We start from the raw sequence: 576,716 nt of genomic DNA on the forward strand, positions 1-576,716 counted from the left end.
TGATACTAAAGCTACTAATGTATCAGTTTTTAATGAGAGGCACTTTCCCGATGTCGAGCTTATGGGCTCAAACGGGGCCTGAGTAAAGGCATCCAAGACCAGAGTAAGGTTCCATGCTGGAAGCCGAGGAATATGCACCGGTTCTGACCGTTGACAAGCTGAAACAAAACGGTTTACCCATCTATTTGCTGCCACGTTATAGTTAAATAGAGCTCCTAGGGCCGATATATGGACCTTTAGAGTATTAACTGAGAGGCCCAATTCTCGGCCTCTTTGAAGAAACTCTAAGATGGGCGTAATGGGTACTTCACCGGCTAGCTCTGATGGGTGAAAGGCTAGGAATTTCCTCCACACCTTAGCATATATTTTTGTAGTAGACTCTTTCCTACTTTGTAGCAGGGTATTAATTAGGTTTTCAGAAAAGCCCTTCTGCTTCAATAGTTCCCTTTCAAATTCCAGGCCGCTAGGAGTAGGGCTTTGGCCTGTGGATGGTAGCAGGGTCCCTGCGAGAGAAGGTCCCGGTGCAGCGGCTGGATCCACGGGTCGGTTATTGACATGGCTCTCAGCCATGAAAACCACGGCCTTTTGGGCCAAAACGGGGCTATCAAGATGACCCTCGCCCTCTCTTGTCTTATTTTCCTGATTACAGATGGAAGTAGAACCATTGGAGGAAAGGCATAGGCTAGCCAGAATGCCCAGGGTGCTTGGAGGGCATCTAGAATGTCTGGGTTGTCTGACCTGTAGAGCGAAGCGAACCTCTTTACGCATCTGTTGGCTCTGGTAGCAAACAGGTCTATTTCCGGTCTGCCCCATTCTGTCTCTATCGTCTCGATGACGTGCCTGCTGAGGACCCACTCGCCCTGATATAGGACCTGGCGATTGAGATAGTCTGCTTGAGAGTTGTCCACTCCTCTTATGTGGAGTGCCGACAAGGAGTGAAGATGTACCTCGGCTATTTCTAGGATCTCTTCCGCGATAGACATCAACGGTCCCGACCGTGTACCTCCCTGTCGGTTTATATAGGCCACCGCGGTGGTATTGTCTGTCTGGATTCTCACGTGGGTTCCTCTTAACTGCGGGAGAAATTGAGATATCGCATAGTAAATTGCTTTTAGCTCCTTTACATTAGAGGAGGTTTCTATCTCATGTTTACCCCACCGGCCTTGTGTCATGTGCTCCTCCAGGTGGGCCCCCCAGCCCCAGGGGCTAGCATCCGTGGTGAGCACCTTGGAGGGAGTTACCCACCATTGCACTCCCTTAGAAAAATTGGTAGGATTTAACCACCACTTTAGGGATTTAACAACTTCTGGCGATAGGGACATCCTCCCTTCCAACCGCCCCTGCAGTCTCTCTGTTTCCTGCTGAATAGTCCACTGTAGTGTTCTAGAGTGGAACTGGGCCCATTGCACCGCTGGGATGCACAATATCAGGGACGCCAGCAAAGACATACCCTGTCTTAATGATATTACGGGTCTTTCTGTAGTATTCTGTATCTTATTGATTATGGCCACTGCTTTAGCGTCTGGCAGAAAGCATTTCTGACTTACAGAATCTACTTGCAGGCCTAGGAACCTCTGACAGGTAACTGGTTCTAGTCTGGACTTCTCCCAGTTGATTAGCCATCCTAGCGTTTGTAGGGATGAGATAATCTTGGTCATTCTTGTTTTGCACTGAGAAACAGAATTCCCCACTACAAGCAGGTCGTCCAAGTAAGGGACCACTAGTGTGTCATTCAGCCTTACATACGACATCACTTCCAGCATCAATTTGGTAAATACCCGAGGAGCCATGGATAGCCCGAATGGCATTGCCACAAACTGGAAATGCTGAACCCGACCCTTGAACCAGACCGCTACCCGCAGGAACTTCTGGTGCTCTTGGTATATGGGTAGATGGTAATAGGCATCCTTTAGGTCCAAAACTGCCATGTAACACCTGGGAAACAAAAGTTTTATTGCAGAATTTATTGACTCCATCTTAAATGGCCTCGGCCTTAAGAAGGTATTAAGCTTCTTTAAATTTATTATGGTCCTAAAAGAGCCATCTGGTTTTGGGACTAAAAATAGAGGAGAATAAAAGCCCATTCCTTCTTCGTCCCCTGGGACCTCTATTAGAACCTGTTTAGTTAGTAATACTGCAATCTCCATCTCCAGTGCTTCCTGCTGTATCTGGGACTTCATGGAAGTCAATAGGAAGAAGTTCGGTGGATGCCGAACAAATTCTAGTTTTAGGCCTGATGAGACTATATCAATGGCCCATGGGTGTGATGTTACCTTCCCCCATTGGTGGCTGAACTTCAGTAGTCTGCCACCTACCGGTGTACTGGTATTAGCGGAACCTGTCTCCTCTGAAGGGACGCTTCCCGAATAGATTGCCCCTCTGTTTGGGGTCCTTATATCCCCAGCGATCCTGGGGTTTAAAGTCCTTCTTTTTGCCAAACGGTTGCTTTCTGTAGGACCTCCTATTGAAGGGAACATACGGGTTAGGAAAACCTCTTTTTCTCTCTCCCGCTTTTGTTAAAATCTCGTCCAGTTCCGTGCCAAATAGGTACTTACCCTGGCAGGGTATAGCACACAGTTTAGTTTTTGTCTGCGTGTCCCCTTTCCACCCTTTCAACCATAAGGCCCGCCGGCCTGCATTGGTTAGCCCCGCTGCTCTAGCCGATAAACGGAGAGAGTCCGCCGAGGAATCGGAGAGGAAGGCCGCTGCTCCTTTTATGAGGGGCATAGAGGACAGGAGTTTATTCCTGGCCACTCCGTTTTTAATATTGTCCTCTAGGTCATTTAGCCATACCAACAATGATCTTGCTGTGCACGTGGCTGCTATTGCGGGCTTAAAAGCTGCCGCACATGCTTCCCAGGATCGTTTAAGGAGTGTATCGGTCTTACGATCTGATGAGTCAGCCAAAGTTCCTGAATCCTCTACCAGCAGGGAGGATCTACGAGAGGTAGAGGCCACCGCCGCATCCACTTTGGGGGCTCTCGACCAAGCTGTCAATTCCTCATCCTCATGGATATTTACGCTTTGACGTTAAGGGCAGGAAGGTTTTCTGCCCCTGTTTTTCCCACTCCCTTTTCACCAGCTCTTTTATAGCTGGGACCACTGGGAATGCTCGGACCTTCCTACGGGAAATGCCTGCGAACATTATGTCTTGTGGAGTCTTGGGGTCCTTACTCTCAGGTAGCCCCATGGTATTTCGGACAGACTTAACTAAGTTACTGACGCTGTCCGTAGGAAAACACGCCTGCTTCTCAACCTCTGAGGAAGGGTATTCCTGGGATCTATCAGAGTCTAGCTCCCCGGATTCTGATGGCGACCTTGACGCTGGCGAAGCTCCTCCTCTTGGTGAACTTATCTGTCTCACGGAGGAGTGACCCCCCAGACTACTGGTGCTGTCCAAGGCCCGTAACTCTTCCCTAATTATCGCTCGGATATCCTCTTTTTTCCATGAGGATTCCTCTTGTAAGGCCTCCTCAATACACGCTTGGCATAATCTTTTAGGGTGGCCGTCTGGGAGGGGCTGAGAACATAAGGCACACTCTCTATTTTTCGCCTTCTCTGTTCTTTTGGCCTAAAGGGGGGTATGGACCAGAAAAAAGAGGGCCATCAGTTATTTATCCTGACTAAATACACTCACCCGTGAGTCTCGTCAGCAAACTACCGGCTGCGGGGTCAGCGCCTCAAGCTGAGGCTAGGCGTGGGATGATTTCTTCTCCTTCCGTTTTTTCTCCAGGGGCTCAATTTGCCTGGAAGGTCCACTAGATTCCTTCCTGGAGCTGCCACTTCTTCTGGTGCTGCTGCTTCTCCTAGTAGCACCGCTTTGTCTGTTGCCATGTGGGGATTCCACTGGCTGACTTAGCGGGAGCGAAGCTGGGTCATCTATGGATGACATGACTGCGCACTGGTGCTGCCTCCGTGGCTTCCTTTTATAATCTTACCATTTTTTTTTTCATCCTCCATTTTTTTTTTTTTTTTTTAGCCTCTTCTGCGCATGCGCGGGCATTCTCTCGCGAGTGCCGACTCCTGCGCTGATCCCGGAAGTCTTCCATGCTCCTACTTCCAGGTTGCCTGCCTGGGAGCGCCGCTGGAAGCGCTGATGCCGCGGCCCCGACAGTGACCCACGCACACGGCCCCACGTTAACCCCTGCAGGTATGACCCCCGGTAGCGCTGCCTGGCACAACGCTCAGGCTCTTCTGTCTCTCTCGGGGGAGGGGGGGGGGGCGCGCGGCCACCATCCGTGACTGTGTAATGCGATTCGTCCCCTTCCTGGGGGGGGATATACGCCCCTGTCCCCTTAGTGAGCCTTGGCACCATCTTACCTCTGGCCTCACCTGCATTACCAGCTCTGGGGGGGAAACCATCACCTCTCCGCCCGACGCTGCCTCCGGTCCTGGGGCCCCTGCTGCTCATATTATGCAGGCAGGCGGCTACCAGACCAGGTATCCTCTTCTGCGGGTTCCTTCCTAGGAACAGGAAACCAAACTGAGGGAGCGAGGGGGACCGCCCCATTTATCTCTCTGTAGGTTTCCTGTTCCTGGGGCGGATCCCCTCTCTCAGTGGGTGCTGTCGTGGCGAAGAGGAAAATAATCTATTACATTATGTACAATATGTGTTTCACTGGGCTTGACGCCACTTGTAGTAACCGCCCTCTGTGGGGGCTGGAATGTATCATGCATGCGTCACATCTCCGGACACTTTTTTGCCTTAATCTATTACTATCATCTGAGCTTACCAGGTGCATGACTAATAAACATCTTTATTGCCCACATTAAGTGTGTACCGCTAAGGTCTATGTGATTTCCTGCTACCTCACTATTATGCATTGCCTTTTTTTTGCTTAATTATTAAACGTCCTCCTAGTATTTGTTTTTATTCTAGTTACGTCCTACCCTGGACTACATATGCATCTGGCGTGGTTTATACCTTTTGGATTGCACTTTCTTAACCTTTTCATGTCTAAGATTTTGGTATGTTTCTCTAGTTTGTATTTATATTGCGTCTCACCTTGGACTATATATGTATATATATATATATATATATATATATATATATATATTTATTTAACGCGGTGTTAGGGCTGGCGGAATGCACCAAATAATAAATGATAGTAAGGTGCATTCGGTGCGAACAGGAGTGGACTCTTACATCACAAAGCCGCAGTACCGCAGAACATAAATGCCGGAGCCAGTTGAAACTCAACAGCACTCGGCAAGAGAGCGCTCAGTGTATGGTCACAGAACTCAGCCCCAAGGACACGAGGTCTGAGTCCCTCTAGACCTACTGAGCGTGCAGCGTCACACCTGCGGTTACCTCTAATGAATGCTGACCACTGAGGAGTGAAGACTGTGTGCAACAGGGCGTACAGACAAAGCCACCGGTGTATGCTGATGCCAGTCTCTGACTCTGCCTCTACCTGGACCTCAGCCTGGGCGCTAGCAGGCTAGGCTACACAACACATGCATACCAAGGGTAGGGGTTTCATAATGAGTCATTCACCAGAAACATTCATACATGCATGCAACACTCCACATGGTCTGTATCTTTCTCTATATTAATGCATGGCCGGGTGGCCATGTGAGCCTTTTATAGTTGCAGCCTTGCGGGACCTTCCTGGTGGTCGAATCGGAGCTGCAATAGGACCTGAGCATGGGACCTCCGACTTCCAATGAGAGGTCGTCCCACGGGCATGCTCAGTAGGAGAAAAGCAGGAGCGTCTGCTTTCCACTGACTCATGCATGGTAGAATAACTAAGCCTGGAGGAGCAACCAGACACCTAGCATTAGCCTGGGCAAGACACTGGGACTGACGTCTCTGTTGAGCAGGAACCTCTGCGGCTGCAAACGAATGGGAGACCGCAGAGTACATGACTCGAGACTCCCACTGCGCAGTGGGAAAAACTTGAGCCTTGCTTTGTTCAAAAGCTGCAATGAGCTGAGGAGCACGAATGTGCTCCCCAGGCCCTGTCCTCTGGACCATGAAGCTTCCAGTCCACTGGATGATATTTTGTGCCCTGAACCACCTTACAGCCCACGATGGCATTCACCTCGTACTTGTCCGAGGACAAGCTTGATTTCCTGATAGATGGCTCCGAAAACTGGGACATATGAACCGGTTTAAGGAGGGCCACGTGGAAGGTGTCAGTGACACCCAGGTGTGGAGGAAGGGCCAGATGGTAGACCACAGGGTTAACCTGCTCAAGGACCTTGAAGGGACCTATAAAGCGAGGCACAGTCTTAAAGGGCTCAATGCGTAGCCTGATATTACAGGTGGAGAGCCAAACTAGGTCGCCAGGAGCAAAGGTCGGAGCGGGGCGCCGGTGAGCATCGGCTGAAACCCTCATTCTATCCTTGGAGGCCTGGATGGCATCCTGTGTGCAGTCCCAAATGTCACGTACCTCCACCGCTCAGTCTGCCACCCTAGAGTTGGTGGAAGACACGGGCATGGGCACAGGAACCCGCGGATGCTGGCTGTAGATAAGGAGAAATGGGGTTTGTCCGGTGGAATCGGCTACGGCGTTGTTCAGCGCATACTCTGCCCATGGTGGCAAGGACACCCAGTCATCCTGCCTGGTTGAAACAAAAAGCCGCAGGTATGTAACCAAAGTCTGGTTGGCCCTCTCTACCAACCAATTCGTCTCTGGATGGTAAGCTGAAGAGAGATTCAGCTCAAGGCTGAATAACAGACAAAGCTCTCTCCAGAACCCAGATGCAAACTGGGGACCCCGATCGCGGACAATTTTGTCTGGCATACCATGTAAGCGGAAAACATGCTTTATAAACAACGCCACTAAGGCCCGTGCAGACGGTACCTGAGAGAGAGGTACTAGGTGCACCATTTTGAAGAAATGGTCAGTGACTACCCAGATGACGGTGCAGCCACGAGACTTGGGTAAGCCCAACACGAAGTCCATTATGACCATTTCCCAGGGCATGTCTGCCACCGATAGAGGGTAAAGTAACCCAGCAGACCGTTGCCGAGGAGACCGATTCCTGGTGCAGGAGACACACGTCTGAATATAGTCTCTGACGTCACGGGCCATATGCAGCCACCAGTATGTCTGCTCCAGGAGCTCAGATGTCCTCTTGGTCCCAAAATGTCCACCCACCCTGGACGAATGAGCCGAAGAGAGAACCTCCGGCCGCAATTTAGATGGAACAAAAGTCTTGCCAGGGGGCATAGACTCTAGCGAAACCGGGGCCACAGTCCTCAGGCTCTCTGGAGGGACAATTAACTGAGGCTCCTCTGATGATGATGATGTTGATGACACTACGGAGCGGGAGAGATCGTCGGCCCGAATGTTCTTCTCCCCAGAGAGAAAATGGAGGGTGAAATGGAACTGGGAGAAGAACAGAGACCATCTAGCCTGGCAGGAATTTAGCCGCTGGGCAGTTTGCAAATAAACTAAATTTTTGTGGTCAGTGTAAACTTGGAAGCGATAGCGAGCCCTCTCAAGGAGGTGTCTCCTTTCAGAAAAGGCCAATTTCATGGCTAGCAACTCCCTGTCCCCAATGAAATAGTTCCTCTCTGCCAGTGAGAAGTTCTTGGAAAAGAAGAAGCAAGGATGCTTCCGACTTTGAGCATTCTTTTGGAACAGGACTGCTCCAGCAACGACGGACAAGGCATCCACGTCTAAAATAAATGGCTTATCCACATTGGGGCGATGTAAAATGAGAGCTCTAGCGAAGTGAGACTTGATGGAGAGGAAGGCCTTGGAGACCTCCTCTGACCACAATTTAGGATTCATTCCCTTCTTGGTGAGGGCAACCAAGGGAGCTACCAAAGTCGAGAAGTGCGGGATGAATTGGCGGTAGTAGTTAATAAATCCCATAAAGCGCTGCACCGCTTTGAGGGAGTGAGGCTCCTGCCAATCCATCACCACCTGTAGTTTGGCAGGATCGATGGCCAACCCCTGGGCCAAGATGATATAGCCCAGCAAAGGCAAGGACTCCTGCTCAAACACACACTTCTCCAACTTGGCATAAGAGGGAGTTTGCCCGTTGGAGATGAAAGACTTTGCAAACCTCCCTCCGGTGGGAGCCTATATATGTTTTTAAACAGTTTTTTTTTTATTTTTCATTATATTAGTTGGAAAGGTTGAGGGAAAGAGAGGGGGAGGGAAAGAGAGGGAGGAGGGGGAAAAGAGGAGACTGGGGAAGAAAGGGAAAAAGAGGGGGATAAAAACTAGAAAACCAGAATAACATTTTCAAATAGACCTATTTGGTCAAAATAACAGTCCAATCATTTAATCATACAGAAGGATCAGCCGGTCCGGAATTGGTCGTTCCACACTTTCCATTTCTTGAGGTATCTCTCGATACCGTTGTTACTGATAGCTGATCTCCTCTCAGTATTGCTATGTTGGTGTATTTTTTCGAGTACATCGACAAATCTGGGAGAGTCCTGTTTCTTCCACCATTGCGCTATTTCATTCTTTATTACCAAAAAAAGTGTATAATTATGTACTTTGTTTTGGGGGTTTTTCCACCCAAGTCCAGAGAGAGCAAAACTCTCTGTGGAGTAATAAGGAAGTCTTCTTCAAATGACTTTATATGCCTTGAGGCTTCAGCCCATAGGGTTTTAAATTTAGGACATCCCCGAAACAAATAATACAAGTTTCCAATTTGAGTGCATCCCCTCCAATACAACGGGGAATGTTCCTTATTTATGTGCGCGAGCCTTGATGGAGTATAATACCACCTGGATAATATCTTGAAATAAGATTCTTGCAAAGAGGCAGATATGCTAGACGAGTAAGTGGATCTGGTAGCGATGTCCCATTGCTCTGTAGAAAGGCTTACCTGAAGTTCCGATTGCCATCTCTTCATGTAGGGATTTTTACGATTAATGTTATCATTATTGAGACATCTGTATATGCTATTTAGACACCACCTAATTTTTTGTGTTACATAGTAACAAAGTCAGATTCTCGACATTCAATGAGTAGCCTTTCAGTAGTTTATGGACGCCTTCCTTGATTAAGAGAAAGGGGATCAGTTCTGATGCAGGTAGCTTATATTTTTGCTTGATCTTACTGAATGTCAGAAGCTTTGATTCATTGAAGATGTTATGGGGGGGATGCATTTCCATATTGGGTTCGGAATTTGTGAGGTATTTAAGGCAAATTTGGCCAAGACCGGACAATGGTCTGACACAGATTTTTTAATATTTCAATTTTTTTAATTTGTTTAGCGTAAAGACGTTGGTAATAATAAGATCTATTCGTGATGATGTCATGTGGACGTCAGAATAGTGAGTGAATTCAACGGAGGATGTGTTGAGGCATCTGATGATGTTGTAATGTTCATTCTGGATTAACCAGTTCCTGAGTGTGGGGGGGGCCTTGTGGCGAACCAACGATGAGGAATCCAACTGGTCATCGGGTACGATATTAAAATCTCCTGCCCAAATGGTGTCTCCAGATCTGACTTTCTCAACCTTTTTATTTAGTCTATTCAGAAATGAGATGGGTTTTTTTGGTGCATATACATTAACCAGTGTACAAAGTCTGTCATTTATCTTACATATGAGGATGTGGAACCTTCCAAGTTCATCTGAAACCTCTTTTATGAGCTTAAATGGGACATCGCTAATTACCAGGGTCACCACCCCTGCCTTACTGGATGAATATAGGGATTTGAATGTGTGTGCGTATTTCTTGTGTTGAAGGTTTGGGCACCTATCCTTTGCGAGCTTCACCTCCTGCAGACAGACGACATTGGCGCGTAAACGGATTAATTCTCTCCGTATATAAGATCTTTTATTTGGGCTATTAAGTCCTCTCACATTGTATGTTAGGACTTACATGTAACTTCTGCAGGAACAAGCAGATAAATATAATTAACAAAACAGTACGAACAGATCAATAATGAATTTTGACCTAATAATTGCAGTCAAATACTAACTGCAGTTTCTCCTGGAGGACTTAATATAAGATTAAGTCTCAACTAGAACAGGGGGAAAAAAAGAAAGTTTATGGCATAGATCTAGTCAAGACTACATAAGTATCGAGGCAGGTCTTGTTTTGTTTCCTCAGTCTTTGTCTCTATAGTCGAGCTCCTCTTCTAGGAATTTAATAAATCTGACACCCTCTTGAGGAGTAAGGATTGGATTATCTTTACCTTTATTGCAAACTATTATTTTAGTGGGGAAGCCCCACTTGTATAAAATCCGATATTCTCTCAATTTGGTCGTAACATCTTTAAATGCCTTTCTGGAGTCAATCGTAGCTTTAGAGGAGTCAGCAAATATTTTTACATCTTTGAAAGGATCAGGAAGGGAGCCTTTCTCTCGGGCACTCATAAGAACCCTATCCTTTGTTTCAAAAAAATGCACCTTCATAATTGTGTCTCTAGGTTTATCTGGGGCTACTCCTCTGGGTTTTGGGAGGTGGTGAATACGATCCAATTTAAGATCTAGCTCCGAAAGGTTCGGAACCAGTTTTTTGAAGAGATCCTTAGTATAGTTTGGGAGTTCCCCTTGTGGAACGGACTCAGAAAATCCCCTTATTTTGAGATTCTCCGATTGGAGGCAGAAATTTTGTTTGGTAAAGAAGGAATTATCTCTCAATTTTTTTGAGGCCATTCTCAATTTTTTCCATTTTTTTATTAATATTGGCGCAAGTTTCTTTAATAATTTTGTTCTGTTGTTCAAATCCCAGTTTAACTGATTCGTTAAAGGATATAAATAGGTTAGCAAGGAAATCTTCTTTGACAACTGTATTAGAGCCTACAAAGGCTTTTAGGTCTGGAGAAGAAAAAGGGATATCAGTATTTTGTGCCGTTTCTGTATGAAGCTTTTTTGCTATTTGTCTATTGGGACTCAGATTGGGGGAATAATCCTCCGATTGGTCATCTGAGTCACTGTTAAGGAGATCTGTCTTTTTTCCCACATAATCTGTTCCTCTTCTTTTATGTGAAATAGAGGTGTCAATGTTGTCACCTATGGGCTTGTTTAGTTTTAGCGTTCTGGCAGTACCCTTATTGTTTTCTTTGAGAGGAAATGAGGAGATGGGTAATTTTGAAGGAGGGGTACCCTTATTGGACCCCTCCTTCGAAACTTTACTATTTAATGGGGTATGTTTAGTTAGTCTTTGATCTTGAGTTCCTGGTTTCAAAGGGGATCTGCTTCTGCCTGGGCTTAGTAGATCGGGCAGATCTTCTATAGACTTGGTCTGTCTAATTTGGAAGGATCTCAAATTATTTTCTCGTTTTGATGTACTCATTTTGTGACTGGATAATATGACCAGAGTTTAAATAGTTAGCAACAATTTAGAGTTCAAGGCAATGTTATGTTGATAGGGTATATTAACTATCCTATTACACTGTCTACCACACAGCTATAGGTACCTAAGAGTTAAATACATAAAATTTAAATTCTGTTGAGAAAATGATTATATACAGCTATTCTTAAACCGAGGGCTAAGGCAATTATATGATGAACAAATGACAACAGCTTGCATATACGCTACTATAAAACAAATAAGAAGTTCTCTTCCAGGAGAATAATTCTTTTCCCCTACATCCTAGGGGGGTGACAGGTATTCCTAATGACTCTCTTTGAGTGTCCCACTTCAGTTTCTTCTGGTTCCTTTTTAGGCGTAATCAGGCAGACCAAATCTACATTTAAACCTTTAATGTATAGATTGGATGTGTCTCCAATAGAGCTTCTTATATTCAATAAAGGCAGATATAGAAGGACCCCTTATTAAGAGTTAACAAAACTGCAAATGAAAGTCAGGGAAGTCTCTCCTTCAGACGATATCCTTTTGCAGGTCTCAAGCCAGCCTCAAGCTGATTTATAACACCGCAAAATCCTATGTTGCTTGAAAGTACTTGAACTTTGTATAATTCCATAGGGTATCTCTATAAGAACCAGGACCCCTAGGAACTTCCATGAAATAAGCAGCAGAGAGGCCACAGATAGCCTTTTTGCTGAGGAGCTATTTAAGCATGCAGGGGAGGGATCTCTGTCCAGCAACCAGAGACCACCGACTCTTTCCTTGCTTTAAAACTGGGAATATCCGTGATTTCTCTATAAGGCAGGGTTTTCTGAAGAGTTTAGGGGTTATTAACATTCACCCCTGACCAGCACTGGCCTAAAATTCGGCTCTTAGAGCTATTCAAAGCTTCAATACCTGCGGCGTCGCGCTGGATCCCTCCACCGGTTACTGATTCAAAAGAGTCCCAGTGGCGTTTCTTCTGCAACGTCTAGTTGCGATCAGCCGGTTATGTTCTCAGAAGAGTCCTGGTGGCATCTCAGTAGCGTCACAGCGTCACCGATTTGTGATCCTAAGTTGCGATCGCGGCTTGAACAGAGAAGCAGCAAAGATCTCGGAGGTTACAAATTGACCCCAAATACATAGAGGGATGCTGGCGTACCTTATTATCTTCTCTGCTTTGTCCGCAGGTCCTATTTATTTCCTCTGTTTTGTCCGATGATCCATTGAGGCAAGGAAGTTAGGCATCGGATCCTCTTGAGGCCTGCTTCGCTAGGCAATATGCCTCTGCCAACAGGCTCCCTCCTAGGCCTGAGTTCTGAGGCGAGGAAACTACAGATTTCTTTTGTTTATTTTCCCAAAATTGGAATCAAAGGTGACCGGATTGGTCACAAGGCATTCCTATATTAGTGGGGAGCTAAAAGGTTGGCTTCCAGTTGCTTTTAAGTCGCTTTCTGTGTAGTGTTCACTGGAGATCTATACTCCTGCTGCCTACATTACAGGAGTCCAAGGCCACGCCCCCAGGAGTCTATATCTGGAGAGTAGATGAGGATATCATCCAGATATACTACAACCGAGGTGGTGAGCATATCCTGGAAGATGTCATTCACAACATCTTGGAAGATGACAGGAGCATTACAGAGCCCGAAGGGCATCACCAGGTAATCATAATGCCCGTCGCTGGTGTTAAAGGCTGTCTTCCATTCGTCTCCCTCAGCACCCCGCAGACCTATCAAAAAGCTCAGATATCAGGAGCAGCGGGTACTTGTTCTTAACTGTGATGGCGTTAAGACCTCTGTAATCAATGCATGGCCGTAGTTCTCCGTTTTTCTTCTGCACAAAGAAAAACCCCGCCCCTGCAGGTGACGCTGACTTCCTAATAAAGCCCCTTGTCAGATTGTCCCGGATGTACTGAGACATAGCCTCTGACTCCAGGAGAGGAAGAGGATAAACTCGACCCCGAGGAGGCTCAGCGCCCGTCAAGCGGTCAATAGGGCAGTCAAAGGGGCGATGAGGCATAAGGGTCTCCACTGCCCTCTTGGAGAACACATCCGCATAGGGCCAATAGTGCTTGGGAAGAGGGGAAAGATCTGCAGGTACCTCAGTAGTAGCAAACTGAATGCACTCCCTCTGACATCTACCTACACCGGATTTACTCCATCCCAGAATTCTCCCTGAGGACCACTCTATATGAGGGGAGTGATCTCCTGATGAGGAAGACATGGATAAAGTAAAAGGGACGGTCTGATGGGTTATCTGCGATGGTAGTGTCAACCCATTTATCACCAAAATGGTCACTGGCTTGGCGAGCATAACTAGTGGAATTGCGTGCCGTCGGGTGAAGGTAGAAGACATGAAGTTGCCCTCTGCCCTGGAATCCACGCAAATCTCTACCATATGGGTGGATTGACCAATGTTAACTGTCCCCTTAAATGTATGTTTAGAAGAAGGCGCCGCTGCGTCTAGTGAACCAGCTCAAAAGGACACTAAACGAGGACGTTCCTCCAAACGCCGAGAACATCTGGAGGTGAGATGTCCTGACTGCCAGCAGATGTAACAAACCATGAGAGCACGAGCGGTCTGGGACTTAGAACCCACTCGCGACACCTCCATGGCCTCATGTGATTCGGACGCCTGGCCAGGAGATTCCAGTGGTTCGGCGAAGGAGGGAGCCAGCCGAAACCTCCGCTAACACTGGGCTCGCTCCAAACCCCCGCTCACTAAAACGAAAGTCGATGTGAGTGTAAACTGCTATAAGCTCCTCCAGTGTGGTGGGAATCTCCCTGGTGGCCAGGGCATCCTTCACATGATCAGCCAGACCCCTCCAAAAAAACAGAATGAGGACTTTATCCGGCCACTCCAATTCAGATGCTAGGGTCCGGAAGTGGACGGCAAAATGGCTGACCATGGACGTACACTGTGTCGATGCCAGCAGTTGGAGAGTTGTATCGTGGGTGACCCGAGGTGCCAAAAAGACCTGTTTCAGCGTGTTCAGAAACTGCGGAGCACTCTGAACCACACGATCATTGCGCTCCCACAACGGTGTGGCCCACTCCAATGCCTTGTCCGACAAGAGGGATATTATGAATACCACCTTGGCCTGCTCTGAAGGAAAACGTGCTGTCAGGAGCTCAAGGTGTATTGCACACTGGCTCACGAATCCTCTACAAGACTAGCTATCGCGAGAAAACTTATCTGGCAGCGGGATGGGGGATAATGCCGGAACAGGGATGGCAGTGGACAACGCAGCTGCAGCCACGCTAGCGGCCTGAGCAGCAACTGTGGTAACATCCACAGCTGTAGTTGTGCACTCAAGAGCCACCAACCTACCCTCCAGCTGCTGGATGTACCGCTGCAGTCGCTATTCATCCGCCATAACTAGTCAGGCCCTGGCGCTAATATAATATTAAGTACACAAACTAAGATAACCAGAGTGTAATGACCCTAATGGCCACCGGGGGGAAAACTACAACTGAAATCACCACAGTGCAATGACCATAATTGCCACCGGGGGCAAAACCACCTTTGGCACACAGCCAAGTGGAAATAAAAAGGTTACTTTGTGCATTTACTCTCTCAGATCCAACCTGGATCGTGACAGTACCCTTCCCTTAATAAGGGGCCTCTGGACCCTCAAGACCACACCTCATCAGGGAACCACCTACAGTGGAGATGCCTATGGTGTTGGACCCGGTTGGAGGAAAAGATGCACGCAGGTGATAAGCTCTGTTGCTAGGAGCGTACGCAACAGAGCAAAGCTAAGTGGTGTTTCCCCTGTTTTGTCACTTTTCCTTATGTGTGTTTAGTGCAGTGGTGGGATTAGTTTCCGCACCGACCAATTCCGTAGTGAGGGTTTAGGTGCAGGGCGAGCTAGGGTTAAAAGGTATCCTGATCGTCGCCCCGTGCGTAACCGCCCTAGGGAATGTTAGGAGTGTAGAGACACTGACTCAGGGGAGTGCAGGAGGTCTCCACGTCCCTATTCTCTATCGCAGGGCCACCATTGTTATTGTTACCCAGGTTTTCCCTTTCCCTTTGTCTTATTGTATTAGTTACCGGCCTGCGGGTCGCGTCACATAGGACAATCACACGTGCCGCGTCCTGTTGTATCAGTTACCGGCCGGCTGCCCGTGTCACTCAGGACGGGGCACGTGACACTGCCACCACCAGAGGGAGCCCAGAAAGAGAACTCATAACTCCTCTGTCAGCACACCCAGCTCCCTCACTATAAACCAGAGGCAGACCAGAAAATGTGTTCACAACAGTGAGCACTGGTGTATAGACACAGGACTCTACCTCTGAGACACAGGGTTAGAGTCCGTCTAGTCACACTAGTGCTCAGCACCACAACAGTGGTGCCAAAAAGAATCAAATTAAGTAAACAAAAGTGCACTATGTGCAAACAGCACTGCTCTTGTGGACACCACTAACCACCCGGATCAAAGGAGGAGAGCGCTAGACTAGCGCACAGCGTCGCACTGGCGGATGCAGCGGCTTAATCCGGTACTGAAGGAGCCCAGCTCTGGACTGCGCCATATGGCGCTGAGTAAGGTGCTGAGATATTGAAGCACTGTGGTGCAGACCAAGCCACTAGTAGGCACTGACTCTCACCAGATACATGCACTCACACAATGTACAATAAGAGTCTATACTAGCGCATGGCCGAACAGCCATGTGGCTCTTTTATAGCGACGTCCTTCGGGGACCTTCCCAGTAGTGGATCAATCCGAGCAGGAACGGGACCTGCGCATGTGACCTCCGGCCTCCAATAAGAGGTCGTCCCACCGGCATGCTCAGTACCCAAAAGACAGGACTTAGTCCCAGAAGTGTCTACTTGCTGCTGACTCAAGGATGGAGTTATAGCAAAGCCAGAAAAAGCAACAAGATGCCTAGCATCAGCCTGGCAAGACGTCTGGACTGAAGTCTTTGCTGAGCATGAATCTGCGGCTGCAGAGGAATGAGAGACTGCAGAGGACATAGCTCAAGATTCCCCCTGTGCAGTGGGCAAAATTTGTTGCTTAACAGAGGGTATCTTGGTTTTCTCTAATTGTGGCAGTTTTTATGGCATTCTTTACATGACTGTTCCTCTGCCCTTCAGGGTATGTTATCTCCAGGATCTTTGACCCCCTGCTGCCTTGTGTCTCTGGCTCTCTATTAGCATTTACTTTGTTCTGTTTCTTTTGTTCCAAATTAACATTTTCCATTTTTATAATTCTAATTCTTATTTCTGATAATTTTAAGTTCTAGCAGTGTGTTGAGGCTGAGGATGGTCCTACCTGAAGGTTCTTGCTGTCCTCTGGATGTCAGACCTGGTGCTGCCTGGAGGTTGCTGTCTGTCCTCCAGGAGATTCTTGTTTTGTCCCTTAAAGCTTATTTTTCCTCCTTTTTCATAAAAATCTTTAGTTCGGCTCCGTCCTGCTCACTTCTGTATTCCACGGGGATGAATTTTTCCAAGTTGTGTCCTAAAGTTTCCTCATTACAAGGTGTAAAGTGATGAAAATTCAGGAGCTCATGTTCAGTGCTGCTTACTCCTGGAATGGTGGGCGGGTACATTATACTAATTTCAGTAGTTATACTATATTGAAATTGATTTCACTTTGTCTGCCACTAATTTTTGGAAATGTGTAGACTCCTTGTTGGGTCTCCTTCATGTCTGTTGCCTGTAGCAGTAGGCCTCTGAGACCGGCAATCCTCCACCTCCTTTGAGTTAATTGCTCATGTTATTATCCTTACATTTTTCTGACAATAGTAGTCTACAAAATTGATTTTGTGCCATCTGGGAGTGGATGAGCATAAAAGCAGGTTGAGCTGTTGCATGAGGTATCGGGGCTCCCAGGACAGCAGGCCTACACATACCTCACCCACCTCGTAGATGATCATAATCCCAACCAAACACTGAAATATTCGCTCATCTCCAGTCTCCACACTCTGTAATGTCTGATATTATTTGTACATGGACCACTGAATTATAAAGAGCTGTGAATTTTATTGGTGCCATATAAATAAAATCATTATTTTCCGTTTTGCTTATTTCAATCACTTTCTCCTTTACATCCTGGATGAATAAAGAACCAATATTGATGTTTCCATATGTAACAGATAACTTTACATGGGGAATCTTTCCTTTCTCTAGTGACTCCACAGAACATGAGATGATGGTGTAGAAGGTGTGCTGTGCTTACTAACATTACTGATTTATCACAGATATTACAGATATTATTAGAGAATAATTATTCAATCATATTGTCGGGGTCGTAAACGACAATGAATCCTCATTCACCAGTCATTCCAAATCATTGTGCGAGCGCAAAACATCTGGTACCGATTAAGAATGACTCAGACACGCAGCTGATTCAGTCTTAGCTAATGTCCCGCATCCACACCTGTCAGGAGCAGTACAACAACTGGCTTTTATTTACAAATACACAATACTATATTGAGTGTTAGGGGAAGGCGTGCATTAGGCGGGGTTTATGCAGTATACAGTGGGGAAAAAAAGTATTTAGTCAGTCAGCAATAGTGCAAGTTCCACCACTTAAAAAGATGAGAGGCGTCTGTAATTTACATCATAGGTAGACCTCAACTATGGGAGACAAACTGAGAAAAAAAAATCCAGAAAATCACATTGTCTGTTTTTTTTTCATTTTATTTGCATATTATGGTGGAAAATAAGTATTTGGTCAGAAACAAAATTTCATCTCAATACTTTGTGATATATCCTTTGTTGGCAATGACAGAGGTCAAACGTTTTCTGTAAGTCTTCACAAGGTTGCCACACACTGTTGTTGGTATGTTGGCCCATTCCTCCATGCAGATCTCCTCTAGAGCAGTGATGTTTTTGGCTTTTCGCTTGGCAACACGGACTTTCAACTCCCTCCAAAGGTTTTCTATAGGGTTGAGATCTGGAGACTGGCTAGGCCACTCCAGGACCTTGAAATGCTTCTTACGAAGCCACTCCTTCGTTGCCCTGGCGGTGTGCTTTGGATCATTGTCATGTTGAAAGACCCAGCCACGTTTCATCTTCAATGCCCTTGCTGATGGAAGGAGGTTTGCACTCAAAATCTCACGATACATGGCCCCATTCATTCTTTCATGTACCCGGATCAGTCGTCCTGGCCCCTTTGCAGAGAAACAGCCCCAAAGCATGATGTTTCCACCACCATGCTTTACAGTAGGTATGGTGTTTGATGGATGCAACTCAGTATTCTTTTTCCTCCAAACACGACAAGTTGTGTTTCTACCAAACAGTTCCAGTTTGGTTTCATCAGACCATAGGACATTCTCCCAAAACTCCTCTGGATCATCCAAATCCTTTCTAGCTAACTTCAGACGGGCCCGGACATGTACAGGCTTAAGCAGTGGGACACGTCTGGCACTGCAGGATCTGAGTCCATGGTGGCGTAGTGTGTTACTTATGGTAGGCCTTGTTACATTGGTCCCAGCTCTCTGCAGTTCATTCACTAGGTCCCCCCGCGTGGTTCTGGGATTTTTGCTCACCGTTCTTGTGATCATTCTGACCCCACGGGGTGGGATTTTGCGTGGAGCACCAGATCGAGGGAGATTATCAGTGGTCTTGTATGTCTTCCATTTTCTAATTATTGCTCCCACAGTTGATTTCTTCACTCCAAGCTGGTTGGCTATTGCAGATTCAGTCTTCCCAGCCTGGTGCAGGGCTACAATTTTGTTTCTGGTGTCCTTTGACAGCTCTTTGGTCTTCACCATAGTGGAGTTTGGAGTCAGACTGTTTGAGGGTGTGCACAGGTGTCTTTTTATACTGATAACAAGTTTAAACAGGTGCCATTACTACAGGTAATGAGTGGAGGAAAGAGGAGACTCTTAAAGAAGAAGTTACAGGTCTGTGAGAGCCAGAAATCTTGATTGCTTGTTTCTGACCAAATACTTATTTTCCACCATAATATGCAAATAAAATGAAAAAAAAACAGACAATGTGATTTTCTGGATTTTTTTTTCTCAGTTTGTCTCCCATAGTTGAGGTCTACCTATGATGTAAATTACAGACGCCTCTCATCTTTTTAAGTGGTGGAACTTGCACTATTGCTGACTGACTAAATACTTTTTTTCCCCACTGTACATCTAGTGTCCAGTCTCTCTCTGATTCGTCAAAACGTCTCCCGATGGTTACTTCTTCTTCACATTCCTGAGTTATCTTTTTTAGGAGAAATGAAACTTAACTTAACTCTTTAGACACTGAATTTAAGTGAAAGTGAACACTGGCAGCCATCTTTAATACAGTTACATTTGCATTAGCAAGCAATTAGGAAAAACTTATTGTTTCACAGTATAAAAATATAAAAGTTATATAAGAAAATATATTTTCACCTTGACAATATTACAACACTTGTACTAAAGAAATGCAGAGAGTGTCCAGTACCTGAGGGTATCCGTATAATCCAAGGATTTGTGCTGCTGCCATAGTGGGAGATGAGTACTGATCACCAACGACACCAACCAGCCGACCACGGCCCATAGAAGAGTAATTCGGTATTATCCCACCTGGGCCAGACAGAAAATGTAACACATGTCGTGCTGCCAGTCGTCCATTAGAGCACGAGTCATAAAGATGATATCCCAGAGTAATATTGGGCAAAATGTCAGGATTCTTGTTGATATTTTCAATGGCAAAAAGAAAAATCAGATAAGATAATATTCTTTGAAAGCTGTCCCTATAAAAGATGAAAAAAAATCTTTATATATATATAAGTATATTTATTATGTGGTGTGACGGGTGGTCGCATGGTGAATGGGAGGTATATGTCACATGGATGGATGCTCCCTGCAATAGAACCCAGAGTATTTTGTTGTTAGTGTACATGAGCACTAATGTGCCTTTTGGTGCACTGGGTCTGGGTTGCGGGTAGCTATGTGAGACGGGAGGGTCTGGCTATCCATATTGCCATTTAGAGAGGATGCGGACTGTACCCCATTTTGCCTGAAGATATGTGTATGTTCTGGACCTGTGGTGAGGCCCTGACCATGTGACCAGCTCATGTGATCCATACCTCACCTACGGGTGTGGTTACAGGGCTATGTAATTGAGGTGTTTAGCAGATGTGAGAGAGTGTGAGGGAGTCTGTCAGAGTGTGGATAGCCTTCCATGTATCCAGGTGGGACACTACAGAGTGGTCTGTGTTCTAAAGAAGGAGAAGCCTTCCTGTGTCTGCAGCTGCAGATAGAGCTCTGCTATGGACATTGCCCTGACCTGTGTGTGCACAGGTCCTGAGGGCACGAAGCCCAGCTAAGGACTGTTTTTGTGTTGCAGTAAGTCTGTTTGCCTTTTGTTCATGCTTCAATGGTTTATGGAGAAAATAAACCAAATGGACTCGTTTTAACCCTGCGTGTGCCAGTGTTTACCTCCAAGACCTGCAAAGTGAGTAAACCCCGTCAACAGACAATGTGGAATGTTACAATTGGTGGAGCATGCTCTGAGCCAGGAGAGCGTATGGTCTGACAGCCGTGTAATGCTGATCGGGGTCAGAAAGAGACTGTATTGGTTATTTGTGGGATACCACTGAGTAGAAGAGGCGTCCGGGAACCTGTGTGGCTGTCACCAACAGGTAGCAGACAGGCGTCTGTGGTATGCTGACCGGGGTCAGGGAAAGACTATATGAGAAGTTGCTAAAGGGTGCCTCTTTAGATAAGAGGTACCCGGGAACCTGTGTTGTCAACACCAGCAGGTAACGGACAGGAATCCATGTTGTACTGACCAGGGTCAGTGAGAAACTGTGTATGTGTGTTTTATTTTTCCTTTTTTCTCTTTTTCTCTGTAAGACCTGAAGGTGATTGCTGTGGCTCAGAGGGGTCATGAAGGTTTTTCCAAGATGGCTTGTGGTGGCTGGGCAGGGCCACGATGGTGACAAGCATCAGGTTGTAACTCGGCGGGGTTACAAAGCTTGCAGTGGATCGGCGGGTACACGAAGTCTGTGGTAGCGGGAGCTGCAGTTGCATGTTGCAGCAAGAGGTTCTGCAGCAGCAGGAGCTGCAGTAGCAGCGGCTTATGAGCGGCATCTGGAGGTGCCAGTGGTTTGTGAATGCAACAGGATCAGTGGCTGTGCCAGTAGGAGCTGGTGATGTATCATAGGAGGACAGTGTGAACCAGGTCACACAAACTATTAAAAGGCCAGTACAAGCCCAGAAAGTCCTAATTGTACTGTGGTACTGTTGGAGCAGATAGACTGCTGTGTACAGACCTCTAGAGGGGACATGGGGAAACCCTGAAAGGGGGTGGTGACCCAAAAGGGGTGGAGAAAACAAGGGGAACAGCTACCTTGGATCTAATCCTTATAAACAGGGAGGAAATGGTTGAGGAGGTAAAAGTGGCTGGGACCGTAGGAGGTAGCGACCATGCTATTTTAGAATTTTGGATAAATAGAGGAGGAAGACCTGTGAAGACTCAGACGTCAAGGTAAGATTTCAGAAAGGCAGATTTTAAGGGATTCAGAAAGAGAATTGGAGGGATCCAATGGCTGGATATCCTTAAAGACAAAAATGTCCAGGAAGGATGGGAAATCTTGAAAAATGAAATTATCAAAGCACAATTGTTAACAATTCCAAAAAGAGGGAAGAATGGGAAGCATTTAAGGAAATCAGGATGGATGAACACAGAACTTAAGCACATGCTAAAAAGGAAGAAAAAAGTTTATAAAATGGAAAGAGGGATGCATATTTAAAGAAGAATATAATGCTATCTGCAGAACCTGCAGGGCACAAATCAGATTAACTAAAGCTGACAATGAATTGAGGCTTGCAAGAGATGTCAAAAGCAATAATAAAGGATTTTGGGGATATGTCAAAAGTAAAACAAAAGTCAAAGATGCTATAGGATTTTTACAGGATGAAAATGATGAAATGGTAAGACAGGATGTTGAGAAGGCCGAACTTTTAAATTCCTATTTTGCATCTGTTTTCTCTCAGAAAGGAAATGTAACATCATCTGTTCTTCACTGTCCTATTAAGGGAATAGAAGAATCCAGGATATCTATAAACAGAAAGATAGTGAGGAAACACTTAGCTAACCTAAATGATTTCATGTCTCCAGGTCCAGATGAATTACACACCAGAGTACTGAAGAAGATAGCAGAAGAAATTTTTGAACCCCTCTCCATAGTCTTTGAAAATTCTTGGAGAACAGGAGAAGTCCCAGAAGACTGGAGAAGAGCAAATGTTGTTCCTATCTTCAAAAAGGGGAAGAAGGTGGACCCAGGCAACTATAGGCCGGTGAGTCTGACTTCTATACCAGGAAAGATCTTTGAACAAATTAATAATCAACATGTATGTCAGTACCTGGATAAGAATGAAGTGATTAAACAGAGTCAGTGTGGGTTTGTAACTAATAAGTCAAGTCAGACTAACTTAATTTCCTTCTATGACGGAATCACTGATTGGATGGATCAAGGAAATGCTGTAGATATAGTATATCTTGACTTCAGCAAAGCATTTGACAAAGTCTCTCATACAATCCTTATTGAAAAAATGACTAAGTATGGAATGGACAAGGCAACTGTTAGGTGGATTCATAACTGGCTTAGTGATCGGACCCAAAGAGTGGTCGTAAATGGCTGCACATCCAGTTGGAAGAATGTCTCAAGTGGGGTACCACATGGCTCTGTCCTGGGCCCTGTATTGTTCAACATCTTTATCAACGATTTAGATGAAGGAATTGAGGGTAAACTGATTAAATTTGCTGATGACACAAAGCTAGGAGGGATAGCTAATACTAGAGAAGAGAGAGGATTCAAAAGATATAAATAAGCTGGAGCAGTGGTCAGCAACTACCAGAATGGTTTTTAACAGGGAAAAATGCAAAGTACTACATATGGGCAATACAAATGAAAAAAGCATATACAGAATGGGAGGAATAGGGCTAAGCAACAGCACATGTGAAAAAGACTTGGGTATACTAATAGATCACAGACTGAATATGAGTCAACAGTGTGATGCAGCAGCAAAAAAGGCAAATGCAATTCTAGGATGTATTAACAGAAGCATACAGTCTAGATCACGTGAAGTCATTATTTCCCTCTACTCCTCTTTGATCAGACCTCATCTGGAATATTGTGTCCAGTTTTGGTCACCACATTTTAAAAAAGGCATCAACAAACTGAAGCAAGTTCAGAAAAGAGCGACCAGAATGGTGACCGGTCTGCAAACCCTGTCTTATGAGGAAAGGTTGCAGGATTTGGGAATGTTTAGTTTGCAAAAGAGAAGACTGAGAGGAGACTTAATAGCTGTCTACAAATATCTAAAGGGCTGTCATATTGTAGAAGGATCATCTTTATTCTCATTTGCACAAGGAAAGAGTAGAAGCAATGGGATGAAGCTGCATGGGAGGAAACACAGATTAAATATTAGAAAAAACTTTTTGACAGTTAGAGTGATCAATGAGTGGAACAGGCTGCCACGAGAAGTGGTGAGTTCTCCTTCAATGGAAGTCTTCAAACAGAGGCTGGACAGACATCTGACTGAGATGATTTAGCAAATCCTGCTTTGAGCAGGGGGTTGGACCACATGGCCCAGGAGGTCCCTTCCAACTCTACGATTCTATGATTCTATGATTCTATGAGTCCCAGAGGGAGGCAGAGTCCCAAAGGGGTTACTTGCCCAAAAAGGGCCAGAGCTTTCAAAAGGGGCAGCGCTGGTTACCTCAGTGGAAATGACTGGGGAACAGTGGTGTTTGTGTCTGACTTTTTCTGAGTGCGGCACATTCTTTCGGGATAATGATGGGCCGCAGGTGTGTACCGTTATGCTACACCGGGAAGGAGTCTCTGGACAGCAGGGTTCAAAGAGTCAGGTGACTCTGACAGGAACTCCTCTCATTTTCTGTCTGATCGAGAAAAAGGTCAAGGTTCGCTGCTTGGCAGAGGAGCGAGATGGAGTTCTCCGAGAGCTCAAGATAAAGGAGACTAATACACTGCTCCAGAAATCCACGGATGACCGAGAAATCAAACTGTTGCGCTCTCCCGAGCTGATCACAATGAAGGAGAGTAGGGGCCTTCACGGAGGAAGAAATCCAGCTGGTGAAGTGCCACGCAGATGGCCATACAAGGGATGCTGATGTCTTGGAAAACTGCGCTGACACTCAGGATGAGGAGGTCCACCAATATATCCAAGAAGGGGAGACTTCACTTTTCAAGTGTATAATAGAGGTACCCGAAGACATGCGAGAAGTGTGTGCCATTGAGGATGTGCATGAGGCCTTTAGGAAGGCTATAGAAGCATGTAGTGTGAACTGGGCACCAGAGACGAAGCAGTTGGTCATTCTGTCAACTACGGAAGTCACAAGGAAGCGGGTGGCTATCCTGAAGGATATGCATCTACAATGCCTCTGTACAGAGCAGATGATCCTGTTGAAGAATAAGGAAGCCGATCAATGTCTAGAGCATGCGAGAATAGTTCAAAGTCAGCGGGGCATTGCAGAAGACATCATTCAAGTGCCCAGACGTCTGGTGAGGAAAGTCATTGGAAGGTTTGGGAAAGTGATGCAGGAGATGGTGAACAGGTCCGGCATGATGAGAGTGAGGATTCCGGCTGATGACAAAGCCCAGGACATGGGTGAAGATGGGATGGTTCCATTCCTCATTGTTGGATCCATGAAGAGCCTTGGGAATATACGGATGCTCCTGGAGTATCGTATGGCCTACCTGAAAGAAGTAGAGCAGCTAAGATTTGAGAGGGAGCAGATCAACAGAGAGCTGCAGGAAATGGAAAGAAGATGGCTGTCACCTTCAACTCGTGGTATAGAAAGGTGAAGAGATTCACTTAAGACTGGGAGTCCTCAAGCTGGAGATAAAAGAATACATAGAGATAAATGGAAGGGCTGCTTTCGGGACCATATAGACCATAGGAAAAATGGCCAGCAGAGAGATGACAGTAGGTGGCCTGATAGAAGTGGAAGAAGTGATGCCTCAGCTAGCTCAGGGCTGAGTGACCTAGGCTGGAGACCCTGTAGAAGATGTGGTGACAAAGAGTCAGTTCAGACAAGAGTTATGGGGGCAAGGGAGTCGCAACACCACACTGACCGCCGGGGATGCGGGTGGTCTGACATGGGCCCATCTGTATCAAAGAACAAGACAGAGTCAGATAATGGACACCTACTGAAGGGTTCAGTAGCAGGGCCTGACTTTGATAGATGATTTGACTGGCAGAGACGACCGAGAAGGATCTCTGGTCGAATAATAGAAAGTGCCAAGCCCCACAGCTTTAGGCAGAGGGGGGAATATGTGGTGTGACGGGTGGTTGCGTGGTTAATGGGAGGTATATGTCACATGAATGGATGCTCCCTGCGATGCAACCCGGAGTATTTTGTTGTTAGTGCACATGAGCACTAATGTGGCGTTTAGTGCACTGGGTCTGGGTTGCGGGTAGCTATGAGAGATGGGAGGGTCTTGCTACCCATATTGCCTCACCTTTGGGTGAGGGTGCGGACTGTACCCCATTTTGCCTGAAGATATGTGTATGTTCAGGACCTGTGGTGAGGCCCTGACCATGTGACCAGCTCATGTGATCCATACCTCACCTATGGGTGTGGTTACTCAGCTATGTAATTGAGGTGTTTAGCAGATGTGAGAGAGTGTGAGGGAGTCTGTCAGAGTGTGGACAGACTTCTATGTGTCCAGGTGGGACACTACAGAGTGGTCTGTGTTCTAAAGAAGGAGAAGCCTTCCTGTGTCTGCAGCTGCAGATAGAGCTCTGCTATGAACATTGCCCTGGCCTGTGCGAGCACAGGACCTGTGGGAACCAAGCCCAGTTAAGGACTGTTTTTGTGTTGCAGTAAGACTGTTTGCCTTTTGTTCATGCTTCTTTGTATACCAGATAGTTTTGATTTGACAGAATTTAAGATTGATTTATTTAAATCCATCAGGAAGATGCATCTGCATAAGCAATTTTTACAAAAAAACCCCATTAACACTCCATTATCAGGGGAGGTGCAATGTGAAGTGGGGCCTTTGGGATTTATGGCAGGAGTAGGTACATTGGCAGAAGTGCATGAAGATGCTGCCCTATTGTTGAGTATCACTGAATCTAGGGGTGACTACCCACAAACGATTTATACACCTTTTTTAGGGGGGGTAACATCACAATATATGTCCCCTGTCTCCCCAGGAAATCTTATTGATTTATTTGAGACATTAGTCATTAAAGATGTAGAGGCATTAGTATATCCCACAGCTCCCTCAAATTTGACAGTGGCAGAGAAGTCAGCATTGAGAGAAATTAGAGAATGGACAGACACAGTGGTGAGACCATCAGATAAAGGAGGGAATACAGTGTTATTGCCGATAGATATGTACCTAGCAGAAGCCCACCGACATCTATCAGATACAGTCACATATACAAAATTGATGGGGGATCCTAGCCACAAATTCATAAAAGATTTGAGGTCTTTACTCAGGCAATATGTTATAAAAAATATTATTTCTGAAAAAAAGGCAGAAAAATTGTTGCCTGATTTTCCTACGCGTCCCCATTGGTACCATGTACCTAAGATACACAAATCCCTATCCTGTCCTCCAGGTCGTCTCATTGTTTCTGGGATAGGATCAGTGACGGAGGCACTTTCACAATATGTAGATTGGCTATTATGGCCATTGCTTATTCAGATCCCTTCCTATATAAGAGACACTAAAGCTTTTCTAGAAGTAATACATGGGTTTGGGTGGGAACCTGGTTTCTTTTTAACATCAATAGATGTAGAAAGTCTCTATACAAGAATTCCTCAACAATTGGGAGTTGACACTATTAGGGAAATTTTAGGTACGACAGGGAAAGAGCAAGGTTTCACAGATTTCGTTTGTGATGCATTGAGTTTTATTCTAACACACAACGCTTTTACTTTTGATTCGAAATGGTATTGTCAAAATGTGGGAACTGCGATGGGCACGCCGGTATCTTGCACATTTGCGAATTTGTTCTTGGGAGCTTTTGAGGAGAAATACGTTTATAATATGCAGAGGTATTTCAGACATATCAGATTATACCTCAGATATGTGGACGACGTGTTCATAATCTGGGAGGGTACAAAAGAGACATTTGTTGAATTTGTTCACTATTTAAATGACATGAATCACATGAACATGGTGTTCACATATAATTTTGGAGGTACCAGATTGGAGTTTCTTGATGTCCTTTTGGAGATCAAGGATGATACTATATGTACATCGGTTTTTAGGAAACCTATAGCCACCAACTCCGTATTGCGGTTTGACAGTTATCACCCCACACATACTGTTAATTCATTACCATATAGTCAATTTTTACGAATATTTCGTGTCAATAATACAGTCGAGGGTCGGGAACGACAATCCAGAGAATTACATGAGAGATTGAGACAACGAGGGTACCCTGACCATTTATTAGATACTACACTTCAAAAAGTGAAATCACAATGGGATGACAATAGGAGATGCATAATAAATCAACAGAGTAAAGAAAGTAAGAAAGAAAAAAGATTTACCTTTTGTTTTCGTTATGGCCCCATGGATAGACAAATCAGATCCGCAATAAGGAAACATTGGCATGTTTTGGAACAAGACAGGGAATTGATTGATATAGTGTCCAGAGGACCTTTGATTTCCAATAGACGCAGTACAAGGATTAGGGACGTTTTAGTCCAGAATCGTTTAATAACTCAACGTGACACATGGTTAAATCAAGGAATACCTAAAGGTAATTATAAATGTGGACAATGTCCCTATTGCAGGTATCATTGTACTGATCGTACACTGCAAATGGGTGCAGATAGACATACGGTGTCCAGCTTTGTTACATGCAAGACTGATCATGTGGTTTATGTTATCTTCTGTACATGTCGGTTTTTTTATATAGGAGAGACAATACGCCCGCTTTATGTTCGATTTCGGGAGCACTTCAAGTCGATAAAATCTGGGAAAGGAGTGCCACGTCTCATTGACCATGTCAGGACTGTACATGGGACGGATCCGGGTGTCCTTACTTTTGCGGGTATTGAAAAAGTGATGTTACCCCCACAAGGGGGGAACTTGCATAAATTATTATTGCAGCGGGAATCGAAATGGATCATGGATACACGGGCGACGGGTCCCGCAAGTTTCAATGATAAAGTAGATATGGCCATTTTTTTTATGATAACTGATTCATATAAAGGTATTTTGCTTAATATCATGAGATTATAACACAAGAATCATGTTTGGGTGGTATATACATTTATGACATTCAGCGTGGTATTTTGCTTGATAAAAAATTCATATAAAATTGGGGCAGTTTATTATTCGCTTAATTTTGTACTACATAGTTAAATTTGTCTTAATCCGTTTTGATCGTGAGAAAATAGTTTTTCTAGGACATTATTATAATATAAATGGCAAAAAGATAGGTGTCAGTGATTTTTATCCTGGTGACAGGAGCTACGGCATAGTTGCAATATATCATAATTATATTATATTTAATGGGAGCACATATTTGGTCCGGAATAGATTATCCAGAAGAGTTAACTTAATTATAGGGGTTAACCAGTAATACTGATAATGATTTATTGATCCTTGTAATCTTTGTAATTTTACATGTAAAGTTATTGTTCCCGCTGAGGCGGTAAATTGTATGTTTTTATATGTCTGCACGTACACTTGTCTGTTTCACTTGTTAGTTTTGTAGTGGCTGGCAGGAGGAGTGATTGGTATGCATAAGTATCCGTCATTTCCTCCTGCACTTTGACCCGTGGAAGCGCTCGAGTAGCGTGAAACGGCCGTAGTCAGCCATTTGACACACTCTCCTTCACATCTCCGACGTGACATGTAATTCATTGTCAATAAACATTCATCATTATCCCGCAGAGTGCGACCTTTTTCTCTTGGAAACTACATATATATATATATATATATATATTTACACAGAACTTTGTATAAGTATTCCTTTCCTGTGAACTTTTCCACACTTTTTCACGTCACACTCGTAAACATAAAGCGTAACCTTCGTTATAATTTTTATTTCATAAATCGATAGTAGATGTGAAAATAAGCGGCTTTGTAAGATATCTAATCCAAGGGGGCCACTTCTTTCTCTTCCAAAACTGATTAGAGTTTAAGTTCTTATCTCTAAGGTAACACTGGAGTTCAGTAAATACTTTCCCATTGCTGAGATAGGAGATGGCAGTAACTGACTGACTGTGACTGTCTAATTCAGAGCGTGTGCGCAGCGCAGACAATGATTTTTGCCCATCTGTATTGCTAGTTACATTTTACCGCCATAATCACCGGGCCAATACACAGTCTTCTAGCAGGTCCTGTTTCATGGTATAATCCTAGATTTTCTAATTTTTACATCTACCTGTACACAGGGCCACAGCTATAATGAGGCGATTTGAGCCAGCTGCTCAAGCGGCAGGCAGCAGGGGGCGGCATTATGCGCTCCTCTACCCACAGCACCTACAATTTAGCCTCTGCATGCTGGTGCTGCGGTTGTGCAAGAGGCTTGTAATTGAGGGAAGGAGTCAGGGCCCCCTGATCATGTGACCTCTGACTCCTCCCCTCCTGAGACCTCATCACAGGTCCTGTGCACATCAGCACTTGGTTTATGTAGGACTCTGCTGTCTGTCATCGTGAGTGAGCTACTTGTGTGGGTGAGCTGTGATACATGCGTGTGTGAGCTGTGTGTGTGAGCTGTGTGTATGAGTTGTGTAATACATGTGTGTGTGTGATACGTGTGAGCTGTGTGCGTGAGCTGTGTGTGAACAGTGTGTGTGTAAGCTGTGTGATATGTGTGTGTGAGTTACTTGTGTAAGCGTGAGCTGTGTGAGCTACTTGTGTTTGTGAGCTGTGTGTGTGATACGTGTCAGCTGTGTGTGTGATAGGTGTGAGCTATGTGTGATACGTGTGAGCTGTGTGTGTATGTGTGATACGTGTAAGCTGTGTATGAGTGTATGTGTGATACATGTGAGCTACTTGTGTGAGCTGTGTGATACGTGTGTGTGTGAACTAAAGCAAAAGTTGGCACAACCTGCCAGTGTTCTCTGATTTGGGTGAGGACATTCATTGTATGTGGGCTGGTGAATTTTTTTGTGTGTCAGGGCTGCTTTTTGGTCTCAGCCCGGCCCTGTGTAAGGAGCAGAGCCGTGTGTGTGTGTGAGGTGTACGGAGCAGAGCCGTGTGTGTATGACGTGTAAGGAGCAGAGCCGCACATGTACGAGGTGCAAGGAGCGGAGCCGCACGTGTACGAGGTACACGGAGCGGAGCCGCGCATGTTTGAGGTGCACGGAGCAGAGCCGCGCATGTGCGAGTTGTATGGAGCCGTGTGTGTATGGAGCGGAACTGCGTGTGTACAAGGTGTATGGAGCAAAGTCGCATGTGTACAAGGTTTACGGAGTGGAGCCATTTGTGTACAAAGTTTACAGAGCGTGGCCACGTGTGTACAAGGTGAACGGAGCAGAGCCGCATGTGTACGAGGTTTACAGAGTGGAGCCATGTGTGTGCAAGGTGTACAGAGCAGAGCTGTGTGTGTACAAGGAATAAAAAGCGGAACCGTGTGTTTATGATGTGTGCAGAGCCATACGTGTACAAGGTGTATGGTGGGGAGCATTCATACCTCCCAGTGGGACAGTCCCGATTTTGAGAGAGATTCTGCCCCACTGATTCGGCTGGGAGCTTACTTTTCCCGCGGACACAGGAGTACACGGCGGAGCCCCGAGGAGTACTTTAAAATTCACACGTAACGTTCCACCGGAGGTGACGTGCTAGAGGCTGACCAGAAATTATGTAATTTCGGGAGGAGATTGTGACGGAACCATGTTTCAGATCCATCACCGTGTCCTTCTCCAACAGCGCGGACAGCAGGATTGCCTTGGAATCGGGGATGCCGGCCATGTGAGCGGATCATGATGTGTCCTGCATCGGGAGGCTCAGGTGGGCACTACAGTGGGAGCCGGGCTGCTATAATATCTTTATAGAATCTTTCTCTCGCTGTATCTTTATCTCTCTAATCATTCTTTTTTTCTCTCTCTTTGTTCTTTCTTTCTCTCTCTGTTTCTTTTTTCTTTCTTTCTTTCTTTCTTTCTTTCTTTCTTTCTTTCTTTCTTTCTCTGTTCTTTCTTTCTTTCCCCTCTTTCTTTCTCTCTTTGGTCTGTCTTTCTTACTTTCTTTCTCTCTCTCTCTGTTTTTTTTCTCTCTGTTCTTTCTTTTCCTCAGTACCAGTCAGTGTACCCACAGTACCAGTAGAATAAGAGGGGTAGGAAACTAGGTAGCACTGGTCACATTGAGCCTCTCATACTTTTTACTGGTGTAAAATCATATGCCCTACGCACCCCCATAAAGTGGGCCAGCCCCAGACAACAGGGTACAAATAAATCACTATTACTATCAGTCCAAGTGGACAATTATATACATAAAGTTAATGATGTCCCTGTGCCAAGCAGTGCGAAGGATCAGAATACGCTGAGGAGAACAGAGCAGTGTGGTTTGGGGAGAAGAATTATATGGGGCCCATTATACTGTATGAAGTAATATATGGGGCCCATTATACTGTATGATGTAATATATGGTGCCCATTATACAGTATGAAGTAATATATGGTGCACATTATACTGTATGCAGTAATGTATGGTGCCCATTATGCTGTATGAAGTAATATATGGTGCCCATTATACTGAATGAAGCAATATTTGGTGCCCATTATACTGTATGCAGTAATATATGGTGCCCATTATACTGTATGAAGCAATATATGGGGCCCATTATGCTGTATGAAGTAATATATGGTGCCCATTATACTGTATGAAGTAATATATGGGGCCAATTATACTGTATGAAATAATATTTGGGGCCTATTATACTATATGAAGTAGTATATGGTGTCCATTATACTGTAAGCAGTAATATATGGTGCCCATTATGCTGTATGAAGTAATATATGGGGCCCATTATACTGTATGAAGTAATATATGGTGCCCATTATGCTGTATGGAGTAATATATGGGGCCCATTATACTGTATGCAGTAATACATGGTGCCCATTACACTGTATGAAGTAATATATGGGGCCCATTATAGTGTATGCAGTAATATATGGTGCCCATTATACTGTATGAAGTAATAAATGGGGCCCATTATAATATATGAAGTAATATATGGGGCCCATTATAGTGTATGCAGTAATATATGGGGGACATAATACTGTATGGAGCATTATGTGGGGATAGGGGATGACTTTGTGTTTGTTGTGGATCTGACCGCTGGGACCCCATGATTCTGGGAAACGTAGCTTTGAAGAGCACCATATAAATGGAGCTGTGGTCAATCATACGCAATGTGGCGTCATTCACATGTGGCTCTTCAAATAACTCCTTAAAGAGAGCGATGAGGGGACGACAAAGTATAGCTAAAATTCACTGATCGGGCTGATGAATGCTATAGTTTGTGGGCTGGTGGGGTTTGTGGCAGGGCTGCTTTTTTGTCCCAGTCCGGCCCTGTGCCAGGCCTACCATTGCCATTAATGACCCTTTTTCTGGATACTTCTGTGTTGTTCTTGTATGTGCAGGGGGTGTCGTTTTGCTGTTCACCTCAGGCAGCAGAGAGGCTAATATATAACATGTGAAGAAAGAGAAAAACGCGGACGGCACCGCTGTTACCATGTAACTTCTGGTGGTGTGCGGTATCCGGAGCACTTGATGCTGGCAGCTTCTGGTGCTGGTCTGGAAATCCACAATGCGAATATATCCAAAAGGAAAGAGAGACCGCACTCCATGAGCTGGTGTGAATAAAGCTTGATTTATTGGCACATGCGGTACATGTCGGCCGGGGGAGTGATATCAGGAGAGGAAAAACAGCTGACAACGGCCGTTTCGCGCTATCAAAGCGCTTCGATGGGACCCGTCGAAGCGCTTTGATAGCGTGAAACGGCCGTTGTCAGTTGTTTTTCCTCTCCTGATATCACTCCCCCGGCCGACATGTACCGCATGTGCCAATAAATCAAGCTTTATTCACACCAGCTCATGGAGTGCGGTCTCTCTTTCCTTTTGGATATATTAGCAGAGAGGCTAGATTCACCCCTGCCTGTACATGTCTGTTTTACCACCTTAAAGCGCCACTCCAGCTTTTTCTCTTGCAGCACTGCAGTGATGCTACTAATGTAAGTTCCCTGCACTTTGTCTCATACTTACCAGGTGCCATCTTCATCTTCTGCAGTTTGTGACCTGTCTGATTGCTCTAGTGCGTGACTGATGAGCTGGATGTCACTACTTAATGCAAGTCTATGAGGCCAGAGCGAGACTCCCATAGACTCACACTGAGAGCTTGTGACCATTACCTCTGATTCCCGGTCAGATAGAAGCTGCCGTCACAAGATAGTGCGGTGCAGATGAAGATGGAGGGTGGTATGTATAATACTAGGTGCAGGGAGCTTAGATTATTAGCAGCACTCCAGCGCTGCCTTAAAAAATGCTGGAGTGTTGTTTTAATTGGACAATGATACACACCACACATACAGTATATTTCACACTGGTGCCACGATCTGTTTTCTATATGTACAGTTGTGTGAAAAAGTGTTTGCTCTTTCCTGATTTCCTATTCTTTTGCATGTTTCAGATCACCAAACAAATGTAAATATTAGACAACGATAATACAAGTAATCACAAAATGCAGTTTTTAAATTAAGGTCTTTATTATTAATGGAAAAAAAATCCAAACCTACAGGGCCCTGTATGAAAAATTGTTCCACCTTCCTTAACGCATAAATTATCTGTGGCCTATCACATCTTTGGGAAAGGAAGCTGCGCTCACATTCCTTAGCCACACCCAGGCCTGATTACTGCCACAACTTTTCTTAATCAAGAAGTCGCTTAAATAGGACCTGCCTGAGAAAGTGAAGTAGACCAAATGCTCCTCAAAAGCCAGAAAAGTGAGAAACAAAGTAACTGAGATCTATCAGGCTTGTAAAGGATATAAAGCAATTTCTCAAGCTTTGGGACTCCAGCGAACCACAATGAGAGCCATTATCTACAAATTGAAAAAACAGTGCTGAATCTTCCCAGGAGTGGCCAGCCGACCAAATTTACCATAAAAGCACAGCGACAATTTATCCAAGCTATTACAAAAGTCCCAAAATCTAAAGAACTGCAGGCCTCACTCGACTCAGTTAAGGTCAGTGTTCATAACTTCACCATAAGAAAGAGACTGGGCAAAAATGGCTATATGGCAGAGTTCCAAGATAAATATCACTGCTGAGCAATATGAGCATAAATACTCATCTCAGTTTTGCCAGAAAACATATTTGGATTCCCAAGACTTTTGAGAAAATACTCTTTGGACTTACGAGACACAAGTTGAACTTTTTGGAACATGTATGTCCCATCACATGTGGCGTAGAAGTAAAACAGCATTTCAGAAAAAGAACCTCCTGCCAACGGTAAAATATGGTGGTGGCGGGGGTGTGGCCTGAGCTCTACTTGTGTAGGACACAGGGGCACTCTTGTACCTCATTGAAGTGACCTACAAAGCACACAAGAGGTTCTTTTATCCAGAACTTTATCTGGCTTTTTTCCCCTAATCGATACTGATCATTCTGACACCTGGATGGTTGAATTGGGATAAAGACATCAGAAGTTAAAGCCCCTCAGGAGCTGCAGCTGAAGCTGTGAGGTGAAAGGCAGAAGGATACACTGCCACACAGCTTCTCAAAAGAACCAGCCTCAGCCCTAATCCACTGGCTCACCCTGAAAGGTATTTCAATAGAGACCCTCTTCGGGGTGGAATAAATCATAAGGGGCATATTACAACACCCTGTATCAGCCCAAGAAACTTATGCAAGACTAAGAAATTTTGATTGGTATACAGCAAAGACACGGCAGCATAGCAGAGCCGAACCTGTAAGGCCAGATACTATAGGCCTATTAACACTAGTGTTAAGCAGCAGACCATCATAACTGTACCTGTGTATGCACCTGAATTCTGCACGGTGGTAGGAGATATAAATGATAATCTCTAACCATAAAAATATATAAATGCCTGTCACGTGCCCCATCCTGTGTGACACGGCCAGCAGGCCGGTAACTAATACAACGAGACAAAGGGGATAGGGAAACATTAACAACGGTGGGCCCTGCGATAGGGAACGGGGGACGAGGAGACCTCCTGCACTCCCCTGAGTCAGTGTCCCTAACACTCCTAATGTTCCCTATACAGGCTCCTCACCTGTCGCCGATCAGGATATTTGTCACCCTGGCACACCCTACACCTATCCCTTGCTAGGGAGCTGGGTGGCACAGGCACTGGCCCCACTGCTGCACTAACACCAACATGAGGAAAAGTGACAAACAGGGAAACACTTAGCTTTGCTCTGATGCACTTGCTCCTGGCAACAGAGTCAAACACCTGAGTGCATCTTCCTCCCACCGTGTCCAACACCTGGGTGCAGCTCCCCAGCCACAGCGTCCAGCACCTGAGTGCCGCTTTGGAGCAACAGAGTCCAGCACCTGAGTGCAGCTGTCCAGCAACAGTGTCCAGCACCTGAGTGCAACTGTCCAGCAATGGAGTCCAGCACCTTTGCAAAGATTCTTCACTGACACCATAGCTGCCACTCCACCATGCTTTACACTAACTCCTCGCTGACACCATAGCTGCCATTCCACCATGCTTTACACGAACTCCTTGCTGATACCATAGCTGCCACTCCAGGACTCTCCTAGCTCCTTCCTTCACCCAGGATGGTTGGAAAAGCCCAACAATAATATCACCAACATCAGTGAGCACAACTGACTCACCTTTATTGAATAAACACACCTGTTAGTGATTCCCGTGCAATTACACTAACCATCACCGGGGGCAAAACTATCTCTAAAAACACCAGTGCAATGACCATACTGGCCACCGGGGGCAAAACTATCTCTAAGCACAAAGCTTAGAGAGGGAAAACAAAGGTTACCAGTGCTCTTATCTGACATGATCCCGCATGGATCATGACAATGCCCTTTACCAATTAAATTCCTACTCCGCACAAGAGACCAATATAAATAAGCATACTCAAATAGAAGTGCTAGGCTGGTGGAACGCACCAAGTAATAAAGGAGTTAATGAGGTGCGTTCACAGCCTGGAGTCCACCGTGCAGAGATGGAAACTGTTGCTAGACAATGACAGATACGATATAATAGGTGAAAAGTCGGATACTGGCGGGTAACCACAGACCCGTTGCTTGCAAGAGCGGACTCTGTTACCACACAGAGTATGCACTAGCCGGCATATAACCGTGCCCTGTTAAGCTTCACAGGACGTGACTGAGAGTAGTAAACCGCACAGAACGTATGCTACCACTACTCTGGTGGTCACCACCAACCAGTGCTGTATAGCAACTGCGCACAGCGCCTCACGGATAGCCGCTGCGGTAACTGCGGAGTTATGATGTCTGCACTGCCTGGAGCCCACTGGCACTAATAGAACCAGAGCTAACTGCACTGCAGCGCTAAGCAGTACTAGTGCTAAGTGCTGAGACTGACTCTAAGACCCAAACTCATACACAACCGAGGAAGGGGATCTTAATGAGTCAGTCACCAGAATCATACATCCATCATCAGACACACATAGAATCATAGAATCATAGAATTGTAGAGTTGGAAGGGACCTCCTGGGCCATCTGGTCCAACCCCCTGCTCAAAGCAGGATTCGCTAAATCATCCCAGTCAGATGTCTGTCCAGCCTCTCTTTGAAGACTTCCATTGAAAGAGAACTCACCACTTCTTGTGGCAGCTTGTTCCACTCATTGATCACTCTAACTGTCAAAAAGTTTTTTCTAATATCTAATCTGTGTCTCCTCCCATTCAGTTTCATCCCATTGCTTCTAGTCTTTCCTTGTGCAAATGAGAATAAAGTTGATCCTTCTACAATGTGACAGCCCTTTAGATATTTGTAGACAGCTATTAAGTCTCCTCTCAGTCTTCTCTTTTGCAAACTAAACATTCCCAAATCCTGCAACCTTTCCTCATAAGACAGGGTTTGCAGACCGGTCACCATTCTGGTCGCTCTTTTCTGAACTTGCTCCAGTTTGTTGATGTCTTTTTTAAAATGTGGTGCCCAAAACTGGACACAATATTCCAGATGAGGTCTGACCAAAGAGGAGTAGAGGGAAATAATGACTTCACGTGATGTAGACTGTATGCTTCTGTTAATACATCCTAGAATTGCATTTGCCTTTTTTGCTGCTGCATCACACTGTTGACTCATATTCAGTCTGTGATCTATTAGTATACCCAAGTATTTTTCACATGTGCTGTCACTTAGCCCTATTCCTCCCATTTTATATATGCTTTTTTCATTTTTATTGCCCAGATGTAGTACTTTGCATTTCTCCCTGTTAAAAACCATTCTGTTAGTTGCTGCCCACTTCTCCAGTTTATTTAAATCTTTTTGAATCCTCTCTCTCTCTTCTCTAGCATTAGCTATCCCTCCTAGCTTTGTGTAATCATCAAATTTAATCAGTTTACCCTCAATTCCTTCATCTAAATCATTGACAAAGATGTTGAACAATACAGGGCCCAGGGCAGAGCCCTGTGGTACCCCACTTGAGACATTCTTCCAACTGGATGTGCAGCCATTTACGACCACTCTTTGGGTCCGATCACTAAGCCAGTTATGAATCCACCTAACAGTTGCCTTGTCCATTCCATACTTAGCCATTTTTTCAATAAGGATTGTATGAGAGACTTTGTCAAATGCTTTGCTGAAGTCAAGATATACTATATCTACAGCATTTCCTTGATCCACCCAATCAGTGATACCGTCATAGAAGGAAATTAAGTTAGTCTGACATGACTTATTAGTTACAAACCCATGCTGACTCTGTTTAATCACTTTATTCTTATCCAGGTATTGACATACATGTTGTTTAATAATTTGTTCAAAGATCTTTCCTGGTATAGAAGTCAGACTCACCGGCCTATAGTTGCCTGGGTCCACCTTCTTCCCCTTTTTGAAGATAGGAACAACATTTGCTCTTCTCCAGTCTTCTGGCACTTCTCCTGTTCTCCAAGAATTTTCAAAGATTATGGAGAGGGGTTCAAAAATTTCTTCTGCTATCTCCTTCAGTACTCTGGGGTGTAATTCATCTGGACCTGGAGACTTGAATTCATTTAGGTTAGCTAAGTGTTTCCTCACTATCTTTCTGTTTATAGATATCCTTGATTCTTCTATTCCCTTAATAGGACAGTGAAGAACAGTTGATGTTACATTTCCTTTCTGAGAGAAAACAGATGCAAAATAGGAATTTAAAAGTTCAGCCTTCTCAACATCCTGTCTTACCATTTCATCATTTTCATCCTGTAAAAATCCTATAGCATCTTTGACTTTTCTTTTACTTTTGACATATCCCCAAAATCCTTTATTATTGCTTTTGACATCTCTTGCAAGCCTCAATTCATTTTCAGCTTTAGCTAATCTGATTTGTGCCCTGCAGGTTCTGCAGACAGCATTATATTCTTCTTTAGATATGCCTCCCTCTTTCCATTTTATAAACATTTTTTTCTTCCTTTTTAGCATGTGCTTAAGTTCTGTGTTCATCCATCCTGGTTTCCTTAAATGCTTCCTATTCTTCCCTCTTTTCGGAATTGTTAACAACTGTGCTTTGAGAATTTCATTTTTCAAGATTTCCCATCCTTCCTGGACATTTTTGTCTTTAAGGATATCCAGCCATTGGATCTCTCCAATTCTCTTTCTGAATCCCTTAAAATCTGCCTTTCTGAAATCCAACCTTGACGTCTGAGTCAGGTCTTCCGCCTCTGTTATCCAAAATTCTAAAATAGCATGGTCGCTACCTCCTAGGGTCCCAGCCACTTTCACCTCCTCAACCATTTCCTCCCTGTTTATAAGGATTAGATCCAAGGTAGCAGTTCCCCTTGTTTTCTCCCTTACCTTTTGGAAAATAAAGTTGTCAGCAAGAGAGGAAAAGAATTTCCTTGACCTGTTAGTTTTGCCTGAGAGAGATTCCCAACAAATGTCTGGATAGTTGAAATCTCCCATGACAACTATGTCATATTTTTTGGAGAACTTGGCCATTTGATGCATAAAGAGTTCATCCATATCTTCAGCTTGCACAGGCGGCCTGTAGTAAATGCCTACAATGGTGTCCTTTCCATTGTTCTGTCCTTGTATTCTTACCCAAACAGTTTCCACAGAACTCCCAGTCTCTGAAGCTTCAATCTCTGTGCAGATATACGCGTTTCTAACATACAATGCGACACCTCCTCCTCGTTTATCAAGTCTGTTTCTTGCAAATAAGTTGTATCCTTCTAGTCTTGTATTCCAATCAGGTGTATTGTCCCACCAAGTTTCAGTGATTCCAATGACATCATATTTCTTTTCCTGTGTTAGTAGTTCCAATTCTCCTTGTTTGTTGCTCATGCTTTGTGCATTAGTATAGAAGCATTTTAGTTTGTGATTGGTTTCTCTTTCTCCAATATTTTTATTAATTAGATTCTTTTGTCTTTGTTCTTCCTTTCCACTTCTAATAGCAGAGTTCTCAATAGCATTTGTCAGATGTATGGCTTTTTCTGGTCTTTTGCTTCACTTCCCATATTGTTCTAGTTTAAAGCTCTCCTTACAAGTGTAGCAAGGCGACTTCCAACTACATGCTTTCCAGTCTTCGTGCACCCCATCTCTAGCAAGTAGTCCATCGTATAAGTAGTTCACTCCGTGATCCAGAAATCCAAATCGTTGCTGACGGCACCATCGACGTAGCCAGTTGTTCACCTGCAGAATCTTATTCCACCTCCTTGTTCCATGGCCATCCACTGGGAGGATGGAAGAGAAGACCACCTGCGCTCCCAGTTCTTTCACTTTCTTGCCTAAGTCTTCAAAGTCTCTGCAGATGGTTTCCAGGTCGTTTCTTGCGGTGTCATTTGTCCCTACATGTAGTAGCAGGAATGGGTAGTCATCTGTAGGTCTGAAGAGTCCTGATATCCTGTCAGACACATCTTTAATTTTTGCACCTGGAAGACAGCACATTTCTCTTGAAGTTAAATCCGGTCTGCAGATAGCGGCCTCTGTTCCTCTCAACAGGGAATCCCCCATGACCACCACTCTCCGTTTCTTCTTCACAATATTTTTCTTTCTCCATCCAGGAGGACTCTGAAGGCGTACAAGGTTGCTGTTTGTGGGCAAAATCTTATCCTGATGTATTTCTTCATCGTTTTCCTGCGTGAGAGCCTGGTACTGGTTCCTGAGCAGTATGGGTGCTGACTGCCTCCTGATCCTCCTGCTTCTCTGGGTCACATGTCTCCATTCCTCTGTTTCTTCAGGTGCACTTCGAATTTCTTCTCTTTCTGTAACATGAAGAGATAATTCTGCTCTGTCCAAGAACTCTTCACCTTCCTTAATGATCTTCAACGTAGCTAACCTCTCTTCGAGATTTTGCAACTTTTCCTCCAACAGGGACACAAGCTTGCATTTGTGGCATGTGAAGTTTGGATTTTCCACTGGTAAGTCTGTGAACATGTAGCAAGAAATGCAGCTCACCAAATGGCTCCTGGCCTCTTCCATCTTGAGATTTCTTAAAAACGATGAAAGATGAGCCAAAATTTTTCTGATTTCCTCTTTTCAGCTGCAACGGCCAAAACCCAGTGATCGTTGAGCTCGCGGAGACTCTTCACTTATCCCAGAAGGCACTGGGAATATGCAAATGATCTCCTCAAGACTCTTCCCCTACTCTTCCACTAAAGCAAAACAGTTAATGTCTATCATAGCGCATGGCGGGGTGGCCATGAAAACCTTTTATTGCAGCGTCCTTCCAGGACCTTCCTGATGGTCCATTCCGAGCTGGAGAAGGACCTGAATATGTGACCTCTGATCTCCAATGAGAAATCGTTCCACGGGCATGCTCATTGGACCAAAAGGAGGACTTAGTTCCAGGAGTAGTTCACTGCTGGCCAGCATGTGTTGCTATAGCTGGACCAGAGGTGGCAGCAGCAACCAAACCTACAATGCTGGTCTGAGCAGAGCGCCGGGATCGACGAGACTTCTGAGCAGGCTCCTCTGCGGCCGGAGAGGAATGTTAGACCATGGAAGGAAAAGCTCAGGATTCCTGCTGTGCAGCAACAGGAACCCGACGCCTAACAGAAGAGCACCTGTATTTTCTGTAGTTTCTATATCTTCTTGCTGATCCCTGTGTTAGAAACCTAAAGAGACACACATAACATAAGGTTATCCACCTCCATCACTGCACCCAATGTGTCGGCAGAGGGGCACAGAACATCTAAATAAACTTTTCCTGTGATTCACATAAATAGGTAAACACAGGAGACATACGCATAATGTCTAGTGTGTGCGCAGTAGTGTAATGACAAAAAAAATTTTTTTATGAAACCATGTGCAATGGAGGAACTTTTATGGGCTATTTAAGAATAAGTATTGCTTTTTTTTGTTTTTTAAAAAAAGTTCCCCCTTTCATTCAAATGAAATAAGGCAAAAATGGTATTTTTCCGCCAAAAAAAGGACATGCAATTTTGCATTATTATCTTTTATGTTGACAATAGGAGGGCAGATTCCTCGTCCAGATAGACCTGTTTGCTTTTACACTGTTGCTGGAATTTCTAGAAGACATTTTCTGAATGCACTTCTTGATCGTAAAACTTGAAGCTTTGCACTGAAAATGAAAAGATAATACTAAGTTCCAAAATATTTTAAAATATTCCAGAATGTTCTAGATGTGAATAAAATACCACTTCTTGTTACAACTTAGAAAGATATTTTCTTTAAAGATTAAAATTAAAAGACGAAAAATCTTTTGAAAAAGAGGGGGAACTTTTTTGAATATTTTACAAATTTGATGATACTAATGTCATTTGAATGCAATTGTTCCTCCAATGTAAGGGTTTCATTTTCGTTTTGCAAAATTTTTAAAATTGTCATCACCCTAGTGTGCAGCACCTCATATTGCACCCTAAGGATAACAGCAAAACCTACTGGTACTTTGACTAATTTTCTCAGCAAATTTATTGTCAAGGCCAATCTGAAAAGCTTCACCCACAGTTAATGGTTGTACACAAAGATGTGGATAAATCCAATTGTGATAGAGACAAAATGCAATATTTGAGCCACATCTTTCCTGCCTACATAAACCTTTTCTGACAAATACCCACAATAATAGGACACAGGCAGCTGGAAACTGTTGGCATATACAGCAGAAATGGACTTATTATAAGTAAAGGGAGGACTTTACACTAGCCTCACAACAGATGGCGATAGTGTGAAGTTATATGTTTGCTGTATTGTGGGGAGGGAAGTTCTCTGTTGCTTATGTTAATTTTTCTTTCACTTTTGACTGTATTATACCAGCAGCATGGGCTGTGTGCTTCTGAATCCTTTTCTCATGTTTACCAATAAGAAGTAAATGCTGATTATTCAAGATAACTTGCTCAGTGAAGTTCTCCTGTGTACGGGTGAATTCTCAAAAGATACACTCTGCTACGGGTTATGGGCCCAGAACAGGAGATAGTCCCAGACACCCAGGACAGAGAAACCCAGAAGATAACGCCAAGCAATAAATCCAGACACCGGAGAAGCAGATAAGCTCTGTTAACAGAAGTAGATAAAACCCAGTGAATGGAGGCTGAAAAGAAAAATTCCAGATACATAGGAACAAAAGGAATTTATGTTCCAGGAACTGGATGACCGCACACTGGAGATCATTACAGAGAATTACCACACAGAATATACAGGAACTCTCAAGAAGAAAGAATATCTTCATAAAACACGTAAGATTATATAAAAATGATGTGCAGCACTGAGCTGAAACTCACAGTAGCTAAGCTGAACAGTGAAAATTAACAGTTATAGAAATTCAAAGTAGAGATGTTGTTATCTAAGGACGATTTATGGGAAGTAATCATTACAGATAGACCTGATGAAGATAATCAGACATGGGATAGAAAGAATAGAAAAGCTAGAGCCACCATTAGATTATTAGTGGATGGTGCTCAATTAAGACACATATGGAATGAGGATACAGTGAAAGGAATGTGGGGAACATTGAAAAAGCTACATGAAAGACCCAGTTTAAATTACAAGTTATTTCTATTAAGAAAGCTTTACAGTATGAGATTGAGTGCAAATGACGATATGCAGAAGTACATATTCTCAATGATGGAATTAATATCACAGCTAAGGTCTATTGGTGAAGACATTAAAGAAAGTCATGTAGCAGCAATATTATTGTGCAGGTTACCAGATTCGTATACAGCCTTGATAAATGCCCTTGAGACAAAACGAGAAAAAGACATCACATTAGATTTCATGAAAACCAGACTAATAGATGAATATCAGAGAAGAAAAGAACAGACAAATGATTCTTCTACTGAAAAGGACAGTGGAAACTCTCTTAAAGCTACAGAATTTAAAAAACCCTATAATAAAAGACAAGAGAATGTTTCAGATGTGAGAAAAAAGGTCATTTAAAGAAAGACTGTACCATATGGAAAGCAGAACAAAAATTACAACATAAACAGCAGACACAGAAAGTGAAAAACACAATTTCCGATTCATGTGAGAATAATTGCAATGGCACATTTAAAGTATCGGACAAGAAATCATCACTTGGTTGGTTTATTGATTCAGGAGCAACGAGTCATATGACAAGTGACAAGAATTTCTTCACTGATCTTCATTTCTATAAGAAAGAAGCCATTTATCTTGCAGATGGAAGCAAAATAACCGCAGAAGGTATAGGACAAGGTATGCTAAACTGTTTAAACAAGATTGGACAAGATTTGAAGATACTTGTACAGGATGTGTTGTATGTTCCAATATTGGAAGGTGGATTGTTATCTGTGAAGCGTTTAAAAGCCAATGGACTCACTGTAAAATTCAAAGACAACGAGTGTGCAATTTTAGCAGGAAACAAGGTGATAACCAATGTCAAGGCAGATGAACAATTATATCATCTTGACACACCAAAGAAACAGATGAAGGTATGTACACATGATCACAAGAACTGTATTCACATGTGGCATAGACATCTAGGACACAGACACCCTTACAGTATAAGGGAACTACAAAGAAAAGAATTGACAAAAGATCTAAAGATTTCAGATTGCTCAATTACCGTAAGATGTGAATGTTGTATAAAATCTAAAGCCACAAGAATCTCCATTCCAAAAGAAAATGAAATGAAAAGCAAAAGACCTCTTGATTTGGTGCATACTGACGTATGTGGACTCATGAAAGTGACTACATCAGGAGGAAATAGATACATGGTGACTTTCATAGATGACTACATAGATACACAGTCACATACTTAATTAAGACCCAAAGTGAAGTTTTTGATAAACTTGTAGAATATGTAACAAGGTCGAGTTACAAATTTCAAAGGAAGCCAATTGTCATCAGAAGTGATAATGGAGGTGAATTTACAGGTCACAAAATAGAAAACTACTTAAGACAAAATGGTATAGAACACCAGAAAACTGTTCCATACACACCTGAACAAAATCGAGTAGCAGAAAGGAAAAACAGAACTCTGACAGAAATGATGAGATGTATGCTAACAAATTCCAAACTACCAGAGAAATATTGGGGTGAGGCAGCAATGAGAGCTACATATCTACAGTTGTGGCCAAAAGTATTGACACCCCTGCAATTCTGTCAGATAATGCTCAGTTTCTTCCTGAAAATGATTGCAAACACAAATTCTTTGGTATTATTATCTTCATTTAATTTGTCTTAAATGAAAAAACACAAAAAGAATTGTCCTAAAGCCAAATTGGATTTAATTCCACACCAAACATAAAAAAGAGGATGGACAAAAGTATTGGCACTTTGAAAAATCATGTGATGCTTCTCTAATTTGTGTAATTAACAGCACCTGTAACTTACCCGTGGCGCCTAACAGGTGTTGGCAATAACTAAATCACACTTGCAGCCAGTTGACATGGATTAAAGTTGACTCAACCTCTGTCCTGTGTCCTTGTGTGTACCACATTGAGCATGGAGAAAATAAAAAAGACCAAAGAACTGTCTGAGGACTTGAGAAACCAAATTGTGAGGAAGCATGAGCAATCTCTAGGCTACAAGTCCATCTCCAAAGACCTGAATGTTCCTGTGTCTACCGTGCGCAGTGTCATCAAGAAGTGTAAAGCCCATGGCACTGTGGCTAACCTCCCTAGATATGGACGGAAAAGAAAAGTTGACAAGAGATTTCAACGCAAGATTGTGCGGATGTTGGATAAAGAACCTCGACTAACATCCAAACAAGTTCAAGCTTCCTGCAGTCCGAGGGTACAACAGTGTCAACCCGTACTATCCGTCGGCGTCTGAATGAAAAGGGACTGTATGGTAGGAGACCCAGGAAGACCCCTCTTCTTACCCCGAGACATAAAAAAGCCAGGCTGGAGTTTGCCAAAACCTACCTGAAAAAGCCTAAAATGTTTTGGAAGAATGTTCTCTGGTCAGATGAGACAAAAGTAGAGCTTTTTTGGCAAAGGCATCAACATAGAGTTTACAGGAGAAAAAAAGAGGCTGTTATGAATGAGTCACCGAGGAGGAAAAACAAAAACAAGCTAAGCCACAGAAAACCAGAGAGGTTGGTAACTAAGCAGATTGCAGACCCCTGATCCTAACCACACAACTAGCAGTAGCCGTGGAGTGTACCTGCGATGATCCTAGATGCCTCGTCACAGCTGGAGAACTAAATAAGCCTAAAGCAAGAAAAGGGGAAATCTAAACTGCCCCTAAGCAGACCCCAAAGCAATATACAGCCCCCAAACATGTATTGTCGGTGAGATAAGATGAAAACACAAACACAGATGAAAAATAGGCTGAGCAAACGATGGGGCCCACACAAACTAGAAAGGACAGGAAAGGAAAAATGCTGTCTGCAATCATGCACAAAACCCTGCCAAAAAATGTGCAACACTTTCTGATAACAAAAACCCTGAAGTCACTAGACTTCAGTTCCCTATATCAGCACTCTGGTATATTCTGAAGACAGAGCAAAAAGAGACCAATCTGATCAGGGACAAAAAGCAAACTGGCATAAACAGAGACATAAGAATGGAAATTCAGCACAGCCCCAGCAGGGGCGGCTGACCACAAAAACTGAGTAAACCAGACCAAATCTTATGTGAAAAAATAGTAGAGCACACTTAGCTTAAGAAGGCAGGAACAGAACTGGAAACCAGAAGCCAGAGGTAAACCAGAAAATGAGTTCACAACAGAGGCATTCAAAGAAAAGAACACGGTCCCTACAGTCAAACATGGCAGAGGTTCCCTGATGTTTTGGGGTTGCTTTGCTGCCTCTGGCACTGGACTGCTTAACCATGTGCATGGCATTATGAAGTCAGAAGACTACCAACAAATTTTGCAGCATAATGTAGGGCCCAGTGTGAGAAAGCTGGGTCTCCCTCAGAGGTCATGGATCTTCCAGCAGGACAATGACCCAAAACACACTTCAAAAAGCACTAGAAAATGGTTTGAGAGAAAGCACTGGAGACTTCTAAGGTGGCCAGCAATGAGTCCAGACCTGAATCTCATAGAACACCTGTGGAGAGATCTAAAAATGGCAGTTTGGAGAAGGCACCCTTCAAATATCAGGGACCTGGAGCAGTTTGCCAAAGAAGAATGGTCTAAAATTCCAGCAGAGCATTGTAAGAAACTCATTGATGGTTACCGGAAGGGGTTGGTCGCAGTTATTTTAGCTAAAGGTTGTGCAACCAAGTATTAGGCTGAGGGTGCCAATACATTTGTCTGGCCCATTTTTGGAGCTTTGTGTGAAATGGTCAATGTTTTGCTTTTTGCTTCATTCACTTTTGTGTTTTTTCATTTAAGACAAATTAAATGATGATAATAATACCAAAGAATTTATGTCTGCAATCATTTTCAGGAAGAAACTGAGTATTATCTGACATAATTGCAAGGGTGTCAACTTTTGGCCACTACTGTACAGAACAGACTTTTTTCCAGAAAACTGAAGCAAGCTCCATATGAACTGTGGCAAGATATAAAACCAAGTGTCAATCATTTAAAAGTTTTTGGATCTAAAGTTTTTATATTCATTCCAACAGAAAAATGTTCCAAACTTCAAAACAGACCCATGGAGGGAATATTTATTGCATATAGTGAAAATTGCAAGGGATACAGAATCCTAGATCCCAAAACAGACAGTCACGGTGAGTAACAGTGTGACATTCATTGAGGATCTAAATGAAGACACTATGATTTCACTGGAAGCAAAATATGAGAAAAACAGCAGTGACACAACTGAAGAGATATCTGATGAGAAAGTAGTTGAAATTGATGAAGAACAGAATACTTAAAATGAAGAAATACAGCTACAAACAGACACAGAACCAAGACGTTTAATGAGAGAAAACAAAGGTAAACCACCAAAACGTCTCTCATACAAGACAAGCACAAGTAAAATTTATGAACCTACTTCTTGGGAAGACATATCTAAACTCCATAAAGAAGAAGCTAATAAATGGATAGAAGCAACAGAAATTAAATCCATGCATGACTCAAATACATGGACACTGACAGATTTACCAGAAGGAAGAAAAGCCATAGGATGTAAATGGATTTTTAAAGTAAAATACCAAACAGATGGCACACCTGAAAGATACCGAGCAAGACTCGTAGCTAAAGGGTATTCGCAAAAATATGGAGAAGACTATGATGAGACATTTGCTCCAGTTGTCAAACTTACTACAATAAGAACTTTACTTACAGTTGCAGTAATGAAACAGATGGAACTGATACATCTGGATGTAAAGACAGCTCTCATGAATGGGTCACCGAGGAGGATAGCAGGCCCAGGCTATGGCTGGTTTCACATTTGCGTTTTTTTGCGCTGGAAAAAAACGCATACGTGCGCATGCACTTTTTTCCCCTATATTTAACATGGTCACGCATATGTGCACATTGGCATGCGCACGTATGCATTTTTCGTGCGCTGCGTTTTTTTGTGGTGTGCGTTTTTATTTTCCAGACGCTACAAGTTGCATTTTTTGGTCCACCCAAACACTTCAAAAAAGCGCATGCGTACGTATGCTCACGTTTTGCGCTAAAAAAGGCCATCATGGCCTATGAATGCGCATACGTGCGCACTGGCATGCGCATGTATGCTTTTTTTAGCGCTGCGGTTTTTTTGGTGTCCACTATTTAGACAAGTTATAAAATTCAAATGTCAAAAAAAAAGTCTATATAAAGGAGGTGTTTGCCAACACTGTACCACAACTACAGTGACAGATTGGAGAGCAGACATTCACCAACGAACCCATCTTCTATCAGCGTCAAGAATGTGAGTATTATTACATCGTATGCCTGTCCTTTTAAATTGTTTATGTACTAATGATTTTTATTATTTTTACATGCAGTATGTCTTCAGAATCAGAATATTCCTGTCAGGAACACCGCACTGCACTTGCTCACTGAGCCAGTGCGGGTGTCTGGAGTACAAAGACAGTACTCAAAGATACCTGTGGAGCAGGGCAGCAGCGTGCTTCAGAGTATCAGGACCTGAAGCACATGACTGCTGGGGGTGTGGCCTAAGCTCCACAGATCTAGGAGCTGCAGGGAAACTCCTAGAAAGGTAACTACGGGACAATGTTACCAAGGGGCATAGACAGAGACAGAAACCAGATAAAGCCAGGGTCAAAGAACAAGATAGAAATACAGTACCACAGGGTTTAGACAGAAAGGATAGTCAGGACGTAGCAATAGGTCAGAAAACCAGAACGGGCAATAGACGGTACAATAGGGACAAACTGTAACGGAGTAACGATAGCCAAGCCACGAGGTCAGAACCGGAGAAGACAATAGTACCAAAGCGAGAGACGGAGTACAGAGTGAGGGAACAGGCTGGGTCATACACGGGAAGCAAACAAGCAATGCAGAATACACGCACACCAGGGGTCAGACACACCAGAACAACAGTATAGCTGACAGAGAACCCTGGTAAAGAGTGAGTATAAATACCCCTGCCAGATCCAGAAAGAGGCCACGAACACTTAACCCTGTGAGTGCAGGACAAGAACCCTGTTCAAACCATGACAGTACCCCCCTCTTAATGGGGGGCCACTGGACCCCCAGGCTTGTCTGGGTATCTGGCGTGGAAAGCCCGCACCAGATGATCGGCATGCACCGAACTGGCCGGAACCCATGACCGATCCTCCAGAGAGTACCGCTTCCAGTGTATCAGATACTGGAGTCTCCGGCGCACCCACCGGGAGTCAACAATGCGCCCTACTTCATACTCCAGCTGCCCCTCTACCAGCACTGGCGGAGCATTTGATGAGGGATCCTCTCTCACCATCCCCACAGGCTTTAACAGGGACCTGTGGAAGATATTAGAAATTTTAAAGGAGGTGGGCAGCTGCAGTCGGTAGACTACTGGGTTAACAACCTCCACAACTTTGTATGGGCCAATAAACTTGGGGCCCAGCTTTATAGAAGGTATCTTAAGCTTGATATTGCGGGTGGATAGCCACACCTTCTCCCCTACTGCAAATGCTGGACCTGGCCCCTCTTCCTGTCAGCAAACCGCTTATAGTTTTCCTGGGCCTTGGAAATATTCCTCTGAACCTCCCTCCAAAGAATTCTAAGACGTTGTGTCACATCCTCAGCACCAGGACAACCTGAATCCATACGGGAAAACTCTCCAAAATGTGGGTTAAACCCATAGTTGACCTGAAAAGGAGACTTCCCAGTAGACTGACTCACACAACTGTTGAATGCAAACTCTGCCACAGGCAATACCTCACACCAGTCCTCCTGCCTGGAAGAGGCCAAGCATCTCAGAATCTGCTCCAACGATTGGTTCGTGCGCTCCGTCTGTCCATTAGACTCTGGGTGGTAGGCAGAGGAGAAGGACAACGAAATCCCCAGCTTTTTGCAAAAAGCCCTCCAGAACCTGGCAACAAACTGTACCCCTCTGTCTGACACCACATTCATAGGCACTCCATGTAACCTAATTATATGCTGCATAAATAAGCGGGCCAGGGTTTCAGCAGATGGTAACACGGGGAGAGGTACAAAGTGAGCTTGTTTTGAAAACCTATCCACCACCACCCATATCACCGAGTTGCCCCTGGAAGGAGGAAGATTTGTGATAAAATCCATGGACAAATGTGTCCATGGTCTATCCGGAATTGGCAAAGGCACCAATTCCCCGGCCGGCCGGACCTGAGAACTTTTAGAACGAGCGCACACCCCACATGCAGTCACAAACTTTTTAATATCTGTTACCACAGAGGGCCACCAGAAATCCCTCGCAATTGCCCCCCCGGGTAGCTGCAATCCCAGGATGAGCACTCAACACCGAATCGTGAAATTCCTGCATAAGACCGAGACGGAAACGTTCTGGTACAAACAATTTACCTGGGGGTTTACCACCAGGAGCCCGAGCCTGGGCCTCCAAAATCCCTCTCTGTAACTCAGATGAGATTTCGGCCACCACTACTCCTGGCTGAAGAATGGAGGAGGGAGGTTCTGGAGGGGACACCGAATCAAAGCTTCGGGATAAGGCATCAGCCTTGATGTTTTTAGATCCCGGGCGGAATGTGATGATAAACTGAAATCGAGAAAAAAAAAGCGCCCACCGAGCCTGTCTGGAGGTCAATCTCTTGGCAGACTCGATATAGGCCAAATTTTTGTGATCAGTGATGACTGTAATGGGATGAACAGATCCCTCCAAGAAATGCCTCCATTCTTCAAAAGCCAACTTTACCGCCAACAACTCTCTATTGCCGACATCGTAATTTCTCTCGGCAGAGGAAAATTTTTTAGAGAAGAAGGCGCAAGGCCTCAGGTTAGTAAGGGTAGGAGGGCCCTGAGACAAAACTGCCCCCACCCCCACTTCCGAGGCATCAACCTCCACAACAAAAGGTCTTGACGGGTCGGGTTGTACCAATACAGGGGCTGAAGAAAAGCACTTTTTTAATGTCATGAAAGAGTTTTTTGCAGCTACAGACCAATTTTTTACATCAGCTCCCTTGAGAGTGAGGTCCGTTAGCGGCTTTACCACCTGCGAGAAGCCCTTAATAAATTTCCTATAAAAGTTGGCAAAGCCCAAAAATCGTTGCAACCCTTTCAAGTCATGAGGTTGCACCCACTCCGTAACAGCCTGGACTTTCTTAGGATCCATGTGGAACCCCTCCCCTGACACAAACAACCCCAGAAAGGATACTTCTTGCATGAAAAATGAGCATTTTTCCAGCTTGGCATACAAATGATTCTCCCTCAATCTCATGAGAAACATCCGCAAATGGTGCAAGTGAGATTGACTGTCCACCAAGTACACCATAATGTCATCCAAATAGATAACCACAAAACGACCGATTAAATCAGAGAAAATTACATTAATAAAATTCTGAAAAACAGCAGGAGCGTTGGTGAGACCAAAGGGCATAACCAAGTTTTCGAACAGCCATTCAGTCGTCATGAATGCTTTTTCCATTCGTCCCCTTCACGGACTCTTATAAGGTTATATGCCCCACGTAAATCCGGTTTAGAGAACCACTTGGCCCCGGTGAGTTGGTTACATACATCAGGAATTAGGGGGAGAGGGTATGTATTTTTCACAGTAATTTTGTTTAATTCCCGAAAGTCGAGGCACGGCCGCAAACCACCATCTTTTTTCTTAACAAAAAAGAAGCCCGCTGCCACAGGTGAAACAGAAGGCCTAATATGCCCTTTGCGGAGACTCTCAGTAATGTACTCCTTCATGGCTAGACGTTCGGGCCTGGATAAATTGAACAGGCGAGCCTTGGGTAACTTGGCTCCAGGGACTAGATTAATGGCACAATCAAAGGGTCTATGTGGTGGTAGCGCCTCAGCCTCACTTTCAGAAAATACGTCTTCAAAATCTTTCAGGCACTCCGGAATACCTTCCAGATCGACAGACGACACTGACACAGATTTTACTGGGGTGACAAGGGTTGTCAAGTTACAACATAGACCGTTAGCCATACAACCCCACTGAATGATCTCCCCTGTGACCCAGTCAATAGTAGGATAGTGACGTTGAAGCCAAGGCATACTCAGTATCAGTCCAGCCGGCAGATTATTTATGACAAAACATCTTAATTTTTCCACGTGAGTGGAACCCACTTTCAGAGAAAAGGTATCAGTCATGGAACAAATTCCCTCCTGGGTGATAGGAGAAGAATCAATTGCCACGATTTTAACAGGATTTTTTAACCTGACTGTCCCTATCTTATGAAAAGTCACAACTTTGGCATCGATCAGATTAATAGATGAACCACAGTCAACAAAGGCGGTAGTCCCAACAGGACCGCCTGTAAGTTCCAGTTCCACCGGAAGCAGAATTTTAGTAAGTGAGTAAAAGGGTACCTGGGAGTCTGGGCAACCTCCTTGATTGTTACCCAGACTCAGTCGTTTTCCTGATGGCTTCACTGAAGGGCAAGAAGGACAGTTCCTTCTCCAATGTCCAGCGGATCCACAGTAAAAGCACAATTGGTTTTTTCTACGGCGTCTCCTCTCTTTTTCCTCCAATGACGTGGCACCAACCTGCATGGGCTCAGGACTAGATGCAGAGTCTCTCAGATTGGAGAATAAAGGGGTCTCCTGCAGCATGACCCCTCTTGCCCGCAGCCTACGGTCCATGCGGACAGCCTGGATCATAGCGTCCTCCAAAGAATCCGGTGAAGGATGAAGGGCTAGGGCATCTTTCAAACGTTCGGACAGGCCTCTACAGAACAAACCCCGGAGGGCAGCATCATCCCAGGAGACCTCCGCTGCCCAGCGTCTGAACTCAGAGCAGAACCATTTAGCAGAGTTCCTTCCCTGTGTCACACTCATCACCATATCCTCTGCCAGACGCACTCTATCAGGCTCATCATAAATGTGCCCCAGAGCCTCAAAGAACAAATTCACAGACATGCGTTCAGGAGCAGAGGAAGAGAGAGAGAAAGCCCATGCCTGTGGAGCCCCCCGAAGTAGGGAAATGACGACCCCCACCCTCTGGAACTCATCCCCGGAAGAGCGGGGCCTCAGAGAAAAAAAAACCTTGCATCCTTCTCTAAAAGACCTGAACTCCTTTTTATCCCCTGAGAAAAGGTCTGGCAATTTGACCGGAGATTCTGGGAATGCCAATGACACATCTCTATCCCCAGAACTAGGAGCCCCTGCAGCGACAGCCCCCTGCACAGTATCCACCAACTGTTGCTGGGTCTGGGCCATCGTGCACTGTTCCACATTAAGTTTGTGGAACATTTGGGTCAGGTGTGTGACCTGATCAGCCAGAGCTTGTATGGGATCCATGAGGATAACACACTTTTTTTTTTTTTTTTTTTCCTCAGAGGGGGGAAAAAAAACCTGAAATGGTCAGCTATAATGTCAGGAACACTGCACTGCACTTGCTCACTGAGCCAGTGCGGGTGTCTTGAGTACAAAGACAGTACTCAAAGATACCTGTGGAGCAGGGCAGCAGTGTGCTTCAGAGTATCAGGACCTGAAGCACATGACTGCTGGGGGTGTGGCCTAAGCTCCACAGATCTAGGAGCTGCAGGGAAACTCCTAGAAAGGTAACTACGGGACAATGTTACCAAGGGGCATAGACAGAGACAGAAACCAGATGAAGCCAGGGTCAAAGAAAAAGATAGAAATACAGTACCACAGGGTTTAGACAGAAAGGATAGTCAGGACGTAGCAATAGGTCAGAAAACCAGAACGGGCAATAGACGGTACAATAGGGACAAACTGTAACGGAGTAACGATAGCCAAGCCACGAGGTCAGAACCGGAGAAGACAATAGTACCAAAGCGAGAGACGGAGTACAGAGTGAGGGAACAGGCCGGGTCATACACGGGAAGCAAACAAGCAATGCAGAATACACGCACACCAGGGGTCAGACACACCAGAACAACAGTATAGCTGACAGAGAACCCTGGTAAAGAGTGAGTATAAATACCCCTCCCAGATCCAGAAAGAGGCCACGAACACTTAACCCTGTGAGTGCAGGGCAAGAACCCTGTTCAAACCATGACAATTCCCCATCGCGGCAGGAATTGGCGCAAGCAGACCGTGAGGTGATTATTTTTGGGCATCTGGTAAGTATATCTGCTGCTACTCCAAATCTCTTACTTTTTTGTTTTTTTTTAAGACATCGTCATCTTCTCCAGACGGGACTACTGAGGGCGAAGAGCAGGAGCAGCGAAGCCAAGTCCCGGTGGTGATACGGAATGTATGTATCAAATGATTTGTAATGTTCTTTATTTTTTATCTTCTATTTTTCATCTTTTCTGTATTTTTTTTTGTAACTTTTTATTCAATTTAAATTTGATTATTCTAATGAATGTGTTTTGTCTAGGTTCCACAACGGGATGAAGACGTCTACCTGGATAATGAGCAGCTCATCAGCCTGGTCCAGGAGCGTGCCCCGTTGTGAGACAGCCGTGACCGGCTGTACAAGGACAATGTGGTGACACGGCGGCTATGGAATGAGGTGGCCGCAGCGTTGATGGATGGCTGGGACAGCGCCACTGCATCCTCCAAAAAGGTGTTTAGTAAGTATTTCCCTGCTCTGTATTGTGCCGCAGTGACTGTTGTCCTTGATGTCACTGTTGGGTTTCATGCTAGATATATTCTAGCCGGAAACCCAACAGTGTCATTTGGCTCTACATTGACTGCTTTGAGTATTGTATTGCTGTATTGTGCCGCAGTGACTGTTGTCCTTGATGTCACTGTTGGGTTTCGTGCTAGATATATTCTAGCCGGAAACCCAACAGTGTCATTTGGCTCTACAGTGACTGCTTTGAGTATTGTATTGCTGTATTGTGCCGCAGTGACTGTTGTCCTTGATGTCACTGTTGGGTTTCATGCTAGATATATTCTAGCAGGAAACCCAACAGTGTCATCGGGCTCTACAGTGACTGCTTTGAGTATTGTATTGCTGTATTGTGCCGCAGTGACTGTTGTCCTTGATGTCACTGTTGGGTTTAGTGATAGCATATGTCGTGCATAAAAAACACAAGTGACATGTTGTTGTTTTTTTTCCAACAGTAGACAAAGTCCAAACACGTTGGCGCTCGATCAAGGACCGCTTCAACAGTGATGTTCGTGCTGAGGGCCAGGTTCGCAGTGGATCTGTGTCAAGGACAAGAACTAGATACCGTCACTATCACGCGTTGCAGTTCCTAAGACCGGTCCTTGCCACCAGATTGTAAGTATTATACATTTTGGGTTTTTATTTTTATTAATCTGTGTTTTTCTAATCCACTGCTGATGCTTCTTGTAAAGGCATGGTAGTAATGATATTCCTTTCTTCCACAGCACCTGGAGCAGCACCCTGCAACCTGGCCCTGGAGCGGTCCTTCCTCGGACGTCCTCTGACCCATCCCAGCCATCCAACAGCCAGGAAGCACCTTGCAGGTCAACCACACACACAGCTGGTGACCAGGAAGCTGGACCATCAGGTGTTCCCCTGTCCCAGGTCTCTGCCACTGGTTATGCGGGCACTACCCGCCAGCGGCAGAGGGCCTTGGACAGGAATGTCTTGCCCGAGTTTATGCACTTGAGCGAGGCCTTTAATGCCAGCCTCAAGTCACTGTCCGACAGAATTGAAAGCGGTTTTGCACTCATGGAACGTGGTTTTAACCACTTTGAACACCGCTTCAATTCTGTCGAACAGCGCCTTGACCGTCTGGAGGCCGACCTCAACAGACCAGCGCACCATTTTTTTTAGTAAGATTGAAAAGGGCATGGCGGAACACCTTAGTCCTGAGCAACAGCTGAATGTGCTGCAGGCCTGCAACAATGCTTTCTTGCAGGCTATGCAGCATAATCGGTACGGGTAGCAGTCAGTGGTGTCATTTCCACCTGTGCCACCATTGACTCGCTTCACCTCACTACCGACTTGTGCTGCATACCACTGCACGGACACCTCTATTCAAAGCCAGGACACCCACCGTTACACCACCACAAGTCTGAGTGCAGCTGGTCACTTCACCAACACCACCATGGCAAGCGCTGCTCTTGTCTGGAGCACCACCGCCACCCCCATGCATGCGTGGAGCACAGCCACCACTAGGCAAGCGTGGAACAGCCCTGCCGCTACAACAACATGTAGTAGCCCTGCCACCACCACTCCACAAACCTGGACCATCACTGCCGCCACCAGTCCTCCTGCAAGGACGAGCACTGCCAACACAGAGCATCAGCCACAGCAGCAACAGCCACCGCAGCAGCAGCCACAGCAGCAGCAGCCACAGCAACAACAGCCACCGCAGCAGCAGCCACAGCAGCAGCAGCCACCGTAGCAGCAGCAGCCACCACAGCAGCAGCCACAGCAGCAGCAGCCATAGCAGCAGACGGGGACCTACACTCAATATTTGCCCCAAGTTCCAGGCGAAATCAATCAAGGTGGGCATTGGGCCCAAGTAAGTCCAGGCAGACAAGCTTACGGCGACATGCACTTAGAATGAATGTACCTGAACCTATTTCCTCTCCTCCAAGTGTTCCTAGTTTAATTCCCTTAACTGGACTACCTTCCCCCACAAGTTTTGTTGCCCCTTCCCCTCAAACACCTTCTTCAACTGCAAGTGTTGCATCTTCCCTGCACACCCCCAAATTGCAACCATCTGCCCTCAAACACAGAAAAAAATAAAGTTTTTTTTTTATTTTTGTGGTTAAAAATAAATTTACATTTGTGGTTCACCATAACAAAGTTTGATTAATGTTTTTGGCGCCGCTCACACACACTGCGCCGTACACACATATGTTAAATACAAAGGCCTAGTATAGTCATATGTGAAATACCAAGGCCTAGTATAGTCATTTGTTAAATACCAAGGCCTAGTATAGTCATATGACTATACTAGGCATTTTTATTTAACATATGTTAAATACAAAGACCTAGTATAGTCATATGTGAAATACCAAGGCCTAGTATAATAAATACCAAGGCCTAGTATAGTCATACCAAGGCCTAGTATAATAACTCGAGTTTTACTGACTAGGATCTGGTTTCCTGAAAAACAAACTGGTGAAACTTGTATAAAAAAAAAATAAGTTTCTTTCTAAACACTACCACAATGTTAGTTAATGTTAAATAAAAGTTGGAATTGAGCTATTACATTCATCCACTCAATGCTGACTTTTATTCCCCATTGACTTGCATTGGGGTTGGGTTTTGAACAAATCTCATACTTTGTTTTACACTATTTGTACAATTTTCTTTATAAAAAATTTGGTTTCATGAAACCCGATCCTACCAACGTCGCTCAAAAGTCATAATCATAACTATTTATCAATCATGGCCTGGTTATAGTTATCAATCATGCCCTGGTTAATACACATCAGATTTAACATGCAGCTTTGCTTACGTTCCAATATATTTCACGCAGACTAGCAATGCTGCATTTTAACTCATATGTGTATTTACCTGCCCAGGTGTGAGAACATCAAAAAATTCACAGGTATACATGGGAAGTTTTTTATTTAATTGGAGCGTAAAAAATATAATGCACTCAGTAATGGTATCAAATAAGGTTTTTTATTACCATAAACAAACAAAAACATTCTTACAGCATTTCATCTTGCCAGTGCACCCGTCCTACATCAGAAATAAAGTAGGCCGCAAATTGGTCCCTCATTTGGCCAACTTCAACGGATGACCTGAGAGGGTGCTGAGTGAATTCAGGCAATGGGTTAGGAGCATCATCGTCCAGTTCAAAGGTTGGGTGCTCTTTAGCCATCACAAAATTATGTAGAACCACACAGGCCTTCACCACTTCATCGACCGTTTGAAGTTTAAGATTTATGGCTGTGCCGAGAATTCGCCATCTTGAGACAAGAATCCCAAAAGCACACTCGACAGTTCTTCTGGCCCTGGTCAGCCTGTAATTAAATATTTTTTTGGTGTGGTCCAAGTCCCGGCTGGAGTAGGGTTTCAGTAAGTTTGCGCACATTTGAAAAGCCTCATCCCTAACCATTACAAAGGGCAGTGGCAGAGCTTCGGTGTGAGGAAGAGGCCGTGGCATAGGGAAATTAAATTGGTTGCCATACAACCTCCGGCCCATGTCTGAGTTTTTAAAAGCCTGTGAGTCATTACCACGGCCAAATGCTCCAATGTCCACTGCTACAAACATACATCCGGCATCCGCAATCGCAATGAGTACTATTGAAAAGTACTTTTTGTAATTATAGTACTCAGATCCTGTTCTTTTGGGTTTGATGATCCGTATGTGTTTACCATCAACAGCTCCCAAACAGTTGGGGAAATTGCATACTGTCCAGAATTTGTCAGCAATTTCCATCCACTTTTCAGCGGTGGGCAGGGGCATAAATTCTGGGCAAAGAACATTCCAGAGAGCCCGGCAGGTGTCCGCAACAATTCCAGACAAGGTAGAGATTCCAATACGGTACTGGAAGTGTAGTGAAGATAGGGTTTCTCCAGTCGCCAGGAATCTGTGAACAGAGAAAGAAGTAAAATTAATATTTTTGTATATTATTTTGTAAAACTATAAATTAAAATATTAGTACATTCACGAAAACTAATTACCCAAGGTTTTGAATACTAAATTTAAAAATAATAATAATAATAATAATTTTTATTTATATAGCGCCAACATATTCCGCAGCACTTTACAATTAAGCGGGGACAAGTACAGACAATAAATTCAATACAAGTTAAGACAATTCAAACAGTGACATTAGGAGTGAGGTCCCTGCTTGCAAGCTTACAATCTACAGGGAAATGGGGGGACACAGTAGGTGAGAAGTGCTTGTTAATTCAGGTCTGGCAATTATAATAGGGATTTTCATATAAAGCTGCATGATCCGGTCATCAGCCCGTGTGTTTAAGTGCAATAGACAAGTATCAAGTGCAGTTATCGTGTGCGTGAAGGGTGTGGAGACAGATGAATAGTAGGGTGCAGATTCAGAATAATATTTGGAAGGAGGGAACAGGGCAAAGTTAGCTTGCTGAGTAGTTGATGTGGTAGGCTTGTTTGAAGAGATGGGTTTTCAAAGCGCGCTTGAATAGGTCAGGGCTAGGTATCAGTCTGATCGTCTGGGGAAGTGCATTCCAGAGAGCTGGAGCAGCACGAGAGAAGTCTTGGAGACGGAGGTGCGAGGTTCGGATTACGGGGGATGTTAGTCTTAGGTCATTTGTAGAATGAGTGTGTAGAATTTGTGTAAAAAAACCCCATCAGACCGCAACCCCTTGGTTTTTAAATATTATGTACCGTAATGTCACCAGTAGCCGTTCCTCAGGAGGAATCGCACGATGGAGCTGTGTGTCCTGTCTCCGGATGGATTGTTGGACACGAGCAAGCAAATTCCTGAAGCTTTCTTGGGACATCCGGATATAATCTGTAAATTTCTCCGGGTTTGCCTGTAGCTCACTGTAGAGGGTGTGGTATGCCCCACGGCTCTCCCGGAGTTCAACAATCGGATGTATCCACATACGCCGCCGCTGCCGTCTTCGCTGCCTCTCTCTCTTCCATTGTTCATGGCAAGCTACTGCATACGCCTGAGCCATCGTGATGTCCAAATCCAAGTTGCAGTGAAAACTCTTCCAGCGCAGATCCATGTTGACACGAGAAGAATCAAGCAAATCTGGTGAATACTGTAGACAGGGTCTATATATTAACATACCACACCGACATTGACGTGTGTTCTGTGTGTTGTTGAATGTTTTTTTTTTTTTTTTGGGTGTTGCCCAAAATTGTGTAAAAAAAAACGCAAACGCACTAAAAACACATACAAACGCATAAAAACGCTGCGTTTTTTTCCTGCATGCGCATAAAAATGCTTGAAAAAAACGCAGCGTTTGTATGCGTTTTTTCTATGTGTTTTTTGCTGCTAAAAATGCGCTGCAAAAAAAAGCAAGTTTGAAATTAGCCTAAGCCACAGAAAACCAGAGAGGTTGGTAACTAAGCGGATGCAGACCCCTGATCCTGTCCACACAACTAGCAGTAGCCGTGGAGCGTACCTACAATGATCCTAGATGCCTGCGTACCTACAATGATCCTAGACACCCCGAAACAGCAGGAGATCTAACTAAGCCTAAAGCAAGAAAGGGGAAATCTACCCTGCCCCAGAGCAGACCGCAAAGGAATAGATACCCCGCAAACATATATTGTCGGTGAGACAACATGAAAACACAAACGCAGGCAGAAAAATAGACTGAGCAAATGATGGGGCCCACACTGACTAGACAAGACAGTAAAGGAAAGACACTATCTGCAATTACGCAAAAAATCCTGCAAAAAGTCCAACACGTCTGATGCACAAAAACACTGAAGTCACACGACTTCGCCCCCACTTATATCAGTACTCTGGTAAATTCTGAAAGCAAAGCAAACATAGACCAATATAAAAGGGGACAAAACAAACTGGCATACGCAGTAACATATGGGCGGTGATTCAGCACAGCCCCAGCCGGAGCTAGCTGACCTGCACAAAGCAGAGATAAACAAAACCAGATCAAATACAAACAGAATAGCAAATGAACCACTTAGCTGAAAATGCAGGGAAAGAGCAGGAGGCATCAGACCTCAGGAGGAACAGGAAGAAAATCACCAGCAGGGATAGAGAGAGTCAGCTGTCTTAAATCCCAATCAGAAACCCTAGATCTCCAATCATCTTCCTCATTATCAGGTGGCAAGCCTCTGTCAATCAGATCAGCTCCACTACCTCCAGTAACCACCAGAAGGAGCCCAGAAAGAGAACTCTCAATCTGACCAGCTCCACTATCTTCAGCAATCACCAGAGGGAAATCAGAGAGAGAATTCACAACAGTACCCCCCCCTTGAGGAGGGGTCACCGAACCCTCATCCATGCTACCAGGCCGGTCAGGATGGGCCCGGTGAAAAGCACAAACCAATCTATCGGCATGAATGTCAGAAGCAGAGACCCAAGAATTATTCTCCTGGCCATAAACCTTCCATTTGACCAGGTACTGGAGTCTCCTTCTAGCCAAATGAGAATCCAATATTTTCTCTACCTCATACTCCAATTTACCTTTTACCAGTACAGGGTCAGGAGGCGCCGCCATGGGAATTACTGGCTCTACAAACCTCTTCAACAAGATTTATGGAACACATTATGAATCTTAAACGTAACTGGAAGAGCCAAACGGAAAGAAACGGGACTAAGGATTTCCAAAATCTTATAAGGTCCAATGAATCTTGGCTTGAATTTTGGAGACGCAACCTTCATAGGAATATTCTTTGAAGACAACCAAACCATATCACCCACTTTAAACTGGGGACCAATGGTACTATGCCGGATGGAAAACCTTTGGGCTTTTTCCTGAGAGTGGGACAACTTATCCACCACTTGGTCCCAAATCTGCTGCATTCTCTCTACCACAGAATCCACACTTGTGCAGGCCAAAGATTCCACCTGCCCTGATGAAAATCGAGGTTGAAACCCAAAGTTATAGAAAAAGAGCGAATCAAAGTGGCAGGACTAGCCCTATTGTTCAGCGCAAATTCGGGCAAGGGCAAAAATGAAACCCAGTCATCCTGATCAGCAGATATGAAACATCTCAAATAGGATTCCAAAGTCTGGTTTGTTCTCTCAGTCTGCCCATTGGTCTGAAGATGAAATGCAGAGGAGAAAGATAACTGAATTCGCAGTTTGGAACAAAAAGCTCTCCAATATCTGGAAACAAACTGGACTCCTCTGCCCGACACAATGTTCTCAGGAATCCTGTGCAACTGAACCACCTGCTGTAAAAACAAGGGCACCAACTCAGAAGAAGATGGCAACTTTGGGAGTGGTACAAGATGGACCATCTTAGAAAATCTATCACTGATCACCCAGAAAACAGTCATTCTCTGAGAGACAGGAAGATCAGAAATACAATCCATTGAGGTATGAGTCCATGGTCTCCTGGGTACTGGCAGGGGCATCAACAGCCCACTAGAATGAGAACAGGGCTTGGACCGAGAACAAGTCACACAGGACTGCACAAAATTCCTGACATCACTAGATAAGGCAGGCCACCAAAAAGACCGACTCACCAAATCTCTGGTGCAAAAAATACCTGGATGACCAGACAACGCGGAGCAATGAATTTCAGACATTACTCTTTTCCTCCACTGGTCAGGGACATACAATTTTCCCATAGGGCAACATTCAGATTTGTCCTCCTGAAATTCCTCCAGGGCACGTCTCAAATCGGGTGAGATGGCATAAAGAACTACACCCTCATTTAGAATTGTAATAGGCTCGGTCACATCAAGAAAATCTGCAAAGAAAGTCCTAGAAAGCGTGTCTGCTTTAACATTCTTAGTGCCCTGAAGAAAAGAGACCACAAAATTAAAATGCGTGAAAAACAAGGCCCACCTAGCCTGTCTAGGATTCAAGCGTTTGGCTGATTCAAGATAAATCAAATTCTTTTGGTCGGTGAGGACCATAATTTGATGTCTAGTTCCCTCGAACCAATGTCAACAATTCCCGATTCCCCACATCATAGTTACGTTCAGATGGGGAGAATTTTCGGGAAAAGAAGGCACAGGGATTCATCTTAGAAGTCACCGGATCTCATTGGGACAAAACGGCTCCTGCACCAATCTCAGAAGCATCTACCTCCACCTGAAATGAAAGTGAAGAATCAGGTTGTCATAGAACCGGAGCAGAAGCGAATCTCTGCTTAGGCTCCTGAAATGTCGAAACTGCCTCTGGAGACCAATTCACCACATCAGCGCCCATTTTGGTCAAATCAGTCAGTGGTTTAACAATACCAGAAAAATTATTTATCAATTTACAGTAGAAATTAGCAAAACCCAAAAACTTCTGGAGAGCCTTCAAAGAAGTGGGCTGAACCCAATCATGAATGGCTTGTATCTTGGCCGGGTCCATTTCAATAGCCGACGGGGACAAAATGAATCCCAAAATGAAATCCTCTGTACACCAAAGAGGCACTTCAATCCTTTAACATACGGAGAATTTTCCCTCAAAATCCGGAACACAGTCTGGACATGTTCCACATGAGAATCCTAATCACTGGAAAAGATCAAAATATCATCCAGCTAAATCATCAAAAACTTTTCCACAAAGTCCTGGAAATTTAGTTCATAAAAGACTGGAAGACAGAAGGGGCATTAGTGAGCCCAAAAGGCATCATCAGGTACTCAAAATGTCCCTCCGGAGTATTAAATACCATCTTCCATTCATCCCTGTGCTTGATGCGAATAAGATTATACGCCCCCCTGAGGTCAAGCTTGGTAAACCAACAGGCACTTTTAACCCCCTGAAAATAAATCAGAAATCAGGGGTAATGGGTACTGAAATTTAACAGTGATTTTGTTAAGAGAACGATAGTCAATACATGGCCTTAATGAACCATCTTTCTTGGCCACAAAAAAACCAAGCTCCTAAAGGTGAAGAGGATGGCCTAATATGACCCTTCTCCAATGACTCCTTCATATAAGATCGCATAGCATCATGTTCGGGTACCGATAAGTTGAAAAGCTGACCCTTGGGAAATTTTCACCAGGGCATTAACTCAATTGAGTTAATATGAGGAGGCAAAGATGCAGACTTATTCTCACTGAATACAAAAGAGAAATCAGACAAATAGTTAGGAATATCATGAGACTGGGGAGAGGTGGAGAAAACAGGAGTGTCACTAAGAACACATTGACAACCCCAACTCACCACAGACACAGATTTCCAATCTAAAAGAGGATTATGAGTTTGCAACCAAGGGAAACCCAGAACAATAGTATCATGCAAATTGTGCAACACCAAAAATTTACAATTTTCTTGGTAGTCTGGGGCGACCCGCATTATCACCTGGGTCCAAAACTGAGGTTTATTCTCCGCCAAAGGAGTAGCATCAATACCCCTCAAAGGGATAGGAGTCCGCAGGGGTATCATGGGAAAACCACAACGTTTAGCAAAGTCCAAATCCATCAGATTCAAAGCTGCTCCTGAATCAACAAAAGCCTTAGTGGAAAATGTAGACAAGGAGCAGATCAGGGTATTCGCCAAAAGGAAATTAGGCTGTACACTGCCCACTGAAAATGTGTGAGAAAAATGCTTTTCTCATTTAGGGCAGAGAGCAATAGTATGAGAGTCATCCCCGCAGAAAAAACACAACTTATTACGCCTTCTAAATTCCTGACGCTGCACCCTAGACAAAACCCTATCACATTGCATGGGTTTAGAAGTTCGTTTGAAAGGCAGCAACGCCTCTCGTGTAGTTTTACGTTCACGTAAACACCGATCAATTTGAATGGCTAATGACATAGAGTCATCAAGACCAGAGGGAACAGGAAATCCCACCATAACATCTTTTACGGTTTCTGCCGAACCCTTCCGAAAGACAGCTGCTAGGGCATCGTCATTCCATTTAGTAAGGACCGCCCACTTTTGAAATTTTTGACAATATAACTGCAGAATCCTGACCCTGGTTCAATGCCAATAAAGTATTCTCAGCTTGATTAATAGCATTAGGTTCATCATACAACAACCCCAAGGCTTGAAAAAACGCATCCTCATTAGCCAGAATAGGATCTCCGGGTGTCAAAGAAAAGGCCCAATCCTGGAGATCGCCATGTAGCAGGGAGTTGACAATTTTAACCTGCTGCATAGAGCTCCCCGATGAGGTAGGTTTTCAAAGCAAAAAATAATTTACAATTATTCTTAAAATTCAAAAATTTGGACCGATCCCCAGAAAACACATCAGGAGTAGGAATTTTTGGTTCAACAACAGATGATTGAGCGAGAAATTCCCCACATTTTAGCATCGAGCTGCTCAATGTGATCAGACAATTGCTTAGTCTCCATTTAGACAAAAAAATATCCTCCTACAGCCCCAGAAAAAAAAGAGGAAAAAATATATGAAAGAAAATTCTGACACTTTTTTTTAAAAATTATTTCCTTCTTTAGAGTACCCTAGAGTTCACAGTTAGGCTGGTGATTCTGTTATGAATGGGTCACCGAGGAGTACAGCAGGCCCAGGCTAAACCACAGAAAAATTAGAGAGATTGGTAACTAAGCGGATGCAGACCCCTGATCCTGTCCACACAAATAGCAGTATCCATGGAGCATACCTACGATGATCCTAGACACCTCGACACAGCCGGAGAGCTAACTAAGCCTAAAGCAAGAAAGGGGAAATCTAAACTGCCCCAGAGCAGACCCAAAAGGAATAGATAGCCCGCAAACATATATTTTCGGTGAGACAAAATGAAAACACAAACGCAGGCAGAAAAATAGACTGAGCAAATGATGGGGCTCACACTGACTAGACAGGACAGGAAAGGAAAGACACTGTCTGCAATCACACAAAAAACCCTGCAAAAAGTCTAACACGTCTGATGCACAAAAACACTGAAGTCGCACGACTTCGCCCCCACTTATATCAGCACTCTGGTATATTCTGAAAGCAAAGCAAAAAGAGACCAATATAAAAGGGGACAAAACAAACTGGCACATGCAGTAATATATGGGCGGTGATTCAGCACAGCCCCAGCTGGAGCTAGCTCCCTCCTTAGTTCAAATGTTATGTAGTATGTTTTAAAAATGTTTCTTTGGTTAGTTCTCCTTCCTTATGAGTCATGTCTCTTCTTTCTCTCTCACTTCCTCCTCTTCTTCCGATGGGGTGGAGAGTAGAGGTATAGTGGGGTATATCATTAGCTATCTATATTATAATACTTTCACAGGTATATTTTAGTTCATGTTTCTAGACTTAAAGAGATCATATTACATCCATGACTATACCCGCTTAAATAAGACTCACAGGGAGCCTACTGTCCTGAACTACAAATAGTCACTCATACCCTTAATTCATTCTAAGCTACATACATTCCTAGGTCCACGCCCCCACGGGTCTAGGTACTAATTCTTTGCCTTCATACCTGGCTGAGTTAGCAATTGCTATCCATACCTTAGCCAGTTGCAAAAATTCTTTTAGTTACAATTTTTGATCCATGAGCTGGCTGCTCAGGATCTGTAACAAACCCCCATTGTTTGTTTTTTTACTACATAATCCCACCCTACTCCCAAGTCCTGCTAAAAAATGTAAACCACATTACATAGCGCCTTTCTTAAAATTTAAATGACCAATTTAAATATTGTTGCTTTTAACGTAAAGGGAATCAACATCCCACAAAAAAGGTCGCAAATTCTAAACTACCTGGGGGAAAATAAAATAGATATTGCATTTCTCCCAGAGACACACTTTAACCCCTTCACCCCCAAGGGTGGTTTGCACGTTCATGACCGGGCCAATTTTTACAATTCTGACCACTGTCCCTTTATGAGGTCATGACTCTGGAACGCTTCCATGGATCCCGGTGATTCTGACATTGTTTTCTCATGACATATTGTAATTCATGATAGTTGTAAATTTCCTTCAAATAACTTGCGTTTATTTATTTGTGAAAAAAACGGAAATTTGGCGAAAATTTTGAAAATTTCGCAATTTTCCAACTTTGAATTTTTATGCCCTTAAATCACAGAGATACGGCACACAAAAAACTTGATAACTAACATTTCCCACATGTTTACTTTACATCAGCACAATTTTGGAACCCAAATTTTTTTTTGTTAGGAAGTTATAAGGGTTAAAAATTGACCAGCGATTTCTCATTTTTGCAACAACATTTTATTTTTACGGACCACATTACATTTGAAGCCACTTTGAGGGGTCTATATGATAGAAAATACCCAAAAGTGACACCATTCTAAAAACTGCACCCCTCAAGGTGCTCAAAACCACATTCAAGAAGTTTATTAACCCTTTAGGTGCATCACAGGAATTTTTTTTGATTATTTAAAAAAAAATGAACATCTAACTTTTTTTCACAAAAAAAATACTTCAGGTTCAGTTTTTTTTCTTTTACCAAGGGTAACAGGAGAAATTGGACTGCAAAAGTTATTGTGCAATTTGTCCTGAGTACGCTGATACCTGATATGTGGGGGAAACAACTGTTTCGGCGCATGGCAGAGCTCAGAAGGGAAGGAGCGCCGTTTGACTTTTTCAATGCAAAATTGGCTGGAATTCAGATCGGACGCCATGTCACGTTTGGAGAGCCCCCGATGTACCTAAACAGTGGAAACCCCCCACAAGTGACCACATTTTGGAAACTAGACCCCCCCAAGGAACTTATCTAGATATGTGGTGAGAACTTTGAACCCACAAGGGCTTCACAGAAGTTTATAACGTACAGCGGTACAATTAAAAAAATCACATTTTTTCCACAAAAATGATCTTTTCACCCTCAATTCTTATTTTTCCAAGGGTAACAGGACCCTAAAAGTTATTGTGCAATTTGTCCTGAGTACGCTGATACCCCAGATGTGGGAGTAAACCACTATTTGGGCGCATGGCAGAGCTCGGAAGGGAAGCAGCGCCATTTGATGTTTTTGGCTGGAATTGAGATCGGACACCATGTCGCGATTGGAAAACCCCTGATGTACCAAAACAGTGGAAACCCCCCACAATGACACTATTTTGTAAACTAGACCCCCCAAGGAACTTAGCTAGATGTGTGGTGAGCACTTTGAACTACCCAGTGCATCACAGAAGTTTATAACGCCCGGGCGTGAAAAATAAAAAATTTGTATTTTTTCCACAAACATGATCTTTTAGTCACCATTTTTTTATTTTCCCAAGGGTACCAGGAGAAATTGGACCCCAAAAGTTGTTGTCCAATTTGTCCTGAGTATGCTGATACCCCATATGTGGGAGAAAACTACTGTATGGGCACCCGTCGGGGCTCGGAAGGGAAGTAGTGACGTTTTGGAATGCAGACTTTGATGCAATGGTCTGCGGGTGTCATGTTGCCTTTGGAGAGCCCCTAATTTACCTAAACAGTGGAAACCCCCACAAATGACCCAATTTTGGAAACTAGACCCCCTTAGGAACTTATCTAGATGTGAGGTGAGCACTTTGAACCCCCAAGGGCTTCACAGAAGTTTATAATGCCAGGGCATAAAAATAAAAAAATTGTATTTTTTCCACAAACTTGATCAATTAGTCCCCAATTTTTTTATTTTCCCAAGGGTAACAGGAGAAATTGAACCCCAAAAGTTGTTGTACAGTTTGTCCTGAGTACGCTGACACCCCATATGTGGGAGAAAACTACTGTATGGACACACGTCGGGGCTCAGAAGGGAAGTAGTGACTTTTTGGAATGCAGACTTTGATGGAATGGTCTGCGGGTGTCATGTTGCCTTTAGAGAGCCCCTAATGTACCTAAACAGTGGAAACCCCCACAAATGACCCCATTTTGGAAACTAGACCCCCTAAGGAACTTATCTAGATGTGTGGTGAGCACTTTGAACCCACAAGGGCTTCACAGAAGTTTATAATGCCCGGGCATGAAAATAAAAAAATCGTATTTTTTCCACAAACATGATCAATTAGTCCCCAATTTTTTTATTTTCCCAAGGGTAACAGGAGAAATTGAACCCGAAAAGTGATGATCTGTCACATCATAGATCACTGTGACAGATCAGTGACATTGCGCTGCTGTGGGGGGCTCAGGGAAGCACGGAGGGAGCCCCCTCCCTTCCGATGCTTCCCTTTAACCCCCGGTACACCGCGATCATGTATGAGAGTCATCCCCGCAGAAAAAACACAACTTATTACGCCATCTAAATTCCTGACGCTGCGCCCTAGACAAAACCCTATCACATTGCATGGGTTTAGAAGTTCGTTTGAAAGGCAGCAACGCCTCTCGTGTAGTTTTACGTTCACGTAAACACCAATCAATTTGAATGGCTAATGACATAGAGTCATCAAGACCAGAGGGAACAGGAAATCCCACCATAACATCTTTTACGGTTTCTGCCGAACCCTTCCGATAGACAGCTGCTAGGGCATCGTCATTCCATTTAGTAAGGACCGCCCACTTTTGAAATTTTTGACAATATAACTGCAGAATCCTGACCCTGGTTCAATGCCAATAAAGTATTCTCAGCTTGATCAATAGCATTAGGTTCATCATACAACAACCCCAAGGCTTGAAAAAACGCATCCTCATTAGCCAGAATAGGATCTCCGGGTGTCAAAGAAAAGGCCCAATCCTGGAGATCGCCATGTAGCAGGGAGTTGACAATTTTAACCTGCTGCATAGAGCTCCCCGATGAGGTAGGTTTTCAAAGCAAAAAATAATTTCAATTATTCTTAAAATTCAAAAATTTGGACCGATCCCCAGAAAACACATCAGGAGTAGGAATTCTTGGTTCAACAGCAGATGATTGAGCGAGAAATTCCCCACATTTTAGCATCGAGCTGCTCAATGTGATCAGACAATTGCTTAGTCTCCATTTAGACAAAAAAATATCCTCCTATAGCCCCAGAAAAAAAAGAGGAAAAAATATATGAAAGAAAATTCTGACACTTTTTTTAAAAATTATTTCCTTCTTTAGAGTACCCTAGAGTTCACAGTTAGGCTGGTGATTCTGTTATGAATGGGTCACCGAGGAGTACAGCAGGCCCAGGCTAAACCACAGAAAAATTAGAGAGATTGGTAACTAAGCGGATGCAGACCCCTGATCCTGTCCACACAAATAGCAGTATCCATGGAGCATACCTACGATGATCCTAGACACCTCGACACAGCCGGAGAGCTAACTAAGCCTAAAGCAAGAAAGGGGAAATCTAAACTGCCCCAGAGCAGACCCAAAAGGAATAGATAGCCCGCAAACATATATTTTCGGTGAGACAAAATGAAAACACAAACGCAGGCAGAAAAATAGACTGAGCAAATGATGGGGCTCACACTGACTAGACAGGACAGGAAAGGAAAGACACTGTCTGCAATCACGCAAAAAACCCTGCAAAAAGTCTAACACGTCTGATGCACAAAAACACTGAAGTCGCACGACTTCGCCCCCACTTATATCAGCACTCTGATATATTCTGAAAGCAAAGCAAAAAGAGACCAATATAAAAGGGGACAAAACAAACTGGCACATGCAGTAATATATGGGCGGTGATTCAGCACAGCCCCAGCTGGAGCTAGCTCCCTCCTTAGTTCAAATGTTATGTAGTATGTTTTAAAAATGTTTCTTTGGTTAGTTCTCCTTCCTTATGAGTCATGTCTCTTCTTTCTCTCTCACTACCTCCTCTTCTTCCGATGGGGTGGAGAGTAGAGGTATAGTGGGGTATATCATTAGCTATCTATATTATAATACTTTCACAGGTATATTTTAGTTCATGTTTCTAGACTTAAAGAGATCATATTACATCCATGACTATACCCGCTTAAATAAGACTCACAGGGAGCCTACTGTCCTGAACTACAAATAGTCACTCATACCCTTAATTCATTCTAAGCTACATACATTCCTAGGTCCACGCCCCCACGGGTCTAGGTACTAATTCTTTGCCTTCATACCTGGCTGAGTTAGCAATTGCTATCCATACCTTAGCCAGTTGCAAAAATTCTTTTAGTTACAATTTTTGATCCATGAGCTGGCTGCTCAGGATCTGTAACAAACCCCCATTGTTTGTTTTTTTACTACATAATCCCACCCTACTCCCAAGTCCTGCTAAAAAATGTAAACCACATTACATAGCGCCTTTCTTAAAATTTAAATGACCAATTTAAATATTGTTGCTTTTAACGTAAAGGGAATCAACATCCCACAAAAAAGGTCGCAAATTCTAAACTACCTGGGGGAAAATAAAATAGATATTGCATTTCTCCCAGAGACACACTTTAACCCCTTCACCCCCAAGGGTGGTTTGCACGTTCATGACCGGGCCAATTTTTACAATTCTGACCACTGTCCCTTTATGAGGTCATGACTCTGGAACGCTTCCATGGATCCCGGTGATTCTGACATTGTTTTCTCATGACATATTGTAATTCATGATAGTTGTAAATTTCCTTCAAATAACTTGCGTTTATTTATTTGTGAAAAAAACGGAAATTTGGCGAAAATTTTGAAAATTTCGCAATTTTCCAACTTTGAATTTTTATGCCCTTAAATCACAGAGATACGGCACACAAAAAACTTGATAACTAACATTTCCCACATGTTTACTTTACATCAGCACAATTTTGGAACCCAAATTTGTTTTTGTTAGGAAGTTATAAGGGTTAAAAATTGACCAGCGATTTCTCATTTTTGCAACACCATTTTATTTTTACAGACCACATTACATTTGAAGCCACTTTGAGGGGTATATATGATAGAAAATACCCAAAAGTGACACCATTCTAAAAACTGCACCCCTCAAGGTGCTCAAAACCACATTCAAGAAGTTTATTAACCCTTTAGGTGCATCACAGGAATTTTTTTTGATTATTTAAAAAAAAATGAACATCTAACTTTTTTTCACAAAAAAAATACTTCAGGTTCAATTTTTTTTCTTTTACCAAGGGTAACAGGAGAAATTGGACTGCAAAAGTTATTGTGCAATTTGTCCTGAGTACGCTGATACCTGATATGTGGGGGAAACAACTGTTTCGGCGCATGGCAGAGCTCAGAAGGGAAGGAGCGCCGTTTGACTTTTTCAATGCAAAATTGGCTGGAATTCAGATCAGACGCCATGTCACGTTTGGAGAGCCCCCGATGTACCTAAACAGTGGAAATCCCCCACAAGTGACCACATTTTGGAAACTAGACCCCCCCAAGGAACTTATCTAGATATGTGGTGAGAACTTTGAACCCACAAGGGCTTCACAGAAGTTTATAACGTACAGCGGTACAATTAAAAATTCACATTTTTTCCACAAAAATGATCTTTTCACCCTCAATTCTTATTTTTCCAAGGGTAACAGGACCCTAAAAGTTATTGTGCAATTTGTCCTGAGTACGCTGATACCCCAGATGTGGGAGTAAACCACTATTTGGGCGCATGGCAGAGCTCGGAAGGGAAGCAGCGCCATTTGATGTTTTTGGCTGGAATTGAGATCGGACACCATGTCGCGATTGGAAAACCCCTGATGTACCAAAACAGTGGAAACCCCCCACAAATGACACTATTTTGTAAACTAGACCCCCCAAGGAACTTAGCTAGATGTGTGGTGAGCACTTTGAACTACCCAGTGCTTCACAGAAGTTTATAACGCCCGGGCGTGAAAAATAAAAATTTGCATTTTTTCCACAAACATGATCTTTTAGTCACCATTTTTTTATTTTCCCAAGGGTACCAGGAGAAATTGGACCCCAAAAGTTGTTGTCCAATTTGTCCTGAGTATGCTGATACCCCATATGTGGGAGAAAACTACTGTATGGGCACACGTCGGGGCTCGGAAGGGAAGTAGTGACGTTTTGGAATGCAGACTTTGATGCAATGGTCTGCGGGTGTCATGTTGCCTTTGGAGAGCCCCTAATTTACCTAAACAGTGGAAACCCCCACAAATGACCCAATTTTGGAAACTAGACCCCCTAAGGAACTTATCTAGATGTGAGGTGAGCACTTTGAACCCCCAAGGGCTTCACAGAAGTTTATAATGCCAGGGCATGAAAATAAAAAAATTGTATTTTTTCCACAAACTTGATCAATTAGTCCCCAATTTTTTTATTTTCCCAAGGGTAATAGGAGAAATTGAACACCAAAAGTTGTTGTCCAGTTTGTCCTGAGTACGCTGACACCCCATATGTGGGAGAAAACTACTGTATGGGCACACGTCGGGGCTCAGAAGGGAAGTAGTGACGTTTTGGAATGCAGACTTTGATGGAATGGTCTGCGGGTGTCATGTTGCCTTTAGAGAGCCCCAAATGTACCTAAACAGTGGTAACCCCCACAATTGACCCCATTTTGGAAACTAGACCCCCTAAGGAACTTATCTAGATGTGTGGTGAGCACTTTGAACCCACAAGGGCTTCACAGAAGTTTATAATGCCCGGGCATGAAAATAAAAAAAATCGTATTTTTTCCACAAACATGATCAATTAGTCCCCAATTTTTTTATTTTCCCAAGGGTAACAGGAGAAATTGAACCCGAAAAGTTGTTGTCCAATTTGTCCTGAGTACGCTGACGCCCCATATGTGTGAGAAAACTACTGTATGGACACACGTCCGGGCTCGGAAGCGAATTAGTGACGTTTTGGAATGCAGACTTTGATGGAATGGTCTGCAGGTGTCATGTGCGTTTGGAGAGCCCCTGATGTACCTAAACTATTGAAACTCCCCACAAGTGACCCCATTTTGGACACTAGACCCCCCACAGAACTTATCTAGATGTGTGGTGAGCACTTTGAACCCCCAAGTGCTTCACAGAAGTTTATAACGCTCGGACGTGAAAATAAAAAAATCATTTTTTCCACAAAAATGATATTTTTGCCCCCAATTTTTTTATTTTCCTAAGGGTAACAGGAGAAATTGGACCCGAAAAGTTGTTTTTCCAATTTGTCCTGAGTAGGCTGATACCCTACAGGTGGGGGTAAAACACTGTTTGGGCGCATGGCAGAGCTTGGAAGGGAAGGAGCACCATTTGACTTTTTCAACTCAGAATTGGCTGGAATTGAGGTCAGACACCATGTTGCATTTGGAGAGCCCCTGATGTGCCCAAACAGTGGAAACCCCCCCAATTCTAACTCCAACCCTAATGCCAACACACCCCTAGCCCTAACCCTAGCCCTAACCCTAGCCCTAGCCCTAACCCTAATCTCAGCCCTAACCCTAGCCCTAATCCTAGCCCTAACCCTAGCCCTAGCCCTAGCCCTAACCCTAACCCTAGCCCTAGCCCTAACCCTACCCCTAACCTAATGGGAAATTGGAAATAAAAACATTTTCTTTTAAGTTTATTATTTTTCCCTAACTAAGGGGGTGATAACGGGGGGTTTGATTTAGTATTTATGACGGTTTTTATGTTTGGCAGCTGTCGCATGCTAAAAGACGCTTTTTATTGTAAAAATAGTTATTGCATCACCACATATTGAGAGCTATAATTTTTCCATATTTTGACCCAACGAGTCATGTGAGGTCTTATTTTTTGCGGGACGAGTTGATGTTTTTATTGGTACCATTTTCGGGCACGTGACATTTTTTGATCGCTTTTTATTCCGATTTTTGGGACGCAGAATGAACAAAAACCAGCGTTTCATCAATTTCTTTTGGGGTGGTGCGCTTACACCGTTCCGCGTGCGGTAAAATTGATAAGGCGGTTTTATTCTTTGGGTCAGTACGGTTACAGCGATACCTCATTTAGGTCTTTTTTTATGTTTTGGTGGTTTTATGCAATGAAAACTATTTTATATAAAAAATAATTATTTTTGCATCGCTTTATTCTGTGAGCTATAACTTTTTTATTTTTTGCTGATGATGCTGTATGGCAGCTCGTTTTTTGCGGGACAAGATGACGTTTTCAGCGGTACCATGGATATTTATATACATCTTTTTGATCGCGCATTATTACACTTTTTGTTTGGCGGTATGATAATAAATCATTATTTTTTGCTTCGTTTTTTATTTTTATTTTTTAAGGGGTTCGCTAAAGGGGCTATACCTAATATGTGTACTTTTATTGTTTTTTTTTTTATTTCCAAGAAATGGATTTATTGGGGGAATATTTTTTTTTCTAATTTATTTGGCGATTTTTTAAAATTATTTTAACACTTTTTTTTATTTTTTTTAACTTTATTACATAGTCCCAGGTGGGACTTCACTGTCCTGTGACAGATCGCTGATCTGTCACATCACAGATCACTGTGACAGATCAGCGATCTGTCACAGGCACTACTGCAGACTTCCTCATGCCTGCGCTTTGCAGGCACTGAGGAAGCCAGCTCCCTGCAGGCCCCCGAAGGCCCCCGTCGCCATCTTGGATTCGGGAGCCTGTAGGGAAAGAGACCCCCGCAGCAGCGCTGCACATTGCGCTGCTGTGGGGGGCTCAGGGACACACGGAGGGAGCCCCCTCCCTTCCGATGCTTCCCTTTAACCCCCGGTACACCGCGATCATGTTTGATCGCGGTGTGCAAGGGGTTAACGTGTCGGGGGTGGTCCGTGACCGCCCCTGACACATTGTGCCGGGTGTCAGCTGTGATAATCAGCTGACACCCGACCGCGATCAGCGGTGCTTACCACATGGGCGCCGCTGATCGTGCTAGACGTACTATCCCGTCCCTGGGCATAGGGGCCCGGGTCCCATGGACGGGATAGTACGTCTGATGTCAGAAAGGGGTTAAGCATACGTAAACACCTGTCACCAAGAATAAAACTTTCACCAGATGGTTTAACGCCAACTCTCCGATAAAAAAATAAAGGTGTATCCATAATTATAAACAAGAGAGTCCCCTTTGTACTTCAAAACGCCATATATGATACAGATGGGAGATATATATTATTAAAGTGTATGATTTATAACAAAACATTTTCTTTATTCAACATATACGCTCCCAACAGCAACCACCGCCCCTTCTTTAAGAAGGTATTCGACACTCTAACTTCATTGAAAGACAAATAATATTAGGAGGCGACCTCAATGTGCCGTTATATCCCCTTTAGACAACTCAGATAATCACTCCACAGTACCAATTAAAACAGTTAAATACATCAAACAATCATTATCATCCAGGCTACTGATAAATGCATGGAGAACCATACATCCTTCCACCAGAGATTATTCCTTTTTCTCCCCAGTTCATAAAAAATATTCAAGAATTGACTACTTATTCCTCCCTCACCACCTGTTAAGTACAGCAGCAAAATTTCTTACGACATAATCCTCTTTTCTGACCACGCCCCTCTATTCCTTGAAATAGCAGTGTCCTTCCGGGACCTTCCTGATGGTCCAATCCGAGCTGAAGAAGGACCCGAGCGTGTGACCCCTGACCTCCAATGAGAGGTCATCGCAAGGGCATGTGTTGTGAGTTCATTCTCTGGTTCACCAGTTATGAGTTCCCCTTCTGGACTCCCTCTGGTGGTGATGGGAGGTGGTGTGGCTGGTTTGATCGGTGGAGATCTGCCACCTGAGAATGAGTATGACGATTGTATCTCAGGATTCTCAGATTGGATTTAAGACAGCGGATGCCCTATTTAGTTGCTGGTGATTCCTTCTGGCTTGTCAGCTCTTGGTTTTCAGCTCTGTTCCAGTCATCTAAAGCTAAGTATTTCTGCTAATGTTCACACTTGATTTTGTTGGTCTATTCAGTTTTTTGTGCGGTCTGTCAGTCCCGGCTGGGGGCTGAGCTGAATTTCCACTCTTATTTATCAGTATTTTGCCACTTGCTGATATAGTGGGAGAAGTCTAGTGACTTCAGGGTTAATTTTGCTATCAGAAGTGTTGGACATTATTTTTGTAGGGTTTTTTGCAGGTTGCAGACAGTGACTTCCCTTTCCTTTCCTGTCTAGTTAGTTTGGGCCCCTGTTATGAATGAGTCACCGTAGGAGGCAAAAGCAGAAATACAAGCTAAGTCCAGAAAACCAGAGAAGTTGGCAACTATCAGATTGCAGACCCCTGAACCTATCAACACAACTAGCAGTAGCCGTGGGGGGTTCCTACAATGCCCTAGACCCCTCGATCACAGCCGGAGAAATACATAGGCCTAAAGAAAGAAAGGGGAAATCTAAACTGCCCCAGAGCAGACCCCAAAGCAATAGGCAGCCCCCAACATATAATGACAGTGAAGCAAGATGAAAGCACTAACACAGACAGAAAGATAGACTGAGCAAAGACGGGGCCCCAAAACTACCTGGATAGGAAAGGAAAGGAAGGCTGCTGTCTGCAATCTGCCAAAACCCTATCAAAAACATAAGCCAACCAGCTGATATGAAAAAGGCCCTGAAGCAGCTAGGCTTCAAAAACTGAATCAGCACTCAGGTATTTTCAGAAGACAGAGCTAAATGAATTCAGCACACCCCAACAGGGAATGGCAGAAATCCAGAAAAACAAAGCAAAAACAAAGTCAAAGCACAAAAGCAAAAGGCCGAGCAGCAAACTTAGCTTTGGAGGAGCAGGAATTCAGACTGGTCTCCAAGGATCCCACAGAGAAATCACCCACAGGGCAGAAGGGCGTCGGCAGCATTATATCCAGTCCGTAACTCCACTCAGCCAGTCACAATCATCAGCCTCAGGTGTTTGACAATCAGGCTCATTACCTTTCTTTACCAGAAGAGGGAGTTCCTCGGGCCTCAGTAATGAAGGGGAAAATGAACTCACAACAGTACCTCCCCCTTGAGGAGGGGTCACCGAACCCTCAACTATGCCACCAGGGCGATCAGGGTGAGCCCGATGAAAGGCACGCACCAATCGTTTGGCATGAATATCATAGGCGGAGACCCAGGAATTATCCTCCTGACCATAACCCTTCCACTTAACCAAATACTGGAGTCTCCGTCTAGCCAGACGGGAATCCAGTACTTTCTCTACCTCATACTCCATGTTACCTTCAACCAATACAGGGTCTGGAGGTGCCACCCCCGGAACAACAGGTTCAACAAACCTCTTCAACAAAGATTTATGGAACACATTATGGATTTTAAATGTGATAGGAAGAGCCAAACGAAAAGAGACCGGATTAATAATCTCCACAATCTTGTAAGGTCCAATAAATCTAGGCTTAAACATAGGAGAAGCCACCTTCATAGCAATATTTTTTGATGATAACCACACCATATCACCAACCTTAAACTGGGGACCAATGGTCCTATGTCGGTTGGAAAACCGCTGGGCCTTCTCCTGGGAGAGAGATAACTTATCCACCACTTGGTCCCAGATCTGGTGCATTCTCTCCACCACAGTGTCAACACCTGGGCAGGCAGAGGGCTCCACCTGCCCTGAAGAAAATCGAGGATGAAACCCAAAGTTGCAAAAAAAAGGTGACATCAAAGTGGCAGAACTAGCTCTATTATTTAAAGCAAATTTGGCCAAGGGCAAAAATGAAACCCAATCATCCTGATCAGCAGAAATAAAACATCTCAAATATGACTCCAAGGTCTGGTTTGTTCTCTCTGTCTGCCCATTGTTCTGAGGGTGAAAAGCAGAAGAGAAGGACAACTGAATTCCCAGCCTGGAACAGAAAGTTCTCCAAAATCTAGACACAAACTGCACTCCTCTGTCAGATACAATGTTCTCAGGAATCCCGTGCAAACGAACCAGCTGTTGTAAAAACAGGGGCACCAACTCAGAGGAAGACGGCAACTTAGGGAGTGGTACAAGATGAACCATCTTAGAGAACCTATCACAAATCACCCAAATAACAGTCATCCTCTGAGAGACAGGCAAATCAGAGATGAAATCCATTGAAATATGGGTCCATGGCCTCTTGGGGACAGGCAAAGGCATCAACAACCCACTAGAGCAAGAACACGATTTAGACCGGGCGCACGTCCCACAGGAATGCACAAAATTCCTGACATCACGAGACAAGGAGGGCCACCAAAAAAACTGACTCACCAGATCTCTAGTACCAAAAATACCTGGATGACCAGCCAAAGCTGAGCAATGAACTTCAGACATCACTCTCTTCTTCCACTGGTCAGGAACATACAACTTTCCACTGGGACAACGCTCAGGTTTGTCCTCCTGGAACTCTTCCAGAGCACGTCTCAAATCGGGCGAGATGACAGAAAGAACTACCCCTTCGCCTAAGATGGTAGCAGGCTTGGTCACCACAGGAGAATCAGCAAGGAAGCTCCTAGAGAGGGCGTCTGCCTTGACATTCTTTGTTCCAGGAATAAAAGAAACCACAAAATCAAAAGGTGTAAAAAACAAGGCCCACCTAGCCTGTCTAGGGTTCAAGCGCTTAGCCGGCTCTAGGTAAATCAAATTCTTGTGGTCAGTGAGGACCAAGACTTGATGCTTAGCTCCCTCCAACTAATGTCTCCACTCCTCAAATGCCCATTTCATGGCCAACAGTTCCCTATTCCCCACATCATAGTTACGTTCAGATGGAGAGAACTTTCGGGAAAAGAAAGCACAGGGATTCATTTTAGATGTTACAGGATCCTTTTGGGACAAAACACCTCCTGCACCAATCTCAGAAGCATCCACCTCTACCTGGAATGGAAGTGAGACATCAGGTTTCCGCAAAACCGGGGCGGAGGTGAATCTTCGCTTCAACTCCTGAAAGGAAGAAACAGCCTCCGGAGACCAATTTAACACATCAGCAACCTTTTTAGTCAAATCAGTCAATGGCTTGGCAATACTAGAAAATTTTGTTATAAATTTCCGATAAAAATTAGCAAAACCAAAAACTTCTGGAGGGCCTTCAAAGAAGTGGACTGAACCCAATCGTGAATGGCCTGTACCTTGGCCGGGTCGATTTCAATAGTTGACGGGGACAAAATAAATCCCAAAAAAGAAATCCTCTGTACTCCAAAAAGGCATTTAGATCCCTTGACATACAGGGAATTCTCCCTCAAGATCCGGAACACAGTCCGAATATGTTCCACATGAGAATCCCAATCCTTGGAGAAGATCAAAATATCATCCAGATAGATAAACAAAAATGTATCGACAAAATCTCGGAAAATATCGTTCATGAAGCACTAGAAGACAGAAGGGGCATTAGTGAGGCCAAAAGGAATCACCAGGTACTCAAAATGTCCCTCCGGAGTATTAAACGCCGTCTTCCATTCATCCCCATGCTTAATGCGAATAAGATTATACGCCCCCCTGAGGTCAAGCTTGGTAAACCAGCAAGCACCTTTAACTCTGGAGAATAGATCAGAAATCAGGGGTAACGGATACTGATATTTAACAGTAATTTTGTTGAGGGCACGATAATCAATACAAGGTCTTAATGATCCATCCTTTTTGGCTACAAAAAAAAAACCGGCACCCAAGGGTGACGAGGATGGTCTAATATGACCCTTCTCCAACGCCTCATTAATATAGGATCGCATAGCCTCATGCTCGCGTACAGATAAATTGAAGAGCCGACCCTTGGGAAATTTACACCCCGGGCTCAGTTCAATTGCACAGTCATAACTCCTATGAGGAGGCAGAGACGCAGACTCATTCTCACTAAATACATCATAAAAGTCCGCCAAATAATCAGGAACATCATGTGACTGAGGAGAGGTGGAAAACACCGGAGCCTCACTAAAGGCACACCGACAACCCCAACTCACCACAGACACAGATATCCAATCCAAAACTGGATTATGAATCTGTAACCAGGGAAACCCCAGAACAACAGTATCATGCAGATTATGCAACACCAGAAATCTGCAATTTTCTTGATGGTCTGGGGCGACCCGCATTACCACCTGGGTCCAAAACTGGGGTTTATTTTTAGCCAAAGGAGTAGCATCAATTCCCCTCAAAGGGATAGGCGTCTGCAGAGGTGTCATCGGAAATCCACAACGTTTAGCAAAATCCAAGTCCATTAGGTTTAGGGCTGCTCCCGAATCCACAAACGCCTTGGCGGAAAATGTGGACAGGGAGCAGATCAGAGTAATAGCCAGAAGAAACTTAGGTTGAACACCCCCAACAGAAAACGTGTGTGCAAAGCGTTTCTCTCGTTTGGGACAGACAGAAATAATATGCGAGGCATCTCCACAGAAAAAACACAACTTATTACGCCTTCTGAACTCCTGACGCTGCTCTTTGGAAAAAACTCTATCACATTGCATAGGTTCAGACATTTGTTCAACAGGTGGCAACACCTCTCGTGCAGCTTTGCGTTCGCGCAAACGCCGATCAACCTGAATGGCTAATGACATAGAATCGTCAAGACCAGAGGGAACAGAAAATCCCACCATAGTATCTTTTACGGCTTCTGACGACCCCTTCCGAAAGAGAGCAGCCAAGGCATTATCATTCCAGGTAGTAAGTACTGTCCACTTTCGGAATTTTTGACAGTACAATTCTGCAGAATCACGACCCTGGCTCAATGCCAGCAGAGTCTTTTCAGCCTGATCAATGGCATTAGGTTCGTCATACAACAACCCCAAAGCTTGAAAGAATGCGTTCACATTAGTCAGAACAGGATCATCTGGTTTCAAAGAAAACGCCCAATCCTGGGGATCGCCACGCAGCAAAGAGATGACTATTTTAACCTGCTGCGCGGAGCTCCCTGACAAGTTAGGCTTCAAAGCAAAAAATAATTTACAATTATTTTTGAAATTCAAAAATTTAGACCGATCCCCAAAAAATACATCAGGTGTAGGAATCTTTGGTTCAGCAGCATGAGAATGAGCAAGGTAGGCGGAAATTCCCCGCACTTCCGCAGCGAGCTGCTCCACACGATCAGACAATTGCTTTATCTCCATTGAGAGAAAAAAAAAATTCCCCCTACGGCCTCAGAGATATAGAGGAAAAAATATACACTTTTTTTTTCTTTCCTGCTATTGAGTACCCTAGAATCTGCGGTAAGGTGGGTGATTCTGTTATGAATGAGTCACCGTAGGAGGCAAAAGCAGAAATACAAGCTAAGTCGAGAAAACCAGAGAAGTTGGCAACTATCAGATTGCAGACCCCTGAACCTATCAACACAACTAGCAGTAGCCGTGGGGGGTTCCTACGATGCCCTAGACCCCTCGATCACAGCCGGAGAAATACATAGGCCTAAAGAAAGAAAGGGGAAATCTATACTGCCCCAGAGCAGACCCCAAAGCAATAGGCAGCCCCCAACATATAATGACGGTGAAGCAAGATGAAAACACTAACACAGACAGAAAGATAGACTGAGCAAAGACGGGGCCCCAAAACTACCTGGATAGGAAAGGAAAGGAAGGCTGCTGTCTGCAATCTGCCAAAACCCTATCAAAAACATAAGCCAACCAGCTGATATGAAAAAGGCCCTGAAGCAGCTAGGCGTCAAAAACTGAATCAGCACTCAGGTATTTTCAGAAGACAGAGCTAAATGAATTCAGCACACCCCAACAGGGAATGGCAGAAATCCAGAAAAACAAAGCAAAAACAAAGTCAAAGCACAAAAGCAAAAGGCCGAGCAGCAAACTTAGCTTTGTAGGAGCAAGAATTCAGACTGGTCTCCAAGGATCCCACAGAGAAATCACCCGCAGGGCAGAAGGGCGTCGGCAGCATTATATCCAGTCCGTAACTCCACTCAGCCAGTCACAATCATCAGCCTCAGGTGTTTGACAATCAGGCTCACTACCTTTCTTTACCAGAAGAGGGAGTTCCTCGGGCCTCAGTAATGAAGGGGAAAATGAACTCACAACAGGCCCCATCATTTGCTCAGCCTATTTTCATGCCTGTGTTTGTGCCTTCATCTTGTTTCACCGTCAATACATGTGTGGGGGCTATCTATTCCTTTGGGGTCTGCTCTGGGGCAGTTAGTTTTTCCTTTTCTTGCTTTAGGCTTATGTAGTCCTCCAGCTGTGATGAGGCATCTAGGTTCATCGTAGGCATGCTCCACGGCTACTGATAGTTGTGTGGTAAGATCAGGGATCTGCAATCTGCATAGTTACCAACCACTCTGGTTTTCTGTGGCTTAGCATGTTTTGCTTTTCTCTCCTTGGTGACCCATTCATAACAGAATCACCAGCCATACCGCAGATTCTAGGGTACTCAAAAGCAGGAAAGAATTGTTAAAAAAAAAAAGTGACAGAATTTTTTTTTTTTTATATATATGTATATTTTTTCCTCTTTTTCTCTGGGGCCGTAGGAGGATTTTTTTTAATAATTGAAATAAAGCAATTGTCTAATCGTGTGGAGCAGCTCACTGCTGAAGTGCGGGGAATTTCCGCCTATCTCGCTCATTCACATGCTGCTGAACCAAGGATCCCTACTCCTGATGTGCTTTTTGGGGATCGGTCTAAATTTTTTAATTTTAAGAATAATTGTAAATTATTTCTTGCCTTGAAGCCTAATTCATCGGGGAGCTCAGCGCAGCAGGTTAAAATTGTCATCTTTGCTGCGCGGCGATCCCCAGGATTGGGAGTTTTCTTTGACACCTGAAGATCTTATTCTGACTAATGTGGATGCATTTTTTCCAGCCTTGGGGTTGTTGTATGATGAACCTAATGCTATTGATCAAGCTGAGAAAGCCCTATTGGCATTGAACCAGGGTCAGGATTCTGCAGAGTTATACTGTCAAAAATTCCGAAAGTGGGTGGTCCTTACTACCTGGAATGATGGTGCCTTGGCAGCTCTCTTTAGGAAGGGCTTGTCAGAAACCGTAAAAGATGCTATGGTGGGATTTCCTGTTCCCTCTGGTCTTGATGATTCTATGTCATTAGCCATTCAAATTGATCAGCGTTTACGTGAACGCAAAACTACACGAGAGGAGTTGCCACCTTTTGGACAAATGTCTGAACCTATGCAATGTGATAGAGTTTTGTCTAGGGTGCAATGACAGGAGTTTAGAAGGCGTAATAAGCTGTGTTTTTTCTGTGGAGACGTCTCTCATATTATTTCTGTCTGCCCAAAACGAGAGAAACGTTTTGCACACACATTTGCTGTGGGCAGTATACAACCTAAGTTCCTTTTGGCAATTACTCTGATCTGCTCCTTATCCACATTTTCCACAAAGGCTTTTGTGGATTCAGGAGCAGCATTGAATCTGATGGATTTGGACTTTGCTAAACGTTGTGGTTTTTCCATGACGCCTCTGCGGAAGCCTATTCCTTTGAGGGGTATTGATGCTACTACTTTGGCAGAGAATAAACTTCAGTTTTGGAACCAGGTGACGATGCGGGTTGCCCCAGACTACCAAGAAAATTGTAAATTTTTGGTGCTGCATAATTTGCATGATACTATTGTTCTGGGTTTTCCTTGGTTGCAAACTCATAATCCAGTTTTGGATTGGAAATCTGGGTCTGTGGTGAGTTGGGGTTGTCAGTGTGTTCTTAGAGACACTCCTATTTTCTCCACCTCTCCTCAGTCTCATGATATTCCTGATTATCTAGCCAATTTTTCTGATGCATTTAGTGAGAGCAAGTCTGCATCTTTGCCTCCTCATAGGAGTTATGACTGTGCAATTGAGTTGATGCATGGGTGTAAATTTCCCAAGGGTCGGCTTTTCAACTTATCTGTACCCGAACATGATGCTATGCGATCCTATATTAAGGAGTCATTGGAGAAGGGTCATATCAGACCATCCTCGTCACCTTTAGGTGCTGGGTTTTCTTTGTGGCCAATAAAGATGGTTCATTAAGACCGTGTATTGATTATCATTCCTTTAACAAGATGACGGTTATACTGTATATCAGTACCCGTTAAATCTGATGTCTGATTTATTCTCCAGAGTTAAGAGTGCCTGCTGGTTTACTAAGCTTGACCTCAGGGGGCGTATAATCTTATTCGCATCAAGCACGGGGATGAATGGAAGACGGCGTTTAATACTCCGATACTCCGGAGGAACATTTTGAGTACCTGGTGATGCCTTTTGGGCTCACTAATGCCCCTTCTGTCTTCCAGTCCTTTATGAATGATATTTTCTGTGACTTTGTGGATAAGTTTTTGATCATCTATCTGGATGATATTTTGATCTTTTCTAGTGATTGGGATTCTCATGTGGAATACGTCCGGACTGTGTTCCGGATTTTGAGGGAGAATTCCCTGCTTGTTAAGGGATCGAAATGCCTCTTTGGTGTACAGAGGATTTCATTTTTGGGATTTATCTTATCTCCATCGACTATTGAAATGGACCCGGCCAAGGTACAGGCCATTTATGATTGGGTTCAGCCTACTTCTTTGAAGGCCCTCCAGAAGTTTTTGGGTTTTGCTAATTTCTATCGTAAATTTCTAGGTAATTTTTCTGGCATTGTCAAACCACTGACTGATCTGACCAAGAAGGGCGCTAGTGTGCTGAACTGGTCTCCTGAGGCTATCTCAGCATTTCAGGAGCTTAAGCAGAGATTTACTTCAGCTCCAGTTTTACAGCAACCTGATGTCTCACTTCCATTTCAGGTGGAGGTAGATGCTTCTGAGATTGGTGCAGGAGCTGTTTTGTTCCAAAAAGACCCTGTGACTTCTAAGATGAATCCCTGTGCCTTTTTTTCTCGAAAGTTCTCCCCATCTGAACGCAACTATGACGTGGGGAATCGGGAATTGTTGGCCATGAAGTGGGCATTTGAGGAGTGGAGACATTGGTTGGAGGGAGCTAGACATCAAGTTGTGGTCCTCACTGACCACAAGAAATTGATCTACCTTTAGTCGGCTAAACACTTGAATCCGAGACAGGCCAGGTAGGCCTTGTTTTTCACACGTTTTGATTTTGTGGTCTCTTTTATTCCGGGCACTAAGAATGATAAGGCAGACGCCCTTTCTAGGAGTTTCTTTGCCGATTCTCTTAGTGTGACCGAGCCTACTACCATCCTAGGTTAGGGGGTAGTTCTTTCTGCCATTTCGCCTTATTTGAGACGCGCCCTTGGTGGAATTTCAGGAGGATAAACCTAAGCGTTGCTCTATGGGAAAATTGTATGTTCCTGACCAGTGGACAAAGAGAGTGATGTCTGAAATTCATTGCTTCACATTGGCTGGTCATCCAGGTATTTTTGGTACCAGAGATTTGGTGAGTCGGTCCTTTTGGTGGCCTGCCTTATCTCATGACGTCCGGAATTTTGTACAGTCCTGTGGGACTTGTTCTCGGTCTAAGCCCTAGTGGGTTGCTGATGCCCTTGCCAGTGCCCAAGAGGCCATGGACCCATATCTCAATGTATTTTATTTCTGATCTTCCTGTCTCTCAGATAATGACTGTTATCTGGGTGATTTGTGATAGATTTTCGAAGATGGTCCATCTTGTACCACTCCCAAAGTTGCCATCTTCTGCTGAGTTGGTGCCCTTGTTTTTACAACAGGTGGTTTGGTTACATGGGATCCCAGAGAACATTGTGTGGGAATTCAGATATCCTTCTCCTCCGTGTTTTATCCCCAGACCAATGGACAGACTGAGAGAACAAACCAGACCTTGAGATGTTTTATATCTGCTGATCAGGATGATTGGGTCTCATTTTTGCCCTTGGCCAAATTCACACTGAACAATAGAGCTAGTTCTGCCACTTTGATGTCACCCTTTTTCTGTAATTTTGGGTTTCATCCTCAATTCTCTTCAGGGCAAGTGGAATCTTCATCCTGCCCAGGTGTGGACACTGTGGTTAAGAGAATGCAGCAGATATGGGACCAAGTGGTGGATAAGTTGTCACGCTCTCAGGAAAAGGCCCAGCGATTTTCCAACCGGCATAAGACCATTGGTCCCCGGTTTAAAGTGGGTGATATGGTTTGCTTGTCGTCCAAGAATATTCCTATGAAGGTTGCATCTCCTAAATTTAAGCCAAGATTTATTGGTCCTCATAAGATTTTGGAAATTCTTAATCCTGTTTCGTTTTGATTGGCTCTTCCAGTTACCTTCAAGATCCATAACGTATTTCACAAATGTCTGTTGAAGAGGTTTGTTGAGCCAGTGGTTCCTATGGCAGCACCTCCTGACCCTGTGTTGGTCGAAGGCAATGTTGATTATGAGGTAGAGAAAATATTGGATTCTCGTTTGGTTAGACGGAGACTCCAGAATTTGGTCAAATGGAAGGGTTATGGTCAGGAGGATAATTCTTGGTTCTCTGCCTCCGATATTCATGCCAATAGATTGGTTAGTGCTTTTCCTGATCGGCCTGGTGGCGTGGATGAGGGTTTGGTGACCCCTCCTCAAGGGGGGTACTGTAATGAGTTCATTCTCTGGTTTACCTGTTGTGAGTTCCCCTTCTGGACTCCCTCTGGTGGTGACGGGAGGTGGTGCGGCTGGTTTGATCGGTGGAGATCTGCCTCCTGAGAATGAGGATGACGATTGGATCTCAGGATTCTCAGATTGGATTTAAGACAGCCGACGCCCTATTCAGTTGCTGGTGATTCCTTCTGGCTTGTCAGCTCTTGGTTTTCAGCTCTGTTCCAGTCATCTAAAGCTAAGTTTTTCTGCTAATGTTCACACTTAATTTTGTTGGTCTATTCAGTTTTTTGTGTGGTCTGCCAGCCCCGGCTGGGGGCTGAGCTGAATTTCCACTCTTATTTATCAGTATTTTGCCAATTGTCTTTTTGTCCCTTACTAGTTCGGTCTCTTTTTGCTCTGTCTCAGAATATTTCAGAGTGCTGATATAGTGGGAGAAGTCTAGTGACTTCAGGGTTAATTTTGCTATCAGAAGTGTTGGACATTATTTTTGTAGGGTTTTTTGCAGGTTGCAGACAGTGTCTTCCCTTTCCTTTCCTGTCTAGTTAGTTTGGGCCCCATCATTTGCTCAGGCTATTTTCCTGCCTGTGTTTGTGCCTTCATCTTGTTTCACCATCAATACATGTGTGGGGGCTATCTATTACTTTGGGGTCTGCTCTGGGGCAGTTAGTTTTTCCTTTTCTTGCTTTAGGCTTATGTAGTCCTCCGGCCATGACGAGGCGTCTAGGTTCATCGTAGGCACGCTCCATGGCTACTGCTAGTTGTGTGGTAAGATCAGGGATCTGCAATCTACATAGTTACCAACCACTCTGGTTTTCTGTGGCTTAGCTTGTTTTGCTTTTCTCTCCTCGGTGACCCATTCATAACAGGCATGCTCAGAAGGCAAAAAGGACTTAGTCTCTGGAGCTGCTCACTGCTGACTAGTGTGGATTGCCAAAGCTGACCCAGAGGTGGTAGAAGCAACCCACCTGACAGCACTAGCCTGAGCAAGATGCTGGGAACAACATCCTTGCTGAGAATGCTCCTCTGCGGCTGGGACTGAATTGGAGACCACAGAAGGCAAGGCTCGAGATTCCTCCTGTGCAGGGGCAGGAATTCAACACCTAACATTACCCCCCCTCCTAGGGTCCCCTCCCTCCTGAGCCTTGCTTCGCTCAAAGGCTGCGATGAGCAGAGGAGCATGGATGTTTTCCTCAGGTTCCAAGGTCCTATCCTCTGGGCCATGACCCTTCCAGTCCACTAGATAATATTTTTTGCCCTGTACCACCTTACACCCCACGATGGCGTTCATCTCGTACTCATCTGAGGACAAGCCTGATGTCCCGGCAGATGACTCTGAAAACTGGGACATGTGAACGGGCTTAAGGAGGGACACGTGGAAGGTGTCAGTGATACCCAAGTGTGGAGGAAGGGCCAGATGGTAGACCACAGGGTTAACCTGCTCCAGGACTTTGAAGGGACCTATAAAGCGAGACGTGAACTTAGTGGACTTAACCCGCAGCCTGATGTTATGAGCGGAGAGCCACACCAAGTCACCGGGAGCAAAGATGGGAGTGGGACGCCAGTGTGCATCAGCGGAAGACCTCATTCTCTCTTTGGAGGCCCGTATGGCATCCTGAGTGCAGTCCCAAATATCACGTACCTCCACCACCCAGTCTGCCACCCTAGAGTTGGTGGACAACATGGGCATGGGCACAGGCACGCGAGGATGCTGGCCGTAATTAAGGAGGAATGGGGTCTGACAGGTTGAATCGGCCACAGCATTGTTCAAAGCGAACTCCAGCCACGGCAGCAAGGATGCCCAGTCATCCTGCCTGGCCGAGACAAAATGTCATAGATATGTGACCAGGGTCTGGTTGGCTCTCTCTACCAACCTGTTCGTCTCGGGGTGATAGGCCAAGGAGAGGTTCAGCTCAACATTGAGCAGGTGACATAGCTCTCTCCAAAACCGAGATGCGAACTGGGGACCCCGGTCGCTGACAATCTTGTCCGGCATGCCATGTAGGCGGAAGGCATGCTTAATGAGCAACGCTGCCAGGCCCCGCGCAGAAGGTAACTGGGAGAGTGGCACCAGGTGCACCATTTTGGAAAAATGGTCAGTGACAACTCAAATGACCATGCTGCCACTAGACTTGGGCAGTCCCACCACAAAGTCCATACCGACCATCTCCCATTGCCTGTCCGATACTGACAGAGGGTAGAGTTGCCCAGCGGGCCGTTGCCGACGAGACCAATTCTGGGCACAAGAGACGCACGCCCGAATATAGTCCCTGACATCACGGGCCATATGCAGCCACTAGTACTTCCTCGCCAGAAGCGGAGAGGTCTGTTTTGTCCCAAAATGTCCACCCACCCTGGACGAGTGAGCTCAGGAGAGGACCTCCGGTTGTAGATGGGCAGGGACAAATGTCTTGCCAGGAGGTACTGACTCAAGGGCGACCGGAGCCACGGTTCTCAGGCTCTTGGATGGGACTATCAGCCGAGGCTCCTCCTCCTCTGATGACACCACGGAGCGGGAGAGAGCATTGGCCCAGACATTCATCCCCGGAGAGAAAATGCAAGGTGAAGTGGAACTGGGAGAACAAGGACCATCTGGCCTGGTGAGAATTTAGCCGCTGGGCTGTTTGCAAATACATCAAGTTTTTGTGGTCGGTGAACACCTGGAAAGGGTGGTGAACCCCCTCAAGGAGATGTCTCCACTCCAAGAAGGCCAACTTCATTGCTAGCATCTCCCTGTCCCCGATGGAATAATTCCTCTCCACCGTTGTGAAGGTCTTAGAGAAAAAGAAGCATGGCTGCTTCCGACCTTGCAAGTCCTTCTGGTAAAGGACCGCTACAGCACCGACGGAAGAGGCATCCACCTCCAGGATGAAGGGCCTATCCACATCGGGATGATGTAGAATGGGAGCGCTAGCGAAGTGGGACTTAATGGAGGAGAAGGCCTTGGAGACAGGTTCCGACCACAACTTGGGATTTGCTCCCTTCTTGGTGAGTGCTGCCAAGGGGCTACCAAAGTTGAGAAGTGGGGGATGAACTGGCGATAGTAATTAATGAAACCTATAAAGCATTGCACCGCTTTGAGAGATTGGGGCTCCTGCTATTCCATCACCGCCTGTAGCTTGGCAGGATCCATGGCCAGCCCCTGGGCAGAGATGATATAGCCCAGGAAAGGCAAAGACTCCTGCTCAAACACACACTTCTCCAACTTGGCGAATAGGGAGTTTGCCCGCAGGAGGTCGAAAACTTTGCAAACATCTCTCTGGTGGGAGTCAATATCTGGAGGTTAGATGAGGATATCATCCAGATAGACTACTACCAAGGTGGTAAGCATATCCCAGAAGATATTGTTCGCAAAAACTTGGAAGATGGCCGGGGCATTGCAGAGCCCAAAGGGCATCACCAAGTATTCATAGTGTCCATCCCTGGTGTTAAAGGCTGTCTTCCATTCGTCCCCCTCACGGATGCGAAATCAGGTTGTAAGCCCCCCGCAGATCAAGTTTGGTAAAAACTCTCGCTCCCCGTAGCCTATAAAACAGCTTTGATATCAGGGGCATAGGGTATTTATTCTTAACGGTGATAGCGTTAAGATCCCTGTAATCGATGCAGGGACGCAGTTCTCCATTCTTCTTCTGGATGAAGAAGAATCCCGCCCCTGCTGGTGACACTGACTTCCTAATGAATCCCCTTGCCAGATTCTCCCTGATATACTGAGAAATGGCCTCTGTCGTGAGCTCATCTGTTCATTCACCTTTTGTGTCCGAGGATCTCCCTCTTCTGGTGAAGGAAGGTAGTGAGGGTGATTTGGATGAAAGAAACCAAACACCTGATTAGGTGGATTGTGACTGGGTAACGGGAACTTCAGACTGAATATAAGGCAGCCGACGCCCTTCTGAGTGGCTGGTGATTTCTCTGCTGGATTCTTGGAAACCAGTCTGATTCCTGCTTCGCAAAGATAAGTTTTTGCTCTGCTATTGAACTTATTAGTTTTGGTTTTGTTTACCTTGTTTTCTGGGTTCAGCCATCCATGGCTGGGGGTGTGCTGGATTCTTATTCCTTGATCAGTGTTCTCTTTTGCTCTGCTTTCAGAATATTCTGAGTGCTGATATAGGGTTTGAAGTCTAGTGACTTCAGGGTCCTTTTTGCTTATCAGTTGTGTTGGTAATATTTTTAGCAGGGTTTTCTCGGATTGCAGACAGCAGCTTTTCTGTCCTGTCCTTTTTAGTTAGCTTGGGCCCCATCGTTTGCTCAACCCATCTTTCATCTTATTTCACCGTCATTATATGTTGGGGGCTGCCTATTGCTTTGGGGTCTGCTCTGGGGCAGTCAGTTTTTTCCTTTTCTCTCTTTTGGCTTATTTAGATCTCTGGCTGTGACGAGGTGTCTAGGATCACCATGGGAACACTCCATGGCTACTACTAGTTGTGTGATAGGATTAGGGGTCTGCAATCCACTAGTTTCCAACCTCTCTGATTTTCTGGGCTGAGCTTGTGTTTTGTTTTTTCCTCCTCGGTGACTCAATCATAGCAGGCCTCTGTCTCTGGGAGAGAAAGGGGATATACTTGACCCTAAGGAGGCTCAGCACCTGGCAAGAAGTCAATAGGACAGTCGTAGGGGCGATGAGGCAGAAGAGTCTCTACCGCCCACTTGGAGAACACATCTGCATACGGTTGATAGTGTTTGGGGAGAGAGAAAAGATCTTCAGGGACTTCGGTGGAGGCAACCTGTACGCACTACCTCAGACATCTACCCTCACATGTTTTACTCCATCCCAGAATTCTCCCTGAGGACAATTCTATATGAGGGGAGTGGTAGCCTAGCCAGGGGACCCCTAAAAGGACCTGATCATTATCCTCTGGCATGACAAGAAGGGATATCGTTTCCTGATGGGATGGAGACACCGAGAGTACCAAAGAGGCGGTCTGGTGTGTAATCTGTGAGGGTAGGGTCGCGCCATTCATCAATCTGACAGTGACTGGTGTAGATAGCATAACCCGGGGTATTGAGCGAAGGCAGATGACATAAAATTGCCCTCCGCTCCGGAGTTCATGCATACCTCCACTGCCAGAGTGGATGAACCAAACTCAAGAGTCCCCTCAAAGGACAGCTTGGGAGAAAATACCGCTGAGTCCATTAAGCCTCCTCCAATGAGCACTGGACAGGAGCATTTTCCCAACCGCTGTGGGCACCGGCTTGTAAGGTGACCAGACTGCCGGCACACATACCAGATCACGGGTGCTCAAGTGGACCGAGACCTGATTCCCCAGCGAGAACCCTCCGTGGCCTCTTGGGGCTCGGACGACCTATCGGGAGACTCCTGAGATTTAGAAAAACTAGGTGCCAACCCAAACCTCTGCCTACACTGGGCCATCTCCAACTCTCGCTCGACGAAGTGAAGGTCAATACGGGTAGAGACGGTAATAAGCTCCTCCAGTGTATCGGGAATCTCCCTGGCGGACAGGGCGTCCTTCGCATGGTCAGCCAGGCCTCTCCAGAACACTGGGATGAGGACCTTGTCTGGCCAATCCAGCTCAGACACCAGGTTCCGGAACTGGATGGCATAATGGCTGACCCAGGACAAGCTCTGTGACAGTGCCAGCAGCTGGAGCACAGTGTCATGGGTGGCTTGCGGTCCCAGGAAGACCTGCCTCAGAGCGGCCAAGAACTGAGAAATGCTCTGCACCACCTGATCACCGCATTCCCACAGTGGTGTGGCCCACTCCAAAGCCCTGCCCGACAAGAGGGAAATGACAAATCCCACCTTAGCCCACTCTAAGGGTAATATTGCCGCCAGCAGCTATAACTGTATAGAGCACTGGCTCCTGAAGCCACTACATGAAGCACTATCACCTAAGAACTTCTCGGGCAGCGGGAGGCGGGACAAAGTCGGGGCAGGGATTGCAGTGGATACATGGGAGACAGCCTCCGTGGCTGCCTGAACAGTGACCGCAGTAACATCCGCAGCTAAGGCTGAGCGCTCAAGAGCCAACAACCTGCCCTCCAGCTGCTGAATGTACTGCAGCAGTCGCTGTTCGTCAGCTATTACTAGACAGACCCTGGCGCTAGTATAATGTTAGGGCTGGCTTAACGCACCAAATAATAAAAGAAGGTAATGAGGTGCATTTGCAGCCCGGGATCCAACGTGCAGAGATGGTAGACTGCTGCTCGGTAATGGTGTACAGAAACTGGCGGTATAAAAAACACATGGGTTAGCTTCACCTGGTGAATAGGAGGTGAACCCTGTTGCTTCACAGGGCTGCGATACTGCAGAGTGAACACTAGTGTTTTGGTCACAGGACCCTGCCCCAAGGACACGGGGTTAGAGTCCCTCTAGACCCACCAGTGCCACAACTGCGATGCCAGGGAGAGACCCTTACTAAGTTAACAGCCACAGGGCTCAGCTGATAAATCAATACCGCATGAAGTACTACAGCCCAGCTCTGGAGCATGCCACTAACCTGTCTAAGCTTTAATAATATTAATAATAATAATAATCATCTTTATATAGCACCAACATATTCCGCAGCACTTTACAGTTTAACAGTTTCAAAACACAAATCATAAGTAACAACGTTAACAATGCAATAACTAAAGCAAAATAAGACGACCCTGCTAGTGAGAGCTTACAATCTACAATGAGATGAGGGAGATACAAAGTACAGGTGTGTATTTACAATGGTGTATATACAATGATGGTCCAGCCATCTTGAAGGAGTGAGGGATGGATGGAGATAGTGAATGGGCAACTCATGAACTCTTACACATAGAATGTTTTTGATTAGTGAACATGATAGGCCGCTCTGAGCAAATGTGTTTTGAGGGAGCACCTAAAACTATGCAAATTGTGGATAGTCCTAATTTCTTGGGGTAGAGCATTCCAGAGGAATGGCACAGCGCGGGAGAAGTCTTGGAGTCGGGAGTTGGAGGTACGGATTAGTGCAGAGGTTAGTCGAAAGTTGTTTTCAGAGCGCAGCAGTCGGTTAGGCCAATAGACAGAAATGAGGGAGGAGATGTAGGGGGTGCTGCATTGTGGAGAGCTTTGCTGGTGAGAACAAGTACTTTGAATTGGATCCAATAATGAATGTGCAGCCAATGTAAGGACTGACGAAGAGCAGACGCGTCTGAGTACCGATTAGCCAGATAGATGACCCTGGCTGCTGCATTAAATATGGACTGGAGAGGGGATAGTCGGGGAGGCCAATTAATAGAGTGTTGCAGTAATCCAGGTGGGAGTGGATCAATACTACAGTGAGGGTTTTTGCTGTTTTCATGGTGAGAAAAGGGTGGATTCTAGAGATGTTCTTTAGGTATAATCGGCAAGAGCGGGCAAGAGATTGTATATGGGATGTGAAGGAGAGATTGGTGTCAAACATATAACCCAGACAGCGCGCCTGCTGCCGGGGTGTTATTGTAGTGCCACCCATGGTGAGGGAAATGTCAGATTTAGGGAGGTTAGTAGATGGCAGGAGCAGAAGAAGTTCAGTTTTGGAGAGGTTGAGTTTCAGATAGAGAGCGGACATGATGTTGAAGACTGCTGACAGACAGTCACTGGCGTTCTGTAGTAAAGCGGGGGTAAGGTCGAAGAATGACATACATAGTTGTGTGTCATCAGCATAAAGATGGTACTGAAAGCCAAATCTCCTGATGGTCTGTCCAATTGGGGTCATGTATAGAGAGAAGAGAAGGGGGCCAAGGACTGAGCACTGAGGTACCCCGACAGCGAGAGGAAGAGGAGATGACATGGAGCCATAGAACAAAACACTGAAGGAGTGGTCAGAAAGATTGGAAGAGAACCAGAAGAGAGCAGTGTCCTTAATGCCTAGTGACTGGAGCCTAGAGAGTAGGAGATGGTGGTCAACAGTGCCGAAAGCTGCAGATAGGTCAAGAAGAATGAGCAGAGAGTGGTCACCATTACATTTTGCTGTCAGAAGGTCATTGGTAACTTTGATGAGTGCAGTTTCAGTCGAATGTAGGGGGAAGCCGGACTGTGAAGGGTCTAGAAGGGAGTGAGTGGGTTAGGAACGGCAGAACGCACTAAATAAAAATAATAATAAAGTGCGTTCGCCACTCGGGGTCCACAGTGCAGTAGATGATATGACTGCTGCTAAGTGGTGGCAGGCAAGCAATACGGCGGAAATGCGCACTTGGGTTACACGTCACCCAGGTGCACAGAGTATTCTCTGCTAAGTCAGAGAGGTGCCAACAAGGACAAATACAATGAGGCTGAGCCTGTTGGAGTCACAGTACTCAGAGTAAATGCACACACGGTATCTGGTCACAGGAGCAGAGCCAAAGACAGCGGAACTGCATCTGTCTAGACCTACCGTGCGTGCGACATCGCAACTGCGGACGCCAAGGATGGCTGCAATTGCAGCACGGCGTAGGACACTGCCGCTAGACGACAAAGCTAGTACGCAAGCTCAATGTCGGACGCTAGCCACTGTGGATGATGTAGTAGTGGAGCGCTGGCGCTGACACTAAGCTTAGTCCCTGTCCACATATCAGAGGGAAGGGGTTTCAAATGAGTCATTCACCAGAATCATACATCCATCATCATTCACACAGTAGCAACTAGAGACTATACTAGTGCATGGCGGAACGGCCATGCGTGCTTTTTATAGCAGCCGGGACCATCCGGAAGCCTCCAGATCTCCGAGATGGACTAATGAGATCTAGAGCAGGACCTGAGCACATGACTCCCGATCTTCAATGGGAAATCGTCTCATGAGCATGCTCAGTAGGAGGACAGAGGGACTTAGCCCCTGGAGAGATTTGCTGCAAGGCAATCTCCTCTGCGATAGATAATCAGCAAGATACCGCAGAATGTAAGGGTCTGGATTCCTGCAGAGCAAACCCAGAAACCTGATGCCTAACAGAGTGGAGAGGTAACGGGTAAGGTGGAAGTAAACTATGTGCTCCAAAAGTTTAGAAATGAAGAGGAGATTGGAGACTGGTCTGTAGTTGTTTGTGCAGGATGGGTCGAGAGCGAGTTTCTTTAGTAATGGAGTAATGATGGCGTGTTTGAAGGAGGAAGGGAAAATGCCCAAGGAGAGGGAGAGATTAAAGATTGCAATTAGGTGAGTTGTGATGACTGGAGAGAGAGACTGGAGGAGATGTGAGGGAATGGGGTCGGTAGTGCATGTGGTTGGACGAGAGGAAGAGAGGAGTCTGGAGACTTCTTCTTCTGTGATGGGATCAAATGTGGAAAGTGAGCCAGGGGAGATGCTGGAAGGGATGGGAGTCACCTCACTTGGTGGTTGGGAGCAGGTTTCCTGATGGATATTATCTATTTTTTCTGTAAAGTGGGAGGCCGGGTCATCAGCACAAATGTCTGTGATAGGAGCTTGTGCTTTTGGCCTGAGGAGGGAGTAAAAAGTATCAAAAAGTTTCTTGGGGTTGTTGGCTATTGAGGAGATCAGGGTGGTGAAGTAGGTCTGTTTGGCGAGGTGAAGGGCAGTGCAATAGGTTCTTAACATAAATTTGAAGTGGATGAAGTCTTCTGATGTGCAGGTTTTTCTCCATAGGCGTTCAGCACTCCTAGAGCATCGCTGGAGAAGTTGAGTTTGTGGTGTGAGCCAGGGCTGTTTTACTCTGTGCTTGGAAGTTCCGAGGGTGAGGGGCACTGCTAGGTCAAGGGTGCTTCCAAGAGTGTCGTTGAAGTGATGAACTGGCCATCAGGACAGGAAAAAGAGGAGATTGGAGACAGTGATGAGCTTTAATCTGGAAAGCGCATTAGTGACGCACGGCGCCGCTCAGGCTGAAGTCGCTGAACGTGCGGTACCGTAGTGCCTAATGTAGTGTGGCGCACACTGGCACTATCATGTGATGGTAGCTGGGAGCACTGCGGCGCTAGGCAGTGCCCCTACCCGGCGCTGATTTGAACTCTAAACCCTAACAACATACGTATCAGAGGGAAGGCGTTTCACAAAGAGTCAGTCAGCATTTCACAAGCATCCATCATCACACATACCACTACAAATTACAGACTATACTAGTGCTTGGCCGAGAGGCCATGCAAATCTTTTGTAGCAGCATCCTTCTGGGACCTTCCTGATGGTCCAATCTGACCTGGAGAAGGACTTGAGCGTGTGACCCCAACCTCCAATAAGAGGTCGTCCCAGAGGCATGCTCAGAAGGCTGCAAAAAGGACTTAGCCTCTGGGGATGCTCACTGCTGGCTAGTGCGGATTGCCAAAGCTGACCCAGAGGTGGCAGCAGCAACCAACCTGACAGCACTAACCTGAGCAAGACACTGGGAACAATGTCTTTACTAAGCAGGCTCCTCTGCTGCTGTGACTGAATGGGAGACTTCAGAAGGCAATGCTTGAGATTCCTTCTGTCCAGAGGCAGGAATCTGATGCCTAACAGAGCTAAGCGAAAAAATATACACAATTTTTAAAAATACTCATTGGCTAGCTCCTTGTTTGAAATTTCAAGAACTCAATTACAAAACTATGTCAAGATGGTATAGAACTCTGGATATACTAAGTAAAATGAACAGTTCTATCTTTCCTATATGCTGGAGATGCAACGGAGAAAGAGGTACCCTTACACATATTTTGCTAGAGTGCTCGAAAATCAATCAGTTTTGGGTAAATATTAAAGCATTTATTAAAAAAGTCCTTAATATAGACATATGAATAACACCCGTCTTCATTCTTCTCAACTTTGACCCCTCAAATATATTGCTAAGCAGGAAATCACTAATTCCTCACTTGATCAATGCAGCTAAAATAACCATTGCACGACACTGGAAGCAAGTTCAAACCCCTTCATGTAAAGACTGGTTAAAAGAAGCTAATCAAATAGGCATATATGAAAAACTTAAACTAGCCAATTCCAAAAACTCAAAAATTATTGACTCCTGGACCCGGTGGCTAATTACTTCAGAAAAACCACCAGAAGAAAATTCATAACCCTTTACAATCCTATCATTTTCTTATGTCTATACCTTCGTTGGAAAGACTGAACTCTCTAACCTCAGCATTATCATTTTAAGCAGGACACACTGAAACCCTAAACCCCATCCTCCAACTTCCCAAGTGTCAACGCCCACCCTCTCTACCTCTATACTCTCCCTTAGTGAACTTTGTTTATTTTTTGTATACATTTGGCTAAGCAATTAGTAACTTGCTCTACATAACATGGAAAAGATGCTATGTATTCTTTCTGTTATGTTTTTTCCTGTTTGTTAAAAATTTCTTAAATAAAGAATTTATAAAAAAAAATATATGGTGGTGGCAGTGAGATGGTCTGGGGCTGTTTTGATATTGCAGGACCTGGAATACTTGCTGTGATAAATGGAACTATGAATTCTGCTGCCTACCATAAAATCCTGAAGGACAATGTCCGGCCATCTGTTCATGACCTGAAGCTGAAGTGCACTTGGGATATGCAGCAGGACTATGATCCAAAACATAGCAGGAAGTCATCTCTGAATGGCTTATGAAAAACAAAATTAAGACATTGGAGTGACCTAGTCAAAGTCCTGACCTTAATACGATTGAGATGCTAGGGTGTGACCTTAAAAAGGTGGTTCATGCTCGGAAACCCTGTAATGTGGCTGAATTACAGCAATTCTGCAAAGATGAGTGGCCAAAATACCTCCAGAGGGTTGTAAAAGACTCATTGCTAGTTATCACAAATGCTTGATTGCAGTTGTTACTGCTAATGGCGGCCCAAATAGTTATTAGATTTGGGAGGAAATCACTTTTTCACGCAGGGCCCTGTAGGTTTGGATTTCTTTTCCCCTTAATAATAAAGACCTTCATTTACAAAACTCCATTTTGTGATTACTTGCATTATCTTTGTATAATATTTTCATGTTTGGTGATCTGATACATTTAAGTTTGACAAACATGGAAAAGAATATGAAATCAGGAAGGGGGCAAACACTTTATCACACAACTGTGTATCTACTTCAATAGCATTTTGCAAGGGTTGAAGTTATTGTCAAAAGTTAATTATTGTGTTGTACAAAATGTATGGTAAAAGAAAAAGAGTCAATAGAACACTAGAAAAAACCCTGTACAACGAATAAACATGTGTGAGCCACAGAAACCCGACGACCACTGGCACCAGCCGCCCGGCCGTTAGTACTACCAAACAGACTGCACTGGGCTCATTTGCTTCTGGTAAGTGTATTGTGGGGAACTAGCGGAGGCCATTATGGTAAAGACGACTCATCACTCATCTCTCTCACAGCAGCATTATGTTACATCTAATGGGAAAAATGTGATTTTGAGTCAGTGATCTGCAGAGAACTGGATGTCTAATCGCAAATAACTAATTTAAATATAAAAAATAGAAATCTGTCAGTGCTCTACATTATTGATTAGGCTGTTGGCCACTATCGGATTTCCATCGGTCGTTATGGTGCGGTGACTTTATTATAACTGGGATGGGTTTTTCTTAAAGGGAACCTGAGAGCTCATAAACACGGCCATCATGTGTCACACATTGTCTGTATGATCTCTGCCATGTATGTATGACTCTGAAAGCATGCGGTATTTCAGAGAAAAAATAATGTAAGAGCAGCTGGGAGACAAAACCTCATGGAGACCTGTCTAAGAGTTCTCTCCCCGTCACCTTCTCCCTGCCTGTTCCCCGTGAGTGACAGGTCACTCCCAGCATGCATGTAGAGGGAGAGAACAGGCAGTCAGTGTTATTGGGCGGGCAGAGGCTGCCATGGTCAGGCCTTTCCCTCTAGTCACCAGTGCGGCTTGAACCCCGGTGGCTTTTATAGTATGTTTTTCTCTGAAAGTCAAACATTCCTGGTGAAATCAAGCAGCCGATGTCTGATAAACGCTGCCTGTGATCGGGCACCAGGTATCAGCCATCAGGTTCCCTCTAGAGAGCAGGAAAGGGATGGGACACAATCCTAGGAGACCACAGACCATTATACACATTATTCCAGGACAATCGGAGGACCTGCAATTTAAGGAAAATTTGCTGAAAATCTACTTTTGTTGGGAAAAATTATCTGAAACAAAAAACTTCAAATCTGAAAAGATGTAGCCCTATGTAACCCAGACAGATGATGAGCGCATTGATAAGACACATTAGTAGCAATTACTGTGAACTGGAACATGATGGCAGCTACAATCACAATAACCGGCACAAGCTCCTCCGACCCCAAAATAATCATGGACTTGTCAGATATTATATGGTGATTAGTAATAAGTCCCTGATTTGTACAGACTGACCAGGAATTTACAGAGAGTTGGTGACCCAGGACCCCGTTAGTATTTCTGAAAAGTTATATATAGAAGCCAGTACTGATCGATTGGTGGAGCGAGGTCTGCAGCAGTCACGATTCTCCCCATGTATGGACACTACAGACATGAGATGATGACTTACGATGTACAGAATATTCCTAGATGTAAGTGATCTGGATATCCTACATCCATTGCCTTATGTTCAACCGATAACAGCCCACCGATGATGAAATCTCCATCCTGGTAAGGATTTTCCAAAATATGATGAAAATCTATTATCTTGAGATCACAGACAAATTTTGTTAAAGGAAGCCATGGAAGCAGCAATATAATAAGGAATCTGAACATCTCCTTATACATAATAATATAATTGAATTAGAAGTAGATTCTCTTCTAAGTGATACGTGATGAAGACGCTCGAGCAGCAGTGACACAAAGCACACGGCTCATAGGATCAGTGACATCAAGACGGCGATCATCTCCCCTCTTTTTATACAGAATGATGGGATATATTTTACATTGTCTGATCTCTTCACACATTATTCTGGATCCGCTCCCCGATGATTGTGATCTGAACCGTCTTTACTCTGGATAATTGAAGAATAAGATGAAGGAGCAGAAATAAGACTTTTTATTTGCTCTTTTAATGAAGCTTATTTTCTGTTGCTTTAACACAAATCCATTTCTCAATCATCAGAATGTCCATTAACCCCTTTTGAGTTTCTCTTATTGTATAACATGACTGTGGCGACATTTCTGAACCATAATTTTCAGTTATTGTAGCACCCCACTAAGCCGTCTCTGGTGGAAGGATGTCTGATAGTTCTCACCTCAATATAATGTAGGATTCTAACAGGTGCGAAGGATGCAGAGACGAGCAGGAGACAGATCAAGTGTTAACGGGTGTTTATATATAACAAGAGGAAAAGATAACAAAGCTTTCTCCATACATGGAGTTGAAACGTACAAGTCACACAGCGTTATTGGGCAGGCAGAAATATGAAACACAGTGTAACGTGGTGACAGTCCGACTTCAGCTGGCACCAATGATAAACAAAAAATAGCTAATGTCGGGAAAGGGAAAAATGTAAGGTTCAACTTATCAGCCTCTGACGTCCGGTGGAATATGGTTGGAAGATCCCACGATGGTGCCGCAGGTGGCATGATGAAGCATTCCTGGATGTACTGGAGGCACTGACTCTTAGGCAGCGGCAAAGAGTCTGGGAATCTTTGGTGGGCCGCTGTATGTCCGGGTGTCATTGGCTGTTGTTTCGGCAACAGATCCGGTCTCATGGCTGCAGCCACGGCTGAAGAGCTGAAGTCTCCGACATGGGCTGGGTAACTCAAACTGTCAAGGGTTGGAGATTTTGGTTGGCGTTACTGGTCTGCGGATGTTGTTTCGGCGTTTGAAGAGGATGGATCCAGTCTCAAGGCCGGCGTACGGCAGCGTTAAGTCGTCACTGGTGCCGTCGCTGGAGGAAGGGTAGTGCACACTTAAGTGTAGTCTGCCGTCTGGTTGGTCACCCGCAGTGCAGAAGCAAACCTTCACCTGCCGTAGCTCCTGTCTTCCCACCCAAATTCCCAAGTTCCCGCATTCAGCCCCTTTTATACAAGACCCGCCCTTGTCAGCCGTGGTCACAGGTCTGTCCCGGTCAGGGTCCCTGTCCCCTTGCAACATTAGTGCCAATGGTTCCTGCCCAGAGTCACCATTGTGTCTATTGCTCTTGTCATTACTCCCACATTCCCCCACTCTTTTTGCTTGCCATTCCACAAGTGAGCACAAGTGAGGATTTGCGGGGAGTGTTAGAGAACCTCTGCCTTTTCTTGATTTGCTTCTGCCACACAAATTGGTCTTGCTCAAATCTTTGGGGGGGTTTGCCAGTTGTTGACTGTTCGGAGCATCATAGGCTGGGAGGAGTAGTGGAGCTCTCTGGGGAGGTGAAATCCGTCTGTAGGGTGGGGGATCCGAAGATGTATTCTTCTGGAGGGCCGACACTTGGTGTGAGGACGTTATCTTCTTTTTCCTCTTCTTCTACTAGAACCACTATAATTGGCTCTGGAGTTTCGGGAACTTCCTCTGGTCATGATGAGTCTCTTGAGACAAGCAGGTAGCATATTTTGGTTCACAATCTGGGTAATGAGACTTCCTTATTCCTCAGGCTGGATTTTGTAGACAGGCCCCTCAGAACTGACTCGTCACTTTACTTGATAGGGTTCCTTCTCCCAACGATGTTCCAGCTTGTTTTGTGGCCATTTCTCCCTCACCGGTACTCGATCTGCTTCTTGAAGCACAGCCGCTTGAGAAGGGGGACTTCAGAGTTTTTCCAGCTCTCATAGCTTGGTCTGCAGCAGCCGGTGCAGAGTCTGTAAACAGTGCCTATCACCTCCGCTAACGGACATTTCTTTTCAGGAACCAACTCCAGCTCAGTGATTCCTTTCCCTTCTCGACTAGTGATGGGCGAGCACTAAAATGCTCGAGTGCTCGTTGTTCGGGTCGAGCAAATTGGAATACTTGGGTATTCGGACAGGACAATGAGCCTAATGTAAGTCTATGGGAGACCCGAGCATTTTTACCGTGGGGTCCGTTAAAGGTCTTAAAACGTCTGAAAATGATGGAACAACTGCTCAAATGACACGGGCACATCATGGGGATCGCCACTAGAAGCATTTATGATTCCTAGTTCACAGTTTTAAACAATGTTATCACAGTTTCATGCCATTTTTACCGGTGCACCAAAAAGCATTCCAAAACGAAACCAAAACAGATTTTGCTGGGAAATATCAGGATCCTGACAGCGCTGACGTACAGCCTCCGCTGAGCAGGGACTCACCTGCACTGTAGGGACCCCTGGGGACCAGGACAGCCAGAAAGTATAGGTGCACAGGACCTGAGTGATAAAGTTTAGCAAGCCGGCACAGGACCTACGGTCACGTGACTGCAAGGGTCGGGGCTTAGCATCCTGCTTTCAGAAAAGATAGAAAACTCAGAGTCAGGCAAAACAGAGTTCATACACAGTACTGACAGCGAGGTACAGGAGGAATAAACAGACGGGAGGTCAGACAAAGCCAAAGGTCATACACAAGAGGGCGACGTGGTACCAAGGGGACGAGCAGAGAGCAGTCGGGTCACAAGCAGAGAGTCATACACGAGAGGTAGCGCAGTACAAGAGGGACAGGCAGAACTCGTAACAGGGACAGAACCAGATCAAAACCAAACAAGCAAGCAAGATATCAGGCAGAAGGCACACGTACGCACAAGGTCAACTAACTCAGCCGAGGGCAGGAGTATAACTAACACCGGACCTAGGTCCAGTGAGCATTAAATAGCCGCCCTCTGCCAGGGAGAGGCGGAATAATTAACCCCCAGTCAGACCAGGACGGGCCAAAGCGATATCCCGTCCTGGATCATGACAGAAATATGTAAAGGTTCATCCTTTCCAGGATAATGACTTGTATATAAGACAAAATAATTAACCCAATACCAAAATGTTCCTCCCCCACTTGGGCTATGTTCAGACGCAGAGTTTTTGAAGCGTTTTTCACCTTTAACATTGCTTTCAGCCAATACAAATGCATTTACTTGGAAATGTCATGGTAACATTTAACAACCCTAGCTGGCCATGTGGTCTGTGTCACACAAGCAGACACATCTTGTTTCATTTATGAATGGGGGTCTCAAAATCAAAGAGCTTATTTTTACAGGTCTTCAGGTGGCATTGTCTTAAATGGCCATTATTAAACAGTGGGTCTCCTAAACTGTTATTGCCTACGCAGTGAATGGATGGGCTGCAAAGAATTATGATGCACCCCAATACCCCTTTCAAATAAGTACAGGAGGGCTTACAGAAAAAATGTTGCATTGAATGCAAGGCCTGCCCTGCCCCAAAGTTACACAAACCTCAGTAAGCTTGTGAACCCACATACTGGATGGGCACAGGAAAATCCACTTCACATTATTCATTTTGTACTCCCATTCTGTTTTCTTATAAAAGGGAAAGAAAGAAAGAAAGAAAGAAAGTGCACCGATCTAAATGTAAATGTATAATTAGATCGTAGGTGAATATAGGTGTCACTCGCCTTTTATAAATCTTGATATCTTGCATATAGGTCACTTAGGACCATTAGGTGTTCAAAGGTGGATTTCTTCTGTGGTCAGTATGCTGCAAATCCCTGGTAGCTAGTGAGTCACTCAGACCAAGTAACCATAGGAATGTATTCCAATAACATTTATACCAGGCCATTTGCGCTCCTGTAGGTGTAGGATCCAAGGCTTCTTATTATCCAAAAAAGGTTTTTATTATTTCTCAAGAAAAAGCTCATACAACGCGTCTCGACAGTATAAAATGTCTTCCTCAGGTATATTGTGATTAGTGTTCCAAAATTGTGGATAGCCTTATAAGAAGTAGTATTATGCTAAACAGGGTGTGGACCACTGAAATGAGTTCCTAACACACCCACCATAGAGCTGCTATACAAGTTAGAAGTCTACAAGAGCACATAATGAGAGTAAAAGCAAATGCATTATATAAATATATAAGAAAAACATCATAAAATTAAATTATAACAGATAATATATAAAATATGTTAATAAATATCATGAAATTACAATATAATTATATCGCAAATGTAAATGGTTATAACTTAAAACACATAGATTATAAAAGCAGTGCTAATTAGAAGTTATGGAAGCACTTTTTTTATACTCCCTCAATGACTTCATTTAATCCATCCGGATGTAAAGTCCCCATTTTAAAAATCCAATAGGATTATATGCGATTCAATTTATCGGTGCATCTAGAGCAGGTCTCCGGAATTTGCTCATCTGGTGTAACTTTTATATTGAATTGTTTGTTGTGCTTCAAACATAAGTGTCGAGACAAACTGTTTCATGAAGCCATTTTTTGCATTGTGCCTGTGGCCATTCATACGCGTTCTCAGGGACTGTGCAGTACGTCCCACGTATTGAGCGCCCCAGGCACATGTAATGACATGTACCACAAATTGGCTGTCGCCGGATCATTTCTGTGTAATTGGGAAGGATTCTCCCGTGCTGTTACAGTGAATCCCAGTCGCATTGTGATCTATGATTTTACAGCAGCAGCACTTTTTTGAATTACATCGTAAAACATCATTTTCTTTGTTGTTATTTTTATTCATTTTATCCATTTTTTCGTTAGATTAATTTTCTGTTCCCCCTGTGATAATTGTTTTAAGTGGCTGGGGGCAATAATGCCTCTAATAGTTTGTGCCCTATGGAACGTGATATTAGGTTTTTCTAGTAGGATTTTTTTTCAGATATACATCTTTTTTCAATAGATACCAATATTTATTGAGTATTCTCCTAATATCATTATTCCCCACTGATTCACATTCATCTGACTGATGAACTGCTCTGCTTTCTCCTGACTTCCCCTCCAAATGATGATCAGATCATCTGCAAAGTGACGGTATAGGATTATATGGTTAACATAATCACATTGGGTGATTGGCGATGAGGACTCGAATAGCCCCATAAATAGATTAGCGAAACTTGGGGCTACCCGCGCCCCCATCGCGGTGCCGAGCCACTGGAAGTATAGCTGTTCCTGAAATTTAAAAATATTGTGTTCAAGAATAAATATTTAACCTTTCAATAGGAATTCTTTTTGGGAGTCTGGCACTTCCTTAATTCCTTTTAGTTAATGCTCCACGGCTTTTCTTCCCAGATCATGCTGAATAATGGAATACAAAGCATTTACATCCATGGTAATAAAAAGAAAATCTTCCTCCCATGCAATATTTCTAATTTCATATAGAAGCTGGTTGGAGTCCATAAGATATGAGGGCAAGGTTTTTACTAATTCTTGTAAAAACAAGTCGATGTAATGGGACGGCTGACTGGAGAGAGCCAATGGCTGCTATTAAAGGCCGACCAGGGGGATTCTTCAGGCATTTGCGTACCTTAGGGAGGTGATAGAATATCGCAGTGTTGGGATTCTTATTTGTCAGGAATTTATTTTCTTTTTTATTTATAATATTTTTACCAAAAGCTTCATTAATTAAATCATGATATTCATCTGTGAATTTTTTGGAAGGATCCGAATTTAATTTTTTATATTTTTTATCGGCGAGCATATTATTTGCTTCTTTCAAATATATTTCCCTATGCTGAAGCACTATCCCCCCCTTTTTCAGCCTCCCTTATTACTATTTTGGCATTATCCTTAGGATTTTTTATGGCACTAATGTCCAACAGAAGCTGAATTAGCGGTTCTTTCTAAAGGTCTGGGGTTTTGCCCAACACAAAAAGCAAAAGGCTCATCGCCAATCACCCAATGTGATTATGATAACCATATAATCCTATATCATTACTTTATAGACAATCTGATCATCATTTGGAGGGGAAGTCAGGAGAAAGCAGAGCAGTTCATCATTGAGATGAATGCAAATCAGTGGGGAATAACATTCACCGATAAGATAAGTAATAAAAAATAGACTTCCTAGATTTGGAATTGCCTCATAATAATAAGGAAATTATTAGTAAAGCTGTAATGGCTTCCTACATTACAACAGTGCGCATTCTATAAAGTGGAAAACAAATATTCCCTTCAGTCAATTTCATAGAATTAGAAAAAATAACACAAATACAGATGACTGCATTGAACAGTGCGAAATTTTATGATAAAAAATATCTGAAAAAAATTCATTCTGAGTGCCTATGAAACAACTGTGAAAAAAACGCAGGATGAATGTTAATTTAAAAGAAAGGATGAAACACATCAAAATAATAATGGAATTAAGAAAAACAACAGATGGCAATACAATTTCATAACAGCATACAATCCGAACAATAATGATATTAGGAGGATAATCGATAAATATTGGTATCTATTGAAAAAAGAAGTATATCTGAAAAAATCCTACTAGAAAAACCTAATATCACGTTCCGTAGGGCACAAACTATAAGAGGCATTATTGCCCCCAGCCACTTAAAACAATTATCACAGGGGGACAGAATATTAATATATTAATATTAATCTAACGAAAAAATGGATAAAATAAATAAAAATAACAACAAAGAAAATGGTGTTTTGCGATGTAATTCAAAAAAGTGCTGCTGTAAAATCATAGATCACAATGCGACTGGGATTCACTGTAACAGCACGGGAGAATCTTTCCCAATTACACAGAAATGATCCGGCGACAGCCAATTTGTGGTACATGTCATTACATGTGCCTGGGGCGCTCAATACGTGGGACGTACTGCACAGTCCCTGAGAACGCGTATGAATGGCCACAGGCACAATGCAAACAATGGCTTCATGAAACAGTTTGTCTCGACACTTATGTTTGAAGCACAACAAACAATTCAATATAAAAGTTACACCAGATGAGCAAATTCCGGAGACCTGCTCTAGATGCGCCGAGAAATTAAATCGCATATAATCCTATTGGATTTTTAAAATGGGGACTTTACATCTGGACGGATTGAATGAAGTCATTGCGGGAGTATAAAAAAAAGTGCTTCCATAACTTCTAATTAGCACTGCTTTTATAATCTATGTGTTTTACATGTATTTTAGTCACATATAACCATTTAAATTTGCTATATAATTACATTGTTATTTTATGATATTCATTAACATATTTTATATGTTATCTGTTATAATCTAATTTTAGTATGTTTTTCTTATATATTTATATAATGCATTTGCTTTTACTCTCATTATGTGCTCTTGTAGACTTCTACTTTGTATTGTAGTTCTATAGTGGGTGTGTTAGGAACTCATTTCAGTGGTCCTCACTAGAGTTGAGCGACTTTTGGTTTTTTAGGGTCGAGTTTCATTTCGTGAAACCCGACTTTTCCAAAAGTCGGGTCGAGCAAGATCGGCCGATTATAGGGAAAAGTCGGGTTCGTCCCGAAACACGAAACCCAATGTAAGTCAATGGGGAATAAAAGTCGGCAGTGAGAGGACAGGAAACACACCTACAGTGCCCATTTGAATGCCAAAAGCATCAATTCTTCTTACTTAAGCTTGTCAACCTTAATTAACTTCATAATACAAGTTACGCACTGAAAAATGGGGGTTAGATGGCTAAAGTTGTGGGGGGGTAGGGCTGGCTCCAGGTTTTCATGTGCCCTGGGCGAAAGAGCGCCCCTTTAACACATACCACAACTCATCATGCTCCGATACGGCAGAGAAATAGCGGTATAGTACAATGAAAAATACTTCACTTTTTACATCTCATGACGAGGCCCATCTATTTCTCCATACAGAATCATTGGTCCCATATAATGTTTGAAACAGTATATGATGAGCTCCACATAATGCTACAGTATATGTTGGTCCCCATGGATGAAGCTCCACTGTCTTATGGGCCCAAATAATGCTCCAAACATAATGGGCCCCATATCTAATGCTCTAGTGTATAATGGGCCCTGTAAATGCTGCTCCAGTGTCTGATGTCCACCTTTGGAATGTTCCAGTGTATGGTGGGCCCCATCTATCATTCTCCAGAGTATAGTGCTCCCCAAAAATGGTGGGCCCCATCTATCATTCTCCAGAGTATAGTGCTCCCCAAAAATAGCTGTCCCAACATTGAAAACAATTAAATAAGTCTCCTCGCTAGGGAATCCCTGTACTAGTCTGGACTCCTCGTCGTCCCCATCTTCCATCTCACTGCACAGTATTTCAACCTTGCAAGTGCTGTGATCCTGAGCAAGCAGGGGGGCCCACTCGTTGGCGACGGCACTGGCACTGGTGGTGTGTCTGGCACGGTGGTGTGTCTGATGGCGGGTGGGCCGAACCTGCACTTTCATCTGCAGCTTCCTCTTTGTCACCGTGTAAGATGGAACTGTATATTGGAAGGGTAACCTGAGTTTCATCAGGGTCAGATTCAGGCCGTGTAGCATGCGAGGGGAATGTAGTGGTCTGGGTCAATGTACCAGCAGATTCATCGAGCAGTGGCTGGGCATCAGTGCACTTGTGTCGCCCCCTGGAGTACGGTCGCCACAGTGGCATTACCTTCCTCCTAGGGAGTGTGATGTCATGCTTGGGAGCAATGAAGGATCTCTCTAGCAGGTTAACTGATTGGGCGGCGTTATTCCCACGAGTCATGACCCTCCAAACAGCGTTCATGAAGGCAAAGTGTTTGTTTTACGTGGGCAGTATGGTTGCAAAGCTGAACCTTAAAGGAATATCCAGAAGGGCACCACCAGGAGTGGAGCCTATGGTTAAATTCGACTCCACCTGGGAAACCTCAACCATGCCAGCTACAGAAAAGATGCACACATTGCAAGCTTAATTCCGTTAACGAACGAGACTCCATCATGCCCCGCGGTCCGAGTCCGGCTTACTAGAGGGACACGTGAGGCTCTGGCACATGAGATTGGCCAATAACTGGTGTGTCATGCCCTTACATGTCCGTGGCTGCATGTGCGCTACACTGAAAAGGCCAGCGTTTGTCGCTTACAGGTGCAGATAACCCGCTGAACAACGTTAGTGATGGGGATCACTGATTACAATTATTACCCGCGAACGATGATTTCCCAGTAAGTGCAGGTCAACCGCAGTTCCGGAATTAGGCCTAACCGTCATTCCTGAAAAAATGAAAAACTTACGTGTGCAAACCACAGGTGCTGTAGCTTGCTTAACAGCTCGCCAGCCGTTCTCACGCCCAGTATGGATTACACATGATTGCACAAAGGTGAGAAAGGGTACCGTATCCCCGGATAACATGTATGGATAGCGTACACATTCAAAATATATGTCTATACATCAGGAGGCAGGCTCAGACGGTGTTAGGCCCAGTATGGCTTGCACGTGATTGCACAAAGGTGAGAAAGGGTACCGTATCCCCGATAACATGTATGGATAGCGTACAGATTCAAAATATATGTCTATACATCAGGAGGCAGGCTCAGACGGTGTTAGGCCCAGTATGGATTGCACGTGATTGCACAAAGGTGAGAAAGGGTACCGTATCCCCGGATAACATGTATGGAGAGCGTACACATTCAAAATAGATGTCTATACATCAGGAGGCAGGCTCACACGGTGTTAGGCCCAGTATGGCTTGCACGTGATTGCACAAAGGTGAGAAAGGGTACCGTATCCCCGATAACATGTATGGATAGCGTACAGATTCAAAATATATGTCTATACATCAGGAGGCAGGCTCAGACGGTGTTAGGCCCAGTATGGATTGCACGTGATTGCACAAAGGTGAGAAAGGGTACCGTATCCCCGGATAACATGTATGGAGAGCGTACACATTCAAAATAGATGTCTATGCATCAGGAGGCAGGCTCAGACGATGTTAGGCCCAGTATGGATTGCACGTGATTGCACAAAGGTGAGAAAGGGTACCGTATCCCCGGATAACATGTATGGATAGCGTACACATTCAAAATATATGTCTATACATCAGGAGGCATGCTCAGACGGTGTTAGGCCCAGTATGGATTGCACGTGATTGCACAAAGGTGAGAAAGGGTATCGTATCCCCGGATAACATGTATGGATAGCGTACACATTCAAAATATATGCCTATACATCAGGAGGCAGGCTCAGACGGTGTTAGGCCCAGTATGGCTTGCACGTGATTGCACAAAGGTGAGAAAGGGTACCGTATCCCCGGATAACATGTATGGATAGCGTACACATTCAAAATATATGTCTATACATCAGGAGGCAGGCTCAGACGGTGTTAGGCCCAGTATGGATTGCACGTGATTGCACAAAGGTGAGAAAGGGTACCGTATCCCCGGATAACATGTATGGATAGCGTACACATTCAAAATATATGTCTATACATCAGGAGGCAGGCTCAGACGGTGTTAGGCCCAGTATGGATTGCACGTGATTGCACAAAGGTGAGAAAGGGTACCGTATCCCCGGATAACATGTATGGATAGCGTACACATTCAAAATATATGTCTATACATCAGGAGGAAGGCTCAGACGGTGTCAGGCACAGTATGGATTTGAAGGCCCAGACTACACAGCGGAGGAGCAGGGAGAGGTAAAGATTGCAAATGCTGGGGCCCTGCCCAAGCAAGGGGGGCCCACTCGTGGGCGTCGGTACTGGCACTGGGCCCCTCATAGTACGGCGGTGTGTCTGACGGCGGGTGTGCACCACCACCATCAGAGACACTTGATTGCACTATGAGGGACCCTGTGCCAGTGCCCGCGCCCCAGAGTCGGCCTACCCACCTGTCCAGGGCAACGGCACTCGCACGGTGTCATGCGCTAGGTGGTGACCCCGGCCATGGGGGGGGGGGCAGCACAGTTAGGGAGTTTTAGAAAGTGGCATATGTTGATGTTGGACATTCAGCTGATGCAAAAGGAGAAATAGGTCAAGTCCCAGGAAGAGGTGGACCAAAGCAAGCCATTTTTCTGTCACCCTATGTGTCATCAGGGGAAGGTGGGACAAAATCCTTGGAAACCCATGCATGGTTCATTTTAATGAAGGTTAGATCATCCACATTTTGGGTTGACAGACGGGTCCTTTTTTCTGTCAGGATTGATCCAGCTGCACTGAAGACTTTCCGATAGCACACTTGCAGCTGGGCAAGCGAGCACCTGTAAGGCATATTGTGCCAATTCAGGCCAGGTGTCAAGTTTAGCGGCCCAATAGTCAAAGGGGAAGGGGAATGACCTGTGTGGGAGAACATCGATATAGGAGGAAAAGTAGTTTATAACCATAGTTGACAACTGCTGTCTCCTGTCACTTTCCATCGATGCAGTATTACCAGTTGTGTGAGCGGTACTTGAAAAATCAGTCCACAACATTGTCATGAAACCCGTGTCTCCAACGCCACTTCTGCTGTGTGCACCATGAACACCTCTGCCAAGCTGCCCCCGGCCCGTACGGCTCGTGTGAGAACCATCACCGCTGCTGTGTGCTGGGAATGCCTCAAGCAACCGATTTACCAGAGTTGCTTATTTATTAGCCAATATTAGGTCAAGGTTCTCCTGTGGCATGATGTTTTGTAATTTGCCTTTATAGCGTGGATCCAGGATGCTGGCCAACCAGTAGTCGTCATCGTTCATCATTTTGGCAATGCGGGGGTCCCTTTTTAGGATCTGCAAGGCATAATCTGACATGTGGGCCAATGTTCCCGGTGTCAATGATGCACTGCGAGTGCTGGTTGGAGGAGCCATTTCTGGCAAATCCACATCCCTCCAGTCACGCACAAACCCTGTACCAGACCTTGCCACGCCAACATTTTCACTTGCCCCACGAGATGCATCCTCCTCCCCTAAGTAATCATCCCCATCATCATCCTCCTCCTCCTCTTCTTCCTCCACCTCGTCCAGGAGAGGTCCCTGAGCAGACAATGGCTGAATGTCATCAAGGATTCCCTCCTCGTCAACATTGGCTGCAGACGCCTGCTCCTTAAGGTGCGTCAAAGTTTGCATGAGCAGACGCATAAGTGGGATGCTCATGCTTAGGATGGCGTTGTCTGCGCTTACCAGCCATGTGCATTCCTCAAAACACTGAAGGACTTTACAGAGGTCTTTCAGCTTCGACCACTGCACACCTGTCAACTCCATGTCTGCTCTCAAAGTGCCTGGCCGTGTATCCTCCCACAATTGCATTATGGCCTGCCTCTGCTCGCACAGCCGCTCCACCATGTGCAGGGTGGAGTTCTAACTTGTTGCAATGTCGATAATGAGGCGGTGGTTGGGAAGGTGGAGCAATCGCTGCAGCTTCTGCATACGAACGGAGTGTACAGGCGACCGGCGGATGTGCGCGCACAGTCTTCTCACCTTCTGGAGCAGGGCTGATAACTCCGGATAATTTTTGAGGAAGCACTGCACCACCAGGTTCAAGGTGTGAGCCAAGCAAGGTATGTGGCTGAGTTTTGAAAGGGCTATGGCTGCCACAAAATTACGGCCGTTATCACTAACTACCTTGCCTGCCTCAAGATGTACACTGCCCAGCCATGACTCAGTTTGTCGCTTCAAGTACTCGGCCAGCACCTCGGCGGTGTGTCTGTCGCCCAAACACATCATCTGCAACACAGCCTGCTGATGCTTTCCACTAGCTGCTCGATAGGGGGACACCTCGTGTGCAACAGTGGCAGCTGCAGATGGAGTGCTCGTATGACTGCGCTCTGTGGACGAGCTTTCGCTTATGGAGGAGGAGGAGGAGGGTCGAACGCCTACGGCCAACTGTTTCCTATACCGTGGGCTAGGCAGCACTGTCCCACCACCGCTGTCCCCTGTGGACCCTGCATCCACCACATTAACCCAGTGCGCAGTGATGGACACGTAACGGCCCTGGCCATGCCGACTGGACCATGCATCAGTTGTGAGGTGCACCTTTCCACTCACTGACTGCTTGAATGCATGGACAATGCAGTCTTTTACATGATGGTTGAGGGCTGGGATGGCTTTGCGAGAGAAGAAGTGGCGACTGGGTAGGTCATAGCGTGGTACTGCATAGGCCATGAGTTCGCGGAAAGCTGCGCTTTCCACCAACCGATAGGGCATCATCTCAAGCGAGATTAGTTTGGCAATGTGGGCGTTCAAACTCAGTGTACGCGGATGAGAGACTGAGTACTTTCTTGACCTACTCATAGTGTCTGGGAGGGTGAGCTGGACTTGAGAGCTGCATATGGTGGAAGTAGCGATGGACAGGGCGGACTGAGAGAGGGTTGATGATGGTGATGGAGTTGGTGTTCTTTCTGATGGCCTAGATTCAATATTTCGTTGATATAACAGTGGGATTCCCTGACTGCTGTGGCCTTGCAACGACACCTCAACATTTGCTGCTGTGCTAACCGGTGGACTTACAGTGGGGGAAACAATGTAGCGTTGCTGACTACCTTCTTTGTGATCAGTTGCACATGTGGCACTTGAGGTTTGGTGTTGTGTCCACGCTTGCAAGTGCATGGTGGTTAAATGTCTAAGCATGCAACTGATATTCAAATTTTTCAGATTTTTCCCTCGGCTAAAGGTCTTTGCGCACTTCTTACAGATAACCTTGGCCTGATCATGAGGATTTTGTTCAAAAAAGTGCCACATTGCACTCTTCCTACTTTGGCAGACATTTTGAGGCCTAGCACGCTGTGATCTTTTGACCCTCTGGACAAGCTGTCCTGCAACTCTTTTTGATTTTTGGAACCTGTCTTTGGAGTGCTCCGGGCCTGCCAGATAACAGCTGTTGCGATGTCGATGTCTGCTGTGGATGCTCCTCATCTGAGCTATTGGAAGCAGCACCCTCTTCCCCCAATGGATGCCAATCTGGGTCAACAACTGGGTTATCCATCACCTCCTCTTCAATGTCATGTGCACCTTCCTCTGTGTCACCGTGTATGGTGGTATACTATGCGGGAAGGGGCACCTGAGTCTCATCAGTGTCAGAATCTGGCTCATTACACTGCGAGGACAATGTAGTGCTCTGACTGAATGTACCAGCAGAATCATCTATCATTGGCTGTGCATCAGTGCACTCCATGTCAGATTCATCTTGGTTTGGGTAATTCACCATTTCACTTGATAACCCAGGCATGGTATGTGAAAACAGCTCCATGGAGTAATCAGTAGTATGGCCTGCGTCATCCTTCAATCTTGGTTGGGGTGAAGGACACAAGGAAAGGTGTGGTTCATGAACATGAGCCTCCAATGACGACTCAGTGCTTTTACTTTTTACAACTGAAGAAGAGGAGGCGATAGAGCTGGAGGCTGAGTCAGCAATGTAAGACAAAACTTTTCCTGATGCTCTGGCTTTAAAAGCGGTTTGCCAACTCCTAGAAAACTAAGCCTTAGAAGCCTTATGGAGCCAGACGATGACGCAGGCTCAACACCTCCTGCATTCGTTCCTATTTTGCTCTTGCCACTACCATCAGATCCACCACCAACACCATCATTACCAGCTGCCAACCCCCGCCCAATTCCACGGCCTCTTCCACCAGACTTCCTCATTTTTTGTAGAAATGTAGACAAAATCCAACAAACTATATAGTAATGTAAAACAAGGTACAAGGTGTCTATAGGACAGGGGAGATTTTGAATTTCTGCACACACTTGTGGACACTGGACACTTATGGATTGTGTGAGGCCCACTGAATATCAGAGCGCTATGTCACAGGCTTGATGGCACAGGTGTGAAAAAAGTGACTACAGGATAAGGGAGATTTTGAATTTCTGCACACACTAGTGGACGCTGGACACTTTTGGATTGTGTGAGGCCCACTGAATATCAGAGCGCTATGTCACAGGCAGAAATTGGCTAGTGTATCACAAACTACAAGGTGTATATAGAATTGGGCAGAATAGGAATCTCCCTAGAGTGTAGGTCTGTAAGAACGGAACAAGTCCTCCACTTATCCTTCCACAGTGACACACAGATAGCTTCACTGTGGCCGTGATAACAGCCGTTACACGGTACTGAGAGGAGCGTGCACCTACACGGCTGTCCGGTGTACGTAAAATTGTCAAGCTCCATGTTTTTTAAGTATACGGACTGACACACGCTGTCTCTCTATAGTTTTGAATGTGATCAAACAGCAAATATATTTAACTGTTTGAAAGCTAGACAAAACTAGTAGGTGCAGGTCTGTAAAAACGGAACATGTCCTCGACTTATTCTCACAGAGTGACACACAGATAGCTTCACTGTGGCTTTGATAACAGCCGTTACATGGTACTGTGTGAGGAGCGTACACCGCTGTATGGTGTGAAAAAATGCACGCTCAGTACCTCAGCAGGACAAAAAAAAAAATTGGGATTGCTTTTAAAAAAGCAGTTTGCAGAGCAGTGGGTAAACAGCAATGCAGCTGTCAGGAAGCCTTAGAAGGCAGCCTAACAACCAACACCGCTGATCCACCACAATATAGCCTCCCCTTGCACTGCGCACACAGTGACTGGTGTGTTGTACAGGCAAAATCGCTAGCAGCAGAAGCAGTTTTTTTTTCTTCTTCCCTGCCTAACGCTCTCCCTACAGAATCAGCAGCAGCAACCTCTCCCTATGCTAAGATCGGCAGAAGAAAGATGGCAGTCGGCGTGCACGCCCTTTTATAACCCCTGTGACGCCCACCAAAGCAAGCCAATCACTTGCATGCCCTTCTGAAAGATGGTGTGACCCCTGCCTATGTCATCACGTTGCCCACAGTGTCCGTGGATCCTGATTGGCTGAAAAAGAGTGCAAAACAAACTTTTGAAACGCGACTTTGGCGCAAAGTCGCCGACCTCGTGGCCGACCTCATCCTAGGGTCGGGTTTCATTTCATGAAACCCGACTTTGCCAAAAGTCGGTGACTTTTGAAATTTTTTGACCCGTTTCGCTCAACTCTAGTCCTCACCCTATTTAGCATAATACTACTTCTTATAAGGCTATCCACAATTTTGGAACACTAATCACAATATACCTGAGGAAGACATTTTATACTGTCGAGACGCGTTGTAAGAGCTTTTTCTTGAGAAATAATAAAAACCTTTTTTTGGATAATAAGAAGCCTTGGATCCTACACCTATGGGAGCACAAATGGCCTGGTATAAATTTTATTGGAATACATTCCTATGGTTACTTGGTCTGAGTGACTCACTAGCTACCAGGGATTTGCAGCATACTGACCACAGAAGAAATCCACCTTTGAACACCTAATGGTCCTAAGTGATCTATATGCAAGATATCAAGATTTATAAAAGGTGAGTGACACCTATATTCACCTACGATCTAATCATACATTTACATTTAGATCGGTGGGCTTTCTTCCTTTCCCTCCCTTTTATAAGGAAACAGAATAGGAGTACAAAATGAAAGATGTGAAGTGGATTTTCCTGCGCCCATCCAGTATATGGGTTCAAAGGCTTATTGGGGTGCATATGACTTGGTAGTAGGGCCTGCCTTGCAATCAATGTATAAGAAAACAGAATGGGAGTACAAAATGAATAATGTTAAGTGGATTTTCCGGTGGCCATCCAGTACACGGCTTCAAAAGCTTGTTGAGTTGCGTGTAACCTTGGGGCAGGGCAGGCCTTGCATTCAATGCAACATTATTTCTGGAAGCCCTCCTGTACCTCTCAGAAAGGGGTATTGTGGTGCATCATAATTCTTGGCAGCCCATCCACTCAATGCATAGGCAATAACAGTTTAGGAGACGCACTGTTTAATAATGGCCATTTAAGAAGATTAATGCCACCTGAAGACCCGGTAAAAATAGCCTCTGTGACTTTGAGACCCCCATTCATAAATGAAACAAGATGTGTCTGCTTGTCTGTAACACACCGCATGGCCAGCTAGGGTTGTTAAATGTTACAATGATATTTCCCAGTGAATGTGTAAGGAGGTGAAGTACAAGAGCAGCTGGGGAAGGGCTGCCTCCTCTGCTCCATGCACAGCACCGTTGGATAGGGGAGGGGCTTAGCACAGGGGGCCCGGAGAAGAGAGCAGAGAGCGGGAAATCTGCCCGGACTTTCTCTCAGTGCAGCCTGGGGAGCTGAAGGGGTAGGACGCTGATAGAAACTGCAGAAGAGACAGAGCTCCCGATCACAGAGAAAGTCTGGGGTATCATGCATAGGGACAGCAGAATGTTAGTACGTGAGACTGTGCACTGTGGAGACAGTGGAGCTGCGTCCTGACCCCGTGGACAGACTGAGACTTGCAGTGCAGCAGAGACTGTAGCCCGTGATTACAAACAGTTGGAGTCTGCAGTGACAGAAAAGTTGTGTCCTGATCCCCATGTGAAGTCTGTGTCCAGAGCAAGGGCTGTATGCTGTGATTAGAGACCTCCCTGTGAACCTCCTTAGAGAGACTGTGATAGTGGCAAGACACTTCATGCAGACAGGCTGCATTTAGTAGCTGAGCTGAGACCTTTATAGAGAGACTGAGCCACGGACAAGGGGCTATGATTCATGTGTTAATGTTGAGCCCCTGATGCTGGTGAGAGAACACCTCTGCCAAAGCAGGGAGAAGGACTTGGAGAAAAAAGGGGCATATCATCAGCCTCAGACCCTTTTGGCTCCTGCGTTAACCCCTCATACTCCAGCTGGACTTCATTATGAACCCCAGAGACAGAGGACATCAAGCACTGCTTGTGCCTTGGTGCCAACGTTGGACAAGAGTGATCCCCTCCAATCAAGACCCTCGGGACTGATAAGTTTCTCATAGGAGAATACCTTTTCTACTGATTGAACCCCATATATGTCTCTCTGCTGTTGTTATAATCTGTTATATCTCATTGTCTGTTATACTGTATGTTTTACCAGTATTATCCCTTGTAAATAAACCTCCCCTTTTACTGTTGGTCTGCCTGTTCCGTGGTGACATATATCTCTCCTGCACCTTATTACAATTGCATTTGCATTGGCTGAAAGCAATGTTAAAGTTGAAAAACACTTCAAAAATGCTGCGTCTCAACATAGCCAAAGTGGGGGAGGAACATTTTGGTATAGAGTTAATTATTTTGCCTTATATACAAGTCATTATCCTGGAAAGGATGAACCTTTACATATTTCCCAGCAAAATCTGTTTTGATTCTGTTTTCGTATGCTTTTTGGTGCACCGGTAAAAATTGCATGAAACTCTGACAACATTGTTTAAAGCTGTGAATTAGGAATCAGAAATGCTTCCAGTGACAATCCCCATGATGTCCCCATGTCATTTGAGCAGTTTTTCCATCATTTTCAGATGTTTTTAGACCTTAAAAGGACCCCCGGGGGGGATCACGGTAAAAACGCTCGCGTCTCCCATTGACTTACATTGGGCTCGTTGTTCTGTCTGAGTATCCGAGTATTTCAATTTGCTCGACCCGAGCAACGAGCACTCAAGCATTTTAGTGCTCGCCCATCACTAGTCGAGAAGGAAAAGGAATCACCGAGCTGGAGTTGCTTCCTGAAAAGAAATGTCCGAAAGCGGGGGTCTCCTCCTATGTCCGAGATCAACTGCATCGTTTACAGACTCTGCACCAGCTGCTGCAGACCAAGCTATGAGAGCTGGAAAACTCTGACAGTCCCCCTTCATGAGCGGCTGTGCTTCAAGTAAGAGATCGAGTACTGGTGAGGGAGAAACGTCCACAAAACAAGCTGGAACATCGTTGGGAGAAGGAACCCTATCGAGTAAAGTGACGAGTCAGTTCTGAGGGGCCTGTCTACAAACTCCAGCCTGAGGAAAGAGGAAGTCACATTACCCGGATTGTGCACCAAAATATGCTACAGCCCTGCTTGTCTGAAGACCCATCCTGACCAGAGGAAGTTCCCGAAACTCCAGAGCCAATTATAGCAGTTCTAGTAGAAGAAGAGGAGGAAGATAATGTCCTCACACCAAGTGTCGGCCCTCCAGAAGAATACATCTCCGGATCCCCCGCCATATAGTCAGATTCCACCTACCCAGAGAGCTCCACTACTCCTCCCAGCCTATGATGCTCCGAACAGTCAACAACTGGCAAACCCCCCTAACTTTTTGACCAAGATCAATTTGTGTGGCATAAGCAAATCAAGAAAAGGTGGAGGTTCTCTAATTCTCCCCGCAAATCCTCGCCTGTGGAATGGCAAGCAAAAAGAGTGGGGGAATGTGGGAGTAAGGACAAAAACACTAGAGGCAACGGTGACTCTGGGCAGGAACCATTAGGACTGCCACTAGTGTTGCAGGGGGACAGGGAACCTGACCGGGACAGACCTGTGACCACGGCTAACAAGGGTGGGTCTTGTATAAAAGGGGCTGAACGTGGGAACTTGGGGCTTTTGACAGGAAGACAGGAGCTACCGCAGGTGAAGTTTTGCTTCTGCACTGCAGGCGTCCCTCCAGACGGCAGACTACACTTAAGTGTGCACTAACCTTCATCCTGCGACAGCACCATTGACGACTTACCACTGCCGTACGCCGACCTTAAGCGACCAGTAACGCCAACCAAAATCTCCAACCCTTGACAGTTTGAGTTACCCAGCCCATGTCGGAGACTTCAGCACTTCAGCCGTGGCTGCAGCCTTGAGACCGGATCCGTCCTTTTCAGACGCCGGAACAACAGCCACTGGCACCCGGACATACAGCGGCCCACCAAAGATTCCCAGACTCTTTGCCGCTGCCAAGAGTCAGTGCCTCCAGTACATCCAGGAACGCTTCATCATACCACCTGCGGCACCATCATGGGATCTTCCAACCATCTTCCACCGGATGTCAGAGGCTGATAAGTTGAACTTTACATTTTTCCCTTTCCAGACATTAGCTATTTTTTGTTTATCATTGGTGACAGCTGAAGTCGGGCTGTCACCACGTTATGCTGTGTTTCATATTTCTGCCTGCCCAATACCGCTGTGTGACTTGTATGTATCCACTCCATGCATGGAGAAACCTTTGTTATCTTTTCCTCTTGTTATATATAAACACCCGTTAACACTTGATCTGTCTCCTGCTCGTCACTGCATCCTTCGCACCTGTTAGAATCCTACATTATATTGAGGTGAGAACAATCAGACATCCTTCCACCAGAGACGGCTTAGTGGGGTGTTACAATAGCTGGATATTATGGGGCAGAAATGTCGCCACAGTCATGTTTAGTGTTGAGCGATATCATCCGATACTGAAAAATATCGGATAGGATTGGATCGGCCAATCTAAAAAAAGTATCGGGTATCGCCGATTCCGATCCCGGAAGTCCCATTCAAGTCAATGGAACAGAAATATCTGAATTTAAAAAAAACCTTTCTTTCCCTGTCGGTTAATTCTACATGAAGAAGAAAAACAACTAATAATAATGTAGAATGTATTGTGGGAGATGTAGGAGACATTAAAGCCATAGAGGGTTAGCCCAATCAAATGGAAGAGAAGGAATTTTTTTTTTTTTTAAGACGTTCGTAGTTACAAAGATATTTACTATGTTAAAGTCTTTAATTTTTTGTCAGATATGTATGTTTCACTACTTTCATGCTCTTCACCTTCTTTTTTACTTCTCCCACACTTTCTCCTTCATCATCTTCAGCAGCAGCAGTATCTTCTTCTTCTTCTTTTTATTCTTCTTCTTTTTCTTCTTCTTCATTTTCTTCCTATTCTTCTTCATCATATTCTTATTTGTGTCAGGCATTCCTGTAGTTGTTATCTATAAAAGTTTGAAGATTACACCTTCCGTTCAGCCTGTCACAAAAGATTTACAACAGGATTTGTCCGCGTTCAGTTTGGCCTGCAGCAGCAGGCCTTCTCCAGGGCCACCACGAGGAGGAATGGACTCACCCCCATGTACTGCTTAGTCTTCTTCTGCTTATAAATTTGATAATCTCATTTTCTCAGATTTTTAGTCTTATGCTTAATGTTCTTCTGCTTTTGGTTTTTATGCTTCTTGGTCTTCTGTCTCTTGTTGTTCTGCATCTTGGTGGTTGTCTTCCTGTTCTTTGCCCTCTTTGTCATCTTCTTCAGGGTCATCTTTTAGGTATTCTTCTGTGTGGTCTTCAGGGTCGTCATCTTCAGGGTCATTGTCAGGGAGATCCAGAGTGAAAATCAACCATTTCCACAAGCTTGAACTTGGAAAAGTAGCAGAAGTTACAAGAAGGCTGAGGAACTGACGAAAACCAGCTGATGGTACTGGAACCCGGAGTGGCAGCAGAATGAACAAGAGCCAATGGCACAACCGTGGACAAGCTGACGGTGCTGGAACATGGTTACTAAGCAGGAGGTACCTGTGCTCCAAAGCACTACCAAGGACCAGAAAACGTTGGTGGAACTCGGATACCGACAAGGAGGCACCTAGGCCAAAGGCTCTGCCGGGAACCAGCTGACGTTGCTGGAACCCGGATGGGTAGCAGAAGGTACCCATGATTAACAAAGTGTCGCATCCGCGAGCAGGCCGCAGTTACCGAAACCCACAGTCCTACACGGAGTGCTTTTCCTATTTGCACTATGGAACCAGCCTTTGTTACCAGAACCCGCAGTCCACATAGAAAGCACTGAATCTGCAGGCACCATAGACTCGGCTAACCCGACGACAGGACAAAGTATCAGTGGCAAAGTGACGTTGACACTACCCGGAAACAGCAGGCGTGCTGTAACCAGGTTGGGCAGGAGGGAGTACCCGTGCCAAAGACACTGCCGAGAACCAGCTGATGGTGGTGGAACCCAGAGTGGCAGCAGAAGGAACAAGAGCCAATGGCACAACCGTGGACCAGTTGACGGTGCTGGAACACGGTTTCTAAGCAGGACGTACCTGTGCTAAAAAGCACTACCAAGGACCAGCAGACGTTGTTTGAACTCGGATTCCGACAAGGAGGCACCTCAGCCAAAGACACTGCCGAGAACCAGCTGACGGTGCTGGAACCCAGATGGGTAGCAGAAGGTACCCATGAAAAACAAAGTTGCAAGGCCGCGAGCCGGCCGCAGTTACCGAAACCCACAGTTCTACAGGGGGTGCTTGTCCTATTGGCACTATGGAACCAGCCTTTTTTACCAGAACCCGCAGCCCACATAGGAAGCACTGAAACTGCAGGCACCATAGACTCGGCTAACCCGACCGCAACATGACAGGACAACGTATCAGTGGCAAAGTGACGTTGACACTACCCGGAAACAGCAGGCATGCTGTAACCAGGCTGGGCAGGAGGGAGTACCCGTGCCAAAGACACTGCCGAGAACCAGTTGACGGTGCTGAAACCCGGAGGGGCAGCAAAAGGAACAAGAGCCAATGGCACAACCGTGGACCTGCTGATGGTGCTGGAACACGGTTTCTAAGCAGGAGTTACCTGTGCTAAAAAGCACTACCAAGGACCAGCAGACGTTGCTGGAACTCGGATACCAAGAAGGAGGCACCTAGGCCAAAGGCTCTGCCGAGAAACAGCTGACGGTGCTGGAACCCGGCTGGGCAGGAGGGAGTACCCGTGGCAAACACACTTCTGAGCAGCAACATGCGATGTTGAAGCCGAGGGGTCAATCATGCAGCAGGCTGAGGCCAACTTGGATCGAGTTTTATATTGGTTGTACACAACTACTGATTGTAACCGTGCTCCACTTTGGCCTCTTGCTCTACTGTCTCTAGTATTTCCCCTGGCCTCCAACCACGCCAGTTGCTGCTCTGCAGTGTTGTCTGCACAATCCTCACTTATTCCTGAGTTACTGGGGCTCAGTCACGTCAGTTGATCCCCTGATGTGTGTCCGGCAAGGTGTCCTGCTCTGTCTACATTCCCACAACTATTAATGGGAATGGGGACAGAGCAGGAGACATTGCCGGACACACATCAGGGGATCAACTGACGTGACTGAGCCCCAGTAACACAGGAACAAATGTGGATTGTGCAGACGGCACATCAGAGCAGCGACTGGCGGGGTTGGAGGCCAGGGGAAATACTAGAGACAGTACAGCCAGAGGCCTAAGTGGACCACGGTTAAAAGTCAGTAGTAGTGTGATGTTGGAGGCAGCAGTAGACTTTGCCATCCGCACAGCAGGGGAACAGCTGGCGTTACTGAACCCCACAGACACAGGAGCTAGTGTGTGTTTCTCTGTTAAGATGGCACTTCTGAACACCAACTGGCATTGTTGGAGCCCAGGATGAGGCATGGAGCAGGCTGAGGCCTGATGTTGTTGGCATGTGGAGGCAGCAGGAGACTTTGCCTTCTACACAGCAGGGGAACAGCTGGCATTACTGAACCCCACTAACACAGGAGCTAGTGTGTGTTTCTCTGTGAAGACTGCATTTCTGAACACCAACTGGCATTGTTGGAGCCCAGGATGAGGCATGGAGCAGGCTGAGGCCTGATAGGGTTGGCATGTGGAGGCAGCAGGAGACTTTGCCTTCTACACAGCAGGGGAACAGCAAGCATTACTGAACCCCACAGACACAGTAGTGAGTGTGTTTTTCTCTGTGAAGACGGCACTTCTGAACACCAACTGGTGTTGTTGGAGCCCAAAATGAGGCATGGAGTTTGCTGAGGCCAACTTGAAGCGCGTTTTATAGAGGTTGTAGACTACTACTGATTGTAACCGTGCTCCACTTAGGCCTCTGGCTCCACTGTCTCTAGTATTTCCCCTGGCCTCCAACCCCGCCAGTGACAGCTCTGAAGTGGCGTCAGCACAATCCACACTTGTTCCTGTGTTACTTGGCCTCAGTCCCGTCAGATGATCCCCTGATGTTTGTCCAGCAAGGTCTCCTGCTCTGTCCTCATTCACACTACTAGTAATGGGAATGTGGACAGAGCAGGAGACCTTGACGGACACACATCAGGTGATCAACTGACATGACTGAGGCCAAGTAACACAGGAACAAGTGTGGATTGTGCAGAAGCCACCTCAAAGCTGTCACTGGCGGGGTTGGAGGCCAGGGGAAATACTAGAGACAGTGGAGCCAGAGGCCTAAGTGGAGCAGGGTTAAAAATCAGTAGTAGTTTGAATGTGGATGGAGCAGGAGACTTTGCCGTCCACACAGCAGGGGAGCAGCTGGCATTACTGAACCTCACTAACACAGGAGCGAGTGTTTCAATCTGTGCGGATGGCACTTCCAGGCTGCAACTGGCTGTGTTGAAGCCCAGGATCAATGCTCCGAGCAGGCTGCGGCCTACTTGGAGCAAGGAGAAAGAGCGTTGTAGTGTGAGTTTGGAGGCAGCAGGAGACTTTGCCATCCACACAGCAGGGGAACAGATGGCGTTACTGAACCCCACTGACACAGGAGCGAGTGTTTCAATCTGTGCGGACGGCACTTCCAGGCTACAACTGGCTGTGTTGTAGCCCAGGATCAATGCTCCGAGCAGGCTGAGGCCTACTTGGAGCGAGGAGAAAAAGCGTTGTAGTGTGAGTTTGGAGGCAGCAGGAGACTTTGCCATCCACACAGCAGGGGAACAGCTGGCGTTACTGAACCCCACTAACACAGGAGCGAGTGTTTATATCTGTGCGGACGGCACTTTCAGGCTACAACTCGCTGTGTTGTAGCCCAGGATGAAGCATGCAGCAGGCGGAGGACAACTTGCAGCTGGTTTTATAGAGGTTGTAGACTACTACTGATTGTCACCCTGCTCCACTATGGCCTCCGGCTCCACTGTCTCTAGTATTTCCCCTGGCCAACAACCCCGCCATTTACAGATCTGAAGTGGCGTCTGCACAATCCACACTTGTTCCTGTGTAACTGTGGCTCAATCCCGTCTGTTGATCCCCTGATGTGTGTCTGGCAAGCTCTCCTGCTCAGTCCTCATTCACACTACTAGTAATGTGAATGTGGACAGAGCAAGAGACCTTGCCGGACACACATCAGGGGATCAACTGATGGAACTGAGCCACAGTAACTCAGGAACAAGTATGGATTGTGCAGATGCCACTTCAGAGCTGTAACTGGCGGGGTTGTTGGCCAGGGGAAATACCAGAGACAGTGGAGCCAGAGGCCTAAGTTGAGCACAGTTACAAATCTGTAGTAGTTTGCATGTGGATGAAGCAGGAGACATTGCCGTCTACACAGCAGGGGAACAGCTGGCATTACTGAACCCCACTAACACTGGAGCTAGTGTGTGTTTCTCTGCGAAGATGGCACTTCTGAACACCATCTGGCATTGTTGGAGCCCAGGATGAGGCATGGAGCAGGCTGAGGCCTGATGGTGATGTCATGTGGAGGCAGCAGGAGACTTTGCCGTCTACACAGCAGGGGAACAGCTGGCATTACTGAACACCACAGACACAGTAGCAAGTGTGTTTTTCTCAGTGAAGACGGCACTTCTGAACACCAACTGGCGTTGTTGGAGCCCAGGATGAGGCATGGAGCAGGCTGAGGCCTGATGGTGTTGGCATGTGGAGGCATCAGGAGACTTTGCCGTCTACACAGCAGGGGAACAGCTGGCATTACTGAACCCCACAGACACAGTAGCGAGTGTGTTTTTCTCCGCGAAGACGGCACTTCTGAACACCAACTGGCGTTGTTGGAGCCCAGGATGAGGCATGGAGCAGGCTGAGGCCTGATGGTGTTGGCATGTGGAGGCAGCACTAGACTTTGCCGTCTACACAGCAGGGGAACAGCTGGCATTACTGAACCCCACTAACACAGGAGCTAGTGTGTGTTTCTCTGCGAAGACGGCACTTCTGAACACCAACTGACGTTGTTGGAGCCCAGGATGAGGCATGGAGCTGGCTGAGGCCAACTTGCAGCACGTTTTATAGAGGTAGTAGACTACTACTGATTGTAACTGTGCTCCACTATGGCCTCAGGCTCCACTGTCTCTAGTATTTCCCCTGGCCTCCAACCCCGCCAGTGACAGCTCTGAAGAGGCGTCAGCACAATCCACACTTGTTCCTGTGTAACTGTGGCTCAGTCCCATCTGTTGATCCGCTGATGTGTGTCCGGCAAGGTCTCCTGCTCTGTCCTCATTCACACTACTAGTAATGGGAATGTGGACAGAGCAGGAGACCTTGCCGGACACACATCAGGGGATCAACTGACGTGACTGAGGCCAAGTAACACTGGAACAAGTGTGGATTATGCAGACGCCACTTAAGAGCTGTCACTGGCGGGGTTGGAGGCCAGGGGAAATACTAGAGACAGTGGAGCCAGAGGCCTAAGTGGAGCAGAGTTAAAAATCAGTAGTAGTTTGAATGTGTATGGAGCAGGAGACTTTTCCGTCCACACAGCAGGGGAGCAGCAGGCATTACTGAACCCCACTAACACAGGAGCTAGTGTTTTTCTCTGTGCAGACGACACATCTGAGCAACAACTGGCTGTGTTGAAGTCCAGGGATTATAGTTCAGGTGGTAGAAACATGAACACAACAGGAGACCTGGATACAGTTGCCAACCAATTATTTAGTCAGGAAGAGGACTGTCAAATTCTGGGGAGATCCAGGCCTTGTTCATTTTCAGAAAAGTAAGCCGGTCGACGTTATAGGAAGAAAGTCGCGTGCGACGGTCTGTTAGTACACCACCTGCGGCACTAAAAACGCATTCCGATAATACACTGGCAGCAGGGCAAGCCAGCACCTCCAATGCATACTGGCTAAGCTCTGGCCATGTATCCAACTTAGAGACCCAAAACTTGAAGGGGGAAGAGCCATCTGGGAGTACACTCACAGGGCAAGACATGTAGTCTGTCACCATCTGACGGAAACGTTGCCTCCTGCTGACTGGAGCCGTCAGTGATGGTGTAGACAATTGTGGCAGACACACAAAACTTGGCCACATTTGGGCCATAGTGGTCTTGCCTTGTGCTGAGGTGCTGCCTCTGTGCCCTCTTTGTGCCGAGTTTCCTCCACTGGCTCAACGCACAGAGGTGCTTTGTAAAGCACTAGCACCACTGCTGTTGGGTGGAATGGAAAACAAGATGGACTGCACCAGTGTGTCTTGGTACTCCCGCAGTTTACGCTCCCGGTTCAACGTTGGTATGAGGGTTTGCAAGTTGTCCCGGTAGCGAGGATCTAGGAGGGTGTACACCCAATAATCAGCCGTGTAGAGAATGTGGGCGATGCGGCGGTCGTTTCTCAGGCACTGCAGCATGAAGTCAACCATGTGCTGCAGACTCCCAACTGCCAAAGAACCGCTGTCCCCTACTTGAGGCGTGATCTCTGCCTGCTCTGCATCACCCCACCCTCGCTGTACATACTGACTAGAGCTTTGTGTACCTCCCTCCTGTGGAGAGATGTCTTCCTCCTCCATCGACTCCTCCTCATCCTCCTCACAAAATGTCCCCTGCCTAGGCCTTTGTGAGGAAGCACGTAGCGCAGACTGTCCAGAAGCAGATGGCATTTGGGACTTTTCATCTTCCACCTCTTCCAAAACCTCATCCCTTAGTGTTTGCAGTGTTTTATGAAGCAGACAGATAAGGGGGACAGTCATGCTGACTAGTGCATCATCTGCACTCGCCATCCGTGTGGAATCATCGAAGGCATGCAAAACGAGGCAGATGTCCTTCATAGAGGGCCACTCAGTGGTGCTGAAGTGTGACCGGCGCACATTGCGACTTGTTTTCGCCTGATGCAGCTGGTACTCCATGACTGCTGCCTGCTGCTCACACAATCGCTCCAACATATGTAAAGTTGAATTCCACCTGGTGGGTAGGTCACATATGATGCGATGTTCCGGAAGGCGTAATCGGCGTTGCAGAGCAGCAAGGCGCGACCTTGCCGTGCTGGAACGCCGCAAGTGAGCGCACTCTATGCGGACCTTGTGCAGCAGTGCATCAAGATCCGGATAGTCCCTCAGAAAGCTCTGCACGACCAAGTTGAGCACATGTGCCAGACATGGGATGTGAGTGAGGTTGCCTAGGCCAAGAGCTGCCACCAGATTTCGGCCATTGTCACACACTACCAAGCCCGGCTGGAGAGTCGCTGACACAAACCACACGTCGCTCTCCTGCTTGATGGCATTCCAGAGTTCCTGCACTGTGTGGCTTCGATTCCCCAAAGAAATTAATTTCAGTACGGCCTGTTGACGTTTAGCCACGGCTGTGCTCATATCGGTCGTAACAGGCTCCTGCTGCGCTGTTTCAGAGGACCTTGAGTAGGAGGAGGAGTCAATATGTACAGACTGGATTCCTTCAATCCGTGTAGTTGGCAGAACACGTAGAGCGCCACTCTCCAGATCTGTATCCGGCTCCACAACATTGACCCAATGGGCAGTGAGGGAAAGGTATCGTCCCTGTCCATGGTTACTGGTCCACGCATCAGTGGTCAGGTGGACCTTGCTACTGACGGCGTTTAGTAGCGCATGTTTTATGTTTGCCTCCACATGTTTCTGCAGGGCAGGGATGGCTCGCCTGCTGAAATAAAAGCGGCTGGGCACGGTGTATTGGGGGACTGCCAATGAAGTCCCGGAAGGTGTCAGTCTCCACCAGCCTGAATGACAGCATTTCAAGGGTCAGTAGTTTGGCAATGCCAGCATTCAGAGCCTGTGCTCGGGGATGGTTTGCCGAGTATGGCCGCCTTTTCTCCCATGCCTGTGCTACCGATGACTGCCGAGTGGCCTGGGAGTGTGAGGATGACTTGGAACGTGGTGCTGTGGGTGGAATGTCACTGGGTCTCCGGACAACAGTGCCAGAGGTTCTTCCTTGGCGATCCTGTGAGGAAGCCGAACCAGCTGTGTGTGAGCTGGAGGAAGAGGCCCCAACACGAGCTGAAGAGGTGGTAGGTGGTGCTGTACGTTGGCCTGCGTCTTCAGTGTGTCTGTGTAACTCCACCTAGTGCTTGGTCCGCACATGTTTCCACATATTATTGGTATTGAGGTTGCTGACATTTTTCCCTCTTTTGACTCTCTGATGACACAGCTTGCATTTGACAAAGCAAAAGTCATCTGCAACTGTGTCAAAAAAGGACCACGCACTGCAAGTCTTGGGAGCGCCTGTTTTGCCTTTTGAAAGTGGAATGCTCCTAACGGGTGCCGAAGTGGAGGCTACAGGCAACCAAGTCTGCCCCCTCCCTCTCCCTCTGGATTTGGCCGTTCGGGGAATCTCTTCCTCAGAGCTGCTCCCACCACCTTCCTGTTCCTCACGCCATGATGGGTCAAGGACCTCATCATCTACACTCCCCTCTTCAAACACCTGCTTCTCCTGGGTTGTCTCACCAGCACCGTATGCACCAGAAAGTGGTAACTGAGTCTCGTGATCACCTGATGCGCACTGAGGTGTGCTGACCATAGGCACTGGCCCACCCGCCTCTTCAGATTCAGAGGGACAAAGAAGTTGCGCATCACTGCATACTCTCTCTTCTTCACATTCTGGAATGCTACTTGGCTGGCCCCCTCTTTCCAAACCAACAGATTCCGAGAGAAGTAGAGACTGTGATGGCTCCTGTCCAGGGCTCTCTGACTGCCTGGGCACTTTGACAGGTGGTGAAGAGACAGATGGTTGCTTTTTGGTGCTCTGGCCCTGAGAGGATGTGGAAGTAATTGAAGTCGATGCGTTAGCTGCCATCCATCCGACAACGGCTTCAATTTGTTCCTCCCGCAGCAGTGGGGTACGGTGAGGTCCTACAAAGCTGCGCATAAAGGACTGTTGCCTGCTAAAACTGGGGGATGCTGACTCACTGGTGCCAACAGCAGACACAGAATCCCCACGTCCTCTCCCTGCAGAATCCCCACGTCCTCTCCCTGCAGAATCCCCACGTCCTCTCCCTGCTGAAACTCCATGCCCATGGCCACGTGCCCTACTCCCTGCCTTCTTCATCTTGCTAGACTGAGAAAGATAGGCAGAAAAGTACAAAGGGGGGGCCTTAGTGTGCTTATTCCTGAACAGCTTGTTACAGGTATAAGAAGCACTAATTTTATGAAGTGTGTGTGTCGACTACACTTTAATGGGAGCTAATGTGGCCTACACAACTTTCAAATGTAGTGTTTGGTGAACTTTGTTGTTCTTTTGGGGGGAAAAAAACTAAAAGGATGTGACCAAAGATTTGAAAGTCAGAGTATCACCAGGCAGGTAACCTACAATGCAAAAGATGAGGCTCCAAAAACATTGGGTAATACTAATCTGGCTGCAGCTGAAGGGCACAAGCCAGAAAAAAGGCTCCTCTATCTACTCCTATATAGTGTTTGCAACCAACCAATGTAGATGGATATGGATGGATGCACACTAATAGGAGAAGAAAAAATGAGCTGCAATTAAAGAAAAATATGTGTGAGACAGTGACGCACGCTGAGCAGCCTACAACCAGAAGTAGCTGCAGGACACACTATTCAGCATGAGCTGCACTCACACACAGTCAGAGACCTCTCAGACAGTCGTGAACAGTGCAGCTAAGTGGGCACTAGCACTGACAGGCTGCAGAAAGGCTCCGCTGTGTACTCCTAGAGTGTTTGCAACCGCCGTATATGGATACGGATGGATGCACACTAATAGGAGAAAAAATGAGCTGCAATAAAAGAAAAATGTGTGAGGCAGTGACACGCTGAGCGGCCTACAACCAGACATAGTTGAAGGACACACAACTCAGCGTGAGCTGTACTCACACAGTCAGAGACCTCTCTGACAGCCGTGAACAGTGCAGCTAAGTGGGCACTAGCACTGAAAGGCTGCAGAAAGGCTCCGCTGTCTACTACTAGTGTTTGCAACCAACGTATATGGATACGGATGGAAGCACACTAGATAGAATTTTTTAAAAATAAGCAGCTCAAAAAGAAAAATATGTATGAGGCAGCAGTGAGGCACGCTGGGCGGCCTACAACTAGACGTGGCTGAAGGACCCACTCCACAGCGTGAGCTGCACTCACACAGCCCTTGCAGACAGCTGTGAACACTGCTGCTAGGGCAAAGAAAGCTACAGTGGTGGTTTATGTAGCCTGGGTAAAGCACAATATTGTTTTGAGAATCGCTATTTTTAACTGTCCCTCACAGTCTTCAACAGCAGCCTGTCCCTAACTGAATTCACAGCAGAGTGACCAGAAATGGCGGCGGCAGTGGCTTTTATAGTGCATCATGACATCATTTCAGCAGCTAATCACAGCCATGCCAATAGTTAACATGCCTACATGCCTAACAGGATGTGCCCACACTTCTGAGGATTCCCATTGGCTGAATCAAAGCGAGCGGGCTGATAGCATTATGGGAACTTCCGATTCCGGTATCTGATATGAAAAAAGTATCGGAAGTCAGTATCGGAATTCCGATACAGCGAATATCGGCCGATACCCGATACTTGCGGTATCGGAAAGCTCAACACTAGTCATGTTATACAATAAGATGAACTCAAAGGGGTTAATGTACATTCTGATGATTGAGAAATGGGTTTGTGTTAAAGCAACAGAAAATAAGTTTCATTACAAGAGCGAATATAAAGACTTATTTATTTCTGTTCCTTCATCTTATTCTTCAATTATCCAGTGTAAAGACGGTTCAGATCACAATCATCGGGGAGCGGATCCAGAATAATGTGCGATGAGATCAGACAATGCAAAATATATCCCATCATTCTGTATAAAAAGAGGGGAGATGATCGCCGTCTTCATGTCACTGATCCTATGAGCCGTGTGCTTTGTGTCACTGCTGCTCGAGCGTCTTCATCACGTATCACTTAGAAGAGAATCTACTTCTTATCAATTATATTATTATGTATAAGGAGATGTTCAGATTCCTTATTATATTGCTGCTTCCATGGCTTCCTTTCACAAAATTTGTCTGTGATCTCAAGATAATAGATTTTCTTTATATTTTGGAAAATAATTACCAGGATGGAGATTTCATCATTGGTGGACTGTTATCGGTTGGTCAAATGGCAATGGATCTAGAAAATCCAGATGACTTCCATTTAGAAACATCATGTATACAGTAAGTCATGATCTCATGTCTGTAGTGTCCATACGTGGTGAGAATAGTGACTGCTGCAGACCTCTCTCCACCAATCGATCAGTACTGGCTTCTATGTATGATCTTTCAGAAATACTAAATGAGGCTTACGGGGTCCTGGGTCACCAACTGTCTGTAAATTCCTGGTCGGTCTGTACAAATCAGGGACTTATTACTAATCACCATATAATATCTGACAAGTCCATGATTATTTTGGGGTTGGAGGAGCTTGTGCCGGTTATTGTGTTTGTAGCTGTCATCATGTTCCAGTTCACAGTAATTGCTACTAATGTGTCTTATCAATGTGCTCATCATCTGTCTGGGTTACATAGGGCTGCATCTTTTCAGATTTGAATTTAATTGGTTCAGGTAATTTTTCCCAACAAATGTAGATTTTCAGCAAATTTTCCTTAAATTGCAGGTCCTCCGATTGTCCTGGAATAATGTGTATAATGGTCTGTGGTCTACTAGGATCGTGTCCAATCTTTTCCTGCTCTCTAGAGGGAACCTGATGGCTGATACCTGGTGCCCGATCACAGGCAGCGTTTATCAGACGTCGGCTGCTTGATTTCACCAGGAATGTTTGACTTTGTTGTTTCTGAGAAAAACATACTATAAAAGCCGCCGGGGTTCAAGCCGCACTGGTGACTAGAGGGAAAGGCCTGACCATGGCAGCCTCTGCCCGCCGATAACACTGACTGCCAGGTCTCTGCCTCTACATGCATGCTGGGAGAGACCGGTCACTCACGGGGGACGGGCAGGGAGAAGATGACGGGGAGAGAACTCTTAGACAGGTCTCCATGAGGTTTTGTCTCTCAGATGCTCTTAAATTATTTTTTCTCTGAAATACCGCATGCTTTCAGAGTCATACATACATGGCAGAAATCATACAGACAATGTGTGACACATGATGGCCGTGTTTATGAGCTGTCAGGTTCCCTATAACAAAAACCCATCCTAGTAATAATAAAGTCACCGCACCATAACGACCGATGGAAATCCGATAGTGGCCAACAGCCTAATCCATAACGCAGGACACTGACAGATTTCTCATTTTTTATTTAATTTAAGGCCTCTTTCACACATCAGTTTTTTGCCATCAGTCACAATCCATCGTTTTTTGAAAAAAAGGGATCCAGTGACTGCTGCTGCTGGATCTGGTTTTTTTCTCATAGACTTGTATTAGCGATGGATTGCGATGGATGGCTGCACGTTGCATCTGTCATTCGAAGGACCCGTTGGAAATTCTCTGTCCATCAGTCAAAGACAACGGACATAGGAATATTTTTTGTCTATATCGAAAAGTCGGACAGTGACGGATCCAGCGCCATCTGTCATTGGCTTTAATGGAAGCCTTTGGGCGCAGGATCCGTCACTGTCTGTCAAAAGACAGAATCCAGTGAAGGATTCCGTTCTTTAAAACTGGGGATGCCCGGAAAATTTCTCTTCCTTTAATTTAACCCCTAAACCTGAGTTTTCCCATACTGCCACATAAAAATTCTCTCTCTCTTTTTTCACTCTCTGCGCAGGATCCGTCTTTTTACAACTTTGACGGATTGCGATTGATTGGAAAAAACTGATGTGTGAAAGAGGCCTTATTTGTGATCAGACATCCAGTTCTGTGCAGATCACTGACTCAAAATCCCGTTTTTACCATTAGATGTAACAATCCTGCTGTGAGCGAGATGAGTGATGAGCCGTCTTTACTAGAGTTGAGCGAAACGGGTCGCCAAATTTCAAAAGTCGCCGACTTTGGGCAAAGTCGGGTTTCATGAAACGAAACCCGACCCTAGGATGAGGTCGGCCACGATGTCGGCGACTTACGCGCCAAAGTCGTGTTTCAAAAGCTTTTTTTGCGCTCTTTTTCAGCCAATCAGGATCCACGGACACTGTGGGCAACGTGATGACATAGGCAGGGGTCACCACCATCTTGGAGAAGGGCATGCAAGTGATTGGCTTGCTTTGTGGGTCGTCACAGGGGGTATAAAAGGGCAGGGGCGCCGACCGCCATGTTACTCATGCTGATCTCAGAATAGGGAGAGCTGCTGCTGCTGCTGATTCTGTAGGGAGAGCGTTAGGCAGGGAAGAAGACACCAAAAACTGATTCTGCTGATAGCGATTTTGCCTGTACAACACACCAGTCACTGTGCAGTGCAAGGGGAGGCTATATCTTGGTGCATCAGCTCTGTTGGTTATTAGGCTGCCTTTTAAGGCTACCTGGTAGCTGCATTGCTGTGTGCACACTGCTGAGCAAACTGCTTTTTTCAAAGCAATCCAGATTTTATTGTTTTGTCCTAGTGCTGAGGTACTGAGCGTGCATTTTTTCACACCATACAGCGGTGCACACTCCTCACACAGTACCGTGTAACGGCTGTTATCACGGCCACAGTGAAGCTATCTGTGTGTCACTCTGTGAGAATAAGTCGAGGACATGTTCCGTTCTTACAGACCTGCACCTTCTAGTTTTGTCTAGCTTTCAAACAGTTAAATATATTTGCTGTTTGATCACATTCAAAACTATAGAGAGACAGCGTGTGTCAGTCCGTATCCTTAAAAAACATGGAGCTTGACAATTTTACGTACACCGGACAGCCGTGTACGTGCACGCGCCTCTCAGTACCGTGTAACGGCTGTTATCACGGCCACAGTGAAGCTATCTGTGTGTCACTGTGGAAGGATAAGTGGAGGCCTTGTTCCGTTCTTACAGACCTACACTCTAGGGAGATTCCTATTCTGCCCAATTCTACATACACCTTGTAGTTTGTGATACACTAGCCAATTTCTGCCTGTGACATAGCGCTCTGATATTCAGTGGGCCTCACACAATCCATAAGTGTCCAGTGTCCACAAGTGTGTGCAGAACTTCAAAATCTCCCCTGTCCTATAGACACTTTTTTCACACCTGTGCCATCGAGCCTGTGACATAGCGCTGTGATATTCAGTGGGCCTCTCACAATCCATAAGTGTCGAGTGTCCACAAGTGTGTGCAGAAATTCAAAATCTCCCCTGTCCTATAGACACCTTGTACCTTGTTTTACATTACTATATAGTTTGTTGGATTTTGTCTACATTTCTACTAAAAATGAGGAAGGCTGGTGGAAGAGGCCGTGGAATTGGGCGGGGGTTGGCAGCTGGTAATGATGGTGTTGGTGGTGGATCTGATGGTAGTGGCAAAAGCAAAATAGGACCAAATGCAGGAGGTGTTGAGCCTGCGTCATCGTCTGGCTCCACAAGGCCTCGAAGGCTTAGTTTTCTAGGAGTTGGCAAACCGCTTTTAAAGCCAGAGCTGCAGGAAAAAGTTTTGTCTAACATTGCTGACTCAGCCTCCAGCTCTATCGCCTCCTCTTCTTCAGTTGTAAAAAGTAAAAGCACTGAGTCGTCATTGGAGGCTCATGTTCATGAACCACATCTTTCCTTGTGTCCTTCACCCCAACCAAGATTGAAGGATGAAGCAGGCCGTACTACTGATTACTCCATGGAGCTGTTTTCACATACCATGCCTGGATTATCAAGTGAAATGGTGAATTACCCAGGCCAAGATGAATCTGACATGGAGTGCACTGATGCACAGACACTGATAGATGATTCTGCTGGTACATTCACTCAGAGCACTACATTGTCCTCGCAGTGTAAAGAGCCAGATTCTGACCCTGATGAGACTCAGGTGCCCCTTCCCGCACACTATACCACCGTACACGGTGACACAGAGAAAGGTGCACATGACATTGAAGAGGAGGTGATGGAGGACCCAGTTGTTGACCCAGATTGGCATCCATTGGGGGAAGAGAGTGCTGCTTCCAATAGCTCAGATGAGGAGCATCCACAGCAGACATCAACATCGCAACAGCTGTTATCTGGCAGGCACGGAGCACTCCAAAGACAGGTTCCAAAAATCAAAAGAGTTGCTGGACAGCTTGTCCAGAGGGTCAAAATATCACAGCGTGCTAGGCCGCAAAATGTCTGCCAAAGTAGGAAGAGTGCAGTGTGGCACTTTTTTGAACAAAATCCTCATGATCAGGCCAAGGTTATCTGTAAGAAGTGCGCAAAGACCTTTAGCCGAGGGAAAAATCTGAAAAATTTGAATACCAGTTGCATGCTTAGACATTTAGCCAGCATGCACTTGCAAGCATGGACACAACACCAAACCTCAAGTACAACATGTGCAACTGATCACAAAGAAGGTAGTCAGCAATGCTACATTGTTTCCCCCACTGTAAGCCCACCGGTCAGCACAGCAGCAAATGTTGAGGTGTCGTTGCAAGGCCACAGCAGTCAGGGAATCCCACTGTTATATCAACGAAATACTGAATCTAGACAATCAGAAAGAACACCAACTCCATCACCATCATCAACCCTCTCTCAGTCCACCCTGTCCACCGCTACTTCCACCATATGCAGCTCTCAAGTCCAGCTCACCCTCCCAGACACTATAAGTAGGTCAAGAAAGTACTCAGTCTCTCATCCGCGTACACTGGGTTTGAACGCCCACATTGCCAAACTAATCTCGTTTGAGATGATGCCCTATCGGTTGGTGGAAAGCGCAGCTTTCCGCAAACTCATGGCCTATGTAGTACCACGCTATGACCTACCCAGTCGCCACTTCTTCTCTCGCAAAGCCATCCCAGCCCTCCACCATCATGTGAAAGACCGCATTGTCCATGCACTCAAGCAGTCAGTGAGTGGAAAGGTGCACCTCACAACTGATGCATAGTCCAGTCGGCATGGCCAGGGCCGTTACGTGTCCATCACTGCGCACTGGGTTAATGTGGTGGATGCAGGGTCCACAGGGGACAGCGGTGGTGGGACAGTGCTGCCTAGCCCACGGTATAGGAAACAGTTGGCTGTAGGCGTTCGACCCTCCTCCTCCTCCTCCTCCTCCAGAAGCGAAAGCTCGTCCACAGAGTGCAGTCATACGAGCACTCCATCTGCAGCTGCCATTGTTGCACACGAGGTGTCCCCCTATCGAGCAGCTAGTGGAAAGCGTCAGCAGGCTGTGTTGCAGATGATGTGTTTGGGCGACAGACACACCGCCGAGGTGCTGGCCGAGTACTTTCAGCGACAAACTGAGTCATGGCTGGGCAGTGTACATCTTGAGGCAGGCAAGGTAGTTAGTGATAACGGCCGTAATTTTGTGGCAGCCATAGCCCTTTCAAAACTCAGCCACATACCTTGCTTGGCTCACACCTTGAACCTGGTGGTGCAGTGCTTCCTCAAAAATTATCCGGAGTTAACAGCCCTGCTCCAGAAGGTGCGAAGACTGTGCGCGCACATCCGCCGGTCGCCTGTACACTCCACTCGTATGCAGAAGCTGCAGCGATTGCTCCACCTTCCCAACCACCGCCTCATTATCGACATTGCAACAAGGTGGAACTCCACCCTGCACATGGTGGAGCGGCTGTGCGAGCAGAGGCAGGCCATAATGCATTTGTGGGAGGATACACGGCCAGGCACTTTGAGAGCAGACATGGAGTTGACAGGTGTGCAGTGGTCGAAGCTGAAAGACCTCTGTAAAGTCCTTCAGTGTTTTGAGGAATGCACACGGCTGGTAAGCGCAGACGACGCCATCCTAAGCATGAGCATCCCACTTATGCGTCTGCTCATGCAAACTTTGACGCACCTTAAGGAGCAGGCGTCTGCAGCCAATGTTGACGAGGAGGGAATCCTTGATGACATTCAGCCATTGTCTGCTCCGGGACCTCTCCTGGACGAGGTGGAGGAAGAAGAGGAGGAGGAGGATGATTATGGGGATGATTACTTAGGGGAGGAGGATGCTTCTCGTGGGGCAAGTGAAAATGTTGGCGTGGCAAGGTCTGGTACAGGGTTTGTGCGTGACTGGAGGGATGTGGATTTGCCAGAAAGTGCTCCTCCAACCAGCACTCGCAGTGCATCATTGACACCGGGAACATTGGCCCACATGTCAGATTATGCCTTGCAGATCCTAAAAAGGGACCCCCGCATTGCCAAAATGATGACCGATGACGACTACTGGTTGGCCAGCATCCTGGATCCACGCTATAAAGGCAAATTACAAAACATCATGCCACAGGAGAACCTTGACCTAATATTGGCTAATAAACAAGCAACTCTGGTAAATCGGTTGCTTGAGGCATTCCCAGCACACAGCAGCGGTGATGGTTCTCACACGAACGGGCCGGGGGCAGCTTGGCAGAGTTGTTCGTGGTGCACACAGCAGAAGTGGCGTTGGAGACAGGGGTTTCATGACAATGTTGTGGACTGATTTTTCAAGTACCGCTCACACAACTGGTAATACTGCATCGATGGAAAGTGACAGGAGACAGCAGTTGTCAACTATGGTTACAAACTACTTTTCCTCCCATATCGATGTTCTCCCGCACAGGTCATTCCCCTTTGACTATTGGGCCGCAAAACTGGACACCTGGCCTGAATTGGCCCAATATGCCTTACAGGAGCTCGCGTGCCAAGCTGCAAGTGTGCTATCGGAAAGAGTCTTCAGTGCTGCTGGTTCAATACTGACAGAAAAAAGGACTCGTCTGTCGACCCAAAATGTGGATGATCTAACCTTCATTAAAATGAACCATGCATGGGTTTCCAAGGATTTTGTCCCACCTTCCCCTGATGACACATAGGTTGACAGAAACATGGCTTGCTTTGGTCCTCCGCTTCCTGGGACTTGACCAATTTCGCCTTTTGCATCAGCTGAATGTCCAACATCAACATATGCCATTGTATAAACCTCCCTAACTGGGCTGCCCCCCCCCATGGTCGGGTTCACCAGCTAGCGCACGCAACCGTGCGAGTGCCGTTGCCCTTGACAGGTGGGTAGGCCGACTCTTGGGCGCGGGCACTGGCACAGGGTCCCTCATAGTGCAATCAAGTGTCTCTGACGGTGGTGGTGCACACCCACCGTCAGACACACCGCCGTACTATGAGGGGCCCAGTGCCAGTACCGACGCCCACGAGTGGGCCAGCCGTGCTTGGCCAGGGCCCCAGCAGTTGCAATCTTTACCTCTCCCTGCTCCTCCGCTGTGTAGTCTGGGCTGTCAAATCCATACTGGGCCTGACACCATCTGAGCCTGCCTCCTGATGTATAGACATATATTTTTAATGTGTAAACTATGCTATCCATACATGTTATCCGGTGATACGGTACCCTTTCTCACCTTTGTGCAATCACGAGTAATCCATACTGTGCCTGAGAACGGCTGGCGTGCTGTTATGCAAGCTACAGCACCTGTGGTTTGCACACATAAGTTTTTCCCTTTTTCAGGAATGACGGTTAGGCCTAATTCCGGAACAGCGGTTGACCTGCACTTACTGGGAAATCATCGTTCGCGGGTAATAATTGTAATCCCAGATCCCCATCACTAACGGTGTTCAGCGGCTTATCTGCACCTGTAAGCGACACCCGCTGGCCCTTTCGGTGTAGCGCGCATGCAGCCACGGACATGTAAGGCCTTGACACACCAGTTATTGCCCAATCTCGCGTGCCAGAGCCTCACATGTCCCTCTAGTAAGCTGGACGCGGACCGCGTGGGCAGGACGGAGTCTCGTTCGTTAACGGAATTAAGCTTGCAATGCGTGCATCTTTTCGGCTGCTGGATGGTTGAGGTTGCCCGTGTTGAGTCCAATTACGCCGCAGGCTCCACTCCTGGTGGTGCCCTTCTGGACATTCCTTTAAGGTTCAGCTTTGCAACCATACTGCCCACGTCAAACTACAATTTTGCCTTCATGGATGCTGTTTGGAGGGTCGTGAGTCGTGGGAATCATGCCGCCCAATCAGTTAACCTGCTAGAGAGATCCTTCGTTCGTTGCTCCCAAGCATGACATCAAACTCCCTAGGAGGAAGGTAATGCCAGTGTGGCTACCATACTCCTGTGGGCGCCACAAGTGCACTGATGCCCAGCCACTGCTCAATGATTCTGCTGGTACATTGACCCAGACCACTACATTCCTCTCGCACTCTACACAGCCTGAATCTGACCCTGATGAAACTCAGGTTACCCTTCTCATATAATGTTCCACCTTACACGGTGACAAAGAGGAAGCTGCAGATGAAAGTACAGGTTCGGCCCACCTGCCGTCAGACACACCGCCGTACTATGAGGGGCCCTGTGCCAGTGCCATCGCCAACGAGTGGGCCCCCCCTGCTTGCTCAGGATCACAGCACTTGCAAGGTTGAAATACTTACCTCTCCCTGCTCCACCGCCATGACGTCTTCCGCGTTTCCTGACACTGATATTGTGATCAGAGAGCGCAATGACATCACGTCTGTACGCCCTCTGCCTAAACAGCCAAGTGCAGTGGGATGGAAGATGGGGACGACAAGGAGTCCTGACTAGTACAGGGATTCCATAGCGAGGAGAATTATTTCATTGTTTTCAATGTTGGGCCTGCTATTTTTGGGGAGCACTATACTCTGGAGAATGATAGATGGGGCCCACCATACACTGGAACATTCCAAAGGTGGACATCAGACACTGGAGCAGCATGTACAGGGCCCATTATACACTAGAGCATTAGAAATAGGGTCCATTATGTTTGGAGCATTATTTGGGCCCATAAGACAGTGGAGCTTCATCCATGTGGACCAACATATACTGTAGCATTATGTGGAGCTCATCATATACTGTTTCAAACATTATATGGGATCAATGATTCTGTAGGGAGAAATAGATGGGCCTCATTACTCTGTATAGCGCACTATGCGGTGGCCATAATACTGTATGGAGTAATATACTGTCCGTTTTTGGAGCTATTGGAGAATTTTAAATGGATATCAGTCATGAGATGTAAAAAGTGAAGTATTTTTCATTGTACTAGACCGCTATTTCTCTGCCGTAGCAGAGCATCATGAGTTGTGGTATGTGTTAAAGGGGCGCTCTTTGGCCCTGGGCACATGAAAACCTGGATCCAGCCCTCCCCCACGCAAATTTAGCCAAATAACCCCCATTTTTCAATGCGTAGCTTGTATTATGAAGTAAATAAAGGGTGACAAGCTTCAGGAATAATATTTTATGGTTTTGGCATTCAAATGGGCAGTGTAAGTGTGTTTTCTGTCATCTTTTCACTCCCGACTTTTCTTCCCCATTTACTTACATTGGGTTTCCTGTTTCGGTCTGAACGAAACCCGACTTTTTCCGTTAGTCGGACGATCTCACTCGACCCGACTTTTGGAAAAGTCGGGTTTCACGAAACGAAACTCGACCCAAAAAAAACAAAAGTCGCTTTACTTACCTGCCAGTTTTTATACAGTGCTCCATATTCCATCGCTTTCTTAATTGAATTGACACATTTTTATTTACTTTTTTATTCACATATTTATTATACACAATAAAGTTTTTGATAAATTTCATTTTTACTACAGTTTTTAAATTCATTAATTTCACATACTTTTTAGATTTCTATTGGTATATATTTATATATTTCATACAAAGTTTTTTATTCCCTCTTTCCTCCCTCCCTTTTCTCCCCTTTTTTCCTTTCAACACATAATCTGTTCATTAGAGTAGTGGTCTATGCTCTGGCTATTTCTCGTTTCTGACTCCGCTTTTCTGCTTCTGTTCAAGTCCCCTCCACGTTCACTTTTTTTCCTTTTTCTTTTTCTCTCTTTTTTTCTTTTTTTTTTCTTCTTTTCTTCTTTTTTTCTCCTTCCCCCTTTTTTTTTTTTCGTTTCGCTTTCTTCTTTTTTTCTTCCTTTTTACCTGGAAATATATTAAAAGAATTAATTTCGTTGGAAGTAATAAGCTTTTAATTACCTTTGACATTGCAACACTGATGAACTTTGACTTTTGTCTCCCTCACAACACGTGACCCTTGGCGCCAATTTTTGAACTGTTTATATATAAAACCGGCGATGTCTATACCTGTTTGTACATGTCATCCCCTGAGGAAGAAGTTTTTAACTTTGAAACGCGTTGGGAATTAAATGTTTTAAAGCACACAACTTGTGAGGAGTGATGGTCTGGCAGCGCACGTTTTAATCCAAGAATATTCCTTCTTTGAATCGAATGTCCAACATCAACATATGCCATTGCATAAACCTCCCTAACTGGGCTGCCTCCCCCATGGTCGGGTTCACCAGCTAGCGCACGCAACCGTGCGAGTGCCGTTGCCCTTGACAGGTGGGTAGGCCAACTCTTGGGCGCGGGCACTGGCACAGGGTCCCTCATAGTGCAATCAAGTGTCTCTGATGGTGGTGGTGCACACCCACCGTCAGACACACCGCCGTACTATGAGGGGCCCAGTGCCAGTACCGACGCCCACGAGTGGGCCAGCCGTGCTTGGCCAGGACCCCAGCATTTGCAATCTTTACCTCTCCCTGCTCCTCCGCTGTGTAGTCTGGGCTGTCAAATCCATACTGGGCCTGACACCGTCTGAGCCTGCCTCCTGATGTATAGACATATATTTTTAATGTGTAAACTATGCTATCCATACATGTTATCCGGTGATACGGTACCTTTTCTCACCTTTGTGCAATCACGTGTAATCCATAATGTGCCTGAGAACGGCTGGCGAGCTGTTATGCAAGCTACAGCACCTGTGGTTTGCACACATAAGTTTTTCCCTTTTTCAGGAATGACGGTTAGGCCTAATTCCGGAACAGCGGTTGACCTGCACTTACTGGGAAATCATCGTTCGCAGGTAATAATTGTAATCCTAGATCCCCATCACTAACAGTGTTCAGCGGCTTATCTGCACCTGTAAGATATTGATACGCCTACCTCCTGGAGAGTGATGCTCACTTGGTTGGCTGTTGTGAAGGGGTTTCTCTTCACCATGGAGATTATTCTGCGATCATCCACCACTGTTGTCTTCCTTGGGCGCCCAGGTCTTTTTGCATTGATGAGTTCACCAGTGCTTTCTTTCTTTCTTTGTCAGGATATACCAAACTGTAGATTTTGCCATTCCTAATGTTGTAGCAATTTCTCAGTTGTTTTTTTTTCTGTTTTTGCAGCTTAAGGATGGCTTGTTTCACCTGCATGGAGAGCTCCTTTGACCGCTTGTTTCCTTCACAGAAAAACCTTCCAAATGCAAGCACCACACCTCAAATCACCTCCAGGCCTTTTATCTGCTTAATTGAGAATGACATAGCGAAGGGATTGCCCACACCTGTCCATGAAATAGCCTTGGAGTCAATTGTCCAATTACTTTTGGTCCCTTTAAAAACAGGGTGGCACATGTTAAGGAGCTGAAACTCCTAAACCCTTCATCCAATGTTAATGTGTATACCCTCAAATGAAAGCTGAAAGTCTGAACTTCAACTGCATCTGAATTGTTTTGTTTAAATTTCATTGTGGTAATGTCAAGAACCAAAATTAGAAAAATGTTGTCTCTCTCCAAATATATATGGACCTGACTGTGTGTATGTATATATATATATATATATATATATATATATATATATATATATACTAGCTGAAGAGCCTGGCGCTGCCCGGTCATAGTAACTAACTGTGGTTAGTTATAACAAATTATAATTATCCTCCATCCCATATACCCATCATACATATCGTCCATCCCATAGTCCCGTGCCCATATACCCATCACACATCCTCCATCCCATAGTTCCGTGCCCATATATCCATCATACATATCCACCATCCCATAGTCCCGTGCCCATATACCCATCATACATATCCTCCATCCCATAGTCCAGTGCCCATAAACCCATCACACATCCTCCATCCCATAGTCCCATGCCCATATACCCATCATACATATCCTCCATCCCATAGTCGGGTGCCCATATACCCATCACACATCCTCCATCTCATAGTCCAATGCCCATATACCCATCATACATATCCTCCATCCTATAGTCCAGTGCCCATATACCCATCACACATCCTCCATCCCATAGTCCCATGCCCATATACCCATCATACATATCCTCCATCCCATAGTTCCATGCCCATATATGTATATTGGGTATATGGGCATGGGACTATGGGATGGAGAATATGTATGATGGGTATATGGGCATGGGACTATTGGATGGAGGATGTGTGATGGGTTTATGGGCACTCGACTATGGGATGGAGAATATGAGGATGTGTGATGGGTATATGGGCACTCGACTATGGGTTGGAGGATATGTATGATGGGTATATGGCCACGGGCCTATGGGATGGAGGATGTGTGATGGGTATATGGGCATGGGACTATGGGATGGAGGATGTATGATGGGTATATGGGCACTCGACTATGGGATGGCGAATATGTATGATGGGTATATGGGCATGGGACTACGGGATGGAGGATGCGTGATGGGTATATGGGCATGGGACTATGGGATGGAGGATGTGTGATGGGTATATGGGCACTCGAGTATGGGATGGAGGATATGTATATTGGGTATATGGGCATGGGACTATGGGATGGAGAATATGTATGATGGGTATATGGGCATGGGACTATGGGATGGAGGATGTGTGATGGGTATATGGGTACTCGACTATGGGATGGAGAATATGTATGAGGGGTATATGGGCACGGGCCTATGGGATGGAGGATATGTATGATGGGTATATGGGCAAGGGCCTATGGGATGGTGGATATGTATGATGGGTATATGGGCATGGGACTATGGGATGGAGGATGTGTGATGGGTATATGGGCACTCGACTATGGGATGGAGGATATGTATGATGGGTATATGGGCACGGGCGTATGGGATGGAGGATATGCATGATGGGTATATGGGCACTCGGCTACGGGATGGAGTATGTGTGATGGGTATATGGGCATGGGACTATGGGATGGAGGATAATTATAATTTGTTATAACTAACCACAGTTAGTTACTATGCCTGGGCAGCGCTGGGCTCTTCAGCTAGTATATACATATATAAGGAAAAAAGTACGCAGCACTCAAATTAAATGTGAAAAAAGTGGATACTTTTTTCACATTTAATTTGAGTGCTGCCTATTTTTTTTCCTTTTGTCATTTTGGCTGTTTGGACACTGCTGAATAGGTTTTGCACCTGCTGTATTATTTTGGTAGTGCTGCCCTTTTTTCTTGATTTATATATATATATATATATATATATATATATATATATACTGCTCAAAAAAATAAATGGAACACTTAAATAACAGAATATAACTCCAAGTAAATCAAACTTCTGTGAAATCAAACTGTCCACTTAGGAAGCAACACTGACTGACAATCAATTTCACATTCTGTTATGTAAATGGAATAGACAACAGATGGAAATTATTGGCATTTATCAAGACACCCTCAATAAAGGAGTGGTTCTGCAGGTGGGGACCACAGACCACATCTCAGTACCAATGCTTTCTGGCTGATGTTTTGGTCACTTTTGAATGATGGTTGTGCTTTCACACTCGTGGTAGCATGAGACGGACTCTACAACCCACACAAGTGGCTCAGGTAGTGTAGCTCATCCAGAACGTTTGCTGTGTCTGTGACCGCAGTGTCCAGAGGATGGAGGCACTACCAAGAAACAGGCCAGTAAACCAGGGGATGGGGAGGGGGCCATAGGAGGGCAACAACCGAGCAGCAGGACCGCTGCCTCTGCCTTTTTGCATGGCGGAACAGGAGGAGCACTGTCAGAGCCCTGCAAAATGACCTCCAGCAGGCCACAAATATGCATGTGTCTGTACAAACGGTTTGAAACCGACTCCATGAGGATGGTCTGAGTGCCTGACGTCCACAGATGGGGGTTGTGCTCAGAGCCCAACACCGTGCAGGACGCTTTGCATTTGCCACAGAGCAACAAGATTGGCCCATTCGCCACTGGTGCCCTGTGCTCTTCACAGATGAAAGCAGATTCACACTGAGCACATGTGACAGACGTGACAGAGTCTGGAGACGCCTTTGAGAGCGATCTGCTTCCTGCAACATCTTTCAGCATGGCTGGTTTGGCAGTGTGTCAGTAATGGTGTGGGGTGGCATTTCTTTGGAGAGCCGCACAGCCCTCCATGTGCTCGCCAGAGGTAGCCTGACTGCCATTAGGTATCGAGGTGAGATCCTCAGACACCTTGTGAGACCATATGCTGGTGTGGTTGGCCCTGGGATTCTCCTAATGCAGGACAATGCCAGACCTCATGTGGCTGGAGTGTGTCAGCAGTTCCTGCAAATTAAAGGCATTGAAGCTATGGACTGGCCCACCCGTTCCCCAGATCCCTCAGGAGACCATCCGCCGCCTCATCTGGAGCATGCCCAGGTGTTGTAAGGATGTCATACAGGCATGTGGAGGCCACACACTACTGAGTATCTTTTCCTGATGTTGGTAGTGTCGAGTTGCCACCAGAGAGGAGTAGGAACACATCCTTCCCCATTCCAAACCTTCCGCCACATCACCTCCGATAATCCCCACCACAGAACACGAAGACTCGGATCTTCTTTGGAATATTATGGCCACAGCAGCCTTTATTATAAACACCAAAAGAACAAACAGTGAAACATAAATCACATTTACAATAACATGAACCTGAGAAGGAGTCCTTGAAGCCCCAAGATCTTGGTGAATAACCCCAAAATTGCTGTGGACAAAACCCAACATGATTACTCCCAGCCGATACCCCACTGGCTCAGGAGCACCAACACTGATATATCTTGTCAACTAAGCTACACGGGGATCCGCCACTTCGGCCGGAAACTCCCCCACCACCTTTCACCAGATCACCCCCAAGATACCTGTTTAACGAAGGAGACCCTAGACACAGAGTCTCCAAACCCAATTTTTACCGACTTCAAGGACTCCCCCCACCTCTCGAAACCGCCACAATGACAGTCCATTGAACACCTCAATGGCCCGAGACCCCCCGAACACACCATGCTATGGCCCGCTCAATACCCTCCTGGAGCCCAAGAGCCCAAATGTCAGAACCAACCGAATTCAAATGCACCCCATCGGCCAGCCAGAAATCGCCCTCGCCTTTTTCCAAATCGAAGTGTCGAACCGCCACCCCACCATTTCTGACAACAAAAGCAGACACAGCTCTGTTAACCTTTACCCTGGCCTTGTTGACCTTCTTGAGAGACCTCATGGAACGCCATCGCCTCCGAGGAACAATGTCGGACCAGACGATAGTAACCCCACGGTACAATAACCACAAGCGCAGACAGTCCTGCTTGATATCCCTTATCAACTCACGAAAAGGTCGAACCACCAAGTCATTACCCCCAACGTGTAACACCAGGATGTCCGGAGCGCGATCCAACCGAACGCACTCGTGTATTTCCGGCAAGACGCGTCTCCACTCCATCCCCCTAAAACCACACCAACGCAACAAGGCCGTGTTCCTGGAAAAACCGAGCTGTCTGCCTTCGTTCCGGACGTCCGCCCGCAACGCTCCCCAGTAGACGAAGGAGTGACCAAAAATCCACACCAGCAATGGCTCGCCACCTGAAATAAAAAAGGCGATGCCAACATCAAAAAACCAAACTTGGTTAGCAAAATGTGCCACCCTCTACCTCAATGATCACCACCCAACGACCTCACATAACTTTGGTAACGATTGGACGCCCAACCACCAATACGCCGAATCGAAGCCGCATCCAAGCCCCGAGCCGCTGCCTCTGATGCCGCCCCTATCCTGAATGAATGAGAAGCAAAACGGGATTCGTCCAAACCCAACGATAGGATGGACCTCTTGAGAACAGCGCCAAATTGGTAGTGAGACAAACTAGATCCATCCTCATGACACAAAAGGGGGCCACTCAAACGAGGACTAAACTCCCAAAACCCCCGCAAACACTGCACAGGACACATCAAAGACCCAGGCACATGGCCCAACACCACTCGGTGACCTTTACCAGTCTGATCCGTTTTAAACCGTCGCAACCAAAACTCCATGCCCTGCGCAGTAAACACGACATCCCTGGCCAATAAACCCCCGGCTGACCGCTTATTCCCCGAAACTAACTCCCCTACCCTTAATGCGCCAAAAAATGCCAACGAAAAAGCTAGGCGAAATAACAAAACCTCATACCGTGAAGAACACACCGTCTCCAAAACGCCTCCCAGTCGCTCAAGCACCTCAAAAGAGATCAGACGCCTCAAATCACCCCCGCTTTTTGACCGGCGAAACCCTTTCGCAGCTTGCTTCACCAAAAATGTTTTCGTCCAATCACGGCTGCCGCGCAGGCGAAAACCAAACGACAACCCCGCCAAAACGCGCGTGGCTTTCGCACACGACCAACCCTCGGAGGCCCCCCGCCCCAGCCAAGACAACAAAACTCCTTCCGGTCCAAACCGGGCCCGACTGCTACGCCGGCCGCCAACTGTTCCTCCCACTTGCACCAAACAGCCCGATAAGCCTGCCAAGATTTTGGTGCCAAAGATGACACGATCAGCGATTCAGCGGCCTGTAGGCCACCATCCACAGCTCCTCCGGACAAGCTAAACCCGTGATCTCTGCCTCCGCCGCCAAAGAGCGAAACCGATCCCACTGTAAACGAGAGAGAGAGTCAGCAATATCGTTCTTAACACCCGGAACATGTGTCGCCGTCACATGTGCATTCAAGTCCAAACAAAGGAGAACCAACTGCCGTAACACCCGAACGACCGGGGGAGACGATGCAGTAAGGCTGTTGATCGTGCAAACAACACCCATATTATCGCAATTAAAACGCACCCGCCGATCCCGAAACTCCCGTCCCCACAATTGGATGGCTACGAGAATCGGAAAGATCTCCAGTAAGGTGATATTGCGCACCAAGCTGTCCGCAATCCACTCCTTGGGCCACCGGGACGCGCACAACTGCCCCCGAAAATAAGCCCCAAAACCAACACCACCGGCTGCATCCGTGAACAGCTCCAACGCGTCACTGCTGACCACCTCCTGCATCACCAACGAACGGCCATTGTACCTCTCCAAAAAGGACTCCCAAATCGCCAAATTGGCCCTGAGTTCCATTGACAACCTGATGAAATGATGAGGAGCCCGAACGCCCACGGTCGCACCTGCCAAACGACATGAAAAAACACGCCCCATTGGCATGACTCGGCAAGCAAAATTGAGCTTCCCCAGTAACGACTGGAGATCACGCAGCGACAACTTCTTGACCCTGCGCGCTCGAACCACCTCCGCCCGCAATTCCGTCAACTTATCCTCTGGCAACCGGAACTCCCAATTCACCGTATCAATTACGATTCCCAAAAGACGCAAACACGTACAAGGGCCTTCGGTTTTTTCAGATGCGAGTGGAACTCCAAAAAGTTCCGCCACCCACACAATAGCCTGTAAAATTCTCTCGCAACACACGGAATCCCCCGGGCCCACACACAAAAAATCATCCAAATAATGAATGACCGAATCGAAACCGGAAACGTCGCGCATGACCCACTCCAAAAAGGAACTGAAGGCTTCAAAATACGCGCACGACAGCGAACATCCCATGGGCAAACACCTGTCTACAAAAAACATGCCTTCCCAATAGCAACCTAGCAACCTCATGCTATCCGGGTGAACCGGGAGTAGACGAAAAGCAGACTCCACATCCGTTTTAGCCATTAAGGCACCCCGACCACATTTTCGCACCCACCGCGCTGCTTCATCGAAGGAGGAATAAACCACCGAGCAGATTTCAGGATCAATACCGTCATTAACAGAACCCCCCCGAGGGTACGACAAATGTTGAATAAGCCGAAACTTATTCGGCTCTTTCTTCGGAACCACTCCCAGAGGAGAAACAACCAAATCAGCGAAGGGGGGAGAAACAAAGGGGCCAGCCATACGACCCAACGAAACTTCCTTTTCCAGCTTCTCCGAAACCACTGAAACATGTAATAATGCTGAACGCAAATTTTTCAAAACCCACGGAATAGCAAACGGGGGGTGAGGGATAACGAAACCGTCCTTGAAACCCGCGTACAGCAAAGTCGACTTCTCCCTGTCCCCGTATCTATTTAGATAAGGGACCATCCTTTCCAGCTTCACTGGCGTCACCCCCTTGGGAATTCCCACCACCGGATCGGGGCTTCCCTTTCTTGAAACACTTAGCGGCTCCATGGGACGCGCTATTGCAGCTGGAGCAAAGATGCTTAAATTTGCAGTTAGCCCTGAACTTACACAAGCCGTCGTTAAACGGCCAACACAACCCCAACTTGTGATTCCCCGTTTGACCCTGCCCGCCTCTGCCTGAAACGCCGTAACTGCCGCTATTCTGGCTGGTACTCCCAGCCCCCCCCATGAAAGGAACTCCCAAATTTATTTTGAGCTATGACCCGCATCCATAGCCCAATGTCCTTCTGGTCCCAACGGATGGCTGGACGAACGGCCTTCCTCTGCCGAAATTTCTCATCGTACCGCAACCAAGCCTGCCCCCCGCACACCCTATAGGCCTCCCCGATAGCGTTTAAGTAACAAAATAACGCCGAGCAATTATCGGGAGCCTTTTCTCCGATGACGCTTGCCAAAATGGCGAACGCCTGTTGCCAATTAACGAACGTTTGCGGGATCAAACGCCATCTATGCTTTTCCTCTTCCTCCTTTTTACTATCCTCCTTACCCTTATCCAAATTAAATTTCTCCAATGGCAATAGGGAAAATATTTCCACGTACTCGTCATTCCAAATGCGCTCCTTTACTTCCTTCTTTAGATGGGCCCCCAACTGACCCTCAAAACAAACATACACTTCCCCATGCGCTCTGTCATCCAAGTGTACGCGACATTCTTTCTCCTTCTCAGTCTGCACCGACACCGATACCGGTTCACTAGCGCGCCCGGTCAAAACCAACCCACTCCGCCCCGCAGGACTCACCGCTTGCGCCCAAGCTGCCACCGGTGACGGCGCAATGAGACCCCGCTCAAGGCGGGTCACCAAATTTTGCATATCAGCAAGCACGTCGCTAACCCCACCGGCCGCGGCTAAACCGTCAAACCCCAAACCCCCGCCGACCCCGCGGGGTTCCGCCGACGGGCCCCCCCAACCAGGATAATGATGCAACTGGGTGACAAACAGGGGACACAGAACCATACTCACCGGGCTGCGAGGGGGCTGTATGCCCTCCAGCCGGAAAACCTGGGTCCTCGGATGCACGGTCGCCATCTTACTGTAGGCCTCTGGGACTCCCCGACGAAAGAGCCAGGTGATGCTGACCAGGCCCCCCGAGGGACCCCGATACTGGGACCCCGGCTATGGATGCTGACCGGGACACTGATGGCACAGCTCCCGCTGCCACGGCTGTTTCCTGCAGCGGAGCACGAAGAGCCACCTGCTGCTCCTCCAGGCCTCCTGAACTGAGCCCGTCACCCCCGAACACGGGCATTGCTGAGAGGGGCTCCGCGGATGAGCTGGCCGCGGTCCTGGCGCTGAAGCGTCCCCCTCCACACAAAGCGGCCCCCGAAGCGGACCGCGAAAGCTGAGCCCCTTCGCCGCGGCCCCCTGCCGCACTCGATGGTCCCCCACTGCCTGGGAAAGATGGTTGCAGCCCTGCCGAATTGCAGGCCGAAATTCCTCCAACTTCCATCCCCCTGCTGGAGGGAGAAGCAGGCCGCGCGGCCCGGATGTCACCGCCATGGCCCCCCGCTGACATTTGGAATTGCCGCCGCCCGGCGCCTGACAAGCCCGCCCCCTGGCTTGAAGTAGGCCGCGGCCTGGTCATCGCCGCGGGCCCATGCCTGGCCTGCGGATTCCTCCCAGGCCTGGTAGCGGCAGCAGGCACTGTGCGCCGCGCCTGGCCTGGAGGGTCCCCGGAGGGGCTCCGGCGGCGCCGCGAGGCCCTGGGGGCTGCGTCTGGTGAGAGACGCTCGGGATGCCTCACCCGCCTGCAGCGCAGCTCCCTCCCTGCCGAAGCAGCCTCGCCGAAGGTCCCCGGGACGATGCTGGCCACCTGTGACGCCAGCCAGCCCGGAGGCTGCGACCGCGCCGCCGACCTCAGCTGCTCCAGGAGTCGCTCCACATCCGCCATGGCCAGGTAACTTCTTTGTGGGGCCGGATCCAAAGAGGAAGGGGACACCGACGCCCTTCCTCTATATACTCCCCCACTCCAAGGCACTCCCCCTGTTATCCGACCACCCCCCCGTCATGTTGGCCTCCGCCTATGCCTCCTTGATGGGGGTAGGGGAGGCCCGGCTCCAGCCACTTCTTTGTCATGAGGCATTTCCACTGAAGTTTGATCAGCCTGTAATTTGATTTTCCATTTTGATTTTGAGTACCATTCCAAATCCAGTCCTCCATGGGATATTCATTTTGATTTATATTGATAACTGTTCTGTTTTATTTTTCTGAACACATTTCACTATGCAATTAATACAAATTTGCAACTGGAATATTTAATTCAGAGATATCTAGGATGTGGTATTTTAGTGTTCCCTTTATTTTTTTGAGCAGTGTATTGAAAGATATTTTTTATCTTTTTACAGCCAAGGCTTTCAGAGAAAATTTTCTTATCTGATTTTTCTTTTTGCCGTTGAAAATATCAACAAGAATCCTGACATTTTGCCCAATATTACTCTGGGATATCATCTTTATGACTCGTGCTCTGATGGACGACTGGCAGCACGACATGTGTTACATTTTCTGTCTGGCCCGGGTGGGATAATCCCGAATTACTCTTCTATGGGCCGTGGTCGGCTGGTTGGTGTCGTTGGTGATCAGTCCTCAGCTCCCACTATGGCAGCAGCACAAATCCTTGGATTATACGGATACCCTCAGGTACTGGACACTCTCTGCATTTCTTTAGTACAAGTGTTGTAATGTGATTGAATAATTATTCTCTAATAATATCTGTAATATCTGTGATAAATCAGTAATGTTAGTAAAGCACAGCACACCTTCTACACCATCATCTCATGTTCTGTGGAGTCACTAGAGAAAGGAAAGATTCCCCATGTAAAGTTATCTGTTACATATGGAAACATCAATATTGGTTCTTTATTCATCCAGGATGTAAAGGAGAGAGTGATTGAAATAAGCAAACATGAAAATAATGATTTTATTTATATGGCACCAATAAAATTCACAGCTCTTTATAATTCAGTGGTAAATGTACAAATAATATCAAGGGGTAAGGTTTCTCCTTGCGGAGAGTGACATACCAGCTCTGGCTTGTCAAGGTAAGGAGGCATATTCGCCGTGCAATGTTCCTCTGGGAAAATAATATGCAAATTGCCTCTTCAGAGAGAAAGAGGACTTTTACTATAGAGAGCCACCTGTTATCTTAAGTCATATTACAAGACTCGTTAAAGGGTTGATTGTGACTTGTAGGATCACTACTACCAATAGGTGGCACTGTAGAGTAAAAGTCCTCTTTCTCTCTGAAGAGGCAATTTGCAAATAATATCAGACATTACAGAGTGTGGAGACTGGAGATGAGCGAATATTTCAATGTTCGGTTTGGGTTACGATCGCCTACGAGGTGGGTGAGGTATGTGTAGGCCTGCTGTGCTGGGAGCCCCGATACCACATACAACTGCTCAACCTGCTTTTATGTTCATCCACTCCCAGATGGCACAAAATCAGTTTCATAGACAACTTTTGTCAGAAAAATGTAAGGATAATAACACGAGCAGTTGACTCAAAGGAGTGGAGGACTGCCGGTCTCGGAGGCCTACTGCTACAGGAAACAGGCATGACGGAGACCCAACCAGGAGTCTACACATTTCCAACAATTAGTGGCAGACACCAACAAAGTGGCATCAATTTCATCAGAGTAGAAATAGTATAATAGGGACCGACATATTTTCAACTACAGCCAAACCAGCAGATGGACATCATCCAAGAGTCTATACATTTCCAAAAATTAGTGGCAGACACCACCAAAGTGAATTGAATTTCAATATAGTATAACTAGTAAAATTAATATAATGTGGTCTGACACCTCTTCCTCTACAGCCATCCCAGCAGATGGAGACCCAATCAGGAGTCTTCAAATTTAAATTTATTAGGGGCAGACACCACCAAAGTGGCATCAATTTCTAAAGAGTAGAAATAGTATGATGGGGACCGACACCTCTTACACTACAGCCAACCTAGTAGATGGAGACTGTACGGGCAAGGTTCCTTAGCCTTGGGAAAGCCTGGAGGGGTGTAACTAGGTGGCCTAGCAAATCCAACCTTGGATAAGCAGCAGAAGGTGAAAACCACAACCCAAGGAAGGAAAGGAAGTGGCACCAGGTGTTACTCCAGGGCTGACCTACAGATGGTGGCAGCTGACCCCTAGAGTGGCTATGCTGGTATGGCCTGAAGTAGGGATGAAAAATGCATTCAGGCACTGTAGGGACGATGGAACCACAGGTGCATATGGGACTAGCTGAGGAACAGAAAAGCACTGGCAGGTATAGGCTGGACCTGGTGTTAGACAGATGGGCACTGGCAGGTGCGATCTGGACAGGATGATGGAAAAGTAGACAAGACAGGTATGAGCAGACAGGTACAGGGTAGACGGGCAGTTCTGGGGAACAAGGCAAATAGCAAGCATGCAAGGCAAACTAAAAACATTGCTCCGACACCTCCATAAATAAATAAGTATTGTACTCGGGCCTATAACTGGGGGACACTGACATATAGGGGGCAAGACGAGGATGTGTTGTGTGAGTGGGAGACTGAATCTCATGTCTGTTAGGTATGAGAATATCCAGCAAAGGGTTAAGTCTGTAATGGCAAGAGGTCAGAAACTCAATAGTAAAAGGGAGTGATCCACTGTGTGAAAGGCAGATGCCAGGTCCAGGAGAATGAGGAAGACAAACTAGCATCACTTTTATTCGGCGGTAAGTAGGTCGTTGGTGACTTTATTCAGGGTAGTTTCAGTGGAATGGTTTGGTTGGAAGCCATTATGTAAGGAGTCAAAGAGATAATTGGGAGGACAGTTCAAAATGAATGTATTGTTCTATTAGTTTGGAGGCATAAGGGAGAAGTAAGATGGGGCAATAGCTACACAGAGAGGATGGTCTAAGGGTGAGCTTTTTGAGGATGGTTGGGATCGAGTTATGTATAAGTAGAAGAAGATATCACTTGTTGGTGACAAGTTGAAGAGGTGGGTTAGGCTTGGGATGAAGACTGTGGTAAGGTTTGGAATGAGGTGGGACGCTATTGGGTCAAGGTTGCAGGTGGTGAGGCAAAGTCTTCAACCGAGATGAGAGGAGAGGGAGGGGGAGCTGATAGAAGTAGGACAAAATTTAAAGCTCTGAATAGCTGTTTAAAGTTCTGAGACAGTTATGATGTGAAGGATGAGAAGTCGGTTTGTTTTGCTGCAATGACCAATTGCGCAGCAATTTTACAACTTATGTTACTGGAGGGGCTACTCCACTACCTTCCTTTGGCAGCTGCACAATAGTAAACTTTGCTATATGAGGGCCTACAAGAACATGTGCTCCAGTAGATGGAAAGCGATGCATCAAGTGGGCTGTGCTCCTCTTCCTCCCCCTTAATATCTCACACACTACAGTCCTCAGAGGTGGCACCCCAGTTTCCCTTGTTTTCCCCCATGTCACAACTCTCCAACCGACCAACTGACTGTTGGGGACCACAGATGGCTGAGTCTCCAGATCTGTTTACGCATTCTATGCCATGGGCCTCTTTGTGTGTAGCCCAATCCCCTAGTGGCATGAAATTCAGGAACAATCTGTTTCATATTTATTAATGACATTCGTGTGTTTATAAGTTGTTTTTTTTTCTATCTTGGGAACAGCAATTTTGGAGCAGTTTTCATTGTTGCAAGGACCCACACATTCTTTCTTTCATGTGTTGCCACTTTCTGTAATTAATTGTAAGTCTTCTGATTGGTTTGTAACCTGTATATATTTTTCTATGTATTCTGTTTTTACTTACCTATGACTAAGGGTGCCTTTGCGCACCAGAAACACGTCAGGTGTTTTTTACATTTTAATATGGAATATTAGCCTAATAAAGGTTTTTCATTTATGCCGGTGGGCCGGACAAATTTTCTTCTTCTTGTGGATATCTGCTGTGCTCACCAGCGAATTCGTGCACCCACCTGTGGATTAACAAACTCAGCCCAAAGTGGTTTTCATTTGGATGCGATGCAAACTCCCAGTCCTCCCTCTCCTACTAATAATAACCTTTATTTATATAGCAGTAATATATTCTGCATAGCTTTACAAGTCAGCAGTTCATATAAAACAGTCAAAAATTACAAAGTTTACGATAATCAAAAAATTAACCCCTTAACCCCCAAGGGTGGTTTGCATGTTAATGACCGGGCCAATTTTTACACTTCTGACCACTGTCCCTTTATGAGGAAATAACTCTGGAACGCTTCCATGGATCCCGGTGATTCTGACATTTTTTTCTCATGACATATTATACCGCATGATGAATGTAAACTTTCTTTGATATGACTTGTGTTTATTTGTGGAAAAGAAGGAAATTTGGAGAAAATGTTGGACATTTCGCAATTTTCCAACTTTGAATTTTTATACCATTAAATCACAGAGATTTGTCACTCAAAATACTTAATACGTAACATTTCCCACATGTTTAATTTACATCAGCACAATTTTGGAGCCAATTTGTTTTATTAGGAAGTTATAAGGGTTAAAAGTTGATGAGCAATTTCTCATTTTTACAACACTATTTTGTTTTAGGGACCACATCACATTTGAAGTCACTTTGAGGGCTCTATATGACAGAAAATCCCCAAAAGTGACACCATTCTAAAAACTACACCACTCAAGGTGCTTAAAACCACTTTCGAGAAGTTGATTAACCCTTCTGGTGCTTCACAGGAATTTTTGGAATGTTTAAAAAAAATGAACATTTAACTTTTTTTCACAAAATATTTATTTCAGATCCAATTTTTTTATTTTAATAAGGGTAAGAAGAGAAATTTGACCCCAAATATTATTGTGCAATTTGGCCTGAGTACGCTGATACCCCATATGTGCAGATAAACCACTGTTTGGGCGCATGGCAGAGCTCGGAAGGGAAGTAGGGGCTTTTGACTTTTCAACACAAGATCGCCTGAAATTGAGAACAGATGCCATGTTGCATTTGGAGAGTCCCTGATGTTTATAGCCAGTGGAAACCCCTCACAAGTGACATGATTTTGGAAACTAGACCCCCCAAGAAACTTATCTAGATGTGAGGTGAGCACTTTGTTCCCCCCAAGTGCTTCACAGAAGTTTATAACGAGAAACAGACTCTCGAGTCCAGAATACATGTTAAACAAAAAATTCCTAGTCTTCAATACCTAGGATTGGGTAAATATCCTATGGAGCTCCTCCTAATAGTTAAACACATAAAAAACATGGAGCATATAGTCCATAGCAATAAAGTCTGAAAAAGTAACATAGTAACATAGTTATTAAGGTTGAAGGGAGACTTTAAGTCCATCTAGTTCAACCCATATCCTGTCCTAACTTGCCCTAACATGTTGATCCATAGGAAGGCAAAAAAAAACCCATGTGGCAACAGTAAGCTTCACATTGGGGAAAAAATTCCTTCCCGACTCCACATACGGCAATCAGACTAGCTCCCTGGATCAGCGCAACACTAAGGAAACTAGTGTATATACCCTGTAATATTATACTTTTCAAGAAAGGCATCCAGTCCCTTCTTAAATTTTAGTAGGGAATCACTCATTACAACATCATATGGCAGAAAGTTCCATAGTCTCACTGCTCTTACAGTAAAGAATCCGCATCTGTGAGTATGCTTAAACCTTTTTCCTCCAGATGTAGAGGATGCCCCCTTGTCCCAGTCACAGGTCTAAGAGTAAAAAGATCATTAGAAAGGTCTTTGTATTGTCCCCGCATATATTTATGCATTTTAATAAGATCGCCCCTAAGCCTTCGATTCTCCAAACTAAATAACCCCAAGTGTAATAACCTGTCTTGGTATTGCAGACCCCCCCAGCTCCCTAATAACCTTGGTCGCTCTTCTCTGCACCCGCTCCAGTTCAGCTATGTCTTTCTTATACACCGGAGACCAGAACTGTACGCAGTATTCTATGTGTGGTCGCACTAGTGACTTATATAGAAGTAAAATTATGTTCTCCTCATGAGCATCTATGCCTCTTTTAATGCATCCCATTATTTTATTTGCCTTTGCAGCAGCTGCCTGACACTGGCCACTAAATGTGAATTTGTCGTCCACCCATACACCCAGGTCTTTTTCAGTGACAGTTTTGCCCAGTGTTTTACAATTAAGCACATAATTATACATCTTGTTCATTCTACCCAAGTGCATGACCTTACATTTATCCCCATTAAAGCTCATTTGCCATTTATCAGCCCAAGCTTCTAGTTTACATAAATCCTCCTGTAATATAAAATTGTCCTCCTCTGTATTGATTACCCTGCAGAGTTTAGTCTCATCAGCAAATATTGAAATTCTACTCTCTATGCCCCCTACAATGTCATTAATAAATATGTTAAAAAGAAGCGGGCCCAATACTGACCCCTGTGGTACCCCACTGCTAACCGTGACCAAGTCCGAGTGTGCTCCATTAATAACCACCCTTTGTTTCCTATCCCTGAGCCAGCTCTTAACCCACTTACACATATTTTCCCCTATCCTCATTGTTCTCATTTTACGTATCAACCTTTTGTGTGGCACCGTATCAAAAGCTTTGAAAAGTCCATGTACACCATGTCCACTGCATTCCCTTGGTCCAGTCCTGAACTTACCTCTTCATAAAAGCTTATCAGATTAGTCTGACATGAACAGTCCCTTGTAAACCCATGTTGATATTGGGTCATAAGGTTATTCTTCTCCAGATACTCCAGTATAGTATCTCTTAGAAAACCCTCCAGGATTTTACCCACAGTTGAGTGTTGTAAGTTCGTTTTCCCCTTCACCATTGAGGTGTGATGAACTCCCTCTTCTGGTGAAGGAAGGTAGTGAGGCTGATTACAAAGCACCTGAGCAGAATGATGATGACTGGGTGACTGGGATCGCTGACCGGATATAAGGCAACCGACGCCCTTCTGCCTTGCGGGTGACTCCTCTGAGGGATTCTTGGAGACAGTCTGATTCCTGCTCCTCTAAAGCTAAGATTTCTGCTCTACTTTTTGCATTTGTGTTTTTGTTTTGTTTTGCCTTGTTGGTCTGGATTTCTGCCTCTCCCTGCTGGGTGAGCTGAATTCCTTTTTGCTCTGTCTTCAGATAATACCAGAGGACTGATATAGTCTTTTTGAAGCCTAGCGTCTTCAGGGTTTTTTTCCCTATCAGTCTGTTGGCTCTTGTTTTTGAGAGGGTTTTGGCGGATTGCAGACAGCAGCCTTCCTATTCTATCCTATTTAGTTAGGTTGGGCCCCATCATTTGCTCAGCCTATCTTTCTGTCTGTGTGAGTGTTTTTCCATCTCGCTTCACCGTCATTATATGTTGGGGGCTGCCTATTGCTTTGGGGTCTGCTTTGGGGCAGTTTAGATTTCCCTTTTCTGTCTTTAGGCTATGTAGTTCTCCAGCTGTGATCGAGGGGTCTAGGGCACCGTAGGATCCCCCCACGGCTACTGCTAGTTGTTGTTGTTAGATTCAGGGGTCTGCAATCCGATAGCTGCCAACTTCTCTGGGTTTCTGGACTTAGCTAGTATTTCTGTTTTTGCCTCCTACGGTGACTCATTCATAACAGTTGAGGTTAAACTTACTGGCCTATAATTTCCAAGTTCAGTTTTTGTCCCCTTTTTGAATATTGACACCACATTTGCTTTACGCCAGTCCTGTGGTACAGACCCTGTTATTATGGAATCTTTAAAGATTAAAAATAATGGTCTATCTATGACTGTGCTTAATTCCTGCAGTACTCGGGGGTGTATCCCATCCGGGCCCCGGGATTTGTCAATTTTAGTGATTGTTAGACGCCGCCGTACTTCCTGCTGGGTTAAGCAGGTGACATTTTATGGAGAATTTTTATCCCTGATCATGTTATCCATCATGGGATTTTCTTGTGTAAATACTTTTAAAAAAAGTCATATAGCATATTGGCTTTTTCCTCATCCTCATCCACCATTTCACCCAGACTATTTTTAAAGTGGGCCAACACTATATTTTTTAGCTTCTTACTATTTATGTAGTTAAAGAATATTTGGGATTATTTTTACTTTCTCTGGCAGTGAGTCACTCTGTCTCAGTCTTTGCTGTCTTGATTTGCTTTTTACAGAATTTATTTAATCTACTGAATTTAGTTAATGCCTCATCACTACCTACTTGCTTTAATTCTCTAAATGCTTTCTTTTTGTCCCTTATTGCGCCCCTTACAGCTCTATTTAGCCATAGTGGTCTCCTCCTATTTCTCACAGGTTTATTCCCATACGGTATATATAGCGCACAGGTTCTACTCAGGATGCTAATAAACGTCTCCCACTTTCTTTGTGTATTTTTATGTCTCAGGATATCGTCCCACTTAATTGCACCAAGATCATCTCTCATCCGTTGGAAATTTGCCTTCCTGAAGTTTAGTGTCCTTGTAACCCCTCTACTACACATCTTATTAAAGGATACATGAAAACTTATTAATTTGTGATCACTAGAGTTGAGCGACTTTTGTTTTTTTTGGGTCGAGTTTCGTTTCGTGAAACCCGATTTTTCCAAAAGTCGGGTCGAGTTAGATCGTCCGACTAACGGAAAAAGTCGGGTTTCGTTCAGACCGAAACACGAAACCCAATGTAAGTCAATGGGGAAGAAAAGTCGGGAGTGAAAAGAGGACAGGAAACACACTTACACTGCCCATTTGAATGCCAAAACCATAAAATCTTATTCCTGAAGCTTGTCACCCTTTATTTACTTCATAATACAAGCTACGCATTGAAAAATGGGGGTTATTTGGCTAAATTTGCGTGGGGGAGGGCTGGATCCAGGTTTTCATGTGCCCTGGGCCAAAGAGCGCCCCTTTAACACATACCACAACTCATGATGCTCTGATACGGCAGAGAAATAGCGGTCTAGTACAATGAAAAATACTTCACTTTTTACATCTCATGACTGATATCCATTTAAAATTCTCCAATAGCTCCAAAAACGGATAGTATATTACTCCATACAGTATTATGGCCACCGCATAGTGCGCTATACAGAGTAATGAGGCCCATCTATTTCTCCCTACAGAATCAGTGATCCCATATAATGTTTGAAACTGTATATGATGAGCTCCACATAATGCTACAGTATATGTTGGTCCACATGGATGAATCTCTACTGTCTTATGGGCCCAAATAATGCTCCATACATAATGGACCCTATTTCTAATGCTCTAGTGTATAATGGGCCCTGTACATGCTGCTCCAGTGTCTGATGTCCACCTTTGGAATGTTCCAGTGTATGGTGGGCCCCATCTATCATTCTCCAGAGTATAGTGCTCCCCAAAAATAGCAGGCCCAACATTGAAAACAATGAAATAATTCTCCTCGCTATGGAATCCCTGTACTAGTCAGGACTCCTTGTCGTCCCCATCTTCCATCCCTCTGCACTTGGCTGTTTAGGCAGAGGGCGTACAGACGTGATGTCATTGCGCTCTCTGATCACAATATCAGTGTCAGGAAACGCGGAAGACGTCATGGCGGTGGAGCAGGGAGAGGTAAGTATTTCAACCTTGCAAGTGCTGTGATCCTGAGCAAGCAGGGGGGGCCCACTCGTTGGCGACGGCACTGGCACAGGGCCCCTCATAGTACGGCGGTGTGTCTGACAGCAGGTGGGCCGAACCTGTACTTTCATCTGCAGCTTCCTCTTTGTCACCGTGTAAGGTGGAACATTATATGAGAAGGGTAACCTGAGTTTCATCAGGGTCAGATTCAGGCTGTGTAGAGTGCGAGAGGAATTTAGTGGTCTGGGTCAATGTACCAGCAGAATCATTGAGCAGTGGCTGGGCATCAGTGCACTTGTGGCGCCCACAGGAGTATGGTCGCCACACTGGCATTACCTTCCACCTAGGGAGTGTGATGTCATGCTTGGGAGCAACGAACGCAGGATCTCTCTAGCAGGTTAACTGATTGGTCGGCATGATTCCCACGACTCACGACCCTCCAAACAGCATCCATGAAGGCAAAATTGTAGTTTGACGTGGGCAGTATGGTTGCAAAACTGAACCTTAAAGGAATGTCCAGAAGGGCACCACCAGGAGTGGAGCCTGCGGCGTAATTGGACTCAACACGGGCAACCTCAACCATCCAGCAACCGAAAAGATGCACGCATTGCAAGCTTAATTCCGTTAACGAACGAGACTCCGTCCTGCCCACGCGGTCCGCGTCCAGCTTACTAGAGGGACACGCGAGGCTCTGGCACGCGAGATTGGGCAATAACTGGTGTGTCAAGGCCTTACATGTCCGTGGCTGCATGCGCGCTACACCGAAAGGGCCAGCGTGTGTCGCTTACAGGTGCAGATAAGCCGCTGAACACCGTTAGTGATTGGGATCTGGGATTACAATTATTACCCGCGAACGATGATTTCCCAGTAAGTGAAGGTCAACCGCTGTTCCGGAATTAGGCCTAACCGTCATTCCTGAAAAAGGGAAAAACTTATGTGTGCAAACCACAGGTGCTGTAGCTTGCATAACAGCTCGCCAGCCGTTCTCAGGCACATTATGGATTACACGTGATTGCACAAAGGTGAGAAAGGGTACCGTATCACCGGATAACATGTATGGATAGCATAGTTTACACATTAAAAATATATGTCTATACATCAGGAGGCAGGCTCAGACGGTGTCAGGCCCAGTATGGATTTGACAGCCCAGACTACACAGCGGAGGAGCAGGGAGAGGTAAAGATTGCAAATGCTGGGGCCCTGGCCAAGCACGGCTGGCCCACTCGTGGGCGTCGGTACTGGCACTGGGCCCCTCATAGTACGGCGGTGTGTCTGACGGTGGGTGTGCACCACCACCGTCAGAGACACTTGATTGCACTATGAGGGACCCTGTGCCAGTGCCCGCGCCCAAGAGTCGGCCTACCCACCTGTCAAGGGCAACGGCACTCGCACGGTTGCGTGCGCTAGCTGGGGAACCCGACCATGGGGGGGGGCAGCCCAGTTAGGGAGGTTTATACAATGGCATATGTTGATGTTGGACATTCAGCTGATGCAAAAGGCGAAATTGGTCAAGTCCCAGGAAGCGGAGGACCAAAGCAAGCCATGTTTCTGTCAACCTATGTGTCATCAGGGGAAGGTGGGACAAAATCCTTGGAAACCCATGCATGGTTCATTTTAATGAAGGTTAGATCATCCACATTTTGGGTCGACAGACGGGTCCTTTTTTCTGTCAGTATTGAACCAGCAGCACTGAAGACTCTTTCCGATAGCACACTTGCAGCTGGGCATGCGAGCTCCTGTAAGGCATATTGGGCCAATTCAGGCCAGGTGTCCAGTTTTGCGGCCCAATAGTCAAAGGGGAATGACCTGTGTGGGAGAACATCGATATGGGAGGAAAAGTAGTTTGTAACCATAGTTGACAACTGTTGTCTCCTGTCACTTTCCATCGATGCGGTATTACCAGTTGTGTGAGCGGTACTTGAAAAATCAGTCCACAACATTGTCATGAAACCCCTGTCTCCAACGCCACTTCTGCTGTGTGCACCACGAACAACTCTGCCAAGCTGCCCCCGGCCCGTATGGCTCGTGTGAGAACCATCACCGCTGCTGTGTGCTGGGAATGCCTCAAGCAACCGATTTACCAGAGTTGCTTGTTTATTAGCCAATATTAGGTCAAGGTTCTCCTGTGGCATGATGTTTTGTAATTTGCCTTTTTAGCGTGGATCCAGGATGCTGGCCAATCAGTAGTCGTCATCGTTCATCATTTTGGCAATGCGGGGGTCCCTTTTTAGGATCTGAAAGGCATAATCTGACATGTGGGCCAATGTTCCCGGTGTCAATGATGCACTGCGAGTGCTGGTTGGAGGAGCACTTTCTGGCAAATCCACATCCCTCCAGTCACGCACAAACCCTGTACCAGACCTTGCCATGCCAGCATTTTCACTTGCCCCACGAGATGCATCCTCCTCCCCTAAGTAATCATCCACATAATCATCCTCCTCCTCCTCTTCTTCCTCCACCTCGTCCAGGAGAGGTCCCGGAGCAGACAATGGCTGAATGTCATCAAGGATTCCCTCCTCGTCAACATTGGCTGCAGACGCCTGCTCCTTAAGGTGCGTCAAAGTTTGCATGAGCAGACGCATAAGTGGGATGCTCATGCTTATGATGGCGTCGTCTGCGCTTACCAGCCGTGTGCATTCCTCAAAACACTGAAGGACTTTACAGAGGTCTTTCAGCTTCGACCACTGCACACCTGTCAACTCCATGTCTGCTCTCAAAGTGCCTGGCCGTGTATCCTCCCACAAATGCATTATGGCCTGCCTTTGTTCGCACAGCCGCTCAACCATGTGCAGGGTGGAGTTCCACCTTGTTGCAATGTCGATAATGAGGCGGTGGTTGGGAAGGTGGAGCAATCGCTGCTGCTTCTGCATACGAGTGGAGTGTACAGGCGACCGGCGGATGTGCGCACACAGTCTTCGCACCTTCTGGAGCAGGGCTGTTAACTCCGGATAATTTTTAAGGAAGCACTGCACCACCAGGTTCAAGGTGTGAGCCAAGCAAGGTATGTGGCTGAGTTTTGAAAGGGCTATGGCTGCCACAAAATTACGGCCGTTATCACTAACTACCATGCCTACCTCAAGATGTACACTGCCCAGCCATGACTCAGTTTGTCGCTGAAAGTACTCGGCCAGCACCTCGGCGGTGTGTCTGTCGCCCAAACACATCATCTGCAACACAGCCTGCTGACGCTTTCCACTAGCTGCTCGATAGGGGGACACCTCGTGTGCAACAGTGGCAGCTGCAGATGGAGTGCTCGTACGACTGCGCTCTGTGGACGAGCTTTTGCTTCTGGAGGAGGAGGAGGAAGAGGGTAGAACGCCTACAGCCAACTGTTTCCTATACTGTGGGCTAGGCAGCACTGTCCCACCACCGCTGTCCCCTGTGGACCCTGCATCCACCACATTAACCCAGTGCGCAGTGATGGACACGTAACGGCCCTGGCCATGCCGACTGGACCATGCATCAGTTGTGAGGTGCACCTTTCCACTCACTGACTGCTTGAGTGCATGGACAATGCGGTCTTTCACATGATGGTGGAGGGCTGGGATGGCTTTGCGAGAGAAGAAGTGGCGACTGGGTAGGTCATAGCATGGTACTGCATAGGCCATGAGTTCGCCGAAAGCTGCGCTTTCCACCAACCGATAGGGCATCATCTCAAACGAGATTAGTTTGGCAATGTGGGCGTTCAAACCCAGTGTACGCGGATGAGAGACTGAGTACTTTCTTGACCTACTCATAGTGTCTGGGAGGGTGAGCTGGACTTGAGAGCTGCATATGGTGGAAGTAGCGGTGGACAGGGCGGACTGAGAGAGGGTTGATGATGGTGATGGAGTTGGTGTTCTTTCTGATGGCCTAGATTCAGTATTTCGTTGATATAACAGTGGGATTCCCTGACTGCTGTGGCCTTGCAACGACACCTCAACATTTGTTGCTGTGCTGACTGGTGGGCTTACAGTGGGGGAAACAATGTAGCATTGCTGACTACCTTCTTTGTGATCAGTTGCACATGTTGTACTTGAGGTTTGGTGTTGTGTCCACGCTTGCAAGTGCATGCTGGTTAAATGTCTAAGCATGCAACTGGTATTCAAATTTTTCAGATTTTTCCCTCGGCTAAAGGTCTTTGCGCACTTTTTACAGATAACCTTGGCCTGATCATGAGGATTTTGTTCAAAAAAGTGCCACACTGCACTCTTCCTACTTTGGCAGACATTTTACGGCCTAGCACGCTGTGATATTTTAACCCTCTGGACAAGCTGTCCAGCAACTCTTTTGATTTTTGGAACCTGTGTTTGGAGTGCTCCGTGCCTGCCAGATAACAGCTGTTGCGATGTTGATGTCTGCTGTGGATGCTCCTCATCTGAGCTATTGGAAGCAGCACCCTCTTCCCCCAATGGATGCCAATCTGGGTCAACAACTGGGTCCTCCATCACCTCCTCTTCAATGTCATGTGCACCTTCCTCTCTGTCACCGTGTATGGTGGTATAGTGTGCGGGAAGGGGCACCTGAGTCTCATCAGGGTCAGAATCTGGCTCTGTACACTGCGAGGACAATGTAGTGCTCTGAGTGAATGTACCAGCAGAATCATCCATCAGCGGCTGTGCATCAGTGCACTCCATGTCAGATTCATCTTGGCCTGGGTAATTCACCATTTCACTTGATAATCCAGGCATGGTATGTGAAAACAGCTCATTGGAGTAATCAGTAGTACGGCCTGCTTCATCCTTCAATCTTAGTTGGGGTGAAGGACACAAGGAAAGGTGTGGTTCATGAACATGAGCCTCCAATGACGACTCAGTGCTTTTACTTTTTACAACTGAAGAAGAGGAGGCGATAGAGCTGGAGGCTGAGTCAGCAATGTAAGACAAAACTTTTTCCTGCAGCTCTGGCTTTAAAAGCGGTTTGCCAAGTCCTAGAAAACTAAGCCTTTGAGGCCTTGTGGAGCCAGACGATGATGCAGGCTCAACACCTCCTGCATTTGGTCCTATTTTGCTTTTGCCACTACCATCAGATCCACCACCAACACCATCATTACCAGCTGCCAACCCCCGCCCAATTCCACGGCCTCTTCCACCAGTCTTCCTCATTTTTGGTAGAAATGTAGACAAAATCCAACAAACTATATAGTAATGTAAAACAAGGTACAAGGTGTCTATAGGACAGGGGAGATTTTGAATTTCTGCACACACTTGTGGACACTGGACACTTATGGATTGTGTGAGGCCCACTGAATATCACAGCGCTATGTCACAGGCTCGATGGCACAGGTGTGAAAAAAGTGACTACAGGATCACAGAGATTTTGAATTTCTGCACACACTTGTGGACACTGGACACTTATGGATTGTGTGAGGCCCACTGAATATCAGAGCGCTATGTCACAGGCAGAAATTGGCTAGTGTATCACAAACTACAAGGTGTATATAGAATTGGGCAGAATAGGAATCTCCCTAGAGTGTAGGTCTGTAAGAACGGAACAAGTCCTCCACTTATCCTTCCACAGTGACACACAGATAGCTTCACTGTGGCCGTGATAACAGCCGTTACACGGTACTGAGAGGCGCGTGCACGTACACGGCTGTCCGGTGTACGTAAAATTGTCAAGCTCCGTGTTTTTTAAGGATACGGACTGACACACGCGGTCTCTCTATAGTTTTGAATGTGATCAAACAGCAAATATATTTAACTGTTTGAAAGCTGGACAAAACTAGAAGGTGCAGGTCTGTAAGAACGGAACATGTCCTCGACTTATTCTCACAGAGTGACACACAGATAGCTTCACTGTGGCTGTGATAACAGCCGTTACACGGTACTGTGTGAGGAGTGTGCACCGCTGTATGGTGTGAAAAATGCACGCTCAGTACCTCAGCACTAGGACAAAACAATAAAATCTGGATTGCTTTGAAAAAAGCAGTTTGCTCAGCAGTGTGCACACAGCAATGCAGCTACCAGGTAGCCTTAAAAGGCAGCCTAATAACCAACAGAGCTGATGCACCAAGATATAGCCTCCCCTTGCACTGCACAGTGACTGGTGTGTTGTACAGGCAAAATCGCTAGCAGCAGAATCAGTTTTTGGTGTCTTCTTCCCTGCCTAACGCTCTCCCTACAGAATCAGCAGCAGCAGCAGCAGCTCTCCCTATTCTGAGATCAGCATGAGTAACATGGCGGTCGGCGCCCCCGCCCTTTTATACCCCCTGTGACGACCCACAAAGCAAGCCAATCACTTGCATGCCCTTCTCCAAGATGGTGGTGACCCCTGCCTATGTCATCACGTTGCCCACAGTGTCCGTGGATCCTGATTGGCTGAAAAAGAGCGCAAAAAAAGCTTTTGAAACGCGACTTTGGCGCGTAAGTCGCCGACATCGTGGCCGACCTCATCCTAGGGTCGGGTTTCGTTTCATGAAACCCGACTTTGCCAAAAGTCGTCGACTTTTGAAATTTGTGGACCCGTTTCGCTCAACTCTAGTGATCACTATTACCCAAGTGACCCCCAACCCTTACATTTGATATGCGGTCTGGCCTGTTGGTTAATATTAGGTCTACCAGTGCCCCCCCTCTTGTTGGGTCCTGAACCAGTTGTGAAAGGTAATTGTCTCTCATAGTTGTCCGACACCTATCACCTTTGCTGAACTTCAGGTTTCTGTTCCCCAATGTATTTCAGGGTAGATGAAGTCCCCCATAATAATGACTTCTCCTTGAGTCGCTGCTTCATCTATTTGCTTTATGAGGATATTCTCTGTTGCTTCCATTCTTTTTGGAGACTTATAACAAACCCCCATCAGTAATTTATTATTCCACCCCCCCTCCCCTTATCTCTACCCACAGGGACTCTACATTTTCATTAGATTCATATTTATTATCACGAAGGATGGGTTTTAAGGATGATTTTACATATAAACACACGCCTCCCCCTCGCTTATTTGTACAGTCATTTCTGAACAGGCTATAGCCCTGTAAATTAACCGCCCAGTCATGGCTCTCATCCAGCCATGTCTCAGATATCCCCACCATGTCATAATTATGTTCCAACAACATTAACTCCAATTCCTCCATTTTGTTGGCGACGCTTCTGGCATTAGTATACATGCACTTTATGTATCTCTCTGTACCTCTATTCTTTCTTAAATTATTAACTGTTCTAACCACACCCCCACCCCCAATTTCATTATTTGTGCCCAGGTCTCTAGCTGCACTGTCTTCCCCTCCTATAAAAGGAATACCCTCCCCCCGTCCCTAGTTTAAACACTCCTCCAACCTTCTAGCCATTTTCTCCCCCCAGCACAGCTGCTCCCTCCCCATTGAGGTGCAGCCCGTCCCTAGCATAGAACCTGTAGCTAACTGAGAAGTCGGCCCAGTTCTGCAGGAGCCCAAACCCTCCTTCCTACACCAATTCCTGAGCCACTTATTAACCTCCCTAATCTCCCGTTGCCTCTCTGGCGTGGCACCTGGTACAGGAAGTATTTCTGAAAATACCACCTTGGAGGTCCTTGCTTTAAACTTACAGCCTAAGGCTGGTTTCACACTTGCGGTTTTTTTGCGCACTTTTTTAGCGCTGAAAAACGCATGCGTTTTTTTTTTCTATATTTTGCATGGGATGCGCTTATGTGCGCATACACATGCATTTTTTATGCGTTTTTGCGCGCATGCGTTTTTTTTACTGTGCGCTCGGGCGCTCAAAATGCATCTTGTTGCATTTTTTGAGCGTCCGACTTGCCCCCAAAAAACGCATGCGCACGCAATGCGTTTTTTTACAGCAAGAAACCCAATATAAGTCTATGGGTGCGCATATGTGCGCATATACATGTGTTTTTTATGCGTTTTTTAGCGCATGCTTTTTTTTGTACAATGGTTATGGTAAGGGTTAGGGAGAGTTAGGGTTAGTAGAGTCAGGGTTTAGGGTTAGGGTTAGGGTTAGGGTTAGGTTAAGGGTTAGGGTTAGTTAGGGTTAGTATGGTCAGGGTTTAGGGTTAGGGTTTGTAGGGTTAGGTTAAAGGTTAGGGGTTAGGGTTAGGTTAAGGGTTAGGGTTAGGGTTAGGTTAAGGGTTAGGGTTAGGGTTAGGGTTAGGGTTAGGTTAAGGGTTAGGGTTAGGGTTAGGGTTTTGTTAAGGGTTAGGGTTAGGGTTAGGTTAAGGGTTAGGGTTAGGGTTAGTTAGGGTTAGTATGGTCAGGGTTTAGGGTTAGGGTTTGTAGGGTTAGGTTAAAGGTTAGGGGTTAGGGTTAGGTTAAGGGTTAGGGTTAGGGTTAGGCTAAGGGTTAGGGTTAGGGTTAGGGTTAGGGTTGGGTTAAGGGTTAGGGTTAGGGTTAGGTTAAGGGTTAGGGTTTGGGTTTGGGATAGTACTACTAACCCTAACTAACTCTAACCCTTACCCTAACCCTTAACCCAACCCTAACCCTTAACCCAACCATAACCCATTTTTTTTGGTTGAGGACAAAAAATGTAGAAATAATGCAAACGCACAAAAAACACATAAAAAACACATAAAACGCATAAAAACGCTGCGTTTTTTTCCAGAATGCGCATAAAAATGCTTGAAAAAAACGCAGCATTTGTATGCGTTTGTATGCGTTTTTTCCATGCGTTTTTTAGCGCAAAAAACGCGCAGCAAACAAACGCAAGTGTGAAACTAGCCTAATTCCCTGAAATCATCTTTAAGCACCTTCCACCTACCTCTAACTTTGTCATTTGTGCCAATGTGCACCATGACCGCTGGATCCTCGCCAGCCCCTCCCAGTAATCTGTCAACCCGATCAGCGATGTGTCGGACTCGAGCGCCAGGTAGGCAGCACACCGTTCGACGATCCCTGTCTTTGTGACAGATTGCCCTCTCTGTTCCCCTAATAATTGAGTCTCCCACTACCAGAACCTGTCTGGCCTGCCCTGCTCTCCTATTCCCCCCCTTACTGGAGCAGACACTCCTCCGGCTTTCAGAGGACATGCCTTGCTGCAGCAGTGCTACTCCTGTACTAACACTCCCCTCATCTGCCAACTTAGCAAACTTATTGGGGTGTGCCAGATTAGGACTAGCTTCCCTGGCGCTCTTCCCTCTACCCCGCCTTCTAACTGTCACCCAGCTAGCTGCTTCATTGTCCTGCAGCTCCAACCTAGCATCCCCCCTCATCTATCCCAGTGAGCGTCTGCTCAGTGAGCAGAAGACTCCTTTCCATATTGTCTATGGATCTCAGTGTTGCCAGCTGCACATTTAGATCCAGTATCTGGGCTTCCAAATGCACAACATGCTCACATCTCGCACAGCAGTCTGCACCCTCGACCGGCTGTTCAAGGATTTCATACATGCGGCAAGACATGCACTGGATGGCATTGGCAATAGTGAAGCACATCCTAATGGGGTTTGCACCAGACAAAAAGATAAGCAAAAATAAATAAAAAGTATTAATAAAATATAACAGCAATTCAGTAATACCTCCCTTGGAAACTCCCTGAATCCAAAGTCACTGAATCACAAGTCACACACTTACCACAGTTCACACTTATGCTCAGGTCACACTCAGCTCATTCACACTCGCTCAGGTAGAAGATTTAAAAGATTTTTTTTCCCTTTAACCAGCACACCACCCTGCTGCTCAATGCACTTCCAAAAAGTGTCAATATAAAAATGATTTTAATGATACAAATACATAAGAACAGACCACAATTAGCTAATTTATGTGCTAATCAAATACAGAGCTTAAATGGTACAAAAAGTACACACTGCCTGTGCAGCATATGATTCAGTACATGGAGGGCCAAATTACACAATCCATTCCCAGCAGACTTGTTCCCTATGGTATCCAACAATAAAATACCACCACATATCTGTGATGAGCGTCAGCTTACTCTGAGTCGTTTTTCTTGAATGAGTGGACCCTCTTGGCCGTGGCACCCACCCACCTAGGGCGAGCTGACCTAGTACGAATCCACCCCCTATACAGGGAGTGTCAGGGGCAAGACCAAGGGGATGAGCCACCACAGCAGCTGGACCAAACGGCCGGCTCAGGAAGACACTATTGAGTGTCTGGCAACAGGACGGACAGGATACCAAACATAAAGCGAAGTCACAGAGTTTCTTCAGCAAACGTGGTTTCACACTTTATTCAGGTGCAAGGCATATCAGGGAATCAGGTGCAGGGCACAAACAGTGAATCACGGCAAGGTGCGTGCAAGGCCACGCCAAATGTTCCTGATATAACACGTGCAGAAAACATACCAGGGTCCAGGGCAGGGTACGTGTTAGGGATCACACCAGAATTCCTAGGAGGGATGCGTGCTAGGACACGCCAGAGTCCAAGACAGGGTGCATGCGTAGGAGACACGCCAGGGTCCAAACATGGTACATTCAAGAAGGTAGGCAAAGGCACGCTGGCAGCGGACTCTTGACATCTGGCAACGATCGACATGATCAGGGCATCAGGCTGCGGACATCAGCTCCGGACATCAGGCTGCAGACATCAGGCTTAAGATCTCTGGCAGCGATCGGCAGGTTCCGGGCATCCGGCAGGCAAACCAGGGTTCCATGCAAGGAGACAAGACAGGCTAGCAACACGATGCATGTTAAGGAACACGCCAGGGTCAGACTCAAGGATGGAGGCCTGCGCGTGCAGAGGGACACGCCAGGGTCAGGCAAGACAGAGCCCTGCGCGTGCAGAGAGGCATGCCAGGTTCAGGCAAGATAGAGTCCTGCACGTGCAAAGAGGCATGCCAGGGTCAGGCGAGGCAGAGCCCTGCGTGTGCAGAGAGGCACACCAGGGTCAGGCGAGGCATAGTCCTGCGCATGCAGAGAGGCATGCCAGGGTCAGGGTTCAAGGACAGGGTTAGGGCCTGTGCGTGCAAGAGGGCATGACAGGGGACATGGCAAAGCCTGCGCGTACTTTTACAGAAGCACGGGGAGGTATGTCATGGGCAGGCGAGGGTCTGCGCGTGCTTTAGAGAGCACGGAGAGCACAGTGCGGAAACAGCGTGAAGTGCAAGGGAGCACAGAGAGCACAGCTGGGGCACTGGCTAGCTGATCGGGCTGTGGCACTGACAGACGGGCAAGACTCCAGCGAACCAGACTGAGGCATGGCAGGTGACACAGCTGTCACTGACCGACGAGCATGGCTGAGGCACAAGCAGGCGGGCACAGCTAGGGCAGGCACGGCTGAGGCACCAAAAGGAGGCTAGGAAGGCCAGGCACATCCAAAAGGCACACGAAGCAGCAAAGCAAGGCAAGACGAGAAACAGGGCAGAGCAAGACCAGAGTATGGGACACAGAACACGGAACGGAAGCATAGCCAGAAACACAGAGTCAGGTCAGAGCAGGAACAGGGCTAGCAGTGGAGTGTAGGCCGAAGCTCATAGCCGGGCCAATGTAAAGCCTTGGGACTAGCCAGGGAACATGCTAGAGAGCTCCATAGAACAGAGAGCAGGAGTAACAGGCAGAGACAGAGAACAGAGGAAAAAACAAAAGGCAGAGCATAGCGAAGACACGACATGGCAGAAACAGGCAAGGCAGAGAATAACAGAAGGACTACAAGTCAAAGCAGGACAAGGACAAACATGGCACAACAGACAAACATAAGACAAGGCACGGGACAAGAGATGGAGTATGAGCACGGAGCGTGTGCAGAGATGCACGACAGAGCAAAGTGAAGGGGCACAGAATAGAGGGAGTGACCCAGCAGACCAAGCAGCCATGCAGGGAAGCAACACAATACTCAGGCCCTGAGCATAGGAAGGGGTGGTCTGATATAGGGCATAGCAACTCCACTTCCGGGTCAGAACCAGGGGAGAACTTCCAGTTCAGGTCCTCCAGGATCACAGGGAGCAGTCACATGATCAGGATTCCAGACATGCAGGGATGATTGCAGAACCAGTGCTGAAACCTAGGCAGGTCACATGATCAGAGTTCCAGACATGCAGAGATGAATGCAGAACCAGCCTCTGCTGGAACATAGGAAGGACACAAGATCAGGGGTTCTTGACATGATGAGACGATCACAGAAGGCAGAGCAGAAACGCTGGCATCCCCCAGCTCAACAGTCAAGAGGTGAGTGTGCACACTGCTCTAGGGAACATGCAGAATAGCAGACATGAGATGCGCGTGCACACCGCTCCCAAGGTCATGAGACAAAACAGACATGGCGGACATGACAATATCTAGTATTGCCATGGCTAAATTGCCCAAATGGAGGGGGACAAGAAAGGGATGGAGAAAATATACTCATCTATTACCCGTGCTAGTGTCCATATGTAGGCACACGCCCCTACGCACGTATCGCGGTAGCTTCCTCGGGGGGACCGGATATACTTTTAGACCCTGAAGGATAAATTCACTGTGAATTATACACAGTATATGTTTGACCCTACCTGCGCTATGTGCTCATTTCATGGCACGCATTTTCTATAACCGGTGCACCTTGATCTGTACCATTTAAGCTCTGTATTTGTTTATTACGTCAATTAACTAATTGTGGTCTGTTCTTATGTATTTGTATAATTAAAATCATTTTTATATTTTTTCCTTTTCAGACTTTATTGTTATGGATTATATGATCCATGTTTTTCGTGTGTTTAACAGATGTTTATAACGTAGGACAATGAAAATATCATATTTTTTCCACAAAAAAGATCTTTCACCCCGAATTTTTAATTTTTACAAGGGTAACAGGAGAAATTGGACACCAAACTTTATTGGTGCAATTTGTCCTGAGTACGCTGACACTCAATATGTGGGGGTAAACCACTGTTTGGGCACATGGCACATCTTGAAAGAAAAGGAGCGCCGTTTGACTTTTTCAACGCAAAATTGGCTGAAATTGAGAACAGACGTCATGTCACGTTTGGAGAGCTCCTGATGTGCTTAAACAGTGGATACCCACACAAGTAACCCCATTTTGGAAACTATAGACCCCATAAGGAACTTATCTAGATGTGTGGTGAGCAATTTGAACCCCCATGTGTTTCACTAAAGTTTATAACGCCCAGCCGTGAAAATAAAAAATCATATTTTTTTACCACGAATATGATTTTTAGTCCCCAATTTTTAATTTTCTCAAGGGTAACAAGATAAATTTATCCCTAAAAGTTATTGTCCAATTTGTCCTGAGTACGCTGTGGGAGAAAACTACTGTATGGGCACATGTCGGGGCTCGGAAGGGAAAAAGTGATGCTTTGGAATGCAGACTTTGATGGAATGGTTTGCAGGCGTCATGTCGCATATGAAGAGCACCTGATGTGCCTAAACAGTGGAAATGCCCCACAAGTGACCCCATTTTGGAATTTAGCCCCCCCAAGGAATTTATCTAGATGTGTCTTAACAGTGGCAATGCCCAACAAGTGCCCCTTTTTTGGAACTAATCTACTGTTTCCTGGTATGTGAATTTTATAAGTGACCCCGGATCTCACCGCAGCTCAGCACGACTAGGAATAGAGTCCAGTGACCGGAGGTAACCTCTATGACATCACCCCCGATTTCTGATGTTGCATTCCCAGCAGCACATTCACTAGTGGTTCTCAGCATGGACAGTTGCATCTTGATACTGTACAGGTTGAAAAATAATTATCCTTCAGACATGGATTATGTCGTGGGACATAACGATGGACAGGTATGGTATATTGTTGCTTTTTTATTTTTATTACAGGATATCGAGGGCTTCAGTGGAATAGGCGAGGTTGTAAGTATGGTTTATTGGTTTATTTGACAATATTGAAAGTCTGTTTCATTTTTTCAATTAAAGGTCTTTATTCTGGCTGCGTGTTCATTTATCATACGACTATAGGATTAGTAATGGATAGGTGTTTTATTGACACCTCTCTATTTGTAAGCCGTGGGCTTGTTTTCACCTTACAATAGAAAGGTGACATCAACTCATCAAATATTACCCCACTTGCCACCACTGCAAGGCATGTGGGAAGAGTTGGTCAAAGCACCAGAAGTGGCACATCTTATAGATATGCCTTTTCTGGGCAGCTGCAGGCTGCTATTTTTAGGCTGGGTGTTATCAATAGCCCCTTACCATCCTGAGAATACCAGCCCCCAGCTGTGAGCTTTAGCAATGCCACTAATTAATTCATTTATAGCACAGGTAGTGGCTGATGACTACCCCCATCAGCCGCTCCTGCTGTCACTATTATTAGCAGCAGCAGGGGCAGGCTGATGGGAGTAATAGTCCCATTAGCTGCTGCCTTCTGTCTCCATTATCACTTAAATGTAACAATCATCATTCTCCCCTGCTCACACCGATCGCCGGCAGAGCAGGGGAGAATGATGAGAGCCGTGATCAGCACCCAGCAATGCTTCTGCCCTGGTGCCCATCTGTGTGCTACTGATGTGGCACATGCATGCACACATGTGCCACACGTATTACAAATGCGGACACTGACATCTCTGGTACCAGAAATATCAGGACATGTGAAAGAGGCCTTATAGAGGGTTTTTATGTTTGGCAGCTGTCACATGCTGAAAGACGTGTTTTATTGCAAAAAATGGTTTTTGTATCACCTCATTTTGAGAGCTGCAATTTTTCCATATTTTGGCCCACGGAGTCAGGTCTTGTTTTTTGCGGGATGAGCTGACATTTCTATTGGTACAATTTTGTATGACATTTTTTGATCGCTTTCTATTCTGATATTTGGCAGACGGAATGAGGAAAAACCAGCAATTCATGAATTTCTTTTTTTGGGGGGAGGGTTTATACCATTCCGTGTGTGGTAAAATTTATAAGGCAGTTATAATCTTTGGGTCAGTACGATGACAGCGATACCTCATTTTTTTATATTTTGGAGCTTATATATATAATAAAAACTATTTTGTAGGAAAAATAATTGGTTTTGCATCACTTTATTCTGAGAGCTAGAACTTTTATATTTTTCTGGTGATGGAGCTGTGTGGCGGCTCCTTTTTTGCGGGACAAGATGACGTTTTCAGTGGTACCATGTTTATTTATATCCGTCTTTTTGATTGCGTGTTATTCAACTTTTTGTTCGGCTGTATATAAGCATTGTTTTTTGCATTTTTATGGTGTTCACTAAAGGGGTTAACTAATGGAACCATTTAATAGGTCGGGTCATTACAGACTTGGAATATTAAATATGTGTAATTTTATTTTTTTTTTTTTTTCAAATATTTGTTTAGAGATAGAATATAAATTGATTTTTTATTATTATTTTAGATTTTTTTAAAAAAATGCTCAATTCTTTAAAATTTTCTTTTTTACTTTTAATTAACTTTTTTACTTAGGCACACTATGGTAAAATCATTTTTTGCTGGCTGGCCACTTCTATACCATGCAGATGAAGCATCTGCATGCCATAAAAATGATCAGCGCTGCAATGACAGGGAGAACTTGCTGATCATGCACTGCACATGATCAGCAAGTTTAATACCTCTGGTGTGCCGGATGTTGTCATGACGACATCCACTCACCATGGCAATGATTGGGACCCCGCGTTGCGCAGCGGGTTCTCTGATCCAAAGGCAGAGGGGCTGTCAGCCTCTGTGCCGGTTTCCGGAATGCTGCAATCTTTTTTAATTGCAGTATTTTGGGGTTTTAAGAACCGGGAGCAGTCTGTGACTGCTCCTGCACCTAGTGCTGATGTCAGCTATCAGAATCAGCTGACACCTGGTGGCGATTGGCCATGCTCCCCCCATGAGGGTGGCCAATCGCTTAGACATAATGATCCGTCCATGGTCAAAAAGTGCCAGGTCAACATGGTCGGATCATTATGTCTGATGTCAGAAAGGTGTTAAAGCTAAAATAATGATGACTCTGCTCCTCAGAGCTTGCAATCTATAATGAGATGGGGGTGACCCAAAGTGCAGGTGCTTATTTACAATGATGGCCCAACCAACTTGATGAATTGGTGGGTAGTTAAAGGCTGCATGAGTGTCATGATCCAGACCGGGTTTTGGGTACTGTCTTCCTTTTTTGCCGGTATGGTCATGCCAGTGGTTAACTGTATCAGCTTCTGTCTGGTCTCAGGTTTGCTATTTATCTCTGCTGGGGCCTGCAGATTATGTTAGTTACAGCTTCTGCCTACGGCGTGTGTAGCTGACCCTGTGTACCCTGATTTGTCATGCAGCTAGCCTACTGAATCCATGTCTGTTTATCCACTCGTCCCTTCCTGACTCTGTGTTTCCCTTTCATGAAATGACTCCCTGGTTTTGACTTGGCTTGGACTCTGACTTGTTGTTTTGTTTCTTGTCTTTGGCATATCTGCTCCTGACTGGTACTGACCCATTTGGCTTGCTTCTGACTCTGTGTTTGCTTATTCCTTTTGTAATGTGCTACAGTCAGATATCGACCTGGCTTGTTTGACTACTCTGTGGTGGCCTTGCCACAGTATTTCAGGTCTAGCCTTGCTGTGTGCATTCCTCCCTCCACTCCATTGCCATCTAGTGGAGCCTGTATTTACCAACATTGCAGTGGCGTGACATTATAACTGACCAAACAGACAGTTTCTCTGTTTCTCTGCTACTTTTTCTATGGATCCACTCTATACCTTCGCAGATCAGATGTCTAGTCTGATGGAGATGATGCAGGATCTGTCTGTGGATCATTGTGCTCTGGCCACATCTCTGGCCAACTATCCAGACATTTGTTGGGAATCTCTCTCAGGCAAAACTAACAGGTCAAGGAAATTCTTATCCTCTCTTGCTGACAACTTTATCTTCCAAAAGGTAGGGGAGAAAACAAGGGGAACTGCTACCTTGGATCTAATCCTTATAAACAGGGAGGAAATGGTTGAGGAGGTAAAAGTGGCTGGGACCCTAGGAGGTAGCGACCATGCTATTTTAGAATTTTGGATAACTAGAGGAGGAAGACCTGTGAAGACTCAGGCGTCAAGGTTAAATTTCAGAAAGGCAGATTTTAAGGGATTCGGAAAGAGAATTGGAGGGATCCAATGGCTGGATATCCTTAAAGACAAAAATGTCCAGGAAGGATGGGAAATCTTGAAAAATGAAATTCTCAAAGCACAGTTGTTAACAATTCCGAAAAGAGGGAAGAATAGGAAGCATTTAAGGAAACCAGGATGGATGAACACAGAACTTAAGCACATGCTTAAAAGGAAGAAAAAAATGTTTAGAAAATGGAAAGAGGGAGGCATATCTAAAGAAGAATATAATGCTGTCTGCAGAACCTGCAGGGCACAAATCAGATTACTAAAGCTGACAATGAATTGAGGCTTGCAAGAGATGTCAAAAGCAATAATAAAGGATTTTGGGGATATGTCAAAAGTAAAAGAAAAGTCAAAGATGCTATAGGATTTTTAAAGGATGAAAATGATGAAATGGTAAGACAGGATGTTGAGAAGGCCGGACTTTTAAATTCCTATTTTGCATCTGTTTTCTCTCAGAAAGGAAATGTAACATCAACTGTTCTTCACTGTCCTATTAAGGGAATAGAAGAATCCAGGATATCTATAAACAGAAAGATAGTGAGGAAACACTTAGCTAACCTAAATTAATTCAAGTCTCCAGGTCCAGATGAATTACACCCCAGAGTACTGAAGGAGATAGCAGAAGAAATTTTTGAACCCCTCTCCATAATCTTTGAAAATTCTTGGAGAACAGGAGAAGTCCCAGAAGACTGGAGAAGAGCAAATGTTGTTCCTATCTTCAAAAAGGGGAAGAAGGTGGACCCAGGCAACTATAGGCCGATGAGTCTGACTTCTATACCAGGAAAGATCTTTGAACAAATTGTTAAACAACATGGATGTCAGTACCTGGATGAGAATGAAGTGATTAAACAGAGTCAGCATGGGTTTGTAACTAATAAGTCATGCCAGACTAACTTATTTTCCTTCTATGACGGAATCACTGTTTGGGTGGATCAAGGAAATGCTGTAGATATAGTATATTTTGACTTCAGCAAAGCATTTGACAAATTATCTCATACAATCCTTATTGAAAAAATGACTAAGTATGGAATGGACAAGGCAACTGTTAGGTGGATTCATAACTGGCTTAGTCATCGGACCCAAAGAGTGGTTGTAAATGGCTGCACATCCAGTTGGAAGAACGTCTCAAGTGGGGTACCACAGGGCTCTGTCCTGGGCCCTGTATTGTTCAACATCTTTATCAACGATTTAGATGAAGGAATTGAGGGTAAACTGATTACATTTGCTGATGACACAAAGCTAGGAGGGATAGCTAATACTAGAGAAGAGAGAGAGAGGATTCAAAAAGATATAAATAAACTGGAGAAGTGGGCAGCAACTAACAGAATGGTTTTTAACAGGGAAAAATGCAAAGTACTACATCTGGGCAATAAAAATGAAAAAAGCATATAGAGAATGAGAGGAATAGGCCTAAGCAACAGCACATGTGAAAAAGACTTGGGTATACTAATAGATCACAGACTGAATATGAGTCAACAGTGTGATGCAGCAGCAAAAAAGGCAAATGCAATTCTAGGATGTATTAACAGAAGCATACAGTCTAGATCACGTGAAGTCATTATTTCCCTCTACTGCTCTCTGGTCAGACCTCATCTGGAATATTGTGTCCAGTTTTGGGGACCACATTTTAAAAAAGACATCAACAAACTGGAGCAAGTTCAGAAAAGAGCAGCCAGAATGGTGACCGCTCTGCAAACCCTGTCTTATGAGGAAAGGTTGCAGGATTTGGGATTGTTCAGTTTGCAAAAGAGAAGACTGAGAGGAGACTTAATAGCTGTCTACAAATATCTAAAGGGCTGTCACATTGTAGAAGGATCAACTTTATTCTCATTTGCACAAGGAAAGACTAGAAGCAATGGGATGAAACTGAATGGGAGGAGACACAGATTAGATATTAGAAAAAACTTTTTGACACTTAGAGTGATTAATGAGTGGAAAAAGCTGCCACGAGAAATGGTGAGTTCTCCTTCAATGGAGGTCTTCAAACAGAGGCTGGACAGACATCTGACTGGGATGATTTAGCGAATCCTGCTTTGAGCAGGGGGTTGGACCAGATGGCCCAGGAGGTCCCTTCCAACTCTACGATTCTATGATTCTATGATTCTATGATAACCAGCTGCAGAGGGAGCTTTCTGAGATGGCTAAATCTGTTCAGGGATCTATTTCCCAATTTGTCTGTAAGCACTCTGACACTGTTGATGCTTCATTGCACACTTCTGAACCTATAGTCAAGCTCCCATATACCTTCTCCGGAGAAAAGAAGTTCTGTACGTTCAGGGAGAGTTATAAGTTGTTGTTTTCTCTTAGACCTCGATCCTCTGGAAATGACAGTCAGCGTGTGGGAATAATTATTTGCTTACTTCGGGAGGAACCTCATTTGTGGGCTTTCTCTTTACCTGCTACTGCCCCTGAATGTACATCTGTTGATGCATTCTTTGAGGCCTTAGGACTTATTTTTGATGAGCCAGACCGTGTCAGAGGACACTATCATGGGTCTCTTTCAGGGTAAGCTCTTGGCCAAATGGTATTTCTCTGAGTTCCGACGATGGTCCCCTGAGGTGTCCTGGAACGACTGCGTTAAGGTGTCAGTCCAGGAAGGGACTGTCAGATCACCTGAAGGACGATCTTGCTCTCCATACATCACCCAGCTCCTTGGAGAAGGCCCTGTCTCAGACTATCCGTATGGATAAGAGGCTATGGGAGAGATGCATATTACAGAAAGAGGTTAATTTGCTTCCTGCTGTTGTGCCACCTTCTGATCCTATTGTTAAGGGGAGAATATATGGCATATGAATATATACAAGAATCAAAACTGTACCACTATATAGATGCTTTGCTGAATATTAGGATCATGTTGCTTTAAGATACTTCTGATTTTCTGCTGAATTGTTTCTGTGGATGACCCACCTAGGCTTCATGTAATACCGCAATACTGGGTGGACTAGGGTGGATCGGGCTAAAGAACAATACTTATGTACACGGTGATTGTGTACCGATATGGGAACAGTAAACAGTATTTTGGAAATGCACTGTTGATGTAACACAATGAGATAGCATAATTTCTGTTATAAAAGCTGCACACTCTGAATTAAAGACAGGGAAGAATCATACTGACATGATACACCTTGTCTTGTGTATTCTTTCCTCCGTGCACGTATAATCTCTACCAAAGATCCAATTTGGCCACAGACAATTAAGACGGGCCACACCCTAGTGCGGCAGAATCAACACTATGGAGGTGGGAGCCATCAAACTTAGTGAGAAAGAGAGGAGATGGTGACATGAAGGAAAATTGTGTTTCTACTGTAGTAATCCCAGTCATTGGAAAAAGGACTGCCCTTCCTGCCCACCGACTAACAAACTGCCGAGTCTGGGTGATTATCGAGGAGATCACCCAGACTCTCAGGTACCTTTTCCCTCATTTCAGAAAATGCTGTTGGTTGTGGGAATTGCGTCACACCCACTTCTGCTTTCGTGGACTGTGGGTCGTCCATTAACTTTATTGACTCTAATTTGGTGACCAAGTGCAAGATAGGGGCAGTTAGGCTGGAGACTTCTATTCATATTGTGACCATTGACAAAACACGATTGGCTAAGAACACTATTAAATTTGTTTCTGAGGAGTTCCTCCTTAAGGTGGGCTCCTTACATGAGGAACATATTTCATGTTTTGTTCTGGACAATCTTACTGCGGGACTAGTGTTGGGATTTCTGTGGTTATCGTTACACAATCCTATGATTGTCTGGGAATCTTGGGACAATGTTAAATGGGGACCTATTTGTGTTAAAGGCTGTCTTACCTCTGTACTGGTGTCATCCGTAAATCTGGAGTGTATTCCGGAGCACCTGAAAGACTTTGAGGATGTTTTTTCTGAAATGGAGGCAGAGGCCCTACCACCACACCGCCCTTTTGATTGTGCTAGCAATCTGATTCGGGTGATAAATTGCCCAAGGCCCATCTGTACAACCTCTCCGGCCCAGAGGGTACTGCAATGAAATAATATATCTCTGAAAGTCTACTTAAGGGTCACATCCATCCCTCTGTCTCTCCAGTGGTGGCTGGATTATTTCTGTAAAAAAAATGGTGGTTTGCACCCGTGCCTCGATTTTTGGGAATTAAATAAGATCACTATGAAAAATACTTATCCCCGAACACTCATCCCTGATTTGTATAACCAATTATGTGGGACCAAAAGTTTCTATAAATTGGACCTCACTGGAGCATATAAACTTATTTGTATTTGGGAAGGGGATGAGTGGAAAAAGGCATTTCTCACCTTTTTTGTTTGAGAAATTGGTTATGCCCTTTGGTCTCATAAATGCGCCAGCTGTCTTTCAGAATTTTATTAACCATGGACTTTCTAATTTCACTGGGTGCTTTATGGTGGTTTACTTAGATGATATCCTGGTATTCTCATCTGACAAACTAGATCATATGGGTCATCTACGTTCAGTTCTCCAGATGTTACGGGGTAGCTCACTTTTTGCTAAACCTGAAAAATGTTCATCTTTTGTCCAAGAGCTGTCCTTTTTGGGGTTCATCCTGTCTGCCTAGGGGTTTCATATGGACCCTGGGAAGGCATGGGCCATTGTGGATTGGGTGCAACCCATAGCCAATTACTACAGGAAATTTATTAAGGGTTTTTCACAGGTGGTCAAGCCCCTCACAGATATTACTTGTAAGGGGGTTGATCTCAAAAACTGGTCAGCTCCAGCAGTGGTGGTGTTTTCTTCATTAAGGAATTGCTTTACGTCTGTGCCTGTTTTGATCCAGCCCGATCTGTCTGAACCATAAATTGTTGAGGTGGATGCATCGGAGGTAGGGGTGAGGGCGGTGTTGCCCCAGGGCCCCATCACTTTAACTAACCTGAGACCTTGTGCCTTCTTCTCTAGGAAATTCTCTCCTGCTGAGAGAAATTACGATGTCAGGAATCGGGAGTTACTAGTCATAAAGTAGGCTTTTGAAGAATGGATGCCCTTTTTGGAGGGGGCTGTTCTTTGGATCACAGTGATTATGGACCACAAGAACCTATCCTATATTGAGTCTGCAAAACGTTTAACTCTTAGACAGGTTGGGTGGTAGCTTTTCTTCATTTTCTCATCACCTTTCAACCTGGTTCCAAAAATGTTGAGGCTGATGCTTTGTCTCATAGCTTGGATCCGATATCACGTCCCGAACCTCCTTCCTCCCTTCTTCAGCATAGGGTGGTCATGGCAGCAGTGTCCTCAGAATTGGAGCGTTAGATTAACATCCTCATTAATCAGAAACTCCCACTCCCGTCTCCAAGACTTTTCACGAGCCGCGCCAATTCTTTGGAATGCACTACCCAGGCTAGTGCGATTAATCCCCAAACCCCAGAGTTTTAAGCGTGTCTTAAAAACTCATTTGTTCAGACTGGCCTATCGCCTCAACACATTAACATAAATATCCCTGTGTGGCTCATTTCTAAATAATTTTTTACCATAACCAGGTTCCTCACATCATGTTCTCACATGCTTTTTGCATTTAATAGCCTCTGTGTCTGTACTGTTACATATTTAGACTGTTAACTGGTTCATGCAGCAACAGAAATACCCGATTCTTACACTAGGGAAGGTCCAAACCATAAAAACAATAAAAGCATTTGTTACCATCCACCTTTCGTGTCTCCCCTTTTCCCTTATAGATTGTAAGCTTGCGAGCAGGGCGCTCATTCCTCTTGGCATCTGTTTTGATCTATGTGTTTATTGGTATGCTATGCTGTAATGTCTATTGTCTGTACAAGTCCACTCTATAATGTAAAGTGCTGCGGAATATGTTGGCACTATAGAAATAAAATTATTATTATTAAATTATTAAATTATTATTAGATTCATGAGGCTCAGTCTCTTGCTCCTCCAACATTGCCTGATAACAAACTCTTAGTCCCTGTTCAGTACCAGTTGAGGGTGCTCCAGGAGTTCCACAATACTGCTCTTAGTGGACATCCAGGAAACTCAGCCACTAGTAAAGCTATTGCTAGGCTATTTTGGTGGTCCTATATGGCCTCTTATGTTGCCGTGTTTGTGTCTGCTTGTGATACTTGTGCCCGTGCTAAAAGCTCCCATAAACAGCAGGCCAGGGACTTGGTGCCATTGCCAGTTCCAGATGGACCTTGGACTCAGTTGTTTATGGACTTTATCACTGATCTTCCTCTTTCTAATTGCAAAACTGTAGTCTGGGTGATGATGGACAGATTCAGAAAACATGCGCATTTTGTACCTTTGGCAAGTCTGCCTACTGCTGAAACATTTTCGGCGTTTGTTGAACACGTGGTAGAATTGCATGGCGTGCATTGGAGTTTTGTTTCTGATAGAGGGGTGCAGTTTGTATCCAAATTCTGGAGGGCTTTTTGCAAAAGGTTAGGTATTAGTTTGGCCTTCTCCTCTGCCCATCATCTGGAGACCAATGGTCAGATGGAGAGAATGAATCAGTCTCTTGAACAGATTTTGCAATGTCTTGCCATGTACCAGCAAGATGATTGGTGCTCTTCATTTCCAATGGCAGAGTTGCATTTTATAATCGGATTAATCAGTCACCAGGCAGCTCTCTGTTATTTTGCAACTACGGTTTTCACTCTCATTTTGGTGAATTCTCTTGGTTGGATTCAAGGTGTCCTGGGGCTGATTTGACTATTCAGCAGTTGCAGGAGGTTTGGCAAGCGACGGTCTTCTGGATCAGTAGTTTTGGTTGGGGATAAGGTATGGTTGTCTGCCAAAAATATACAGTTAAAGGTTCCTTCTGTTAAGCTGGGTCCCAAGCTTATCGACCCCTACGAGATCATAGAGGTTGTCAACCCAGTTGCTTTCACTTACGCTTTCCTTCGCACTTCAGATTCCCAGTGTGTTCCATAAGTCAATCTTGAAGCCATTCGTACCTTCCTCTGTTGGGTCACCATCCCTTCTGCCACCTGTCTCTGTGAATGGTTAGACTGAGTATAAAGTGGAGCGGATTGCGGATTCTCGCCGTTCACTTCAGTACTTAGTTCATTGGAGGAGTTACGGTCCTGAGGACGATCGTGGTTCCTGGCATGATCTGTCCATGTGGATCCATTGTGGTAGTCATTTTATTTATATTTATTTATTATATTATTGTTATCGTTGTGTTTGAAACTGTTAATCTGTAAAGGTTGCGGACTAGGTTGGTGCTCAATAAATAGCTATTATTATTATTAGAACACAGAGAAGCGGGATGTTGATGCTAGTTATGGTGTTACCTACAATCACCATCTTGGTGGAGTCCTCAAAGTTTTGGAGGATGGTACATATATCTGACATCCATGTCCACTCCTGAGGTCTTCTGTGTGGAGTCTGCCCTGAATACCGAAGGCCTTGTTGATGCTTGTAGTCATCAACTGCCAAATCCTTTCCAACATCTGCAGTGTAGAGTGCCAATTGGTATTCACATTGCACACCGAAGTAGAATAACTGTCGCAAAAATGGAAATTGCATAATAGGGACCAAGACATCTTCCACTACAACTTACCCAGTACATGTAGACCAGCCATTCGTGTTCACATTTCCACAAATTTGTGTTAACTTCAGCAGCAGAAGCGGTCACAAAAGCGACACTATAGATAACACAAAGGGCAGTTACATCACATTAATGCATCACATGAAAATATGCATGTCTGTACAGTCTGTGATTGGGGTGTAAAAGTCCTTTGAGAGCCCTAACTTGTTCATCTTAATGAAAATTAGGCGATCTACACTTTCAGGACACCACCAGCAGTGCTGAATACACGTTCTGAGAGAAAGCTGGCTGCCAGGCATGATAAAACCTCCAAGGCATGTGAGAGGAGCTCAGGCCACACCTCCATTTTGGAAGAAAAAAACGTGAAACGGTCCATACCCTCCAAGATGGTATTTATCTTCAATTCTAGAAACCATCCTCTCCATTAGTTCACCACGTTGTAAGACTTGGACTCTGTTGTGCTGGTGCACGAGTTGGTCTATAAAAAGTGTCAAAAGACTCACATAAATTGCTTCTTCCACTTCCTCAACTGCTGCTGCAGCTGCTAATGTTTTGGTGCTGATGAATTGACGGACCAGAGGTTGGTAATCTACAGCTCCGATGCGAACTGCGTGCTTCACTGCTGTCTTGGGGAAAAGCTCTCTTAAGATTGTGTAAAAGCGTGTTTCGATACTCCAGCATTCACGAATCCATTTTTAGGGCGGGAATAATCTGGCAAAATGTGGGTGTTATAACATGTATCTAATAAAGTGGCCACTCAGTAGTCATCAGTATTCCTAATCATAACTCTATGGGGATCATGTTGCAGATAGTGCAGCAAGAAGGCACTCATATGTCAGATTCTACCATGCGGTCCAAGCTCATGCTGTGTTGGTGGTTGGGTAACAATGAGGCTCGTTTTCTCCATCTCCTCCCACCAACAACAGAGAGGGGAGGATAATCATCTTCATCCATCATTTTTTCGCCCATCACCTCTTCCTCATCCATTTGTTCCTCGGAACTTGCTTGTTCACTAAAAGTTTGTCTGTTATCACCTGCCCCCCTCGATCACAGTAACCAACCATTCCATGGCACATGCTTGTGTGATGACAGTCTTGAACTTAGAGACAATATTACCCATTCCGCAGCTTCCTCTACTTCCCCTTCATCTGGGACCACCATCTCCTCCCACAGGCTATTCAAAGTCAGCTCAAGCATATAGATGACCGGAATAGTGATGCTGTTGATGGCATCATCAGTGCTAGCCATCTTAGTAGCCATTTCAAAACTGTGCAGAAGGGTGCAGAGGTGCTTATTATGCGCCCACTCTGTAAACGTGATATGCGCCATGTCCGTACTGTGTTGGCCAGAGGCTATACGACATGATACACTGCGTCAGGTCTTTGTTGTGAGCTCATCTGTTCATTCATCTTTTGTGTCCGAGGATCTCCCTCTTCTGGTGAAGGAAGGCAGTGAGGCTGATTTAGATGAAAGAAACCAAACACCTGATCAGGTAGATGGTGACTGGGTAATGGGAACTTCAGACTGGCTATAAGGCAGCCGACGCCCTTCTGAGTCGCTGATGATTTCTATGCTGGATTCTTGGAGACCAGTCTGATTCCTGCTTCCCAAAGATTAGTTTTTGCTCTTCTATTGAACTTATTAGTTTTGGTTTTGTTTACTTTGTTTTTTGGAGTTCAGCCATCCCCGGCCGGGGGTGTGCTGGATTCTTTTTCCTTGATCAGTGTTCTCTTTTGCTCTGCTTCCAGAATATTCTGAGTGCTGATATAGGGTTTGAAGTCTAGTGACTTCAGGGTCCTTTTTGCTTATCAGTTGTGTTGGTAATAATTTTGGCAGGGTTTTCTCGGATTGCAGACAGCAGCTTTTCTGTCCTGTCCTTTTTAGTTAGCTTGGGCCCCATCGTTTGCTCAGCCTATCTTTCTATCTGTGTTAGTGTTTTCATCTTGCTTCACAGTCATTATATGTTGGGGCTGCCTATTGCTTTGGGGTCTGCTCTGGGGCAGTCAGTTTTTCCCTTTTCTCTCTTTAGGTTTATGCAGATCTCTGGCTGTGACGAGGTGTCTAGGATCACCGTAGCAACACTCCACAGCTACTGCTAGCTGTGTGATAGGATTAGAGGTCTGCAATCCGCTAGTTTCCAACCTCTCTGATTTTCTGGGCTGAGCTTGTGTTTGGCTTTTTCCTCCTCTGTGACTCAATCATAACAGGTCTTGTTGCTGCTGCCACATTCGCTATAACATGTGCAGAGTAGAATTCCACCATGTTGGCACATTGCATATCAACCTGTTAACGGGCATGGACAAAGACCTCTGTATCGATGCAAATCGATGACCAGAGGTGTGCGAACAGCAGAAATGAGCATACAGCTTATGTGCTTTCTGGAGCAGCTCACCCAGGCCAGGATAGTGGCTGAGAAAATGCTGTACCACCAGGTTGAGGATGTGAGCCATGCAAGGCACGTGTGTGAGCTTACCTCGCCATAGGGCCGCCAACAGATTTGCACCGCTGTCGGACATGGCCTTCCTTGGATGCAGGTTCAGTGGAGACAGCCATTGATCAAATTCAGCCTGGAGAGCTATCCACAACTCTTCAGCTGTATGACTGCGATCTCAAGCAAGGCAAGGCATATCAATTTTAAGACTGTCTGATTGCGGAGAGCCCTAGCTGTGCAGTACGAAGGTGGTGGGTGTTCACTATGCACTGTTAGAACATGTGTCTCATGAAGGCCAAGGTTGAGGGCGAAAGCAGAGGCCTTAGATGAGGCAGAAGTAGTGGAGGAATGGTTAAATGTAGAGGTTTGTCAAGCAAGCCTTGGAGATTCCAAGACTTATGGGCCGCGCTTGTCCCTACAGCCACCATAGTTACCCAGTACCCAGTCAGCAAGATGTAATGCACTTGGCAATTCTTACTCGTCCCAGTGTCTATGGTGAAATGCACCCTAGCAGACTGAGATATTGTCAAGAAACGGGTGATTTTGACTGCGACATGCTGATGCAGAGCTTTGTTAGAAAAGTAATGGCGACTGGGTAATTGGTACTGGGGACTGCGATGGCCATTAGTTTCTGAAACCATCTGAATCCACCAGGCGGAAAGCCAGCATTTTCCTGGCCAACAAATTGGAGATGGTGGAGTTCAATGTTTTAGTGTCATGATACCAGTGCTGGATGACCGGCACTTCTGGGGTTAATGTTCTGATCTCAGTGCAGACTCACACCTGCACACCTGGGACCTATTATGGTGGCCTCTCCCTGGTTCTGGGGAGGCTTCTTATAGCCGCAGGAAGCTCCCATCCCCCGTCAGTTATACTTTCGCCCTTGGCATTGTGTGGTGACCCCTGAGTGAGTTTGTGCTGTGTTCTGGTTGCTTGATTCTCTGTGTAAAACTCGGTCTGTTCTCTGGATATCGCTTTGGATTCTGCCTGTTACCTTCTACGTCTGTTTGGTTTTGATCTCTGCTTGGCCCTGATTATCCGTCCTGTCTCATCCCTGGTACTGTATTGATATCTTGTGTATGACCTTTGGCTTTGTCTGACCTTCCGTCTGTTTATCCCTCCTGTACCTCGCTTGTCTGTATGGTGCTTGACCTCTGCTTCGCCCTACTCTGAGTGTTTTTCCATCTCAGTAAGCAGGACGCTAAGCCCCGCCCCCTTGCAGTAACATGACCGTTCACATGACCGTAGCTCCTGTGCCGCCTTGCTAATCTTCTACATTTAGGTCCTGTGCATCTTTATTTTCTGGCTGTTCTTGTCCCCAAGGGTCCTTGCGGTGTGGGTGAGACCCTGACATTATAACTGACCATTAAGTTTTTTTGGGGGGGGTTTTATGCAGAGAGTTATGGATCCCATACAGTCTCTGGCTGACCAGATGAAAAGTCTGAGTCAGATGTTTCAGGGTTTATCTCTGGAGCAGTGAGCTCTGGCTCATTCTCAGCAGCAGGTTTCTGAGACAGTGCGGGGAGCTCTAGCTGCTGGGTCTCTGGGGGCTGGGGTGAGTGATGTTGTTTTGGTGTCCCCAGAACCACCTGTTAAACTGCCTGACTTGTTTTCTGGAAACAAAAAGGAGTTCAGGGTCTTCATGGAGGGGTGCAAACTTTTTTTTAGTTTGAGACCATGTTCCTCTGAGGACGAAAGTCAGAAGGTTGGGGTCGTTATGTCTCTGTTAAGAGGGTCCCCACAAGCTTGGGCTTTCTCCCTTTCTCCCTGCATTCTTTGAGGCCCTCGGGCACATTTATGATGAGCCTGACCGAGTGCGATTGGCAGAGGACATGGTGATGAGCGTTTGTCAGGGGAAACACTCAGCTGAGTGGTTTTGTACTGAGTTCCGCTGCTGGGCCGCAGAGGTCTCTTGGAGCGACGCTGCACTCCGAGGACTCTTTCGCAGAGGCTTGTCCGAGCGGCTGCAGGATGCCTTGGCGTTACATCCCCCACCTAACTCTCTCGAGGACGCCATTACCCAGGCCGTCCGGATGGACCGCAGGCTGCGGGCCAGAGGGGTGATGCAGGTGGAAACTCCATTATTCCCCAGTGGAAAAGAGACTGCCCCTGAGCCCATGGATGTAGGCGCCCTCTCCCTGAAGGATACGGAGAGGAAACGCCGGAAGGACAAGCAGTTATGCTTTTACTGCGGTAAAACGGGATTTTGGAAAAGGGAGTGTCTGGATTGCCCATCTTCAAACCCGGTCGGTGGGAAACGACTAGGTCTGGGTAGTCAACGGGGAGACTGCTCAGACCCTCAGGTACCATTTTCCTCGTTTTCTAAAGTGTTACTGCCTGTGGAACTGTTTGTAGACGGTAGTTCTTTTTCCTCTACAGCCTTCGTGGACTGCGGATCATCTATTAACCTCATTGACTCCCAATTGGTCACGCATTGCAAGATAGGGACAGATAGGCTCAAGGTTCCGATCAAGGTGATGGCCATTGACTCCTCTCCCCTCACTAAAGAGGGAATTCTCTGTTTGTCTGACGTGTTTTCGCTCAGAGTGGGCGCTACTCATGTGGAAAACCTAAGTTGTTTTGTGCTGGACAATCTACCTGCAGAGTTGGTGTTGGGCATGCCCTGGTTACAACGCCATAACCCAGTTATTAACTGGAAAACAGGGGAGATTGTTCAATGGGGTTTAATTATTTTGAGTTATCTGATAAATCTGCACTGTTGGTTAAACCTGTTAAATCTGTGTCTGTATCATCTGTCGAGCTGGAAGGTATTTCGGATTGCCTGAAGGACTTCGAAGATGTATTCTCCGAAAGCGAGGCCGAGATGTTACCGCCACATAGACTCTTTGACTGCGCTATTGAGCTGGTCCCGGGGGCTAAATTACATAAAGCCCGTCTGTTTAATTTGTCCGGTCCTGAGCGCTTGGCTATGAAGGAGTACATTGCTGAAAGTCTGCGCAAAGGACACATACGTCCTTCAGTCTCACCTGTGGCAGCAGGTTTCTTTTTTGTAAAGAAAAAAGATGGCAGGTTACGTCCCTGTGTCAAGTTCCGGGAGCTTAATCAGATTACTGTACGGAATACGTACCCCCTTTCGTTGATTCCCGATTTATGTAACCAACTATCAGGAGCAAATTGGTTTTCTAAACTGGATCTTCGGGGGGGCATATAATTTGATAAGGGTCCGAGAGGGGGATGAATGGAAAACCGCGTTCCTCACGACCGAGGGACTATTTGAAAATTTAGTCATGCCGTTTGGTCTTACCAACGCCCCTGCCATATTTCAGAATTTCATCAACGTGGTATTCTCGGATCTCATTGGTCATTTTGTCGTTATCTACTTAGAAGATATTTTGATATAGTCCCCCGACAAGCATTCTCATTTGAAACATGTACGAACTGTTCTCCGAAGGCTGAGAGAAAACCATCTGTATGCCAAATTGGAGAAATGTGTATTCTGTGTACAAGAATTGTCTTTTTTGGGGTTAATTGTATCCGGTGAGGGTTTTCGCATGGACCCCAAGAAGGTGCAGGCCATTGCAGATTGGGTGCAACCCCGAGATCTTAAGGGTCTTCAGCGCTTCTTGGGGTTCGCCAATTATTACCGCAAATTTATCCGGGGGTTTTCGCAAGTGGTCAAACCTCTCACGGATCTAACATGCAAAGGTGCGGATGTGAGAAATTGGTCCTCACTCGCAAAAGAGGCCTTTGCAACGCTGAAAAAATGTTTTATGTCTGCTCCTGTCTTGGTACAGCCAGATCCTTCCAAGCCATTTGTGGTGGAGGTGGACGCCTCCGAGGTGGGGGCAGTGTTGTCCCAAGGGCCTGCCACTCTAACCAAGCTCAGGCCATGTGCCTTCTTTTCCAGGAAGTTCTCTGCTGCTGAAAGAAATTATGATGTAGGCAATAGAGAGCTTCTTGCAGTTAAGTTGGCGTTTGAGGAATGGAGGCACTTTTTGGAGGGGGCCAGTCACTCAGTTACTGTGATCACTGATCACAAAAATTTGTCTTACATCGAGTCTGCTAAAAGATTAACGCCCAGACAGGCCCGTTGGTCACTTTTTTTCTCGTTTCCAGTTTACTGTTACATTCCATCCAGGGTCAAAGAATGTCAAGGCTGACGCCTTATCTCGTAGTTTTAACCCTGTGTCTGTCCCTGAGCCACCGTCCTCCATTCTGCACCCTGGGCTGGTGTTAGCAGGGATCTCGTCTGAATTGGAATGGGAAATTCAGGGGGCCCAGTCGCTGGCTCCTGCGGCCAAGCCAGGGGGCAAGTTGTTTGTCCCAGAGCAACTTCGCCTTAAACTCTTGCAAGAGTTCCACGAATCCAAGTTGTGTGCTCACCCTGGTATATCAGCCACGCGACTGGCGGTGGCTAGGATCTTCTGGTGGCCTACTCTGGGCTCTGATATAAAGAAATTCATTTCTGGTTGTGGAGTCTGCGCTCGTTCTAAAAGCTCCCATATCCGGCCGGTGGGGGAACTGATGCCCTTGGAAGTTCCCGAAAGACTGTGGACCCATCTGTCCATGGATTTTATTACCAATCTTCCCTCTTCAAGGGCTAGTACAGTGGTATGGGTAGTGGTGGACAGATTTTCTAAGCAGGCTCATTTTGTACCCCTGTCCGCATTACCTTCTGCTGAGATCTTATCCAGATTGTTTGTGCAGCATGTGGTCCGCTTGCATGGGGTACCCCTGAATGTTGTGTCTGATCATGGTGTGCAATTTGTGGCTAAGTTTTGGCGTGCTTTCTGCAAAAAATTAGGGATATCTCTGTCCTTTTCGTCTGCATACCATCCTGAGAGTAATGGTCAGACGGAACGCACTAATCAGTCTCTGGAACAGATCCTCAGATGTCTGACTTCTGCTAGACAGAATGACTGGTGTAATATACTGCTGTTGGCTGAATTTGGCTGAATTTGCCTTCAATAGTCGGGTGAGTCAATCCACTGGTATGTCCCCTTTCTTGATCAACTATGGGTTCAGTCCTCATTTTGGTGAGTTTTCTCGTCTGGATTCGGGGTGCCCCGGGGCTGAGGACTCTGTTCAAAGGTTAAAAGATACATGGGCAGAAGTCCAGCGACGTATATCTAGGTCTCAAGGCAGGTATGTTTTTCGTGGACAGGAAACGAACACCTGCTCCCATGTTTCGGGTGGGAGAGAAAGTTTGGCTCTCCACGCGAAACATTAAGTTAAAGATTCCATCAGCCAAGTTAGGCCCCAAATTCATTGGCCCGTACAAGATTGTGGAAAAAATCAACCCAGTAGCGTACAGGCTGTGCCTTCCACCCTCTTTCAAGATCCCTAACGTCTTCCATAGATCTCTACTGAAGCCGTTTGAAGCAGTCCGGGGAGAATCCGAGTCTGCTGCTCCTCCGGTTTCGGTTGAGGGACATGTGGAATATGAGATTGGTCACATAGTAAATTCTAGGTTGGTACGGCGGTCAGTACAGTACCTAGTTCATTGGAAGGAGTATGGGCCGGAGGACAGGTCCTGGGTGCCGGCCCGGTTGATGCATGCGAATTGTCTGGTTCGGGCTTTCCATGCTAGGTACCCGGGCAAGCCTAGGGGTCCAGAGGCCCCCGTTGAGAGGGGGGTACTGTCATGATACCAGTGCTGGATGACCGGCACTTCTGGGGTTAATGTTCTGATCTCAGTGCAGACTCTCACCTGCACACCTGGGACCTATTATGGTGGCCTCTCATTGGTTCTGGGGAGGCTTCTTATAGCCGCAGGAAGCTCCCATCCCCCGTCAGTTATACTTTCGCCCTTGGCATTGTGTGGTGACCCCTGAGTGTGTTAGTGCTGTGTTCTGGTTGCTTGATTCTCTGTGTATGACTCGGTCTGTTCTCTGGATATCACTTTGGATTCTGCCTGGTACCTTCTACGTCTGTTTGGTTTTGATCTCTGCTTGGCCCTGATTATCCATCCTGTCTCATCCCTGGTACTGTATTGATATCTTGTGTATGACCTTTGGCTTTGTGTGACCTTCCGTCTGTTTATCCCTCCTGTACCTTGCTTGTCTGTATGGTGCTTGACCTCTGCTTCGCCCTACTCTGAGTGTTTTTCCATCTCAGTAAGCAGGACGCTAAGCCCCGCCCCCTTGCAGTCACATGACCGTTCACATGACCGAAGGTCCTGTGCCTGCTTTCTAGACTTCTACGTTCAGGTCCCGTGCATCTTTGTTTTCCGGCTATTCTTGTCCCCAGGGGTCCCTGCGGTGCCGGTGAGTCCCTGCGTAGCGGAGGCTGTATGCCGGCGCTGTCAGGACCCTGACATTTAGCTTTGCCATGCATAGGAGAAAACAATCTCTTTCATGACCACAACTGCAGAACCATTGGCTGGCTGCAGTGCTGTGAGAGGGCGGAGGATGGTGAACAGGACAAACTGCTGGACTATGAGAGAGGTGCATGCGGAGATGTTACTGTGGATTGAGAAACTTGTGGTGTAATCATTCTCTGAGATCGGTCAAAAACAGCTGGCATGTCCACTTCCTTTACAGCTGAAGGCGGCCACTCAGTCAGCATGACTTGATCTGGCAAAGATATCAAGTTTATTGTGGCACAGCCGTGTCGGTGCTCAAAAATAGGTTCCCACACCAGAACAATAATAAAGAAAATTTTTGGCACTCAACTTGAGAATAAACAAATGATTTTATTTACAGTCAAAGGCAGTAAACTTATCGATCAATACATTTGACCTTCATCCCTATACATTCTTGTTATACTCAGTAATCTTAACCAGCTGTCATAGGACCTTACTAAACAACAGAATAACCCTCCACAGCAGGGGTATTGTAACCCCATAGGAGTCTATGATTCTCCCCATTTCAGTGTTATTCTACTACTCCATATTCACGGACCACTCAGGAGCAGTCTATGTATTGATGAAGGTCAGATGCATTGACTGAAACGTTTACTGCCGTTGACTGCAAATAAAATCCTTCATTTGATCTGGCAAAGAACCCGAGGTTCTGTGGTCAAAAACGTACGTCTCACTAGTTGGTACGGTAACAGAAGTGGAAGAAGAAGTTGCAGAAGTGATTGATGGGGCGGCTGATGGTTGTTGAGGTCCATTGGTCTGCATTTTTGTGCACTGGGTTTCCAACAGTAAAGCATGTTGATTGCGCATGTGAAGGTTCATACATGTTGTAGAGAAATGGGGTCAGTGGGTACTCTCGTCTGCTGGTCCATACTACTGAACATCCGCTCTATCTCCCCGTGGGCAATACACTACACAGCCAAAACAGGGTTAGGGTTAAACAGTGTGGCAATACATTTTTGAACCACAACACCCAATAGCAAACAGAACAATCTTAGCTCCATGTGATAAAGAAAGAAAATGGTGGCACTGACCATTTCTAAAATCAAGTCTTTATTGTTACAATTTAAAACATCTTCAGCAGGGATAGTAGAACGATAAGAAAAAGTTGAACGGCGGCTGTTTCGCTCTCCTGCGCTTCTATGGGTCCTGTTGGTAACAGGAAGTGATGAGGTAAAAAATACCCTATGAGAATTAAGGTACCTCCCCCGTCTTTTTCACCTCTCACCTCCTTACGATCCAAAAATACCTATCAAATACCTAATATATTCAAGGTTCATTGATGTACTTTGCGAATCTTTTCATGGCCGTTTTCGAGGAGAGATATGTTCTGATAGAAATAACTTTTTGAAACATATCAAGTTGTACATGAGCTGTGTGGATGACATGTTCGTGGTGTGGGATGGGTACAGGATCTGTGGAGTTCCTCAATCTGTCCAACACCATGAACATGAAATTCACCTCAAATTTTGGAGGCTTATCACTCAAACTTTTGGATGTTAAAATTTATATAGACCAAGGAACATTGATCAAGGAAGTCTACCGTAAGCCTACCTCGACTAACTCCCTATTGCATTACAACAGTGCCCACCCTCTGCATGTAAAAAAGTTGTTACTGTACAGTCAATTCTTTAGGCTTAACAGGATTAATAGCAATGTTCAAGGTTTTAAAAAATAATCTGCTGAGTTGTATGATAGCTTTAGATAGAGCAGGTATCCCAAACAGTTATTGAATGCAGCTTTAGAAAGATCAGAGATTTTAGGGAATTCATTGGATGATGAAAAAATGAAAAATACCAAAGATTTGTATTCTGATTCAGGTATGGGCCCATAGATAGACTGATTCGCACAACCATTAGAAAAAATTGGCATGGGGTGTGGCCTGCTACCAAGTGTGGCAGCTTGATAGTTAGAGAGGTCCTGCAGCCCAGAACCTTTAGCAGCCCATCCCGACTCAACTCAACACCCAGATTCCTCCAGCTACTCACCCACAGCTTCTACAACTGCCCAGGCACATTATGACACGCGGCAGATCACTGAAGAGGGGATCCCTTCCGAGATGGCTTGACTTCTTTGTGAGGGGGAAGTCCACCAAAGCAACAGGTAAAATGGTGCCTGTGTCTCCTTCAGGCTCCCCACGCTCCTCTGGGGTCTCTGCGAGAGGTGCAGGCACAGAGGCGATTCATCAACACCACTTTGCTCCACTCCCTAAGGAGGATATGCGGAGTTTCTTTCCTCTTTGAGGGCTTCTTTAAAAGAGGACATGCATAATATGCTTAGAGAGCTGAAAGGAGAAATCTCAGCTCTGGGAGAGCGCTCCTCTCATTTATAGAATAAAATGGCTGAATATGCCACTTCTTTACATGCACTATCGATGAAAATGAAGCCTTAAGAAGAATTGGCTCATGTCAGTGGTAAAACATATGACTTGGAGGATAGATCGTGCACGAATAACGTTCGGATGAGAGGGATCCCTGAGGAGGTCTGGGATAAGGATATGCCTGCTTTCCTGCATAACTTTTTAAAGGCTGTTCTCCCTAAAATATCCAATGAAGACATAATGGTTGATAGGGTCCATAGAACCTCCAAACCAAAACACATAGATCAATATCTGCCTATAGACATGCTGGCAAGAATACACTTTTTACCATCAAGGATGTATTCATGCAAAGAATGAGGAAAAATCTGACTTTGCCTCTGGAGATGCAGTCACTACAAGGTTTCCCGGACTTATCCGCAGTGACTCTGGCCAAGAGGCATGAATACGCACTTGTATGTAAAGCTCTGCGTGATGTGGACACCAAATATAGATGGGGCTTTAATCCAGTGAAAGTGTTGGTTATGCATGAGGGAAGAATAATTGCTTGCCATACCCCTAAACAAGCTGAAGACAGACTGAAGGATAGGAATATCCCTTTTGCACAGCGACAAGTGCCTAGGGGAAAAAGTTGGACCCATAATGGTGTCAAATATAAGGTGGAAGACTGGAAAGGTCGGTCTGCTGGAGTTGGTGAAAGATTGCTTGGACTTTTATCCTGTTCTCACTGTTCCTAGCAACTGTTGGTATATGCAACAGTTGTGGACTATTTCTTTACGTAAAGGAGGTCTTTATACTGATCAGACAATAGATGGTGATGTTGTGCAAAGTTTCCTTGCTTAATGTGCTGTAAGAGAAAAGGTCTCTAATTGTTTAGTTTCAGCTCTGATTTCCTACTTCCTGATGATGCCGCATTGTATGACTGTGCATTTTTCTTTTACCTCTTGCTCTGAGAAGTAAAAGCTTGTCATCCCATGTAATCTGCCCTGTGAAGCTTTCTACTGCAACTGTGGGTATTCAAGGAGCTGGGCAACAAGCTGTGCAACAGGTTATGGGCCCAGACATCGAGAATCCCAGGCACCAAGAATCCCAGGAACCCAAGGATCCCCAGCACAGAGGATACCAGACACCCAGGACACCTGAACTCTCAGCAAAGACCCTGGTGAATGCAGAAGAATTCCTCAGTACAATTCTCTACAAAAAAGTAAGACAAATTAAAGATGATGAGTAGAGTTGAGCGAAATGGGTCAAAAAATTTTAAAAGTCGCCGACTTTTGGCAAAGTCGGGTTTCATGAAACGAAACCCAACCCTAGGATGAGGTCGGCCACGAGGTCGGCGACTTACGCGCCAAAGTCGCGTTTCAAAAGTTTGTTTTGCGCTCTTTTTCAGGCAATGAGAATCCACGGACACTGTGGGCAACGTGATGACATAGGCACGGGTCACCACCATCTTTCAGAAGGGCATGCAAGTGATTGGCTTGCTTTGGTGGGCGTCACAGGGGGTATAAAAGGGCGTGCACGCCGACCGCCATCTTCTGCCGATCTTAGCATAGGGAGAGGTTGCTGCTGCTGATTCTGTAGGGAGAGCATTAGGCAGGGAAGAAGAAAAAAAACTGCTTCTGCTGCTAGCGATTGTGCCTGTACAACACACCAGTCACTGTGTGTGCAGTGCAAGGGGAGGCTATATTGTGGTGTATCAGTGGTGTTGGTTGTTGGGCTGCCTTCTAAGGCTTCCTGACTGCTGCATTGCTGTTTACCCACTGCTCTGCAAACTGCTTTTTTAAAAGCAATCCAATCTCCCTTATCCTCTCGTCACTTTTGTCACAGCAGTGCCATCGAGCCTGTGACATAGCGCTCAGATATCAGTGGGCCTCACACAATCCAAAAGTGTCCAGTGTCCACAAGTGTCTGCAGAAATTCAAAATCTCCCTTATCCTCTAGTCACTTTTGTCACAGCTGTGCCATCGAGCCTGTGACATAGCGCTCAGATATCAGTGGGCCTCACACAATCCAAAAGTGTCCAGTGTCCACAAGTGTCTGCAGAAATTCAAAATCTCCCTTATCCTCTAGTCACTTTTGTCACAGCTGTGCCATCGAGCCTGTGACATAGCGCTCAGATATCAGTGGGCCTCACACAATCCAAAAGTGTCCAGTGTCCACAAGTGTCTGCAGAAATTCAAAATCTCCCTTATCCTCTAGTCACTTTTGTCACAGCTGTGCCATCGAGCCTGTGACATAGCGCTCAGATATCAGTGGGCCTCACACAATCCAAAAGTGTCCAGTGTCCACAAGTGTCTGCAGAAATTCAAAATCTCCCTTATCCTCTAGTCACTTTTGTCACAGCTGTGCCATCGAGCCAGTGACATAGCGCTCAGATATCAGTGGGCCTCACGCAATCCAAAAGTGTCCAGTGTCCACAAGTGTCTGCAGAAATTCAAAATCTCCCTTATCCTCTCGTCACTTTTGTCACAGCTGTGCCATCGAGCCTGTGACATAGCGCTCAGATATCAGTGGGCCTCACACAATCCAAAAGTGTCCAGTGTCCACAAGTGTCTGCAGAAATTCAAAATCTCACTTATCCTCTAGTCACTTTTGTCACAGCTGTGCCATCGAGCCTGTGACATAGCGCTCAGATATCAGTGGGCCTAACACAATCCAAAAGTGTCCAGTGTCCACAAGTGTCTGCAGAAATTCAAAATCTCCCTTATCCTCTAGTCACTTTTGTCACAGCTGTGCCATCGAGCCTGTGACATAGCGCTCAGATATCAGTGGGCCTCACACAATCCAAAAGTGTCCAGTGTCCACAAGTGTCTGCAGAAATTCAAAATCTCACTTATCCTCTAGTCACTTTTGTCACAGCTGTGCCATCGAGCCTGTGACATAGCGCTCAGATATCAGTGGGCCTCACACAATCCAAAAGTGTCCAGTGTCCACAAGTGTCTGCAGAAATTCAAAATCTCCCCTGTCCTATAGACACCTTGTACCTTGTTTTACATTACTATATAGTTTGTTGGATTTTGTCTACATTTCTACAAAAAATGAGGAAGTCTGGTGGAAGAGGCCGTGGAATTGGGCGGGGGTTGGCAGCTGGTAATGATGGTGTTGGTGGTGGATCTGATGGTAGTGGCAAGAGCAAAATAGGAACGAATGCAGGAGGTGTTGAGCCTGCGTCATCGTCTAGCTCCATAAGGCTTCGAAGGCTTAGTTTTCTAGTAGTTGGCAAAACGCTTTTAAAGCCAGAGCATCAGGAAAAAGTTTTGTCTTACATTGCTGACTCAGCCTCCAGCTCTATCGCCTCCTCTTCTTCAGTTGTAAAAAGTAAAAGCACTGAGTCGTCATTGGAGGCTCATGTTCATGAACCACACCTTTCCTTGTGTCCTTCACCCCAACCAAGATTGAAGGATGACGCAGGCCATACTACTGATTACTCCATGGAGCTGTTTTCACATACCATGCCTGGATTATCAAGTGAAATGGTGAATTACCCAGGCCAAGATGAATCTGACATGGAGTGCACTGATGCACAGCCGCTGATAGATGATTCTGCTGGTACATTCACTCAGAGCACTACATTGTCCTCGCAGTGTACAGAGCCAGATTCTGACCCTGATGAGACTCAGGTGCCCCTTCCCGCACACTATACCACCATACACGGTGACACAGAGGAAGGTGCACATGACATTGAAGAGGAGGTGATGGATGACCCAGTTGTTGACCCAGATTGGCATCCATTGGGGGAAGAGGGTGCTGCTTACAATTGCTCAGATGAGGAGCATCCACAGCAGACATCGACATCGCAACAGCTGTTATCTGGCAGGCCTGGAGCACTCCAAAGACAGGTTCCAAAAATCAAAAGAGTTGCTGGACAGCTTGTCCAGAGTGTCAAAAGATCACAGCGTGCTAGGCCACAAAATGTCTGCCAAAGTAGGAAGAGTGCAGTGTGGCACTTTTTTGAATAAAATCCTCATGATCAGGCCAAGGTTATCTGTAAGAAGTGCGCAAAGACCTTTAGCCGAGGGAAAAATCTGAAAAATTTGAATACCAGTTGCATGCTTAGACATTTAACCACCATGCACTTGCAAGCGTGGACACAACACCAAACCTCATGTGCAACTGATCACAACGAAGGTAGTCAGCAACGCTACATTGTTTCCCCCACTGTAAGCCCACCGGTTAGCACAGCAGCAAATGTTGAAGTGTCGTTGCAATGCCACAGCAGTCAGGGAATCCCACTGTTATATCAACGAAAGACTGATTCTAGGCCATCAGAAAGAACACCAACTCCATCACCATCATCAACCCTCTCCCAGTCCACCCTGTCCACCGCTACTTCCACCATATGCAGCTCTCAAGTCCAGCTCACCCTCCCAGACACTATGAGTAGGTCAAGAAAGTACTCAGTCTCTCATCCGCGTACACTGGGTTTGAACGCCCACATTGCCAAACTAATCTCGTTTGAGATGATGCCCTTTCGGTTGGTGGAAAGCGCAGCTTTCCGCAAACTCATGGCCTATGCAGTACCACGCTATGACCTACCCAGTCGCCACTTCTTCTCTCGCAAAGCCATCCCAGCCCTCCACCATCATGTGAAAAACCGCATTGTCCATGCACTCAAGCAGTCAGTGAGCGGAAAGGTGCACCTCACAACTGATGCATGGTCCAGTCGGCATGGCCAGGGCCGTTACGTGTCCATCACTGCGCACTGGGTTAATGTGGTGGATGCAGGGTCCACAGGGGACAGCGGTGGTGGGACAGTGCTGCCTAGCCCACGGTATAGGAAACAGTTGGCTGTAGGCGTTCGACCCTCCTCCTCCTCCTCCTCCAGAAGAGAAAGCTCGTCCACAGAGCGCAGTTGTACGAGCACTCCATCTGCAGCTGCCACTGTTGCACACGAGGTGTCCCCCTATCGAGCAGCTAGTGGAAAGCGTCAGCAGGCTGTGTTGCAGATGATGTGTTTGGGCGACAGACACACCGCCGAGGTGCTGGCCGAGTACTTTCAGCGACAAACTGAGTCATGGCTGGGCAGTGTACATCTTGAGGCAGGCAAGGTAGTTAGTGATAACGGCCGTAATTTTGTGGCAGCCATAGCCCTTTCAAAACTCAGCCACATACCTTGCTTGGCTCACACCTTGAACCTGGTGGTGCAGTGCTTCCTCAAAAATTATCCGGAGTTAACAGCCCTGCTCCAGAAAGTGCGAAGACTGTGCGCGCACATCCGCCGGTCGCCTGTACACTCCGTTCGTATGCAGAAGCTGCAGTGATTGCTCCACCTTCCCAACCACCGCCTCATTATTGACATTGCAACAAGGTGGAACTCCACCCTGCACATGGTTGAGCGGCTGTGCGAGCATAGGCAGGCCATAACGCATTTGTGGGAGGATACACGGCCAGGCACTTTGAGAGCAGACATGGAGTTGACAGGTGTGCAGTGGTCGAAGCTGAAAGACCTCTGTAAAGTCCTTCAGTGTTTTGAGGAATGCACATGGCTGGTAAGCGCAGACGACGCCATCCTATGCATGAGCATCCCACTTATGCGTCTGCTCATGCAAACTTTGACGCACCTTAAGGAGCAGGCTTCTGCAGCCAATGTTGATGAGGAGGAAGAGGAGGAGGGAATCCTTGATGACATTCAGCCATTGTCTGCTCAGGGACCTCTCCTGGACGAGGTGGAGGAAGAAGAGGAGGAGGAGGATGATGGGGATGATTACTTAGGGGAGGAGGATGCATCTCGTGGGGCAAGTGAAAATGTTGGCGTGCCAAGGTCTGGTACAGTGTTTGTGCGTGTGTGTTGCTTGAGGCATTCCCAGCACACAGCAGCGGTGATGGTTCTCACACGAGCCGTACGGGCCAGGGGCAGCTTGGCAGAGGTGTTCGTGGTGCACACAGCAGAAGTGGCGTTGGAGACAGGGGTTTCATGACAATGTTGTGGACTGATTTTTCAAGTACCGCTCACACAACTAGTAATACTGCATCGATGGAAAGTGACAGGAGACAGCAGTTGTCAACTTTGGTTACAAACTACTTTTCCTCCCATATCGATGTTCTACCACACAGGTCATTCCCCTTTGACTATTGGGCCGCTAAACTGGACACCTGGCCTGAATTGGCACAATATGCCTTACAGGAGCTCGCTTGCCCAGCTGCAAGTGTGCTATCGGAAAGAGTCTTCAGTGCAGCTGGATCAATCCTGACAGAAAAAAGGACCCGTCTGTCAACCCAAAATGTGGATGACCTAACCTTCATTAAAATGAACCACGCATGGGTTTCCAAGGATTTTGTCCCACCTTCCCCTGATGACACATAGGGTGACAGAAAAATGGCTTGCTTTGGTCCACCTCTTCCTGGGACTTGACCTATTTCACCTTTTGAATCAGCTGAATGTCCAACATCAACATATGCCACTTTTTAAAACTCCCTAACTGTGCTGCCTCCCCCCCCATGGCCGGGGTCACCACCTAGCGCACGACACCGTGCGAGTGCCGTTGCCCTGGACAGGTGGGTAGGCCGACTCTTGGGCGCGGGCACTGGCACAGGGTCCCTCATAGTGCAATCAAGTGTCTCTGACGGTGGTGGTGCACACCCGCCGTCAGACACACCGCCGTACTATGAGGGGCCCATTGCCAGTACCGACGCCCACGAGTGGGCCCCCCTTGCTTGGGCAGGGCCCCAGCATTTGCAATCTTTACCTCTCCCTGCTCCTCCGCTGTGTAGTCTGGGCCGTCAAATCCATACTGTGCCTGACACCGTCTGAGCCTGCCTCCTGATGTATAGACATATATTTTGAATGTGTACGCTATCCATACATGTTATCCGGGGATACGGTACCCTTTCTAACCTTTGTGCAATCATGTGCAATCCATACTGGGCCTAGCACTGTCTGTGCCTGCCTCCTGATGTGTAGACATATATTTTGAATGTGTACGCTATCCATACATGTTATCCGGGGATACGGTACCCTTTCTAACCTTTGTGCAATCACGTGCAATCCATACTATGCCTAACACCGTCTGAGCCTGCCTCCTGATGTATAGACATATATTTTGAATGTGTAAGCTATCCATACATGTTATCCGGGGATACGGTACCCTTTCTAACCTTTGTGCAATCACGTGCAATCCATACTGGGCCTAACACCGCCTGAGCCTGCCTCCTGATGTATAGACATATATTTTGAATGTGTACGCTATCCATACATGTTGTCCGGGGATACGGTACCCTTTCTAACCTTTGTGCAATCACGTGCAATACATATTGGGCCTAACACTGTCTGTGCCTGCCTCCTGATGTATAGACATATATTTTGAATGTGTACGCTATCCATACATGTTATCCGGGGATACGGTACCCTTTCTCACCTTTGTGCAATCATGTGTAATCCATACTGGGCGTGAGAACAGCTGGTGAGCTGTTAAGCAAGCTACAGTACCTGTGGTTTGCACACGTAAGTTTTTCATTTTTTCAGGAATGACGGTTAGGCCTAATTCCGGAACTGCGGTTGACCTGCACTTACTGGGAAATCATCGTTCGCGGGTAATAATTGTAATCACAGATCCCCATCACTAACGTTGTTCAGCGGGTTATCTGCACCTGTAAGCGACAAACGCTGGCCTTTTCAGTGTAGCGCACATGCAGCCACGGACATGTAAGGGCATGACACACCAGTTATTGGCCAATCTCATGTGCCAGAGCCTCACGTGTCCCTCTAGTAAGCCGGACTCAGACCGCGGGGCATGACGGAGTCTCGTTCGTTAACGGAATTAAGCTTGCAATGTGTGCATCTTTTCTGTAGCTGGCATGGTTGAGGTTTCCCAGGTGGAGTCGAATTTAACCGTAGGCTCCACTCCTGGTGGTGCCCTTCTGGACATTCCTTTAAGGTTCAGCTTTGCAACCATACTGCCCACGTAAAACAAACACTTTGCCTTCATGAACGCTGTTTGGAGGGTCATGACTCGTGGGAATAACGCCGCCCAATCAGTTAACCTGCTAGAGAGATCCTTCGTTGCTCCCAAGCATGACATCACACTCCCTAGGAGGAAGGTAATGCCACTGTGGCGACCGTACTCCTGGGGGCGACACAAGTGCACTGATGCCCAGCCACTGCTCGATGAATCTGCTGGTACATTGACCCAGACCACTACATTCCCCTCACACGCTACCCGGCCTGAATCTGACCCTGATGAAACTCAGGTTACCCTTCCCATATACAGTTCCATCTTACACGGTGACAAAGAGGAAGCTGCAGATGAAAGTGCAGGTTCGGCCCACCCGCCATCAGACACACCACCGTACTATCAGGGGCCCTGTGCCAGTGCCGTCGCCACCAAGTGGGACCCCCCTGCTTGCTCAGGATCACAGCACTTGCAAGGTTGAAATACTGTGCAGTGAGATGGAAGATGGGGACGACGAGGAGTCCAGACTAGTACAGGGATTCCCTAGCGAGGAGACTTATTTCATTGTTTTCAATGTTGGGACAGCAATTTTTGGGGAGCACTATACTCTGGAGAATGATAGATGGGGCCCACCATACACTGGAACATTCCAAAGGTGGACATCAGACACTGGAGCAGCATTTACAGGGCCCATTATACACTAGAGCATTAGAAATGGGGCCCATTATGTTTGGAGCATTATTTGGGCCCATAAGACAGTGGAGCTTCATCCATGGGGACCAACATATACTGTAGCATTATGTGGAGCTCATCATATACTGTTTCAAACATTATATGGGACCAATGATTCTGTATGGAGAAATAGATGGGCCTCGTCATGAGATGTAAAAAGTGAGGTATTTTTCATTGTACTATACCGCTATTTATCTGCCGTATCGGAGCATGATGAGTTGTGGTATGTGTTAAAGGGGCGCTCTTTCGCCCAGGGCACATGAAAACCTGCAGCCAGCCCTCCCCCCCCCCCACAACTTTAGCCAAATAACCCCCATTTTTCAGTGCGTAACTTATATTATGAAGTTAATTAAGGTTGACAAGCTTAAGTAAGAAGAATTGATGCTTTTGGCATTCAAATGGGCACTGTAGGTGTGTTTCCTGTCCTCCTCTCACTGCCGACTTTTATTCCCCATTGACTTACATTGGGTTTCGTGTTTCGGGACGACCCCGACTTTTCCCTATAATCGGCCGATCTTGCTCGACCCGACTTTTGGAAAAGTCGGGTTTCACGAACCGAAACTCGACCCTAAAAAACCAAAAGTCGCTCAACTCTAATGATGAGTAGCACAGAGCTAAAACTCACAGTAGCTCAGCTGAATAATGAGTACGCTCAGTTATGGAAGTTCAAAGTAGAGATGTTATTGTCTAAAGATGATTTATGGGAAGTAATAACCACAGATAGACCTGATGAAGATAATAAGGGTATGTGCACACGTAGTTTTTAGGTTGTGCGGATTTTGTTGAAAAATCCGCGGTTAAATTCGCAGGACAAGACCTGCAGTTTATCTGCGGATTAGCCTGCGGTTTTGCCCTGCGGTTTCACACCTCATAATGAATAAGGTGTGAAGCTGCAGCGGAATCCGCACAAAGAATTGACATGCTGCGGATTGTAACCCGCAGAAAAATCTGCAGCATGTGCACAGCGGTTTTCAGTTTACCATTGAAAACAATGGTACAGTACAAAGCACCTAAATCTGCTGCGGACCTGCAGGGCCAAAACCGCTGCAGATCCACAGCAGAATCCACACCTTATGCATATAGCCTAGGACATGGGATAGAAAAAATAGGAACGCAAAAGCTACTATCAGCCTATTAGTGGATGGTGCTCAAATAATTCACATAAGGAATGAGGATACAGAAAAAGGAATGTGGGAGGCACTGAAAAAGCTACATGAAAGGTCCAGCTTTAATAACAAGTTATTTCTGTTAAGAAAGCTTTACAGTACGAGACTAATTGCAGACAATGACACACAGAAGCACATATTCTCTAATATGGAAGTGATATCACAGCAGAGATCAATTGGTTAAAATATTAACCACTTCACCCCCAAGGGTGGTTTGCACGTTCATGACCGGGCCAATTTTTACAATTCTGACCACTGTACCTTTATGAGGTCATAACTCTGGAATGCTTACATGGATCCCGGTGATTCTGACATTGTTTTCTCGTGACATATTGTACTTCATGTTAGTGGTAAAATTTCATTCAAATAACTTGCGTTTATTTGTGAAAAAAACGGAAATTTGGCAAAAATTTTGAAAATTTCGCAATTTTACAACTTTGAATTTTTATGCCCTTAAATCACAGAGATACGGCACACAAAAAACGTGATAACTAACATTTCCCACATGTTTACTTTACATCAGCACAATTTTGGAACCAAAATTTTTTTTGTTAGGAATAGAGTTGAGCGAAACGGGTCGAAAAAATTCAAAAGTCGCCGACTTTTGGCAAAGTCGGGTTTCATGAAACGAAACCCGACCCTAGGATGAGGTCGGCCACGAGGTCGGCGACTTACGCGCCAAAGTCGTGTTTCAAAAGTTTGTTTTGCGCTCTTTTTCAGCCAATCAGGATCCACGGACACTGTGGGCAACGTGATGACCTAGGCACGGGTCACCACCATCTTTCAGAAGGGCATGCAAGTGATTGGCTTGCTTTGGTGGGCGTCACAGGGGGTATAAAAGGGCGTGCACGCCGACCGCCATCTTACTTCTGCCGATCTTAGTATAGGGAGAGGTTGCTGCTGATTCTGTAGGGAGAGCGTTAGGCAGGGAAGAAGACAAAAAAACTGCTTCTGCTGCTAGCGATTTGGCCTGCACAACACACAAGTCACTGTGTGTGCAGTGCAAGGGGAGGCTATATTGTGGTGTATCAGTGGTGTTGGTTGTTGGGCTGCCTTTTAAGGCTTCCTGACACGCTGGCATTGCTGTTTACCCACTGCTCCGCAAACGGGCTTTTTTAAAAGCAATCCAATCTCCCTTATCCTCTAGTCACTTTTGTCACAGCTGTGCCATCGAGCGTGTCACATAGCGCTCAGATATCAGTGGGCCTCACACAATCCACAAGTGTCCAGTGTCCATAAGTGTGCGCAGAGATTCAAAATCTCCATTATCCTCTCGTCACTTTGGTCACAGGCAGCTGTGCCATCGAGCGTGTCACATAGCGCTCAGATATCAGTGGGCCTCACACAATCCACAAGTGTCCAGTGTCCAAAAGTGTGCGCAGAGATTCAAAATCTCCATTATCCTCTCGTCACTTTGGTCACAGGCAGCTGTGCCATCGAGCGTGTCACATAGCGCTCAGATATCAGTGGGCCTCACACAATCCACAAGTGTCCAGTGTCCACAAGTGTACGCAGAGATTCAAAATCTCCATTATCCTCTCGTCACTTTGGTCACAGGCAGCTGTGCCATCGAGCGTGTCACATAGCGCTCAGATATCAGTGGGCCTCATACAATCCACAAGTGTCCAGTGTCCAAAAGTGTACGCAGAGATTCAAAATCTCCATTATCCTCTCGTCACTTTGGTCACAGGCAGCTGTGCCATCGAGCGTGTCACATAGCGCTCAGATATCAGTGGGCCTCACACAATCCACAAGTGTCCAGTGTCCAAAAGTGTGCGCAGAGATTCAAAATCTCCATTATCCTCTCGTCACTTTGGTCACAGGCAGCTGTGCCATCGAGCGTGTCACATAGCGCTCAGATATCAGTGGGCCTCACACAATCCACAAGTGTCCAGTGTCCAAAAGTGTGCGCAGAGATTCAAAATCTCCATTATCCTCTCGTCACTTTGGTCACAGGCAGCTGTGCCATCGAGCGTGTCACATAGCGCTCAGATATCAGTGGGCCTCACACAATCCACAAGTGTCCAGTGTCCAAAAGTGTACGCAGAGATTCACAATCTCCATTATCCTCTCGTCACTTTGGTCACAGGCAGCTGTGCCATCGAGCGTGTCACATAGCGCTCAGATATCAGTGGGCCTCACACAATCCACAAGTGTCCAGTGTCCAAAAGTGTACGCAGAGATTCAAAATCTCCATTATCCTCTCGTCACTTTGGTCACAGGCAGCTGTGCCATCGAGCGTGTCACATAGCGCTCAGATATCAGTGGGCCTCACACAATCCACAAGTGTCCAGTGTCCAAAAGTGTGCGCAGAGATTCAAAATCTCCATTATCCTCTCGTCACTTTGGTCACAGGCAGCTGTGCCATCGAGCGTGTCACATAGCGCTCAGATATCAGTGGGCCTCACACAATCCACAAGTGTCCAGTGTCCAAAAGTGTGCGCAGAGATTCAAAATCTCCATTATCCTCTCGTCACTTTGGTCACAGGCAGCTGTGCCATCGAGCGTGTCACATAGCGCTCAGATATCAGTGGGCCTCACACAATCCACAAGTGTCCAGTGTCCAAAAGTGTACGCAGAGATTCAAAATCTCCATTATCCTCTCGTCACTTTGGTCACAGGCAGCTGTGCCATCGAGCGTGTCACATAGTGCTCAGATATCAGTGGGCCTCACACAATCCACAAGTGTCCAGTGTCCAAAAGTGTACGCAGAGATTCAAAATCTCCATTATCCTCTCGTCACTTTGGTCACAGGCAGCTGTGCCATCGAGCGTGTCACATAGCGCTCAGATATCAGTGGGCCTCACACAATCCACAAGTGTCCAGTGTCCAAAAGTGTACGCAGAGATTCAAAATCTCCATTATCCTCTCGTCACTTTGGTCACAGGCAGCTGTGCCATCGAGCGTGTCACATAGCGCTCAGATATCAGTGGGCCTCACACAATCCACAAGTGTCCAGTGTCCAAAAGTGTACGCAGAGATTCAAAATCTCCATTATCCTCTCGTCACTTTGGTCACAGGCAGCTGTGCCATCGAGCGTGTCACATAGCGCTCAGATATCAGTGGGCCTCACACAATCCAAAAGTGTCCACTGTCCACAAGTGTGTGCAGAAATTCTAAATCTCCCCTGTCCTATAGACACCTTGTACCTTGTTTTACATTACTATATAGTTTGTTGGATTTTGTCTACATTTCTACCAAAAATGAGGAAGGCTGGTGGAAGAGGCCGTGGAATTGGGCGGGGGTTGGCAGCTGGTAATGATGGTGTTGGTGGTGGATCTGATGGTAGTGGCAAGAGCAAAATAGGACCGAATGCAGGAGGTGCTGACCCTGCGTCATCGTCTGGCTACATAAGGCCTCGAACGCTTAGTTTTCTAGGAGTTGGCAAACCGCTTTTAAAGGCAGAGCATCAGGAAAAAGTTTTGTCTTACATTGCTGACTCAGCCTCCAGCTCTATCGCCTCCTCTTCTTCAGTTGTAAAAAGTAAAAGCACTGAGTCGTCATTGGAGGCTCATGTTCATGAACCACACCTTTCCTTGTGTCCTTCACCCCAACCAAGATTGAAGGATGACGCAGGCCATACTACTGATTACTCCATGGAGCTGTTTTCACATACCATGCCTGGATTATCAAGTCAAATGGTGAATTACCCAGGCCAAGATGAATCTGACATGGAGTGCACTGATGCACAGCCGCTGATGGATGATTCTGCTGGTACATTCACTCAGAGCACTACATTGTCCTTGCAGTGTACAGAGCCAGATTTTGACACTGATGAGACTCAGGTGCCCCTTCCCGCACACTATACCACCATACACGGTGACACAGAGAAAGGTGCACATGACATAGAAGAGGAGGTGATGGATGACCCAGTTGTTGACCCAGATTGGCATCCATTGGGGGAAGAGGGTGCTGCTTCCAATAGCTCAGATGAGGAGCATCCACAGCAGACATCGACATCGCAACAGCTGTTATCTGGCAGGCCCGGAGCACTCCAAAGACAGGTTCCAAACATCAAAAGAGTTGCTGGACAGCTTGTCCAGAGTGTCAAAAGATCACAGCGTGCTAGGCCGCAAAATGTCTGCCAAAGTAGGAAGAGTGCAGTGTGGCACTTTTTTGAACAAAATCCTCATGATCAGGCCAAGGTTATCTGTAAGAAGTGCGCAGAGACCTCTAGCCGAGGGAAAAATCTGAAAATTTTGAATACCAGTTGCATGCTTAGACATTTAACCAGCATGCACTTGCAAGCGTGGACACAACACCAAACCTCAAGTGCCACATGTGCAGCTGATCACACAATGAAGGTAGTCAGCAACGCTACATTGTTTCCCCCACTGTAAGCCCACCGGTTAGCACAGCAGCAAATGTTGAGGTGTCGTTGCAAGGCCACAGCAGTCAGGGAATCCCACTGTTATATCAACGAAAGACTGATTCTAGGCCATCAGAAAGAACACCAACTCCATCACCATCATCAACCCTCTCTCAGTCCGCCCTGTCCACCGCTACTTCCACCATATGCAGCTCTCAAGTCCAGCTCACCCTCCCAGACACTATGAGTAGGTCAAGAAAGTACTCAGTCTCTCATCCGCGTACACTGGGTTTGAACGCCCACATTGCCAAACTAATCTCGTTTGAGATGATGCCCTTTTGGTTGGTGGAAAGCACAGCTTTCCGCGAACTCATGGCCTATGCAGCACCACGCTATGACCTACCCAGTCGCCACTTCTTCTCTCGCAAAGCCATCCCAGCCCTCCACCATCATGTGAAAGACCGCATTGTCCATGCACTCAAGCAGTCAGTGAGCGGAAAGGTGCACCTCACAACTGATGCATGGTCCAGTCGGCATGTCCCGGGCCGTTACGTGTCCATCACTGCGCACTGGGTTAATGTGGTGGATGCAGGGTCCACAGGGGACAGCGGTGGTGGGACAGTGCTGCCTAGCCCACGGTATAGGAAACAGTTGGCTGTAGGCGTTCGACCCTCCTCCTCCTCCTCCTCCTCCAGAAGCGAAAGCTCGTCCACAGAGCGCAGTCGTACGAGCACTCCATCTGCAGCTGCCACTGTTGCACACGATGTGTCCCCCTATCGAGCAGCTAGTGGAAAGCGTCAGCAGCCTGTGTTGCAGATGATGTGTTTGGGCGACAGACACACCGCCGAGGTGCTGGCCGAGTACTTGAAGCGACAAACTGAGTCATGGCTGGGCAGTGTACATCTTGAGGCAGGCAAGGTAGTTAGTGATAACGGCCGTAATTTTGTGGCAGCCATAGCCCTTTCAAAGCTCAGCCACATACCTTGCTTGGCTCACACCTTGAACCTGGTGGTGCAGTGCTTCCTCAAAAATTATCCGGAGTTAACAGCCCTGCTCCAGAAGGTGCGAAGACTGTGCGCGCACATCCGCCGGTCGCCTGTACACTCCGTTTGTATGCAGAAGCTGCAGCGATTGCTCCACCTTCCCAACCACCGCCTCATTATCGACATTGCAACAAGGTGGAACTCCACCCTGCACATGGTGGAGCGGCTGTGCGAGCAGAGGCAGGCCATAATGCATTTGTGGGAGGATACACGGCCAGGCACTTTGAGAGCAGATATGGAGTTGACAGGCGTGCAGTGGTCGAAGCTGAAAGACCTTTGTAAAGTCCTTCAGTGTTTTGAGGAATGCACACGGCTGGTAAGCGCAGACGACGCCATCCTAAGCATGAGCATCCCACTTATGCGTCTGCTCATGCAAACTTTGACGCACCTTAAGGAGCAGGCGTCTGCAGCCAATGTTGATGAGGAGGAAGAGGAGGAGGGAATCCTTGATGACATTCAGCCATTGTCTGCTCAGGGACCTCTCCTGGACGAGGTGGAGGAAGAAGAGGAGGAGGAGGATGATGATGGGGATGATTACTTAGGGGAGGAGGATGCATCTCGTGGGGCAAGTGAAAATGTTGGCGTGGCAAGGTCTGGTACAGGGTTTGTGCGTGACTGGAGGGATGTGGATTTGCCAGAAAGTGCTCCTCCACCCAGCACTCGCAGTGCATCATTGACACCGGGAACATTGGCCCACATGTCAGATTATGCCTTGCGGATCCTAAAAAGGGACCCCCGCATTGCCAAAATGATGAACGATGACGACTACTGGTTGGCCAGCATCCTGGATCCACGCTATAAAGGCAAATTACAAAACATCTTGCCACAGGAGAACCTTGACCTAATATTGGCTAATAAACAAGCAACTCTGGTAAATCGGTTGCTTGAGGCATTCCCAGCACACAGCAGCGGTGATGGTTCTCACACGAGCCGTACGGGCCGGGGGCAGCTTGGCAGAGGTGTTCGTGGTGCACACAGCAGAAGTGGCGTTGGAGACAGGGGTTTCATGACAATGTTGTGGACTGATTTTTCAAATACCGCTCACACAACTGGTAATACTGCATCGATGGAAAGTGACAGGAGACAGCAGTTGTCAACTATGGTTACAAACTACTTTTCCTCCCATATCGATGTTCTCACACACAGGTCATTCCCCTTTGACTATTGGGCCGCTAAACTGGACACCTGGCCTGAATTGGCCCAATATGCCATACAGGAGCTCGCTTGCCCAGCTGCAAGTGTGCTATCGGAAAGAGTCTTCAGTGCAGCTGGATCAATCCTGACAGAAAAAAGGACCCGTCTGTCAACCCAAAATGTGGATGATCTAACCTTCATTAAAATGAACCACGCATGGGTTTCCAAGGATTTTGTCCCACCTTCCCCTGATGACACATAGGGTGACAGAAAAATGGCTTGCTTTGGTCCACCTCTTCCTGGTACTTCACCTTTTTCGCCTTTTGCATCAGCTGAATGTCCAACATCAACATATGCCACTTTCTAAAACTCCCTAACTGTGCTGCCTCCCTCCCATGGCCGGGGTAACCACCTAGCGCACGACACCGTGCGAGTGCCGTTGCCCTGGACATGTGGGTAGGCCGACTCTTGGGCGCGGGCACTGGCACAGGGTCCCTCATAGTGCAATCAAGTGTCTCTGACGGTGGTGGTGCACACCCGCCGTCAGACACACCGCTGTACAATGAGGGGCCCAGTGCCAGTACCGACGCCCACGAGTGGGCCCCCCTTGCTTGGGCAGGGCCCCAGCATTTGCAATCTTTACCTCTCCCTGCTCCTCCGCTGTGTATTCTGGGCCGTCATATCCATACTGTGCCTGACACCGTCTGAGCCTGCCTCCATAGACATATATTTTGAATGTGTACGCTATCCATACATGTTATCCAGGGATACGGTACCCTTTCTAACCTTTGTGCAATCACGTGCAATCCATACTGGGCCTAACACCGTCTGAGCCTGCCTCATGCTGTACAGACATATATTTTGAATGTGTACGCTATCCATACATGTTATCCAGGGATACGGTACCCTTTCTAACCTTTGTGCAATCACGTGCAATCCATACTGGGCGTGAGAACGGCTGGCGAGCTGTTAAGCAAGCTACAGCACCTGTCCAGACAAGTACAGGGATTCCCTAGCGAGGAGACTTATTTGATTGTTTTCAATGTTGGGACAGCAATTTTTGGGGAGCACTATACTCTGGAGAATGATAGATGGGCCCACCATACACTGGAACATTCCAAAGGTGGACATCAGACACTGGAGCAGCATTTACAGGGCCCATTATACACTAGAGCATTAGAAATGGGGCCCATTATGTTTGGAGCATTATTTGGGCCCATAAGACAGTGGAGCTTCATCCATGGGGACCAACATATACTGTAGCATTATGTGGAGCTCATCATATACTGTTTCAAACATTATATGGGACCAATGATTCTGTATGGAGAAATAGATGGGCCTCGTCATGAGATGTAAAAAGTGAGGTATTTTTCATTGTACTATACCGCTATTTATCTGCCGTATCGGAGCATGATGAGTTGTGGTATGTGTTAAAGGGGCGCTCTTTCGCCCAGGGCACATGAAAACCTGCAGCCAGCCCTCCCCCCCCCACAACTTTAGCCAAAAAACCCCCATTTTTCAGTGCGTAACTTATATTATGAAGTTAATTAAGGTTGACAAGCTTAAGTAAGAAGAATTGATGCTTTTGGCATTCAAATGGGCACTGTAGGTGTGTTTCCTGTCCTCCTCTCACTGCCGACTTTTATTCCCCATTGACTTACATTGGGTTTCGTGTTTCGGGACGACCCCGACTTTTCCCTATAATCGGACGATCTTGCTCGACCCGACTTTTGGAAAAGTCGGGTTTCACGAAACGAAACGCGACCCTAAAAAACCAAAAGTCGCTCAACTCTAGTTAGGAAGTTATAAGGGTTAAAAGTTGACCAGCGATTTCTCATTTTTTCAACACCATTTTATTTTTAGGACCACATCACATTTGAAGCCACTTTGAGGGGTCTATATGATAGAAAATACCCAAAAGTGACACCATTCTAAAAACTGCACCCCCTCAAGGTGCTCAAAACCACATTCAAGAAGTTTATTAACCCTTTTGGTGCGTCACAGGAATTTTTTTGAATATTTAAAAAAAAATGAACATCTAACTTTTTTTCACAAAAAAAAATACTTCAGGTTCAATTTTTTTTATTTTACCAAGGGTAACAGGAGAAATTGGACTGCAAAAGTTATTGTGCAATTTGTCCTGAGTACGCTGATACCTGATATGTGGGGGGGGAACGACTGTTTCGGCGCATGGAACTTATCTAGATGTGTGGTGAGCACTTTGAACCCCCAAGGGCTTCACAGAAGTTTATAATGCCCGGGCATGAAAATAAAAAAATCGTATTTTTTCCACAAACATGATCAATTAGTCCCCAATTTTTTCATTTTCCCAAGGGTAACAGGAGAAATTGGACCACAAAAGTTGTTGTCCATATTGTCATGAGTGCGCTGACACCCCAAATGTGAGAGAAAACTACTGTATGGACACACGTCGGGGCTCGGAAGGGAAGCAGTGCCATTTTGGAATGCAGACTTTGATGGAATGGTCTGCGGGTGTCATGTGCGTTTGGAGAGCCCCTGATGTACCTAAACTATTGAAACTCCCCACAATTGACCCCATTTTGGACACTAGACCCCCCCACGGAACTTATCTAGATGTGTGGTGAGCACTTTGAACCCCCAAGTGCTTCACAGAAGTTTATAACACTCGGACGTGAAAATAAAAAAATCATTTTTTTCCACAAAAATGATATTTTTGCCCCCAATTTTTTATTTTCCTAAGGGTAACAGGAGAAATTGGACCCCAAAAATTGTTTTGCAATTTGTCCTGAGTAGGCTGATACCCTACATGTGGGGGTAAAACACTGTTTGGGCGCATGGCAGAGCTTGGAAGGGATGGCGCACCATATGACTTTTTCAACTCAGAATTGGCTGGAATTGAGATCAGATGCAATGTTGCATTTGGAGAGCCCCTGATGTGCCCAAACAGTGGAAACCCCCAATTCTAACTCCAACCCGAACCCCAACACACCCCTAACCCTAAACTCAGCCCTAACCCTAGCCCTAACCCAAGCCCTAACCCTAGCCCTAACCCTAACCCTAGCCCTAGCCCTAACCCTAGCCCTAACCCTAACCCTAGCCCTAACCCTAGCCCTAACACTAGCCCTAACCCTAACCCTAATGGAAAAATGGAAATAAATACATTTTTTTAATTTTATTATTTTTCCCTAACTAAGGGGGTGATAACGGGGGGTTTGATTTACTATTTATGGCGGTTTTTATTTTTGGCAGCTGTCGCACGCTAAAAGACGCTTTTTATTGTAAAAGTACTTTTTGCATCACCACATATTGAGAGCTATAATTTTTCCATATTTTGACCCACCGAGTCATGTGAGGTCTTATTTTTTGCGGGACAAGTTGACGTTTTTATTGGTACAATTTTCGGGCATGTGACATTTTTTAATCGCTTTTTATTCTGATTTTTGGGACGCAGAATGAACAAAAACCAGCGTTTCATGAATTTCTTTTGGGGGAGTGCGTTTACACTGTTCCGTGTGCGGTAAAATTGATAAAGCGGTTTTATTCTTCTTGTCAGTACAGTTACAGCGATATCTAATTTAGGTCGTTTTTTTATGTTTTGTCGGTTTTATGCAATGAAAACTATTTTATATAAAAAATAATTATTTTTGCATCGCTTTATTCTGCGAGCTATAACTTTTTTATTTTTTTGCTGATGATGCTGTGTGGCAGCTCTTTTTTTGTGGGACAAGATGACGTTTTCAGCGGTACCATGGATATTTATATGGGTCTTTTTGATCGCGCGTTATTACACTTTTTGTTTGGCAGTATGATAATAAATCATTATTTTTTGCTTCGTTTTTTATTTTTATTTTTTAAGGGGTTCGCTAAAGGGGTTAACTAATGGGACAGTTTTATAGCGTGGGTCATTACGGACGCGGCGATACCTAATATGTGTTCTTTTATTGTTTTGTTTTTTTTTTATTTTCAAAAAATGAATTTATTGGGGAATTTTTTTTTTTTTTTTTACTAATTTATTTGGCGATTTTTTTAAAATTATTTTTACACTTTTTTTTTATTTTTTTTTACTTTATTACATAGTCCCAGGTGGGACATCACTGTCCTGTGACAGATCGCTGATGTGTCACATCACAGGTCACTGTGACAGATCAGCAATCTGTCACAGGCATTGAAGAAGACTTCCTCTTGCCTGCGCTTTGCAGGCACTGAGGAAGCCAGCTTCCTGCAGGCCCCCGAAGGCCCCCGTCGCCATCTTGGATTCGGGGGACTGGAGGAAAGGAGCCCCCTGCAGCAGCGCTGCACATTGCGCTGCCGTGGGGGGCTCAGGGAAGCACGGAGGGAGCCCCCTCCCTGCCGATGCTACCCTTTAACTCCCGGTACACCACGATCGTGTTTGATCGCGGTGTGCAAGGGGTTAACGTGTCGGGGGCGGTCCGTGACCACCCCTGACACATTGTGCCGGGTGTCAGCTGTGATAATCAGCTGACACCCGGCCGCGATCAGCGGCGCTCACCACGTGGGCGCCGCTGATCGCGGTAGACGTACTATCCCGTCCATGGGCATAGGGGCCCGGGTTCCATGGACGGGATAGTACTTCGGATGTCAGGAAGGGGTTAAGGAAAGCCATGTAGCAGCAACAGTATTGTGCAGTTTACCGGATTCATACACTGCTTTAATAAATGCACTAGACACAAGACCTGAAATAGACATTACATTAGAATTTGTGAAGACCAGACTCATAGATGAATATCAAAGAAGGAAAGTACAAACAAATGATTCTTCTTCTGAAAAAGATAGTGGAAATTCTCTTAAAGCTACAGAATCAAAACGACTGTATAATAAAGAGACAAGAGAATGTTTCAGATGTACGAAAAAAGGACATAAGACTGTACTACATGGAAAGCAGAACAACAGAAACTACACCATAGGGAGAATACACAGAAGGTGAAAAACACAATTTCTGATTCATGTGAAAGTAATTGGAATGGCTCATTTAAAGTAACTGATAAGAAATCATCATTTGGTTGGTTTATTGACTCAGGAGCAACAAGTCACATGACGAGTAATAAAAATGTCTTTACTGAACTTGATTTAAATTAGAAGGAAGCCATTTATCTTGCAGATGGAAGCAAAGTAACTGCATAAAGTGTTGGACAAGGAATGCTAAACTGTTCTAACAAGTACTTGTCCAGGATGTGTTATATATTCCAGGGTTAGAAGGAGGATTGTTATCTGTGAAACATCTAACAGCTGAAGGACTTACTGTGAAATTCAAAGATGATGAATGTACAATCCTAGCAGGAAATAAGGTAATAATCAATGTCAAGGCAGATGAACAATTATATCATCTAGGCACATTAAAGGAACAGAAGAAGTTGTGTACACAAGAATTGTATTCACATGTGGCATAGACGTCTAGGACACAGACATCCTGAAAGTATAATGGAGCTACAAAGGAAAGAATTGACAGGATCTATTGATATCTGATTGCTCAATTACCGTAAGATGTGAATGTTGTATAAAATCTAAAGCCACAAGAATATTCCTAAAGAAAGTGAGATAAAAAGCCCAAGACCACTTGATTTGGTGCATACTGACATATGTGGACCCACGAAAGTGACAAAATCAGGAGGAAATAGATATATGGTGACTTTTATAGATGACCACTCAAGATACACAGTCACATACTTGATCAAGAACAAAAGCGAAGGTTTCAATAAAATAGTAGACTATGTGCAAAGTCAAATAACAAGTTTCAGAGGAAGCCAATTGTCATCAGAAGTGATGATAGAGGAGAATTTACAGGACACGAAATAGAAAACTACTTAAGACAAAATGGCATAGAAATCAAAAGACTGTTCCATATACACCTGAACAAAATGGAGTAGCAGAAAGGAAAATCAGAACTCTGACTGAAATGATAAAGTGTATGCTGACAGATTCCAAACTACCAGAGAAATATTGGGGTGAGGCAGCAATGACAGCTACATTTCTACAAAACCAACTTTTTTCCAGAAAACTGAAAAAAAAACTCCATATGAACTGCGGCAAGGTATGAAACCAAAGGTGAATCATTTAAGAGTTTTTGCTTGTAAGTTTTTGTATTCATTCCAACAGAAAAACTTTCCAAACTTAAAAATAAGTCCATAGAAGGAATATTTGTTGGATAATATGACAATTGCAAAGGATATAGAATCCTAGAACCCAAAACAGACAGAGTCGCGGTGAGTAACAGTGTGAAATTCATTGAGGATCTAAATGAAGACATTATGATTTCACTGGAAACAAAAATGAGAAAAACAGCAGTGATATAGCTGAAGGAATATCTGATGAAAAGAAGTTGAAATTGATAAAAAACAGAATTCTGAAAGTGAAGAGATACAAACAGACACAGAACCAAGACTTTCAACAAGAGAAAACAAAGGAAAACCACCAATACGCCTCTCATATAATGCAAGTTCAAGTAAAATTTATGAACCTACCTCTTGGGAAGACATATCTCAACTTCCTGAAGAAGAAGCTAATAAAAGCAGCAGAAACAGAAATAAAATCCATGCATGACTCAAAGACGTGGACACTAACGGAATTACCAGAAGGAAGAAAAGCTATAGGATATAAATGGGTTTTTAATGTAAAATACCTGTTACGGGGCTGGCGGAATGCACCAAATAATAAAGATGAAATAATATATAAGGTGCGTTCGCAGCCCAGGGCCCACCGTGCAGATGTGACCAACTGCTGCTAAACAATGAGGGAAAGGCATGTAGGAATAAAGCCGGACACCGATGCGTAATCACTGAGCCGGTGCTAACAGGCACGTGCGCCATTACTTCAAGTAACACGTGCCTGCCGGCGAACAACCGCAACCTGTTAGTTTCACAGGTCACGGGGTGTGAACCACTTCTGCAATGTGTGCAGTATCCGCTCTGATGGACTAAAGCGCACGGCGTAATTAGCGGACGCTGCGATAGCAGTGGCCAAGGAGGCCTATACTGGCTGACGCCCTAGGCGCTAGCGGTGGATGTGGAGCAACACTGCGGCACTATGCAATGTAGAGCTAACGTACTGACTCTAATCCCTCACCCTAACACATACGTAATATGCAAGGAGGGGGGAAATTTAATGTGTCAGTCACCAGGCTCATTCATCCATCATCACTCATACACTAAATGCATTAGCCTCAGAGTCTATCATAGCACATGGCGGGGCGGCCATGCGAGCCTTTTATATCTGTGCCCTTCCGGGACCTTCCAAATCCTCCAGATGGACCAATCAGAACTGGAGAAGGACCTGAGCATGTGACTCCCGATCCCCAATGGGAGATTGTCTCCTGAGCACGCTCAGTGGAGCAAAGGGAGGACTTAGCCTCTGGAGTCTTTTGCTGCTGGACAGACTGCATTGCCATACCTGGACCAGAGGTGGCAGCACCAACCGAGCCCACGATGCTGGTGAGGGCAGAATGCCAGGATCGTGGAGTCTGCTGAGCAGGCTCCACTGTGGCCAGAGGGGAATGGGTGACCGAAGATGGCAAGGCTCTGGATTCCCGCTGTACAGCGCCCGGAACCCAATGCCTAACATTACCCCCCTCCTAGGGCCCCTTCCCCTCTGAGCCTCACTGCGCTCAAATGCCGCGATAAGGAGTGGGGCATGGATATTCTCCACTGGCTCCCAGGTCCGAGCCTCAGGACCATGACCCTTCCAGTCCACCAAATAAAATTTTTTGCCATGTACCACCCTGCATCCCACCATGGCATTGACCTCGAATTCATCTGAAGACAAGTCGGATGTCCCGGTAGATGACTCAGAAAACCGGGATAAGTGGGCAGGTGTCTGAAATGGCCAATTGGGGAGGAAGAGCCAGGCAATAAACCACGGGGTTGATCTGCTCCAGGACCTTGAAGGGACCGATATATGGCAGCGCAAACTTGGTGGACTCGGCCTGCAGCCTGATATTTTGGGCAGAGTCACACCAAGTCACCAGGTGCAAAAGTAGGAGCGGGGCACCGATGCATGTCAGCGGACACCCTTATTCTCTCCTTAGAGGCCCGAATGGCATCCTGAGTGTGATCCCAGATGTCACGAGCCTCCATCGCCCAGTCTGCCACCCTGGCATCAGTGGAAGATACTGACATCGGGACGGGGATGCGCGGATGCTGGCCATAATTAAAGAGGAACGGGGTCTGACCGGTGGAATCAGCTACTGCATTGTTCAGAGCAAATTCTGCCCACTGTAGTAAGGATGCCTAGTCATCCTGCCTGGTCGAGACAAAATGTCGCAGGTATGTGACCAGAGTTTGTTTAGCTCTCTCAACCAACCCGTTCGTCTCGGGGTGATAGGCGGAGGACAAATTTAGCTCAATGCTGAGCAGACTGCAGAGCTCCCTCCAAAACCAAGACGCAAACTGGAGACCCCGGTCACTATCTATCTTGTCTGGCATACCGTGCAAACGAAAAACGTGCTTCATGAATAGCGAGGCGAGACCAAGAGCAGAAGGCAGCCACGCGAGTGGCACCAGATGCACCATTTTAGAAAAATGATCGGTGACCACCCAGATGACCGTGCTGCCATTGGATTTGAGCAGGCCGACCACAAAATCCATGCCAACCATCTCCCAGGGTCTGTCTGCCACCGGCAAGGGATACAGTAACCCAGCCCGCCTCTGCCTAGAGGACCTGTTTCGAGCGCAGGAGACACATGCCTGAATGTATTCTCTTGTGTCCCGAGCCATGTGTGGCCACCAATAAGTCCTTGCCAGGAGTTCCGTGGTCTGCCTAATACCAAAGTGACCACCCACCCTGGAGGCGTGAGCCCATGCGAGAACTTCTGGCCGCAGGTGGGGAGGGACAAAGGTCTTGCCTGGCGATACCAACTCAAGAGTGACCGGAGCCATGGTCCTCAGACTCTCAGAAGGGTCGATTAGCTGAGGCTCAGCCTCCTCCTCCGCTGACACCACCGAGTGAGAGAGAGCATCAGCCCGGATGTTCTCACCGGACAGATAGTGCAAGGTGAAGCGGAAGTGGGAGAAGAAAAGAGACCACCTGGCTTGGCGAGAGTTCAACCGCTGGGCCGTTTGTAAATACACCAGGTTTTTTTGGTCGGTGTATACCTGAAAGGGAAACCGAGCTCCTTCCAGGAGATGTCTCGACTCGGAAAAGGCCAATTTCATTGCCAGCAGCTCCCTGTCCCCGATGGAGTAGTTTCTCTCCGCCGGTGAGAAGGTCTTGGAGAAAAAGAAGCAGCGATGCTTCTGACCTTGGACATCCTTCTGGAAAAGTACTGCCCCTGCACCGACGGAGGAGGCATCTACTTCTAGGATAAAGGATTTATCCACATCAGGACGATGGAGGATAGGAGCGCCATTAAAATGGGTCTTAAGAGACAAGAAGGCCGCGGAGACCTGTTCCGACCAAACCTTTGGATTGGCTCCCATTTTGGTGAGGGCGATCAAAGGAGCCACCAGTGTGGAGAAGTGGGGAATGAACTGGCGGTAATAATTAATGAAGACCAAAAAGGCACTGCTTTAAGGGAGTGGGGCTTCTGCCAGTCGATTACCGCCTGCAATTTGGCAGGATCCATAGCTAACCCCTGAGCCGAGATGATATAGCCCAAGAACGGCAAGGACCCCTGCTCAAATTGACACTTCTCCAACTTGGCAAGGAGAGAATTCACCGGCAAACGGTCCAAGACCTTGCAGTAGAGATGAGCGACTTTGCCTTTTTTCGGGTCGAGTCGGGTTTCATGAAACCCACTTTTCGCAAAAGTCGGGTCGAACGAAATCAGCCAATTATCGTGAAAAGTTGAAGGTCGATTGAAACACGAAACCCAATGCAAGTCAATGGGGTAGAAAAGTCGGCAGTGAGTGGAGGACAGGAAACACACCTACAGTGCTCATTTTGATGCCCAAAACATCAATTATTACTTAAGCGTGTCAACCTTAATTTACTTTGTAATAATAGTTAGGCATTGAAAACTTGTGGTTATTTGGCTAAAGTTGTGGGGGGGTAGGGCTGGCTCCAGATTTTCGTGGGCCCAAGGCCAAAGAGTGCCAATGGGCTCCTTTAACACATGCCACAATTCATGATCCTCTGATACGGCAGAGAAATAGCGGTATAGTACAATGAAAAATACTTCACTTCTTACATCACATGACTGATATCCATTTTAAATTCTCCAATAGCTCCAAAAACGGACAGTATATTACTCCATACAGTATTATGGCCACCGCATAGTGTGATATACAGAGTAATGAGGCCCATATATTTCTCCATACAGAATCATTGGTCCCATATAATGTTCCATAAAGTATATGATGAGCTCCACATAATGCTACAGTATATGTTGGTCCCCATGGATGAAGCGCCACTGTCTTATGAGCCCAAATAATGCTCCATATATAATGGGCCCCATTTCTAATGCTCCAGTGAATAATGGGCCCTGTAAATGCTGCTCCAGTGTCTGATGTCTGCCTTTGGAATGCTCCAGTGTATGGTGGGCCCCATATATCATTCTCCAGAGTATAGTGCTCCCCAAAAATTGTTCTCAACCTTTAAAACAATTAAGTAAGTCTCCTCGCTAGGGAATCCCTGTACTAGTCTGGATTCCTCATCGTCCCCATCTTCCATCTCTCTGCACTTGGACTGTTTAGGTAGAGAGCGTACAGATGTGATGTCATTGCGCTCTCTGACCAGAATGTCTCTGTCAGGAAATGCGGAAGACATCACGGCGGTGGAGCAGGGAGAAGTAAGTATTTCAACTTTGCAAGTGCTGTGATCCTGATCAAGGAGCCCACTCATTGGTGACTGCACTGGCACAGGGCCCCTCATAGTACGGCGATGTGTCTGACAGCGGGTGTCTGACAGCGGGTGTATGACGGTGGGTGGGCCCCTCCCACTGGCAGGGACACTTTTGCGTACTATGAGGGGCCCTGTGCCAGTGCCGTCGCCAATGAGTATGCCCCCCACCTGCTCAAGGAACCTGCACTTTTATATGCATCTTCCTCTTTGTCACCGTGTAAGGTGGTATAGTATGCGGGAAGGGGAACCTGAGTTTCATCAAGGTCAGATTCTGGCTGTGTAGAGAGTGAGGGGAATGTAATGGTCTGGGTCAATGTACCATCAGAATCATGTAGCAGTGACTGGGCATCAGTGCACTTGTGGCGCCCCCAGGAGTACGGTCGCCACAGTGGCATTACCTTCCTCCTAGGGAGTGTGATGTCATGCTTGGGAGCAATGAAGGATCTCTGTAGCAGTTAAACCAACACACAACACAGTTCCCACTCCAGGCCAGCAGGGAGAGCTCTGAACCTGACTGCTGAGGAGCTGCTCTCTGTGGTCGGGAGGAGGGAAGATGGGGCAGTCTGTGAAGGGAAGGGGAAGTGTGTGGATGTGAGAAGGGGAGCTGGAGGATGAGCAGAGTTAAGGCTCACTCGTAGCTGGAGCACATGGTCTGGATTCCGGTCTCTAAGTTTGTAGGGACACTAATGGTCCTGCAGCAGAAACCGGAAGAAGTAGCAGCTGTAAATGCTCTGTTCCCAACTATGGCTCGGAGGCCCCAGCAGCGACTTGTATGAGCCAGAAGGAAAAGGCTACGGCTGCCTGCCATACGAGAAAGTTTCAAAAGAGAGTCAACAAGGGGAACTTCAGTGAACTCATTACTGCAAATACCTCAGAAAAGCGCTAGAACAGAGGCCACAATACCTATCTGCAGAGACAGAATTCCTAATTTGCTTCCAGGCTGACCAACTCCTTCTCCATCTGTACTTTGGGTCCTGGATGGCACTTACCAAGTACAGGTAAAGGAACTGCATGACTGTGTCTGTCATCTTTCTCCTGCGCCTGGCACACGGCTCTGCTACATCCTGCACTGCACACCATCTACCAACTCTTTCATCTGCCCTGTGACAAAGGCCCTACCTGGGCAGGGCTTCTACATCTTAGCTGCACCACAACATCTGTCCCAGAGAAGCGACACTGCAGCGCTGGTCAATCTGATCAGAAACCACAGGTGGCGTCACGTATCATTCACCTAGAAATGTTATTCACCCATTTGCATGGATACCCATGCCCACGGACCGGGTCACCACCACCGTGACACATCCCTCTGAGACACCGGCCCGGAACCAATTAACCCTACAGCCCTGGCTGGCCACCCACACTCCTTGTCAGATTCATCTTGGACTGGGGAATTCACGATTTGACTTGATAACCCAGGCATGGCATGTGGGAAAGACCTACATGGACTAATGTGAAGTGTGGCCTGCTGCATCATTCACTTTCGGTGGGGGTGAAGGACACAAGGAAAGGGGTCCTTCCTGACCAGGAGCCAGCACTTGACGACTCAGTGCTTGCATTTTTTGAAACTTCAGAAGAGGAGGGCATATTTGCTGGAGTCTGTTTCGGCAATGTAAGCCAAAACCAGTTCCTGATGCTCCAGCTTTAAAAGCGGTTAACCTACTCCCAGAAAAGGTAGCCTTCCAGGCGTTCCGGAACCAGACCATGACGCAGGCTCAACACCTCCTGCCTTAGCTGCTATTATGCTTTTGCCACTACCAGCAGATGCACCAGTACCAGCTGGCCCCCCCATGCCCACGTCCGCAGCCACTTCCACCATACTTCCAAATTTTGGAGAATATGTACCCAAAATAACATCAGATACATGGTACTGTATCAGAAGCGTACAGCTCTATACAGTCAAAGGATAATTGTCAATCTCCCTATATATTTCATGAGTCACACAGAGACGCTCACAGGCTCAGTATGGATTAGACAAGAATATCAAAAGTAGAAAAAGGGTACAGTATCATCAGATACCAGATATATATAGTATAGTTTAAACATTCTAAATCTCCGTATATATTTCAGGAGGCAGACACAGACGCTCTCAGGCTCAGTATGGATTACAACACAATATAAAAAGCCGCAAAACGGTAATGGACCTGAAGCGTACAGCTGTACACAGTGTAGGGGTCATTGTCAATCTCAGTATTTATTTCCACAGTCAGAAACAGACTCTCACTTGGTCAGTTTGGATTAGACCAGAATATAAAAAGCAGTAAATGGGTAATGTATCACAAGCATAGAGCTGTATACATTTTTGGGGTAATTTTTAACTCTACTTATAAATTGCAGAAGTAACCCATAGACTCTTACACGCTCAGGATGGATCACACCACAATATAAAAAGAAGATCCGCAAGAAATAATCACACATGTGGGCCAATGTTCCAGGTGTCAATGATACAGTTAGAGTGTTGGTTGGAGTAGGACTTCCTGGCAGAAAGGGTACAGTATCACCAGATACCAGGTATATATAGCATAGTTTAAACATTAAAAATGTACGTCTATATATCAGGAGTAGTGTTGAGCCACCCCGCTAGTGTTTGAGTTCGGTTTGGTTCGTCGAACAGGAGGAAAGTTCGTCGAATGTTCGACGAACACCTTCGAGCCCCACTGAAAACAATGGTAGGCAAACACAAACACATACAAACACATAGAAAACGCTTAAAAACACCTTAAAAGGTGTCCCAAAGCAGACAAAATGCTCAGAAGACAAAAATAACATATGGAAAAGGGCAACTACATATAGAAAAGAGGTGGAGGAGTAAAAGGAGGAGGAGGAGACATAGATATAGGCATGTCATGCCCTTATAAAGTCAAGAAAGACTGGACTAAAAATCTAAAATAAAAAAAATCTAAAATTCTAAAATGGAAGACGATCATATACCGTTGGACTTCCCACCATGAATTATGCCAACCAACCCTAATTCCAACCCTAGCCTTAATTCCAGCCAGAAACCTAATGGAAAAATAAAAATATTTTCTTTATTTTGTTATTTGTGCCTACCTATGGGGGTGATTAAGGGGGGGTTACTTTTTTTTCATTTTGATCACTGTGAGAGTTTATCACAGAGACCAAAATGAATGAATAAATCTGCAGCCGGCAGATTCCGGCAGGCACACTGCACATATGCTCGCCATTTTCCAAGATGGCGGCGCCCATGATTTAGGATGGTGGGACACTGGGATGGCCAGAGGGACATAAGAGGTACCGGGGGGTGAGGGGGAAATCAAAAAGTGGTGGGGTGGGGTGGAGGGAAGGGGGAGGGGACAGATTTTAACGGCGGTGCCAGATCACCGCCGTCAATCGGTGGTGGGGGCCAATCGCTCCCACCAGCTGGTGGGGGGTCAGATCTTGGTCTCCAGCCATGGCAAATGCTATTGGATTGGATTGGATTGTAATATTGATTGTAATATTTCATCAAATTTCAATCGCCCTGATTGGCTGTTTCACTTTTAACAGAGAATCAGAGCGATCGTAGCCACATGAGGGCTAAGCCACCCCCTCTGTGGTGAAGTACGAAGGGTCCTGTGTGTGCGGGTCGGGTGACCTTTCAGTGACCCAGGTCACCCGACCGGCACCGACTTTCATGACGCCTATGTGGCTTCAAAGGTCAGGAAGGGGTTAAACCCCCTGTGAATCACAAAGCCATAGGATTCCTCCTACGACCCGAACCAGGCTCCAAAGGTGTTTCAATCCTCTATAGTGTATTAAATGATCCAGAGGTGGATTCTAAATTATCATATATGCTAAAATGGGAGGAGGAATTGGGGGCAACGTGGGATCCAGAGGAATGGAGGGATAGTTTATGAGAAAAACATAGAGTATCATCTTGTATTGGTCACCAAGAACAGTTAAAAAAGATGCAACTTAGGAGGTATAGGTGTCCAGGAGAACTAGTCCATTATGGGCCAAACCAGACTTCAGCTTGCTGGAGAGATTGTGGAGGTTTGGGATCGTTGAGCCACATGTGGTGGTCCTGTCCGGTGGCGATCGGTTTTTGGAATACTATAAATATGTTGTTAACCTGAATCCCAGTCATCTCTCTTAACTTGACACAATCAATGGGGCTGTTGCATATAGGGACAACTGATTTTCCTTTAGCTATCAGGGGTATAGTGTCACATATTCTAATTGTGGCTAGGCTCACCTTTGCAGCTAAATGGAAGGGGATGTCTCTTCCCACCATGAGAGAAGTGGTGGACAAAAATCAATATACATTGTCGATATGAACAAACCTCTGGCACACTCATCAGTTACCAAGAAAAATGTTGATCGAATATGGCAACCGTGGTTACTTAGAATTCCGCCCCTTTGCATTGAACATTTATGTCTTTTCATATGATTTTTTTATGCAAGTGTCAATATGTTTTCTGTTTTATACATTATGTCACTCTATGAGTATGGGCATTTATGCTTATGTTTCCCTTGTTTAAACCCATACTTTGGGGGTGTTGTTGCTTTTATGTTTTCTTTTTCGAAAATATGCAATAAAAATTTATTGAAGTAAAAAAAAATAAATCTGGCATATTTTAGAAATCCTGGTCCACAATTGTATGAAAGCTGACAAAAAAGATTGCCTTGGGATGGGTACCCCTAAAGGTAATTTTAAATGTGGCCATATAGGAACTTTTGTCCCCAGCACACTATAGGTCATTCCTTACAAATAGGTTACATTACTCATGTTGTATGAGATTTTATCTCATGCAGGACCAGATATGCCGTATATGTTTTATTTTGCCCTTGCAGATTTTTTTAGATCGGCAAAACAATTCGGCCTCTATTTATAAGATTTAGTGAGCATGTAAATTCAATACGAACAGGCAAAGGAGTTCCACGTCTTATCAAACATATTAGAGAGCAGCATGGAGGAGATGCAGATGTCCTACGTTATGCAGGCTTATAAAGAGTTACTTTGCCACCACACGGGGACGATTTGCATAGATTGCTCCTAAGAAGAGAGGCTAGGCTGATAATGCGCGTACCGGCTTTAGAGGCCACGGGTTTCAATGATAAATTGGACATGTCTGCTTTTTTGTGAATTTATTAGCTCTGGTGCTTCCTTGTTTCTGTATAGATCATGCTACTTTAACCCCTAAAGACCGCCGATACGCCTTTTAACGGCAGTAATTAAGGATACTTAAACCACAGCGCCATGAATTCACGGCGATGTAGAGTAAGTAAATATCACCCCCCAGTGTCAGATTTTCTCCGGGGTCTCGGCTGCAGGGGGTAGCCGAGACCCCAGAGAACATGAATCGGGTCGGTTTTTGCTGACCCCGCTTTTGCGATCGCCGTTATTAACCCTATAACGGCGACTGCAAAAAAACACCTGCGATTTTGCATTTAATTTCTCTTTCCTCTCATGTGATCGCACATCAGAGGAGAGAGAAAGAGGGTTCCCAATCCCCCCAGTACCTCTCTGTGGTCCAGGGTCCCCTCCCGGTGTTCCTGCGTCCTGCCGGCATCCTCCGGTGGGCGCCGTCATCTTGGATCCGGAGAAAACGGCAGGTGCATGCGCAGTGTGCCCGTCGGGAATCTGTAGGCTATGGCTGGCAGATTCCATTCATTCATTTTGATCACTATGATAAACTATCATAGTGATCAAAATAAAATAAATGGTAAATAGCCCACCCGGTTATCACCCCCTTAGTTAAGCAAACATAATGAATTTTTTTTTTTCATTTTTCCATTAGGGTTAGGGCTAGGGTTAGGACTAGGGATAGGGTTAGGGCTAGGATTATGGTTAGGGCTAGGGTTAGGGCTGCGTTAGGGCTAGTGTTAGGGTTAGTGCTAGGGTTAGAATAAGGGTTAGGGTGAATTAGGATTAGGGATTAGGGTTGGGATTAGGGTTAGGGTTGGGATTAGGGTTAGGGGTGTGTTGGGGTTAGGGTTAGGGTTGGGATTAGGGTTAGGGGTGTGTTGGGGTTAGGGTTTCAGCAAGAATTGAGGGGTTTCCACTATTTACCAAATTTGGGGGTCTAAAAATTGGGGGCTAAAAGTCACTTTTGTGGAAATAAAAGACCTTTTATTTTCACGGCTCTGCGTTATAAACTTCTGTGAAGCACTTGGGGTATCAAAGTGCTCACCACACATCTAGATAAGTTCCTTGGGGGTCTAGTTTCCAGAATGGGGTCACTTGCAGGGGTTTCCACTGTTTAGGTACATCAGGGGCTCTGCAAATGCAACATGACGCCCGCAGACTATTCCATCAAAGTCTGCATTCCAAAATGGCACTCCTTCCCTTCCGAGCTCTCCCATGCGCCCAAAGAGTGGTTCTCCCCCACATATGGGGTATCAGCATACTCAGCACAAATTGCACAAAAACTTTTGTGGTCGAATTTCTCCTGTTACCCTTAGGAAAATAAAAAATGGCAGGCTAAAAAATCATTTTGGAGGAAAAAAATGATTTTTAATTTTCACGGCTCTACGTTATAAACTTCTGTGAAGCAATTGAAAGTTCAAAGTGCTCGCCACCATCTAGATAAGTTCCTTAAGGGGTCTATTTTCCAAAATGGGATCACTTGTTGGGGGTTTCCACTGTTTAGGAACATCAGGGGCTCTCCAAATGCATCATGGCATCCAATCTCAATTCCAGCCAATTCTGTGTTGAAAAAGTCAAATGGTGCTCCTTCCATTGCAAGCTCTGCCGTTCGCTGAAAAAGTGGTTTACCCCCACATATGAGGTAATAACGTATTCAGGAGAAATTGCACAACTAATTTTGTGGTTCATTTTCTCTTTTAACACTTGTGAAAATAAAAAAAATTGGTTCTGAATTAAATTTTTTGCAAAAAAAGTTAAATGTTAATTTTTTCCTTCCACATTGCTTTAGTTCATAAAGGGTTAATAAACTTCTTCAATGTTGTTTTGAGCACCTTGAGGGGTCTAGTTTTTAGAACGGTGTCACTTTGGGTATTTTCTGTCATGTACACCCCTTAAAGTGACTTTAAGTATGATGTGGTCCCTAAAAAAATGGTTTGGTAAATTTTGTTGTAAAAATGAGAAATCGCTGGTCAAATTTTAACCCTTATAACTTCCTAACAAAAAAAAATTTGCTTCCAAAATTGTGCTGATGTAAAGTAGACATGTGGGAAATGTTATTTATTAAGAAATTTGTGACACATCTCTCTGATTTAAGGGCATAAAAATTTAAAATTTTAAAATTGCAAAATTTTCTCAATTTTTGCCATATTTCCATTTTTTTCATAAATAAATGCAAGACATATCAAAGAAATTTTACCACTACCATGAAGTACAATATGTCATGAAAAAACATTCTCATAATCAGCAGGATCCATTAAAGCATTCCAGAGTTATAAGCTCATCAAATGACAGTGGTCAGAATTGTAAAAATTGACCTGGTCATTAAGCTGTAAACTGGCTCTGTCACTAAGGGGTTAAATTTTATATAATTAACTTTGAATATATTTGGTATTTAATAGGTATTTTTGATAATAAGGAGGTGAGCGGGGAAAAAAGGGGGAGTTACCTTACCTGTCATAGAGTATTTTTTGCCTCATCACTTCCTATCAGCAACAGGACCCATAGAAGCGCAGGCGCGTGAAACGGCCATCGTCTGACCTTTCTTTATTGTTCTACCCTCCCTGCTGAAGATGTTTTAATTTACAACAATAAAGACTGGATTTTAGAAGCGGTGAGTGCCACCCTTTTCTTTCTTTATCACATGGATCTATGAAACCGTTTATATGGGTTGGCACCTGTGAATCCATAGGACGTTGTATTTAACAAGGTGGCTCCACGAAGTGGACATTTAGTCTCAGGAGTTGTAGCAGTGTGGATTTTCTTCTCTGAAGCAAGAACAATCCCAGCAATTACCCCCAAGATCGTGCACATTACAGGGTCTCACCCTTCCGCTGACTCACCGGGATAATGGTAGATGGTACGTGAGAGCTCCCAAACTCACTATTCCTCCTGTGATAGAGATGAGAGATGAGATATCGACAAGCATAGGGAGATGACAGAGAACAGTCCATAGAATCTGTACAAGGTCTAAAGCCAGTTGACACATCAGAGCTCCCAGGGTCGCTATTCCACCTGTGATACACACACAGAAGAGGTAGTGACAAGCATAGGGAGATGACAGTCCATACAGTCCATGCAAGGTCCAAAGCCAGTTGACATGAGAGTCACCACATGGCTTATCCAACCATCTACATGGAACCAGGTAACCAGTGGGTCCCAAACCTGGCTTTCTCCAATCGTTTCCATGCTTCAGCAAAGATCACTGGATCCGATCTGTATCCTTCCTACCGGAGCCGAAGCCCCCTAGTTTGTTTCCTATAGAATCATAGATCTGTGTCCCTTGCGATGGTGCCATGATGAATTGGCTGCAGTCCTGTCTCTTGTCTGTGAAGTGTTGTGCAGAAAGTTCGACTAGTAGCTCTTTACTTCAATAGAAGTGATGAGATCTCTGAGTCTTTTTTTTATACCTGAGGCATGTAAGCTATTTTTAGAATTACCCAGTGTCCTTCAGTCCACACTCATATTCTTTTCCCTCTCTACTTTCAAAGTCAACAAACTGGATCCAGACTACAATACACAATTAGCATATCAGCACACATCAATAAACAAAGATAAACAAACACACTATGTACAAGTCACTATTACAGACTTACACAGTATGCTAAATGGTATGCAAGTCTGTCTTATTGACCCACCAGAAATTAATACTTAAATCCCCAAGCCAATATAAAGATAAAAGTCAATTCTTCTTGGTTGGTAAAACATAGTTGTCTAGGTAATTAAGATATACTCTGGTTTCTTCACATAGCTCCCTCATCCTAATTAGTCTGATGTTATAGGATTCCAATCATCCAGTTTCCTTAGAGCACATTCCATGTCCTCCTTACAAAAATAAAATGCACACATAATTGAAGAGTAACAACTGCTATCCATTGGGTCCATGCATGGCTTCCTCCTCACTCTGTAGTTCCTAGATTAAATCCCATTCAATCTGTTGAAACTGGAATATCTCCTGTACTTTCCATTTGTTGTTGAGGTCATAGATCCACTGTGGTCTTCTTCCCAAGGCCGAGTTGGTGGAGTTGGACATAGTAATGTCCAAAACCTGCTGTGCATGCCTCATCACTGGTCTGCTGAGTCTGTCTGTATACCTCCCTGGTTGTGAAGCCCTGGAAGGTGTCTACGAACACAAGTCCCCTGCAGCTCCCCTGGTTCCGGCGGGCAGAGTAGTGTCCCACATGCTGCCACCAATTGTGGAGAAACGGTGCGTTGGCAGGCACCCAAGTCTGCTAGCCGACACCGCATTGCCCAGGGATTGTCCCATCTAACACCCGCTCTCCCATTAAATGTGGACATAATTCTACTCAGACAACACAGGTTTAGGATAAACCAGTGTGACAATACTTTATTGAACCACAACACCCAATTACAAACAGAACAATCCCTGCAATTACCCCCAAGAGAGTGCACATTACAGGGTCTCACCTTTCCGCTAACTTGCCAAGATAATGGTAGATATTAGGTCAGCGCTCCCAGGGTCATTATTTCACCTGTGATACACACACAGAGAGGAGATAACGACAAATGTAGGGAGATGACAGTCCATACAAGGTCCAAATCCATTTGACATGAGTCAATATCTGGCTTATCTGACCATCTCCATGAAACCAGGCAACCAGTGGGTCCTAAACCAGTCTTTCGCCAAACATTTCCTTGCTTCGGCAATGGTCACTGGATCAGATCTGTATCTGTCCAACCACAGCCGAAACCCCCTAGGTTGTTTAGCGTATCAGCACACATCAATAAACAAAAATAAACACACTATGCGCAAATCAGTATTACAGACTAGCACAGTATGTTAAATGGTACATCAGTTTGTAGTCTGTCTTCTTGAACGACCAGAAATAAACACTTAAATCCACAAGCCAATATACTGAAAAAATTAAATTCTTCTTGGTTTGTGAAAACATAGTCATCTGGGTAATTAAGATATACTCTGGTTTCTTCACACATACATTAATCAAATTATTACATTTTTTACATCAACTCAGTTTTTTTGCAAAGTTGGCAGATTGCGTGAATTGGCTGATCCTTTGCTGTGTCAATAAGGCCCAGTCTAGGCATCCCTTGCCACCATTGTGAGCTGCAGACCCGCAGATGCTGCTGGTCAGAGGCTGTCACGCCACCGCCGCCGCTGCTGCCACCTGTCACGTCGCTGCCTCTCAACCCCCAGCATACTTACCTGTCCTCGGTGTCCAGGCGCGCTCCCGCTCGTCCTCCGGTGCCTGCTTCACCTCCTGCTTCCCATCGGGTGTGCACCCACACTGTGTTTAGCAGCGCACAAGCACTCCATCCTGCCTGATCTCTGCTGCTCCTTCCAGCCTGCTCTTTGCCCCTGGAGGACCCTGACCCTGAAGTTTCGCTGTGAACTCTGCATATCAGGCTGCCTCTTCATCCTGGCTGTGCCTGTCTGTCATTTGTGCCTCAAAAGTGATCCTGGCCCCATGTCCCACTGCTCTCTTCCCTGCAGCAAGCTCCTGTCGCCTGTTCCTGAGTCTCACCTTCCCTCTCCTTGTTTCCTCTCTCCTAGTGCCTGCCTGCCCATGGTTCCGTCTCGTCTTATTCCCATGTCTCTGCCTTGTCTTCCAGCCCTTGTCTCTGCTTTGCCATTTTCCCATGTTGCTGCCATGCCTGCCTGCATCTCAGTCCTGTCCATCTTCTGTGTTCCTGTCCTGTTGGTCCTCCCGCCAGCCTCTCCGGTCTCCTGCTGTGACTCCTGTGTCCGTCCCTGGGTACCAACTGCCGTCGTGATAGTCTCCCCTGGGCCTGTCCCTAACACTCTGTGTATAGGTGGTGGTCCACCAGGTCAGCTCTCCTGAGGGACGTTTGTTGCCACGGTCCCTGGAGTTCCCCCAAAGTTCTCACAGTACTGACAGACCATGGACCCCGCTGGTACCTCTGCCACCACACAAAAGGAACTAGCATTCCTGTGGGAAAATCAGACCAGGATCATGGCCTTTTTGAAGATCATGGAGTCCCATCTATCGGCTTTACAGTCCTCCAATCCGGGGAGCGCGTCCCAGCTGTCCAATCTCCAACAGGAACTTTCCCATCTCCAGCTACACACAGTCCTCCTTCCCGCTCGTGATTTTCCACCGCGGCCTCAGCACCAGAGCCCATGCAGGTGGACTGTCTCAAGCCGGCGGAGCAGTGTTGCCAAGAGAGACTCGTACAAGGTCTCTGCCTCTTTTGTGGCAGCGCCTCCCATCTTCTGCATTCCTGTCCGGTGAGGCTGGGAAACGCCTCCGCCTAGGACAGGTAAGAGAGGCCTCCCTAGTTTTCAGTGATACCTCTCTACCCTTGACCCTCTCTGTCTTGCTAAATCTGGGTTCTAGTCGCTTTTCGGAGGTGGCCTATATTCTTCATCAAGCTTGAGGCGGCTAGAAAATTTCATATTCTTGTCAGGTCCCTGGAGACTCCTCGGCAGATAGCTTCGGTCGACAGCACGTCTCTGCGGGAGACCGTTACCCTGGTCACGGAGGAGGTGGAACTATTGATCAGAGCCCTACATCGTGAGAAAATAGCCTTCTTTGTGCTGCCCTCGTTGTCCCATACCTTCCTCTTAGATCTTCCTTGGTTAAGGATACATGAACCTGTCCTGGATTGGTGGTCTGGTGACATTCTACTTGGTGTCAGTCCTGCCAGACTAACTGCCTCCTTCCCGTTCAGCCAGTGAAGACTTCTCGGTCAACCACAGACAGTGCCTGAAGACTTGCCTTCGGCCTATTGGGCCTTCGCCGATGTCTTCAATAAGAAGGAGGCGGAGAGCCTGCCCCCGCATCATCCATATGATTGCCCGATCGATCTTGTTCCAGGCTCTACTCCACCCAGGGGCCTAATTTATCCTCTGAATCCTCTTGAGTCCCAAGCCATGACCGAGTATGTCCAGGAAAATCTGGCCAGAGGCTTGTCTTCACCCGCTGGCAGGTTTCTTCTTTGTCAAGAAGAAGGACGGATCTCTTCGTCCCTGTATTGACTACCGGGGTCTTAATGAAATCACAATCAATAACAAGTATCCGCTGCCTCTGATTCCAGATTGTAGGGTATCTACTCGCTCAGGTGCTGTGGGAGACAATCATGAGGTAGGTTCTTTCAAAGTTAATGAGGTTTATTTGCATCATAAACCCATAAAGCAGCATGTAGCCAAAGAAATAGCCTTTATCTTAGGCAAAAAAGAACACAAATGTCCATTGCTTCAGACTCAGACCTGGAGCCTCAGCACACACGAGAGGCATAGTCCTCCCCACATACTACTCCCTGGTTCAGGAGCAGGCTACATTATAAGGGTATAGCCACACCCACGAATCCAACAGCTGACTGGTCACGTGATTGTTACCTAATAACCGGTCCTTGCAAAACATTAGTAATATCGTTATATTAAATAGGGCTTACACTACATTACAGAGACAAGTCGTCTCCGTGACACATACCTAACATCAACTATACAACCCTTAGCCATGCCACATACCTTCTCCCTCTGCCTAAAGTCGTGGGGCTTGGCACTTTCACCTACCAGGCAAGGGATTCTTGAGAGGGCATCGGCATTCCCATGTAGCTTCCCGGCCATATGCTCTACATGTAAGCTGATGTCTTGCAGGGCTGAGAACCAGCAGGTAACCATAGCATTCTTACCCTTTGTTTCCCTCATCCATCTGAGTGGGGCATGGCCGGATATTAGCCTAATCTTTCATCTCACCTGGTAGTACCGTAAGGTATCCACTGCCCATTTTATGGCCAAACACTCCTCTACAACTGAGTAATTTCTCTCACAAGAAGATAGCTTCCTACTCAGGTAGAGGACAGGATGCTTCTCCTCACGTATCTCCTGGGAATGAATTGCTCCTATCCCGACATCTGAGGCATCTGTCTGAAGGATAAACTCTCGTTTAAAGTCCGGGGCCGCCAGAACGGGTGGCTTTCATAGAGTAGCTTTCATTTCTTGGAAGGCTGACTCTGCCTCTTCAGACCATCTGACCATTACTGATGTTGTCCCTTTTAGAAGATCAGTCAGAGGCTCAGCCATCGTGGCAAAGTTTGGGATGAACCTCCAAATTCATTCACCTAAAAATCCCTTTGCATAAACTGGGTACCCGGTATATTGGACCCTTTGAGGTCTTCGTTCGCATCAATGATGTCTCATACAAGTTGCGGCTTCCCGCGTCGCTTGGCATCCCCAATTCCTTTCACATGTCCCTCCTGAAACCCATTATCCTCAACCAGTTCCATGCCTCTGCTACCCATTCACCTCCGCATGTCTCTGCTGATGTTGTATTTGAAGTTAAAGACATTCTTGCCATGACGAAGCAAAGAGGGAGGACCTTTTTCCTAGTTGATTGGAAAGGTTTTGGTCCTGAGGAGAGATCCTGGGAGCCTCGGGAGAATTTCCAGGCTCCGCAAATCTTGGCAAGGTTTCTTTCTGGCCTTGGGAGGAGGGCGTGTAAGGAGGGGGGTACTGTCATGCCACTTCTGCCGTCTGTCACGCCGCTGCCTCCCAACCCCCGGCATACTTACCCATCCTCAGCATCACAGCACACTCCCGCTCGTCCTCTGTGCCTGCTCCACCTCCTGCTTCCTGTTGGGTGCACGCAAACACTGTGTTTAGCAGCGCACATGCACTCCATCCTGCCTGATCTCTGCCGCTCCTTCCAGCCTGCTCTTTGCCCCTGGAGGACCCTTACCGGGAAGTTCCGCTGTGCACTCTGCATATCAGGCTGCCTCTTCCTCCTGGCTGTGCCTGTCTGTCATTTGTGCCTCACAAGTGATCCTGGCCCCACATCCCTCTGCACTCTAACCTGCCACAAGCTCCTGTCGCCTGTTCCTGAGTCTCACCTTCCCTCTCCGTATTTCCTCTCTTCTAGTGCCTGCCAGCCCGTGGTTCCGTCTTGTCTTGTTCCCGTGTCTCTGCCGTGTCTTCCAGCCCGTGTCTCTAGCTTGCTGTTTTCCCATGTTGCTGCCATGCCTGCCTGCATCCAGTCCTGCCCATCTTTCATGTTCCTGTCCTATTAGTCCTATTGGTCCTCCCACCAGCCTCTCCGGTCTCCTGCTGTGACTCCTATGTCCGCACCAGGGTACCAGTTGCCATGGTGATAGCCTCCCCTGGGCCTGCCCCTAACGCTTCCTTTATAGGGGGTGGTCCACCTGGTCAGCTCGCCCGAGGGAGGTTCGTTGCCACGGCCCAGCGGGTGAACCCCAGGAGTTCCCCCAAAGTTCTCACAGAGGCACAGTTGTGGCTAAGTATACATCGCTCATCGTGACTGCATAACTACGTGTCTGTGACAGACGGCGCAATGTAATCTCCTCATCTTCCTCAGACAAACTTCTAAGCTGTGTGCCTCTATATTCACGACAACTGGGATCTAACACATCATCATCCTCTGTGTTATCACATTCCTCATCATTGGAGTCACCCTCCTCCTTTTCTTGCCCAACAGCACAGTACAGTCCGTGGGAGTCTCAGATATCTGAGTCTTATCAGGATCACCTCCCCCCAGAGGTTAACATCTGATGATGAGGGTCAGGATGCTGTTTAGACCGTAATTTTTCCTGCCCCAGTTCAAAGCTAAAAAAAATTTTGGGCATCAGTGCAGATTTCCTGCTCTTGACTCTGCAAAGCTTTTGAGTACACTTCTGATGAACATGGTATAGAATGTGTGAACAGCTCTTCAGACTCCCCCATCAGTCAGTTGAATGGTTGGATAGCTGAGATGCAGGGTGAAGCAAGGGGAATTTGGATGCCACATCTGCGGACTGTGCTGGGTGTGATGTTGAGGTGGATGAAAGGGAGGAGGAGTCACTTAAAGCTGCACTTGCCATCCACTCGAGTACATTCTCTTTCTGGGCATCATTATTCCCTCTGTGTATCTGTCAAAGAAAGGTACCCTGGCCCGTAACTGTACCACCTCTGAAAACAGCTGAATTTCAGAGACAGTAAATTCAAAGTTGAAATATGGAGAGATGTATCATGTTAGTCACAGAAGAAATAATTGCTTGAGTGTGAATGAGGCCTGTATGACAAAGAAGTTGTGCTGCAATTAGAGTTGAGCGAAACAGGTTGGTCAAATTCAAAAATAGCCGACTTTAGCTAAAGTCGGGTTTCGCCGATCGAAACATGACCATAGTGTGAGGTCGGCCATGAGGTTGGGTTTCTGCTGTGTGTTGTTATTTGTTGCATACGTTCAGTTGTTTAATGGACTCTGGTGCTCAGGAAGGATATAATGGAACTAGAACAAGTACAAAGGAGGGCAACAAAATTAATAAAGGGGATGGGGGGAGTACAATACCCAGAGAGATTAGCAAAATTAGGATTATTTAGCCTTAAAAAAGACGACTGAGGGGCGATCTAATAACCATGTATAAGTATATAAGGGGACAATACAAATATCTCTCTGTTTATCTGTTTATACCAAGGAAGGTGACGGTCACAAGGGGGCATTCTCTGCGTCTGGAGGTTTTTTCACCAATATAGAAGAGGATTCTTTACTGTTAGGGCAGTGAGAATCTGGAATAAATTGCCTGAGGAGGTGGTGATGGCGAACTCAGTCGAGGAGTTCAAGAGAGGCCTGGATGTCTTCCTGGAGCGTAACAATGTTGTATCTTACAGTGATTAGGTTCTTTAGAAGGACATAGATCTGAGGATTTATTCTGACTAAATATAGGCTGAACTGGATGGACATATGTCTTTCTTCGGCCTTGCTAACTTGTTTGCTAACTATCTAACTGAGATACAAACGCCGAACTAGCTAGCTAAAATCTTGCTGTTAACAGTGACAGCATCAGGAGCAGCCTCTATGAGCTGTTACAGAATCAAAATGGCGCTAGACCACTTATATGGAGAAGGACATGTGATTTTAGCAGACAATCACACAAGCCGTTGTGCCAGGACATTATGAGTGCTTCCTGCGCCCTGATTGGCTAGCCACAATGTGCACACCTAAAATTAGGGGAACAAAAATGACTGCTGTGCTTACAAGAACGCGGCGCCTCTGAACTCTGCATCCCCCTCCCCTCATCAAACACGTGCCAAATGCTCATGATACACCACCATTGTCGTTGCTAAAGTGCTGAAAATACTTTGGTGGCAACACAAATATTTTCCTTCACTTTTACCGAATGTTACCAATATTTTTTATTTTTTCACATTTTGCTCAGGTTTCCGATCACAAATCTGAATGTGCCATATTCATGCCGAATTTATGCTTGATGATCGCTTTCTGAACAAATTCGCTCATCACTAGAGTTGAGCGAAACGGGTCGGTCAAATTGAAAAGTCGCCGACTTTCGCCAAAGTCGGGTTTCATGAAACGAAACCCGACCTTAGCGTGAGGTCAGCCACGAGGTTGGCTACCATGGCGCCAAAGTCGCGTTTCAAAAGATGCTTCAGCGGACTTTTTCAGCAAGTCAGGAAGAACGGACACTGAGGGCAACGCGATGACATAGGCAGCTGTCACCACCATCTTTGAGAAGGGCATGCAAGTGATTGGCTTGCTTTGTGTGGTGTCACAGGGGGTATAAAAGGGCGTGCACGCCGAACGCCATTTAACTTCTGCTGATCTCAGAATAGGGAGAGCTGCTGATGATGATTCTGTAGGGAGAACGTTAGGCAGGGAAGAAGATAAAAAACTGCTTCTGTTGCTAGCGATTTTGCCTGTAAAACAGACCAGTCAGTGTGCAGTGCAAGGGGAGGCTATATAATGGTGCATCAGCTCTGTTGGTTATTAGACTGCCTTGTAAGGCTCCCTGATAGCTGCATTGCTGTTTTTACACTGCTGTGCAAACTGCTTTTTTAAAAGCAAAAATACTTTTCATCCTCTTTTTTGCCCAGTTACCAAGCATTCATTTTTCCATACTTTTGTGTGCAGCAGTCCTGCTTATTAGGCTGCCTGCTGCCATACTTGGGACTGAGAGCATCATTGTCAGCTTGCTAAAATCTCTAGGGAGAATCAAATTCTCCCCAGTCCTATATAGACATTTTATACATCATCCAATTTCAGCCTGTTATATTCCGGTGTAATCTACACTGGGCCTGAGATAATACTTCAGTGTCCAAAAGTGTGTAAGGAGATTCAAATTCTTCCCAATCCTATATTCACGTGTCATACACAAGCCCATTTCAGCCTATTATATTGAGGTGTAATCTACACTGGGCATAAGATATTCCTTCAGTGTCTAGAAGTGTGTAAGGAGATTCATATTCTCCCCAATCTTATATTCACCTGTCATACACCAGCCCATTTCAGCCTGTTATATTGAGGTGTAATCTACACTGGGCCTGAGATAATACTTCAGTGTCCAGAAGTGTGTAAGAAGATTCAATTCTCCCCAATCCTATATTCACCTGTCATACACCAGCCCATTTCAGCCTGTTATATTGAGGGGTAATCTACACTGGGCTTGAGATATTAGTTCAGTGTCCAGAAGTGTGTAAGGAGATTTAAGTTCTCCCCAATCCTATATTCACCTGTAATATACCAACCCATTTCAGCCTGTTATATTGAGGTGTAATCTACACTGGGCTTGAGATATTAGTTCAGTGTCCAGAATTGTGTAGGGGATTCAAATTCTCCCCAATCCTATATTCACCTGTCATACACCAGCCCATTTCAGCCTGTTATATTGAGGTGTAATCTACACTGGGCCTGAGATAATACTTCAGTGTCCAGAAGTGTGTAAGAAGATTCAAATTCTCCCCAATCCTATATTCACCTGTCATACACCAGCCCGTTTCAGTCTGTTATATTGAGGTGTAATCTACACTGGACCTGAGATATTAGTTCAGTGTCCAGAAGTGTGTAAGAAGATTCAAATTCTCCCCAATCCTATATTCACCTGTCATACACCAGCCCATTTCAGTCTGTTATATTGAGGTGTAATCAACACTGGACCTGAGATATTAGTTCAATGTCCAGAAGTGTGTTAGGAGATTCAAATTCTCCCCAATCCTATATTCACCTGTCATACACCAGCCCATTTCAGCCTGTTATATTGAGGTGTTATCTACACTGGGCCTGACATAATTATTCAGTGTCCAGAAGTGTGGAAGGAGATTCAAATTCTCCCCAATCTTATATTCACCTGTCATACACCAGCCCATTTCAGCCTGTTATATTGAGGTGTAATCTACACTGGGCCTGAGATATTAGCTCAGTGTCCAGAATTGTGTAGGGGATTAAAATTCTCCCCAATCCTACATTCACCTGTCATACACCAGCCCATTTCAGCCTGTTATATTGAGGTGTAATTTACACTGGCCCTGAGATAATACTGCAGTGTGTGTAAGGAGATTTAAATTCTCCCCAATCCTATATTCACCTGTCATACACCAGCCAATTTCAGCCTGTTATATTGAGGTGTAATCTACACTGGGCCTGAGATATTAGTTCAGTGTCCAGAAGTGTGTAAGGAGATTCAAATTCTCCCCAATCCTATATTCACCTGTCATACATCAGCCCATTTCAGCCTGTAATATTGAGGTGTAATCTACACTAGGCCTGAGATAATAGTTCAGTGTCCATAAGTGTGTAAGGAGATTCAAATTCTCCTCAATCCTATATTCACCTGTCATACACCAGCCCATTTCAGCCTGTTATATTGAGGTTTAATCTACACTGGGCTTGAGATATTAGTTCAGTGTCCAGAAGTGTGTAAGGAGATTCAAATTCTCCACAATCCTATATTCACCTGTCATACACAAGCCAATTTCAGCCTGTTTTATTGAGGTGTAATCTACACTGGGCCTGAGATAATACTTCAGTGTCCAGAAGTGTGTAAGAAGATTCAATTCTCTCCATTCCTATATTCACCTGTCATACACCAGCCCATTTCAGTCTGTTATATTGAGGTGTAATCTACACTGGACCTGAGATATTAGTTCAGTGTTCAGAAGTGTGTAAGGAGATTCAAATTCTCCCCAATCCTATATTCACCTGTCATACACCAGCCCATTTCAGCCTGTTATATTGATGTGTAATCTACACTGGGCCTGAAATATTAGTTCAGTGACCAGAATTGTGTAGGGGATTCAAATTCTCCCCAATCCTATATTCACCTGTCATACACCAGCCCATTTCAGCCTGTTATATTGAGGTGTAATTTACACTGGCCCTGAGATAATACTTCAGTGTGTGTAAGGAGAGTCAAATTCTCCCCAATCCTATATTCACCTGTCATACACCAGCCCATTTCAGCCTGTTATATTGAGGTGTAATCTACACTGGGCCTGAAATATTAGTTCAGTGTCCAGAAGTATGTAGGGTGTTATGAATGAGTCACCGAAGGAGTAAAAAACAAAATACAAGCTAAGTCCAGAAAACCAGAGAGGTTGGTAGCTATCGGATTGCAGACCTCTGATCCTATCCACAACAACTAACAGTAGCCATGGGGGGTTCATACGATGCCCTAGACCCCTCGAACACAGCCGGAGAACTAAATAGGCCTAAAGAAAGAAAGGGGAAATCTAAACTGCCCCAGAGCAGACCCCAAAGCAATAGGCAGCCCCCAACATATAATGACGGTGAAGCAAGAAGAAAACACTAACACAGATAGAAAGATAGGTTGAGCAAACGATGGGGCCCAAGCTAACTAAAAAGGACAGGATAGAAAAGCTGCTGTCTGCCGTCCGCAAAAAACCCTATCAAAAAATGTCCGAACCGTCTGATAGGAAAAACAGGCCCCGAAGTCGCTAGGACTTCAAAAAGGCTATATCAGCACTCAGGTAAATTCTGAGACAGAGCAAAGAGACAAACTGATCAGTGACAAAAAATGGAACTCAGCACACCCCCGGCCGGGGATGGCTGAACTCCAAAAAACAAGGTAAACAAAAAACAAAACTAATAAGTTCAAGAGCAGAGCAAAAACTTATCTTTGGAAGCAGGAATCAGACTGGTCTCCAAGAATCCAGCAGAGAAATCACCAGTGACTCAGAAGGCCGTCGGCTGCCTTATATCCAGTCAGAAGTTCCTGTTACCCAGTCATCATCCACCAGACCAGGTGTTTGGTAATCAGCCTCACTACCTTCCTTCAGAAGAGGGAGTTCATCAGACATCGACGGTGAAGGGGAAAATGAACTCACAACAGTAGGGGATTCAAATTCTCCCCAATCCTATATTCACCTCTCATACACAAGCACATTTCAGCCTTTTATATTGAGGTGTAATCTACACTGGCCCTGAGATAATACTTCAGTGTCCAGAAGTGTGTAAGGAGATTCAGATTCTCTTAAATCCTATATTAACCTGTCATACACCAGCCCATTTCAGCCGGTTATATTGAGGTGTAATCTACACTGGGCCTGAGATATTAGTTCAGTGTCCAGAAGTGTGTAAGGAGATTCAAATTCTCCCCAATCCTATATTCACCTGTTATACACAAGCCCATTTCAGCCTGTTATATTGAGGTGTAATCTACACTGGGCCTGAGATATTAGTTCAGTGTCCAGAAGTGTGTAAGGAGATTCAAATTCTCCCCAATCCTATATTCACCTGTCATACACCAGCCCATTTCAGCCTGTTATATTGAGTTGTAATCTACACTGGCCCTGAGATAATACTTCAGTGTCCAGAAGTGTGTAAGGAGATTCAACTTCTCCCCAATCCTATATACACCTTGTACCTTGTTTTACAGTACCATATAGCTGGTGGTATTTTGGGTACATTTTCCCAAAAATGAGGAAGTGTGGTGGAAGAGGCCATGGAAGTGGGTGGGGTTTGCCAGCTGGTACTGATGGTGATGGTGGTGCATCTGCTGGTAGTGGCAAAAACACAATAGCACCTAATGCAGGAGGTGTTGAGCCTGCATCATCGTCTGGCTCCACAAGGCCTCGAAGGCTCCCTTTTCTGGGAGTAGGTAATCCGCTTTTAAAGCCGGAGCTTCAGGAACAAGTTTTGGCTTACAATGCTGACTCAGCCTCCAGCTCTATCGCCTCCTCTTCTGAAGTTTTAAAAAATAAAAGCACTGAGTCGTCATTGGAGGCTCATGGTCATGAACCACACCTTTCCTTGTGTCCTTCACCCCTACCAAAATTGAAGTATGCGGCAGGCCACACAACAGATTACTCCATGGAGCTGTTTTCACATACCATGCCTGGGTTATCAAGTCAAATTGTGAATTCCCCAGTCCAAGATGAATCGGACATGGAGTGCACTGATGCACAGCCACTGCTAGATTTTTCTGCTGGTACATTCACTCAGAGCACTACATTGTCCTCATAGTGTACTGAGCCAGAATCTGACCCTGATAAAACTCAGGTGCCCCTTCCCGCATACTATACCACCATACACGGTGACACAGAGGAAGGTGCACATGACATTGAAGAGTAGGTGATGGATGACCCAGTTGTTGACCCAGATTGGCATCCATTGGGGGAAGAGGGTGCTGCTGCCAATAGCTCAGAAGAGGAGGCGGAGCATCCTCAGCAGGCATCGACATCACAACAGCTATTATCCAGCAGGCCCGGAGCAGTCCAAAAACGGGTTACAAAAACCAAAAGAGTTGCAGGACAGCTTGGCCAGACAGTCAAATTAGCACAGCGTGCAAGGCCTCAAAATGTCTTCCATAGTAGGAAGAGTGCAGTGTGGCACTTTTTTGAACAAAATCCTAATTATCAGGCAAAGGTTATCTGTAAGAAGTGCGCAAAGACCTTAAGCCGAGGGAAAAATCTGAGAAATTTGAATACCAGTTGCATGCTTAGACATTTAACCACCTTGCACTTGCAAGCATGGACGGACTACCAAACCTCACGTACCACATGTGCAACTGCTCCCAATGAAGGTAGTCAGCAACGCTACATTGTTTCCCCCACTGTAAGCCCACCGGTTATCACACCACCAGCAGCAAATGTTGAGGTGTCGTCGCAAGGCCAAAGCAGTCAGGGAATCACAATGTTATTGCTACGAAAGACTGAATCTAGGCCATCAGAAAGAAAACCAATTCCATCACCATTATCAACCCTCTCTCAGTCCGCCATGTCCACTGCTAGTTCCACCATATGCAGCTCTCAAGTCCCACTCACCCTACCAGAGACTATGAGTAGGACAAGAAAGTACTCATCCTCTCATCCGCGTACACAGGGTTTGAACGCCCACATTGCCAAACTAATCTCGATAGAGATGAAGCCCTACTGGTTGGTTGAAAGCGCAGCTTTCCGCGAACTCATGGCCTACGCAGTACCACGCTATGACCTACCCAGTCGGCGCTTCTTTTCTCACAAAGCCATCCCAGCCCTCCACCTTCATGTGAAAGACAGCATTGTCCATGCACTCAAGCAATCAGTGAGAGGAAAGGTGCCCCTCACCACAGATGCATGGTCCAGTAGGCATGGCTAGGGCCGATACGTGTACATCACTGCGCACTGGGTTAATGTGGTGGATGCGGAGGCCACAGGGGACAGCGGTGGTGGGACAGTGCTGCCTAGCCCATGGTATAGGAAACAGTTGGCTGTAGGCGTTTGACCCTCCTCCTCCTCCTGAAGTGAAAGCTCGTCCACAGAGCGCAGTCGCACGAGCACTCCATCCGCAGCTGCCAGTGTTGCACACGAGGTGTCCCACTATCGAGCAGCTAGTGAAAAGCGTCAGCAGGCTGTGTTGAAGATGATGAGTTTGGGTGACAGACACACCGCGGAGGTACTGACCGACTACTTTCAGCAACAAGCCGAGTCATGGCTGGGCAGTCTACATCTTGAGGCAGGCAAGGTAGTTAGTGATAACGGCCGGAATTTTGTGGCAGCCATAGCCCTTTCAAAACTCAGACACATACCTTGCTTGGCTCACACCTTGAACCTGGTGTTGTAGTGCTTCCTCAATAATTATCCGGAGTTAACAGGACTGCTCCATAAGTTCCGAAGACTGTGCTCGCACATCTGCCGGTCGCCTGTACACTCCAGTCGTATGCAGAAGCTGCAGCAATTGCTCCACCTTCCCAAGCACCGCCTAATTATCGACGTTGCAACAAGGTGAAACTACACCCTGCACATGGTTGAGAAGCTGTGCGAACAGAGGCAGGCTCTAATGCATTTGTGGGAGGATACACGGGCAGGCACTTTGAGGGCAGACATGGACTTGTCAGGTGTGCAGTGGTCGAAGCTGAAAGACCTATGTAAAGTCCTTCAGTGTTTTGAGGAATGCACACGGCTGTAAGCGCAGACGACACCATCATAAACATGAGTATCCCACTTATACATCTGCTCATGCAATCTTTGACGCACATTAAGGACCAGGCGTCTGCAGCCGAGGATGATGAGGAAGAGGAGGAGGGAAGCCTTGATGACAGTCAGCCATTGTCTGCTCCGGGACCTCTCCTGGACGAGGTGGAGGAAGAAGAGGAAGAGGAGGAGGAGATGATGGGGATGATTATTTTGGGGAGGAGGATGCTTCTCAAGGGGCAAGAGAAAATGTTGGCGTGGCAAGGTCTGGTACAGGGTTTGTGCGTGACTGGAGGGATGTGGATTTGCCAGAAAGTGCCCCTCCACCCAGCAATCGCAGTGCATCATTGACACCAGGAACATTAGCCCACAAGTCAGATTATGCCTTGCAGATCCAAAAAAGGGACCCCCACATTGCCAAAATGATGAACGATGACGACTACTGGTTGGCCAGCATCCTGGATCCACGCTATAAAGGCAAATTCCAAAACATCATGCCACAGGAGAACCTTGACCTAATATTGGCAAACAAACAAGGAACTCTGGTAAACCGGTTGGTTGAGGCATTCCTAGCAGACAGCAGCGGTGATGGTTCTCACACGAGCCATAGGGGCCGGGGGCAACTTGGAAGAGGTGTTCGTGGTGCACACATCAGAAGTGGCGTCGGAGACAGGGGTTTTCTTGACCATGTAGTGGACTGATTTTTCAAGTCCCGCTCACACGACTGGTAATACTACATCGATTGAAAGTGACAGGAGACAGCAGTTGTCAACTATGGTTACAAACTACTCGTTGTCCCATATTGATGTTCTCCCTCACAGGTCACTCCCCTTTGACGATTGGGCTGCTAAACTGGACACCTGGCCTGAATTGGCACAATATTCCTTACAGGAGCTCGCTTGCCCAGCTACAAGTGTGCTATCGGAAAGAGTGTTCAGTGCTGCTGGATCAATCCTGACGGAAAAAAGGACCCGTCTGTCGACCCAAAATGTTGATGATCTAACCTTCGTTAAAATGAACCATGCATGCGTTTCCAAGGATTTTGTCCCACCTTCCCCTGATGACACATAGGTTGCCAGAAAAATGGCTTGCTTTGGTCCTCCTCTTCCTCGGATCTGCCCAATTTCGCCTTTTGCAGGAGCTGAATGTCCAACATCCACATATGCCATTTTGTAAACCTCCCTAGCTGGGCTGCCTCCCCCCCCATGGCTGGGGTCACCACCTAGTGCACACAACCGTGTGAGTGCTGTTGCCCTGGACTGGTGGGTCCTAACCCTAACCCTGACTCTTGGGCGCCTGCACTGGCACAAGGTCCCTCATAGTGCAGTCAAGTGTCTCTGATGGTGGGGGTACACACCCACCGTCAGACACACCGGGGTACTATGAGGGGCCCAGTGCCAGTACCGACGCCCACGAGTGGGCCACCCTAGCTTGGGCAGGGCCCCAGCATTTGCAATGTTTACCTCTTCCTGCTCCTCCGCTGTGTAGTCTGGCCTGTCAAATTCTTCACTGGGACTGCCACTACAAATTTGGTGAACTGATAGATGATGGTTAAGACATAGCTATGCCCTGTCCTGCTGGCCGGGCTCTAGCCTTAGATGATCAATGGCTTCCATTTCTTATGGACGTCGACTCACAATGAGATGCAGTGGTGGTTTATCATCAGCTTTCACGGTTTTCCTACTCACAGACGTGTGACATTCCTGCGCACATTTTTAAATGTAATATATAGAGACGTTTTGGCACAACTTCAAGAGTGGTGGTGCACAAGTAGGATCCCAATCCGTATACTAGTATAGAAGAACTTGGCACACACGTGAATGATTGCAAGTGAAAAAGGGAGTGTTTTAATAAGATACAGTACATACAGTAAACGTTTCGGTCACAATGACCTTCGTCAATGTACTGAAAATAAAAAATTACAAGATTTTACAAAATTTCAAAATAAATTAAACAAAGTATATACAAAATGGATAATCTTGGGTACAAGTAGATGCAGAAATTTAAAGTTATGCCGTATACCAATAACAGCTTATAGCAAAATTGTGATACAAGATTTGATAATCACTGACACCCTGAGGACTCAAGATTATAGATACGCACATACCTATATAATGTACTGATTGCACTTGTATAGAGGGCAACCTGTTCTATAGAGAAAAGATATTATTTAGTAGTTGTTTATTATGGATGCCCATACCACAGTCACCATGTGCCCATAATATCAAAGAGGTGCTACATACCATAAGGAATAATGCTAGAGCATGGAGGGTTAATTTGTCTCCTTAACAAGAGCCTGAAAATAAGAGGTACTAGAGTGAACTATTTGTGCCATGCTGCTGATCCAGAAGTTAGTAGCAGCAGAAAGGTATCTTACCGTTGGTGATAACGTGGAACGGTAACTAGTCTGGCCGTGGTTTCCACCGCTTGTCTCCCGTGGTGTGGGGAGTGCGCACGGACCGTGTTATATACATGGTGATAATCACCGCTAACCGGAAGTGCTAGGGCGGAAGTGCCTTAGCGTGCGGTCCAGCCATGCCGTCTAGTGTGTTCCACAGGCAGGAAGGACGTAGACAAGGGCCGTGTTCAATGTCCGTCAATCATAGATTATCAACATAGGCTCTGCTATACTTAGCGTGCTGATGTATCAGGCGGTGACTTAGTGCAGCGGAATAAAGGCTCTCTATCATTGTGCTGATCAAGTGGGAAGGTGATTATTGTGATTCCATGTTTTACTGGGAGTGAGTTCAATTCCGAGGATTCTGTAATGAAGATTGATAATATTAGTATGATGTATATTATAAGCTGTGTCACAATCTCAATGCATACCATGGATAAAATAAAATAAACATCACAATAGACAGCCACTTAATGAGATTAATATCTATGATGATAGAAAGGATTGCACATCATACTCTTTATTTAACCCCTTAGGTGCTAATGTATTCAATTCATGAATCCAAAACGCTTCTCTTCTTTTAAGTAATAAAATGCGATTACCTCCCCTGCGTGGTGTATGGACCTGCTCTATTACTTGAAATTTTAACTGGGCAATGTTGTGGCCTGCTGTGATAAAGTGGAATGGAATAGGCAGAAGTAAGTTTTTACACCTTATTGTGGATTTGTGTTTGGAAATCCGGTCCCTGATGGGCTGTGTGGTTTCTCCTACATAGAGTAGCCCACAAGGACATTTAATGAGATATACCACAAAGGACGTTTTTAAATGTGTCCTCTCATGCCAATCCAATAGAATCACCTACAGCCTGTGGCTTCTGTCTTTGCACTCCAAAGTTACATGAGAGATCATGATAGGCAGTGAGGACCATGTCTACATTTTTCCCTGTGATCAAAATTTGTTGAAGATGAGTAACGGTGATGGCATCAACGGTACTGTGACACAGCAACCCTTTCTTCACAAAGAACTGTTTTCGCTGTCTCCACACACAAAGTAATTGAGGGTCAGCATCACCTGTGATAATTCTCCTGGGAGTTCTTCCCGTGATTAGCAATTCCTACATTTCTGCAATCACTAGACTTTATGTCTGTACTTTTATGCATCTCATTTCCTGTTGCGGAGAGTCTGGACTGTCTTACTGAGACAGAAATATGAAGATTTAAAAATACCACCAAAAGTGTATACTGGTGTACGCTTCAAATACATTTCTTTTTTTCTACTTTTTAGATTGTTGTCTAATCCATACTGAGAACAAGGAGATTTTAAATGTTTAAACTATTCTATATATACCTGCTATCCAGTGATACTGTACCCTTTCTTTACTTTGTACAATCTGGTCGAATCCATACTGGGCCTGAGACCGTCTGAATCTGCCTCCTGATCTATAGACATAGATTTTTAATGTGTAAACTATGCTATATATACCTTTAATCAGGTGATACTGTACTTTTTCTCAACTTTCTGCAATCTTGTCGAATCCATACTGTGCCTGAGACCATCTGAGTCTGCCTCTTGATTACAGATGAGTGGTGTTTGAGTGGAACTGTTAGCCAAGTTCAAATTCTAGCTGTTTTGGGCGGTGTTAGATCCGTTCATCGAACTATAATACTTTGATTAAAATTCGAATGTTTGAGTTTCCGTTCGAGAAAGTTTCGTTAAGCAAAAGCGTCACTTTATTTTCACATTAATAATGGTTTTCAAAGATAATAGACAGTTTCACGGCATAGTAGCTGTGTCTGGTAGCCAGCGGTGTAGTACACCTGTGAAGGAGCTACACCATGTGTGCTTCTAATAATTTTTTAGCGCATATTGTCATGAAAATCCTTTTGGGCCTACTAAATGTGTCTGCTACTCAGCAGAGGAGCCCACCCGTGAACCGAGCTATGCCGCCTGTTTATTAAAGAACCAGTTTTTGACTGCATTTACACCACTTAATACTTTGAGCCTAGTAACTGTGTCTGCTACTCAGCAGAGTTGGCCACTCGTGAACCAAGCTATGCTGCCTATTTATTAAAGAACCAGTTTTTTAATGCATTTACACCGCTTAATACTTTGGGCCTAGTAAATGTATGCTACTCAGCAGAGTTGGCCACCCGTTAACCAAGCTATGCCGCCTGTTTAGGTAAGAACTGTGTGCTACTCAGCAGAAGAGCCCAGCTGTTAAGCAAGCTACAACACCTGTGGTTTGGACACTTAATTTTTTCCTTTTTTCTGGTATTCCGCTTGACCTGTGCTTACTGGGAAGTCCTCGTTCGCGGAGAAGAATAGGAATCCCAGATTCCCATCACTAACGGTGTTCAGCGGGTTATCTGCACCTGTAAGCGACACACGCTGGTACTTTCAGTGTAGTGTGCATGCAGCCACGGACATGTAATGGCATGACAGACCTGTTATTGGCCGATCTCGCGTGCCAGAGTCTCGCGTGTCCCTCTAGTAAGCTGGATGCGGACCGCGGGGGCATGACGGAGTCTCGTTCGTTAACGAAATTAAGGTTGCAATGTGTGCATCTTTTCTGTGGCTGGATGGTTGAGGTTGCCTGTGTTGAGTCCAATTAAGCCACAGGCTTCACTCCTGGTGCTGCCCTTCTGGACATGCCTTTAAGGTTCAGCTTTGCAACCATACTGGCCCCGGAAACCAAACACTTTGCCTTCATGGACGCTGTTTGGAGGGTCGTGACTCGTGGGAATAACGCCGCCCGATCGGTTTACCTGCTAGAGAGATCCTTCGTTGCTCACAAACATGACATCACACTCCCTAGGAGGAAGGTAATGCCACTGTGGCGAACGTACTCCTTAGGGCGCCACAAGTGCACAGATGCCCAGCCAATGCTAGATGATTCTGCCGGTACATTGACCCAGACCACTACATTCCCCTCGCACTCTACACAGCCAGAATATGACCCTGATGAAACTCAGGTTCCCCTTCCCACATACTATACCACCTTTCACGGTGACAAAGAGGAAGGTGCAGATGAAAGTGCAGGTTCATTGAGCAGGTGAGGGGGCATACTCATTGGTGACGGCACTGGCACAGGACCCCTCATAGTACGCAAAAGTGTCTCTGCCGGTGGGAGGGTGGGAGAGGGCCCACCCACCATCAGACACACGCCGTCAGACACACCGCCGTACCATGAGGGGCCCTGTGCCAGTGCCGTCACTAACGAGTGGGCCCCCCCAGCTTGGTAAGGATTGCAGCACTTACAAAGTTGAAATTCTTACCTCTCCTTGCTCCTCCGCCGTGACGTCTTCCTCGTTTCCTGACAGTGACATTCTGGTCAGAGAGCGCGATGACCTCACGTCTGTACTCCCTCTGCCTAAACAGTCCAAGTGCAGAGAGAGGGAAGATGGGGACGACGAGGAGTCCAGACTAGTACAGGGATTCCCTAGTGAGGAGACTTATTTAATCGTTTTAAAGGTTGGGAACAATTTTTGGGGAGCACGATACTCTGGAGAATGATATCTGGGGCCCACCATACACTGGAGCATTCCAAAGGTGGACATCAGTCACTGGAGCTGCATTTACAGGGCCCATTATACACTGGAGCATTAGAAATGGGGCCCATTATATATGGAGCATTATTTGGGCCCATAGGATAGTGGAGCTTCATCCATGGGGACCAACATATACTGTAGCATTATGTGGAGCTCATCATATACTGTATCGAACATTATATGGGACCAATGATTCTGTATGGAGAAATATATGGGCCTCATTACTCTGTATAGCGCACTATGTGGTGGCCATAATACTGTATGGAGAAATATACTGTCTGTTTTTGAAGCTATTGGAGAATTTAAAATGGATATCAGTCATGAGATGTAAGAAGTGAAGTATTTTTCATTGTACTATACCGCTATTTCTCTGCCGTGTCAAATGATCATGAACTGTGTCACGTGTTAAAGGAGCCCAGTGACACTCTATGGCCCTGGGCCTACGAAAATCTGGAGCCAGCACTACCCCCCTACAACTTTAGCCAAATAATCCCCAGTTTTCAATGCCTAACTATTATTATAAAGTAAATTAAGGTTGACAAGCTTAAGGAATAAGAATTGATGTTTTTGGCATTAAAATGGGCACTGTAGGTGTGTTTTCTGTCCTCCACTCACTGCCGACATTTTCTTTCCCATTGACTTACATTGGATTTCGTGTTTCAGTCGGCCTTCGACTTTTCACAAAAATCGGCCGATTTCGTTCGACCCGACTTTTGAGAAAGTCAGATTTCATGAAACCCGACTTGACCCGAAAAAAGTCAAAGTCGCTCATCTCTACTCATCACTACTCTCTATCTCTACCTCTTGTAATAACTGCTGTGTATTGTGATGTCCCCATCGCGGCGTCTTTCAGCTGGTCTGAGAGAGACCCCTTGGCTAGTTTTTTAAACCTTTGCACATTGAGAAATGGTGAAACTTGTTCTCCCTATTTCTACCTATTGTAATAACTGCAAAATGTATTGTGAGGTCCCCATCATGTTCTCTTCAGCGTGTAAGATACAGAGCCCTTTTTGGAAACCTTTGTACATTGTGCTATGGTCAAATTTCTTCTCTCAATTTCTATATATTCTATTATTATACTTTTTTATTATCGTTAGCTGATACACACAGACAAACAAAACAGCCAAACATAGATTAGCAAATCTCATAGCTGTATATTAGATAATTATTACAAAATTATCATAAGAAGAAACTCCACAATAGTGAATAACAAAAGAATTGGAGTGCTGACTTCAATATTTAGAAATAATCAACAATTTTTATTCATTAAATTTAACATGTATAACAGGCAATAAATACCACAAGGCAAGATTCCACTACAAACCCCCCCAGAGGATAGCTGTTAGGGGAAGACTACAAGGTAATTGGAACTATGTCAACAGTTATAGCTCCACCCATCTAGGTCATATAATTTAAGCAATGGCTAAGGAAAAGTGCATATAGTGAGCATAAAGTGCATAGTGCAGACACAATCATCAAAAACCATCAAATGAGCTTACCCATAATATTAATCGCAAGTGCTAAACAGTTCCCCCAGGAAGAGTCCAGTTCATTGTCCCAGAGCAGCTGATCAGTTGTCCCTTGTCAGCATATATGTCTCTTCATAATTTGTTAGTTAGATAGGGCATACATATTCATTAGCACTTTACATTGTCCGGTGCTGGACAAAGACCATTGCTGACTTTCCCAGGCATCTAAATGAGACTTGTGTCTCTTTATTAAACTATCATTTCCCTTACATTTTATAAATGTGGATCCTTACATAAAATGGTGTGGGGTATTGACGTTTCTGTACATTTTAACCACATCTAAGAGACTGGGTTAATACGCTCCACAGACCTATTCAGGCCGCAGCCTTACACATATTGGACCTTGGTCATTGCCACGCTAAGGCCTTTACCTGAGCTCTGCAGCACGGCCTGTCACCTGAGTAATACACTCCACAGACCTCATCACTCTCTGGGACATATCCTGGAATTACTCCATTGTTACTCAGTACCATGAAACATATACATTCTGCCTGGCTGGGAAGTTTCCAGAAGAAGTGCTTGGTCTTGTGCAGATTGGTCAATGGCTCTCCTGGCTATTTCCCTAGAGGAGGCTGCTTCCAAGTAACATGAGGCTTGTCCATGTTCCTGACATGGGTCTCAGGCCTGACAGACTGAGCACAATACCGGCCCTCGCTTGTTACACTGGATTCAGAATTTAATTCTAATGCTTTTGGTGTCTGGTAGAATCCAATTTCCTGACATTGATCACACAGCTCCCCAACTCCTGTATTATATTCACCTTACAGCGGCTTCACCCGCTATGACAGCGGCTCCATTGGGATCCGGGAGCCAAAATGTGCTGTGGAGCTCACAAAACGCAGGTTTCACAACACATGGTGACCCTCTGCTATTTGTCAGTGAGCGCCGCATAATGACATGGTGGGGGACATGGTGGTGGTGGGTGAAGGCCAAAATTCAAACTGGCTTTTATCTGGCATTGTAAAGTGATGTGGAATATGGATTCTGCTATCTGGTCACTATTTGGCATAAGGGAGGGACCTCCTGAATGTAGGAGTAAGAAATCTCCCAAATGTATGATACAGGGCCACCTGAGGGACTTTACCAAACTCATGTTTCACTGCACCAACTGGCGCTCTGCTAATTGTCAGTGAGCGCCGCATAATTACATGGCGGTGGACATGGTGGTGGTGGCAGGCAAAGCCCGAAATTCAAATGGGCATGTTTTATCTGGCATTGTATATGGATGGGGAATATGTAATCCACTTTATTGCTAAGTATCTGGCATGAAGGAGGGTCCTCCCAAATGTAGGAGTGAGAGCCCTCACATACTGTATGTTAAATTAAAAAATAAAGACAAAATGCTCCGTGTGAACATGTGCAAAAGAAGAGATATATATGTATATATTTTTTTTTTTATTTTGCACTATAAACATGTAAATGTGAATGAAATATTGTTTCTTAGCATTTTTTTCCTTTAAAAAATACTTTTGGTTTGGTAGGTCTTGTTTAAAATCCATTAAACCGGCTGAATAGTCTGACGTTATTCCCAGATCCCATATGTGAGTCAGAAAGGCCTGCGGCATCGTCTCCATGCTGCTCCCATTTAGTTTTCGCTCTTTCCATCCATTTCAGCTTTTTTCTCAGGACCCCAGACCTGTTTGTTGGGTCCAGCAGAAAAATAATGGGCTTTTCAATGACTTGTATTGGATTCATTTGGTACGAGGACCCTGATATTAGAAATTATTTGTTACAATATTTCCAAATTGGAATATTTCACAATTCGATCATCGCTACAAATTGCCTTTTTGCTTAAAAATATTGCGGCTTATGAAGGTGTTTTTCCAGCACATTAATCAGTCGTCCCCAAAATGTTTTTTGTGTTTTGCAGATCAGTTATGGAGCCACCGATCGCTCATTATCTGACAGACGCCTCTATCCACATGTTTTCAGTACAGTCCAAAATCACCACATCCACTATATGGTAATCACCAAATTGCTGAAGCATTTTGGCTGGACCTGGGTTGGGATTTTAGTATCAGATGATGATAATGGAGAGAATGAGCTGCAGACACTAACAAAACTCATGAGAGAACATGGGATCTGTGTGGCCTTCACCATGAAACTTAAAGGCAATAAAGATTTGAATGGTATTTCAGCTGCTTCTAAGCATCCAGAAGTCAGTATCATTATCATTTGTGGGACCTACTCTTATGAAGTTAATATAATAAAGGATTTAGCTTCTCTGTTTATTGACAAAACTTTCATCTTTCCACCATTCTGGGTCTCCAATTACGTCATCATAGATGAAGACTTTCCATTATTGAACGGAAGTCTAGCAGTGGACATTTCATCACAACCTTTTCCTGGTGTGGAAGACTTTGTGAAAAACTACAGGAAAATTTCCATTATAACCAAAGATGAGGACTTTTGGAAAACAATAGATTCTATATTAGATGATGGAGATAAAGATTCCTTCATTACAGTCGAGTGGACAGAGAACTATGAGAACTATGATAATGGATCGTTTGAGTTTACTGTGCCAAGTATGAGGAATTACCTCTCATCAGGGTTTTCTCCGAGATTATATTACGCAGTAGAAGTTCTGGCTAAAGCTCTACATGAAATGTTCTTATTCATAGAAGACAAATATCAAGAAAATTCCACACCGGGATTTCTACAATACACACGGAAGTTACAGCGCTTCATCCAAATGACGAAGAATTCACCGGATACAGCGAAGCCTATAAATTACTTTAATGAACAAGGGGAAGCCGAACATTCATATATGATAACAAACTGGAGATTTACTTATAATACCGGTCATAAGGCTGCACAAAATATTGAAGTAGGACATTTTACACCATGGGCGGTCAGTGGCCAAGAGCTTTACATGAGCACCCAGTCTATAACATGGAAACACGCAGAGGTGAGAAGCGTTATATTACAGATGTGATCATACACGGCCTCTGTCATTCCCCTAACCATCAATATGAATCCTGCATAATATATTTTACATACTGAATTTATCTACATAATTTTCTTACTTTGTAATTCATTACCTGTATTTCTGTTTTAGTCTGACAGAACAAATCCAAAATGAAAATCATAAACCCCAAAAAACAGAAAATAAAGATAAAAGCAAGATGGAGAATGTAGGAGCCCAAGTGATGGGAATAGGGATAGAGAGTGGAGATGAGCGAATGTGATCAGGTCCCTGCTTATTCGGCAAGCTATGGCGCTATTAATGTACCTATTAAAATGTAGAAACAATAAGTGCCACCTATTAATGTGCAAAAAGGTGGGGTTTTATTCACGGTAGATTATGGTCAATGAGACAACAACTGCGGGAAAAACCCCAACCCAGGATAAAAAGGATTCAACCTGCAGTAGCCGGGATCAGAATCTATATGAATACAAGAAATACTGTCATGAGGGAAAAACCTGTGCTCCGATAGATTGCGCCTAGTCACCAAATACCGGCAGTATAATCCTGGCTGCATGGAATCAGAGGAGTATAACATATGTGGCAGCATGATGTCACTGCCAGTAATGGTCAAATATAGAGAAAACAATTGTGAGAAGAAAATAAATGGAACATTCTCACCCAATCAGATGACCGTATGGAGGGGGAGTAGTAAATCTTGTGTTGTAGATTGATCCTCAGTCAATTTGTGGAACGGACAATATCCTGTCTGTCCCTATGGGGCTAACAATGGCCCATTCCTCAGACTCCCACACTGACATGGGCAGTCCACAACTATCCCTGTGCTAAACATGCCCTGCACTCTAACTCAGGTGGTGTCCCAACGCGTTTCATTCATAATCATCAGGGGACTGGCTTGTAATCATAGAATCATATAAGACAGGGTTTGCAGACCGGTCACCATTCTGGTTGCTCTTTTCTGAACTTGCTCCAGTTTGTTGTCTTTTTTAAAATGTGGCGCCCAAAACTGGACACAGTATTCCAGATGAGGTCGAAGGCAATAATGACTTCACGTGATCTAGACTGTATGCTTCTGTTAATACATCTTAGAATTGCATTTACATTTTTTGCTGCTGCATCACACTGTCGACTCATGTTCAGTCTGTAATCTATTAGTATATCCAAGTGTTATGAGCTCATTTTCTCCTTCACCTTTGATGTCTGATGAACTCCCTCTGCTGGTGAAAGGAGGTAGTGAAATTGATTTGGATGGGAAAAACCTGTCATCTGAACAGGTGGAGTGTGATTGGACATCCGGAATCTCTGAGTGGATATAAGGCCGCCGACGCCCTGCTGGGTTGCTGGTGATCCTCTCTGCTCTGAGCTCTGGCCTCCAGTTTAGTCCTGTCTACTAAAACTAAGTTTTTGCTCTGCTATTTTTCCATGAGATTTTGTCTGGTTTACTTAGTGTTTGTGTTCAGCCAGCCCTGGTTGGGACTGGCTGAACTCCATTTTTGTCTCTGATCAGTTGATCTCTTTGCTCTGTTTTCAGAATATACCTGAGTGCTGTTATAGTGATTTTGAAGTCTAGTGACTTCAGGGCCTTTTCTATCAGATGTGTTCGACATTATTTTTGGCAGGGTTTTTGCGTGATTGCAGACAGTTGCTTTTCTTTCCTGTCCTGTCTAGTTAGTGTGGGCCCCATCGTTTGCTCAGCCTGTCTTTCTGTCTGTGTTTGTGTTTTCATCTATTTTCATCGTCAATACATGTTGGGGGCTGTCTATTGCTTTTGGGTCTGCTCTGGGGCAGTTTAGATTTCCCCTTTCTTTCTTTAGGTTTATTTAGTTCTCCGGCTATGGACGAGGTGTCTAGGACCACCGTAGGAACACCCCACGGCTACTGTTAGTTGTTATGAATAGGATCAGGGGTCTGCAATCCGCTAGCTACCAACCTCTCCGGTTTTGTGGACTTAGCTTGCATTTTTGTTTTTTTCCTCCTCCGGTGACTCATTCATAACACAGGAGGGTTTGTTGAAGGTCGGTGCACAGGGGAGCGCATCACTGAGGTTGGTGCATGGGGGAGTGGGTCACTGAAGTCGGTGCACGGGGGAGCGGATCACTGATGTTGGTGCACGGGGGAGCGGGTCACTGAGGTTGGTGCACGGGAGAGTGGATCACTGAGGTCGGTGCATGGGGGAGCAGATCATTGAGGTTGGTGCACGGGGGAGCGGATCACTGAGGTCAGTTTAGATTTCCCCTTTCTTTCTTTAGGTTTATTTAGTTCTCCAGCTGTGAACGAGGTGTCTAGGACCACCGTAGGAACACCCCACGGCTACTGTTAGTTGTTGTGAATAGGATCAGGGGTCTGCAATCCGCTAGCTACCAACCTCTCCGGTTTTCTGGACTTAGCTTGTATTTTTGTTTTTTCCTCCTCCGGTGACTCATTCATAACAGAATCACCAGCCATACCACAGATTCTAGGGTACTCAATAGCAGGAAAGAATTTTAAAAAAAAAGTGTCAGAATTTTTTTTTAATGTATATTTTTTCCTCTTTTTCTCTGGGGCCATAGGAGGAATTTTCTTATTGGAGATTAATCAATTGTCTGATTGTGTGGAGCAGCTGGCTGCTGAAGTGCGGGGAATTTCCACCTATCTTGCTCATTCACATGCTGCTGAACCAAAGATTCCTACTCCTGATGTGTTTTTTGGGGATCGGTCTAAATTTTTGAATTTTAAGAATAATTGTAAATTTTTTCTTGCCTTGAAGTCTAACTCCTCGGGGAGCTCTGCACAGCAGGTTAAAATTGTCATCTCTTTGCTGCGCGGCGATCCCCAGGATTGGGCATTTTCTTTGACACCTGATGATCCTATTCTAACTAATGTGGACGCATTTTTTCAAGCCTTGGGGTTGTTGTATGATGAACCTAATACTATTGATCAAGCTGAGAAAGCCCTGTTGGCATTGAGCCAGGGTCAGGATTCTGCAGAGTTATACTGTCAAAAATTCTGAAAGTGGGCGGTCCTTACTACCTGGAATGATGGTGCCTTGGCAGCTCTCTTTCGGAAGGGTTTGTCAGAAGCCGTAAAAGATAGTATGGTGGGATTTCCTGTTCCCTCTGGTCTTGATGATTCTATGTCATTAGCCATTCAGGTTAATCGGAGGTTTACGTGAACATAAAAGTACAAGAGAAATGTTGCCACCTGTTGAACAAATGTCTGAACCTATGCAATGTGATAGAGTTTTGTCTAGGGCGCAACGTCAGGAGTTCAGAAGGCGTAATAAGCTGTTTTTTTTCTGTGGAGATGCCTCTCATATGATTTCTGTCTGCCCTAAACGAGAGAAATGTTTTGCACACACATTTGCTGTTGGTGGTGTTCAACCTAAGTTTCTTCTGGCAATTACTCTGATCTGCTCCCTGTCCACATTTTCCGCTAAGGATTTGGGGATTCGGGAGCGGCTCTGAACCTGATGGACTTGGATTTTGCTAAATGTTGTGGGTTTCCTATGACACCTCTGCAGATGCTTATCCCTTTGAGGGGTATTGATGCTACTCCTTTGGCGAAGAATAAACCTCAGTTTTGGACCCAGGTGGTAATGCGGGTCACCCCAGACCATCAAGAAAATTGCAGATTTTTGGTGTTGCATAATTTGCATGATACCATTTTTCTGGGATTTCCCTGGTTGCAAATCCATAATCCAGTTTTGGATGGGAAATCTGAGTCTGTGGTGAGTTGGGGTTGTCGGTGTGCTCTTGGTGACACTCCTGTTTTCTCCACCTTTCCCCAGTCGCATGATGTTCCTGACTATTTGGCTGATTTTTATGATGTATTTAGTGAGAATGAGTCTGCGTCTTTGCCTCCTCATAGGAGTTATGACTGTGCAATTGAGTTGAGCCCTGGGTGTAAATTTCACAAGGGTCGACTTTTCAATTTATCTGTACCCGAGCACAAGGCTATGCGATCTTATATTAAGAAGTCGTTGGAGAAGGGTAATATTAGACCATCCTCTTCACCCTTGGGTGCTGGGTTTCTATTTGTGGCCAAGAAAGATGGTTCATTAAGGCCTTGTATTGACTATCGTGCCCTCAACAAAATTACTGTTAAATATCAGTATCTGTTACCCCTGATTTCTGATCTATTCTCCAGAGATAAAGGTGCTTGCTGGTTTACCAAGCTTGACCTCAGGAGGGGGATATAATCTTATTCGCATTAAGCATGGGGATGAATGGAAGACGGCGTTTTATAGTCCGGAGGGACATTTTGAGTACCTGGTTATGCCTTTTGGGCTGACTAATGCCCCTTCTGTCTTCCAGTGCTTCATGAATGATATTTTCCGGGACTTTGTGGCTAAATTTTTGATCATCTATCTGGATGATATTTTGATATTTTCCAGGGATTGGGACTCTCATGTGGAACATGTTCGGACTGTGTTCCGGATTTTGAGGGAGAATTCTCTGTATGTTAAGGGATCGAAATGCGTTTTTGGTGTACAGAGGATTTCATTTTTGGGATTTATTTTGTCTCCGTCAACTAATGAAATAGACCCGGACAAGGTACAGGCCTTTTATTATTGGGTTCAGCCCACTTCTTTGAAGGCCCTCCAGAAGTTTTTGGGTTTTGCTAATTTTTATCGTAAATTTATAGCTAATTTTTCTGATATTGCCAAACCATTGACTGATTTGACTAAGCCTCCGTCAGGCGCAATATAGATTCTCCTCAGTTCATGCGCAATGTGCCTGACAAGCACAGGTCAGAAAACCACCTATAGTAGCTACATATTTCAATTTCAGGACTATAGAAGTAGTCAGTGACCTTCATAGCAATGTATTAAAAGAGATTACACCAAATCAGATGCAAAAAAAAACATTTATTAACCATAAACTTATTAAAACTAAAAGTACCACTTTTCGGTAGTACCGCCAAATAGGCTCCAGTTATCTTTACTTAACTATTGCTTAAATATAAAATTATGGAAAAAAACTTAAAGGATATTGCACTTAGATGTTACTTAATTATTTTCTACTCATCTTCAGTGGTTTCAATTGCAGCAGAAGCAGCACAGGTGCACTTAGAAAAGCAAGGCTGGCAGACGAAAGTTGCATGGGAAAGGCAGATTGATTCTTTACATATTTTGCAGTCATATTTAGAAAGCCTTCTGAAACCAGATACAAATGAGCAGGTAGTACAACTGCGTCTTTTAGAAGGTGGTAGAGTCGGTGTTTGTTCTGGAACGTCCTTGGGACGTCCTTTGTATTTTTATCTTTGCCCAAATAATAAGCTAGATCTGTGTCTGTTTCCTCTGTATCAGTGTCATCACCATCCTGCTCTGTTCCAGAATCAGTGTTACATTCTGCTACCTCATCTTCAGATGAAATGTCACTAGATTCCTCTAAATCCTCAGTTACTGCTGGTTCTTCCTCATCATCTTCTAACAAAAAAAGTCTTCATTTCTTCTAAATGAAGGGGTTTAGATGAATCATACTGTTTTCTGGCCATTGCAGCAGAAAATCTGAAGCAAGAGAGAAAGAGTATGTGTTAGGGCGCAATGTGCCTTAGAAGCCACCCTCATTTTGTCTAAGAAAACAGTACTTATGTACACTAACTTAGCATTAATCCTTCATAAAACAAGCTAAATACACAATCGTGATGAATAAAAAAAGAAAATACTAACCTTTCAATTTGTGTTGAAATCAGGCGCAATGTGCCTGAGAAGCCAAAGTGTTGATATCTGCTCACTAGAAGGTCTGCTGAGTCACTGTGATATCAGGTTTCACAGAGCCTGTAGAGTCAGGAGATAACTAGGAGGGGTGGGGTTTTCTGATAAGTGGGCAAGGAGAGAGAAGTGAAACTAATTACTGTGTGCCTGTCAGATCTATTGCGCCTGACGGAGGGCTAAGAAGGGTGCTGATGTGCTGAATTGGTCTCCAGAGGCTGTTTCTTACTTTCAGGAGCTGAAGCGAAGATTCACTTCTGCTCCAGTTTTGCGGCAATCTGATGTTTCACTCCCGTTTCAGGTAGAGGTGGACGCTTCAGAGATTGGTGCAGGAGCTGTTTTGTCCCAAAAAGATCCGGTAGCATCTAAAATGAATCTCTGTGCTTTCTTTTCCCGAAAGTTCTCCCCATCCAAACACAACTATGATGTGGGGAATCGGGAACTGTTGGCCATGAAATGGGCATTTTAGGAGTGGAGACATTGGTTGGAGGGAGTTAAACATCAAGTCATGGTCCTTACTGACCACAAGAATTTGATTTACCTTGATTCGGCCAAACGCTTGAATCCTACACAGGCTAGGTGGGCCTTCTTTTTCACATGTTTTGATTTTGTGGTCTCTTTTCTTTCGGGCACTAAGAATGTCAAGGCAGACGCCCTCTCTAGGAGTTTCCTTGCCGATTCTCCTATTGTGACCACGCCTGCTACCATCTTTGGTGAGGGGGTAGTTCTTTCTGCCATCTCGCCCGATTTGAGACGTGCTCTGGAAGAGTTTCAGGAGGACAAACCTGAGCATTGTCCGATTGGAAAATTGTATGTTCCTGACCAGTGGAGGAAGAGAGTAATGTCTGAAGTTCATTGCTCCGCATTGGCTGGTCATCCAGGTATTTTTGGTACTAGAGATTTGGTGAGTCGGTCTTTTGGTGGCCCGCCTTGTCTCGTGATGTCAGGAATTTTGTGCAGTCCTGTGGGACTTGCTCCCATTCTAAACCTTGTTCTCGCTCTAGTGGGTTGTTGATGCCTTTGCCGGTGCCCAGGAGGCCGTGGACCCATATTTCAATGGATTTTATTTCTGATATGCCTGTCTCTCAGAGAATGACTGTTATTTGGGTGATTTGTGATAGATTCTCTAAGATGGTCCATCTTGTACCACTCCCTTCCCTAAGTTGCCATCTTCCTCAGAGTTGGTGCCCTTGTTTTTGCAACAGGTGGTTCGCTTGCATGGGATTCCTGAGAACATTGTGTCTGACAGAGGAGTTCAGTTTGTTTCTAGATTTTGGAGGACTTTCTGTTCCAGGCTGGGAATTCAGTTGTCCTTCTCCTCTGCGTTTCACCCTCAGACCAATGGGCAGACGGAGAGAACAAACCATACTTTGGAGTCTTATTTGAGATGTTTTATTTCTGCTGATCAGGATGATTGGGTTTCATTTTTGCCCTTGGCCGAATTTGCTTTAAATAATAGAGCTAGTTCTGCCACTTTGATGTCACCTTTTTTTTTGTAACTTTGGGTTTCATCCTCGATTCTCTTCAGGGCAGGTGGAGTCTTCTGCCTGCCCAGGTGTTGACACTGTGGTGGAGAGAATGCACCAGATCTGGGACCAAGTGGTGGATAAGTTGTCTCTCTCCCAGGAAAAGACCCAGCGGTTTTTCAACCGGCATAGGACCATTGGTCCCCGGTTTAAGGTGGGTGATATGGTTTGGTTGTCATCAAAGAATATCTCTATGAAGGTGGCTTCTCCTAAGTTTAAGCCTAGATTTATTGGACCTTACAAGATTTTGGAGATTCTTAATCCAGTCTCTTTTCGATTGGCTCTTCCCATTACATTCAAGATCCATAACGTGTTTCATAAGTCTCTGTTAAAGAGGTTTGTTGAGCCAGTAGTTCCTGTGGTGGCATCTCCTGACCCTGTATTGGTTGAAGGTAATGTGGAATATGAGGTTGAGAAGATACTGGATTCTCTTCTGGCTAGACGGACACTCCAGTATTTGGTTAAGTGGAAGGGTTATGGCCAGGAGGATAATTCTTGGGTCTCTGCACCCGATATTCATGCCGAAAGATTGGTTCGTGCTTTTCATCGGGCCCATCCTGATCGCCCTGGTGGCGTGGATGAGGGTTCGGTGACCCCTCCTCAAGGCGGAGGTACTGTTATGATCTCATTTTCTCCTTCACCTTTGATGTCCGATGAACTCCCTCTGCTGGTGAAATGAGGTAATGAAATGATTTGAATGGGAAAAACCTGTCATCTGAACAGGTGGAGTGTGATTGAACATCCGGAATCTCTGAGTGGATATAAGGCCGCCGACGCCCTGTGGGGTTGCTGGTGATCCTCTCTGCTCTGAGGTCTGGCCTCCGGTTTAGTCCTGTCTCCTAAAGCTAAGTTTTTGCTCTGCTATTTTTCCATGAGATTTTGTCTGGTTTACTTAGTGTTTGTGTTCAGCCAGCCCTGGTTGGGACTGGCTGAACTCCATTTTTGTCTCTGATTAGTTGATCTCTTTGCTCTGTTTTCACAATATGCCTGAGTGCTGATATAGTGATTTTGAAGTCTAGTGACTTCAGGGCCTTTTCTATCAGACATGTTGGACATTATTTTTGGCAGGGTTTTTGCGCGATTGCAGACAGTTGCTTTTCTTTCCTGTCCTGCCTAGTTAGTGTGGGCCCCATCGTTTGCTCAGCCTGTCTTTCTGTCTCTGTTTGTGTTTTCATCTGTTTTCATCATCAATACATGTTGGGGGCTGTCTATTGCTTTGGGGTCTGCTCTGGGGCAGTTTAGATTTCCCCTTTCTTTCTTTAGGCTTATTTAGTTCTCTGGCTGTGAACGAGGTGTCTATGACCACCGTAGGAACACCCCATGGCTACTGTTAGTTGTTGTGAATAGGATCAGGGGTCTGCAATCTGCTAGCTACCAATCTCTCCGGTTTTCTGGACTTAGCTTGTATTTTTGTTTTTTCCTCCTCCGGTGACTCATTCATAACACCCAAGTCTTTTTCACATGTGCTGTTGCTTAGCCCTATTCCTCCAATTCTGTATATTCTTTTTCATTTTTAATGCCCAGATGTTGTACTTTGCATTTTTCCCTGTTAAAAAGCATTATATTAGTTGCTGCCCACTGCTCCAGTTTATTTATATCTTTCTGAATTCTCTCTCTCTCTTCCCTAGTATTAGCTATCCCTCCTAGCTTTGTGTCATCAACAAATTTAATCAGTTTACCCTCAATTCCTTCATCTAAATAGTTGATAAAGATGTTGAACAATACAGGACCCAGGACAGAGCACTGTGGTACCCCACTTGAGACATGCTTCCAACTGGATGTGCAGCCATTTACGACCACTCTTTGGGTCTGATCACTAAGCCAGCTATGAATCCACCTAACAGTTGCCTTATCCATTCCATACCTGGTCATTTTTTCAATAAGGATTGTGTGAGATACTTTGTCAAATGATTTGCTGAAGTCAAGATATACTATATCAACAGCATTTCCCTGATCCACCCAATCAGTGACTCTGTCATAGAAGCAAATTAAGTTAGTCTGACATGATTCATTAGTTACAAACCCATGCTGACTCTGTTTAATCACTTCATTCTTATCCAGGTACTGACATACATGTTGTTTAATAATTTGTTCAAAGATCTTTCCTGGTATAGAAGTCAGACTCACCGGCCTATAGTTGCCTGGGTCCACCTTCTTCCCCTTTTTGAAGATAGGAACAACATTTGCTCTTCTCCAGTCTTCTGGGACTTTTCCTGTTCTCCACAAATTTTCAAAGATCATGGAGAGGGGTTCAAAACTTTCTTCTGCTACCTCCTTCACTACTCTGGGGTGTAATTCATCTGGACCTGGAGACTGGAATTCATTTAGGTTAGCTAAGTGTTCCCTCACTAGCTTTCTGTTTATAGATATCCTGGATTCTTCTATTCCCTTAACAGGACAGTGAAGAGCAGTTGATGTTACATTTCCTTTCTGAGAGAAAACAGATGCAAAATAGGAATTTAAAAGTTCAGCCTTCTCAACATCCTGTCTTACCATTTCATCATTTTCATCCTGTAAAAATCCTATAGCATCTTTGACGTTTCTTTTACTTTTGACATATGCTCGAAATCCTTTATTATTGCTTTTGATGTCTTTTGCAAGCCTCAATTCATTGTCAGCTTTAGATAATCTGACACTTGCCCTGCAGGTTCTGCAGACAGCAATATATTCTTCTTTAGATATGCATCCCTCTTTCCATTTTATAAACATTTCTTTCTTCCTTTTTAGCATGTGTTTAAGTTCTGTGTTCATCCATCCTGGTTTCCTTAAATGCTTCCTATTCTTCCCTCTTTTCGGAATTGTTGACAATTGTGCTTTGATAATTTCATTTTTCAAGATTTCCCATTCTTCCTGGACATTTTTGTCTTTAAGGATATCCAGCCATTGGATTCCTCCAATTCTTTTTCTGAATCCCTTAAAATCTGCCTTTCTGAAATCTAGCCTTGACGTTTGAGTCTTCACAAGTCTTCCTCCTCTAGTTATCCAAAATTGTAAAATAGCATGGTCGCTACCTCCTAGGGTCTCAGCCACTTTTACCTCCTCAACCATTTCCTCCCTGTTTATAATGATTAGATCCAAGGTAGCAGTTCCCCTTGTTTCCTCCCCTACCTTTTGGAAGATAAAGTTATCAGCAAGAGAGGATAAGAATTTCCTTGACCTGTTAGTTTTGCCTGAGCGAGATTCCCAACAAATGTCTGGATAGTTGAAATCTCCCATGACCACTATGTCATATTTTTTGGTCATTGAACTTGGTCATTTGATGCATGAAGAGTTCATCCATATCTTCAGTTTGCACAGGCGGCCTGTAGTAAATGCCTACAATGGTGTCCTTTCCATTGTTCTGTCCTTGTATTCTTACCCAAACAGTTTCCACAGAACTCCCAGTCTCTGAAGCTTCAATCTCTGTGCAGATATATGCGTTTCTAACATACAATGCGACACCTCCTCCTCATTTATCAAGTCTGTTTCTTGCAAATAAGTTGTATCCTTCTAGCCTTGTATTCCAATCATGTGACATCATATTTCTTTTCCTGCGTTAGTAGTTCCAGTTTTCCTTGTTTGTTGCCCATGCTTTGTGCATTAGTATAGAAACATTTTAGTTTGTGATTGGTTTCTCTTTCTCCAATATTTTTATTATTCAGATTTTTTGGTCTTTGTTCTTTCCTCCCACTTCTAATAGCAGAATTCTTAATAGCATTTGTCAGGTGTATGGCTTTTTCTGACCTTTTGCTTCCCTTCCCACATTGTTCTAGTTTATAACTCTCCTGAAGAGTGTAGCAAGGCAACTTCCAAATACATGTTTTCCAGTCTTCGTAAGGTGCACCCTGTCATGATCTGAGCTTGATCTGACAGAGTAAATGGACAAATTGAACTTTTTTTCCTTTGGCTTTGTGCCAAAGTGGGTTGATTGCCCCCCGGTGGCCATTAGGGTCATTACGCGTGGTGTTGTTTGGTCTAAGTTACACTGGTGGTGGTGCCTGGTATCACACTTTAGTTTCTTTATGTTCATGTGCACTTTAATTATAATGCAGGTGTGATGCTCTATAAAAGAGTATCAGGTGCTTTCAATCACTGTTGGTGATAGTTGTTCATTTGCAACCAACCTTGGTGGAGGAAGGAGCTGGAGAGAGTTCCTTACAGCTCAATCTGAGTCCTGGTGTGGAAGGAGTCACAGAAGGGATTTCTTTGCAGCTCTGACAGAGCTTGGTGGCAGCTATTCAGGAGGAAGGCTCCATTCGGATGCTGGACTCTGTGCCGGGAGCATTAGCACAGAGAAAGCTAAGTGGTGATATCCCTGTTTGTGACTTCCCTTATGTGTGTTCTAGTACAGTGGTGGGATTAGTTTCCACACTGACCAATTCCCTAGTGAGGGTTTAGGGTCAGGGCGAGTCAGGGTTTCTAGGTTCCTGTGTGTCGCCCGGTGCAGAACCGGCATAGGGTCTGTTGAGGTGTGCAGGGTCACTGGCTCAGGGGAGTGCAGGAGGTCTCCACGTCCCCATTCCCTAGTGCAGGGCCCACCACTGTAATTGTTCCCTGCGTTTACCCTTATTACTTAAATTCACCAGCTGGAGGCGGAGTATCCAGTTTTACGTGTACTTCTTAAATTCACCAGCTGGAGGCGGTGTATCCGGCTGCACGTCCCATTATTATTTAACCCCTTACCTACAATGGACGTAATATTCCGTCCATGTGACCCTGGACCTAACTACCATGGACGGAATATTATGTCCCAGCGATCAGCGGCGCCCACATGGTGAGCGCCGCTGATCGCGGCCGGGTGTCAGCTGATTATCACAGCTGACACCCAGCACAATGTGTCAGGGGCGGTCACGGACTGCCCCCGACACGTTAACCCCTTGTACACCGCGATCAAACGTGATCGCGGTGTACCGGGGGTTAAAGGGAAGCATTGGCAGGGAGGGGGCTCCCTACGTGCTTCCCTGAGCCCCCCACAGCAGCGCAATGTGCAGCGCTGCTGCGGGGGTCTCTTTCCCTACAGGCCCCCGGATCCAAGATGGCGACGGGGGCCTTCGGGGGCCTGTAGGGAGCTGACTTCCTCACTGCCTGCAAAGCGCAGGCATGAGGAAGTCTGCAGAACTGCCTGTGACAGATTGCTGATCTGTCACAGTGATTTGTGATGTGACAGATCAGCGATCTGTCACAGGACAGTGATGTCCCACCTGGGACAAGGTAATAAAGTAAAAAAAAAAAAAAAAGTGTTAAAAATAATAAAAAAAAAAAAATCGCCAAATAAATTAGTAAAAAAAAAAAAAAATATTCCCCAATAAATCCATTTTTTCAAAATAAAAAAAACAAAACAATAAAAGTACACATATTTGGTATCGCCGCGTCCGTAGCGACCCGCCCTATAAAACTGTCCCATTAGTTAACCCCTTTAGCGAACCCCTTAAAAAATAAAAATAAAAAACGAAGCAAAAAATAATGATTTATTATCATACCACCGAACAAAAAGTGCAATAACGCGCGATCAAAAAGACGCATATAAATATTCATGGTACCGCTGAAAACGTCATCTTGTACCGCAAAAATCGAGCCACCATACAGCATCATCCGCAAAAAAATAAAAAAGTTATAGCTCACAGAATAAAGCGATGCAAAAATAATTATTTTTTGTATAAAATTGTTTTCATTGCAAAAAACTGACAAAACATAAAAAAAGACCTAAATGAGGTATTGCTGTAACCGTACTGACCCGAAGAATAAAAATGCTTTATCAATTTTACCGCACGCGGAACGGTGTAAACGCACCCACCAAAAGAAATTCATGAAACGCTGGTTTTTGTTCATTCTGCGTCCCAAAAATCGGAATAAAAAGCGATCAAAAAATGTCACATGCCCGAAAATGGTACCAATAAAAACATCAACTCGTCCCGCAAAAAATAAGACCTCATATGACTCGGTGGGTCAAAATACGGAAAAATTATAGCTCTCAATATGTGGTGATACAAAAACTATTTTTACAATAAAATGCGTCTTTTAGCATGTGACAGCCGCCAAACATAAAAACCGCCATAAATAGTAAATCAAACCCCCCGATATCACCCCCTTAGTTAGGGAAAAATAATAAAATAAAAAGAAAATGTATTTATTTCCATTTTCCCATTAGGGTTAGGGCTAGGGTTAGGGTTAGGGTTAGGGCTAGGGTTAGGGCTAGGGTTAGGGCTAGGGTTAGGGCTAGGGATCAGATTAGGGTTAGGTGTGTGTTGGCGTAAGAGTTGGAGTTATAATTGGGGGTTTCCACTGTTTGGGCACATCAAGTGCTCTCCAAAGGCAACATGGCGTCTGATCTCATTTCCAGCCAATTCTGCGTTGAAAAAGTCAAATGGTGCTCCTTCCCTTCCAAGCTCTGCCATGCGCCCAAACAGTGTTTTACCCCCACATATGGGGTATCAGCCTACTCAGGACAAATTACAAAACAACTTTTGGGGTCCAATTTCTCCTGTTACCCTTAGGAAAATAAAAAATTGGGGGCAAAAATATAATTTTTGCGGAAAAAAATGATTTTTTTATTTTCACGCCCAGGCGTTATAAACTTCTGTGAAGGACTTGGGGGTTCAAAGTGCTCACCACACATCTAGATAAGTTCCGTGGGGGGTCTAGTTTCCAAAATGAGGTCACTTGTGGGGAGTTTCAATAGTTTAGGTACATCAGGGGCTCTCCAAACGCACATGACACCCGCAGACCAATCCATCAAAGTCTGCAAAGTCCATCAAAACGTCATTACTTCCCTTCTGAGCCCTGACGTGTGCCCATACAGTAGTTTTCTCCCACATATGGGGTGTCAGCGTACTCAGGACAAATTGGACAACAACTTTTGGGGTCCAATTTCTCCTGTTACCCTTGGGAAAATAAAAAAATGGGGACTAAAAGATGATGTTTGTTGAAAAAATACGATATTTTTACTTTCACGCCCGGTCGTTATAAACTTCTGTGAAGCACTGGGGGGTTCAAAGTGCTCACCACACATCTAGATAAGTTCCTTGGGGGGTCTAGATTCCAAAATGGTGTCATTTGTGGGGGGTTTCCACTGTTTTGGTACATCAGGGGTTTTCCAATCGCGACATGGTGTCCGATCTCAATTCTAGCCAAAAACGTCAAATGGCGCTGCCTCCCTTCCGAGCTTTTGCTGTGCGCCCAAATAGTCATTTACACCCACATGTGGGGTATCAGCGTACTCAGGACAAATTGCACAATAACTTTTAGGGTCCTGTTACTCTTGGAAAAATAAAAATTGGGGGTGAAAAGATCATTTTTGTGGAAAAAATATGATTTTTTAATTGTACCGCTGTACGTTATAAACTTCTGTGGAGCCCTTGTGGGTTCAAAGTTCTCACCACATATCTAGATAAGTTCCTTGGGGGGGTCTAGTTTCCAAAATGGGGTCACTTGGGGGGTTTCCACTGTTTAGGTACATCAGGGGCTCTCCAGACGCGACATGGTGTCCGATCTGAATTCCAGCCAATTTTGCATTGAAAAAGTCAAACGGCGCTCCTTCCCTTCTGAGCTCTGCCATGCGCCGAAACAGTGGTTCCCCCCCACATATCAGGTATCAGCGTACTCAGGACAAATTGCACAATAACTTTTGCAATCCAATTTCTCCTGTTACCCTTGGTAAAATAAAGAAAATTGAACCTGAAGTATTTTTTTTGTGAAAAAAGTTAAATGTTCATTTTTTTTAAATATTCAAAAAATTCCAGTGATGCACCTAAAGGGTTAATAAACTTCTTGAATGTGGTTTTAAGCACCTTAAGGGGTGCAGTTTTTAGAATGGTGTCATTTTTGGGTATTTTCTATCATATAGACCCCTAAAAGTGGCTTCAAATGTGATGTGGTCCTAAAAATAAAATGGTGTTGCAAAAATGAGAAATCGCTGGTCAATTTATAACCCTTATAACTTCCTAACAAAAAAAAATTTTGGTTCCAAAATTGTGCTGATGTAAAGTAAACATGTGGGAAATGTTATTTATTAAGTTTTTTGTGTGCCGTATCTCTGTGATTTAAGGGCATAAAAGTTGGAAAATTGCGAAATTTTCAAAATTTTCGCCAAATTTCCATTTTTTCACAAATAAACGCAAGTTATTTGAATGCAATTTTACCACTAACATGAAGTACAATATGTCACGAGAAAACAGCGTCAGAATCACTGGGATCCATAGAAGCATTTCAGAGTTATGACCTCATAAAGGGACAGTGGTCAGAATTGTAAAAATTGGCCCGGGAGTTAACGTGCAAACCACCCTTGGTAGTGAAGGGGTTAAATTCGCCTGGCTGGAGGCGGTGTATCCAGGGTCACGTGTGCCATAAATTCGCCCTGCTGGAGGCGCTGTGTCCAGTCACACGTTGATCGTTACACACCCCATCTCTAGCAAGTAGTCCATCGTATAGATAATTCACTCCGTGATCCAGAAATCCAAATCCTTGCTGACGGCACCATCAACGTAGCCAGTTATTCACCTGCAGAATGTTATTCCACCTACTTGTCCCATGGCCATCCCCTGGGAGGATGGAAGAGAAGACCACCTGCGCTCCCTGTTATTTCACTTTCTTTCCTAAGTTTTCAATAGGAGTTTTTTAATAGGAGATAAAGTGCTAAGTGCTGTGCTATAGAGACATGTGGTCCCTCCACTCTCTATGCCAGTCTGCAGAGAGTGAAAGGAAGGACAGGGCTGATTTATATGGGAGATGATGCTCAGAAAAAACTCACCATTTCCTGTTAAGAAAACCCTCAACGTAACATAGTATAGTATAATCTCCTCCATGATGCAGGCGGGCGCTTCAGGCTCATATACTGCACTTGTGGTCCATGGAACGCCCGCTGCTGCGGTTTCCGGGCCTCCCCTCCAATGTGTTTTACACCACGAGTGCTTGTGTATTGTGATCCGGTTCCTGGAGCATATGTCACATGATTTTTCAGGCCATTTAGTCCTAATTTTTATCACTCATTCAATATGAAAAAGGCTCCGGCGCCACAGAGTTTGCATCATAATCACGTGACTGGAACTTTCGGTCACTGGAACTCATTGTCATGATCCCAGTGCAGGTTTTGACCTACACGTCAGGAGTTAATGTCTTGAGCTCTGTGCAGACTTTGACCTGCACACCTGGGGTTAATTATTGTGGCCTCTCTTTGGTTCAGGCAGAGCTTTTTATTGCCCTGAGATACTCCAATCCCTGTCAGTTATACTTTTGCCTTTGGCCGAGTGTTTTGACCCCTGTGTGCCTGTTCGTTGTCTTATAGCTTGCTTATATGGTTCTGATCCAGTTCTGTCCCCCGTTGTGAGTTTACCTGTTGATTCTGTACTTTATATCTGCTTCTCTGACTTCTTGGCTACGTCTTGACTATCCATTCTGTCTTGCCCTTTGGTAATTGTCATGCTATCTCGTGCTTTGACCCCGGCCTGATCTGGTTTATTTCCCTGTCTATGCCTATTAGTAACTTTGTTCCGTAGTTACCATTCTAAGAGTTTTCCTGCAGCTCCATCACTCACGGGAGTTTAGGCCATGCCCCCAGCAGTCACATGCTTCAGGTCCTGTGGGTCTGAAGCACACATCTTCTCTGCTGCTGCCCGTTCCAAAGGTATCTCTGAGCACAGGTTGTCTTACTCAGGACACGTGCACTGGCTCAGTGAGCAAGTGCAGTGCATTGTTCTTGACATTATAACTGAACCCAATGCATTCCATATCTGAGCAGGTGAAATGCTTGACTCAGTCACTACAGAAGCTAAGTTTGGAACACCAAGCTCTAGCCCAGTCCCAACGGCAGGTTGCAGACTCGGTTCAGGGGGTGCTTTCCGCAGGCTTTCAGCAGGTGGGGAATAGAGATGTCATTTTAGTCCCACCCGAATCCCCGGTTAAGTTACCAGATACATTTGCTGGTGACAAAAATGAATTTAGAGCATTTAAAGAGGGCTGTAAGCTCTTTTTCTCCTTGAGACCCTGCTCCTCTGGGGATGAGAAACAGAGGGTGGGGGTAGTTATGTCCCTCCTTAGGGGTCCCCACAAGCCTGGGCATTTTCTCTTTCCTCTTCTGTCCCAGAGAGAATGACTGTGGATGCGTTTTTTGAGGCCTTAGGGCTTATTTATGATGAGCCAGATAGAGTGCGTTTGGCTGAGGACAAGGTGATGAGTGTGTGTCAGGGGAAGCACTCGGCCAAGTGGTTCTGTTCTGAATTTAGGTGTTGGGCAGCTGAGGTTTCTTGGAGTGATGCCGCCCTTCGGGGGCTGTTCCGTAGAGGCCTGTGTGAACGTCTGAAGGATGCCCTGGCACTCCATCCTTCACCTGACAGCCTGGAGTATGCCATGACCCAAGCGGTTCGCATGGATCGCAGACTGCGGGCAAGAGGTGTTATGCAACTTGAAGCATCATTATTCTCCAGTGGAGTTGAGACCCGGACTCCTCCGGTGGCTATGGAGCTGAGTGCTGTCATCTGTGATGAGAAGGAAAGAAGACACCGCTGGGAGAAGCAGTTGTGCTTCTATTGTGGGGAATCTGGACATTGGAAGAAGGACTGCCCCTCCTGTCCGTCATACTCCAAGGTGGCGGGAAACGACTAGGTCTGGGTAGTAGTCAAGGAGGCTACCCAGACCATCAGGTACCTTTTTCCTCACTTGCAAAAATTGTGCTTCAGGTGGAACTGGAACTTGGTGATGGTCGTGTTCAGACTACCGCCTTTGTTGACTGTGGCTCTGCTGTTAACCTGATTGATGCCCGGATTATGACGCTTAATAAGTTAGGGACAGTCAGGCTTCAGGATCCTGTTAAACTTGTGGCAATTAACTCGTCCTCTCTTACCCGGGACAGTATCTGTTTCAGGTCTGTACTTTTTTCTCTGAAACCACTCATGTGGAAAATTTAACTTGTCTTGTGTTAGATAACTTCCCTGCAGGACTGGTACTGGGGATGCCTTGGCTACAACGCCATAATCCTACCATTGATTGGGTGACGGGGGAGATCACTCAATGGGGATGTAAAGATAAGTGTTGTAACCTGGGACCTTTTGTTAACTCTGTTAAAACCGTATCTGTGTCGTCTGTCAGTCTGGAAGTTATTCCGGAGTAACTGAAGGATTTCGAAGACGTATTTTCCAAAAGTGAGGCTGAGGCGCTGCCACCACATAGACCCTATGATTGTGCCATTGATTTAGTACCTGGAGCCAAGTTACCTAAGGCTCGATTGTTCAATTTGTCCGGCCCTGAGCGCCAAGCCATGAAGGAGTACATAGCTGAGAATCTCCGCAAAGGGCATATCAGGCCTTCTGTGTCACCAGTGGCAGCAGGATTCTTCTTTGTGAAGAAAAAAGATGGTGGTTTGCGGCTGTGCCTCGACTTTCGGGAACTTAACAAGATAACAGTTAGGAACACTTATCCACTTCCCCTCATCCCAGACCTATGTAACCAGTTATCTGGGGCCCAATGGTTCTCCAAATTAGATCTCCGGGGGGCCTACAACCTGATAAGGGTTCGGGAAGGGGACGAGTGGAAAACTGCGTTCCTCACATCTGAGGGACTCTTTGAAAACCTGGTTATGCCCTTTGGGTTAACTAATGCCCCCGCTATTTTCCAGAACTTTATTAACGTTGTGTTTTCTGACCTGATAGGCCATTTTGTTGTCATTTATTTGGATGACATTTTGGTGTATTCCCTGGACAGTCAGTCTCACAACATCTACAGACAGTTCTCCAGAGACTCAGGGAGAACCACCTGTTTGCTAAATTGGAAAAATGTTCGTTTTTCACACAGGAACTGTCTTTTTTGGGGCTGATTGTATCTTGTGAGGGGTTTCGTATGGACCCTAAGAAGGTGCTGGCGATCGCAGACTGGGTTCAGCCACATGATCTCAAGGGGCTCCAGCGCTTCTTGGGATTTGCAAACTCTTTCCAGAGATTCATTAAAGGTTTCTCTCAAGTGGTTAAATCACTCACAGATCTTACCCAGAAGGGGGCTGATGTAAAAAATTGGTCGGAACTCGCTAAGGAGTCCTTCTCAGCTCTAAAGAAATGTTTCATGTCCGCCCCGGTGTTGGTCCAGCCAGACCCGTCCAAACCATTTATTGTGGAGGTGGATGCTTCTGAAGAAGGGGTGGGGGCAGTGCTGTCATTGTCAAGGTTGTTCATGCAGCATGTGGTGCGATTGCATGGGGTACCCCTGAATGTGGTGTCTGACAGAGGTGTGCAGTTTGTGGCCAAATTTTGGAGGGCATTCTGTATGAAATTGGGCATCTTACTCTCCTTCTTGTCGACATATCACCCGGAGAGTAATGGTCAGACATAACGCACCAATCAATCCCTGGAACAAATTCTCAGGTGTCTGACCTCCGCCAGACAGGAGGATTGGTGTGATGCGTTACCATTGGCGGAAATCGCTTTTAACAACTGGGTGAGTCAGTCCACCAACATGTCCCCATTCCTAATAAATTATGGGTTTAATTCTCATTTTGGGGAGTTTTCACGGGTGGATTCCGGTTGTCCAGGGGAAGAGGGGTCCGTCCAACAGTTAAAAAACCTCTGGGCTGAAGTCCAGCGTAATATCTCTTGGGCCCAGGGGAGGTACAAATATTTTGCTGACAAAAAGAGGGCCCCGGGACACAAGTTTCAGGTGGGGGAGAAGGTTTGGCTTTCCACACGTAACATCAACTTGAAGATACCATCAGCTAAATTGGGACCAAAGTTCATTGGTCCGTACGAGATGGTGGAGATAGTCAACCCGGTGGCATATAGGTTGCGTCTCCCCGCCTCCTTAAAGATATCCAATGTGTTCCATAAATCTCTGTTGAAACCCGTGGGGTCTGTCAAGGAGGACTCCGATTCTGTTGTTCCTCCAGTGTTGGTGAAGGGTCACTTGGAGTATGAGGTTGGACATAATGTGGACTCTCGGTGGGTGCGCCGCTCTTTGCAGTACCTGGTCCACTGGAAGGGATATGGACCGGAGGATCGCTCGTGGGTCCCTGCTCACTCTGTTCATGCAGATCGCCTGGTTCGGGCTTTGCATGCCAAGTACTCGGGGAAGCCTGGGGGTCCAAAGGCCCCCCATTGAGAGGGGGTACTGTCATGATCCCAGTGCAGGTTTTGACCTGCACGTCAGGGGTTAATGTCTTGAGCTCAGTGCAGGCTTTGACCTGAACACCTGGGGTTAATTATTGTGCCCTCTCTTTGGTTCAGGCAGAGCTTTTTATTGCCCTGAGATACTCCAATCCCTGTCAGTTATACTTTTGCCTTTGGCCGAGTGTTGTGACCCCTGTGAGCCTGTTCGTTGTCTTATAGCTTGCTTATATGGTTCTGATCCAGTTCTGTCCCCCGTTGTGAGTTTGCCTGTTGATTCAGTGCTATATATCTGCTTCTCTGACTTCTTGGCTGCGTCTTGACTATCCGTTCTGTCTTGCCCTTTGGTAATTGTCATGCTATCTCGTGCTTTGACCCTGGCCTGATCTGGTTTATTTCCCTGTCTATGCCTATTAGTAACTTTGTTCCGTAGTTACCATTCTAGGAGTTTTCCTGCAGCTCCTTCACTCTCGGGAGTTTAGGCCACGCCCCCAGCAATCACATGCTTCAGGTCCTGTGGGTCTGAAGCACGCATCTTCTCTGCTGCTGCCCGCTCCACAGGTATCTCTGAGCACAGGTTGTCTTACTCAGGACACGCGCACTGGCTCAGTGAGCAAGTGCAGTGCGGTGTTCTTGACACTCATACAGGGCGGATGCTAGGCAAATGAGACTCTTAAGAAAAACATATCCTATTTAAAGGTGCCAGTACTTCTGATGCTCAATATAATCAATGTAATGATGACATATGGTTGAAGGTATGGCTAAAATATAAATAATACTTATCATTAAGAGAGGTAAATAAGCCCAATTGTCCTAACAAAAATGTGCAGGTGTAGTGATCTCCCCAGTTGAGGGCAGAGCAAATCCCTGCAGTGAGCAGACGCTGGGCCTCTCTGACCTTTCCCGCCACCTTCGCACTGCAGTACTTTGCTCTGCCCTCAAGAGGACCGCGACAGAAGCAAACAGGATGATGACATCGAATGAAGATGGGAGGTGGCGGACCCAGACCTGTGACACCCACACATCACAGGACCGCCCCTGGTGAGTATAATAAAACATGTCTTTCTTCTCTTTCAGGTCGGACCAGGGGCTTATGTACAGCTTTATAGAATGCTGTAGATAAGCCTTGAAAGGCGGTGGCCGCATCTTATAGGTCACTAGTGCCAAAAAAGTAACTTTACATCAGTTACAGGTTTTATTGGGCATTTTGATCTCTGCTTGTAAGGTAATGAAAATGGGCAGAGCTTTCTCAAGGAGCCTGTCATTGGCGACTAGAGGAGTGCCTCAATAACATGATTGTGTCAGGGTTACAGGCAATATGAAGGAAGATTTGACAGTTGGAGGAGATTTTCTACAATCATTTAATGGTATAACACTGTTCCAGGAGGAGGAGGTATCTAGTGATGACCTCAGTCTTTTTATAGATGCACCGAGTAGTGAGGGTTTTGCTGAGTTAGTGTCATGACTCGGCCTCATTACTGGAAAGAGATAGCGGTGTCTAGATATTTGATCCTGTTGGAATTCTTCCCTATAGTGGTAGCGATAGAGCTTTGGTGCCAAATGTTTTACAATAAAAGGATTTGTTTCTGGACAGAAAATAGCTCAGTGGTAGCAGTGGTCATCTCACAGACTTCGGCATCACCACCGGTTTGGCATTACTGAGGCACATGGTATTGAGTGTTTACAATACAATATGTGGTTTAAGTAGAGATGAGCGACTTTGCCTTTTTTCGTGTCGAGTCGGGTTTCATGAAACCCAACTTTCTCAAAAGTCGGGTCGAGCGAAATCGGACGACTTTAGGGAAAAGTCGGTGTCTGACTGAAATACGAAACCAAATGCAAGTCAATGGGGAAGCAAAGTCGGCAGGGAGTGGAGGACAGGAAACATACCTACAGTTCCCATTTCAATGCCAACAACATCAATTCTTATTACTTAAGCTTGTCAACCTTAATCTACTTTATAATAGTAGTTATGCATTGAAAACTGGGGGTTATTTGGCTAAAGTTGTGGGGGGTAGGGCTGGCGCCAGGTTTTTGTGTGCCCTGGGCCAATGAGTGTCATACTTCACTGCTTACATGACATGACTGATATCTATTTTAAATTCTACAATAGGTCAAATAATGGACAGTATATTACTCCATACAGTATTATGGCCACCACCTAGTGCGCCATACAGAATAATGAGCCCCATATATTTCTCCATACAGAATAATTGGTCCCATATAATGTTCCCTACAGCATATGATGAGTTCCACATAATGCTACAGTATATGTTGGTCCCCATGGATGATGCTCCACTGTCTTATGGGCCCAAATAATGCTCCATATATAATGGGCCCCATTTCTAAATGCTGCTCCAGTGTCTGATGTCGCCCATTTGGAATGCTCCAGTATATGATGGCCCAAATGGATGATGCTCCAGTGTATGATAGGCCCCGTATATCCTTCTCCAGTGTATATTGCTCCCCAAAAAATGCATCCAACATTTAAAAAAATTAAATACCTCTCCTCGCTGGGCACTGCTCTACTCTGGACTCCTCAGCATTGCCATTTTAAGGCTCTCTGCACTTGTAATGTTTCAGTAGAGGGCATACAGACGTCATATCATCGCGCTCTTTAACCTGAATGTCACTGTCAGGAAAGGCGGAAGATGTCACGGCAGTGGAGCAGGCAGAGGTAAGTATTGCAAGTGATGTGGCCCTGAGCAAGCATGGGGGGCCCACTCGTGGGCGACGGCACTGGCACAGGGCCCCTCATAGTACGACGGTATGTCTGACGGCGAGTGGGCCTTCCCACCGGCAGTGACACTTTTGCGTACTATGAGGGGCCCTGTGCCACTGCTGTCGCCCACGAGTAGGACCCCCCCACTTGCTCAGGGAACCGGCACTTTCATCTGCACCTTCCTCTGTGTCACCGTGTAAGGTGGTATAGTATGCGGGAAGGGGCACCTGAGTTTCATCAGTGTCACATTCTTGCTCTGTAGAGTGCGAGGGGAATGTAGTGCTGTGGGTCAATGTACCAGCAGAATCATCTAGCAGGGGCTGTGCATCAGTGCACTCCATCTCCTATTCATGTTGGACTGGGGAATTCAGAATTTCACTTGATAACACAGGCATGGCCTGTGAAAAGAGCTCCATGGAGTAATCTGAAGTGTGGGCTGCCGCATCCTTCACTTTTAGTGAAGGAGACAAGGAAAGGGGTGGATCCTGACCAGAAGCCTGCACTAACGACTCTGTGCTTGCAGTTTTTGTAACTTCAGAAGAGGAGGCAATAGAGCTAGAGGCTGTTTCGGCAATGTAAGCCAAAACCTGTTCCTGATGCTCCGGCTTTAAAAGCAGTTCACCTACTCCCAGAAAAGGGAGCCTTAAAGGCATTCTTGTGCCAGCTGATGACGCAGGCTCAACACCTCCTTCCTTAGCTGCTATTGTGCTTTTGGCAATACCAGCAGATGCACCACCTCCACACCACCATCAGCACCAGCTGGCCCCCCCACACCCATGTGCGGGGCCTCTTCCACCACACGTAATAATTTTTGTGAAAATGGACTAAAAATACCAACAGATATATGGTACTGCTTCAGAAGCGGACAGCTCTATACAGTCTAGGGATAATTGCAAATTTCTATATATATTTCATGAGTCAGACACAGATGGTCACAGGCTCAGTATGGATTAGACAATAATATTAAAACTTGCAAAACGGTACGGTATCACTAGATACAAGGTATATATAGTATAGTTTAAACATACTGAATCTCCGTATACATTTCAGGAGGCAAACACAGACGCTCTCAGGCCCAGTATGGATCCAAATCCAACAACAATATCAAAAGTTGAGAAAGGGTACTATGGTGCCCCTGAGGGTACGGTCGCCACAGAGGTACTGCACCTCATCCAAAGGTGTGGTATCCCATCCTCAGGTAAGGAGGGATCACCACTCAGGACTCCTAACCCTGCACTCAACACACACACTAGTTAGTCAGTGCTCTCTGGGTGTACCCGGCAGGAGGATGGCCTCATCCCAGACTGACTAGGAAAGGGTGTTGGGGGTTAGTGTGCAAGGTAGGTACAGTGGGAGGAGCTTAGGTAGTGGAGTGATTGTGGGCATCCAATCAGAGAGAGCAAGCTGACAGTTGATGGGTGGAGCTAGTCTGAGGTAAATAATAATAATAATAATTTTATTTCTATAGTGCCAACATATTCCGCAGCACTTTACATTATAGAGGGGACTTGTACAGACAATAGACACTACAGCATAGCATAGCAATAAACACATAGATCAAAACAGATACCAAGAGGAATGAGGGTCCTGCTCGCAAGCTTACAATCTATAAGGAAAAAGGGGAGACACAAAAGGTGGATGGTAACAATTGCTTTTATGGTTTGGACCTTCCCTAGTGTAAGAGGTAAATGGATCTTTCTAGAGAATTGTCAGTCGGTGACAGGACAGAGTAAGAGCAGGATTGCTGTGAGAGGGCTGAGGGTCAGAGAAGAGAGAAAAATCTTGTCCAAGCTCATAGACTGGAAGGAAGGGGTCCTTGGGGCACGGGAAGTGCAATAAGCCACCTGAGATGCCCGTTTCTGGAGAAGGAAGGACCAGGCCTTGTTTGGGAAGGTGGCTCCTGAAGGTAGTGGAGAAATACAGGGCTCAGCTAGAAAGATGGAGGCTGAGGTAACTTTAAGTGCCTCAGTTGCAGCCGCATTAAATACTCAAAAAGGCAGCAGTTGGAATAAAGGACCAAGGAGCCTGACCCACGTTGCCCGGTGTGATCCGTGGCTGCCGGCTTGGGACACTGTTTGCGAAGGTGCACAGCAGGAAGGAAGGAAGGAAGGAAGGAAGGGAGAGATCAGCACAGAGACAAGGCCTAGAAAGGAAACACAAGGAGGAGTCTTGAACAAGTGTTCCTGATCTAGCTTGGAGTTTGCCGGACCCTCCCTCGGATGACACATTACCAATCGGGTCAACTTGTGCACAAAACTTTAGAGGAAAAACTCAGAAACTGCACCCAACTGTGTCCTTGGTGGCTTTTACAACTCGCCTGCTACACACGCTACACTCACCATCACCGTCAATGGCTCATAAACACCATCTCAACTGCCCTGGCATACAGCTCTGCCCGTGGAGAGCGTCATCATCTTGACTGCTTTAATACCAGCCCAGAGGATCTGCATTGCAGCGTCGGCTCCCTTAGCCGAGTACCACGGGTGGCATCACGATACCCCTTTTCCAAATTAATTATCATACCATCTTCCCCCTTATCTGGACTGTCATCTTCTTTATTGGACACCCAGGGCCACGGGCTGGGTCCCAATCACCACCGTGACATACTTCCCCCTTAAAAGAGCCTGAAGGCCCAGTACTGAGTAACCCCCGGCCCTGCGTGGTGTTTCATTTTAACACCAGATAACAGGGATACTGTATATTGTATAGTTTCAACATTAAAAATCTACATACAGTATATATTTGAGGAGGTAGACACAGACGCTGTCATGGCCAGTATGGATTCGACAACAATCTAAAAAGTCAAAAAAGGTACAGTATCACCAATTACAAACCAGACAGGCCCAAATGCATATGCACTAATCCAGAGTGCAGCGGACCCAAGTAAAATGGCAGCTGCACTGGTGCATAAATACCAAATGAAACAGCCAGCCTACAATCAGGGATTGGCCGTGTGGTACACCAGTGCAGAAAAAATAATCTGCATGTGGCAGTGTTCACACAGGGAATGCAGGGCTTCTGGCTCACCACCTCTTAGTAACACCATATAGGGGGGCTGCCCAGTGCCAACTAGAATGCATCCCGTGTGAACAGAGGCCACAAGTTTGCAGAACCATTTGGGCCCAACTGCACCCTGGAAAAAATATAAAAAGTGCACAAAAAACATATCAATATATGTAAGGTATTGGATGACATTAAGGCCTTAATACGGAAGTTGACAAACTGCGTCAAAGTTCCTTACACTTGTCAGTCCCTACTCTAACATGAAAACCTCAAAAAGAGGAAAAAAATTCCTCCAAAAAATTCAGTAACAAACCAGATAGGCCCAAATGCATCTGCACTAATCCAGGGTGCAGCGGACCCAAGTAAAATGGCAGCTGCACGGTGCATAAATACTTGGGTCCTCTGCACCTTGGATTAGTGCAGATGCATTTGGGCCTGTCTGGTTTGTAACTGAATTTTTTGGAGGATTTTTTTTGATGACAACCAAACCATATCACCCACCTTAAACTGGGGACCAACGGTCCTACGCCAGTTGGAAAACCACTGGGCCTTTTCCTGGGAGAGAGACAACTTATCCACTACTTGGTCCCAGATCTGGTGCATTCTCTCCACCACAGTGTCAACACCTGGGCAGGCAGAAGGCTCCACCTGCCCTGAAGAAAATCGAGGGTGAAAACCAAAGTTACAAAAAAAAGGTGACATCAAAGTGGCAGAACTAGCTCTATTATTTAAAGCAAATTCGGCCAAGGGCAAAAATGAAACCCAATCATCCTGATCGGCAGAAATAAAACATCTCAAATACGACTCCAAAGTCTGGTTTGTTCTCTCCGTCTGCCCATTGGTCTGAGGGTGAAACGCAGAGGAGAAGGACAACTGAATTCCCAGCTTGGAACAGAAAGTCCTCCAAAATCTAGACACAAACTGAACTCCTCTGTCAGATACAATGTTCTCAGGAATCTTGTGCAAGTGAACCACCTGTTGCAAAAACAAGGGCACCAACTCAGAGGAAGATGGCAACTTAGGGAGTGGTACAAGATGGACCATCTTAGAGAATCTATCACAAATCACCCAAATAACAGTCATTCTCTGAGAGACAGGCATATCAGAGATAAAATCCATTGAAATATGGGTCTATGGCCTCCTGGGCACCGGCAAAGGCATCAACAAGTCACTAGAGCGAGAACAAGGTTTAGACCGGGAGCAAGTCCCACAGGACTGCACAAGATTCCTGACATCATGAGACAAGGCGGGCCACCAAAAAGACTGACTCACCAGATCTCTAGTACCAAAAATACCTGGATGACCAGCCAAAGCAGAACAATGAACTTCAGACATCACTCTCTTCCTCCACTGGTCAGGAACATACAACTTTCCACTGGGACAAGGCTCAGGTTTGTCCTCCTGAAACTCTTCCAGAGCACATCTCAAATTGGGCGAGATGGCAGAAAGAACTACCCCCTCGCCTAAGATGGTAGCAGGCTTAGTCACAACAGGAGAATCAGCAAGGAAACTCCTAGAGAGGGCGTCTGCCTTGACATTCTTAGTGCCCGGAAGAAAAGAGACCACAAAATCAAAACGTGTGAAAAACAAGGCCCACCTAGCCTGTCTAGGATTCAAGCGCTTGGCCCACTCCAGGTAAATTAAATTCTTGTGGTCAGTAAGGACCACGACTTGGTGTTTGGCTCCCTCCAACCAATGTCTCCACTCCTCAAATGCCCATTTCATGGCCAACAGTTCCCGATTCCCCACATCATAGTTACGTTCGGATGGGGAGAACTTTCGGGAAAAGAAAGCACAAGGATTCATTTTAAATGTCACAGGAGCTTCTTGGGACAACACTGCTCCTGCACCAATCTCAGAAGCGTCCACCTCCACCTGAAACGGGAGTGAGACATCAGGTTGCCGCAAAACCGGAGCAGAAGTGAATCTTCGCTTCAGCTCCTGAAAGGAAGAAACAGCCTCCTGAGACCAATTCAGCACATCAGCACCCTTCCTAGTCAAATCCATCAATGGCTTGGCAATACCAGAAAAATTAGCTATAAATTTCCGATAAAAATTAGCAAAACCCAAAAACTTCTGGAGGGGCCTTCAAAGAAGTGGGCTGAACCCAATCATAAATGGCCTGTACCTTGGCCGGGTCCATTTCAATAGTTGACGGAGACAAAATAAATCCCAAAAATGAAATCCTCTGTACCCCAAAAAGGCATTTCGATCCTTTGACATACAGGGAATTCTCCCTCAAAATCCGGAACACAGTCCGAACATGTTCCACATGAGAGTCCCAATTCTTGGAGAAGATCAAAATATCATCCAGATAGATAATCAAAAATTTATCCACAAAGTCTCGGAATATATCGTTCATGAAGCACTGGAAGACAGAAGGGGCATTAGTGAGCCCAAAAGGCATCACCAGGTACTCAAAATGTCCCTCCGGAGTATTAAACGCCGTCTTCCATTCATCCCCATGCTTAATGCGAATAAGATTATACGCCCCCCTGAGGTCAAGCTTGGTAAACCAGCAAGCACCTTTAACTCTGGAGAATAGATCAGAAATCAGGGGTAACGGATACTGATATTTAACAGTAATTTTGTTGAGGGCACGATAGTCAATACAAGGCCTTAATGAACCATCATTTTTAGCCACGAAAAAAAACCCAGCACCTAAGGGTGAAGAGGATGGTCTAATATGACCCTTCTCCAATGCCTCCTTAATATAGGATCGCATAGCCTCGTGCTCGGGTACAGATAAATTGAAAAGCCAACCCTTGGGGAATTTACACCCCGGGTTCAGCTCAATTGCACAGTCATAACTCCTATGAGGAGGCAAAGACGCAGACTTATTCTCACTAAATACATCATAAAAATCAGCCAAATAGTCAGGAACATCATGCGACTGGGGAAAGGTGGAGAAAACAGGAGCGTCACCAAGAGCACCCCGACAACCCCAACTCACCACAGACACAGATTTCCCACCCAAAACTGGATTATGGATTTGCAACCAGGGAAATCCCAGAACAATGGTATCATGCAAATTATGCAACACCAAAAATCTGCAATTTTCTTGATGATCTGGGGCGACCCGCATTACCACCTGGGTCCAAAGCTGAGGTTTATTCTTTGCGAGTAGCATCAATACCCCTCAAAGGGATAGGCGTCTGCAGAGGTGTCATAGGAAATCCACAACGTTTAGCAAAATCCAAGTCCATCAGGTTAAGAGCTGCTCCTGAATCCACAAAAGCCTTGGCGGAAAATGTGGACAAGTAGCAGATCAGAGTAATTGCCAGAAGAAACTTGGGTTGAACACCACCCACAGAAAATGTGTGTGCACAACGTTTCTCTCGTTTAGGGCAGACAGAAATAATATGCGAGGCATCTCCACAAAAAAACACAGCTTATTATGCCTTCTGAACTCCTGACGTTGCGCCCTAGACAAAACTCTATCACATTGCATAGGTTCAGACATTTGTTCAACAGGTGGCAACATCTCTCGTGTAGTTTTGCGTTCACGTAAACGCCGATCCACCTGAATGGCTAATGACATAGAATCGTCAAGACCAGAGGGAACAGGAAATCCCACCATAGTATCTTTTACAGTTTCTGACAAACCCTTCCGAAAGAGGGCTGCCAAGGCACCATCATTCCAGGTAGTAAGGACCGCCCACTTTCGGAATTTTTGACAGTATAACTCTGCCGAATCCCGACCCTAGCTTAATGCCAACAGGGTCTTTTCAGCCTGATCAATAGCATTAGGTTCATCATACAACAACCCCAAGGCTTAAAAAAATGCATTCACATTATTCAGAATAGGATCATCAGGTTTCAAAGAAAACGCCCAATCCTGGAGATCGCTGCGCAGCAAAGAGATGACAATTTTAACCTGCTGCGTGGAGTTCCCCGACGAGTTAGGCTTCAAGGCAAAAAATTATTTACAATTATTCTTGAAATTCAAGAATTTAGACCGATCACCCAAAAATATATCAGGAGTAGGAATCAGCAGCATGTGAATGAGCAAGATAGGCGGAAATTCCCCGCACTTCAGCAGCGAGCTGCTCCACACGATCAGACAATTGCTTCATCTCCATTGAGAAAAAAATTCCTCCTACGGCCTCAGAGATATAGAGGAAAAAATATGCACACAAAAAAAAAAAATTCTGACACTTTTTTTTTTTTTTTTTTTACAATTCTCTCCTGCTATTGAGTACCCTAGGATCTGCGGTATGGCTGGTGATTCTGTTATGATGAGTCACCGAAGGAGGAAAAAACAAAATACCAGCTAAGTCCAGAAAAACCAGAGAGGTTGGCAGCTATCGGATTGCAGACCCCTGAACCTATCCACAACAACTAGCAGTAGCCGTGGGGGGTTCCTACGGTGCCCTAGACCCCTCGATCACAGCCGGAGAACTATATAGCCTAAAGACAGAAAGGGGAAAAACTAAACTGCCCCAGAGCAGACCCCAAAGCAATAGGCAGCCCCCAACATATAATGACGGTGAAGCAAGATGAAAATACTAAGACAGATAGAAAGATAGGTTGAGCAAATGATGGGGCCCAAGCTAACGACATAGGACAGGATAGGAAAGCTGTCTGCCATCCGCAAAAACCCTATTAAAATGAGCCAACCGACTGATAGGAAAAACAGGCCCTGAATTCGCTAGGCTTCAAAAGACTATATCAGCACTCAGGTAAATTCTGAAGACAGAGCAAAATATCAACAGATCAGAGACAAAAGTGGAGTTCAGCTCACCCCCGGCCGGGGATGGCAGAACTTCCAAAAAACAAGGCAAAACAAAAACAAAACTGAAAAGTACAAAGCAGAGCAGAAAAACTTAGCTTTGAGATGCAGGAATCAGACTGGTCTCCAAGAATCCAGCAGGAAAATCACCAGCCAGGAAGAAGGGCGTCGGCAGCCTTATATCCAGTCCTCAATTCCAGCCACCCAGTCATCATCTAGCTGCCCATGTGTTTGGTAATCAGCCTCACTACCTTCCTTCACCAGAGGAGGGAGTTCATCAGACCTCAATGGTGAAGGGAAAAATGAACTCACAACACTCAACCTATCTTTCTATCTGTGTTAGTGTTTTCATCTTGCTTCACCGTCATTATATGTTGGGGGCTGCCTATTGCTTTGGGGTCTGCTCTGGGGCAGTTTAGATTTCCCCTTTCTTTCTTTAGGCCTATATAGTTCTCCGGCTGTGATCAAGGGGTCTAGGGCATCGTAGGAACCCCCCACGGCTACTGTTAGTTGTTGTGGATAGGATCAGGGGTCTGCAATCCGATAGCTACCAACCTCTCTGGTTTTCTGGACTTAGCTTGTATTTTGTTTTTTCCTCCTTCTGTGACTCATTCATAACAGAATCACCAGCCATACCGCATATCCTAGGGTATCCAATAGCAGGAAAGAATTGTAAAAAAAAAAGAGTTTGTCAGAATTTTTTTTTTGTGTATATTCTTTCCTCTATGTCTCTGAGGCCGTAGGGGGAATTTTTTTTTCTCTCTTTCTCCATGGAGATGAAGCAATTGTCTGAGCGTGTGGAGCAGCTCACTGCTGAAGTGCGGGGAATTTCCGCCTATCTTGCTCATTCACATGTTGCTGAACCAAAGATCCCTACTCCTGATGTGTTTTTTGCGGATCGGTCTAGATTTTTGAATTTTAAGAATAATTGTAAATTATTTTTTGCCTTGAAGCCTAACTCGTCGGGGAGCTCCGCGCAGCAGGTTAAAATTGTCATCTCTTTGCTGCGCGGCGATCCCCAGGATTGGGCGTTTTCTTTGAAACCTGATGATCCTATTCTTACTAATGTGAACGCATTTTTTCAAGCCTTGGGGTTGCTGTATGATGAACCTAATGCTATTGATCAGGCTGAAAAGTCCCTGTTGGCATTGAGCCAGTGTCGGGATTCTGCAGAGTTGTACGGTCAAAAATTCCGAAAGTGGGCAGTCCTTACTACCTGGAATGATGGTGCCTCGGCAGCTCTCTTTCAGAAGGGTTTGTCAGAAACCATAAAAGATACTATGGTGGGATTTCCTGCTCCCTCTGGTCTTGACGATTCTATGTCATTAGCCATTCAGGTTGATCGGCGTTTGCGTGAACGCAAAACCGCATGAGAGGTGTTGCCACCTGTTGAGCAAATGTCTGAACCTATGCAATGTGATAAAGTTTTGTCTAGGGAGCAACGTCAGGAGTTCAGAAGGCGTAATAAGCTGTGTTTCTTCTGTGGTGATGCCTTGCATATTATTTCTGTCTGCCCTAAACGAGAGAAACGTTTTGCACACACATTTGCTGTGGGTGGTGTTCAACCTAAGTTTCTTCTGGCAATTACTCTGATCTGCTCCCTGTCCACATTTTCTGCTAAGGCTTTTGTGGATTCGGGAGCAGCTCTGAATTTGATGGACATGGATTTTGCTAAACGTTGTGGATCCTCTGCGGACGCCTATCCCTTTGAGGGGTATTGATGCTACTCGTTTGGCGAAGAATAAACCTCAGTTTTGGACCCAGGTGGTAAAGCGGGTCGCCCCAGACCATCAAGAGAATTGCAGATTTTTGGTGTTGCATAATTTGCAGATACCATTGTTCTGGGGTTTCCCTGGTCGCAAATTCATAATCCAGTTTTGGATTGGAAATCTGTGTCTGTGGTGAGTTGGGGTTGTCGGTGTGCCCTTAGTGATGCTCCTGTTTTCTCCACCTCTCCCCTGTCGCATGATGTTTTTGACTATTTGGCTGATTTTTATGATGTATTTAGTGAGAGTGAGTCTGCGTCTTTGCCTCCTCATAGGAGTTATGACTGTGCAATTGAGCTGAGCCCTGGGTGTAAATTTCCCAAGGGTCGACTTTTCAATTTATCTGTACCCGAGCACGAGGCTATGCGATCCTATATTAAGGAGGCATTGGAGAAGGGTCATATTAGACCATCCTCTTCACCCTTAGGTGCTGGGTTTTTTTTCATGGCTAAGAAAGATGGGTCAATAAGGCCTTGTATTGACTATCGTTCCCTCAACAAAATTACTGTTAAATAACAGTATCCGTTACCCCTGATTTCGGATCTATTCTCCAGAGTTACAGGTGCTTGCTGGTTTACAAAGCTTGACCTCAGGGGGTGTAGAATCTTATTCGCATTAAGCATGGGGATGAATGGAAGACGGCGTTTAATACTCTGGAGGGACATTTTGAGTACTTGGTGATGCCTTTTGGGCTCACTAATGCCCCTTCTGTCTTCCAGTGCTTCATGAATGATATTTTCCGAGACTTGGTGGATACATTTTTGATCATCTATCTGGATGATATTTTGATCTTTTCCAAGGATTAGGACTCTCATGTGCAACATGTTCGGACTGTGTTCCGGATTTTGAGGGAGAATTCCCTGTATGTCAAGGGATCGAAATGCCTTTTTGGTGTACAGAGGATTTAATTTTTGGGATTTATTTTGTCTCCATCAACTATTGGAATGGACCCGGCCAAGGTACAGGCCTTTATGATTGGGTTCAGCCCACTTCTTTGAAGGCCCTCCAGAAGTTTTTGGGTTTTGCTAATTTTTATCAGAAATTTATAGCTAATTTTTCTGGTATTGCCAAGCCATTGACGGATTTGACTAGGAAGCGTGCTGATGTGATGAATTGGTCTCCGGAGGCTGTTTCTTCCTTTCAGGAGCTGAAGCAAAGATTCACTTCTGCTCCGGTTTTGCGGCAACCTGATGTCTCACTCCCGTTTCAGGTGGAGGTGGACGCTTCTGAGATTGGTGCAGGAGCGGTGTTGTCCCAAAAAGATCCTGTGACATCTAAAATAAATTCTTGTGCTTTCTTTTCCCGAAAGTTCTCCCCATCCGAACGTAACTATGATGTGGGGAATTGAGAACTGTTGGCCATGAAATGGGCATTTGAGGAGTGGAGAAATTGGTTGGAGGGAGCCAAACACCAAGTCGTGGTCCTTACTGACCACAAGAATTTGATTTACCTTGAGTCGGCCAAGTGCTTGAATCCTAGACAGGCTAGGTGGGCCTTGTTTTTCACACGTTTTGATTTTGTGGTCTCTTTTCTTCCGGGCACTAAGAATGTCAAGGCAGACGCCCTCTCTAGGAGTTTCCTTGCTGATTCTCCTGTTGTGACTAAGCCTGCTACCATCTTAGGCGAGGGGGTAGTTCTTTCTGCCATCTCGCCCAATTTGAGATGTGCTCTGGAAGAGTTTCAGGAGGACAAACCTGAGCCTTGTCCCAGTGGAAAGTTGTATGTTCCTGACCAGTGGAGGAAGAGAGTGATGTCTGAAGTTCATTGTTCTGCATTGGCTGGTCATCCAGGTATTTTTGGTACTAGAGATCTGGTGAGTCGGTCTTTTTGGTGGCCCGCCTTGTCTCATGATGTCAGGAATTTTTGTGCAGTCCTGTGGGACTTGCTCCCGGTCTAAACCTTGTTCTCGCTCTAGTGGCTTGTTGATGCCTTTACCGGTGCCCAGGAGGCCATGGACCCATATTTCAATGGATTTTATCTCTGATATGCCTGTCTCTCAGAGAATGACTGTTATTTGGGTGATTTGTGATAGATTCTCTAAGATGGTCCATCTTGTACCACTCCCTAAGTTGCCATCTTCCTCTGAGTTGGTGCCCTTGTTTTTGCAACAGGTGGTTCGCTTGCACGGGATTCCTGAGAACATTGTATCTGACAGAGGAGTTCAGTTTGTGTCTAGATTTTGGAGGACTTTCTGTCCCAAGCTGGGAATACAGTTGTCCTCCTCCTCTGCATTTCACCCTCAGACCAATGGGCAGACGGAGAGAACAAACCAGACTTTGGAGTCGTATTTGAGATGTTTTATTTCCGCTGATCAGGATGATTGGGTTTCATTTTTGCCCTTGGCCGAATTTGCTTTAAATAATAGAGCTAGTTCTGCCACTTTGATGTCACCTTTTTTTTGTAACTTTGGTTTTCACCCTCAATTTTCTTCAGGGCAGGTGGAGCCTTCTGCCTGCCCAGGTGTTGACACTGTGGTGGAGAGAATGCACCAGATCTGGGACCAAGTAGTGGATAAGTTGTCTCTCTCCCAGGAAAAGGCCCAGCGGTTTTCCAACCGGCGTAGGACCGTTGGTCCCCAGTTTAAGGTGGGTGATATGGTTTGGTTGTTATCAAAAAATATCGCTATGAAGGTGGCTTCTCCTAAGTTTAAGCCTAGATTTATTGGACCTTACAAAATTTTGGAGATTATTAATCCGGTCTCTTTTTGGTTGGCTCTTCCTGTCACATTTAAAATTCATAATGTGTTTCATAAGTCCTTGTTGAAGAGGTTTGTTGAACCAGTAGTTCCTGTGGTGGCACCTCCTGACCCTATATTGGTTGAAGGTAGCATGGAATATGAGGTAGAGAAGATACTGGATTCCCGTCTGGCTAGACGTAGACTCCAGTATTTGGTTAAGTGGAACGGTTATGGTCAGGAGGATAATTCCTGGGTCTCTGCCTCTGATATTCATGCCGAAAGATTGGTGCGTGCCTTTCATCGGGCTCACCCGGATTGCCCTGGTGGCATGGATGAGGGTTTGGTGACCCCTCCTAAGGGGGAAGTACTGTTGTGAGTTCATTTTTCCCTTCACCATTGAGGTCTGATGAACTCCCTCCTCTGGTGAAGGAAGGTAGTGAGACTGATTACCAAACACATGGGCAGCTAGATGATGACTGGGTGGCTGGAATTGAGGACTGGATATAAGGCTGGCAACGCCCTTCTTCCTGGCTGGTGATTTTCCTGCTGGATTCTTGGAGACCAGTCTGATTCCTGCATCTCAAAGCTAAGTTTTTCTGCTCTGCTTTGTACTCTTCAGTTTTGTTTTTGTTTTGCCTTGTTTTTTTGGGAGTTCTGCCATCCCCGGCCGGGGGTGAGCTGAACTCCATTTTTGTCTCTGATCTGTTGATATTTTGCTCTGTCTTCAGAATTTACCTGAGTGCTGATATAGTCTTTTGAAGCCTAGAGACTTCAGGGCCTGTTTTTCCTATCACTCGGTTGGCTCATTTTGATAGGGTTTTTGCGGATGGCAGACAGCAGCTTTCCTATCCTGTCCTATGTCGTTAGCTTGGGCCCCATCATTTTCTCAACCTATCTTTCTATCTGTGTTAGTGTTTTCATCTTGCTTCACCGTCATTATATGTTGGGGGCTGCCTATTGCTTTGGGGTCTGCTCTGGGGCAGTTTAGTTTTTCCCCTTTCTGTCTTTAGGCTATATAGTTCTCCGGCTGTGATCGAGGGGTCTAGGGCACCGTAGGAACCCCCCACGGCTGCTGCTCGTTGTTGTGGATAGGTTCAGGGGTCTGCAATCCGATAGCTGCCAACCTCTCTGGTTTTTCTGGACTTAGCTGGTATTTTGTTTTTTCCTCCTTCGGTGACTCATCATAACAGAACTTTATCTTCTAGCAGAGCCAGTGGGGTACTCATGCCCCAGTTTCTTAAGGATGTTTGCTTAAAGGGACTTGTCGATCTGACAAGAAATTTGGTAATGGAGGAAACATGACGTGTTCATTCAAAAGCGTTGAGTGAGTGATTATGCTGTGCAAAAGGGAGTTTACCGGAGGACTCATTCTCAATATTTTTGGTAACTTTGGACTATTTAGAGGATTTAAGGCATGCAGGTACATCAGCAAGTAAAGTGGGTTGTGACGGTAATGTAAAATATCAGGTATGATTTCTACGGAACAGTCCAGAATCTTCCATTCTCTACACTTTCTAGAAGGATTCATAGCAGCACAAACCACCCTTCTTCCCCCCTTGTAACACATTGCAGATCTGTGCCTTCATCTGTAACATAACACCAGACCCTTCCTGCTCTTCCCTCAACCCCAGCTAAGGAATGCTTTTTGTCTGAGCCATGTGGTTAGCCATATGAATGGGAGATATTAGAGAAGACATAATGCGATGGCAGTCTGTGCTACAAATATGAAAATGGCGTGTGGTATCTTGCTCCGATCCGGCTTCACTACGATGGTTCTTGCTAAGATCTATCACCAACAGAAACCGAGAAATGGATTTCTTTGGGACAGAAGCAAATAGACAGCCAGTGTGTGGACTCATTGGAAAGCTAATTTCAAGAGCAGATGAATGGTGTGTCTGGGGATACCCTGCTACGTTCTTAAGCCCAGTTATATAACCGAGAAGGTTTCAGAACCAAAAGTATAACTTAGAAAAAAGGGGATAACCCCAGTAACTCGGCCCCTTTTATGATGTCATGACCCAGAACTATAAAGTACACTCACTCAGTCGGGAGGTCATTCTAGCTTGGAATGCCGTGCCAGTAAGATCACAAATGAGTGGTGACGTGTGGCTCCTCCTCCCCGCATGGTTCTGCCTAACATGGTCTAAGCATTATGTAAGTGTATTTACTGCTTTCATCCTCTTTATCTTGTAATTTGCATTGTACATATCTTATTGTCTCATTTTGTAAAGCCTTTTTTATCTTCTATAAATACTGCCTATTTTTGGGAATAAACTATAAAATGTATTAGCTTGGCTCCCTGCTCTGTGAAGAACTCATGCTCCTATAAGCTAATTATGCTACTAATTTGGGGGTTTGCTAAGGACCCTCTTAATTAACTTATTGATTAAGAGAATTGTAGCTGGTGGCAGCGAAGCGTGATTTGGCCTGGTGGGCTAGCTGGCAGTGACAGAAGGGGTTTTATAAGCTGCTTGTGTGGCTGCGGCCAAAGCATTTATAATTCCCTCACTGCAGCATCCTAATCGCCAGTGCACAAGAAGCAGCCCGTCCAGCGACTAATTATCCTAGGTGTAGTTCCATGACTGACCTGAAGATAAGGGGGCGCCGGAAAGCTGCGAGTTCCAAAGTGGAACTGAGAAAGTGGGATACCCATAAATCCCGACAGCTTGTAACATATTGTGGCAGTGGTGGGATAACCAGAATAAACCCCCTGCGGTAAATTGTAGGGCAAGACTAGGTTGCTGATTTTATTACATGGTGCCAGCGGTGGAATAACTAAGATAAGCCCCCTGTGCCTGTGATAGCCATGTGCGGCCAAAGGTCACATCCCCCATTCGTGACATAGCTCTGTCAGCGGTGGGATCGTGACATATTGGTGGCAGAGCAGTGGGATCATAGAGCATTAGTGATATGGTTTGAGCAATTATTCCTCTCACTAAAAACCTGCACGGTTCCTGCGGGGATCCTGCATCACAGGTTTTGGAGAACGAAACTCAGTGTTTATTAGTCCTGAGACAATTTAAGTGTACTTGCGATTACCCCCTCACTCCTCTTCGTTTTTCTATCCTATCTTTTATTTGGCAACCATGGCTGTAAAAGGAGAACGTTGGTATGCACAGCAGAAAAAGGAAATTCTTGCTGGGATATGCACGTATGAAGGCCTTGACGCCACAAACAAAAACAGACCAAATGATTGCGGCTCTGGTGCAGCTGGACAATGCCCAGAGCCAAGCGAGCGCAGATGCCGGCCCAAGCAGAGATGGCGCTGCAGCCGAGGTCCAACCACTGTATGATGGCCCTGCATGCAACCAGGGTGGGCTGGACCCCTACCTGCAAGCGGCCTTGGATGAACTCTCTGTCGACGACCATGATGGATGTCTGAAGCTGATCCAGCAAGCTCAGGAGAGCAGAGCAGCGAGCCGAGCGGGAGGCCCAGGCCCAGAGAGCCAAGCAGGAGGCCAAAAGAGCTGAGCGCCAAGCCCATCTAGAGGCCCAGCAGCGGGAGGCCCAAGATCACAGAGACTATGAACTGGAGATGGCCCGGCAAGGGGGAACATCCTCCATAGCCTGAAGCTGTGAGCCCAACAGTGCTCAGAGTCCGAAACCCCAGCCAGAGCATTTTCCCATCATGGAAAAGGATGGGGACTAGGACATTTTTCTGTGGGCTTTTGAGAAAGCCTGAAGACAGTACCAGCTGCCTAGGTAACCTTGGGCAAGGTACTTGACCCCAGGGCTAAAAGGCAAAGCTCTGGAGGCGTTTGCTTCTCTCCCATCAGAAGATGACAACTATGACGCCATCAAGCAGGCCCTGATCGCCAAATACCGGCTGACACCTGAGGTGTACCCCAAGAAGTTCCAGAACCTCAAACATGGCCCACATGACAGCTATACTGATGTGGTGCAAGGACTCAGGACCCACTTTGACCAGTAGATCCATGGACTGTCAGTGGACACCTTTGACCTGCTGAAAGACCTGATGATAAAAGACCAGTTCTTAAATCTGTGCCCAGCTGAGGTCCGCCAGTTCATCCTGGACGGAGAACCAATGAATGAGGACCAACAACTATGAGGCAAATCGGAAACCAGAGATTCGGAAGCCAGTCACTGCCAGCTGGAGAGGGGGTAAGCCTACAACCAACCCCAGCACCCCTGACCCATATGCCAATGCCAGGCCTACATCAGACCCTCACCAGTGTTTTTTCTGCAAGCGGACTGGACATATCAGTGCCACCTGTCCGGAGAAGCAGAAGACCTCCCAGCCAAGGCCTCTGGGCCCAACGCCTCTGTTCTTTTGCTGAGTGGTGTGGTTGGGAGGATTGATGACAACGTACAGCACGTCCAGGTGGGAGCCCATCTTGCCACAGGGCTCAAGGACACAGGGGCTGAATGAACCCTCATCTGACCTGGACTGACGACCCATGAAGAGATGATTGAGGGGAAAACCCTAGCCGTCAATGGGATTGGGGGCACCCGCTGTCCCTTGCCAGTGGCCCAGGTATTTCTTGATTGGGGTGCTGGGAGCGGGATGAGGGAAGTGGGGGTGTCCGAAAACCTGCCCACTGATGTTTTATTGGGGACTGATTTGGGGAGGATGGTTGCATACTACGTCCCTGACACCCCTCCCCAATCTGATAATAAGGGTAACGTTAACACATGATGATGATGATGATGATGATGATGGGAAACTGAATGTGTTACCTGCCAATGCTTTGATGAGTAATGATGCCACTATTAAACATTCTTTCCTTAGGATGGATGCTGATGATGATGTATCTGTGTCAACTGAACCTAATAACCATTTTTCTACAAAGGTTGATGTGTCCACAGGTACAGGAGTGCTCAGCCCTGTCACTCTGAGGAGTGAGATGGCTGAGGAACCCCTAGCAGGGGCAGGCGTCGGTGCTACAGGAAATGGGGAGGTGCATGGGAGCCATGAGGAAGGTGATGCCAGGCCACTGACCAGTGCCACCGAGGAAGGTAGCTGGCCCATAAGTAGCACTGCTCCTGAAATGTTGGGCGTGAATGGGGAGGTAATGCTCATAGCAGCGTCGGCTGGTAGGTCTGTAGAAATCCTTGGGGAGACAGCATACATAGCCGCTGTTACACACAGTCAGAGTGTCTGGATTGCTGGTAGCACCCTGCCTTCTGGACCCTCCTCCACTACAGGAGAGACTGGACCAGAGGTGAACCCAGAGCTGGTTCCAGAGGGTCCCAGTGAGGAAGGGACCCTGACGTCACTTCTGGCTGCCTCCAGCCAGGAGTTCCAGGCCACTCTGCACTCAGATGCGAGCCTGGAGAAATTGAGAGACCTCGCCAAGATGCCCACCTCAGTGCCTGATAAGGAGAGGGTGTTCTGGGAACAAGGAAGGTTGAACATGGAGACAGTGCCCGGAGAATCCCAAAAGGAGTGGTTGAGGGAAAAACAGCTGGTAGTTCCCTATCAATTTAGGGCTGAGTTGTTACGGATTGCACATGAGATTTCACTCGCTGGACACTTGGGGATCAGCAAAACAAAGGCACGGCTGTCTCAACACTTCTATTAGCCCAAGATGGGGACAGATGTAACAAACTACTGTAGCTCCTGAACCACCTGTCAAAAAGTGGGGAGGCCGGCACCTACCCTTAAGGCTCCCCTGATCCCTTTGCCAGTGATAGAGGAGCCTTTCCAGAGAATCACGATGGACATTTTAGGCCCGATGGCCGTCCCCAGCAGCTCCGGAAAGCAATACATTGTCACCGTGGGAGATGACTCTACCCGGTACCCAGAGGCAGTAGCTCTGTCCTCAACCAGGGCGGATAAGGTGGCGGATGCACTGGTGACCATCTTTTCAAGGGTAGGATTTCCCAGGGAGAAGCTTACCGATCAAGGGACCCAATTTATGTCTCACGTAATGGAGGCTCTCTGTGAGAAAATGCAGGTGAAGCACATGGTATCGAGTGCGTATCACCCACAGACCAATGGTTTGTGTGAATGCTTCAACGGTACCCTCAAACAGATGCTCTGCATGCTGGGTGAGACCCCAGGGCGTGACTGTGAGCTGTACCTCCCACACCTGCTATTCGCTTACTGAGAAGTTCGGCAGGCCTCGACGGGGTTCTCTCCCTTCAAGCTCCTTTATGGCAGGCGAGTCCAGGAACCCCTTGGGTTGGTAAGAGAATCCTGGGAAGATGAGCCAAACCCAGCGGAAGTGTCCAACGTGGAGTATGTCATGTGCTTCCATGACATGATGCAGACCTTGACGCAGTTGATACATGACAACATGGTGCAGGCTCAGGTTGACCAGAAGCACTGGTACGACCAGAACGCCGGGTAGCAGACCTACCAGGTGGGTCAAAAGGCGTGGGTGCTCGTCCCCATACCAACGGATAAGCTTCAGGCAGCCTGGGAAGGCCCATACATCATTCATTAACAGCTCAACCCGGTCACCTATGTGGTCACGCTTGACCATGCTCGGGGTAGACACAAGGCGTTTCACGTCAACATGCTGAAGGCTGATCATGAATGTGAAGCATGCATCGTACTGGTCTGCAATCTGCCCAAGGACGTGAGGAAGACCCCCTCCTGGACATGCTGGCCCAAGCCAAGGCCAATAGGTCCATTGAGGACATGGAGGTAAGTGCCTCCCTAACCATACCCCAGCAGTCGCAGTTGTTGGCCACCCTGGAACTCTTCCGGACCGTGTTCTCCAACCTACCTGGAAGGACTGAGTCAGGGGTACACAAGGTGGGCACCGGGAATTATGCCCCACTATGGCAAACACTTTATCCAATTTCAGAGGAGGTGCAGCAGGTTATGCGCCAAGAGACCGATGAGATGTTACAGCTGGGGGTGACTCAAGAGCACGTGTGCCTCACCTGTAGTTCTCGTGCCTAAAAAGGATCGGACCACCCAGTTGTGCGTGGACTACAGGGGGCTAAACGCCATCACCACCTCTGATGCACACCCAATGCCATGCATCGATCATCTGCTTGAGTGTTTGGCGAATGCAACATACATATCCATCATGGATTTGAGTCTGGGATACTGGCAGATTCCCCTGAACCCTGAGGCGCAGGAGAGATCCGCTTTTATCACCCCCTTTGGACTGTACGAGTCCAAGGTCATGCCCTTCGGCATGAAAAATGCCTCTGCCACTTTCCAGCGGATGGTCAACCACCTGCTTCTGGGACTGGAGAAGTATGCCATGGTGTACCTGGACGACGTTGCCGTCTTCAGTTCCACCTGGGAGGAACACCTTCAGCATGTCCAGGAGGTGCTCAAGCGTATTCACCAGGCAAGTCTGGCCATCAAGCCGGGAAAGTGCCAAATGGGCATGAGCGAGGTCCACTACATGGGGCACCGGGTAGGCAGGGGTTCCATGAGTCCAGAACCAGAGAAAGTGGACGTAATCGTGTCCTGGCCCACACCCAGGACCAAGAAACAGGTGATGTCCTTCTTGGGGTTTGCAGGGTACTATAGGCGGTTCGTACAGGACTATAGCGCCCTTGCACAAAACCTTTATTGTAGAAACAACAAGGCACTAAAAATAATAAGTCTCTGATAGGTGCACAAGTAGGGTATCCAGCCCGTTTGTAAAAATAGTAATGAACTTGGCAATCAATATTTGCTGAAAAAAAAGATTCAATTTTAATTGGCATCCAGGTGAAATTTAATTCTAAATGTTTTCGGTCCAACATAAGACCTTCATCAGAGATGAAGCATAGGGACAGGAAAAAAGGGGGAGAGGAAATAAGAAAACAATCACTTTAGTCAAAAATGGCATATAGTAGAGTATGGATATACGGGATCGTCCCGCGTAAAATTGATCCTCAGAAGAACATGTTCTACATTTCCTCACTGATTGATATGTGAAAGAGACCATGTTAAGGAGAAGAATGCAAAACATTATTTGTCAAACTCAGGTAAATGGTGTTCATAAAGTAAAGATAAATTCTACGTAGTGAAAGGATATAGGTGTTCCAAGACATTGGGTGCATGATGTGGCACATACAGAGAATTTTATAGTGCTGTTTATATTATATGCAGAGCGACGTTTTTTCAGGTCCTCCTGGGAGGAGAGAAAAGAGTAAATATCAGGTTGGTATATCATATACTATAGTTGCACAGTGAAGTGAAAACTTCTGTTACAGAGTAAATAACCTCAGCATTGATAGTAGAGTGAATACCCTATCAAGAGGAAAAAACATAGCCGGGTAATGCAAGGGTTAAGGAGGGTGTCTATATTTACCTGCATACTGTGTTTCATGCGTATGGGTTAAATAGCGCTAAAGGTAAGGCGACCAGTTGTCACTATTTGATTTGCGCTGAAAAAGACATATATACATGCACAGGGTGAGAAAAGAGACGGTAGGAGCCATAGTTACGTAGGGATGAGTAGAGCGCCATGCAAGTTATTCAAATACCTGGAATGATGGCTCCTCTGGTATGCGGTCTGAACTGCTGGGTGAAACAGCGCTAGGTGTATGGCGACAGTCGTCGCTATGGGGTTACGCTGTGAAAAGGATTACATCATGTGAGTAGTCTGTGTAAGGTATAGCGCAGTGTGAGCTATAAACCGCTCCTATTACCTGAAATGGTGTCCCTTATGGCGAGCGGTCAGCACCGCTGTATGTGGAGGAGGCCATGTGTAAGTAGAAGACTTCCGGGTTTATATCCCCGTCAAGACAATGTGATGTGCCGCGCCATCGCGGTCACATGACCAGGTGGTTCGCGCTTGCGCTGCAGGTACAAGAACGTTATGTGGGTCTGCAGCTTAGCTGTCATGTCTTTACATCATGGCGCCTGCGTTGTAAGAGGGATAAACAATGCGCCTGGCAGTATGAGGAGCGCTCAACACCAATATACCGTAGAAAGGGCATGTGAGGGGAGGCTTAGGTTGATGTGTATATCAGTGTGCTTCTGCTGTGTAAGAAGCACAAGGATGATAAACTTGCAGGCGAGCTTACTGGATAATTGTGGCTAACCGTATAACTCGCCCTTGTAACGTGAGTGATATCAGCAATGGTAGGGACACCCATAATTACATGTATCTAAAGGGAAAAATCCCTTAGACATCTATGGGGAAACTAAGGAGGAAAAGCGGGGAGGGAGGGGGAATTACTCTGAGAAGGGTTAGTGGCATGAATCATACCTAGTGTAGTAAAATAAATTATTCTAAATGGATCCAGTATGGACCATGAATGAACAGAAATGTTCATGGATAGCACACTATAAATAAACTGTGGTCTCTATATACTGTACCGAGTGAACAGGGGTGCCCAGTAGGAAGGTCAGAAGCAGATCTAACGGTTCTAATAAAAAGAGGAAAAAGGGAGAGATCAGATTAGTATTAATACTTATACTGGTAGACAATTTCAAAAAACAATATTTTACAGATAAAAAAACTTTTGTTTCACAAAAAACTTTGAGCATCATATTCTCTGTTTAGTCCTTTTGCTTCCAAGATTTGGAGTCTCAAGATCCAGTATACTTCCCTCCTTGTGAGGGTTTTGGTCCTATTCTGACCTCTTCTGCTGGGTTCCACTTGTTCCAAAACTTGGAATTTGAGTTGAGATATACTATGTCCTTTTTCAAGGAAATGATGAGGTAAAGGAAGGTGTGTTCTTTTACACCTAATGTTCGATTTGTGTTGGGATACTCTATCCCTCACCATCTGTGTTGTTTTGCCTTCGTAGGCCAAGCCACATGGACATTTGATCAAGTAGACCACGTGTGTTGATTCACATGTAAAAAACCTTTAACTGGAATAGCTTCACCTGTTAGGAGTCAGGTTTCTGCGGTCGCTATGCAGGAATCCAGACCCTCACATTCTGCAGTCTCCTGCTCTTTATCCACTGCAGAAGAGATTGCAGAGGAGACTGCCTTGCAGCAAATCTCTCCTGAGGCTAAGTCCTTCTGTCCGCTTACCGAGCATGCTCATGGGACGATCTCCCATTGGAGATCGGGAGTCATGTGCTCAGGTCCTGTTCCAAATCTCATTTGTCCATCTCAGAGATCTGGAGCCGTGCAGAAGGTCCCGGCTGCTATAAAAGGCGCGCATGGCTGTTCCGCCATGCACTAGTATAGACCATACTTGCTACTGTGTGAATGAAGATGAATGCATGATTCTGGTGAATGACTCATTTGAAACCCCTACCCTTTCATATTACGCTTGTGTGAGGGTTTGAGTTCAGTACCAGCGCCAACGCCAGCTCGCCTCTGCTTCATTGTCCACAGCTGCTAGCGTCCGGCAATGCGCTTGCGTCTAGCATTGTCGTTTAGCGGCAGTGTCCTACGCCGCTCTGCAGTAGCAGCCCACTTAAGCGTTCGCGGCTGGAACGCTGCACACACGGTAGGTCTAGAAGGACTTAGTACAGCCATCTTTGGCTATTCCTGTGAACTTATACTGTGTGTGTAACTACTCTGAGTACTTGTGACCTTAACAGGCTCAGCTCTTTTGTTTATGTTCATAGGCATCTCTGTGATTTAACAGAGATTGCTCTGTGCACAATACCGCCATATTGCTTCTGCCACCACTTAGCAGAGGTTATATCACCTACTGCATGGTGGACCACGAACGGCGAACACACTTTATTAGTTTTTTATTTTAGTGCTTTCCGCCTTTCCTAACATTCACCAGTCTGGGGGTAGAAGATTTGATCCCCTTTCTGTATATTGTTGCATTGCAGACATGTTAGACAGGGAAAAGTCCCTCGTTTTTGTGTCCAGAGAAATGTCTGTTTTGGTACTAATGTACCTGAACCTGCATTCGCTCTAACTAGTTTGCCTCTCAGATTTCTGGGTCTATGATAACACGGGAGAAAGTTTTGTTGGAATTCTGGAATTTCAGGATAACTACTGGCTAATATCTTCCAGTGTCTGTTAATGGTGGCCTGGACCTTTCTTGAGTAGGAATGGTATGTATTCACAAAGGGTATACGTGTGCTGGGTGTTTTAGTTATGGGGTTCCTACTTGATCTAGATTCTGTCAATAGTCCCCTGGGGTAACCCCTCTCGGTAAATTTATTTGTCATCTCTCCCAATCTTTGTTCTTTCCTGTCCTCATCAGTGACAATTCTCTCAACCCTACAATATTGTGTCCTCGGAATGGATTTCTTGATGGCCGGGGGATGGAAGCTATCATTATGTAAAATACTATTTCTGTCCATTGGTTTAATGTACATGTCAACCGATAATTCCCCTTTATCACCAGATCTCAGATAACACACAATTATGTTATGAAAGAGTCACCGCAGGAGGTAAAAAACAGAAATACTAGCAATGTCCAGAAAGCCAGAGAAGTTGGCAGCTATCGGATTGCAGACCCCTGAACCTATCAACAACAACTAGCAGTAGCCGTGGGGGGTTTCTACGGTGCCCTAGACCCCTCGATCACAGCCGGAGAACTAAATAGCCTAAAGACAGAAAGGGAAATCTAAACTCCCCCAGAGCAGACCCTAAAGCAATAGGCAGCCCCCAACATATAATGATGGTGAAGCAAGATGAAAAAACACTCACACAGATAGAAAGATAGGCTGAGCAAATGATGGGGCCCAAGCTAACTAAATAGGGCAGGATAGAAAAGCTGCTGTCTGCAATCCTCCAAAACCCTATCAAAAACAAGAGCCAACAGACTGATAGGGAAAAAGGCCCTGAAGACGCTAGGCTTCAAAAAGACTATATCAGTACTCAGGTATTTTCTGAAGACAGAGCAAAAAGGAATTCAGCTCACCCCAGCAGGGAATGGCAGAAATCCAGAAAAACAATGCAAAACAAAACCAAAACACAAATGCAGAAAGTAGAGCAGAAAACTTAGCTTTTGAGGAGCAGGAATCAGACTGGTCTCCAAGAATCCCTCAGAGAAATCACCCGCAACCCAGAAGGGCGTCGGCTGCCTTATATCCAGTCAGCAATTCCAGTAACCCAGTCATCATCATTCTGCTCAGGTGCTTGGTAATCAGCCTCACTACCTTCCTTCACCAGAAGAGGGAGTTCATCAGACCTCAATGGTGAAGGGGAAAATGAACTCACAACACAATTAGTTATTAATATTTCCTCCAAAAATCTAGATGTAGACCAGTTGAAGTTACTTCAAAAAGGATTATCATTTTGTCCAACCTATAAGTTCAAATTCTTTGAGTTAAACATGGACTTGCAAAGGTTTTATAGAAACCTGAGATTAAAGGTACATTTTTCCCAACAACCCAACATAGCAACGGGCCAAACCAATCCAACCTTTCTACAGTTTAAAGAGTTAGGACTTCGAACACACAGTAGCTACATGCCCCCGAAAAACAGCCCACCAGTTGAAACCTTTATTTCCTTAGTAGAAAGAGACATATATCACCTTAGTAGAGAAGTGAATCAGGGCAAGTTTCATTATCACAACAATCTATCCAAACAAGAATGAATGGCTTTAGATATGTTATCTTCAGACAAATCTATAATCATCAAACTGGCGGACAAGGGAGGGGCCATAGTGGTCATGGATAGGACAGACTATCTTAATGAGATCCATAGACAATTGAATGACAGGGAAATGTATATGACTATTCCACACAACCCCCTCGAACCTATTATCAATAAGATCCAACCCATCAAAGAACATCATAAGAGAGAAGGCACCATTGATAAGAAACTGGGGGATTTTCTTTTGAAAACTGATCCCATCACACCTGTATTTTATATACTGCCAAAAATACATAAGAGGCTGGATAAACTACCAGGCCGTCCATTGTAGCCGCTACGGATTCCATCCTTTCACCACTTGCAATGCTGTTAGAGAAGATACTTACACCACTGGACAAAACCACCAAGTCATTTCTGAAAGACACAAATGACTTCCTAACCCTCATAAACACCTTAGGCCCTTTGTCACCATCTTCATTACTTGTCACGTGGGACGTGAACAGTCTGCATACGTCAATTACACATGACAAGGGCATGAAGGCTACTGAGAGACTCATGGAGGGAGTAGGTATCGACATAAAAATATGCAATTTTTGTTCTGATCTGTTAGGACTGGTACTGAAGGAGAATTATTTCCTTTTCCAAGATACATTCCATATCCAACGACAGGGGACCGCGATAGGCTCACATATAGCACTCCATTGCACCGTTGCTTATATGGCATGTTTTGAGGAAGATTTTGTTTATAATCACCCACTATTCATACAACACTCTAGTGTTTGAGTGAGATTCATCGACGATATTTTTTGTATCTGGAATGGTCCCAGTGATACGTTGCTAAAGTTTGACAATGATATCAATAATGTTTGGCCTGAGCTTAAATTTAGCCTCCAATGTAGATTAATCTGCAAAGAGGATAAAGGGGAATTATCGGTTGAATTGTACGTTAAACCAACAGACAGAAATAGTATTTTACATTATGATAGCTTCCATCCACTGGCCATCAAGAAATCCACTCCGAGGTCACAATATGGTAGGGTTGAGAGAATTGTCACTGATGGAGACAGGAAAGAACAATGATTGGGAGAGATGACAAATAAATTTAACGAGAGGGGTTACCCCAGGGTACTATTGACAGAATCTAGATCAAGTAGGAACCCCATAGCTAAAACACCCAACACACGTATATCATTTGTGAATACATACCATTCCTACTCAAGAAAGGTCCACGCCACCATTAACAGACACGTGTTATCGTAGACCCAGAAATCTGAGAAACAAACTAGTTAGAGCGGATGCAGGTTCGGGTACATTAGCACCAAGACAGACATTTCTCCGGACACAAAAACGAGGGACGTTTCCCTGTCTAACATGTCTACAATGCAACAATATACAGAAAGGGGATCAAATCTTCCACCCCCAGACTGGTGAAGCTATTCCAGTTAAAGGTTTTTTTACATGTGAATCAACACACGTGGTCTTCTTGATCAAATGTCCATGTGGCTTGGCCTACGTAGGCGAAACAGCACAGTTGGTGAGGGATAGAATATCCCAACACAAATTGAACATTAAGTGTAAAAGAACACACCTTCCTTTACCTCATCATTTCCTTGAAAAAGGACACAGTATATCTCAACTCAAATTCCAAGTTTTGGAACAAGTGGAACTAGCAGAAAAGGTCAGAATAGGACCAAAACCCTCACAAGGAGGGAAGCATACTGGATCTTGAGACTCAAAATCTTGGAACCAAAAGGACTAAACAGAGAATATGATGTTCAAAGTTTTTTGTGAAACAAAAGTTTTTATCTGTAAAATTTTGTTTTTTGAAATTGTCTACCAGTATAAGTGTTAATACTAATCTGATCTCTCCCTTTTTCCTCTTTTCATTAGAACCGTTAGATCTGCTTCCCACCTTCCTACTGGCCCCCCTGTTCACTCGGTATAGTACATAGAGACCACAAATAGTTTATTTATAGTGTGCTATCCATGAACATTTCTGTTCATTCACGGTCCATACTGGATCCATTAATAATAATTTATTTTACTACACTAGGCATGATTCATGCCACAAACCCTTCTCAGAGTAATTCCCCTTCCCTCCCCCCCTTTTCCTCCTTAGTTTCCCCATAGATGTCTAAGGGATTTTTTCCTTTAGATATATGAAATTATGGGTGTCCCTACCATTGCTGATATCACTCACGTTACAAGGGTGAGTAATACGGTTATTATTATTATTATTATTATTATTTACTGTTATAGCGCCATTTATTCCATGGCGCTTTACATGCAAGGAGGGGTATATATAATAAAAACAAGTGCAATAATCTTAAACAATACAAGTCATAACTGGTACAGGAGGAGAGATGACCCTGCCCGCGAGGGCTCACAATCTACAAGGGATGGGTGATAATACAGTAGGCGAGGGTAGAGCTGGTCGTGCAGCGGTTTGGTCGATCGGTGGTTACTGCAGGTTATAGGCTTGTCGGAAGAGGTGGGTCTTCAGGCTCTTTTTGAAGGTTTCGATGGTAGGTGAGAGTCTGATATGTTGTGGTAGAGAGTTCCAGAGTAGGGGTGATGCGCAAGAGAAATCTTGTATGCGATTGTTGGAAGAGGAGATAAGAGGGGAGTAGAGAAGGAGATCTTGTGAGGATCGGAGGTTGCGTGCGGGAAAGTATCAGGAGACGAGGTCACAGATGTATGGAGGAGACAGGTTGTGGATGGCTTTGTATGTCATGGTTAGGGTTTTGTAATGGAGTCTCTGGGCAATGGGGAGCCAGTGAAGGGAATGACAGAGGGGAGAAGCTGGGGAATAGCGGGGGGGACAGGTGGATTAGTCGGGCAGCAGAGTTTAGAATAGATTGGAGGGGTGCGAGAGTGTTTGAGGGGAGGCCACAGAGCAGGAGGTTGCAGTAGTCAAGGCGAGAGATTATGAGGGCATGGACTAGGGTTTTTGCAGATTCTTGGGTGAGGAATGAACGGATTCGTGAAATATTTTTGATTTGAAGTCGGCAGGAAGTGGAAAGGGCTTGGATATGTGGTTTGAAGGAGAGATCAGCGTCAAGGATTACTCCGAGGCAGCGAGCTTGTGGGACTGGGGAGAGTGGGCAGTCATTTACTGTAATTGATAGGTTCGTAGGGGGGGGTCACGTGAGATGGGGGAAAGATGAAGAATTCTGTTTTGTCCATGTTGAGTTTCAGAAATCTAGCGGAGAAGAAGGATGAAATAGTGGACAGACATTGAGGGATTCTGGTTAGTAGGGAGGTGATATCTGGTCCAGAGATGTAGATCTGTGTGTCATCAGCGTAGAGATGATACTGAAAGCCATGAGATTCTATGAGCTGTCCCAGGCCAAAGGTGTAAATAGAGAACAGCAGGGGCCCAAGGACTGAACTTTGTGGGACTTCGACAGATAGGGGGCGAGGTGAGGAGGTGGTATGTGAGTGGGAGACGCTGAATGTCCGGTCTGTTAGGTATGATGAGATCCAGGATAGGGCCAAGTCTGTGATGCCGAGGGATGAGAGAGTCTGTAATAATAGGGAATGGTCCACTGTGTCAAAGGCAGCCGACAGGTCCAGGAGGAGGAGGACAGAGCAGTGTCGCTTGCTCTTGGCGGTTAAGAGGTCATTGGTGACCTTAGTAAGGGCAGTTTCAGTGGAGTGGTGTGACCGGAAGCCAGATAGTAAGCGGTCGAAGAGGGAGCAAGAAGAGAGATGGGAGGACAGTTCAAGGTAGACGTGTTGTTCCAGGAGCTTGGAGGCGTAGAGGAGAAGTAATATAGGGCGATAGCTAGATACAGAGGATGGGTCAAGAGAGGGCTTTTTGAGGATAGGTGTGATGGAGGCATGTTTAAAGCTTGAGGGGAAAACACCAGTTGTTAGTGATAGGTTGAAGAGATGGGTTAGGGTTGGGATGAAGACTGTGGTGAGGTTTGGTATGAAGTGGGATGGGATCGAGTCAAGTGCACAGGTGGTGAGATGTGATCTTGAGAGTAAAGTGGAGAGTCGATCTTCTGTAATGGTGGAGAAGTTGGTTTTGAAGGTGGAGGGCTGGGAAGTCGGGAGGAAGGGCTCTGGGGGTTGTTGACCAAAACTGTCTCTGATGTTATCAATCTTCTGCTTGAAAAATGAGGCAAAGTCTTCAGTTGAGATGAGTGGGGAGGGAGGAGGTGCTGGGGGGCGGAGGAGAGAATTGAAGGTGTTGAATAACTGTTTAGGGTTGTGAGACAGGGAGGATATGAGAGATGAGAAGTAGGTTTGTTTAGCTGTGGCGAGTGTGGTCTTGAAAGTAGTGAGGGACTGTTTGAATGCGATGAAGTGCTCGTTGGTGTGGGATCTTTTCCATCTGCGCTCAGCAGCCCTGGAAGCTCGCCTCAGCTCTTAGCTCAGGCTGGTGTGCCAGGGCTGTCTGTTGATTTTGCGAGTTTTGGTATGTGTAAGTGGGGCAGCGGATTCCAAAGCTACAGCTATTGTGGTGTTATATAGAGCGGCAGCGTCATCCGCATTGTGTAACTTACAGTGGGGAAAAAAAGTATTTAGTCAGTCAGCAATAGTGCAAGTTCCACCACTTAAAAAGATGAGAGGCGTCTGTAATTTACATCATAGGTAGACCTCAACTATGGGAGACAAACTGAGAAAAAAAAATCCAGAAAATCACATTGTCTGTTTTTTTTCATTTTATTTGCATATTATGGTGGAAAATAAGTATTTGGTCAGAAACAAGCAATCAAGATTTCTGGCTCTCACAGACCTGTAACTTCTTCTTTAAGAGTCTCCTCTTTCCTCCACTCATTACCTGTAGTAATGGCACCTGTTTAAACTTGTTATCAGTATAAAAAGACACCTGTGCACACCCTCAAACAGTCTGACTCCAAACTCCACTATGGTGAAGACCAAAGAGCTGTCAAAGGACACCAGAAACAAAATTGTAGCCCTGCACCAGGCTGGGAAGACTGAATCTGCAATAGCCAACCAGCTTGGAGTGAAGAAATCAACTGTGGGAGCAATAATTAGAAAATGGAAAAAAGAATCCAGAAAATCACATTGTCTGATTTTTTTTCATTTTATTTGCATATTATGGTGGAAAATAAGTATTTGGTCAGAAACAAAATTTCATCTCAATACTTTGTGATATATCCTTTGTTGGCAATGACAGAGGTCAAACGTTTTCTGTAAGTCTTCACAAGGTTGCCACACACTGTTGTTGGTATGTTGGCCCATTCCTCCATGCAGATCTCCTCTAGAGCAGTGATGTTTTTGGCTTTTCGCTTGGCAACACGGACTTTCAACTCCCTCCAAAGGTTTTCTATAGGGTTGAGATCTGGAGACTGGCTAGGCCACTCCAGGACCTTGAAATGCTTCTTACGAAGCCACTCCTTCGTTGCCCTGGCGGTGTGCTTTGGATCATTGTCATGTTGAAAGACCCAGCCACGTTTCATCTTCAATGCCCTTGCTGATGGAAGGAGGTTTGCACTCAAAATCTCACGATACATGGCCCCATTCATTCTTTCATGTACCCGGATCAGTCGTCCTGGCCCCTTTGCAGAGAAACAGCCCCAAAGCATGATGTTTCCACCACCATGCTTTACAGTAGGTATGGTGTTTGATGGATGCAACTCAGTATTCTTTTTCCTCCAAACACGACAAGTTGTGTTTCTACCAAACAGTTCCAGTTTGGTTTCATCAGACCATAGGACATTCTCCCAAAACTCCTCTGGATCATCCAAATGCTCTCTAGCAAACTTCAGACGGGCCCAGACATGTACAGGCTTAAGCAGTGGGACATGTCTGGCACTGCAGGATCTGAGTCCATGGTGGCGTAGTGTGTTACTTATGGTAGGCCTTGTTACATTGGTCCCAGCTCTCTGCAGTTCATTCACTAGGTCCCCCCGCGTGGTTCTGGGATTTTTGCTCACCGTTCTTGTGATCATTCTGACCCCACGGGGTGGGATTTTGCGTGGAGCACCAGGTCGAGGGAGATTATCAGTGGTCTTGTATGTCTTCCATTTTCTAATTATTGCTCCCACAGTTGATTTCTTCACTCCAAGCTGGTTGGCTATTGCAGATTCAGTCTTCCCAGCCTGGTGCAGGGCTACAATTTTGTTTCTGGTGTCCTTTGACAGCTCTTTGGTCTTCACCATAGTGGAGTTTGGAGTCAGACTGTTTGAGGGTGTGCACAGGTGTCTTTTTATACTGATAACAAGTTTAAACAGGTGCCATTACTACAGGTAATGAGTGGAGGAAAGAGGAGACTCTTAAAGAAGAAGTTACAGGTCTGTGAGAGCCAGAAATCTTGATTGCTTGTTTCTGACCAAATACTTATTTTCCACCATAATATGCAAATAAAATGAAAAAAAACAGACAATGTGATTTTCTGGATTTTTTTTTCTCAGTTTGTCTCCCATAGTTGAGGTCTACCTATGATGTAAATTACAGACGCCTCTCATCTTTTTAAGTGGTGGAACTTGCACTATTGCTGACTGACTAAATACTTTTTTTCCCCACTGTATACATACAGAGGACAGGACAATCAATATGTGGCAGGCCAGTAGATAACAGGCTCCAATTAAAATGCCAGACGTACATTATGTTACACCCGGTCCCCGTCCTGGCGCTGTGCCCAGGTATGTCACTGTTACACCTGGTCCCCGTCCTGGCGCTGCGTCCAGGCCTGCTGCTGCTTTCCGTTCTGGGCACTCACCTCGAGCCTCACATAGGCAGCAGCCGGCCTCCTCTGGATCTCATGCTGCTGCTCAGCGTTCTGTCCTCCCTCCTGCCTCCTCCTCCTTCCATTCATTACACATTACAATAGCCATAGGTGGCCGGCGACCCCCGATCATTTACCTTGGGATTTACAAAGGAGGGGGGAGGTCAGAAGTAGGATATTTCATTTACCTCTGCCCAGGGGTTGCAGCCGGTCGGTTGCTGCATTAGGGGTATGCATCTCACATTGCACCTATCATACATGCATCTCCTATTCGGGGTGCTGGGGGGTTCTGTAACACGGCTCCCCCTTTTCAGCGACACAATCAGCATACACAGTCTGATCCTTAACGGATCGGCTTGGGTGTGACCGAAGTCTTTGGGGTTGGTACAAGTGTCGACTTAGTCCATCGGCATTACCATTTTGTTTGCCGGGTCTGTAGTGGATGGTGAAGTCTAGAGGTTGTAGGGCTAAACTCCACCACAGTAATCTGGCGTTGTCTCCAGAGACCCGATTAAGCCACACTACAGGATTATGGTCCATTAGGAGGGAAAACTGTCATCCATACAAATATGGTTGTAGCTTCTTGAGTGCCCATACTACTGCCAGGCACTCCTTCTCGATGGCCGCATAGCTTACTTTGCGGGGCAGTAGTTTCCGACTCAGGTAAGCTACCGGGTGGTCTTGAACGTCCGGCCCGACTTGGCTCAGCACTGCCCCCAGTCCAAACATAGAAGCATCTGTGTGAACAAGGAAACATTTAGTTGGATCGGGTGCTGCCAATACCGGGGTATTGGTGAGGGCATCCTTTAGCTGGCGGAAGGCTTACTCACACTCGGGGGTCCAGGTTACCTGGCGGGGGAGGTTCTTATGGGTCAGATCAGTGAGGGACTTGGCTATGCTGTAATTGGGGACAAAATTTCCTATAATACCCTGCTGTCTCTAGAAACGCCATGACCTAGGTTTTAGTGCATGGGGTGGGTTATTTTGCTCTGATTTGCCCACCTGACACTTGTTGGGATTCAAGGTGATTCCGGACTTGTGGATCCTGTCCAATACTGTCTCTAGGTGATTTAGAAGATCATCCTATGTCGCGCTGTAGATGGCGATGTCATTCAGGTAGGCACAAGCATAGTCCTGGAGACCATCCAGAAGCCGGTCAGCCAGCCTCTGGAAGGTCGCAGGGGCATTCTTCATCCCGAATGGCATAACTCGAAACTGGAATAAGCTGAACTGGGTGACAAATGCAGACTTGGAAATAGCATCAGGGCTTAGGGGGATCTGCCAATAGCCTTTGCATAGATCGATGGTGGTACTGAAATAGCACAGAAATAGGACTTAAAAATCCTCCAATAATAGAAAACAGCAAAAGAGCAAAATATCAGCTAATACTCCACATTTTTTAATGTGTTTTTTGCACTTTTTATTCAGGGTGCAGTTGGGCCCATTTGGTCTTGTAAACTGCTGTGTCTGTTCACATGGCATGCATTATGATAGCGCTGGGCAGCCCGCCTGCGCTAATAGAAGGGTGTCACTACTAGGCTGGCTTGGATGCTGTGCATGGCCATAGTGTGAACAACTCCGCATACAAGTTTTTTATTGTGCATTATCATACCAGGCAACCGCCCCCTCCATGTATTGGTTGGCTGTGAGCGGTTGTTTCATCGGTATTCTTGCACCTGTGTTGCCATCTTAATTATATGGGCATTTGTCTGGAGGCCTGCACGGGTAAACCTTTCTGCTCTTTTGCTGTTTTCTATAGATCGATGGTGGTCAAATACTTTGCCCCCGCCAGCCGGTCTAACAACTCATCCACATGCAGCATGGGATACGTATCCATCACCGTTTTCTCATTTAGCTTGCGATAGTCAACACAAAACCGGGTAGTCCCATCCTTCTTGGGTACTGACACTACGGGGGATGCCCAGGGACAATCTGACTCTTCAATGACCCCTAAACGCAACATCTCTTGTATCTCTTGCCGCATCCCTTCTCGTACAGACTTAGGGGCGCTGAAGGGGGGTTGTCTCAGGGGGGTCTGATCCTGGGTCTCAACCTTGTGTTATGTCAGGCGGGTGTACCCCGGTCTCTCTGAAAAATCCTCTGTCGCTGCCTCAACAACGCCTCCGCCTGCCGTCTCTCCTGGGGCTCTAGGTTTTCTGCCAAGTGTACCTGGTTCCATGTTTTAGACTGAGTCCTCTCCTCTAAGATATCAGGCAAGGGGAGTCCTGCTAAATCCTCTGCTTCGGGTGCACAGATGGCCACTACCTCTTAAGGACGCTCCTGTTAGGGCTTCAGCATATTCACGTGGATCACGCGGATAACCCTGGGGTCATCACAATCGGCGACATTGTAGGTGGTGTCGGCTATTTTCCCCACTACCCGGTAGGGCCCCTGCTATGCAGCTTTGAACTTGTTCGCCTATTTGGTTCTAACACCAGGACCTTCTGTCCTATCTCAAAGGTGCGTTCTCTGGCCCACCAATCGTACCACACGTGCTGGCGTCGTTGAGCCGCCTGCATGTTCCCACGTACAGCCTGAGTCAGCTCCTGTAGGCGGTCCCGGAATTCCAGCACATAGGGCACAATAGGTATCCCTTCTATGGTTCCCTCCCCTTCCCACTGTTCTCGCACTAAGTCTAGGGGTCCCCTTACCCACCTCCCATATAACAGTTCGAACGGGGAGAACCCTGTGGATTCTTGTGGCACCTCCCGATAGGCAAACAGGAGGTGTGCAAAAGACAAAATGAAAAAAACCCTGCTATAATTAAATAAGTAAAAAGCAAAAGTGCATTTAAATCATACAGAGTTCTTAGTAATACTGTATTTGATCAAACACAGCATAAAAGCCGTCCCACTATCGACAAGGTGACTCTGTGGTCGGGGCGGTCCTACACTGTCTAGTATTAATAACCTTATCATGTGTCAAAGTTGGCTTCCCCGTCAGGGGAAGCCTTTAAATACAATTTCCAGCTCAGTAGAGGGAGGCCACACCCCAGCTTGCACAGAATGCAAAAATACAAAGAAAAAACACAAAAGACACTGTCGGTCCGTGTCTGCCCTTATTTAATTATAGAAGGGTTTTTTTCATTTTGTCTTTTGTAGGTTTTTGTATGCTTTTTGGCCATGTGAACATGCATTTATATGCTGCATGTGTACCAACTCAAAACAAGCTCAATGTTTGTGTTTTTTCTTTGTATTTTTGCATTCTGTGCAATCTGGGGTGTGGCCTCCCTCTCCTGAGCTGGAAATTGTATTTAAAGGCTTCCCCTGACTAGTGTCCTAGTGGTTGGGACCCGGTCCGTGTCTGCCCTTATTCACACAGACGTCAACTTTGACACATGATAAGGTTATTAATACTAGACAGTGTAGGACCGCCCCGACCACAGAGTCACTTTGTCGATGGTGGGACGGCTTTTATGCTATGTTTGATCAAATACAGTATTACTAAGAACTCTGTATGATTTAAATGCACTTTTGCTTTTTACTTATTTAATTACAGCAGGGTTTTTTTCATTTTGTCTTTTGTAGGTTTTCGTATGCTCTTTGGCCATGTGAACATGCATTTATATGCTGCATGTGTACCAACTCAAACAAAGCTCAATGTTTGTGTTTTTTTTTTTTAAACAGGAGGTGTGGCAAGTATTTCTCCCAGTCCCTGTAGGTCCTGGTAAAAGTCCCAATGTGTTGCTTTAATGTTCTGTTAAAACATTCACACAACCCATTGGTTTGCTGGTGGTACGGGGCGCTTCTAATGGACTTTATGCCGCACAGCTTCCACAGATGGTTGGTCACCTCTGCTGTAAACTGGGTACCCTGGTCCGAGATAACCTCCCGGGGAAATCCAACCCATGAGAAAACCTGGAGCAGGGCAGCCGCTACTGTCTCTGCTAGTATGTTAGGTAATGGAGCCGCCTCTGGATACCGTGTGGCATAATCTACCACTGTCAATATATACTTTTTCCCTGATGGACTGGGTTTGGCTAATGGCCCTATCAGATCGACCGCTACTCGGTTAAATGGCTCCTCCTCAATGGGGAGGGGGTGTAGTTTGGCCTTCCAGCGATCTCCCCTTTTGCCAATGCGCTGGCAACTGTCACAGGTCTGGCAGTACTGACGAACATCATAGGTTACCCCCGGCCAAAAGAAGTTTTGTGTCAGACGATGCCTGGTGCAACTGACGCCTTGGTGCCTGGCCAAGGATATGTCATGAGAGATTCGCAGTAGCTCCTGCCTATACTTCTTGGGCACTGCCAGCTGTCGTTTTATAGTGGGGTTCGTCCCTGTGTGGCACTGCTCTGTAACCCGATAGAGGAGTCCCTGATACCATACAAACTGTTCCCCTTCCAGTACTCCTCTCCCCTCCTATGCCTTCCCACGATAGCCCTGTAATGAGGGATCCTCAAGTACCTCCTTTTTAAACTCAGCTGGGGTGGCCCAAGAAATGTGTCTGGCTATGGGAATACATGTAGGGCTGGGGTTTCTTACCTGGGCCTCCTCTGAGTGTGATTCCTCCTCCGCAGCTTGAGCTTGTCTCTGGGTGGTCACAGGATAGGTCTCAGCCAGAGGGGTGACCAAGAATGCAGACAACATGGGCCCCAATTCATTTTCCAGCAAGACGTCCGCAGGCAAATCCTCTATCAGGCCGACCTCAACAAGGCCATCCCCGACTCCCCAGTTCAGGTGAATCCTGGCAGTGGACAGTCGATGTATGGCTCCTCTGGCTACACTGACGGCCACTGTCCGGTCTGTCTTCTCTTGGTCCCGGACGAGATGAGGCTTCACAAGGGTCAAAGTTGCTCCGGAATCTCTGAGTCCCTGCATCGATTATCTGCCCGGGCTGCCTGCATGGGGTCTACTTCATGCAGCACTTTCTCCATCTCTTGCATCCCCGGATTAGTCCTAGCCCCCAATGCCGGGTCAGCTTTGCCTTGGTAGTAGTGTACAGCGGCCCAGTTGATGGTAGCCGCTCCGGCCTTTGGCTGAGGCCGGTTGGGACATTGTCTTTGCAGGTGCCCCAGATGATGGCAGGTGTAGCATCGTGCCCCAAGGGAACTCTGGTAGGCCGGGATTTTAGCTGGTCCCCCGACAATCTTCTGTGGTTTAGGGGCCTCCAGACTCATGGGAGGGCCCCTATTGACAGTCTTTGACCCTGGCAACTGAGACCTCCTGGCATCATGATGTTCATCGGCCAGATGAGCGGTCTCCTCAAGAGAGAAGCCATTCTTGTGTCTCGGGGTTTAGTCAAGTAAAGAATCGCTCTATCAAGAAGAGCTGGAGGACGTCCTCCTTAGTGGTTGCTTGGTTCCCTTGTACCCACTGTAGCAGTGACCGCCGTAGTTTACAGGCCCATTCAGCATGGGAATCTGTTACCTGTTTTATAAGTCCGTGGAACTTTTGGCGATATGCCTCTGATGTCAGCGCATGCCGGGCCAAGATCACTTCTTTGACCCGCTCATAGTCCATGCAGTTCTCATCAGGTATCATGCGATAGGCGACTGCTGCCCGGCCTGTCAGCTTGCTGGCCAGAACCTGACCCCAATCCTCCGGCTTCACTTGAAAAAGGGCACACTCAGGGGCGGGCTGGGCTGGGTGGCAGGGAGGCAAATGCCCCCCAGGCCGCTTCCCCAGCAGCTGTGCAGGGCCGGCCGCCTGATAGCCCTGCACAGTGATCTGCGTGCGGCCGTGTCTGCTGTGATGTGATGTGTTGCGACCGGCAGCAGACACGGCCAAGCACATCACAGTTTAATCTCAGCCACGGTCTGCGGCTTATGAAACACTGACAGACTGTGTTGTGCACGCAGGCGGCGCGATGATGTCATTGTCTCACGCCGCGGCTCTACAGGCCGGAAGAGAAGACGGAGGCCGCGCTGCTGGGAAACAGGATGAGGTGAGTATAAACTTTATTATTTTTTTCATATGAACGGGCTGTGGGGCCATGATACTGTATATATGGGGGGAAACTACGACCATCCTACTATATATATGGGGAGAAACTGTGGCCATCATACTGTATATATGGGGGCTGGGGCCATCCTACTTTAAATATGGGGAGAAACTGCAGACATCATACTGTATATATGGGGGCTGGGGCCATCCTACTATGGATATGAACGGGCTGTGGGGCCATCATACTGTATATATGTGGGGCTGGGGCCATCATACTGAATATATGAACGGGCTGTGGGGCCATCATACTGTGTATATGAATGGACTGTGGGGTCATCATACTGTGTATATGAATGGACTGTGGTGCCATCATACTGTGTATAAGATCGGGCTGAGGGGCCATCATACTGTGTATATTAACGGGTTGTGGGGCCATCATACTGTAAATATAGGGGGAAACTGTGGCCATCATACTGAATATATGAACGGGCATTGGGGCCATCATACTGTATACATGGGGGGCTGGGACCATCATACTAAATATATGAACGGGCTGTGGTGCCATCATACTGTGTATATGAATGGGCTGTGGGGCCATTATACTGTATATATGGGGGGAAACTGCGGCCAGCATACTGCATATATGAATGGGTTGAGGGACCATCATAATGTATATATGGGGGAAAACTGCAGCCATCATACTGAATATATGGGAGCTGGGGCCATCCTACTATGTATATGGGGTGGAACTGGGACCACCATACTGTATATATGGGTGCTGGGACCATCATACTATATATATGAGTGAACTGCGGCCATCATACTATATATGGGGCTGTGGGACCTTCATACTTTATATATGATGGACCTGGGGCTATCATCCTTTATATATAAGGGAACTGGGGTCACCCTACTATATATATGAGGGAAATGGGGCCATCCTACTATATACATGGGGAACTGGGGCCATCCTACTACATATGTGGGGGAACTGGGGCCATCTCAATATATACAAGGGGGGAACTGGGATGATCATACTAGATATATGGGAGAACCATGGCCACCTTACTATATACATGGGGGAACTCATGCTACTATATATATATATATATATATATATATATATATATATATTTAGCTGGGGATATCTTACTATATATATGGGGAGAACTGGTGCCTTCATACTATATATATGGGGCTGTGGGACCATCATACTCTATATATGAGGGAACTGGGGTTATCATACTATATATATGGGGGAACAGGGACCATCCTACAATATACATGGGGGCAACTGGGGCCACCAAACTATTTATTTGGGGCAGTGGGGACCTTCATACTATGCTAGCTGAAGAGTCCAGCGTTGCCTGGACATAGTAACCAACTGTGGTTAGTTATAACAAATTATAATGATTATATTGCACATAAAAACCGTGCATCTAATCCTGTCCTGTGTGATACTGACTGCTGAGCTGTGTATCTAATCCTATTCTCTGTGATACTGACTGCTGAGCTGTGTATCTAATCCTATCCTGTGTGATACTGACTGCTGAGCTGTGTATCTAATCCTATCCTGTGTGATATTGACTGCTGAGCTGTGTATTTAATCCTATCCTGTGTGATACTGACTGCTGAGCCGTGTATCTAATCCTATCCTGTGTGATATTGACTGCTGAGCTGTGTATCTAATCCTATCCTGTGTGATACTGTCTGCTGAGCCGTGTATCTAATCCCATCCTGTGTGATACTGACTGCTGAGCCGTGTATCTAATCCTCTCCTGTGTGATACTGGGCTCCCCCTGCAGTCTGTGTCAGAGGGTGGTCTGTGTTGGCACGGTAATAAATTGTGTTATTTCCAGCTTTACAGAAGGACGATCGCACCATAGAAATGATAAGAATAATAGGCCTCAGTTACCACAACTGTCTGCAAAGAAAACTGTTGCTGATAGCGACCAATCACAGCTCATTTTTCATCTTTTAAACAGCTCTGGGACAGCGTGGCGAGTTTTGAGTGGCGACTTTTGTGTTTGGACTTTTATGTGGCGAGGTTGGTGTATGTGTGGTGAAATGTGTGCTGAGGGTGGTATATGTGGTGAAGCACGTGGTAGTGTGTGGCGCATTTTGTGTGTGTGTTCATATCCCCGTGTGTGGTGAGTATCCCATGTCAGGGCCCCACCTTAGCAACTGTACGGTATGTACTGTTTGGCTCCATAGCTCTCATTCTTTCAGTCCCCCTTGTTCACATCTGGCAGCTGTCAATTTGCCTCCAACACTTTTCCTTTCACTTTTCCCCATTATGTAGATAGGGGCTAAATTGTTTGGTGAATTGGAACGCGCAGGGTTAAAATTTCACCTCACAACATAGCCTATGATGCTCTCGGGGTCCAGACGTGTGACTGTGCAAAATTTTGTGGCTGTAGCTGCGACGGTGCGGATGCCAATACATACATACACTTTTTCCCCATTATGTAGATAGGGGTAAAATTGTTTGGTGAATTGGAACTCGCAGGGTTAAAATTTCACCTCACAACATAGCCTATGATGCTCTCGGGGTCCAGATGTGTGACTGTGCCAAATTTTGTGGCTGTAGCTGCGACGGTGCAGATGCAAATCCCGGACATACACACACACATACATACATACACACACACACATACATACAGTCATGGCCAAAAGTATTGACACCCCTGCAATTCTGTCAGATAATACTCAGTTTCTTCCTGAAAATGATTGCAAACACAAATTCTTTGGTATTATTATCTTCATTTAATTTGTTTTAAATGAAAAAACACAAAAAGAATTGTCCTAAAGCCAAATTGGATATAATTCCACACCAAACATAACAAAGAGGGTGGACAAAAGTATTGGCACTGTTCGAAAAATCATGTGATGCTTCTCTAATTTGTGTAATTAACAGCACCTGTAACTTACCTGTGGCACCTAACAGGTGTTGGCAATAACTAAATCACACTTGCAGCCAGTTGACATGGATTAAAGTTGACTCAACCTCTGTCCTGTGTCCTTGTGTGTACCACATTGAGCATGGAGAAAAGAAAGAAGACCAAAGAACTGTCTGAGGACTTGAAAAACCAAATTGTGAGGAAGCATGAGCAATCTCAAGGCTACAAGTCCATCTCCAAAGACCTGAATGTTCCTGTGTCTACCGTGCGCAGTGTCATCAAGAAGTTTAAAGCCCATGGCACTGTGGCTAACCTCCCTAGATGTGGCCGAAAAAGAAAAATTGACAAGAGATTTCAACGCAAGATTGTGCGGATGTTGGATAAAGAACCTCGACTAACATCCAAACAAGTTCAAGCTGCCCTGCAGTCCAAGGGTACAACGGTGTCAACCTGTACTATCTGTCGGCATCTGAATGAAAAGGGACTGTATGGTAGGAAACCCAGGAAGACTCCACTTCTTACCCCGAGACATAAAAAAGCCAGGCTGGAGTTTGCCAAAACTTACCTGAAAAAGGCTAAAACATTTTGGAAGAATGTTCTTTGGTCAGATGAGACAAAAGTAGAGCTTTTAGGGCAAGAGCATCAACATAGAGTTTACAGGAGAAAAAAAGAGGCATTCAAAGAAAAGTACATGGTCCCTACAGTCAAACATGGCGGAGGTTCCCTGATGTTTTGGGGTTGCTTTGCTGCCTCTGGCACTGGACTGCTTGACCTGTGCATGGCATTATGAAGTCAGAAGACTACCAACAAATTTTGCAGCATAATTTAGGGCCCAGTGTGAGAAAGCTGGGTCTACCTCAGAGGTCATGGGTCTTCCAGCAGGACAATAACCCAAAACACACTTCAAAAAGCACTAGAAAATGGATTGAGAGAAAGCACTGGAGACATCTAAGGTGGCCAGCAATGAGTCTAGACCTGAATCCCATAGAACACCTGTGGAGAGATCTAAAAATGGCAGTTTGGAGAAGGCCCCCTTCAAATATCAGGGACCTGGAGTAGTTTGCCAAAGAAGAATGGTCTAAAATTCCAGCAGAGCATTGTAAGAAACTCATTGATGGTTACCGGAAGCGGTTGGTCGCAGTTATTTTGGCTAAAGGTTGTGCAACCAAGTATTAGGCTGAGGGTGCTAATACTTTTGTCTGGCCCATTTTTGGAGTTTGGTGTGAAATGATCAATGCTTTGCTTTTTGCTTCATTCTCTTTTGCGTTTTTTCATTTAAGACAAATTAAATGAAGATAATACCAAAGAATTTGTGTTTGCAATCATTTTCAGGAAGAAACTGAATATTATCTGACAGAATTGCAGGGGTGTCAATACTTTTGGCCATGACTGTACATACACACATACATACATACATACACACCCATATTGAGCTTTATATATTAGATATACAGGGCAGTGGGGCCATCATACTATACAGTTGAAACCAGAAGTTTCCATACACTAAATAAAAAGACACATATGACCTAAAGCGGGAAAGGTTTATTCTGATTTCATGTCAGATAGAGAAAAACATGCAGATTTGAATATAGTGGATGTAAACTTCTGGTTTCAACTGTATATACACAGGGAGCAGTGGGGATTTCATACTGTATACAGGGTGCAGTGGGGACCTTCATACTATATATAGGGGGCAGGGGGACCTTCATGCTGTATATAGGGTCATTGGGGAACATCATATTATATTTGGGGGCAATGGGAACATCTTATTTTATGTAGGGGCTATGTAGCCATTTTACTATATATAGGGAGATCTGGTGTCCTCAATGTATAATAAAGGGCTTTGGGGACCATCATATTGTGTTTTGTGGTATGTAGGACCATCATTCTGTATATTCAGAGCATTGTGAGCACTCAGAGGACATTATTTGTTATAAATGGGTACATTATTAGTTTTAATAGGGGCACTCAGGTTCCATTATTTTTTTCTTAGGGCTCGGTTCTGCTCCCATATCTCTGTAGTAAGCTCGGTTCTGCTCCCATATCTCTGTATTAAGCTCCGTTCTGCTCCTATACTTCTGTGGTAAGCTTGGTTCTCCTCCCATATCTCTGTAGTAAGCTGGGTTCTGCTCCCATATCTCTGTAGTAAGCTCCGTTCTGCTCCTATACTTCTGTGGTAAGCTCGGTTCTGCTCCCATATCTCTGTGGTAAGCTTGGTTCTGCTCCCATATCTCTGTAGTAAGCTCTGCTCTGCTCCCATATCTCTGTAGTAAGCTCTGCTCTGCTCCCATATCTCTGTAGTAAGCTCTATTTTGCTCCCATATCTCTGTAGTAAGCTCCAGTCAGTTTCCTTGTCTACGTATCATTCTTGGTTCCGGTCTCGTGTCTATGTAGTCAGCTTGCTTCTGTTACAGTATCTATGTAGGCAGCAAACTTGGTTCTGCTTCCATATATATGCAGCTAGCTCCATTCTGTTCCCATATCTATGTACCACCCTGTTTTTAAAGCCTGTTATCTCTGTCTCTTTAATGCAGTGGCCCGAGACAGCAGGGCAAAAGCACCGCAACTGGAGGGCCACTGCCTTGTGATTGCCTCCTAGGCTGAATAGTGCCAGCCAGCCCCTGGGCACACTGCCGCTCAAAGTCCTGCAGAAAGCCATCGATGTCTTCCTCTGCCTCCCCCAACTGTCGGAAGGCATTATTCTGGATTTTTTTGTGACTTACTGCTGACGGTCCCTGGGCGGGGGCCAGAGCTCCCCCTGCTCGCTGACTCTCCTCTCTTCGCTCTGCCATCTCCATCTTGGCTAGCTCTATCTTGGCTAGCTCTATTTTGGTCCGCTCTGCCATCTCCATCTTGGCTAGCTCTATCCTGGTCCGCTCGGCCATCTTTTCCTTCAGATCAGTACGCACATCAGCCATTACCTCTCGTATGATCTCTACTGCAGGGTTTGGGCCATAGAACGCCAGTCTGCTCTTTACCACCCTCTGGAATTCGGTCTCTTCCACGTTCACATTGGGAGGCGCTGCACTGTCGTGTTCCATGATGGCTGCTATCAAATCCACTTTTGTTTTGTTGCTGGCGATTAACCCTCGAGCTTCCACCAGGATTTTCAATGTATTCCTCTTTAATTTCTGGTAGTTGTTTTCCATTCAGCCCTTTACTCCTATAGACGGGGTATCATATCCGACCGCTGCCACCAGTGAAACGGGGTCTTCTGTGCTGTAATACCTCTTACATTACCACCCCGAGTTTCAGGAGGTCCACTCTGCTTTTCCTCACTTCTGAATGAAAGCCGCTGGCTCGAAAGGCTTTGTAACATGGGAACATATAAAAGATCACTGCTTCTCCACATATTTCCAGTGTGACAACATTTTACTCACCGGTCTCAGAATATAAATACATACAGAGGACAGGACAATCAATATGTGGCGGGCCAGTAGATAACAGGCTCCAATTAAGATGCCAGATGTACATTACAATAGCCGCAGGTGGCCAGCGACCCCCCGATCATTTACCGTGGGATTTACAATGGTGGGGGGAGGTCAGAAGTGGGATAACTCATTTAGCTCTGCCCAGGGGTCGCAGCCGGTCAGTTGCTGCATTAGGGGTATGCATCTCACATTGCACCTATCATACGTGCATCTCCTATTCGGGGTGCTGGGGGGCTCTGTAACATCCCCCATCTAGTTGCCTGTTCCAGAACTACGCTTACCCATGCTACAAACTCTATTTTATAAGTGCCCTCCTCTAATGTTCCCAAAGGAAGCACTATCTTACCCTAAACTATACAGAAACACAATAGTCATAATAAAGCATAATATCTTACAGTTTGTACAATAAGGTATCACATAATGTGGCAATACCAATCAGACGGTTGGTAATACACAGCAGTGTAGCAGTACCGAAGCATAACAGAATATTCACATTAAAACTCTTAAAGGGGAGGAGGCAATAAATGAGTGTTCTATCCCAATCCCCTTCAATACTACAAATTTTATTGTTATGACTTGCATCCGCTTTCTAGTACAATAAGAATGAACAAAACCCTGTGTAATAGTGAAGTATATGTAGCAGTACAGGTACCAGCTACCACATTTCATTGATCGATCACACTGAGGATGGCACTGATTCTGCTGGCTCCTCTCATATCTTTCCCACCTATCATTTGAATTTCTGGTTTCTTCACAGAATACTACGCTCATTGCCTTCAGAGCTCCAGTTGCACAACATGTTACTGACTGGAGTATTAGTCCAATAGTTTAGAGCGTTCTCTTCTGATCTCTATTGCTGAGCTGCTGTGTTTTTTTCTGTTCTCCCACTACTCTAAATTACTCTAAAATGTCTGCTGCATTCCCTGCCTCAGCTTTTATACTGCCCGTGATAGTCTGTCCTGACTGTCTAAGCTATACCATGCGATGAGGTAACTGCACGTTTGCACCTGAAGTCTGTAATGTGTAAAATGGAGGCAGCATTTTTTTCAGGGTTTGATTGAATCAAATCACAAATTGTTTGCATTAGCTGGGACCTGAGGGTTTCTTAAAATTCATCACAAATTTGATTTCTGATGATCAATTCATTTGTCTCTACTCATGACAAGTTAAAGAGGGATTATTGGCCGTGTCAAATGTAACCATCAATTCTTACCAGTATAACTAATATCCATGAAATAAACCCATGACTTCCTGCGCCTTGGGTAAAATGGCCGCAGCAGCCTTTTATTAAACATTGCCACAAACTTGGGGCGCCACAACCCTGGCACCCTGAACATTATATAACATGAACCAGCTGATCTGGTGCAGAGGCATAACCCACAACCTTCCTAATCTTCCCCGGTCGCATCGCACCAGCCCAGAGAATGAGGTATTAATGACACTAAATTAGTTCCCCTAACTTCACAGGACTTACACCACCAAGTGGCCTTGGCCTGTCACAGAAGCCACCATACCCTACTAGCACCTTCCCACCAAATGCCATCACCACTGGACCAGCCTCTAACCTGGACCTATCCCCCGCCGATGTGACAGGAAGAAGGGAGGGTGGGCAGCGGGATCCAGGGTGCAAGAGAAGGCAGGAACCCTCCCCTGTCCCTTATATATCCCCGCACAACCCCGCCTCCAAAACTCCCTCCCACAAATCAGACTCCAGGACACCACCACAAATCCCTCCCATCCTGATTGTCACACAAGTTACCCCTTCACTCCCACCCTCTAAATTGTCCTGCAGCCTGTCCACCCTGCAACTCCTTCACTTGTCTCATTTATCAGCATTCAGTCTTTGTCCCTCCGGTAACGTTCTCTTCTGTTTCTCAGGTCCCAGTATCCCGCTGCTCAGATCCCTGCTCACCTGGAAGCTGGAAAACGGCAAAACCGTCAATTCACACCTGCTGCTATGACTGCGTCCCGTGTCCAGAAGGCGAGATCTCCAATATAACCGGTATGTACAGTCTGAGGGGTGTAACCGGCATCCGGCACCTTCTTATAGATGATGGACTCCGCATCGACCACATTCACACACTGCAGGGCAGGACATCACTCAGGGATCGGTGTGTGGGATTTCAGCCCCAGCATTGTCTGCAGCGGTCACAGCCCAGCACAGTCTGCAGTGGTCACCGCCCAGTACTTTCTGCACTGGTCATCGCCCAGCGCTGTCTGGAGCAGTCACTGCCCAGAATTGTCTGCAGTGATCACCGCCCAGCACTGTCTGCACCAGTCACTGTTCACTGTAAGATACACAGCTCAGCAGATGGTATCACACATGATAGGATTAGATTTGTAAGGAGGTTGACCAGAACATGGGTAGCTGCATGCCGGGTCCCAAACTAAAAATGCTGCATCCTCTGTTTCCAGGGGAAGCCTGAGAGAGGCGGACCTTCCCCTGCTACAGGAGGGAAGGAGGAGAGAGATGGAGCTTGCTGCTGACCGAAGGGGGCGGGGAGATCCTAAAAAGAGTGCACAGGCACAGTGGAGAAGAAGGAAAAGCAGGCACTGCAGGAGAGGTTGGCGCCAAGTAAGTGCAATGCACAGAGCAGAGAAGAGCATGCAATGCTTCCCCCACCAGGGAGTGCTGGCCCTGTGACAGGCCATGCGGCTGCTGTCCAGGATAGGAGTTGTAGTGCTGGGGAGATTAGCTGTGCCAGCAGAGACGTGCCAGCAGTGAAGAGCTGTGCAGAGCTGTGCCAGCAGAGCTGAGCCATGCGGAGGTAAGCCAGGTGCCGTACACTATGAGACAGTGAGTACCGCAGCTGCTCTGCCCAAGAGTGACCGCACACTTGACAGACACCTGCATTCAGGTCCATTATTTCTGGACGACCTACTGTCAGCAAATCGCTACTCTCCACATTAGGAGAGAGTAACGCAGAGAGAGAAAGATGGCAAGGCCAGAGCTTGACTAATAAGGACTTGTGTACACAGCAGAGTCCCTCACACTGGACTCAGTACCGTGCAAGATACGTTTAAGCATGGGGAATCTTCCTGCCCCTCAAACTTTGCTGAGACGTCCCATGCCGCTGTTGCCGGTGCCACCGTTGGATCCCCACCTGTTACAGACCTCACCGAGATGTCACGTGCCACTGCTGTTGGTGCCACCGTTGGAACCCTGAACCTCCTCATGTCTGAAGACTACATTCCGATAAGTTTAAACTCTTTCTTACTGTACTCTCGTTCGTGCCTCATCAATCCTGTCATACTCCCAGTTCTACCCCATCCAAACTCCCTTTCCCATCTTTTGTCCTATTACCATTCCTCTGAGCCCTACTACTCCGAGTGTAGTATATTTGTTGTTAATAAAAACCTGTTAACTCTTGATCTGTCTCCTGTCCGTGGCAACATCCCGCATTCCTGCGATTTCTACACTTGGCGTAGTCGGCAGGATGTCGCTCAATGGCGCGGAGGTGGCAGATCAAGCAGTTAGAGAGGGCCCCAGATCCAGCATCTCCCTGGGGGCCATGTGAAATAACATCCCAAAGTTCACTCGGAATAATACCATACTTGGGAGTTGGACTGAACGTATAATGGGGATGATGCGGATGCATCCCATGACTGCAGCCCGAGAAGCAGAAGTGGCTATGATGGGACTCTGTCATGCTTCAACCCCCCTAGGCAAGAGACACGTTAGATAAGGTCTTACTGATATATGAGGAGACACACGAGACCCGACTGATGTGGGAGAGTTGCACATGCATCTGTTCAGGCATATTCAAAGAGAAGGGGAGACCATGACCCAGTTTATGAATGCGCTGCAGGAACTCCATACTGCCATTGCTCGCAAAGACGGAGTAGGCATAGGGTCCATTGACGTGGTGGTGCGAGACCAGCTAGTGACGAGCCTATGTGATACGCTGTGGAAGCAGGCTCTGAGGGAGCACTTGAGAGTCAAACCCAGTATGAGTTTATCTGAAATAGGGGCAGAAGCGCGCATAGGCGAGCAGGAGAAAGGTATTGGAGCCGTGATGAGTTCGTCCGGCGTTGCGGAGTACCCAACTCAAATGAAGAAGAGCCGACATGGACCCATGATTTACGGCTGAAAATGAGAAGACATTGGGAAAAAGACGAGAGTCTGAGGGAAGCCCTTACTGCTGTCTTGGGGACCAGCGTCATACCCCATGGTAACACATGGAAGAAGGTGAAGGAAGTTAGAGGAGAGGTTCGGAGCATAAAGAAGGCTTCAGTGGCGGCTCCAGAGTGTAACCTTGTATCCGGGAGTGAAGAGCAAAGGCTAAGTGAGATATGCTTCCCACCGAGGTAGACGAATAAGACAAAAGCATCCACCAGACAGATGCAGATGTGTGTGCTGGGCATGCGGAAGAGTGGGACACCTGTCCAGAAATTGCCCTACCAAAGAAAAGCAATGGCAAAGACCCACTCACCCCTACGAAGGTCATGCTAATTGGAGGGAATGTCACCCCTGGAAGGAATATTGTGGCGGGAGAAGTGCCCCACTCAGAGCAAGACCATGTCACGACGTCAGACACCGAGAAGAGATAGAGATAGAGAGGGTGGTGACTGTTCATGGTAAAATGTCTACGCTGTCCCGATGCATGGAGGCGAGTCTGGCAGAACTCCAAAATAGGTCTACAGGTCATGACTAGAGATGAGCGACTTTGCCTTTTTCAGGGTCGAGTCGGGTTTCATGAAACCCGACTTTCTCAAAAGTCGGGTCGAACGAAATCAGCCGATTATCGTGAAAAGTCGAAGGCCGACTGAAACACGAAACCCAATGCAAGTCAATGGGGAAGCAAAGTCGGCAGGGAGCGGAGGACAGGAAACACACCTACAGTGCCCATTTTAATGCCAAAAACATCAATTCTTATTACTTAAGATTGTCAACCTTAATTTACTTTATAATAATAGTTAGGCATTGAAAACTGGGGGTTATTTGGCTAAAGGTGTGGGGGGGGTAGGGCTGGCTCCAGATTTTCGTGGCCCAGGGCCAAAAAGTGTCAATGGGCTCCTTTAACACATGCCACAATTCATGATCCTCTGATCAGAGAAATAGCGGTATAGTACAATGAAAAATACTTCACTTCTTACATCTCATGACTGATATCTATTTTAAATTCTCCAATAGCTCCAAAAACGGACAGTATATAACTCCATACAATATTAGGGCCACCGCATAGTGCGCTATACAGAGTAATGAGGCCCATATATTTCTCCATACAAAATCATTGGTCCCATATATTGTTTGAAACAGTATATGATGAGCTCCACATAATGCTACAGTATATGTTGGTCCCCATGGATGAAGCTCCACTGTGTTATGGGCCGAAATAATGCTCCATATGTATTGGGCCCCATTTCTAATGCTCCAGTGCATAATGGGCCCTGTAAATGCTGCTCCAGTGTCTGATGTCCACCTTTGGAATGCTCCAGTGTATGGTGGGCCTCATATATCATTCTCCAGAGTATAGTGCTCCCCAAAAATAGCTGTCCCAACATTGAAAACAATTAAATAAGTCTCCTCGCTAGGGAATCCCTGTACTAGTCTGGACTCCTCGTCGTCCCCATCTTCCATCTCACTGCACTTGGACTGTTTAGGCAGAGGGCGCAGAGATGTGATGTCATCGCGCTCTCTGACCAGAATATCACTGTCAGGAAACGCGGAAGACATCACGGTGGTGGAGCAGGGAGAGGTAAGTATTTCAACTTTGCAAGTGCTGTGATCCTGAGCAAGCAGGGGCGGCCCACTTGGCGACGGCACTGGCACATGGCCCCTTTTAGTACACCGGTGTGTCTGACGGCGGGTGTGCACCCCCACCATCAGAGACACTTGATTGTACTATGAGGGACCTTGTGCCAGTGCCGTTGCCAAACAGTGTGCCCACCCACCTGTCCAGGGCAACGGCAATCGCACCGGTGCGTGCGCCAGGTGGTGACCGCGACCCTGTGGGGGAAGGCAGCCCAGTTAGGGAGGTGGAAAAATTGGCATATGTTGATGTTGGACATTCAGCAGCTGCAAATGGAGTAATTGGAGAAGTCCGCGGAAGAGGAGGACAAAAGCAAGCCATTTTTCTGGCAACCTACGTTTCAGCAGGGGAGGGTGGGACAAAATCCTTTGAAACCCCTGCATGGTTCTTTTTAATGAAGGTTAGATCATCAACATTTTGGGTCGACAGATGGGTCCTTTTTTCTGTCAGGATTGATCCAGCAGCACTGAAGACTCGTTCAGATAACACACTAGCAGCAGGGCAAGCGAGCTACTGTAAAGCATATTGTGCCAATTCAGGCAAGGTGTCAAGTTTACTGGCCCAATAGTCAAAGGGGAATGACCGGTGAGGGAGAACATCGATATGGGAGGAGAAGTAGTTTGTTACCAAAGTTGACAACTGCTGTCTCCTGTCACTTTCGATCGATGCAGTATTACCAGTCTTGTGAGCGGTACTTGAAAAATCAGTCCACAACATGGTCATGAAACTCCTTTGTCCAATGCCACTTCGGCTGTGTGCACCAAGAACACCTCTTTCATGTTGCCACCTACAGCTTATTGGAAAAACATCACCGCCGCTGAGTGCTGGGAATGCCTCATACAACGGTTTACCAGAGTTGCTTGTTTGTTAGCCAGTATTAGCTCTAGGTTCCCCTGTGGCATGATGTTTTGGAATTTGCCTTTGTAGCTTGGATCAAGGATGCTGGCCAATAAGTAGTCATCATCGTTCATCCTTTTGGCAATGCGGGGGTCCCTTTTTAGGATCTGCAAGGCATAATCAGACATGTGGGCCAATGTTCCAGGGGTCAATGATGCACTGCGAGTGCTGGGTGGAGAGCACTTTCTGGCAAATCCACATGCCTCCAGTCACGCACAAACCCTGTACCAGACCTTGCCACGCCAACATTTTTTCTTGCCCCCTGAGAAGCATCCTCCTCCCCAAAATAATCATCCCCATCATCATCCTCCTCCTCTTCCTCTTCTTCCTCCACCTCGTCCACGAGACTTCCCTGAGCAGAAAATGGCTGACTGTCATCAAGGCTTCCCTCCTCCTCTTCCTCCTCGGCTGCAGACGCCTGCTCCTTAATGTGCGTCAAAGTTTGCATGAGCAGACGCATAAGTGGGATGCTCATGCTTATGATGGCGTCGTCTGCGCTTACCAGCCATGTGCATTCCTCAAAACACTGAAGGACTTTACAGAGGTCTTTCAGCTTCGACCACTGCACACCAGACAACTCCATGTGTGCCTGCAAACTGCCTTCCCGTGTCTCCTCCCACAAATGAATTACAGCCTGCCTCTGTTCGCACAGCCTCTGAACCATGTGCAGGGTGGAGTTTCACCTTGTTGCAACGTCGATAATTAGGCGGTGCTTGGGAAGATGGAGTAATCGCTGCAGCTTCTGCATACCACCGGAGTGTACGGGCGACCGGCAGATGTGCGAGCACAGCCTTCGCACCTTATGGAGCAGGGGTGTTAACTCAGGATAATTATTGAGGAAGCACTGCACCACCAGGTTCAAGGTGTGAGCCAGGCAAGGTATGTGTCTGAGTTTTGAAAGGGATATGGCTGCCACAAAATTAATATGAGAGGGCTCTCACTCCTACATTCAGGAGGTCCCTTCCTTATGCCAAATAGTTACCAGACAGCGGAATCCATATTCCCCATCACTTTACAATGCAGATAATACAGGCCTATTGTGAATTCTGGGGTTCATCCACCATCACCACCCTGTCCCCCGCCGTGTCATTATGTGGCCCTCACTGACAATATTATTATTAGTAGTTTTCTGCCCATGAGAAGGAGTGTGGGCATTAGGTGGGATGAACCCTGGTCCATGCAGTCTTTATAAAAAACCCTGAGCCAGCGGACGAGAGCGCCCACTGACCCTCATGTCACCACATCTACTTTAAGAAAAGTTGTCCCCAAATGCTTTTGCACCTGTAAAATAACAAAACTAAGAAAAGGGGACCCAGTAACAGTGCACAGATGTAATTATAATAATATAACAAATTGTAAACACAATATATATCTAGATACGTAAGAATGTGCGCTGAACCAAAGGAAAAATGTAAACTCTTAGTCTATCGGAACTGAAACAGCAAAAAACACAAAGAAAAAACCCAATATACAGTACATTTGATGAATATAATTAATATTTTATTGGTATCACAGGTTGAAAAACAGTTTAAAAATCAATGTCAGATATATTATCCATTGTAGCAGTATCTGTTATGAATGAGTCACCGAGGAGGAAAAAACAAAAAGCAAGCTAAGCCCAGAAAACTGGAGAGGTTGGTAACTAGTGGATTGCAGACCCCTGATCCTAAACACACAACTAGCAGTAGCCGTGGAGCATGCCTACGATGGTCCTAGATGCCTCGTCACGGCCGGAGAACTAAATACGCCTAAAGAAAGAAAGGGAAAATCTAACCTGCCCCAGAGCAGACCCCAAAGCAATAGACAGCCCCCAACATGTATTGTCGGTGAAACAAGATGAAAACACAAGCACAGATAGAAAGATAGGCTGAGCAAACGATGGGGCCCTCACTAACTAGAAAGGACAGGAAAGAAAAGCTGCTGTCTGCAATCACGCAAAAAACCCTGCCAAAAAATGTCCAACACGTCTGATAGATAAAGGCCCTATATCATCACTCAGGTATATTCTGAAGACAGAGAAAAAGAGATCAACTGATTAGAGACAAAATGGGGATTCAGTCCAGTACCAGCCAGGGCTGGCTGAACACAAAAGCTAAGTAAACCAGATGAAAATTCGTATGAACAATAGCAGAGAAAACTTAGCTGAAGGCAGGAACCAAACTGGAAACCAGAAGCCACAGTCAGGAGAAATCACCAGCAAGAAACTAGGGAGTCGGCTGCCTTAAATCCAATCAGAAATTCCTGATGTCCAATCACAGTCCTCTTCCTCAGGTAGCCGGTCTCTGCCATTTAGATCAGCTTCATTACCTCCCTTCACCAACAGAGAGAGTCCAGATAGAGAACTCACTACTCCTCTGTCAGCACAGCCAGCTCCATAACCCTCACCAGAAGCCAGAGGCAAACCCAAAAATGAGCTCACAACAGTACCCCCCCTTGAGGAGGGGTCACGGAACCCTCATCCACGCCACCGGGCCGATCAGGATGGGCCCGATGAAAAGCACGAACCAATCTATCGGCATGAATATCAGAGGCAGAGACCCAAGAATTGTCCTCCTGGCCATAACCCTTCCACTTGACCAAATACTGAGTCTCCGTCTAGCCAGACGAGAATCCAGTCTTTTCTCTACCTCATATTCCACATTACCTTTAACCAATACAGGGTCAGAAGGTGCCGCCATAGGAACTACTGGCTCAACATAACTCTTCAACAGCGACTTATGAAACACGTTATGGATCTTAAACGAAACAGGAAGAGCCAATCGAAATGAAACCGGATTAAGAATCTCCAAAATCATGTAAGGTCCAATAAATCTTGGCTTGAACTTTGGAGAAGCCACTTTCATAGAGATATTCTTTGATGACAACCAAACCATATCACCCACTTTAAACCGGGGACCAATGGTGCTATGCCGGTTAGAAAACCGCTGGGCCTTTTCCTGGGAGAGAGACAACTTATCCACTACTTGGTCCCAAATCTGCTGCATTCTCTCTACCACAGTGTCAATACCTGGGCAGAGGCTGAAGATTCCACTTGCCCTGAAGAAAATCGAGGATGAAACCCAAAGTTACAGAAAAAGGGGGACATCAAGGTGGCAGAACTAGCTCTATTATTTAAAGCGAATTCGGGCAAGGGCAAAAATGAAACCCAATCATCCTGATCAGCAGATATAAAACATCTCAAATAGGACTCCAAAGTCTGGTTTGTTCTCTCCGTCTGCCCATTGGTCTGAGGGTGAACGCAGAGGAGAAGGACAACTGAATTCCCAGCTTGGAACAAAAGGCTTTCCAGAATCTGGAAACAAACTGAACTCCTCTGTCCGATACAATGTTCTCAGGAATCCCATGCAACTGACCACCTGTTGTAAAAATAAGGGTACCAACTCTGAGGAAGATGGCAACTTTGGGAGTGGTACAAGATGGACCATCTAAGAGAATCTATCACTAATCACCAAGATAACAGTCATTCTCTGAGAGACAGGAAGATCAGAAATAAAATCCATTGAAATATGGGTCCATGGCCTCTTAGGCACCGGCAAGGGCATCAACAACCCACTAGAGCGAGAACAGGGTTTAGACCGGGAACAAGTCCCACAGGACTGCACAAAATCCCTGACATCACGAGATAAGGCAGGCCACCAAAAAGACTGACTCACCAAATCTCTGGTACCAAAAATACCTGGATGACCAGCCAATGCGGAGCAATGAACTTCAGACATCACTCTCTTCCTCCACTGGTCAGGAACATATAATTTTCCCATAGGACAATGCTCAGGTTTGTCGTCTTGGAATTCTTCCAGAGCATGTCTCAAATCTGGCGAGATGGCAGAACTACCCCCTCACCTAGGATTGTAGTAGGCTTGGTCACAATAGGAGAATCAGCAAAGAAACTCCTAGAAAGGGCATCTGCCTTAAGATTCTTAGTGCCTGGAAGAAAGGAGACCACAATATCAAAACGCGTAAAAAACAAGGCCCACCTAGCCTGTCTAGGATTCAAGCGTTTGGCCGACTCAAGGTAAATCAAATTCTTGTGGTCAGTGAGGACCACAACTTGATGTCTAGCTCCCTCCAACCAATGTCTCCACTCCTCAAATGCCCATTTCATGGCCAACAATTCCCGATTCCCCACATCATAGTTGCGTTCAGATGAGGAGAACTTTCGGGAAGAGAAGGCACAGGGATTCATTTTAGACGTCACCGGATCTTTTTGGGACAAAACAGCTCCTGCACCAATCTCTGAAGCGTCTACCTCCACCTGAAAAGGAAGTGAGACATCAGGTCGCCGCAAAACCGGAGCAGAAGTGAACCTCCGCTTCAGCTCCTGAAAGGCCGAAACAGTCTCTGAAGACCAATTCAGCACATCAGCACCCTTCTTAGTTAGATCAGTCAATGGCTTGGCAATACCAGAAAAATTAGCTATAAAATTACGATAAAAATTAGCAAAACCCAAAAACTTTTGGAGAGCCTTCAAAGAAGTGGGTTGAACCCAATCATAAATGGCCTGTACCTTGGCCGGGTCCATTTCATTAGTTGACGGAGACAAAATAAATCCAAAAAATGAAATCCTCTGTACACCAAAAAGGCACTTCGATCCCTTAACATACAAGGAATTCACTCTCTAAATCCGGAACACAGTCCGAACATGTTCTACATGAGAATCCCAATCCCAGGAAAAGATCAAAATATCATCCAGATAGATGATCAAAAATTTATCCACAAAGTCCCAGAAAATATCATTCATGAAGCACTGGAAGACAGAAGGGGCATGAGTGAGTCCAAAAGGCATCACCAGGTACTCAAAATGTCCCTCCAGAGTATTAAACGCCGTCTTCCATTCATCCCCATACTTAATGCGAATAAGATTATACGCCCCCCAGAGGTCAAGCTTGGTAAACCAGCAAGCACCTTTATACGTATGTGACGCGCACAGGGCAGGAAGTGAGGAGGAGACCATGCACGCCGCGTCATGTATCCATGGCAAAAATTTGACATATAGAGACGCGACAGGGCACGGAAACCACCAATGTAACACTGCACAGCGCGCGTACCGCGATCAGGGGTGAAGTCCATCTACTCTAGGGGCTATAAACACATGTCGGCAAGAAAAAAAGGGGGCTAAACGTGAGGATTATTATATAAATAGAGGCATATCACACAGTATAAATGTATCCATAGTACTAATTAATAATAATCAACAGATCTATCATATTATATACATATACGTGAATTTTAATAAATATATAGACATAGTGGATATTAATAAATTAAGAGTAAAATACATATTATGCAAAAATTGTGCACAAAAAAAATTAATATATGCACATAAATATAATGCAATAATAATGTCCTTGATCTATATTACTTATCAAAAATTGGGTAATAAAAATAAAAATGAAAATAAAAAAATAAAAAATAGAGAATAAGTGTAGTATGTATGAACTCAAATGAGTAAACATATCTATATAGTAAATAACGTGAATAAAATTATTATATGCATACATACATGCATGATAGCACCTACAGAATTAATACTACTACTGATACATAATATAAAAAAATATAGAAAATATTGATATGATTCTTGTCTTGAAATGCTTCCATCACAGGTTTCCAGAATATCCAGGTACGTATGGAAAAGTAGGGTCTGTATCATCCATCAGAATCAATGTACATAGGAGATGTGAATTTCTTCATAATACAAAATAATAATTAATAAAATATCTAAAAACATATATCAAAATATACCGTATTGACCGATGGTGTATATACTAAATTTATATATATATGTATATATATATATATATATATATAAATTTAGTATATACAATAATATATATATATTAAAATTGAAAATAACTCCTTGAAGCGAAGCATAAAATGATTAAGTATACAATAAAATAATACAGAAATATTAAAAATATTAAAATCGTCAAAGGAATGGGGCAAAACTATTATTCTCATTTAAACCAAACGGATGCAGGGTATTCAGTGTCCAAATCCATTTTGTTTCACACTGTGCAAGTTTTTGACTGATTTTCGTGCCCCTAATATTGGATTTGATCAAGTCTATCCCTCTTACTCTAAATTGGGAGCTGTCACAATTATGGTGGAGTTTGAAATGTTTTGGAATGGTCTTCAGGTTGTTAATATCTTTCTCATTTTCAGCTGCCTAAGGCTGGTTTCACATTTGCGTTTTTTAGCGCTGGAAAAAAACGCACACCTGCGCATGCGTTTTTTCCCCTATATTTAACATGGGTGCGCATACCTGCGCACTGGTCAGCGCATGTATGCGATTTTCATGCGCTGCGTTTTTTTGGGGTGTGCGTTGGGATTTTCCAGACGCAGCATGTTGCATTTTTTGGCCCTGCAAAAAAGCGCATGCGCACATATGCGCACATTTTGCGCTAAAAATGGCCATTATAGCCTATGGATGCGCATATGTGTGCACTGGCATGCTCATGTATGCGTTTTTTTGCATATGCGTTTTTTTTTTTAAACCATGGAATTTAGGGGTTTGGGTTAGAGTTAGGGTTAGTTAAGGGGGTTTAGGGTTAGGGTTATGGTCAGGGTCAGGGTTAGGGTTAGGGTTAGGGTCAGGGTTAGGGTTAAGTATGGTTTTGTTAAGGATTAGGGTCATGGTTAGGGTCAGGATTAGGGTTAAGTATGGTTTTGTTAAGGGTTAGGGTCAGGGTTAGGGTTAGGGTTAGGGTTAGGGTCAGGGTTAGGGTTAGGGTTAGGGTTAGGGTCAGGGTTAGGGTCAGGATTAGGGTTAAGTATGGTTTTGTTAAGGATTAGGGTCAGGGTTAGGGTCAGGATTAGGGTTAAGTATGGTTTTGTTAAGGGTTAGGGTCAGGGTTAGGGTTAGGGTTAGGGTTAGGGTCAGGGTTAGGGTTAGGGTTAGGGTTAGGGTCAGGGTTAGGGTCAGGATTAGGGTTAAGTATGGTTTTGTTAAGGATTAGGGTCAGGGTTAGGGTCAGGATTAGGGTTAAGTATGGTTTTGTTAAGGGTTAGGGTCAGGGTTAGGGTTAGGGTTAGGGTTAGGGTCAGGGATAGGGTCAGGATTAGGGTTAAGTATGGTTTGGTTAAGGGTTAGGGTCAGGGTTAGGGTTAGGGTTAGGGTTAGGGTTAAGTATGGTTTTGTTAAGGGTTAGGGTCAGGGTTAGGGTTAGGGTTAGGGTCAGGGTTAGGGTTAGGGTTAGGGTTAGGGTTAGGGTCAGGGTTAGGGTTAGGGTTAGGGTCAGGGTTAGGGTTAGGGTTAGTTAGGGTTTAGGGTTTGGGTTAGGGTTAAGTATGATTTGGTTAAGGGTTAGGGTCAGGGTTAGGGTTAGGGTTAGGGTCAGGGTTAGGGTTAGGGTTAGGGTCAGGGTTAGGGTTAGTAAAGTCATGGTTTGGGTAGTGTGAGGGGCCACCTAAAAATGTTGGAAAAAAACGCAAACGCGGTAAAAACGCGCTAAAAACGCATACAAACGCATAAAAACGCTGCATTTTTTTCATGCATGCTCATAAAAATGCTTGAAAAAAACGCAGCAGTTGTATGCTTATGTATGCGTTTTTTCAATGCGTTTTTTTGCGGGAAAAACGCGCTGCAAAAAAAAGCAAGTGTGAAACTAGCCTTAATCCCTAAAATGTGTTCCCATGTCCTGATTTTCTATTGTCTTGCTGTTAGACCTATATGTATCTGATTACATGGGCATGTGGCAAAGTATACCACCAAGATATATGATGCCTGATCTTATAGTTACGGGTGTCATCTTGATTGAAAAAACTACTTGCCTGTTCCGTATTTGGACAAGCCACACAATTACCATTTGGGAATGATCCCATATTTGTGATAGAGATGAGTGACTTTGCCTTTTTTCGGGTCTAGTCGGGTTTCATGAAACCTGACTTTCTCAAAAGTCGAGTCGAACGAAATCGGCCGACTATAGGGAAAAGTCGGGGATCCGACTGTAACACGAAACCCAATGCAAGTGGATCGCCCGCCAGGGCAGTGGGGTACTCGGTACCAGGCCGGTATCTCAGAGGGAAGTGTCACAGTAGCGGTGACCAGGTCCGTGGCCCTGGGCGTCCATGTAAAAAGAGTTAAGCGTGGCTGGTTAAAGTTTATAAGTGGATGATACGTGACGCCACCTGTGGTGCTCGGCAATGAAGGGGTTAAGCCGACGCTGCGGGCAGATCCTCTGGGACAGATGGTATAAGGCAGCAAGATGTAATAACTCCCCACAGGTAGAGCTGTAGTCCCAGGGCAGTGAGGATAGGTGTTGAGGAAGAGGGTGTAGTGTTAGGCACAGAGATGTAGCAGTGCTGAAGGGGTTGCAGGAAGAAGGCAATGACACAACAGGGTGCAGTTTCCTTTAACTTTACTGTGCTTTGTAGGTGCTGTCCAGGATCCAGATTACAGATGGAACAGGAGTTGGCAGCCTGGAAGCAACTTAGGAATCTCTCTATGCAGATGGGTTGTGTATTCTCCTTTCTAGCACTTATCTGAGGTACTTGCAGTACTGAGTTACACTGAAGTTCCCTTTGCTTTCTCTCTTTTAGAACCCCCTCGTACGGCAGACAGCTCTAGCCTCCTTCTTCTGGCTCACACGTTGCTGTTGTGCCTTGGAGTCTTAAGTAGGAACAGAGCATTTACAGCTTCCTATTCCGCCGGTTTCTGCTGCAGGAACATCAGTTTCACAAACAGCCTTGGGGACCGGACCCCGGAACCATGTGCCACTCTAGAAGTGTGCCCGAACTCTGCTGAATCCTCCAGCTCTTCTCTCATCCACACACTTCGCCCTCCTCACAGGAACTAACTAACTTCGCCCTTCCTGGCCCCAGAGAGTAGCTCCTCCCCCAGTTTTTGGTTCAGAGCTCCCTCTGATGGCCTGGAATGGGAACTGTGCTGTGTGTTGAATTTGTCTAACAGAAAGATCCTTTATTGCTTCCAAGCATAACAAAACCCTCCCAAGGAGGAAGACAATGCCACTGTGCGCCCCTTTAACACATACACAATTCATGATGCTCCGATACGGCAGAGAAATATTGGTATAGTGCAATGATGACAAATACTTCACTCCTTACATTACATGACTGATATCTATTTTATATTCTACAATGACTCAAAAAACAGACAGTATATTCCTCCATACAGTATTATGGCAACCACATAGTGCGCCATACAGAATAATGAGCCCCATATATTGCTCCATACAGAATGGGCTCCATATAATGCTCCAAACAGAATAGGCCCCATATGTGCTCCATATACAGTAATGCTCCATACCCTATATGATGGTCCATATATACTGAACCCCATATGATACTCCAGTATATGATGGGCCCCATGGATGATGCTCCATTGTATGATGGGCCTATATAATGCTCCATATATAATGGGCCCCATATGATGCTCCAGTATATGATGGGCCCCATGGATGATGCTCCATTTTATGATGGGCCTAAATATTGCTCCATATATAATGGGCCCCATATGATGCTCTAATATATGATGAGCCCCATGTGATGCTCTAGTATATGATGGGCCCCATATGATGCTCTCGTATATGATGGGCCCCATATGATGCTCTAATATATGATGGGCCCCATATGATGCTCCAATATATGATGAGCCCCATGGATGTTGCTCCAGTGTATGATGGGCCTATACACTGTGTGCAGAATTATAAGGCAAATGAGTATTTTGATCACATCATCCTTTTTATACATGTTGTCCTACTCCAAGCTGTATAGGCTTGAAAGCCAACTGCAATTATTTAAATCAGGTGATTTGCATCTCTGTAATGAGGAGGGGTGTGGTCTAATGACATCGGCACCCTATATAAGGTGTGCTTAATTATTAGGTCACTTCCTTTTTTTTTGGAAAAATGGGTCAGAAGAGAGATTTGACGGACTCTGAAAAGTCAAAAATTTTGAGATGTCTTGCAGAGGGATGCAGCAGTCTTGAAATTGCCAAACTTTTGAAGCGTGATCACTGAACAATCAAGCGTTTCAGGGCAAATAGCCAAAAGGGTCGCAACAAGCGTGTTGATAAAAAAAAGGCTCAAAATAACTGCCCATGAATTGAGGAAAATCAAGCGGGAAGCTGCCAAGATGCCATTTGCTACCAGTTTTGCCATATTTCAGAGCTGCAACGTTACTGGAGTATCAAAAAGCACAAGATTTGCCATACTCAGGGACATGGCCAAGCAAAGGAAGGCTGGAAAACGACCACCTTTGAACAAGAAACATAAGATAAAACGTCAAGACTGGGCCAAAAAATATGTTAAGACGGATTTTTGTAAGGTTTTATGGACTGATGAAATCAGAGTGACTCTTGATGGGCCAGATGGATTGGCCCGAGGCTGGATCAGTAAAGGCCAGAAAGCTCCACTCTGACTCAGACGCCAGCAAGGTGGAGGTGGGGTCCGGATATGGGCTTGTATCATCAAAGATGAACTTGTGGGACCTTTTCGGGCTGAGGCTGGAGTGAAGCTCAACTCCCAAACCTAGTGCCAGTTTCTGGAAGACACCTTCTTCAAGCAGTGGTACGGAAAGAAATCTGTATCTTTCAAGAAAAACATGATTTTCATGCAGGACAATGCTCCATCACATGCATCCAACTACTGCACAGCGTGGCTGGCCAGTAAATGTCTAAAAGAAGAAAAAATAATGACATGGCCCCCTTGTTCACCTGATCTGAACCCCATAGAGAACCTGTGGTCCCTCATAAAATGTGAGATCTACAGGGAGTGAAAACATTACTGTCACGTGCCCCGTCCTGTGTGACACAGCCAGCAGGCCAAGAACTAATACAACAGGACACGGCACGTGTAATTGTCCAGTGTGATGCAGCCCGCAGGCCGGCAACTAATACAACAAGACACAGGGGATAAGGAAACATTTACAATGGTGGGCCCTGCGATAGGGAGCGGGGGATGTGGAGACCTCCTGCACTCCCCTGAGTCAGTGTCTCTAATGCACCTAGCGTTCCGTATGCCGGTTCCGCACCGGGCGCCGATCACGAACCTGTCGCCCTAGCACACCCTACAACTATTCCTTACTAGGGAGCTGGGTGGTGCACGCACTGGCCCCACTGCTGTACTAACACCAACATGAGGAAAAGTGACAAGCAGGGAAACATTTAGCTTTGCTCTGATGCTCTGGCTCCAGGCAGCAGAGTCCAACTTCTGAGTGCATCTTCCTCCCACGGTGTCCAACACCTGGGAGCACTGTACAGCAATGGAGTCCAGCACCTGAGTGCAGCTGTCCAGCAAAAGAGTCCAGCACCTGAGTGCAGCTCTACACCATAGCTACCACTCCACCAAGCTTTGCAAGAATTCTTCACTGACACCATAGCTTCCACTCCACCATGCTTTACACAAACTCCTCGCTGACACCATAGAGTCCAGCACCTGAGTGCAGCTTCCAGCAAAAGAGTCCAGCAACTGAGTGCAGCTCTCAGCAAAAGAGTCCAGCAACTGAGTGCAGCTCTAAACCATAGCTGCCACTCCACCAAGCTTTGCAAGACTTCTCCACTGACACCATAGCTGCCACTCCACCATGCTTTACATGAACTCCTCACTGCCACAATAGCTGCCACTCCAGGACTCTGATGGGGCTTTCCTGGACTCTCCTCAGCTCCTTCCTTCACCCAGCATGGTTGGAAAAGACCAGCAATATCACCAACGTGAGTCAGAGCAACTGACACACCTTTATTGAGTAAACACACCTGTTAGTGATTCCCGTGCAATTACACTAACCACCACCAGGAGAAAACTATCTCTAAAAACACCTGTTATGAGCTCAATTTCTGCTCCACCAGTTGAGAGTTCTCCTTCCGTTCTCCCTCTGGTGGTGACAGGAGGTAGTGAGGTTGGTTTAATTGGGAGTGATCTGCCACCTGGTGAGGAGGATAACAATTGGATCTCTGGAGTATCAGACTGGATATAAGACAGCCGACGCCCTATCCTGGTGCTGGTGATTCTGTCTGCTTCTCAGGTCTTGGACTCAGCTCTGTTCCAGTTTTCTCAAGTTAAGACTGGAAAGGCAGATTTTAAGGGATTCAGAAAGAGAATTGGAGGGATCCATTGGCTGGATATCCTTAAAGACAAAAATGTACAGGAAGGACGGGAAATCTTGAAAAATGAAATTCTCAAAGCACAGTTGTTAAAAATTCCGAAAAGAGGGAAGAATAGGAAGCATTTAAGGAACCCAGGATGGATGAACACAGAACTTAAGCACATGCTAAAAAGGAAGAAAAAAATGTTTATAAAATGGAAAGAGAGAGGCATATCTAAAGAAGAATATAATGCTGTCTGCAGAACCTGCAGGGCACAAATCAGATTAACTAAAGCTGAAAATGAATTGAGGCTTGCAAGAGATATCAAAAGCAATAATAAAGGATTTTGGGGATATGTCAAAAGTAAAAGAAAAGTCAAAGATGCTATAGGATTTTTACAGGATGAAAATGATGAAATGGTAAGACAGGATGTTGAGAAGGCTGAACTTTTAAATTCCTATTTTGCATCTGTTTTCTCTCACAAAGGAAATGTAACATCAACTGTTATTCATTGTCCTATTAAGGGAATAGAAGAATCCAGGATATCTATAAACAGAAAGATAGTGAGGAAACACTTAGCTAACCTAAATGAATTCAAGTCTCCAGGTCCAGATGAATTACACCCCAGAGTACTGAATGAGATAGCAGAAGAAATTTTTGAACCCCTCTCCATAATCTTTGAAAATTCTTGGAGAACAGGAGAAGTCCCAGAAGACTGGAGAAGAGCAAATCTTGTTCCTATCTTCAAAAAGGGAAGAAGGTGCACCCAGGCAACTATAGGCCAGTGAGTCTGACTTCTATACCAGGAAAGATCTTTGAAGAAATTATTAAACAACATGTATATCAATACCTGGATAAGAATGAAGTGATTAAACAGAGTCAGCATGGGTTTGTAACTAATAAGTCATGTCAGACTAACTTAATTTCCTTCTATGACGGTATCACTGATTGGGTGGATCAAGGAAATGCTGTAGATATAGTATATCTTGACTTCAGCAAAGCATTTGACAAAGTCTCTCATACAATCCTTATTGAAAAAATGACTAAGTATGGAATGGACAAGGCAACTGTTAGGTGGATTCATAACTGGCTTAGTGATCGGACCCAAAGAGTTGTCGTAAATGGCTGCACATCCAGTTGGAAGAATGTCTCAAGTGGGTACCACAGGGCTCTGTCCTGGGCCCGGTATTGTTCAACATCTTTATCAACGATTTAGATGAAGGAATTGAGGGTAAACTGATTAAATTTGCTGATGACACAAAGCTAGGAGGGATAGCTAATACTAGAGAAGAGAGAGAGAGGATTCAAAAAGATTTAAATAAACTGGAGAAGTGGGCAGCAACTAACAGAATGGTTTTTAACATGGAGAAATGCAAAGTACTACATCTGGGCAATAAAAATGAAAAAAGCATATATAGAATGGGAGGAATAGGGCTAAGCAACAGCACTTGTGAAAAAGACTTGGGTATACTAATAGATCACAGACTGGATATGAGTCAACAGTGTGATGCAGCAGCAAAAAACTCAAATGCAATTCTAGGATGTATAAACAGAAGCATACAGTCTAAATTACGTGAAGTCATTATTTCCCTCTACTCCTCTTTGGTCAGACCTCATCTGGAATATTGTGTCCAGTTTTGGGCACCACATTTTAAAAACGACATCAACAAACTGGAGCAAGTTCAGAAAAGAGCGACCAGAATGGTGACCGGTCTGCAAACCCTGTCTTATGAGGAAAGGTTGCAGGATTTGGGAATGTTTAGTTTGCAAAAGAGAAGACTGAGAGGAGACTTAATAGCTGTCTACAAATATCTAAAGGGCTGTCACATTGTAGAAGGATCAACTTTATTCTCATTTGCACAAGGAAAGACTAGAAGCAATGGGATGAAACTGAATGGGAGGAGACACAGATTAGATATTAGAAAAATCTTTTTGACAGTTAGAGTGATCAATGAGTGGAACAGGCTGCCTCGAGAAGTGGTGAGTTCTCCTTCAATGGAAGTCTTCAAACAGAGGCTGGACAGATATCTGACTGGGATGATTTAGCGAATCCTGCTTTGAGCAGGGGGTTGGACCAGATGGCCCAGGAGGTCCCTTCCAACTCTACGATTCTATGATTCTCTGATTCTATGATTCTAAGTTTGTTTTTGCTAATGTTCACAATTGCTCTTTTTGGTCAATTCAGTTTTTTGTGTGGTCAGCCAGCCCGGCTGGACTGTGCTGAATTTCCACTCTTATTTATCTGTATTTGCCAATTTGCTTTTTTTTGTCCCTTATTAGATTGGCCTCTTTTTGCTCTGTCTCAGAATATTTCAGAGTGCTGATATAGTGGGAGAAGTCTAGTGACTTCAGGGTTAATTTGCTATCAGATGTGTTGGACACTATTTTTGGTAGGGTTTTTGGCAGATTGCAGACAGTGTCTTTCCTTTCCTGTCCTTTCTAGTTAGTTTGGCCCCATCATTCGCTCAGCCTATTTTCCTGCCTTTGTTTGTGTTTTCATCTTGTTTCACCGTCAATACATGTGGGGGGGCTGTCTTTCCTTTGGGGTCTGCTCTGGGGCAGTTAGTTTTCCTCTTTTCCTGCTTTAGGCTTATTTAGCTCTCCGGTTGTGACGAGGTGTCTAGGACCAACGTAGGAACGCTCCACGACTGCTGCTAGTTGCGTGATTAGAATCAGGGATCTGCAGTCTGCAGAGTTACCAACCTCTTTGGTTTTCTGAGACTTAGCTTGCGTTGTTTTTTTTCCTCGGCGACCCATTCATAACAGAATCACCAGCCATACCGCAGATTCTAGGGTACTCAAAAGCAGGAAAAAATTGTTTTAAACAGGAAAAAAAAAAGAGAAAAGAGTGTCGGAATTTTTTTCTTTTCTCCTCTTTTTCTCTGGGGCCGTTGGAGGATTTTTTTTTCTCCTAATGGAGATTAAGCAATTGTCTGATCATGTGGAGCAACTTGCTCCTGAAGTACAGGGAATTTCCACCTACCTCATTCAGTCACGTGCTGCTGAGCCCAAGATCCCTACTCCTGATGTGTTTTCTGGGGATCGGTCTAAATTTCTGAATTTTAAGAATAATTGTAAATTATTTCTTGCCTTGAAGCCTAACTCATCGGGGAGCTCTGTGCAGCAGGTTAAAATTGTCATCTCCTTGCTGCGCGGCGATCCCCAGGATTGGGCGTTTTCTCTGACACCTGAAAATCCTATTCTGACTAATGTGGATGCATTTTTTCAAGCCTTGGGGTTGTTGTATGATGAACCTAATGCCGTTGATCAAGCTGAGAGAACCCTGTTGGCATTAAACCAGGGTCAGGATCCTGCAGAGTTGTACTGTCAAAAATTCAGAAAGTGGGCGGTCCTTACTACATGGAATGATAGTGCATTGGCAGCTATCTTTTGGAAAGGTTTATCAGAGACCGCAAAAGATGTTATGGTGGGATTTCCTGTTCCCTCTGGTCTGGATGGCTCTCTGTCATTAGCCATTCAAGTTGATCGGCGTTTACGTGAACGCAAGACTACACGGGAGGCGGTGCCACCTTTTGAACAAATGTCAGAACCTATGCAATGTGATGGGGTTTTGTCTAGGGCGCAACGTCAGGAGTTTAGAAGGCGTAATAAGCTGTGTTTTTTCTGTGGAGACGCCTCTTATACTATTTCTGTCTGCCCTAAATGAGAGAATTGTTTTGCACACACATTTGCTGTGGGCAGTGTACAACCTAAGTTCCTTTTGGCATTTACTCTGATCTGCTCCTTGTCCACGTTTTCCACTAAAGCTTTTGTGGATTCAGGAGCAGCTCTGAATCTGATGGATTTGGACTTTGCTAAACGTTGTGGTTTGTCCATGATACCTCTGCAGACGCCTATTCCTTTGAGGGGTATTGATGCCACTCCTTTGGCGGAGAATAAACCTCAGTTTTGGACCCAGGTGATGCGAGTTGCCCCAGACCACCAAGAAAATTGTAAATTTTTAGTGCTGCATAATTTGCATGATACTATTGTTCTGGGTTTCCCCTGGTTGCAAACTCATAACCCAGTTTTGGATTGGAGATCTGTGTCTGTGGTGAGTTGGGGTGGTCAGTGAGTTCTTAGGGACGCTCCTGTGTTCTCCACCTCTCCTCAGTCTCATGATATTCCTGATTATCTGGCTGATTTCTCTGATGTATTTAGTGAGAGTAAGTCTGCGTCTTTGCCTCCTCATAGGAGTTATGACTGTGCAATTGAGTTGATGCCTGAGTGTAAATTTCCCAAGGGTCGGCTTTTCAACTTATCTGTACCCGAACATGATGCCATGTGATCCTATATTAAGGAGTCGTTGGAGAAGGGTCATATTAGACCATCCTCGTCACCTTTAGGCGCTGTTTTTTTTTGTGGCCAAGAAAGATGGTTCATTAAGACCGTGTATTGATTGTCGTTCCCTTAACAAGATGACGGTTAAATATCAGTACCCGTTACCTCTGATGTCTGATTTATTCTCCAGAGTTAAGAGTGCCTGCTGGTTTACTAAGCTTGACCTCAGGGGGCGTATAATCTTATTCGCATCAAGCAGGGGGATGAATGGAAGAAGGCATTTAATACTCCGGAGGGACATTTTGAGTACCTTCTGATGCATTTTGGGCTCTCTAATGCCCCTTCTGTCTTCCAGTCCTTTATGAATGATATTTTCCGAGACTTTGTGGATAAGTTTTTGATCATCTATCTGTATGATATTTTGATCTTTTCTAGTGATTGGGATTCCCATGTGGAACATGTCCAGACTGTGTTCCGGATTTTGAGGGAGAATTCCCTGTTTGTTAAGGGATCGAAATGTCTCTTTGGTGTACAGAGGATTTCATTTTTGGGATTTATCTTATCTCCATCGACTATTGAAATGGACCAGGCCAAGGTACAGGCCATTTATGATTGGGTTCAGCCTACTTCTTTGAAGGCTCTTCAGAAGTTTTTGGGTTTTGCTAATTTCTATCGTAAATTTATAGGTAATTTTTCTAGTATTGTCAAACCACTCACTGATCTGACCAAGAAGGGAGTGCTGAATTGGTCTCCTTAGGCTGTCTCAGCATTTTAGGAGCTTAAGCGGAGATTTACTTCAGCTGATGTCTCACTTCCATTTCAAGTGGAGGTAGATGCTTCTGAGATTTGTGCAGGAGCTGTTTTGTCCCAAAAAGACCCTGTGACTTCTAAGATGGATCCCTATGCCTTCTTTCTCGAAAGTTCTCCCCATCTGAACGCAACTATGACGTGGGGAATCGGGAATTGTTGGCCATGAAATGGGCATTTGAGGAGTGGAGACATTGGTTGGAGGGAGCTAGACATCAATTTGTGGTCCTCACCGATCACAAGAATCTGATTTTTCTGGAGTTGGCCAAACGCTTGAATCCTAGACAGGCTAGATGGGCCTTGTTTTTCATGCGTTTTAATTTTCTGGTCTCTTTTCTTCCGGGCACTAAGAATGTTAAGGCAGACGCCCTTTCTTGGAGTTTCTTTGCTGATTCTCTTAATGTGACCGAGCCTACTACTATCCTAGGTGAGGGGGTAGTTCTTTCTGCCATTTCGCCCGATTTGAAATGCGCCCTGGAGGAATTTCAGGAGGATAAACCTGAGCATTGCCCTATGGGAAGATTGTATGTTCCTGACCAGTGGAGAAAGAGAGTGATGTCTGAAGTCCATTGCTCCGCATTGGCTGGTCATCCAGGTATTTTTGGTACCAGAGATTTGGTGAGTCAGTCGTTTTGGTGGCCTGCCTTTTCTCATGATGTCAGGAATTTTGTACAGTCCTGTGGGACTTGTTCTCGGTCTAAACCCTGTTCTTGTTATAGTGGGTTGCTGATGCCCCTGCCGGTGCCCAAGAGGCCATGGACCCATATCTCAATGGATTTTATTTCTGATCTTCCTGTCTCTCAGAGAATGACTGTTATCTGGGTAATTTGTGATAGATTTTCGAAGATGGTCCATTGTGTACCACTCTCAAAGTTGCCATCTTCCGCTGAGTTGGTACCCTTGTTTTTACAACAGGTGGTTTGGTTACACGGGATTCCTGAGAACATTGTTTCCTATAGAGGGGTCCAGTTTGCTTCCAGATTTTGGAAAGCCTTTTGTTCCAATCTGGGAATTCAGTTATCCTTCTCCTCCGCGTTTCATCCCCAGACCAATGGTCAGACTGAGAGAACAAACCAGACCCTGGAGTCTTATTTAAGATGTTTTATATCTGCTGATCAAGATGATTGGGTCTCATTTTTGCCCTTGGCCGAATTTGCGCTGAACAATAGAGCTAGTTCTTCCACTTTGATGTCACCCTTTTTCTGTAACTTTGGGTTTCATCCTCGATTCTCTTCAGGGCAAGTGGAATCTTCATCCTGCCCAGGTGTGGACACTGTGGTTGTGAGAATGCAGCAGATATGGGACCAAGTGGTGGATAAATTGTCTCTCTCTCAGGAAAAGGCCCAGCGTTTTTCCAACCGGCATAGGACCATTGGTCCCCGGTTTAAAGTGGGTGATATGGTTTGGTTGTCGTCTAAGAATATTCCTATGAAGGTTGCATCTCCAAAATTTAAGCCAAGATTTATTGGACCTTATAAGATTCTTAATCCTGTATCTTTTCGATTGGCTCTTCCAGTTACGTTCAAAATCCATAACGTATTTCAAAAATCACTGTTGAAAAGGTTTGTTGAGCCAGTAGTTCCTGTGGCGGCACCTCCTGACCCTGTATTGGTTAAAGGCAATGTGGAATATGAGGTATAGAAAATATTGGATTCTCATTTGGTTAGATGGAGACTCCAGTATTTGGTCAAGTGGAAGGATTATGGCAAGGAGGACAATTCTTGGGTCTCTGCCTCTGATATTCATGCCAATAAATCGGTTCGTGTTTTTCACCGGGCCATCCTGATTGGCCTGGTGGCATGGATGAGGGTTTGGTGACCCCTCCTCAAGGGGGGGTACTGTTATGAGCTCATAACAACACCAGTGCAATGACCACACTGGCAACCGGAGGCAAACAGAACAAAAGACACCACCGTGTAATAATCCTAATGGCCACCGGGGCAAACCAAACTCCGAGCACACAGCTCAAGGAAAAATAAAAGGTTACTTTGCATTATATCAGTCATGATCCAGTATGGATCAAGACAGTACCCTCCCCTTAATGAGGGGCCTCTGGACCCTCAAGACCGCTCCCCATCAGGGTACCACCAACAGCGGGGACGCCCAGACCCAGAGTTCACCCCAGCAACTACCTGCACTAAAGATGAGCGACTTTGCCTTTTTCGGGTCGAGTCGGGTTTCATGAAACCCGACTTTCTCAAAAGTCGGGTCGAACGAAATCGTCCGATTATCGTGAAAAGTCGAAGGCCGACTGAAACACGAAACCCAATGCAAGTCAATGGGGAAGAAAAAGTTGTCAGTGAGTGGAGGACAGGAAACAAACCTACAGAGCCCATTTTAATGCCAAAAACATCAATTCTTATTACTTAAGCTTGTCAACCTTAATTTACTTTATAGTAATAGTTAGGCATTGAAAACTGGGGGTTATTTGGCTAAAGTTGTGGGGGGGGCAGGGTAGCCTCCAGATTTTCGTGGGCCCAGGGCCAAAGAGTGTCAATGGGCTCCTTTAACACATGCCACAATTCTTGATCCTCAGATACGGAAGAGAAATAGCGGTACAGTAGAATGAAAAATACTTCACTTCTTACATCACATGACTGATATCCATTTTAAATTCTCCAATAGCTCCAAAAACGGACAGTATATTACTCCATACAGTATTATGGCCACCGCATAGTGCGCTATACAGAGTAATAAGGCCCATATATAGTTCTCCATACAGAATCATTGGTCCCATATAATGTTTGAAACAGCATATGATGAGCTCCACATAATGCTACAGTATATGTTGGTCCCCATGGATGAAGCTCCACTGTCTTATGAGTCCAAATAATGCTCCAAACATAATGGGCCCCATTTCTAATGCTTTAGTGTATAATGGGCCCTGTAAATGCTGCTCCAGTGTCTGATGTCCACCTTTGGAATGCTCCAGTGTATGGTGGGCCAAATATATCATTCTCCAGAGTATAGTGCTCCCCAAAAATAGCTGTCCCAACATTGAAAACAATTAAATAAGTCTCCTCGCTAGGGAATCCCTGTACTAGTCTGAACTCCTCGTCGTCCCCATCTTCCATCTCACTGCACTTGGACTGTCTAGGCAGAGGGCGTACAGACGTGATGTCATCTTTCACTGTCAGGAAACGTGGAGGTCGTCACGGCGGTGGAGCAGGGAGATGTAATTCAACTTTACAAGTGCTGTGATCCTGAGCAAGCAGGGGGGGCTCACTTGTTGGCGACGGCACTGGCACAGGGCCCCTCATAGTACGCCGGTGTGTCTGACGGCGGGTGTGCACCCCCACTGTCAGAGACACTTGATTGTACTATGAGGGACCTTGTGCCAGTGCCGTTGCCAAACAGTGTGCCCACCCACCAGTCCAGGGCAACGGCGCTCGCACGGGTGTGTGCACCAGGTGGTGACCCCGGCCCTGAGGGGGGGGCAGCCCAGTTAGGGAGGTGGAAAAATTGGCATACGTTGATGTTGGACATTCAGCAGCTGCAAATGGATTAATTGGAGAAGCACGCGGAAGAGGAGAACAAAAGCAAGCCATTTTTCTGGTAACCTACATGCCAGCAGGGGAGGGTGGGACAAAATCCTTTGAAACCCATGCATAGTTCATTTTAATGAAGGTTAGATCATCAACATTTTGGGTCAACAGACGGGTCCTTTTTTCTGTCAGGATTGATCCAGCAGCACTGAAGACTCGTTCAGATAACACACTAGCAGCAGGGCAAGCGAGCTCCTGTAAGGCATATTGTGCCAATTCAGGCCAGGTGTCAAGTTTACTGGCCCAATAGTCAAAGGGGAATGACCAGTGAGGGAGATCATCGATATGGAAGGAGAAGTAGTTTGTTACCATAGTTGACAACTGCTCTCTCCTGTCAGTTTCAATCGATGCAGTATTACCAGTCGTGTGAGCGGTACTTGAAAAATCAGTCCACAACATGGTCATGAAACCGCTGTGTCCAACGCCACTTCGGCTGTGTGCACCACGAACACCTTTCATTTTGCCTCCTATGGCTTGTTGGAAAAACATCACCGCCGCTGTGTGCTAGGAATGCCTCAAACAAACGGTTGACCAGAGTTGCTTGTTTGTTAGCCAATATTAGCTCTAGGTTCTCCTGAGGCATGATGTTTTGGAATTTGCCTTTATAGCGTGGATCCAGGATGCTGGCCAACCAGTAGTCGTCATCGTTCATCATTTTGGCAATGTGGGGGTCCCTTTTTAGGATCTGCAAGGTATAATCAGACATGTGGGCCAATGTTCCAGGTGTCAATGAAGCACTGTGAGTGCTGGGTGGAGGAGCACTTTCTGGCAAATCCACATCCCTCCAGTCAAGCACAAACCCTGTACCTGACCTTGCCACGCCAACATTTTTTCTTGCCCCCTGAGAAGCATCCTCCTCCCCAAAATAATCATCCCCATCATCCTCCTCCTCTTCCTCTTCTTCCTCCTCCTTGTCCACGAGATTTCCCTGAGCAGACAATGGCTGACTGTCATCAAGGCTTCCCTCCTCCTCTTCCTCCTCGGCTGCAGACGCCTGCTCCTTAATGTGCGTCAAAGTTTGCTCATGCTTAAGATGGCGTCGTCTGCGCTTACCAGCTGTGTGCATTCCTCAAAACACTGAAGGACTTTACAGAGGTCTGTCAGCTTCGAGCACTGCACACCAGACAACTCCATGTCTGCCTGCAAACTGCCTTCCCGTGTATCCTCCCACAAATGAATTACAGCCTGCCTCTGTTCGCACAGCCTCTGAACCAGGTGCAGGATGGAGTTCCACCTTGTTGCAACGTCGATAATTAGGCGGTGCTTGGGAAGGTGAAGCAATCACTGCAGTTTCTGCAAACGACTGGAGTGTACGGGCAACTGGCGGATGTGCGAGCACAGTATTTGGACCTTATGGAGCAGGGGTGTTAACTCCGGATAATTATTGAAGAAGCACTGCACCACCAGGTTCAAGATGTGAGCCAGGCAAGGTATGTGTCTGAGTTTTGAAAGGGCTATGGCTGCCACAAAATTCCGGCCGTTATCACTAACTACCTTGCCTGCCTCAAGATGTAGACTGCCCAGCCATGACTCAGTTTGTCGCTGCAAGTAGTCGGACAGTACCTCCGCAGTGTGTCTGTTGTCTCCCAAACACATCATCTTCAACAAAGCCTGCTGACGCTTACCACTAGCTGTTCGATAGTGGGACACCTCGTGTGCAACACTGGCAGCTGCGGATGGAATGCTCATGCAACTGCGCTCTGTGGATGAGCTTTTGCTTCTGGAGGAGGAGGGTCGAACGCCTACAGCCAACTGTTTCCTATACCGTGGGCTAGGCAGCACTGTCCCACCGCCGCTGTCCCCTGTGGACCCTGCATCCACCACATTAACCCAGTGCGCAGTGATGGACACATAGCGGCCCTGGCCATGCCTACTGGACCATGCATCTGTTGTGAGGTGCACCTTTCCACTCACTGATTGCTTGAGTGCATGGACAATGCGGTCTTTCACATGCACGTGGAGGGCTAGGATGGCTTTTTGCGAAAAGAAGTGCCGACTGGGTAGGTCATAGCATGGTACTGCGTAGGCCATGAGCTCGCGGAAAGCTTTGCTTTCAACCAACCAGTAGGCCATCATCTCTAACGAGATTAGTTTGGCAATGTGGGCGTTCAAAGCCAGTGTACGCGGATGAGAGGATGAGGACTTTCTTGTCCTACTCAGAGTCTCTGGTAGGGTGAGCTGGACTTGAGAGCTGCATATGGTGGAACTAGCGGTGGACATGGCCGACTGAGAGAGGGTTGGTGATGGTGATGGTGTAGGTGGTGTTGCTGATGACCTAGATTCAGTCTTTTGTAGCAATAACATTGTGATTCCATGACTGCTTTGCCCTTGCGACGACACCTCAACATTTGCTGCTGGTGGTGTACTAGCCGGTGGGCTTACAGTGGGGGAAGCGATGTAGCGTTGCTGACTACCTTCATTCAGAGCAGGTGCACATGTGGTACGTGAGGTTTGGTAGTCCATCCACACTTGCAAGTGCATGGGGGTTAAATGTCTAAGCATGCAACTGGTATTCAACTTTCTCAGATTTTTCCCTCGGCTAAAGGTCTTTGCGCACTTCTTACGGATAACTTTTGCCCGATCATTAGGATTTTGTTCAAAAAAGTGCCACACTGCACTCTTCCTACTATGGAAGACATTTTGAGACCTTGCATGCTGTGCTAATTTGACCATCTGGCCAAGTTGTCCTGCAACTATTTTGGTTTTGTAACACGTTTTTGGACTGCTACGGTCCTGCCAGATAACAGCTGTTGCGATGTCGTTGCCTGCTGCGGATCCTCCTCCTCCTTGTCTGAGCATTTGGCAGCAGCACCCTCTTCCCCCAATGGATGCCAATCTGGGTCAACAACTGAATCATCCATCACCTCCTCTTCAATTTCATGTGCAGCTTCCTCTGTGTCACCGTGTAAGATGGTATACAATGTGGGAAGGGGCACCTGAGTTTCATCAGGGTCTGATTCTGCCTCAGTACACTGCGAGGACAATGTAGTGCTCTGAGTGAATGTACAGTCATGGCCAAAAGTTTTGAGAATGACACAAATATTAATTTTTACAAAGTCTACTGCTTCATTTTTTCTAATGGCAATTTGCATATACTCCAGAATGTTATAAAGAGTGATCAGCTTAACAGCAATTACTTGCAAAGTCAATATTTGCCTAGAAAATTAACTTTATCCCCCAAAACACATTTCAACATCATTGCAGCCCTGCCTTAAAAGGCCCAGCTAACATCGTTTCAGTGATTGCTCCATTAACACAGGTGTGGGTGTTGATGAGGACAGGGCTGGAGATCAATCTGTCATGATTAAGTAAGAATGACACCACTGGACACTTTTAAAGGAGGCTGGTGCTTGGCATCATTGTTTCCCTTCTGTTAACAATGGTTATCTCTAAAGAAACACGTGCAGTCATCATTGCACTGCACAAAAATGGCCTAACAGGGAAGAGTATCGCAGCTAGAAAGATTGCACCTCAGTCAACAATCTATCGCACCATCAAGAACTTCAAGGAGAGAGGTTCCTTTGTTGCCAAAAAGGCTCCAGGGCGCCCAAGAAAGACAAGCAAGCGCCAGGACCGTCTCTTAAAAGTGTTTCAGCTGTGGGATCGGGCTACCAGCAGTGCAGAGCTTGCTCAGGAATGGCAGCAGGCAGGTGTGAGTGCATCTGCACGCACTGTGAGGCGGAGACTCTTGGAGCAAGGCCTGGTCTCAAGGAGGGCAGCAAAGAAGCCACTTCTCTCCAGAAAAAACATCATGGACAGACTGATATTCTGCAAGAGGTACAGGGAGTGGACTGCTGAGGACTGGGGTAAAGTCATTTTCTCTGATGAATCCCCTTTTCGATTGTTTGGGACATCTGGAAAACGGCTTATTCGGAGAAGACCAGGTGAACGCTACCACCAGTCTTGTCTCATGCCAGCTGTCAAGCATCCTGAAACCATTCATGTCTGGGGTGGCTTCTCAGCCAAGGGAATGGGCTCTCTCTCAGTCTTGCCTAAAAACACAGCCATGAATAAAGAATGGTACCAGAATGTCCTCCAAGAGCAACTTCTCCCAACCGTCCAAGAGCAGTTTGGCGATCAACAATGCCTTTTTCAACATGATGGAGCACCTTGCCATAAAGCAAAGGTGATAACTAAATGGCTCAGGGAACAAAACATAGAGATTTTGGGACCATGGCCTGGAAACTCCCCAGATCTTAATCCCATTGAGAACTTGTGGTCAATCATCAAGAGACGGGTGGACAAACAAAAACCTTCAAATTCAGACAAAATAAAAGCATTGATTTTGCAAGAATGGACTGCTATCAGTCAGGATTTGATAAAGAAGTTGATTGAGAGCATGTCAGGGAGAATTACTGAGGTCCTGAAGAAGAAGGGTCAACACTGCAAATATTGACTTGCTGCATTAACTCATTCTAACTGTCAATATAACCTTTTGTTACTCATAATATGATTGCAATTATATTTCTATATGTGATAAAAACATCTGACAAACACACATAAAAAACAGAGGGCAGCAGATCATGTGAAAATATAATATTTTGTGTCATTCTCAAAACTTTTGGCCATGACTGTACCAGCAGAAAAATCTAGCAGTGGCTGTGCATCAGTGCACTCCATGTCAGATTCATCTTGGACTGGGGAATTCAAGATTTGACTTGATAACCCAGGCATGGTATGTGAAAAGAGCTCCATGGAGTAATCGGTAGTGTGGCCTGCCACATCATTCACTTTTGGTAGGGGCGAAGGACACAAGGAAAGGTGTTGTTCCTGACCTGGAGCCTCCAGTGATGACTCAGTGCATTTATTTTTTGAAACTTCAGAAGAGGAGGCGGGAGAGCTGGAGGCTGTGTCAGCAATGTAAGCCAAAACTTGTTCCTGAAGCTCCTGCTTTAAAAGTGGTTTACAAACTCCCAGAAAAGAGAGACTTCGAAGCCTTGTGGAGCCAGATGATGATGCAGGCTCAACACCTCCTGCCTTAGGTGCTATTGTGCTTTTGCCACTACCAACAGATGCAACACCACCACCACCATCGGGACAAGCTGGCAACCCCCGCCCACTTCCATTGCATCTTCCACCATACTTGCTCCTTTTTGTGAAAATGTACCCAAAATACCACCAGCTATATGGTACTGTAAAACAAGGTAGAAGGTGTATATAGTATTGTTGAGAATTTGAATCTCACTAGAGATTTGAGGACGCTGAACTATTGTCTCTAGCCCAGTAGAGATTACACCTCAATGTAACAGGCTGAAATTGAATGGTGTATGACAAGGTGTAGGGTGTCTATAGGATTGGCGAGATTTTGAATCTCACTATAGATTTGAGGATGCTGACAATGATGCTCTCAGTTCAAGTATGGATGCAGGCAGCCTAATAAGCAGGACTGCTGCACAGTGCACACACAAAAGGGTGGAAAAATGAACCCTTGGTAACGTGCAGAAAAGAGGATGAAAAGTATTTTTGCTTTTAAAAAAGCAGTTTGCACAGCAGTGTGCAAACAGCAACGCAACTATCAGGGAGCCTTATAAGGCAGCTGTGAGAATCATGTGGAAATAGTGGATGAAGGCAGGTATATCTCGCCCAGATACCTTTCCTATGTGGCCTAGTCTGGTCAGTATCTCACCTGGTTACTAATGAATAATGGGAGGCAGATATAAAAGGATGCCAGGTGGTTGTGTGACTGTTTCAGCCTGGGGGGCACAGAGAGCCTGTCTGTGTGAGAGACACACGTGAGTGAAAGCAGTTCCCACTGCAACTGTGGTTTGGCTGAATGGGAGAAGCCCGCCAGTTGGTAGTTAGGTTGTACTTTGTTTAGTTAGTGCCGGACAGGCAAGGATTTGTTTTATGTTCTTTTCTTTATGCATTGCTTTCACCTTTAATAAACCTGACCCAGTGTCAGTTATACCCGGACCCAGGCTGTGCGCCTGAGTTTCTTGCTGAACGCACGTGACCTTTGACCCCAGCAAAGGCGATCCCGGAGTGTTTTATCACACAGCCTAATAACCAACAGAGCTGATGCACAAAAATAGAGCCTCCCCTGTCACTGCACACAAAGTGTTGTGTTGTAAGTGGAAATCGCTAACAGCAGAAGCAGTTTTTTGGTTCTTCTTCCCTGCCTAATGCTCTCCCTACAGAATCAGCAGCAGCAGCAGCTCTCCCTATGCTAAGATCGGCATAAGTAAGATGGCGGTCTGCGTTCATGCCGTTTTATAGTCCCTGTGATGCCACACAAAGCCAGCCAATCACTTGCATGCCCTTCTTAAAGATGGTAGTGACCGATGTCTATGTCATCGCGTTTCCGACAGTGTGCGTCCTCCATCATTGGCTGAAAAAGGGCGCTGGAAGCATCTTTTGAAATGCGACTTTGGCGCTCTGGTCACCGACCTCTTGTCCGACCTCACGCTATGGTCGGGTTTTGTTTCATGAAACCCGACTTCAGCGAAAGTCGGCGACTTTTGAATATGACCTACCCGTTTCACTCAACTCTAACCTGCACGTCAGCTTTATGACAAACGCACCGCTGGTATTGGCAATATAAGTTCTGGAGGCACCACACATCTCCAAAGCGCCGTCCTGGGGAACGAGTTATATATGTGTATGTTTGATATGAGCTGGTAAGACTCAACAACACACTCCCACTAGATGTTTTTTTTTTGGTTGGACCCATACACACTCGTTCACACACAAGTCCGGACCTGAACGTTTATTGCCACACATTCGTTTGTCAATAATCAAGGAACTCTCTCTGGGATCGACAACAGAGGCGTCCCCCTGTGTCACCACACTCACACCCCCGCACTCCACTAAGGGGTACACTACCCCCCAATGGGTATATATTTGGTTTTTATTAAGTTGCCTAATAATTCTGCACAGTAATAGTTAGGCCTCTTTCACACATCAGGTTTTCGCCGTCAGGTGCGATCCGGCGCTTTTGACAGAAACCGGATCCGGCGAAATGCAATGCCGGATCCGGTTTCCCCCCCATTGACTTGCATTTGCTCCGGATCGCGCCGGATGGCCATGCGTTTCATCCGGTTTTCGCCGGATCCGGCAATGTGTCGCAATGTGTCGCGATCCGGCGTCTGGAAAAAACGTCTACTGTAACGTTTTTTGTCTCCGGCGAAAAAGCCGGACACGCCGGATCCGCCGCGTCCGGCTTTTTCACACAATGAAAGCCTATGAGCGCCGCAATGCGCCGGATCCGGCGAAAGCCAGATCCGGCGGCCGGATCCGGTTTTTTGGTCTGAGCATGCTCAGTAGCTCTGCCCACAAGACATATATAAAAGCAAGACAGTGGGATCCACAGCCACACCCAACATGCCACCCAAGACAGCAACCAGGCGCAGGAGAAGGCAGGAGACATCTGCAGCAGCACCATCAGCACCACCCCAATTGGAGCAGCATGCTGAACAACGGGAGGGGAGTCCAGCAGCAGATGAGAGATGGTAATTATCAAATCCCCCATTCCTCCAAACTAGGGCTATTGAATATCAAGATATTCATTGGCCCTTTGTTTCTCTTTATTCAACAGCCGCCCAATAGATGCAGCAGCAGCAGCAATGGCAGCAGCTGGTACACCACCCACAGGCATGGAGTGTGGCCACCAGGAAGACAGCACATCATCTTCTGGGAGCCCTCCCTCGCATCGTCAGCGTTTGACGGTAAGTTTTTATTTCCAAAATCCATCTTCTCTGTAATATATGTCTATTCATGGCCTTTTATTTCAAAACAGGAATCACAAGATGAAGAGGAGCTCCCAGAAGAAGAAGGAAGGGGTGGACAGACACTTGGAGTGGGCTCACAATTGGTAAGTTTTTTGCATCAAACGCAGAAACACAACATCACACTACACACAACACATAGAAAACAATGTTCTGCAGACCACACACAGCAAACAAATGCCTACATCCAAAGACATAACTTTTTTTGTTTTCTTCTCTAGTCTTCCCAATCTGGTGCTCGGCCAAGAGGTGCTCGCAGTGCCTCCCAGGGTCGTCGGCGACAGCAACGCGGCCGTCACCAGCGTGTAAGTATAAATATTTTTGCTTTGTTTTTTTGCACTTTTTATTTCATTTCTTTTGTGGAGGCTAATTATGTTATTTTTGTCTTTTTCTTTAACAGCCTTCACAGCGTCCTCCCGACTCTGACGTTGAGGATGGAGGGATTGATGTGGACCGCCTCATCGATCTCGTCAGAGAAAGGGAGCCGCTCTGGAATATGGCTGACCGCCGCCACGCTGACCTGATCGTTACCCGACGACTCTGGGAGGAAATCTGTTCGCTCCTTGTGGGCCGCTGGGAGGACCTCGATGTTCGGGCCCAGATTACAGAGCGTAAGTATATACAGTACCGGTTGCTTGATTTAAACCAGTGTTTCCCGAACTCCAGTCCTCGTGGTCCCCACGGATCATGTGTTCAGGATTTCTATTTACTATGGAAATCCTGAAAACATGACCCCTGGGGACCATGAGGACTGGAGTTTGGGAAACACTGATGTTGTATACTAACCACTCCTTTCTCGTTTCAGGGAACAGAATTGTGAATCGGTGGCGGTCTGTGAGAGATCGTTTCAAGAAGGAGTTCAATAAAGAGATGCGGGCCCCGAGTGGATCTGGAGGACGCAGGAGCAAGTACAAGTACGCAGAAGCCCTGTCGTTCCTCCGGGAAAAAATTGTCACCAGAAGGTAAATATTACACACCACATGTGAAAAAAAATGTTAGATGTAAAATTTTTTTTCAGCCAGGGCCATACCATGTCAGTATTTTAATTGTTTTTTTTTCTCTTTATTCCACAGCATGGTGAGCAGCACTCGGGAGCCGGCACGATTGGACCCTTCTGAGGCGATACCCTGAGGAGACCGGCACCGAGGGACACTTCGACCGCCCCGGTACATCTGCACCTTCCCAGCCTTCCAACACATTCGACCCATCTGTCCCATCCACCAGCACAGGAGCATCGTGGCCGCCTACATTACATGAAGCTGCTGGTGAGGAGATCGCTTTCCCTTTACCCCACCCTTCTGCCCCTGCCACCTCTAGTACACCTGCGGGTACTGGGCGGCAGCGGCAGAGGGGTCAGGAAAAGACTTATGCGCCAGAGTTCTTGCATCTGAATGCATCTTTCCAGAACTGTCTAAAAGTCTTGTCAGAGCAAATCTCCGCAGGCTATCAGCAGATCAACTCCAGCATTCTGGAGGTGAAGACACTTCTGCAAACCATGCATTCAGAAGCAAGATCTTCGCCAAACCACACCTTTTTCAGGTCTGTTGTGGAGCGCATGGAAACGCTCTCTCCTGCCCAGCAGATGCATGTAATGCATTCATGCCACGCTGCTCTCCAGCAAGTTACCTCCCAACCTCCTCCTCCTCCCACCACAGTAGTTCCTCCACCTGCACCCCCTTCAGCCACTTTCCATCCTCCCCCTCCTATTACATCTACACCCCCTCCAGCCACTTTCCATCCTCCCCCTCCTATTACATCTACACCCCCTCCAGCCACTTTCCATCCTCCCCCTCCTATTACATACCATCCACCTCCAGCCACTTTCCATCCTCCCCCTCCTATTACATACCATCCACCTCCCCAGCACCATCCACCTCCCCAGCACCATCCACCTCCCCAGCACCAGCCACCTCCCCAGCACCAGCAACCTCCCCAGCACCAGCAACCTCACCAGTACCAGCAACCTCCACAGTACCTGCAAACTCCCCAGTACCAGCAACCTCCCCAGTACCAGACATCTCCCCACTTCCAGCAACCTGCCCCGTACCAGACATCTCCCCACTTCCAGCAACCTGCCCCGTACCAGACATCTCCCCACTTCCAGCAACTTGCCCCGTACCAAACTCCTTCCCCATACAACTTGCCATCAACATCATCTGCTCCTACAGTCCCTGCCCAACCCTCCACTCCACCACCCACCACCTCTTCTGCTTCCCACATGTCCACCCATTCTGTAGTTTTTTCCACACCTTCACCTCTAACTGTTCCTTCCCCACCACGATCCCAGTCCTCTCTCCACACTCCCAGTGTCGAAGTGTCCCGCAGCCCCTACAGCAGTATTTCCACCACACACTACACAGAATTATAATGTGTGTATTTAAATAAAAATGACCAGTTTTATGGTTTCAGTTTTATAGTTTCAAATTTTTATTAAACATGTTTATTAACATTTTAAAAAAGTTTACTAAAAAAAACATTTTTCAATAAAAGTTAAATTATTTTACACTGGTTGTCTGTCATTTCTTTCTGCGGCGAAAAAGGTTAAATACAGGGTATTTAAAAGGTGAAATGGTATTCAAAACTAGGTATATAACTGTGGGTAAATTTTAGCTTTTTGCCACAGTTGTGTTCCTGGTTGTGTTTGAAGCAAAGTATTTCACCTAAAAAGTTGTGTTTATTGTTGGTGATTTCCTAACAATGTACACAACTTTTGTTAAAAGGTGAAATACTTTGCATAAAACACAACCAGGTACACACCTGTGGCCTAAAGCTAAAAATAGAGACCATGACAAGATAGCCAACTTTGGTTGGCAAAGGTATATACTGTTGGTACAGAAGGTACACAAGTTTGGTTAGGGCACAAATCTTTCACACTCTGTCATCCTGCCAGTGTACTCTGCCTTGAGGTGACATAAAGTATAGTGCAAAATTGTCCCTCATTACTGAAACCGTCACAGAACTTCTAGTGGTAATGTCATGGTAATCTTGCAAGGTGGTTTCTTCAGAGGTGTCCTCAATGGAAATGGGTTCCTTGCATATAACAAAATTGTGGAGTACCACGCACGCTTTGATCACCTCGTCCACAGTTTCTGTCTTGAGGTTGATCGCAGTCAATAGGACCCGCCATTTGGCTGTCAGAATACCAAAGGTACATTCAACCATTCTTCTTGCTCTTGTGAGGCGGTAATTAAAAATGCGTTTTGGTCTTGTCAATCCTCTGCTAGAGTACGGTTTCAAAAGGTGTTCTGACAGCTGGAAGGCTTCATCCCCTACACAGACAAATGGCATAGGTGGACCAGATGTTTGCGGCAGCGGTCTAGGTGGTGGGAACTGGAAGGTGTTTCCATACAGTTTACGCCCCATGGCAGACAGTTTGAAAACTTGAGAGTCATTGGAGCGGCCATAGGCCCCAATATCAACCGCAATAAATTTGTATTCCGCGTCAGCGATGGCCATGAGGACAATTGAAAAATATTTCTTGTAATTGAAATATTCCGATCCCGATCCAGCTGGCTTTACAATGCGGATATGTTTCCCGTCCACAGCGCCCAAGCAGTTTGGAAACTGACATATCTGTTGAAACTTGTCAGCAATTTCAATCCACCTCTCTGTTGTGGGCTCTGGTAAAAACTCTTCAGCTAAGGAGTCCCACAGTGCACGGCATGTGTACTTCACAATTCCAGATATGGTGGAAATCCCGAGTCTGTACTGGAAATGCAGTGACGAAAGGGATTCTCCAGTTGCAAGAAATCTGTGGGGAATTAACAAACAATAAATTAGTTTTAAATCACAGCATTACATACCAAAACTGACCTAACACTTGGAGATACAAATTACCACCAACAAGATTGCAGTGAAAGTGTGCTCTGATGCGATCATATCCAATAAATGTGGCTTACCTTAAAGTCACCATCAGACGCTCTGCGGGTGAAACGGAGAAGCGGCAATAGGTGTCCGCTTTTCTTATGAGGTGTGCAATGCGCTCCACCAAGTAATCAAAATTCTCCATTTTCATCCTAACATATCCAAAAAATTTATCCGGGTTTCGTCGAAGGTCCATGCATAGTGTAGAATAGACCCCACGCGTCATTCTCTTGGCTGTGATGGGGTGGATCCACAAACGTCGTCTACGATGCCTGATGCGCTGCTGTCTCGCTCTCTCCTTCTCCAGAACAATCACCCTCAAACGATTTGCCTCCGCTATAAAATCCGCCAAATTCTTCAAAATATTTCCAATGACAACATCCATCTTCGCCAGTAAACTTGCTCTTCTCTCCAACCTGCACTTTCTCCTCTACAACCTGTCAAAGAAGGGCTGTAGGAACATGCTATATATAGTTTTCCAGTAGCCAATCCCGTTCGGAAGGCCACAAGGGTCAATTTTAAAAACCGGATCCGGCGTAATCCGTCGAAAAACGGATAGAAAAACGGATGAACCGGATGAGACGGATCCGGTTTTGTCTGTCAAGAAAAAGACGGATCCGGCAGAAAACCGGATCCGTCACATCCGGTTTTACTAAACATTTGCCGGATCCGGCGTTCCGGCACGACGCCGGATCGCCCCTGACGCCGAAAACCTGATGTGTGAAAGTAGCCTTACCTGAAAAAACAGATATCCTTCTAAGATAGCCAAATCAAAAAAAAAAAAACCACTCCAACTTCCAAAAATATTAAGCTTTGATATTTATGAGTCTTTTCGGTAGATTGAGAACATAGTTGTTGTTCACTAATAAGAAGAATCCTCTCAAATACAACTTGCCTAATAATAATTATGCAAACAGTGTATAATGCTCCAGTGTATAATGGGCCCCATATATAATTCTCCAGTGTATAATGCTCCCCAATCCCCATATATTGCTTCAAACATGATAAAAAATGAAATACCTCTCCTCGCTGGGCACTACTCAACTCTAGACTCCTCAGCGTTGCCATATTCAAGCTCTCTGCACTTGGACTGTTCAGGCAGAGGGCGTACAGTCGTGACTAGAGTTGAGCGAAACGGGTCGAAAAAATTCAAAAGTCGCCGACTTTTGGCAAAGTCGGGTTTCATGAAACGAAACCCGACCCTAGGATGAGGTCGGCCACGAGGTCGGCGACTTACGCGCCAAAGTCGCGTTTCAAAAGTTTGTTTTGCGCTCTTTTTCAGCCAATCAGGATCCACGGACACTGTGGGCAACGTGATGACATAGGCACGGGTCACCACCATCTTTCAGAAGGGCATGCAAGTGATTGGCTTGCTTTGGTGGGCGTCACAGGGGGTATAAAAGGGCGTGCACGCCGACCGCCATCTTACTTCTGCCGATCTTAGTATAGGGAGAGGTTGCTGCTGATTCTGTAGGGAGAGCGTTAGGCAGGGAAGAAGACAAAAAAACTGCTTCTGCTGCTAGCGATTTGGCCTGCACAACACACAAGTCACTGTGTGTGCAGTGCAAGGGGAGGCTATATTGTGGTGTATCAGTGGTGTTGGTTGTTGGGCTGCCTTCTAAGGCTTCCTGACACGCTGGCATTGCTGTTTACCCACTGCTCCGCAAACTGCTTTTTTAAAAGCAATCCAATCTCCCTTATCCTCTCGTCACTTTGGTCACAGGCAGCTGTGCCATCGAGCGTGTCACATAGCGCTCAGATATCAGTGGGCCGCACACAATCCACAAGTGTCCAGTGTCCAAAAGTGTACGCAGAGATTCAAAATCTCCATTATCCTCTCGTCACTTTGGTCACAGGCAGCTGTGCCATCGAGCGTGTCACATAGCGCTCAGATACAGTGGGGCAAAAAAGTATTTAGTCAGTCAGCAATAGTGCAAGTTCCACCACTTAAAAAGATGAGAGGCATCTGTAATTTACATCATAGGTAGACCTCAACTATGGGAGACAAACTGAGAAAAAAAAATCCAGAAAATCACATTGTCTGTTTTTTTTTTCATTTTATTTGCATATTATGGTGGAAAATAAGTATTTGGTCAGAAACAAAATTTCATCTCAATACTTTGTGATATATCCTTTGTTGGCAATGACAGAGGTCAAACGTTTTCTGTAAGTCTTCACAAGGTTGCCACACACTGTTGTTGGTATGTTGGCCCATTCCTCCATGCAGATCTCCTCTAGAGCAGTGATGTTTTTGGCTTTTCGCTTGGCAACACGGACTTTCAACTCCCTCCAAAGGTTTTCTATAGGGTTGAGATCTGGAGACTGGCTAGGCCACTCCAGGACCTTGAAATGCTTCTTACGAAGCCACTCCTTCGTTGCCCTGGCGGTGTGCTTTGGATAATTGTCATGTTGAAAGACCCAGCCACGTTTCATATTCAATGCCCTTGCTGATGGAAGGAGGTTTGCACTCAAAATCTCACGATACATGGCCCCATTCATTCTTTCATGTACCCGGATCAGTCGTCCTGGCCCCTTTTCAGAGAAACAGCCCCAAAGCATGATGTTTCCACCACCATGCTTTACAGTAGGTATGGTGTTTGATGGATGCAACTCAGTATTCTTTTTCCTCCAAACACGACAAGTTGTGTTTCTACCAAACAGTTCCAGTTTGGTTTCATCAGACCATAGGACATTCTCCCAAAACTCCTCTGGATCATCCAAATGCTCTCTAGCAAACTTCAGACGGGCCCGGACATGTACAGGCTTAAGCAGTGGGACACGTCTGGCACTGCAGGATCTGAGTCCATGGTGGCGTAGTGTGTTACTTATGGTAGGCCTTGTTACATTGGTCCCAGCTCTCTGCAGTTCATTCACTAGGTCCCCCCGCGTGGTTCTGGGATTTTTGCTCACCGTTCTTGTGATCATTCTGACCCCATGGGGTGGGATTTTGCGTGGAGCACCAGATCGAGGGAGATTATCAGTGGTCTTGTATGTCTTCCATTTTCTAATTATTGCTCCCACAGTTGATTTCTTCACTCCAAGCTGGTTGGCTATTGCTGATTCAGTCTTCCCAGCCTGGTGCAGGGCTACAATTTTGTTTCTGGTGTCCTTTGACAGCTCTTTGGTCTTCACCATAGTGGAGTTTGGAGTCAGACTGTTTGAGGGTGTGCACAGGTGTCTTTTTATACTGATAACAAGTTTAAACAGGTGCCATTACTACAGGTAATGAGTAGAGGAAAGAGGAGACTCTTAAAGAAGAAGTTACAGGTCTGTGAGAGCCAGAAATCTTGATTGCTTGTTTCTGACCAAATACTTATTTTCCACCATAATATGCAAATAAAATGAAAAAAAAACAGACAATGTGATTTTCTGGATTTTTTTTTCTCATTTTGTCTCCCATAGTTAAGGTCTACCTATGATGTAAATTACAGACGCCTCTCATCTTTTTAAGTGGTGGAACTTGCACTATTGCTGACTGACTAAATACTTTTTTGCCCCACTGTATCAGTGGGCCGCACGCAATCCACAAGTGTCCAGTGTCCAAAAGTGTACGCAGAGATTCAAAATCTCCATTATCCTCTCGTCACTTTGGTCACAGGCAGCTGTGCCATCGAGCGTGTCACATAGCGCTCAGATATCAGTGGGCCGCACACAATCCACAAGTGTCCAGTGTCCAAAAGTGTACGCAGAGATTCAAAATCTCCATTATCCTCTCGTCACTTTGGTCACAGGCAGCTGTGCCATCGAGCGTGTCACATAGCGCTCAGATATCAGTGGGCCGCACACAATCCACAAGTGTCCAGTGTCCAAAAGTGTACGCAGAGATTCAAAATCTCCATTATCCTCTCGTCACTTTGGTCACAGGCAGCTGTGCCATCGAGCGTGTCACATAGCGCTCAGATATCAGTGGGCCGCACACAATCCACAAGTGTCCACTGTCCACAAGTGTACGCAGAGATTCAAAATCTCCATTATCCTCTCGTCACTTTGGTCACAGGCAGCTGTGCCATCGAGCGTGTCACATAGCGCTCAGATATCAGTGGGCCTCACACAATCTACAAGTGTCCAGTGTCCAAAACTGTACGCAGAGATTCAAAATCTCCATTATCCTCTCGTCACTTTGGTCACAGGCAGCTGTGCCATCGAGCGTGTCACATAGCGCTCAGATATCAGTGGGCCGCACACAATCCACAAGTGTCCACTGTCCACAAGTGTACGCAGAGATTCAAAATCTCCATTATCCTCTCGTCACTTTGGTCACAGGCAGCTGTGCCATCGAGCGTGTCACATAGCGCTCAGATATCAGTGGGCCGCACACAATCCACAAGTGTCCACTGTCCACAAGTGTACGCAGAGATTCAAAATCTCCATTATCCTCTCGTCACTTTGGTCACAGGCAGCTGTGCCATCGAGCGTGTCACATAGCGCTCAGATATCAGTGGGCCGCACACAATCCACAAGTGTCCACTGTTCACAAGTGTACGCAGAGATTCAAAATCTCCATTATCCTCTCGTCACATTGGTCACAGGCAGCTGTGCCATCGAGCGTGTCACATAGCGCTCAGATATCAGTGGGCCGCACACAATCCACAAGTGTCCACTGTCCACAAGTGTGTGCAGAAATTCTAAAACTCCCCTGTCCTATAGACACCTTGTACCTTGTTTTACATTACTATATAGTTTGTTGGATTTTGTCTACATTTCTACCAAAAATGAGGAAGGCTGGTGGAAGAGGCCGTGGAATTGGGCGGGGGTTGGCAGCTGGTAATGATGGTGTTGGTGGTGGATCTGATGGTAGTGGCAAGAGCAAAATAGGACCAAATGCAGGAGGTGCTGACCCTGCATCATCGTCTGTCTACATAAGGCCTCGAACGCTTAGTTTTCTAAGAGTTGGCAAACCGCTTTTAAAGGCAGAGCATCCGGAAAAAGTTTTGTCTTACATTGCTGACTCAGCCTCCAGCTCTATCGCCTCCTCTTCTTCAGTTGTAAAAAGTAAAAGCACTGAGTCATCATTGGAGCCTCATGTTCATGAACCACACCTTTCCTTGTGTCCTTCACCCCAACCAAGATTGAAGGATGACGCAGGCCATACTACTGATTACTCCATGGAGCTGTTTTCATATACCATGCCTGGATTATCAAGTCAAATGGTGAATTACCCAGGCCAAGATGAATCTGACATGGAGTGCACTGATGCACAGCCGCTGATGGATGATTCTGCTGGTACATTCACTCAGAGCACTACATTGTCCTCGCAGTGTACAGAGCCAGATTTTGACCCTGATGAGACTCAGGTGCCCCTTCCCGCACACTATACCACCATACACGGTGACACAGAGAAAGGTGCACATGACATAGAAGAGGAGGTGATGGATGACCCAGTTGTTGACCCAGATTGGCATCCATTGGGGGAAGAGGGTGCTGCTTCCAATAGCTCAGATGAGGAGCATCCACAGCAGACATCGACATCGCAACAGCTGTTATCTGGCAGGCCCGGAGCACTCCAAAGACAGGTTCCAAACATCAAAAGAGTTGCTGGACAGCTTGTCCAGAGGGTCAAAAGATCACAGCGTGCTAGGCCGCAAAATGTCTGCCAAAGTAGGAAGAGTGCAGTGTGGCAGTTTTTTGAACAAAATCCTCATGATCAGGCCAAGGTTATCTGTAAGAAGTGCGCAAAGACCTTTAGCCGAGGGAAAAATCTGAAAAATGTGAATACCAGTTGCATGCTTAGACATTTAACCAGCATGCACTTGCAAGCGTGGACACAACACCAAACCTCAAGTGCCACATGTGCAACTGATCACAACGAAGGTAGTCAGCAACGCTACATTGTTTCCCCCACTGTAAGCACACCGGTTAGCACAGCAGCAAATGTTGAGGTGTCGTTGCAAGGCCACAGCAGTCAGGGAATCCCACTGTTATATCAACGAAAGACTGATTCTAGGCCATCAGAAAGAACACCAACTCCATCACCATCATCAACCCTCTCTCAGTCCGCCCTGTCCACCACTACTTCCACCATATGCAGCTCTCAAGTCCAGCTCACCCTCCCAGACACTATGAGTAGGTCAAGAAAGTACTCAGTCTCTCATCCGCGTACACTGGGTTTGAACGCCCACATTGCCAAACTAATCTCGCTTGAGATGATGCCCTTTCGGTTGGTGGAAAGCACAGCTTTCCGCGAACTCATGGCCTATGCAGTACCACGCTATGACCTACCCAGTCGCCACTTCTTCTCTCGCAAAGCCATCCCAGCCCTCCACCATCATGTGAAAGACCGCATTGTCCATGCACTCAAGCAGTCAGTGAGTGGAAAGGTGCACCTCACAACTGATGCATGGTCCAGTCGGCATGGCCAGGGCCTTTACGTGTCCGTCACTGCGCACTGGGTTAATGTGGTGGATGCAGGGTCCACAGGGGACAGCGGTGGTGGGACAGTGCTGCCTAGCCCACGGTCTAGGAAACAGTTGGCTGTAGGCGTTCGACCCTCCTCCTCCTCCTCCAGAAGCGACAGCTCGTCCACAGAGCGCAGTCGTACGAGCACTCCATCTGCAGCTGCCACTGTTGCACACGATGTGTCCCCCTATCGAGCAGCTAGTGGAAAGTGTCAGCAGGCTGTGTTGCAGATGATGTGTTTGGGCGACAGACACACCGCCGAGGTGCTGGCCGAGTACTTGAAGCGACAAACTGAGTCATGGCTGGGCAGTGTACATCTTGAGGCAGGCAAGGTAGTTAGTGATAACGGCCGTAATTTTGTGGCAGCCATAGCCCTTTCAAAACTCAGCCACATACCTTGCTTGGCTCACACCTTGAACCTGGTGGTGCAGTGCTTCCTCAAAAATATTCGGAGTTAACAGCCCTGCTCCAGAAGGTGCGAAGACTGTGCGCGCACATCCGCCGGTCGCCTGTACACTCCGTTCGTATGCAGAAGCTGCAGCGATTGCTCCACCTTCCCAACCACCGCCTCATTATCGACATTGCAACAAGGTGGAACTCCACCCTGCACATGGTGGAGCGGTTGTGCGAGCAGAGGCAGGCCATAATGCATTTGTGGGAGGATACACGGCCAGGCACTTTGAGAGCAGACATGGAGTTGACAGGCGTGCAGTGGTCGAAGCTGAAAGACCTTTGTAAAGTCCTTCAGTGTTTTGAGGAATGCACACGGCTGGTAAGCGCAGACGACGCCATCCTAAGCATGAGCATCCCACTTATGTGTCTGCTCATGCAAACTTTGACGCACCTTAAGGAGCAGGCGTCTGCAGCCAATGTTGATGAGGAGGAAGAGGAGGAGGGAATCCTTGATGACATTCAGCCATTGTCTGCTCAGGGACCTCTCCTGGACGAGGTGGAGGAAGAAGAGGAGGAGGAGGAGGAGGATGATGGGGATGATTACTTAGGGGAGGAGGATGCATCTCGTGGGGCAAGTGAAAATGTTGGCGTGGCAAGGTCTGGTACAGGGTTTGTGCGTGACTGGAGGGATGTGGATTTGCCAGAAAGTGCTCCTCCACCCAGCACTCGCAGTGCATCATTGACACCGGGAACATTGGCCCACATGTCAGATTATGCCTTGCGGATCCTAAAAAGGGACCCCCGCATTGCCAAAATGATGAACGATGACGACTACTGGTTGGCCAGCATCCTGGATCCACGCTATAAAGGCAAATTACAAAACATCATGCCACAGGAGAACCTTGACCTAATATTGGCTAATAAACAAGCAACTCTGGTAAATCGGTTGCTTGAGGCATTCCCAGCACACAGCAGCGGTGATGGTTCTCACACGAACCGTACGGGCCGGGGGCAGCTTGGCAGAGGTGTTCGTGGTGCACACAGCAGAAGTGGCGTTGGAGACAGGGGTTTCATGACAATGTTGTGGACTGATTTTTCAAATACCGCTCACACAACTGGTAATACTGCATCGATGGAAAGTGACAGGAGACAGCAGTTGTCAACTATGGTTACAAACTACTTTTCCTCCCATATCGATGTTCTCCCACACAGGTCATTCCCCTTTGACTATTGGGCCGCTAAACTGGACACCTGGCCTGAATTGGCCCAATATGCCTTACAGGAGCTCGCTTGCCCAGCTGCAAGTGTGCTATCGGAAAGAGTCTTCAGTGCAGCTGGATCAATCCTGACAGAAAAAAGGACCCGTCTGTCAACCCAAAATGTGGATGATCTAACCTTCATTAAAATGAACCACGCATGGGTTTCCAAGGATTTTGTCCCACCTTCCCCTGATGACACATACGGTGACAGAAAAATGGCTTGCTTTGGTCCACCTCTTCCTGGTACTTCACCTATTTCGCCTTTTGCATCAGTTGAATGTCCAACATCAACATATGCCACTTTCTAAAACTCCCTAACTGTGCTGCCTCCCCCCCCATGGCCGGGGTCACCACCTAGCGCACGACACCGTGCGAGTGCCGTTGCCCTGGACAGGTGGGTAGGCCGACTCTTGGGCGCGGGCACTGGCACAGGGTCCCTCATAGTGCAATCAAGTGTCTCTGACGGTGGTGGTGCACACCCGCCGTCAGACACACCGCTGTACTATGAGGGGCCCAGTGCCAGTACCGACGCCCACGAGTGGGCCCCCCTTGCTTGGCCAGGGCCCCAGCATTTGCAATCTTTACCTCTCCCTGCTTCTCCGCTGTGTAATCTGGGCCGTCAAATCCATACTGTGCCTGACACCGTCTGAGCCTGCCTCCTGATGTATAGACATATATTTTGAATGTGTACGCTATCCATACATGTTATCCGGGGATACGGTACCCCTTCTAACCTTTGTGCAATGACGTGCAATCCATACTGGGCCTAACACCGTCTGAGCCTGCCTCATGCTGTATAGACATATATTTTGAATGTGTACGCTATCCATACATGTTATCCAGGGATACGGTACCCTTTCTAACCTTTGTGCAATGACGTGCAATCCATACTGGGCCTAACACCGTCTGAGCCTGCCTCATGCTGTATAGACATATATTTTGAATGTGTACGCTATCCATACATGTTATCCAGGGATACGGTACCCTTTCTAACCTTTGTGCAATGACGTGCAATCCATACTGGGCCTAACACCGTCTGAGCCTGCCTCATGCTGTATAGACATATATTTTGAATGTGTACGCTATCCATGCATGTTATCCGGGGATACGGTACCCCTTCTAACCTTTGTGCAATGACGTGCAATCCATACTGGGCCTAACACCATCTGAGCCTGCCTCATGCTGTATAGACATATATTTTGAATGTGTACGCTAGCCATACATGTTATCCAGGGATACGGTACCCTTTCTAACCTTTGTGCAATGACGTGCAATCCATACTGGGCCTAACACCGTCTGAGCCTGCCTCATGCTGTATAGACATATATTTTGAATGTGTACGCTATCCATACATGTTATCCAGGGATACGGTACCCTTTCTAACCTTTGTGCAATGACGTGCAATCCATACTGGGCCTAACACCGTCTGAGCCTGCCTCATGCTGTATAGACATATATTTTGAATGTGTACGCTATCCATACATGTTATCCGGGGATACGGTACCCCTTCTAACCTTTGTGCAATGACGTGCAATCCATAATGGGCCTAACACCGTCTGAGCCTGCCTCATGCTGTATAGACATATATTTTGAATGTGTACGCTATCCATACATGTTATCCGGGGATACGGTACCCCTTCTAATCTTTGTGCAATGACGTGCAATCCATACTGGGCCTAACACCGTCTGAGCCTGCCTCATGCTGTATAGACATATATTTTGAATGTGTACGCTATCCATACATGTTATCCGGGGATACGGTACCCTTTCTAACCTTTGTGCAATGACGTGCAATCCATACTGGGCCTAACACTGTCTGAGCCTGCCTCATGCTGTATAGACATATATTTTGAATGTGTACGCTATCCATACATGTTTTCCGGGGATTCGGTACCCCTTCTAACCTTTGTGCAATGACGTGCAATCCATACTGGGCCTAACACCGTCTGAGCCTGCCTCATGCTGTATAGACATATATTTTGAATGTGTACGCTATCCATACATGTTATCCAGGGATACGGTACCCTTTCTAACCTTTGTGCAATGACGTGCAATCCATACTGGGCCTAACACCGTCTGAGCCTGCCTCATGCTGTATAGACATATATTTTGAATGTGAACGCTATCCATACATGTTATCCGGGGATACGGTACCCCTTCTAACCTTTGTGCAATGACGTGCAATCCATACTGGGCCTAACACCGTCTGAGCCTGCCTCATGCTGTATAGACATATATTTTGAATGTGTACGCTATCCATACATGTTATCCGGGGATACGGTACCCCTTCTAACCTTTGTGCAATGACGTGCAATCCATACTGGGCCTAACACCGTCTGAGCCTGCCTCATGCTGTATAGACATATATTTTGAATGTGTACGCTATCCATACATGTTATCCAGGGATACGGTACCCTTTCTAACCTTTGTGTAATCACGTGCAATCCATACTGGGCGTGAGAACGGCTGGCAAGCTGTTAAGCAAGCTACAGCACCTGTCCAGACAAGTACAGGGATTCCCTAGCGAGGAGACTTATTTGATTGTTTTCTATGTTGGGACAGCAATTTTTGGGGAGCAGTATACTCTGGAGAATGATAGATGGGGCCCACCACACACTGGAACATTCCAAAGGTGGACATTAGCTGGAGCAGCATTTACAGGGCCCATTATACACTAGAGCATTAGAAATGGGGCCCATTATGTTTGGAGCATTATTTGGGCCCATAAGACAGTGGAGCTTCATCCATGGGGACCAACATATACTGTAGCATTATGTGGAGCTCATCATATACTGTTTCAAACATTATATAGGACCAATGATTTTGTATGGAGAAATAGATGGGCCTCGTCATGAGATGTAAAAAGTGAGGTATTTTTCATTGTACTATACCGCTATTTCTCTGCCGTATCGGAGCATGATGAGTTGTGGTATGTGTTAAAGGGGCGCTCTTTCGCCCAGGGCACATGAAAACCTGCAGCCAGCCCTCCCCCCCCACAAATTTAGCCAAATAACCCCCATTTTTCAGTGCGTAACTTGTATTATGAAGTTAATTAAGGTTGACAAGCTTAAGTAAGAAGAATTGATGCTTTTGGCATTCATATGGGCACTGTAGGTGTGTTTCCTGTCCTCCTCTCACTGCCCACTTTTATTCCCCATTGACTTACATTGGGTTTCGTGTTTCGGGACAACCCCGACTTTTCCCTATAATCGTACGATCTTGCTCGACCCGACTTTTGGAAAAGTCGGGTTTCACGAAACGAAACGCTACCCTAAAAAAGCAAAAGTCGCTCAACTCTAGACGTGACGTATTTGCGCTCTCTGACCTGAATGTCACTGTCAGGAAACGCAGAAGAGGTCACAGCGGTGGAGCAGGGAGAGGTAAGTATTGCAAGTGCTGGTGCCCTGTGCAAGCAGGGTGGCCCACTCATGGGCGACGGCAGTGGCACAGGGCCCCTCATAGTACAACGGTGTCTGTGACAGCGAGTGGGCCCCCCACCTGCTCAGGGCCCCGGCACTTGCCCGAGTGCACCAGGTGCTGACGCCGGCCATGTTGAGGTGTAGGCTGGACGTTCAGCAGCTGAGGAAGAGGAGGACAAAAGCGAGCCATTTTGCTGGCAACCTATGTGTCATCAGGGGAAGGTGGTACAAAATCCTTTGAAACCCAGGCATGGTTCATTTTAATGAAGGTGAGATCACCAACATTTTGGGTTGACAGCCGGGTCCTTCTTTCTGTCAGGATTGATCCAGCAGCACTGAAGACTCTTTCTGATAGCACACTACCAGCAGGGCAAGCAAGCTCCTGTAAGGCATACTGTGCCAATTCAGGCCAAGTGTCCAGTTTAGAGGCCCAAAAGTCAAAAGGGAATGAACTGTGAGGGAGAACATCGATAAGGGAGGAGAGGTAATTTTGAACCATAGTTGACAACTGCCGTCTCCTGTCTGTTGCAATCGATTCAGTATTAACAGTAGTGTGCGCGGTCCTCGAGAAATCAGTTCACAACATGGTCATGAAACCCCTGTCTCCAATGCCACTTCGGCTGTGTGCACCACGAACACCTCTTCCATTTGGCCCAGTACGGCTCGTGGTAGAACCTGAACTGCTGCTGTGTGCTGGGAATGCCTCTAACAAACGGTTTACCAGAGTTGTTTGTTCGCCAATATTAGCTCTAGGTTCTCCTGTGGCATGATGTTATGTAATTTGCCTTTATAGCATGGATCCAGGATGCTGGCCAACCAGTAGTAGTCATCCTTCATCATTTTGGCAATGCGGGGGTCCCATTTTAGGATCCGCAATACATAATCACACATATGGGGAAATGTTCCAGGAGTCAATGATGCACTGACAGTGGTGGGTGGAGGAGCACTTTCTGCCAAATCCACATCCCTCCAGTCACACACAAACCCTGTACCTGACCCTGGCAAGCCAACATTTTCTCGTGTCCCCCGAGAAGCATCCTCCTCCCCAAAATAATTATCCTCCTTATCCTTCTCCTCCTACTCTTCTTCCTCCACCTTGTCCAGGACAGTTCCTTGGGCAGACAATGGCTGACTGTCATCAAGGCTTCCCTCCTCCTCCTCTTCCTCCTCCGCTGCAGACGCCTGAACCTTAATGTGCGTCAAAGTTTTCATGAGCAGACGCATAAGTGGGATGCTCATACTTATGATGGAGCTGTCTGCGCTTACCAGCCATGTGCATTCCTCAAAACACTGAAGGACTTTACAGAGGTCTTTCAGCTTGACCACTGCACACCCGACAATTACATGTCACCCTCAAACTACCTGCCCGTGTATCCTCCCACAAATGCATTACAGCCTGCCTCTGTTCGCACAGCCTGTCGACCATGTGCATGGTGGAGTTCCACCTTGTTGCAACGTCTATGATTAGGCGGTGCTTGGGGAGGTGGAGCAATCGCTGCTGCCTCTGCATACGACTGGAGTCAATGGGCGAGTGATGGATGTGCGAGCACAGTCTTCACACCTTATGGAGAAGGGCTGTTAACTCCGGATAATTATTTAGGAAGCACTGCACCACCAGGTTCAAGGTGTGAGCCAGGTAAGGTATGTGTCTGAGTTTTGCAAGGGCTATGGCCACCACAAAATCACTGACAACCTTGCCTGGCTCAAGATGTAGACTGCCCAGCCATGACTCAGTTTCTCGCTGCAAGTACTCGGCCAGTAAATCCACGGTGTGTCTGTTGTCGCCCAAACACATCATCTTTAAAACAGCCTGCTGACGCTTACCTCTAGCTGTTCGATAGTGGGACACCTCGTGTGCAACACTGCCAGCTGCGGATGGAGTGCTCGTGTGATTACACTCTGTCGACGAGCTTTCGCTTCTGGAGGATGAGGAGGGTCGAACGCCTACAGCCAACTGTTTCTTATACCGAGGGCTAGGCAGCACTGTTCCACCGTCGCTGTCCCCTGTGGACCCTGCATCCACCACATTAACCAAGTTCATAGTGATGGACACGTAAAGGCCCTGGCCATGCCTACTGGCCCACGCATCTGTTGTGAGGTGCACCTTTCCACTCACTGATTGTTTGAGTGCATGGACAATGCGGTCTTTCACATGCAGGTGGAGGGCAGGAAAGGCTTTTCTAGAAAAGAAGTGCCGACTGGGTAGGTCATAGCATGGGACAGCATAGGCCACGAGCTCTCAGAATGCTTTGCTTTCAACCAAACGGAAGGGCATCATCTCTAATGAGATCAGTTTGGCAATGTAGGCATTCAAAGCCAGTGTAAGCGGATGAGAGTACGAGTACTTTCTTGTCCTACTCAGAGTGTCTGGTAGGGTGAGCTGGACTTGAGAGCTGCATATGGGGGAACTAGCGGTGGACCTGATGGCCTGAGAGGGGGGTTGGTGAAGGTGATCGTGGTGGTGATGATGGCCTAGATTCAGTCTTTCGTTGGAAAAACATTGTGATTCCCTGACTGATTTGGCCTTGTGATGACATATCAGCATTTCTTGCTGGTGGTGTGCATACCGGTGGGCTTACAGTGGGGGAAGCGATGGAGCGTTGCTGGCTACCTTCAGTCGGAGCAGGCGCACAGGTGCTACCTGATGTTTTGTAGTCCATCCACGCTTGCAAGTGCATGGTGGTTAAATGTCTAAGCATGCAACTGGTATTCAAATTTCGAAGATTTTTCCCTCGGCTAAAGGTCCTTTCGCACTTCTTACAGATAACCTTTGCCTCATCAGTAGGATTTTGGTCAAAAAAGTGTCACACTGCACTCTTCCTACTATGGTATAAATTTTCAGGGCTTGCACGCTGTGCTAATTTGACTGTCTGGCCAAGCTGTCCTGTAACTATTTTTGTTTTTTTACCTAACAGCGCGCGAGTTTCCACCCATCATAGACTGCATCAGCAATAGCAATATGGAAGAGAAGAAAATCCACATGGCCACCTGCAACACATGCTACATGTTTACGGATCTTCCGGCCTAAAAACTCAACTTTACCTGTCAGAAGTGCAAACTTGTTGCCCTCTTAAAGGAAAAGGTGCAGGGACTGGAAGAAAGAATAGCAACATTGAAGGTAATTAAAGAACATGAGGACTTCTTGGATGAAGTAGAAGCAACCATTCAGGATACGGAAAGGGAGAAAAGCTTCAGAGCACATACACAGGCTGAAAAGTGGAGCCATGTGACGAAAAGAAGCAAACGGATCAAGTGGTCATCACCACCCACACAGCTTAGCAACCAATATGAAGCCCTCATGCTGGAGAATGAAAATGGCACAGCTCAGGATGACACCATATCTACAAGAGAAGACACACTATCAACAAAAGAAGTTACAAAAGCAGAAACAAATGACACTCAAAAATACTCACGAGCAACAAGCAGTGCGTCCGGAAAGAAAAGAAGAGTGGTAGTTATGGGCGACTCACTACTAAGAGGCACGGAGGCAAGTATCTGCAGGCCGGACATAACCGCACGAGAAGTATGCTGCCTCCCAGGAGCAAAAATCAAGGATGTGGCCAACAAGATACCAACTATCCTCAAATCCAAGGACGACTACCCTTTCCTACTGACACATGTAGGCACAAACGACAAGAAATGACCTACCAACTATCTGCGAAAACTTTGAAATTCTGGGGAAGAAAATAAAAGAACGGAACGTACAGGTTGTTTTCTCATCAATCCTCCCAGTTGATGGTCATGGCATCAGAAGATGGAATAGGATACTAGAGGTGAACAATTGCCTACGACAGTGGTGCAGGCAGCAAGGATTTGGATTCTTGGACCATGGCGTGAATTACCTCTACGATGGACTTCTCGCAAGAGATGGGATACACCTCACAAAACCTGGGAAACACACATTCGCCAGAAGACTTGCCACACTCATCAGGAGGGCTTTAAACTAGAAGAAGAGGGGATGGGAGGAAAAACAGCAGACTAGAACATGCAGCAGAAGGACAAACTAATCAAGGATACTAGATGTGGTAATGAGGACCCAAGACAGGGTACTCAGAAGGAAGCTAAGAAAAAGGAAGCAAAACTTCTTTCCTGCATGCTGACTAACGCAAGAAGCCTGACCAATAAGATTGAAGATCTGGAGTTGGTAATGTATGAGGAAAAATACGACATAGTAGGAATAACTGAGACATGGTTAGACGACAGCTATGACTGGGCAGCTAACGAGCAAGGATATGATTTGCTTAGGAGGGATCGTAAAAAAAGGAAAGGGGGTGGAGTCTGTCTATATATAAAGTCCACTTTAAAGCCCACACTAAGAGTAGATATACAAGAGGGAAACAAAGAGGTGTAGTCTCTATGGGTGGAGATACAAGGAGGGAAAAGTGATAAAATCCTCATAGGGGTTTGTTATAAGCCACCAAATATAACAGAAACCACTGAAAATGTATTATTGAAACAAATAGACAAAGCAGCAAATCACAATGAGGTGATTATTATGGGGGACTTCAACTACCCCGACATAGACTGGGAACCTGAAACCTGCGGATCTCAGGAAGAAAACCAATTTCTGTCAGTGACCAAGGATAATTATCTGTCACCACTTGTGCAGGGCCCAACTAGAGGGACGGCCCTTCTGGACTTAATGTTAAGCAACAGGCCAGATAGAATAACAGAAGTCTGAGTCGATGGCACCGAGGGAACAGTGACCACAATATAATACAACTCCACTTGTCCTTCAGTAAGGTGCCCTGGAAGGGGGTTACGAAAACGCAGAATTTCAGGAAAGCAGAGTTTGATCAGCTTAGAGAGGACCTTCACCGAATTGATTGGGACAATGTCCTCAAAAATAGGAGCACAGAAAATAAATGGGAAGTATATAAATCAGTTTTACACCCCCACTGCGAGCTAGCCATACCGTGCAGAAATAAAAGGGCTAGGAACAGGAGAACACCAATGTGGCTAAATAAGGATGTAAAAAGGGCAACAAATAACAAGAACAAGGCATTTAGGAAGCTAAAACAAGAAGGCAATGAAGAAGCATTAAAAAGTTATAGAGAAAAAAATAAAATGTGTAAAAAACAAATACATTTAGCATTTGGAAAACTGGAAACTGAGAGACTCATTGCTAAGGAAAGTAAAACAAAGCCCAAACTACTGTATTCTTTAATTATATGAACAGTAAAATGATTAAAATTGATGGTGTCGGCCCTTTAAAGAACAATGAGTGTGAAATCACAGAGAGCGATGTGGGAAAAGCAAATGTTTTAAATACTTTTTTCTCAACAGTGTTCACACAGAAAAGGATTTGCCAGGGGAAATGCAGAGTGATAATGTCAACTCCCCATTAAGTATTACCTGCCTAACCCAGGAAGAAGTGCAGAACTGCCTTAGTAAGATTAAAATTGACAAATCACCAGACCCTGATGGCATTCACCCTCGGGTATTAAGGGAGTTAAGTAATGTGATAGACAGGCCTCTAGTCCTTATATTTAAAGACTCTATAGAAACAGGGTCTGTTCCTTTTGATTGGCGGCAAGCAAATGTGGTACCAATATTCAAAAAGGGGTGTAAAAGGGAACCTGGAAACTATAGGCCGGTAAGCTTAACATCTGTTGTGGGTAAAATTTTTGAAGGGGTTCTAAGGGATACCATTATGGAATATCTCAATGTTAATAAATGTTTAACTCCATATCAACATGGATTTATGAAGAATCGCTCCTGTCAAACTAACCTGATCAGCTTCTATGAGGATGTAAGCTCTCAAATGGACCCAGGAGAATCATTGGATGTCATTTATCTTGACTTCTCTAAAGCATTTGACACTGTCCCACATAAAAGATTGGTAAGTAAGATGAGAAAGCTTGGGCTAGGGGAAAATGTGTGTAGATGGTAGGCAGCTGGCTTAGTGATAGAAAACAAAGAGTGGTTATTAATTGTGCATACTCAGATTGGGCCAGGGTTACTAGTGGGGGACCACAGGGTTCTGTATTGGGCCCCCTACTATTTACTATATTTATTAATGATCTAGTGGATGGCTTACACAGTAAAATATCAGTATTGCAGATGATACAAAACTATGTAAGGTAGTTAACACAAAGGAGGACAGTTTGCAACTACAGACAGATTTGAGTAAATTGGAGAATTGGGCTGAAAAATGGCAAATGAGGTTTAACACAGATAAGTGTAAGGTTATGCACATGGGAAGGAGAAACAGAGGCTACAATTACTTACTAAATGGGAAACTGCTGGGGAAATCAGACATAGAAAAAGACTTAGGCATCTTAGTCAATAAGAAGCTAAATTGGGGTGCCCAGTGCATTAGAAGAGGTCTGGGGACACGAGATGAAAACATAATTCTCCCTCTGTACAAATCACTCGTCAGACCACACTTGGAGGATTGTGTGCAATTTTGGACGCCGGTGCTCAAGAAAGACATTACTGAACTTGAAAGGGTTCAAAGGCGGGCTACTAAAATGATAAATGGAGTTGGTTCGCTACAATACCCAGAAAAGTTATCAAAATTAGGTCTATTTACTCTAGAAAAGAGAAGACTTAGGGGAGACCTAATATATATGTACAAGTATGTGGCACCCCTGAGGCTCAGTCGCCACAGAGGTACTGCACCTTCTCCTAAGGTGTAGTGCCCCACTGTCCAGGTAAGGTGGGAACTCCTGACCACGCTCCACACCTGCATCCCACATAGCAGGGTAGTTCAGCACATCTACATTGAGGGTGACTCTTTTCCTCCTAGATTCTCTGGGAGTACCCTTGGAGGTTCCCTGCTTGGAACACTGGACATGCTGGGAGGTGGGTGGAGTTAGATATAAAAGAGGGGGAAAGTGTAGAATTACAGGTCAGTCTGACAGGAGGTCAGTCGGGGAAGACAGTCAGTCAGGAGAGTCTGAGGACTGGTCTGAGTGGAAGGAGATCCCTAGAAGAGGGATAGAAGAAGGAGTGCCGCAGCTGCCTCAGTGATCTGAGCTAGCTGGCACGGGAAGGGGAGAAGAAGGAGAGAGACGTACAGCAGAACTGTAATCTAAGCTTCCATAGGAGTGAGAGAGAAGAGAACAGAGAGGACGTGGGTTGGAGTGAGAACCCTGCCTACAGGTTCCAGCGCAAGGCCGGGGCCCGGTCCCCGAGGTTGTATGGACACTTTTGGTTCTGCAGCAGACACCGGCGGAGTAGTTGGCTGTAAATGCACTACTCCCAACTAAGACTTGAGCTCACAACAGCAACACGGATAGAGAGCCGGGAGTGAGGCGTCCCCGAAGCAGGCTACAGCTGTCTGCCGTGCAAGTAGAGTTCTAGTAACATCTGTCAGTAGGCATTTCAGGGTAACTAAGTATTGGAGTGCTTCACACTTAAAGGCGCATTGGAGGAGTCGTTGAGAGAGGCACATGTTGGCGGAGTGTTGGAAGGGAGCATTCCATCTTGCCTGAAGGTTGGCTGAGTCTCTGCCCCGGAGGACACGGTACGGAGGCAGGCACCTATGTGCACTACGAACTGTGAGTAAAGCTTTGGAACTACAGGCATTAGTGTCCTCCGCTTATTTTCGCGCCAACACCACCAGCACTGCTACATCTGAGTATCAGCACCTACACTGCCTGCGCCTCTCCTCCAACATCGCATCTACACTGCCCTGGAACTACAGCTCCACCTGTGGGGAGCTACACTATCTTTGCTGCATCATATCATCAGTCCCAGCGGATCTGTATGCAGCATTAGCCTAACATCTCATTTGCCAAACACCACAGGTGGCGTCACGAACTATTCATCTGAACCATTACATTAAACCACCATTGCTTGGGTGCCCAGGGCCATGGACCGGGTCACCGCCACCGCAACACATCCCCCTGACACCGGCCTGGTACCAAGTACCCCACAGCCCTGGGAGGGCGACCCAATTTGGCGTCACGAACAGGATGATGAGACCCGATACCATCAGGTTCTGTGCGCCTGAAAATTATTAAACTTTTGAAAATGTGTAGAAGACCCAATTTAATAGACTGTGACATGAACCATAAAAATGGCCGCTGGCGTGGAGAAGAAGGGCGAGAAGAGATGGGATGTCCTAAGAAAAGACCGCGAAGAGTATTGGGCCTTCCCTGCCTGAATTACTATGTAACATAGTAACATAGTTATTAAGGTTGAAGGGAGACTTTAAGTCCATCTAGTTCAACCCATATCCTATCCTAACTTGCCCTAACATGTTGATCCAGAGGAAGGCAAAAAAAACCCATGTGGCAACAGTAAGCTTCACATTGGGGAAAAAAATTCCTTCCCGACTCCACATACGGCAATCAGACTAGCTCCCTGGATCAGCGCAATATTAAGGAGAGTAGTGTATATACCCTGTAATATTATACTTTTCAAGAAAGGCATCCAGTCCCTTCTTAAATTTTAGTAGTGAATCACTCATTACAACATCATATGGCAGAGAGTTCCATAGTCTCACTGCTCTTACAGTAAAGAATCCGCGTCTGTGAGTATGCTTAAACCTTCTTTCCTCCAGACGTAGAGGATGCCCCCTTGTCCCCGTCACAGGTCTAAGAGTAAAAAGATCATTAGAAAGGTCTTTGTAGTGTCCCCACATATATTTATACATTGTAATAAGATCACCCCTAAGCCTTCGATTCTCCAAACTAAATAACCCCAAGTGTAATAACCTGTCTTGGTATTGCAGACCCCCTAGTTCCCTAATAACCTTGGTTGCTCTTCTCTGCACCCGCTCCAGTTCAGCTATGTCTTTCTTATACACCGGAGACCAGAACTGTACACAGTATTCTAAGTGTGGTCGCACTAGTGACTTATATAGAGGTAAAATTATGTTCTCCTCATGAGCATCTATGCCTCTTTTAATGCATCCTATTATTTTATTTGCCTTTGCAGCAGCTGCTTGACTCTGGCCACTAAATGTGAGTTTGTCGTCCACCCATACACCCAGGTCTTTTTCAGTGACTGTTTTGCCCAGTGTTTTACAATTAAGCACATAATTATACAACTTGTTCGTTCTACCCAAGTGCATGACCTTACATTTATCCCCATTAAAGCTCATTTGCCATTTATCAGCTCAAGCTTCTAGTTTACATAAATCCTCCTGTAATATAAAATTGTCCTCCTCTGTATTAATTACCCTACAGAGTTTAGTGTCATCTGCAAATATTGAAATTCTACTCTCTATGCCCCCTACAAGGTCATTAATAAATATGTTAAAAAGAAGCGGGCCCAAAACTGACCCCTGTGGTACCCCACTGCTAACCGTGACCCAGTCCGAGTGTGCTCCATTAATAACCACCCTTTGTTTCCTATCCCTGAGCCAGCTCTTAACCCACCTACACATATTTTCCCCTATCCCCATTGTTCTCATTTTATGTATCAACCTTTTGTGTGGCACCGTATCAAAAGCTTTTGAAAAGTCCATGTACACCACGTCCACTGCATTCCCTTGGTCCAGTCCGGAACTTACCTCTTCATAAAAGCTTATCAGATTAGTCTGACAGGAACGGTCTCTTGTAAACCCATGTTGATATTGGGTCATAAGGTTATTCTTCTCCAGATACTCCAGTATAGTATCTCTTAGAAAACCCTCCAGGGTTTTACCCACAGTTGAGGTTAAACTTACTGGCCTATAATTTCCAAGTTCAGTTTTTGTCCCCTTTTTGAATATTGGCACCACATTTGCTATACGCCAGTCCTGTGGTACAGACCCTGTTATTATGGAATCTTTAAAGATTAAAAATAGTGGTCTATCTATGACTGTGCTTAATTCCTGCAGTACTCGGGGGTGTATCCCATCCGGGCCCGGGGATTTGTCAATTTTAGTGATTTGTAGACGCCGCCGTACTTCCTGCTGGGTTAAGCAGGTGACATTTAATGGAGAATTTTTATCCCTGATCATGTTATCCGTCATGGGATTTTCTTGTGTAAATACTGTTGAAAAAAAGTTATTTAGCATATTGGCTTTTTCCTCATCCACCATTTCACCCAGAGTATTTTTAAGGGGGCCAACACTATCATTTTTTAGCTTCTTACTATTTATGTAGTTAAAGAATATTTTGGGATTATTTTTACTTTCTCTGGCAATGAGTCTCTCTGTCTCAATCTTTGCTGTCTTGATTTGCTTTTTACAGAATTTATTTAATCTTCTGTATTTATTTAATGCCTCATCACTACCTACTTGCTTTAATTCTCTAAATGCTTTATTTTTATCTCTTATTGCGCCCCTTACTGCTCTATTTAGCCATAGTGGTTTCCTACTATTTCTCGCAGGTTTATTCCCATACGGTATATATTGTGCACAGGTCCTATTCAGGAGGATAATAAACGTCTCCCATTTTCTTTGTGTATTTTTATGTCTCAGGATATCGTCCCAGTTAATTGCACCAAGATCATCTCTCATCCGTTGGAAATTTGCCTTCCTGAAGTTTAGTGTCCTTGTAACCCCTCTACTACACATCTTATTAAAGGATACATGAAAACTTATTAATTTGTGATCACTATTACCCAAGTGACCCCCAACCCTTACATTTGATATGCGGTCTGGCCTGTTGGTTAATATTAGGTCTAGCAGTGCCCCCCCTCTTGTTGGGTCCTGAACCAGTTGTGAAAGGTAATTGTCTCTCATCGTTGTCAGAAACCTATTACCCTTGCTGGAACTGCAGGTTTCGGTTCCCCAATGTATTTCAGGGTAGTTGAAGTCCCCCATAATAATGACTTCTCCTTGAGTCGCTGCTCCATCTATTTGCTTTATGAGGATTTTCTCTGTAGCTTCCATTATTTTTGGAGATTTATAACAAACCCCTATCAGTAATTTATTATTTTTCCCCCCTCCCCTTATCTCTACCCACAGGGACACTACATTTTCATTAGATTCATATATATTATCACGAAGGATGGGTTTTAAGGATGATTTTACATATAAACACACGCCTCCCCCTCGCTTATTTGTTCGGTCATTTCTGAACAGACTATAGCCCTGTAAATTAACAGCCCAGTCATGGCTCTCATCCAGCCATGTCTCAGATATCCCCACCATGTCATAATTATGTTCCAACAACATTAACTCCAATTCCTCCATTTTGTTGGCGAGACTTCTGGCATTAGTATACATGCACTTTATGTATCTCTCTGTACCTCTATTCTTTCTTAAATTATTAACTGTTCTAACCCCACCCCCCATGCCACCTCCACCCCCAATGTCATTATTTGTGCCCAGGTCTCTATCTGCACTGTCTTCCCCTCCTATAAAAGGAATACCCTCCCCCCATCCCTAGTTTAAACACCCTTCCAACCTTCTAGCCATTTTCTCCCCCAACACAGCGGCACCCTCCCCATTGAGGTGCAGCCCGTCCCTAGCGTAGAACCTGTAGCCAACTGAGAAGTCGGCCCAGTTCTGCAGGAACCCAAACCCCTCCTTCCTACACCAATTCCTGAGCCACTTATTAACCTCCCTAATCTCCCGTTGCCTCTCTGGCGTGGCACGTGGTACAGGAAGTATTTCCGAAAATACCACCTTGGAGGTCCTTGCTTTAAGCTTACAGCCTAATTCCCTGAAATCATCTTTAAGGACCTTCCACCTACCTCTAACTTTATCATTTGTGCCAATGTGCACCATGACCGCTGGATCCTCTGCAGCCCCTCCCAGTAATCTGTCAACCCGATCAGCGATGTGTCGGACTCGAGCGCCAGGTAGGCAGCACACCGTTCGACGATCCCTGTCTTTGTGACAGATTGCCCTATCTGTTCCCCTAATAATTGAGTCTCCCACTACCAAAACCTGTCTGGCCTGCCCTGCTCTCCTATTTCCCCCCTTACTGGAGCAGACACTTCTCCGGCTTTCAGAGGACATGCCTTGCTGCAGCAGTGCTACTCCTGCACTAACACTCCCCTCATCTGCCAACTTAGCAAACTTATTGGGGTGTGCCAGATCAGGACTAGCCTCCCTGTGACAGCTAAATGGCCCACCCCCGAGGGGTTCATATACTGGCTTGGTATGGAGGCGCTGGAAGAAGACGCCGCCCCCGGAAGGAGGGGCAGAAGAAGCCAGTGGCGGGAAAGGGGCCGAGGCAGGAAGAAGAATGTGAGAACGCCATTTTGGATAGAGAGGGATGGAGGCCTGCGGAGCGCGGGGAAGCGGATCTCCCTGGTGCCATGGCTGATGGCTCCGACCCCGTCTCCGGAATGAACTACCAGCAGCTGGAGGATGAAATCACCGAACTGACCACCCGTCTGCAGCTGAGGCAGGAGGCCTTGGAGAAGTTGAGTCGGCAGCGTGCCCCGGAGGGGCCTACACCTGCGGGACCCTCTTCACCGGTACCCACCGCTACCACACCGGATTGTCCCCGGGCAGGGCTGATCTACACTTCCACACTGACCGTATGGCTGAGTGCCGCCTGCCCGGAGGAGTTACCGGAGGAACCGGGAGTGGAAGTGGAGCTCCCGCCCGGACCTGACACGGCTGCGCAGGTCCCCGCAGAGACCCCTGCGGACCCGGAGCCACCAACTGCTCCACCACCCCGGTGTTCTCGCCATCTCTTCCGGTGGATGTTCCAGCAGCTGCCCATCCTCTCAAGCCTGTACCGGAGCAGAGGCCGCACCGCCAGGAGGCCCCAGGTACGTCAGATGTCCCTCTACCTGGGAAGGCCCTGGGGTGTACCACGGTTGCAGCAGCTGGCCTGGTCATGCTGGATCTGGAGTGGGATCGGGAAGCCAGTCCCCGGGGGGAGCACCGGAACCCCTGATGGTGGCATCGCAGTATAAGACCAGCTTGGAGCAGGCCCGGGAGGAAAAGGAGGATGAAGAGAACTAGGCAAAATGCCGAGCCACCATATGGCAGCTGGCAGCCGAGCACCGTGCGAGGGAGCAGCACAAGTTGGCTGTACTAGGCCCTGACTTTGACCGCAAGGAGAAAACCCGTGCCGGTTACTTTGGTCCCCGGGATGCCGCCGGATGGGGCCAGGTTCTCAATGTGAACCAGGTGTGGGGGTTCAGGTTTATCTCGGATACCAAACGGATCGCCAACCTGTTCTTTAGTTGGAGAGACGTAGAGTCCCATCTGCACAAGGGACACCCGGCCCGGAACCTGCACCCAGGGGATTATGTGACTTTCACCTGACATGAGGGGCTCAGGGGGTGGTACGCCCTGAATATATGCCGTGTCCCAGAAGAGCTTATTGAGAGCTACAAGAAGAAGCGGCCTGTTGCTCCTCCACCCACAGTTGCCATTAATCCTGTGCAGGTACCTGCTTCCAGGAAACCGGCTACACTTGCATCTGTACCAGCACCAGCTCGGCAGTGCCATTCAGAACAGTTTCCCTGGAAGCAGCCTAAATCAAAGGTACTGGAGGTCACCAACTTCACCCCTTGGGAAGAAGAGTACCTGCGGGAAGTCAATGCATTTTTCAGCCCAGGAGGGGACCACAATTAGTCTAAAAGAAAATGATCTCGTTACCCAGGAGGGTTTTGTTGCACTAGTTGTGCCCTATTTTTTTTATCATGTTTTTCCTGTTGTTGCCTAGTTTTTGATTGGCAGCTTCTTCTACTTTGAACTACAGTGATCACGAACTTGGAGTGTATCACAAACTTTCTTGTAAATAGTTTGCACCACTTTAGGTGCTCTCTCTTGGTTTTACATAAGGACACTTTGCGAAGATAATGTTTTACATAAGGACACTTTGCGAAGATAGTGTTTTGCATGGACGCTTTTCGAAGAATGATGTCTACCTCAAAGAAAAGGACACTGCAAGATAGCTAGATAAGAATTGTTGGTAATATTCAAGAATGAGTACCTCCTATACTAGGAAGATTAGTATAAGAAATGTTTGTTCTGCATTGCAAAATTTTTGTATGTTTCCTTGCTGTTAACTCTGTTTACCTTGCAGCCCGTGGATGTGCTGTGTTTAACGGGGGGGTATGTGGCTCCCCTGAGGCTCAGTCGCCACAGAGGTACTGCACCTTCTCCTAAGGTGTAGTGCCCCACCGTCCAGGTAAGGTGGGAACTCCTGACCACGCTCCACACCTGCATCCCACATAGCAGGGTAGTTCAGCACATCCACATTGAGGGTGACCCTTTTCCACCTAGATTCTCTGGGAGCACCCTTGGTGGTTCCCTGCTTGGAACACTGGACATGCTGGGAGGTGGGTGGAGTTAGATATAAAAGAGGGGGAAAGAGTAGAATTACAGGTCAGTCTGACGGGAGGTCAGTCGGGAAGACAGTCAGTCAGGAGAGTCTGAGGACTGGTCTGAGATGAAGGAGATCCCTAGAAGAGGGATAGAAGAAGGAGAGCTGCAGCTGCCTCAGTGATCTGAGCAAGCTGGCACGAGAAGGGGACAAGAAAGAGAGAGACGTAGAACTGTAATCTAAGCTTCCATAGGAGAGAGGGAGAAGGGAACAGAGAGGACGTGGGTTGGAGTGAGAACCCTGCCTACAGGTTCCAGCGCAAGGCCGGGGCCCGGTCTCTGAGGTTGTATGGACACCTATGGTTCTGCAGCAGACACCGGTGGAGTAGTTGGCTGTAAATGCACTACTCCCAACTAAGACTTGAGGGCACAACAGCAACGTGGATAGAGAGCCGGGAGTGAGGCGTCCCCGAAGCAGGCTACAGCTGTCTGCTGTGCAAGTAGAGTTCTAGTAACATCTGTCAGGAGGCATGTCAGGGTAACTAAGTACTGGAGTGCTTCACACTTAAAGGCGCATTGGAGGAGTCGTTGAGAGAGGCACATGTTGGCGGAGTGTTGGAAGGGAGCATTCCATCTTGCCTGAAGGTTGGCTGAGTCTCTGCCCCGGAGGACACGGTACGGAGGCAGGCACCTGTGTGCACAACGAACTGTGAGTAAAGCTTTGGAACTAAAAGCCTTGGTGTCCTCCGCTTATTCTCACGCCAACACCACCAGCACTGCTACATCTGAGTATCAGCACCACACTGCCTGCGCCTCTCCTCCAACATCGCATCTACACTGCCCTGGGACTACAGCTCCACCTGTGGGGAACTACACCATCTTTGCTGCACCATATCATCAGTCCCAGCGGATCTGTATGCAGCGTTGGCCTAACATCTCATTTGCCAAACACCACAGGTGGCGTCACGAACTATTCATCTAAGCCATTACATTAAACCACCATTGCTTGGGCGCCTAGGGCCACAGACCGGGTCACCGCCACCGCAACACATCCCCCTGACACCGGCCCGGTAAAGAGTACCCCACAGCCCTGGGAGGGCGACCCAAGTATATCAGAGGGCAATCCAGGAATCTCTCCAATGAACTGTTTGTACCAAGGACTGTGACAAGAACAAGGGGGCATTCTCTTTGTTTGGAGGAAAGACAATTTCTCCACCAGCATAGAAGAGGGTTCTCCATGGTAAGAGCATTGAGGCTCTGGAATTCTCTTCCTGAGGAAGTGGTGATGGCCAACTCACTGAATGAATTTAAGAAAGGAATGGATGCTTTTCTTGTGAGTAACAGTATAGAAGGTTACGAATAACAGAATATTATAGGTAGATGGTTGACCCAGCTTAGAGGAAGGAATTTTTTTCCCTATGGATAAAATTGGCTTCTACTCTGTGGGTTTTTTGCCTTCCCCAGGATCAACAATGCAGAACAGCTGCACTAAAAATAGGCTGAACTAGATGGACATAAGGTCTTCCTTCAGCCTTCAAAACTATGTTACTATGTTACCACGTTTTTGGACAGCTACAGCCCTGCCAGATAACCGCTGCTGCGATGACGAAGCCTGCTGCGGATCCTTCATCGACGACATCTTCTTCATCTGGCAAGGGACACCTGATGAACTCATTGTGTTCATTTCAGAGCTTAACAACAATCTATAATAATAAATGCCCTAAGCAGCTTCCGGTTGTAACAACTTCCGTCCAGTTGTAACCGGTGACGTCACCACACACACGCACATGTTAACCCTCAACACACCACACCGCCTCAACACACACTCCTCTCACCTTTCACCTCCACTCACGTCCACTCACTCTTTCACTCCACATATGTTCCTTTCTCTCACTCCGTTTCTCATACTCACACCGTCATCGTCGCTGCCCCGACATCTTCCTCCGCCGCCGCGATCCTGGATCCAGACGTTCTCCAGGCCACCGACATGTTCTTGCGGCGACGCCATCTTGGATTTCGTGAAATCCCGCGATATTCAAGATGGCGTCGCCGCAAGAACATGTCGCTGGCGTGGACGACTCGGATCCAAAAAGATGGCGTCGGCGAAATCTCGCGAGATTACGCCGACGCCATTTTGGATCCCGATGTCGTCCACGCCGGCGACATGTTCTTGCGGCGACGCCATTTTGGATCGGCGAAATCCCGCGATAGTCAAGATGGCGTCGCCGCAAGAACATGTCGCCGGCGAGGACGACGTCGGGATCCAAAATGGCGTCGGCGAAAACTCGTGAGATTTCGCCGACGCCATTTTGGATCCCGACGTCGTCCACGCCGGCGACGTGTTCTTCCGGCGACGCTATCTTGACTATCGCGGGATTTCACAATACTCAAGATGGCGTCGCCGCAAGAACATGTCGCCGGCGTGGACAACGTCTGGATCCAGGATGGCGCCGGCGGAAGAAGATGTCGGGGATCGTGGAGCAGCGGCGATGACGGCGTGAGTATAAGAGACGGAGTGAGAGAAGGGGTCGTATGTGGAGTGAAAGAGTGAGTGGAGATGGTGAAAGGTGAGAGGAGTGTGTGTTGAGGAGTGTGTGTGTTGAGGGTTAACATGGCAAGAGGTGTGATGCTATCGCATCCTCCCGATGCGATAGCATCGGGCCACAATCTAGTAACAAGAATATTCTTCTGACATATTCCTCACATTACCATGTCATTGATTTCCTGGATGTCCAAATTAGGCGAGATGATAATAATGTTTTACAGACTAATATTTTTCGGAAGCCAACGCCCGTAAATACCTTGTTTCATGCCACATCTGCCCATCCTCAGTCGGCTGTTAAGTCCGTACCGATTGGTCAATTTCTTAGACTTAGAAGAATCTGTTGTTTCAATGATGATTTTGAAAATCAAGCACAAGTACTCAAGAATAGATTTTATGATCGTGGTTACAGCCGTCAGGTTGTCAAACGGCCATATCTGAGAGCGAAAAATTCCACACGAAATGAATTGTTATACTCTAATAAATCACATAAAACAACTGATAAAGTGCGGTTTTTACAAAATTTAATGCCCAGTCTGAATCCATCCGTGAATGTCTGAATAGAGTCTGGCCAATTTTACGTGCAGATTCCATGTTGGCCACATACTGACCAAAAAGGCCACAAATAACATTCCGTTGTGCTGATAACCTGAGGGATTATCTAGAGAAGAGTCACTACATGCCCAAACCAAAACTTTTTTGGACAAATTTCCGGTGACAAATATGGGATCATTCCCAAGTGGTAATTGTGTGGCTTGTCCAAATACGGAACGGGCAAGTAGTATTTTCAATCAAGATGACACCTGTAACTATAAGATCAGACATCATATATCTTGGTGGTATACTTTGCCACATGCCCATAATCAGATACATATAGGTCTAACAGCAAGACAATAGAAAATCAGGACATGGGAACACATTTTAGGGATTAAGGCAGCTGAAAATGAGAAAGGTATTAACAACCTGAAGACCATTCCAAAACATTTCAAACTCCACCATAATTGTGACAGCTCCCAATTTAGAGTAAGAGGGATAGACTTGATCAAATCCAATTTTAGGGGCACGAAAATCAGTCAAAAACTTGCACAGTGTGAAACAAAATGGATTTGGACACTGAATACCCTGCATCTGTTTGGTTTAAATGAGAATAATAGTTTTGCCCCATTCCTTTGCCGATTTTAATATTTTTAATATTTCTGTATTATTTTATTGTATACTTAATCACTTTATGCTTCGCTTCTAGGAGTTATTTTAAATATTAATATATTAATATATACATATATAAATTTAGTATATACACCATCGGTCAATAAGTTATATTTTGATATATGTTTTTAGATATTTTATTAATTATTATTTTGCATTATGAAGAAATTCACATCTCCTATGTACATTGATTCTGATGGATGATACAGACCCTACTTCTCCATACGTACCTGGATATTCTGGAAACCTGTGATGAAGCATTTCAAGACAAGAATCATTAATATTTTCTATATTTTATATTATGTATCAGTAGTAGTATTAATTCTGTAGGTGCTATCATGCATGTATGTATGCAGATAATAATTTTATTCACGTTATTTACTATATAGATATGTTTACTCATTTGAGTTCATACATACTACACTTATTCTCTATGTTTTATTTTTTTATTTTCATTTTTATTACCCAATTTTTGATAAGTAATATAGATCAAGGACATTATTATTGCATTATATTTATGTGCATATATTAATTTTTTTGTGCACAATTTTTGCATAATATGTATTTTACTCTTAATTTATTAATATCCACTATGTCTATATATTTATTAAAATTCACGTATATGTATATAATATGATAGATCTGTTGATTATTATTAATTAGTACTATGGATACATTTATTCTATTTATATAATAATCCTCAGGTTTAACCCCTTTTCTTCTTGCCGACATGTGTGTATAGCCCCTACAGTAGATGGACTTCACCCCTGATCGCGGTACGCGCGCTGTGCAGTGTTACGTTGATGGTCTCCGTGCCCTGTCGCGTCTCTATATGTTAAATTGTTGCCATGGATACATGACGCGGCGTGCATGGTCTCCTCCTCGCTTCCTGCCGTGGGCGCGTCACATACGCGCTCAGTGGTGCACTCTAATATCCTCCGTGTTACTAAGGACGCTCCTTTCTGTTGTGATCACAACATATCATATCATCATAGCGTTTGTTACTGACTTCCTGTCCTGCGCTATTGAAAACCATCTCACAACAGAGGACGCCGTCTACTGGTAAGATGACGCTGTGTCACATGATCAGCATCATGTGAACTATTTCCGGTCCTGTGCAATAGACTCTTTGATCCTATGCCCACAGTATACTGGTGATATGCGCAGCACTGAGTGTCTCTATGTGATTTCAGCACGTCAAACCTCTTCCGTACACAGTTTTCTTCTGATTGGCTGTTTCCTTTCACACCCCCATGTTGGATTGGCCCTCTATTGCATAACTACTTTCCTCTCTCCTACTAGCGCCACCCCCTGACGAAGGCTAATTGCCAAAACGCGTGTTGGGGAGGGTGCTTGTCCAGGAGACCAGGAGCCACTTTCTTGTAAGTCACTTTATTACAATTTAGGATATATATCTTTTTTGGCACATTTTGTATTTTGCTTATTTGCACAATTTTTTGATAAGATTTTTTGTAATATTTAAAAAACAGAATAATATTTTTGTATTAATTCATAGATACCTGTCCATGATATCCACATTTATTATTATACTAGCTGAAGAGCCCGGCGTTGCCTGGGCATAGTAACCAACTGTGGTTATAACAAATTATAATGATTATATTGCACATAAAATCTGTGCATCTAATCCTATCCTGTGTGATACTGACTGCTGAGCCGTGTATCTAATCCTCTCCTGTGTGATACTGGGCTCCCCCTGCAGTCTGTGTCAGAGGGTGGTCTGTGTTGGCACGGTAATACATTGTGTTATTTCCAGCTTTACAGAAGGACGATAACACCATAGAAATGATAAGAATAATCGGCCTTCATTACCACAACTGTCTACAAAGAAAACTGTTACTGATAGCGACCAATCACAGCTCATTTTTCATCTTTTAAACAGCTCTGGGACGGCATGGCGAGTTTTGAGTGGCGACTTTTGTGTTTGGACTTTTATGTGGCGAGGTTGGTGTGTGTGTGGTGAAATGTGTGCTGAGGGTGGTATATGTGGTGAAGCACGTGGTAGTGTTTGGCGCATTTTGTGTGTGTGTTCATATCCCCATGTGTGGTGAGTATCCCATGTCAAAGCCCCACCTTAGCAACTGTACGGTATATACTCTTTGGCGCCATCGCTCTCATTATTTCAGTCCCCCTTGTTCACATCTGGCAGCTGTCAATTTGCCTCCAACACTTTTCCTTTCACTTTTCCCCATTATGAAGATAGGGGCTAAATTGTTTGGTGAATTGGAATGCGCGGGGTTAAAATTTCGCCTCACAACATAGCCTATGACGCTCTCGGGGTCCAGACGTGTGACTGTGCAAAATTTTGTGGCTGTAGCTGCGACGGTGCGGATGCCTATCCCGGACACACACACATACACACACATACACGTGTACATACATACACACATACATACATACATACACGTATACACACACACACACACACATACATACATACACAAATACATACATACACAGATACATACACACAGTTTGAGCTTTATATATTAGATATACAAATGGACAATTTTCATCCTTATTATGTATACTGCTATAATGGATAATATATCTGACATTGATTTTTAAATTGTTTTTTAACCTGTGATACCAATAAAATATTAATAATATTCATCAAATGGATGGTATATCGGGTTCTTCTTGGTGTTTTCTGTAAAGTAACAAGCAGAGCTCATCTTCCTCGGGTCCAGCACACAGTAGATGGCACAAGCCGCTGAGCTCTGTGTTTGGCTGCAGTGACGCCGGGCTCCTAAGTAGTAACATGTTATCTGTGTTTTATCGCTGCGGCCAAAAAATGTCTATCTTACTGAACAAACTGTCTAATTTCAATGTCTTTGTGATCCCAGGACCTTATTGTGAGGGTGTGAAGGGTTGTGTGCTCTAAAAAAAGTTTTGTCTGTCTTTGTATTTTGTCCAATTTGTCCAGAAAAAAAGGAGACGGCGACCCTGCATGGAGAAAACACCTGAGATTTCATGCTTCTACTGAGAGAGATGTGACCGGCGATGTGCATTTAGTCCATCCAATAAAACTTATCTGTATCTAACATTGAGGGAATGAAAGATATTAGGCGGATTCACAGAGAGACAGAAAGATAGATAATAGATGATAGACAGATAATAGATTCAGAGACAGACAGAAAGATAGATAATAGATAATAGATAGATAACAGATAGTTATTCTTCCCACAATAAATTAACACATTGTGAAATTTTCCTACAGACAGCGAGAGCTGCATGAAATGCCAAAGTGACAAATGGCCAAATGAGAAGAGAGACCAATGTCTGCCTAAAGTGATGGAATTCATCTCTTACCAGAATGACACAATGGCTTCTGTACTCTCCTGTATCTCGGTCTTCGGATGTCTTGTGACCGGCTTCACATTTGGGATATTTATTTCCTACCGGGACACTCCTATTGTGAGAGCCAATAACCGGAACCTGAGTTACCTCCTCCTGGTCTCCATCTTTCTCAGCTTTCTCTCTGTGTTTTTGTTCCTTGGTCGTCCCAATGATGTAACTTGTAGATTACGTGAAACCAGTTTTGGATTTTTCTTCTCAGTAGCCGTCTCTTCACTTCTCGCCAAGACTGTCATGGTTTGTGTTGCTTTTAAGTCCACCAAGCCTGGAAGCACTTGGAGAAAATGGCTGAATGTCAAACTGCCCTATACTATAGTGTTGTCATGTTCATCCCTTCAGGTTGTAATCTGTGTTTTCTGGTTGTCTATTTCTCCCCCATTCCAAGACCTGGACATTGAGTCTTATCCTGGGATTCTCATCATTCAGTGTAATGAAGGCTCAGATATCTGGTTCTACTCCATGTTGGGTTATCTGGGGCTCCTGGCAGCTGTGAACTTTGTCCTGGCTTTCTTGGTGAGGACATTACCGGACAGTTTCAATGAGGCCAAGTACATCACCTTCAGCATGCTGGTGTTCCTCAGTGTCTGGATTTCCATGATCCCGGCTTATCTGAGCACCAGAGGGAAGACCATGGTGGCTGTGGAGATATTTGCAGTGATGGCTTCCAGTGCTGGACTTTTAGGTTGTGTGTTTTTCCCTAAATGCTTTATTATTTTGTTTAAATCTGAAATGAATAAAAAAACGGAGCTGCTCGGAAAAAGAAAGGAATGACTGCCCAATATGAGGAACCACTGATAATAATGACTAATTCTGTACATTAATCCCATAGAAACCATTATAAAGTAAGATGCAAGATTCTCTATCAACCTGTGTATGAAAGAAACATTTACACATTTCTTATCCCGTTACCTCCAGTAATTGATGCATTTATCAGGACGTCCCATATTTGTATTAGAGAAATGTAGAAATTTCTCTGTGGTTTTGGTAAATTATCTGCTTCCTCCTTAAAGAGAATCTTTTACCAGTTTCTCCATGATAAACCGGACTCATCATGGAATAGTGGCTGCAGAGCTGAACACAACACAGCTTTTATCATATAACTAGCTGAAGAGCCCGGCGCTGCCCGGGCATAGTAACTAACTGAGGTTAGTTATAGCAAATTATAATTATCCTCCATCCCATAGTCCTGTGCCCATATACCCATCATACATATCCACGATCCCATAAGCCCGTGCCCATATACCCATCAAACATCCTCCATCCCATAGTCCCATGCCCATATACCCATCATACATATCCGCCATCCCATAGTCCCATGCCCATATACCCATCATACATATTTGCCATCCCATAGTCCCGTGCCCATATAAATATCCGCCATCCCATAGTCCCATGCCCATATACCCGTCAAACATATCCTCCATCCCATAGTCCAGTGCCCATATACCCATCACACATCCTCCATCCCATAGTCAACCATTATGACATCATAATGAGCGGCTGCAGGGCTTGCAACCTATGATGACATCAGCGTCGCCATGGCAACCATTGTGACATCATAATGAGGGGCGGGGCTTGATACGCACACACTGCTTCCCCAGTATGAAATAGGGGCATTATGACATCATAATGAGGGGCGGGGCTTGACACACACTTTTTCCCCAGTATGTAGATAGGGGCAAAATTGTTTGGTGAATTGGAACGCGCAGGGTTAAAATTTCACCTCACAACATAGCTTAGGACGCTCTCGGGGTCCAGACGTGTGACTGTGCCAAATTTTGTGGCTGTAGCTGCGACGATGCGGATGCCTATCCCGGACATACACACATACACACACACATACTGTACATACATACATACATATATACACACATACACACATACATACATACACACATACATACATACACACATACACACACACTTTGAGCTTTATATATTAGATTTCTCATCTCCACTGTGGAGATACGAGATTAGAAATATAGGTTATAATTTATGAAGAGCCCACCTGGGCATGACCAGAGATTTTTATCTGGGAGTGTGCAGGGAAAAAAGGAACATGTCTCTAGAATGTCAGAATAACCTTCTTTCTCCTATGATAGTAATGATAGATCGTCCTGCTCTCTGTCCTGATCTCTGCCCAATATCTTCTGCAGAGTGTGATTACAAACATCTTTATCTTTCATCTCTCAGCAGTGAGTGTGGGAGGAGGAATTACAGCTGTACTGACCGTCCATTGAGGAGAGTGCTGCAACTGCAGAAGTGTTTGTAATCACAACCAGCTCAACTCCCCTTTCCCCCTCACTGACTGCTGTGAAATGAAAGGCACAGGTCCATCTCAAAAAATTAGAATATCTTCAAAAAGTTAATTTATTTCAGTTCTTCAATACAAAAAGTGAAACTCATATATATAGTCATTACACACAGAGTGATCTATTTCACGTGTTTATTTCTGGTAATGTTGATGATTATGGCTTACAGCCAATGAAATCCAAAAGTCATTATCTCAGTATACTAGAATACTTAGTAACACTACCTTGAAAAAATGGTTTTAAAATCTGAAATGCTTGTCTACTGAAATATATGTTCAGTAAATGCACTCAGTGCTTGGTCAGGGCTCATTTGTGATCAATTACTGCATCAATTTGGCGTGGCACGGAGGCGATCAGCCTGTGGCACTGCTGAGGGGTTATGGAAGCCCAGGTTGCTTTGATAGCAGCCTTCAGCTCGTCTGCGTTGATGGGGCTTGTGTCTCTCATCTTCCTCTTGACAATACCCCATAGATTTTCTATGGGGTTAAGTTCAGGCAAGTTTGCTGGCCTGTTAAGCACAGTGATACTGCGGTTTTTAAACCAGGTATTGGTACTTTTGGCAGTGTGGACAGGTGCCAAGTCCTGCTGGATAATGAAATGTCCTTCTACAAAAAGCTTGTCAGCAGAGGGAAGCATGAAGTGCTCTAAAATGTCCAAGTGGATGGCTGTGCTGACGTTGGTCCTAATAAAATTCAGTGGACCTACACCAGCAGATGACATGACCACCCAAACCATCACTAATTATGGAAACTTTACACTAGACCTTGGAAATCAAGACCTCAGAGTCTGGAGGAAGAGTGGAGAAGCCACATTCCAAGCTGCTGTGGTCTAGTGTGAAGTTTCCACAATCAATGATGGTTTTGGGAGCCATGCCATCTGCTGGTGTAGGTCCCCCTGTGTTTTATCAAGACCAAAGTCAGCTCAGCCATCTACCATGAAATGTTAGAGCTCTTCATGCTTCCTTCTGCCAACAATCTTTTTGGAGTTGGAAATGTCATTCTCTAGCAGTACTTGGCACCTGTCCACACTGCCAAAAATACCAATACATGGTGTAAAAACAACAGTATAACTGGGCTTGATTGGCAGCAAACTCGCCTGACCTTAACCCTATAGAGAATCTATGGAGTATTGTCAAGAGGAAGATGAGAGACACCAGACCCAACAATGCGGACGAGCTGAAGGCTGCGATCAAAGCAACCTGGGCTTCCATAACCCCTCAGCAGTGCCACAGGCTGATCGCCCCCATGCCACGCTGCATTGATGCAGTAATTGTTGGTAAAAGAGCCCGGACCAAGTATTGAATGCATTTACTGAACATACATTTCAGTAAGCCAAACATTTCAGATTTTAAAATAATTTTTCTAGCCGGTGTTATAAAGTATTCTAATTTACTGAGATAATGACTTTTGGGTGTTCATTGGCTGTAAGCCATAATCCTCAACAGTAACAGAAATAAACACGTGAAATAGATCACTCTGGTTGTAATGACTCTATAGAATATATGAGTTTTACTTTTTGTTTTGAAGAACTGAAATAAATTAACTTTTTGATGATATTCTAATTTTTTGAGATGCTCCTATATGAGAGGTGTTTGTAATGAGAGTGAGATGTATTTTATAGCTCACAGTAGCTGCAGAGAGCGGGGCTCCCTATCATTACATCACACAGGAGATGGCATGTTCTTCTGTCCTTCTGCATGTGAATCTTGCTTATGATTGCGCAACATCATGCAGAGGAAAAAGTACAAATCCCCAGAGGGGAATCTCTGCTAATGCTCCATTGGGCTTATAGTAAATTATAGCCTAAACTTCACAACCTATAATCTACGTAATGGACGGGAGAAATTAAGAAATAAAATCTACATTTTGTTTGTCTGTGTAAACACTCTTCCGTGATGTGGCCAGCTTAACATTCAGAAACCGGGGAAAAGTCCTCGTTATCAGTTTTATTAGTAAGATTTTAATGCTTATGGGAAATAAAAGAATACATATAATGTCCTGAACACTCAGGAGGTGACGCCATGGTAAGTGATTGCTCTTTCCGCATTACCTTCCCAGCTCTCGGCTGCACTTTTGCTCTATTGTTATAGCACTTGCTTTCGGTGGTTCATACAGCGGTAAGTGTATCAACAGAACATATTTTTGTGGAACTATTCTAAGCTAATGAAATTGTTTAGAATTTCCCATCATTGTTGTATTCTGGTGAATCAGAATTTTGTCATTTTGCTGGATTTATCTGTAACAATAAAATATCACATTGTCCTTGCCGTCCATCTGTCCATGATGCCGAAACTCCTTGCTCGGTCTCCACCCAGTCCACAAGTCCCAGCTTTGGTTTTCTCTTTACTCTTTGCGGTGTTCACCGGTGCCGACTAGGCCTTAATCCCGCTATGGTGTAATGTCATCCTAATGGGTGTCGTCCCATACAGCCAGAGAGGATGATGGGACAAATGGAGCGATGCTTCTCATGGCTTGGTGGAGGCCTAGATGATGCAGCAGCCTGGTGAAGAGTGAAGAGAAAATGGGAAATGGAGGTCTGGGAGCGAGCAGAAGACAAGAGAGGAACTGCAGGAACATGGTCGATCAAAGGTGAGCAGAGAATGATATTTTATTATTCATTAACCCCTTCCAGGATGATCCATGTAACTATGATCTGCAGTTGGGAGGCCCCAGAGCATAGCACACCATGTTATATAGCAGTCGGAGCACATTCATTTTATATCAAATGCATTGGATGCAAATTGAATTTCCAGGACAAATTTTCATTTTGTCAGTTTCGCTCATATTTTTGACCTAAAAGAATGCAGTGAAAATGCAAAAAAGTCCTAATGAAAAACAGCGAAAGGCAGAAAGTCCTATATGTCCCCCAAAGCTATAACATAAGGGACCGACACAATCACACTGCAGCCGAGAGTCAGGACTGGCAGAGACCCCACAGCACCGGGGCTGGAGCTGCAGAATTTATCAATTCACGCTCTTTATTATATTCTCAGAATAACCCTTTAGGGTCTGTTCACAAACATTACCTTTACTACAGATTGTTCTGCATCAAAAGCCAGAGTGTTGGCAGGAAAAATTCTGCGCACAGTCTGTATGTTTTATATGTGTTATTGTAATGATACTTGTAATGATAAGTAAGATATGACTTTGCTGGAACATTCCAGAATCTCCCATTGTTACACTACAGATGAGACTCTGCTTGTCACACGCTGCAGATGTGACCCACCACCCTCTTTCCACCCACACCGCAGCACTGTGCCTTCTTGTAATCCTACACCAGACACTTCCTGTGCAAACATTCCCCTCTCCACAGCTAAGGAATGTTAACTACATGTAAAGCGCCATGGAATAAATGGCGCTATAACACTAAATAATAATAATAATAATAATTAGCAAAGTGGAAAGAATGTCTTTGTCCTGGCCATGCGGCGAATTCACGTATGGAAAATATTAAAAGAAGGCATACCTCGCACCGCATTTGAGACAGGAAAATTAAACGGACATTTCTGCGACATGTTCCGATCCAGAGTCATTATGGTGGTTCTTGCGAAGTTCTAGCACCCACTGAAACCGAGAACTGGATTTATCCTAAACGATGTGACATAATTACTGCATGTTTGGTCTCTATGTTAATCCCTGAATCTACTGAATTGGGTAGGCTTCGAACCCCTCTATTAAGTTTATAACTTAATCAGAGAAACTCTGGAGCTGGTGGCGGCAAAGTGTGATCTGGGCCCTGGGTACTGCTGAGAGTGACGGAAGGGATTTTATAAGCTAATTGGGTGGCTGCGGCCAGAGCATTTATAATTCCCTCACTGCAGCATGCCGGGTGGCCAGACCTCATTGAAGCAGCCGGCCGGTGACCAATTATCCCAGGTGTAGTTCCCTGACTGTCCTGAGGGTAAGGGGGGCGCCGGAGAGCTGTGAGTTCCAAAGTGGGACTGAAAAGTTTCATGAAGTATCATGGGCAGTGGTGGGACAACCCAAATAGCCCCTCTGTGATAAATTGTTAGGGCAAGACTATCTTGCTGTGTTTTTATCACATTGGCGACAGCGGTGGGTTAACTAAGAAAAGCCCCCCCTGTGCCTGAGATAACCATGTGTCGTCAGTGCGTCGCATCCCTCCGTCCGTGACATACAGGTGTCAATGGCCGTCTGTGACATATTGGTGGCAGAGCGGTGGGATAATCATAGAGCATTAGTGATCTGGTTTGGGCAATCATTCCTCTCACTAAAAACCTGCATGGTTCCTGCGGGAATCCTGCGTCATAGGTTTTGGAGAACAGACTCAGTGTTTACTATTCCTGAGACAACTGTGTGTACTTGCAAGTATCCCCTCCCTTTTTTTTTTCTCTCCTATCTTTTATTTGGCAACCATGGCTACAATGGGAGCAGACTGGTATAAGCAGCAGAGAAAGGAAACTCTTGTTGGAATACGCACGTATCGGGGCCTTGATGCCACGAACAAAACAAAGACCAACTGATCACAGCTCTGGTGCAGCTGGACAGTGCCCAGAGCCCAGCAGGCACAGAACCCAGCCCCAGCAGAGTTGGCGCTGCAGCTGAGGTCCAACCACCGAATGCTGGCTCCACATGCAACCAGAGCGAGTTGGACCCCTATCTGCAAATTGATCCGGGAAGCTCAAGAGAGAGCAGAGTGCCAAGCACAGGCTGAGAGAGCCGAGCGGAAGGCCGAGAGAGCCCATGAACTTGAAATGCTCTGGAAAGGGGGAACACCCTTCACAGCCAGGAGCAGTGAGCCCAACAGCAATCAGAGTCCAAAGCCCTGGCAAGAGCATTTTCCCGTGATGGAAAAGGACTGAGACTTGGACATGTTTCTGCAGGCCTTTGAGAAAGCCTGCAGACAGTACCGGCTGCTTACGGACCAATGGGCCAGGTACTTGACACCAGGGCTAAAAGGCAAAGCCATGGAGGCGTTTTTTTCTCTCCGGCCAGAAGAAGATAACAACTATGATGTCATTAAGCAGGCCCTGATCGCCAAATACCGGCTGATACCTGAGGTATACTGAAAGAAGTTCTGGAAACTCCAATGTGGCCCACACGATAGTTATAGCGATGTGGAGCAAGGACTCAGGACCCACTTTGACCAGTGGATCCATGGACTGTCAGTTGATACCTTTGACCTGCTGAAGGACCTGATAATCAAAGACCAGTTCCTGCATCTCTGCCCAGCTGAGGTCCGACAGTTCATCTTGGACTGAGAACAAGCAGATGCGGACAAAGCCTCGCAGATCGCCGACAGCTATGAGGCCAACCTGAATCCAGAGACACGGAGGCCAGTCACCGCCAGCTGGAGAGGGGGTAAGCCTGCAACCAACCCCAGTGCCCCTGCCAGCCACCCCTCCGGAGGCCCTGTCCCTGTTGCCAAAACCAGGCCTACTACTGACAGTTGCCAGTGTTACAACTGCGGTCGGACTAATCATATCAGTGCCACCTGTCTGGAAAGGCAGAAGGACCCCCCAGCTAAGGCCTCTGGGCCCAACGCCTCTGTTCTTTTGGTGGGAAGTGTGGTTGGGAGGATTGATGACAACGTTCAACATGTCCAGGTGGAGGCCCATTTTGCCACAGGCCTCAAGAACACCGGGTGTTGTGAGTTCATTTTCCCCTTCACCATTGAGGTCTGATGAACTCCCTCTTCTGGTGAAGGAAGGTAGTGAGGCTGATTACCAAGCACCTGGGCAGGATGATGATGACTGGGTGACGGGAATTACTGACTGGATATAAGGCAGCCGACGCCCTTCTGCCTTGCTGGTGATCTCTCTGAGGGATTCTAGGAGACCAGTCTGATTCCTGCTCCTCAAAAGCTAAGTTTTCTGCTCTACTTTTTGCATTTGTGTTTTGGTTTTGTTTTGCATTGTTTTCCTTGATTTCTGCCATTCCCTGCTGGGGTGAGCTGAATTCCTTTTTGCTCTGTCTTCAGAAAATACCTGAGTACTGATATAGTCTTTTTGAAGCCTAGCGTCTTCAGGGCTTTTTTCCATATCAGCTGTTTGCTCTTGTTTTGAGAGGGTTTTGGCGTATTACAGACAGCAGCTTTTCTATCCTGTCCTATCTAGTTAGCTTGGGCCCCATCATTTGCTCAGCCTATCTTTCTATCTGTGTGAGTGTTTTTTCATCTTGCTTCACCGTCATTATATGTTGGGGGCTGCCTATTGCTTTGGGGTCTGCTCTGGGGCAGTTTAGATTTCCCTTTCTGTCTTTAGGCTATGTAGCTCTCCGGCTGTGATCGAGGGGTCTAGGGCATCGAAGGAACCCCCCACGGCTACTGCTAGTTGTTGTTGATAGGTTCAGGGGTCTGCAATCCTGCAATCCGATAGCTGCCAACTTCTCTGGTTTTCTGGACTTAGCTAGTATTTCTGTTTTTGCCTCCTACGGTGACTCATTCATAACAACCGGGGCTGAACGAAACCTCATCTGTCCTGGACTGGCGACCCCTGAAGAGTTTATTTAGGGGAAAACCCTGACTGTCACTGGGATCGGGGGCACCCGCTGTCCCTTGCCAGTGGCCCGGGTATTTCTTGATTGGGGTGCTGGGTGGTACCTGCTAATGCCTTGATGAGTAATGATGCAACTAATAACCATTCTTTCCCCAGGAATGATGCTGATGGTGATGTAAATGTACCAAAGAAAACTGATAACCATCTTTTCCTAGGGATGATGATAATAATGTATCTGTGCCGAGTGAACCTGTTAACCATTTCTCTGAAACGGTAGATCTGTCCACAGGTATAGGAGGGCTCAGCCCCATCGCTCTGCGGGGTGAGATGGCTGAGGAACCCCTAGCAGGAGCAAGCGTCGGTGCTCAAGGAAATGGGGAGGTGCATTGGAACAGTGAGGAAGATGAGGCCCTGCAACTGTCCAGTGCCACCGAGGAAGGTAATTGGCCCCTGAGTAGCACTGCTCCTGATGTGTTGGGGGTAGATGGGGAGGTAGAGCCCATAGCAGCACCAACTGGTGGGTCTGTAGAAATCCCCGGGGAGAACGCATACATAGCCGATGTCACACGCAGTCAGAGTGCCTGGATAGCAGGTAGCACCCTGTCTTCTGGACCCTCTCATGCTACAGGAGAGACTGAACCAGAGGTGACACAGAGCAGGTTCCAGAGGGACGAAGTGCAGAAGGAACCCTGACATCACTTCTGGCTGCCTCCAGCCAGGAGTTCCAGGCTGCTCTGCACTCAGAGGTGAGCCTGGAGAAATTGAGAGACCTCACCAAGATGCCCACCTCCGAGTCTGATAAGGAGAGTGTGTTCTGGGAGCGAGGACGGTTGTACCGGGAGACAGTACCCAGAGACTCCCAAAAGGAGTGGTTAAGGGAAAGACAGCTGGTCGTCCCCTAACAGTTCAGACCTGAGTTGTTGCGGATTGCCCATGAGATTCCACTTGCTGGACACTTGGGGGTCGGCAAAACTAAGGCACGGCTGTCTCAACACTTCTATTGGAACAAGATGGGGACAGATGTAACAAACTATTGCCGCACCTGTACCACCTGTCAAAGAGTGGGTAAGGCGAGGCCTGCTCTTAAGGCTCCCCTTATCCCTTTGCCAGTTATAGAGGAGCCTTTCCAGAGAATTGCGGTGGACATTGTGGGCCTGTTGTCCGTCCCCAGCAGCTCTGGAAAGCAATACATTCTCATCATGGTAGACTACGCTACCCGGTACCCAGAGGCAGCAGCTCTCTCGTCAACCAGGGCGGATAAGGTGCCTGATGCACTGGGGAACATCTTTTCAAGGGTAAGATTTCCCAGGGAGATGTTTACCGATCAAGGGACGCAATTCATATCTCGCCTAATTTAGGCTCTCTGTGAGAAAATACAGGTGAAGCACCTGGTATCGAGTGCGTATCACCCACAGACCAATGGTTTGTGTGAACTCTTCAACAGTACCCTCAAACAGATGCTCCGCATGCTGGTTGAGACTCAAGGGTGCGACTGGGAGTGGTACCTCCCACACCTGCTATTCGCTTACAGAGAAGTTCCGCAGGCCTCAACGGGGTTCTCCCCCTTCGAGCTCCTGTATGGCAGGCAAGTCCGGGGACCCCTTGGGTTGATAAGAGAATCCTGGGAAGATGAGCCAAACCTGTTATGAAAGGAGAAAAAAACTAAATAAGCTAAGTCACAGAAAACCAGAGAGGTTGGTAATTATGCAGATTGCAGATCTCTGATCCTAACCCCACAACTAGCAGCAGCCGTGGAGGATACGTACAATGATCCTAGATGCTTCATCACAACCGGAGGACTAAATAAGCCTAAAGCAAGAAGAGGGGAAAACTAACTGCCCCAGAGCAGACCCCAAAGGAAAGACAGCCCCCACACATGCATTGACGGTAAAACAAGATGAAAGCACAAATAAAGGCAGGAAAATATGCTGAGCAAACTATGGGGCCCAAACTAACTAGAAAGAATAGGAAAGGAAAGACACAGTCTGCAATCTGCCAAAAACCCTACAAAAACAATGTCCAACACTTCTGATAGCAAAATTAACCCTGAAGTCACCAGACTTCTCCCACTATATCAGCACTTTAAAATATTTTGAGACATAGCAAAAAGAGGCCAATCTAATAAGGGACAAAAAGCAAATTGGCAAATACAGATAAATAAGAGTGGAAATTCAGCACAGCCCAAGCCGGGGCTGGCTGACCACACAAAACACTGAATAGACCAACAAAATCAAGTGTGAACATTAGCAGAAAAATTTAGCTTGAGATGACTGGAACAGAGCTGAAAACTTAGACCTGAAAAGCCAGAGGAATCATCAGCACCAGCATAGGGCATTGGCTGTCTTAAATCCAGTCTGAGATTCCTGAGGTCCAATCGTCATCCTCATTATCAGGTGGCAGATCTCTACTGATTAAATCAGCCTCACTACCTCCTGTTACCACCAGAGGGAGCATGGAAGGAGAACTCACAACTGGTGGACCAGAAAATGAACTCACAACACAACCCCTCTGAAGTGTCAATAGTGGATTATGTCATGCGCTTCTGTGACAAGATGCAGACCTTGATGCAGTTGGTGCATGACAACATGACGCAAGCTCAGGCTGACCATAAGCACTGGTACGACCAGAACGCCCGGGAGCTGACCTACCAGGTGGGTCAAAAGGTGTGGGTGCTGGTCCCCATACCAATGGATAAGCTTCTGGCAGCCTGGGAAGGCCCATACGTCATCCACCAACAGCTCAACCGGTTCACCTACGTGGTCACGCTTGACCATGCTCGGGGTAGGCGCAAGGTCATTCATGTCAACATGCTGAAAGCTCACCACGTACGTGAAGTTGGCGTCCTACCGGTCTGCAACCTGCCCGAGGATGGGGAGGAAGACCCCCTCCTGGACATGCTTGCCCAAACCAAGGCCAATTGGTCCATTGAAGACATGGAGGTAAGTGCCTCTTTAACCGTACCCCAGCAGTCCCAGTTGTTGGACACACTGGAACCCTTCCGGGCCGTGTTCACCAACCGACCTGGGAGGACGGAGTTAGTGGTTCATGAGGTGGACACCGGGAATCACGCCCCACTACGGCGAACACCTTATCGGATCTCTGAGCAGGTGCAACAGGTCATGCGCCAAGAGATCAATGAGATGTTACAGTTGGGGGTGATTCGACAGTGAAAAATCATGTGGGCCTCGCCTGTAGTTCTCGTGCTTAAAAAGGATTGGACCACCTGGTTCTGCGTGGACTATAGGGGGCTCAACGCCATCACAACCTCTGATGCACACCCGATGCCACACATCGAGGATCTGCTTGAGCGGTTGGCGAAAGCAAAATACATATCCATCATGGATATGAGTCAGGGATACTGGCAGATTCCCCTGAGCCCTGAGACTCAGGAAACATCCACTTTTATCACCCCTTTGGACTGTACAAGTCCACAGTCATGCCCTTCGGCATGAAAAATGCACCTACCACTTTCCAGCGGATTGTCAACCACCTGCTCTGGGGACTGGAGGAGTACGCGGTGGCATACCTGGATGACATAGCCATCTTCAGTCCCACCTGGGAGGAACACCTTCAGCATCTCCAGGAGGTGCTCAAGCGTCTACGCCAGGCAGGCCTGACCATCAAGCCGGGAAAGTGCCAGATGGGCTTGAGCGAGGTCCACTACCTGGGGCACCGGGTAGACGGGGGTTCCATGAGTCCAGAACCAGAGAAAGTGGATGCAATCGTGTCCTGGCCCACCCCCAGGACCAATAAACAGGTGATGTCCTTCAAGCACAAACCCGCTGATGTGTGCACAGACGCGGGCCGACAGGCCCGGCCTCCTTAGCACCCTCTAAAAGGGGGAAGTCTAATGATACTTGTAATGATAAGTGAGGCTAGTTTCACACTTGCTTTTTTTTGCAGCGCGTTTTTCCCGCAAAAAAACGCATTAAAAAAACGCATACAAATGCATACAAACGCTGCGTTTTTTTCCAGCATTTTAATGCGCATGCAGGAAAAAAACGCAGCGTTTTTGCGCGTTTGTATGCGTTTTTTGTGCGTTTGCGTTTTTTTACAGATTTTGGAAAAACCCCACAAAAAAGAAAAAACAACCATTCAACAACACACAAGACCAATGGGACTTCATTGTGGGTGTGGTATGTTAATATATATACACCCTGTCTACAGTATTCTTCACATTTGCTTGATTCTTCTCGTGACCATGGATCTGCGCTGGAAGAGTTTTCACTTCAACTTGGATTTGGACATCGCGATGGCTCAGGCGTATGCAGTTGCTTGCCATGAACAAAGGAAGAGAGAGAGGCAGCGAAGACGGCGGCGTATGTGGATACATCCGATTGTTGAACTCCGGGAGAGCCGTGGGGCATACCATACCCTCTACAGCGAGCTCCAGTCAAACCCGGAGAAATTTACAGATTATATCCGGATGTCCCACGAAAGTTTCATGGATTTGCTTGCTCGTGTCCAACAATCCATCCGGAGACAGGACACACAGCTCCGTCGTGCGATTCCTCCTGAGGAACGGCTACTGGTGACATTACGGTATGTTTTAAAAACAAAGGGGTGTGGTCTGATGTTTTTTTTTGTAAATTTAGTATTCAAAACCTTGGGTAATTAGTTTTCGTGAATGTACTAATATTTTTTTTATAGTTTTTAAAAATAATATACATAAATATTAATTTTACTTCTTTGTCTGTTCACAGATTCCTGGCGACTGGAGAAACCCTATCCTCACTACACTTCCAGTACCGTATTGGAATCTCTACCTTGTCTGGAATTGTTGCTGACACCTGCCGGGCTCTCTGGAATGTTCTTTGCCCAGAATTTATGCCCCTGCCCACCGCTGAAAAGTGGATGGAAATTGCTGACAAATTCTGGACAGTATGCAATTTTCCCAACTGTTTGGGAGCTGTTGATGGGAAACACATACGGATCATCAAACCCCAAAGAACGGGATCTGAGTACTATAATTACAAAAAGTACTTTTCAATAGTACTCATTGCAATTGCGGATGCCGGATGTATGTTTGTAGCAGTGGACATTGGAGCATTTGGCCGTGGTAATGACTCGCAGGCTTTTAAAAACTCAGACATGGGCCGGAGGTTGTATGGCAACCAATTTAATTTCCCTATGCCACGGCCTCTTCCTCACACCGAAGCTCCGCCACTGCCCTTTGTAATGGTTGGCGATGAGGCTTTTCAAATGTGCGGAAACTTACTGAAACCCTACTCCAGCCGAGACTTGGACCACACCAAAAAAATTTTTAATTACAGGCTGACCAGGGCCAGAAGAACTGTCGAGTGTGCTTTTGGGATTCTTGTTTCCAGATGGCGAATTCTGGGCACGGCCATTAATCTTAAACTTGAAACAGTCGATGAGGTGGTGAAGGCCTGTGTGGTTCTACATAACTTTGTGATGGCTAAAGAGCACCCGACCTTTGAACTGGACGATGATGCTCCTAACCCATTGCCTGAATTCACTCAGCACACTCTCAGGTCATCCGTTGAAGTTGGCCAAATGAGGGACAAATTTGCGGCCTACTTTATTTCTGATGTAGGACGGGTGCACTGGCAAGATGAAATGGTGTAATGTTGTTGTTTATGGTAATAAAAATCCTTATTTGATACCATTACTGAGTGCACTATATTTTTTAAACTCCGATTAATTAAAAAACTTCCCATGTATAACTGAATTTTGTTATGTTCACACACCTGGGCAGGTAAATACACATACGAGTTAAAATGCAGCATTGCTAGTCTGCGTGAAATATATTGGAATGAGCAAAGCTGCAGGCCATGAATCAGGAAACCATTTTTTTTCAAGATAAAATTGTGCAAATAGTTTAAAACAAAGTATGTGATTTTCTCAAAACACAACACTCAAAACCCAACCCCAATGAAAGTCCATGGGGAATACAAGTCAGCATTGAGTGGATGAATGTAATCTGCTCCATTAAAAGTTATTACACTAGGCCTTTGAATTGACTATACTAGGCCGTGGTATTTCAAATATGAGTATACTAGGCCTTGGGGCTAGTAGTATAGTAATATGTGAAATACCACGGCCTAGTATAGTCATACCAAGGCCTACTGTTATAACTCGATTTTTAACAACTAGCATCTTGTTTCAACAAAAACAAACTGGTGAAACTAGAAAGAAACTTATTTTTTAGACAAGTTTCAACAGTTTGTTTTTCATGAAACCAGATTCTATTTGGTAAAACTAGAGTTATTACACTAGGCCTTGGAATGACTATACTAGGCCGTGGTATTTCAAATATGAGTATACTAGGCCTTGGGGCTAGTAGTATATGTGAAATACCACGGCCTAGTATAGTCATACCAAGGCCTACTGTAATAACTCGATTTTTAACAACTAGCATCTTGTTTCAACAAAAACAAACTGGTGAAACTAGAAAGAAACTTATTTTTTAGACAAGTTTCAACAGTTTGTTTTTCATGAAACCAGATTCTATTTGGTAAAACTAGAGTTATTACACTAGGCCTTGGAATGACTATACTAGGCCGTGGTATTTCAAATATGAGTATACTAGGCCTTGGGGCTAGTAGTATATGTGAAATACCACGGCCTAGTATAGTCATACCAAGGCCTACTGTAATAACTCGATTTTTAACAACTAGCATCTTGTTTCACCAAAAACAAACTGGTGAAACTAGAAAGAAACTTATTTTTTAGACAAGTTTCAACAGTTTGTTTTTCATGAAACCAGATTCTATTTTGTAAAACTAGAGTTATTACACTAGGCCTTGGAATGACTATACTAGGCCGTGGTATTTCAAATATGAGTATACTAGGCCTTGGGGCTAGTAGTATATGTGAAATACCACGGCCTAGTATAGTCATACCAAGGCCTACTGTAATAACTCGATTTTTAACAACTAGCATCTTGTTTCACCAAAAACAAACTGGTGAAACTAGAAAGAAACTTATTTTTTAGACAAGTTTCAACAGTTTGTTTTTCATGAAACCAGATTCTATTTTGTAAAACTAGAGTTATTACACTAGGCCTTTGAATGACTATACTAGTCCATGTTATTTCACATATGACTATACTAGCCCTTGGGTTGGTTTTTAACATGTATTTACCCATCAGTGTTTGTGAGTGGCGCAAACAACATTAATGAAACTTATTAATGGTGAACCACAAATGTAAATTTATTTTTTATCACAAAAAAAAAATTTAAAAATTATTTTTTACGGCGTTTGGGGGCAGATGGTTTCAATTTGGGGGTGTGCAGGGAATATGCAACACTTGCAGTTGAAGACGGTGTTTGAGGGGAAGGGGCAACAAAACTTGTGGGGGAAGGTAGTCCAGTTAAGGGAATTAAACTTGGAACACTTGTAGGAGAGGAAATCTGTTCAGTTACATTAGTTGTAATGGCATGTCGCCGTAGGCTTGTGTGCCTGGACCGACTTTGGCCCAATGCCCGCCTTGATTGATTTCGCCTTGAAGTAGGGGCAAATATGGAATGTAGGTCCCCCGTCTGCTGGTATGGCTGCTGCTGCTGAGGTGGCGGCTGCTGCTGCAGAGGTTGCGGCTGCTGCTGAGGTGGCGGCTGCTGCTGAGGTGGCGGCTGCTGCTGAGGTGGCAGCTGCTGCTGAGGTGGTTGCTGCTGCTGAGGTGGTTGCTGCTGCTGCTGAGGTGGCGGCTGCTGCTGAGGTGGTTGCTGCTGCTGCTGAGGTGGCGGCTGCTGCTGAGGTGGCTGCTGCTGCTGAGGTGGCGTCTGCTGAGTTGGCTGCTGCTGCTGAGGTGGCTGATGCTGCTCTTCTTGTTCAGTGCTCGTCCTTGCAGGAGGACTGGTGGCGGCAGTGATGGCCCAGGTTTGCAGAGTGGTGGTGGCAGGGCTACTACATGTTGTTGTAGCGGCAGGGCTGTTCCATGTTTGCCTAGTGGTGGCTGAGCTCCACGCATGCATGGGATTGGCGGTGGTGCTCCAGACAGGAGCAGCGCTTGCCATGGTGGTGTCGGTGAAGTGACCAGCTGCACTCAGACTTGTGGTGGTGTAACGGTGGGTGTCCAGCCTTTGAAGAGAGGTGTCCGTGCAGTGGTATGCAGCACAAGTCGGTAGTGAGGTGAAGCGAGTCAATGGTGGCACAGGTGGAAAGGACACCACTGCCTGCTGACCGTACCGATTATGCTGCATAGCCTGCAAGAAAGCATTGTTGCAGGCCTGCAGCACATTCAGCTGTTGATCAGGACTAAGGTGTTCCGCCATGCCCTTTTCAATCTTACTAAAAAAATGGTGTGCTGGTCTGTTGAGGTCGGCCTCCAGACGGTCAAGGCGCTGTTCTACAGAATTGAAGCGGTGTTCAAAGTGGTTAAAACCACGTTCCATCAGTGCAAAACCGCTTTCAACTCTGTCGGACAGTGACTTGAGGCTGGAATTAAATGTCTCGCTCAAATGCATAAACTCGGGCAAGACATTCCTGTCCAAGGCCCTCTGCCGCTGGCGGGTAGTGCCCGCATAACCAGTGGCAGAGACCTGGGACAGGGGAACACCTGATGGCCCAGCTTCCTGGTCACCAGCTGTGTGTGTGTGGGACCTGCAAGGTGCTTCCTGGCTGTCGGATGGCTGGGACGGGTCAGAGGACGTCCGACGAAGGACCGCTCCAGGGCCAGGTTGCAGGGTGCTGCTCCAGGTGCTGTGGAAGAAAGGAAAATCATTACTACCATGCCTTTACAAGAAGCATCAGCTGTGGATTAGAAAAACACAGATTAATAAAAATAAAAACCCAAAATGTATAATACTTACGATCTTGTGGCAAGGACCGGTCTTAGGAACTGCAACGCGTGATAGTGACGGTATCTAGTTCTGGTCCTTGACGCAGATCCACTGCGAACCTGGCCCTCAGCACGAACATCACTGTTGAAGCGGTCCTTGATCGAACGCCAACGTGTTCGGACTTTGTCCACTGTTGATAAAAAAAAACAGTGCCGTCAAGTACAACAGTCACTGCTTCACAATTTAGCAATACAATACTCAAAGCAGTCACTGTACACCCCGATGACACTGTTGGGTTTCCTGCTAGAATACACCTAGCACGAAACCCAACAGTGCCGTCAAGGACAACAGTCACTGCGGCACAATGTAGCAATACAATACTCAAAGCAGTCACTGTAGACCACGATGACACTGTTGGGTTTCCTGCTAGAATACGCCTAGCACGAAACCCAACAGTGCCGTCAAGGACAACAGTCACTGCGGCACAATGTAGCAATACAATACTCAAAGCAGTCACTGTAGACCACGATGACACTGTTGGGTTTCCTGCTAGAATACGCCTAGCACGAAACCCAACAGTGCCGTCAAGTACAACAGTCACTGCTTCACAATTTAGCAATACAATACTCAAAGCAGTCACTGTACACCCCGATGACACTGTTGGGTTTCCTGCTAGAATACACCTAGCACGAAACCCAACAGTGCCGTCAAGGACAACAGTCACTGCGGCACAATGTAGCAATACAATACTCAAAGCAGTCACTGTAGACCACGATGACACTGTTGGGTTTCCTGCTAGAATACGCCTAGCACGAAACCCAACAGTGCCGTCAAGGACAACAGTCACTGCGGCACAATGTAGCAATACAATACTCAAAGCAGTCACTGTAGACCACGATGACACTGTTGGGTTTCCTGCTAGAATACGCCTAGCACGAAACCCAACAGTGCCGTCAAGGACAACAGTCACTGCGGCACAATGTAGCAATACAATACTCAAAGCAGTCACTGTAGACCACGATGACACTGTTGGGTTTCCTGCTAGAATACGCCTAGCACGAAACCCAACAGTGCCGTCAAGGACAACAGTCACTGCGGCACAATGTAGCAATACAATACTCAAAGCAGTCACTGTAGACCCCGATGACACTGTTGGGTTTCCTGCTAGAATACGCCTAGCACGAAACCCAACAGTGCCGTCAAGGACAACAGTCACTGCGGCACAATGTAGCAATACAATACTCAAAGCAGTCACTGTAGACCACGATGACACTGTTGGGTTTCCTGCTAGAATACGCCTAGCACGAAACCCAACAGTGCCGTCAAGGACAACAGTCACTGCGGCACAATGTAGCAATACAATACTCAAAGCAGTCACTGTAGACCACGATGACACTGTTGGGTTTCCTGCTAGAATACGCCTAGCACGAAACCCAACAGTGCCGTCAAGGACAACAGTCACTGCGGCACAATGTAGCAATACAATACTCAAAGCAGTCACTGTAGACCACGATGACACTGTTGGGTTTCCTACTAGAATACGCCTAGCACGAAACCCAACAGTGCCGTCAAGGACAACAGTCACTGCGGCACAATGTAGCAATACAATACTCAAAGCAGTCACTGTAGACCACGATGACACTGTTGGGTTTCCTGCTAGAATACGCCTAGCACGAAACCCAACAGTGCCGTCAAGGACAACAGTCACTGCGGCACAATACAGAGCAGGGAAATACTCACTAAACGCCTTTTTGGCGGATGCTGTGGCGCTGTCCCAGCCATCCATCAACGCTGCGGCCACCTCATTCCATAGCCGCCGTGTCACCACATTGTCCTTGTACAGCCGGTCACGGCTGTCCCACAACGGCGAACGCTCCTGGACCAGGCTGATGAGCTGCTCATTATCCAGGTAGACGTCTTCATCCCGTTGTGGAACCTAGACAAAACACATTCATTAGAATAATCAAATTTAAATTGACTAAAAAGTTACAAAAAAAGAAAAAAAAAAAAGAGTAAAAATAGAAGATAAAAAAAAAAAAAAAACATTACAAATCATTTGATACTTACATTACGTATCACCACCGGGACTTGGCTTCGCTGCTCCTGCTGTTCGCCCTCACTATTCCCGTCCGCAGATGATGATGACGATGTCTGAAAGTTGAAAAAAACGTAAGAGATTTGGAGAAGCAGCAGATATACTTACCAGATGCACGAAAATAATCACCTCACGGTCTGCTTGCGCCAATTCCTGCCGCGATGGGGAATACTCCGATTCTGAAGACATACTGCATGTAAAAATAATAAAAATCATTAGTACATACATAATTTAAAAGGACAGGCATATAATGTAATATACTCACATTCTTCGCTGATATAATGTGTTCTTGGTTGAATGTCTGCTCTTCAATCTGTCTAGTGTAGTAGTGGCAGAGTTTTGGCAGGCACCTCCTTTATATAGCCTTTTTTTTTTGGACTTTAGAAGATTCTAACTAGGATAAAAAGTGGACACCACCCAAAAAACGCTGCGCTAAAAAAGCGCATACCTGCGCATGCCAGTGCGCACGTATGCGCATCCATAGGCTATAATGGCCATTTTTAGCGCAAAACGTGCGCATACGTGCGCATGCGATTTTTTCAAGGGCCAAAAAATGCAACATGCAGCGTCTGGAAAATACCATCGCACACCCCAAAAAAACGCAGCGCATGAAAATCGCATACATGCGCTTACAAGTGCGCAGGTATGCGCACCCATGTTAAATATAGGGGAAAAATCGCATGCGCACGTATGCGTTTTTTTCCAGCGCTAAAAAACGCAAATGTGAAACCAGCCTAAGATATGACTTTGCTGGAACATTCCAGAATCTCGCATTGTTGCACTACAGATGAGACTCTGCTTGTCACATGGTGCAAATGTGACCCACCCCCCCTCTTTTCACCCACACCACAGCACTGTGCCTGCTTGTAATCCTACACCAGACACTTCCTGTGCAAACATTCCCCTCTCCACAGCTAAAGAATGTTAATTAGCTAAGTGGAAAGAATGTCTGTCCTGGCCATACGGCAAATTCACTTAGGGGAAATATTAAAAGAAGGCATAGCTTGCACCGCGTTCGCGACTGGAAAATGAAACGGACATTTCTGCGACATGCCAGCATCATTATGGTGGTTCTTGCAAAGTTCTATCACCCACAGAAACCAAGAACTGGATTTCTCCTAAACGGTGTGACATAATTTACTGCATGTTTGGTCTTGAATTATACCCTACAATCGTCTAAAAAGAATGATACTGTGTGCGTGTTTATACGAGGTACCCTCTGCGAGATACAGTTATTTTAAGTTTTGTAGTCAGAATCGTAACTTAGAGCAGGGGGGGAGGAACATCACCAGACCGCCCTTTCGTGATGTCACAAACCCAAAGGGATAAGGCATTCTCTCCCAAAATGGATAATTATTGCTGGGGATTCCAGCTGAGAGATCTGAGGCCAAGAGGTCCCCAGATGAGTGGAAACGTGTGGCTCCGCCTTCTCCCCACATGGTTAGCCTAAAGACCATTAAGCAACTGTAAGTGTTGATCTCTATGTTAATCCCATTTATTTTATATTTTTATTGTACACATCTAATGTCTCAACTTTGTAATATCTTTTTATCTATGTAATTACTGCCCCCCTTTTGGGGAATCAATTATAACTTTATCAGTCTGTCTTCATGCGTACACAGAATCCTAACAAGGTGTACACAATATATGTAGGGCGTACACAGTATCCTAACAAGGTGTACACAATATATGTAGGGCATACACGGTAACCTAACTAGGTGTGCACAATACATATAGGACGTACACAGTATCCTAACAAGGTGTATACTTTATGTAGAGCGTACACGGTATCCTAACAAGGTGTACACTATATATGTAGGACATATAAGGTATCCCAACAAGGTGTACACAATATAAGTAGGACATACACGCTGTCCTAACAAGGTGTACACAATATATGTATAGCGTACACGGTATCCTAACAAGGTGTACACAATATATGTAGGACGTATAAGGTGTGACGAACGACCCACCGCTGTTCATCCAAATATGGAGGTGACTAACGGGGGTCCCACTACCACCAAAACGCGACGGACAGCGGACCCTGTGTCACCACTATGCCACAGTCCCACCACTGACACGGGTGTATCAGCGGACGGAGGGACGAGACACAATGCTGGCACACGGCTATCACAGGCACAGTTGGGGCTTATCTTAGTTATCCCACCACTGGCACCATGTGACAAAAATATCCAGCAAGCTACTCTCGCTCTACAATTTGCCACAGGGGGAGTTTAATTTGGATGCCACACCACTGCTATCAATCTTCCAAGTACTGCGGGGATTTATGTATATTCCACTTTCTCAGTTCCACTTTGGAACTCGCAGCTCTCCGGCGCCCCCCTTACCCTCAGGTCAGTCAGGGAACTGCACCTAGGATAATTAGTCGCCGGACGGGCTGCCTGTTGTGAATCGGCAATTAGGCTTCTGCAGTAAGGGAATTATCAATGCTGTGGCCGCAGCCCCTTATTCAGCAATATAAGACCCTTCTGTACTGCCAGCAAGCCGCAATAGTCGTACACAACGCGCTGCCACCAGTCACGGTTACTTAATTCACAGTGTTAAATTAAGAGGGTCTGTGGCAAACCCCTTGAATTAGTAGCGATTATCTATCAAAGGCGTATAGTTCGAGTCTTAGAGCATGGAGACAGATCTAAATAATTATATCATTTATTCCCCGAAAAAGTAGGGCAGTGATTACAGATAAAAGTTGCTATAAAATTGAGACATAAAATATGTACATTAGACAAGCATAAAGCAAAGTGGATGAAAGAAGAAGGTACACTCACATTTAGTCTATGGTTGTTAGGCATCCCATGTGGCTTTAAGGGGGGTGGAGGCGGAGCTGCACGTCTCCGCTCATCTGGGTTCTGCTCAGCACAAGGATTGGAGCTCTTCTGTGCTGGTTTTGCCAGGGAATGCCTTATAGACTTTCCTATGTGACATCACGGAGGGGTGCATTCTGGGTTGATCCCACCTCTCTCATCCAAGTTATATTTTGGCTACAAAACTTAGATTAGCTATAACTTTATGGGAGAAGCTGGTATGGACTCGTCAGTGGTATCATGTTTCCCAGCATAATGAGCCTATCAAGAAAACATCAAACATCTATGCGATATGACCGTCCATTTGGGGTCAAATCATATCTCATGTTCTGGACAGGGTAGAACTTCGAAAGATACGCAGTATCGAAGCTGGGACCGCTCAGGTTACAAAAATATGATTTTCATATCTCTACTTGGTACGGTTTTCGCAGGGCAGGCTCTTAAAGGTTTACTTCTAACCTTTATTTCAAACAAAGACCTTCTTCCCGCACTTTTTTTTTCCAGCTGAGAGAAGCCAAATGGTGTGACAGGAAGTTGGTTTATGGCACTTGGGGGGAAGGGAAGCTGCTGCAGTGTGCAATGTAACTGAGACAATGGCAGGCAGCTTCTCACAAAATGGAGGATTTGTAGCACATTCCAACAGAAAACATATTTTGCAGACATTGTACATCACACCTCCCCCCTTAAGAGGGTGCTAAGGAGGCATTACCTCTCGGTAGTCGGCCATGCGCACCTCAGCGGGTTCGCCCCGGCGGGACAACCCATCGGCATTGCCGTTTTCACTGCCCTTCCTGTGTTTTACAGTGAAGTCGTACTGTTGAAGGGCAAGGCTCCAGCGGAGCAACCTTCCATTGGTTCCGGACACTGTGTGCAACCAGCTCAGAGGGTTGTGGTCAGTTACCACCGTGAAGGCGCGCCCGTACAGGTAGGGCTGCAAACGCTGCAGTGCCCACACCATGGCCAGACACTCCTTCTCGATGGTCGAGTATGCCACTTCCCTCGGCAAAAGTTTCTGGCTCAGGTACAACACGGGGTGCTCTTGGTCCCCCGAGTCGACCTGGCTAAGCACAGCACCGAGGCCAAACTCGCTGGCATCGGTCTGTACCAGAAACGGGTGACTGCTGTCGACTGCTCTCAACACTGGAGAGTTGCACAGGGCTGCTTTCAAGGCTTGGAAAGCCGCCTCACAGTCATCTGTCCAGTTAACTGTTTGGGGTAGCCTCTGCTTGGTGAGGTCAGTCAAGGGTTTGGCAAGGGCGCTATAGTCCTGCACGAACCGCCTATAGTACCCTGCAGTGCCCAAGAAGGACTTCACCTGTTTCTTGGTCCTGGGGGTGGGCCAGGACACAATTGCATCCACCCTTTCTGGCTCCGGACTCATGAAACCCCCGCCTACCCGGTGCCCCAGGTAGTGGACCTCGCGCATGCCTATCTGGCACTTTCCCGGCTTGATAGTCAGGCCTGCCTGGTGAAGATGCTTGAGCACCTCCTGGAAGTGCTGAAGGTGTTCCTTCCAGGTGGAACTGAAGATGGCAATATCGTCTAAGTACGCCACCGCGTACTCCTCCAGTCCCCAAAGCAGGTGGTTGACCATCCGCTGGAAAGTGACAGGGGCATTTTTCATGCCGAAGGGCATGACTGTGGACTCGTACAGTCCAAAGGGGGTGATAAAGGCGGATTTCTCCTGCGCCTCAGGGCTCAGGGGAATCTGCCAGTATCCCCGACTCAAATCCATGATGGATATGTACTTGGCTTTCGACAACCGCTCAAGCAAATCCTCGATGCGCGGCATTGGGTGGGCATCAGAGGTTGTGATGGCGTTGAGCCCCCTGTAGTCCACGCAGAACCGCGTGGTTCGATCCTTTTTAGGCACGAGGACTACAGGTGAAGCCCACGCGCTTTTTGACCATCGAATCACCCCCAGCCTTAACATCTCATCGATCTTTTGGCGCATGACTTGTTGCACCGCTTCAGAGATCCGATAGGGTGTTCGCCGTAATGGGGCGTGATTCCCGGTGTCCACCTCACGAACCACTAACTCCGTCCTTCCCGGTTGGTTGGTGAACACGACCCGGAAGGGTTCCAGGGTGGCCATCAACTGCAACCGCTGGGATACGGTTAGCGAACCACTTATCTCCATGTCCTCAATGGACCCATCGGCCTTGGCCTGGGCCAGCATGTCCAGGAGGGGATCTTCCTCCCCATCCTCTGGCAGATTGCAGACCGGTAGGACGCAAGCTTCACGTTCGTAGTGCGCCTTCAGCATGTTGACGTGAAAGGCCTTGCGCCTACCCCGAGCATGGTCAAGCGTGACCACGTAGGTGACCGGGTTGAGCTGTTGGTGGACGACGTACGGGCCTTCCCAGGCTGCCTGAAGCTTATCCATTGGTACAGGGACCAGCACCCACACCTTTTGACCCACCTGGTAGGTCCGCTCCAGGGCGTTCTGGTCGTACCAGCGCTTCTGGTCAGCCTGAGCCTGCGTCATGTTGTCATGCACCAACTGCGTCAAGGTCTGCATCTTGTCACGGAGGCGCATGACATAATCCACGATGGACACTTCTGTGGGGTTTGGCTCATTTTCCCAGGATTCTCTTATCAACCCAAGGGGTCCCCGGACTCGCCTGCCATACAGGAGCTCGAAGGGGGAGAACCCAGTCGAGGCCTGCGGAACTTCTCTGTAAGCGAACAGCAGGTGTGGGAGGTACCGCTCCCAGTAGCGCCCTTGGGTCTCTACCAGTATGCGGAGCATCTGTTTGAGGGTACCGTTGAAGCGTTCACACAAGCCATTAGTCTGTGGGTGATACGGACTCGATACCAGGTGCGTCACCTGCATTTTCTCACAGAGAGCCTCCATTAGGCGAGACATGAATTGGGACCCTTGATCGGTAAGCATCTCCCTGGGAAATCCTACTCTTGAAAAGATGGTCACCAGTGCGTCAGCCACCTTATCTGCCCTGGTTGAAGACAGAGCTACTGCCTCTGGGTACCGGGTAGCGTAGTCTACCACGGTGAGAATGTATCTCTTTCCGTAGCTGCTGGGGACGGACAGCGGTCCTACAATGTCCACCGCGATTCTCTGGAAAGGCTCCTCTATCACCGGCAAAGGAATAAGGGGAGCCTTAAGAGCAGGCCCCGCCTTACCCACTTTTTGACAGGTGGAGCAGGAGCGGCAGTATGTGTTACATCTGTCCCCATCTTGGGCCGATAGAAGTGTTGAGACAGCCGTGCCTTTGTTTTGCTGATCCCCAAGTGTCCAGCGAGTGGAATCTCATGGGCAATCCGCAACAACTCGGTTCTGAACTGATAGGGGACGACCAGCTGTCTTTCCCTCAACCACTCCTTTTTTAGGATCTCCGGGTACTGTCTCCTGGTACAACCTTCCTCGTTCCCAGAACACCATCTCCTTATCAGACTCGGAGGTGGGCGTCTCGGCGAGACCTCTCAATTTCTCCAGGCTGGCATCTGAGTGCAGAGCAGCCTGGAACTCCATGCTGGAGGCTGCCAGAAGTGACGTCAGGGTACCTCCTTTACTGGGACCCTCTGGAACCGGCTCTGGGTTCACCTCTGGTTCAGTCTCTCCTGTAGCAACAGAGGGTCCAGAAGACAGTGCGTTACCTGCGATCTGGGCACTCTGACTGCGTGTGACAGCTGCTATGTACGCTGCCTCCCTGGGGATTTCTACAGACCCACCAGCCGGTGCTGCCCTGGGCTCTACCTCCCCATCCACCCCCAACACTTCAGGAGCAGTGCTACTTATGGGCCAGTTACCTTCCTCGGTGGCACTGGTCAGCTGCATGGCATTACCTTCCTCATGGTCCCCATGCACCTCCCCATTTCCTTGAGCACCGTTGCTTGCTCCTGCCAGGGGTTCCTCAGCCGTCTCACTCCGCAGAGTGACGGGGCTGAGCACCTCGGTACCTGTGGACACATCTACCATTTCAAAGAAAGGGTTAGCGGGTTCAGTAGGCACAGATACATCAACATCATCATCATCCTTCCTAGGAAAAGAATGGTTATCAGTTTGCTTTGGTACATTCACTTCAGCATCATACCTGGGGAAAGAATGGTTGTTAGTTGCATCATTACTCATCAAGGCATTAGCAGGTAACACATTCAGTTTCCCATCATCAACATCATCAGGGTTAACGTTACCCTTATTATCGGTTTGGGGAAGGGTGTCAGGGACATAGTATGCAACCATCCGCCCCAAGTCAGTCCCCAATAAAACATCAGTGGGCAAATTTTCCGACACTCCCACCTCCCTCAACCCGCTACCAGCACCCCAATCGAGATAAACCCGGGCCACTGGCAAGGGACAACGGTTGCCTCCAATCCCGGTGACAGTCAGGGTTTTCCCCTCGACAAACTTTTCAGGGGCCGCCAGTCCAGGACGGATGAGGGTTCGTTCAGCCCCGGTGTCCTTGAGGCCTGTAGCAAGACGGGCCCCCACCTGAACAGGTTGAACGTTGTCGTTAGCCCTCCCAACCACACCTCCCACCAAAAGAACAGAGGCGTTGGGCCCAGAAGCCTTGGCTGGGGGACTCTTTGGCTTTTCCGGACAGGTGTACGAGAAGTGACCAGGCCGCTTGCAGAGGTGACACAGGCGACTGTCAGTAGCCGGCCTGCTGTTGGCAACAGGGACTGGGCCTCCGGAGGGACGGCTAACTGGGGCACTGGGGTTGGTTGCAGGCTTACCCCCTTTCCAGCTGGTGGCGACTGTCCTCCGCGTCTCGGGCTTCCGGTTGGCCTCGTAGTTGTCAGCGATCTGCGCCGCTTTGTCCGCGTTCGTTGGTTCGCAGTCCAGGATGAACTGTCGGACCTCAGCTGGGCAAAGATGCAGGAACTGGTCTTTGATCATCAGGTCCCGTAGCTGCTCAAAGGTTTCAACGGACAGTCCATGGATCCACTGGTCAAAGTGGGTCCTGAGTCCTTGCACCACATCACTGTAGCTATCGTGTGGGCCACGTTGGAGGTGCCGGAACTTCTTTCGGTATACCTCAGGTGTCAGCCGGTATTTGGCGATCAGCGCCTGCTTTATGGCATCATAGTCGTCATCAGCTTCTGGCGGAAGAGAAGCAAATGCCTCCAGGGCTTTGCCTTTTAGCCCTGGGGTCAAGTACCTTGCCCATTGGTCTCTAGGCAGCTGGTACTGTCTGCAGGGTTTCTCAAAGGCTCGCAGAAACGTGTCCAAGTCCCCGTCCTTTTCCATCACGGGAAAATGCTCTGGCCGGGGTTTAGGAGTCTGGAGGCTGCTGGGCTCACCGCTTCGGGCTGTGGGGGCATTCCCACCCCACTGGAGTACCTCCAGTTCATGGGCCCTCTGCGCCTGGCGCTCGGCTCTCTCAGCCTGGGCTTGACGCTCGGCTTGGGCCTCCTGCCGATATTGCTGGATCAGCCTCACCCGCCCTTCACTGTCTTCGGCGGGGAGTTCGTCCAAGGCCATTTGCAGATAGGGGTCCACCCCGTTCTGGTTGAATGTGGGGCCAGCGCTCAGGAGTGGAGCCTCTGCTGCAGCCCCATTGCCACTTGGGCCAACTTCTGCGCTCTCTGGATTCTGGTCGTTGTCCAGCTGCACTAGATCCGCGATCATTTGAGCTCTGGTTTTGTTCGTGGCGTCAAGGCCTTGGTACGTGCATAACCCAGCAAGAACTTCCTTTGTCTGCCGTTTGTACCAAGGTTCTCCTTTTGCCACCATGGTTGCCAAATAAAAGATAGAAAAGAAAAATGGAGAAAAAGGGAGGGAATACTTGCAAGTACACACTAATGTCTCAGGACTAGTAACCACTGAGTCTGTTCTCCAAAACCTATGATGCAGGATTCCCGCAGGAACCGTGCAGGTTTTTAGTGAGAGGAATGATTGCTCAAAACAAATCACTAATGCTCTAGGATTATCCCACCGCTCTGCCACCAATATGTGACGAACGACCCACCGCCGTTCGTCCAAATACGGAGGCAAATAACGGGGGTCCCGCTGCCACCAAAACGCGACGGACAGCGGACCCTGTGTCACCACTATGTCACAGTCCCACCACTGACACGGGTGTATCAGCGGACGGAGGGACGAGACACAGTGCCGGCACACGGCTATCACAGGCACAGTTGGGGCTTATCTTAGTTATCCCACCACTGGCACCATGTGACAAAAATATCCAGCAAGCTACTCTCGCTCTACAATTTGCCACAGGGGGAGTTTAATTTGGATGCCCCACCACTGCTATCAATCTTCCAAGTACTGCGGGGATTTATGTATATCCCACTTTCTCAGTTCCACTTTAGAACTCGCAGCTCTCCGGCGCCACCCTTACCCTCAGGTCAGTCAGGGAACTGCACCTAGGATAATTAGTCGTCGGACGGGCTGCCTGTTGTGAATCGGCAATTAGGCTTCTGCAGTAAGGGAATTATCAATGCTGTGGCCGCAGCACCTTATTCAGCAATATAAGACCCTTCTGTACTGCCAGCAAGCCGCAATAGCCGTACACAACGCGCTGCCACCAGTCACGGTTACTTAATTCACAGTGTTAAATTAAGAGGGTCCGTGGCAAACCCCTTGAATTAGTAGCGATTATCTATCAAAGGCGTATAGTTCGAGTCTTAGAGCATGGAGACAGATCTAAATAATTATATCATTTATTCCCCGAAAAAGTAGGGCAGTGATTACAGATAAAAGTTGCTATAAAATTGAGACTTAAAATATGTACATTAGACAAGTATAAAGCAAAGTGGATGAAAGAAGAAGGTACACTCACATTTAGTCAATGGTTGTTAGGCATCCCATGTGGCTTTAAGGGGGGTGGAGGCGGAGCTGCACGTCTCCGCTCATCTGGGTTCTGCTCAGCACAAGGATTGGAGCTCTTCTGTGCTGGTTTTGCCAGGGAATGCCTTATAGACTTTCCTATGTGACATCACGGAGGGGTGCATTCTGGGTTGATCCCACCTCTCTCATCCAAGTTATATTTTGGCTACAAAACTTAGATTAGCTATAACTTTATGGGAGAAGCTGGTATGGACTCGTCAGTGGTATCATGTTTCCCAGCGTAATGAGCCTATCAAGAAAACATCAAACATCAATGCAATATGACCGTTCATTTGGGGACAAATCATATCTCATGTTCTGGACAGGGTAGAACTTCGAAAGATACGCGGTATCGAAGCTGGGACCGCTCAGGTTACAAAAATATGATTTTCATATCTCTACTTGGTACGGTTTTCGCAGGGCAGGCTCTTAAAGGTTTACTTCTAACCTTTATTTCAAACAAAGACCTTCTTCCCGCACTTTTTTTTTCCAGCTGAGAGAAGCCAAATGGTGTGACAGGAAGTTGGTTTATGGCACTTGGGGGGAAGGGAAGCTGCTGCAGTGTGCAATGTAACTGAGACACTGGCAGGCAGCTTCTCACAAAATGGAGGATTTGTAGCACATTCCAACAGAAAACATATCTTGCAGACATTGTACATCACATAAGGTATCCCAACAAGGTGTACACAATATAAGTAGGACGTACACGGTATCCTAACAAGGTGTACACAATATATGTAGGGCGTACACAGTATCCAAACAAGGTGTACACAATATATGTAGGACATATAATGTATCCCAACAAGGTGTACACAATATAAGTAGGACGTACACGCTGTCCTAACAAGGTGTACACAATATATGTAGGACATATAAGGTATCCCAACAAGGTGTACACAATATAAGTAGGATGTACACGGTATCCTAACAAGGTGTACACAATATATGTAGGACGTATAAGGTATCCCAACAAGGTGTACACAATATAAGTAGGACGTACACGGTATCCTAACAAGGTGTACATAATATATGTAGGGCGTACACAGTATCCAAACAAGGTGTACACAATATATGTAGGACATATAATGTATCCCAACAAGGTGTACACAATATATGTAAGGCATACACAGTATCCTAACAAGGTGTACACAATATATATAGGGTTACACAGCATCCTAACAAGGTGTGCACAGTATATGCAGAGCAAACACAGTATCCTAACAAGGTGTACACAATATATGTAGGGCGCACACGGTATACTAACAAAGTGCCCACAATATATGTAGGGCGTACACGGTATCCTAACAAGGTGTACACAATATATGCAGATCGAACACAGTAGAAATCATAGAAATCATAGAATCGTAGAGTTGGAAGGGACCTCCTGGGCCATCTGGTCCAACCCCCTGCTCAAAGCAGGATTCGCTAAATCATCCCAGTCAGATGTCTGTCCAGCCTCTGTTTGAAGACTTCCATTGAAGGAGAACACACCACTTCTCGTGGCAGCCTGTTTCACTCATTGATCACTCTAACTGTCAAAAAGTTTTTTCTAATATCTAATTTGTGTCTCCTCCCATTCAGTTTCATCCCATTGCTTCTAGTCTTTCCTTGTGCAAATGAGAATAAAGTTGATCCTTCTACAATGTGACAGCCTTTTAGATATTTGTAGACAGCTATTAAGTCTCCTCTCAGTCTTCTCTTTTGCAAACTAAACATTCCCAAATCCTGCAACCTTTCCTCATAAGACAGGGTTTGCAGACCGGTCACCATTCTGGTCCGTCTTTTCTGAACTTGCTCCAGTTTGTTGATGTCTTTTTTAAAATGTGGTGCCCAAAACTGGACACAATATTCCAGATGAGGTCTGACCAAAGAGGAGTAGAGGGAAATAATGACTTCACGTGATCTAGACTGTATGCTTCTGTTAATACATCCTAGAATTGCATTTGCCTTTTTTGCTGCTGCATCACACTGTTGACTCATATTCAGTCTGTGATCTATTAGTATACCCAAGTCTTTTTCACATGTGCTGTCACTTAGCCCTATTCCTCCCATTCTATATATGCTTTTTTCATTTTTATTGCCCAGTATCCTAACAAGGTGTACACAATATATGTAGGGCGTACACGGTATACTAACAAAGTGTACACAATATATGTAGGGCGTACACGGTAACCTAACTAGGTGTGCACAATATATATAGGACGTACACAGTATCCTAACAAGGTGTATACTTTATGTAGAGCGTACACGGTATCCTAACAAGGTGTACACAATATAAGTAGGACGTACACGCTGTCCTAACAAGGTGTACACAATATATGTAGGAAGTATAAGGTATCCCAACAAGGTGTACACAATATAAGTAGGACGTACACGGTATCCTAAGAAGGTGTACACAATATATGTAGGGCGTACACGGTAACCTAACTAGGTGTGCACAATATATATAGGGCGTACATAGTATCCTAACAAGGTGTACACAATATATGTAGGGCGTACACGGTAACCTAACTAGGTGTGCACAATATATATAGGGCGTACATAGTATCCTAACAAGATGTACACAATATAAGTAGGATGTACACGCTGTCCTAAAAAGGTGTACACAATATATCTAGGGCGTACACAGTATCCTAACAAGGTGTACACCATATATGTAGGGCGTACACGGTATCCTAACAAGGTGTACACCATATATGTAGGACGTACACGGTATCCCAACAAGGTGTACACAATATATGTAGGGCGTACACGGTATCCTAACAAGGTGTACACAATATATGTAGGGCGTACACAGTATCCTAACAAGGTGTACACAATATATGTAGGGCATACACAGTATCCTAACAAGGTGTACACAATATATGTAGGGAGTACACGGTATACTAACAAAGTGTGCACAATATATATAGGACGTACACAGTATCCTAACAAGGTGTATACTTTATGTAGAGCGTACACGGTATCCTAACAAGGTGTACACAATATAAGTAGGACGTACACGCTGTCCTAACAAGGTGTACACAATATATGTAAGAAGTATAAGGTATCCTAACAAGGTGTACACAATATATGTAGGGCGTACACAGTATCCTAACAAGGTGTACACAATATATGTAGGGCGTACACAGTATCCTAACAAGGTGTACACAATATATGTAGGGCGTACACGGTATCCTAACAAGGTGTACACAATATAAGTAGGACGTACACGCTGTCCTAACAAGGTGTACACAATATATGTAGGGCATACACGGTATCCTAACAAGGTGTACACAATATATGTAGGGCGTACACGGTATCCTAACAAGGTGTACACAATATATGTAGGGCGTACACAGTATCCTAACAAGGTGTACACAATATATGTAGGGAGTACACAGTATCCTAACAAGGTATATACAATATATGTAGAGCGTACACAGTATACTAACAAGGTGTACACAGTATATATAGGGCGTACACGCTGTCCTAACAAGGTGTACACAATATATATAGGGCGTACACAGTATCCTAACAAGGTATATACAAAATATATATACATATACACTCACTGGCCACTTTATTAGGTACACCTGTCCAACTGTGTGTTAAGACTTAATTTCTAATCAGCCAATCACATGGCGGCAACTCAGTGCATTTAGGCATGTAGACATGGTCAAGACAATCTCCTGCAGTTCAAACCGAGCATCAGTATGGGGAAGAAAGGTGATTTGAGTGCCTTTGAACGTGGCATGATTGTTGGTGCCAGAAGGGCTGGTCTGAGAATTTCAGAAACTGCTGATCTACTGGGATTTTCACGCACAACCATCTCTAGGGTTTACAGAGAATGGTCCGAAAAAGAAAAAAAATCCAGTGAGCGGCAGTTCTGTGGCCGGAAATGCCTTGTTGATGCCAGAGGTCAGAGGAGAATGGGCAGACTGGTTCGAGCTGATAGAAAGGCAACAGTGACTCAAATTGCCACCCGTTACAACCAAGGTAGGCAGAAGAGCATCTCTGAATGCACAGTGCGTCGAACTTTGAGGCAGATGGGCTACAGCAGCAGAAGACCACACCGGGTACCACTCCTCTCAGCTAAGAACAGGAAACTGAGGCTACAATTTGCACAAGCTCATCGAAATTGGACAGTAGAAGATTGGAAAAACGTTGCCTGGTCTGATGAGTCTCGATTTCTGCTGCGACATTCGGATGGTAGGGTCAGAATTTGGCGTAAACAACATGAAAGCATGGATCCATCCTGCCTTGTATCAACGGTTCAGGCTGGTGGTGGTGGTGTCATGGTGTGGGGAATTTTTTCTTGGCACTCTTTGGGCCCCTTGGTACCAATTGAGCATCGTTGCAACGCCACAGCCTACCTGAGTATTGTTGCTGACCATGTCCATCCCTTTATGACCACAATGTACCCAACGTCTGATGGCTACTTTCAGCAGGATAATGCGCCATGTCATAAAGCTCGAATCATCTCAGATTGGTTTCTTGAACATGACAATGAGTTCACTGTACTCAAATGGCCTCCTCAGTCACCAGATCTCAATCCAATAGAGCATCTTTGGGATGTGGTGGAACGGGAGATTCGCATCAGGGATGTGCAGCCGACAAATCTGCGCCAACTGTGTGATGCCATCATGTCAATATGGTCCAAAATCTCTGAGGAATGCTTCCAGCACCTTGTTGAATCTCTGCCACGAAGAATTGAGGCAGTTCTGAAGGCAAAAGGGGGTCCAACCCGTTACTAGCATGGTGTACCTAATAAAGTGGCCAGTGAGTGTACAGTATATAATACAGGTCAATATAAAGCCTGTGTGTATTTTCTGGATTGCTTGCACTTCAGGAATGCAGAAGGGACTACGGCAGATGTTACTGCATCTTGGGAGCTTTCCCGTAGTATTTCAAGAATGCACAAAATCGAATACAGAGGATAGGATATATCATTACAATACAATAGGTTCTAGGAAATAGGAAATAGTAGAAAGGAAAAAGATGTCAGAGTATAACATTACAATACAATAGATACTATCATGTCAATTGAGCAAAACAGAGGTCACTATTTACACAACTAACTCAACAAAAACAACTGATAAGCAGATGTCGCTGCATCCTGGACACTTTCCCGTGGCTAACTTCAATTAGTATTGATTCTTTGGTTTTTATAATAATAAAGGAATCATACACTCATTGTAATATGTGTAATATCCTACATATTACACAGTGATAAGCAACGCTGCTTAAATATAAAAGAATGTTTTCAGGGGGAGCAGTTTGAATCAAGTAAATCTTTCTTTACAGATTTATAAACTAAATTATCATTATGATTTAAGTCATCAGTAAAATGTTGCAAAATCTCACGGATTGAAAGGCCCCTTGCAAGTTCCTTTAGGATATACACGCAATAATGGCCGCACACAGTGCTATAATTATTTTGAATTTGCTGTCTTGATAGCAGAATAATTCGCTATTTCTCTTTAGGAAGATTATAAATTCATCCGGAAAAAGTTCGCTGTCTGGTGAGAGTCCATAACTGTTAAAGAATATCGCATTCTTTTCATTGCAAAGTAAAATTAATATCCAATGTTTGCCGCTCTGATTGGAGCGATCTGTATTCACGATGTACGCCGCTGGCCTCTGAGTTACTCTATTTGACGGCAGCAAGTCACACGGATACACCCCATGAAATATGGCCTCTGTATAGTGATCGGCTTTCAATAACGTAGCGAGCTGCAGGGAATCCATCATCAGTAGAAATCATACAATACTACACGGCGGTTATTAATTTCTAGAATAGATGAATTCACGCCGTATACCACCATATTTATCGTATGAGGGGTGACTAGCGCAAATCGGACTTCAGAACGCAGGTTCCCAGTTTTTATGAGAGAGAAGTGACCTCCAGGTTCTTGGTCGGCTGATAAATCAAATGCAAAAAATGTATAGCCGTCCATAGATTCTTCTCGGTCAATTGCCAGTGCACAATCAGCCTTCTGCTTTCCAGAAATATGGGCAAGAGCCATATACTCTCTTACAGCTAATTCAATATTGAAATTAGGTTGGAATGGCTGGGAGGGGATCTGCTGACCATCCAAATATAAAGCCGCATGGTTTACATTATAATGATGAAAGTACAGTGGGTTTTTATTATACGTCCCGCTAAAGGCCTCATTATCTACAAAGCCCAATATAATTACTCGCGGAATGGCGCCTAAAAATAGATTTTCTATATTAGAAATTCGGGTGCCCCCAGGGATGCTGTACACTTTCATACAGGCCCTATCAATAGCATATTTTGCTGTAGCAGATAGTAAGGCCTGAGAGTGACCAATCCTCACAGCCGCAGCCACCGGGACTCTTTTTACATAGAGACACACATTTAGTATCTGTACTTTGAGTGGGTCAGCCTCAGCTGAAATTAAAGAAAAAGTGTCTTTATTTCGCCTCAGCTTGATTTTAAGGTCAAGTCCATTCAATATAAGCTTCGGCTGATTAAAAATGTCGCTAAAAATTGGACCGAGCAAATCGACGGGCTTGGAGTGTGCGACTGCATGGGCCTGCTTGTTGAAGCCCACATTGGCGCCATCCAGGATTCGTACATCATGATGTCCAGCGGTATCTTTATAGAATAATCCTGATGTGAATTGCGAGGCTAAGGCTGGTTTCACACTTGCTTTTTTTTGCAGCGCGTTTTTCCCGCAAAAAAACGCATTGAAAAAACGCATACATAAGCATACAACTGCTGCGTTTTTTTCAAGCATTTTTATGAGCATGCATGAAAAAAACGCAGCGTTTTTATGCGTTTGTATGCGTTTTTAGCGCGTTCTTACCGCGTTTGCGTTTTTTTCCAACATTTTTAGGTGGCCCCTCACACTACCCAAACCATGACTTTACTAACCCTAACCCTGACCCTAACCCTAACCCTAACCCTGACCCTAACCCTAACCCTAACCCTGACCCTAACCCTTAACCAAATCATACTTAACCCTAACCCAAACCCTAAACCCTAACTAACCCTAACCCTAACCCTAACCCTGACCCTAACCCTAACCCTAACCCTGACCCTAACCCTAACCCTAACCCTAACCCTAACCCTGACCCTAACCCTAACCCTAACCCTGACCCTAACCCTTAACAAAACCATACTTAACCCTAACCCTGACCCTAACCCTAACCCTAACCCTAACCCTGACCCTAACCCTAACCCTGACCCTAACCCTAACCCTAACCCTGACCCTAACCCTTAACAAAACCATACTTAACCCTAATCCTGACCCTAACCCTGACCCTAATCCTTAACAAAACCATACTTAACCCTAATCCTGACCCTAACCCTGACCCTAACCCTAACCCTAACCCTAACCCTGACCCTAACCCTAACCCTAACCCTGACCCTAACCCTTAACAAAACCATACTTAACCCTAATCCTGACCCTAACCCTGACCCTAATCCTTAACAAAACAATACTTAACCCTAATCCTGACACTAACCCTGACCCTAACCCTAACCCTAACCCTAACCCTGACCCTAACCCTAACCCTAACCCTAACCCTGACCCTAACCCTTAACAAAACCATACTTAACCCTAATCCTGACCCTAACCATGACCCTAATCCTTAACAAAACCATACTTAACCCTAACCCTGACCCTAACCCTAACCCTAACCCTGACCCTGACCATAACCCTAACCCTAAACCCCCTTAACTAACCCTAACTCTAACCCAAACCCCTAAATTCCATGGTTTAAAAAAAAAAACGCATATGCAAAAAAACGCATACATGAGCATGCCAGTGCGCACATATGCGCATCCATAGGCTATAATGGCCATTTTTAGCGCAAAACGTGAGCATATGTGCGCATGCGCTTTTTTGCAGGGCCAAAAAATGCAACATGCTGCGTCTGGAAAATACCAACGCACACCCCAAAAAAACGCAGCGCATGAAAATCGCATACATGCGCTGACCAGTGCGCAGGTATGCGCACCCATGTTAAATATAGGGGAAAAAACGCATGCGCAGGTGTGCGTTTTTTTCCAGCGCTAAAAAACGCAAATGTGAAACCAGCCTAAAGTCTGTAATTTAGCAGAGTTTCAATGTAGGCCCTATAGCTATATAGAATGTCTGATTGTGAGATGAGGCGATCACCCAGGGTGACATCAACTTGATTAAAAAGAGTCGCTAATGGATAGTTAATGAGAGCTACACGGGCTCCATCCGCGATGGCAGAATTATCTTGTTTTACGACCCGGCAACTTACGTAAAGTAGGGTATTATTTAAATCATAATAATCACAAAACTCAAGATAAAAAGCGGATGGCACCGCTGTTACCGTGTGACTTCAAGTGATGTGCGGCATACAGAAGCCCAGCAGCTGGGAATCTCGGGTGCCAGACCTGGAAACAGTCAATCCTGGGAATCCATGCAAAGAGAAAAGGTCGCACTCATCGAGATGGAAGTTTCACTGATTTATTGACATATCATAAACATGTCAAGTCGGGGGAGTGACATAAGGAGTGCAAGAAAGGCTGACAACGGCCGTTTCGCGCTGCTCGAGCGCTTCAACGGGTCGATGAGTGCGACCTTTTCTCTTTGCATAAATCATAATAATATTCACCACTTCCTGATACGAAAAATTCAAGTGGTGCATTGTCCACCAGAGCCGCAATAGGCTGAACTTCTATGAATATTGATTTCTCAACAGAAACCTGCGTAGGAGGTATTTGAAAAATATCCAGTTCTGATTTCATGCACTCCACCGAAGCATCATGTATGAAGGCCATGTTATATATAATATATTTATTTTATATATTTTCCTAAAAGATGTCTTCAACACTGCGTCTTACTCTTTTCTGGCGTTTGCATCTTGCGGGTGTGATTTTATTCATGAGCATTGGTGGGGGTGAATAGCGAACACGCCTTTTTCTTTTTTTCTGTTTTTTAGCAACATAAACAATACCGGAGCCTTCATGAGGAGGGGTGTTTAGCCTATTCATAGCGGCTGCTGAGAAAGAGGCAATGGCGTCCTTAGCAATATTTGAAACAGCTATCTTTACATGGGGCTTTACTAATTCGAGGCCTAATTCGAGGTCCGAAATATTTAAATAATAGCCTGCTTTTACGAAATATTCTCTTAGAACATCCCCTCGTTTTCCAAGAAAAAATGTACCTTCGCTATTTTCGAAAGTAAACCAGGTGTGGGGATACTGAAATTCTGTGAGGGCAACTTCATATGGACCTACAAGATGTACAGGCTTTGCCAGTTTAGTGGTAAAAGTCGAAATCGTGTTGTCTGGGAATAGCTTACTTGACGCATTACACGCTAGGGTAATATAAAATGATCCAGAATCCATGATTAGAGGTCCGTCAGCTGGTTTTCTTTAATCCAAGTATTAAATTTTTCCGGATATCCCTTCCATTTAACAAGATACAGGGTGGACCCTCTGACGCGCTTTTTTCTTAATACTTTTTCTATTTTGTAGATGCGATTCTCATCCGCTGTGACTTTTTGTAGTTCTTCCTTATAAAAAGACCCAATCACAGGTTCTCCGTACAAATCCACGATTTTGTAGAGAGGAAAATGGAAATTTGTGTTAATTTCGGTTATGATAAATATTTCATCGGTATATGATTGTTCATACGCTTTCATAAATGTATGTTTATATTGGACTAAACGTACATTGTCGCCAATTTTAAAAGAAGGCTTACTACGTTTATTTTTCATGCTCGAGCCATAAATATTTTTCCATATTTGTAGTGAATTTTTGCTTGTAACATCAATTGGTCTACATCGAATGGTAGAATGATAGGTTCGATCGTAGCCATCAACCCAATCTGGTAAAATATCCATATACCTATTTGTGTTATTTTTCGGAAAATACCGCCACATTCGAGTTTTTAATGTACGATTAAACGGCTCCACAATAGAGGCCTTAACTGCATTATTCGTAAGATAGTGCAGAATATCATACGCTTTACAAAGACGATTCACTGACGAATTAATAAATTCTTTGCCCTGATCCGTCTGTAATTTCTTCGGTATGCGCTTATCATTTTGAAATATCAGCTCGAATGAACTGGCTACAGCGGCCCCAGTCTTGTTTGATAAGGCTACGCACCACGCAAATTTCGCTAGGCAATCAATCACGGTAAGGATATATTTAACATTATCACTTTCCTTCGAATAGTCAGTTAAACTCACTAAATCTCCTTGCCACAATGCTTCCATGTTTCAGACCATGATCTTATTAGTCAGAAATCTTTTTCTCACTGGTTTGTGCAACAAATAGCTATCCTGGTTATTTAACCAATCACGCACAATTGTTTTTTTAATTCCGTAATCTCTAGTTTCTCTATATAATTTATCAATTCCGCGATAGGAGCCGCAGGCATTAGGAGTAAAATACTGGTTCTCTAATATTTTTTCATCGTGTCTAGAAGACATCGTCTCATGAACCAATGCCGCCTTTATCAGAAAATCAAAATGTATAAAATGAAATTAAATGTGGAATGTAATACAAATATATCATGCTTGATATCAGTATAATATGAGTATACCATGATTGCTTGGGTCAGCATGATGGGCTGTAACTGGGAGGCTCGTGTGGGTGTTAACTGGAGGTGTGGACTTTCTGCTGATTGCTTGAGACCTTTTGGTGAGGCGTAACAGGGATGTGAATCTAGGTGGAGCGATCCTGCTGTCTGGCTTTAAAACAGGCCTTTAGGTGATGTCCTTACACACTCAGCCGCAGAGACAGCATTCCTGTTATACTGGGCAGCAACTTCTACTCTTTAAAATAGTAAGTATTAACACATTATTTAATTAATATTATCGTCAATTGTTGTATAGTAATATTTATTATATAGGATTTAATTGTGTTTTCCTTAGAATAGATTTACTCATTTAGAAGAAATTTAGATATTTAATACAGTATTTATTTGATGTATAATTATTTAATTGATGTTCGTCTATAATTTTATTTGCCTTTTGTATCATTTATCATATAGTATATAAAATGTATTTCTTCGGCATAGACTTAGATTATAATTTTATATTATAGTACTTTCCACCGCATAGTTATAGTTAATAATTTTAAAAGAATAATAGTATTCACACTTTTAATCATTTTAGAATACAAGGCTAGAAGGATACAACTTATTTGCAAGAAACAGACTTGATAAACGAGGAGGGGGTGTCGCATTGTATGTTAGAAACGCGTATATCTGCACAGAGATTGAAGCTTCAGAGACTGGGAGTTCTGTGGAAACTGTTTGGGCAAGAATACAAGGACAGAACAATGGAAAGGACACCATTGTAGGCATTTACTACAGGCCGCCTGTGCAAGCTGAAGATATGGATGAACTCTTTATGCATCAAATGGCCAAGTTCTCCAAAAATATGACATAGTTGTCATGGGAGATTTCAACTATCCAGACATTTGTTGGGAATCTCTCTCAGGCAAAACTAACAGGTAAAGGAAATTCTTATCCTCTCTTGCTGACAACTTTATCTTCCAAAAGGTAGGGGAGAAAACAAGGGGAACTGCTACCTTGGATCTAATCCTTATAAACAGGGAGGAAATGGTTGAGGAGGTAAAAGTGGCTGGAACCCTAGGAGGTAGCGACCATGCTATTTTAGAATTTTGGATAACTAGAGGCGGAAGACCTGTGAAGACTCAGACGTCAAGGTTAGATTTCAGAAAGGCAGATTTTAAGGGATTCAGAAAGATAATTGGAGGGATCCAATGGCTGGATATCCTTAAAGACAAAAATGTCCAGGAAGGATGGGAAATCTTGAAAAATGAAATTCTCAAAGCACAGTTGTTAACAATTCCGAAAAGAGGGAAGAATAGGAAGCATTTAAGGAAACCAGGATGGGTGAACACAGAACTTAAGCACATGCTAAAAAGGAAGAAAAAAATGTTTATCAAATGGAAAGAGGGAGGCATATCTAAAGAAGAATATAATGCTGTCTGCAGAACCTGCAGGGCACAAATCAGATTATCTAAAGCTGAAAATGAATTGAGGCTTGCAAGAGATGTCAAAAGCAATAATAAAGGATTTTGGGGATATGTCAAAAGTAAAAGAAAAGTCAAAGATGCTATAGGATTTTTACAGGATGAAAATGATGAAATGGTAAGACAGGATGTTGAGAAGGCTGAACTTTTAAATTCCTATTTTGCATCTGTTTTCTCTCAGAAAGGAAATGTAACACCAACTGTTATTCACTGTCCTATTAAGGGAATAGAAGAATCCAGGATATCTATAAACAGAAAGATAGTGAGGAAACACTTAGCTAACTTAAATGAATTCAAGTCTCCAGGTCCAGATGAATTACACCCCAGAGTACTGAAGGAGATAGCAGAAGAAATTTTTGAACCCCTCTCCATAATCTTTGAAAATTCTTGGAGAACAGGAGAAGTGCCAGAAGACTGGAGAAGAGCAAATGTTGTTCCTATCTTCAAAAAGGGGAAGAAGGTGGACCCAGGCAACTATAGGCCGGTGAGTCTGACTTCTATACCAGGAAAGATCTTTGAACAAATTATTAAACAACATGTATGTCAATACCTGGATAAGAATGGTGATCAAACAGAGTCAGCATGGGTTTGTAACTAATAAGTCATGTCAGACTAACTTAATTTCCTTCTATGACGGTGTCACTGATTGGGTGGATCAAGGAAATGCTGTAGATATAGTATATCTTGACTTCAGCAAAGCATTTGACAAAGTCTCTCATACAATCCTTATTGAAAAAATGACTAAGTATGGAATGGACAAGGCAACTGTTAGGTGGATTCATAACTGGCTTAGTGATCGGACCCAAAGAGTGGTCGTAAATGGCTGCACATCCAGTTGGAAGAATGTCTCAAGTGGGGTACCACAGGGCTCTGCCCTGGGCCCTGTATTGTTCAACATCTTTATCAACGATTTAGATGAAGGAATTGAGGGTAAACTGATTAAATTTGCTGATGACACAAAGCTAGGAGGGATAGCTAATACTAGAGAAGAGAGAGAGAGGATTCAAAAAGATTTAAATAAACTGGAGAAGTGGGCAGCAACTAACAGAATGGTTTTTAACAGGGAGAAATGCAAAGTACTACATCTGGGCAATAAAAATGAAAAAATCATATATAGAATGGGAGGAATAGGGCTAAGTGACAGCACATGTGAAAAAGACTTGGGTATACTAATAGATCACAGACTGAATATGAGTCAACAGTGTGATGCAGCAGCAAAAAAGGCAAATGCAATTCTAGGATGTATTAATAGAAGCATACAGTCTAGATCACATGAAGTCATTATTTCCCTCTACTCCTCTTTGGTCAGACCTCATCTGGAATACTGTGTCCAGTTTTGGGCACCACATTTTAAAAAAGACATCAACAAACTGGAGCAAGTTCAGAAAAGAGCGACCAGAATGGTGACCGGTCTGCAAACCCTGTCTTATGAGGAAAGGTTGCAGGATTTGGGAATGTTTAGTTTGCAAAAGAGAAGACTGAGAGGAGACTTAATAGCTGTCTACAAATATCTAAAGGGCTGTCACATTGTAGAAGGATCAACTTTATTCTCATTTGCACAAGGAAAGACTAGAAGCAATGGGATGAAACTGAATGGGAGGAGACACAGATTAGATATTAGAAAAAACTTTTTGACAGTTAGAGTGATCAATGAGTGGAACAGGCTGCCACGAGAAGTGGTGAGTTCTCCTTCAATGGAAGTCTTCAAACAGAGGCTGGACAGACATCTGACTGGGATGATTTAGTGAATCCTGCTTTGAGCAGGGGGTTGGACCAGATGGCCCAGGAGGTCCCTTCCAACTCTACGATTCTATGATTCTATGATTCTATGATTCTAGTTAAGATGGAAGCCTACGATTTTGAACAACCCGAGCCTCTTCTTACGAGCACACAATGCGACCAACTAGGTAGGTCTTATATTGAATATAATGAGCGGAGTGTTAGACAATCTGATTAAAGTTTTTGTTTTGTATATTAATTATATAATATTTCATTCTTTTTAAGAAGAGTCTATAGGGCCCGACTATTCTGAGGTGTATCAGACTCTGGATTTGGCTTCCATAAATGCAGGAGCGCCTTTTAACGCTGGCGGAGAAACAAGCTCTGCAACTTCACATTATCGTATCACTGGTAAGCTGTATATTTGTATAATAACTGCTTTAATCACATGTAGACGTGAAACTAAATACAATTTCTCATACAGATGCTGAGATGATGCAAGCGGCCGATAAGCAAGAAAACGTCCATGTTACTGAACCTGTAAATCTGCCGAATCCGCTGCGGAGGCAACAAACACATGAAAAAGGTAAGAACATATGGAAAAAAGTAGCATCTCTTTGAAAAAAGAGTCCGTATGTATGCAGGGATGACATTTCCCCTAATTTCTTATACAGGCGACCAACACTTGAAAGAATTCTATAATGTTGATGGGCCCATGGTTTCTAACAATCCTAAAAAGCCGCGGAAACCACGAAACACATCGCTCAAGATTAGTGCTCCCAGGGTTTCTATCAGGCCTAGCGGGAAACCAAAAAATATGGCGCTGCTGATTCGAAAAGGTACTGTGAGCTTGAAAACAATAGATAATCAATATCGTGAAGAAAATCATTTCAGCCTGTGTAATAGTTTTATTTTATTTACAGCAGATAAACGAGCAGCCAGAAAAAAGCTATATTCAAATGAAAATGCCGCCATCCCACTGACGGTGAATAGTGAGACGACTATGAACCCAGAGCCTGCAGAAGACCAATACCCAGAACATTCTGGTGAGTATATATTTAGTTTTTCTGTAGTAATGATAATAATCTTTATTTATTTAGAGCTTACATATTCTGCAGAGATTTATAATTCAGCTATTCCTAGACATCCAGGCATAAGTAACAGTTATCAAAACAATAATTAAAGCAAAATTAATGACGCCCCTGCTCATAAGGGGTACAACCTAAAATACTATCTTTATACAAACACTTATATGTGTTTCTTCACTATCTGCCACGTGTATCATTTCCATTGTTACTCAAGCTTCATGGACATCTGACACATGTAACTTTTTTCTTTTAGATACAAAGAATATGCTAAAAAAAGATGCACAGCCGTTGCTGCAGCCTCAAGTACTGCAGGCGCATACTTACGGTCCAGCGCAGAACCTCCCACAAAGAGCTAATCCGGCTGTGAGATCAACTCCGCTTTCACCAATCATTGTTCTGTCGGATGAAGAAAGTTCTGTGAAACCCAAGCAACCTAGGAAGGCGGTGCCGAAGTCTTCAGCCCGAAAATATAACGCCGACTCAGCTGCACCCAATATTACACATTCAATCATTTCCGCGGACGGTGTGCCACAAGCTGAAGGTGAAGCCATCAACAGAGAAATTGATCAGCTTGCTGAGGGTAAGAAGACCTCTAATCTGGACAATATACGTGTGTGTCATACTATACACCCTGCAGATATTACTTTTGCAGGAACGTCTAATGAATTTGCAATTGTAAATCCTTTAAAGAGATGAACAGTATCAACCCAGACCCAGGGGGCAAGTAAAAAACAAAAAGTACACAATACTCCAATTACCCCTGGGTGGCCTGAAGAACAGTATAAGGCATTTCATGATATGGCACCTCAGTACCTAAATTACAAAAACACTATTGTTCAACTTAAATATTTCTGTGACACTTATGAAAGGCTACAAACAGCGGCCCCAACACCTGACATTGTTGATGAGCTATATGCGTTCCAAAGAGACTTTGCAGATGGTCCATCAGTCTTTGTGAAATCAAATAAAAATAATTCAATGTGACTAGGCTTGGTTGCTTATGGTCTGCAGAAGTTGTCTAAAATATCTCCACACAGGGGTTTTAGATCGAGAACAATTAAACGAACTCGAAGGCTGTTGGTTAGTGCAAGACGTTCACTAGAAGCTAGAAGCCTGCGAGAGTCAACTCACAGACTGATAACTACACAAAACCCTCAGCTGTTGATACATGCACAGAGTCCCTAGGGGTGTTAGCACCAATGTGTCTCCAATCGCTCAAAGCTTTGAGCCTCTTGAAACACAGGCTGAAAATGGGCATGATGGACATGATGTTGCAGCTGATGGTCATGTTGATGATAATGTACAGGACGTAGATGAAAATGGACATGATGATGCATCTGATGGTCATGTTGATGATAATGTACAGGACGTAGATCATTCAGTATTTTTACAACATTTTTATCACTATCAAAGAGATGTCCGCAATTTCAATGCTCGCATGTACAGTCATGGCCAAAAGTATTGACACCCCTGCAATTCTGTCAGATAATACTCAGTTTCTTCCTGAAAATGATTGCAAACACAAATTCTTTGTTATTATTATCTTCATTTAATTTGTCTTAAATGAAAAAACACAAAAAGAATTGTCCTAAAGCCAAATTGGATATAATTCCACACCAAACATAACAAAGAGGGTGGACAAAAGTATTGGCACTGTGCGAAAAATCATGTGATGCTTCTCTAATTTATGTAATTAACAGCACCTGTAACTTACCTGTGGCACCTAACAGGTGTTGGCAATAACTAAATCACACTTGCAGCCAGTTAACATGGATTAACGTTGACTCAACCTCTGTCCTGTGTCCTTGTGTGTACCACATTGAGCATGGAGAAAAGAAAGAAGACCAAAGAACTGTCCGAGGACTTGAGAAACCAAATTGTGAAGAAGCATGAGCAATCTCAAGGCTACAAGTCCATCCCCAAAGACCTGAATGTTCCTGTGTCTACCGTGCGCAGTGTCATCAAGAAGTGTAAAGCCCATGGCACTGTGGGTAACCTCCCTAGATGTGGCCGGAAAAGAAAAATTGACAAGAGATTTCAACATAAGATTGTGCGGATGTTGGATAAAGAACCTCCACTAACATCCAAACAAGTTCAAGCTGCCCTGCAGTCCGAGGGTACAACGGTGTCAACCCGTACAATCCGTCGGCGTCTGAATGAAAAGGGACTGTATGGTAGGAGACCCAGGAAGACTCCACTTCTTACCCCGAGACATAAAAAAGCCAGGCTGGAGTTTGCCAAAACTTACCTGAAAAAGCCTAAAACATTTTGGAAGAATGTTCTCTGGTCAGATGAGACAAAAGTAGAGCTTTTAGGGCAAAAGCATCAACATAGAGTTTACAGGAGAAAAAAGAGGCATTCAAAGAAAAGTACACGGTCCCTACAGTCAAACATGGCGGAGGTTCCCTGATGTTTTGGGGTTGCTTTGCTGCCTCTGGCACTGGACTGCTTGACCGTGTGCATGGAATTATGAAGTCTGAAGACTACCAACAAATTTTGCAGCATAATGTAGGGCCCAGTGTGAGAAAGCTGGGTCTCCCTCAGAGGTCATGGGTCTTCCAGCAGGACAATGACCCAAAACACACTTCAAAAAGCACTAGAAAATGGTTTGAGAGAAAGCACTGGAGACATCTAAGGTGGCCAGCAGTGAATCCAGACCTGAATCCCATAGAACACCTGTGGAGAGATCTAAAAATGGCAGTTTGGAGAAGGCACCCTTCAAATATCATGGACCTGGAGTAGTTTGCCAAAGAAGAATGGTCTAAAATTCCAGCAGAGCATTGTAAGAAACTCATTGATGGTTACCGGAAGCGGTTGGTCACAGTTATTTTGGCTAAAGGTTGTGCAACCAAGTATTAGGCTGAGGGTGCCAATACTTTTGTCCAGCCCATTTTTGGAGTTTTGTGTGAAATGATCAATGTTTTGCTTTTTGCTTCATTCTCTTTTGTGTTTTTTCATTTAAGACAAATTAAATGAAGATAATAATACCAAAGAATTTGTGTTTGCAATCATTTTCAGGAAGAAACTGAATATTATCTGACAGAATTGCAGGGGTGTCAATACTTTTGGCCATGACTGTATATTGATCATTTCAGATTTGTAAATTTAGACCGCATTCAATCATTTGTAGAGGCCCTAAACATCGTGCATGGAGCCATTCAGTCTTTACTGGACAGAGTCATCAGAGACATTGATCCTGGAGACTTTATTCAGTTAAGGCTTGAAGGCGGTGACACGTTAGATCCCATTTTCACTACAAAACAGACAAGGGAGGATTTTAGTTCTGAAGCATTCTTAAATGCCGTAGCTCGCACATTGCAAAGCAATGCTGAATGCTTAGCAAACAGCTCCCTGAAATTAGTCGTAACAATTATTAAAAACAGACGCGGAGGCATAAAAAGACGTCTGAAATCTATAGAGAGTAGTCAAATCATTAAGCAAAAGAGGCGCTGGCTGTATGACTATAACAATTACAGCACTAATCTGTGCTTTGCAGCTAGCGTGTGCGCCCTGATCACCAACACTGATGTTGGTGATACAGTTTTACTGAATCGTGCTAAATCCATACACGCGGCCCTGGCTATCCCTGAGGACCAACTTATAAGTTTTAGTGATATTGAAGCTTTTGAGAAACATCTGGGTATCAACATTAAAGTATTATACTACAGTCAGGGCGACTGGCGATATTTTCAAACAGGTAATACCCCTTGTGCTAGAACTATTTTCATATTGCATCATGATAATCACTACTACGGTATCAAAAATATGAAGGGTTTTATCGGTGCGGATTACTTTTGTGAAAGATGCAATTCGTTGTTTCATCACAAATTTAATCATTTGTGTCAATATTTTTGCAAGGCTTGTCAAAGAGAGAGTTGTGTGGAGAGAACCGACACGGAGCAGCCACCTCGCTGTCCAATTTGTCGTGTGTTTTGTGGGTCCAGTGAGTGCTTAGATCACCACACTCGTTTATCTGCAGATAATCCAACATTCTGCAGACTTAAAATATTTTGTGATAAATGTCATCATTTTGTCCCCAGAGAAAGTGATTCTGAACATAAATGTAAAGGATTGCGTTGTCCTGTCTGTCACAGACGTTTAAATAAATTTGATGAGCACCTTTGTTACATGCGCCGGTATGTACCAAAGGAGGCGACAGATCAATATATATTTTATGACTTTGACTGTATGCAGGAGACAGGTACTCACATCCCAAATTATATTTATGCTACGACGCTGTATGGTAGCCCCTCCCGGGTGTTTGAAGGTAAATCAGCAACTCGTGATTTTGTGCAATTCTTTACATCCGGTAAATTTTCTGGATATACGTTTATAGCCCACAATGCTGGAAGATACGATGCATACTTTATTGTTAAGGAACTGATTTCTGAAAAACTCTGCGTGAAATTGATATCCCGAGGCGGCCGCCTCTTGTGTGTAACGCTACCTGATTTGGAACTGAGGTTTATTGACTCCCTAAATTTCATACCGATGAAACTTAGTAAGATGCCGCAGGCTATGGGATTCTCAGGTTCAAAAGGACATTTCCCCCACTTTTTTAACACCGAAGAAAATCAACACTATGTGGGCCCCTACCAGCTGTAAAATATTATGGGGTAGAGTACATGTCACCTAGTGAGAAAGGGGAATTCATGGAGTGGTATGAGACGCAGGAAAATACAACTTTTGACTTTAATTCTGAACTAAAGTCTTACTGTAAACAAGATGTTGAGATTCTGAGACACTCATGTGAACTTTACAGGGAGCGTGTCATGGAAATGACGCAGAAAAATGTTAAAATATACTGTAAGCGAGAAAAGAAGAAAATTGAAGTGTCCAGATGTGTTGATCCTTTTCAACTCGTAACCCTTGCATCTGTATGTAGGTCAATGTACAGATTTAAATTTCTTCCAAAAAAGACCATTGCCATTTTACCGGGTGATAATTATCACAAGACACAAAAACGCTTTTCATCACCCGCTATACAGTGGCTCATGTATGTATCCCACAGAGAGAACATAGCAATCCAACATGCTTTAAGAGGGGGTGAAAAACGAGTTGGGAAATATTTTTTAGACGGTTATGCCTATGTTAATGACAGACATATCGCATTCGAATTTCAGGGGTGTTTTTATCATGGGTGTCCAATCTGCTATAATGAATACGATTCAAATAAGGTCACAAACACCTCCTATGGTCAATTATATTATAATTATATTATGCCTTTTTAGCTAAAAAACGTTTTCTGCAGTGGTGCGGCTACACAGTGAGAGTCCTGTGGGAACATGAATGGAATGAAAGGATTCAAAAAGATTCTAATCTTCAATCATTTCTTCTCCAAATGGAATTCCCTACCCCTCTAGACCCCCGCGATGCTCTTTATGGGGACGTACTAATGCCATTAAACTTTATCACCAACTGAAACCTGGGGAGACGCTACATTTCTATGATTTCACCAGCCTGTATCCATTTGTAAACAAAACTAAAACATATCCCGTTGGTCATCCACACATTATCTATGAGGGATTTGGGTTCATTAAAAATTACTTTGGTATTGCCAAAGTCAAGGTCTACCCTCCGAGGGATTTATTTTTTCCTGTTCTACCGGTAAAACTCAACAAAAAATTATTGTTTCCTCTTTGCTACGCATGCTCTGTAAATTCGCAGACAGAGGAATGTACACATAGTGATGAAGAGCGGGCTCTGACAGGTACATGGTGCACTATAGAGCTTGAGATGGCCGTAGAGAAAGGCTATAGGATAGCCCACATCTATGAAATTTGGGATTTTCCTAAAACCAGTGATCGTCTGTTTTCTCGGTACATTAAATTACATCTTAGGGATAAGCAGGAGGCCTCAGGCTATCCCAGCTGGTGCACTGATGACAGTAAGAAACAACAGTACATCGATTCCTTTCTTGACAAAGAAGGGGTGCAGTTACGCTCTGAACATATAGGAGAGAACCCTGCTAAGAGACAGATCTCCAAACTTTTCTTAAATTCTTTATGGGGAAAGTTTGCCCAGAAATCTAATTTACCATGTACCAGCATTATTAGCGATCCTGATGAACTGTTTCAACATGTTTTTTTACCGTATTACGATGTTTCGATGTTGCATTTTATTGATGATGAAACCGCAACAATAGATTGGAAATATACAGAAGGGCACCACACCATCAACAAGAACACAAACCTTTTTATAGCCTGTTTTAGAACAGCGTATGCTACACTAGAGCTTTACTCTCTGCTGGACCGGCTGCAGGAAAGGTGCCTTTATCACATACTGATTCTGTTATCTTTGTGCAGAGAGAAGGTGAGTGGAGTCCTCCTTTAGGTGATTACCTGGGGGAATTGACCAGTGAGATACCTGATGACACTTACATCACTGAGTTTGTATCTGCTGGCCCAAAGACCTACGGATACAAACTCAACACCGGTAAAACTGTCTTAAAAGTGAAGGGAATAACATTAAATGTTGGTAATGCTCAATCTATTAATTTCAGCAGTCTAAAAGATCTTGTTCTGGACTACCCGCGTAATTCCGATTCTGAAACGCAAAAACGTATTGTCGTAGAGCAGCCCGGCATTGTGAAAAATAAAAAGTTCTGGTCCGGTGAAACAAGACTTCTTCGAAAAACCCAAAAGTGTGTTTACACAAAGCGCAGACTATTAGACGATTTTACCACCGTGCCATTTGGATATTAATTGTGACTCGTGATGGACCCACGTTTGCAACATCCATTCTCGTGTATTCTAGCAGGCCCGTCTAATTCTGGAAAAAGTTACTTTGTAAAACAATTGTTACATAACATTGACGCTCATTTTTCTCATAAACCTGATAATATTGTTTGGTTTTATTCCTGCTGGCAGAAACTATATGATGACATCTCTCTTTTCCCTTCATCAGATTTGTGGAGGGTCTGCCGCATACATTCATAGATGATGAACCTCCTGAAAAGGTAAATTTGACTATTGTTGACGATCTCATGGAGAGTGCTAGTGATCACTGCGAAATAGAACAAGCATTTACCAAGTATGTCCCCACAGAAACCTCAGCATTTTCTACCTGGTACAAAACATATTTTGTCAAGGAAAGAAAAGCCGCACGATAAATTTAAACACAAAGTACATGGTCCTTTTTAATAACCCTCGGGATAAATTGCAAATTGTAACACTAGCGCGACAAATGTATCCAGGAAAAACACGCTATTTCTTAGAAGCTTTTGAGGATGCCACGCGGGTGCCTTATGGGTATTTTTTTAAAAAAAAGTCCCTAGTCTCACTTTATGCCATTGCTGTGTGGGAATTTCCCACGCAGCAATGGCATAAAGTGAGACTAGGGACTTTTTTCTTTTTAAGTGGCGGAGGAATACAGTGCGGAAGGATACCTACCTTCCGTCATTGGATTCCTGCAGCCCGTAGAGAACGGCAGCATCAGCTGATGCTGCAGTTCTCTATCCAAGATCGTCGTGGGACACACTCGTGGACTGCTTCGGATCGTGGGTGAGTATTTTTGTGGTTTGTTATGTTAATATTTATTCCGTAAAAGACAATGGCTTCGGGGAACAATGTGACAAGTATTGGTAAGTATGTTACTCTATGTTATATGTACTGTATGTCTATGTATGTATTGTATGAATGTATTGTATGTAGTATGTATGTAGTATATATGTGGTATGTATGTAGCATGTAGTATGTATGTAGTATGTATGTAGCATGCATGTAGCATGCAGTATGTATGTAGCATGCATGTAGTATATATGTAGTATGTATGTAGCATGTAGCATGCAGTATGTATGTAGTATGTATGTGGTATGTATGTAGCATGTAGTATGTATGTAGCATGCATGTAGTATGTATGTAGTTTGTATGTAGTATATATGTAGTATGTATGTAGCATGTAGTATGTATGTAGCATGCATGTAGTATATATGTAGTATGTATGTAGCATGTAGTATGTATGTAGCATGCATGTAGTATGTATGTAGAATGTATGTAGTATGTATGTGGTATGTATGTAGCATGTAGTATGTATGTAGCATGCATGTAGTATATATGTGTTATGTATGTAGCATGCATGTAGTATGTATGTAGTATGTATGTAGTATGTATGTGGTATGTATGTAGCATGCATGTAGTATGTATGTAGTATATATGTGGCATGTATGTAGTATGTATGTAGTATGTATGTAGTATGTATGTAGCATGTATGTAGTATGTATGTAGTATGTATGTAGTATATATGTAGTATGTATGTAGCATGTAGTATGTATGTAGCATGCATGTAGTATGTATGTAGCATGTATGTAGTATATATGTAGTATGTATGTAGCATGTAGTATGTATGTAGCATGCATGTAGTATATATGTGTTATGTATGTAGCATGCATGTAGTATGTATGTAGTAGGTATGTAGTATATATGTAGCATGCATGTAGTATGTATGTAGTATATATGTGGTATGTATGTAGTATGTATGTAGTATGTATGTAGTATGTATGTAGCATGCATGTAGTATGTATGTAGTATATATGTGGTATGTATGTAGTATGTATATAGTATGTATGTAGCATGCAGTATGTATGTAGCATGCATGTAGTATATATGTAGTATGTATGTAGCATGTAGTATGTATGTAGCATGCATGTAGTATATATGTAGTATGTATGTAGCATGTAGTATGTATATAGCATGCATGTAGTATGTATGTAGTATGTATGTAGTATTTTTTTTATTTTTTTTTTAACATTTAACACATTAGCCGGATGATGGGTCTACTACTGTCCCATCATTGGCTAATGTGTCAATCACTGTCATGGTAGCAGGCATCGCCAGATGGGACTTATAGTCCCATCGGACGATGCTTGCACAGACCCCCGGACATCAGCACAGCCCCCCGGCAGGCCGGCACAGCCCCCCGGCAGGCCGGTACAGACCCCCACAGGGTGCACAGACCACCGGCAGGCCGGCACAGCCCCCCGGCAGGCCGGTACAGACCCCCACAGGGTGCACAGACCACCGGCAGGCCGGCACAGCCCCTCAGCAGGCCGGTACAGACCCCGGGCAGTCCACACAGCCCCCCGGCAGGCCGGCAGAGACCCCCGGAAGGCCCGAAATGACGGCGCATCATGATGCGCACACACCGCGCATCATAATGACGTCATTTCGGCTGTCAATCAACTTTGAACTTCCGATTCCGATGCCGACTTCCGATATTGAAAAAATATCGGAAGTCGGTATCGGAATTCCGATACAGCAAGTATCGGCCGATACCCGATACTTGCGGTATCGGATTGCTCAACACTACTCACAGCATAAAGAAAAAGAAGCAGCTACTAAAGCAGACTGGTGGCTTTATAGGTATTCTTTTAGGCTTTGCAATCCCAATAATAACAAGCCTGCTTACCGGCAAATAATGGAACATACCGAGAAAATGTATCTTGTTCCCAAGCAGGAGCTAATCAAACTTCGGCCCCCTATTACAGACATTCGCCAAAGCGTTATCCAACGTCTTGATGGTGAAATTAGTGAGATTTTACAGCGTCGTGACATGCTGGATGATGTGAAAATCAAAAAATATAGTGATGTACTGCAAAGATACTTGGTTCATGCTAAGCAAGATGCTAAGGAACTATCAACTTTAAAGATCATTAACACTCCAGAATCTGATCACCAACAATTGTCAAATTCACCCGTTGATAAAAGTCCCGCTGTCAATGAAATTGTAAGTCATGTAAATCCACGATATAAAAAGAATGCAGAACTTCTACTAAACAAGATGTTGCAAAACACAAATATTACATCGTGGAATGATAAAAGTGAGTTTATTTTCAAAGGAACTGTAATACCCGGCTCTAATATGCTGGATTTGGCGCGCAACACAACTCAGAGCCATGCCCTAACTGGCAGGAATTTACCAAGGGGCTGGAATACATTTATGCACGCTATGGCCGAGTTAAATATGCCATCCACAGTTGTGGGTAATTCCACTACTAGAGCCCATTTAGATAAATTAAAAATGCCCATGAATGAAACTGATGGCGCATATAAACCTCGAACCCTATCCACCCCGAGTCGTGCAATCCGTCCTTTACACTTCTCACCATTAGGTATCACACAAGGTCCACTGATGCCTAAAAAAAGTACTGTTCCGTTACTACAATCCATGTGGCTCACTATGTAACATTGGTTCTGTTCAATTGTAATGCATTAAATTATTATGTAAGAAATATGATGGATATATTTATAATATTAAATATACAAATTGTTATATATGAATGTAACGCTTTTTGTAACACTTTATACTGTCCTGTATTATATATATATATATATATATATTTTTTTTTTTTTTTTTTTGATTTGATTAACTGCAGGTCAGTGTGATAAATAAAATGTAATTTAATGTACTACTTCTAACATGACAGTGTAAATGTCAAATGTAATGTTTTATATAATGTATTTGATTGTTGTTCAATAAACACTATTATATTTTTCATAAAAATGGCGTCTCTCATTTTTATTTACAACTCGAATAAAATGTTTCCTTTATTAAAATATTGGCCATATAAATAATATGCCCAATGAATCGATACTAAATAAAGTATAAAGTGTCTATAAAAGGTAACCATTTGTTTCCTTAATTAAAATATTGGCCATATACATAATATGCCCAATGAATAGATACAAATTAAAGTATAAAAATGCTATAAAAGGGACCCATTATTGGTCATATAAAAGCGTATCAAGCACATCCTTTTATATCAAACAATAGCGATTGATATAAAAGTGATTCAATTACGATCCTTTTATTCTACTTTTATTCTACTTTATTAAAAAGGCCTATAAAAGAGAAAATAATTGGACATATTAATATTTTGGACTATGATACCTTTTATATCAAAATTATATCAAATTGATATAAAAGTGTATCAGACACAACCCTTTTATAACAATTTGATATCAAATTGTATAAAAGGGGCGTGTTTGATACACTTTGATAGGGGCGTGGTACCTGTCAGATTTCTTTTTGACGAGTAATACAGCCCCCTTACTACTCACAGTGTCCACACCTGGGCAGGATGAAGATTCCACTTGCACTGAAGAGAATCGAGGATGAAACCCAAAATTACAGAAAAAGGGTGACATCAGAGTGGCAGAACCAGCTCTATTGTACAACACAAATTCAGCCAAGGGCAAAAAAGAGACACAATCATCTTGATCAGCAGATTTAAAACATCTTAAATAAGACTCCAGGGTCTGGTTTGTTCTCTCAGTCTGCCCATTGGTCTGGGGATGAAATGCGGAGGAGAAGGATACCTGAATTCCCAGATTGGAACAAAAGGCTTTCCAGAATCTGGAAACAAACTTGACCCCTCTATCGGACACAATGCTCTCAGGAATCCCGTGTGACCGAACCACCTGTTGTAAAAACAAGGGCACCAAGTCAGCGGAAGATGGCAACTTTGGGAGTGGTACAAGATGGACCATCTTCGAAAATCTATCACAAATCACCCAGATAACAGTCATTCTCTGAGAGACAGGAAGATCAGAAATAAAATCCATTGAGATATGGGTCCATGGCCTCTTGGGCACCGGCAGGGGCATCAGCAACCCACTAGAACGAGAACAGGGATTAGACCAAGAACAAGTCCCACAGGACTGTATAAATTTCCTGACATCACGAGATAAGGCAGGCCACCAAAACGACCAACTCACCAAATCTCTGATACCAAAAACACCCGGATGACCAGCCAATGCGGAGCAATGGACTTCAGACATCACTCTCTTTCTCCACTGGTCAGGAACATACAATCTTCCCATAGGGCAATGCTCAGGTTTATCCTCCTGAAATTCCTTCAGGGCGCGTCTCAAATCAGGCGAAATGGCAGAAAGAACTACCCCCTCACCTAGGATAGTAGTAGGCTGGGTCACATTAAGAGAATGAGCAAAGAAACTCCTAGAAAGGGCGTCTGCCTTAACATTCTTAGTGCCTGGAAGAAAAGAGACCACAAAATTAAAACGCATGAAAAACAAGGCCCATCTAGCCTGTCTAAGATTCAAGCGTTTGGCCGACTCCAGATAAATCAGATTCTTGTGATCGGTGAGGACCACAAATTGATGTCTAGCTCCCTCCAACCAATGTCTACACTCCTCAAATGCCCATTTCATGGCCAACAATTCCCGATTCCCCAGGTCATAGTTGCGTTCAGATGGGGAAAACTTTCGAGAAAAGAAGGCATAGGGATTCATCTTAGAAGTCACAGGGTCTTTTTGGGACAACACAGCTCCTGCACCAATCTCAAAAGCGTCCACCTCCACTTGAAATGGAAGAGAGTAGTGTTGAGCGATACCACCCGATATTGAAAAATATCGGATCGGAATGGATCGGCAGATCTAAAAAAAAGTATCCGATCCCGGAAGTCCCATTCAAGTCAATGGAACAGAAATATCGGAATTAAAAAAAACCCTTTTTTCCCTGTAGGTTAATTCTACATGAAGAAAAACAGCTAAGAATAATGTAGAATGTATTGTGGGAGGTGGAAGAGACATTAAAGCCATAGAGGTTTAGCCCAATCAAATGGAATAGCAGTATTTTTTTTTTTAAAGACGTTGGTAGTTACAAAGATATTGACTATGTTAAAGTCTTTAATATTTTGTCAGATATGTATGTTTCACTACTTCCATGCTCTTCACCTTCTTTTTTACTTCTCCCACACTTTCTCCTTCATCATCCTCAGCAGCATCTTTTTCATCAACTTCTTCTTCACCTTATTCATCTTCTTCTTCTTCTTCACCTTCTCCCTATTTTTTTTTTACATTCATATTCTTCTTATTCAACTATTATTCTTCTTCATATTCTACTTCTTCATCTTCTTCCAATTCTTCTTCATCATATTCCTATTTGTGTCAGTCATTCCTGTAGTTGTAATCTATAAAAGTTTGAAGATTACACCTTCCGTTCAGCCTGTCACAAAAGATTTACAACAGGAATTGTCTGCGTTCAGTTGGACCTGCAGCAGCAGGCATTTTCCAGGGGCACCACGAGGAGGAACGGACTCACCCCCATACACTGCTTAGTCTTCTTCTGCTTATAAATTAGATAATATCATTTGCTCAGATTTTTAGTCTTATGCTTAATGTTCTTCTGCTTTTGGTTTTTATGCTTCTTGTTCTTCTGTCTTTTGTTGTTCTGCATCTTGGTGGCTGTCTTCATGTTCTTTGTCCTCTTGATCATCTTCTTCAGGGTCATCTTTTAGGTATTCTTCTGTGTGGTCTTCAGGGTCGCTGTCTTCAGGGTCATTGTCAGGGAGATTCAGAGTGAGAATCAAAAACCATTTCCACAAGCTTGAACTTGGAAAAGTAGCAGAAGGTACAAGAAGGCTGAGGAACTGCCGAGAACCAGCTGACGGTACTGGAACCCAGTTGGGTAGCAGAAGGAACAAGAGCCAATGGCACAACTGTGGACCAGCTGACGGTGCTGGAACATGGTTACTAAGCAGGAGGTATCTGTGCTACAAAGCACTACCAAGGACCAGCAGACGTTGCTGGAACTCGGATACCAAGAAGGAGGCACCTAGGCCAAAGGCTCTGCCGAGAACCAGCTGAAGGTGCTGGAACCCGGATGGGTAGCAGAAGCTGCAAGAGCAAATGAAACTATTGAGTACCACCTGACGGTGCTTTAACCCGGAGGGGCAGCAGAAGGAAGAAGAGCCAATGGGACAACCGTGGACCAGCTGACGGTGCTGGAACACGGTTACTAAGCAGGAGGTACCGGTGCTCCAAACCACTACCAAGGACCAGCAGACGTTGCTGGAACTTGGATACCGAGAAGGAGGCACCTAGGCCAAAGGCTTTGCCGAGAACCAGCTGACTGTGCTGGAACCCGGATGGGTAGCAGAAGGTACCCATAATCAACAAAGTTGCAAGGCCACGAACAGGACGCAGTTACCGAATCCCACGGTCCAACAGGGGGTGCTTGTCCTATTGGCACTACGGAACCAGCCTTTAGTACCAGAACCCGAAGCCCACATAGGAAGCACCAAAACTGCAGGCACCTTAGACTCGGCTACCCCGACCGCAACATGACAGGACAACGTATTGGTGGCAAAGTAACGTTGACACTACCCAGAAACAGCAGACATGCTGGAACCAGGCTGTGCAGGAGGGAGTAGCCGTGCCAAAGACACTGCCGAGAACCAGCTGACGGTTAGTAATGGGAATGGGGACAGAGCAGGAGACATTGCCGGACACACATCAGGGGATCAACTGACGTGACTGAGCCCCAGTAGCACAGGAACAAGTGTGGATTGTGCAGACAACACTTCAGAGCAGCGACTGGCGGGGTTAGAGGCCAGGGGAAATACTAGAGACAGTAGAGCCAGAGGCCGAAGTGGACCACGGTTAAAAATCAGTAGTAGTGTGACGGTGTAGGCAGCAGGAGTCTTTGCCATTCACACAGCAGGGGAACAGCTGGCGTTACTGAACCCCACAGACACAGGAGCGAGTATTTCTATCTGTGCGGATGGCACTTCCAAGCTACAACTGGCTGTGTTGGAACCCAGGATCAATGTTCCGAGCAGGCTAAGGCCTACTTGGAGCAAGTAGAAAATAAGATGTTGCGTGATTTTGGAGGCAGCAGGAGACTTTGCCATTCGCACAGCAGGGGAACAGCTGGCGTTACTGAACCCCAGAGACACAGGAGCGAGTGTTTCTATCTGTGTGGATGGCACTTCCAAGCTACAACTGGCTGTGTTGGAGCCCAGGATGAAGCAAGCAGCAGGAGGAGGCCAACTTGCAGCTGGTTTTATAGAGGTTGTAGACTACTACTGATTGTAACCTTGCTCCACTATGGCCTCCGGCTCCACTGTCTCTAGTATTTCCCCTTGCCTCCAACCCCACCAGTTACACCTCTGAAGTGGCGTCTGCACAATCCACACTTGTTCCTGTGTTACTGTGGCTCAGTCACGTCAGTTGATCCCCTGATGTGTGTCTGGCAAGGTCTCCTGCTCAGTCCTCATTCACACTACTAGTAATGGGAATGTGGACAGAACAGGAGACATTGCCGAACACACATCAGTGGATCAACTGACGTGAATGAGTCCCAGTAACTCAGGAACAAATGTGGATGGTGCAGACGCCACTTCAGAGCAGCAACAGGCGGGGATGGAGGCCAGGGGAAAAACTAGAGACAGTGGAGCCAGAGGCAGTGGCGTATCCAGGGGGGGGCAGCCGGGGCAGTTGCCCCGGGCGCAGCCAGCAGGGGGGCGCAGTCGGGCCGCCTAATGCAGCGGTCTGCAGTGTCTCCCCCCCGGCGGCTGCGTTCTGCCGCCCCCCATCCTGTGAGCCGGCTGTTCTCTGTGTCAGCTGTTAAGCTGACAGCCGAAGGCAGAGAAGGAGGCCGCGCCGGCTCCCAGGCAGCAATTGTACTGGCGTCTATACAGACGCCTGTACAATTAGCTCTGACCGCCGGGTCAGAGCGACGTCAGCAGCGTGATCATGTCATGTGATCACGCTGCTGATGTCACTCCCCGGCGCCCAGAGCAAACGCTGGTGGTAAGTGTGCTCCTCTGTGGAGCTGAAGAACCACCGAAGATGGGAGATGGGGGGGTGTTAATGAGTGGGGATGGGGGTTAATGAGTCGGGGGGTTAATGAGTGGAGATGGGGTTTAATGTGGGGATGGGTGTTAATGAGTGGGGGGTTATTGAGTGGAGATGGGGGTTAATGTGGGGATGGGGGTTAAAGTGAGGGGGTTTATGTGGAGATGGGGGTTAATGAGTGGGGGGTTAATGAGTGAAGATGGGGGTTAATGAGTGGGGGGGTTAATGAGTGGCGATGGGGGTTAATGTGGGGATGGGGGTTAATAAGTGGGGGGGTTAATGTGTAGGGGGTTAATGTATGGGGTTTAATGAGTGGAGATGGGGTTAATTAGTGGGGATGGGGGTTAATGAGTGGGGGTACATAATGTGTGGGGGGATTTGGGAGTGGGGATGGGGGATACTTATTGTGTGGGGGGATTTGGGAGTAGGGACAAGGGATTATTGAGTGGGGATGGGGGATACTTAATGTGTGGGGGGATTTGGAGTGGGTATGGGGGGTACTTAATGTGTGTGGTGGATTTGGAGTGGGGATGGTATTTAACGTGTGTGGGGAGATTTGAGGACACAAAATGAAGAGTATGTATGAGGGCATATATGAGGAAGCAGTATGGGGGATGGGTGCAGACAGTAAGGGGTGCGAACGGATGAATTTATGTGGGCACAGTATGGGGAGTGAGGGTGATGGGATGTGTGCAGACACAGTATGGGGAGTCGAGGATATGTGTGAGCAGACAGTATAGAGAGTGAGGGGGTAAATATATGAGGAGACAGTATGGTGAACAGGAGGATGATAGAGGAGACAGTATGAGGAGGGAGGGGAATAGTGTGAGGCGACAGTATATTGCAGACATTTTTATTTAGGAGCATTATAATGACACTTCTATCTTTAAGGGCATCGTGTGAAGATTTGCTGCAGAAGACTGGAGAAGATGGAAGTCTGCAGAGACGAGATGTGGATGAGAAAACTCATCATGGGGTCTGGACAAGAAGAAGAAAAGGAGAACGATTCCAGAGACGACGTCATCTATAAGGTACCTGGATGTAAATATTATTAGTGATACTGACTAATTCTCATGTTTTTATTTGTTAGGAACATTAAAGGGGTTCTCCAGGTTTGTGCTGAGTCTGCAGTCATTCTATGTGACTGCAGACTTCTGAATTCTCACAGTGCTCACTGAACGCTGTCAGGATTCTCTCGTGCCGGTAATTTACATACATACGGTCACATGCTGACTAGACATGTGTGGCCTCACTCAATGAAAATGAACAGAGCGAGGCCGGGCACGTCTATTCGGAATGTGGCCAGAAGTATACAAATCACATACTTGTGCTGACATGACTGTACATCGGCAAGGGAGAATGCTAAAAGTGTGCAGTGCATTCATTGTGAGAATTCAGAAGCTCCAATGTCAGGACTCAGCTCTGCAGGTTCCAGTGTCATCACATGGACACTTCAATCATATGCAATTTTCATAGATATGGTCTTGTGACAACAAGCTTCTCTTCCTGCTTTCAGTTTTTTACTGAACATTGAGAGCATTAGGGAGAGCAGCTCGTGGGTACATGGCTAAGTGTGCAAGTCACATATGTACTTTTTTTTTTTGGGGGGGGGGGGCGCTGTACCAAATTCTTGCCCCGGGTGCCAGAAAGCCTAGATACGCCTCTGGCCAGAGGCCTAAGTGGAGCACGGTTAAAAATCAGTAGTAGATTGAATGTGGATGGAGCAGGAGACTTTGCTGTCTACACAGCAGGGGAACAGCTGGCGTTTCTAAACCCCACTAACACAGGAGCTAGTGTGTTTTTCTCTGGGAAGACGACACTTCTGAACACGAACTAGCGTTGTTGGAGCCCATGTTGAGGCATGGAGCAGGCTGAGGGCTGATGTTGTTGGCATGTGGAGGCAGCAGGAGACTTTGCCGTCTACACAGCAGGGGAACAGCGGGCGTTACTGAACCCCACTAACACAGGAGGTAGTGTATATTTCTCTGGGAAGACGACACTTCTGAATACCAGCTGGCATTGTTGGAGCCCAGGCTGAGGCATGGAGCAGGCTGAGGCCTGATGTTTTGGGCATGTGGAGTCAGCAGGAGACTTTGCCGTGTACACAGCAGGGGAACAGCTGGCGTTTCTGAACCCCACTAACACAGGAGCTAGTGTGCTTTTCTTTGGAAAGACGACACTTCTGAACACCAACTGGCGTTGTTGGAGCCCAGGTTGAGGCATGGAGCAGGCTGAGGCCTGATGTTTTGGGCATGTGGAGTCAGCAGGAGACATTGCCGTCTACACAGCAGGGGAACAGCTGGTGTTACTGAACCCCACTAACACAGGAGCTAGTGTGTTTTTCTCTGGGAAGACGACACTTCTGAACACCAACTGGCATTGTTGGAGCCCAGGTTGAGGCATGGAGCAGGCTGAGGCCTGATGTTTTGGGCATGTGGAGTCAGCAGGAGACATTGCCGTCTACACAGCAGGGGAACAGCTGGCGTTACTGAACCCCACTGACACAGGAGCTAGTGTGTTTTTCTCTGGGAAGACGACACTTCTGAATACCAACTGGTGTTGTTGGAGCCCAGGTTGAGGCATGGAGCAGGCTGAGGCCTGATGTTTTGGGCATGTGGAGTCAGCAGGAGACTTTGTCGTGTACACAGCAGGGGAACAGCTGGCATTTCTGAACCCCAGTAACACAGGAGCTAGTGTGTTTTTCTCTGGGAAGATGACACTTCTAAACACCAACTGGCGTTGTTGGAGCCCAGGTTGAGGCATGGAGCAGGCTGAGGCCTGATGTTTTGGGCAAGTGGAGTCAGCAGGAGACATTGCCGTCTACACAGCAGGGGAACAGCTGGCGTTACTGAACCCCACTGACACAGGAGCTAGTGTGTTTTTCTCTGGGAAGACGACACTTCTGAATACCAACTGGTGTTGTTGGAGCCCAGGTTGAGGCATGGAGCAGGCTGAGGCCTGATGTTTTGGGCATGTGGAGTCAGCAGGAGACTTTGTCGTGTACACAGCAGGGGAACAGCTGGCATTTCTGAACCCCACTAACACAGGAGCTAGTGTGTTTTTCTCTGGGAAGACGACACTTCTGAACACCAACTGGCATTGTTGGAGCCCAGGTTGAGGCATGGAGCAGGCTGAGGCCTGATGTTTTGGGCATGTGGAGTCAGCAGGAGACATTGCCGTCTACACAGCAGGGGAACAGCTGGCGTTACTGAACCCCACTGACACAGGAGCAAGTGTGTTTTTCTCTGGGAAGACGACACTTCTGAATACCAACTGGTGTTGTTGGAGCCCAGGTTGAGGCATGGAGCAGGCTGAGGCCTGATGTTTTGGGCATGTGGAGTCAGCAGGAGACTTTGTCGTGTACACAGCAGGGGAACAGCTGGCATTTCTGAACCCCAGTAACACAGGAGCTAGTGTGTTTTTCTCTGGGAAGATGACACTTCTAAACACCAACTGGCGTTGTTGGAGCCCAGGTTGAGGCATGGAGCAGGCTGAGGCCTGATGTTTTGGGCATGTGGAGTCAGCAGGAGACTTTGCCGTGTACACAGCAGGGGAACAGCTGGCGTTTCTGAACCCCACTAACACAGGAGCTAGCGTGCTTTTCTCTGGGAAGACGACACTTCTGAACACCAACTGGCGTTGTTGGAGCCCAGGTTGAGGCATGGAGCAGGCTGAGGCCTGATGTTTTGGGCATGTGGAGTCAGCAGGAGACATTGCCGTCTACACAGCAGGGGAACAGCTGGTGTTACTGAACCCCACTAACACAGGAGCTAGTGTGTTTTTCTCTGGGAAGACGACACTTCTGAACACCAACTGGCATTGTTGGAGCCCAGGTTGAGGCATGGAACAGGCTGAGGCCTGATGTTTTGGGCATGTGGAGTCAGCAGGAGACATTGCCGTCTACACAGCAGGGGAACAGCTGGCGTTACTGAACCCCACTAACACAGGAGCTAGTGTGTTTTTCTCTGGGAAGACGAAACTTCTGAATACCAGCTGGCGTTGTTGGAGCCCAGGTTGAGGCATGGAGCAGGCTGAGGCCTGATGTTTTGGGCATGTGGAGTCAGCAGGAGACTTTGCCGTGTACACAACAGGGGAACAGCTGTCGTTTCTGAACCCCACTAACACAGGAGCTAGTGTGTTTTTCTCTGGGAAGACGACACTTCTGAACACCAACTGGCGTTGTTGGAGCCCAGGTTGAGGCATGGAGCAGGCTGAGGCCTGATGTTTTGGGCAAGTGGAGTCAGCAGGAGACATTGCCGTCTACACAGCAGGGGAACAGCTGGTGTTACTGAACCCCACTAACACAGGAGCTAGTGTGTTTTTCTCTGGGAAGACGACACTTCTGAACACCAACTGGCATTGTTGGAGCCCAGGTTGAGGCATGGAGCAGGCTGAGGCCTGATGTTTTGGGCATGTGGAGTCAGCAGGAGACATTGCCGTCTACACAGCAGGGGAACAGCTGGCGTTACTGAACCCCACTGACACAGGAGCTAGTGTGTTTTTCTCTGGGAAGACGACACTTCTGAATACCAACTGGTGTTGTTGGAGCCCAGGTTGAGGCATGGAGCAGGCTGAGGCCTGATGTTTTGGGCATGTGGAGTCAGCAGGAGACTTTGTCGTGTACACAGCAGGGGAACAGCTGGCATTTCTGAACCCCAGTAACACAGGAGCTAGTGTGTTTTTCTCTGGGAAGATGACACTTCTAAACACCAACTGGCGTTGTTGGAGCCCAGGTTGAGGCATGGAGCAGGCTGAGGCCTGATGTTTTGGGCATGTGGAGTCAGCAGGAGACCTTGCCGTGTACACAGCAGGGGAACAGCTGGCGTTTCTGAACCCCACTAACACAGGAGCTAGCGTGCTTTTCTCTGGGAAGACGACACTTCTGAACACCAACTGGCGTTGTTGGAGCCCAGGTTGAGGCATGGAGCAGGCTGAGGCCTGATGTTTTGGGCATGTGGAGTCAGCAGGAGACATTGCCGTCTACACAGCAGGGGAACAGCTGGTGTTACTGAACCCCACTAACACAGGAGCTAGTGTGTTTTTCTCTGGGAAGACGACACTTCTGAACACCAACTGGCATTGTTGGAGCCCAGGTTGAGGCATGGAACAGGCTGAGGCCTGATGTTTTGGGCATGTGGAGTCAGCAGGAGACATTGCCGTCTACACAGCAGGGGAACAGCTGGCGTTACTGAACCCCACTAACACAGGAGCTAGTGTGTTTTTCTCTGGGAAGACGAAACTTCTGAATACCAGCTGGCGTTGTTGGAGCCCAGGTTGAGGCATGGAGCAGGCTGAGGCCTGATGTTTTGGGCATGTGGAGTCAGCAGGAGACTTTGCCGTGTACACAACAGGGGAACAGCTGTCGTTTCTGAACCCCACTAACACAGGAGCTAGTGTGTTTTTCTCTGGGAAGACGACACTTCTGAACACCAACTGGCGTTGTTGGAGCCCAGGTTGAGGCATGGAGCAGGCTGAGGCCTGATGTTTTGGGCAAGTGGAGTCAGCAGGAGACATTGCCGTCTACACAGCAGGGGAACAGCTGGTGTTACTGAACCCCACTAACACAGGAGCTAGTGTGTTTTTCTCTGGGAAGACGACACTTCTGAACACCAACTGGCATTGTTGGAGCCCAGGTTGAGGCATGGAGCAGGCTGAGGCCTGATGTTTTGGGCATGTGGAGTCAGCAGGAGACATTGCCGTCTACACAGCATGGGAACAGCTGGCGTTACTGAACCCCACTGACACAGGAGCTAGTGTGTTTTTCTCTGGGAAGACGACACTTCTGAACACCAACTGGTGTTGTTGGAGCCCAGGTTGAGGCATGGAGCAGGCTGAGGCCTGATGTTTTGGGCATGTGGAGTAAGCAGGAGACTTTGTCGTGTACACAGCAAGGGAACAGCTGGCATTTCTGAACCCCACTAACACAGGAGCTAGTGTGTTTTTCTCTGGGAAGATGACACTTCTAAACACCAACTGGCGTTGTTGGAGCCCAGGTTGAGGCATGGAGCAGGCTGAGGCCTGATGTTTTGGGCATGTGGAGTCAGCAGGAGACTTTGCCGTGTACACAGCAGGGGAACAGCTGGCATTTCTGAACCCCACTAACACAGGAGCTAGTGTGTTTTTCTCTGGGAAGATGACACTTCTAAACACCAACTGGCATTGTTGGAGCCCAGGTTGAGGCATGGAGCAGGCTGAGGCCTGATGTTTTGGGCATGTGGAGTCAGCAGGAGACTTTGCCGTGTACACAGCAGGGGAACAGCTGGCATTTCTGAACCCCACTAACACAGGAGCTAGTGTGTTTTTCTCTGGGAAGATGACACTTCTAAACACCAACTGGCGTTGTTGGAGCCCAGGTTGAGGCATGGAGCAGGCTGAGGCTTGATGTTTTGGGCATGTGGAGTCAGCAGGAGACTTTGCCGTGTACACAGCAGGGGAACAGCTGGTGTTACTGAACCCCATTAACACAGGAGCTAGTGTGTTTTTCTCTGGGAAGATGACACTTCTGAACACCAACTGGCGTTGTTGGAGCCCAGGTTGAGGCATGGAGCAGGCTGAGGCCTGATGTTTTGGGCATGTGGAGTCAGCAGGAGACATTGCCGTCTACACAGCAGGGGAACAGCTGGCGTTACTGAACCCCACTAACACAGGAGCTAGTGTGTTTTTCTCTGGGAAGACGACACTTCTGAATACCAGCTGGCGTTGTTGGAGCCCAGGTTGAGGCATGGAGCAGGCTGAGGCCTGATGTTTTGGGCATGTGGAGTCAGCAGGAGACTTTGCCGTGTACCCAGCATTGGAACAGCTGTCGTTTCTGAACCCCAGTAACACAGGAGCTAGTGTGTTTTTCTCTGGGAAGACGACACTTCTGAACACCAACTGGCATTGTTGGAGCCCAGGATGAGGAATGGAGCAGGCTGAGGCCTGATGTTGTTGGTATGTGGAAGCAGCAGGAGACTTTGCGGTCTACACAGCAGGGGAACAGCTGGCATTACTGAACCCGACTAACACAGGAGCTAGTGTGTTTTTCTCTGTGAAGACGGCACTTCTGAACACCAACTGGCATTGTTGGAGCCCAGGATTAGGCATGGAGAAGGCTGAGGCCTGATGTTGTTGGCATGTGGAGGCAGCAGGAGACTTTGCGGTCTACACAGCAAGGGAACAGCTGGCATTACTGAACCCCACTAACACAGGAGCTAGAGTGTTTTTCTCTGTGAAGACGGCACTTCTGAACACCAACTAGCGTTGTTGGAGCCCAGGTTGAGGCATGGAGCAGGCTGAGGCCTGATGTTTTGGGCATGTGGAGTCAGCAGGAGACATTGCCGTCTACACAGCAGGGGAACAGATGGTGTTACTGAACCCCACTAACACAGGAGCTAGTGTGTTTTTCTCTGGGAAGACGACACTTCTGAACACCAACTGGCATTGTTGGAGCCCAGGTTGAGGCATGGAGCAGGCTGAGGCCTGATGTTTTGGGCATGTGGAGTCAGCAGGAGACATTGCCGTCTACACAGCAGGGGAACAGCTGGCGTTACTGAACCCCACTGACACAGGAGCTAGTGTGTTTTTCTCTGGGAAGACGACACTTCTGAATACCAACTGGTGTTGTTGGAGCCCAGGTTGAGGCATGGAGCAGGCTGAGGCCTGATGATTTGGGCATGTGGAGTCAGCAGGAGACTTTGTCGTGTACACAGCAGGGGAACAGCTGGCATTTCTGAACCCCACTAACACAGGAGCTAGTGTGTTTTTCTCTGGGAAGATGACACTTCTAAACACCAATTGGCGTTGTTGGAGCCCAGGTTGAGGCATGGAGCAGGCTGAGGCCTGATGTTTTGGGCATGCGGAGTCAGCAGGAGACTTTGCCGTGTACACAGCAGGGGAACAGCTGGCGTTTCTGAACCCCACTAACACAGGAGCTAGCGTGCTTTTCTCTGGGAAGACGACACTTCTGAACACCAACTGGCGTTGTTGGAGCCCAGGTTGAGGCATGGAGCAGGCTGAGGCCTGATGTTTTGGGCATGTGGAGTCAGCAGGAGACATTGCCGTCTACACAGCAGGGGAACAGCTGGTGTTACTGAACCCCACTAACACAGGAGCTAGTGTGTTTTTCTCTGGGAAGACGACACTTCTGAACACCAACTGGCATTGTTGGAGCCCAGGTTGAGGCATGGAGCAGGCTGAGGCCTGATGTTTTGGGCATGTGGAGTCAGCAGGAGACTTTGCCGTGTACACAACAGGGGAACAGCTGTCGTTTCTGAACCCCACTAACACAGGAGCTAGTGTGTTTTTCTCTGGGAAGACAACACTTCTGAACACCAACTGGCGTTGTTGGAGCCCAGGTTGAGGCATGGAGCAGGCTGAGGCCTGATGTTTTGGGCATGTGGAGTCAGCAGGAGACATTGCCGTCTACACAGCAGGGGAACAGCTGGTGTTACTGAACCCCACTAACACAGGAGCTAGTGTGTTTTTCTCTGGGAAGACGACACTTCTGAACACCAACTGGCATTGTTGGAGCCCAGGTTGAGGCATGGAGCAGGCTGAGGCCTGATGTTTTGGGCATGTGAAGTCAGCAGGAGACATTGCCGTCTACACAGCAGGGGAACAGCTGGTGTTACTGAACCCCACTGACACAGGAGCTAGTGTGTTTTTCTCTGGGAAGACGACACTTCTGAATACCAACTGGTGTTGTTGGAGCCCAGGTTGAGGCATGGAGCAGGCTGAGGCCTGATGTTTTGGGCATGTGGAGTCAGCAGGAGACTTTGTCGTGTACACAGCAGGGGAACAGCTGGCATTTCTGAACCCCACTAACACAGGAGCTAGTGTGTTTTTCTCTGGGAAGATGACACTTCTAAACACCAACTGGCGTTGTTGGAGCCCAAGTTGAGGCATGGAGCAGGCTGAGGCCTGATGTTTTGGGCATGTGGAGTCAGCAGGAGACTTTGCCGTGTACACAGCAGGGGAACAGCTGGCGCTTCTGACCCCCACTAACACAGGAGCTAGTGTGTTTTTCTCTGGGAAGATGACACTTCTGAACACCAACTGGCATTGTCGGAGCCCAGGTTGAGGCATGGAGCAGGCTGAGGCATGATGTTTTGGGCATGTGGAGTCAGCAGGAGACTTTGCCGTGTACACAGCAGGGGAACAGCTGGTGTTACTGAACCCCACTAACACAGGAGCTAGTGTGTTTTTCTCTGGGAAGACGACACTTCTGAACACCAACTGGCGTTGTTGGAGCCCAGGTTGAGGCATGGAGCAGGCTGAGGCCTGATGTTTTGGGCATGTGGAGTCAGCAGGAGACATTGCCGTCTACACAGCAGGGGAACAGCTGGCGTTACTGAACCCCACTAACACAGGAGCTAGTGTGTTTTTCTCTGGGAAGACGACACTTCTGAATACCAGCTGGCGTTGTTGGAGCCCAGGTTGAGGCATGGAGCAGGCTGAGGCCTGATGTTTTGGGCATGTGGAGTCAGCAGGAGACTTTGCCGTGTACCCAGCATTGGAACAGCTGTCGTTTCTGAACCCCACTAACACAGGAGCTAGTGTGTTTTTCTCTGGGAAGACGACACTTCTGAACACCAACTGGCATTGTTGGAGCCCAGGATGAGGAATGGAGCAGGCTGAGGCCTGATGTTGTTGGTATGTGGAAGCAGCAGGAGACTTTGCGGTCTACACAGCAGGGGAACAGCTGGCACTACTGAACCCGACTAACACAGGAGCTAGTGTGTTTTTCTCTGTGAAGACGGCACTTCTGAACACCAACTGGCGTTGTTGGAGCCCAGGATTAGGCATGGAGAAGGCTGAGGCCTGATGTTGTTGGCATGTGGAGGCAGCAGGAGACTTTGCGGTCTACACAGCAGGGGAACAGCTGGCATTACTGAACACCACTAACACAGGAGCTAGAGTGTTTTTCTCTGTGAAGACGGCACTTCTGAACGCCAACTAGCGTTGTTGGAGCCCAGGTTGAGGCATGGAGCAGGCTGAGGCCTGATGTTTTGGGCATGTGGAGTCAGCAGGAGACTTTGCCGTGTACACAGCAGGGGAACAGCTGGCGTTTCTGAACCCCACTAACACAGGAGCTAGTGTGCTTTTCTTTGGGAAGACGACACTTCTGAACACCAACTGGCGTTGTTGGAGCCCAGGTTGAGGCATGGAGCAGGCTGAGGCCTGATGTTTTGGGCATGTGGAGTCAGCAGGAGACATTGCCGTCTACACAGCAGGGGAACAGCTGGTGTTACTGAACCCCACTAACACAGGAGCTAGTGTGTTTTTCTCTGCGAAGACGACACTTCTGAACACCAACTGGCATTGTTGGAGCCCAGGTTGAGGCATGGAGCAGGCTGAGGCCTGATGTTTTGGGCATGTGGAGTCAGCAGGAGACATTGCCGTCTACACAGCAGGGGAACAGCTGGCGTTACTGAACCCCACTGACACAGGAGCTAGTGTGTTTTTCTCTGGGAAGACGACACTTCTGAATACCAACTGGTGTTGTTGGAGCCCAGGTTGAGGCATGGAGCAGGCTGAGGCCTGATGTTTTGGGCATGTGGAGTCAGCAGGAGACTTTGTCGTGTACACAGCAGGGGAACAGCTGGCATTTCTGAACCCCACTAACACAGGAGCTAGTGTGTTTTTCTCTGGGAAGATGACACTTCTAAACACCAACTGGCGTTGTTGGAGCCCAGGTTGAGGCATGGAGCAGGCTGAGGCCTGATGTTTTGGGCATGTGGAGTCAGCAGGAGACTTTGCCGTGTACACAGCAGGGGAACAGCTGGCGTTTCTGAACCCCACTAACACAGGAGCTAGCGTGCTTTTCTCTGGGAAGACGACACTTCTGAACACCAACTGGCGTTGTTGGAGCCCAGGTTGAGGCATGGAGCAGGCTGAGGCCTGATGTTTTGGGCATGTGGAGTCAGCAGGAGACATTGCCGTCTACACAGCAGGGGAACAGCTGGTGTTACTGAACCCCACTAACACAGGAGCTAGTGTGTTTTTCTCTGGGAAGACGACACTTCTGAACACCAACTGGCATTGTTGGAGCCCAGGTTGAGGCATGGAGCAGGCTGAGGCCTGATGTTTTGGGCATGTGGAGTCAGCAGGAGACATTGCCGTCTACACAGCAGGGGAACAGCTGGCGTTACTGAACCCCACTAACACAGGAGCTAGTGTGTTTTTCTCTGGGAAGACGAAACTTCTGAATACCAGCTGGCGTTGTTGGAGCCCAGGTTGAGGCATGGAGCAGGCTGAGGCCTGATGTTTTGGCCATGTGGAGTCAGCAGGAGACTTTGCCGTGTACACAACAGGGGAACAGCTGTCGTTTCTGAACCCCACTAACACAGGAGCTAGTGTGTTTTTCTCTGGGAAGACGACACTTCTGAACACCAACTGGCGTTGTTGGAGCCCAGGTTGAGGCATGGAGCAGGCTGAGGCCTGATGTTTTGGGCAAGTGGAGTCAGCAGGAGACATTGCCGTCTATACAGCAGGGGAACAGCTGGTGTTACTGAACCCCACTAACACAGGAGCTAGTGTGTTTTTCTCTGGGAAGACGACACTTCTGAACACCAACTGGCATTGTTGGAGCCCAGGTTGAGGCATGGAGCAGGCTGAGGCCTGATGTTTTGGGCATGTGGAGTCAGCAGGAGACATTGCCGTCTACACAGCAGGGGAACAGCTGGTGTTACTGAACCCCACTGACACAGGAGCTAGTGTGTTTTTCTCTGGGAAGACGACACTTCTGAATACCAACTGGTGTTGTTGGAGCCCAGGTTGAGGCATGGAGCAGGCTGAGGCCTGATGTTTTGGGCATGTGGAGTCAGCAGGAGACTTTGTCGTGTACACAGCAGGGGAACAGCTGGCATTTCTGAACCCCACTAACACAGGAGCTAGTGTGTTTTTCTCTGGGAAGATGACACTTCTAAACACCAACTGGCGTTGTTGGAGCTCAGGTTGAGGCATGGAGCAGGCTGAGGCCTGAAGTTTTGGGCATGTGGAGTCAGCAGGAGACTTTGCCGTGTACACAGCAGGGGAACAGCTGGCGTTTCTGACCCCCACTAACACAGGAGCTAGTGTGTTTTTCTCTGGGAAGATGACACTTCTGAACACCAACTGGCATTGTTGGAGCCCAGGTTGAGGCATGGAGCAGGCTGAGGCCTGATGTTTTGGGCATGTGGAGTCAGCAGGAGACTTTGCCGTGTACACAGCAGGGGAACAGCTGGCATTTCTGAACCCCACTAACACAGGAGCTAGTGTGTTTTTCTCTGGGAAGACGACACTTCTGAACACCAACTGGCATTGTTGGAGCCCAGGTTGAGGCATGGAGCAGGCTGAGGCTTGATGTTTTTTGCATGTGGAGTCAGCAGGAGACTTTGTCGTGTACACTGCAGGGGAACAGCTGGCATTTCTGAACCCCACCAACACAGGAGCTAGTGTGTTTTTCTCTGGGAAGATGACACTTCTAAACACCAACTGGCGTTGTTGGAGCCCAGGTTGAGGCATGGAGCAGGCTGAGGCCTGATGTTTTGGGCATGTGGAGTCAGCAGGAGACTTTGCTGTGTACACAGCAGGGGAACAGCTGGCGTTTCTGAACCCCACTAACACAGGAGCTAGTGTGTTTTTCTCTGGGAAGACGACACTTCTGAACACCAACTGGCATTGTTGGAGCCCAGGTTGAGGCATGGAGCAGGCTGAGGCCTGATGTTTTGGGCATGTGGAGTCAGCAGGAGACATTGCCGTCTACACAGCAGGGGAACAGCTGGCGTTACTGAACCCCACTAACACAGGAGCTAGTGTGTTTTTCTCTGGGAAGACGACACTTCTGAATACCAGCTGGCGTTGTTGGAGCCCAGGTTGAGGCATGGAGCAGGCTGAGGCCTGATGTTTTGGGCATGTGGAGTCAGCAGGAGACTTTGCCATGTACACAACAGGGGAACAGCTGTCGTTTCTGAACCCCACTAACACAGGAGCTAGTGTGTTTTTCTCTGGGAAGACGACACTTCTGAACACCAACTGGCGTTGTTGGAGCCCAGGTTGAGGCATGGAGCAGGCTGAGGCCTGATGTTTTGGGCAAGTGGAGTCAGCAGGAGACATTGCCGTCTACACAGCAGGGGAACAGCTGGTGTTACTGAACCCCACTAACACAGGAGCTAGTGTGTTTTTCTCTGGGAAGACGACACTTCTGAACACCAACTGGCATTGTTGGAGCCCAGGTTGAGGCATGGAGCAGGCTGAGGCCTGATGTTTTGGGCATGTGGAGTCAGCAGGAGACATTGCCGTCTACACAGCAGGGGAACAGCTGGTGTTACTGAACCCCACTGACACAGGAGCTAGTGTGTTTTTCTCTGGGAAGACGACACTTCTGAATACCAACTGGTGTTGTTGGAGCCCAGGTTGAGGCATGGAGCAGGCTGAGGCCTGATGTTTTGGGCATGTGGAGTCAGCAGGAGACTTTGTCGTGTACACAGCAGGGGAACAGCTGGCATTTCTGAACCCCACTAACACAGGAGCTAGTGTGTTTTTCTCTGGGAAGATGACACTTCTAAACACCAACTGGCGTTGTTGGAGCCCAGGTTGAGGCATGGAGCAGGCTGAGGCCTGAAGTTTTGGGCATGTGGAGTCAGCAGGAGACTTTGCCGTGTACACAGCAGGGGAACAGCTGGCGTTTCTGACCCCCACTAACACAGGAGCTAGTGTGTTTTTCTCTGGGAAGATGACACTTCTGAACACCAACTGGCATTGTTGGAGCCCAGGTTGAGGCATGGAGCAGGCTGAGGCCTGATGTTTTGGGCATGTGGAGTCAGCAGGAGACTTTGCCGTGTACACAGCAGGGGAACAGCTGGCATTTCTGAACCCCACTAACACAGGAGCTAGTGTGTTTTTCTCTGGGAAGATGACACTTCTAAACACCAACTGGCATTGTTGGAGCCCAGGTTGAGGCATGGAGCAGGCTGAGGCTTGATGTTTTGGGCATGTGGAGTCAGCAGGAGACTTTGCCGTGTACACAGCAGGGGAACAGCTGTTGTTACTGAACCCCACTAACACAGGAGCTAGTGTGTTTTTCTCTGGGAAGACGACACTTCTGAACACCAACTGGCGTTGTTGGAGCCCAGGTTGAGGCATGGAGCAGGCTGAGGCCTGATGTTTTGGGCATGTGGAGTCAGCAAGGAGACATTGCCGTCTACACAGCAGGGGAACAGCTGGCGTTACTGAACCCCACTAACACAGGAGCTAGTGTGTTTTTCTCTGGGAAGACGACACTTCTGAATACCAGCTGGCGTTGTTGGAGCCCAGGTTGAGGCATGGAGCAGGCTGAGGCCTGATGTTTTGGGCATGTGGAGTCAGCAGGAGACTTTGCCGTGTACCCAGCATTGGAACAGCTGTCGTTTCTGAACCCCACTAACACAGGAGCTAGTGTGTTTTTTTCTGGGAAGACGACACTTCTGAACACCAACTGGCGTTGTTGGAGCCCAGGATGTGGAATGGAGCAGGCTGAGGCCTGATGTTGTTGGTATGTGGAGGCAGCAGGAGACTTTGCGGTCTACACAGCAGGGGAACAGCTGGCATTACTGAACCCGACTAACACAGGAGCTAGTGTGTTTTTCTCTGTGAAGACGGCACTTCTGAACACCAACTGGCGTTGTTGGAGCCCAGGATTAGGCATGGAGAAGGCTGAGGCCTGATGTTGTTGGCATGTGGAGGCAGCAGGAGACTTTGCGGTCTACACAGCAGGGGAACAGCTGGCATTACTGAACCCCACTAACACAGGAGCTAGAGTGTTTTTCTCTGTGAAGACGGCACTTCTGAATGCCAACTAGCGTTGTTGGAGCCCAGGTTGAGGCATGGAGCAGGCTGAGGCCTGATGTTTTGGGCATGTGTAGTCAGCAGGAGACATTGCCGTCTACACAGCAGGGGAACAGCTGGCAATACTGAACCCCACTAACACAGGAGCTAGTGTGATTTTCTCTGTAAAGACGGCACTTCTGAACACCAACTGGCATTGTTGGAGCCTAGAATGAGGCATGCAGCAGGCGGAGGCCAGCTTGCAGCTGGTTTTATAGAGATTGTGGACTACAACTGATTGTAACCGTGCTTCACTTATTCCTCTGGCTCCACTGTCTCTAGTATTTCCCCTGGCCTCCAACCCCGCCAGTTACAGCTCTGAAGTGGCTTCAGCACAATCCACACTTCTTCCTGTGTTACTGGGGCTCAGTCCCGTCAGTTGATCCCCTGATGTGTGTCCGGCAAGGTCTCCTGCTCTGTCATCATTCACACTACTAGTAATGGGAATGTGGACAGAGCAGGAGACCTTGCCGGACACACATCAGGGGATCAACTGATATGACTGAGCCCAAGTAACACAGGAACAAGTGTGGATTGTGCAGACGCCACTTCAGAGCTGTAGCAGGCAGGGTTGGAGGCCAGGGGAAATACTAGAAACAGTGGAGCCAGAGGCCTAAGTGGAGCACGGTTAAAAATCAGTAGGAGTTTGAATGTGGATGGAGCAGGAGACTTTGCCGTCCACACAGCAGGGGAGCAGCTGGCGTTACTGAACCCCACTAACACAGGAGCTAGTGTGTTTTTCTCTGTGCAGACGACACATCTGAGCGACAACTGGCTGTTTTGAAGCCCAGGGATTACAGTTCAGGTGGTAGAAACATGAACACAACAGGAGACCTGGATACAGTTGCCACCAATTATTTAGTCAGGAAGAGGACTGGCAAATTCTGGAGAGATCCAGGCCTTGTTCATTTTCAGAAAAGTAAGCCGGTCGACGTTATCGGAAGATAGTCGCGTGCGACGGTCTGTTAGTACACCACCTGCGGCACTAAAGACGCGTTCCGATAATACACTGGCAGCTGGGCAAGCCAGCACCTCCAATGCAAACTGACTAAGCTCTGGCCATGTATCCTGCTTAGAGACACAAAACTTGAAGGGGGAAGAGCCATCTGGGAGTACACTGACAGGGCAAGACTTGCAGTCTGTCACCATCTGGTGGAAACGTTGCCTCCTGCTGACTGGAGCAGTCTGTGATGGTGTAGACAATTGTGGCAGACACACAAAATTTTGCCACATTTTGGCCATAGTGGTCTTGCCTTTTGCAGAGTTTGCTCCACTGCCTCGACGCACAGAGCTGCTTTGTAAAGCACTAGCACCACTGCGGTCGTGTGGAATGGAAAACATGATGGACTGCACCAGTGTGTCTTGGTACTCCCGCAGTTTACGCTCCCGCTTCAACGTTGGTTTGAGGCTTTGTAAGATGTCCCGGTAGCGAGGATCTAGGAGGCTGTACACCCAATAATCAGCCTTGTAGAGAATGTGGGCGATGCAGCGGTCGTTTCTCAGGAACTGCAGCATGAAATCAACCATGTGGTGCAGACTCCCAAAGAACCGCTGTCCCCTGCTTGAGGCGTGATCTCTGCCTGCTCTGCATCACCCCATCCTCGCTGTACATACTGACTAGAGCTTTGTGTACCTCCCTCCTCTGGAGAGATGTCTTCCTCCTCCATCGACTCCTCCTCATCCTCCTCACAAAGTGTCCTCTGCCTAGGCATTTGTGAGGAACCACGTAGCACAGACTGTCCAGAAGCAGATGGCATTTGGGACTCCTCATCCTCCACCTCTTCCAAAACCTCATCCCTTAGTGCTTGCAGTGTTTTTTGAAGCAGGCAGATAAGGGGGACAGTCATGCTGACTAGTGCATCATCTGCAGTCGCCATCCGCATGGAATCATCGAAGGCACGCAAAACGAGGCAGATGTCCTTCATAGAGGCCCACTCAGTGGTGCTGAAGTATGACTGGCGCACAGTGCGACTTGTTTGCACCTGATGCAGCTGGTACTCCATGACTGCTGCCTGCTGCTTACACAACCGCTCCAACATATGTAACGTTGAATTCCACCTGGTGGGTAGGTCACATATGATGCGATGTTCCGGATGGCGTAATCGGCGCTGCAGAGCAGCAAGGCGCGATCTTGCCGTGCTGGAACGCCACAAGTGAGCGCACTCTATGCGGACCTTGTGCAGCAGTGCATCAAGATCCGGATAGTCCCTCAGAAAGCTCTGCACGACCAAGTTCAGCACATGTGCCAGACATGGGATGTGAGTGAGGTTGCCTAGGCCAAGAGCTGCCACCAGATTTCGGCCATTGTCACACACTACCAATCCTGGCTGGAGATTCGCTGGCACAAACCACACGTCGCTCTCCTGCTTGATGGCATTCCAGAGCTCCTGTGCTGTGTGGCTTCGATTCCCCAAAGAAATTAATTTGAGTACGGCCTGTTGACGTTTTGCCACGGCTGTGATCATATCGGTCGTAACAGGCTCCTGCTGCGCTGTTTCTGAGGAACTTGAGTAGGAGGAGGAGTCTAAGTGTACAGACTGGATTCCTGCAATCCATGGAGTTGGCAGAACACGTACAGCGCCACTCTCCAGATATGTACCCGGCTCCACAACATTGACCCAATGGGCAGTGAGGGAAAGGTATCGTCCCTGTCCAAGGTTACTGGTCCACGCATCGGTGGTCAGGTAGACCTTGCTACTAACGGCGTATAGTAGCGCATGTTTTATTTTTCCCTCCACATGTTTCTGCAGGGCAGGGACGGCTCGCCTGCTGAAATAAAAGCGGCTGGGCACGGTGTATTGTGGGACTGCCAATGCCATGAAGTCCCGGAAGGTGTCAGTCTCCACCAGCCTTAATGAGAGCATTTCAAGTGCCAGTAGTTTGGCAATGCCAGCATTCAGAGCCTGTGCTCGGGGATGGTTTGCCGAGTATGGCCGCCTTTTTTCCCATGCCTGTGCTACCAATGGCTGTCGAGTGGCCTGGGAGTGTGAGGATGACTGGGAATGTGGTGCTGTGGGTGGAATGTCACAGGGTCTCCGGACAACAGTGCCAGAGGTTCTTCCTTGGCGATCCTGTGAGGAAGCCGAACCCGCTGTGTGTGAGCTGGAGGAAGAGGCCCCAACACGAGCTGAAGAGGTGGTAGGTGGTGCTGTACGTTGGCCTACGTCTTCAGTGTGTCTGTGTAACTCCACCTCGTGCTTGGTCCACACATGTTTCCACATATTAGTGGTATTGAGGTTGCTGACATTTCTCCCTCTTTTGACTCTCTGATGACACAGCTTGCATTTGACAAAGCAAATGTCATCTGCAACTGTGTCAAAAAAGGACCACGCACTGCAAGTCTTGGGAGCGCCCGTTTCGCCTTTTGAAAGAGGAATGCTCCTAATGGGTGCCGAAGTGAAGGATACAGGCAGCCAAGTCTGCCCCCTCCCTCTCTCTCCTGTTTTGGCCGTTCGGGGAATCTCTTCCTCAGAGCTGCCACCACATTCCTGTTCCTCACGCCATGATGGGTCAAGGACCTCATCATCTACACTCCCCTTTTCAAACACCTGCTTCTCCTGGGTTGTCTCGCCAGCACCGTACGCACCAGAAAGTGGCACCTGTGTCTCGTCATCATCTGATGCATACTGAGGTGTGCTGACCATAGGCACTGGCCCACCCGCCTCTTCAGATTCAGAGGGACAAAGAAGTTGCGTATCACTGCATACTCCCTCTTCTTCACATTTTGGAATGCTGCTTGGCTGGCCCCCTCTTTCCAAGCCAACAGATTCAGAGAACAGAAGTAGAGACTGTGATGGCTACTGTCCAGGGCTCTCTGACTGCCTGGGCACTTTGGCAGGTGGTGAAGAGACAGATGGTTGCTCTTCGGTACTCTGGCCCTGAGAGGATGTGGAAGTAATTGAAGTCGATGCGTTAGCTGCCATCCATCCGACAAAGGCTTCAATTTTTTCCTCCCGCAGCAGTGGGGTATGGCGAGGTCCTACAAAGCTGCGCATAAAGGACTGTTGCCTGCTAAAACTGGGGGATGCTGACTCACTGGTGCCCGCAGCAGGCACAGAATTCCCACATCCTCCTCCTGCAGAATCCCCACGTCCTCTCCTTGCAGAATCCCCACGTCCTCTCCCTGCTGAAACTCCACGCCCACGGCCACGTGCCTTACTCCCTGCCTTCTTCATCTTGCTAGACTGATAAAGATAGGCAGAAAAGTACAAAGGGGGGGTTTAGTGTTCTTATTCCTGAACAGCTGGTTACAGGTAGAAGAAACACTAATTTTATGAATTGTGTGTGTGGACTACACTTTAATAGGAGCTAATGTGGCCTACACAACTTTCAAATGTAGTGTTTGGTGAACTTTATTGTTTTTTTTTGTGAAAAAAAACTGAAAGGATGTGACCAAAGATTTGAAAGTGATAGTATCACCAACTTTTTGGAGCTCTTGCAATGCAGGCAGGTAACCTACAATGCAAAAGATGAGGCTCCAAAAAAATTGGGTAATACTAATCTGGCTGCAGATGAAGGGCACAAGCCAGAAAAAAGGCTCCTCTATCTACTCCTATATAGTGTTTGCAACCAACCAATGTAGATGGATACGGATGGATGCACACTAATAGGAGAAGAAAAAATGAGCTGCAATTAATGAAAAATATGTGTGAGGCAGTGACGCACGTTGAGCGGCCTACAACCAGTCGTAGCTGCAGGGCACACTACTCAGCGTGAGCTGCACTCACACACAGTCAGAGACCTCTCAGACAGCCGTGAACAGTGCAGCTAAGTGGGCACTAGCACTGAAAGGCTCCAGTAAGGCTCCGCTGTCTACTACTAGTGTTTGCAATCAACGTATATGGATACGGATGGAAGCACACTATATAGAATTTTTGAAAAATAAGCAGCTCAAAAAGAAAAATATGTATGAAGCAGCAGTGATGCACGCTGGGCGGCCTACAACCAGGCGTGGCTGCAGGACCCACTCCACAGCATGAGCTGCACTCACACAGCCCTTGCAGACAGCTGTGAACACTGCTGCTAGGTAAATGAAAGCTACAATTGTGGTTTATGTAGCCTGGTTAAAGCACAGTATGTTTTGTAGAATCGCTATTTCTAAATGTCCCTCACAGTCTTCAACAGCAGCCTAACTGAATTCATAGAGAGTTACCAGAAATGGCGGCGTCGGCTTTTATAGTGCATCATGACATCATTTCAGCAGCCAATCACAGCCATGCCAATAGTTAACATGCCTACATGCCTAACAGGATGTGCCCACACTTCTGAGGATTCCCATTGGCTGAATCAAAGCGAGTGGGCTCATACCATTATGGGAACTTCCGATTCCGGTATCCGATATGAAAAAGGTATCGGAAGTCAGTATCGGAATTCCGATACAGCTAATATCGGCCGATACCCGATACTTGCGGTATCGGATTGCTCAACACTAGAAGTGAGGCATCAAGTTGCTGTAAAACTGGAGCTGAAGTAAATCTCCGCTTAAGCTCATGAAACAGCCTCAGGAGACCAACTCAGCACATCAGCTCCCTTCTTGGTCAGATCAGTCATTGGTTTGACCAAACTAGAAAAATTACCTATAAATTTACGATAGAAATTAGCAAAACCCAAAAACTTCTGGAGAGCCTTCAAAGAAGTAGGCTGAACCCAATCATAAATAGCCTGTACCTTGGTCGGGTCCATTTCAATAGTCGATGGAGACAAGATAATCCCAAAAATGAAATCCTATGTACACCAAAGAGGCACTTTGATCCCTTAACAAACAGGGCATTCTCCCTCAAAATCCGGAACACAGTCCGGACATGTTCCACATGGGAATCCCAATCACTAGAAAAGATCAAAATATCATCCAGATAGATGATCAAAAACTTATCCACGAAGTCTCAGAAAATATCATTCATAAAGGACTGGAAGACAGAAGGGGCATTAGAGAGCCCAAAAGGCATCACCAGGTACCCAAAATGTCCCTCCGGAGTATTAAACGCCGTCTTCCATTCATCCCCCTGCTTGATGCGAATAAGATAATACGCCCCCCTGAGGTCAATCTTAGTAAATCAGCAGGCACTTTTAACTCTCGAGAATAAATCAGACATCAGAGGTAACGGGTACTGATATTTAACTGTCATCTTGTTAAGGGAACGATAATCAATACACGGTCTTAATGAACCATCTTTCTTGGCCACAAAAAAAAACCCAGCGCCTAACGGTGACGAGGATGGTCTAATATGACCCTTCTCCAACGACTCCTTAATATAGGATTGCATAGCTTCATGTTCGGGTACAGATAAGTTGAAAAGCCGACCCTTGGGAAATTTACACCAAGAAGGTTTACCCGTACAGGCCTCCAAACAAAAGCACTATCAGGGTGCAGTGGACCCATATAAAGATGGCAATACAGGTGCAAAAATACCAATCAAGCAACTGCTCCAGCCTACCAATACATGGAGGGGGCGATTGCCTGGTATGTTGATGCACAAAAACAACTTGTATGCGGCGCTGTTCACACTAAGGCCATGCACAGCATCCAGGCCAGCCTAGTACCAACACCCTTCTATTAGTTCAGGCACGCTGCCCAGCGCTAACAAATGCATGCCGTGTGGAAAACAGACACTGCAGTTTACAAGACCAAATGAGCCCAACTGCACCCTGAATAAAAAGTGCAAAAAACACATTTTAAAAAATATATATAAATATATCTTTTATAAAAAATGTGGAGTATTGGTTAATATTTTGGCCAAAATACGTGAGCCCGTAACCTACGTCAAAGATCTCCACGCTTACGGGTACCTAACACTAAATAATAATACAGCACAGTACAAAAAGAGGACTTGAAAAACCTCCAATAATGAGAACAGCAATAGAACAACAAGGTTTACCCGTACAGGCCTCCAAACAAATGCACTGCATCAGGGTGCAGTGGACCCATATAAAGATGGCAACACAGGTGCAAAAATACCAATCAAGCAACTGCTCCAGCCTACAAATACATGGAGGGGGCAATTGCCTGGTATGTTGATGCACAAAAACAACTTGTATGCGGCGCTGTTCACACTAAGGCCATGCACAGGTGCATTTGTTTGGAGGCCTGTACGGGTAAACCTTGTTGTTCTATTGCTGTTCTCATTATTGGAGGTTTTTCAAGTCCTCTTTTTGTACTGTGCTGTATTAAAATTTACACCAAGGCATCAACTCAATTGCCCAGTCATAACTCCTATGAGGAGGCAAAGACGCAGACTTACTCTCACTAAAAACATCAGAGAAATCAGCCAGATAATCAGGAATATCATGAGACTGAGGAGAGGTGAAGATAACAGGAGTGTCCCTAAGAACACAATGACAACCACAACTCACCACAGACACAGATTTCCAATCCAAAACTGGGTTATGAGTTTGCGACCAGGGGAACCCCAGAACAATAGTATCATGCAAATTATGCAGCACCAAAAATTTACAATTTTCTTGGTGGTCTGGGGCAACTCGCATTATCACCTGGGTCCAAAACTAAGGTTTATTCTCCGCCAAAGGAGTGGCATCAATACCCCTCAAAGGAATGGGCGTCCGCAGAGGCGTCATAGACAAACCACAATGTTTAGCAAAGTCCAAATCCATCACATTCAGAGCTGCTCCTGAATCCTCAAAAGCCTTAGTGGAAACTGTGGACAAGGAGCAGATCAGAGTAATTGCCAAAAGGAACTTAGGTTGTATACTGCCCACAGCAAATGTGTGTGCAAAATGTTTCTCTCATTTAGGGCAGACAGAAATAGCATGAGAGGCGTCTCCACAGAAAAAGCACAGCTTATTACGCCTTCTAAACTCCCGATGTTGCGCCCTAGACAAAACCCCATCACATATCACAGGTTCAGACATTTGTTCAAAAGGTGGCAGCCCGTGTACTTTTATGTTCACGTAAACGCCGATCAACTTGAATGGCTAATGACATAGAGCCATCCAGACCAGAGGGAACAGGAAATCCCACCATAACATCTTTTACGATCTCTGATAAACCCTTCCGAAAGAGAGCTGCCAATGCACTATCATTCCATGTAGTAAGGACCGCCCACTTTTGGAATTTTTGACAGTACAACTCTGCAGGATCCTTGCCGTGGTTTAATGCCAACAGGGTTCTCTCAGCTTGATCAACGGCATTAGGTTCATCATACAACAACCCCAATGCCTGAAAAAATGCATCCACATTAGTCAGAATAAGATTTTCAGGTGATAGAGAAAAAGCCCAATCTTGAGGATCGCCGCGCAGCAAGCAGATGACAATTTTAACCTGCTGCACAGAGCTCCCCGATGAGTTAGGCTTCAAGGCAAGAAATAATTTACAATTATTCTTAAAATTCAGAAATTTAGATCGATCCCCAGAAAACACATCAGGAGTAGGAATCTTGGGTTCAGCAGCATGTGACTGAATAAGGTATGTTGAAATTCCCTGTATTTCAGCAGCAAGCTGCTCCACATGTTCAGACAGTTGCTTAATCTCCATTAGGAAAAAAAATCCTCCTACGGCCCCAGAGAAAAAGAGGAAAAAACACATAATGAAAAAAAAAAATTCTGACACACTTTTATTTTTTTCCTTCTCTAACAATTCTTTCCTGCTTTTGAGTACCCTAGAATCTGCGGTATGGCTGGTGATTCTGTTATGAATGGTAAACCGAGGAGGAAAAAGACAACAAGCTAAGTCTCAGAAAACCAGAGAAGTTGGTAACTATGCAGATTGCAGATCCCTGATCTTGAACGCACAACTAGCAGCAGTCGTGGAGCGTTCCTACATTGGTCCTAGACGCCTCGTCACAACCGGAGAACTACATAAGCCTAAAGCAGGAAAAGAGGAAAACTAACTGCCCCAGAGCAGACCCAAAAGGAAAGACAGCCCCTCACATGTATTGACAGTGAAACAAGATGAAAGTACAAACAAAGGCAGGAAAATAGGCTGAGCAAACGATGGGGCCCGGCTAACTAAAAAGGACAGAAAAGGAAAGACACTGTCTGCAATCTGCCAAAAAAACCTACAAAAATATTGTCCAACACTTCTGATAGCAAAATTAACCCTGAAGTCACCAGACTTCTAAACCTATATCAGCACTCTGAAATATTCTGAGACAGAGCAAAAAAGAGGCCAATCTAATAGGGGACATAAAGCAGATTGGCAAATACTGATTAATAGGAGTGGAATTTCAGCATAGCCCCAGCAGGGGCAGGCTGAATAATCAAAAAACTGAATTGACCAACAAGTGCAAGTGTGAACAATAGCAAAAAACAAACTTAACTTGAGAAGACTGGAAGAGAGCTGAAGTCCAGGACCTGAGAAGCAGACTGAATCACCAGCACCCGGATAGGGCGTTGGCTGTCTTATATCCAGTCTGATACTCCAGAGATCCAATCATTATCTTCCTCATCAGGTGGCAGATCACTACCACTTAAACCAACTGCACTACCTCCTGTCACCACCAGAGGGAGAACGGAAGGGGAACTCTCAACTGGTGGAGCAGAAAATGAGTTCATGACAGTACCCCATAATATGCTGCTGCACAAGGGTTAATGCTGCCCCATAAGATGCTCCATAAATACCCCCATTTGCTGCTGCACAGGTGTTAATGTTGCCCCATAAGGTGCTCCATAAATACTCCCCATAATATGCTGCTGCACAAGGGTTAATGCTGCCCCATAAGATGCTCCATAAATACCCCCATAATATACTGCTGCACAAGGGTTAATGCTGCCCCATAAGATGCTCCATAAATACCACTCATAATATGCTGCTGCACAAGTGTTAATGCTGCCCCATAAGATGCTCCATAAATACCCCCCATAAAATGCTGCTGCTCAAGAGTTAATGCTGCCACATAAGATGCTCCATAAATACCCCCCATAATATGCTGCTGCACAAGTGTTAATGCTGCCCCATAAGATGCTCCATAAATACCACCCATAATATGCTGCTGCACAAGGGTTAATGCTGCCCCATAAGATGCTCCATAATACCCCCCATATGCTGCACAAGGGTTAATGCTGCCCCATAAGATGATCCATAAATACCCCACATATGCTGCTGCAATTAAAAAAAATGACACACTCACCTCTCCATCGCTGGGGGCCAGGTACCGGTGTCCTGAGCCCCGGCACTGGCTATATTTACCAGTCCCCATTCCATCGCCGTTCACCACTCTGTCTTCCTGGTCTCTGAAGTGACATTAAGCAGAGGGTGCGCACTAACCACGTCATCACACCCTCTGTTCTGAATGTCACAGCAGGAGGACCCGGAGACAGAGCGGTACACGGCGATGGAACGGGGACAGGTGAATATTGCTCTGCCCCATCATACTCACCCCCTCCTGGTGCACGGTCTTCTCTGCAGCCCCTGCCTCTCCCTCAGGCATCTTCATCCTGCGTTCAGCGGTCACGTGGTACCGCTCATTAACTCATGATTATGTGCAGATTCATGAGTTTACTGAGCGGTACCACGTGACCACTGAATGCAGGAAGAAGATGACCAAGGGAGAAGCAGGGGCTGCAGAGATGTGCCAGGAGGGGTGAGTATGGTCTCTGACACCCCCGCTCCTCCTCCCCCACTCACCCCCGGTATATGACTCGCGTATAAGCCTAGAGGGGGACTTTCAGCCCCAAAATATGGGCTGCAAATCTCGGCTTATACGCGAGTATATACGGTACATATATTTTTTTTGTGGAGGCATTATGGAACTCTGATATACTGTATTTTGCAGAGTATTGCATGAACCTTGTGTCTGGAGGCATTATTGGATACTTTTATATTGTGATAAGATTAATTAAAGATAAGACTATAACGCCAACTGACAAAAAATATCCGTTACATTTCATACATGGCATGCTTCAAAAAAAGGGCTATATTTTGTTGACTGATCCTATACTCAATACAATTTCACCTAGGAGCCCTAAGGTCACCTTTCCCAGAGCCCCTACCATCAGGAACATTGTAGCACCGAGCCGACAGAAGCCGCGCACTAATAGAAACCTCTGCAGATATAGGAATTATGTTGGGCAGAGGAATGAAATCTGCATAAATTATGCTGATGCTGTGATCTGATGCTATAGGGCTTGTAGAAGACCCCATCGTGATTGCTGTGCTCTTCTCTGTGGCGCCTGCTTCACTTTCACTCCGCTTCACTCTCATGTCAGATGCCCATAGAAATTGGTTTAGTGTTGGACATGGAAAGTCCTCTCTGTTGTTGTAATCCATACAGGGCTGTCGATCTCAGTAAAATCAAGTGATACTCTCTTAGGGATTTTTCTGGGCGTATAGTTACTGAATGAATTGAATTAAATTTATAGTATCATTCACACAAATTTACCGTATATACTCACGTATAAGTCGAGATTTTCAGCCCCCTCTCGGCTTATACGCAAGTCATGTTCCCTTGTGAAAAAGCCTTACCGCGAAACGCGCGACAGGGGTGCCACGGCCATCCAGGTACAGTATCCGCCTAGCAGCAGTAACTCTTGACTCTTTCCACTCCAGCTTACCTTATGCTATCCCCTTTCGTAAACAGCTTGTGTGCTTTTGTGACTGCACTATGCATTACCCTCTAGCAGGCTTGCTCACTGCACTATGCTTTTGATCTGGTATATATATATACCTCTGCCATCTGGAGCTTTAGGATTCTTTTTGTGCCTGTAAGGTTTAATCTTTGCAGACAATCTGAATATCTATTTTTTCTAGCATGTTTGCTTACACTTTGCATTCTGCATTTTTTGATGAGTATATATGTATTGTGGCCACTACATGACTGAGGCTTACACTGGCTTTCTACATAACAAGGTTTTTTGCATACAATCTTCATCACTTATCACAGGCACAGCTTGCTTAGGAATCTTGGCTTCCTGGAATCTTTTATGCTTTAAAGCTCCATGAACTTCTTTTGGACTATTACTAATCTATTATATATTCTGATAAATTGACTGTAGGATTTGCACTTGTCTACATTATTCTTCTTTGGAGCCTTATTGTACCGGGTTTATAGGCCTTTTTTCTTTGCATTTATCGCTCCCATATATATCGCATTGTATTGCAATGCATTTTAAATGGTTTATAATAAAACTTTGCTGATTTTATGGCATATAGTTTCCATTTTCTCTTTTTTGTATGATTTATGAATTATTGGAAATGCCGTTTTCACTAGGCAAAATATAATATTGTAATTTATATATAGGTAAGGCTGGTTTCACACTAGCGTTTTTAGCGCAGCACATCGTGTTCGTACATGCGCATGCATCCTGATCCCCCATCTTTAACATGGGGGCGCATGGTGTAGCGTTTGCACGCGTTCGTATGCGTTTTCGTGCACATGCGTTTTTTTGTGGTGTGCGCCCAGGCGCGCCGGACGCAACCTGTTGCATTTTTGATCCGTCCGACCTGTCTCAAAAAAACGCATGCGCAGGCGTGAGCACGGAATGCGACAAAAAAATCACAGTCTATGGGAATGCAGACGTGCGCATGTCAGCGTTTAAAATCGCATGCGTTTTAAGAGTCAATATGGCAACAAACTGGTTAAAATGCATGCGCATAAAATAAGCAAATGCATGCAAAACGCTTGATGCATTTTATGAATGTGTTTGGACTGCGCAAAAAAACACTAGTGTGAAAGTAGCCTTAGAAAAGAAAAAAGAAAAAATGACAAATTTCATGATCAAACATATTTTTTCATACACAATATTATTATATACAATTTTAATAAAAAGATGTTTTTACTGTCGATATCAATACATTTTAATGGTGGAATTTCATTCAATAAATTTGTATCCAATATATTTTAATTAGTTTTCTCTACATATGACTGGCTCTCAGGGGAAGGTTCCATGACTGGCTCTGTGGTGCAGGAGACCAGGAAGCTGAATGGTGAGTGAATCGCACAAGTGGCTGCTTTCCCCTTTTTGTAGATATACTTATATATATATATATATATTTGTTTAATCTTCTCTTATTTTTCTTCTGAATTCTGAAAAAGAATGAATTGTTTAATAGATTGCTTAATTAATCGGATGATATGTGTGTATATATGCTGCAGAACAATTTTATCATGTATTAATCATATACTATTGTTCCAGGAACTTTGACACTCTACGTCACGTGTCAGAAAGTCTCTTGGCGCCGTTTTTTGAATGCTGAATGTATATAAGCAGTGTAACAGCACTGCGCTTCCATGTCTCTGTGGTACTTTCCTGAAGAAGTCATTGACACTTAGAAACACGTAGAATAAACCACCTGAGTTCTTTTCAACTACAGCTGGATGTGAGTCTATATGGCAGCGCGGAATTAATCCGCATTGGGAGTTTAGTCATGCCCGTCAGCCGGCATTCTCTCAGAACGTGTCTTAAGCGCTTCTGGTGGTGTCCTGAAGGATAAGCTCATCCGGTTACCCCCTGAAAATGTAGATGCTAAACTATCATCAAGATGAACAACTCATGGATCTTCCATGACTTTGGCGTCCCATTTGCAGACTGGGCGATGTTGCAGTTTTTAGTCTGCCGCTTTGAACTTGCGTTATTGCAGTCTGCAACATCTTTATCATGGCTTCTGAACCCGCCGTTGCTACTGCTGCTGATGCTACTACACACGAGGTCAAAATTGTTGGTACTCCTCGTTTAAATAGAGAAAAACCCACAATGGAGACAGAAATAACTTGAATCTGACAAATGTAGTAATAAATCAAAAATCGATGAAAAAGAACAAATGAAAGTCAGACATTGCTTTTATAAAAAAAAAAAAACCTCATGAAATAGGCCCGGACAGAAATGATGGTAGTCCAGAAAATAATGTGACAAAAGAGACAAGTTACATCGCGGTGTGTCCACCAATTAGCATCACAGGGGTCTACAGTCTTGGAATCAGTGAGTGGCCTGTATAGAGGCTACAGATATACATAAAAAAACACATTCGCTCCACCCATGAGACCAATTGTGACTGGCATAGGGTCTCTGGGGGAGTGCTTGGGTTCCTATGTGGATCATGATCTTCAACCCCTGGATCAACCCACACCTACATTAGAGACTCCAAATATATTGCCACCATTTTCAGTACTTTTAAATGGTAAAAAAGCTACAAATGGCTATCATGTGATGTCATAGGCTAGTATGCTTCTATCGTTCAGGATACTGCAATGACCAGCCTAGCACATCACCTGGACAAGTCCAGTATTTATGAGGTGGAAATGAATGAATTCCTTTTGTTGGCAGCAGATTTTTTTATTAAAACATAATTAAAATGGTGTCAGCATGGGGGCCAAAATCTCACCCTCACTGGCAAACATTGTTATGTAGGAAAAAAAACGTGGTCAGACAATCCGCCCTGCGAATCACTATGAACAATTATTATTACAATGGTCTTTATTTGACGCGTTTTGAGAGGATGTTCTCCTTCTGAGGCATTTCTCCTTTTATTCTCCCGTTTTTGGAGCTTCTTGTCCCTTTCTTTTAATTTTTTTTTTTATTTTTTTTCCATTGAATACTGTTAATAAAGAAAAGAATATATATTAGTTATTTTATAATGCAAGTATAATAACAATTTTATAACAGAAATTTTTATATATTTTGTCTATTAAGTGTCTATCGTGTTCAAGCAATGAACTTTGACATCCTTTTGAATCAGGTGACCTGTTACACGCCGAGCACCTGAATGACAAGTGTACAGTTTTTCTATTTAAGAACCTTTTCATGATACTTGCATGTGGTTTTTTTCCTGAGGAAGGAGTTCTGTGAAACTTCGAAATGCGTTGAATAAAGACCACTGTAATAATAATTGTTCATAGTGATTCACAGTGCGGATTGTCTGACCATGATTTTTCCCTATCCTGTATCTTCTACATCAGTCCCTCGTGGATCTGTGGTTTCTGCAGCAGCGAATCCTCCATGCTTTTTACAAGCTCCATCTGGTGAGTGTATTACAGGCCTGGAATAGTAATATGCCCAACCAGGCATTTTCCCGCTGGGACGCTGTCATGTGGGCAGCGGGCGGCAGTGCCCACTCATCTGGCCACTTGCCAGCTGATGCGGCCAATGGCTGGTCTGTTGTTCCTGCCACCGGCCCTCTCTGCAGGCATGGCGGTTATAGTTTCCAAACATCCTGTGATTTTTCTATCCCGCACTGCAGGGAGATAAGCCGCCATGCCCCCCCATCCTCGCCCTAGCTTGAGACCTCCCCCCGCCCTGCAGCCACTCACAGTGTCACTTGCCTGCTCTCTTCTCTGTACACAGGACCTGTGATGAGGTCACAGGAGGGGAGGAGTCAGGAGTCACATGATCAGGTGCCTTTTTCCAGATCTCTGATCATGTGACCCCTGACTCCGCCCCTCCTGTGACCTCATTACAGGTCCTGTGCGCACAGCCCTGCCTCTTGGTGTCTGCCGGACTCTGCTGTGCTGGTTGTCATGGTGCTGGATGAGGTAAGTATGTGTGGGGTCAGGAGGGGTTAACAGGATAGATGTAGCAGAGCTGTGTGTGTATGAGGTGTACGGAGCGGAGCCATGTGTGTACGAGGTGTACAGAGCGGAGCGGCGTGTGTACAAGGTGTACGGAGCAGAGCTGGATGTGTACAGAGAGGAGCCGTGTGTGTACGAGGTGTACAGAACAGAGCTGCATGTACAAGGTGTACAGAACGGAGCCGCGTGTGTACGAGGTGTACGGAGAGGAGCCTCGCGTGTACGAGGTGTACAGACCGGAGTCGTGTGTGTAATTGGTGTATGGAGTGGAGCCGTGTGTGTACGGAGTGGAGCCATATATGTACGGAATGTACGGAACGGAGCCAAGTGTGTATGAAGCATACAAAGCGGGCTTTTCCCACGGACACAGGAGTACACAGCAGAGTCCCGAGGAGCATTTCAAAACTCACACATGACGTTCCACCAGAAGTGATGTGCTGGAAGCTGACCAGAAATGAGATAATTTCATGAGGAGATTGTGACGGAACTAGGAATGCTTCAGTTCCATCAGCATGTCCTCCTCCGACAGCGCAAACAGCAGGATCGCCTTGGAATCGGGGATGCCGGCAATGTGAGCGGATCATGATATGTCCTGCATCGGGAGGCTCAGGTGGGCACTACAATGGGAGCCGGGCTGCTATAGTATCTTTTTAGAATCTTTCTTTATTTCTTTCCCTCATTTTCTTTCTCTCTCTCTGTTCTTTCTTTCTCTCTCTCTCGAATCTTTTTTTTTTCTTTCTCTCTCTCTTTGTTCTTTCTTTCCCCTTTTTCTTTCTTTTTCTTTCCTCTCTTTCGTTCTCTCTGTTCTTTCTTTCTTTCTTTACCTTTTTCTTTCTCTCTCTGTTCTTTCTTTCTTTCTTTCCCCTCTTTCTTTCTCTCTCTGTTCTTTCTTCTTTCTCTCTCTGTTCTTTCTTTCTTTTTTTCCCCTCTTTCTTTCTCTCTCTGTTCTTTCTTCTTTCTCTCTCTGTTCTTTCTTTCTCTTTCGCTCTCCTTTCTTTCTCTCTCTCTGTTTTCTTTTTTTCTCTCTCTCTGCTTTCTCTCTTCCTTAAGTGCCAGTTAGTGTGCCCATAATGCCAGCCACTGTGCCCTCAGTACCAGTCAGTGTGATCATCAGTGCTAAATGGGTGCTGTTGGGCGTGGACATGGGTGTGACTAGTTGCGAAATGGATGTGGCCGGGGCGTGGCCTAAAATCTGCAGCGGCGCGCAAAGCGCGCCGATGTCTTTCTCCCTCTTTCCCTTCTTCAAAAGTTGGGAGGTATGATAGGGGAGGCTATGACCAGGGGGTCTGGTTGCCCAATGGATAGCAGTTCTGCCAGGAATTCTGTCACCGTGCGTACAAAAGGGGACAGAGCTTTGGGAGGAGTACTGCAACTAAAAGCAATAAATAGGACTGAGCTGAAATACTGGGCACAGCTGTGACTACATGTTATATAGTCGTGTTAATCTCCTCTCACTTCTTGTAACCCACAAGTGTACAAAGATATTATATAGTCACCATGTGACTAGTGGGCCTGTGTAGCTTCAAATGCCAGGGCTGAATTTTAGTCCAAGTCCGGCCCTGGTGTATTATTTATAAATTGATATACCTACACTGGATAATGCACTATAGCGCTATTTCTCTTCAATAGTATCCCAAGCATTAAGTGTCATTGAGAGGAATTGTTTCTGTATAATGAAAAAAAATCAATATGTTACAAACATCATATGGTTTGGTCGTTATATCGACGACCTCCTGGTTTGGGATGGCACACAGGAGGAAGCCATTAAATTTATGCAGTATATCGGTGAAAAACAATTCAATTTAAAATTCACTTATTTTTTCCATGAATATTCTCTTAATTATTTGGATTTGACTCTGACTGGGAATGCTATTAATCATAAAGTTACCTTATCACCTTATGAAAAACCCACAGCAAGAACCTCTACTCTTATGGCCAGTTCCTGCCATCCCCCGCAGGTAATTAAAGATCGCCCTTTTGGGGAACTTATTAGAGTAAAACTGAATTGCACTAGCGAGGATGTTTTCTCCAAACAATGTAATATAGTTTGCAGCAAATTATGAGGGGCTCTACTAGTGATAATCTTAATAAAGCTATGGAAAGAGTAAATATTATCAAACGGAACGGCTTCTAAAAAAGAAAAAAAGAAAACTAATCAATGTTCACTTTCTCCCAATATCTTTAGCCCCCAATATAGTTTGCAATACAGACAGATCGGTTCATTTATATGGAAATATCTTCCTGTTTTAAATCAAGATGGGAAACTTAAAACCATTTTTTAAAATCCGGTGCGTTTTGTTGCCAGAACGGCCCCAACCTCAGGCTCAGTTCTACCTCCTAGGCTTGTCCAGAGCAATGTTGCTAGAGAAAATTCCCTAAAAAATTGGTTATATATTAGAGTTTATTTCAGATGTGGAGCCAACAAATGCAAAGCCTGCCACTTAGCTCCCAAAACGGACCATTACCACCATTCTGTTATGTATCCCATCCATGATTGTATTAGTTGCAATACTTCCTTTGTCATTTATTGCATGTACTATTTGTAACATTCAGTATGTTGGCTGTGCCACTTGCCCTCTAATAATCAGAATCAGACGTCATCTTGCGGATATAAGTGATCCGGACGCTTTCTCTCCATCTGCGGCTTCACCTCATTTCATTACCTGCCTCAATAGAGCAGTTAACCCCTTCCTGTTTCATGCAATTGAAAAAGTGCACAAACCTCGCAGAGGTGGCAATTATAAATAGAAATTACTTGGGAGAGAATCTTTTTGGATTTTTACTTTAAACACCAGGGCTCCCTCAGGTCTGAAAGCCAGACAAGACCTTATAAAACACTATTAATTTAACAATTCATGAAACTGCATTTGATGTCATTCCACTATACAATATTTTTCTGTGTTTTTTATGCAAATTTTTCTTTTTTTCTACATATATATTCATTATTTCTCTTTTTCACTATTATATATGCATATATTATAGCACTTACCGTATTTTTCGGACCATAAGACGCACTTTTTTCCCCCAACATTTTGGGGGAAAGTGGGGGGTGTGTCTTATGGTCGCAATGTTCCTATCTCTGAGGCTGGTGCGGGTGCCGCGGGGCTCTGTAGTGCGGTGGTGGCAGTGGGCTGTGCTCCGGTGCCGGGGTAGCGGCTCTCTGTGCTCCGGTGCAGGGGCGGCGGCTCCGCTGGCATTTCCTCCAAGCCCGGATGCCCCCCGCACATCCCTTGCTGGCCGCCGCCATGTTGCAGTGGCCTCCGGGAGCATGGATGCCGGAAAGATGGCCGCCGGTCCAGGGATGGCGCATGCGCAGGTTCAGATCTCGTCCCGAGATCTCGGGGGACAAGATTCAAATCTCGGCAACGAGATCTCGCCCCCGAGATCTCGGGACGAGATCTGAACCTGCGCATGCACCGTCCCCGGACCGGAGGCCATCTTTCCGGCGTCCATGCTCCCGGAGGCCACCGCAACATGGCGGCGGCCAGCAAGGGATTGCGGGGGGCCTCCGGGCTTGGAGGAAATGCCGGCGGAGCCGTCGCCCCTGCACCGGAGCGCAGAGAGCCACCACCCTCACCCCACAGAGCCCACCTGCCCCAGCACAACTGCCCCAGCACAGCCCACCTGCCCCAGCCCCAGCACGGCTGCCCCTGCACAGCCCAGCTGCCCCAGCACAGCTGCCACAGCCCAGCTGCCCCAGCACAGCCCACTTGCCCCAGCACAGCCCACCTGCCCCAGCACAGCCCACCCCAGCTGCCCCAGTACAGCCCAGCTGCTCCAGCACAACAAACCTGCCCCAGCACACCGCACGAGCCTGGACCACTGAATGACCCCTGTGACCACTCCTCCACCTGTAAGCTGAATTTGGACTGTAAGACGGACCCCCATTTGACACATTATTATTTTTTTCCCTATTTTCCCTCTGAAAATTGGGGTGCGTCTTATTGTCCGGTGCGTCTTATAGTCCGAAAAATACAGTAATTGTCCAGCCAATCATGTTATTGGCCACCATATAAATATGCTGTTCAGTGTGTACACAGCTAGATCTTGATAAAGACCTTCCGTCGAGACGCGTAGATCTGTGTTTCCATGCAGTGTTGCCGGACATTATGTGCATGAGAATATTTTAATGCCATTTTGTCAATAAATATTTGCTTTTAACCGTCACCCGACATCGCTGGATCCTTCCATTTTTTGTACATTTGTTAGTCCTGGTGTTTCCTTTTAGACCATAAGTCCAAGGCTTTCTTCTTTGGTTTCTTCTCATTTTTGAATGGTCTACCGTTCCTGCACAGAGCACCTATATGTCACTCACTCTAAAAATATATGTTGACTGATGTGTTGTTTTACTTTATGATATATAGACATTGCTAAATTCACTTTGTGTTGACCTTTCCAGAATAAAATTTATAAAAAATATTAGGTGGTGCTGACCTGGTAAAGTTGTGAATCACAAAAAAATCAAGGAACAAGGTTATCTATTTGCTGCAGCTCCACAAGTCACACTACCAATACCATATATGTAGGAGAGAAATCATGGAAATTTCCATGCTGATGTTAAGTGGCAATGAAGACCTGAAGTCAGGAGTAGAGATGAGCGCACTTCTTTGGAAAACGTTCACCAATCTCAAATTTCAGCATGAACGTAGCACATTTGGATTCGTGTTCGTCTTCCCAAGCATTTTTACTCAAAGTTGGCAAAATTTGGTAGCAGATCGGTAAATGATCGCTTTTCACTAATGGTTTCATTTTGACTTTGTCTAGGATAGTGGTGCTGTATGAGGAGCGGGGTAGACTGGGGGAAGTGTTTGATGAGAAGAGGGAATGCGTCCAGGTCATAGGAACGGCGGGGTGTAATTTTTTTTTTATTAATTTTTTTATAACTTAATGTGTGCACATTCCAGCAGCCAATAAAGGCACAGAAACAATCCACAAAGTCACAACACTAGGACTTCTGTGATTGGCTGCTGAATCCACGTGTCCGTGTCCATTTAAAAAGTGGACATCTTGTTTTGCTGTTGCCATTTTCTCAATGTACCAGTACAAAGAGGTCACTCCTGCTGCTGCTGAATGTGAACTTGTCAGTTACCTATTGAAATCGATCTTCCAGCATCTAACTGGATTCTGCTAAAACCATGTACCAGTCTCAGGAGGCCCCATTTGAGATAAAACTGTGCTGCAGTGACAAACCAGGAGGCCCAGAGGCCCATTTGCTCTTAAAAATCGTTAGGCCTAATATAGGGGCTCAGTCTGGAGGCCCTATTACTTATTCAAATCGCTGTGATGAGTGAACGTGCTCACCACTACTCGTTACTCGCCTGAGTATCACTGTACTCTGTGTACTCGGCGAGCACCGAGCATTTCTGGGATTACTCGGCAGGAACTCGGGTCTCCACCCAGCATTTTTTATGGACATTAGAGACCCAATCACGCTGCAGGGATTGTCTGCCAGGCAATGAAACGCTGCAATCATCTTTGTTGAGGTCGTGCAGTGATTGGCTGGCCGCACAGCATCATCAGGGGTATAAGAGACCGGACGCCGCCCTGCTCGGCTCATTCAGCTCTGAATTGAGATAGTGTATGGAGAGCAGCTGCCTTGATAGGGTCAGAATTGGGCATTTATTAGTCAGTGTGGGTCTACCATCGTAAACTACTCAAATCCAGATAAACCAACAGTCCTTCTAAGGACTAATTCCAGAGTATATAAGTTCCAGTGATAGGTAGGCAGGGTAGTGTACGTGGCTCTATACTCAGCGCAAGGCCTGCAGGCACTGTGTGTGTGTATATAAATCATTGCATATATTAAGACGGTCCATTCCCTTCCTGTGTTCTGCTGCTGCTGCTACCTGTAGGATATATTAGCCATACATAGCTAGCCACAGGTGTAATTGGAATACAGGCCACACATTTTTTGGTGTGGTATCTCTGTGTCAGCTCATATCTGTGTGTGCTCAAAGTTTGGCCAGTTTACAGCTGTTGTCTTTTTTGGCCTGGTTGTCACTGTAGTTAAATACAGCAGTATTTATCCCCCCAAAAAAATACCGGCCACACATTTGTCGTACTGGTATCTCCGTACTGCTCATATCTGTGTGTGCTCAAAGTTTGGCCAGTTTATGGCGGTTTTCTTTTTTTGGCCTGGGTGAAAGTGTACTTATATACAGCACTAGTTAGCCCAAAAATAAAATACAGGCCACACATTTGTCATAGTGGTATCTCCGTGCCAGCTCATATCTGTGTGTGCTCAAAATTTTGCCAATTTACCATGGTTTTCTTTTTTTGGCCTGGCTGTCTCTGTTTTAAATACAGCAGTATTTAGCCCCCCAAAAAATACATGCCACACATTTGTCATAGTGGTATCTCCATGGCCACTCATATCTGTGTGTGCTCAAAGTTTTGCCAGTTTACGGCCATTTTCTTTTTTTCGTCCTCGGTGAAACTGTACTTATATACAGCACTAGCTAGCCCAAAAATAAAAAAAACAGTCAGGTCTCTCTGTGACACACCTCATACATCCGCATCACAAAAAGTGAGGCATTTTAGGCCTAAATTCCCTTTTTTGGGCAGTCTGTCACTCTTGTTATATCCATCAGTCTTTTTTATCCAAAAACTAAAACAAAATTTATACAGTCTGTTATCTCAGACTGAGGCCTGGTTTTTCTGTGGTGTAAAAATCTTTGCTTCGCAGGCATATGTTGCATAGTTCTATCTGCTAGCCTTGTTCTATTCATTATTTTGTGTTTTCAAAAATTAACACAAAACCTAAAAAAAATTAATGCAGCCTGTTATCTCAGGTTGAGACCTGGTGTATCGGAGGTGGAAAAATCTTCACTTTGCAGGCATGCTGATCACATATAATTTTTCTCCATATAAATCCATTTGTATTGAGCTTTTCAAATATTTCAGTAGTTCATTTAAAATGGGCAATGCAAGGGGCAAGGGACGAGGAAGTGGATGTGATGCTGATGGTACATGTAGAGGACGAGGCAAAGACCAAGCTGAAAGTGGGCCACAGCAAAGACCCACATCTTCACGCTCGACCTTCCTGTCCCAGTTTCTAGGGGACCGCATTAAACCACTATTGAAGCCAGAGCAGTGTGAAACGGTTGTTGGTTGGATAGCAGTTAATGCTTCCAGTCACTTAGCCACCACGACCACCATGTCTTCCACATGGTCAAGTCTGAGTAGCCTTGAGTGTAGATCGGATATTACTTACCCTGATCCTCTTTCCTCCCACCATGCCGAGTGCCCTGAAACAACTGATCCCACACTCGGACACTCCGAAGAGCTGTTCAGTTTTCCATTTGGAGATTCATGCCTCTCGCATGCTCCACTTGAAGCGGGGCAAGATGATATTCCATGTAGCGATGCACAAATATCTGAGCAGCCACAGTCATAAAAGGTGGACGATGATGAGACACAATTGTCGGAAAGTCAGGTGGAGCAGGGTGCGGATGTGAACAACGAGGTGGTGGATGACATAGTGACTGACCTAACCGGGCAGGAGGACATGCAGAGCGATGACAGCAGCACACATGGGTAAGGAGGCATATCACCCAAACAGGCAGGAAGAAGCAGTGAGGTGGCTGCAGACTCAAGGCGTGCATCTGTTCCCTGTAACACCAACAGGACGGAAGTTGCCATTCCAACTGTTAGATCTTCCGAGTCTGTTTATTTTTTAAAGACTCTGCCAATAACCTTAAACAGACCATTTGCAGCACTTGCCATGCCCGCCTCAGTAGGGGTAGCAAAACTACAAGCCTGGCCACCACCAGCATGATTAGGCACATGACAGCAAAGGAACTGACTTTGTGGACCGAACTCTGGGCTCCAGGAACACTCTGCAGGTGACAATACTGCTTCTTCCACTTTTTTGCGTACAAGCCAATCCCCAGTTCACCGAGACTGTGAAGATGCCTCAGGCCCTGCACCTGTTGTTGCCCACAGTCAACCAGCACCATCATCAAGCCTGTCCATGTCCTTGCCTCAGCCCAGCCTTCAGTTGTCTATACCCCAGTCATTGGAACGCAAGCACAAATACCCAACCAATGCCCCAAAGGCCACAGTACTTAATTCACACATTTCTCTCCTGCTTGTGCTTGAAATGTTGCCTTTTAGGCTCGTTGAGATGGAAGCTTTCTACAACCTGATGGCGGCGGTCTTCCCAAGATACTTGACCCCCAATCGCCACTATTTCTCCAGTTGTGCTGTATCGGCATTACACCAGCATGTGTCCCACAACATTACCCGTGCCCTCAACAATGCTGTTACTGGGTAAGTCCACCTAACACTGGACAAGTGGAGAAGTGCCTGTGTGTAGGGAAGGTACATCTCACTGATGGCATACTGGGTTAACATAGTGGAAGCCAGGACCCAGTGGGACCTTGGGGTGGAACACATCCTCCCCACACGAAGGATTGCGGGCCCTACGTCAGTCAGGGTTGCCCCCCACAGTCTACATCACCTGCACCTCCTCCTCCTCTTCTTCAGCCTCCATCTCTGAAATGAACACATCAGTCAGAAACTGGAAGCACAGCAGCACTGCCTCAGCCAAGCGGCAACAGGCTGTGCTGAAGATAATCTGCATAGGTGACAAACCGCACAATGCAGAAGAGTTGTAGACAGCGCTGAAAAAGCAGTCAGATATTTGGGTGACACCACTGAACCTACAGCCAGGCATGGTTGTGTGAAACAATGGCCAGAACCTGGTGGCGGCTCTGAGGCAAGGTCAGCTCACACACGTACCTTGCCTGGCCCATGTGCTTAACCTCCTGGTTCAACGTTTTATCAAAAGCTACCCGGAGCTGCCGGATCTGTTAGTGAAAGTACGCCGTCTGTCTGCCCATTTTAGAAAGTCAGCTACAGCTTGAGCCGCCCTTGCTGTGCTTCAGCAGCGCTTGCAGCATCCGGCTCACTGACTGGTGTGTGATGTCCCCACGCATTGGAACTCTACACTGCATATGTTGGATAGGATTTGTGAGCAGAAAAGGACAGTTGTTGACTACCAGTATTAACAAGGCCATCGATATTCAGCTCAGACTTCACACATAAGACCTCAGGAATGGACATGAATGTCAGACATATGTACCATCCTCCAGAACTCCAGAACTCCCTAAGGACTGCACCAAGATGGTGAACGGCGATGAAGCCATAACTAGCGTCATGGTAACCATCCCACTTCTCTGCATTATGAAAACCTCTCTGCTCACAATTAAAGATGATGCATTGCAGGCAAAGCACGAGGACATGGAGCAAGAAAACATACAGGGTGATTACACTCAGCCCAGCCTCATATCGTCGCAACGTGGATTGGTAGACAATGAGGAAGAGGAGGAAGAACAGGAGTTACTTTCATTCGCTATAGACGGTTCTACGAGCACAGCTGTCACACTGTCTGTTCAGCAAGGAGGGCCTGAGGACAATGAGGAGGAGGATGAGTATGAGGAGGAGGAGGATAGCATGGTCAGTTGTTCTGTTGGTGAGGACACTGAAGTCTTGCCTGTTAGTAGTCTGGCACACATGGCTATCTTTATATTGCACTGCGTTTCTCGTGACCCTCGCATTATAAAAATTTTCGGTGACACTCATTACTGGTTGGTAACACTTCTAGACCCACGCTACTAGGAAAACTTTCAATCTCTTCTTCCAGAGGCAGATAGGTGAACAAAAGTGTTGCTGCACCAGAGGGCCCTTGTAGCAGAATTACTGAAAAAATTCTCATGTGAGAACACTGGCAGCAGACGTCAGAGTTTGTTGTACAGCCAAGGAGTCCAAGCGAGAGAGACAGAAGTACAATCCAGCTCAGGCAGGGGAACAAAGTTCTGGGACAGTTTTCTCAGACCCTCCCATCGTGCAGCCACAGAGGCAAGGGGTGCTGTCACAAGAAGTGCAATGTTTGGGAAGATGGTCAGGGAGTACCATGCAGATGGTACAAACGACCGCCAGGATTCCACTGTGCCTTTTAATTATTGGGTATCCAAGCTGGACATGTGGCATGAACTGGCTATCTGTGCCTCGGAAGTCCTGGTCTGCCCTGCTGCTCGTGCTCTGTCAGAGCGGGTTTTTAGTGCCACTGGTGGAATTATAACATATAAACGCTTCCGCCTGTCAACTGACAATGCTGACAGGGCTGGATTGGGCTAGACTTCTGTACACCACTGAATTAAAACAGCGAAACATAACCTCAAATACATTGTCTTTTTTGTGGAGGTGTATTCTCATGCACCTTTTCACAACTACACATGGGTAATCGCTTCCTGATTTGGTCTGTTTGGTGTTATCCTCCTCCTTATCCTCATCTTCATCATCCACAACCAGTAGAACACCAGGGTGAACGTACTCTGGAATGCAAAAGTCACTCAATTTTTGGCAAGGGTGGTTTTATGATGCCCGTTACTAATTTGAAACCAAAACAAATGTTACTCCCCCAGGGGGAAATCTAATAAAAATGAGATGTACGTATATTCTTCCCATTTATTCTTATATTTTCCATTTTTCCTATCTGTGGAACATCCTCTCATGATCTAGTGTATACCTCTCCAATATAAAAATAGTGAAATTCTATTCTATTATATTTTTATTTATATTCCTGTCTATGAGCTGTTGCTAGGGACAAACATATCTCGTTGAACACATTCTGGCTTCATATCTATAAACCTGTGTTTGCCCCGCCCGTTTGTTATTTTCTTTCATAGGTGGATTCACATTTTTTATTTATTTGTTTAATTTCAGTATGATTTATCATTATGTCTCCTCATTCTCTACCACTAGATGACCAGGGTTAACGTGTTCTGTGCTGCTACAGGCAGTCCAATTTTTGGCAAGGGTGTCTATGATGTCCATAAAATATTTTTAACATGAGGCTGGGCTGTGTGTAATCACCCTTTATGCTTCCTTGCTCCATATCATTGTGCTAAGCATGCAATGCATCTTCTTTTATTGTGAGCAGAGAGCATTTCAGAAGACAGAGAAGCGGGTGGTGATGCTAATTATGGCATCACCGCTGCTCACCATCTTGGTGGACTCCTCAAAGTTTTGTAGGATGGTACATATGTTTGACATCCATGTCCACTCCTGAGGTCTTATGTGTGGAGTCTGAACTGAATATCGATGGCCTTGTAGATGCTGGTAGTCAACATCTGCACTCTTCTAATCACAAATCCTTTCCAACATATGCAGTGTGGAGTTCCAACATGTGTGGACATTACACACCAGTCAGTGAGCCGGAAGCTGCAAACGCTGCTGAAGCATGTCTAGGGCAGCAGAAGCTATAGCTGACTTTCTAAAATGGGCACACAGGCAGTGTACTTTGACAAGAAGATCCAGCAGCTTCGGGTAGCTTTTGAGAAGCTGTTGACCAAAAGATTAAGCACAAGGGCCAGACATGTTACATGTGTGAGCTTGCCTCACCTCAGGGCCACCTCCAGGTTCTCGCCATTGTCACACACGACCATACCTGACTGTAGGTTCAGCGGTGTCAGCAACAGATCTGCCTGCTCTTTCTGAGCTGTCCACAACTCTTTAGCATTGTGCGGTTTGTCACCTAAGCATATTAGCTTCAGTACAGCCTGATGACATTTGGCTGAGGCAGTGCTTCATTGCTTCCAGCTTGTGATTGATATGGTCACTTTGGAGATGGAGGCTGAAGAGTCAGAGGAGAAGTAGGAGGATGAGGTTCAGGAGCTATAGACTGTGCGGGCAACACTGATTGACTTGGGGCTTACAATCCCGAGCATCAGGTGAACATGTTCCATCACAAGGTCCGTCTGGGTCACGGCTTTCAGTATGTTAACCTAGTGTACCGTCAGCAAGATGTAGCTTCCCTGCCCAAAAGCACTTGTCCTCTTGTCCGTGGTTAGGTGGAATTTCCCAGTAACAGCATTGTTCAGGGCACAGGTAATGTTGTGGGACATGTGCTTGTGCAATGCTGTAACGGCACACCAAGAGAAATAGTAGCGGCTGGGGACTGAGTACCTTGGGACAGCAGCCGCCATCAGGATATGGAAAGCTTCTGTCTCCATGAGCCTAAAAGGCAACATTTCAACTGCAAGCAGAAGAGAAATGTGTGAATCTAGTACTGTGGCCTGTGGAGCATTGGATGCGTATTTATACTTGCGTTCCATTGACTGGGTTATGGACAACTGAAGGCTGTGCTGGGACAAGGACATGCCCGACTTCTGTCTGCGGACACCACACTGCTTCTTCCTGCCTATTGGGATGCTACCCCTGCCTCTCTCTTGGTGCTGCTGTCCTCGCTCTGCATGTCCTCCTGCCAGGTTGGGTCAGTTACTATATCATCCATCACCTCGTCTTCAACTTCCGCACCCTGGTCCTTCTCCTGACTTTCTGGCAATTGTGCCTCATCATCATCCACCTCTTATGACGCGATCCCACAATAGCCTTTGTGTTACCGTGGCTGCTCAAATATTTGGGCATCGCTACATGCGATCTCATTTTGACCCGCTTCAAGTGGACAGGGCGAGAAGCCCGAATCTATAAATAGAAAAGTTAACAGCTCTTTGGAGTGTCCAAATGTGAGATCAGTTGTCTACGGGCACTCAGCATGGTGGGAGGAAGGAGGATCAGGGTGAGCAATATGCGGTCCAGCCTCACAACTACTCAGACATGACCATATGGAAGACATGGTGGTGATGATGGTGGTGGCAAAGCGACTTGAAGCATTAGCCTCTATCCAACCAACAACCTTTTGACACTGTTCTGGGTTCAGTAGTGATGTGCTGCTACTGTCACCTTGTAATTGGGACAGGAAGTTTGTTGTGGCCCAATTCCAGCTTGCCCACGGCCTCAGCCTCTGCATGTACCATCACCATCATGTCCACTTCCCTGTCTCTTGCCATGCGCCTTGCCAATTTTAAATGGACTACAATATTTTCCACGTTCACTACAAATGGCTGAATTTGCAGCTAAGTTATATGTGATCCGTGTGTGGGAAAACCACAGTTTAAAATATCTGGCCTGTAGGTTACAATTTTATTTTCAGCAAAAAGGTGACAATAAGCTAAGCCACAGGAAAAACAGTTGAATGGAGCCCTCCAATGCCACAATTTGTAGCCCACAGTTAGATGAGGTGTATGACTAAGATACTAGACTGTAAAATATGTGGCCTGTATTTTTATTTTTTTACAGCAAAATAGTGTTAATAATTAGAGTAAGGCCTCTTTCACACTTCAGTTTTTTTGCATCAGTTCAAATCCGCCAAAAAGGCAGACAAGCGGATCCGTCCTGAACTGATGTGAACGGATGGCACAGGATCCGTTTTCAGACGGATCCTGAAAATGAGGAAATTCAAAGGAAACGCTGGCCGGGAAGGAGAGAGAGAGAGAGAGAGAGAGAGATTTTTTTTTTTTTGCCCGGCACCCAGAAAGAATTTTGGGTTAAATCAGTCTCTGGAGGATCCGCCAGAAAAAAAAACATTACAAGCTCCGTTTTAAAATCTTTGAGGATGGTGACGGACAGCAACTTTTGACGGATCCTCAAAAAAAACAACGGATGCAACGGACAGCAATCCGTCACAATCCGCCATTAATGTAAGTCAATGGGGAAAAAAACGGATCCTCAAAAGAAAATTCAGGATCCGTTTTTTTCAAAACCTGGCGGATTGTGACTGATTGTAAAAAACGGAAGTGTGAAAGAGTCCTAACACACAACAAAAACAGTTGAATGGAGGTCTCAAATGCCACAATTTGCAGCCCACATATAGAAGACGCTTGTGACGGAGAGACTGCACTGTAAAATATGTGGCCCGTATTTTTATTTTTTTAAAGCAAAATTGTATTGATAATTGGAGTAAAACACAGCAAAAAATGTTGAATGGAGGCCTCAAATGCAACAATTTGTAGCCCACAGTTAAAGACTGAGATTTTTGAAGGAGTGACTATGTCAGTCAGAGCACAAAGGTTTCACCACTGGGCGCACTATGGGGACTAACCACCTCTATCCCAAATGTTTGAACTACTACATCTAGTGCAAAAATGGCTGCAGCTGGAATCCTCCAGCCCAGATGGTCGAGCACATTGTCATGGACCGGTTTGTGCACTCCCTTCCTAGTTCGGTGGAGACCTGGGTTGCCCAGGGAGATCTTAAGAATGAAGATGAACAGGTGGGCCTAGTCGAATGGTTCCAGGTGGTTGAGTCGTCCCTAAGGATGCCAGGGAATGGTAGATCCTCATACTGGGGTACCCAGCGAGAACCTGAGCCCCAAAAGAGGGGTAGAAAAGCCACCATTGGGGGAAGTCCTAGATCCCAAGGGGTTGTCAAATACAACGGGTAAAGACTTGCTTTGTTGGATGTGTCACGTTCCTGGACATATAGCTGCCTGTTTCACCTTGTCCTCTGAAGAGATGGACTGTAGGCTTGGGAGGCACTGGTCCTGCGATGCCTACCCTTCCTGCATTGTGGAATATCAGCCCGATGACGGGCCGCAGGCATGTCCCATGTCAATAAATTTGGTGCTGGTGACAGGAATTTTAGACTAAGGGCGTTTGGTGACCCTGAAAAATTAATCCCGGGGAAACACATAGGTGTACCCTGTATCCATGGGGACTCTAAGGACTAGTCAGTCACCAGAGTGTCAGTTAAAATAATCCAGGGTACAGAGTTCGATGAGGTCGGGGTCGTCAAACGTTTGCTGCACTCCATGATAATTGGAAGGGACTTCAGCCTTTTCTGGGACTTGTGGGAAAAGGCAGAGATATCAATTGACGCAGACAGAAGCCAGCCCAACGCTGTCAATACCCTATCACTGTCAGAGATGGATGAGTTCCCCTTGTGTGTCCTTGCTGGTGATGAGGATGAGATGTTTATCAGCGAGACTGAAATCCCTGAGCTGGGGGTTTCTCGGGGGGAATTTTGGGACTGCCCAAAAGCAGGACTTGTCTTTGAAACATGTTTTTTAAAATATGACTGTGATAAATGGGGTTAACCAAAAGCCGGGGGCTGACACCAGGTTCCCATACTTTGCGGTCAATGGGGAGTTAATGTATCGGGTTATTAAAAAGAGAGGGAAGGTGTTAGAGCAGCTGCTAGTTCCAGGACCTTATAGATTTAGGGTGCTACATATGGCCCATACTCATGTCTTTGGGGGCATCTAGGTGTAGATATGACCCAAGAATGAGTCCTTCAGAGGTTTTACTGGCCTGAGTGTCACAGGGACACTGTTAACTTCTGCTGTTCCTGCGCTACTTGTCAGGGAACTGCCTCTGCATCCCACTGCCGCAGTACCCTAGTTATTATTATTATTGTTATTATTATTATTATTATTTATTTATATAGCACCATTGATTCTATGGGGCAATACATGAGAAGGGGAAACATACAAATTACAGATATCACTTACAATAAACAAACTAACAATGACAGACTGATACAGAGGGGAGAGGACCCTGCCCTTTCGAGCAAATAATGCTCCATATATAATGGGCCCCATTTCTAATGCTCCAGTGCATAATGGGCCCTGTAAATGCTTCTCCATTGTCTGATGTCCACCTTTGGAATGCTCCAGTGTATGGTGGGTCTCATATATCATTCTCCAGAGTATAGTGCTCCCCAAAAATAGCTGTCCCAACATTGAAAACAATTAGATAAGTCTCCTTGCTAGGGAATCCCTGTATTTGTCTGGACTCCTCGTTGTCCCCATCTTTCATCTCATTGCACTTGGACTGTTTAGGCAGAGGGCGTACAGACGTGATGTCATCGCGCTCTCTGACCAGAATGTCACTGTCAGGAAATGCGGAAGACGTCACGGCGGTGGAGCAGGGAGAGGTAAGTATTTCAACTCTGCAAGTGCTGTGATTCTGAGCAAGCAGGGGGAGCCCACTCATTGGCGACGGCACTGGCACAGGGCCCCTCATAGTATGGCGGTGTGTCTGATGGCGGATGGAGGGCCCTCCCACCGGCAGAAACACTTTTGTGTACTATGAGGGGCCCTGTGCAAGTGCCGTCGCCCATGAGTATGCCCCCCCACCTGCTCAAGGAATCTGCACTTTCATCTGCAGCTTCCTCTTTGTCACCGTGTAAGGTGGTATAGTATGCGGGAAGGGGAACCTGAGTTTCATCAGGGTCAGATTCTGGCTGTGTAGAGTGCGAGGGGAATGTAGTGATCTGGGTCAATGTACCAGCAGAATCATCTAGCAGTGGCTGGGCATCATTGCACTTGTGGCGCCCCCAGGAGTACGGTCGCCACAGTGGTATTACCTTCCTCCTAGGGAGTGTGATGTCATGCTTGGGAGCAACGAAGGATCTCTCTAGCAGTTAAACCAACACACAACACAGTTCCCACTCCAGGCCAGCAGGGAGACCTCTGAACCTGACTGCTGAGGAGATGCTCTCTGTGGTCGGGAGGAGGTAAGTTAGGGCAGTCTGTGAAGGGAAGGGGAAGTGTGTGGACGTGAGAAGGGGAGTTGGAGGATGAGCAGAGTTAAGGCTCACTCCTAGCTGGAGCGGATAGTCGGGATTCCGGTCTCCGAGTTTGTAGGGACAGTGACGGTCCTGCAGCAGAAACCGGAGGAAGTAGCAGCTGTAAATGCACTGTTCCCAACTAAGGCTCGGAGGCCCCAGCAGCGACGTGTGTGAGCCAGAAGGAAAAGGCTATGGCTGCCTGCCATACGAGAAAGTTCCAAAAGAGAGTCAACAGGGGGAACTTCAGTGAACTCAGTACTGCGAGTACCTCAGATAAGCGCTAGAACGGAGGCCACACTACCTATCTGCATAGAGAGAATTCCAAATTTGCATCCAGGCTGACCAACTCCTCCATCTGTAATCTGGGTGCTGGACGGCACTTACCAAGTACAGGTAAAGGAACTGCACGACTGTGTCTGTCATCTTTCTCCTGCGCCTGGCGCACGGCTCAGCTACATCCTGCACTCCACACCATCTACCAACTCTTTCATCTGCCCTGCGACTAGGGCCCTACCTGTGCAGGGCTTCTACATCTTAGCTGCACCACAACATCTGTCCTAGAGAAGCGACACTGCAGCGCGGGTCAATCTGATCAGAAACCACAGGTGGAGTCACGTATCATTCACCTATAAACGTTATTCACCCCTTTGCATGGACACCCAGGGCCACGGAACGGGTCATCACCACCAACGTTACACATCCCTCTGAGACACCGACCCAGTACCGATTAACCCCACTGCCCTGGCTGGCCACCCACACTCCATGTCAGATTCATCTTGGACTAGGGAATTCACGATTTGACTTGATAACCCAGGCATGGTATGATAGAAAGAGCCACATGGACTAATGTGAAGTGTGGCCTGCTGCATCATTCACTTTTGGTGGGGGTGAAGGACACAAGGAAAGGGGTACTTCCTTACCAGGAGCCAGCACTTAACGACTCAGTGCTTGCATTTTTTGAAACTTCAGAAGAGGAGGGCATATTTCCTGGAGTCTGTTTCGGCAATGTAAGCCACAAACAGTTCTTGATGCTCCGGCTTTAAAAGTGGTTAACCTACTCCCAGAAAAGGTAGCCTTCCAGGCGTTACGGAACCAGACCGTGATGCAGGCTCAACACCTCCTGCCTTATCTGCTATTGTGCTTTTGCCACTACCAGCAGATGCACCACCACCATCAGCACCAGCTGCCCCCCCACGCCCACGTCCGCAGCCTCTTCCACCAAACTTCAAAATGTTGCAGAACATAAACCCAAAAAAAATCAGATATATGGTACTGTATAAGAAGCATACAGCTCTATATAGTCAAAGGATGATTGTCAATCTCCCTATATATACCATCAATCACACAGTGACGCTCACAGGCTCAGTATGGATTAGACAAGAATATAAAAAGTAGAAAAAGGGTACAGTATCATCAGATAGCAGGTATATATAGTATAGTTTAAACATTCTAAATCTCCGTAGATATTTCAGGCGCCAGACACAGACGCTCTCAGGCTCAGTATGGATTACAACACAATATAAAAAGCCATAAAACGGTAATGGATCTGAAGAGTACAGCTGTACACAGTGTAGGGGTCATTGTTGTCAATCTCAGTATTTATTTCCACAGTCAGAAAATAACTCTCACTTGGTCAGTTTGGATTAGACCAGAATATAATAGCAGTAAATGGGTAATGTATCACAAGAGTAGAGCTGAATACAGTAGTGTTGGGGTAATTTTTAAATGTACATCTAAATTGCAGGAGTAACCCACAGACTGTCACATGCTCAGGATGGATCACACCACAATATAACAAGAAGATCCGCAAGGAATAATCACACATATGGGACAATGTTCCAGGTGTCAACGAAACACTTAGAGTGGTGGGTGGAGGAGGACTTCCTGGCAGAAAAGGTACAGTATCACCAGATGCCAGGTATATATAGCATAGTTTAAACATTAAAAATGTACGTCTATATATACAGGAGTAGTGTTGAGCCACCCCGCTAGTGTTCCAGTTCGTTTTGGTTCGTCGAACACGAGGCAAGTTTGTCGAATGTTTGTTGAACGTTCTATGAACAACGTCAAACACCATTGAAAACGATGGCAGGCAAACACAAACACATACAAACACATAGAAAACAATTACAAAACACCTCAAAAGGTGTTCCAAAGCAGACAAAATGCTCAGAAGACACAAATAACATATTGAAAGGACAACTACATACAGAAAAGAGGTGGAAGTGTAAAAGGAGGAGGAGGAGACACAGATATAGGCATGTCATGCCCTTATGAAGTCAAGAAAGGCTGGAATAAAAATGTAAAATACCAAAAAATAGTAAAAATCTGAAATTGAAGACGATCATATACCGTCGGACTTCCCACCATAAGTAAGGCCAACTGCTGATCGGGTGGCGTTATTCCCACGAACCCCCGAACAGCGTCCATGAAGGCAAAGTGTTTGGCTTCCAGGGGCAGTATGGTTGCAAAGCTGAACCTTAAAGGAATGTCCAGAAGGGCACCACCAGATTTCAAGCTTTGTTGATTCTGTGGGTGGTGATGGATGTCCGTTTTTAGTTGTGCTAGCGATTTGTCAGCTTAATTCCGTTAACGAACGAGACTCGGCATGCCCACCGTGGTACGCGTCAAGCTTACTAGAGGGACACGCAAGGCTCTGGCACGCGAGATCGATCAATAACAGGTCTGTCATGCCCTTACATGTCTGGGGCTGCATGCGCACTACACTGAAAGGACCAGCGTGTGTCGCTTACAGGTGCAGATAACCCGCTGAACTCCATTAGTGATGGGGATCTGGGATTACAATTCTTCCCCGCGAACGAGGATTTTCCAGGAAGTGTGGGTCAACCGGAATTCCGGAATTAGGCCTAACCGGCATTCCAGAAAAAATGAAAAAATTAACTGTCCAAATCACAGGTGCTGTAGCTTGCTTAACAGCTGGGCTCCTATGCTGAGTAGCTCGCAGTTCCTACATAAACAGGCAGCAAAGCTTGGTTCACTGGTGTGCTCCTCTGCTGAGTAGCAGACAGTGCTACAAGCCCCAAAAGGATTTTCTGGACAAGATGCGGTAAAAAATAATTAGAAAAACACACGGTGTAGCTCCTTGACAGGTGTACTAGACCGCTTGCTACCACACACCGCTACTGTGACATGAAAAAGTCTATTAACATTGAAAACCATTATTAATGTAAAAATAATGTTATGCTTTTGGTGAACGAACTGTTCTCGAACTGAACCTCAAACAGCCGAATTTTAAGCAAAGTGTTCGAGTTCGACGAACAGCTCGAACACCGCCAAAAACAGCTGGAATTTTAACTTGGTGAACAGGACGACTCAAACACTGCTCATCTCTAATCAGGAGGCAGACTCAGACGCTCTCAGGCCCAGTATGGATTCGACAAGATTGTGGAAAGTTGAGAAAGGGTGCAGTATCACCGCATAACAAGTATATATAGCATAGTTTAAAGATTAAAATCCTATGTCTATATTTCAGGAGGCAGACTCAGATGGTCTCAAGCCCAGTATGGATTTGACGTGATTGTAGAAGGTGAGAAATGGTACAGTATGACTGGATAGCAGGTATATATAGCATAGTTTAAACATTAAACATCTGCGTGTATATTTCCAGAGTCCGACAAAGACATTCACAGCCTCAGTATGGATTAGACAAGAATCTAAAAAGTAGAAAAAGGGTTATGTATTGGAAGCGTACACCAGTGTACACTGTTAGGGTATTTTTGAATCTTCATATATATTTCAGTCTCAGTAAGACAGTCCAGACTCTCTGCAAGAGGAAACGAGATGGATACAAGTACAGAAGGAAAGTCGACTGACTGCCGAAATGTTAGAATTACTCATCACGGTAAAAACTCCCGGGAGAATTCTCAGAGGCGATGCTAACCCTCAATTACTTTGTCTGTGGAGACAGCGAAAACAGTTCTTTTTGAAGAAAGGGTTGCTGTATCGCAGTACCGTGGAACCCATCACCATTACTCATCTCCATCAAATTGTGATCACAGGGACAGATGTAGACATTGCCCTCACTGCCTATCATGATCTGTCAGGTAACTTTCGAGTGCAAAAGACACAAGCCACAGGCCGTAGGCGATTCTGTTGGATGGCATGAGAGGACACATTTAAAAATGTGGGCAGGAATGTCACACGTCTGTGAGTCGGAAAACCGTGAAAGCTGATGATAAACCATCACTGCATCTCATTGTGAGTCGACGTCCATAACAAATGTAAGCCATTGATCACCTGAAGATAGAGCCCAGCAGGAGAAGGCATAGCTACGTCTTAACCATCATCTATCATTTCACCAAATTTGTATTGGCAGTCCCAGTAAAGTATTTAACAGGCCAGACTACACAGTGGTGGAGCAGGGAGAGGTAAGTATTGCAAGTGCTGGTGCCCTGAGCAAGCAGGGGGGGCCCACTCGTGGGCGGCAGTTCTGGCACAGGGCCCCTCATAGTATGCCGGTGTGTCTGACGGCGGGTGTGCACCCCCACCGTCAGAGACACTTGATTTTACTATGAAGGACCTTGTGCCAGTGTCGTTGCCAAAGAGTGTGCCCACCCACCTGTCCAGGGCAACAGCACTCGCACGGGTGCGTGCGCCAGGTGGTGACCCCGGCCCTGTTGGGGGAGGCAGCCAAGTTAGGGAGGTGGAAAAAATGACATATGTTGATGTTGAACATTCACCAGCTGCAAATGGAGTAATTGGAGAAGTCTGCGGAAGAGGGGGACAAAAGCGAGCCATTTCTCTGGCAACCTACGTGTCAGCAGGGGAGGGTGGGACAAAATCCTTTGAAACCCATGCATGGTTCATATTAGTGAAGGTTAGATCATCAACATTTTGGGTCGACAGACGGGTCCTTTTTTCTGTCAGGATTGATCCAGCAGCACTGAAGACTCGTTCAGGTAACACACTAGCAGCAGGGCAAGCGAGCTCCTGTAAGGCATATTGTGCCAATTCAGGCCAGGTGTCAAGTTTACTGGCCCAATAGTCAAAGGGGAAAGACCGGTGAGGGAGAACATCGATATGGGAGAAGTAGTTTGTTACCATAGTTGACAACTGCTGTCTCCTGTTACTTTCGACCGATGCAGTATTACCAGTCGTGTGAGCGGTTCTTGAAAAATCAGTCAACAACATGGTCATGAAACCTCTGTGTCCAACACCACTTCGGCTGTGTGCACCACGAACACCTCTTCCATATTGCTCCCTACGGCTCGTTGGAAAAACATCACCGCCGCTGTGTGCTGGGAATGCCTCAAGCAAAACGGTTTATAAGAGTTGCTTGTTTGTTAGCCAATATTAGCTCTAGGTTCTCCTGTGGCATGATGTTTTGGAATTTGCCTTTATAGCGTAGATCCAGGATGCTGGTCAACCAGTAATCGTCATCGTTCATCATTTTGGCAATGCGGGGGTCCCTTTTTAGGATCTGCAAGGCATAATCAAACATGTGGGCCAATGTTCCAGGTGTCAATGATGCACTGCGAGTGCTGGGTGGAGGAGCACTTTCTGGCAAATCAACATCCCTCCAGTCACGCACAATCCCTGTACCTGACCTTGCCACGCCAAAATTTTTTCTCCCCCCTGAGAAGCATCCTCCTCCCCAAAAAAATAATCCCAATCATCCTCCTCCTCTTCCTCTTCCTCTTCCTCCACCTCATCCACGAGACTTCCCTGAGCAGACAATGGCTGACTGTCATCAAGGCTTCCTTCCTCCTCTTCCTCCTCAGCTGCATATGCCTGCCCCTTAATGTGCGTCAAAGTTTGCATGAGCAGACGCATAAGTGGGATGCTCATGCTTATGATGGCGTCGTCTGCCCTTATCAGCCGTGTGCATTCCTCAAAACACTGAAGGACTTTACAGAGGTCTTTCAGCTTCGACCACTGCACACCAAACAACTCCATGTCTTCCTGCAAACTGCCTGCCCGTGTATCCTCCCACAAATGAATTACAGCCTGCCTCTGTTCACACAGCCTCTGAACCATGTGCAGGGTGGAGTTCCACCTTGTTGCAACATCGATAATTAGGCGGTGCTTGGGAAGGTGGAGCAATCGCTGCATCTTCTGCATACGACTGGAGTGTACGGGCGACCGGCGAATGTGCGAGCACAGTCTTCACACCATATGGAGCAAGGATGTTAAGTCCGGATAATTATTGAGGAAGCACTGCACCACCAGGTTCAAGGTGAGAGCCAAGCAAGGTATGTGTCTGAGTTTTGAAAGGGCTATGGCTGCCACAAAATTCTGGCCGTTATCACTAACTACCTTGCCTGCCTCAAGATGTAGACTGCCCAGCCATGACTCAGTTTGTCGCTCCAAGTAGATGGCCAGTACCTCTGCGGTATGTCTGTTGTCGCCCAAACACATCATCTTCAACAGTCTGCTGACGCTTACCACTAGCTGTTCGATAGTGGGACAACTCGTGTGCAACACTGGCAGCTGCGGATGGAGTGCTCGTGTGACTGCGCTCTGTGGACGAGCTTTCTCTTCTGGAGGAGGAGGAGGAGGAGGGTCAAATGCCTACAGCCAACTGTTTCCTATACCGTGGCCTAGGCAGCACTGTCCCACCACCGCTGTCCCCTGTGGACCCTGCACCCACCACATTAACCCAGTGTGCAGTGATGGACACGTAACGGCCCTGGCCATGCCTACTGGACCATGAATCTGTTGTGAGGTGCACCTTTCCACTCACTGATTGCTTGAATGCATGGACAATGCGGTCTTTCACATGCACGTGGAGGGCTGGGATGGCTTTTCGCGAAAAGAAGTGCCGACTGGGTAGGTCATAGCGTGGTATTGCGTAGGCCATGAGCTCATGGAAAGCTTTGCTTTCAACCAACTGGTAGGGCATCACCTCTAACGAGATTAGTTTGGCAATGTGGTCGTTCATAGCCAGTGTACGTGGATGAGAGGATGAGTACTTTCTTGTCCTACTCAGAGTCTCTGGTAGGGTGAGCTGGACTTGAGAGCTGCATATGGTGGAACTAGTGGTGGACATGGCAGACTGAGAGAGGGTTGGTGATGGTGTCGTTGGTGGTGTTGCTGATGGCCTAGATTCAGTCTTTCATAGCAATAACATTGTGATTCCATGACTGATTTGCCCTTGCGACGACACCTCGACATTTGCTGCTGGTGGTGTGCTAACTGGTGGGCTTACAGTGGGGGAAGCGATGTAGCGTTGCGGACTACCTTCATTCGGAGCAGGTGCACATGTGGTACATGAGGTTTAGTAGTCCGTCCACGCTTGCAAGTGCATGGTGGTTAAATGTCTAAGCATGCAACGGGTATTCAAATTTCTCAGATTTTTCCCTCGGCTAAAGGTCTTTGCGCACTTCTTACAGATAACTTTTGCCTGATCATCATTTTGTTCAAAAAAGTGCCACACTGCACTCTTCCTATTATGGAAGACATTTTGAGGCCTTGCACACTGTGCTAATTTGACCATCTGGCCAAGCTGTCCTACAACTCTTTTGGTTTTTGAAAACCGTTTTTGGACTGCTAAGGTCCTGCCAAATAGCAACTGTTGCGATGTCGTTGCCTGCTGCGGATCCTCCTCTTCTGAGCTATTGGCAGCGGTACCCTCTTCCCCCAATGGATGCCAATCTGGGTCAAAAATTGGGTCATCCATCACCTCCTCTTCAATTTCATGTGCACCTTCCTCTGTGTCACCATGTAAGGTGGTATAGTATGTGGGAAGGGGCACGTGAGTTTCATCAGGGTCTGATTCTGCCTCAGTACACAGCGAGGGCAATGTAGTGCTCTGAGTGAATGTACCAGCAGAAAAATCTAGCAGTGGCTGTGCATCAGTACACTCCATGTCAGATTCATCGTGGACTGGGGAATTCACGATTTGTCTTGCTAACCCAGGAATGGTATGTGAAAACAGCTCCATGGAGTAATCTGTAGTGTGGCCTGCCGCATCCTTCACTTTTGGTAGGAGTGAAGGACACAAGGAAAGGTGTTGATCCTGACCAGGAGCCTCCACTGACGACTCAGTGCTTTTATTGTTTGAAACTTCAGAAGAGGAGGCGACAGAGCTGGAGGCTGTGTCAGCAATTTAAGTCAAAATTTGTTCCTGAAGCTCTGGCTTTAAGAGTGTTTTACCTACTCCCAGAAATGAGAGCCTTCGAGGCCTTGTGGAGCCAGACAATGACACAGGTTCAACACCTCCTGCCTTAGGTGCTGTGCTTTTGCCACTACCAACAGATTCTCCATCACCACCACCATCGGGACCAGCTGGCAACCCCCGCCCACTTCCATGGGGACTTCCACCATACTTCTTCATTTTTGTGAAAATGTACCCAAAATACCACCAGCTATATGGTACTGTAAAACAAGATAGAAGGTGTATCTACTATTGGTAAGAATTTGAATCTCACTATAGAGTTGAGGACGCTGAACTATTGTCTCAGGCCCAGTAGAGATTACACCTCAATGCAACAGGCTGAAATTGGATGGTGTATGACAAGGTGGAGGGTGTATATAGGATTGGTGAGAATTTGAATTTCACTAGATATTTGAGGATGCAGAACTATTGTCTCAGGCCCAGTAGAGATTACACCACAATGTAACAGGCTGAAATTGGATGGTGTATGACAAGGTGAAGGGTGTCTATAGGATTGGTGAGAATTTGAATCTCACTATAGAGTTGAGGACGCTGAGCTATTGTCTCAGGCCCAGTAAAGATTACACCTGAATGTAACAGGCTGAAATTGGATGGTGTATGACAAGGTAGAGGGTGTGTATAGTATTGGTGAGAATTTGAATCTCACTATAGATTTCATGACACTGAACTATTGTCTCAGGCCCAGTAGAGATTACACCGCAATGTAACAGGCTGAAATTGGATGGTGTATGACAAGGAGTAGGGCGTCTATAGGATTGGTGAGAATTTGAATCTCACTACAGATTTCAGGATGCTGAACTATTGTCTCAGGCGCAGTAGAGATAACACCGCAAAGTAACAGGCTGAAATTGGATGGTGTATGACAAGGTGGAGGGTGTCTATAGGATTGGTGAGAATTTGAATCTCACTATAGAGTTGAGGACCCTGAACTATTGTCTCAGGCCCAGGAGAGATTACACCTCAATGTAACAGGCTGAAATTGGATGGTGTATGACAAGGTGGTGGGTGTATATAGGATTGGTGAGAATTTGAATCTCACTATAGATTTGAGGATGCAGAACTATTGTCTCAGGCCCAGTAGAGATTGCACGTCAATGTAACAGGCTGATATTGGATGGTGTATGACAAGGTGGAGGGTGTCTATATGATTGGTGAGAATTTTAATCTCACTATAGATTTGAGGATGCAGAAATATTGTCTCAGGCCCAGTAGAGATTACACATCAATGTAACAGACTGAAATTGGATGGTATATGACCAGGTGGAGGGTGTCTAAAGGATTGGTGAGAATTTGAATCTCACTATAGATTTGAGGACGCTGAACTATTATCTCAGGCCCAGTAGAGATTACACCTCAATGTAACAGGCTGAAATTGGATGGTGTATGACAAGGTCGAGGGTGTCTATATGATTGGTGAGAATTTTAATCTCACTATAGATTTGAGGATGCAGAACTATTGTCTCAGGCCCAGTAGAGATTACACGTCAATGTAACAGGCTGAAATTGGATGGTGTATGACAAGGTGGAGGGTGTCTAAAGGATTGGTGAGAATTTGAATCTCACTATAGATTTGAGGATGCAGAACTATTGTCTCAGGCCCAGTAAAGATTACACCACAATGTAACAGGCTGAAATTGGATGGTGTATGACAAGGTGGAGGGTGTGTATAGTATTGGTGAGAATTTGAATCATACTAGAGATTTCAGGAGACTGAACTATTGTCTCAGGCCCAGTAGAGATTACACCGCAATGTAACAGGCTGAAATTGGATGGTGTATGACAAGGTGGTGGGTGTATATAGGATTGGTGAGAATTTGAATCTCACTATAGATTTGAGGATGCAGAACTATTGTCTCAGGCCCAGTAGAGATTGCACGTCAATGTAACAGGCTGATATTGGATGGTGTATGACAAGGTGGAGGGTGTCTATATGATTGGTGAGAATTTTAATCTCACTATAGATTTGAGGATGCAGAAATATTGTCTCAGGCCCAGTAGAGATTACACATCAATGTAACAGACTGAAATTGGATGGTATATGACCAGGTGGAGGGTGTCTAAAGGATTGGTGAGAATTTGAATCTCACTATAGATTTGAGGACGCTGAACTATTATCTCAGGCCCAGTAGAGATTACACCTCAATGTAACAGGCTGAAATTGGATGGTGTATGACAAGGTCGAGGGTGTCTATATGATTGGTGAGAATTTTAATCTCACTATAGATTTGAGGATGCAGAACTATTGTCTCAGGCCCAGTAGAGATTACACGTCAATGTAACAGGCTGAAATTGGATGGTGTATGACAAGGTGGAGGGTGTCTAAAGGATTGGTGAGAATTTGAATCTCACTATAGATTTGAGGATGCAGAACTATTGTCTCAGGCCCAGTAAAGATTACACCACAATGTAACAGGCTGAAATTGGATGGTGTATGACAAGGTGGAGGGTGTGTATAGTATTGGTGAGAATTTGAATCATACTAGAGATTTCAGGAGACTGAACTATTGTCTCAGGCCCAGTAGAGATTACACCGCAATGTAACAGGCTGAAATTGGATGGTGTATGACAAGGTGAAGGGTGTCTATAGGATTGGTGAGAATTTGAATCTCACTAGAGATTTCAGGACGCTGAACTATTGTCTCAGGCGCAGTAGAGATAACACCGCAAAGTAACAGGCTGAAATTGGATGGTGTATGACAAGGTGAAGGGTGTCTATAGGATTGGTGAGAATTTGAATCTCACTATAGATTTCATGACGCTGAACTATTGTCTCAGGCCCAGTAGAGATTACACCTCAATGTAACAGGCTGAAATTGGATGGTGTATGACAAGGTGGAGGGTATCTATAGGATTGGTGAGAATTTGGATCTCACTAGAGATTTGAGAACGCTGACAATGATGCTCTCAGTCCAAGTATGGACGCTGGCAACCTAATAAGCAGGACTGCTGCACACAAAAGGTTGAAAAATCAACCCTTGGTAACTTTGCAGAAAAGAGGAAGAAAAGTATTTTTGCTTTTAATAAAGCAGCTTGCGCAGCAGGGTGCAAACAGCAGTGCACCTATCAGGGAGCCTTATAAGGCATCCTAATAACCAATAGAGCTGATGCACAAAAATAGAGCCTCCCCTGTCACGGCACACAAAGTGTTGTGTTGTAAGTGGAAATCACTAACAGGAGAAGCAGTTTTTTTGTTCTTCTTCCCTGCCTAACACTCTCCCTTCTTCTGAATCAGCAGCAGCAACCTCTCCCTAATGCTAAGATCGGCAGAAGTAAGATGGCGGTCGGTGTGCACACCCTTTTATAGCCCCTGTGACACCACACAAAGCTAGCCAATCACTTACATGCTCTTCTCAAAGATGGTGGTGACCGATGCCTATGTCATCACATTGCCCACAGTGTGCGTCCTCCATCATTGGCTGAAAAAGGGCGCTGGAATCATCATTTGAAATGCGACTTTGGCGCTCTGGTCGCCGACCTCGTGGCCGACCTCACGCTATGGTCGGGTTTCGTTTCATGAAACCCGACTTCAGCGAAAGTCGCCGACTTTTGAATATGACCGACTCGTTTCACTCAACTCTACTTATTACACCTTCTAAACTACTGACATTTTGCCCTAGACAAAACCCTATCGCATTGCATGGTTTCTGATGTTCGTTCGAAAGGCGGCAACGCCTCTCGTGTAGTCTTACGTTCACGTAAAAGCCGTTCAATTTTAACCTGCTGCGCAGAGCTCCCCGATGAGTTAGGTTTCAAAGCAAAAAATAGTTTACATTTATTCTTAAAATTCAAAAATTTAGACCTATCCCCAGAAAACACATCAGTAGGGATTTTTGGCTCAACAGCAGAAGATTGAGCGAGAAAGCCAGAAATTCCCCGCAATTCAGCAGCGAGCTGATCAACACGATCAGACAATTGCTTAATCTCCATTTAGAGAAAGAAAAAAAATCTCCTCCTACGGCCCCCGATAAAAAAAAGAGGAAAAAATATATAAAAAAATTTCTGACACTTTTTTTTAAATTTTTTCCTTCTTTAGAGTACCCAAGAGTCTACAGTTAGGCTGGTGATTCTGTTGTGAATGGGTCACCGAAGAGGAGAGCAGGCCCAGGCTAAGCCACAGAAAACCAGAGAGGTTGGTAACTAAGTGGATTGCAGATCCCTGATCCAATCCACACAACTTGCCGTAGCCGTGGAGCGTACCTACGATGATCCTAGAAGCCCCGGCACAGCCGGAGAGCTAACTAAGCCTAAAGGAAGAAAGGGGAAATCTAAACTGCCCCGGAGCAGACCCCAAAGGAATAGATAGAACCCAATCATATAATGTCGGTGAGAAAATAGACTGAGCAAATGATTGGGCCCACACTGACTAGACAGGACAGGAAAGGAAAGACACTGTCTGCAATCACGCAAAATAAATTCTATCTAGTGTGCTTCCATCCGTATCCACATACAGTGGTTGCAAACACTATAGGAGTAGACAGCGGAGCCTTTCTGCAGCCTTTCAGTGCTAGTAACCACTTCTCTGCACTGTTCACGGCTGACTGAGAGGTCTCTGACTGTGTGTGAGTGCAGCTCATGCTGAGTAGTGTGTCATGCAGCTATGTCTGGTTGTAGGCAGCTCAGCGTGCGTCACTGCCTCACACATTTTTCTTTTATTTCAGCTCCTTTTTTTTCTCCTATTAGTGTGCATCCATCCGTATCCATCTACATTGGTTGGTTGCAAACACTATATAGGAGTAGATAGAGGAGACTTTTTTCTGGCTTGTGCACTTCAGCTGCAGCCAGATTTTTATTACCCTATTTTTTGGAGCCTCATCTTTTGCATTGTAGGTTACCTGCCTGCATTCTAATAGCTCCAAAAAGTTTGCGATAATATCACTTTCAAATCTTTGGTCACATCCTTTTAGTTTTTAAAAAAAACAAAATAAAGTTCACCAAGCACTACATTTGACAGATGTGTAGGCCACATTAGCTCCTATTAAAGTGTAGTCCACACACACACTTCATAAAATTAGTGTTTCTTATACCTGTTACCAGCTGTTCAGGAATAAGCACACTAAGCCCCCCCTTTGTACTTTTCTGCCTATCTTTATCAGTCTAGTAAGATGAAGAAGGCAGGGAGTAAGGCACGTGGGCGTGGAGTTTCAGCAGGGAGAGGATGTGGGGATTCTGCAGGGAGAGGATGTGGGGATTCTGTGCCTGCTGCGGGCACCAGTGAGTCAGCATCCCCCAGTTTTAGCAGGCAACAGTCCTTGATGCGCAGCTTTGTAGCACCTCGCCGTACCCCACTGCTGTGGGAGGAACAAATTGAAGCCGTTGTCGGATGGATGACAGCTAACGCATCGACTTCAATGACTTCCATGTCCTCTCAGGGCCAGAGCACCGAAGAGCAACCATCTGTCTCTTCACCACCTGCCAATATGCCTAGGCAGTCAGAGAGCCCTGGACAGGAGCCATCACAGTCTATACTTCTGTTCTCTGAATCTGTTGGCTTGGAAAGTGGGGGCCAGCCAAGCAGCATTCAAGAATGTGAAGAAGAGGGAGTATGCAGTGATGCGCAACTTCTTTATCCCTTGCAATCTGAAGAGGCGAGTGGGCCAGTGCCTATGGTCAGTACACCTCAGTACGCATCAGATGATGACGAGACTCAGTTACCACTTTCTGGTGCGTACCGTGATGGCGAGACAACCCAGGAGAAGCAGGTGTTTGAAGAGGGGAGTGTAGATGATGAGGTCCTTGACCCATCATGGCGTGAGGAACAGGAAGGTGGTGGGAGCAGCTCTGAGGAAGAGATTCCCCGAACGGCCAAAACAGGAGGGAGAGGGAGGGGGCAGACTTGGTTGCCTGTAGCCTCCACTTCAGCACCCGGTAGGAGCATTCCTCTTTCAAAAGGCAAAATGGGCGCTCCCAAGACTTGCAGTGCGTGGTCCTTTTTTGACACAGTTGCAGATGACATTTGCTTTGTCAAATGCAAGCTGTGTCATCAGAAAGTCAAAAGAGGGAAAAATGTCAGCAACCTCAATACCACAAATATGTGGAAACGTGTTTGGACCAAGCATGAGGTGGAGTTACACAGACACACTGAAGACGTAGGCCAACGTACAGCACCACCTACCACCTCTTTAGCTCATGTTGGGGCCTCTTCCTCCAGCTCACACACAGCTGGTTCGGCTTCCTCACAGGATCGCCAAGGAAGAACCTCTGTCACTGTTGTGCTGAGACCCAGTGAACTTTCACCCACAGGACCACATTCCCAGTCCTCCTCACACTCCTAGACCACTCTGCAGCCATCGGTAGCACAGGCATGGGATAAAAGGCGGCCATACTCTGCAAACCATCCCCGAGCATAGGCTCTGAATGCTGGCATTGCCAAACTACTGGCACTTGAAATGCTCTCATTCAGGCTGGTGCAGACTGACACCTTCCGGGACTTGATGGCATTGGCAGTCCCACAATACACCGTGCCAATCCGCTTTTATTTCAGCAGGCGAGCCGTCCCTGCCCTGCAAAAACATGTGGAGGGAAAAATACAACATGCGCTACTAAATGCCGTCAGTAGCAAGGTCCACCTGACCACCGATGCGTGGACCAGTAACCATGGACAGGGACGATACCTTTCCCTCACTGCCCATTGGGTGTCATGTCGGACGCTGTTCACACCACAGCGTCCGGCAGGCAGCGGTAGTTCCATCTCCGTCCACTATAGCCTCAGTGGCGCTGGCTTGATTTTACTCAGCTTATCTGGGGTTAATCTAGTTGGAAATCAGGTGGGATGTTTGGTCACGCCCACGGTCTTTAAATAGTCGTGCTGGCCTGTGGGCGTCGCCGATTATAGCTTGTGTTTTGTGCCAAGTGGTTCCGGTCTGGAGTGGAGGTGTTGGAGAGAGAAATTCATAGCTGGTGTCGTATGATCCGTTGTTACCTTTTCGTCTTCCTATATTTGTGCTTTGTTTTGCCCTGTTCACATTATAGTATTGTCCTGTGTGGTTGCGGCGCGGTGTGGTTTGAGTTCTCCCTGTCTGTCATTACTGTGTGGGTTTTGGTGGTTTGACAACTCACTGGGTGGAGGGTGGAGGGTTCAGCTTAGGGCTGAGCAGGAGATAAGGAGAGGCTGGAGGCTCAGGCATTTGCACCTTTAGCAAAAACCCTGGGTTGAGGGTCAGACAGGGTTTTCCCTAGTTTGAGGGACTCCGCAGGGGCCCGGGTTTTGTCAGCCTCCTTCGACCTAAGCCTCGCATAACATTATAATCGGCCCAACATTTTTCCATGGATTCCATGACTTCCATAAACCGCCAGTTGGCGGCGCTGTCCGTACAGGTCACCGAGTTGAAGGGGGCAGTTCAGCAGCAGGGCCTGGTTGTAGCTAATGTACAAGCGGCTTCTGCTGGTGCAGGTGCAGAGCCTAAGATTCCGCTGCCTGAACGATTTTCTGGGGAACGCAGCAAATTTGTCATCTTTCGGGAGGCCTGCAAGTTATACTTTCGCATGCGCCCGGTCTCCTCAGGTAATGAGGCTCAGCGGGTGGGTCTGGTGTTATCATTACTAAGTGGGGACCCCCAAGCATGGGCGTTTTCCTTACCAGCTGACTCTGCTACATTTCATTTGGTTGAGAATGTTTTTTCAGCACTCGGGCTCATTTATGATGACCCCGACAGATTGGCTTTAGCAGAATCTAAGATCCGCGCCCTCCGTCAGGGGGAACGTATGGCGGAAGACTATTGTTCAGAATTTCGCCGTTGGGCAGTAGACACACAGTGGAACGACCCAGCGCTGCGGAGTCAGTTTATTTATGGGGTCTCAGAAAGAGTTAAACAGGCCCACCTGATGTATGAGACTCCTGCATCGTTAGAATCTGCCATGAGTTTGGTTATCCGTATTGATCGCCGTTTGCGTCAAGGGGCGCAGGAGACGCTGCCTTTGGGGGAAAGCAGGGGTGCCAGTGTGGTTGCTGCAGATGAGCCCACGGAACCTATGCAAATCGCTGGGGTATCACATGTGCAGCGTCGCATTCCTGGGTTCAGGAAGCATGGAGCATGTTTTTACTGTGGTAAAAGAGATCATTATGTAAATGCTTGTCCTGTGCTACCAAAGAAAGTCGCACCGGCGGAAAACTGGTAAGCTCAGAGGGTATGGAGGAGGCCCAACTGAGCGTATGCATATCCTCCATGATGGTATCTCAATGTATGCTCCCTGCCAGGGTTATTATTGCGGGCAGAGAGCTACCAATATCAGTGTTTGTGGATAGCGGTTCAGCCACCAATCTCATGGATGAGGAGTTTGCACGCATGGCAGGTTTCAAGATCGAAAAACTCCCTCATCCTATTCGCGTGGTTACCATTAATGCCGCTCCCCTCCCACAGGGGGAGATTACTGAGTTTGTAGCTGAGGTTAAACTCCACATTGGGGTCCTACATTCTGAGTGGGTTACATGTAAGGTACTCCATAATCTCCCAGCACAAATAGTCCTGGGTTTCCCATGGTTGTCTAAGCACAACCCGGTGATTGACTGGAGAACCCAGGATATAGTCCAGTGGAGCAGTTTCTGCCAGGAAAATTGCTTGGCCACATGTGTGTCCGCCGTGAAGTCCAGCCTTCCGGAGGTATTGCTGGATTTTGCGGACGTATTCTCTGAGAGGGGTTGCTCAGAACTACCTCCACATCGAGCCTATGACTGTCAAATTAGGTTAAAACCCGGGGCTAAATTGCCAAAGGCGAGGATGTTTAGTATTTCTCGTCCGGAGAGACAAGCTCTTAAGGACTACATTGCGGAGAGTTTAAGTAAAGGGCACATCCGGCCTTCATCCTCACCTGTAGCAGCGGGGTTTTTCTTTATTAAGAAGAAAGATGGGGGGTTACGCCCGTGTCTGGATTTCCGGGAGTTAAACCAGATTATGATCCGTGATCCATACCCGATGCCTCTGATCCCTGATTTGTTCAACCAGGTGGCTGGTGCGAAGTGGTTTTCCAAACTTGACCTCAGGGGGGCATATAACCTCATAAGGGTCCGTCAGGGGGATGAGTGGAAGACGGCATTTAATACCCCTGAGGGTCATTTTGAAAGCCTAGTTATGCCATTTGGGTTGACAACCGCGCCTGCTGTGTTCCAACATTTCATAAATGATGTATTTGCTCATGTGCTGGGAAAATTTGTGATTGTATACCTGGATGATATCCTTATTTATTCGAGCGACCAGGACACTCATTTAGAGCATGTCAGGCAGGTGTTACAGCTGCTCCGTGAGAATAAGCTCTATGCTAAGCTTGAAAAATGCGTGTTTTTTGTTCAAGAGTTGCCTTTTTTGGGATATATTGTGTCCGCCGCAGGGTTTAAAATGGATGCCGCGAAGGTGCAAGCGGTGCTGCGATGGGAACGGCCTGGTAATCTAAAGGCGCTCCAGCGGTTCCTTGGGTTTGCCAACTATTATAGGAAGTTTATTAAGAATTTCTCTACTATAGCCAAACCGCTCACGGACATGACGAAAAAAGGTACCAATCTCGCTATCTGGTCTGAGGATGCGGTGCGTGCATTTGAGCTTCTGAAGAACCGTTTTGCTTCAGCCCCCATTCTGGTGCAACCGGACGTATCTAAACCTTTTACGGTGGAGGTCGATGCGTCTGAGGTGGGAGTGGGGGCAGTACTGTCACAGGGCTCGTCCTTGAGCAATTTGCGTCCATGCGCCTATTTCTCCAAGAAGCTGTCGCCGGCCGAACGGAATTACGACATCGGCAACAGGGAGTTGTTGGCCATCAAATTGGCTTTTGAGGAATGGCGACACTTCTTGGAGGGGGCGGCCCACCAGGTCACAGTCATCACCGACCATAAAAACCTGCTCTATCTGGAGTCGGCCAAGCGTCTGTCTCCCAGGCAGGCTCGCTGGGCATTGTTTTTTACACGTTTTAACTTTCTGGTGACTTACCGTCCTGGGGCGAAAAACACCAAGGCGGATGCCTTGTCCAGGTGTTTTCCGGGGGGAGAACCTCGTGAAGAGCCGGTACCCATCCTCCAGGAAGGTGTAGTGGTTTTGGCTCTCACGACTGAGGTAGAGGTGGAGATTGCCGAGGCCCAGGAGGAGGTACCACCAGGACTTCCCGCTAAAAAGTCGTTCGTACCCCTTCATCTTCGTCTTAAAGTGTTGGGGGAACACCACAACTCGGTCCTGGCCGGTCATCCAGGGGTTAGGGGCACCTTGGAACTGGTATCGCGCCGCTTCTGGTGGCCAAAAATCCGGCAGGATGTGGTTTCCTACGTGACAGCTTGCATCACGTGCGCCAGGGCCAAGTCGCCCAGAACCCGTCCTGCTGGCACTCTACAGCCTCTGGGGATACCTAGTAGGCCATGGACAGAAATCTCCATGGACTTTATCACAGACTTGCCTGCCTCGGCGGGGAACACTGTCATCCTGGTGGTGGTTGATCGATTTTCGAAGATGGCGCATTTTGTGTCGTTGCCTTCCTTGCCCAACGCGAAGACGTTGGCTCAGGTCTTTGTGCAGGAGGTGGTCCGACTGCATGGAGTTCCGTCGGACATAGTGTCTGATAGGGGTACCCAGTTTGTGGCGAAGTTTTGGAAAGCTTTTTGCTCACGATTGGGGATCAAGTTGTCTCATTCGTCGGCGTTTCATCCGCAGTCAAATGGTCAAACTGAGCACATGAACCAAAATCTGGAGCAGTATTTGCGATGTTTTGTGTCTGACAACCAAGAGGAGTGGTCGACGTTCCTTCCCTTGGCCGAGTTCGCATTAAATAATCACCGCCAAGAATCATCGGGAGAGTCTCCGTTCTTTTGTGTTTATGGGCACCATCCTCAATTTTGTACCTTGCATCAGGGGGGCTCTGGGGGCGTCCCAGAGGAGGACCGGTTAGGAGTTCAACTATCATCGGTCTGGAGGAGTGTGAAACAGCGATTGCTGAGCATGAGTGCAAGATACAAACGTGTGGCTGACTCTAGACGCGTGCCAGGTCCGGACCTGTGTGTGGGTGATTGGGTGTGGTTAGCTACTAAAAACATAAAACTCAAAATTCCATCATTGAAATTGGGTCCAAGGTTTATTGACCCTTTTAAGATTGCTGCCATCATAAACCCGGTTGCTTTTCGGTTGGAGCTTCCTGCGGTATACAAGATACACAACGTGTTTCACAGGTCTTTATTGAAAAAGGTGGTAGGATCTGTGGACACGACGCCGATGCCACCTCCAGTCATGGTGGATGGCGATTTAGAGTTTGAAGTCTCCAAAGTGGTGGACTCTCGAGTACTGCGCCGTACTCTTCAGTATTTGGTGCACTGGCGGGGGTATGGTCCGGAGGAGAGGTCTTGGGTTCCAGCCTCAGACATACATGCGGATCGGCTGGTCAGTTCCTTTCACCGCCGTCATCCGGACAAGCCGGGTCCTATGAGTCTTGAGGGCCCTGGGGTCCCTCGTAGAAGACGGGGTACTGTCATGTCGGACGCTGTTCACACCACAGCGTCCGGCAGGCAGCGGTAGTTCCATCTCCGTCCACTATAGCCTCAGTGGCGCTGGCTTGATTTTACTCAGGTTATCTGGGGTTAATCTAGTTGGAAATCAGGTGGGATGTTTGGTCACGCCCACGGTCTTTAAATAGTCGTGCTGGCCTGTGGGCGTCGCCGATTATAGCTTGTGTTTTGTGCCAAGTGGTTCCGGTCTGGAGTGGAGGTGTTGGAGAGAGAAATTCATAGCTGGTGTCGTATGATCCGTTGTTACCTTTTCGTCTTCCTATATTTGTGCTTTGTTTTGCCCTGTTCACATTATAGTATTGTCCTGTGTGGTTGCGGCGCAGTGTGGTTTGAGTTCTCCCTGTCTGTCATTACTGTGTGGGTTTTGGTGGTTTGACAACTCACTGGGTGGAGGGTGGAGGGTTCAGCTTAGGGCTGAGCAGGAGATAAGGAGAGGCTGGAGGCTCAGGCATTTGCACCTTTAGCAAAAACCCTGGGTTGAGGGTCAGACAGGGTTTTCCCTAGTTTGAGGGACTCCGCAGGGGCCCGGGTTTTGTCAGCCTCCTTCGACCTAAGCCTCGCATAACATTGGGTCAATGTTGCGGAGCCGGGTACATATCTGGAGAGTGGCGATGTACGTGTTCTGCCAACTCCACGGATTGCAGGAATCCAGTCTGTACACATTGACTCCTCCTCCTACTCAAGTTCCTCAGAAACAGCGCAGCAGGAGCCTGTTACGACCGATATGAGCACAGCCATGGCCAAACGTCAACAGGCCGTACTCAAATTAATTTCTTTGGGAATCGAAGCCACACAGCACAGGAGCTCTGGAATGCCATCAAGCAGGAGAGCGATGTGTGGTTTCTGCCAGCGAATCTCCAGCCGGGCTTGGTAGTGTGTGACAATGGCCAAAATCTGGTGGCAGCTCTTGGCCTAGGCAAACTCACTCACTTCCCATGTCTGGCACATGTGCTGAACTTGGTCGTGCAGAGCTTTCTGAGGGACTATCCGAATCTTGATGCACTGGTGCACAAGGTCCGCATAGAGTGCGCTCACTTGTGGCGTTCCAGCACGGCAAGATCGCGCCTTGCTGCTCTGCAGCGCCGATTACGCCTTCCGGAACATCGCATCATATGTGACCTACCCACCAGGTGGAATTCAACGTTACATATGTTGGAGCGGTTGTGTGAGAAGCAGGCAGCAGTCATGGAGTACCAGCTGCATCAGGCGCAAACAAGTCGCAATGTGCGCCGGTCACACTTCAGCACCACTGAGTGGGCCTCTATGAAGGATATCTGCCTTGTTTTGCGTGCCTTCGATTAATCCACACGGATGGCGAGTGCAGATGATGCACTAGTCAGCATGACTGGCCCCCTTATCTGCCTGCTTCAAAAAACACTGCAAGCACTAAGGGAGGAGGTTTTGGAAGAGGTGGAGGATGAGGAGTCCCAAATGCCATCTGCTTCTGGACAGTCTGCGCTACGTGGTTCCTCACAAAGGCCTAGGCAGGGGATACTTTGTGAGGAGGATGAGGAGGAGTCAATGGAGGAGGAAGACATCTCTCCAGAGGAGGGAGGTACACAATCCTCTAGTCAGTATGTACAGCGAGGGTGGGGTGATGCAGAGCAGGCAGAGATGATGCATCAAGCAGGGGACAGCGTTTCTTTGACAGTTGGGAGTCTGCAGCACATGGTTGATTTCATGCTGCAGTGCCTGAGAAACGACCACTGCATCACCCACATTCTCAACACGACTGATTATTGGGTGTACACCCTCCTAGATCCTCGCTACCGGGACAACTTACAAAGCCTCATACCACCGTTGACTCGGGAGCGTAAACTGCGGGAGTACCAAGACACACTGGTGCAGTCCATCATGTTTTCCATTCCACCCGACAGCAGTGGTGCTAGTGATTTACAAAGCAGCTCTTTGCGTCGGGGCAGTGGAGGAAACGCGGCACAAAGAGGGAGCAGAGGCAGCGCCTCAGCACAAGGCAAGACCATTATGGCCCAAATGTGGCAACGTTTTGTGTGTCCGCCACAAATGTCTACACCATCACAGATGGCTCCAGTCAGCAGGAGGCAACGTTTCCGTCAGATGGTGACAGACTACATGTCTTGCCCTGTCAGTGTACTCCCAGATGGCTCTTCCCCCTTCAAGTTTTGGGTCTCTAAGCTGGATACATGGCCAGAGCTTAGCCAGTATGCATTGGAGGTGCTGGCTTGCCCTGCTGCCAGTGTATTATCGGAACGCGTCTTTATTGCCGCAGGTGGTGTACTAACAAACCGTCGCACGCAAATATCTTCCGATAATGTTGACCGGCTTACTTTTCTGAAAATGAACAAGGCCTGGATCTCTCCAATATTTGCCAGTCCTCTTCCCGAATAAATAATTGGTTGGCAACAGTATCCAGGTCTCCTGTTGTGTTCATGTTTCTACCACCTGAACTATAATCCCTGGGCTTCAACACAGCCAGTTGTCGCTCAGAAGTGTCATCTGCACAGAGAAAAACAGTAGCTCCTGTGTTAGTGGGGTTCAGTAATGCCAGCTGCTCCCCTGCTGTGTGGATGGCAAAGTCTCCTGCTCCATCCACATTCAAACTACTACTGATTTTTTACCGTGCTCCACTTAGGCCTGTTTCCCCTGGCCTCCAACACCGCCAGCTGCTGCTCAGAAGTGGCATCTGCACAATCCACACTTGTTCCTGTGTTACTGGGGCTCAGTCACGTCAGTTGATCCCCAGATGTGTGTCTGGCAATGTCTCCTGCTCTGTCCACATTCCCATTACTAGTAGTGGGAATGCGGACAGAGCAGGAGACCTTGCCGGACACACGTCAGGGGATCCACTGACGTGATAGAGCCCCTGTAACCCAATAACAAGTGTGGATTGTGTAGACACCACTTCAGAGCAGCAACTGGCGGGGTTGGAGGTCAGGGGAAATACTGGAGACAGTAGAGCCAGAGGCATAAGTGGAGCACGATTACAATCAGTAATAGTGTACAACCGATATAAAACTTGCTTCAAGTAGGCCTCAGCCAGCTCCGTGATTGATCCTGGGCTTCAACACAGCCAGTTGTTGCTTGGAAGTGCCAACCAAACAGATAGAAACACTGACTCCTGTGTCAGTGGGGTTCAGTAACGCCAGCTGCTCCCCTGCTGTGTGGATGGCAAAGTCTCCTGCTGCTTCCCAAATGACACTACATCTTATTTTCTACTTGCTCCAAGTTGGCATCAGCCAGCTCCGTGATTGATCCTGGGCTTCAACACAGCCAATTGTTGCTTGGAAGTGCCATCCGCACAGATAGAAACACTCGCTCCTGTGTCAGTGGGGTTCAGTAACGCCAGCTGCTCCCCTGCTGCGTGGATGGCAAAGTCTCCTGCTGCCTACACAGTCACATTACTACTGATTTTTAATCATGCTCCACTTATGCCTCTGGCTCCACTGTCTCTAGTATTTCCCCTGGCCTCCAACACCGACAGCTGCTGCTCTGAAGTGGCGTCTGCACAATCCACACTTGTTCCTGGGTTACAGGGGCTCTGTCACGTCAATGGATCCCCTGATGTGTGTCCGGCAATGTCTCCTGCTCTGTCCACATTCCCATTACTAGTAGTGCTTGAGCTACCCATATGGGTTCCAGCACCGTCAGCTTGTTCTCGGCAGAGCCTTTGGCCTAGGTGCCTCCTTCTTGGTATCCGAATTCCAGCAACGTCTGCTGGTCCTTGGTAGTGCTTTGGAGCACAGGTACCTCCTGCTTAGTAACCGTGTTCCAGCACCGTCAGCTGGTCCACGGTTGTGCCATTGGCTCTTGTTCCTTCTGCTGCCCCTCCGGGTTCCAGCACCATCAGCTGGTCCTCGCTAGTTTCATTTGCTCTTGCAGCTTCTGCTACCCATCTGAGTTCCAGCACCGTCAGCTGGTTCTCGGCAGTGCCTTTGGCCTAGGTGCCTCCTTCTTGGTATCCCAGTTCCAGCAACGTCTGCTGGTCCTTGGTAGTGCTTTGGAGCACAGTTACCTCCTGCTTAGTAACCGTGTTCTAGCACCGTCAGCTGGTCCACGGTTGTGTCATTGGCTCTTGTTCCTTCTGCTGCCCCTCCGGGTTCCAGCACCGTCAGCTGGTTCTCTGCAGATCCTCTGCCTTCTTGTACCTTCTGCTACTTTTCCAAGTTCAAGCTTGTGGAATTGTGTTTTGATTATCACTCTGGATCTCCCTGACGATGACCCTGAAGATGACGACCATGAAGACCACACCGAAGAGGACCAAAAAGATGACCCTCAAGAAGATGACTAAGAGGACAAAGAACATGAAGACAGCCACCAAGATGCAGAACAACGAGAGACAGAAGACCAAGTAGCAGAAAAACCAAAAGCAGAAGAACATTAAGCATAAGACTAAAAATAAAGGCAAATGATATTATCTAAATTATAAGCAGAAGAAGACTAAGCAGTGTATGGGGGTGAGTCTGCTCCTCCTCTTGGTGCCCCTGGAAAATGCCTGCTGCTGCAGGCCAAACTGAACGCGGACAAATCCTGTTGTAAATCTTTTGTGACAGGCTGAACGGAAGGAGTAATCTTCAAACTTTTATAAATAACAACTACAGGAATGCCTGTCACAAATAAGAATATGATGAACAAGAAGAATAGGAAGATGAAGAAGTAGAATATGAAGAAGAATAATAGTTGAATACGAAGAATATGAAGAATGTAAAAAAAAAATAATAGGAAGAAGGTGAAGAAGAAGAAGTAGATGAATAAGGTGAAGAAGAAGTAGATGAATAAGGTGAAGAAGTTGATGAAAAAGATGCTGCTGAGGATGATGAAGGAGAAAGTGTCGGAGAAGTAAAAAAGGAGGTGAAGAGCATGGAAGTAGTGAAACATACATATCAGACAAAATATAAAAGAGGTTAACATAGTCAATATCTTTGTAACTCCAAACGTCTTTAAAATAAAAAAATAATTCCTGCTATTCCATTTGATTGGTCTAAACCTCTATGGCTTTAATGTCTCCTACACCTCCCACAATACATTCTACATTATTATTAGTTGTGTTTCTTCATGTAGAATTAACCTACAAGGAAAGAAAGGGTATTTTTCAATTCCGATATTTCTGTTCCATTGACTTGAATGGGACTTCCGGGATTGGAATCGGCGATACCCGATATTTTTTTTAGATCGGCCAATCCAATCCGATCCGATATTTCTCAATATCGGGTGGTATCGCTCAACACTAATTAATAATAATAATAAAAATACTAATAATAATAATAATAATAATCTTTATTTATATAGCGCCAACATATTCCGCAGCGCTTTACAGTTTAACAGTTTCAAAGCACAAGTCATAAGTAACAACTTTAACAAAATACAATAATTAACCCCTTTCTGACATGAGACGTACTATCCCGTCCATGGGACCCGGGCCCCTATGCCCATGGACGGGATAGTACGTCTACCGCGATCAGCTTGCGCCCACGTGGTGAGCGCCTCTGATCGCGGCCGGGTGTCAGCTGATTATCACAGCTGACACCCGGCACAATGTGTCAGGGGCGGTCACGGACCGCCCCCGACACGTTAACCCCTTGCACACCACGATCAAACACGATCGCGGTGTACCGGGGGTTTAAGGGAAGCATCGGCAGGGAGGGGGCTCCCTCCGTGCTTCCCTGAGCCCCCCACGGCAGCGCAATGTGCAGCGCTGCTGCGGGGGGCTCCTTTCCTGCAGGCCCCCAAATCCAAGATGGCGACGGGGGCCTTCGGGGGCCTGCAGGAAGCTGGCTTCCTCAGTGCCTGCAAAGCGCAGGCATGAGGAAGTCTTCTTCAATGCCTGTGACAGATTGCTGATCTGTCACAGTGATCTGTGATGTGACAGATCATCGATCTGTCACAGGACAGTGATGTCCCACCTGGGACTGTTTAATAAAGTAAAAAAAAAAATAAAAACAAGTGTTATAATTAAAAAAAAAATCGCCAAATAAATTAGAAAAAAAAAATATTCCCCCAAATAAATCCATTTTTTGAAAATAAAAAAAAACAATAAAAGTACACATAATAGGTATCGCCGCGTCCGTAACGACCCGCCCTATAAAACTGTCCCATTAGTTAACCCCTTTAGTGAACCCCTTAAAAAATAAAAATAAAAAACGAAGCAAAAAATAATGATTTATTATCATACCGCCAAGCAAAAAGTGTAATAACGCGCGATCAAAAATATGCATATAAATATCCATGGTAACGCTGAAACCGTCATCTTGTCCCGCAAAAAACGAGCTGCCACTCAGCATCATCAGCGAAAAAATTAAAAAGTTATAGCTCGCAGAATAAAGCGATGCAAAAATAATTATTTTTTATATAAAATAGTTTTCATTGCATAAAACCGACAAAACATAAAAAAACGACCTAAATGAGGTATTACTGTAACCGTACTGACCCGAAGAATAAAACCGCTTTATCAATTTTACCGTACGCGGAACGGTGTAAACGCACTCCCCCAAAAGAAATTCATGAAATGCTGGTTTTTGCTCATTCTGCGTCCCAAAAATCGGAATAAAAAGCGATCAAAAAATGTCACGTGCCCGAAAATGGTACCAATAAAAACGTCAACTCGTCCCGCAAAAATAAGACCTCACATGACTCGGTGGGTCAAAATACGGAAAAATTTAGCTCTCAATATGTGGTGATGCAAAAACTATTTTTACAATAAAAAGCGTCTTTTAGCGTGCGACAGCTGCCAAACATAAAAACCGCCATAAATAGTAAATCAAACCCCCCGTTATCACCCCCTTAGGTAGGGAAAAATAATAAAATTAAAAAAATGTATTTATTTCCATTTTTCCATTAGGGTTAGGGTTAGGGCTAGGGTTAGGGCTAGGGTTAGGGTTAGGGCTAGGGTTAGGGTTAGGGTTAGGGTTAGGGTTAAGGCTGAGATTAGGGTTAGGGGTGTGTTGGGGTTCGGGTTGGAGTTAGAATTGGGGGTTTCCACTGTTTGGGCACATCAGGGGCTCCCCAAATGCAACATTGCATCTGATCTCAATTCCAGCCAATTCTGAATTGAAAAAGTCAAATGGTGCTCCTTCCCTTCCAAGCTCTGCCATGCGCCCAAACAGTGTTTTACCCCCACATGTAGGGTATCAGCCTACTCAGGACAAATTGCAAAACAATTTTTGGGGTCCAATTTCTCCTCTTACCCTTAGGAAAATAAAAAATTGGGGGCAAAAATATCATTTTTGTGGAAAAAAATGATTTTTTTATTTTCACGTCCGAGCGTTATAAACTTCTGTGAAGCAATTGGGGGTTCAAAGTGCTCACCACACATCTAGATAAGTTCCTTAGGGGGTCTCGTTTCCAAAATGGGGTCATTTGTGGGGGGTTTCCACTGTTTAGGTACATTAGGAGCTATCCAAAGGCAACATGACACCCGCAGTACATTCCCACAAAGTCTGCATTCCAAAACGTCACTGCTTCCTTTCCGAGCCCTGACGTGTGTCCATACAGTAGTTTTATCCCACATGTGGGGCGTCAGCGTACTCAGGACAAATTGGACAACAACTATTGGAGTTCAATTTCTCCAGTTACCCTTGGAAAAATAAAAAAATTGGGGACTAATTGATCATGTTTGTGGAAAAAATACGATTTTTTTATTTTCATGCCCGGGCATTATAAACTTCTGTGAAGCCCTTGGGGGTTCAAAGTGCTCACCACACATCTAGATATGTTCCTTAGGGGGTCTAGTCTTCAAAATGGGGTCATTTGTGGGGGGTTTCCACTGTTTAGGTACATCCAGGGCTCTCCAAAGGCAACATGACACCCGCAGACCATTCCATCAATGTCTGCATTCCAAAACGTCACTACTTCCCTTCCGAGCCCCGACGTGTGCCCATACAGTAGTTTTCTCCCACATATGGGGTATCAGCATACTCAGGACAAATTGGACAACAACTTTTGGGGTTCAATTTCTCCTGTTACCCTTGGGAAAACAAAAAAAATGGTGACTAAAAGATCATATTTGTGGAAAAAATACGAATTTTTTGTTTTCACGCCCGGGCGTTATAAACTTCTGTGAAGCACTGGGGGTTCAAAGTGCTCACCACACATCTAGATAAGTTCCTTGGGGGGGTCTAGTTTACAAAATGGTGTCATTTGTGGGGGGTTTCCTCTGTTTAGGTACATCAGGGGTTTTCCAATCGCGACATGGTGTCCGATCTCAATTCCAGCCAAAAACGTCAAATGGCGCTTCTTCCCTTCCGAGCTCTGCCATGCGCCCAAATAGTGGTTTACCCCCACATGTGGGGTATCAGCGTACTCAGGACAAATTGCACAATAACTTTTAGGCTGCTGTTACCCTTGGAAAAATAAGAATTGAGGGTGAAAAGATCATTTTTGTGGAAAAAATATGATTTTTTAATTGTACGGCTGTATTTTATAAACTTCTGTGAAGCCCTTGGGGGTTCAAAGTTCTCACCACACATCTAGATAAGTTCCTTAGCGGGTCTAGTTTCCAAAATGGTGTCATTTGTGGGGGTTTCCACTGTTTTGGTACATCAGGGGTTTTCCAATCGCGACATGGTGTCCGATCTCAATTCCAGCCAAAAACGTCAAATGGCACTGCTTCCCTTCCGAGCTCTGCCATGCTCCCAAATAGTGGTTTACCCCCACATGTGGGGTATCAGCATACTCAGGACAAATTGCACAATAACTTTTAGGGTGCTGCTACCCTTGGAAAAATAAGAATTGAGGGTGAAAAGATCATTTTTGTGGAAAAAATATGATTTTTTAATTGTACGGCTGTATGTTATAAACTTCTGTGAAGCCCTTGGGGGTTCAAAGTTCTCACCACACATATAGATAAGTTCCTTAGGGGGTCTAGTTTCCAAAATGGTGTCATTTGTGGGGGGTTTCCACTGTTTTGGTACATCAGGGGTTTTCCAATCGCGACATGGTGTCTGATCTCAATTCCAGCCAAAAACGTCAAATGGCGCTGCTTCCCTTCCAAGCTCTGCCATGCGCCCAAATAGTGGTTTACCCCCACATGTGGGATATCAGCGTACTCAGGACAAATTGCTCAATAACTTTTATGGTCCTGTTGCCCTTGGGAAAATAAAAATTGGTGTGAAAAGATCATTTTTGTGGAAAAAATATGATTTTTTAATTGTACCGCTGTACGTTATAAACTTCTGTGAAGCCCTTGTGGGTTCAAAGTTCTCACCACATATCTAGATAAGTTACTTTTGGGGTCTAGTTTCCAAAATGGGGTCACTTGTAGGGGGTTTCCACTGTTTAGGTACATCAGGGACTCTCCAAACGTGACATGGCGTCCGATCTGAATTCCAGCCAATTTTGCATTGAAAAAGTCAAACGGCGCTCCTTCCATTCTGAGCTTTGCCATGCGCAGAAACAGTCGTTCCCCCCCACAAATCAGGTATCAGCGTACTCAGGACAAATTGCACAATAACTTTTGCAGTCCAATTTCTCCTGTTACCCTTGGTAAAATAAAAAAAATTGAACCTGAAGTATTTTTTTTGTGAAAAAAGTTAGATGTTCATTTTTTTTTAAATATTCAAAAAAATTCCTGTGACGCACCTAAAGGGTTAATAAGCTTCTTGAATGTGGTTTTGAGGACCTTAAGGGGTGCAGTTTTTAAAATGGTGTCACTTTTGGGTATTTTCTATCATATAGACCCCTCAAAGTGGCTTCAAATGTGATGTGGTCCTAAAAATAAAATGGTGTTGTAAAAATGAGAAATCGCAGGTCAACTTTTACCCCTTATAACTTCCTAACAAAAAAAAATTTTGGTTCCAAAATTGTGCTGATGTAAAGTAAACATGTGGCAAATGTTAGTTATCAAGTTTTTTGTGTGCTGTATCTCTGTGATTTAAGGGCATAAAAATTCAAAGTTGGAAAATTGGGAAATTTTCAAAATTTTTGCCAAATTTCCGTTTTTTTCACAAATAAATGCAAGTTATTCAAATTAAATTTTACCACTAACATGAAGAAAAATATGTCACGAGAAAACACTGTCAGAATCACCGGGATCCATGGAAGCGTTCCAGAGTTATGACCTCATAAAGGTACAGTGGTCAGAATTGTAAAAATTGGCCCGGTCATGAAAGTGCAAACCACCCTTGGGGGTGAAGGGGTTAAAGCGAAATAAGACGACCCTGCTCGTGAGAGCTTACAATCTACAATGAGGTGGAGGAGATGCAAAGTACAGGTGTGTATTTACAATGAAGGTCCAGCCATCTTGTGGGAGTGAAGGATGGATGGAGATAGTGAATGGGCTATACACGCACACTTACACATAGAATGACTTTGATTAGTGAACGTGATAGGCCTCTCTGAACAAATGTGTTTTCAGGGAGCGCCTAAAACTATGCAAATTGCGGTTAGTCCTAATTTCTTGGGGTAGAGCATTCCAGAGGATAGGAGCAGCGCAGGAGAAGTCTTGTAGTCGGGAGTGGGAGGTACGGATTAATGCAGATGTTAGTCGAAAGTCGTTTGCAGAGCGCAGCGATCGGCTAGGCCGATAGAAAGAAATGAGGGAGGAGATGTAGGGAGGTGCCGCACTGTGGAGAGCTTTGTGGGTGAGAACAAGTACTTTGAATTGGATAATATAATGAATGGGCAGCCAGTGTAATGACTGGCGAAGAGTGGGCGCGTCCGAGTACCGATTAGCCAGATGGACGACCCTGGCTGCTGCATTAAGTATGGACTAGAGATGGGATAGTGGAGTGACGGGGAGGCCAATTAATAGAGCGTTGCAGTAATCCAGGCGGGAGTGGATCAATGCTACAGTGAGGGTTTTTGTTGTTTCCATGGTTAGGAAAGGGCGGATTCTGGAGATGTTCTTTAGGTGTAAGCGGCAAGAGCGGGCAAGAGATTGTATATGGGATGTGAAGGAGAGATTGGTGTCAAACATAACAACACCCAGACAGCGCGCCTGCTGCCAGGGTGTTATTATGGTGCCGCCCACGGAGAATGAAATGTCAGATTTAGGGAGGTTAGTAGATGGCGGGAGCAGAAGAAGTTCAGTTTTGGATTCTACAAGTGCGCCAACATTACAACAACTGGGCCCCAATATTTGTGCTTTTTCCATTGCTGCAGCCTGTTGTAGCTTTAGTGATATTATGAGTGTGAAGCGAGTAATCGTGAAACGGCCGTTGTTCAGCACCTCCCTCCCCTAGCATTCCTCTAACGTCCTGCATGTCCACATATCTATTGATGGATTTTATGTGAAACAAAGATGCACAGATTTTCAGCTATATCGGTGAGTGCTGCATATTTCTCCTTTCTTCGCTCCACATTGAAATATTCATGTTTTTTCATGCAAGCACCTCCGTTTTTTGACTGAAATATATACCGCAATACTTCAGATAAATAGCTCCGTCTGTTAATGTGGTGATTTGTGTGCCCTAGTATGCCATTCATCTGTTTGCTCTTTGCTGGGATATTATGAGTGTGCCTGTTGTAATTTAAGGGCTAAGTGTCATCCCTAACATTCAGGTTTACTGCAAAGCCCCAAAATTGCTTCTGTACTTGAAGAATCTGTAATTCACTTTGTCTTGCTGATACTTGCTATTCCTTTTAAAATATTCACCATTTATCCCTCTCTATAAAAAAAAACCTGTCAAGTGCTTCACGCTCATCTCTTGTGTGTGTGCGGATCATGGATAAAGGATTCCTGAGTCGACCCCTGGCAGAAGAAGACCCTCCTGCATCCCACCACAGCTCCCAGAAAGATTCCAGTGGACGCACTGTGCTATATGGAGGTGAGAACTATCAGACATCCTTCCACCAGAGACGGCTTAGTGGGGGGCTACAATAACTGAAAATTATGGGGCAGAAATGTTGCCACAGTCATGTTATACAATAAGAGAAACTCAAAAGGGGTTAATGTCCATTCTGATGATTGAGAAATGGGTTTGTGTTAAAGCAACAGAAAATAAGTTTCATTACAAGAGCGAATATAAAGTCTTATTTCTGTTCCTTCATCTTATTCTTCAATTATCCAGTGTAAAGACGGTTCAGATCACAATCATCGGGGAGCGGATCCAGAATACTGTGTGATGAGATCAGACAATGTAAAATATATCCCATCATTCTGTATAAAAAGAGGGGAGATGATCGCCATCTTCATGTCACTGATCCTATGAGCCGTGTGCTTTGTGTCACTGCTGCTCGAGCGTCTTCATCACGTATCACTTAGAATAGAATCTACTTCTTATCAATTATATTATTATATATAAGGAGATGCTCACTTTCCTTATTATATTGCTGCTTCCATGGCTTCCTTTCACAAAATCTGTCTGTGATCTCAAGATAAAAGATTTTTATCATATTTTGGAAAATCCTTACCAGGATGGAGATTTCATCATTGGTGGGCTGTTAACGGTGAATCAAAAGGCAACGGATCTAGGATATCCAGATCACTTTGACATGGTTATGTCATGTACACAGTAAGTCATGATCTCATGTCTGTAGTGTCCATATGTGGTGAGAATAGTGACTGCTGCAGACCTCGCTCCACCAATCGATCAGTACTGGCTTCTATGTAAGATCTTTCAGAAACACTAAATGAGGCTTACGGGGTCCTGGGTCACCAACTGTCTGTAAATTCCTGGTCGGTCTGTACAAATCAGGGACTTATTACTAATCACCATATAATATCTGACAAGTCCATGATTATTTTGGGGTCGGAGGAGCTTGTGCCGGTTATTGTGATTGTAGCTGTCATCATGTTCCAGCTCACAGTAATTGCTACTAATGTGTCTTATCAATGTGCTCATCATCTGTCTGGGTTACATAGGGCTGCATCTTTTCAGATTTGAATTTAATTGGTTCAGATAATTTTTCCCAACAAATGTAGATTTTCAGCAAATTTTCCTTAAATTGCAGGTCCTCCGATTGTCCCGGAATAATGTGTATAATGGTCTGTGGTCTCCTAGGATCGTGTCCCATCCCTTTCCTGCTCTCTAGAGGGAACCTGATGGCTGATACCTGGTGCCCGATCACAGGCAGCGTTTATCAGACATCGGCTGCTTGATTTCACCAGGAATGTTTGACTTTGTTGTTTCAGGGAAAAACATACTATAAAAGCCGCCGGGGTTCAAGCCGCACTGGTGACTAGAGGGAAAGGCCTGACCATGGCAGCCTCTGCCCAACGATAACACTGACTGCCAGGTCTCTGCCTCGACATGCATGCTGGGAGAGACCTGTCACTCACGGGGAACAGGCAGGGAGAAGATGACGGGGAGAGAAGTCTTAGACAGGTCTCCATGAGGTTTTGTCACTGAGCTGCTCTTACATTATTTTTTCTCTGAAATACCGCATGCTTTCAGAGTCATACATACATGGCAGAGATCATATAGACAATGTGTGACAGATGATGGTCGTGTTTATGAGCTATCAGGTTCCCTATAACAAAAACCCATCCTAGTAATAATAAAGTCACCGCACCATAATGACCGATGGAAATCCGATAGTGGCCAACAGCCTAATCCATAACGCAGGACACTGACAGATGCATGTTAATGCCCGGGCCAATTTTTACAATTTTTACAATTCTGACCACTGTCCCTTTATGAGGTCATAACTCTGGAGCTTCCATGGATCCCGGTGATTCTGACATTGTTTTCTTGTGACATATTGTACTTAATGTTAGTGGTAAAATTTCATTCATATAACTTGCGTTTATTTGTGAAAAAAATGGAAATTTGGCAAAAATTTTGCATTTTTCCAACTTTGAATTTTTATGCTCTTAAATCACAGAGCTACGGCACTCAAAATACTTAATAAGTAACATTTCACACATGTTTACTTTACATCAGCACAATTTGGGAACCAAAATTTTTTTTGTTAGGAAGTTATAAGGGTTAAAAGTTGACCAGCGATTTCTCTTTTTTACAACACCATTTTATTTTTAGGGACCACATCACATTTGAAGTCTCTTTGAGGAGTCTATATGATAGCAAATACCCAAAGTGACACCATTCTAAAAACTGCACCCCTCAAGGTGCTCAAAACCACATTCAAGAAGTTTATTAACCCTTCAGGTGCTTCACAGGAATTTTTTGAATGCTTAAAAAAATGATCATTTACCTTTTTTTCACAAAAAAAATTACTTCAGGTTCAATTTTTTTATTTTACCAAGGGTAACAGGAGAAATTAGACTGCAAAAGTTATTGTGCAATTTGTCCTGAGTACGCTGAAACCTGATATGTGGGGGGGAACCACTGTTCGGGTGCATGGCAGAGCTCGGAAGGGAAGGAGCGCCGTTTGACTTTTTCACTGTAAAATTGGCTGGAATTCAGATTGGATGCCATGTCACGTTTGGAGAGCTCCTGATGTGCCTAAACAGTGGAAACCCCCCACAAGTGACCCCATTTTGGAAACTAGACCCCCCAAGGAACTTATCTAGATATGTGATGATCACTTTGAACCCCCAAGGGCTTCACAGAAGTTTATAAAGTACAGCCGTACAATTAAAAAATCATATTTTTTCCACAAAAATGATCTTTTCACCCCCAATTTTTATTTTACCAAGGGTAACAGGACCCCAAAAGTTATTGTGCAATTTGTCCTGAGCAGACTGATACCCCACATGTGGGGGTAACCACTATTTGGGCGTATGGCAGAGCTCGGAAGAGAAGCAGCGCCATTTGACGTTTTTGGCTGGAATTGAGATTGGACGCCATGTTGCATTTGGAAAACCCCTGATGTACCAAAACAGTGGAAACCCCCCAATTCTAGCTCCAACCCTAACCCCAACACACCCCTAACTCTAATATCAGCCCTAACCCTAGCCCTAACCCTGGCCCTAACCCTAATGGGAAAATGGAAATAAATACATTTATTTAAATTTTATTATTTTTCCCTAACTAAGGGGGTGATTGTAAAATAATGCATATCCTGTAAAATACTCAGGACTAGTTACCAGATAAAAATATAGTAGTTTATTTGGATTCTTCCATCAAAGAAAGGTTATTACAGAAAAACAGGTGAATAAAAATAGGTGAAAGAGAAATTGTCCATAGTTCATACTCTGAAATCCCACATGGCAAAAGCAACATGTATTCTTCTTTCTCTCCGGGATCTCACATGGCAAATGGCGTCTGTCTCTCTTAGGCTTCTTCGTACTAAAGTAACATACCAGCTGTTATGTCATGTCATGGCCCAGCACAGAAGACATCTTCGTGTCTGTCTCTCATGATGGTGAGGGAAGAAGAGCGACCTCTACAGTTAGCCATGAATTATATACGTCTCCTAAAGCACATGGTCTCTACATATATGGAGCTGTCTTTCTACCATGAGCCAAGCTTAAAAATAGCCTATGTCGTGTAAGCTAAAGCAATGTACAGAACTGAGTCTTATAAGAAATTAACGGATTATTAATATTTAACAATTCCCCCTTTTGAGGGAGACAGACATTAATTGGAACCCTCAAAATATAACAAGATCTTCTTTCTTCTTTTCTTCTTCTTTGACAAAATAATTTAATATCAATCATAATAATAATATCAGATTACCGTTATAAGTACTCAATGACACAATTGATGTGAATTCATGTTATGGTAAGCCGTGAACAATATTCATATAAAATATGTATAATTATACTTCCTTAAGTCTAAATTGAAGCATCTCAGGTCCAGTCATCATCTGATGTCATCTGGTCTTCATTTTGATGTCTTCTGTCTTCTTCTTGGTTCTTTTAAAAATACAGTTTTCTTATAGCATATAGATGTTGTAGAAATCGTGTCGTGTATCAAATCAAAGTCCATAAATTCAAATGTTAATACGAAAACAAAGTCTATGCAGCTTTAATATCTGTGCAGTGTCACCTTTAAAAACCTGGGCTTACATTGGCTCGCCTTGGATATTCTGGAATCCTCCATCGGTACTGGTCTTTGAACAGGTGTGACGTCTTTGGTCAGCAAAGCAAGGGTTAAAATGACTCTTCCTTGCTAAACATAGCACCATAACCAGTCCTTGTCCTAATGCACAGGACATATGTCAGGGTTGTAGCCTCCCGACAATTACCTTATTGTTCACCAGCTTTCATCGAAGCTTTTCAGGTGATTGAAAACTTCTGGAACTTGATAAGAACGTGATAACACAGTTCATCTCAGCATCATAGGATCATCGTCCTCTGGTTGTCAGGTTAGACACTTTAATTGTGACTGTCAGTGGTGGATACTGCACTTGTGATTAACACAGTCTATACTCAGAAATCATAGTTTTGTTACCTTCTGGGACTTCTGGATCGCGGCATTCTTCTTCTTGCAACTGATAAGAATCAATTTTAATATGAAAAGTCTTTATTAACGTAATTTCAGTATCTTGCTTGAAGTCTTCATTCCCTAGTCTATACCAAATCCGGTAATTTTCCTATCCTATAATATCACAGCGTACCATAGCAATCAGTAATATCCATATAATTATTATCAGAATTTGTACCGTATATGGATTTCAATATTTGAAATAATAAACCAATAATAAATGATAATACATTATTATCCGTATTTTTCATGTGATAGAACATTTTTTTATGTCATAGGTGTAATTACCTTTTTCAACCCATAGGTGTCACTGTGTTTTATGTAACCAGTGTTATCATCTTTATTAATAAGGAATATATTTATTATACTAATAATATGTAGGAATGTATAGCCATGAACCAAAATAAGAATATATGAGTGAGCGAATGAATGAATAAAAGAATTGTTGCATATAACTCAGAAGTGAAACATTTTCCTTAGTAAAAGAACCATATAATTGCTATATTTAATGAAGCAGTATTCTCAGTAGACATTACCCCACTAAATATTGGTGAAAGAATTAAAAATAATGAAAAATAAGAATAAAAATAAAAATAAGAATAAGGCCTTTATGTTGATGCAGAGTAGTTATGTCCTCAGTAACATACACCCTTAATATTTCCATGATCTGGATTATTTCATAATTGTCATAAACTTGTGTTATCAAAATATTCAAATTATGCAACTTTGCATGTAATTCCTCTTAGTGTAAAGAAATGACTCTTTATAATACTTGTTATTATACCCAATACTTATACCATTGTACCTTATTAATATTTTTTTCTATTAAAATGTGTGAAGAAGAGGTATTAATCAAATGTGATGATGTAGTCAGGATCAAAAACATATTTTCCCCCTTAATACCAAAAAATATTGTTTCATGAAATAATTCATTTATCAAAACCAAAATTAAAAATAATTAATGTATAAATTATGTGAATTTATACTTGCTTATACCATTATTTGTCTGAAGATGTGTAACCATCAAAATTAATTTGAATATCATAAAATTATCCTTTGGAAAAATTAATTTGCATAAACCATTTTGATGTGCGATTGCACTTTGCACTTATCCACTATTAACTAAATCAAGAAATAATAATTACTATAGAAATATAGAAATATATGTTGTATAGATAATATTTCATTATGTATCCTAATATTCTAATAATTTATCTGATCTGCATATTTCTCCTAAAGGTAAAAGCTTTTGGGGTTTTTTTTTTCTCTCTTATGCATTCAGGATCCTGAGGCCTCACAAACGTATCACATCACCGCTCAGCAGCTGCTCATACACTCAGTCACTGTCACTCAGACTGTGTCACATATTAAGTTTAAACCAAATACCTCACATACAGAGGTGTGATGAATACACGTATTTTAACCCAAATTATCCTAATTATCAATGCATTGTAAACTATTTCAATTTAGTCTCTTAATATTTCTTTGAATATTCCCCACATGACATAAATATATGTATATGTATAGCTATACTTGACATTTAGGCCTGAAAAAAAATTCCATTGCTTTGCAAAAGCTGAGACCCCTTTAAAAATTCTTTCCCTAAGGAACAGGGACATAGTATACTGGTCTGGTATACTTATTATTGCAACTTCCTGTGTAAATAAAGGCATAAATCCTTGTAAGAGAATTTTTCCCGCATTATGTCCTGCTTTGAAATGAAAATTCTAAGGAAACATAAAAAATAAGGTTAATATCATATTCATATTCTAAATATTATTACTGATGTAGATTTTAATTTTCATTAAAAAATACAGTTCTACTATTTCTACTTCTACAAACACTCTATATATATACTGTATGACTATGTATATATCCACAAACCATAAAACTATAGGATTATACTCTATAAAATAATTACATATAACTCACTAATTGTATAACACTGTTACACAAAATATATATATATATAATTACTTTTTCTAGCCAATTCCTACACCCATACTTATTTCTCTGCAAAAAATATCCTGAAAGGTTCTTGCCATTTTAAAGCTGATAGATTCTTGGAGCAGAGTATTCAGTTTACAGGCCATGATGTCACTCACCACCTGTTTCTGTCTGTTAAATTCAGCCATCTTGGTTACAGAAAGAAGATCAAAACTCATCATTTTTCTTAATTCAATTTGTGTCTTTTCGGTGTTCCTTTGCATCATTCCATATGGCTTATAACAAACATGTGATCTCCTTTGTTCTTCATATATTTGATTTTGGGGAAAACTCATTTTAGAAGGTTTTGCTAATACAGGCTTCTGATAAGATTTTACTCTGCCTGTCTTTACAAAATTAGCACAATTTACTTTCCTTTCACGATTCTCGTGTTTTCTGGCAAAATCAAGGGATTGCGCACATTCAAACAAAGAATCTTTTTGTGACGCAATAACACGAGATGCAGGATTTAGAAACCAAAATTTGCTTACAAAACTCCTTATGAGGGACGGTGTTTTGACATTCTCATTCAGGATTTTGTACAAACGTTCATATATGGACATGAACGTAAAAATACATTCCTTCCGACCAATCCTTAATTTTTGAAGAATATCAATATCTGGATGATTTTCATTTGATGAACAAAAAATGAGAATTTTTAATCTGTCTTTATCAGTTAAATTCTCATGTGTTTCACCAGATAACTTTAAAGTCAATCTCCTAGCAAAGTTTACAGGGATCCACATTTTGAACAACTGATTCTTCTCCTCGTTAGATAAATCAAATTTATCAACACAACTTTCAAAAACCTCAGAGTTTCTACAAACATCTATTTTGTTTTCATATGCAGGAATTATTTCGCATATCTTAAGCAAAATTTTTCTTACTTTCTTTCGGGTTTGGGCCTGTGAGTCGTCTATTTTTAGTGGTACGTCTTTCCCTTGGACGTCCTCTACGTCAGTTCTGAAGTCTCCTCCTACTTCTCCATCTTGTTCCACGTCTGCAAGGTCACCTTCCATGGCTGCTGCTACTTGTAACTGTTTCTCCACATTACAGTAAATCTCGGGAATATCACTATCCTCTACACAATCATTTTTAGATTTCTCTGACACAGATCTATGAAATATATCTACCATCTGTAGAATATTTTTTAATCTCTCTCTTTCTCTATTGAAAAACTTAGAATCTAACCTTTGATTCTCGAGTTCACACTCGGCATATAAACTTAACCATAAAACTTCTGAATTAGAATTGTCTACAGACTTAAATTTCAATCTACTCTGCTTAGCATAAGAATTAATTACATCCATTTCTCTTACCTTGAAATTTCTCAGCTTGTTCCTTTGATAGACAACGCTGGGCTCTTGTCTTGGTTTCAGCACGTCTGGCACTTTGGCACTTGTAGTACTTCTCAATCTATCTGGCAATTCTTACTTCTAGGTTCTGTGTGATTCTTGTAAGTAGTGGAATTCCCGATAACTTGCACATATGATTTGACGTTAGCAAAGTCCAATCCCCCTTGTGGGCAAGTTGAGGGAAATCCGCAAAAAAGTACAAAAATTCAGATCTGGCTGGCTCTCCAATGTAAAATAATGCATATCCTGTAAAATACTCAGGACTAGTTACCAGATAAAAATATAGTAGTTTATTTGGATTCTTCCATCAAAGAAAGGTTATTACAGAAAAACAGGTGAATAAAAATAGGTGAAAGAGAAATTGTCCATAGTTCATACTCTGAAATCCCACATGGCAAAAGCAACATGTATTCTTCTTTCTCTCCGAGATCTCACATGGCAAATGGCGTCTGTCTCTCTTAGGCTTCTTCGTACTAAAGTAACATACCAGCTGTTATGTCATGTCATGGCCCAGCACAGAAGACATCTTCGTGTCTGTCTCTCATGATGGTGAGGGAAGAAGAGCGACCTCTACAGTTAGCCATGAATTATATACGTCTCCTAAAGCACGTGGTCTCTACATATATGGAGCTGTCTTTCTACCATGAGCCAAGCTTAAAAATAGCCTATGTCGTGTAAGCTAAAGCAATGTACAGAACTGAGTCTTATAAGAAATTAACGGATTATTAATATTTAACAGTGATAACGGGGGGTTTGATTTACTATTTGTGGCGGTTTTTATGTTTGGCAGCTGTCGCACGCTAAAAGACGCTTTTTATTGTAAGAATAGTTTTTGCATCACCACATTTTGAGAGCTATAATTTTTCCGTATTTTGACCCACTGAGTGATATGAGGTTTTTTTTGCGGGACGAGTTGACATTTTTATTGGTAACATTTTTGGGCACGTGACTTTTTTGATCGCTTTTTATTCCGATGTTTGGGATGCAGAATGAACAAATACCAACATTTCATGAATTTCTTTTGGGGGGGGGGCGTTTACACCGTTCCGCATGTGGTAAAATCGATAAGGCGGTTTTATTCTTCGGGGCAGTACGTTTACAGTGACACCTCTTTTATGTCTTTTTTTATGTTTTGGCGCTTTTATACAATAAAAACAATTTAATATAAAAAATAATTATTTTGCATCGCTTTATTCTGCAAGCTATAACTTTTTTATTTTTTCACTGATGATGCTGTAAGGCAGCTCATTTTTTGCTGGACAAGATGACGTTTTCAGCGGTACCATGTTTATTTATATCCGTCTTTTTGATCGCGCGTTATTGCACTTCTTGTTCGGCAGTATGATGATAAATGCAATATTTTTTGCTTCGTTTTTAATTTTTATTTTTAAGGGGTTCGCAAAAGGGGTTAACTAAGGGGACAGTTTTATAGGGCACATCGTTACGGATGCGGCGATACCAAATATGTGCACTTTTATTGTTTTTTTTCTATTTTCAAAAAATGGATTTATTAGGGAATATTTTTTTTTTATTTATTTAGCGATTTTTTATAAATTATTTTTACACTTTTTTTTTAACTTTATTACACTGTCCCAGGTGGGACATCACTGTTATGTGACAGATCAGCGATCTGACACAGGCACTGCACAGGCTTCCTCATGCCTGCCCTCTGCGGTCAGTGAGGAAGCCGGCTCCCTGCAGGCCCCCAAAGGTCCCCGCCGCCATATTGGATCCGGGGACCTGCAGGGAAGGAGGCCCCCACAGCATCGCTGCACATCGCGCTTCTGTGGGGGTCGCAGGGAAGCACGGAGGGAGCCCCCTCCATGCCGATGCTTCCCTAAACCCCCGGTACACTGTGAACATAGTGCTGAGTGTCAGCTGTGATAAGAAGCTGACACCCAGCCGCGATCAGCGGCGCTCCCCAAGTGGGGCGCCTCTGATCGCTATGACGTACTATTCGGTCCTTGGGACTTAAGTCCCAGGTCACATGGATGGAATAGTACGTCTAATGTAGGAAAGGGGTTAAATTAGCAGTTTGCGATCAGACATCCAGTTCTGTGCAGAACACTGACTCAAAATCACATTTTTCCCATTAGATGTAACATAATCCTGCTGTGAGAGATGAGTGATGAGCCGTCTTTACCATAATGGCCTCCGCTAGTTCCCCACAATACACTTACCGGAGGCAAATGAGCCAAGTGCAGTCTGTTTGGCAGTACTAATGCCCGGGCGGCTGGTGCCAGTGGTCGTCGGGGTTCTGTGGGTCACACACTTTTAGTCGTTGTACAGGGTTTTTTCTAGTGTTCTATTGACTCTTTTCTTTTACCATACATTTTGTACAACACAATAATTAACTTTTGGCAATAATTTCAACTCCAAATTTCAACCCTTGCAAAATGCTATTGAAGTAGATACACAGTTGTGTGAAAAAGTGTTTCCCTCTTCCTGATTTCATATTTTTTTGCACTTTTATCAAACTTAAATGTATCAGAGCACTGTAATCTATAATGATTTGACCTGTGTCTTTAAGAAAGAAAATCTTGTGACTGGAAGGTTATAGACAGGAAGTGGGTTGGAGGAGTTTCAGTTTCAGTTTAGCCTGATGAGGGAAATGTGATGCTGTGTGCTGGAGGAAGAAGGAGAAGAATAAAATACAGTTAAAGCGTTCTCTCTTGAATTTCTTATACCTTGTGGACATTACAACTGGCGACGAGGATGGGGTGCAATCACCTGCAGCTGTGAGTACTAACCCCTGCTTTACCGCTTCACATGCCAGGGCCACTGAGAGACTCCATCATGGCTGACTACTTGCACACGTTTCCACAGTTTGATATGACTGATATCATTAATCTCTCCCATACCTGGAGAAAATGGCTAAACCAGTTTGAGAACTTCCTGGAAGCTATGGACATAAAAGAGGAGAAAAGAAAGAGAGCCGTGTTCTTGCACTGTCGTCATAGGAGTATATGACATATACAGCACATTACCTGCAGGAGAGACAGACATGTACAGCAACTGCACCAAAGCTCTCACTGACTATTTAAACCCCAAACAACATCAGATGTGAAAGATACAAGTTGAGGATTGCTAAGCAGCTTCCAGAAGAATCCATAGACACCTATGTCACAAGTCTAAAAGAGCTAGCTCATGGATGTGCATTTATGGATGTAGATGATGAAATCCTAACTCAAGTAATTGTCACCTGCTCGTCTAATAACCTAAGGCGTAAAGCTCTGCAGCAGGATCTCTCTGCATGATTTACTCAAGATGGCCCATGCTATAGAGATAGCAGATCATCAGGCCACCGCAATGGAGAATGGGGATAATCTACATGTGCATAATCTCGAACATAAAAGTGCACAAGACAAGCAAGCCCAGAAACAGAAGAAATGCCATAGATGTGGGCAAGATTTCCCTCACCACCTGAACAAATGTCCAGCTATAGGACAAACATGCAGTAAATGTGGAAAAGGGAACCATTTTGCAGCTGTCTGCAAGTCAGCGCACAACAAGTCTCCTCTGTCTATGACAAAGTCGGCGAATATAAAAATGATAAATCAGGATACCGAAGAAATGTCTGTGGCTGAGAACTACGTGTTCACGACCTCTGTCACTGGCTCAGTGCAGGCTCCCTGTATCACGCTCACCATCTGTCACACGGATATCACCTTTACAATAGATATGGGAGCTTCAGTGGATATCATAGACAGCAATGCATATGAACAATTGAAAACAAAGCCAGTCTTACAGCAAGTGCATACTAAAATCTTTCCATATGGCTCTAAAATACCTCTAGGTACAATGGGACAATTTGATGCTGAACTAAATCGAAAGGTCATTGCTCCCTGCTGATTCTCCTGGATCTCTCTGCCGCTTTTGACCCCTAGTGATCACCAGCTCCTCCTCACTATGCTCCGATCTATAGGCCTCAAGGACAAAGCCCTCTCCTTGGTTCTCCTCCTACCTCTCTGACCGCTCCTTCATTGTATCTTTTGCCGACTCCTCTTCCTCTCCTCGTCCCCTTACTATCGGGGCTCAGTCCTAGGCCCCCTCATCTTCTCTCTATACACTGCCCCTATTGGACAAACAGGAGATTTGGGTTCCAGTATCATCTCTATGCTGATAACACCCAATTATACACTTCTTCCCTTGACATCACCCTTACCCTAATTCAAAATACCAAGTATTGTCTGTCTGCTGTCTCTAACATCATGTCCTCCCTCTATCTGAAACTAAATCTCTCCAAAACCGAACTTCTTGTGTTTCTCCCCTCTACTAACCTCACTCTACCTAACATCGAAATAACCCTGGAGGGTTCAACCATAACTCCAAAGCAGCATGCCCTCTGTCTTGGGGTCATATTCGACACCGAACTTTCCTTTACTCCCTATATCCGATCACTCACTCGCTCTTGTCACCTGCATCTTAAAAACATCTCCAGAATCCGACCTTTTCTCACCTTTGAAACTGCTAAGGCTCTTACTGTCGCTCTTATCCATTCTTGTCTGGACTACTGCAATTCTCTTCTGATCGGTCTCACTCTTACCAAACTTTCTCCTCTCCAATCCATCTTGAATGCGGCAGCCAGGGTCATATTTGGGTCACCCTCCAAGGGCTGTGGGGCACTCGGTACCGGGCCAGTGTCAGGGGGAAAGGTGTCACAGCGGCTTTGACCCGGTCCATGGCCCTGGGCACCCAAATCAATGGTGGTTTGTAGTTAATGAAGTGGAATAGTTCGTGACGCCACCTGTGGTGTTTGGCAAGCAAGATGTTAAGCCAACTCTGTGTGTAGATCCTCTGGGGCTGATGGTGTGTTGCAGCATAGATGGTATAGCTCCCCACAGGTGAAGCTGTAACCCCAGGGCAGTGTATAAGCGCAGGCGGTGTGAGGAATGTTGGTACCCAGATGTAGCAGTGCTGACGGTGTTGGCGCACAAGTGAATGGAAGACACCAGGGCTTGCAGTTCCAAAGCTTTACTCATAGTTCATGGTATACACTGGTGCCTGCCTCCATGCCGTGTCCTCCGGGGCAGAGACTCAATCAACCTCCCGAGCAAGTCAGGATTCTCCTCTCCAACACTCCACCAACATGTACCTTTCCTGAACGACTCCTCTATTGCTCCTTTTAGTGTGAAGAGCTCCAGTACCATGGTACTCTGAAGTTCCTCCTGTCAGATGTTCCTAACAACTCTACTTGTATGACAGACAGCTGTAGCCTCTATCGGGGTATCCTTTCTCCAGAGTCCTGGCTCTCTATTCAGTTGCCATTGTACCCCAAGTCTTGGATGGGAGTAGTGCATTTACAGCCAACTACTCCACTGGTGTCTGCTGCGGAACCATAAGTGTCCATACAACCTCGGGGACCAGGCCTCGGCCTTGCGCTGAGAACCTATAGGCAGGGTTCTTCTTCCAACCCACAACTCCTCTCTGTTCTCCTACTCCTTTGTTCCGCGCTGTTCCTTCTCTCTCTTATGGAAGCTTAGGTTGCAGTTCTACGTCTTTCTCCTTCTGTTCCTTTCCCGTGCCAGCTGGCTCAGGTCACTGAGGCAGCTGCAGCACTCCTTCCTCTCTCTCGGACCCGTCCTCAGTCTCTCCTGACTGACTGTCCTTCTCCCGCCTGACCTCCCGTCAGACTGACCTGTAATTCCAAACCTTCCCAACCTTTTATATATCTCAACTCCACCCACCTCCCAGCACATCTCGTGTTACAAAGCAAGGACCCACGAAAGGTGATCTGATACCCTCTAAGCATGGAGCCGCCATCTGGTCCATTGCTGAACTATCCTGTGTGTGGGTGCAGGTGTTGGAGTGTGGAAAGGAGTTCCCGACTTGCCTAGGTGGTGGGGCACTACACCTTAGGAGAAGGTGTAGTACCTCTGTGGTGACTGAGCCTCAGGGGCACCACATACCCCCCTGTTAACCACAGCACGTCCGCGGGCTGCAAGATAACAAAGTTGACAGCAAAGAAACATAGAAAAAATTTTGTAATGCATAACAAACTTTTCTTATACTAATCTTCCTAGTATAGGAGGTACTCATCTTGAACGTTACAAACAATTCTATCTTAAATTCTATCTAAAATTTTTAATTCTAAGTGCAATTCTCAATTCAAAGTGCTATTCTCTGTAACACATTTTTCTCTCTTCCTCTAGATGCAAGACGCTGACCGCAAGTACCTGGTCCATCACCTATCACTTTCAATTCTTTATTCATATCACTCATCTCTATATCAGACATTCCTAATTCTTCTATAAAAGCCATTTCTCAGTTACTAATACTCTTATAAAACACATTATCAAATACTTCACAGTAAAACATTCAACAATTATTCTTGTAAGTGCTGGACACCACTCCCAGCTGGGATTTCTTGCAGTGTCCTTTGAGATAGACATCAACTTCGAAAAGTGTCCATGCAAAAACATTATCTTCGCAAAGTGTCTTTTTATGTAAAACCAAGAGAGGGCACCTAAAGAGGCGCAACTATTTACAGGTGAGAGTTTTTGGATCACTCCAAGTTCATGATCGCTAGTTCAAAATTAGAAAACGCTGCCATTGCAAAAACTAGGCAACAAAAGTGCTACCAGAAAAAGATGATAACAAAAAGGCACAACTGGTGCAAACAAACCCTACTGGGTAACGAGATTTTGTAAGTGTTTACTTGTGTTCCCCTCCTGGGGTTCTGGAAGCTGAACTGGAACTGCTACCAGGTGCGAGGTACTCATTTGCCATCAAGTACTCCTCTTCCCACGGTGTCAAGCCAGGGATCTTTGCTCTGGGCTGCAGGGCTGGAGCTTATGCAAGAGCAGCCTGGTTCCTGGGAGCAGGTACCTGAGCAGTCTGGGTAGCAACGGTGGGTGGAGGGGCAGCGACAGATGGCTTTGGCTTGTACCTTTCAATAAGCTCTTCCGGAATACGACGTACATTCAGGGCATACCACCCCATGAGCCCCTCATGCCGGGTGAATGTCACATACTCCCCAGGCTGCAGGTCTCTGTCAGGATGTCCCTTCCTCAGATGTGACTCGACATCTCTCCTGCTGAAGAACAAGTCACTAATTCACTTGGGGTCCGCAATAAATCCAAAACCCCTCTCCTTGTTCACATTCAGCACTTGTCCCCATCCAGCTGCATCCCGGGGGCTGTAATGCCCTGCACAGGCCCTCTCCTTCCGGGCCAGATCCGGGCCCAACACAGCCATTTTTCGCTGCTCTCTCTCCCGATACTCCGCTGCCAGCTGCCGGATGGTGGCCCGGCATCCTGCCCAGTTCTCTTCATCTTCCCGCTCTTCCCGGGACTGGCTCCACTGCGGCCCACGGCACCACCGTTAGGGGTCCAGATGTTTCCCCCTGGGGACAGTCATCCCGGTCCCAGACCAGGTCTAGCACGACCTGGCCAGCTGCAGCAGCCTTGGTGCACCCCAGGGCCTTCCCAGGTGGAGGAACATCTGACGTATCTGAGGCCTCCTGGCGGTGCGGTCTCTGCTCTGTTGCAGGCTCATGACGGTGGGAAGCTGCAGGGATATCCACCGGAATGGCTGGTCCGGGCGGCAGTGGTGGTGAGGCCAATGGCAGCTCTGGGTCCACGGGGGTTTCGATCGGGACCTGCGCAGCCGCAACAGGTGCGGGCAGGTGCATGGTCTCTGGTCTCGGGTCCTCCGGTGCACTCAGCCGCACAGACAGCGTGGGGGTAAAATCAGCGCTGCCGTAGGTAGGACAGTCCGGTGCAGTGGCAGCAGGTACCGGTATAGCGGGTACCGTAGGCGTAGGCCCCTCCAGGGCCTGCTGCCATCTCAGCTGCTCCAAGGCCTCCTGCCTCAGTTGCAGATGGGTGGTCAGTTCAACAATATCGTCTTCTAGTTGCTGGCGGTCCATTCCGGAGTTCAGGTTGGAGCTGTCAGCCATGGCGCCAGGGAGATCCATTTCCTCGTGCTCCGCAGGCTTCCTTCCCTCACTCTCCAAAATGGCATTCTCGCATTATTCTTCCTGCCTCAGCCCCTTTCCCGCCACTGGCTTCTTCTGCCCCCCCCCTTCAGGGGCCAGCGTCTTCTTCCAGCGCCTCCATACCAAGCAAGTATATGAACCCCTCGGGGGGTGAGCCATGCATCTGTCACATAGTAATTCAGGCAGGGAAGGCCCAATACTCTTCACTGTCTTTTTCTAGGACCTCCCATCTCTTCACGCCCTTCTTCTCCACGCCAGCGGCCATTTCTAATGTCCATTTTACAGTCTATTAAATCAGGTCTTCTGCACATTTTCAAAAGTTCAAAGTCTGACAAATTTCAGGCGCACAGAACCCGATGGTATCGGGTCTCATCATCCTGTTTGTGATGCCAAAATTGGGTCGCCCTTCAAGGGCTGTAGGGTACTCGGTACCAGGCCGGTGTCAGGGGGAAAGGTGTCACAGCGGCGGTGACCCGGTCCATGGCCCTGGGCGCCCAAATCAATGGTGGTGTGTAGTTAATGAAGTGGAATAGTTTGTGACACCACCTGTGGTGTTTGGCAAGCAAGATGTTAAGCCAACGCTGCGTGCAGATCCTCTGGGGCTGATGGTGTGTTGCAGCATAGATGGTATAGCTCCCCACAGGTGAAGCTGTAACCCCAGGGCAGTGTATAGGAGCAGGCAGTGAGAGGAATGTTGGTACCCAGATGTAGCACATCACTTGTGCTGACGGTGTTGGCGCACAAGTGTATGGAAGACACCAGGGCTTGCAGTTGCAAAGCTTTACTCACAGTTCGTGGTACACACTGGTGCCTGCCTCCGTGCCGTGTCCTCCGGGACAGAGACTCAATCAACCTCCCGGGCAAGTCAGGGTTTTCCTCTCCAACACTCCACCAACATGTACCTTTCCTGAATGACTTCTCTATTGCGCCTTTTAGTGTGAAGAGCTCCAGTACTATGTTACTCTGAAGTTCCTCCTGTCAGATGTTCCTAACAACTCTACTTGTATGACAGACAGCTGTAGCCTCTATCAGGGACTCAAAGAATCATAGAATCATAGAATCGTAGAGTTGGAAGGGACCTCCTGGCCATCTGGTCCAACCCCCTGCTCAAAGCAGGATTCGCTAAATCATCCCAGTCAGATGTCTGTCCAGCCTCTGTTTGAAGACTTCCATTGAAGGAGAACTCACCACTGCTCGTGGCAGCTTGTTCCACTCATTGATCACTCTGTCAAAAAGTTTTTTCTAATATCTAATCTGTGTTTCCTCCCATTCAGTGTCATCCCATTGCTTCTAGTCTTTCCTTGTGAAAATGAGAATAAAGTTGATCCTTCTACAATGTGACAGCCCTTTAGATATTTGTAGACAGCTATTAAGTCTCCTCTCAGTCTTCTCTTTTGCAAACTAAACATTCCCAAATCCTGCAACCTTTCCTCATAAGACAGGGTTTGCAGACCGGTCACCATTCTGGTCGCTCTTTTCTGAACTTGCCCCAGTTTGTTGATGTCTTTTTTAAAATGTGGTGCCCAAAACTGGACACAATATTCCAGATGAGGTCTGACCAAAGAGGAGTAGAGGGAAATAATGACTTCACGTGATCTAGACTGTATGCTTCTGTTAATACATCCTAGAACTGTATTTGGCTTTTTTGCTGCTGCATCACACTGTTGACTCATATTCAGTCTGTGATCTATTAGTATACCCAAGTCTTTTTCACATGTGCTGTTGCTTAGCCCTATTACTCCCATTCTGTATATGCTTTTTTCATTTTTATTGCCCAGATGTAGTACTTTGCATTTTTCCCTATTAAAAACCATTCTGTTAGTTGCTGCCCACTTCTCCAGTTTATTTATATCTTTTTGAATCCTCTCTCTCTCTTCTCTAGTATTAGCTATCCCTCCTAGCTTTGTGTCATCAGCAAATTTAATCCGTTTACCCTCAATTCCTTCATCTAAATCGTTGCTAAAAATGTTGAACAATACAGGGCCCAGGACAGAGCCCTGTAGTACCCCACTTGAGACATTCTTCCAACTGGATGTGCAGCCATTTATGACCACTCTTTGGGTCCGATCACTAAGCCAGTTATGAATCCACCTAACAGTTGCCTTGTCCATTCCATACTTAGTCATTTTTTCAATAAGGATTGTATGAGATACTTTGTCAAATGCTTTGCTGAAGTCAAGATATACTATATCTACAGCATTTCCTTGATCCACCCATTCAGTGATTCCGTCATAGAAGGAAATTAAGTTAGTCTGACATGACTTATTAGTTACAAACCCATGCTGACTCTGTTTAATCACTTCATTCTTATCCAGGTACTGACATACATGTTGTTTAATAATTTGTTCAAAGATCTTTCCTGGTATAGAAGTCATACTCACCGGCTTATAGTTGCCTGGGTCCACCTTCTTCCCCTTTTTGAATATAGGAACAACATTTGCTCTTCTCCAGTCTTCTGAGACTTCTCCTGTTCTCCAAGAATTTTCAAAGATTATGGAGAGGGGTTCAAAAATTTCTTCTGCTATCTCCTTCACTACTCTAGGGTGTAATTCATCTGGACCTGGAGACTTGAATTCATTTAGGTTAGCTAAGTGTTTCCTCACTATCTTTGTTTATAGATATCCTGGATTCTTCTATTCCCTTAATAGGACAGTGAAGAACAGTTGATGTTACATTTCCTTTCTGAGAGAAAACAGATGCAAAATAGGAATTTAAAAGTTCGGCCTTCTCAACATCCTGTCTTACCATTTGATCATTTTCATCCTGTAAAAATCCTATAGCATCTTTGACTTTTCTTTTACTTTTGACATATCCCCAAAATCCTTTATTATTGCTTTTGACATCTCTTGCAAGCCTCAATTCATTTTCAGCTTTAGTTAATCTGATTTGTGCCCTGCAGGTTCTGCAGACAGCATTATATTCTTCTTTAGATATGCCTCCCTCTTTCCATTTTATAAACATTTTTTTCTACCTTTTTAGCATGTGCTTAAGTTCTGTGTTTATCCATCCTGGTTTCCTTAAATGCTTCCTATTCTTCCCTCTTTTCGGAATTGTTAACAATTGTGCTTTGAGAATTTCATTTTTCAAGATTTCCCATCCTTCCTTGACATTTTTGTCTTTAAGGATATCCAGCCATTGGATCCCTCCAATTCTCCTTCTGAATCCCTTAAAATCTGCCTTTCTCCAGAGTCCTGGCTCTCTATTCAGTTGCTGTTGTGCCCCAAGTCTTGTATGGTAGTAGTGCATTTACAGCCAACTACTCCACTGGTGTCTGCTGCAAAACCATAAGTGTCCATACAACCTCGGGGACCGGGCCCTGGCCTTGCACTGAGAACCTATAGTCAGGGTTCCTCTTCCAACCTATAACTCCTCTCTGTTCTCCTACTACTTCGTTCCGCGCTGTTCCTTCTCTCTCTTATGGAAGCTTAGGTTGCAGCTCTACGTCTTTCTCCTTCTGTTCCTTTCCCGTGCCAGCTGGCTCAGGTCACTGAGGCAGCTGCAGCACTCCTTCCTCTCTCTCTCGGACCCGTCCTCAGTCTCTCCTGAGTGACTGTCCTTCTCCCGCATGACCTCCCGTCAGACTGACCTGTAATTCCAAACCTTCCCAACCTTTTATATATCTCAACTCCACCCACCTCCCAGCACATCTTGTGTTACAAAGCAAGGACCCACGAAAGCTGCTCTGCTACCCTCTAAGCATGGAGCCGCAATCTGGTCCATTGCTGAACTATCCTGTGTGTGGGTGCAGGTGTTGGAGTGTGGAAAGGAGTTCTCAACTTACCTAGGTGGTGGGGCACTACACCTTAGGAGAAGGTGCAGTACCTCTGTGGCGACTGAGCCTCAGGGGCGCCACATATTTCTGTCCAGCCGCTTCACCGATGCCTCCATTTTGTGCCAGTCATTACACTGGCTACCTATTCGCCACAGGGTCCAGTATAAACTCATCTCTCTCCCACAAATCTCTCTACAGTTCTGCACCGCCTTATATCGCCTCTCTCATCTCTGTCTATCGCCCTACACGTGCCCTCCATTCTACAAATGACCTAAGACTAACATCCCCCATAATCCGTACCTTGCACATTCCATCTCAAAGACTTCTCTAGTGCTGTGCCAGTTCTCTGGAATGCACTTTCCCAGATGATCAGACTGATACCTAGCCCCGACCTATTCAAGCGCGCTTTGAAAACCCATCTCTTCAAACAAGCCTACCACATCAACTACTCAGTACACTAACTTTGCCCTGTTCCCTCCTTCCAAATATTATTCTGAATCTGCACCCTACTATTCATCTGTCTCCACACCCTCCATGCACATGATAACTGCACTTGATACTTGACTTGCACTTAAACACACGGGCTGATGACGGGATCAGGCAGCTTTATATGAAAATCCCTATTTATTATAATTGCCAGACCTGAATTAACAAGCACTTTTCACCTACTGTGTCCCCTCCATTTCCTTGCAGAGTGTAAGCTTGCGAGCAGGGACCTCACTCCTAATGTCACTGTTTGAATTGTCTTAACTTGTATTGAATTTATTGTCTGTACATATCCCCGCTTAATTGTAAAGTGCTGCGGAATATGTTGGCGCTATATAAATAAAAATTATTATTATTATTATTATTATTAACTTAGCTGTAAAGAAAATAGGCAGAAAACCACTTTTCACCCAATACAAGGACCAGGAGGCTGTCTTCTCAGCTATCACACTGCCCTGAAGCTAGGACTCATCCAGATTATTCATACTATAACTGACCCAGCGGATCTGGATTTACAGGCCATGGTGAACAGCTTTTCCTACTTATTTAGTGGTTTAGGAAAACTAAAGAACTCTCAAGTGCATCTTCATGTAGATGACAGTGTTCGTCCAGTAGTCCAGGCTCACAGGCACATTCCATTTCACCTGAGAAAGAAGGTAGAAAAGGAACTCCAATTGTTCATGGATGAGGAACTCAAGCTGAGCACAATCGTGCTCTATATGCCATCTTCGAATGCCTGCTCTCTGCTGGACTCACTTTAAGCAAAGAGAAATGTGAATTTGATAAAAGTTCATTGGAGTTCTATGGTCACATCTTCTCAGCGGAAGGAGTACGACCTGATCCCAAGAAAGTGGAGTCCATCAGAGCAGCCTCAATTCCACAGAATGCCAGTGAAGTGCGCTCTTTTCTTGGAATGGCCAGCTACTGTGCTAGATACATTCCAAATTTTTCAACAATCAGCACTCCGCTAAGAGAACTTACAAAACAAAGTTGTGTCTTTGAATGGTCCCAGGACTGTCAGGTCTCTTTTGACACAATTAAAAATGAACTCTGGCCTATTTTGATCCAGCTCTTCAAAATGAACTGATTCTGGATGCCAGTCCTGTGGGACTGGGTACTATTTTAGCGCAATACAAGGATGACAATCAAAGTCCCCACATCATTTCTTATGCACGCAAAAGCTTAACAAGTACTGAAAGAAAATATTCACAACCTGAAAAGGAATCCTTGGCAGTTGTCTGAGGATGTGAATACTTTCACTTATTTCTCTATGGAGCTCCCTTCACCATTGTCACAGATCATCAAGCTCTCCTTACAATTTTTGGAAATCCCCGAGCTAAAATGCCTGCACGGATCAAGCGATGGGGTCTACGTCTACAGGACTACAATTACAAAATTGTTCACAAGCCTGGAAAATATAGCAATCCAGCTGATTATCTCTCAATACATCCTGTGAATGATGATATACCTGGGCATTCCTCCATGGAAGAATACATACGATTTGTTGCAGCTCACGCCGTGCCAAAAGCACTTTCTGTTGATCAGTTTTTGAATACAACAACAAGTGACAAGACACTCTGTGCCTTAATACAAATCGTCCAAAATCGAAGGTGGCATGAAATTCAAAAGGAAAAATTTCCTGTTTCTGGGATTGATCTGAAGGAATTAAAACTATTTTCAAATGTACGTGAGGAATTGTCAGTCACTGAAGAGCATCTCATCCTTCGAGGTACCAAACTGGTTGTACCTAAGGCCTTGCACAACTTAGTCATACAGATAGCACACGAAGGTCATCTGGGAATTGTTGATACAAAAAAGTTACTCAGAAAAAGTGTGGTTCCCAAATATGGATGAATTGGTGGAAGAGAAGATTAGACATTGCTCCACTTGTCAATTAATTAGGCCATCATCAAAGTTAGAGCCACTACAAATGTCTCCATTACCCACTGCTCTCTGGGAGGAAGTGGCCGTCGACATATATGGGCCATTACCAAGTGGCCAATACATTCTAGTAACAATTGAAGAATATTCTAGATACCCTGTTATTTCATTCATCTCTTCAATGTCTGCTAATAGAACTGGACGACATATTCTCTGCTTATGGCATTCCAAGATTAAAACAGACAATGGACCTCCATTCAATGGACATATATTTACACAGTTTTCTGAATACTTAGGGTTCAGCCACAGGAAAATCACACCTTGCTGGCCGCAAGCCAATGGAATTGTAGAACGTTTCATGTGCACTAAGGGAAAATTAATCAAGGCAGCCAGTCTGGAGCACACCCCACTGATACAGTCACTATACATGTTCTTGCGCAATTACCACAATACGGCACATTCCAAAACTAATGCTGCTCCATCGCATCTAATGTTCAGCAGAACTCTTCATATATGGATCCCTGAGGTGACCAGCCATCCCCTACCAAGTGACTCTTCAGTGCGATCAACAGATTTCTCTAACAAGCAAGCCATGAAGCATTATGCAGACAGAAGGCGAAGGGCACAGCCAAGTGCCTTCAAATGAGGTGATGTCGTTGTTGTGCGTCAAAGATCAACCAACAAAACCTAAGCTGTATATAGTCCAGCAAGATATAATGTTACTGAGAGAAGGGGCAACATGGTCAAGGCTGAGCGAGATGGACACTCTATAACCCGAAATTCCTCACATTTTAAAATCATACCGCCGAGCAATGGTAATGAACTCCCACCGGTGGAAGATTTGGTACCCGACGGTGGAGAGGGCCAACAGGGGGTAGTTTATCTGACAGCAATGGACTCCCCCAATGAACCCAGACATTAACCTACATGTGAAAGAAGGGCTCCATCGAGACTTATTGAAGAGATGTAATTAAAATGCCTGATTTGGAATTGAACAAATAAGACAATACAGACATATGTCTTTTCTTGGATGTTTCTTTTTTTTGTTTTGTTTTTTTCTTTCTTCTTTTCGTGTTGATGCCTTGTTTTTGAGGTTGGTAATATGTTAAAAAAAAAAAGAAAGAAAGAGGGATGATGTAATGTATAATAATTTGACCTGTCTCTTTAAGAAAGGAAATCTTGTGACTTAGAGGTTAGAGACAGGAAGTGGGTTGAGGGAGTTTTAGTTTCAGTTTAGCCTAATGAGAAAAATGTAATGCTGTGCGCTCGAGGAAGAAGGAGAAGAATAAAGTACAGTTAAAGTGTTCTCTCTTGAATTCCTTATACCGTGTGGACATTACAATCACCAAACAAATGAAAATATTATACAAAGATAACGCAAGTAATCACAAAATGCAGTCTTGTACGTAAATGAAGGTCTTTATTATTAAGGGAAAAAGAAATCCAAACCCACAGGGCCCTGTGTAAAAAAGTGATTTCCGCCTAAACCAAATAACTAGAGATGAGCGACTTTGCCTTTTTTCGGGTCGAGTCGGGTTTCATGAAAAACCCAATGCAAGTCAATGGGGAAGCAAGGTCGGCAGGGAGTGGAAGACAGTAAACACACCTACAGTGCCCATTTCAATGCCAAAAACATCAATTCTTATAACTGAAGCTTGTCAACCTTAATTTACTTCCTAATAATAGTTGCGCTTTGAAAACTGGGGGTTATTTGGCTAAAGTTGTGGGGGGGGGGGGTTGGGCTGGCTCCAGGTTTTCGTGTGCCCTAGGCCAAAGAGTGTCAGTGCACCCCTTTAACACATACCACAACTCATGATGCTCCGATACGCCACAGAAATATAGGTATAGTACAATGACACATACTTCACAGCTTGCATGACATGACTGATCTATTTTAAATTGTACAATAGCTCAAAAACAGGACAGTATATTACTCCATTCAGTGTTATGGCCACTACATTGTGCGCCATACAGAATTATGAGCCCCATATATTTCTCCATACCAAATAATTAGTCACATATAATGTTACATACAGTATCTGATGAGCTCCACATAATGCTCCATATATGATGGGCCCCACTTGTAATGCTCCAGTGTATAATGTGCACCTTAGATGCTGATCCAGTGTCTGATCTTCTCCATTTACAATGCTCAAGTACATGATGGGCCTCATGGATGATGCTCCAGTGTATGAAGGGCTCCAATAATGCTCCATATAATGGGAGCCATTTGTAATGCTCCAGTGTATAATGGGCCCCTTAGATGCTGCTCCAGTGTCTGATCTGCCCCATTTACATTGCTCCAGTACATGATGGGCCTCATGTATGAAGCTCCAGTGTATGATGGGCTCCAATAATGCTCCATATATAATGGGCCCCATTTGTAATGCTCCAGTGTATAATGTGCCGCTTAGATGCTGCTCCAGTGTCTGATCTTCCCCATTTACATTTCTCCAGTACATGATGGACCCTATTTTTAATTAACCCAGGCATGGTATGGAAAAAAAGCTCCATGAGGTAATCTGATGTGTGTGCTTCCACATCCTTCACTTTTGGTGTGGGTGAAGGACATAAGGAAAGGGGTTGCTCCTGACCAGAAGCCTGCAGTTACGACTCAGTGTTTGCATTTTTTACGACTTCAGAAGAGGAGGCGATAGAGCTGGAGTCTGTTTCAGCAATGTAAGCCACAAACAATTCCTGATACTCCGGCTTTAAAAGCAGTCTACCTACTCCCAGAAAAGGGAGCCTTTCAGGCCTTCCAGAGCTACACCATGACGCTGGCTCAACACCTCCTGCCTTAGCTGCTATTGTGTTTTTGGCACTACCAGCAGATGCACCACCACCATCATTACCAGGTGGCCCTCCACGCCCACTTCCGTGTCCTCTTCCACCATACTTCCTCATGTTTTTGAAAATGGACCCAAAATACCAGCAGATATATGATACTGTATCAGAAGGGTACAGCTCTATACAGTCTATGGATAACAGTAAATCTCCATATATATTTCATGAGGCATATACAGATGCTCACAGGCTCAGTATGGATTACCCAATAAAATAACAAGTTGAAAAAGGGTACAGTATCACCAGATACAAGGTATATATAGTATAGTGTAAACATTCTGATTCTCTGTATAAATTTCAGGAGGCAGACACAAACGCTCTCAGGCCCAGTATGGATTACACAAGAATATGAAAAGCTGTAAAAGGGTAATGTAACACAAGCGTACAGCTGTATACAGTGTTGGGGTAATCTTAAAGTTCCAAATATATTGCCGGAGTAACAGACAGACGTTTACAGGCTCATTATGGATTACACCAGAATCTAAATAGCTGAAAAGGTTACTGTATCAGAAGCGTTCTGCTGTATACAGTGTTGGCCAAATTGAAAATATCGGTATATATTTCAATAGTCACCCTCAGACGCTCACTCAGTTTGGTTTTGACCATAATAAAAAATGTTGTAAAAAAGGTCCTGAATAACAAGCTAGCAAGTATATATTTTTTAGGTTACAATTGAAATCTCCATATAAATAGTCCCGTAGTCACTCTCAGATGTCTGAGACACAGTATGGATTTGACTGTAATGCTAAATGTCGAACAAAGGTACTGTATAACAAGATAAAAGCTGTATCGAGTATAGTGTAAAAATTTGTTTCTCCGATTCACCGTATATATAGAAGGCGTAACCCACACATGCTCACTCACTATGGATGATGTAGGGAAGGTGGACTGACAGACAAACCAGCCTGTAGTGAGAAGCAGAGGTGTAGCGCAGTGCAGATGTGAAACCGCTAAGATAAAGAGAAAGGGTGCAGTGTTTTAGCTTGCCCATTGGAGGGCAGTGGAGAGTGTAGGAGTGGGACTGAATAACTGCCATTGGTCAGAGAAACTGTTAGGTGATGGTGGGCAGAGTTACCAGAAATGGAAGTATAAAAGGCTGAGGAAAGGTTCTGGAAGAGTCAGTCAGCGAAGGGAGCACAGTAAAGAGGAAGTTCTTCTGAGGAAATAGAGACAGAGGAAAGCTGCAGAGAGGACTGACAGTTGAGGCGGTCACGGGGGGTGGGCCAGAGGACTGTAGCCGCAGACGAAGACGGCCTGGGGCTATCATATGGACGGTGTGCTCAGACTGGTGCAGCCCTGTGGTGGTTGGGCCTAGGACAGACACAGTGGAAGAGCCACAGATGATGCCATGATTATAGTTACAAAGGAAGTTAAGGTACCGGGGCCTGTGTACAGAGAAGTGTGAAACGGCTGTGGTGAATTGCTCTTGTTGACAGAAGGATGGGCACTAAAAACGTACCTGTTCAATACAAACTCTGTCTCAGTTTCCTGTTTGTCTGCGGCAAGAAGAGGGTCCCCCCCCACAGTTGGTTATCCTACAGATGATACCTTAATACAAATTTTTGAAACAAGGTACTGTATCAGCATATACCAGGTGTGTCCAGTCTAGGGATAAATTTCCGTCTATACTTCCGGAGTCAGACACAGACACTCACAGGCTCACTATGTATTACACCAGAATTAAAAAAGTAGAAAAAGGGAAAGGTATTCATAGCGTACACCAGTATACAGTGTTGTGGTACTTTTAAATCTTCGTATAGATTTCAATCTCAGTATGCCTGTCCAGAATCTCCGCTACTGGAAACTACATGGATACAAGTATAGATGCAAAGTCGAGTGTTAGCAGAATTTTTGTAATTACTCATTGCGGGAAAATCTCCCGGTAGATGATGCAGTGGCGATGCAGACCCTCAATTACTGTGTCTGTGGAGAAAGCGAAAAAGGTTCTTTGTGAAGAAAGGATTGCTTTATCGCAGTAGCGTGGATCACATCACCGTTACTCATCTCCATCAAATTGTGATCACAGGGAGAGATGTAGACATGGTCCTCACTGCCTATCATGATGTGTCTGGTCATTTTGGAGTGCAAAAGACAGAAGCCACAGGGCGTAGGCAATTTTGTGACTATCACAACTGTGAAAGGTGATCATAAACCACCACTGCATCCGCTTGTAAGTTGATGTCCATTTCAAATGGTAGCCATTGATCATCTGAAGGTAGAGGCCAGCAAAACAGGCCATAGCTACATCTTAACCATCATTGACCAATACACCAAATTTCCAGTGGCCGTCCCTGTGAAGGATTTAACTGCCCAGACTACACAGCGGTGGAGCAGGGAGAGGTAAGTGTTGCAACTTGCAAGTGCTGTGGCCATGACCAAGCAGGGGGGGCACAATCGTGGTCGACGGTACTGTCACAGGGCCCCTCATAGTACACTTTTGTGTCTGACAGCGAGTGGGCCCTCCCAACATCTGAGACACTGTATTGTACTATGTGCCATTGCCGTTGGCCATCAGTGGGCCCATCCACCTGTTCAGAGCAACGGCACTTGCCCGGGTGTGCCAGGTCTTGACCCCAGCTGTTGGGGGAGGGGTGGGGAGCCCAGTTAGGGAGGTTTAAAAATTGGCATATGTAGATGTGTTGGCTGGAAATTCAGCTGCTGCAAAGGGCGGAATTGGACAAGTCCGAGGAAGAGGAGGAAAAAATCAAGGCACTTTTCTGGTAACCTATGTATCATCAGGGGAAGCTGGGACAAAATCCTTTGAAACCCATGCATGGTTCATTTTAATGAAGGTTAGATCATCAACGTTTTGGGTCGACCGACGGGTCCTTTTCTCTGTCAGGATTGATCCAGCAGCACTGAAGACTCTTTCAGATAACACACTAGCAGCAGGGCAAGCGAGCTCCTGTAAGGCATATTGTGCCAATTCAGGCCAGGTGTCCAGTTTAGAGGCCCAATAGTCAAAGGGGAATGACCTGTGAGGGAGAACATCAATATGGGAGGAAAAGTAGTTTGTAACCATAGTTGACAACTGCTGCCTCCTGTCACTTTTAATCGATGCAGTAATAGCAGTCGTGTTAGCGGTACTTGAGCAATCATCCCACAACATGGTCATTAAACCCCTGTCTCCAACGACACTTCTGCTGTGTGCACCATGAACATTTCTTCCATTGTGCCCACTATGGCTTGTGGGAGAACCAGCACTGCTGCTGTGTGCTGGGAAAGCCTCAAACAAACTGTTTACCAGAGTTGCTTGTTTGTTTGCCAATATTATCTCTAGGTTCTCCTGTGGCATAATGATGTGTAATTTGCATTTGTAGCGTGGATCAAGTATGCTGGCCAGTCAGTAGTCGTCATCCTTCATCATTTTGGCAATGCGGGGGTCCCTTTTTACGATCCGCAAGGCATTATCGCACATGTGGGCCAATGTTCCCAGTGTCAATGATGCACTGCCCGTGGTGGGTGGAGGAGCAGTTTCTGGCAAATCCACATCCCTACAGTCACGCACAAACACTGTCCCTGACCTTGGAATGCCAAGATTTTCTTTTGCCCCCTGAGAAACATCCTCCTGCCCAAAATATTTATCTCACTCATCCTCATCCTCCTCCTCTTCCTCTTCTTCCTCCACCTCGTCCAGGACAGTTCCCTGACCAGACAATGGCTGACTGTCATCAAGGCTTCCCTCCTCCTCCTCCTCCGCTGCAGATGCCTGATCCTTAATGTGCGTCAAACTTTGTATGAGCAGACGCATAAGTGGGATGCTCATGCTATTGATGGCGTCGTCTGCGCTTACCAGCCATGTGCATTCCTCAAAACACTGAAGGACTTTACAGAGGTTTTTCAGCTTGGACCACTGAACACCCAACAATTCCATGTCTTCCCTCAAACTGCCTGCTCGTGTATCCTCCCACAAATGCATTACAGCATGCCTCTATTTGCGCAGCCTCTGAACCATGTGCAGGGTGGAGTTCCACCTTCTTGCAATGTCTATGATTAGGCGGTGCTTGGGGAGGTGGAGCAATCGCTGCAGCTTCTGCATACAACTGGAGTGTACGGCCAAGCGATGGATGTACAAGCACAGTCTTCGCACCATATGGAGCAGGGATGTTAACTCCGGATAATTATTAAGGAAGTACTTCACCACCAGGTTCAAAGTGTGAGCCAGGCAAAGTATGTGTGTGAGTTTTGCACGGGCTATGGCTGCCACAAAATTACGGCCGTTATCACTGACTACCTTGACTGCCTCAAGATGTAGACTGCCCAGCCATGACTCTGTTTGTCATTGTAAGTAGTCGACCAGTACCTCCGCGGTGTGTCTGTTGTCGCCCAAAGACATCATCTTTAACACAGCCTGCTGACGCTTACCACTAGCTGTTCGATATTGGGACACCTCGTGTGCCACACTGCCAGCTGCGGATGTAGTGCTCATGCGACTGCGCTCTGTGGACGAGCTTTCGCTGATAGACGAGGAGGAGGAGGAAGGAAAGCCTACAGCCAACTGTTTCCTAAACCATGGGCTAGGCAGCACTGATCCACCACCGCTGTCCCCAGTGGAGCCTGCATCCACCACATTAACCCAGTGCACAGTGGTGGACACGTAACGGCCCTGGCCATGCCTACTGGACCATGCATCTGTTGTGAGGTGCACCTTTCCACTCACTGACTGTTTTAGTGCATGGACAATGTGGTGTTTCACATGCCGGTGGTGTGCAGGGATGACTTTTTGAGAAAAGAAGTGCCGACTGGGTAGGTCATAGTGTGGGACAGCGTAGGCCATAAGATCGCGGAACGCTTCGCTTTCAACCAAATGGGCATCATCTCTAATGAGATTAGTTTGGCAATGTAGGCGTTCAAACACAATGTATGCGGATGAGAGGATGAGTACTTTCTTGTCCTACTCAGAGTGTCTGGTAGGGTGAGTTGGATTGGAGAGCTGCATATGGGGGAAGTAGCGGTGGACCAGATGGCGTGAGAGGGGGTAGGTGATGGTATTGGTGGTGATGGCCTAGATTCAGTGTTGTGTTGCAAAACCATTGTGATTCCGAGTGCTTTGGCCTTGCGACGACACCTCCACATTTAGTGCTGGTGGTGTGCTTAATGGTGGCGGTGGTCTTACAGTGGTTGTAGCGATGGAGCATTGTTGGCTACCTTCAGTCGAAGCAGGTGCACATGTGCTACCTGAGGTTTTGTAGTCCATCCACGCTTGCAAGTGCATGTTGATTAAATGTCTAAGCATGCAACTGGTATTCAAATTTCTGAGTTGTTTACCTCGGCTAAAGGTCCTTCCGCACTTCTTACAGGTAACCTTTGCCTCATCAGCAGGATTTTGGAAAAGGTAGTGCCACACTGCACTCTTCCTACTATGGTAAACATTTTCTGGCCTTGCACGCTGTGCTAAGATGACTGTCTGGTCAAGCTGTCCTGCAACTCTTTTAGTTTTTTTCCAATGTATTAGGACAGCTACGGGCCTGCTAGATAACTGCTGCTGCGATGTCAATGCCTGCTGACGATCCTTCTCCTTATCTGAACTATTGCCAGCGCCACCCTCCTCCCCCAATGGATGCCAATCCGGGTCCAGAACTGGGTCATCCATCACCTCCTCTTCAAAGTCTTCTGCACCTTCCTCTGTGTCACCGTGTAAGGTGATATAGTATGCAGGAGGGGGCACCTGGGTTTCATCAGGTTCAGATTCTGGCTCAATAGACTGCGAGGGCAATGTAGTTCTGTGGGTCAATGTACCAGCAGAATCATCTAGCAGTGGCTGTGCATCAGTGCACTCCATGTAAGATTCATCTTGGACTGGGGAATGCAGGGCTTGACTGGATAACCCAGGCATGGTATGTGAAAAGCGCTCCAGAGAGTAATCTGTAGTGTGGGCTGCGGCATCCTAAAGGAAAGGGTTTTTATGACCAGAACCCTGCACTGACGACTCCATGTTTGCAGGTTTCGACCATTCAGAAGAGGAGGCAATAGAGCTGGTGGCTGTTTCGGCAATGTACGCCAAAACCTGTTCCTGATGCTCCGGCTTTAAAAGCGGTTTTCCTACTCCAAGAAAAGGCAACCTTACAGGCCTTCTTGGGCTAGAGGATGACGCAGGCTCAACACCTCCTGCCTTAGCTGCTATTGTGCTTTTGAAAGGAACCAGCCGATGCACCACCATCATCAGTACCAGCTGCTCCCCCCTGCCCATGTCTGCGGCCTCTTCCACCATACTTCCTCATGTTTGGGAAAATGTATCAAAAATGCCAGCAGATTGATGGTACTATATGAGGAGCGTCCAGCTGTGTAAGGTGTATTAAACAAATTAAATCAACGTATATATTATGTTAGTCACAGACGCTCTCACAGTATGTATTGGACCGTAATCCAACAAGCAAATATATGGAACTGTATCAGAAGTATACAGCTGTATACGATTTTTGTGCAACTATCTCCGTATATGTATTTACGGAGTGTCACATACACATGCTGACTAGGTATAAAAGTGACTGTAATGCGAGCGGCAGATATACAATAGTGTTTGAGAATCGGACAGCTCTACACGATGTGTGTAAGGAAAATTGTCAAGCTCCGTGTATTTGTATACGGGTTGACACACGCTGACTCTCTCTAGTTTAGACAGTAATCAAACAGCAGATATACCAAAATGTTTGAAAACCGGACAGGACTCTAAGGTGTAGGTCTGGAAAAACGGAAAAACTCGTTTTTTTTTTCCGGAGTCACACACAGGTAGCTTCTATTTGTCCGTGCTAGAAGGCGGTACACGGTAGTGTGTGAGTAGTGTACACCGCTGTACGGTGTGTGTATGTAAAATTGTCAAGCTTCGTGTATTTGTATACGGACTGACACACGCTGTCTGTTAGGCGTCAGGTTTCTGCGTCTGCTCTGCAGGAATCCAGAGCCTCACATTCTGCGGTCTCATGCTGTCTTTCTACTGCAGAGGAGATTGCTTTGCAGCAGACCGCTCCAGAGACTAAGTCCCTCTGTGCTCCTACTAAGCATGCTCATGAGACGATCTCCCATTGGAGATCGGGAGTCATGTGCCCAGGTCCTGTTCCAGATCACATTGGTCCATCTCAGAGATCTGGAAGGTCCCACATGGCTATAAAAAGCGCGCATGGCCGTTCCGCCACGCGCTAGTATAGACTATACTGCTATGGGTGAATGGTGACAGATGCATGATTCTGGTGACTGACTCATTTGAAACCCCTTCCCTCTGATAATACGCATGTGGATAGGGAATTAGTTTTGCAGTCAGCGCCAGTCAGTGGCAAGCCTTAAGCCACTGTGCTCACCGCACCGCTACGCTAGCGTCCGACATCGCGCTTGCTTTCTGCTTTGTCGTCGAGCGGCAGTGTCCTACGCCGAGCTGCAGTTGCAGCCCTCCTTGGCGTCCACAGAAGCAACGCCGCACACACGGTAGGTCTAAAGGGACGCAGCTCCTCTATCTTGAGTCCTGCTCCTGTGACCAGATATGTGTGTGCGTGTGTGCATTTACCTGAAGCCTGTGTCACTAATAGGTTCAGCGTTTGTATGTTTTTTGTTGCGGCACCTCTGTTTGTGAATAGAGGCCGCTCTGTGCACTCTGGGTGAAGTTTAACCCGTGTGCATCATACCACCATATTGCTTGTCTGCCACCACTTAGCAGCAGTTATACCACTACTGCACGGTGGACCCCGAGCTGCGAATGCACTTTACTATTATTTTATTTAGTGCGCTCCGCCGTTCCTAACATTATACTAGCGCCAGGGTCTGGCTAGTGATGGCAGATCAGCAGCAACTCCTTCAGTGCATTCGCCAGCTAGAGGGCTGGTTGGCTACTCTTGAGAGTGTCATCGCAGCAGCGAAGTCTTCGGAGGCTGCTGTACAGGCGATCGCCGAGGCGGTTTCCCGTATGTCCACGTCCTCCCACACGCCAACAGTTACCCGCCTCCCGTTGCCCGATAAATTTTCTGGCGATGGCGCCTCCTGTAGGGGTTTCGTCAGCCAGTGCTCTATCCAGCTGGAGTTACTGGCTGCGCGATTCCAGAATGGGCCAAGATGGGGTTTATTGTTTCCCTTCTGTCGGGCAAGGCGTTGGACTGGGCTGTGCCACTATGGGAGCGTGGTGACCCAGAGGTTCGGACCGCTGCTCAGTTTTTAACAGCTATTAAGCAGGTCTTCCTGGGACCACGGGTCACGCATGACACCTCTCTACAGCTACTGGCTTTGACTCAGGGATCCATCTCGGTTAGTCAGTATGCCGTTCGTTTTCAGACACTGGCTTCCGAGCTGGAGTGGTCTGACAAAGCCCTCATCCCTGTGTCTTGGAGAGGTTTAGCTGAGCATGTTAAGCATACTCTTTCTACCAGAGAGGTTCCTGCAAATCTGGAGGAGCTTATTGCCATTGCCACCCGTATTGATCTCTGTTTTTCGGAGCGGGGCTGGAGCGTGCTAAATAAAGACGGAAGGTTACTCCGGCTCCAAACCTCTTTGAACCTCTGGAATCACCCGAGCCAGAGTATTCACTCCCAGAGCCCATGGAGGTGTCTCGCGCCAGTCTCGAGGCGCGTCTGACACTAAGCTCTACTTGCGGTTGCCACTGTCAGCACTCTGTTCACCAGGATAATGGGGCCCCACAATGGCCAAACTCTGTGCCGCCGGGCAAGACCTTTGTCCCCCCTTGCCTTCAGTCGAAGGTTCTCGCGTGGGCACAGGCGTCCAGGGCAGGTGGTCTCTGTGGCTACATGAAGACCACAAAACTCCTGGCAGGGTCGTATTGGTGGCCGCACAGGGCTTGGGATATTAAGAAATATATTCAGGCATGCGCCTCGTGTGCTCGGGTAAGCTTCCTTAAACAGAGAGTGGAGACCTCCGCCGACACACCACGGCGTCCCACTTCGACTTATGCTCCGGGCGGTTTTGCCGCTCCCGTTGTCTCCCACGTGTCCCTTCTTAAACCTGGCGATCTTGCCACTTGGGATACCTTCCACTTGTCCCGGTTTTCCGTGTCACCTACCGGGACATCAGACTTGCCTTCGAACGAGTCTGAGGCCTATGCCTCTGATGAGCACAGGGTGGTGGATTGGAAGGCTCAGAGAGGAAGGGGCCCTAGTAGGGGGGTAATGTTAGGCATCAGGTTTGGACCATAATCAAACAGCAGATATACGACAATGTTTGAAAAACAGACACGACTCTAAGGTGTAGGTCTGGAAAAACTCCTCGTTTTTTTTTTCAGAGTCACACACAGGTAGCTTCTATTTGTCCATGCTAGAAAGCGGTACACGGTAGTTTGTGAGGAGTGTACACCGCTGTACAGTGTGTGTATGTAAAATTGTCAAGGTCCGTGTATTTGTATACGGACTGACACATGCTATCTCTGTCTATTTTTGACTGTAATAAAAGAGCAGATATACGAAACTGTTTGAAAAACGGACACAACTCTAAGGTGTAGGTCTGGAAAAATAGACAAACTCCTCAGCTTTTTCTTCCAGAGTCACACCCAGATAGCTTCTATTTGTCAGTGATATCAGCCAGTACACGGTAGTGTGTGAGGAGCGTACACCGCTAGACAGTGTGTGAAAAAATGAATGCTCAGTAACTCACCAGGAAAAAATAATAAAAATTGGAGTGCTTTGAAAAAAGCAGTTTGAACAGCTTTGTGCACACAGCAATGCAGCTAGCAGGTAGCCTTAAAAGGCAGCCTAATCTGATGTGAACTAATTTTCTGCTCCACCAGTTGAGAGTTCTCCTTCCGTTCTCCCTCTGGTGGTGACAGGAGGTAGTGAGGCTGGTTTAATTGGTAGTAATCTGCCACCTGATGAGGAGAATAACGATTGGATCTCTGGAGTATCAGAGTGGATATAAGACAGCCGACGCCCTATGCTGGTGATTCAGTCTGCTTCTCAGGTCTTGGACTTCTGCTCTGTTCCAGACTTCTCAAGTTAAGTTTGTTTTTGCTATTGTTCACACTTGCTCTTGTTGGTCAATTCAGTTTTTTGTGGTCAGCCAGGCCCTCCTGGGGTTGTGCTGAATTTCCACTCCTATTTATCTGTATTTGCCTTTTGGTCCCTTATTAGATTGTCCTCTTTTTGCTCTGTCTCAGAATATTTCAGAGTGCTGATATAGTGGGAGAAGGCTAGCGACTTCAGGGCTAATTTTGCTATCAGAAGTGTTGGACATTATTTTGGTAGGGTTTTTGGCAGATTCCAGATAGTGTCTTTCCTTTCCTGTCCTTTCTAGTTAGTTGGGCCCCATGGATTGCTCAGCCTATATTTCTGCCTTTGTTTGTGTTTTCATCTTGTTTCACCGTCAATACATGTGGGGGGCTGTCTTTCCTTTGGGGTCTGCTCTGGGGCAGTTAGTTTTCCTCTCTTCCTGCTTTAGGCTTATGTAGCTCTCCGGTTGTGACGAGGCGTCTAGGATCATCGTAGGTACGCTCCACGACTGCTGCTGGTTGTGTGGTAAGATCAGGGATCTGCAGTCTGCATAGTTACAAACCTCTCTGGTTTTCTGAGACTTGGCTTGTGTTGTTTTTTCCTCCTCGGTGACCCATTCATAACAGAATCACCAGCCATACCGCAGATTCTAGGGTACTCAAATGCAGGAGAAAATTGTTTAAAAAGGAAAAAAAAAGTGTCAGAATTTTTATTTTTTTCTTACCCTTTTTCTCTGGGGCTGTAGGAGGATTTTTTTTTTCCTCTCCTAATGGAGATTAAGCAACTGTCTGATCGTGTGGAGCAACTTGCTGCTGAAGTACAGGGAATTTCCACCTATCTCATTCAGTCACATGCTGCTGAACCCAAGATTCCTACTCCTGATGTGTTTTCTGGGAATCGGTCTAAACTTCTGAATTTTAAGTATAATTGTAAATTATTTCTTGCCTTGAAGCCTAACTCATCGGGGAGCTCTGTGCAGCAGGTTAAAATTGTCATCTCCTTGCTGCGCGGCGATCCCCAGGATTGGGCTTTTTCTCTAACACCTGAAAATCCTATTCTGACTAATGTGGATGCATTTTTCAAGCCTTGGGGTTGTTGTATGATGAACCTAATGCCGTTGATCCAGCTGAGAGAACTCTGTTGGCATTAGACCAGGGTCAGGATCCTGCAGAGTCATACTATCAAAAATTCCGAAAGTGGGCGGTCCTTACTACATGGAATGATGCATTGGCAGCTCTCTTTCGGAAAGGTTTATCAAAGACAGTAAAATATGTTTTGGTGGGATTTCCTGTTCCCTCTGGTCTGGATGACTCTATGTCATTAGCCATTCAAGTTGATCGGCGTTTACGTGAACGTAAAACTACACGGGAGGCGCTGCCACCTTCTGAACAAATGTCTGAACCTGTGCAATGTGATGGGGTTTTGTCTAGGGCACAACATCAGGAGTTTAGAAGGCGTAATAAGCTGTGTTTTTTCTGTGGAGACGCCTCTCATACTATTTCTGTCTGCCCTAAATGAGAGAAATGTTTTGCACACACATTTGCTGTGGGCAGTGTACAACCTAAGTTCCTTTTGGCAATTACTCTGATCTGCTCCTTGTCCACATTTTCCACTAAGGCTTTTGTGGATTCAGGAGCAGCTCTGAATCTGATGGATTTGGACTTTGCTAAACGTTGTGGTTTGTCCATGATGCCTCTGCAGATGCCTATTCCTTTGAGGGGTATTGATGCCACTCCTTTGGTGGAGAATAAACCTCAGTATTGGACCCAGGTGATAATTCGAGTTTCCCCAGACCACCAAGAAAATTGTAAATTTTTGGTGCTGCATAATTTGCATGATACTATTGTTCTGGGTTTCCCCTGGTTGCAAACTTATAAATCAGTTTTGGATTGGAAATCTGTGTCTGTTTTCTCAACCTCTCCTCAGTCTTATGATATTCCTGATTATCTGGCTGATATCTCTGATGTATTTAGTGAGAGTAAGTCTGCGTCTTGGCCTCCTCATAGGAGTTATGACTGTGCAATTGAGTTGATGCCTGGGTGTAAATTTCCCAAGGGTCGGCTTTTCAACTTATCTGTACCCGAACATGATGCCATGCGATCCTATATTAAGGAGTCGTTGGAGAAGGGTCATATTAGACCATCCTCGTCACCTTTAGGCGCTGTTTTTTTTGTGGCCAAGAAAGATGGTTCATTAAGACCGTGTATTGATTATCGTTCCCTTAACAAGATGACGGTTAAATATCAGTACCCGTTACCTCTGATGTCTGATTTATTCTCCAGAGTTAAGAGTGCCTGCTGGTTTACTAAGCTTGACCTCAGGGGGGCGTATAATCTTATTTGCATCAAGCACGGGGATGAAAGGAAGATGGCGTTTAATACTCCGGAGGGAAATTTTGAGTACCTGGTGATGCCTTTTGGGCTCTCTAATGCCCCTTCTGTCTTCCAGTCCTTTATGAATGATATTTTCCGAGACTTTGTGGATAAGTTTTTGATCATCTATCTGGATGATATTTTGATCTTTTCTAGTGATTGGGATTCCCATGTGGAACATGTCCAGACTGTGTTCCGGATTTTGAGGGAGAATTCCCTGTTTGTTAAGGGATCAAAATGCCTCTTTGGTGTACAGAGGATTTCATTTTTGGGATTTATCTTATCTCCATTGACTAATGAAATGGACCCGGCCAAGGTACAGGCCATTTATGATTGGGTTCAGCCTGCTTCTTTGCAGGCTCTCCAGAAGTTTTTGGGTTTTGCTAATTTCTATCGTAAATTTATAGGTAATTTTTCTAGTTTTGTCAAACCACTGACTGATCTGACCAAGAAGGGAGCTGATGTGCTGAATTGGTCTCCTGAGACTGTCTCAGCATTTCAGGAGCTTAAGCAGAGATTTACTTCAGCTCCAGTTTTACGGCAACATGATATCTCACTTCCATTTCAAGTGGAGGTAGGCGCTTCTGAGATTGGTGCAGGAGTTGTTTTGTCCCAAAAACACCCTGTGACTTCTAAGATGAATCCCTGTGCCTTCTTTTCTCGAAAGTTTTCCCCATGTGAACGCAACTATGACGTGGGGAATCGGAAATTGCTGGCCATGAAATGGGCATTTGAGGAGTGGAGACATTGGTTGGAGGGAGCTAGACATCAATTTGTGGTCCTCATCGATCACAAGAATCTGATTTATCTGGAGTCGACCAAATGCTTGAATCCTAGACAGGGTAGATGGGCCTTGTTTTTCACGCGTTTTAATTTTGTGGTCTCTTTTCTTCCGGGCACTAAGAATGTTAAGGCAGACGCCCTTTCTAGGAGTTTCTTTGCTGATTCTCTTAATGTGACCGAGCCTACTACTATCCTAGGTGAGGGGGTAGATATTTCTGCCATTTCGCCGGATTTGAGACGCGCTCTGGAGGAATTTCAGTAGGATAGGCCTGAGCGTTGCCCTATGGGAAGATTGTATGTTCCTGACCAGTGGAGAAAGAGAGTGATGTCTGAAGTCCATTGCTCCGCATTGGCTGGTCATCCAGGTATTTTTGGTAATAGAGATTTGGTTGAGTCGGTCGTTTTGGTGGCCTGCCTTTTCTCGTGATGTCAGGAATTTTGTACAGTCCTGTGGAACTTGTTCTCGGTCTAAACCCTGTTCTCGTTCTAGTGAGTTGCTGATGCCCCTGCCGGTGCCCAAGAGGCCATGGACCCATATCTCAGTGGATTTTATTTCTGATATTCCTGCCTCTCAGAGAATGACTGTTATCTGGGTGATTTGTGATAGATTTTCGAACATGGTCCATCTTGTACCACTCCCAAAGTTGCCATCTTCTGCTGAGTTGGTACCCTTGTTTTTACAACAGGTGGTTCGGTTACACGGGATTCCTGAGAACATTGTGTCCGATAGAGGGGTCCAGTTTGTTTCCAGATTCTGGAAAGCCTTTTGTTCCAATCTGGGAATTTAGTTATCCTTCTCCTCCGCGTTTCATCCCCAGACCAATGAGCAGACTGAGAGAACAAACCAGACCCTGGAGTCTTATTTAAGATGTTTTATATCTGCTGATCAAGATGATTGGGTCTCATTTTTGCCCTTGGCCGAATTTGCGCTGAACAATAGAGCTAGTTCTGCCACTTTGATGTCACCCTTTTTCTATAATTTTGGGTTTCATCCTCGATTCTCTTCAGGGCAAGTAAAATCTTCATCCTGCCCAGGTGTGTACACTGTGGTTGTGAGAATGCAGCAGATATGGGACCAAGTGGTGGATAAGTTGTCACTTTCTCAGGAAAAGGCTCAGCGTTTTTCCAACCGGCATAGGACCATTGGTCCCCGGTTTAAAGAGGGTGATATGGTTTGGTTGTCGTCTAAGAATATTCCTATGAAGGTTGCATCTCCAAAATTTAAGCCAAGATTTATTGGACCTTATAAGATTTTGGAGGTTTTTAATCTTGTTTCTTTTCGATTGGCTCTTCCAGTTACGTTCAAAATCCATAACGTATTTCACAAGTCACTGTTGAAGAGGTTTGTTGAGGCAGTAGTTCCTGTGGCGGCACCTGTATTGGTTAAAGGCAATGTGGAATATGAGGTAGAGAAAATATTGGATTCTCGTTTGGTTAGACGGAGACTCCAGTAATTGGTCAAATGGAAGGGTTATGGCCAGGAGGATAATTCTTGGGTCTCTGCCTCTGATATTCATGCCAATAAATTGGTTCATGCTTTTCACCGAGCCCATCCTGATCGGCCTGGTGGCATGGATGAGGGTTCGGTGACCCCTCCTCAAGTGGGGGTACTGTTGTGAACTCATTTTCTGCTCCAACAGTTGAGAGTTCTCCTTCCGTTCTCCCTCTGGTGGTGACAGGAGGTAGTGAGGTTGGTTTAATTGGTAGTGATCTGCCACCTGATGAGGAGAATAACGATTGGATCTCTGGAGTATCAGAGTGGATATAAGACAGCCGACGCCCTATCCTGGTGCTGGTGATTCATTCTGCTTCTCTGGTCTTGGACTTCAGCTCTGTTCCAGTCTTCTCAAGTTAAGTTTGTTTTTGCTATTGTTCACACTTGCTCTTGTTGGTCAATTCAGTTTCTTGTGGTCAGCCAGTCCCTGCTGGGGTTGTGCTGAATTTCCACTCCTATTTATCTGTATTTGCCTTTTTTGTCCCTTATTAGATTGGCCTCTTTTTGCTCTGTCTCAGAATATTTCAGAGTGCTGATATAGTGGGAGAAGTCTAGTGACTTCAGGGTTAATTTTGCTATCAGAAGTGATGGACATTATTTTGGTAGGGTTTTGGCAGATTGCAGACAGTGTCTTTCCTTTCCTGTCCTTTCTAGTTAGTCGGGCCCCATCATTTGCTCAGCCTATTTTTCTGCCTTTGTGTTTTCATCTTGTTTCACCGTCAATACATGTGGGTGGCTGTCTTTCCTTTGGGGTCTGCTCTGGGGCAGTTAGTTTTCCTCTTTTTCTGCTTTAGGCTTATGTAGCTCTCCGGTTGTGACGAGGCATCTAGGATCATCGTAGGTACGCTCCACGACTGCTGCTAGTTGTGTGGTAAGATCAGGGATCTGCAATGTGCATAGTTACCAACCTCTCTGGTATTCTGAGACTTGGCTTGTGCTGTTTTTTCCTCCTCGGTGACCCATTCATGACACTAAATACCACCATCGCTGCTGCACACAACAAAAATCCTCCGCTTTCACTGCACACTAACTGGACAGTGAAAAGCGCTATCAGCAGAAACAGTTTTTTTTCTTCTTCCCTGCCTAACGCTCTCCCTGTTCAGAATCAGCAGCAGCACCTCTCCCTATTGTAACATTGGCAGAAGTAAGATGGCGGTTGGCGTTCACAGCCTTTTATACCCACTGTGACGCCACACAAAGCCAGCCAATCACTTCAATGCCCTTCTCTAAGATGGTGCTGGCCGCTGTGCATGTCATCGCATTGCCCACAGTGTGTGTCCTCCATCATTGGGTGAGAAAAGGCGCTGAAAGCATCATTTGAAACGTGACTATGGCACGCTGATCGGCGACCTCATGGTCGACCTCACGCTAGGGTCGGGTTTCGATCGGCGAAACCCAACTTTGGTAAAAGTCGGCCATTTTTTAATCTGACCTACCTTTTTCGCTCAACTCTACTAATAACTATTTGGGCTGCCATTAGCAGTAACAACTGCAATCAAGCGTTTGCAATAACTGGCAATGAGTCTTTTACAACCTTCTGGAGGTATTTTGGCCACTCATCTATGCAGAATTGTTGTAATTCAGCCATATTACAGGGTTTCCAAGCATGAACCACATTTTTAAAGTCATGCCAAAGCATCTCAATCAGATTAAGGACAGGACTTTGACTAGGTCACTCCAAAGTCTTAATTTTGTTTTTCATAAGCCATTCAGAGATGGACTTGCTGCGATGTTTTGGATCATTGTCCTGCTGCATATCACAAGTGTACTTCAGCTTCAGGTCATGAACAGATGGCCGAACATTCTCCTTCAGGATTTTTTGGTAGGCAGCAGAATTCATGGTTCCATTTATCACAGCAAGTCAAGGACCTCATCATCTCCACTCCCCTCTTCAAGCACCAGCTGGTCCTGGGTTGTCTCGCCAGCACCGTACGCACCAGAAATTGGCAACTGAGTCTCATCATCATCATCAGATGAGCACTGAGGTGTGCTGACAATAGGCACTGGCCCACCTGCCTCTTCAGATTCAGAGGGACAAAGCAGTTGCGCATCACTGCATACTCCCTCTTCTTCACGCTCTAGAATGCTGCTTGGCTGGCCACCTCTTTCCAAGCCAACAGATTCTGAGAACAGAAGTAAAGATTGAGATGGCTCCTGTACAGGGCTCTCAGACTGCCTGGGCAATTTGGCAGGTGGTGAAGAGACAGATGGTTGCTCTTCAGTGCTATGGCCCTGGGAGGATGCGGAAGTCATTGAAGTGGATGCGTTAGCTGCCATCCATCCGACAACGGCTTCAATTTGTTCGTCACGCAGCAGTGGGGTACGGCGAGGTCGTACAAAGCTGCGCATGAAGGACTGTTGCCTGGTAAAAGTGGGGGATGCCGGGTCACTGGTGGCTGCAGCAGACACCGAATCCCCACGTCCTCTCCCTGCTGAATCCCCCCGTCCTCTCCCTGCTGAAACTCCACGGCCACGACCACGTGCCTTACTCCCTGCCTTCTTCATCTTGGTAGACTGATAAAGATAGGCAGAAAAGTAAAAAAGGGGTGGCTTAGTGTTCTTATTCCTGAACACCTGCTAACCAGTATAAGAAACACTAGTTTGGCTAAGAGTGTGTGGACTACACTTTAATATGGTCTAATGTGGCCTACACAACTGTAAAGTGGAGTGTTTGGTGAACTTTATTTCCTTATTTTTTTTTTGGGGGGGAAAGAAAAGGATGTGACCAAAGTTTGAAAGCTTTAGTATCACAAACTTTTTGGAGCGATTACAATGCAGGAAGCTAACCTACAATGCAATTGATGAGGCTCCAAAAAATAGGGTGATACTAGTCTGGCTGGCCCTGAAGGGCACAAGCCAGCAAAAAGGCTCCTCTATCTAATCCTATATAGTGTTTGCAACCAACCAATGACAATGGATGCGGATGGAAGCACACTAATATAGGAACAAAAATCTGGATAAATTAGCTGCAAAAAAAGGACTATGTATGAGGCAGTGACGCACGCTGAGCGGACTACAGCTAGCGGTGGCTGTAGAACACACTGCAACGTGAGCTGCACTCACACACAGAGAAACCTATCAGACAGCCAAACACAGTGCAGAGAAATGGGCTATAGCACTGAAAGGCTGCTGAAAGGCTCCGCTGTCCACTCCTTTAGTGTTTGCAACCAACGTATATGGATACGTATGGAAGCACACTATAGAGGAGAAAAAAAAAGCAGCAATAAAATAAAAATGTGTATGAGGCAGAGACACACGCTAGGCGGCCTACAAGCAGACGTGCCTGCAGGACACACTACACAGCGTGGGTCTGCACTCACACAGCCCTTGCAGACAGCTATTAAAACAGCGCTGCTGGGCTACAAAAATGCTACAGTGGTGGATTATGTAGCCTGGGTAGAGCAATAGATATTTTAGATGATCGCTATTTCTAACTGTCCCTCACAGTCTTCAACAGCAGCCTGTCCCTAACTGAATTCACAGCAGAGTGACCAGAAATGGCGGCTGCAGCGGTTTTTATAGTGCATCATGACATCATTTCAGCAGCCAATCACAGCCATGCCAGTAGTTAACATGCCTACATGCCTAACAGGATGTGCCCACACTTCTGAGGATCCCCATTGGCTGAATCAAATCGAGCGGGCTCCTAGCATTATGGGAACTTCCGATTCCGGTATTCGATATGAAAAAAGTATCGGAAGTAAGTATCGGAATTCCGATACAGCTAATATCGGCCGATACCCGATACTTGCGGTATCGGAATGCTCAACACTATTGATGACTTTTTTAAAATGTGACACAATATTCCAGATGAGGTCTGACCAAAGAGGAGTAGAGGGCAATAATGACTTTACGTGATCTAGACTGAATGCTTCTGTTAATACATCCTAGAATTGCATTTGCCGTTTTTGCTGCTGCATCACACTGTTGACTCATATTCAATCTGTGATCTATTAGTATACCCAAGTCTTTTTTACATGTGCTGTTGCTTAGCTCTATTCCTCCCATTCTGTATATGCTTTTTTCATTTTTATTGCCCAGATGTAGAACTTTCCTTTTTTCCCTGTTAAAAACCATTCTGTTAGTTGCTGC

The 576,716-nt window shown here is 45.8% G+C and overlaps 1 protein-coding gene across 1 annotated transcript; it reads left to right on the forward strand.

The window, feature by feature from the left end:
• Positions 1 to 151,756: 151,756 nt before the first annotated feature.
• On the forward strand, positions 151,757 to 396,390 carry LOC141096662 (vomeronasal type-2 receptor 26-like). Its single transcript, XM_073583375.1, has 5 exons — positions 151,757 to 151,851; positions 152,300 to 152,591; positions 256,461 to 257,498; positions 325,878 to 326,001; positions 395,483 to 396,390. The coding sequence occupies exons 1-5, from the start codon at positions 151,757 to 151,759 to the stop codon at positions 396,388 to 396,390; spliced, it is 2,457 nt and encodes an 818-aa protein (XP_073439476.1).
• The last annotated feature ends 180,326 nt before the right edge of the window (positions 396,391 to 576,716 follow it).

This window comes from Dendrobates tinctorius, unplaced genomic scaffold (assembly GCF_039654945.1).
Source record: "Dendrobates tinctorius isolate UK_male_01 unplaced genomic scaffold, ASM3965494v1 ptg000077l, whole genome shotgun sequence".
NCBI classification, from domain to species: Eukaryota; Metazoa; Chordata; class Amphibia; order Anura; family Dendrobatidae; genus Dendrobates; species Dendrobates tinctorius.

Bases quoted from the DNA above. Each gene is read 5' to 3' on its own strand.
- LOC141096662 (XM_073583375.1), top strand. From the start codon at position 151,757: ATGCTGGCCACCTGTGACGCCAGCCAGCCCGGAGGCTGCGACCGCGCC. The intron at 152,592-256,460 runs GTACTGGACACT...TGTGTTTTGCAG, and splicing joins GATTATACGGATACCCTCAG to ATCAGTTATGGAGCCACCGA. The intron at 326,002-395,482 runs GTATGTACAGTC...ATTTTCCTACAG, and splicing joins CGAGATCTCCAATATAACCG to ACAGCGAGAGCTGCATGAAA.